Source organism: Mustela lutreola, chromosome 11 (assembly GCF_030435805.1).
Source record: "Mustela lutreola isolate mMusLut2 chromosome 11, mMusLut2.pri, whole genome shotgun sequence".
NCBI classification, from domain to species: Eukaryota; Metazoa; Chordata; class Mammalia; order Carnivora; family Mustelidae; genus Mustela; species Mustela lutreola.
In genome coordinates, this window is record NC_081300.1 from 34,836,167 (window position 1) to 35,323,753 (window position 487,587).

General features: G+C 51.0%; 1 protein-coding gene, 1 long non-coding RNA gene and 1 pseudogene across 51 annotated transcripts; 2 read left to right on the top strand and 1 right to left on the bottom strand.

Moving 5' to 3' along the window:
• Nucleotides 1-61,946: 61,946 nt before the first annotated feature.
• LOC131810945 (large ribosomal subunit protein uL11-like) lies at nt 61,947-87,556 on the bottom strand (annotated as a pseudogene).
• A 66,905-nt stretch (nt 87,557-154,461) lies between these two features.
• On the top strand, nt 154,462-156,478 carry LOC131811761 (uncharacterized). The gene is made up of 3 exons (XR_009346103.1): nt 154,462-154,583; nt 155,299-155,421; nt 155,842-156,478. It is a non-coding gene; the product is annotated as an uncharacterized LOC131811761 (long non-coding RNA).
• A 43,132-nt stretch (nt 156,479-199,610) lies between these two features.
• CELF4 (CUGBP Elav-like family member 4) lies at nt 199,611-487,382 on the top strand. 50 transcript variants are annotated; one of them, XM_059139818.1, is made up of 15 exons: nt 199,611-200,277; nt 276,424-276,506; nt 420,068-420,146; nt 458,713-458,841; nt 459,272-459,351; nt 459,785-459,928; nt 460,896-461,043; nt 462,373-462,522; nt 466,187-466,249; nt 467,594-467,674; nt 472,412-472,495; nt 477,181-477,259; nt 477,668-477,839; nt 484,228-484,314; nt 486,332-487,382. In XM_059139818.1, the coding sequence occupies exons 1-14, from the start codon at nt 199,992-199,994 to the stop codon at nt 484,279-484,281; spliced, it is 1,632 nt and encodes a 543-aa protein (XP_058995801.1). In that variant the 5' UTR covers nt 199,611-199,991; the 3' UTR covers nt 484,282-484,314; nt 486,332-487,382. The 50 variants fall into 50 exon arrangements, with proteins under 50 accessions (XP_058995801.1, XP_058995797.1, XP_058995847.1 ...); XM_059139864.1 differs by having other exon boundaries at nt 199,613-200,277; nt 420,068-420,116; nt 458,716-458,841; XM_059139816.1 differs by having other exon boundaries at nt 199,614-200,277; nt 466,187-466,252; nt 467,591-467,674.
• Nucleotides 487,383-487,587: the final 205 nt, after the last annotated feature.

A 487,587-nucleotide genomic window follows, 5' to 3' on the forward strand; every position in this document is an offset into this window, starting at 1 on the left:
ATATATGTATAAAAGAAACAGAGAAATAGGAACACTAACTAGATATTTGTGCATAAAGAATTTTTAAGTTTATTAAGTTCTGGGTGTGATCATTGTATTGTGGTTGTTTATCTTTTTTTAAAGAACTCCTATATTTTATAGATATAAACCAAGATATATACAGGTGGTAGGATATAATAATGCCCATATTTCCTTCACAATAACCCAGGAGAGAACGGAAATAAGTATAGGTAAAGATATGAATGAAACAAGAATGGTCATGTACTGACCATTATTGTAGCTGGGAGATAAATACATAAGGTTCAGTTTATTAGTTTCTTAATGTCTGTATATATATTTTTTTCATTAAAAAATGAGGATGTTTTTGCAGTTGGGCAAGTGCAGAGGTCTTTCTGTGGCTGGGTTATTAGTTTATGGCCAGGGTTTCAGGCTGGGCTGAAGCTGGAGCCCTGGCTTCCATCTGTGGGTAGGATTATAAACTTTAAATTATCAGATATGGAACAATTTATTACCAAAGAAAGAGTCCAGGAGTGGGCAGAACAGGTAGCAAGCGTATGATCATAATTACAGGGTAACTGTGGGTGTGGGCTTGGGACCAGTCTATGGCCAGCTTAGTAGGAAACTGGGACTAAGAAGAAACCATCTGTAGCCAAAGGAGGTCATTGTTTCTGTAGCTGAAGATGGTTTATGCCCTCAGTTAGGGAATTATCTATTTCCGGAGCTAAAATTCAAATCTACAGCCAGATATGAATATTCTCTGTGGCAATGGTGTGGGGCAGATGGTATGTTGGATCTAGCATGACATCAGCTCAATGATTAAGACTTAGAAGCTGGTACGTAGTTGAGGCAGGGTTAGCTTACCTGATTTGGGAGAATTAATTTGTGACAGAGGTTAAAGAAGTCTACGTTGGTTTTCCTGATAGGGTTAGGAGGTGATTTCACACTGTGGGCTGCATATTAGAGCTACCCAAGGGGTGGGGGAAGGATAAAAATGCCAATGCCTAGGTCCTAGATAAGCCCAACAATCCCAGAACTCTGAGGCCATGGCCTAGGCTTTAGCGAAAACCACTGGGTTAAGGGGGTCAGAGAGTAACCAGATCAAGGGATCTTTTGTATCTAAATTTAAAGGGAATTGACTGGAGTTGCAGGCATACAGGGTCAATCCATAGCTACATGATAGAGAAAAGGTATTTGGGCCCTCAGAATGATGCAGCCAGTTTACTTTATTAGCACTGTCTTCTAATCCTAGTCCTGGTTCAGACAATTCAAGAAGCACATACACAGAATATGTTTTGATTTAAAACAATGCTCCTGACTCACCTATATTGCACATGTTAGAGTCTTTCTACCTGTAGCAAAAATGGGTTTCTCCACTGAAAAGACCCAACAGTAATTGATCTAGAGCCTATGACCACTCAAGAGGTCATGAATAAAATGGTTAATTAGGAAAAATCTCTGACTGTGGCTTCAGTTGATCCATATGCCAGTCCACTCAGCTAACCTACCTAGCAGGACCTTTCCAATAGCTCTGTACAGTGAAAGGTGTAATAGGCAATGGGGCTGAATGGGGAGAAAGTCAGGAGTATTATCAACTTAAGTGTTGGAAAGAAGGCAGAGAGGGAGAAGGCATCCCCTGTTTTTCCTTAATCAGTAAAAGCTTCCTTGGAGGGACACCTGGGTGGCTCAGTTGGCTGGACGACTGCCTTCGGCTCAGGTCATGATCCTGGAGTCTTGGGATCGAGTCCCGCATCGGGCTCCCAGCTCCATGGGGAGTCTGCTACTCTTTCTGACCTTCTCCTCGCTCATGCTCTCTCTCACTATCTCGCTCTCAAATAAATAAATAAAATCTTTAAAAAAAAAAAAAAGCTTCCTTGGAGAGGTAAAATTCTGCAACCCAGCATTCTGCTCTGGATTCCAATTAAATAATACATAAAGGACATAATGCACACCTATTCTTTCTACCTGTGAGGGTGTCTAAGTCATAGCCCTGCTCATAAGGAGCTTATAACCTACAACATCAGGGCTCAGCATCAGCTGGACGAGGAAGACATGGGAGATGATGTAGATGGGCATGCAGAGATGGCAGGGTCACACCACCACTGGGTTGAACCCTGTCAGTTAAAAGGGCTCTAAATGGTTTTCTAGTATCTGACCGGGAGAGGAGCTTATCATTATTTCCCTATAAGATGGTCTCTGGTACCCAAAAAGGTGAGAATGCTCCTTATATGGAACCTGAGACCACAAGCAGGTGTCTTAACGTTTTTTGGGATAGCCTGCATTCCCATTAGAGTCTTGATCTGGGTGCTGGTAACACTGAAGAGCACAGAGAAGAGAGGCGAGTATGGGAAGAAAGGTTGCAAGAGGAAGATCCCAGAGACTTGGGAGGTAGGGTAGGCTGACAAGTATTGTGCAGTGGTAGACTGTGTAGTTGCCTACCAAATGTTATCACTTTTCCTTCCTACAAACAGACCCCAATTCAATTCAGGGAGGCAATGCACCCAGTTTTCAAGGCCATTTCCTGGTCTTCCTTGTTATTTGAGGTGATCATATGATAAAACTATGACCAATAATATTTGCAAAATTCTGCTGGAGAGATACATAAAACACTTCTTCCTCCTTTACTCGTATTTCCCAAGTTCCAAACAATTCTCTTCTTGTAGCAAGGACAAGAGGCTTGAAGTCATCAGTTCAAGGATAAGACCGTCCCAGGCATGTCTCAGGATTAAACATGTTCTCCTGGGCATTCTTCTCCAGCTACTGGCAAGAAAACAGACCTACTCTATGAAGGAACCACTAGACAAGGTCAATGCTTGACCTTGTCTATGTGCTATGACCATTCCCTGCTAAACCAGGTTACTAAACATTGTCATCTATTTGGCCAGGACATCAAGAAGTCCTGGGCAATAGAAGAAGAAGCACCTTTTCCCCACTGCTTCTTCAACCACTAGCAACACTAGGAAAAGGATCTGAGTAGCCCATGCCTTATCTTCACTTACCTACAAACTTGTGGCATTTATAGCAGAAAGGAGAAAGGATGCCCAGGTGATCTGTGAGAATTTCTCTAGGGATGGTGATGGCTATGGTGAGAGCTAGGATATACTGGATTCTGGTTTTGAAACAAAGCTCTTCCATCTTCATTTGAATTAGTTTAGGTCGTAGTAAGCCAGAGTTTAGAAAGCATGGCCAGCCACAGAGCATGCATCAGTGACTGTTGAGAATCACAAGACCATGAGGCTAAAAGACAGAACAAAAAGGCTCTCTGGGAGTGTCTTCTGCAGCCAGCAAAAAACCAAGGGGAGTTCTTAGCTGAGCAAAAACCAGCCAAGAGGAAAGAACTAGACCTCAATTGTCTCAACTTACTGAGGTTAGGCCTCAGAAAATAACTTTCCAAATCTTCCTCTCAAATAAGCAGGAGCTGAAAGCTCTTATCCAAGCTGAGCTACTTGGAAATAAGAACTGGAAATGAAGGAAAGCCAGGTTGCCTCTGATGGTAAAACATGCATCAAATGGGAACCAGAGTCTGTGTTTCAAAGGCTAACTGTGAACAACTAAGCAAGAATCATAAAGTCTAAAGGAGGATGAGAGAACCAAAGAGGCAGGGGCCCAGCAGATAGCGAGCAAGGTAGAAGAATTGAGCGTCCAAGGTAGGGAAGCTTCCATAGTAGGGAAGATACTGTGACTGTTGAGTTCAAAAAAACAACATCCCTATGTGACAAGTATTATTTTTTTAAGATTTATTTATTTATTTGTCAGAGAGAGAGAGAACACAAGCAGGGGGAGCAGCAGAGGGAGAGACAGAAGTGGGCTCCTCTCTGAGCAGAGTGCCCAGTGCAGGACTCAATCCCAGGACCCTGGGTCATGACCTGAGCTGACTAAGCCACCCAAACATCTCTGTGACACGTATTATTATTACTTAACAAGCATTATTGTTTTTTAAAGATTATTTATTTATTTGAGTGGGGTGAGGAGCAGAGGGAGAGGGAGAGGATTACAAGCAGACTCCCCACTGAGTATGGAGCCCAAAATGGGCCTTGATCTCAGGACCCTAAGATCATGACCTGAGCTGAAACCAAGAGTCAGATGCTCAACCAACTCTGCAATCCAAGTGCCCCAACAAACATTATTATTATTATTATTAATATCTGTCAATGCAGATAAGGAAGTTGAAGGTCTGTGAGATATACATTCAAGCAGTCAAGAAATGATAGGCTTAAAGCCAGGAGTGTGATCCCCAAATCAGAAATATTTTGTTATTCCTTTGTGGTATTAATTGCACAATGAAACAAATTCAGTGTGTGTGTGTGTGTTTGTGTGTGCGCACACACGTGCGCACGCACGTGTGAGTGTTTGTGCTTGCTGGGGAAGGGGGTTAGAAGAAGGCAGAGGGTTAGCCAAAAGAAAATGATGATAATAATGGATAGTCCTGAATGTCTAGCAGGGAGATTTTTACTTGACTTGACAGTAAAGAAGATCCATTGTAACTCCTTGAACCAGGGCAGAGACCATAAAAGTGGTGTTTGGGGATGCTTAATCTTGCAGGAAGAATTGAAAGATAAAAGCTTTGGGAGTGAGGCACTCGGGCTGCGCGAATCAGAGCTTTCCTCCTTCCCCTCCTTGGTCACTTTGCCTAGCTAGGGCTTCTGTCAATTTCCCCCTTCAGCCTTGTTGTTTCCTATTTTTAGGCTGGAGTGAAGGTTACCAGCTATGATTCCTTGCATTGGGATTTGCACCTCTGAAAGAAATTTTCTCCTTATACTCAATCCTCCCTAGTCCTCATTTCATAGGAAGGAGAGAAATGTCACAAGCAATGCTTTCCCTAGCCACGTTGGGGCTGAAGTTTACCTCGCATCTAAAGGGGAAAACCCTATAAACCGAGCCAAGCCGAGCAGGCAGCCCTGTATCGCAGAAGACGGGATCCTCTTGGATAAGAACTTGGAATAAGATGGTGTCAGGGTCTCCTCCAACGCTGTGATATCATGATGATGAGATTCTAATTCTTAAAAATGTGTCAAGTTCAGCCTTCTGCCTTGAAGCAGACCTGCACTCCTGGAGGAAGCTCCGCTCCTGGAGCTTGCCAAGCCTGTCTGCATTCCAGGGTTTTGGCACTTGCTGTTTCTTCTTCCTGGATGGCTCTTCCTCTTGCTCTTCGCAAAGCTGGCTCATCCTCTTCCTCCAGGTACTTGCTTTAAATGTCTTTTGCTCACAGAGGGCTTTCTCAACCACCTACATAAGTAGATCACTCTGGCTTTGTTCGCTTTTTTTCTTTTTTCCCTCATCTTAAAACTCTGGTTATTTCCTATGTGGATCTTACCACACTGGGATAATAATCTTCTATATGTATTTGCTTCTTTGATGTTTATCTCCCCCCCAAAACACTAACTGTGCAAATTCATTTACTAAAGGATTCCAAGGATACAATATCATGTCTGGCACATAGTGGGTACGTGAGAAATACTGGATAAATGGAAGGAAGACTGGATGGATGGATGGATGGATGGACGGATGATGGACCAAGGGAAAGAGAGAGATGAGTGAATAAACACTTTATTACATGTGCCAGGAAAAAAGAACCATTCTGAGGTCAACCGGGCTTGCAAAATATGTTCTCGTCCCTTCTTGGTAATTCACAGAGCACATTAGCAATTTAAAAGGCCTGAAAATTCCCTGTAAGATAAATCTTGCTTAATTTTATTTAACCCAGCATTTCCTAAACTTGTTTTAACTTAAAATACTTCTTTTTCATGATACCCTTACTTAACATTCTGCCAAAGAGTGTTCTTTAAAAAACTAGTTTGGAAAATCTGCTCCTTTATAACCATTGCCATGTTGAATAGTAATTATTTTTAACTCCCTTTCCAGGCTGTGAGGTCCTTAAGAATACAGACGGAGACTCACTTATCTTTGTACCTCCACTGTATAGCACAGTGATAGGCACAAAGCAAATACTCAGAAATAACTAAATTACTGAAAAGGAAGGAAAGAAGAGGAAAGGAAGAAGGGAGACCAAAGGGAGAAATAAAGGAAGGGGAGAAGAATATACCTGGGTTACTCAGCAAGTAATTACTCCCTGACATGTACCTTCAATTGACTTTAAGACAAATAATAAAATGCTAATAATGACCTTACAGAAGTCAGAATTACATTAACCATCTCAGATAAATTCTAGATTAGTAATTTACTCAGGGTTAGAAAGTTAATTCACAATAAAAACCTCCCCACCACCCTCACACACACACACACACAGACATAGTGTTTCGTGATGAGCTCTCTCCCATTTCTGAGAGTCATATAATTACTTTATTTAGAATGGCAACAGTATTATATATTTGCTAAGACTATAGGTTCTGAAGACAAATCCAATCTCTACCATTGTCTGAGTCTGAGCTGCTATAACAAAAATAGTACAACAGAAATTTATTTCTCATCATTTTGAAAGCTGGGAAGTCCAAGATCAAGGCACTGGCAGATTTGATGTCTGGTAAGGGTCTCCTTCGGGTTCACAGATAGCCATCTTTTCACAGTGTCCTCACATGGTGAAGGGGTTTAGGGGCTCTCTGGGATCTCTTTTAAAAGGCCACTAATCCCACTGATGAGAGCTCCACGCTCATGACCTAATCAAATTCAAAAGGCCCCACCTCCAAACACCATCACATTGGGAATTAGATTTCAACATATCAACTTTGGGGGAACACAGACATTCAATCTATATCAACCATACACCATCTCTGTGAATTTTGACAAAGCAGTTAACCTTTCTAAATTTCAGTTCCTTCATATGAAACACACAGATAGTAGTAGTGTATAGTTACACTGTGATCGTGAATATTGAATTAGATAAATATGCCACAGGCTTAGGATAGTGCCCGGTATGAAGCAAGTAATCAGTAATCTACTACCACTTCCAGGACTCTCCTCCTGAAGATGACCTCAGGAGCCAAGGCGTTTCATTTCCCAGGTGAACTGCCTTTAGAGGAATGCCAAGGGAAATGTCTAGCTCAGAACACCAGTGCTCTGACTGTAAAATTTTGAGCCCATAGAAGGGCGATTTCAGAGGCTGGGACTCTTGAAATCTTACCCCAAGATTCTAACACTTCTTTGAAATCGCACACGAGCCCATTTCATCTAGCACTTTGTAGATGCTCTCTGCACCAAGAGGCTACTGGGAAACCACAAATAAGCACACTGCCTCTAAAGAAAATTTAACCCACCCTGGCTTGTGGAAATGCACCCAGAGCTGCCTTTGTCCTTGTAATCATGTCAGATTCATTCCTTTTTCTCTCTACTCCTCTTTGGGTTTCATAAATTATAAGCATAGTTAATTTCTACCTGCATCTAGTTTCTGAATCTATCTAGGGATAGAAGGTGTTGGAGGGGCCACAAGAGGCAGGACAGGCCATAGTTCTGGCATAGAATGGAATTTAGGAGGAGTGGGGTGCAGAGGAGCATGGTTCAAATATTAGCACCTACCTGGGGCTGAACACAAAATAAATACATGAGAAAGACACTTTGAAACGAACTGAATACCAGAATACCATCCAATGAATTATTATTTTTAAAGAGGATTTAGGTTCAGAACAAATACAAGTCCCCTTTCCTGACTTCAGATGTGCCCCAGGTGTGGCCCCAGTGGAAGAGTTACATGCTGAAATGGCTGACAGGAACTCAGAGAGTAATATAATCCCCCCGCTCCTAGACAAGATTCCCCTTAAATCAGCTCAAATGATCTTTACCTTTCTTTTAAATAAAACTTAAACCTATCTAGAAAATCCCAGACTCAGAGAGGTGGAAGGGACTCCTTCCTGAAATCCAACATCTTTGACAGATGGCTATGCATGCTTGGAGGGGGAAGGGGGGTTGGGTTCAAAAGCTTCATTCCACATCTTTAATCTTTAGAAAGTTCGTTCTCCTGTCAAGCTGAAACCTGCTTCACTGGAACTTCCGTCTGCTATTCCAGTTCTGCTGTTCAGACCCAAGCACGACCTTTGACACCCTTTCATTCCTGACCCCGCCTTCCATCATCTCTCCTCTCCACTGAACACCCTCCTTTTTTTTTTTTTTTAATTTATTTTTATTTGACAGATAGAGATCACAAGTAGGCAGATAAGCAGGTGGAGAGAGAGGGAGGAGGAAGCAGGCTCCCTGCTGAGCAGAGAGCCCGATGCGGGGCTCGATCCCAGGAACCTGAGCCGAAGGTAGAGGCTTTAACCCACTGAGCCACCCAGGCACCCCACCCTCCTTCTTTCTGAATGTTCCCCACAGGCTGTGGTTTCCAGACCCTTTACCATGCCCATGACCTCTCTGTGAAGCCGCTGCTTGTTTAGTTTTTGTCTTAAAACACGTCTACTAGATCTGAGGCCAATGCCTCAGATGTGTTTGAAGACACATAGAGCAGTGAGACAATCAGTGGTTACTAACGACAGCTTTCTGCAATAGATACACTCGGTTTCACCACGTCTGAACTCTGTCCTGCTATAGGTTTAAGTATTCAGAGCCTAGGTCTCTTCATCCACAAAATGGGTGCGATAATAAGGTTGTCATGAGTCACAGTCGTGTATAAAATGCATGAAGCACAGTTCCTGGTACGTGGCTAGTGTAAAATGAGTGGTGGCTACAATGATGTTGATGTTATTTGTATTGTTAGACATAATATTCCATTAATTGTGCAACACATTTAAGGGCTAGTCATGCTGTTAATTTACAAAAGATGAGACTGCCAAAATACAGTTTCTTTCCCTAAAGTATTGTCAAGCAAACATCTCTTATATTTGTGTAACTTGTAATTTGAACCCAAATTCAGAATTGGTCTGTAGTCATGTTTATCTTCTGGCTCTTTGTTCCAACATACAAATCTCATCTATTATGAGTAAAAAACAAAGACCTTCCCTTGGCCATTAGCCTCAGGGCTTGACCACATAGAGTCTGGAATCAGTACCTCCATGCAGCTGGGTCATCTTGCATCCTGTTTCCTTTTCCTACTTGGGACTCCAGCGCCCAAACTTCCACCACTAGGACTTTAAGCTAAGAGTTCATTCAACAAGTTAAATGCTTGTGTATTGAATGCCTCCTCCCCAGCAAGCACTTCTCTTAACTGTCTCATGCGGTGGATGAGGCAGGCAAGACCCCTGCCTCACAGAGCATACGTTCAGGAGGGGAAGATGGACGAGCAACAAGTGCATACACCAGATAAGTTCAGATCATGATAAGAGTTATAAGGAAATGAAGCAGATGGCAAGATGGAGAGGGATGTGGGTGGGGAGAGGTCCACTAGACTGAGTGGTTCCAGAAGGCACTCACTACTAAAACGAGGCTAGGAGCTGCCAGACCCAACAGATGCACAAGTCAGCATTTACCAGTCTGTTTGGCTGTTCCTTTTTTATGGACATGAATGGCACTAAAATGTAAGTCATATAAAAGTAGTAAATTGCTCAATCTTCCAAATTCCTAAAAGCCTGGCGCAGGTTGTCTACCCACAGCAAGTTCCTTGGGCTTATCAGACAGAGCCTCCTTTGCCACTGGCAGCAATGCCAGCAGCTCGGTGTGGTAATCTGGAGCGTCATATGCTCTTCAGAAGTTATGGGAGTAATTAAAATACGAAAACACATTTTTACTAAATTGGTTCACTTGAGAAACAAATCTTATGGGATCCATAAGGAGCTGGGTACAATAGGTTTACTTTTTGGGAAAGAGCCTGGGAATTGTTCCTCTAGAGCTCAGGCCAGGGAGAGCCCAAGCTCATTTGCTGGATCTCCTTAGCTCAATGTTCAGAGCACTACCCTCTTTGGACAAGTTGATTTCTCATGAAAAGAAGCCTCCCTCTTTTCTAATCAGAAGATGAGAGGTGCACTGGCAAAGAGCTTATAATTGACATTCTTCTCTCCCCCAGTTCCAGGCAACCTGCCCTTTCTAAGCAATTTGGCCTGCATCCTTCCCACAGTGGCCTCTTGTAGTGAAGCCCAGGTCTTTGGCTTTTTCCAAATCCTAGTGAAATCACATGAGAATATGGGAAAACTGAACAGGGCTAAGTACACCTTGGCCAGAATCTCCATCCATAAAATGGGTGTGATAGTAAGGTTGTCATAAGTCGTAATCATCGTGGAGACTCTCCATGTTACATGAGCTCTGAAGCTGCAGTGCACATTAATTTATAAGGTGAGGCTGATATGGAAAACAAGCCCACAGGCCTGAGAAGATGGCTTTGCTTGTTCCTATGGAATAAATCTTGAATTAGATCTCCTAAATCTACCTCAGCATATAATGGACCACACACCCACTGTCACAAAGAGGAGTCTCCTTTCCTAGGTAACCACGTTGCTCTGTATGTCCACCCCATCCCATCACAAACTTCTCACTGGTGCCTTCAACATACATTCTCAAAGTACTCTTTCCCTGAAATAATAATGAAGTGCTCTCTCTAGTTATGGATATATGTACATAAATTCATAGAAACTTTTCTGGAAGGATTCACAGAAAATGTTCGTGGTAGTTACCTCAGGGAAAAATCTGAGTTGAGGGAAGGGTGGTCAAATGGAATTTTTTTTTTTAAATGAAACTTCTTAATATGTGGAAGGAGACTATTTCAGGAATTACTTGTGCAATGAAAATTAATTATGTAAACACACACACCACTAGTATCTGAATAGAAATGAACTGGATAGACTCCAAAGAGAAAAAAGAACAGGCTCAAACTTCCACATAGCAGTAAGTATGAGAACATATAAAAGAAATACACAGAATTTCTAGGGAAATTCTACAACCAACCAAGTGATCACTCTGTGATTACAACTTCTGAATAAAATTGCTCAAAAAGATATTAGTTAGTCCAGTAATAAATTGTGTTAAATAAAATATAATCTCTATATAAATCTATATATAAATAAAATATAATCTATATATGAATCTATATCTATAGATCTATATATATCTATATAGCTATATAAATCTATATATATTTCCTCTATATATATTCTATATATAAATATAAATCTTTATATTTCTATAATCTACATATCTTATATATTATATAATGTATAAAATATATTGTATAGTGTATTATATATAACATATATTGTATGCTATAATATATGTTATATATTATATAATAATTTATATGTTATATTAAGAATTATATATAATATATGTAATATATTATATAAAAATCTATATATAAACACAAAACCAAAGAAAGAGAAATAATAAATTAGAAGCACGAATTAAATGTAAAAAATGAAAAATGAACATATTGTGTCATTTAAGTGCCTTTGGCTACAATTATCAGAAATGAGATGTTTACCGGCTCAAAGAACAACTAAAACCTTTCCTAATTTTATGTGGCGGGAATGAAACATGTAGGACAGCCACCGGGCCACTGATTCAGAAGCTTAGGGATATTTTCAGGAACTCAGGTTCTTCCCATCTCTTTACTCTGCATCCACCCTTCTTTTTTTTTTTTTAATCCTATTTTATTTTTCCAGTATTCCAGGATTCATTGTTTTTGCACCACACCCAGTGCTCCATGCAATCCGTGCCCTCCTTAATACCCATCACCAGGCTCATCCCATCCCCCACCCTCTCCCCTCCAAAACCCTCCGTTTGTTTCTCATAGTTCACAGCCTCTCATGCTTCATCTCGCTCTCTGATTTACCCCACTTCACTTTTCCTTTCCTTCTCCTACTGTCCTCCATGTTATTCCTTGTGCTCCACAAGTAAGTGAAACCATATGATAACTGACTTTCTCTGCTTGACTTATTTCACTCAGCATAATCTCCTCCAGTCCCGTCCATATTGATACAAATGTTGGGTATTCATCCTTTCTGATGGATCTGCCATCCATCCTTGTGAGGACTTTGGACACACACAGGCAGCAACATGGCACTCTATGGTCTATGGCAGGTCCAGGGGCAATGTCTAGACCTGATGAGGCCTAACAGAGGAAGAGAGACCGCCCTTTCCTATGGCTTTCTTAGGAACAAAGACATTTATCCAGAAAAGCCTCTAAACCCATTTCCTCGCTCGATGTCTTGGCCAGGACTGAGTTACCTGTTCATTGTGGAAGCGGTCACTGGCACAGAGTGGAATTACATTTGAACCCATCAGGCCCACCTTAGAACTGGGGTGGAGTCAGGTTCAAAGAAAATCTCCTGGAAATATGCAGGCTCCATTAGGACAAAGTAGGGAAAAGATTTCAGGCGGGGACAGCAATGTCCAATATGTGCATCAGCTTTGAAAATAACTATCAATCTAATTAACTCCCTCATTAATAAATAAACGCATTTTTTAATGTTTGGTCAAAATACAAAATACACAAGATACAACTCAAACAAGGTCAGAAATAAGGGTTAAATGCTTAGCCAAGATGTATGTACACAAAAAAGGAAACAGGGATAGAAATTGCAAAAAAAAGCATTAAATAGGCCAAGAGGGGCATTTTAAATTGATTATGGGTATAATCCACAATTAGGATACAACAAATGCATGTCTTCATCTCACATTATATTACAGCATCATGAAATGTAAAGCAGAATCTCTGACAACAAGAAAACGGAAAGCCATATGTTAATCACAGAAAAGCTGAACACATTTCTCCCAGGTTTGGGCTGATCATATTGTCAGAAAAGAATGGAGGGTTCCAAACAGTATAATTAATAATGCTTATTTAAAGTATTTCTAATTTAAATGTCTTCTAACTGCACTAGTCTAGCCTAAAATAAAACTCACTTGACAGCTCCAGTTGCATACATTGCAAGCCCCCATCTGACCAGGCAAGCAGTACCACCCTCGAAGAGCTTCCTTGTTCTTACAGCCCTTCAGGGCTCCTCAGCCCCAGAGCTGCCTCACCAATACCGACCAGGCCCTTATATCCCTCTGCTCTGCCTGCCTCCTCCAGCTGCCCAGCCGCCATCTTTGCCGTAGCTGGACCTGGGGAGGGTCAGTTTGGTTGCCCACCCACCTTGCAGAGACTTCACTTCTCTTTCCTTCTCTGCACAAGTCTAGAAGAAACCTTTCTTTTAAGTCCCATGGCTGAGAATAGACTACAGTCTTTAGCAAGGATTTACTAAGAGTTTACAAAGAGGAAAAGAGAAGACAAATGATCCTTGCCAACAGATGCACCCACTTCTGAAGGTGCCAGTTCCAGGCCAGTCTCCAGGGTCCCTCCAGTTGCCCTCCCTCCTCTACTCTTGCTCCAACCCTGAGATTTCACCTTCCTGTGCAGCTGCACTCCGGTGTATCTTCTCAGGCTAAGTTCAGCCTCCCCAGGCTGGACCTCCCCAGGCTGGACCTCCCCAGGTTGCACTCAACTCTTGTTGCAGGCACTGGCTGACCATGGGAAGGTCAGTTGTATTTAGATGGGATAATGCCCTTCTCCAATAGCTATGTGGGCTCTGGTCCTATCAGTTGTATCAGACAGCATTTTACTTTCTATCTATTATATTTTCAAAACTCTTTGGACTAAATTTCATCTTACATATCTCATAGAAACATGTATTTAACTCTACATACTACCAACAGATAATGCTGTACCTTTTCAAATGTATATGAAACACTACACTGTAAAATTTGAATAAATCGCAAAAAGGAGAAAATGTTGCAAATATATTTCAAAGCACAGAAACAACAAAACACAAGCACTTGGAAGATGAAAAAGTATTGCTAAATCACACCAAGTCTAAATGTCTTAAATAATTATTTATAAAAAATTGTAACAAATAGAAAATTATACATAAAAACTTTTATGTTGTAGCCAAAAATTTTTCAGTGATAAATAGAAGGCCTACAAAATTAATTAAATTAAATTCTTCCAAAATTAAAAATGAAATGTGAAAATAAATGAACACCACATCCAACTTGGTTATTAGAAGAAAATTAAGATAATCTCAAGAAAAGCAGAAATTTAAAAATCATTTAAAAATTATGAACTAAAACTTATAAAATTAGTAAATCATACAAATAGAGCTTTGAAAAGGAAAAGCCAAATAGCTAAATACTGAGCAATATATTCAAGTAAAACACAAAGGAAAAAATTAGAAATGAGAAAGTACATATATCCATAAACTTAAAAGATACAACAATGATGAAAGGAGCAATTTTCTATTAAAATATAAGTGAATCAAAATTAATCATGAAGGGAAAGAATATAGAACTATGAAATGCAATGAAAAAAAATCTCATGATGTAAGTATCTGTTACCTCCTAAATGGCACAAGAAAATGTGTGAGTTCTTTAAAACTCTAAAGGAACAATGTTCACACTCTATTAAATATTCCAGTATTTATTTTGATGACATTTCCTGTTTGGTCTCTACAACCCTGTTCCCCAAACTTGACAGAAAGAACACACATTTATATACCCACATGCCCCATACGCATACACACAGAACCATACACAAACACCTACAGATCCTACTTACCGAAAATACAAATGCAAAAATCCTAAATAAAATAGCAACACAAATTAAAATCATAAGCATACCAAAAATTACATGATCGGGTAAATGGGACTTCTGAAATTTAAAGATTGGGATGATACTAGAAATCCACCAATATCATATCAATTTTAAAGGATAAAAATATTTCTGATACTAAGAATAAAGCTTTCTTCCTTTTAAAAAATCTCTCTTAAAATAGTAGTGGACATTGGGTAAATGATAAAACACCAAAGGAGCCCACATCAGAGTAAGAAGCAACACAAAGGATACCAGATGTCCCTGCTTTTAAATACGACTTTGGCAGATGTAGCCAACGCAACAAAACAAGAAAAATAAATGAGGTTTATATATTTAAATAAGGGATGCAAAAGGAAAACTTAAGAGCAGTAACCAAAATATTTCTGAACAAATACAAAATATGTACACATACATGCACACACATACACACACACACACACACACACACTCCTCACAATGGTTTTCCATTAAAAAAAAATTAGCAAATATCTGAAATACTTAGCAATAAATGTAGGAAGCTGGTAGCATTTGATGAAGAAAACTATTACACTTTACTGAGGTACATAAACACCTTGAATGAATTAAGAAACAGAGAGTATTCCTGAATAAGAAGAAATTTTTTTCAAGATAATATTATAAGTGTATCGTTTTCTCTAAAATAATTCATAAGTTTCAGTTTACTTAAATCAAAACACTGACATTGTTTGAAAAGGTAATATAAAAATCCTTCTAGAAGAATAAACAAAGAAGTCCCCTAAAAAGAAAGTAATGAGAGGCGACTAACACTGCCAGATAATAACACTTACTATAGTATAAAACTCAGTAATTAAAGCAATGTGGTGCCAGAGCAAGAATTGTCAGATGAATCAACGGCACAGAAGCAGTTCCAGAAATAGACTCTAATAAAAATTAAAGTTTAGCATTTGACCAGGATCACATTTTAAATCAAGGGAGGAAGAAAAGAATATTTAATAAATGGCTCTTAGACAACTGATTACATATTTGAAAAGAAAATGTTAGATTTCTGCCCTATACCATATCCCAAAGGCATTGACCCATTAATTATAAAATGAAAGAAGGGAGGGTGGCGGGGAGGGATGGAGGATAAAATAGAAGAAAATGTATGCTATTTTAAAATGTGATCTATACCTAAAAATGAAGAAAGACATCCTTAAAGAACAGGATAGCTACATTTTAATATCTAAGTATCAGAAACTTACGTTTGGGGTAGGAGATCACTATTTAATTTTGAAACGAGAGTAAGTATCTGGGGGAAATATTTTTATCATATATCAGAGCTCTGCAAAGAAATAAGATCAATGGAAAATCAGCAAAGAATTTGAGAAGGCAGTTCACAAAAGGCAAACAAAAATAAGCAACAATAAGAATTTAGTATTTCATGCAAATTAAAACAACAATATGATTTGTATTTTTGCCTGTTCATCAAAATAATCCCTTCCCTTTTTTCTAAATCACATTTTTCAATGCTGACACGGTTGCACTGGAAATATTTACATCCAAATATTGTTAATGAGAGTCTAAATTGGCTCTGATTTTCTACAAGGTAATGTAGCAGTAAGTATCAAGACATTTTCATTTGTTAAAAAATCTACTTTTAGCAATATTTTCTGGGGAAATAAGTTGAGGTTTGCCCCAAGATATGGGTATAAAAATGCCCACAAATGCTATATTGTTTCAATTTTAAAAATTAATAAAGAACAACCTTCATACCTTCAAGTAGGGCTTTGGTAAAATATGTTCCCAAGAATTTGGCAAAGGTGTTCATGTCATAATGTTTTAAGTGAAAACGTCTGATGATTGACTTTACCATATATAGCATAAATATGAACATAAATTTGTAAAACAAAAGTAGATGAGAAAGGCGTGCGGGAGAGAGAATAAACACACCAAATGTCAGCTAAGAAGTGGGACTATAGATGGGTTCTGTTTTGTTTTTTTTTTTTAAGATTTTATTTATTTTGACAGACAGAAATCACAGGGAGGCAGAGAGGCAGAGAGAGAGGAAAGGAAGCAGGCTCCCTGCTGAGCAGAGAGCCCGATGCGGGGCTCGATCCCAGGACCCCGGGATCATGACCTGAGCCAAAGGCAGAGGCTTTAACCCACTGAGACACCCAGGTGCCCCTTCTGTTTTCTTCTTATATATTCCTTGGTGTTTGTTATCTCATTTAATGAATAAGCATCACTTTGAATACCATAAAATAAAGATGCTGTTTCGAAAATAGTCATTGTTTGGATCAGGATCCTTATTTAGGTGGAAGTATTTGGATTAGAATCAAATCTTCCTTCCTGATCTTATGCTATAAGCGTTGTACACACAAATAATCATCACCATCTTTATCTTCATAGAAACCTGTGTTAAACCCCTCTTCATTGAAGCAGGTGGTATGCACAAGAAACACAGATACATAATAAATTCACCAACTTCAAAAAATTAGAAGTTGGGCTTGGCCCCATAAGTGGCACTTGATGCACCACTGAAAATTTAACTTGTATTTATTTAATTTATTTTTCTTTCTCTGGGCTACACATACCTCAGTCTTCCTTACAAGGATACATCACAACTGAGGTACAAAGCTGACTTCTTTCCCTTGCAGCAGACATAAGGGCACGTCATCTGGGAAAGGGTGGTAAGGAGGCCATTTGCTTCTGTGCTTCTGACAAAAAGAAAGTGTCTCCCTCCGTGGTGGTCCCAGGGAGGGAAAAAAAACCAGTCCTAGGGACACTAGGGCCTCTTCTGACAATAGACCTAGATCCTTGGCGGACAGTCTTAAATGGGACAAGCCAGGGAAGTACAAAAACTATGGTGGAGGGAACAATGACAGTGGGGAGCAAGCTTGACTTGACCGGCCCCAGGGAATGTTCCCCACACAAGACTGTCATGAGGGTCTTCCTCTCTCCCAGGGCAAATTTCAAAAAGATGCTTGTGATATAATATATGTCTTGGTCAGCTTAGATGGCTGTACAAAATACCATAGACTAGGTGGCTCATGAACAACAGAAATGTATTGCTCATGGTGCCGGGGTCTGGGAGCCTGGGAACAGAGTACAGCGCGGTGGCGTTCTTCTGGACAGAGCCTTCTATACCGTTGCTGACAACCAGCCCCTCACTCTATCCTCACTGCATCCTGATGCAGCAGAAATAGGGCGAAAGAGCTCTCTGGAATCTCTTTTGAAAGGCACTGATCCCATTCATGAAGAAAATCCCCATGATGAAATCCCTCTCCAATGGCCATCACCTCCTAATACTGTCACTCTGTGGTTAGGTGGTTAGGATTGCAACACGGGAATTTGGGAGGCTACAAACTTCAGTCCATTGCAATCTATTAAGGGAAGGATCCTGATATATAACTGCATGTGTATAGCATGAATATGATCCTAAACTTGTAAAACAAAATGAATTTCCTCCCATCCAGCAGTGGACCACCAAGCAAGGAGTCTGGAGAAAGGGCTTGGGGCAGCATCGGGATGTGACAGCAAGAAGAAACAGCAGGACCAGAGGGGCAGCCCAATCTGTAACCACGACATGGCCCACATGAGTTTATCATTTAAAGATGAAGCCTCCTCCATTCAGATTCATAAGCCCTAGCAATTTAATTTTTCCCAAAACTTGACTATATATTTAAAGACAGGGGAGAAATCCCAGGAAGGAGAACTACATAAGCAAATGTGAAGGACTGGAAATGCTCTTGTCTCTGCAAGGAGCAGTAAGTGGTGGCGTTCTTTTCCCATGTGTTTATTATTACAGTTTGTCTCTGCTCTAAATTTAAAAACTGTTTATCCCTCCTCACATCAGAACGTGTCAAAAAAAAAAAAAAAAAAAAAAAAAAAGGCCTAAGCTGCATTTACCCAACTGGATTTGTCAAGATAGAAACCATTTTTTTTTTTCCTTCTTCCCCTTTGTTTTACTCAAGATATCTGGTCCTCCCACTTGGGTCCCAAATTCAAGAAAATAATAATCAGCGATTGATTTATTTGTGTGGACAAAATGATTTGATGCTGTTTCTTGTCATTGACAGAATGATCTGGGTGGAATTGCATTCCATTGATAAAACTGTGATGAAATGTTATTTGTTGGATGAATAAAGTTAGAAGTCAAGAGAAATTGCTTTGGCTCACATGGTATTTTTTCAGCCGTCAGTCATTTCTTGGCATTTGATCACATCATTGTCTCGGCTCCCATCATATTGACTTCGTTGTCTGTTATTAATTGAAGCATGACTTTTCTTTCAAAACTACAACAGAGAGAACAAACTCTGGAAAGTGGAAGAAGTTTTCACTTTTACTTTTCCTATCTTCTTGACTGTCTGGGCCTCTTCAGGGAACTCACCTTCCTTATTGGTGTAATTGAAATATCACCAACACGTATGTCCTGCTTTTAAAGACATATGCTACGAGAGGAAGCTTGCCATGACTTGGCTATTGAGGAGATCTTCACATGTCCTCAGGAAGATAGGAATTTTACAGTAAAATTCCCTTGCTATGAAATAAGAATACTAAATGGCACTGAGAAATAAAGAACAAAGAACTCCTGATAGTCTATATACATCCAACAAGCATAATGTTGAGTGAAAGAAGCCAGACACAAAAATACAGCGTGAGTCCATGTGTATCAAGTCCAAAATCAGACAAGACTAGTCACTGATGTTAAAAGCCAGGGGAATGTTTACCCTCGGGGGCAGTACAATCAGGTAGCATGTAGGGTATTTCTGCTGGTAAAGTTCTGGGTTTTGATCTGGATGGTAGTTACAGAGACACAGTCACTTTTCTAAAAACCCCATCATAGTGCACCTGGCTGGTTCAGTCGGGAGAGTATGTAACTTAGCCTCGGGGTTGTGAGTTCGACCCCCATGCTGCTCACAGAGATTACTTTAAAAAATAAAAATGCCATCATGTTACACACTTAGTAAAGTCTTTTGCATGTATATTTTAATAAAAATTTACCAGTTTAGAATATTATTTAATTACTACAAAAATATATTTTTCCTTTTTAGCTCTTCACTGGTTAGATGTGGTGGTGAGAGAAATGGGACTATAGAGTGACATCCACGTTCCTTTCAGGCATTAGTGGGTGGATGTGCACAAGGACACAGAGAACATAGTAGAGGATTTGGGGGAGGATGAGGGGATGGGGATTGAAGGGGTTGGTTTGGAGAAGTTGAGTTTGAGGTGCCTGAAAGTCAGGACACCCAGCTGAAACTCAGACGGACAACCAAGATGGAGCACATACTCAGGAATTGTCAGTACAGTGATGGTAACTAGAAGCATGAGGAGATGGGATTGCCAGGGGGAAAAAAAGGCAAAATCAAAAGAAGAGGGATGAGGAAGGAAAAGGAGGAGCCTGTGTGGTGGGCAACAAATTTCCATCCCAGGGGCCTGGCAGGGTAGACTTTCTGGGCTCTAAATTGGCCCATCTTACCCAGGGAGATGGGGCTCAAATCCAGGGCCAGTCCCTTCCCCAATTTGCCATCTTGATCCTGACCTCAACTTTTCAAATTCACCCAAGTCCCTGGCATATACTTGATGAATGGATGAATGTCTCATGTATAAATCCTAAGTCACAACAGCATTGATAGGCTTTTGCAATGTCAAACAAAAATGAAATAGAAACCACAGTTGAAAGCAATTGACCTGTGCGTGTGTGTGTGTGTGTGTGTGTGTGTGTGTGTTGGCAAAATGAAGGGAGAAATTTAAAACATTTTAATAACTGGAGAACAATGACCACCAGGTACAGGAGTTTTATATTGAGTTTGGGTACAGTGACAGGGATGTGGGGTGGGGACCATCATTAAAAATACTCTCATTTATAATTCCCTGTCCCCGTTTTCCCAGTTCAGTTCAATAAAGACACCCATCCAATAATTCTCATTCATTCTATAGGCAGTCAATAATATCTGACAACAGGCAGGTCAGCAAAAATGACAGTTGTATCCACAACATGGAAATCACCAAAGAAAACCATTGTTTGTTTCGAAATTAATGCTTCTTGGAATCAATAACACATTGGAAAATTGATATTGACTACAATGTGTTTGTGGCAACTTTCAGAAGGGTTGCAGGGTCCATTGGCTCCCTTTTTACCACAGATGTTAAATTAGTAAGTCACTGTGCACATTCCATTGTTGTCCCATTGTCTGACCCATTCTTATAAAAGAGAGCCTGAACCTAATAAGAGCTCAGGGAATATTAACAACCATTTGTAAATTTGCACCTAGTGTACTAGTGTTTTCTCATTTATGCATGAGAAATTGCTATGAATTAACAACACTAACAATATTATTTTGGCAGGGGTGGAGGGGTACAGAGGGAGAGAGAGACACTCTCAGGCAGATTCCCTGTTGAGCACAGAGCCCAATGCAGGGCTTAATCTCACAACCCTGAGATCATGACCTGAGCTGAAATCAGGAATCAGATGCTCAACCAACTGATTCAACCCAAACTTGAACAATATTAAGGACTTAGTGCATCTGTAGATGTCCACCTGTATCCAGCTCCATGCCTCAGACTCTAAGGAAAGTCATAAATAACTCAAATTCTGCCTCAGAGTCTGAGCCTAACCTAACGAAGCAAGGTTTAGGCCACATCTTTGCAACCACTTTGTTCTCTAGATGAGGAAATTGAGTCCCCAGGAGATAAAGAACTAAGTCTAGAATTCAATATTCCTGAATCCCAGCTTAGTGAACTTTATTTTTTTTATTATCATGTTCAGTTAGCCTCTGTATAGTATATCATTAGTTTGTGATGTAGTGTTCGATGATTATTAATTACATACAACACCCAGTGCCCATCACAACACATGCCCTCCTTAATACTCATCACCCTCTTACCCCCTCCTCCCTCCCTTCTGTGAGCTTGAACAATAGCATCCAACCTCTTCTCTATGAGGAATCTGCATAATTGCAGCAGAGGAAACATAAGAAATACTTAAAGCAGCGAAAGTCGTGTTGTTCATGGTGCGTGGTTCACACTATAGCAGAGAGGGTGTTCACAGAGGAGAGCAATCCCAGACACAGTGTGTGATAATGGAAAGGTATGGATGTTTGTCTGAGAGTCATGGATTATAATCCCAGCTCTGCCACCTTCTAGCAGGATGACCTGAAATAAGTAGCCTAACCTCCATGAGCCTCTTTAAAAAGGAGGGGGGGGGGGGGATAAAGAAAAAAAGAGCGCCTGGGTGGCTCAGTCGGTTAAGCGTCCAACTCTTGATCTCAGCTCAGGTCTTGATCTCAGGGTCGTGAAATCTCAGGTCGTGATAAAGACTGTGTTGGGCTCCACACTTTAAAAAAGAGAGAGAGAAAATACCTTCCTCAGAGGGTAGCGCTTGGGAATAAAACAGTAACTAATAAACACCGGCCTCATTAGACAGTCACTCACTATATGCGAGTTCCCTCCCTTTTGCCTTGTTCCTGCAGCAGCTAAGCAGGAGTTCATAAAAGATATAGACTAGAGAGGCACCTCAAGCAATTTGTATGTTTTCTTTTCTTCCAAGTTGGGGTGTGGAGAGTTGCCATCCTTTGTTCATGGCTGCCTTGAGACTCGAGCTGTGAATCCCACTCCTCAGGATCATCACTTGCTTGACCTTGCTTGCCCAGGTGTGGTTGTGTCTCAGTCACACCAAGGCTCATTCTCTAAAGTGCAGCCCAGGAGAATAGAAAACCAGCCTTCCCACTTACTGAATGCAGTGCCACTGGCTGCCAATACCCAGACCAACCATATATAACCAAGGCCTCACAGAGGTTTTCATCCCTACCTTTTCTTCTAAGAAATAGGTGATTCCTCTTAGGAACCTTTGATAAAATCTGAATTTCTCCATTTATCCAGAAAACTGTCCTCTCAAGAATAAATGAACCAAGATGAAGTTCACTGACCTTGCCAAGGTGTTCTCAGGGACTCTCTGGGCCCCTGGATGATCGTATGCTGACCTTGACTAATATCCACTTGGGGTCTACACACACAGTCTTCACCACCAGTTCCCCCTTGGAAGGCTCCCTCTTCCTGATCTCAGACTATATGAAGGTAGGATATGACAACGGTGACTCTCTCAGTTCAAGAACTGCTGATACAGAGCCTAGAGGAAAAGACACGTCCCTAGACACACAGCTGCATGACCAGAGACTTCCCACCCTCACTCTACTCACAACAGAAAAACACACAAGCATGCAAATTATCACACAAACACACAGAACATGCACATTCAGCGTGTAATCACATGCACACTTTTGCGAAAAGCCCGTCATGTGACATGCCTTGCCTGCCTGTGTCTGCCCAGGTACTCTGTATTCCCCCTTCCCTGCTTCTCCACCTACAGCCCCTGTGGCAGTGCTGTTCAAGCCATGAGTCAGACAGAATGGAACTTCAATTCCTGTTCTAATCATCTCAAGTCTTCCAACCTCCTAAGTTCCATTTCCTCATCTGCAAAATGGCGGCAACAATGGCTTCTACCTCATAGGGCTGCCATGAGTTTCCAATGGGGTAATATAAAATACTTGGCACACTCCTATCAAATACTTCATGTTTCATAAATGAGATAGGTAGGTTTTGGACCCACAATCTCCTATTCACGGGATTCAAAAAAAGATTTGGAAACCAAAGGATTTTTTACAACCTGATCTGACTGACATGAGGTTTTTATGATGCTTATTCACCTCACAGTGTCAGTATTCATGTGTTTTGCTTCAAAACTCTTAGTGTGTTTGGCTAGGATATTACCTCAATCGCTACTGAAGTTTTACTTATAAACAATGCATATCATTTTATTTTTCCAAAATCTGAAAAAACAAAAACTTGAGTTTTTAAACAAATGGTCCCAAGGATCTGGACAAGGAATTGTACACCAGTGTAACTATTAATAACTGTTAACAAAAATAAGAACATATGGATAAAAATGACTATTAAAACTTGATAAAGTTATAATGAAATAACAGCTCTTATTATTACCATCACCCCCATGTCCTGCCTCATTCGTGCATTTGTCTAAGTGTGAGCCATGGTGGTGGGTTCACACGCTGCCCTTCTTCCTTCCCAACTCAGAGATCAACTTTCTCCTTGTGAAAGGAGATTGAAGCGTCTCCTAACCACCAGTGGAATGACAACCCCAGTGCATGGGTCATCAAAGTCACCCCAATTTTGTTCCTGTATAAAGTCTTCTTGGCTATGGTAACACATGCTCACCTCTCTTTTGCGTGTGCACGTGTGCAAGCACACACACACACTCACACACATACACACACACACACACACACACACACACACACACACACACACCAGGATGCTGATGGCTCCGATCCTGGGTTGCCTATAAGGTAATGTTACAGAGCCAATGGGAACAGAGGAAGAAACCTCTCTTCCCAGAGGCACTGCACCTGGACAGCAGAGGTCTTGGATCTCACTTCCTCAAATCCCCACACCTGAGGACCAGAACCATTAAAAATGGCCAGGAGACACCAGTGCAACTGATAAAAACTTGGGTTTTCCACCCTCTTGAATCTATGACACAGTCAATAAATGGTCGTCTCTCTTTAAGTCCCTGTCATGTGAGACCCCACACCAGATCTGCGCTTTTCTGCACTGGGGACTCTAAGGCCTTTGTCCTCAAACTGGAAAGCTCATCAGCATCACCAAGGAGATTTTTAAAATTCCAGTTGGTGGACCATACCCAGACCAATTAATTCAGAATCTCTGGAAATGAGACCCAGGCATTAGTATTTTTTAAAGTTCCCCCAGATATATCCAAAGTGTAACCAACACAAAGAAGCACTGTTTTCCAGGTGTCTGGAAGGAAGACCACACCTGTATGTGTAACTAAGTCTCACCAGTAGCCTACCAGTAGCCTTCCCCTAGATGTCCTAAATAATCAGGGACTTTGGCCTAAGTACTAAGAGAAAGCAATCTTCTCCCAGAGAAGATCATGGCAGGTTGCTCTGGAATAGGAATCTGGAAGGCCAGCCAGTACCAGTTTCTTCAGAGGACTGAGGCAGAGAAGATCCTGGAACCAGAGCTCTGGGGGAGTTCACAGGCAACCTGAGGTCTACGAAAGGAAAGGTCACCAGATAAGATAGAGTAAACGTGAACAGCAGTTAAATGGTGAATAATTTTGTCGTTTAAGTATGTCCCAAATGTTATACTAAAAATGAGTACATATCTGAAATTCAAGTTTAAATGGACATCCTTTATTTTTATTTCCTAAGTATGGCAATGCTGGAGGAGGGGGCACATATTCCTGACTGGCCCTTACTTGTGTCAGGAGAATTTGCTTGTGTGAAAAAGTAGAAAACGCAGTATGATTTTTCAGATGACATCTATTCCATTTGTCAAATAAACAGAACTTGCAGTTCTCTTTAGAAAAAAAAAAAATCAAAATCAAGCTTATCCACATATCTTTTTCTTTTTCTTCCAGAGACGGGCTGGCCCTTTCCCACCTTGTCTAAGGCACTTCCCGCCTGTCATGGAGGGGATGGAGGGATGCCCTCCCTTTCTGTGGCACTGCAGGAAGAGAGAACTGAATCACTCACAGAAACACCCTCAGCCACCTCCAGCCTGCTGCTCGTCCCCCAGGAAATCCCAGAAGGGTCCCAGGCTCAGTATTCTTTCCTGCCCTCAGCCTAGGAAGCTTTACTCGGAGAAACAAGGGCAGAGGGAACTGGGCAGCGGCAGAAAAACAGTGCTAACTGGAACAAAAGATTTTGCCCACTGGAAACGGTCGCTCCAGGCGAGCTCAGACCCCATGAACCCAGGGAAACTCCAAGCCTGTTTCTAGCCTGGCTCCCCCAGGGAAGACAAGACTGACTCCCCACTGAGACAAGCCAGACCATGCTTTGATAATAACAACGCATCAACTAAAGGCAATTATAAGGCAGCAAATGTCTGTATCTTTCTCCTGTCCTTCTGTGAATTTCACAGCCTTTATCAGAAGACAATTTGCTCCAGAGCCTCAGGACCTGCTGGTCAGTCTGATTCGTGCTTCACCACCGAAGAGACTCTAAAAGGGTGGCCTTAGCCAGGAGCTGTCACCTCACCATCCCCAGCCAGCTGGAGCAATGGAGACCCCTAGGTGGGCACTCCAGCAGATGCCTGAAAGAGTATTTTCTGTAGTATCCAACTTCTGCAAAATGCTGTATTCCCAGTCTCCAAAGCCTTCTCTGAAGCCCACAGCATGCTGCCACACCTCTCAGCCATACCCTGTCCTTCCAGCCACCACCGTCAGGGTGCATTGGCCCTACCAGACGCAGGAGGGGGCGGACAAAGCACACCCCACATCCTTTTCACCACACAGTTGTTAGGCTAGTGCTTTGCTCTGAAATACTTGACGGATGAATGAGCAGGAAAATAAATGAGGAGTGACAGTCACCTCCCCTTTAAATATACATGTTTACAATCTCCTTCATCTTTCAATAGGTTCATAACGCCAGAAGGGCTGCAGTGATTACACTCATTTTATAAACTAGAGAAAAAGATTTGGTTCTGTGACTTTCCCCAATGGGCTAAAACTTGTCTGTGGCAAGGCCAGCTCGATGCCCCCCAACCCCCAAGGTCCTGCCTGCCCCAGGGCTCCTTCCCCACACAGCAATGCCTCTTCACCAGTTTGGTGAGGCTTGACAGGCTTGTGGGACACAAGTCTCCAAACACTTGAGAACTTTCACCACAAACATGGACACCAGATGTGGTCCTTTTCTTCAATAGTAGGTAAATGACTAGTAGTAATAGCCTATCAAAATATTAGGGAAAGGATAGGAAGGTCAATGGGTGCTGTTTGGGTAAAATACACAGACTGGATCCTTTCAAATAAAAAATATCATCAGCTAAAATCCATTCTCAAAGCTAGAATGCTTTTTCGAGGAAATTCAAGCATTCCAAATCAAAGTATCTATTTGGGGCACATTCATTTATTGAGTCATTAACTAAAGGCTCACCAAGTGCCTACTCTGTGCCAGGCATGGCTTTGGGAGCTGGGGTATAGTGGAGAAGGGAGCCAGAAAGGCTTTCTGCTCTCACAGAGCCTACGTTCTAGTGGAGGGAGCTAGACAATATGAAATAAACTGAATTAACAAGCAGCATGGCATCAGATTGTGATGAGTGCTTTGAAGAATGTAAAATAGGATAGTACAAGAGAAAGCAGCTGAGGAGCTGCTTTAAAGTGAGTATCAGGGAAGCCCTCTTGGAGGAGGTGACATTTAACCCAAGTCCTTCCCGACAGGAAGAAGGTCCCCTTGAGAAGATGCAAGGAAGAACCTTGAGAAGATGCAAGGAAGAACATTGAGGCAGAGGCAATGACCAGTGCCAAGGACAAGAGGTAGGCACAACCGTGGGTCTTCTGAGAAACAGAAAGGCCAGTGAAGGGAGAATGGAATGTAAAAAAGGAGAACTAAGTAAGGACATTAGATTGCTGGGCGAGGAGAAGTTTGGACATTCGTCTCAGTGTGGTGTGAAGACATGGGAGGGGCTGCACACAGAGGAGTAGGTGATTTGGTCTGTGTTCTGGAACTGCCATTTGGCTTTTGAAGACTGGTTTGTTGTAAAGACCCAGTCTAGATAGTCCCAGATAGACAGAGAAGTTCAGAAGGATGGAGAAGATGATAATAAACAAAGTCAGTAGGATTTGCCCACGAAAGCTAATCAGGGAAGCCGATGACTGGGCTTCAGCTTGACTTAAGCACTTAGATGTAACATGGTGCCACGTACCCAGCCTGGGGAAAGAGAAGTAGAAGGAGGAAATCAAGAGCTTCCTTCTTGGGTACTTGAGGCTTGAGATTCCTAGGAGACAGGTGGACAGGAAGAGAAGACCAGTGGATGTGTGAGTCTCAAGATCATGGAAAAGGCCATACACATTTGAATTTTGGAATCATCAACATAAGGTTAGTAATTAAGGTGAAGAAATATCTCTTAAAAGAGGAAAGTGTAATTAAAGAAGAAAAGAGGACCCAGGATGCTACTCTATATATTTCTGCATTAGGCTGGTTTCAAAGAGCCAACATAATTGGCAAGATGTGGGCACTGAAGCCAGTGGAAGCTTAGAAGAGCTCAGAGCACTGTGGGCTAAAATAATCATGAAAGGCTGCCTGGAATAGGTGGTATCAAGTCAAGCGTTGGAGACTGGGCGGAGCTTAGATCAGTGTCGAGCAGTTAAGAGCATTCCAGGTGGAAGTAGAAGTATGAGTAAAGACCTGGAGCAGCACGGGGACAGTGAGAATCAGTGGTGACTGTGACAGCAGGAGGATGGGGGAGGTGGGTAGTGTGTGATTAGGGCCACTCCCCATGTGCCGGGGCCACCAGCCAGGTTCTGATGGTGTCTCCCACAACCCACTACCTCAGCTGGGCTGCAGATACCTTAAAAGCCCAGGAGTCAGGCCTGACGACGCAGGGCTACTGCTCCCTCCCTCCACAATGCCCTCAGCAGAGGGCCACTGAGAGCAATGGCCTGGGATCCTGACGACTAGCTGTCCCGCATTAAACCCCTCCTTTAACTGTGTCCACATTATGGAGGGAGGCCACAGGACCACTTCAACCCAAGAACTCAGGAAATAAGCTCTACTTTTAGTGTTACTTTCTTCAGCCAACTGAAGAGGATCACTTTCTATAGACCTCTCTATGACCCAACTTAAGGTGGCTTCTTAATTAAGGTCATCTCCCAGTCCCTCAGTAAGTGAAGGTGGCTTGTTTTTACAACCTTGCTCCTTCTCTGCTTCCAGAAGTTTGCCCAATAAACCCAGTTTCTCCAGATTCTGCTTATTTTGTACAAAACAGTTATTCTACCCAAAGAATCTGGGTTCCAACCTGGACAAATCACACTCCATCTTCAGTGTCCCCTCACACCCATCAACTGGTGAAATGCTTCTCATCTTCAGGCCTAAATGCAAGAAAGCATCTACAGCTGGGCCTGAGGTCTCAGCTCCTCAGAAAAGGGACTATCCCCAAAGGGCGAGTGTATGCAAGGGAGCCAGGAAGGTGGCCACTTGCTTAAGAGAGAAAGCTTCCTGGAATAAGGGAGAGAATGGGTTGGCTGATTTGTGTATCGGCATCTTCAACCAAACTCCAATATAAAGGAAGCCCCACAAGTATGTGGGAAGCCCCACATGCAGACATACACACAGTATACACACACATACACACAATCACAAATCATGAACCTGTGTTTACAAACCATCCAAGTGATGCTCCTAGAGGCCTCTCAGATACATCCCCTTGAAAATGGTCATGCTTCACATACATGCACACACAACTGTGCAGTATTTAGGCCCAGCCCTGCCTTCCTTCCATAAGAGAATGCATTGTGTTTCCTACCAACTGCTAACTACAAGGTACCTGGTGCTGCCTAGGGTTCCCCCTGTCCTCGCTGCCACCCAGTTTGACTAGGGGCTGATGGGCTGACCGCACGTGTTCAAGCCATTCTGCTCTCAGGCCTGCCTCTCTGTCCTGTTCCCTGGCTCTAGCCAGTCAGCTGTAACCATTTGCACATGTTACTGTCTTATTGGTGTCTGTTCTTGGGCCTTTTAAATATGCATGTGTGTCCTAAATACTGGCCTGTGGCAGAAACCACATCTCTCAAATTAGGCCAGGAAACCTGGGGCTCCCTAAGGGTATAGACTGTTTATCTTCAACCAGACATGAGACACCTGGTGATGGTGTGCCTGCTGAAGCTGCTCAGAGGCTGGGGCCTTCCCTTCTACTCCACCAGGGTGCTCTGTCTGGCCCAGTTCAGGGCTGGGCACACAGCAGATGCTCTGTGGGAGGCACGAGAGTGTCCAAGGAACCCCTCCTCCTAAGTACTGGTATGCTAGCCAGTCCTCTTCTCAGCCAGTGCACAGAGGGTCTGTCATCACAAGGACCCAGTCCTGGCTGTGCCAACCAGGTCTGAAGACACAGGCCTACATAACCAGCTGTCTGCATGGGTCCAGGAAGCACCAGGAAGAACCCTTGGATGCTCCTAAAACCTTGCCCACCTGCTAGGTGATGCCCATTTTCTTTTTCATCCTTGGGCATTGAGGTCAAGTCTGACACACTGACTCTAACATTATTCCCTCTGACAGGTCAGAGCCAGATTCTGGTGCCTCTCTCAGGGAAGGGCTGAGCACTCTAGGGGCCAATCTTGGTGAGCTGCTAGTGAAATGACCTCCAGAGAAGGAAGACTGGGTAATGGTTGGGAGACCCAAACTGAACCTTCATGCTATGTTCTACCTGCCCTGGTTCCAGCACTTTCCTTCTTGTTCTCTTTCCTCTACTCACAACCCATCCACTGTGTAATAGAGTATCTAGAAAGGGCAGGGTTGTGGAGGCAAGCAAGAGCACCCACTGCTTCAAGAAGGTGCTCTGTCTCCTAGACAGACTGCTCACAAGTGTCAGGATGTATAGACCAGGGTGACCTGAGCTGACTCCTCTGGTCAAAGTATCAGCATCCCCTGCTGGGATGCTCTGACCCCACTTTTTCACACCACTGCTACAGTAGCCCAGACAGGTCTCTGGAGTTAGCCATTGACCACTGGCCCTCTGGTCAATGGCAAGCAGCTTGAGGAAATGGGTCTTATCTCTCCTTATATTCCAGGTATGTAGCATGGAGACCAACATGGTGGGTACTCAGTTAGTACTAATGAAAGAACTATGAACACAGGAAGGACTCATGATAGGTTGACTTCCCCAGAAAGCAAACTCTGAGATGAAGCCTAGCAGGCAAGAGATTTATTGGGATGTCCTTGGGACCCACACCTCTGAGCCAGAGGCAGAGAAAGGCATTCAACTGCCATACGGTCACTGCAGGAAGTTCTGGAGTTCACAGGGACCCTTAAAGGCACTCCATCTTTATACACTACCCTCCACCAGTCTCTACATGAGGTCTGGCCCACGGCATCACTACTCCCAGCAGCTGTAAGAAGGAGTAGGTCAGTTCCCAACAGTGGAACTTCAGTATCTGACATGGAGTCCCCAGTTGAGTACTGGTGTTTGGGGAATGGAAAGACATGTACTCGCCAGTCTTGAGACCCAAACCAGAAGCCCTGTGCACTACTCCACACACATTTTCTGTTCTTGGAGAGTCATTAAAATAGCTTTCCAGCTATTCCTTTTTTTATCTGGAACATCAGGATGTGAGTTACACCAGTGGTTATGACTACTAGAACACTAAACTCCTGGTAAGTTTTTTAAAAAATTACCCAACTCTGGTCCCTACCTTATACCAATTGAATCAGGATCTCGAAAGGTGGCAGCCAGGCATCAGTGTTTTTGAGAACTTCCTGATTTTAATGGACAAATGAATTGGAGAATCAATGGACAATACTTAGTCCTTAAGGTCCCTTCTGGATTGATTTCTTATGGCTTATATGCTGCATTTCTGGTACCTAAGCTCTGTAGCTAAGAACAGGACCCTTCTCTATGAAGAAGGACTAAAGTGACTTGTAGTTGCAGAAGCCCCTCCAAATTCACTCCTTTTTCTGGGCTGAATTACATCCCTTCCAAAATACATTATCTTGAAGCCTAACCTCCAGTACCTTAGAATGTGACAAGGAGATAGGGCCTTTAAAGAGGGTATGAAGATGTACCCTAATCCAACATGCTGGTGTCCTTCTAAGAAGAAAATATTAGGTCATAGACAGAAGGAAGACCATGTGAGGGCACAGGGAGAAGACAGCCATCTGCAAATCAAGGAGAGAGGCCCCAGGAGAAACCAGCCCTGAAGACACCTGGACCTTGGACTTCTAGCCTCCAGAATGGTGAGGAAAGAAATTTTTGTTGTGTAAGCCTCCTCTCAACACCACACCCCTCTGTCTTCCCTCAATTTCTTTTTCTAGCTAATTTCTCCATTTCCTCCAGAGACCAGTTCATAAACACTCTCAAAGCCTCCCTCTCCCTCCAGGCTTAAATACTGATGTCACAAGACAGAACTTAGGAAACTTTCATCTCTGTGAAAAATTAGTCAAATCTACTCTGCAGATCTGTTCCCCATCATGCTCTTAACTTTTCTCTCCAGTCCATCAATGAAGACAGAGTTGATCAAAGTTCTCCCAAAGCAGCCATCCCCTTGGGCTCATTCTTAGTAAAATCATGGAGGCAGATGGGACATTTATGAGGGAAAGTATGTTTTATGTGTATGGACTGGTGCTGCTGTTCAAAGAGCTGGAGGAAAGGCAACCTGCTCCCAGATAATCTGCCCTACCAGCCTGTGGGCAGCGCCTGAAATGCAATCATCTAGGAATTTCTTGTTGTTAGTTGAGGCCTCTGTTATAACGTCTATGCCGAAGAGTCAGGAAAGCAGAGGCATTATATGCTGTATATACTTTTAAGATTACTTTGTTATGAAGTCGAATCCTGTGAGCTAGGCTGATTAATGGTTGTTGGGAAAGAATTAAGGCATTGACCACGTACAAGAAAACGACTTGTAGAAGGTCTGCTGCCTACAAAGGCTGACTGCTCAGAAGCAGTGGTCACAATTTTCTTTTTCATTCCAGAAAAAGCCCTCCAACAAATAAACAGGGAGAGCTGTCCAGCCTGGCCTTATACTAAACAACCTTGGACAGGAACTAAGTTTCTCCAAGTACACTCAAAGGGAGGCCGATTGATTTCTACAAATAAAAACCATAAGTACCAAGTGTTTTAAAAGCAAAAGGAGAGAGAAGAGACTTCTGGTCACTCTTCCACTGTAAGTAAATTCTGGTTTCTAACCAATTCCCTCAATGATTTGGAAAGTCCTGTAAGCACAGCAGTGTATTTCCTGGGGAGAATTTCCCCTAAGAATGTACTCTCCTAACCTACTGCTTTGCATAAACAGGAATGAAGTGTGAAAAACAAAAAGTGTTCCAAACAGGAGATGCAATTATTTTAGGTCCTTTCCTACAGGAAAAGAAAACCATCTTGCTATAATTTTCTCTTTACTTCCTTCCCTCATTCTCTCCTCCTCTTCTACCCACTGTTTAATGAGCCCCAGAATTTTTCTCCAGAGAACTTTTCCCCATCATATAACACAACCTTGGAAATAAACATCAGCTCCAATTGTATGGCCTGAAAAAACAAGATGGGCCTAAAAGAAACGTCTTCGCCATAAAGAAATCGAGCGAGTCGTGTATTAGATAAGGCCGGATGGTTTCTGCTTTCTTCCGTTCCCTTATTCAGGTAGTTCCTATTCTGAAAAAAAAAACATTTTAAGACTGACTTCTGGCCTTGCCCTAGTACTTGGCCAACACCAAGCCTGGAGGGGGAGTATTTCAGAGGTTCTTCACAATACGCTGGGACTCAGCACTGTTAGCTTTAGTTAGTGTGAACCATCCAGCCCTTGAGCCACGGAACTTTCTTACCTGATTCTGATCACTGCCTCTTGCCTTGCTCCTGTGTGTGAATTCCTGCCTCCATCAACCCAACATTCAGTCGCTGTAGGATGTGGTTCACGCTAGTCTAGACCCCAGCTGACCCCCCACCCAATTTGGGGACAGTCCTGCTACTAAGAAGCCCCTGCTAGTTTGCCGAGTCTGCCTCAATCATCCGACTGCTGGTCTCTCAGCTCTGCGCTGCCCACCGTTGGGGCCCTGCTCTACAGAAAAGCAGTAGAGGACAATTGTGAGGAACACACAGCCTCCAAAGAGGCAGCTTAAGATGGTGTCCTTGTCCCATTTACCAGCTAGGTGCCCTGAGAATGTCATTGCTTCACTCTGACTCAACTTCTTCATCTGTAAAAAGAAGAGCAATTATGGGTCTCATAGGCTGAGTGTGAGAAGGGAAGCAGGTAACATACATAGAGCGCCCGACACACAGAAGCACTCTCTGGCCGTAGCCTTCCCCATCTCGGGCTCCTTGCCCACAGGAACGCTCCCATGCTGGCCAGCCATGCCCATCCAGTACTGAGTCTTCTGTCTACGGGACTGACATCCCCCGGTATCTGCCCCATGCAATTGGGCCGATCTAATTCTAAAGCCTACTCCCTTCCAAGGCCTAGCCACAGCCTCCTCAAGGATACTATAGATTACACAGCACTGGATATGAAACATCTCATCCAAAAATCATTTGCTGAACACTTACTGTGTGCCAAGCACTATACTGGATAAGGGAATATACAACAAAAATCCTATATTGTCTTTTCTTCTCAAGGAGCTTAGAGTCTGATACATTTATAGAATGTCTCTAAAATCACAATGGCAGTTTATTGCAAAAAGAATCCTTAGTTCCGCCTGAAATGGGACCACTGCAGACATTTAGATTCTCCCCAAAGTTAATGATACCTAACCGGGCCCTTGGGCTCGCCAAGAAATAGAAATTGACAATACGCCAAATGGGAGTTTCAGGCAAGGCTTTACTGGGGCTTATGCTCCATCACAAGGGAGATAGCAGAAAGGAAAGAATCCTTAGGCTGACCCCCTGAGAAGAGGTCCAGGAGAGCTTTGGAAAGGTTCAGGTGGGAAAAAAGAGTATCTAAGCATGTAGAGGCAGATTTGCTAGCACCCGCACACTGAAAGTCAGACCTCTTCATGAATCACATGTCTAATTAATATGCTAAATCTCCATCCTTGGGAGTGATTCATAGTATTTTTTAAAATGTTTTATTTATTTACTTGAAAGAGAACGAGAGAGCGAGCAAGAGAGAGAACAGAGGGAGAGGGAGAAGCAGGCTCCCCGCTGAGCAGGGAGCCCAACACGGGGCTCCATCCCAGGACCCTGGAATGATGCCCTAACCAAAGGCAGATGCTTAACTGACTAAGCCACCGAGGCACACCACTTCTTAGTATTCTAATGAGGGGAAAAGTGGATGAAGTTTCAGCACTGGGTTCCATCTTGGCACAGACTGATTTGGTCTGGTCTTGGACAGTCTTCATAATATGCTCTCCAGGGGTGTAAAGTTTTGGTTATCCTGGAAGATATACACTTCCAAGGGCATAGAGTTTCCCCTGTCAAGGAAGACTGGTTTGGCGGTCAGGATTGTGCGGACCTGCACCCACTCCCTGCTGTCCCAGTCAGAGGTCCTCAGTTTTCAAGGCTGGGTTCTCTGGGTCAGCTGAGACAGGGAGAATTGGGTCACCTATCCAGCGTCTTGTTGAAGACGGACTTTCTCTGGGCTGTGGGGCAAAGGGATCTACCAGGAAGGGACCCCGGCGAAGAATCGTTTGATAGTTCTCCAGTTCTTAGGTCAAAAGCCCTTGCTGCCAATGAGAGATTGTGCTAATGGTGCCTCAACTGGGAAAGAGAATCATGTGATGAAATTAGAAAACTAGTGAAATTGGCGATTCCTGCCTCTTCTCTGATTCATTCCACCACAACTATGGACAGAATGTGTTACCCAAAGTTCATGTTGAAACCTAATTCCCAATGTGATGGTATCTGGAGGGGAACATCTGGGAGGTGATCAGGTCACGAGAGTATAGCCCTCATGAGTAGGACTAGTACTCTTGTAAAAGACACCCTATTCTCATCCACCCCGTGAAGTTATTGGTAAAAGCCATCTATGAACGAGAAAGTGGGTTCTCGCAACACTGACGGTGCCTTGATCTTGGACTTTCCAGCCTCCACAACTGTAAGTAATAAACAGCTATTGTTATAAGCCCCCCAGCCTGTGGTACTGTGATACGGGAGATCTAAGACAATCACTGTCCCCCTCACCCCAATTCTTAGGAAGGCAGCATGTTCACCGGTATCCACGATGATTTTTTTTCTTTCCTATCAGGGAATAATAAAATTACTAAGTGTAATGCACTTAGTAATGCTGTGAAGATGGGGGTCCTTCAGCCAGCACAAACGGAGGATTTCCAGGGGTCCCTGACAGCCTTTAAAGTGCTAGCAGGCCAGTGTGCTCATGTTCCTCATAAAGTAGCCCATGAGCCCTTAGGCAGGGTGTGGGGAGCTCCAGGAGACTCCCAGGAAAAAAAAAATGGGTAAATTTGACTCAAAGAAGATCCCCAGATAGTGATGTTTAACCTAAATGATATACTGTTGAGGTTGAGTGAGAGCAGAACCTTAGGCAGACTTTCAAACAGCACACAGAATGATGGGGAGCCTGTCCACCAGGTGACTGTGAACTCCAAGGATATTTAAGATAGCCCTGTGAGCAAACTACGTAAACTGCATGGAAAATCAGAAGCTGAGATATTGGGTGTCCCTCACGAAGCTGGTTTCCCGGACCTCAGAAAGCCCCCCTCCCCTCTCTAACCTCCCCTCTGTCTTCAGGGGCTGCGTCAGGTGGGAACCCCACCGGAGTCTCCTGCAGGATGGATTTTCCAGGAGGCAGCAGAGGACTGGGGACTTCAGAGCCTCCTCTCGCCCCTCTTCATCCCATAACATCGCATGAAAACCCGTGCGTCCCTGGGAAGCCTGTTTATGCAGCATCAGCACCAGCAGCCATTTTCTCACTCCCTAATGCCTTTTCTGAGACACACAGTAGCTCACAGGGATAAGAGCTGAAGCTCTTCCTCCTCGTTTCTGTGATCTTGGGGTTTTCACAGCATCAAGATCACTATCGCTGAGACCAACAGAATCACAGGGTCCATTCCACGTGCCTGAGGCCACCCCCTCCCAAACACACACACACATACACACACACACACACACACACACACACACACACACACGCCACGGACTCCTCCTGCTGGCCTTCTAGATCCTTCCACCCTTGTTCTCTCCCCCTCCCACCCCCTGCCACCTCCTTTCTTAATGGCACTCTCACACTTGACAGGCACCCTCGCAGGTGCGTCAGGAGTATCTGCTTACTTGCTAGCTCCCCCTACAGGCTGCCTCAACCCTACAAGCCACACACAGAGGTGGCCAGGGATACATGCTCAATAAATATCAACTGCTTATTTCCTTCAATCTCTCTTCTTCTCAAGGAGGTCTTTTTTTCTGGCCAACCCAATCCAGTCTCATTGCTCCAGCCCTCCAGAACCTTATGGGCATGCTTTAAATGGTCTAGCCCTTTCATAGCTAGATCACTGCCTCTCCTTCCCCATTAGGGTCATATCTCCAGTTCCACCACAGAGCTGGCACATGCAAGGAGCTCTCTTTGGGGGATGACTAATCAGTGAATGGAAGAACGTGTCTCCTGTGGCAGGTAGGTATCGAGAGAGCGAGGGCTCCATTTACTTCACTTTGATCTTGACCTGCCCCCAGCACTCCTTAGATGGTTCTGTACTCAGAGATGCTCACTCACTTGTTGGCTAGTTGCAATTGCAAAAGCCATTTGGATGGTTTTCTTTAGAAGGGTAACTGAATTTTGTCCCCTCTGCCTCTCCAAACCTTACGGATCCCACTTCCAGCCCATTCCCCCCCACACCCAGAGGATAGACCTCCCTTCTCCCAGATTTTTGCTCTCCCACTGCACTGCCTGTGAGTCTGAGAAGCCATACCCTGCCACCCTGATGACTACAGTGTTGGGTATTTGGAGCTGTTTCCCCTGCACAGAGGACCAGTTCCCAGGAAAGACACACAGTCTCCACCGCCTTCTCTGGCATCTAGGAAAGAAGGGGTATGGACTCATGATGAATTCTGGACGTTCCTCCTGGCCTGACTTGAATCACTTCCCAGGGGCCTCTCACTGGGGCCACCTCTGAAATCTAAGGGTGGTGGCACTTGAACCTTGACCACCATAGGGATTCAGCCTGAACCAAAGACAAATGCAGAAGTCATTTCTCTGTGGCTGGACTTCTCTTTATGCCATAAACCAGCTGCCCCAAAGGCCCTCCACAATGTAGCTTTTTAAATCAAACCAGCCTATAGCATTCCGGAAATTTTCACCCTTCTATAAACAGACAGAAATCCAAATTCCAGGTCACACTTAAGGCTTTGCCTGCCACTGAAGCCTGATGGCACCTCATTTCCCTCAATTGCCATCTGTCCCCCCCCGCCAGACAGTGCAGCCCTCCCCAACCTGCCCCCTCCTCCTGGCCCAGCTAAGCTCTCTTCTGGGGACAGCATAAAGGATCTCCAACTCCCTGCCCTCAAAGGGCAAGTGCTTGTTCTGTTCTCTTCTTAGCAAATTCTGACTTATTATCAAACCTATAGTTTATCTGACTTATTATCAAATCTGACTTATTATCAAGCCTTCTGACTTATGATCACACCTGAAGATTCCCTTAATTTCCCATTAGAGTTCATCTCTCCCTGCCCAAAACTTCACTGTATGCCACATTTTCCCATGGAATCATCCATCCAGGAATATACAGAATCTCAATCGTAGCAAGTGAGACCCTGCCTAAAGTAGTTCTATAGGGAGCTGATAAGGAAGCCACCTTCTTCCTTTCACACAAACTCCATCCCCCAGGGTTGACAATGCTGGAGTCTCCCAGCATTGGAGAAACTCGCTCTTGTATGCCAGCACCCACCACTGAGTTAGCTGGTCCTCGAGAGACTCGCCATGATCACCCCCTACCCCCACTGTCTGGCCAGGCACACACATCCTGCTCCATTCTGCCCAGTTGGGAGAACAAGACTCGGGGAAATAAGCTGAGAGGTCATGTGCCTGGGTAGTCTGGCAAACCAGGATGGCAACAGTGAGAAGCAACAGAGCCCAGCATCAGAAGGCCACCTGTAACTCCTTCCACACTGGGACAAATCCAAGTGCACTGAGACCTTTCCACGTACCACGGCCAACTGAGTGAAACTGGAGAGGCCCAGCCCACTGGATTCCCACCGAAGTTCTGGTTTTCTGCAGAGGATTCACTTTTCCACAGTTAACTCTGGAAATCAGTGTGCCCGCAAAGGTGTCCCTGGCCATATGATCTCAAGGAAGCACCATATACAATACAGATGGTTCCTGTATTTTTCAACTTTACAGTGGTACAAATGTGATATGCCGTTAGGAGAAACTGTGCTCAAATTTTGAATTTGGATCTTTTTCTGAGCTAGCGATAAGTGGTATGATCCTCTCTTGTGATGCTGGGCAGAGGGCAGCAAGCCATGGCTCACAGTCGGCTATGCAATCAAGAGGGTAAACAACAGATACACTCAGAATTATTGTGTATCTAGACAGCCATTCCATTTTTCACTTTCAGTACAGTATTCAATAAATTGCATGAAATATTCAACGCCTTATTATAAAATAGGCTTTGTGTTAGATGATTTTGCCCAGCTGTAGACTAATGTGAATGTTCTGGGCACGCTGAGGGAGGCTAGGCTCAGCTATGATGTTCGGAATGTTAGCTGTATTATATGCATGTTTGACTTACGATATTTTCAATTTATGAGGGTTTATTAGGACATAACCCCCATCCTAAGCTGAGGAAGGTCTGCACGGTAATTGACAAGTCCAACATTTATCTAAGAGAAAGACAACTTCATTGAGGCAGGTGGGTGTGTCATATGAGAATCTCTTCTTAATTCAATAATTTTCAGTAAAGAGGATACTGCTCATGCTCCCACTGTTCCACCAAGACAGAGAACTATTAAGTCTAAGTCATCTGGGAACAAGGTCCACCTTACAAGTTCAGGTTTGGGAGAAAAAGTGGAGGGATCTGAGTAGAAAACTGCCCTCCAAGAAGTGACAGAGCCAATCGGATGTGCTCATTAGTCTGGGAAAGTGATTCAGGATGATTTGCAATGGGCCAGGCCCACGGAGCCCTCCCCCACTCCTTCCCAGTAGCATCTGTGCATGTGTGGGGCCATCTGGAGGGCGTCCCTGCCTGACGATGATGGAATCTGATCTGAAAAGCAAAGGGCAGCACCGGCTGGTCAGACCACAGGCCAGGACTGCCTGGTGAATGGCTCTGCACAGTCTCTCCCCCGCAGTCGGACACGTAGGGTGAGCTTCGAGGCCAGCGGGGGAAGCCAGGGGCAAACCCCACAGGAAGGGCCACTCCTCCCCTCTGCTTTCATGTTACAGCATGTGCTACTGGATTAAAATGCACACATCAAGAGCAGCTTGATCAACACAACTGAAGAGTTTATTTATTTATTTATTTATTTTTTACAGATTTTTTTTAAAGATTTTATTTATTTATTTGACAGACAGAGATCACAAGTAGGCAGAGAGGTAGGCAGAGACAGAGAGAGAGGAGGAGGAAGCAGGCTCCCCGCAGAGCAGAGAGCCCAATGTGGGGCTCGATCCCAGGACCCTGGGATCATGACCTGAGCCGAAGGCAGAGGCTTTAACCCACTGAGCCACCCAGGCGCCCCAACACAACTGAAGAGTTTAAACATCCACTCAGACACAGAAGAGAGGGCATCGCAGATGTGAGAACTGAAGGAACAAAGGGTTAGGGTGAGGAATGACGGCATTGTGTTTTGGAAGAGAAGAAATCACCTGATTTGGAGATCAGCTTTTTTTCCATTAGGAAAGAAAAGATTAAATTGTTTTTCCTGTGCCTTTTTAAAAATAAATTAAATACCCTTTATTGATCTTCCACAAAGAAAACCATTCCTTCCCTTAAGGAGCCTGCGATATTGTGACTTATAAAAATATGTATTTGGTTATCAGATGACCAAAATATATTTCTCATATATATATATATATATTCAGTCCTAGTTCACAGTTCCTGGCTCACAACTCCCCAAAGCCTTGGAATTTCCTGAGCATAAGAGCAATGGGAGCATCTTTCATCATAATATTTGGTCCCTTGTCCTTAGTTCCTGAAATAGTTCCAGAGCCATCAAGGTGAAATGGGTGTCTTATTAATCATTACTAGCCCCTTTCAGCCACAAATAGGGGACTTTTGAAAAAGCCTAGGGACGCCTGGGTGGCTCAGTTGTTAAGCCTCTGCCTTCAGCCTCAGGTCATTATTCCAGGGTCCTGGGGGCCATGATTCCAGGGTTCTAGAATCGAGCCCCACATCAAAGCAGGGAGCCTGCTTCCTTCTCTGCCCGCCACTCCCCCCTGCTTGTGTGCTCTCGCTTTCTCTAATAAATAAAACCTTTAAAAGAAAAAAGAAAAAGCCTGAAAGGTGGGGGCTGCTTGCCAGGAGAACCAACCTGGAATAGAGGGTTGGAACTTCTAGGCCCACCCCCTGATTTCCAGCCAGGGGAGAGGGGAGGAAATTTGAACCCATCACCAACAATCAGTGATTTAATCAGCTATGCCTATGTAAAGAAGACTCCCTAAACACCCAAAGGACAAGGTTTGTAGAGCTTCCAAACATGGAAGTTTGGGGAAAGTGGAACTTTCAGAGAGGGCACAGGAGCTCTGGCCCTTTCCCTAAATCTCACCCTATGCATCTCTTCCATCTGCCTGTTCCTAAGTTATATCCTTCCGTAATGAAGCACTAATGCAGGGAGTAAACTGGTTTCCTGATCCTGTGAGCCACGCTAGCAAATGAACCATACTCAAGGAAGAGAGTCCTGCGAGCCTCTGACTGACAACCACTGGGTCAGGGCCACAGGTGACTTGTGAGTAGAGTCTGAAGGTAGGAGAGCAGTCTTGTGAGATGAGCCTTTAGCCTATGGGTCCGTTGCTATCCCCAGGTGGACAGTGTCAAACAGAGTTGCTTGGTGGTGGGGGAGACGCAGTAATTGGTGAAGAGATCAAAGTTAATCTATTAGTAGGTAGAAGACAACAAAATTATATCCTAATGCAGGCCCGAATGTGAGAATGCCATGGTTCACGAGGAGGGACATGGAGAGGATACTTTCAAGGGAAGACAGAAAATGCCAGCCCTCAAGAGAGTCTTGATGTAAGAATCATATCAAGAAAATATTCCCTAGATTTGAGAATGCTGCCCCAGGGAATGGCACCTCTGGGTTTGGCCCCCAAAGCCCCATGTGCTGTGGCGAAAACAGAGAAATCGTTTTCAGGTAAGATATGCCCGCAGTTGCTGCTTCAGTGATTCTGCAGGTGGGGACTCATATCTTTCCTGTGTCAGTGATTTATAATAAATGCCGAGGGTGCCTGGAGCCATCTCTCTGCATTGCTAAGTGTGTGGTTCACAGCTCTTTGGGGAGAGATGGAACAGGTGAGCCAGGCTTCCAGCCTATACAGGTGAGTGGGTGGGGGAGGCGCTGTGAGATTTGCAGGGAAATGCCCAAAAAAGTCTTTCCCCTCCTTCCCTACACCACCCTGCTTACAACCCCCACCCCATTCTGAGCCTCTCTGGTCAAGGGTACAGTAGAGTGGGTAACGAAGGAGAGGTTGCGCTCCCAGCTTCCTGGACCCTTCCTGCTGCAAAGAGAGAGGAACAAAGTCTGGACCTATTTCCTACCAGTGAGGCACACCCTGTCTGGGTTGGACACCCACCCATACCCTAGGGAGCAGCACTGCCCAAAGCTGGTTCAGGTAAGCAATGTGGCTGAGACTCTGAGATTCTTCCTCCCTTGCTGCCCATATAGTGCCTGTCTTCCTGGCCCTTAGGGATGCTTAGTCATCTGAGTTCTGGGCACAAGAGAGGCTCTTCCCTTACCTGGTCCAAATTCCTTCTGTTAGTGTGATCAGCCAATGCTCAGCCTGCAGGGAGCTCTGGGAGAGGCATTTGGATGTGCAAAAATCTGTATAATCCCACAGAGAGACATCATTTCAGACGGCTGCTGTGCATTGGTCTTTGGGATCTTGGGCAAATCACTATATCTCTTCAGTGTCAGTACGCCTAACTTTCCAGGTAGTTTGAATGACTGGGATCATGCATATAAAGCCCTTAGCTCAGTGTCTACAGCATATAATTAGATCTTACTTTACATCATTTACAAATAAAGCCCAGATGGATGAAAGACTTGATAGTTTTGAAAAATAGAAAACCAGCATTGGCGAATGTGTTTATAATGCTGAGGATGAGGGCAGTCTCCTTACAAACAGGGTACAACAACAAGCCATGCAAGATCACAGAGGTACAAAGAGATGGAGTCAAAATTTAGCACATGTATAGGACAAAAAGCAAACAGTAGATGGGAGAAGATATTGCCATGAAATGTAACAGAGAAAGGATGACTATCCAAAAATGTTTCTTCAAAGATCTTCAAAAAATAATTAAGAAAAAGAAAAGCAACTCAGACAGTCAAGGGAGCACAATAGGTAATCCATAAAGCAGAACACGCCATCGTCCCACAAATACAAAAAGTGGCTCAAATTCACTGGGAATAAGGAAAGTTCTCATTAAAACATCAATACAATTCTATCTCCCTTGACATTGCCTCGACTGACAAAATCATACCTAGGGAATAGAAAAGGATGAGGAGGTGGCAGGAAAGCACGTGATCAGTGCACAACTGACGCACGACCACTGTAGAGAACAGAATGACAGCCTCCGAGAAAGTCTGAGGGTGTAAACGTACATGGAGACATCTACAAGGACGTTTTCTGGTACTGGCTATAGTAAGGGGAAATTTTAAATAATGGTTGAATTAAATGTGATATCCCCATAACACGAAACAGTCTGAAGGTTCTTTTAGACAGGGTACTCCTCTATGTTTCGAAATCAAAGTTCTCTATGACAGAGTGTTGAATGAGAAGGACATGTAGGTCTGATACTATTTAGACTAGAGTAATAGACAGATACTTATATTCGCTATATTATTTTCTACAAGTACATACTTGTACATAGATGCCTTTTTAAAAATCCTAGAAGTTTGGGGAGCCTGGGTGGCTCAATCAGTTAAGCCTCCCACTCTTAGCTTCAGCTCAGGTCATGATCTCGGGGTGAGGAGACCCCGCTCCTAGCTGAGCCCCTCGCAGAGCCCTGCATGGGGCTCTAGGCTCAGTGCTGACTATGTGCTCTGTGCATTCTGCTTGTGATTCTCTCTCCCTCTCCATCCCCCTCTGCTCCTCCCCTCCCCCAAATAAATAAATAAAATCTGAACAAATATTCCCAGAAGTCTGTAGACCAAACTGAAACCCAGGAAATCCTGAGGAGCAACCAGGAATGGGGGAAGTCAAAATGAATTGTAGTTTTCAGTGTAATGTTTCAGTTTTTTACAAGGAAAATATATTCATGAAGTCCTTATGTAATTAAAATTAATTTTTAATTGAACAAATAAAATACAATAAAACCTATACTTCATCATAAACTTCAAATTTGAATCTAAGAGATACATGATACTAACATCTAATGTTAATTGAGAGATTACCAAACACCAGACCCTGTTCAGAGTGGTTTCTGGGTATGTTTCCTGTGCTTTTATGTTCCTCTATTTTCTGTTTTCACTTTTTTCCTCAGGACCACACTGTTCTCATCTTTCCTATGGGAAAGCAATAGGAAGATTAAGAATTGTCTGCGGTCACCACCCCCAAGGAGTCACAGAGCTGGAATCCGAAGGCTGGCCAGAAGTCTACTTGGGGGAGCCCTCCCCGAGGTACCCTATAGCTTCCTCTAGCTTTGTGCCAGAACATCTATGGCGATAGCCTCCTGGGCCCATGGAACCGGCAGCCCTTCCCAGTTCAGGACTCCATTCTCTCCGAAAGACACCCTCTGCCTTCTCATGGCCTGAGCACCCCATGACCGAGGATGGGGTGCTGACGGGCGGACCTTGAAAAGTGAGTAAAATTGGAGAGCCAGGACAGGCAAGTGGGACCAAAGGGAGGGACAGCCCACAGGATCTGCCCCAGACTGTTTGTGGCAGCACAGGGAGGCAGGAGGCTGGGAGAGCTCCCCACAGCCTGGCCTCTGCTTCCCCTGACACACCAGATTTCCACTTGTGGCTCTTGCTGGCATGGGAGGTCATACCATATTCATTCCTTCTAAGTTGACCATGAATTATTCAAGGAAGCTAAAGAAGAAGAAGAAGAAGAAAATCTTTCTTGTAGTAAATGTGACCTATTATATCCTCTACTACCTGACGACGAGCAAGAGGCAAAATGAAGCGTGTGTCACCGTGCTAGAGCAGGAAGTGAAACGGTTCAAGGGGACAAATCCAGCCCTGACGCCAGCCTCAGGACACCGAGGGCCTGGAACTTCTCCCACTGCTGCTCCCTGCCACTCCCTCACCAGCCAGAGATGGTTCCCAAGCAAAGCTGTCTAATGAGGGTCTTTCCCCAGAAGCCAGCCTCTGCAGGACTGAACATAAGGCAGCACACGTGCAATTTAGGAGCCACACAGAGTTGCACGGCTTGACCCAAATACACCCCCACACGTGTAGCTTCCCTAATTGGAAATCCCCCTGACAGACCCCATAAGGCTGGAGGCCACTGTCGCAACAATCCCCACGAGAGAGGACCCAGCCAGGATAGCAGAAGAAGAGGCTGCCCTGAGCCATTCTGCAGAGAAGCTTCCAGGTCAGTGGTTCTCATCACCCCGCCTCTGAATATTGATGGGTAGCACTCTCGGGGTGCTTGCTAAGTGCCGCGGGGTTGACATCTATTACCTGACTTGAACATCAAGGAAATATATAACTATTAATATTAGCCCCATCTTGCAGATGAAGAAACTGAGACACAGAAAGGTTGGGTGACTTGTGCAGGATCGTGCAATTAATCTGATTAATTCCTAGAGGAGAGAATCTGATACAAGAGCCCACTGTCTCTTCCTCCTTGAACCATGCAGGATAGTATTAAAGTAGAAGGTCTAGGGATAGGTCCAGGGAATCAGCATTTTAGGAAATTCCTCGGGTGACTGCTACGCACACAGAGTCAGAAATTTAGAATACCGTGTGCTTCCGAGAGACTGGTGGCTCCATTATCGAGCCCATCTCACTGCATAGACGGATAATCCCAGAAGATCAGTGTTTTCACTTCTTGACACCTGCCTCACCCCGGACTGTTTGCCCCACTCCAGGCGTGGGACTCGGTGAACATGTGTTCGTCCGGGAAGAGGGATCTGGACCCAGAGTCCGGAAGTTGAGGCTCACACTCCAGCTGTTTGGAAGTGCATGTGGACAGGTCCCTGCACCACATTCGGCCTCAATATTCTAATCCACTCAGTGGAGATAATGTCAAGAGGAGACCTTTAAATAATATTTTTGAAAACAGCTATGTTCTATTAGCTGTTTATTCCATGATAGACACTCTGCCAGGGCCTCTGCCATACACCACCTGTGATTCTCAGGAACCTTCAAGGTAAGAATAATTGCTCCTTTGTTATGGATAAAGAAACAGGATTTCAGAGACACTGGGCTGCCCCGCTAAGCCTGCCCAGCCAGCAATGATGGAAAAATGCATTCTTAGCCAGATCCCTTTGATTCGACAGCACACGCTCTTTCCCCCACACCACCCAGTGTGATCAAGCTTTTCTCTATCCCATGGATATAATGAGAACCAAATGAGATCACAGATATATCGGTAGGGTGGGCTGGGCTACGCTGTGATTAAAAAACAGCTCCAAATCTCAGGGGCTTCAAACAGAAAGCGTTTATTTCTTGCTCGCACCATACACCCATCAGGAGTCAGCAGGGCATTTCTGTGCCCCGTAATCACTCAGGGACCTCGACGGAGCAGCCGCCATCCTGAGCATAGCTCAAGGGAAGCAGGGCCAAATCATGCAAGCACATTGAAAGTTTCTGCTCAATTAAATGAGGCGAATATCACAACTATCCGTAGTCCATTAACCAAAGCAAGTTCTGACCACGCCCAAAGTCAATGGGGTGGGAAAACTTAGCTAGGGCAGATAGGAAACAATAACTGTGAACAAATAATTAATCTACACAGAAGACCATGGATGTAAAGAATGCTTTGGAAGGAATGCAAGTGAAACAGCATGAAGTATGCTTTCTCCCACGGAGACATGGTGGCGGCCCCGTGGCTCCAAGCTGAGCCTCCACATCTCCAACCCCATGGGTATCGCCTCTGTTATCAGGAATCTAATTATTACTCCTGTTTCTGCTCAATTATTAAAGACAAGGCAGTGAAGAGCCATGGTAGAAGAGGAAAGTCTGTTTTGCAGCAATGACAAACCATATTTCATATGCATAAAGGGGAGAAATAAAAGAGCATTGCTTTTACTCTTATAATTGCAATTTCCTGCTCGTTTCCTTTTCAAATTAGTGGATGTAATTGTTTGGTAATAAAATATCAGCATAATATATTAGAGGCAGAGAACAGACGGGCTTAAGGGACAGTTGCCAAGAACAGGAGGGAGAGAAAAAAGTGAACAGGATGAGAGTCTACAGTCCTTGTGGGTCTTTCATAGAATGTACACGGACAACATCCTGGTCCTTTCTGTGCTCTACCCTCTTGAATCCTGCCTGAAGCAAATGAACGGTCCAGGCAAAGCAGCATTCGCAAACTAGCTTAAAATTCTTGTCAGCACCACGTTCAGACCAGAGAGAGAAAGAGAGAGAGAGAGAAGGAGGAAGCATTCAGTGGCGACAGAATGACTGTAGCACAGAACCCCAGCTCAGAGCACACACTAGGATTTAACACCAGCTCCGCCACCCACTGGCTGTGCCACCTTGGGAAGATTATTAACTTCGCCGATTCTCCTTTCATTTCTAAAGAAGGAATAAAAAAATTCCCTGCCTCAAGAGGTAGATGCTCCATAAAGCATAGCTCCTCATATTTTTAGAAAATGAGAGCAGGTGGCTTCAAACCCTGCAGAGGGAATAGTGATGCGCTATGGGGGACACTTTAGTCAAAAACTAGGAAAGACTTTCTTTGTTGTTTTCAATTCCACCATTAGCCTCCCTTTCCTCCATCCTGGGCGCTTCTCCCCTAACTGCCCCATTTCTTCAAGGCTCAGCCCATGTCCCAGTGTTGCTTTCAGGAATGTTACTTCACTTTTGCCACGCCTTTACCCCAAGAACCGAATTGCGATACGATAAAGAAACCTTGAAGGAGGCTGTCACGGACAATGAAAGTCTCCTGGATTGGGGACAGGCTGCCACCTCCCCGCTTGCTCTAAAAGCAGCCCCGGCCTTTAATGCCTGCCCTAATTGAGTGCTTGGACCCCATAGGCGAGCCCTAAATTGAGAGCCATGGGAGGTTAGAAATTAAACAGTAGATTCAGCCTGTAACCTCAGAAACCTCCAGACTGGTGGAGCGAGGAGGGGAGCCAAGTCGGCCCGGTGCAGAGCTTGTCTCTGCTGCTCTTGGGCGTGAGTGCATGGGGAGTCACCCGACGATGTGACTATGGGGACCTGAGGGCGCTCCAGCTGCTCGCAGGGGGCCCCCAACCTCCGATAAGAACAGTTTGCTTCCTTCTGCAAACAGGAGTGAAGGCAGATGCTCTGTGGGAAGTGTCCTCCACCACCCAGGAACGTCACTGGCTGACTGGAAGGGGAGAGAGAACACAAGTGCCGTCGTGAAGAAGGTCAGAGTGAAGGGGAAACCCCCAATGCTGAGGAAGAACTTCCTAGATCACCCCATGGAGGGAGGCAAGTCATGTCAGAAAAAAGCTCAGGAGGAAGCTTTCCCGGCTGAAGCAGAAATGGAGAAAATGGCCCGCAGTCCCAAGTAGAGACAGTTGGTATATACATAGGGTGGAACTTCTGGCGATCAAGGAGCTGTGGGAAGCCTAGAGTTCTCCCTCACTCTACCCCCAAGGCCACCTCTATCCAAAGCGCCCCTAGTGGCGGTCTGAAGGGAGTTTTTTTTTGTTGTTGTTGTTGTTGTTGTTGTTGTTTTATAATTTTTTTATTTTTTATAAACATATATTTTTATCCCCAGGGGTACAGGTCTGTGAATCACCAGGTTTACACACTTCACAGCACTCACCACTGAAGGGAGTTTTAAAACAAGCAAGGTCATGTTCCTTCAGAGGGAGAAAGGCTGGGTAACAAATCCCCTAAGAGACACAACAAATCAAAACCTGCATAAAGAATAAGAAAGTGGGCGCCTGGGTGGCTCAGTGGGTTAAGCCGCTACCTTCAGCTCAGGTCATGATCTCAGGGTCCTGGGATCGAGTCCCGCATCAAGCTCTCTGCTCAGCAGGGGGCCTGCTTCCCTTCCTCTCTCTCTGCCTGCCTCTCTGCCTGCTTATGATCTCTCTCTGTCCAATAAATAAATAAATAAAATCTTTAAAAAAAAAAAAAAAGAATAAGAAAGTGCAGGAGCGCCTGGGTGGCAGTCAGCTAAGTATCTGTCTCTTGGTTTCAGCTCAGGTCATGATCTCAGGGTCATGAGATCAGGCCCCATATCCGGCCCTGCCCTGGGCCTGGAGCCTGCTTAGGATTCTCTTTCTCGTCTACGGCCATACCACCCTGAACGCGCCCGATCTCATCTGATCTCGGAAGCTAAGCAGGGTCGGGCCTGGTTAGTACTTGGATGGGAGGATTCTCTTTCTCTTCCTCCACATCTCCCCTTCTCCTCTACCCACGCATGCTTGGTGTCCCTCCCTCTCTCTCTCTAAAAAAAAAAAAAGAAAAAAAAATAGGAAGGTGGAGAAAAATACCCAGAGGACAGAAGTCCTTTAAGAGCATCTCTGTCCTGCTGAGACCACCCCAGAGGCTTGACCTCGTCTTTTCCAACACAGTCTCTGGGGCTCCATCCAGGTCAAGGTCAAAGCCAGAGGTACCTTGTACCAACTTGACTCCAGAGATTCCCTCCTTCTCAGGTTCTCATTCAATAAGCCCAAAAATACTTAGGGAAGACCTACTCTGGGCCAGGAAATGCACTAGGTACTTACTGAGCACAGCAGAAGATTCTGGAAGCGCTGGACCTCTCAGGTATTGGGAACGGTGACTCGGAGTCCCTGTCAAAGTCTTTGGTAGCATTGACTAAAGTTAATACCTGAGCATTCAAGGAACCCAGAAGCCATGACTGAGCCTAGCCAGGAAGCCAGGGCTTGGTGAGCTGATGAAATCTGGGGTGAGATATAAATGATTCCCATTTTCTGGTGACGTTTTCCTAGACAATGGCAGCAAGGAGCATCTCTCCTGCTAAACTGACCGAATAATCACTGTCCTCACACTCATGCGCCATTACACTGTCCCCAGTATTCGGTATACGTCTTGAATATGTGCCTCTTATGTCTTAAGCTACCTGAGAGACTTCACTTTCTTTCACGATGCCTAGAATGGAGTGATATGATGCATGGCATATATATTTATATGTTGAATGAACAACTGGGTGTCTAAAGGCTTCTGCAAAGCAAATGTTATTGATCCAAGTTCATTTCTTCTGCATGTACCAAGCATCTCGGGAGGCCTCTGGAATCGGCCAAAAACACATGTCGGTTAACAGGACAAGGCTTATATGCATATGGTAGTTAATATAAGTAATGTGTTTCATCATGCATTGGGCCTCCCTGCAGGAGCTCCCTGGACCTAGATGCATTTTCTCAGCCAGCCATTCCCAGCCAGAAGAATTCTTGAAGCTTGGCTCATCATCTCAGAGTGTTTGAATCTTGAATTACAAGTAGAAAAGGAGAAAGACTGCAACAAGGCTAAAACTGAATGCTTTGAATACACACATGTATGAGCCCACCCTGTTTCCCCCTTTCCACCACCCTCCCAACCCCAACCAGAACTATAGTTGTAATCATCCATACTGCACAATTGGGACTTGCAGGTTCTTGACTTGTCACATCTCCTTCATTGCTTTTTCATTTTTTTCCTCATTTTGTTTTGGCTCTTTATCTAGACTATAAGGTCCTTGTGAGAAGAAAGCATGTACAACAAGACAGAATGGGTATTTCCTGCTTCATTTTTCAACATGACCCCTTTCGCAGAATTTATAAAGGAAAGAAGCCAAACATGGTTTCACAACTTTCAGACTCCTCAGCTCAGTCAAGGATTTAGGGAGAACAGAAGAATGCTACCTTCTCCCCCCATGCCTAATGAGAGGTTCTCCAACATCACCTCTTGCAGGAATGTGAAATATATTTCTGCATTTAGAATTCTGAAACAGAGGACTGCCACCAGATTCACGTCTGAGAAGGCTAAGGTGACTGCAGCCAGGAGTCTGATCCCTACCCAGAAATCTGTAAGGGCAGAGTTACCAATTACTCCAATGGTGAGGGCTGCTTCACTAGGCCTGGCCTTCGCTCCTAGAGTAAAGTAAGAGATGTGCAAGTGCTTCTCATGGGCCAGACATAGGCCAGTGAGAGAAGCTACTTTGGGCATTCTTGGCTCTAGTCAGTAGAGTTGTCTGGAGGAAGGAGGGTCTTGAGTAGAAAGAGGCTTGAGGTGTACCACTGGATGCCTGTGGCAATGAAAGATGTCACAAGTAGTCAACTGGATTAGACTGGGGGGGGGTCACGCAGAGGTCACAGAATGTTCAGGATAGAGGAACCACGCAAGGAACCTCTAACAATCCCAAGAAAGGACCCTCAAGAGAAAGAATCGGTTCTATTCATTGGCCAATACCAGAGACCATGATGATCCTTGCCAGGCAGATACTATTTTATCCACTCACCTCTCCTCCCTCCTGTGTCTCCAATTTTGTGAGATCAGTATAACAGCTAGTAACCAAGTGGAAAAGGAGAATAGCAGAGAGTCAGGGAACAGGAGAGAGCCAAAGAACTATGCCTTGTTTCCTTACCAGGCTTCCACACCGAAGCCGTCCAAGCCAAGGAAGGAAGAATATGTAATGCTAAGTCCAGTTCAGAGTTCTGACCGTAACATGAGACTAGGTATACATTCATGGGCTCTAGCCTGTGTTTGTTAAACATAATAATGGTCATAGGTCTATCTAGTTATCTTTAAAAAAGTAGAAAAGCCATAAGACATGCCACAGTTCTTATCCAGCACAGGAAAAACTGCTCCCACTTAAAAAGTTTAAAGCAATGTCAGGAAACAAAAATAAAGTTAAATTTCGGTATCTAAATCAGTCACATTCAAAGTGCCATGAAATGATACCATGTTTCACAGCTCTGGACAAAAGCTCAACTTTTTTGAAAATAAGAGAGGTCAGGGACCAAAGAAAGAATTTGATAGTGGACACTCAGGAAATGGTCACCAGTGCTCATCCCATGTCTCCAATCCACTCAAGAGACCATAACACTTGTCGCATGGATAATCACAGAAGAGTGACACATATGGAAAATGAGGCCAAAATTCAAGTGGGCCACTGGAAAGATGTGGGTTGAGACTAGGAAACCTAACAAAAGCCAAACAAACAAAGTTCTCTGGTTTAAATACATTTTAAAAATTACAAAATCCAGCCATGTTCTTCAACTTGACTGAAGGCTTTTGAGGACAACTTGTCAATGCTTCAATGTCAAGGCTGCTGAAGAGTTATAAACATGGTATCTCTAAGAAGGACCTCCTGAGAAGCTACCTAAGGATGAGGTACCTCCCTTTAGTGACATGGTCCTCTGGAAAATTCAGGGAGCAGGAGAGACTATGCCAGCTCTCAGGAATTACAACGGGTCCATGATGGAGTTCAGATGTCTGTGCCCTGGGGCCTCGCCATCCAAATTATTCCACAGCAGCTGTGCCCTGGCAATGGGGTTCATATTTTCTGAACTCCAAGAGGGCTGCTTGGAAACAGAAAGGAATTCTTGTGGTCCACAGTAGGAAACCTCCCTCTGTCCCATAGGGTCTGGAAGCCTGGGAAAGTGGACCGATTATAACCAGGAGTGTACTGAGGAAAGTGGACTGGAGCCTGGGGGTTGCCTCCACACTGGCTCCCCAGATCTGCCGATGGGGTACCCACACAGCTTCTCTCTCATGCTGGGCCCTTCCTGCAAGTATTCCTCCTCCACCTGCCACAACGGCCCCTCCAGGATCACTGCTCTCAGTGCCCCCAGACAGTGCTACCCACTCTCCTTTTACATTCCAAGGTTCTCACCCTGCTTGAGGAGGAAAGGCTTATATAAAGAATTTTTCCTGATAAAATCATCCTATATCGACTGTGGCACAGGATGGAAATCTCCTTCAAAGACCAAACCAGCAATGAACCTAAGACCAAAGCTGTCAGAGTTCTCTGCTAGTTCATTAGCTCTAATACCACCACCAACAGCCACGCTGACCGTTACTAAATTATTATTTTTTCTTTTTACCATCTTTCAACATCCTAAGAACCTAACATGTAGTCACAGCTAATAGAGTAGCCTCTCCCTACTCTTAGCATTGGTTTCAAAGGATAGTTTCTCATAATCCTGCCTCAGATACCAAAGCCTCCTCACCAACCCCCCCACACCCCGAACCAAGATTTGCTTTACACACAAGAGGAGGTGATTCACACACTCAGGGGATTTGTTCAGTAAGTCGCTAAAACTCAATTTCCTTGATACTCACGTGGGAGAAAAAGAAAAAGAAGAAAAGGGAAATGAACAAAAGGAAAAAATGAAAGTCTGGTTAACCTGAGAACTTGAAAGGGAAATGCAATCAACTGGCTCAGAAGTTGAGGGTTTCGGGAGCTCTATAACCAAATGCAAATAGACCCTCAGTGGAAAAATTGTGTGGGAGGCAATGGAGGAGTGAAGAGAGGAGAGAAGACGGAGATTTCTTTGGTACTTACCTGTATGGCATCGACTTCAAGTCGTCTTTAAGTGGAACTGACGGCATTACAAACACAATAAGCACTTCTAGACAAACTGGAATAGCAATCACTTCAGGAGCTGGGAAGCATTCACAATTTTGCTGTTGTCAACGCTTTCAGTGGCTTTAATTTTCAATGGTAAGCACAACTTCTATATAGTGTTGTCAAAACCGCAATGAAGTTATGTCATTGAATATTAAAGGCCCGGCCCACAGAATGCCAACACACAGATTTGAATTTCATGCTCGCTCCTAAACATCAAGACAAATCTGTCTAATTTCATAAAAACCTGGCCAGCCCCAGGGAGGCTGACAATCATATCTATTGTTACCCAAGTTTACTGGAATAATACCTGGCCCTGCTTGGTGTGTGAGGCCAGAAAGGAGGAAGAAGAAGAGGAGACAGAGAACCAAGGGTTAGCAAGAGATGCAGTTAAAAACTGGCTGCCTTTGTTTGGATTTTATTGACGGGGAGCTGAGCTCTGCTTTCATCCCAAGAGACATCTAACTGGCCACTCTGGGCTCAACATTCCAAAGTGGTACTAAGAATTTACTCAAAAGGAATTCTTTGACCCTAGCGAAGTGATATATTTCACCACTGAAGAAATGTGTCCTGGAATTCCCTACCATATGCTGGTCTGCACAAAACCCAATAAGCAATGCACCAGGGGTCCAAGAGCGATCAGACCCGTTGGGCTGTAATGGAGATGGGCTTTAGGAACCAGTGGGAACCAAGGTTTAAGAGGTGCATGGGGACAAAGGTGGGAAAAATCCCTGCTGGAGATTTTTCAGCAAGTATGTTAAATGTGGTGTTCAAAGAAAATTAATTATAAGATTTGTAGAAGTTCAGTTTTCTCCAAAAGAGAAAAAAGCTGGCAAGGATGTGGTTTGGGTCATTCATGAAGGAAGAATATTGAGAAGATGGTTCATGTAAGAGGCTCCTCCTGCTCTTAACGTTCATTTCAAAAGGCGGACCTTTCATGATCCTTCCTCAGATATTAAGCCACCCCTACCCCTACCGCCACCCACACTCAAGACCCACCTCACATTTGGAAGAAAAATATCATTTATAAAATCTAACAAGCAGAGGGTCAGATGACATTTCCAAGTCTCGGTAATCCATTTTTGCATCATGGTATTTTAAGATTTAAAGGTGTTGTCACAGCTCATAACCTACTGGAGTCTCCTATTGATCCTATGAAGAAGGTACACTAATGCTACTAATTTGATAATCATTTTTCCCAACCCACTTTAAAGGTGCCAAGTGTGATACCCAAAGGATCTATAACTTGGCCAAGAGAATGCATTGATTTGCTGAAGTTAGATCCCAGGAACTCTGATCCCAACACTAGTCATTATTTCTCCTCATTTTCCCCTTGGACTCAGATGGAGTTCCTATGTCTCCTTCCACGAAGCTTATACCCTGATCCAGCTGAGATGCATGCAAAAGAAACCCAAGAGTTAAATAAAAGGTGTTTGCTTTGTGAGGACACAGGTCTTGGTTCAGGTATGGTGAGGAAGAAAGTTCTTCATGTCCATGGAGAATGAATGGGGTGAATCCTTCCTCCCACATTTCACAAAAGCATGTACAAAGGCACATTCCTCTCCATAAGCTAGGAAAAAATAAGCATGGTGAGTGATGTACTGAAGAAATAGTGGGCAAAAGTACGCAAAGACATGAAAAACAACCACCTTCATGTAATCTCCTTCCTGTGGCATTCTTGGCCAGGATTACATCACCTAGCCACTGATCAACTTCATTTCTTTGCCAAGATTTTATTTATTTCATAGAGAGAGAATGAGAGTACAAGCAGGGGGAGCAGCAGAGGCAGAGGGGGAAAGCAGACTTCCCACTGAACAAGGAGCCCAATGCAGGGCTCCATCTCAGGAACTTAGGATCCTGACCTGAGCCGAAGCAGAAATTCACCCGACTGAGCCACCCAGGTGCCCCTGATTAACTTCATTTTGACCTCTTTATTAAGAGTAAGGACTGGGCACTGTTTTGTTTTATTTTCCAAAGCAACAATTTCCAGTTTTTTAAGTGCATTCGACACTTACAGGGTGGTAGGCACTTGTCAAATATGTAGAGTCTGAGAACATCCAATGTCAGTAAGTCCCATCCAGAAGTTCTGGACCCAAGTCTAGTGAGCATTTTCAAGATACTAGATGACTGGGTCATGGAATGGATTTTGGGAAACTTGCAAGAGGTAAGAAGTATGACTGGAAAGAAGGAGAAAGCAGATCCTTCCTACATGCCAAGGGATTTGGACACTGTTCCAAAGACAGTGGCAACTCCGGTAGGATTTTAAGCATAGGTAAGGTCATAATTGTTTGTTACAAAATTATTGTGGCTGCAATGTAAAATTGGATCAAGGAGGGTAAAGCTAAAAACAAATAGGACAGTTAAGAATCAAACCCCACATGAGCCTCTGAGCTCAGGCAGCTTGAAGAACACAAGAAACAAGCAGTTCCAACAAGCAACTAGAAGGTCAAGATCCTTGCTGCTGGATTAGATGAGGAAGGAGAAGTCTGGAATGACTTCTAGGTTTGTGCATGGGACGACTGGGTGAATAATAATGCATGTTTATTAAACATTAACTGTATGAAAGGCTCTATTCCAATGTGGAGCCACAGCAAAGCATGAGAAATTGTCCATTTAGGAAACAGTGGGCCCAAGATTCAAACAGTCAAACCCACAGCAACTGGGTCCTAGAGTCCATACTTCTAACCCCTATGGCAGTTACTCCATGACTGAGAAAGAGGAGGGTGAATTTAGGAGTTGAGCTAGGAGAGGAGAAAAGGAAGAATAGGGAGTAAAAGAGATTATAGACAGTGGTTAGCAGATGAAAGGGAGCCTGGAGATGACAGGAGGAAAGATGTTTACCAAATCCCGCAGGAAGAACGACATCAGTGCCAGATGATGAAGAAAGCAAGCTAAGAGCCAAAAAAAAAAAATCCTTCAGGTTTGGTCATCTGGAGGCCGTTGGAAAATCCACGTGTATTTCCATGGATTGGTATGGGGAGACCACAGCAGTGTAGACAACAGAGAAGCAATGAGAGGGCAAACCCCAGAGTATAGGCAAGGTAAAGGAAGAGAGGCGAACTATCCACACGAATAGCGTAGAGATGCAACAGGGCCTGGAAGAAACTAGCCCAGAAGGATGGAGAAAGCAGTGAGGATAGCTGAGGTGTGGGGGCGTGAGAGGGTCAGAGGTGGGAGTGGGCAGCTCATGTCTAAAGAAGAATGAGGAGGGCCTGCAATGACAATCGTTAGGAAGGAGAGGGTATCATAGATATACAAAGCAGTTCTCAGGGAGGCTGAGAACCTGGTGAGGTTGTGGCTCCACCCCTGGCACGACTGTGCGGGCATTTTCTTCAGCGTGTCCACCAGCTTCAGTACAGGTGCACCACTGAGCCCACAGCTAAGGATTTGTGGGATGGTTTGGTGTGGCTATACCGTGGGTGCAGATAGGAATAAAGCAGATAAGTGCATGGACCTAAGCGAGTAAGTAGATGCATAGACAAAGGATGGCTAGACAGATGATTGATAAGTTCTTGAGTGTGGTCACAAGAGCACATGTCCCCATCGGATCAACACAAAACGAGCAGGGAGGCTAAGCAGAAGCTCACGGCCCTCATTCTAAACAGGAAATCCAAGCGTGATCTAATGAAGAGCTATGTAGAGCCTTTCAGTTCAGGCAGCTGTGCCCTAGGGAAGCTAAACTCCACAGCTATGTCTTAGATCCCAGCCCAGGGCAGTCCAGCCCACGGGAGCCCAAGGCCTTAGGGAGACTCATGTGGCATGGGCAGCCTCTTCCTGAGTTCCTACTTCTGAACAGGAGTCACTACTTCTAAATAGAGCACTGCCATTGGTGTCCTCATCTCCCTTTTCCTCTTCCTCTCTGTATCTCAATTTCTTTCCCTCAAGGCACAGGTCAAATCTTGCCTCCTTAATGAAATCTCTCATGGCCCAAAGTCTGGCATATATTAAAAGCTCAATAAACAATAATCGCCATGTTTTCATGACCATCACTGATATTGTTTTGATGGTATTTGCTTTCTTATATCCCCAGCTGGTCTGGGGACTCACCTGAGGCAGTGAACACACCTCCTCATTTCAGCCCGAAACTACCACTGCCAGAGGGCCACAGCAGTGCCCTCAGTCGGTAGATGACCTTCACCCTCAACTCTGAGGCTGACCGTGCCTGAAGTCACTTATGCAAACTGTCAAGCAAAAAGAGATGAGGACAGAAACCTTGAGAGAGGTGACAGTGGGAAGCCCCAGTACCGAAGCCAAATCCTGTCCCTGCCTTCAGAGAGAACAGTTATTGGTGTATTGGTGAGGGCCCAGCAGGAAATGGAACACACCCATGCTAGGGCTTTGAAAATAATTTAGTGATGGGGCGAGAAGCAGATTTAAGGAAGCCAAGGAAAGATGTCAAGACACCCAAAGTTTAGAACTTCAGGGGCCTGAGGGGCCAGCGAATGGAGGAAATGATGTTAGCAGAACCTAGTAGGAGCTACTGTCCTGGAGGAGGACCCACCAGACAGGTAGAGTGGAAAAACAGCCAGAGCCGTTGTCCAAAGTGAGAGAGCAGAGTAGACACCCTGACCTCGCTCTCCCTCCCACCCCAGCATCCCGCCAGTGGCTCCCATTGATGATTCACACAGAAAGGCATTCCGAGGACTGCAAGGGAGCCTGGGGGAGGCAGTCTGCAGCTGTTCACATCCCAGGGCAGCTAGCGGGACAGTAAAGGCAGAAATGGATGGGGTAGGGGTAGCTCATGGAGTGTAATCCGCACAATTAGCAAAGAGAAAGAGCCAAGCAAGGGAATGTGTCAACATATCCATCAGATAAAGAGTTAATATTCTCAGAAAAGGCTGGACACCTAACTGGGAGGAGGTGATCGTTGTTGACTGTTTAACAGTTGTTGGGGACACACTAGGAAGACCAAGGAGAGCCCACCTGGGCAGAGTCGGAGCAGAGCTGGGAAGATGTGGAGATTTCAAGATCCTGTGTCCAAAAGCAAACTAAGAGATGATCATGAAGCCCTCTTAATAAGTCTTGGTCTTGTATCCAAAAATCACCATCACGTGACAGTAATAGAAATTTTAAAAACTAAAGCCTGGCCTGGGTAAGAGAAGCAGGCCTAATATCAGCAAGCCTGGGGCCATGAAAACGAGCAAGTGTGGCATCAGTCAGTTAAAAAGAAAATCCCCTAAGAATGCTGGGAGCAGTGGTCCTCACCCTGGGATCCCTGATGGCATGACGCAGGCAGTGGCCACAGAGGCTCTGACAGCACCGAGAGACAGACTGCTACAGCTCACAACCCAGTGGTTGTTTTCTTCCTGGAAGGGAAAGCAGGCTGGGAAAGAAGCAACGATGCTCCGGGGATTAACGGTGCAGCGCCTGCCGGGAGCAGGTGGTGGCTCAGCGGGCTGGAGACGCTGGAGTCCCATATCCCTTCCCCACAACAACTGTGAGTTTTATTAAGAGATGCTTAGATTCGATGAGAGTGGGAATTATGTGGAACTCCTCTCACCACCCATTTGACTCTGTTGATTAAGTTTCTTTCTCTAAGACCTGGTGGTATGACTGCTTGGGAGGCTGGAAAGAGAGAATCCAATCCCCCAAAGGCCCAACCCTTGGGAAGCTGGGCCATGGGACTCTAGGTACAATTTCCATCTAGAGTCTGCCCCAGTGTCCCCCATAAAGGGGACATACAAGAGGGAGATGAGAGTAGCAGGAACCCCTTCTATATTATAATTGTTGTTTTACAGTACAGTCCATCAGAAAGTTCTCTGAAACGACAAACACAAGGCATTATAAGAAGGGCCAAGAAATGTCCCTTTGTATGCAAATGAGATAATAATCTAAGTTTTCCTCTTTGGGTTCAAATATATGTATACGTATCACACATATGTATTATATGTATATGTATTAGCACCAAAACTCTTCAATGGGACTTCCCATTTCACTCAGGGCAAAAAGAATTCTTGCAATGGCCTATAAGCCCTCATGCAGTGGTCCACATCTCCTTTCTAAACTCATCTTCCCTTGATCACAGTCTCACTCCAGCCATGCTGTTCTTTCTTTCTTTCTTTCTTTGTAAAGATTTTATTTATTTGACAGACAGAGATCACAAGTAGGCAGAAGCAGGCAGAGAGAGAGGAAGGGAAGCAGACTCCCCGCTGAGCAGAGCGCCCGATCCCGGGGCCCGATCCCAGGGCTCGATCCCAAGACCCTGGGATCATGACCTGAGCCAAAGGCAGAGGCTTTAACCCACTGAGCCACTCAGGCACCCCCATGCTGTTCTTTAAATATGCCACATCTTAAAGGCTTTAGCAAAGGATGTTCCCTCCTCCAGGGTGCTTTCCCCCAAAGGCTTGCTATGGCTCACTATCTCACCTATTTTCCAATGCCATTTCAATGAAGCCTGCCCTGACCCCACTACTGAAAACTGCTTTCCTCCCAACCCCCACCATCTCTATATCCCTCACTGAATTCTGCTTTTCTTCTATTCCCACAGCACATGACATTCTATCATACTATTTAGTTTCCTGATTTGTTATATTACTGCTTGTTATCTGTTTCCTTCTCCAGAATGGAAGTTCTGGAAGGACTAGTTTCGGTATGCTGTCCACAAATGCTTGGAACAATGCCTGGAACAGATTAGGTACACAATAGGTATTTGTAGGGTGGATGAACGATCTACCATGAGCCAGACCTAAATTACGAGTCTTCACTCCACTCCGCTCATGCCTAGCCTAAATCTTGTCACAAATGCTTCATTAAGGGTAACCAATGACGTCACTTATTCAGCAAACACCTATTGAGAGCCTATTTGATCTAAAACATCATGGGAGATGCTAAGAAATACAAGATATCCAATCTTCTCTTACAAATGTATTGTGTAGTTGGGGATGCTGTCGCATCATAGTGCCCCCCCAATATAAAGTTCTTCTCGCCTTCCAGACACCTGGAAAACTGTGCTTTCCGACTGCCCTGCAGATGCATGGCTGTGTGACTAACTGGCTGATGAAATGTGAGCAAGAAGGATACGTTTCACATCCAGGATGAGTCCATGGAAAATGCTATCTACTCCTGTGATAGCATTGATGGTGATGGTGACCAAGGAGGCTTTGTGCTCTGGAGCACAATTACTGGATGGATGAGACCCGTTTGGCTTGGATCCTTGAACAAGAGCATGAAACTTTGTAGTGCTGAGCCACTGGCGTTTGGGAATCTTTTGTTCCTGCAAAGGCTAGCCCTTCCTGATTAGCATGGGGTGCAGGGGGTGGATGGGGGAGGGGCGGACAAGGAATCTGATAAGAATGGTAAGACTGGGATGAATAGCTTTCATGAAGCTGGGTGTAACCAGTGCTCAGTAAGTGAGACAGTCATTGAAATATCTGTCCCTTAATGCTGAAGGATCACCGGGCAAACTGGACGAAAGAACAGACAGCATTATAAGGATGAGTAGAATTTAGCTAAGCAGGAAAAAAAAGAACTTTTTAGCTGGACAAATGGCTTTCAGGAATGCATGATGATGAGCGGACACCCAGAGGGTTGCTCAGTCAGATCTAAAGCCAGCTGGGATCATGGAGACAGGCTTATCCACTCACTATCAGCCAAGCCCGACCTAGAATTGTCAGCACTGGGACAGGCCCCAAACAAGGAGAAGCACACTTCCCCTCACACTGCCCCACACACATCTCACAGGAGCAAATGTAGCTTAAAATTCAATTTACCCTTTTTTGTTGATTTAGGGTAGCCATTTAATTAGTTTTTAGCATTGCACATTGTTTATGGTCATTGTTTCAATGGAAGTTAAAAGTGAGGAAGTTTACCCTGCCTTGATTTGTAGACAAAATAACTAACAGTTCCAGATTTCTCTTCTCTCCCCTTGCCACATTTCTGATTTAACTGTGTCTCTGACCTAGTGAATCGCTTCTAAATCATATCCCTGGGTTTCCTGAACTTTTATTATATGAAACTTCTCCCCTAAGACAACATCCCTCCAGCTGAGAAAACATGTCTCGTATTCGTGTTGCAACTGATAAGAGTGTCTGATAACAAATGCAATAGGCCACAAGAACATTTGTTTTCTGGAAATGGCATCATCCTCAATGAGGATGAGTCCACAGAAAGCTTAAGCTGAGAAGTTATCTCTGGAGTCCACCCCGACTGGTCCCTGAGCAAACCTAACCCTTGCCCATGAACCAAATCCAGCTTGGAGATGGCTCCAAGCAGAGGCCATTGCTTCTGGTTGTGAGTTTATAACTGATAAACAATGGGGATTAAATATCAACCATATATCAGCCCCTGTGCAGGGAGGTATGGGAGATAAAAGGAGAATAGGAGAATAGGAGCTCCCACATTTCTCACAGTTCTGAATACACACGGTTAATTTGCATGGAAAGGAAGCTAACAGAGGCTTAACAGCAGCCATGTTATTCAGGGTCCCTTCCTGCTGCCCTCAGCATCACAGCCTGCATGCCCAGCCGCTTCCGGTGGGCCCAAGAGAGGAGCAGTCTCAGAAAGAACTTTCTGAGAGAATTCAAAACATAGACAACAAATAGAAAGTAAGGATTACTTAAAGTTCTAAAAATAAGACTGGGACAAGGTTGATGCAAACATAGCATATGAAGAAATGGTCTATTTTAGGAATATTCCTATTTGTGGGAATTGGCTAAGTTGTTAGAGGGATACACACTTTGAAAAAAAAAGGTTTTTCCTCAAAGCCCACCAGGATTTCTCCCTTATATGGCTTCTGTCCTTCCTGTCAAAGTTCTCCGACCACCACACTAACACAGGCCCTCCACCCCGCACCGGCCCGTGCACACATACACATGCACACCGACGCGACTCAGCACGAAAGCCCGGTTCAGTGCTTAACAGCAGGGATGCTGGAGCCGGGTTACCTGGGTTCACACCTGGCTTTCTCTTTCTTCAGCTCTGTGACCCTCATGAAGTTACTCCATCTCCCTTTGCCTTCCTGCCCTCCTTTATAAATTGGGGCTCATCAGGGTATGTACCACACAGCGCTCTTATGGTAATTAAATGGAGTGATGTGTGTAAAATCCTTGGCGCCTGGCCAAGTGCCTGTGTTGTATGTTTCTAGTATGGCCCTTCCGTGTGCGTATCAGTTCACTGGGCTGCCAGAGAAGACTTCACATACGCTAGGGCTATGGGTTTCAGGACAGTATTTCATAGGCTCCACCCTTAAGGCTGTTAGAAACTGCTTGGGACTACAAGACACACAGAGAGAGACTAACTAGAGAAAGTTCTAGGGTGTGCTTGAGATCAGATCAGAGGGCACAGCCACTAGTCCAGAGTAGTTGGGCTCCTGACGGGCCCAGAGCTCAGCCCGGGCTGAGCTCCCTCCTCGCCTGAGTGCAGTACGGCAAACGCCGAAGCAAAGCCAATACGTAATGATGTCACCACACGTCCCCCACCTCCACGTCGCTGTCCCAGGATCTGAGGCGTGCCACCATGGCCTGTGGTCCCTGAAAGGCAGTAAACAGGGGATTGAAAGGTGTTCCCTTCTGTTCTCTCAGCCACTATTTCTTAAACAGTCAAGAAACACCTCTCAAAATAGCCTGACTTGCTACGACAGCTTTGGGCTTCCAATCTGCCGCTGTTGTCTCTGGAGCAAAGGCAGGAAGCTGCCCTGTAGGCCCCGCTCTCCATCGGAGGCCGGGACAGAAGTGGGAAGCACTGCCCTGCCCTGTGTCTGCCATCCATTATTAGCTTGGCCCAACAAGAAACCTGTCTTTGCCCTCTTTGCACACATGCTCACCCACACCATGGGGCACTATGTAAAAATACCACAGATGCCAAATGTGCCAATAACAGCATCCTTCCCGTGCTCACATTTAAAACTGCACAATTCCAGCGGACAAGTAGACAGGAGGACAGGGCAGGGCTGGGGAGCCGCCCTTCCTGAGAAGTTCTCTCCCATCACCGGGCTCGCAATCCAGAGAAAGGAGGTATGGGCGGTAAATGGGCAATGACGGAATACCTCCGAGCCAGAGGAGTTAGTTAGCAGATGCTGGAGAAATGGTTCTGATCAATGCATATGGCAATGGTTAGAAATGGCAAGATTATCCCGGATGGTACTGGCGAGGGCAAAGGTGCAGAAGTCAATGTGGCACCTGCAGAGGATGATGCTACAATTATAATGACGTGCTGATCAGGAGCAGGGGCACACACACATACGTGTGCGTTGCACACACACCCACATGCATTTATTTGCATTAGCAGACTTTAACGCTATGCCACATATATCATCTCATTTGATTTTCACAACTGATCTGCTGGATTGGCAGGATATGATATGATGCTTCATGCCACAGGGAAGAATTCAAGCTCAGAGAGAGAAGCAATTTGTTTAGTTCTTTGAACATTAGTACATATGGAATTTGGATTTCAAGCCACAAGTTCTGATTCTAGGTTCAAAGCATTTTCCAGATGTCTTCTTCCCTCTCCTCTCCCTTCCCCTCCATTTCCCCTTCTTCCCCATGCCCTTCTCCATCTTCTTCTCCTCCTCCTCCCTCCCCTCCTCCTCCCTACTTCCTCCTCTCTAGCTATGGCACCGCTACCTCCATCCCCATCTCTGTCTCCCTCTCAGCAGTCCTGTGCAGGGAGAAGTTACAGAGGTAGGTCCGGCACCGAGACTGGGCTCCGGGAGGGCCAGCTGAGCCCACATTTCTCTCCAGTCTCTCTTATGGGGCATGAGTCCCCATCATTCTGGCCTTTTCCAAGTGCCCTCTCCTTCCTGCTCCAGGGCTGGAACCCCATATGCATATACTCTCACCACTGGGGAGCAGAGTGTACCTGAGGCAGAGGGGAGTCCTTCTCAGGAAACCCATCTGCTGAATCAGGCCGCACCACACTGGTGTGGTGCCCTCATGTGAGAACAAGAAAAGGGAAGAGAAGAGGGGGCCTTGGGGAAACAACCAGCACTGAGAGAGAGAGAATGCCTGCATGACTAGCTGAGTTGCCTGTATTCATGGACGACCTAAATGCACAGGAGGGACTATAACAATAAGCAAAAATGAAGAGATAAAAAATTGAATCACTGAGAAGGAAAATGTCAGGCCGCATATGCAAATGTCACTGTCGGATAGTCCTTCCTGGCCAATCCACTAGCTACAATTGATCATGCCCCAAGACTCAGAGGGCTTGGGGATGTGCTTAATGTAGGAAGAGAGAACTGGTCTCTGAGGTCTTCCTCTTCAAACGATCTCTAGAATCTTGCTTGGTTTTTGGGATCCCGTAGGAATCCTAGATGCTACTTCAGCCACCAGTCACACACACACACACACACACACACACACACACACACACACCATGTATCCCACCCAGACTTGCACTCACCAACAGAACCCTGCGCCAGGAACCTCCCCTCATGCCAGCCCCCAATCTCCTCCATGATGCTCCCCTGGAAAGACTCTAATAATCTCATTCCCAAACTGTGACAATGCCTGAGAAAGGGGCCTCCACGTGTTCATCCTGGATAATATATGTATTGATGGACAGCCATGCATTGGGCCAAAGGTTAAGACTGCAGGGCCAAAGTGCCTACAGGTCACACACCTCATTTCTTTTCAGCCCCCCAGACAGAGGGAAGCAGAGAGCTATTAGAAACTTAGCATTGGCTCAGCCTTCATTTGGAGTGCCAGGCACAGGGACAGAGGGGTCCTAAACTTTCTGACTCCCACTCCAATTTGTACTGCACAGAGCTCAGGGTCTGATGTGCTCTCCAGCAAGGGGGACCATTTCAAAGGAAACAACAGCACCAGGCAGCCACCCCGGAGCAGGATGAGAAGCCCCCCTTCTGTTCCTGGGCTCTACCTGGAAGGAGCCAGACTGGCTCTTTTTAATTCACCTGTGCCCTGGCACCCTCCCCATCTTTACAAGTGGGATCTCTCAGAGCCCCTCTGGGGAGTCCTCACAATGCTCTGGATTGGTTTCTATCTCGAATGATCTATGGTCAATGGCTTCCCTTGAGCCAAATGGTTTGGGTAGGAAGGATGGAACATGAGATGAGAGAGCAAAAACTGTGAAACCACATTGACTGGCTGGCAAACATATAGACACAACCTAATCCTATAGACACCTCCCCTTGGAACCTCTGTCATGGAACATTCCATGGGGATGAACTTCTTAAGGGCTGGGGGTACCTATAGTCATAACCCCAACCCTACCATCTGATCAAACACTGCTTTAAACTCTAAATGGTGCCATTCTGGAACACATTCCTTCTTAAGATTTGCGTGTGTATGAGTCTTACCCATAAGGAAACTCTTAGCTCCTCTAGGACAAGGACCAGATCTCCCGTGGCATTGCTTTATCCTCCTCACCAATGCCCACACGGGGCAGAGCAGGGTCACAGAAAGAAGTTCACACATCGTAACCATGGGAAAAGCTACACTTGGATGCAGGAGAGACAGGCTTTAACCTGAGACCTAATTACCTTGTAACTTTGAAAAACTTCACCTACATTCTCAAAGCCTTTGCTTCTCACCTATAAACTAGCACTTGAGCTACTTTACTTCTTGAATGGAAACCAACTTGAAAATGCTTAAATTAATATGTGCTATCCAAATCTTAGATATAGCAGACCCTCATATTCACAGATTCTACTATGCCATGTTTGACAGCCTGAAAGGACCCCAACATCCTAGGACATAACAGGAAGCCAGCACTTTGCTGGGATTTGATTTCCATTCAGGGCCCAGTAAGGCCGGGTGAGTGATGCACCTGATGAGGGAGTCTAGGGGCCTCTGCACGGGGGAGAACTGCTGTGCTTGTGGGAGGGCGGATACTGGACGTGTCATCTGTATCTTCCTACCATGTCTTGAATTCCTCTGCTTGCCACCACGTGCTTACCCTATTCTACCCCTTCTCCTTTGGGCTGTTGCAACATCCTCTGAACGAGTTGGCTTACTTCTAGTCTTTGACCCCTAGGGTCTGTTCTTAACACAGTGGCTACTGTACTTAAAATCATAAGACAGATCCTGTCATTCCTTCATTCAAACTCTCTCATGACTTCCCAGCCTCCCCATCTGAGGGTAAAGAGTACTCTGGCCAACTCATGGACGGTGCTGAGTAAATATTTGTAGAATGAATGAGTGATCGCTGTATTGCATTTCTAGAGAGAGAGAATTATACATGACTGTGTTTTTCATGCGTTTGAGATTCACAGAGGCCTCAGGATATAATCTCACAGATGTCAAGACTCTCCCATACTACAATAGTAAATAATCCATACATATTTAATTGTGTATGGAAGTGAATTGAACGACACCTAAATCCACATTTCCAGACAATGCCCAGAATAGGTGTACAAATCAATCCAGGACTGTGCACTGAAGCATGAGGTTAGCACACATGCAACCCAAGAAATGGTGGGTGTCATGTGAGAGCATAGGAGGGTGGGAGCCGCGGACAGGTCCAGAGAGCCTCCCCGGATTGGCTGGGGCAGGGCAGCGATCACTGCCCGCAGGGGAGAGGAGCAGCACCGGGCGACTTGCTTAGAGAATTCTGTGGAGTATGTTAATTTCTGTGGGACTTCAGAGGCCCCATAACTCTTGGAGATTAATAAGAATCTGGGAAGTATCTGTCTTTGCCGGCTGCTTTCATTTGCGCAGTAATAAAGCTCGCCTTTCTTGTTTAATAAAAACAATGTGGAAACAAATGGTTCTGTGCACAGTGGAACTTTAAAGAAATGAATTCAGCCGCACGGAGGGAAGCGTTTCATCACGCTGCCGGCTCCCCAGATCTAAAACAGAAGCCATGTCTCCCTTTTCTCACCCACTTTTGCAGACCCCACCCCATATTTTGGTTGTGCTTCTGGACCCCTCGGGGTGCCAGGCCGGTGGGTGGGATGGGGAGGGATGGGCAAGCATGGGCAAGCCCCCGGCCCCTGCTGGCCCGCACTTGTTCCTTAAACAAAGGAAGCCAGGGCTTGGCTCCTGAGATCCCAGTAGCTGGAAGGAGGTAGGTGGAGGCTCAGTCCCAGGCTGGCAATAAATATGATGAGAAATAACCAGTTCACCTACAAAGGGAAACCTGCCCACAAAAAGAAACAGACTGAGAAATGGTTTAGAGTGATCACTGGGAAATGGATCTCTAATGGGTCCCAGGGAAAAATCTGGGTCCCCTTGCCTGTTTGCATATACACCATGCTCAGGTAGATGGCTCAAAGAGGGCAGACAGTCCCCATCCAACTGTTTCAGCCACAAACAGAGTCCAAACACCAGTTAAATATGCCATCACACTAACCCAACATGCTTCTGATGCCCCCCACCCTTATTTTCTTAATTAAGGAAGACAGACCTCCCAGCTCTGGCCCTCGCTAGGAGGTCATATTTCCACTTTGAGGTCCCATAGGACCATCTGGAAAATGATACGGAGGCTGGTGAGGACCTAAATGATGCTCCATGATCCAGAGAAAGACTAGTGGACAGCCTCCCACTGTGGGAGAACCCGGAAAATATAGAATTTATGAACTGCCTACTATGTGCCCTGCCCTATTGGCCACCATCCCCAGGGGGGGACACATGAATCACAGTAATGAATTAGAACCTCATTAAGTTAGACAAGTAGGGGGTCTGGCCTATCTGCATTAATGAAGATCTGATTTATTAACTATCTTTAAAGAAATGCAGTTTTATTACTTTCAAGTATAAGCATTGATTCAAATCAAGTGCCAACAAGTATTGCCAAGTGGAGGCACTGATGGCCCTGCCTTAACAAAAAGATAAGATTAATTTGTAATTAACGGCTTCCATTCGCATGGAAACAATTAATGGGCTAAAGCCCTCATAAAAACAGTGCAATCTATTAACTAGATTAATAATGCCCCCTCTACAATCTAGGATAACTTATTAGTTTTTTTCCAGAAAAGGCAAAGGTCAGATCTCCAAGAGCTTGGGTGCTCTGCTGAGCCTAGAGAAAATTGTAAGATGCCCAAGCTTGTTTGCAGGGTCCCCAGCTCTCTTCTCTCTTTTTTACTACTCAGATTCTTTCAGTATTTATAGAGGGTAACGAAAAGAAATTTTTAAAGAAAGCTATAAGATAATCTTTGACCTCAAAGAGCTTACAGCCTGGCTAGGATAACAAGACACAGATGTATTAAAATACTAGAGAGAAAATCAAATGCTCAGCCAAGACAGTGCAAAAGCGCCAACTGTGTTTGAACCCCTCCATCGTGCCGGTCACTATGGGAATCCTGTGGCATCTATATGTTAATATGTAAGCAATCCTGGGAAGCTAGGCATTATAGTTTCCCATTCCACAGCTGAGGAATCCAAGGCTTGGAGTGTTCTACATTTTGTCTATTATTCACACAGCTGGTATGTTATGTGGTAACTAGTCTTCAAAATGGCCCCATCGGTGTGCACACCACTGTGTGGATGCAGCCTCTTGAACCTAGGCTGGGTCTGACTTGCTTTTGACCGGCAGGAGAGCTGCAGAAGAGCGGCTGTTGTGACACTGATAGTTAGATCACAAGAAGCCTTACAGTGTCTGTTCAAGCCACCTAGAATACGTCCTTCAGGGAGGGCAGCCAGTAGTGAGAAGTCCAGCTACCTCAACACTGACATGCTGTGAGGAAGTCCAAGCTAGCCACACAGAGAAGCTAGGTCGGAAAGGAATGATGCTCATCCAGGCCTTAGCCACGGCAGCCATCCTCACTGAGGTACCAGGTGAGTGAGTAAAGCCTCCATCTTGGACATGCAGCCAAGTTGAGCCTTCAGTTGACTCCAGGGCCAGACACCATATGTCAACAACCACAAGAGACCCAAGAACCACCCAGCTGAGCCCACGCAGTCCAATAATGGATTATTTCTTAAGAACCACGTAGGTAATAATAGATAAGCACAACTAGCTAGTGACCTTAGAAAAAGGGTGGTCTAATGTCAGAGCTACAAGCTTAACCACCAGACTAGCAGGTGGCGAACACAGACGACTGTGTGAGGACTGCATGTGTCTGTCCTCCTTATCCCTTCCCCTTCCCTCTGCCAGAGAACCTCAGACAGGCCTGTGCCTTCATTCTGATTCCTGTTCTCTGAGAATGGTATTCAGTCTGTGAGCACGCCTCAGAGCAGCTCTAATCCTGTCCAGCTTCTGTGGGTCAGCACCCCTTAAACACAGGGGAGAGGGTGACTTGTACCGCCCCTCGGACTCATTTTGTGCCCTCTGTGGGTGCTGTGAGAGTGTGTCCCAGGTGCTCTATTCAGACTTACATCTCCCCGCTGTGAGTCCCAGACCCTGGTCTCTACTTTTAGCTTCACACTCTCCTCTCCCTAACGCCCTGTTGCTCTTCCAGATTCACAGAGGTTAGGACACTGGGTTCTGCTGGAACCTAATTTTGCTTGAGATCTAAGTAGGTGTCACTTTGAACTCAGAAGAATTTATCCAGAGTCTGAACAATCCCTGAACCTCTGGTGTATACTAGTCCACCTTCCAACAAAAATGAGTTCTTGCCTAAAGCAAGCTTTGTCTTATGGTCTATTCTGGCTCTGGGGTCTGCCAGCCCCAATAATACCAACCAGGGGCTAAGATCCATGCACAAGGTTATACTCAAAATGTTACACTGCCTCAGCCTGACACCAAGGAATTTGTGTTTTGTCAGAGTCAATCTGTTACTAATAAAATCAAGCTCCTATTATAAAATTCCTGCCATTCTTACACTCAGGCTAGCTACTTTGATGAACCTCTTTCCAAAATCCCTGGACATCCTACCATGTCCCTTCCCCTGTGTATATGTACCACTGGGCGGACCTTCTGGTGACCATCTACATCCCTGAGATTTTATCAGGATTCCCTCCTAGAGCTTAGGACAAAGCCAGGAGTTCAACTGGAGGCTGAGGCTATAACCAAGGGAAGAAATCCTCCTCTCTCCTCCTGTCAGCTGTCCACACCTTCCAGCCCTGAGGGCTCTGAAGGAAAGCTCCAGAGTAGAAGCCTACCTCTCGGAGATAGTATGGGACAAGCAGGTCCACCCACACATGAAAGGGGACAGGTGAATTCCTAGAGACACCTTTGGCATCCTAAGCCCCATCGAGGCAAGACACACAGCCAGGATCAGGAGCTCTGATCTCGGAGCAGAGCCCTGAGTATAAATTTGGACCCTGATACTTTCTCACTTTGTGACTTCCTGCAAGTTCTTTAACCTTTAAGACTAGTCTCTTCCTCTGTAAAATAGGGCTATCTGTGCTTGTTACATAAAATTCAATAAGATATCTATAAAACTCTTCTATGTAGTACTCAACAAATGATATCTATTAGCCATGGTAGTAAATATACATAGTTTTCATATTTTTAAATCAGCTTGTAAGTTTTCAGTACTGGGCCCCTAATTTTATCTCCAGATTTAATTCAAATGAGTAGAGTGAGAGATGCTTTGTCATATGAGATTTTACTGAATCCTCACAAAATCACTACTATAATTCCACTTTTTTTTTTTTTTTTTAGAATGAAAGTGAGATCTAGAGAAGTACAGGAACTGGTACAATCATTTCTGTCTGGCAAGTTAGGAAGGGCAGTGACTTGATCAAGATGGCACAGCCCCCTGAAAAGAGAAAGGCTTGAACCCTCTCTCTGAATTTGAAGTTTAACTCTAAGCCCACGTCCCAGCACCCTGACCTTGGGAATGTAATGACTCATTTGTCCCTAAACAGGCACTTGTTTGAGTACCTATGTTCTAAGAAGTTCTAGGAGATATGAGAAAAAAAGAAATAACCAGGCCTTTTTCTATATTGCCAGGAGAGACAAGAAACATACAAGCATTATAATAGTGTTTTCAGAACATGGAGTCTGAGTAGGTCAGAAGAAAGCATCCCATTGAGGGAACCAGTGTTTGCAGGCAGGATACTGGTGTGAGACCAGTAGAAGGCGCTGTACGATGAGAATGCTAGTTTAGCTGGGCTTGGTAGAAGAAGAGTGGAATTTTAGGCTAGACCAAATGTTCTGAATTATGGGATAGAACATCAGAACACCCAGCATGGTGTCCAGCACACAGTGAGATCTCAGCAAGTCTTTTTGAAGAAATAAATCAGCACAACCATTAAATACTTGGGTATGAGAATCTGGAATGCCAAGAAGCCCTCTCTAGACCCTACATGTGAAGAGGAGATCTTATAGGTAAACTGGGGGAGCACCTTTTCCCCTTCGTGGCCTTTATTTTTGAAATCACTGTCCCACTGAGCAGATACAGACTGCTGAGGTCCAGGAGAGCCATTCTACCTTCAAAGAGAGTCTAGGCCTTTTCCCCCACTTTTATCTTGACCACTAATCAAGGAGGCTGTCTGGGTGGCAGAGGGTGCATTAGGGTAGAAAACAGCAAGGAGGGAGCGAAGCAAAGAGGTAACATCGCTAGACCACAAGGTGAAGTTGTGTTGCTCTGGCAGGCTTGCTGCCTTCCCCCTCAGATCCAAGGGTTTTCTCTCTCCAAGCCCCAAATTAACACTCAGGGCAGATATTCTCCAGGAGCACATAACAACACAGGGAAATCCCACCCCATTCATGTTTGAGTTGCCATAGAACTTTCAGGTGATATGTCTATTGGACACTCATAGAATGGACAGAGTAGAAAGGAAGGAAGGAAGCAGGGAGGGAAAGAAGCAGGGAGGGAGGAGTGGAGATATCCTTATTACCACTCATGACTCTCCAGAACAACACACAGCGCTGTTGAAAAGACAGGAAAAGAAGGCACAATATAATTGGGGGAAAAGACTGTGTCAAAAGGCATTAACCAAGTAGAACCATGGAATGGTTGCGTAACATGGCTGAGAACTGGGCACAAATGTAAAAAATGAATACGCAGAAAACACAGGGAAGGTGAGTGTGGGTCCAAGTGGCTCAAAGGATTGGTTTCATTTTAGTAGAATAAGTGGATGGAGGAAGGTTTCTCAGGTGAAGGGAACAGCTTGGATGAAGGCAAAAGGAGGTCAGAACAAACAAGGAACATGCCCAGAACAGATGCTCCCAATTCATATTCATATCTACGAATACACACACACACACACACACACACACACACTACTGCCTAAGGCACAGGACTAAGGATTAGAAAGACAGAGTCCCAGTTCTCCAAAAGCTGCCAGGTTGTTACCAGCTCTGAGAATCTAGGAGTGGGAAGAAACTAGCCAGGCCAAATAAAGACTCTTTCCAGAAAATCCTGGAAAGCTGGTAGGCTGGCTTCTGCTCAGACATCCCCAGAGGGGGGATGACATAGGTTCATCTGGGTCCTCTCTTGGATGATCTCCATTGATAGAAAGTTTACTTTATAATAACTAAAATCCTCCCACTTGTTCCTACAAAACGTTGCTTTTGTTATGACAATCATCAATGTTACAAATATTCTTCTATTTCTCCACACCAACTCCTCTCTGTGAGCTTTCCCCCAGGACACTTGGGACTGTGTAAGAGTGCTGGGGCCACTGCCAACCTGTGCTGATGGCCCCTCTTCCTTCCCAGGTGCAGGGGCCCCAGAGCAGGCCACCACTTGCTCCCAGCCCCCTTGGCCTCTATGCTTCGATCACAGTAGAAAGCTCACCTAAGGCTCTGGTCTGGCAATATCACACATGTTTCTGGTCATAAAATGGCCAGAACTGTCAGGAGAAATGTCAAGAGGAATATCATGGAGCCCCCAGCTGCTCTCTTTCCCACCCCATCGACACATTCTTTGAAAGCTGTGGGAACTAGAAAATTGCTCATCTTCTTTTAATCAAGGACACTATTTAAGATGCTTAAGTACAACACTATTTTTAAATGGGCAGTTTTATATAAAGGAAAAGGGAAAAAGTATAGCAGCAATGTACAGTATATCAGATTGAATTAGTTTTTCATGCCACAACATGTAAACAAATCTGTTTAATTAGAACACCTTGTTTTTATTGCATTCTGAGCCATTTTTCAATGATGAGGAGAAAATAAGACAATGGGGAAGGGATTCTGAAATTTTTCATGGAACCCCAGGGATCTTCTCTACTTCCCCCAATGACCCAGTTCTGGGGTGTTCCCTTGCATTCCCCATCAATGTCCCCTAGTACCCCATGTTCTCATGCAGCTCCTTCCCCCACAGGCCTTCAAAATAATCTCTATTCACAGAGATTTCAGAAGATTTTATGCACAAAGGGGAGATGAGATGTGGTCTCCTATATGATGGTAACGTGGGACCCCCAGAAAATAGAAAGAGGGAAACCCTCAAAGCACACAATGCTCCAAAAGCAGCTGGCAGAGGAGAGCAAGCTCTGGGCTGGAGTCCAGAATCTTGTTCTGAATCTGGTGCTGGAGGGGCGGGGGGGGCGGGTGGGCAGGTTGTGGGGTTGGTGCCCCAGTTCAGGCCTCTTTCTCCTCATTTATGTAGAAGAGAGCTTGGCCGAGATCCCCTGAGAACCCCCACGTTCAGGGATTCAGACTCGTACCTTGGACCTCATACTACCATACACACCCTCCTAGCACACAGAGCCCTTCATCAGAGGAGCTGACAGGGATCTGGAAAAAGCAGCTGCATGCCCTTCACAAGCCCGCTGAGAGCCCAGAGGATGCCCTGATCTCTCCGTACTGTCTGCCACAGTTGTCTCCTCCCCAAAGTGCACCCTCCCTGCTCCTTATGTACACGCCTGCTTCACCCCTCCCCCCCCCACCACCATTGCACTCACACCTGCAGGGGTGTGAGTGTTTGTATTTTTGGTTTCTGGTTAGTTTCTGAACAAGCAGAAGATTTAAGCTTTTAATCCATCTGTTGGGTGCAAAGCATAATATATTCTGGGAGTGGATTAGGGGACTAAATTTGGGAAATGTGTTGTCAAAATGTGGTTTTGCAATGCAAGCTTATTGATGAGGGTGTCATTTGGAGACTGAAGGCCTTTTGGGAGCTGCTGTGTGAGGAGGGGTGGAGACCGGGGGAGCAACAGGTGCATACAGCTCGCCCGCCACAGAATGCGGAGTGTAAAACATTCTTTCAGGGGTACCCGCCCCCAACTCCTTTCTGGGCTCTCCTCCTCCCCTTGCTGCTTCTCTCCTACAGCAAGATACTATACCTTTCAGGACCCTCCCCTCAACAGGAGACTGACACATACTTATGCACACTCAGGAGTCAAAAAAGTCAAAAAAGACAAAAATATCAATTTCTTTCCAGGATACGTGCATTTTAATGAAGTTCAAAGTCTTATGATCTCATAGTGTGGATGTAGGTATCAACCAACATTTAGAGATGATACTGAGAGGGGAAATAGACAGAAAAGAAGATGCACCTCACTGACCCAGACACAAGCATCTGCTAGTGGCTTTTCACTCATGTGACACCTGGAATCAGCGGGGTCAGAGCACAATTACCCTCTTGTGCACTGGGTGTGGTGGAAAGATGGCTTCTGTCTTCTTCCTGACACCACTCCCTATAGCTGTCCCCTGTGTCCCAGGCCTCAGATAGGGGTCGTGGGAGTGCGCAGCCTGGAATGTAGAAGTCAGCTGCAGACTCGGGACAGGTGAGCAGCAGCCCTAGGATTCCAGGGTTCAAGGCTAGGTGGTACTGAGGGATGGGGTGGGGGGAAGCAGTAGGAGCTATCACTCACCCACCCGTCTGGGCTGGGCACATCACAGAAAGGCAACAGGGTCCTTAAGGAATATCTACAGCAATGTAGCAGGCCCATCCATAGTATCCCTAGCTAGTAACCACTATCCTCCAGTAGACTGTCCCCGGAGAAGGAAAGCTAACTACCCTTCAGAGAGGCTGACCACCATGTGCCAGGTATAGACTGACTAGACAGAAGAGAGAACTCTGACCCCTAATATATCAATAGATCACGAAGATCACATTCCAGCCTCCATATTATACATTTGGTACAGAAGGTTGGAATGAAATCTCCTCATCAGACCCATTCTGTCCTTCTGCCAACTTACTTAAAGATGGGGCTGAAACCTCTTCCAGTTCATAGGCTTTGCTCCTAGCTGATCCCTGCCATCCCCCATCTGAGAATTGCCTAGTATTTTATCAATCCACTGTCCTGCTCAGGAAAGGAGCTTAGTGCCCTGGTGCATATGAGAAGTACAGACCTTGCCTTCAGAAAGTTCATAACCCATGTGGGTCTGGGGGAGAAACAGCACCTGGGACGTAGAGAATGATTTCAAACAGGGCCAGAGGATCATGGGAAGGCTGTGGGGTAGGATCTGGATGTCAGATCAGTAAAATTTTAAAAAAAAGTAAGATCCTTTAGTGGGAAGCCACAGACGAAGGAGAGAGGACACCCCTCCCAATACACTACCTCCAATTTGCTTCTGTATAGAACAGCACTCATCTGATCCACTTATTAAAATCTCCAAAGCCGTTGTGCCTCCTTATCTCTTTCTCTCGCGGTTGGTCCCAGTTTGTCTGAATACAGCCTCGGTGTTTTAAAACAGAGTTTGTCTACATGTCCTCATGGACTGAGGTCAGGGAGCCCAATTCTGCTTTCTTACTGTCCTGTCCATGCCACAAAGGAAAGCCTGGGAAATGGTTCAGGGTTCCGTATTTAGAAAATGAAAAATGCCCCAGTACTGCTGTGCCCTGAGTAGAGGGATGACAAACAACAAGAGAGGAAACACTAATGCTGATGGTGGCACTGAAACCACCGATGGGACTTGATGCAATAATCCGACAGGAGAGAATCTTAATAACATAATGAACATCCCTGTGGGGTAAGGAACACCAGGAGTAAAAAGCCGGAAAAGCCTGAGTAGTTCCTTTGTTGGTTTCCATATCACTAACCTTTCTCCTATTGTCTTCTGCATTATCAGTTTTTCACTCTCTACTGGATTATTACCATCAGCTCATAAACATGCCATTATGCCTGCCATTAAAACTCTCTTGACCTCACCTTTCTCTAACCATTGACAGATTTCTTTATTCCCCTCTGCAACAGACCTCCTCAAAGGATCATCTATTCTTTTTCAAATCCCTCTCCTCACTTTCTTTCTTAAACCCACTCCCGTCTACCTTTTATAAACACCTCCCCACCCAAACTGCTCTTGTCATGATCTCTAGTGAACTCCACATTCTATATCCACCCATCAATTCCCAATCTTCATTGTACTTGCCCTACCTGCAGCATTTGACCACACTGTCCACCTCTCAGGATCGCACACTCTCTCTACATGTTGAGTCCCCTGGGGGTACCTCCTCAGTGTTCTTTTCATGAAAAATCACCCCCTTGCTCATATGACCAGGTCCGTGATTTCAAATACTGTTGTGAGCTCAATGACTCCCAAATTTGTCACTCCAATCTAGATTTTCTCTTGATTCCTGGACATGTGTCTACAACTGCCTCCATGAAAATGTCCACTTGAATGTCTACAAGGCCCCTCAAACTCAACATGTCCAAAACTGAACACCTAATTTTTCCCCTCCCAGTGCTATCTTGGTTACTCAAGTGAAAAGCCATGGAATCAACCTTGACTTGTCTTTTTTGTCACACCCATATCTAATTTTTCAGTACATTCTACTGGCTCTACTTTCAAAACATATCCAAATTCAAGATGCTCACCCCTCTGCTGTCACCATCCAAGCCCAATTGACTATTGCCTCCTTCCTTGGGTGCTCTCACAACCTCCCTGCATTATTGATGCTATTCTTAACATAGTAGCCACGTGCTTTAAAACAGAACTCTCAGGGCACCTGGGTGGCTCAGTAAGCTGAGCATCCAACTCTGGATTTTGGCTCAGGTTATGATCTCAGGGTCTTAAGATTGAGTCTCACGTGGTGTTCCACACAGCACAGATTCTGCTTGTCCCTCTCCCTCTGCTCCTCCCCACTGCTTGCTCTCTTTCTCTCTCAAATAAATTAATTAAAAAAAAAAAAAACAGAAGTTTTGTGGCATTTGACATCAGAATCAAGTCATGTGTCTATTCAAAACCTTCCAGTAGCACATAGCACACATTTCACTAGGAGTAAACTGAAGCCTTTACAAAGAACTACCAGGCCCTCCTCGTGACCTCTCCAACCTCAACCCTTATTACTCTTCCACTCCCTCTTGCATGGTCTCCAGTCACACTGTGCTTCATGCTGCTGCTCAAACATACTCTGCATCTCTACCAAAGTTCCTTTGCTCTGGAGTTCCCATGCCTAGAATATTCTTCCCCCAAGTTCTGCTTGACCCATTCCATCATCTTCTTCCAAGCCTTTGCTCTCATTTTCTCAAGAAAGCCCACCCAGCCACCCTACTGAATCCTGAAACCTGCCCCCCCCCAGCATCATACCCAAACCCCTTACCCTTCTCTACAACCTTCATAGTATCAACATACTAGATCAGTTGCTTATCTTTATGTTGCTTATGCATACATCTTCCCCTACTGAAATGTAAACTCCACGTGGACAGGAATCTTTGCTTCATTCTCAAAGGTACCCCAAGTGCCTAGGGCAGTGCCTGGCACATAGGTGTTCAATAAATATTTCTTGAATGAGTAAACTCCCCTTTTACCATCCAAACACAGCCTATTTCACATACTGTTTCCAGGTAAGCTCCCTATGAGTCTTGCTCTTTGGAATAACAAGTGTCTGCATTTCTAACAAATAATGGTTATAACAACTATAGTAGATGCAATTTATGCATTGCTTACAAGATATATGACCTACCAACCACCTGTAAAATGCTCACAGCATACCAGGCAAGGACCTTAACAAGGACCATCTTTTTAAATTTCTCCAATAGTTCAGGAAGAGAGTATAATAAACTTCATTACTGGGCACAATATTTCACTGCCCCTCCACTCCACCTGCAGTATCCAAACCACTGGGGAGCCCTTCCGAAAGCATGGTGTGTTTCCTCTCTCTTTAACTTGGAGTGTGGTCATGCGACTGGCTTTGGCCAATATTATATTAGCAAAAATGATAGCATCAAGTTCTTAATATAAGCCCTAATCAAGTTCTTAATCCAGGCCCTAAAAAAGGTCTTGCATATCTCTTCTTGTCTTCTTGCACTTCTGCCATCCCCATGAGAACATGCCCAGGCTGGCCCACTAGAGAGAAATATGAGAGACACAGAGCCACCTGAGTGAAACCCAGACTAGATCAGACAGCCCTAAGTGACCCTTGGCCACATGAGCAGTAAAGATGGTTATTATTTTTAAGCCATTGAGCTTTAGGGTGGTTTGTTAAACAGTAATAGTTAAATGATAGAGGTATCCCATATTTCTCCTTTTAGACAAGGACAATGAGACTTAGAAAAGGTAAGTAACCCACCCAAGATTTCATGACTGGTGAACGGTAAAGCCAGGGTCTCCCTCAGGTCCCAGACCCTGATGTAGGCAACATCAGCAGCTCCCTTCTTGCCTTCCCTGTTCTTCTGTGCCAACACAACACTTGGACACACGCTGAATTCCTCTCCCATTGTATCTAATTATTCATTCATTAATTCATTTACACTTTCAAAAAAATAAGGTAAAAGCTGATTATCATATTAACTTGTAAGTGGCTGGAAATGCTGAGCTAGAACCCAAGCAACATAAAACAGAAATGTACCAGAAAAGGGAGAAAACACACAAAGCATGTAGCTTTGGACAGAGATATGTCCAAATGAGACTGAAAACAGTAGCAGTGGAAGCATGCTGGTGACAACCACTGTAGATGTTCCCTGAACATACACCTTGATATGGCGTGGGACAGCCAGCATCAGGACAAGGTGCTTGAGGCTACTGGACAATTTCTGTCCTGGGTGCTGTGTGAAGTGCAATCCCCACAACCTTTCGCTTCTCTCTCTTCACAGAGTAGGATAAGAGAGCCTAGTATTATTAGTCACTGCCACTCAATGTTAAAAATAGACAAGCCATTTTCAGGCTTCATCAAAACAATATCATGATGAGTCACTTATTTTTCAGGATTGTGAATATCCAGAAAATATTAAAACGTTCCCAAGACAGGGAAGCAGCTCTCATTGTAAGAAAATGTAATTCTTTATAGGATTTGTGACTCGTCTGGTGCCATATGGTTAATAAGCAGCATAATCAAACGGAGAACAGAGGATTTAAGGGTGAACAGAGACAACAGATAAAGAAGGAAAGCAGGTGATTCTTTGACCTTGGGTGAGTTGGTAAACTTTTCTGAGTTCCTGCTTCTCTGTTAATACACAGGAAATGGTAATGCCTAGCTCATGAGGTTGTGGTGAAGTTTAGATAACTTAGAAAATAAAGAGTCCAAAAAGATGTTTGGCAGGAATCCTTGGGCATGGATCCATTCAGTAAAGATTCAGTGATTGTCTGCCATGGGCCAAGTTCTACAGTATATCCTGGGAATGCCAAGATACCTAAAATGGATGCCCCTCCCTTCTGGAGCTCACGGTCAAGTTAGAGATACAAACAAGTAGAACTTGCAGATAGGGCCGTGTGAGCCATACACTCTGTTGATCGACATATAGGAGGCGGGAATATTCACCAGCTTCCAGTTTCAAACTCACAGTCCCAAACCTGGGGCACTTACCAAGGCTTCAGAAGAGGTTCAAGTGACAATGCAAAGAACATATTCATCAGGATACACTTGCCCTGTAACAAGTGGGAAGACCCATTCCAAGCCTTTTAATGAAGCAACCGTGGAATGAGGACCTCCAGCCTAAGGGGGAAATAAACAGTCCTGCCCTATCAGAACTCGGGGGCAGACACTGAAGTGCATCCACTGGGACATCTGGCTGTCCTCATTCTGCATTAACCCTCCTAGTTCCTGAATTCTTGCTCCACAACCTCACATAACCCTCCTAACTTCCCTGGGAAGTGAGTACTCTTATTTATCCCCTTTCCACGGGATACTGAGCTGCTGTTTGGAAGTTCAGCAACAGCTTGCAATGGATGGTCAGGAGCCACAGGGCTGGGATTCAACCCAGGACCAGTCAGCCACCTTAGATCCTTCTCTCTCTGTCAGGGGCAAAGGGGCCTCAGCCATTGTCTTGTAGGGTGCTCAGACCCAAGCCTAATTACGATTGCTCAGTTACCAAGAACCACACATCCAAATCGGGATTATAAATATAAGTGTTGTGGGACGCCTGGGTGGCTCAGTGGGTTAAGCCTCTGCCTTCAGCTCGGGTCATGATCTCAGGGTCCTGGGATGGAGCCCCGCATCGGGCTCTCTGCTCAGTGGGGAACCTGCTTCCTCCTCTCTCTCTCTCTGCCTGTCTCTCTGCCTACTTGTGATCTCTGTCTGTCAAACAAATAAATAAAATCTTTTTAAAAAATAAATAAGATTAAATAAATAAATATAAGTGTTGTGGGTGATCTACGTAGTTTGAGTTGTTAGGGAAGACTCCGCGATAGAACTGGGACTTCGGTTGTGTCTGGGCGGAGAATAAAAGCAACATCCGTTCCATCATTCTTTTTTTTTTTTTTTTTTTTTTTTAAAAGATTTTATTTATTTATTTGACAGAGAGAAATTACAAGTACATTGAGAGGCAGGCAGAGAGAGAGAGAAGGAAGCAGGCTCCCTGCTGAGCAGAGAGCCCGATGCAGGACTCGATCCCAGGACCCTGAGATCATGACCTGAGCCGAAGGCAGCGGCCTAATCCACTGAGCCACCCAGGCGCCCCCATCATTCTTTTGATAAAGATGTATGTTCTGTGAACCGAGCTGCAGTTTGTTTCTTATTCCTCTGCGTCTATCCTCTTCCTTAGAACGTCTTAGATGCATCAAGAAAGCAAACAACTGAGCGGCTTCTATTCCTGTAATTACAGCATGACACCACAGTGATGGAAGAGTAGACCACCTCAGGGGCCTGGAAGAGGAGGTACAAATGCCAGGGGAGTCACCCGGTCCTCAGGAGGGCAGGTCTCGGGGTTTGCGAACAAAGAACGAAAGTTCTCATGACATGAGATTCTTATCTGTTCCTTCTAGCAAGTCCAGCACGACCCCGCCTTAGACTCTAATTATTAGTTCATGATTCTATCTGCTCCTGGCCCTCCCGACAGGAATTATCCTCCCTTCTCAGACCTCCCATAATCCATGAACTATGCCTTTTTTGAGGGGTTCAGCATTCCCCATCTTCTCTGATGCTTATGGGTGTGCAAGGGACTAAATCCACTTGGCTTTCATCTCCCTGCGGCCGGGGTCCATTCCCATGTGTCTTTGGGTCGCCCGGGGCAGAAGCACGGTGCCCTCTGTATGCTTCATTACTGTTTAGTGAAGGGACGAAGATACAGTTCCAACCCTTGGGGGGAAAAAAAAATCGCTTAGTTACACCGCTTCCTTCAAAGATCTGGGCAGATGGACAAAAAGAATTGTGGCACACTTCTCAATCTCTATACAAGAATATCTGGCTCTTGGAAACGTCTGTTCAAGTCTCAGGAAGGTGATGATAACTGCTGAGATCAGTTGATGAAGACCATGGGCAAGGCCTGAAGGGGATATTTAGAATTCGAGCCAAAAATGAAGGCATACTAAACTCAGCCAGCTCCCTTCCAATCCCTTGTACTGCTGACTCCTGGCTTCTCCCCCACCTCATCATCATTGTCGTCCACTCCCTGATGCCACTGGGGAAGAGACCTCATCATTTTGTCCTCCAGTATTTCGGAAGCTCCTGACCTGAATCATCCCCCCCTCTTTTCTAACCTGTACAATGCTTCTGAAGAAACTTTCTGAAATTCTTACTTTAATTATACAGAGCAATGAATAAGCCGAGTGGTTAAACACAGAACTTTGAAAAGAGTCAGACTGGACTCTGTCCCAGCCCCACCACATATTAAGCCTCAAACACCTCATCTGTAAAATGATGGTAATAATAGTACCCGCCTCCCAGGCAGTGATAAGCATTAAATGAAGTATTATGTATGTTTCCCACAATATCAGGCTCCTTGCAAGTCTTCAAGATATATTAAGAAACAGAAAAAGTAATTTCCCTCTTACCATAGCTGTAATTCCTGATGCTTACAAGGTACTTCCCCTTGCTTCCCCTTGCTTGTTCCCCTTCCCCTTTCCCTTACAAGGTACTTCCCCTTACAAGGTACATCCCCAGTTCTCCAGAATGTAAGTGCTCTACCCTCTACAACCCCCACCAGTCACCCTCTGCTTCAGCCAAAATCATACCATTTCTCCCTTTCAGAGAGCTGGAACTGAGGTAAATTCTATCATCCAACCACTGGGTAAATATTTGAGAACAATCTTTAGGAGCCCCCTACTCAGAACATTATAAGATATAGTCCAGATTGGGGGCACCTGGGTGGCTCAGTGAGTTAAAGCCTCTGCCTTCAGCTCAGGTCATGATCCCAGGGTTCTGGGATCAAGCCCCACATCGGGCTCTCTGCTCCATGGGGAGCCTGCTTCCTCCTCTCTCTCTATTCCTACTTGTGATCTCTGTCTGTCAAATAAATAAATAAATAAGTCTTAAAAAAAAAAAGATATAGTCCAGATTGATTCAAGAATTCAATGTTTTGTATATGTGTGTGGGTATACTGGTGTGGGTGTGAGTGTGTATGTGAACACAAAGGAAAAACAAGATAAAATTAACCTGTTATTATTGTGGCTACAGCCTCTCATATAGAAAAGCAAAAGAAAAATATGAAAATAAAAAGATGACTAGATTTGACCACAAAAAAGCTAAATATATATAATATATATAAATATATATATGTATATATACATATATATATTTGTCTCTGCATCTAAAAACACACCACAAATAATAAGGAAAGTGAAAAATCAAATGAGAAAAAAAAATGATCGTACCATATATGTTAAACAAAAGATTAATAATTTATAGAGAGCTGTTACCAATCAATAGGAGGAAAATGCCAATGGAAAAATAGGCAATGTACTTAAAGTAGAAAAATCACAGAAAAATTAATGCAGAAGATAAAGAAATATAAAAGAGCATGCTATTCTTATAATAATCAGATAAAATCAGAGTAAAGCCCAAAGTTCCACTTGAACATCCCAAAAAGGAAACTGCCCTTTGCATCCAGTAGCAACCAGAATTGGCAGACCTGCAAATAAACAGGGACTCAGACACTGGTGGGATGGTCACTGAGCATAACCTGCCTTGGACACCACTGTGGTAAGATGCACCAAAGGTTTTAAAATGTGAATAACTTTTGACCAGTAATTCAATTGTTAGGAATTACTCCCAAAAGAACAATGATAGGTGAGCACCAAAAATTCTGCATAAAGTTTTTTATCACAGTGTTTTCTGCGATGGGGAAAAAAAAAAATGGAACAGCTTACATTTTCAACAGGAAGATGTTGAAAGGAAGTGAGAGCATATCACATGACTGACTGCTGTAGAGCCACTCAAGATTACAGTTTAGAAGAATATCTAATAGAAACATAGCTACAACGTATTTTAAGTTAAAAAGTTCAGTAGGATTCCAAATGTGTAGTATATTCCCAGAGGAAAAACTAGGGAGATATCATGGAAAAGCTAAGCAGTTATCTCAGTAAGGGAAAATTAGCAAGAATCATAATTTTGTTATTTATTTTCTGTGTGGGAGCAAAAATGATTATAAATGAAACACGGCCCAATGCATCTTCCCCAGGCTTCAAAGTTAGCTCAAAGTCCTACATTTTCCATGAAGTATGCTCTGACTCCTCTGGACCTCACTCAACTACTCATCCTTCACACTCTTTTAGCCATTCTTATCCATGCTCTCCAATCATGCCTTTGATCATGTGCTTCCTTGTATTGTGCTCTAATTATCCAAGGTTTGACAGTTTTAGTTCTTCAGCAAGAACTCATTCAAGAACCACTCATTGCTGGGTCTACCTTACCCACAGCAGATTGTCTTTCCCAAGATGGCTGCAACAATTCCTCTCATCCTACACACTCTTCTTACCTCGCTACTGACATTCCTCCTACGAAAAAGCACATCTGTGTTCTCTGCTTCTGAATTTGCGCAAGGCCATGACTACAGCAGAAACAAGGCCATGTGACTTCTGAGGCCAGGACAGAAAAGACAATAGTGCTGCTACCCAGTTCTCTCAGAAGGCTCTTTTTTAGAACGCAGCTGCCATTCAATGAGGAAGCCCAGGCCACATGGAAAGTCCATGTATAGGTGTTCATCAGGCTAAGAATCCTAGCTGATGTTCCAATCAACAGCCACCAATATGCAAATGAAAAGGCCTCTGTGATGACTGATCCCATGCATTCTCTGCCTGCAAATACAGGAGAGACCCTGAGAAGGAACTGCCCAGCTGAGTCCCATCAGTCTCTGAACTTTGAGAGATTTTATAACAACAGAATGATTGTTGGGATGCCTGACTGGCCCAGTCGATTAAAGGTCCAACTCTTGATTTCGGCTCGGGTCTGAATCTCAGGATCATGGGATCTAGCCCTGTGGCGTCAGGCTCAGCATGGAGTCTGCTCATCCCTCTCCCTCCCACTTCTTGCTTTCTCTCTCTTCCTCTTTCAATCTCTAAAATAAATAAACAAAAATCTTCTAAAAAAAAAACAAAAATAAAAATGATTGTCATATTTTAAATCATTAAATTTTGGGGTGAGTTGTCACACAGCAATTGATAACCGGAACTTACTCACACTTCCCTTTTTTTCTTTGCTGTCTTACTAATCTCCTTTCTGAAACACTTTAAATCTTAAATCTGTTGGCCTTATAAAAATTAATCCATGCATATTTGTTATATAAATGAATGGATGGATGAATGAATGAAGAAAAGTCCTAAACATCACTGCATTCCTTAGTTCCAAACTTATGCATGCTAATGAGTCTTCTTAAGAACTTGAACCTAAGAGAACCAGCATAGTCTGAACTTTGCTTCCTTCTACATACTTCCCTTTCAGGTATACCTCCAAATATCCAGCATGCAGAAAAGGCTTATTCACTATAAAAGAAGAGGTAATGTAACAAGAAGACCCGTGAAAAAACTGATGCCTCTGAGCTTGCCCTTTTCTCAGGAGAAGCCACTACCTAGGGAAAGATGGGCCCTCTTTAGCAATCAGTATGTTAGAAGGCTACTGTTATCCTCCTACTCTCCGTCAATAAGAGGCCAGCCACAGAACTACGGCCCCAAAGGGCAGACAGACCCCTCAGTCCCATTAGGCCATCATTGCCAAAGCCCTGGCCCATGGTGCCACCTATGTGGTGTGGTTTGAAGGGCAAAAGGTCTTCTCTGTGCTAATCCACCATCCTAGAGGCCCTCATGGGGTAAGCGTTTTCCCCTCTAGGCTCTTTCATTACAGAGAAATTCCCTGGGAGGGGAGCACGCATTCACAATGTGGCAGAACCAGCAGTGGCCCTCTTGCTATTTTGCCCTAACATCTCCTAGTGAATGTGTTCCCGCAAGTTTGTCCCTGGACTAGAGGGGCAACTGTGCACAAATGAGGCATGGGTTTGTGAACAAGAACATTCAGAGAGAAGGAAAAAATCAAAAGAAGGGAAGTCTAGGAGCTCTGAAATCAAGCTTCTCACATTTCATAATCTCACCAAAACTGATTGATGCTGCCAGGGTTTCTCTCTACCTAATGGGAACTGATCACATTTGATTTGTCATCTATTTTTAAGGTTTTTGATAGTAAGTGAAATTAGGATTACCCAGGACTAGTGTCACACCCCTTGTTTACTGGGCTTCAGAGAGCCTTAACTTGTGCCCTGCCATTGGGAAGTGCCATCAATGCCACAAGCAGGAGTCAGCTAGACCTCAAAGTTTCTTTGCTTAAATGCTGTCATCTCACCAGGTGGGCCTAGTGACCGGGGAAGGTAAGGATGTCGTGATTTAAGGGTGGAAATAGGGAAGTGGAAGGACTTCTTGCAACCACAGCTTTACATGAAATGCTCTTTGAAGGCAGTAGGATTGTCTCAGATCCTGAAGAAGAATTTGATGATTGACTTTTCTCATCCCTTCTCTCTAGACAGTGTTCAGGGCAAGAACAGGAGACTGGTTGGCTCCTTTGTATTGTATTAAGCCAATATTTGAAAGATTTCTTTGCTTGTGACTATTAATACCCCCTTCAGTTACTACTCAAGCTTGTTTGTGGCCATGATACGCTACTCGGGGCTCACTAGGTAATCCACCCAAGCCAGCGCCAAGGTGCAGTAGATCCGATCTACTTGATACCAAGTATCTGGTTTAACAGAACTGACCATACATAAAAGGGATTTTTTTTTTCCCTTTTTCCCAGAGGTTGAATTTTTTTTCCTGCCAACACTCTACTTGCCAGACAAAAAATTAAGTTCAAGTTTTGTCCCCTAGATTTCTCATCAAATTTCTAAAACGGAGCTCCCTGCCATTGTCATCAGCACCATTATCACCATCGTCACCACGTGCCCACATTCTCCATCGTTCCTGTCACCCAACCAGGTTGGCCTCATTACCGTCACCATCTCCATCATTAGTGCCAATTAATCATTACCATTAACATCATCAGAATAATGGCCTTAGCAAACCCCAACTGGGAAAGGCCTGTTCCCATCGCCGCAGGAATTTCCATATTAAGACTTCCAATCCTGCGAGCTCTGGAATATACTAATGGAGAGAAACCGTGTTGGAAAAGACCCCTGGGAGAAGCTGGGAGGAAAAGCGTGCCCCAGTCGCCTCTCAAAATATCCAGCAAGCAGCCATCGGGGAGCATGCGCCCGTTCTTTGAACTCCCTCAAAGTATCTTTCATCTGTTCTAAATCCAGGATCATCTTTGTACAGGGCTTGCTGTTTCTGGATAAATCCTTGGCCCTTGTTCAAGCCCTGGACTGTGTCAGGATGTTCCACAGACCCCAGCAGGAAAGCGTTGCTAAATGAGCCTTTCCAGCGGGACCCCTTTCTAGTGACACGGATTCCAAATCCCAGCCCAGAGCGTCTGCACTCAGCAGTACGACCAGGCAGCGACCGACATTGAGTTCTCATTTCAATGCCCATCTTCCTGGAGGAGGCCCCCACACCCACCACAAGAGAGTCCGCAGCTGATACTTCTTTCCTAGGGCACTCTATTTTCGGCTTCATATCATATCACGGACTCTCTTTCCCTGTGGAGCAAGCTGGCGAAACATTTTTTTCCTTGCCTAAGCATTTGCTTTGTATCTGATTCAAATCTCTAACCTGAAAATGGGGAGACCAAGCCAACAAGACACCAGGAGGAGGGCCTCCTTCTCTGCCCACAGACCAAACCACAGTCCCGAGACTTGCTGTGTGAGATTCAGCTGATATCCTCCCCTCTCTGAGTCCCTATCTCATCTCCCACTGTCAGAGAAAAAGCTCTACGTTATCACCGCTTCTCCGGGTATGGCAGGAGACTAGCCCTGTTTCCCCATGTGCATTACCGAAATTAAACACTTTCCTTTGGCATTTGTTTTTCCTGGTTGTCAAGTGATCTTTTATTAAGACATTTTCAAAAATAAGTGAATAAATAATTTCCTTTGTAGTTCCTACCTAGCTGGGCATTCCACCACGTCACACTGTTGATGTCATCTACGATGTCAAGAAGGCAATGGCCATCGACATGGCACCCCACAGACTGTACAGTTCTCAGGATCCCTTCAATGGTTCCAGAGAGTTCTCTGGCTAAAGATCAGTGCTGCATCTGTCAGGCGATGCTGACAGTGGCATCAAAAGTGGTATTTCCACTGAGCTTTATGCTCTTCTGCTTCTTTCTGTCTCTGGGGTAGTTCCTCAAGGACTTTGATGATCAGGCAGAGGCAGGAGGTGCCGCGTCAATCTGGGCCAGTCTATTCAGAATGGTCAGGTCCCTGTCATCCTCAGACCTGACCAGTCACCTGCTGCCTCAGCGATGTCATCATCAACCTTTTTTGGAGACAAGCCCAGGGGACTGAGGACAGACTTGGCACTGACTTTCCCACAGTGCACCCCAGGTTCACTACTTTAATCTCCTTGAGGTCAAACGTGGGTGGCATGGCAGGCGCAGCTGGCGTGGGATGAACCTGGATGCAGGATAACTAAAGAAAGTTGCAAGTTGACCTCCTCGAGCCAAAAGCTGAGAGCTCCCCTGATATTTTTACACAGCCTCTACCTTTCATTGCATTCTCATCTAAAGTGTCATGTAAGCCACAACTAACTGTGAGCAAAGCCAAGCGATCTTACTCCCATTTTACAATGAGAAACGGGACTCAGAGTAGTGGGTATCTCTTTCAAGGTCTTGGCTAGCTGGAAAGCAGCCACTTTGGGACTGGACCCCCAGATGCGCTAACCACTGGAGTTAGATTCCTCACACTTCCCACGTGCAGCCCTGTGCAGAATGAACATGAGTAAGTCACAAAACAAGCCTGAAACCAGTGGATGGGAGCAAGAAAACTCTGAATGGATTGTGAAACATGACATGAGAAGTATCCACTTAAATCTGCCCCGTGCTACTACTGGGGACACTTCCACTCTAAAACACAGAAGGCCCACAGGCCACTCGGAGTCACAGACACCTCACCCAAGACATCAGTGCTGGGAGAGAAGAGGACTAGGGAGTCAGTTTTCAAAACATCTGCATTTTATAAACGAGAAGAGCAATGCCCCCTGTGCTCACAGACTAGCACAGGCTTCTCCAGAGGCAAACTGAACGCCTGTTTCCATAAGCTTTTCTTTCAGAACCTTACCCCCTCCTTTTATAAGAAGGACATGACCTCTTCACAGTGGTAGAGGCCCAGGTACTTCACTGTGAGCCAGGAGAGTTGGCCCTTGGCCACAGCCACAGGCAGAGGAACGAAACATCCAGCCAATGAACCTGAGTCACTAGGACGAATGTTCTATGAGATCCTCTTCAGCAGCCTGCCACTGTACCTGAACTCCCACCATCAGGTACCCAGCTCAACAGATTATGGCACAGGAAACTGCAGTCCAAGTGTAAAACTGGCACAGGATTATTAATAGCCAGAGCAATCTTTAGCCAACAAAAGCCTCGTGTAACTTCAGCAAATGACCTTAGCAAAGGGCAGGGCCCTGAAGCGATGGAACGAAGGACAGCAAGCTTCGACAGGAAGCAGAGGGGATGGGGGGGCCCTCGCCTGAAACTTGGAGCCTCAACAAAGGAAATCCTCCTTAGTCTGGAGGCCAGCCCTGGATACTTGGGCAGTAAAGGGATCCAAGGGAGGAGAGAAGTTAAGTGATGAAATTATATGGATAGAGAAACCCTACTGGGCCAAGTAATAAAAACCCAAACTGGCTTGAGCATTCATAAAATAAAATAAAAGGAAATAATAAAATGGAATATATTGGCTTATGAAACCCAAAGGTCCTAAAGTGCACTGGCCTCAGACCCAGCTGGCTTTCTCCTCTGCAAGGCTCAATTCTCCTCTGGGTTGGCTGCATTCCCCTTAAGGAGACCAAAGACTGTCCACCACAACTCCAAGATCACAAGGTCCGGCTTGGACAGCCTGCAGAAAGACAGCCCCTCTACGAAGTGAGGGATGGGCTCTGATTGGCTAACCTCTGACCACATGCCCCCTCCTTAACCAATCGTTCAGTTCTGACTGGCCAGGTCTAGATCACAGGCCCTCCGCAGAGCCGCATTGAATGGACCGCCCTGATTCTAGAGGCCAGTTCAGCCTCTGCAAAGTCATCAGGTCCCCGCCACCCAGTGGGGGGTCCTTAGAGGCCAGCACTCCCAATTAGGAATACTTCTGCCACCATGACTGTCTGATGCTATTTCCAGAAATGCCAGTTATGGGCAGGCTCCAGAAGCTCCGGGGTCTTGCGCCTGGTACCAGGGACCAAACTGCTGGAAGGAAACCCAGGGCCATCTCAGTTCTGAGCAGGACAGTTCCTCGGGAAGGGAACCCTCAAAAACACTATCGGAAGTAGCCTTATTTGCTTCATTATCGATTGTTTGCCACCTTTCTTCTTTGCTACAAATATTCGCTCTGTGAGGTCAGAGAGGAAGGGTCCCATTCTTGCAGAATTCCCAGGACGAAGAACGCATGGAACCTGGCCAAGGTATGGACACAGTCAGCATTTCCGCTTATACCACTGAAGTGTGCAGTAGCTCCTAGGCTGTCCTCTGAGTTTCGCCCTGACTCAGTCTGGCACTGCTGCTGCCCCTCTGGGCCCAGGGACAACCGTGAATAGTCACATCCCTTCCCCTGGGTGCCCTGAGCACAAGAGACACACATATAGCTCCCACCTCTGGGTGATCCAGATAGAGGGGGGGCCCTGCACTCCCCTATTCCCACCAAGGCCTAGTTAGCTTTGCCCAGATAAGCCATGGAGGTCTGCCGACATGAGGGTAATGGTGGACAGAGAAACAGCTGAAGGCAGCTCTGGGAAGGTGTTTGAATCCTAGGAGGTCCAGGTCACTGCCGGGCTGAGTGGGGAAGGAGGAGGCCAGGAGCACCAGGAGCATTCTGGGGCTGCATGGAAGGAAGTCCATCGGTGGGAAAAGGGAGCAGGAGAACAGGAAGCAGAGATGGCAAACGGCCTTAGCAAAGCTTCGTTTTCGCTCCCAGCTGTCTGTGTGTAGGAGGCCATGAGGCGGGAGAGAGGAGGTTACTGCTGTTGTCTTCCTTCCCGTACAGACACCTATAATCACGGGCTCCATCAAACTCCCTGGCCCTGTTTGGAAGCTGCTCGCCACAGTGAGAACCTCAGCTCCAGACCAGAGTTGCCTAGCAACTCAGGGTCCTGAAAAGAAAGCAAGAAAGCAGAGGAGCCAGACAGGGAAGGGCAGAGGGAAGTGGGCTGGCAGAGAAAGGAAAGAACGTGGAAGCTGCCTTATGCTCAGGCTCAAAACACAGGGCAGCTATTCAAGTCCTTAGGGTCTCCCCACATCAGACCTTTGTGTCCCCTAACCCTCACTTAGATGCCTAATGTCTCAGCACTGTAGGTATTTCCCTTTCAAACTGCCTACCTCCCTTGAGATGCAAATCCTATGGACGGAGCTGTCCCACTTCAGTGTGGGAGGACTTGATCAGACCCTCTTGGGGAGAAGAAAAGGGAAAATGTGGAAATGTAGGATGGTCAGGACAGAGGGCTGCTGGGGCAGAGGACACTTTTTGAAACTCTCTACCTCCATTTAAACTGATTTAAAAAAAAAAAAAAAACAAAGGTAATCTGGCTTTTTTCCAAATTCCACATTCCTAGACCCAACCAAACCCTAGAAAGAGGTATACCTAAGGACAGAGAGACAAGTGACAGGCAAGCAAGGAACCCAAAGCTTAAAGGATATTGAAGTGGATAGATAACTGACAGGAGAGGAAAGAAGAGGGGACAAGTGTGCCCCTGCTGTCACTCCTACTGCTACCTATTGGGTGTCTGATGAACGGTCTCATATATCAGCTCAGCCCAGAGTCTTCATCCATTCGTTACTCTCAAATTAGAGCAGTTCTGTCCTCCATGTGCCCATGGCTTGTGTCGTGCACCTGTATGTGCTGGGTGAGAACATCGTGCTTGCTAGCTAAGGCAAGGAAGGGGCGCCCACAGTGCATGCTGGTGCGGTCTGACTTGCATGTGTGTGTAAAACCGTATGGGCTCATGCTGGAAAACAGTCTGACACTAAAAAACTGATAGTAAATATTAAACTCATATCAAATAAAGAACTGACTCAAAAGCCAGAAGTCCCTGGAAAATTTGGAAATGCCTGACAATTTTGTGTGTGTTTGTTTGTTGCGGGGCCTCTGTCTGGTTTTATTCCTGGGACTAGCCTATGCTGTAGAGAGATGGTCCAAGATCAGAGTCCCCTTCCAGTGAGCCGGCCAGAGCATCCTGTGATTATCAGAGCATCCCCACCATGGCTGTGGTTGGATTTCGTATTTGTCTTGAGTGGGCTGGTCTCCTCTGCAGCGGGTGACCCACTTTCAGGCAAGACAGAAGACTTAGGCATCTCAAGTGTGGTCTCTGCCTGATATCTAATGCTCTGGGAAAGGTGCTGACAGGGAAGGGACCCGGGGGCTGTCCTCTCCACTCCTCACTTCCGTCCTAATCAGGAGGTTTCCCATCACCCTTGGGCTGTGACTTTTCATTCCCACTCCTGGCCTTTGTCTGTGCTGTGCCTTCCACCAGGAGCACTCTCTTCTCTTGCTCTGCCTCTTCCTGGGAGCCTCTGCACCCCACCACGGACCCTTCCTGCACCCACCGCTCCACTGCCTCCCCTCAGAATGTCTATGTGGCCCACTTCTGAGGATTATATTCTGTCTTCTAACTGTTCGCATCTGAGTTTCATCTTCCCAACTGAGGCAGGAGATTACTGCAGATGTGCTTCCCCTTTGACACCTCCTCGCCTCTTATAGTCCTTGGCTTCCACCCAGGCCCTTCATAAAACCTGCTTCCGTTGAATGAGCCACAGCAGCGTGGCGGGATTGGACGCGGATTGGATGGCAGGCAATGTACGCAAGCAAAGGACTTCCGTGTTTCCACGAAGCTGCTTCCCGTGAATCACATAACTGGAGCCTCATGATACTCCTTTGAGGAAAGCAGGAAAGCACTCATTATCCCCACGTTACAGATAAGAAAGGAGAGGTTCAGAGAGAGTCATGATCTAGATTGAAGTCATGCAGGCAGGGGTGGGAATCCGTCCAGCCCCTCCCCTACCCCTCTCCTGAAGGGGGGCCACTCTCTCGCTTCCTTAAGGCCATTCCAGGCCTCATCTCAACTGTTTGTTCTCCTCAGAGCTCCATACCTTCCAGGGATGGCCCTCCGGCTGTGTTCTAACTAGCCTTCATATCTAAAACCCCCACCACAGTATTAAATCCTTGGTCCTATTTCTACCCCAGAAATACTGAAAAGAGTTGAGAATTGTGATCACTGTTGTTAAAGGTCAATAGCTTGATAAGGAATTCAAATATGAACACTTAAAAAGAAATGTGAGTTAGAGCAGATAACAATCCCTTAATCCACTTGCCTTCCCAGCCCAAATGGCAGAATTTCAGGAGAAAAACATGACTGAGACCTGTGCTATCCAGTATGGGGGCCACCAGCCATGTTGGGCTATTGAGCACTTAAGAAGTGGTTAATCCCAATTGAGATTTGCTTTCATTGTAAATAAATATGGCATTTAAGGACTTCGCATGAAGAAAAGAATGTAAAATATCTCAATTTTTTATAATAATGATGTTAAATTAGAATATTTTAGATTGGATTAAATTTTTTAAATGAATGAAGTTGATTTCACCTGCTTCTTTCTACTTTTTTAAATATGGCTAGTAGTAAATTCTATATTACATATGTGGCTTGCATTTATATCTCACATTATATTTCTATTGGACAGTGCTGATATGGATAAAAGTGCTTTTCCAGTACTTTTCAATAACTCCATGAAGGTAACCGTACACTCAGATTGTACTAGAGGTCTCATTATCTGAAGCAGTAAGAATGCAGGACAGTCCTTCTAGAACTTCCCTCCCCAGAGGTGTCCCCAGCAGTCAGCTTTTCCAGCCTCCAAGGTTGCTAGAGCCCAGCTGAGCAAGCCCAGACTAAATTCCCTGAGCCAGGCTCATGGGCTGGGCTGGGCATCCTCTAACCCTCTCTCTTCCTGATATCCTGGTGTGGCTCCTGAAAGAGGACCTCTAGTTAAAGTTATGTCTTAGTGTTCCCCAAGGTGCTTTGGGGAATGGCTATGCTCGTTACTGATCTCTGATGTCTTCTAAGAGGTTGCTCGCTTTAACCAAAGAAAGATATCAAAGATATCAGAATTAAGAACTATTTAATGCAAAGTTAATAGAAAACCAAAGCTGGTGGCATCACAATGCCAGACTTCAAGCTATCTTACAAAGCTGCAATCATCAAGACACCTTGGTACTGGCATAAAAACAGACACATAGATCAATGAAACAGAATAGAGAGCCCAGATATGGACCCTCAACTCTATGGTCAACTAATCTTTGACAAAGCAGGAAAGAATACCCAGTGGAAAAAGGACAGTCTCTTCAATAAATGGTGCTGGGAAAATTGGACAGCCACAGGCAGAAGAATGAAACTGGACCATTCACTCACACTGTACATAAAAACAGACTCAAAATGGATGAAAGACCTAAATGTGAGATAGGAATCCTTCAAAATCCTAGAGGACAGCACAGGCAGCAACCTCTTTGACCTCAGCGGTAGCAACTTCTTACTAGACACATCTCCAAAGGCAAGGGAAACTAAAGCAAAAATGAACTACTGGGACTTCATCAAGATAAAAAGCTTCTGCACAACAAAGAAAACAGTCAATAAAACTAAAGGCAACCTCTGAATGGGAGAAGATATTTGCAAATGATATATCAGATAAAGGGCTAGTATCCAAGATCTATAAAGAACTTAACAAACTCAACATCCAAAAAAAACCCAAAATCCAGTCAAGAAAAGAGCAGAAGACATGAACAGATATTTCTCCAAAGGAGACATACAAATATAGCCAATAGACGCATGAAAAAATGTTCCACATCCCTTGGCATCAGGGAAATACAAATGAAAACCACAGTGAGATACCACCTCACACCAGTCAGAATGGCTAAAATTAACAAGACAGGAAACAACAGATGTTAGCAAGGATATGGAGAAAGGGGAACCCTTCTTGTTGGTGGGAACACAAGCTGGTACAGCTGCCCTGGAAAACTGTACAGCAGTTCCTCCAGAAGTTAAAAATAGAGCTACCCTATGACCCAGCAACTGCACTACCAGGTATTTATTCCAAAGACACAAACGTAGTGATTCGAAAGGGCACCTGTACCCCAATGTTTATAGCAGCAATGCCCATAATAGCAAACTATGGAAAGAGCTGAGATGTCCATCAACAGATGAATGGATAAAGGAGATATGCTGTGTATATACACACACACACACACACACACATACATACAATGGAATACTACTCAGCCATCAAAAAAAAAAAAAAACCTTACAATTTACATTGACGTGGATGGAACTGGAAGGTATTATGCTGAGTGAAATTAGAGAAAGACAATTATCATATGGTTTCAGTCATATGTGGAATATAAGAAACAGCACAGAGGATCGTTGGGGAAGGGAAGGAAACTGAATGGGAATTCATCAGAGAGAGAGAAAAACCATGAGACTCTTAACCATAGGAAATAAACTGAGGGCTGCTGGAGGGGAGGTTGGTAGGAGATGGGGTAATTGGGTGGTGAACATTAAGGAGGGCATGTGATGTGATGAGCATTGGGTGTTATAGTCAACTGATGAATTACTGAACACTACATCTGAAACTAATGATGTACTCTATGTTAACTAATTGAATTTAAATTAAAAAATAAATAAAGCAAGGTTAATATATTTGATTAGAGTGGAATCTGGGGCCTGTCTTGAATGGGTTCTTGAAGGGAAAAGCCTCCTCCCTTAAATAATATATAACCAAACTTCCTGAGCTGTGCTGGGAGAAGAATCTATTTCTGACAAGGGACTTCTGCCTAGGGTCCTAAGGATGCCTCTGAAGTTCATCTTTTCCCGAGGAGTGTAGATTCTTACCAGCATGATGGCCTAAACATGACATCACTTCCCCTTTACACTCTACCTTATATCCTTAGGACAGAAAGGACCACATGCTGACCACCTACGACATCCTGACACAAGACTCAGTCACCAACAAGACTTTATTAAAAACAGAAGGATAAGAGGAGGGAGATGAGAGGAACATAAAACTAGGAGGTACTTGGCCTTCCGTAAAGGGGCTTTCTTCTAGTTCCTCAGCCTGCCTCCATTAGATAGACACTATTGTTCCCCTTCTCCACCCAGAACCTTGTATTCCCACTCCTGGGAGCACCTCCCAAAAGACCCAGAACAATGGAGAGATGTAAAACTCCTCAGATGCACCTGGGGCCTGTCTCCAGAGTTCTGGCCCCTGTCTGGAACCTCACTCTTCTCCATGAGCCACTCTCGCATGGACACTACCAGACCAAGAACAGCAAGTGCTGCCGGCTGGACAGCATCACCAACCTCCCCACAGACAGTAACCCGTTACCACATATCCAGTGTTCTCTCCCTATGCAGAGGCTCTCTGGCTCCTTCTCTCATTCTTCCCTCCTTTTGGCACCTTCTTCAGGGTCTTTCCATCTGCTTCTTATAAGGTCTAAATTTAAATATTAACTCAGACTAGTTTAGAGTCAATTAAATTGGATCAACAAATAGTAACTGACCACCTGATAGTAAAATGTGTCCTACTGTGTACTACATGGGCTCTGTACGCAGAAGCAGTTAATCTAGTCCCGCCTTCTTGGAATATGTAGAGGTTAGAAAGATTATCAATAAGCAAAATTAAATCACAACTGAAAAAAACTGAAATTCAAGACAAAAATGGACAGCTTTTTATCTTGGACTTTAGAAGCCTTCCAGTTAATTTCCATATCTGAAGCAGCCTCTGGGGCAGTGTGGGAGTGGACTGAGCAGCTAAGGCTCAGGACCTGCTCTACCACCACTGAGCCATGGGCCCCTGGTATAGCAGCCTCCTGTCCTCCTGGGCTTCGCTTTCCTTGACCCTCATATTTTAAAGGTGAGGCATGGATGAGTTGTTCTCTCGAGCGGACTTCCAACCCCGGTCTCCTAGGATGCTGCAATCTACCCTCTAGCATCCCCACAAAGGTGCACGACAACCCTCTCAGTCTTTCAGTAACATGGAGCTCCCGCCTTGCAAAAGCTCAGTTGCTTCAGAGCTCTTAGGAGCTGACATTTCACTCTCTCCAATTTCCAACCACAAATTGACACCAAGTGAATGAACAGATACAAGTTGCTCTGGGTTTCAGAGAAGGCCGGAGCTTGTCAAGTTGGAGAAGTGAACAGCTAGTTCAAGGAGAAGAGGAAATTTCAGTAGAGACTTGAAAAATGCAGAAAGCAAGAAGATGAACAAAATGGAGGCAGAAAAAAAAGTATATAAAGAAGGAAAGGAAGGCCTGAAAAGAGACCCAGGGAGGGAAAGAGAGAAAGAAGTCAGAAAGGGGGAAACACACAGTTCTTCCATCACCCTTTCTAGTTTCCTGAAGATCAGCTCTAAGTGCGATAGTATGTATAATCATAATATGAAATATCTAACATTTATGGAGTACTGACTATATGCTAGGCACTTTATATTATTTCATTAAAACCTCATAAGCACCCCCATGAAACAAGAGCCAGAGGATTCCCATTTTACAGATAAAGAAATGAGGCACATGGAGGATTATCTGCACAAATGTCCTGTTCTAGCTCCAAAATTCTATGGTTCTAGAAAGTATCTTCCTTTCTCTGAAAGGCACCTGGAGACTTAAGAAGACAGATTAGAATGAAAGGTCTCCAGCAGCTCTCCCAACCTACAAATATTCCCTCACAAGGCAAAGAGAGCACCCCGTTCACCCAATGCCTGGAGCACGTGCTGGTGGACACAGGGTGAGCCGATGGGCTAGAACCATCAAGTCGAAGTCAGTGGTCAGGCCCTGGGAAAGTCCCTGGAATGATAGCTTGTCTTCAAAAAGCCCACATAAACCAAAGGAGGCCACCCTCAGAAGCCATCGCTGGTCTCAGCTCCAGCAAAAAGGTTTGAATGAAGCAAAAAGAGAAACCTATAAACAGCCATTTTCCAGGAAAATGAAATCTCAGAACCCCCCAAAACATGAATCCACAAGGCAAAGGAAGTCTACACATTTCAGTATGCCCCCCACTCTGAGGTAGGGGCAGGGGGCACATAACGATGTCATTTCATATGATTAAAAAAATATTGCGTAAGTAGGGCCAAGGCAAATGGAATAAAATATAAACTAAAAATAAATGGTTGAGTCAACTCATCTTTAATGCCTTTCCGTGTAACATCTATTTTGTATAATGGAATACGACTTTCATACTCCAACTGCAAATTTAACCTTGGCCACAAGTTATGATGTACATTACAATACACTTTTATTATGTTACACAGTATTGTGGTGGTTTTTTTTAATCTATTGCTAAGCCCCTAACAGTATGTCTGCGTCAGTGAAGCCCATCTGTCACAACCACAGTGGAGACATTATTATGTAAATAGTTCTAGGGCCTCCTTTTGGGGGAATTTAATATACTGTCCTAATATCCCAGCCGGAAAAAAAAAATGTTTATGAAAAAAAACTTTTTTTTTTTTTTTTTGGTTTGTTTGTTTCGTCTGTAGAGAAAGGCTAGTCAAGTTGCTGAGGGTTTTGTTTTTTTTTTAAATAGTTCAAATCTCTTTTCTTCTCTCTCTCTCACTCACAACGTCTTTAAAAGCTAATGATATGGCTCCTAATAAAATAAAATAAAATACATGAGAGACTTCTTTTAAACACACCAGCTGAAGTGTAGAGCATTAATATCTTGCAGCCTAGTGCATTAGCCATCCTTTCTATATTACAGTCATATTTCAATAAACTAAGTTTTCTTAGCAGGTGCCATCTTGGATTATTTCTTTATTAGACTGAGTTATAAAATATGCAGAATGGTATGCTGAATTTTCTGTTATTTATGGCTGGATTTAAACCTTTGCCAAAATCCATACAACTAAATCTTCCTCCTTAGAGGTGGAGAAGCAACACCTGGAAGGGACCTGCAGGCACTTTCGCTTTCAGGGCTGCCAAGTTGGGGGCTGGGGGGATGAGGGCAGAACCGAGTAAACTATGGTTTGCAAAACAGAAGATGCCAGTTCCCAGACTTCTTAGTGCATTTTAATTAACCATGTCAGGATTTTAAGGCAACACAAAGAAAGGGGTGAATCACTAGACAGAGCTGGGCTACCAGGACCTCCCCACCCCACATCAACCATGTCCTTGCTTCTACTCATTCAGGCATCAAAGATTTGCTGAGCACCAGCAAGGAGTGCTTTGCAAGAAGCAAGAGAAGCAAGTGACATACTCCAATACCTCAAGGGGCACCCAGTCTAGACAGAGAGAGATGACATCACGTACAGAACAATTTGGGGGATGTCTTAGTCCATTCAGGCTGCTATAACCAATTACCATTAACTGGGTGGCTTAGAAACAACAGAAATTTCTTGCCCACAGTCCAGAGGCTAGAAGTCCGAGATCAAGGTGCTAGCAGACTTGTGTCTGGTGAGAGCCCACTTCCTGGTTCACTGATAGCCATCATCTTGCTATATCCTCGTACAGCAAGAGCCTACTCTGGGCCTTGCTTATAAAGATGCTAATCCCATTCAGGACAGCTCCATCACCATTAGCTAATCAGCTTTCAAAGGCCCCGCCTCCAAACACCAGGATGAGGATTGGGTTTCAACACAAGAACTTTGAGAGGACACAAACATTCTATCTCTAGCACGGGTAAAATGGTCGTCTAATTGTATGGGCGGTTCCAAGGAAGGCTGGAGGAGCTGAGCAGAAGAGCTATAGTACAGAACCCAGTAATCAAGCAGACAGTCCCGAGGCAGTGGGGGCTCGGGTGAGTCTTGAAGGAGAAGTGAAGTGTAGCTGCTTAGAGTGGAGAAAAGGTGCCAGAAGACATCACAATACAGAAGCACATCTCCATTCGCTCCAGACAGGAGAAAGGTTACAGGGAAAGCACAGGCAGAAGGAGCACAGAGGAGATGACAAGGAGGCACATGGGGTCAGGGCAGCGGGTTCCTAGTGGGATCAAGGCTGGTCTAAAAACTAGGTAAAACCAATGAGCATCTGTTTCATGAGGGGCTAAACATCTTCCTGACAGAAAATGCTCTTGAGATAAACAGGAGTCAGGAAGCCATGGTGGCCCAGGAACATAGCAGTAGTGGTTGGTAAAGGAAGGTCATCTGAGGGCAGCATGATTCTTGTCCCCTGTATACACCTACCTCCCCATCCAGCCATGTCTCAGGTCTAAGGGGGAAAGTGACTATGAGAAAAATTCAGAAAAAGCTACTTCACCAAGAATGTTGCCAGGAATCACAGACAGGCTTCTGCCTGTGATGGCACCACAAGCAGGCCCCACAGAGGGGTAAGGAGACATTCTGTAGCATGTTGACTCTATATATCTCCTGACTCTGATGTCACCTGTATTGCCGAGGGGGTGGCCACAGCCACAGTGTTGCCCAGCAGGAGATGGCAGTGGTGCTTAAGACAGGAGGACTGAAGCCAGGCCTGGCGCTCAGAGCAGAGAGGGTAGGGGAAGCAGGAGTACCCCCAGAGTATTGACAGCAGTGCCCGATGAGGCCACCAACAAGATTTACAGGGAAGGACATGCGAAATTCCATCCGGGAAGCTAAGTGTCTAAGTAGAAGGATGTTCGGGAGCATCAGCAGGTGGCTTTAGTGAATGTGATTCTACTACCCACCGGCATCGTGTCCTAGGGAACTAGGGACACATAGGTAAGGGTAAGGGAAGTAACGCCAGCAAGGTTGCTGATGTCGAGGACAGAGATGCTGGACTAGCAGCAGGCCTGTCTGTGGCCATTCCCCTGCCCTCTGTTGTCCTCGGTAGGAACCCAGCTAAGCATCTCCAGGCAGAGGGATCCTCCTTGCCCCGGCTCTAGACAAAGCTAGCTCAGGTCAAAGCCAGGCCTAGGGGACCCCAGAAGTTCCTGTGGCTTTTCTATTACTGGTCACTCAGTTTCTTCAACAGCATGGACCCTAGCCAAGAGTGGCCAGCGAGTGAGACCATGAAAGCCTCATCTCGGTCGGCCCAGGGCTACCAGTCCCGACAGAGGAAGGAGACCCAAGTGAAGGATGAACTTACTTGGTTCTTCCTGGGCACCTTGTGCCCAGGTCGAGACGGTGGGTGGAGAGAAAGAATGTGAGGAGGAAGACTGGGGGACATTCCCAGCAGAGCTGAATCTGGAGCTGCCTTTGAAAAGTGATAAGAATTTGACTTGGGAGTAATGGGAGACCCACAGCGAGCAGAGAACAGGCAGTGCTCAAGTGCCTCCTCCCTTGCCACACTTCCCCAAGACAATTGACATCCAAATATGCCACATTCCTCTTAAAATCCCAGCTCTGCCAGTAGCTGTGGTATAATTTTTAGGCTATTTTCATAATCTGAGCCCTAATGTCCTACCTCTAGAGGGGGCATGATAGTGCTTGCCTAGCAGTGCTGTTTTCAGGAGAGATGAATTAGCAAATGGCCCAGAGTGGGCTCCAGACCTGCACTAGCCCAGAGCAGGGGTGAGTGGGTCCCGAGATCCCCTGCCCCTGCCACAGGGAAGAGGACATGCAAGGGGGCCCAGCCTGGCCCCGTGGCCTGGGACATCTTCCTCAGGGGCTGTGGGAATCAGGGAAAAGAAGGAGACAGAGAGAAGGAAAAGGAAGGGCCAGGAGAACAGCCATCTGGAGAAAGAGCAGGGTGGCCTTTAAAAGTGAGATTTCCCAGAGAAGAGCTAAACAAGAACCTCTTTTCATAGAATTAGCTGTTGGAAACTTCCAAGTCTGTGGCAGCTTTGTGGAGAGTAATTATCTGTTAGTTGAAAGGCAGAGTGGGGAAGCTTGCCCAAGGGTGACACCCAGGGATGGGGCCCCTCAAAGAGACACCACAAAAGTCAGGGATTCCTAGGGAACAAGCTTTCCTTCTTCACGGGTTGCAGAGCGGCCCCAACCCCTGAAACCATCGGGCACCCCTGAGGATGCGCACCACTGCAGGGACCCTTGTGGTAGGACCCCACTGCAGGCCTGAGAGGCTGCAGAGAGATGAAAGACACTGAGGAGAAAACAACAGCTTTCAACACTCATCTGAGCTCTCTACTGAAACTCAGGAACCAGCTACCAAAGAATGTCAAAATAAGATTGTATGAGCATCTTTTTTTCCCCAAAATCACCAGGAAGAGACTTCACCTCCTTGTCTTACAAATGATGGAAGGGACACTTAAGAAGACACTCACCAAGACCATGCAGTGACTCTGTCCCCAGACCCTCCCTTCCAGGGGTCATGAAGTCCAAGAGCAAACCCTTCTTCCCCTGGCTGACCCCAGGGTTGCCTCGACTACTCACCTATCGCCCATGTTCAGAGCTGATTTAGCGGTTTGGGCATGAATGGTTGATTAGTAAGTGGAAAAGCAAGTGCTTTGGGAGGGGCGTAACTGGGCAGGCACTCAAACACATGGGGAAGAAGTCCAAGGAAGAGGTAGCTCCATTTGGAAACACCCCCGCCAGGAGGCAGATGTTCCAGCAGCCGGCTGGGCAGCGGGCCTGGTAGGAAGCTGCTCCAATTCTGACCCCAAAACCCATGCCTCTCCCCTGACCCCTCTCTCGCCCTTTCACTCTGCTCTTCTCCCTCCCTCCCCCACTCCCTTCCCCTTTTCCTCCTCCTTCCGCCTTTTTAATCTCCTCTTTGCTGTATTTCCCTCTATCCCATACACCTGGTCCTTCTCCCTTTCTGACATCTTGTCTCTCACTCACACACTCCATCTCTGTATCTCTCTACATGCCTGGACATTATGGTGCTGAGTGGCTCCACTGGGAAGAACAGCCAACCTGGCAGTATCTGGGTCCTTTTTTTCTGGCCAAAACCAGGGAGTGCAGGCACAAGCAAAATATGCCCAAGGGGAGAGGAAGAAGAAAGGAATCGTATCTAAGATTCATTTCATTTTCATATTCCTTCCACTGATAGATGGTAGGGAAAAGAGAAGATAATCAGCCCATTGAACAGTTAGAACGCATGGGGCAGAGACATGAAATGATTTGCTTTTTCTTCAATACTGGTTTCAAACCAGCCCTGACAAATCCCTTTACCCATTTTTAATGACAACCCAGGCATATCTCTTTGCTGGCTAATCACTTCCAAATGTTAAAAAAGCACAAATAAGCTGAGCCCTGCTCAGAACTCCAATTAAGCATCATTTCCTCCCTTCCCCTGTTACTGGCCAGGCTCTAGACTAAAGGAAAAGAAGACAAGAGGGGAGCCTGGTCTACTCTTAGGACATCTTCTACTATCCTCTCAACCCTTGGTGTGTTGGGGCAAAAAGGGTAGAGAGAAAAGACGGAAAGTGGCAAGTGTCTTACCAGTAAGGTGCTATGTTGGCCCTTTTTGAATTGACTGGTCATTGTTACTTGCTGGCTTGTAAACCTTGCTCTGTCATTGTGGCTATATGGGAATCTCTGGAGGCCACTCACAGGGCCTGGCTCTGAACAGGTGAGAGATTCAGCTCCCCCCCTATCCGCTGTACCCTCTATCATTCTCTACCTCTGCCAATGGCCTCTTCTCCCTGGGCAGCCAACCCCTTGGTAGGTCCCAGACAGTGGGACATGTTATAGACAGGAGGGCATGAACACTGGAGGTATGACCCAACTTTTACACATCAGAACATTCTTTGGCTAGGAGCCAGGACTCTGTGTTCTGATTCCTCACTAACTAGCTCTGTGTCAACTGACTTTTAAAATTAGCAGAGCTGAATTCAAGTTTCAGTTCATAACTTGCTCACTGACTGACCTTGGCCAGTTATCAGCCTCTTCTGCATCCCAGATGTTTCATCTGCAAAATGGGATTAAAAATATCTTCCATCCAGTGCTATTAAATACAATCACACTCAGCAGAAGCCTGGCATAAAATCAATGTCTTCTGTCGGGCACAGTATCTTGCCTCTTGGAACCCCAATTTTCCTCATATTTAAAATAAAGAAGAGAGTTGTGAGTTCCCAAGTTCCTCTTTAGTTTTCAGTTCTCTGGAGAATGTACATGTTTATCTCCTCCCGTGGGGTATTAGCTATATCTCTGCTGGCAGGGACACAAAGCTCCTGGTGTGTCTGCCCAAGTGTGTGTATTAAGTGGAAAGGCTGGTAGACTCAGGTATCAGCAACCTAACCCCTTTGTGGATCAGTCAGCATCCCTCAGGACTTGGGCTACACACCCAAGCTAGATGCCTCACCAAGCCTAAGAAAGAATGAGCATGAACAATTAGTCATTGTCCATCCCATTGCTAGAAATGGGATACCCAGAACACACTCTATTCAAAGGGGTCAACACTGTCATCAGGAAAATAATTTCATACTATGATATATTTGTTTCCAAAGTCTCAAACCACCTACCAACCACACAAGCCATCTCTAGGACATATCTCCAAAATGCAACACCATTCTCCTACTATATTTTAGAGAATCAAAGAACAGAAAAGGAATTTCTTTTACTCAAGGTCACAAAGTATCTAGAATTAAAATTCTCTTCATCCAATATGTAATTTGTCTACTGGCCAAATTGCCTCTAAAACACTCTTATCCCTCTCCTGGGTCACCCTTCAGGCTCTGCTAAGAGCTAGGAGAGATATGAAATCTTGGGGTGCCATTTACTTTGTTCTTTTTCCAAGCTGATCAGACTCTGGGAGCCACTGAGACCAAGGAAAGAACAGAGCTTTGCAGGTTTGGAATGACTCCAGTTCAGAGCATTCTCCGCTCTCCCTGGGTTGCCAGTAAAGACAAAACCCAATAACCCTAGGATGCCAAAAAGAACTCAATAATATATTGGGATTTCCTGAAAACCCATGGAGAACTTGGCCAGGCAAAGGACGTGTCAACAGCTTTTTTTGATGAGTTCAATGTAAATGAATTAGAAACAGATGGATTAAGTTTCCCTTCAAATACACATGTGCTGGAGAGTTACAGCTGAGAAAATGCTTAGACTCATGCATTTCCAGGGACTGGTCAACCCCAAACAGGGTGGTATGTTTTGCTGAGTCCCAAACCCTGGCTTCTCCTCCTTTCCCTAAAAATAACTTAGCTGTCCAGCTGCTGGATGGATATTTTCTCTTTCAGTTTTGTTTCATTTGGTGTTCTCACAAAGCATCAGAGTGATAAATGACTTCAAAACCCGGTAGAATGTTCTAGAGGAATTAGACACCCAGAAAACTTTTTTAAAAAATCTGCCACTATGGGGGCGCCTGGGTGGCTCAGTCGTTAAGTGTCTGCCTTAGGCTCAGGTCATGATCCCAGGGTCCTGGGATCGAGCCCTGGGATCGAGCCCAGGGTCCTGGGATCGAGCCCTACTTGGTAGGAAGCCTGCTTCCTACCCTACTGCTTCCTCTCCCACTCCCCCTGCTTGTGTTCCTTCTCTTGCTGTGTCTCTCTCTGTCAAATAAATAAATAAAATATTTTTAAAAATCTGCCACTATGCTCACATCTTTCCCCTCACCAGGTATCTTGTGACTTGAATAGTACCTGTTGAAACTGGCCTACCCATCAATGTCAACCCCAGCATCTACTTCCCCTGGAAATCTTTTGGGGATTATTTTGGTCCTCATGGATATAGAAATCAATCACTGCAACAATATTTTGAGCACCCTGCATGTACCTACAATATTCTGAGCATTTAGTGAATGTCTAAGAAAAGGCTCTTTCCCACAGTCAGTTTTTTATCTAAGAAGCTCCTACAAACAGATGAAGCAATTAAGAGATAATAACTGGTGGTATAGGCAGGTTCAAATTAATGATGTAAGCATTAGGCCTCTTAAAGAATTCAGAGAATGGAGAAGGCACTGTGTATATTAAAGAGGTCAGAAAATCTCCACTTCCTCATATCAGGGAGATCATATGATAGCTGTCTTTCTCCGCTTGACTTATTTCACTAAGCATGATACCCTCTAGTTCCATCCACATCATCACAAATGGCAAGATTTCATCTCTTTTGATGGCTACATATTATTCCATTGTGTATATATACCACATCTTCTTTATCCATTCATCTGTTGATGGACATCTAGGTTCTTTCCATAGTTTGGCTATTGTAGACATTGCTGCTATAAACGTTCGGGTCACTACGTTTGTATCTTTAGGGTAAATACCCAGTAGTGCAATTTCTGGGTCAAAGGGTAGTTCTAATTTCAACATTTTTAGGAACCTCCATGCTGTTTTCCAGAGTGATTGCACCAGCTTGCATTCCCACCAACAGTGTAGGAGTGTTCCCCTTTCTCCACATCCTCGCCAGCATCTGTCATTTCCTGACTTGGTAATTTTAGCCATTCTCACTGGTGTGAGGTGATATCACATTGAATGAAACAAGATGGGATTGGGAGGGAGACAAACCATAAGTGACTCTTAATCTCACAAAACAAACTGAGGGTTGCAGGGGGGAGGGGGGTTGGGAGAAGAGGGGTGGGGTTATGGACATTGGGGAGGGTATGTGCTATGGTGAGTGCTTTGAAGTGTGTAAACCTGGCGATTCACAGACCTGTACCCCTGGGGATAAAAATATATTATATGTTTATAAAAAATAAAAATTTTTAAAAATTTTAAAAAATAAAAAGTAAATAAATAAAAAATAAAGAGATCAGATAAAATAATAATGACCAACATCCACTAACTGTTGCATGCACAGGACTTTCACAAATGTGTTCTCTTTGGCTCTTCACAAAAGTCCTTTAACATAGGCAGGGCTTGCTTTTACAGATGAGAAACTGTGACTTGGGAAGATTAACTGTCTGCAAGATCACACCACCAGTGAATGGTGAAGCAGGGTTAGTGCCCATGGCCATGACTTCTAACCCAGGCACCTTTGCCTTAATGTCACACTATTTCTTGCAAAGGTATGTTAACATCAGACAGGAAAGACTCCCTGGTGTAACTCCACGCTTTTCATAGAATCTTCTTATAACTGGAATCTTCTGGGCATTTCTGAGTATGTCCAAAGTCAACTTGCACACTTCCAGCCTCCCATCTTGCTAATGAATTGCACTCACCAAGGGACTGTCTCCTTTTCTCTCCCATTTTTAAAGAGTCAGCCTAAGTTTGTACCTTGGATTTTAGCCTTTGGAACAAACAGAGCTTACTGGCTGTATCTCTCATTTGTCAACTAGTTACCACTAGGCTGCAGATCATTTCTGTTATCTAGGACTTTCATTTAAATAACCTTAGGTTATTGTTCAACACATCAGTGTTTCGTCTCTATAGAGATTAGTTAGTCTCTGAGAAGAGCTTTTATGTCTGATACATGCTCCCAACTGTTTTGAGAGTGGTTCGATGCTATGCTAAGTCAGCATGTGTTGACAAGAGTAAAAATCTCCACCCTATAATGATGCTTCCCACACCTGCCGCTCCAGTTCCCACTTCGCTTACACGACTCTCCACCACAATGTTCCACATGCTTCTGAAGCTACTCATGGTGAAAATGCTACCATCTTCCCCTACAACTAGCTTTGCTTCTAGAGGTTTTTCTTCCAGAGGCAATGTTAGAAGTCTCCCAGTTAGATTCCTAAAGTAATCATCGGCATTGATCCTGACCTTGGAGTCCTGTTGACTGTTCATTTGAAGTTCCTTCTATGTAAAAGGACCCCTATTATGTGCTGAATGATCTGATAAAGGAACAGATTCCTGGGAAAGCTAGTGACTACTACTAGGGCAAGAGACACAGAGAAACAATTGGACAAAAATGCAGACCCCCGAGTCATCAGTTCACACTGAAAGTACCCTGGGGATAATGAGCTTCAGTTAAAGTAAGCCACAGACGCTTCCTGGAAGAGGATTCAAGTGCGCCTTGAGGTCAAGGAGGGCTATTTTGGGAGGAAGTATAGGGGGATGCCCTGTGGCCTGGCCCTAGAGGAGGAAAGAGAAGATGACTCCTGCTCCCAAGCATCAGAAGTCAACCAGAAGGAAGGCAGGGTGAGAAATGCTGACATCCGAGGGGGGTAAGTCACATCCAGTAGGGCTGGCTCAGAGAGCTGAGGAAAAGAATACCAGAACCAATGATTAGAATCTGGACTTCCTCTCCCTTCCCTTCCAAAATAGAGCCTGGTGTAGTCTTCCCAAGGAGGATTCTAGGGTGTTCTTACCTGACTATGGTGCCTCCTTTCAACAGCTACATTGTCAGAAAGAAAGAAAGAAAGAGTGCTCAGAACGGGCCTTACACACTGACTTTGCAAGCCTCTCTCCCTGCTCCAAGGTCTAACTTCTGGGATACCGTAGGGTGCCCCCAAGAACAGGAACCTCAGGAGAGCCTCACAGAGGCTGGAAGGATATGGATAGCTGAGACCACTGGGATTTAGCTTTAGTCACTGGATTAACTTTGTGCCCCAAAGTGATGATTCAAAGAGCAAAGAGAAAGTCAGCCAACATTCAAAGTTCCCCACTGTGGGGAGACACTGCAAACTGTCCTCAGAATCCCAACTTCCTTTTTCTTCCTCGCTATTGCATTCATCAGACTGTTTCCCTGGGACTTTCAGGGAGCATGAATGACTAAAGGCTCTAGCTTCTAATACTTTTATCCACCAACTTTGGCTTAAGCGCTCCCTGCAGCTCTGCAGAACCTTCCTCAAACTAATCTAGGACAGTTTTACCCAATCTTCTCCCCATCTCTTTCAGAATCAGGCTTAGATGGCGATCTGATTATTGTATGCATGTGTGGTAAGAACACATACATGAGATCCACATTCTTGACAAATTCTTAAGTGTGCAGTAGAGAATTGTTAACTATAAACACAATGTCATACAGCAGATCTCTAGAAACTTTTCAACTTTCTTAACTGCAACTCTATACCCATTAAATACCAACTCCCCCTACCCCCTTTCCCAGGCCCCATCACCTTTCTACCATCTGTTTCTGTGAGTTTGACTATTTTAGATACCTTCAGCAAGGAGAATCATGCACTACCTGTCCTTCTCTGATTGGCTTATTTTAATCAGCATCATGTCCTCAAGGTCCCATATCTCGTATGATAGGATCCCCTTCTTTTTTTAAGGCTGAATTACATTCCGTTGTATGATACACCACATTTTCTTTATTCATTCGTCAGTGGCTTTTACAGCTTGGCTATTATAAATATTTCTGCAAAGAACATGAGATTGCAAAAATCTATTTGAGATCCTGATTTTAATTCCTTTGGATAAATACCCAGAAGTAGGATTGATAGATCATAGGGTAGTTCTATTTTTAAGTTTTTGAGGAAATTCCATGCTGTTTTCCATAATGTCTGCACTGTTTTATATTCCCACCAACAGTGCAGAAGGGTTCCAATTTCTCTGCATTCTCACCAACATTTGTTATTTTTGTTATTATTGTATTTATAAGTGCCATCCTAATAGGTGTCAGGCGATATCTCATTGTGGTGTGATTTGCATTTTGCTGATGATAAGTGATGTTGAGGACCTTTTCCTGTACCTGTAGGTCATTTGTCTTTTGGGGAGAAACGTCTATTCAAATCCTTTACCCATGCTGTTAACTGATCTTTAACAAGAATGCCAAGGATACACAATGGGGAGAGGATAGTTTCCTCAACAAACGGTGTTAGAAAACTGAATATCCATGTGCAAAAGACTGAAACTAGATACTTATCTTACAAAAAACACAAAAATCAACTCAATATGGATTAAAGACTTAAGCAAAGAACTGAAACTATAAAACTCCTAAGAGAAGGTATCTTCTCCTTCTCTTAGGAGTGACTCAGTCAGTTAAGCATCCGACTCCTGATCTCAGCTCAGATCTCAATCTCAAGTTTGTGAGTTCAAGCCCTGAGTTTGGTTCCATACCCACCCAGCTACTTAAAATAAGTAAGTAAGTAAACAAATAAATAACTCCTAGAAAAATAAAACTCCTAGGAAAAAAAAGATAGGGAGAAAGCTTTATGACATTGGTCTTGGCAATGATTTCTTAGATATGACATCAGAAGTACAGACAACAAAAGCAAAAATAGACAAATGGGACTACATCAAACCAAAAAGGCTCTGCACAACAACAACAAAATAATCAGAGTAGAAAGACAACCCACATAACGGGAGACAATATTTGCTAACCAAGTATCTGATAAGGGGTTAAATATCCAAAATATTTAGGTAACTCTTCCAACTCAATAGCAAAAGGACAAGTGAATATTCTTAACCTTCCCTGGTTCCCTCCCTTTTTTCTGCCACAGAGACATTCCCCTACTTCACCTCCATGTGCTCAGAGATCAGGAAGGGAAAATAATGTCAAGGAACTCATCCTCATAGAGATGCCAGACACTGACTATGTCCCCAGTATCTTCCTCCCAGGGACAACTGCCTATAGGAGAGTCTGGAGAGAAAAATTATAAGATAAAGTACTAAATCCCTAAGGGTCTGTGGGCATGGGTGGAGATTTCAGGTACTCTGACACGGAAGTGAAGAGTATGCTGCCTTCATTTCCAAGGGTCAGAAATACCTTCTAAGCATTCTCAACATTGACCAGATCTGCTTACATCTACAAATGGGAAAGTAATATTTCTTAATCCAAGAAGAATTCAAAGCATCAATATCACATGAACAAGGAGTATTTTAAGATCTCAGCCAGAATTTACTCACTGCTTTCAGAGCTCCAAGCCCCAAACAGTAGGAGTCCTCCCGCCCCCACAATTGCAAAGACTAATGGAATGTGGAAAGTACAACAGACAAGCCCTGAGGTGACTAATGATTCCAGTCAGTTCTTTTATCATAACACTTGTCTTCCCGAATAGTATTCTTTGGAGAATAATATTGTAAAAAGAAAAAAAATCTTTAGGAAAAGGTATTTATTTTGTTTTTACATAAAATAGTTCCAGGACTCATAGAGCTGGGTGATGTTCAGAAAAAGAAGAAGAAAAAGAAGAGGAGGAAGTGAAGGAGGTAGAAGGCAAGTTATTGGCTGTCTGTCAGCTCTGCCCCATCTCTTTTGTCTAGCAAAATTATACCACACATATGGAAAAGTACCTAAAATAAAATATAAACATGCATTTTATTAAATAACTACAAAATGAGCACTTGTATAACCATGACTCCAGGTCAAGATAAAAACATTTCCAGCATCCCAGAAGCCCTCCAACTGCCTCTCTCTCCCTCACCAGCCAAAGGTAACTACTATCATGATCTTTATGGTAATCACTTGTTTGCTTTGCTTTATAATCTTATAACCTAATTTGCATTCCTAAACACTATAGTTTAAGTTTGGCTGTTTAAAGCCTTATATAAAAAGAATCACACATGTATTCTTTTGTGTTTGGATTTATTTAGCATTAGGCTTGTGAAACTCATCCATGTTTTGCATGTTGCTCAATTTCATTTGCTGAATAGTATGCTACTATATGAATATACTAAATTTTATTTATCCATTCTACTGGTGATGGGCATTTGGGTTGTTTCCAGCACTGGGCTATTGTGACTTATTTCTGACATATGTGTGCATGAATTTCTGGTGAGTGAAATTATTAGGTCACAGGATGTGGATATCTTCAGCTTTAGGAAGCATAGCTAGACCATTTTACAGCATGGTTGTGTCAGTTGGCAAACTCACCAAAGTGTGTAAAAAGAGGTCTGGGTGTTCCACATTCTTATAAAAATAAATCAGCCATTATGTACTTATGTAGCATTATCAGAGCTTTAATTAAATTTTTCCTATTATTATGACACATTGTCATGGGAGTATTTTATCTTGTTGTGGGATCCTTGTTCAAGTTTCTTGCCCATTTTCCTATTAGGCTGTCTTTTTTTTTTTTTTTTTTTTTTGAGTTCTTTATTTTGGTAAGTAGACTTTGGCGGTTTTATGTGTTGAACACATCTTTTTTCATTCCTGGGATTGTATTTTCATTCTCTTGATGGTTTCTTTTAATGGACAAAAGTTTTAAATTTGAATAGAAATAATCAATCCTTTCTCTATAAGTAGTTTTTTCCTATTTAAAAATCTTTCCTTTTTCTGAGGTTATGAAGATATCTCCGTCTTGTCTTCCACAAGATTTATCATTTTGCTTTTAACATTTATATGCACAATTCATCTATAACTGATTTTTTTTAATGGTGTTAGGTAAGGGTCAGAATCTTCTTCTTTTTTTTTTTTTTTTAACCATATGGAGATCTATTTTTTCCACAAACATTTATTGAAAAAACTATTCTTTGCCCCCTGTGATATAGGATGATATTTGTCATTAATCAAGTGCCCATATGTCCATGGGTCTGTTTCTAGAAAATGTGTTCTGTCTCTTGGTCTATTAGCCTATTTTTTCAACAATAATGCACTGCCTTAATTATTGCAGCTTTAAATGAAATTTTAACATTCAACAGAAAAAATCTTCTCACTCATTCTTCTTCAAGAGTCTTGGTTATTCTTAGCTGAATTACATCTTGCACATCTTTTTTAGATTTATTCTTAGGATTTCACTTTTTATTTCAGATCCTACTATAAATTGCATATTTATACTTTAAATTGTAATTTTCTCATTATTTAGCTGGTATTTCAAAATCAATTAATTTGTGAATGGTGACTTGCCTACAAAAACTTTGGTAAACTCACTTGTAAATTCTAATAATTTATCTGTAGATTAGATCTTTTTTACATATACAATAATATAATCTATGAATAAACACTATTTTATTTCTTGTTCTTCAAATCAAATAACATTTGTTTTTCAATTTTTCTTGCTGTATTGGCTAGGGTACCCAATATAATGCTGAATAGAAATAATGAGAGTGGGCACCTTGTCCTTGGCCATGATCTCAAGAGGAAATCTGTCAGTAAATATACATAAAGGATTATTTTTTGTCTTTTTTGTATATAATTAATAATGGCTTTTATTTTTTAAAGGTTTGTTTATTTGAGAGAGAGAGAGGGAAAGAGAAAAAGTGGATGAGAGGGAGAGGGAGAATCTGAAGCAGACTCTGCACTAAGCACAGAGCCCTACATGGGACTTGATCCTACCATGAGGAGATCATGACCTGAGCTGAAACCAAGTCAGACACTTAACTAACTGAGCTACCCAGGCACCCCAATAATGGTTATTTAAAAAAAAAAAAAAAACACTTTATGGAGGTATGACTGACATATGAAAAGCTGTTCATATTTAATGTATATGACTGGATGAGTTTAGAGATAAGTATATACCCATGAAACTATGACCACAATCCATAAACATAACTGTCACCTCCAAAAGTTTCCTCCTGCCTTCTTAACTCACTATTCATAGTTATACTATTAGTATTAGTAATGAATGTTTAACATAAGATCTACCCTTTCAGTAAATCTGTAAGTATACAATACAGTATTGTTAATTATGCTGTGCAGATTTCCAAGACACATAACTGACACTTTCTTTCCCATCTTCCCCTTCCTCCTGTCTCAGCAACCACCACTCTGCTCTCTGCTTCCAGGAGTTTGACTATTTTAGATCTCTCATATAAGTGGTATCATATAGCTTTTGTCTTCTGTTTTTGGTTTGTTTCAACTTAACTGAAAAATGGGGAAAGGAAATAGACATTTCTCCCAAGCAAGACATACAAATGGCCAATTGGTATATGAAAGGATACTCTGTTTATTATCATTAATTATCAGATAATCGCAAATCAGAACCACATGAGATACCACTTCACACCTGTTGGGATGGTTATTATTAAAAAAGAAAAAAGATAACAAGCATAACAAGCTTTGGCAAGGATGTAGAGAAATTGGAACCCTTGTGCACTGTTGATGGAAATGTAAATTGATGCAGTCACTACGAAAAATATTATGGAGTTTCCTCAAATAATTAAAAAATACAACTAGGATATAATCTATCAATCTCACTTCTGGGTATTTATCCGAAGGAATTAAAATCAGAATCTCAACACTCCCATGTTCACTGCAACATTATTTACCATAGCCAAGATATAGAAGCAACCTAAATTCCATCAATGGAAAAATGAATGAAGAAAATGTGGTATATGGATATAAATTAGATATAGCTACAACTACATAGATACACACACTAAATACAATTAATTAAATATTATTAAATTTAAATTAAATATTAAATTATATATTATTAATTAAATTACATTTTATTCAGCCATAAAAATAAAAGAAATCCCAACATTTGCAAATACATGGATGTACCATGTACAAAGACATGTTCCATTTGCAAAGACATGGAACACATGACACTAAGTATAATAAAGTATTATACAAGGTAGAGTTTTTATAGATATCTTTTTTTTTAAGATTTTATTTATTTCTTTGACAGAAAGAGACACAGTGAGAGAGGAAACACAAGCAGGGGGAATGGGAGAAGGAGAACAGGCCCCCCACAGAGCAAGGAGCCCAATGTGGGCCTTAATCCCAGCACTAGGACCCTAGGATCATGACCTGAGCCTAAGGCAGACACTTAATGACTGAGCCACCCAGGTACCCCATGTAGATATCCTTTGTCAGAGAGATTATCCTTTGTTACAGGGCAGTTTATTTCTATCCCAGGTTTGCTAAAGTTTTAGTTTTATCTTAAACAAAATCTGTAGTCACAAAATAAGCCCAGCTGAAAAGTTACAAATTAGTTTTCCCCTATATTGGCAGTTATTTTCTCTTAGCACATTTACAATATCATTCCATTGTCTTTTGTTTTGTTTTGTTTTTTTCCTATCACAGTTGCCCATCAGTCTAATCAATGCACTTTGAAGTAATCTGTCACCTATGACTGCTTTTAAAAGTTTCTTTTCTTTCTTTGGTTTTCTGCAATTTTAAAATGATGGTCCATGTGAGATTTTAATTTTTTATCTGAGGTTAGTAAAGTTTTTAAGTTTTGTCTTAGTCTCTTAACTTTGTAGGAAATGTCAGAGATATTATTTCTTCAAATATATTTTTTCTGTTACATTCTCTCTCTCCTATTTCTGGGACTTCAATTAAACATGTAGTAGAATATATCACCATTTCTTTTGTGTCCCTTGCCCTCCTTTCCATTTCCCCCACCACCACCTTTCATATAACTAGACTTCATTCTGGATATTTCTTCTGACCTATGTTCCAGTTAACTAATTCTCTCTTCAGTTACATCTAATCTTCAGATAAACCATTTCATAGAATTCATGACTTACAGTATTGTCCTTTATTTCTACATACGTCTATATAACCAATTTTCTACATAGTTCTATATAACCAATACTTCTATATAACCAACTTCTACATACTTCTATATAACCAATTTTTAAATCTGTTATGTCAATTTTAGAGTTTCTTATGCTCTGCTGGAATTTCCGTCTTGGTTTAATTATTTAAAAATAATAAACGTAATTATTGTGAAGCCTATACCTGTTATTTTCAACATGTGGGTACTCCTCAAATTTTTCTTTGGTCAAGTTCTTGTTCATATTGGTTTTATCTCCTTATAGGTCTTTCAGTGCATTCCAGACAATGTAATGAAAGAATTATTTATAGAAATAATTTAGGACATAAAATAATATCTTTCCCTGAGGTGATTTTCACTTGCTTTTGCCATACACTTGAGAATGATAAAAATTTTGGATTATCTTAATTCCGTTTCAGGTATTAAGAATTTCTGGCCCATCTAGTAACTCAATTCAGGCTGGAGTCTTTAGAGGGTCCTTTTACTTCTTGTTCACCCATATTCTAAGGTATAGGCTTTCAAAGTCCCAGCCTAAATTGAGGGTGATTTACCAGTGCCACATCTCTGTATTTTAATCTAATACAGCTAAACTCTGTACTACTTTGTTAGCATTCCAATGCTTTCAGACTACTCCCAGTTGTTGACCTTTTCTAGTCCTCAGCTGAAGGGTTTGTCTAAATTAATCCACAAATCTGACACTGTCCTACATCTGAAACTAGGAACTCTATACTGTCTTCCAATTCCAGAAAGACCTCTACCCAGAGTCACGCCTTCTCTAAAGACATGTTAGTAGCAAAGGGGATTGAAAAACTTGCAGATTGTTACTAAAGGACTCAGCTTCAAGTTACTCCTGCCCTAGTCCGGCCTTGCCTTCATGTCCCACTGCTAGTGGCTCCATGTCCCACTGCTAGTAGGACAACTGTCTTATTCTTGTGACCAAATAATATCTCAATTATGATACTCAATTATGAGTACTCAATAAGAATAAGACAACTGTCTTATTCTTGTGACCAAATTATATCTCAATTATGATACTCATTTCTGTCCTTTTCTTGGCAACTAAAGACAAGCTCTTTTCTCTATCCCCTCCAGGCCTAGAGCTGCACCTCTCTCCTTTTCAGCAGCTTCCTAGACTTCAAGTATGGCATCTCTATGGGTGGGAAGCAGGATCCTGGGGCCTGCCAATGCTCCTGGGATGCCACCTGCTGGCCAGGTCCTTGGTGACATCTGAACTCCTGTCTGCCCTTTTTGATTTCCTTCACACTAACTTTCTGCCATCCTCTACAGCCTTCACCATAAAGCTCCTGCAAAACTGGGCTTCGGCCCACCCTTGCCCTTAGGTTTGCCCATCCAGAGCTGTTCTTTCACCCAACTATACTCTAGCGCCAGCCAGGCCTGTCCTGGCCATCAAATCCCATCATAGCTTCCTTCTATGCACCCAAGCCCACCAGCAGGCAAACTGCCACATGAGGTGAAGCACCTGAACTACAGTGAGAGAGACTATACAATATTCATTCATTCACTTACTCACTCTTTTACATATTTTCTTCTTTATGACCTGGGATCCCAAAGGGGGACGAGGGGGTGAGCACCTTTGTAACAAATTGCAATGTAACAGTGAATATCTAATTACCAATAGGTTAATTATTCAAAATCTATTAACTTTAATCTTAATCATCAAATTGCCTTTCAAACATAGACTATCTAGCGGTAATAGTAGGTCTGAAAGACCAAGTTGTCCAGGACTTCACTAAAAGACTAAAAACTGTAAAGCCTTAGTCTTAGAATAATACTTGTTTGGAATAAACACAGTATTCATATTTATGAAGACTGTTCTGTGGAAACTTTGCTTTATTTATTCACTGGAAACATTTATTTAGGCAGGCTCTGAGCTAAGGATACAAAGAAAATGGACTGGAGGCCTTGTCCTCAAGGGGTTCCCAGACTGTTCCCAGTCTGTTCCCAGCAATGTGCTAAGGGCTGTGATGGAAGATGCACAGAAGGGCCCTTAGCCGCTACAGAACAAGAATTCAGGGAGGGCCTCCTGAGCTTTAATAGTGGGCCTATGCTTTGTAGTCATTAGTCAGCCTGATCCCTCACCCACCCTCTCACTCCCATCCACCCCACCCTCCCATTTTCCTTCTGACACTGCTCCCTGACTTTGCAGATGCATTTTTCAAAGTGCAAAAGCAAACTTTTGCTCCGTGGGTCTGAGTGATTGCTTACTCTAAATTAGTGGAGTTTGAGCTAATGAGGTTTAAGAAGGTCATTTTTCTCCTTATAGTCAAGTGAGTCTGGGCTCTGCCCATGAGGACCCCAGATTAAGACCTTGTTTTATTTCTTCAGCGCCTTATCCCACCTGCTCAGTTTCTTCAGTCAATGGTCTAATTATTTACAATAGGAAAAGCTGACCTAAAGTCCTCTAGAATCCCCATTTAGAAGGGCTGTAGACCATACCCTACAATCTCTCTTATGCTTGTTTATTTAACAAGCCTTGTAAGTATTAAATAATCACCAGTTGTATACCTGGTCCTTAGGCACTATAGATTATTAAAATATGCTAAATATGCTTATAATCTAGGTGGATGGAAAGGAGATATTACTATGATAAACTAGCAGCAAACACCTATTTATTCCACAAGTCAGTACTGGGTATTGAGGATGTGGTGGGCATTATATTAGACATCAGAAGCCCTCAGCCAGTAGGACAAATGAACAAGCCAACAGAAAACTAGTATTAGATGCATGGAACCATCTAAGGTTTCCTCAGCATCACAAGTGCATAGATGACTACTGAAGCTGGCTGCTATCAGAGTTGCCATCACCTTAGACAGCCAGGCACAGGAGTCAGGTCAAGCTTTGGAATGCTACCATGCTCTCCACTCCTTCCAAGAGATCTTCCCACATGGGTGCCTATGGTTGCATGACAACACCCTTCCCCACCTGCCCTCTGCCACAGCTGGTTAGATCATATCTGGAATCAGGAAAAATTAATCTCTATATTGGCCAGCAGCCTTGGAAGGAGTGGGCACCCAAACAAATAAGCATAGTGGTGATCACCTGGATACATCATACTTTCTCTTCTGGAAATTTCTTTATGGGGAGAAGGTGGGCCATTTGATAATGGGACCATGGAAATCATGCCAAAAGCAACTAGTCTGCAAAGGCCTTAAGTCTTCAGTTTGACTCAATAAGCAGAAGCCACAAGAAAACAGAAACTCTAAAACCAGACAGAGTAGTAGGGAAGGTAGTTGGTCATTAATGGAAGGAATGGGAGACAATGACTTTCTATGAACCCAAGATAATCCAGGCACTAGAACTAGCCTAGAATCTGAGAGCCTCCAAGACTTACTCTACCACAGTCTCAGCATGGTGCTGTTCTCCTGCATTCCTGCCCTGGAATGTTCCAGGTATGCCTGTTGTGGCCTCACCTGCTGTAAACCCCAATTCTTGATGTGAACTGAGCATCTGTACTCTCACCTTAATGAGCCCGGACAATGTGACAGGAGGTCAATGTCCAGAGCTCTGGCCTCCTGGCAGGGTTTCAGGGAAGCCACCCCATCTATGTCTCCAGGTCTGTCCCTTTGAAACATCACCATTGGGCTGAGTCAGCCATGTGCACAAGCTATCCCCAAATGCAGGCTGCTGATGGAGAGGTGGATTATAATTGTTAGAAGCAAATTACTTATACCTAAAAGGAAAGTGTTATTCTGGAGACACATGGTTGCCAGAGAAGGCTGTTAGAGGCCTGAGAAAGGAAAAGGAAGTCCAGTCTCTGAAGGAGCAGGCCTTGGACCCTACTTGTGATCAGGAAGACAAGTCCATCTGTCGTCACCTTCTAAACTCCTCCCACGCTCGGGCCCCCCAGATCTGGGTCAGGATACGTGGGTGGTGAGAAGGAGGAGGGTGTGAAGTGATAAATTTCAGGTGACAGAGAAAAGGCCACAGAACAGATAGCTCCTCCAAGGCACACTGCAAACTGTGCCAACACTTTACACAAACAGAGACCATCTTTATGTGGGCAAACACCCACAAGGGCTCTACTAGTTACAAGAGGCAACAGGGCAGGCTCTGAGGGAAAAGAGTTGTTGACTTCCACTCTCATTTCAATTTTGACATCCCTACCTCTTCTCCTACATTCAAAGGGTTGGGATGTTAGGCTTCAAATATCGGGTCTTTAGAAAGCTCAGCACAAACTACAGACATGACTTTCTCTAGAAAGAGCAGAACCTCCATGTGGGGGTTGCCAGGCTCACTGCATTTAGACTCCAAACCTAGACACTCCACGACGTCTCGCTGAGCATTGCATGTTGCACAATGTCTTCTCTTCCCAGTGCAGTGCCCTATGCTACAAACCTTTCTCCCTTCTCTGATCTCCATGTTACTGTGACACATATTTTCTGCTAAGGCATTCAAACATCATACACATTTGAACAGGTACTTTCAACACCTTAATCTAAAGAACTGTATCATAATAAAATAAAATACAATAAAAATAAAGAATATCATAATGGAACTCCGAACAGACATTTATTTTGGATGGTGGCAAGCAGACACCTCTCTGGGCTTCCAAAGTCAACTGTACAAGGAACATAGTCCCTTAACTCACCAATGATAATGAGGAGCCCACCCCATATTGACTCTTCCCTTCCTGGGAATCCTTAATTCTACATGTTTTTATTCCCCAAGTGGCTCTGCACCTAAGGCAACTCCCTGTAAGGAAAGAAAAAGGGTGGATTTTTAGGAAACAACTTCCATGTCTTCCCTGGAGACATGTCCAGGGTTGGCTTCTGGAATTCATTTTCCAGCTAAGCACTTTAGAACCATGTTCCTTGTGGTTATTAGCACAAGTGACAACAGCCTTTTCCTCTCTGAGCCACGCAGATTAAGGAAACCTAAGACTACATTTCTAAAATTGTTTCTATTTCAACCCACAGAGAATCAATACAAGAGAAGAGCATTGCCTTAAACGCTAATGTTATCCAAACTCAAATTCATTTTTGATGGATTGGTGGCTGGGTTTTCTTAAGGCGAGGCCAGGATAAATATACACATTTCCTGAGATTCCTTCTGTTTCTCTCCCCATCCTCACCCCCTGTACATGGAAAATGCAGTGAATAATACACTCATACCATATTGTCCCTTTAGGATACAATCTGTATGGGGGCTTCTGGAAACTATTTCTAGCAAGGAGGTGCTGGGGCTTTGCTGAGGCAGTCTGCCAGCATTGACTCTATGACTCAGGGGTCTGCAGTCTGATGGGAGATCCCTGGCACAAGCTTCAGAGGGCCTTGGGCATAGGTTGCAGAATGACACCAGGACAGTCTGTGGTCTCTGTCAGACCCAGCCGCACCCCTCCCCTCCCCAGTGCTAGGGTCCCTTGATTCCTGTCACCATTACTGTGCATTCAAGCCCAGCCCTGACCCTGGTGCTCAGGACCAGGTGTGGCGTGCAACAGGAAGCATTAACAAAGCTCAAGTCCCATGTTTCAAGGCTCAGTCTCTAACTAACCATTGCTGGCCTCAGATGTCTGCCCTGCTCCCTTCTTGCCCCCTGAATGCCTGTCCTCACTTTCTTATTCTTTATGACTCCAGCTCAAGCTTGGAAACCTTCCTTCCTTCACCCCCTGGTTAGGATGATTGTCCTCTTCTCCCTCGCGTCATTATACTGGGGCACACCTCTGCCGCAGCGCTGGCCACCCTGAACTACCAGTGCCTGTTCATGCATCTCCCCACTGTAATAGGAACTGTCTGACCACAAGGTCCATGTCTACTCAGCAGCAAATCTAAGACAGTACCTAACACACAGCAGATAATTTTTTTAAAGAACGGAGAAATGGGGCGCCGGGGTGGCTCAGTGTGTTAAAGCCTCTGCCTTTGGCTCAGGTCATGATCCCAGGGTCCTGGGATCGAGCCCCACATTGGGCTCTCTGCTCAGCAGAAAGCCTGCTTCCTCCTCTCTCTGACTGCCGCTCTGCCTACTTGTAATCTCTGTCTGTCAAATAAATAAATAAAATCTTTAAAAAGAAAAAAAGAACGGAGAAATGAGGGAAGGAAGGAAGGAATCATTGAATGGAGCCCAGCCCAAACCAGGTACTCAATTAACAAACAAAATTTCTACTTTAATTCCTGAGACTATATTGACTAATGGCCATCTTGTTCAATTCCTGCCATCTAGAGGTGAATTGTTCTGGCCTCTCATCAGGACTTGACTGTGTGAATTGCTTTGGCCAATGGAGCATTAGCAACTGTGACCCAAGCAGAGGCTTGGAAAAGTTTTGCTCCATGGAGCTTGCCCTCTCTTGCTTCTAGGAATCCTACAACCATCACGTGAAGAAGCCTGGGCTTCCAATGAAAGATGAGAGACCCAACCACCACCATCCTTGCCATCCCAGCTGAGACCCTAGACATGCAAGTGAGGCCATTTTAGATCTTCCAGCCCCGGCCACATGCCCAGACCAGAAGAACCCCAAGAATCACAAGAAATAGTGTCTTTATTGTTTTAAGCCACTCAATGTTGGGACTGCTGGTTTGCAAAAGTTAACTGATAGAGTTCCATGGCTCTGCCTACATCAGTAAGCTGTTTCTGTCCCCCTTGCCCATTCTCTAACCGTCCTGATCCCCTTTTTGTTCTTTCAACAAGTTTCAGCAAGTTCTTTTAAGGCTTTTCTAAATTAGGACTTGTTCATAGGCTGTTTCCACTACTTTGGACTTCTCTCTTCTTCTCTTTTCTTTAAAGATTTATTTATTCATTTTAGAAGGATAGAGAGTAGGAGGGGCAGAGGGAGAGGGAGAGGGAATCCCCAGCAGACTCCACACTGAACACAGAACCCGACATGGGGCTCGGTCTCTCGACCCTGAGACCACAACCTGAGCTGAAGCCAAGAGTTGGCCACTCAACCAACTACGCCACCCAGGCAGCCCTTGAGTTCTCTCTTCTATGTTCTGATCCTGGTCAGCCATATCTCATCCTTTGAGTCTTGGCTTCCTTGATCACCCACACTGAACTTTGTTCTCCATGTGGTAGGTTGTTCTCCAATCACCTCCCACCACCACCATTTGCTCTCTTAACATTATTTGTTTCCTTGGTAGATATTTTTACAATATGTATTTCTTTCATGCATTTCTTCGTTAGTTTTGGTCTGCTCCCCTCTGAGCTCCAAGGGTCTTATCTGTTTATTCACCAGATTACCCCAGGACCCAGCAGATTACTGAGTGTTATTTGATGTTATTTGATGAAGGCAGTAAAGGAGGAGCCAGGGAAGGAAGAAAGCCAGCCCAGTCCCTCCTAGGATGGCATGTTTCTTGGAATTCCCAGAATCTTGAAATTCCCTTTCTAGATACCAAAGGTGGTTATTCCAAGCTTTCAGCTCTTCCTGTGTCTTGAGACACACTTTCCAACTATAGTCCTAAGTGCTACCTGTCCCAGTACCCCATTGCTAATTCGACCCAGATTATTGAAATGTGTCCTGTGATTATTGTACCAGTGGTTCACTGCACTTTATTCACAGACCTGAATCTCCTTCTGGAACTCTCCACGGGGTAAGTCAATCCCTCCAAGCCTCTGTTATTCTCTCCATGGCAGCCTTGGATCTTATTTGCACTAGGTCTTTCTCATCTCAATGTTCCCAGCCAGTGCCTGGCTAGGTCTTCAAATATGTTACTAAGAGAAAAATGATCCAACAGAAATTACAAACATGATACACAGATAAAACCAATTCTATACCCAGGAGGGTCAAGGTACTATTGGCATTTTTGATACATTAGAGTCAGTTCAGGCCAGCCAAAAACAAGCAACTTGGAAAATCAACACCTGAGCAGACTTTTAATGGAACAGGAAAGGTAAATTTAGCCTCATCCCACCCCTAAGTGCATAGAGAAGTTAGTGGACTGGGGAGAGGTGTATGACTAGTGTGGGAGAAGAGGAAGAAACAGGAAGGAATACCAATCAGCTATCAACAAACATAACAAATTACCCTATTGTGGACAGCCTTGATCTCCAAAAAATACAAAAGGAGACAAATACTAGCATAATGAAGAAATCACAGTCACCTATGGAATAACCAACAATTAACCTAAGCCCCAGATTTGGGCTGCGGGTTGGCGGGGAAGGAGTAGGGGACGCAGAGACAACTAGGCAGAGGCAGAGGTGAGGGCTGCAGCAGGTGCATGGGGTTTGCTGTGAGGAGGGATGGGGCCTAATCCAGGACAGGCCCTAAACCCTGCATGCTAATCCTGGCTCAACCACTGTTCTCTCTAAGGAAAGGGAAGCTGGGGTCTAGCCCAGAAGAAAACCAACCTTCCCCTAAAACAGGACTCCATAAAGTGTCCCTGCATTTTATCAGCCCTGGAGCATGGCTGGGAAGGGATCCCTGTCAAGATTTTGTCCATGACAATTACATCCAGCTGCCCTCTTTTCCCCTTACTTTCCCAGTTTGGGTTCCATGCACTTCTGTTCCCAGAAGTTGTCCCACTCAACCTGGGCATCTTCTGTCCAACACTAGTACGACCTCACCTCCTGGGCTGGGTCTGGTTTTGTCTACTATTTCTCCAACATGAGTTTAAATGGTTCTGATTCTGCTTCACTAGACATGTACTGAATTATAAAGTCATCCCATGTTCAGTGCTATCTGCTTTCTTATCCTTTTAATCACCCAGCTAGAATGACTGGAGGACTGGCACAATTGTTGTCAGCATCATGGCGTCCCGTAAGCAGTCATTCCCCCTCCCAGGCACCATGGCGATGGCCAGTCCAGCCCCCTGGCATGGCCATTGGGTGGGCAGGAAGAGACCTGAGTAATGATAGTGCAGATTTGAAAGTCAGCTTCTTGGGAGTTTGGCAGAAATCTAAATATTCTGTCTTCCTGGTTAGGGAGAAACAAGAAGAGAGAATAACAGATTATGAATGCATTTTAGCACTGTAGAAGCTATAGGACTGCACATACAGTCACATCCAGGAGTTTTAGGAGTTGGGGACAAATTGAGGCCTGTGGAATTCCAATGGACACTAAGTCACTGCATTCCTCCAGAAGATCCTGGTGCCTGTGCTGTATTGGGGAGCCCATCCTCAGCGAGGTGAAGGGACCCATGGCTCACATGGGTCAGGAATATCTAATCCTCTTTCTTAGATGGTTCACCTTCTCATGGATATAATCTAATGAGGGGTCAGATCATTGATATTTAGTAAAGAAATCAGAATATGCATTTTGGGTGACATTTTATTACAGAGTAGATCTTTTTTCCCAAGGAAATTCCTCACTGCTCCTCGTGTAAAATTAACAACCAGTTTTAGGTCCTTAGGAGCAAGGGTGGTATCTTCTTGGCCTGGTTGTTCCATAGCACCTAAGCACATGAATGGCAAAAGAAGCTGTGTCAGAACGATTCTGAGTAAGGCCCTATTAATGCTCATGAGAAATGGAGAGAGAATAGAAACATGACCAGGGTCAAAATATGGCATTTGTTGTTAGATCAACCCTTCTTTCCAGTTTCAGATTTGGGATGAACCAAACTTTGGTCCAGAAGAATCACAGTAGTTCAGCAGATATGCTCAAGATGATCTATGATTCTTTTCTCATTGATTCAATCATTAATTAAGCACCTACTATGTGAAAGCAGAGCATCATACCTGCCCACCAAGTTGGTGGGGGAATTGGGGGGGCAGGAAATTCAAATCAGAGATAGACATTGCTAAAGAAAGAATGAATTGGGCAGTTAGGCTGGGAAAGAAGGGCAGGGAATTTCTCTCCAGGGCACCATCACATCCTTACAGGTAACACAAGACTTCTGCCTTCTCCTGTTCCTGTGGTCCAACCATTTTCTCCTTTTGCAATGTTTACTCTATACTATTAATCCTGACTTTAATCCTATCAACCTCATCTGGGTAATTCCAAGAGTAAACTTAAGTGTAGCTCTTAGCTCCTCTTCAGAGCTAATCTCAGCCGCGCTGAAACCTGCTTCATTCAAAATCAATGTACAGCTATGTCTGTAACCCCTGGCCCAGCTCCTAACTATAATTTATCTTTGTCATGCTCTTTTGTTTCCTGTGAGAGATTCTAGGAACCCAACTACTTCTTCAAGGAACCAGGTCTTTTTCTTCACTTGGTCTCCCTGGATAGGACAAAATATACAGAGCTTTAAAAAAATAATTATCAAGTGAGTAAATCACAATGTAATGAATGGATTATCTAACAGTTCTCCTATATATGGAAAGACCTTGCACTTAGTAATTGAGTTGTGTGTTGGTTTATACTAAAATGTGAATGACTGATAATTATAAGCCATTATGTCTGCAGAATGATATCTCTATTCAGTCAGAGGTCTTCAAAATCTTAATCCAAAGAAATATGTTACAATTAGTCACTAAGTTAGGCCAATGTAACCTGCACTAATGGCACTGTCTCTCATTTAACCCACAAGCCCTGGTTCCCTTTCATAATATTACTGTTCCCAGTTGATTCAATAGTAGTATCGCAAGCAGAAGCCTGTGTGTTTGATGAGACTCAAGGCTAGGGGGCATCTAAGTATCCCCAGAGACCTCAGCTCTGACTTACCCAAAGTAACAGTAAGCAAGAAAGCAGCTACCACCACCCACACCATAGACTATGCATGCATGCACACGCACGCACGCGAGCACACACACACACACACACAATCCCTGAAAGTCTCACAGTTCCAAATAGAACTGTTTCTCTCAGGAGAGAGTGGGTTTTTAAGATAAACTCCTTTAAAGGTTGTGTGCCCGCCAGCCACTGATGCAAGGAGCATAATTAAGATGGAAAACCACCAAATCCTGCGAAGAGCACAGGCAGAATAAGACGGGGCCACCTCCGTGGAAAGGCCTCTCTTGCCTGTGGCTCTGTGCTCAATAGCTCTCCACAAGCAAAGAAGTAAGTGAGAGTAGAAAGTAAGGTGTGAATAAAACAAAAGGTATATTTATGAAGCTCTGTTGTGCAACTACTGCCTACTGCTGGCTTGACCCCTGGGGTCACCTTCCAGTCCGGGCCTGGATCACCACATTTCCCTAAGTTCTTTCCCTCAGGTCCCAGATGTCCTAAGTCAAGTGAACTCTGATGGATCTGTGCTGAGCTCTCAGCAGTGGGTAGTGGCAAAGGCAAGGATGGCCAGAAGAGAGCAAAGAACACTTTGAGAACTATAGGGCCAACCTCAAATCAGTGATGAAGAGCCCCAGAGAGTTGTGAAGAAGTCACCCTTAGTGCCAGTGAGCCCTGATATCCCCAGGACTACAGTTCAGAGGACAGGGAGGGCCTGCAGGATGAGCCAAATGGCAGGTGTATTCAATTCAGATGGAGGAAACACCCTGGCAAGAGGGTGTGGCTCATGGAGAGCCAGAAACCGGTTCTCACTATCTTGGGAATCAAGGAACAGGGTCCAGGTTCACAGAGTCTAGCAGAAAGGTTGCCAGAGAGTCAAAGGCAAACCCAGGTGGCCTGGGCTTCAAGAGAGCATTGTGTTCCACACAAAGAACTAGATAACAAGGTAGAAAACAGCCGCAGAAAACCTGTCTTGAGGATTATATCATTAGGGCTTAAAGGAAAGAGTCTCTGAATCAGGTGACTATCAGCAGGAATCCAGTCTGTTCTTCACGTGGAAAATGGGCAGAGTACCTCCCTATGGAATGGTTCTGAAGACTAAACAGGGTAATGAATGGCAAACGATTAATATAGAGCCTGGCACGTACTCATAGTATGATGATGGGTCTCTGACTGGCAGAGACAGGCCTGCGGGTACTGAAGAAAAAAAAATTAACAATGAAATCTAGGAGCACAACCACACCATCAATTTCAGATTCAACTGGCTCATGGGGCCAAGTGCCTAAAAGCTAACCTGCTGAGTGAGGATTGATAGAGAAACTGAAGGGCTCCAGGCTCATGGCTGTACCTGCTCCAGCTGTCCACGGCTGGAGCCAGCAGAAGCTCCACCCAGGAACACAGGCAGCTTCTCTCTCCTCCCACAGTTACCACCACTGGTTCCAATTATAGAGTTAAAAGACACAGGACCAATCCGCTTGCCACGAAAGGCAAGTGATTTGCATGAGATTACCCAGCTGGTTTTTAACAGAACAGGAAGCAGAACTGAGGCCTCCTAACCCAGAGCCCAGTGTTCTTGCCATTCTGCAAGAGGAGTGAAGGAGTTCCTTCACCCCGACGACGATCAGGATGCAAGAAAGCATCTCCCTCCTTTCCTCACTGCCCCTACGGTCAGCACACAGATCCATCCTTCTCGATTTGGGTAGCTGCTCCCGTAGGAAATAGGCCTGTGCTAATGAAAAGGCCAGGCAAGAAGCAGCTATGCACACTGCCGGAGTCCTTCCTTCTTAAGCGTGGCAGCCACCTCCTCATTGAGCACAGGCAATGGGTGTGGGTGACACCGTGGAGAAGAGCCAGCTTTCCCCAAGAATTCTGATACCAGTCCTGCCCTCTTTTCTTCCATTTCTTTCTTTTTTGTTATGAGACACCAACTCTATTCCAAACTCAAGGTATGAATCGCAAATAACCCTGTTTCCTAAATTCACAACATTATATTACTTATTTTTGTCTAGAATACAAGGGCAGTCTATGAATAAAATACACACAGTTGGAGAAGAGGAGACTATTCATCCCACGGCTCTCTCCCAACCCGAAGACCAACTGAAACACCTTCACGGTTTTCCGGAGTCAAGAACATAGTACTGGCCATCTAGAGTGGTTTAATCAATGTTTGGGTTGGGGTATTGAATTCAGTTCTCACCTGAGCTGATTTGCGTTGTTGATTTACAGTAGTTAAATTGAAATGAATTACTTTAACTTCATGAATTATTGGGTTCAATTATTTGAAGTAAAATAAAATGAAATGAATTTAAATTAGTTCATTTGTAGAGCCAGAGTACCCAGAGTTTTAAACACTGGGTTGGTGACAATAGATATGGGTGTTGACCCTCAATTACTGAGAGCTCTGGAAAATGGACACCAAGGCATGGCCCTGTGCAAAGTCATGGCTGCCTCCTGCGGGTTACTCCCATCTGGGACAAGGGACTATAGTTTTGGCACCAGAGAGTTCATTATCCACCATCCTGGAAGCCCACAGACCAAGGGGAGAGAGGAGACTATGGCCCTTCATGGACTGAGCATAGCCTATAAAATGCAGGCTGTGGTCATACCTTGACCTCTTAATTTATTTCAATCTTCTTTGTTACTATAGAATTCAACCACTGGTTTCAAAATTAAGAACACTATGTGTGTGGAGCTGCTTCAAAGAAAGCCCACATGGGTGAACCACACAAACCTAGAGAATATTTTAGGCATTCGCTCTGTGTTTTCTATCTCCTCTCATGCAGAACTGAATGTGTTCTACATAGTGAATGTTCACATCTTCCCCCTTTCCCACCAAGAACACAATTTCTACTTTTACCAATTCTTTCTTCTAATTCCTATTGTTACATAAGCTGAAATAGGCATATGTCTTAAAAATAGGCCTATGTATATAATTTAGCTGTGAATGTGGCATTCAAGCAGTCTCTAACTTAAGAGCGGGCTCTGTTCCAAAACTTTGAGTGTATGTCAGTTTTCTGGTACCCAAAATGCATTTTCCCATAGAAACCATGTTGTGCGTGGCGGTTAGAGTTCCAGGCAGCCCACGGAAGCCTGTTGAAGCCCCATGTAGGACAGGAGTGTAACCCTGTCCTAATAGGACCCTATTTCCCAAAGTGTTTCCATGGGAGAGCACATCTAGAGTCTAACTGGGGACCCCTTCTCCCTTCCAAATTCTATGATTGTGGGGGTGTTTACAGGACCTCCCCAAGTTCTCATAGAGACGGGTCTGGAATCCCTAGTTCCAAACACCTTCTCTGAAATAATTTACCAGTTTTCTCCTTTTCTTCCACATCTTGCCCATTAACATTCAAAGGATGCTTTTCTCACAACACATCCGTGCAAAGCAGGGAACCAGACTCTCACCCAGGTTGTCCTGCCTTCAGGGAGGGAGAGCAATGGGGAAAGGCCTTATGTGGGAAGCAGGCAGGTGGCTACCCTTATATGCTCTGCCAGGCCTTGGTAGCTCAATGAAAGAAAGAGAGGCCCCAAGGAAGTAGGCAGGAGGGTGTTTAGGACTCACTTCATTGTCTTTAAGAAGCACCTTTAGTTCCCAGAACTACATCAAATCCATCCAAGAATACCTGGGGGTTCAAGGTCAATACAGAAGAAAAACTGATATATATTTCTTTAAAATTACAATCATCCCCAGATACATTATTAGGTGAAAACACAACAAGCAACACAAAAGAAGGTGGGATCAGAGAAGACGAAGGGATACCACACCTGAGTGGACGGGAGTGTCCTCTCTGGGCATCAGACAGCGCCCAGCTAGCCCAGCTCCCACAGCAGCCTGGGCGCCACACCCCAGAAACCCAGCGTAAGCTCCCTTAGGATCTCTAGCAAGGTGATTTCTCAGTTTTTCTTGGCTATCATTGCTTTCAGTTTCAGGTTTTGTTTTTTGGTTTTAGCATTTCAGCTGAAGTCACCTATTCAATAGAGAACTGATATAAATAATGTTTGGAGACAAAGAGTCCATTTATTCATTATTTATGAACCATAAAGTAAATAAGTCATCCTCACAGCTTTCATTAAATTCTTTCTATCTCTAGCTTCCCCCGTAGTGCCAGAGAAAGAAAAGCAACTTCATACCCCAAATTTGAGGGCTTCCTCTAATTGTTGAGAAATCCCTCTCCCTGATAAAGGACTAATGTATATTATTTGTGGTGAGTAATCACCACAATCCATTGGAGAAACAACTCACTACCTCTTACCCATCAAGAGGAACACAAGCGGGGCGCGTGGGTGGCTCAATGGGTTAAGCTTCTGCCTTCAGCTCAGGTCATGATCTCATGGTCAAGCCCCATGTCAGGCTCTCCACTCAGCGGGGAGCCTGTTCCCCGCCCCCCCCGCTCTCTGCATGCCTCTCTGTCTACTTGTGATCTCTGTCTGTAAATAAATAAAAACCTTTAAAAAATAAAAATAAAAATAATTAAAAAAAAAAAAAGAGAAACACGGGGTGACCAGGCCCACCTGCCATCCCACACTATAGTCCTCAGGGCATGATCTCTAAAAAAAAAAAAAAACCAGAGGCTTCCACCATCAATAGATAATGGATAAATAAAATGTGATATGCGCACAATAGAGTATCATTCAACTCTAAAAAGGAAGGAAATTCTGACACTCAACTCTAAAAAAAAAGAAAGAAATTCTGCTACAACATTATGCTAAGTGAAATAAGCCAGATGCAAATGATTCCCCTTACATGAGGTCACTAGAGTAGTTAAATTCATAGAGACGGGAAAGTAGAATGGTGGTTTCCAGGAGCTAAGGGGAAGAAGGAAATAGGGAGTTATTGTTTCTGCTCTTTTTTTAAGTGAGGTATAGTTGACATACAATATTATAATAGTTTCAGGCATACAGCATACTATTTGACAACTGTATACATTATGCATTGCTCACCACAATAAATGTGGTCACCATCCAACACCATACAAAGTTATTAAGTTATTGTTAAGTATATTCTTTATACTATGTTTTTTATCCCTGTGACTTAATCCCCTTCACCTGTTTCACCCATCCCTTTACCCCTTCCCTCTGGAAAACACCAATTTGTTCTCTATTTATGAGTCTGTTTTTATTTTTTGTTTGTTCATTTGTTTTGTTTTTAAGATTTTGTATGAAAGTGAAATCATATGGTATTTGTCTTTCTCTGTCTGATTTATTTCACTTCGCAGTACATCCTCCAGGACCATCCATGTCCTTGCAAATGGCAAGATTTCATTCTTCTTTATGGCTGGGTAATATTCTAGTGTATGTTCATATGACATCCTCTTTATCCATTCAACTATTGATGATATCTTGGTTGCTTCCATATCTTAGCCACTGTAAATGATACTACAATAAAAATAGGGGTGCATATAACTTCTTGGATTAGTTTTTGTTTTCTTTGCATAAATACCCAGCAGAATTACTGGAAATACATGATATTCCTATTTTTTTAATTTTTTGAGGGACTTCCATACTGTTTCCCATAGTGGCTGCACCCATTTCCCTTCCTGTTAACTAGTGCACAAAGTTCCTTTTTCTCCATATGCTCACCAACATTTGTTATTTCTTATCTTTGATATTAGCCATTCTAAGTGGTACGAAGTGATTATTTCATTGTGGTTTGATTTGCATTTCTCTGATGATTAGTGATATTGAACATCTTTTCCTGTTTCTATTTGCTATCCATATGTCTTCTTTGAAAAATGTCTACTCAGGTCCTCTGCCCATTTTTAATTGGATTATTTTGTTTTTTTGGTGTTGAGTTTATGAGTTCTTTATGTATTTTAGATATTAGTCCTTTATCAGCTATCCCATTTGCAAATAACTTCATGGATTTATTATTTAATTGGTCCAGAGCTTCAGTTTGAGATGATGGAAAAAGTGTCTAGAAATGTTGCAGTGATAGTTAAACAACATTCTGAATGTACCTACTGGCAAACTTTATTTCATTTACATATATTATTAATATAAAAGTATATATGTATATTATTAATATATAAATACATTACCCCACACACAAAAAAATATTTGGGTTTCCAGTTTCTGTTTAAGCACTCTACCTCATTCTAAAAACATATACTTAGGGGCACCTGGGTGGCTCAGTGGGTTAAGCCACTGCCTTCCGCTCGGGTCATGATCTCAGAGTCCTGGGATCGAGCCCGGCGTTGGGCTCTCTGCTCAGCAGGGAGCCTGCTTCCTCCTCTCTCTCCGCCTGCCTCTCTGCCTGCTTGTCATCTCTCTCTGTCAAATAAATAAATAAAATCTTCAAAAAAAAAATGTACTTAGGGACAATTATATGCGAAGTGCTGCTCAAGGTTGGGGGGGAAGGGATTTTTAAAAAGGAAGTTCAAAGGGGGACTCATTATGAAGGTGATATCTGAGCAAAGATTGAAAGTGAAGAGTGAGTAGGCCATGCCAATACATGGATAGAGCATTCCTGGCAGAGAGAACAGCCAGTGCAAAGGCCCTGATACACATTATGCTTGGATGTCTGGGGACCAAATGATGCTGAGGGAATTTGTGTGGATTGGCATGGTCATGACAGCAGTAATGTTAGAATTTCCAGGTACAGCTGGAGATATATATATATATATAGAGAGAGAGAGAGAGTGAGTTTGTCAGGGATGCAGATAACCAATTCAAGTCTCATCACATAGAACCAATGAAGCTATGATGTAGGCTATGAATGTTCTTCACTGAATCACTGTTCTCCTTAAGGAACCACCACCACCCACCCCTGCTGTGACCAGTGATACAGTTAGGGCCTCTGGGGTTCAATTTATACAAAAACTAAATTTCCCTTCTCCTGTCATGGTGTGAAGCTGGGTACTGGAGGGACTCTGGAGGACTAAGAACTTCTCAAACATACTTTCAACAGACACTCATTTTAGGCTACTCCTTCTGAAGCCCAGCATTTGCTCTACCCTTCTGGGTGAGGTTGGACCCTCTTCTTTTTTATTGAAAGGAGTGAATAAGTGAACAAACAATATTGGTGAAACAAAAGAGAGTCCGGTGCTAGAATATGTAGTTCAGATTCCAGGGGCTCTTGGAGGTCAGGTAAGAGGGATAAGTCACAGAAAACCATGGAGGCTTAGGAATAGTGTTAAGGATAGGGGTTGCTACAGACAGAGTATATCACGGAGCCAGAGCCAAGTGCCAGGAAAATAACGTTGAAGGGGATGCCTATTGAAAACATGTCCTAGGACCAGAGTGCATCATGAACACACTTTAAGACTATACCCAAGGGTCTTATACAATTCTTTGCCTTCTGTCTTACTTAAACTCATTTTTTTTTTCTGGTGGTTAACCTCAGTGGGAAAGGATAAACAGGAAATCCCCAAAGATCTCCAAGAATTCTTGCTACTTTGGTGAGCAATTTTGTTATATGAGGTTGTATTTGGCACCTGGGCTTCCAAATCATTTTGAGGATATTTCAGAACAATTAATATACAGTGTTTCACTCTATTTCTAAACTGTATATCACTTCCCTCACAAAGACCATGACTTCATTGAAGGAAACGAAGATGTCATATTCATTTCTGTAGTCTATGTTTGCAGCACAGCATCTAACCATAGTTGGTGCTCGGTAGGTATTTCTGGAATAAATCAATGGCTGACGACTATTGGTGCAAACAGAGTAAGGTTTCACTATTGAAATGTGTCTTGAAACCTTATTCTTCCTGCTATACTTAGGAGAACCCATGGGAAAGTTTCCATTTTACAGATGGGTGACATTAAAGGCATGTTAGCTATCTACCAGTGTGTAACAAATTACCCCAAAACTTATGGCTTCAAACAATACACATTTATTCTTTATTATTATCTCTGCTATTTTCCATTTTCTGTGGACCAGGAACCCAGCCACGGCTTAGCTGGGGTGGCTTCAGGGTCTCTCATAGGCACAGGCCAGGTGGCAGCTGGAGCTACAGTCATCTCAAGGTTCCCATGAAGCAGGACCTGCTTCCAAGCTCACACAGTGGCGCTGGCAGGATTCAGTTCTTCACGGGCCATCAGACTGAGGATGTCAGCTCCTCACTGGCTGTTAACCAGAGGGTACCCTCAGATCCTTGTGATGTGGGTCTTTCTACCATGGCAGCCTGCTTCATCATAGCCAGCAAGCCAAGAAGGTAAGAGAGAGAGGGCCAGCAAGATGAACATCAGAGATTTTCATAATTTAACCTTCAGAGTGACATTCCCATCAGTTTCTTGGTATTCTAATCATTAGAAGCAAGTCCTTAGGTCCAGCCCATACAGAGGGCATAAATACCAGGAGGCAGGGGTGGTTGAGAGCCATCTGAGGAGCAATGTACCGCTAAGGGCACCCAGTGTACCTAAGATCAAGAGGTTTGAGCTCCCCCCTCTCCATTCTGAATGGTGCTGTGGACAGGCCTGGGGGAGTGGGACAAGTGGACTGGAAGGGGGAAGAGCAGAATAGTGAAGGAAGGCGGGCACCAATCCACTTACCCAAATTTATACTGGAACAGAATTTACATTTTTCAAGTTATCAAAGAGTTAGGCAGAAATGAGAAATGACTGCAGGTATGGATTTATTACCACTAATGTAAAAGCTGTTCCTAATAATGTTTTAAAGCATTTCCATATAATACATCTGTTCAGTTCTAATTTATAATTGCATTCTGGAAAAAAGCACAATGACGATTGGGGAGCTCTGAAGAGCTGAGTTTGATTGGCCCTTTGTATGCAGCTCTTTCTGGTACGGAGGGGAGTGGTTTAGGCTGATTTCAGTCTAGAAACCATGCTGGCCCAGCCCGTGACAAATCCCTCATCCCAACCCTCACCATATGATGCTGTTCACCATTCCACATGTAAGAAAAGAAAGTTTGGGGAACAGCAGCACTGGGCCTAGGGAATGGGCTCTCAAATCAAAAGCTGTGTAGGGGGTTAATTTAGATGATTCTAGACCATCTTCCACCCAAAGTTCCCTCTGCCTAAGCCTTCCCCACTGTGTCCTCAGACCTTTCCTCCTGTGGGGTTAGCACCTCCATTTGAGAGGAAGGCTTGATGCAGAAAATCCAAGGCATCTCCATACCATCTCCACATCTCTATCCAGTGTGTGTGTGTGTCTGTATGTCTGTGTGTGTGTGTGTGTGTCTGTGTGTGTGTGTCTGTGTGTTCATGCTCAAGGACACATGCACAAGCATGTCAGGGATGGGAGAAAGAAGGCCTCAAAATAGCAACATGTCAATCCTAGACCCTTTAGAAAGAAATGAAGCATGGTGCGAACAATGAAAGATAAGTGTGGATAACTGAAGTTGAAGGCGGGGCAAGTGGTAGAAGAAAGGAGTAGAGAAGTATGCATCTGGTACATTTTGTCTCACTCTTCATACTAGGACTTCCCATTTGAGGAAAAAGAACACCAAAGCTCAGAGATGAAGTAGCTTGCCCAAGATGATCCAGACCACAGTCCTAGAGCTACATGACTGTGTACTGGATGGTAATGGCAAAGTGATGGTGTCTGAAGGAGCAGATGGCCTTCCTTATAATAGGTGCTTGGCAAAACTAACCTCCCTCCAGCTTAGGAATTATATACAGACAGTCCATGACTTATGATGGTTTGACTTATGATTTTTTCAATGTTATAACAATGGGAAAGCAATATGCATTTAGTAGAAACCATACTTGAAAGTTTGAACTTGGCTCTTTTCCTGGCCTAATGATATACCCTATGATCTTCTCTCATGATGCTGGGCAGTCAGCCCCATGATCATGAGGGCAAATAACCAATACACTTACAACCATTCTGTACCACACATTCTGTTTTTCACATTCAGTACAGTGTTCAGTAAATTACATGAGATAATCAATACTATTATAATGGGCTTTGTGTTGGGTGATTTTTGTCCAAATGTTGGCTAATGCAAGCATTCTGAGCACCATTGGTAGGCTATATATATATATATATATATATATATATGGCTATGCTATTCAGTAGGTTGGGTGTATTAAATGAATTTCTGATTTAGAATAGTTTCGGTTTATGATGAGTTGTCAGGATGTAACCCCATCATAAGTTGAGGAAGATTTATATGAGCATTCCTTGTTCCTGACTTCTCAAAGTATTTTAGATGATAAATGATCATTCTTGGTCATTCCCAAGTATAGAATACTGGAGTGTACCAATATAAAATTCTTACATGCCCCCAGTGTTTATAGCAGCAATGCCCACCATACCCAAACTAAGGAAAGAGCCCAGATGTCCATAAATAGATGAATGGATAAAGAAGATGTGGTATTGGGGCACCTGGGTGCCTCAGTGAGTTAAGCTGCTGCCTTCGGCTCAGGTCATGATCTCAGAGTCCTGGGATCGAGCCCCGCATCAGGCTCTCTGCTCAGCAAAGAGCCTGATTCCTCCTCTCTCTCTTCCTGCCTCTCTGCCTACTTGTGATCTCTCTCTGTAAAATAAATAAATAAAATCTTTAAAAAAAAAATAAAAAGATGTGGTATAAATATATACAATGGAATATTACTCAGCCATCAAAAATGAAATCTTACCATTTGCAATGACATGGATAGAACTAGAAGGTATTATGTTAAGCAAAATAAGTCAATCAGAGAGAACCAATTATCATATGAGTTCACTCATATGTGGAATTTAAAAAACAAAACAGAAGATCATGAAAGGAGAGAAAAATAAGCTAAGATCAAATCACAGAGTGAGACGAACCATAAGAGACTCTTTAAAGAATTCATTTATTTATTTTAGAGACAGAGATAGGGAGAGAGAGCACGCACAGGAGCCAGTGGAAAAGTTCAGAGAGAGGGACAAGCAGACTCTGCTCTCAGCACAGAGCCCAGTGTAGAGCTTGACCCACAACCCTAAGATGACGACCTGAGCCAAAATCAAGGTTCAGGCACTTAACTGACTGAGCCACCCTGGTGCACCAGGAGCCTCTTAATCACAGGAAACAAACTGAGGGTTGCTGGAGGGGAGGTGGATGGGTGGATGGGGTAACTGGGTAATGGGCATTAAGGCAGGCACATGATATAATGAGCACTGGGTGTTATATACAACTGATCAATCACTGAACTCTACCTCTGAAACTAATAACACAGTATATATTAATTAATTGAATTTAAAGAAAATTAAATTAAATTTTTAAAAATTCCTGCAGGTGAGTGGCGTGGCAGCAGGACCCTTTGTAGTGCTCAGGGCACATGGCCTCTTAGCTACACCACTGTGCTATGAACAAGGCTCCCTTGTGAGTTGAGAATATGAGTTGGGAGTGAAGTCTAATAGGGGCAGAGGGTCTTTGAAGCCCCAGAAGAGGCTTCTCATTGCTGGCAAGGGAGTCTCCTGGGAAGCTGGCACCTGCCTACCACTGGAAACTAGAGTGAGTCTGTCCTAACCTCCGTAATAAGACAAGCTTTACCTTAAAGTAGAAGCAGTCTTTACCGCTGACCTCATGTGAAGAAGAAGGGGGGTATTTCAAGAAGCAGAAGTCAAGTGTAGACAATTGCGATAGACAGGGGATGCATTTCCCCAAAGATGTCCTGTCTTAATCCCCAGCACCTATGAATATGTTCCCTGACATGGCAAGAGAGAATTAAGGTTTCTGATGAAGTAAGGTTGCTAATCAACTGGCCTTAAATAGGGAGATTATCCTGGATTTTGCAAGTGGGCCCAATGGCATCACAAGGGTCCTTAAAAGATGGAAGAGGCAAGAGGGTTGGCATCAGAGTGAAGGGAAATGAGGATGCAACCACCCATTGTTGGCTTTGAAGGTGAAAAGGGGCCATGAGTCAAGGAACATGGGCGGGCTCAAGAAACTGGAACAGGCAAATAAAAAGACAGATTCACCTCAAGGATTCCAGAATGAAACAGTCCAGCCAAAACCCTGATTTTAGCCCAATGAGACTGGACTTCTGACATCCAGAATTGTAAAATGATGAATTTATGTAATTTAAAGTCACAACTTCTTGTGTACTTGTGATGGAAGCCACAGGAAATGCAGAGGAGCCGAAACAGAATTGTCTAGGTTCAGGGAGAAAGTCTGTGGGGTCCAGGAAGTAGTCCAACTGCTCCTGATGAGGGGCTGGGAGGAAGGTGGCCTCCTATCCTGCATGGTACAGCCAGCCAGGTTCATAGGTGAGAGTCTGAGCAGGCTGGCTTCGCCCCTAAGTCATCAAAGGCTGTCAGTGAGACCCCAGACACAGCTAGAGAAGCTCTTGGTTCCTTTTTGGGACACCTGGGAGTCACTGTTTACGAATTCAGAAGCCACCAGCCAGTGACAGTCACCAAGGTTCTCTTCGTATCTCTTAACCATCTATGCTGTTTTGTTTATTTTCCCCACAACGATTGACAGTAAAACACTTCAAGGAAAGGGCCTTGTAATGTGTTTCATGGACAACAATGATAAAACAAAACAGAACAGCTCTCATTTCTCAGTCAGTAGGGCTGCCAGAAACCTCAGATAGAGAAACAGGTGTTGGCGGCAAGGGAGAAGTAGAATCCTGATGGAACAGAGACAGGAAGAAAGAAAGGGCTTTTGAAGGCCACGAGAAGGTTGTCCACACAGGCACAGAGCCAGGAGCTGGTGGGTGCATCCTCAGGAGAGACCACTCAGGGATGGCATGAGGCTGGCACTCCACACATGTGAGCTGCTTGTTATTATTATTATTGCCTGTGACAGAATGTTCTCTGGAGGATGATTATCAGAGAGTCCATATGTTAAAAAGAAGGTTTAACACTCCTGTGTTCTTTTGTGCGATGATTTTATCTAATTCTTCCATAAGCACACTGACACAGTAGGACAGGGGCATTTTCCCCTTCATTCGGTAAAATGTTAAAATGAAACACATGCTTGTTTTGAGTGGAATTTGGGGGTGAGCAGCTCGATGGGCAACACAGCCAAGGTGCTCCAGAGAAGAGGAGGAAGAATCAGCAGGCACTTGTGGGTCCTGGTCTCAGAGAACTTGGGAGACACCTCTGTGACCTCCAGAACCAGCTGGGGGCGTAAAGAGCCCAGAAACCCTGACTCATTGTCTCCAGACCGCATAGCTGCCCACCCAGTGAACCCAGGCTCTGAGCTCTGCACTCAGTCCTGCGTCACACTGCTTTCCTAACTGCCTTGTCTCGAGCTGGCTGGGAACGGGGATGGAGAGGAAGGCCGGCCGCCTGGCAGGTCTCCCATCCTCCTGAGGCTCAGAGCCGCACCCTGGCAGGGCTTCCAGCCATTTCTGCCTTCTTCTAGTTACCAAAGGAAAAAATACTGATTGTAAACATCACTTTAAAAGCATGCCATCCGACAGCCGGCTCAGCTGCAATACATCAGCCTGAATTGTACTCATTTATGGTGAAGCATTTTATATTAATGTTTTCATTGCTTATCACAGACACTGGCTTTAAAGTGCTTAAGCCAGCTGTACGGAGTTATTTATTAGGCTTTTTTTTTCCAAGTTGCCTTTTCCTTAAATAAAGTGTTTGTTTTACTTTCATACATTTAAGACTCCCTCTCATCTTCTGTCAATCATTTCTGATGGCTGATGTGCACACATCCCCTATTTCTCCAGAATATACTCAGAACCTATGGAAGGAAGAGGAACCGGAGCCAGCAGTGGCCGCAAAGGGACAAGGTTCAAGAGAGGCAGAGAGTTCAGTCTCTAGTTAGCTTCTCTTCCTTCATGTTCTCCCTTTTCCCCACAAGCTGGATTCCACCTCCACAGTAGCAGTGAAGACCTCCAACTGTTGCCTGAAGTCAACTCGTTTGACATCTGGGCTATACAGTCAATGCTGTTGATCATCTCTCCCTTCCTTGTTCTTCTTCCTAACACGGTGACCAGTCCTCTGTCCCCTTCGCTGACTTCAACTTCCTCCTCTTCCCTAAATGTGGTTGGTCTAAGGGTCAGAACTCCAACATGAAGTGAAGTCTAAAGACTGAATGGTCAAACATGATCCTTCCCTAACCCAATGGACTCCCAGAAGATGGACAACAAGACAGAGAGCTAGCAGGTTTGTCTCTAAAGAGTCTGACATTTGTCTAACAAAAATGAGTTGGCTAACACACTTTCCAGCATCCAGTCACATCACACTGATGCCCACCAGTCAACAAAGCCAACCCATCACCACAGAATTCCAGTCACCAGTACAGTTCCTCACTCTGCAATATGAACGGATAGCTAAAGATCAGCAGACATTTAGGAAGTCTAACAAAAGTCAAAACAAAACAAAAATTGGAAATAATGGACTCATTAAAAATAAAAGTAAAGCAGAAAACTAAAGAATTCTTTAATAAAAACTGCTGTTAACATCTTCAGAAAAAAATAAGATAGGTAGCCACATAACAAGAACAGAAGGTTACTGTAAAAGAAAAGTCAGAAAATAAAAAAGACTAAATCGATATTAAATATGCAATAACTATAATAAATTAAATAGACTTCTAGAAAAGAAATACAAGAAATCTCTTAAGAAGTAGACAGAAGACAATAAGATGAAATAAAGAAAAGAAATAACAGGAAAATTAAAGTGTTCCCCAAGGAGGTCCAATAATCTCTTATAGAAATTTCAATAAGAAAGCTCAGAGTAAACATGGGGGGAAATTACAGATAACAAAGCCCGCAAGGATTTCCAGAACAAGGGTGTGAAATCCCAGATGTAATGGACTTATCAAAAGGTCAAACATACTGAATGAAAAAAAAGATGCACACCTAGATATATCACCCTGAAATTTCAAAACACCAAGGATAAAGAGTGGAGATAAACACTTTCAGAGAAGGGTTAAAAAAAAAAAAAAAAAAGGATCACACACACAGGAGGAAATTGGTAAAACATCAGATTTCTCAATTCTGACACCAGAACCTAGAATACACTGAAGCAATGTACTTCCATCCCAGAATTCTGTATCTGGTCAAATGTGAAGAGCAAATAAAGACATATTCAGATATGAAACTGCTCTTGTAGGTTTTCATGAGACGTTTCTGAAAGAATATCTTCACCAAAGTAAGAGAGTAAAACAAAGACAAAAGATCAAGGAGGAAGGAGGTCACCAAAGGAGACCAGTGTAGAGGAAAGTGAGACAGGGCGGGTATGGCCGGCCTAGGGGGAGGAGTCCAAATCAAACAGAGCTGGGGTTGGAGGGTTCCAGAAGGGGAGGTTTCAAGAAAAAAAAGCAGCACCATTTAGTCACCCAGTGACTGTGTCTAGGGGATCTTGGTAGATCTGTCAGAGAGTTTGGGGAAGAATCAATAGTAGGTACATAGAAAACTAGGTACACTATTAAATTTGACAATTTTTAGCTCTTGGAAAAACAAAAAGCTGTGTATAAAAGGAAATTTTCCTATCTGCATTCCTTTATGAATATTTTCATAGATATAAATATGAAAATCCTAAAAATAAACTTCACAGAAAATTGCATGACAGCTATGTTGGAAGGATGGAAGAAAGAGAAGGAGTGATGTGTTAGCTCAGAGAGAGGAAGCCCACCCTTCTGTAGACAGAAGTCAGAAAAATACTGTCCTGGAGCTATAGCAGTATAATAATATTATTTAGAAATAGGAAGGTAAATGCTAGCAACAAGAGCTCAAAAAGTTGAAAAGGTGTTTCTAAGGAGTAAGACTCAGAAATGCAGAAAGGTAGGCCAAGGAACTACCAAATTTTTTTGCAAGTCTTGACATAAATTTGAATTGTAATCATGTACACGTACTAGTTTAGCAATAAAAATTGAATGCAGGTATGTAAACTTAATGACATATGCATAGCTGTATATTCTAAATTTTTTTAAAGATTTTATTTATTTATTTGACAGAGAGAGAGAGAGAGCACAAGCAGGGGGAGCGGCAGGCAGAGGGAGAGAAGCAGGCTCCCCTCTGAGCAAGGAATCTGATGTGGGGCTCAATCCCAGGACCCTGGGATCATGACCTGAGCCAAAGGCAGACACTTCACCGACTGAGCCATCCAGGTGCCCCATACAGCTATATATTCTAGAGGGAACAAGAGTTCACCATGACCAGATCCACAATGGGGAGCAAAAGCAGATGCAGTCCCTGCCGTCTTGGAATGTCTCTTTAAACATGGCATGCTGTCTCTTAGCTCAGGACTCTGCACCCAGCTTTCCCTGACCACTAGTCTGTGTGGGAAATGCAGACGCAGTCATGAAGGTTTCTTTCACACCTTCCCAGACTTCCCCTCGGGAAACAGGTCTGTCCTGAGTCCTTCTGCCCCCTGTGCAAAACACCACTGCAGTGACTGTCTCACTGTACCAGATGCATGCGTTGAAAAGCCCATATCCCAGCTTGTCATGCAAGGATTTCATTTTACCCTAAGCGTGTGTCCCTGATGCCCAGCACAGTGTCTGACTCTATGTCAGAGCCCAGGAAGTGTGTGTCCAACAACCACATGCCTGCACCGAGGCGTGTGTAGACGGCAGGGCTGTGCTTTCTTGTTACCACCTAAGAGAGAGAGAGGGACACTCACCCGTTCAATAAACAAAGAGGACTGAGCGAGCAAAAAATATCCGGGAAATTGACCATACCATCCTTCCTGAGCTTGGCACAGGTGCTGCAGAGTGAGCCCCCAGGCCCTCGGTGGAGCTAAAATCCCACATTATTATTTCCACAATACTCGGGACCCAAGATGGACCAAAACAACGTTCATACAAGATGAGGGCAGAAAGGAGGGAAGTGATATGGAAAAGAGAGGCAGAGAAGCTGAAGGCACAGCTTGCTGGCAGTGGCCCCTGTCTCCACTTGTGACTTCCAGTGAGAAGTTCAGATGCCTCTGGTGTGCCACTGAATGTTGCTCTGTTACCTATGACCACCATGGAAGAAGCTAGCGCACCCTTCCCTGGGGACACACCGTGTCCAATACTAGGGGCGTGACGAGCTGCCAGAGCTCTTCCCAGGCCCAGCCCGTAGTGCAGTCGGTACCGCTGACACTGACAGTTCGCATTCTTTCCACGAGAGCGGGCGTCAAGACCCAGGGCTCATTTGCAGCACCAACCCCTCCCGCCTGCCCTTGGCCCTGCCCCATCCAGGACAGCCCTTTCTTCAATCAGAGGCCTCAGCTTCATAATCTGAGTCTAAAAGGCAAAGGCCATTGACCAAAGACTCCGAGAAAACGTCTTAAGTCCTACCGATGCCACTTGGTTCCCACCGAAAGTATCTTCAGCAACTGAAATTTGAATGAATTTCTCATACATTCATCCAACCCAGGGTGGTAGCTGGTCAGCTTTGTGGCAATGATTTAAAGGCTCTGAAAAAACCACACTGCCCCCAAAATATCTCCCTACTGGCCTGAAATTCTACATTTCACTTTATAATCATGCCTGAAATTCCACCAATTAGAAACTCATTTACAAGCCCCTCTTGTAAAATGTGCAAGAGTGATGAGCTTTATCTGATGCCGCCCCAGAATCTAAAATTAGGACCAATAGTTGGGCCTAATAAAGAAAAATTGATGGGCTTTCGTTTGACTGAAAAAGCCTCTTCTGTCAGTTCTTGCTCTTCAGCAATAAGACTGGCAAATCCCATGAATGACAGATAAGCGATCACTTAAGACAAAATCTTCTCCTTCTGGACAGCTCTAAAGGGGTAGAAAGTTCTTCCTCGCGGAGCATCGAAATGTGCTTCCTGACACTCTCTGCAGTTTGCCCTAGTTCTGCTCCCAACAACACAAAGAGAGCCTCGTCACCATCCTCTTATCAAATAGTCTAAGCCAGGCCTCTCTCCCTTAGAGTTCCCGTGGTCTGTCCCCCATGTCTATCCACCATGCAATCTGTGGGCACTGATTCAATTCAACAGGTACGGCCTCGGGACTCCTTGCCTGCCCACCAGAGAATGGCCTTCAGTAGAGCAGAAGTTGTGGAGTGTCCACGACATGTGGTAATAGCCTTTCATTCTCGGCTGCCCACTGCCCGAGCACCCTGGTGTGCAGACCGCCACGTGGGGCAGGAAGTATCCCATGCGTGTCGTGGTCAGGCACCGGACCATGGGCACGGAAATCAAATCAGAGAGAAAGGCTCAAGCAGAAGCCAACACCTGGGCCGCTGGGTTTGGGCAACACCGGTACCAGGGCACCAGGGACCCCTGAGGGTGCATCTGATACCATGCCAGAGGCTGTTGGCTCTGAATTTCTCCAGAGTTCTGCTCTCAGAGGCGTAAGCACTGGCCATCTGCACTGGATCAACTATTCACTAATCTGAGGCTTCAGGCAAGTTTCTTAACTCTCTGAGCCTCTGCTTCTTCATACTGACTGAGGACTTTTCTATCTGCCTCTCTGATAGATAGTTTTACAAGAATTCCATGAGATGATAAATATAAAAATGTTTCGGAGGCTGTGAAGTGCAGATTGTGCCATGGCCAGTGTGGAGCTCATGGTTGACTTCTGTCTGGCTGGGGACAGCCCAGGTTCTCAGTGAGGCACTATGGCTAGAAGAAGAGCTGATACTCTGCAGCAAAATACGTTCCTAATTATGGCAGGATCCAAGGGCCAAGTGTTCCATAAGTTTAACAATCAATTTGTAGCCTCTTGTACCTTTCTGCAACAAAATACAAAATGCAATAAAACCCGCGAGACTTTGGGTACCATTTGATCTCCTGATGTGTTGCCTGCAACATGAATGCTGGAGGTGGTTTCACAGCGTGGCCTACTGCATGGAGGTACCTCAATGGCCACATGGGTCTCTGGGCCATACAGCCATCCCTGGGCAGAGACATCTGTTTGAGCTACTCACCAGCCAATCCTAGAGCAGGTCTTACTTTCAGAGACACCAGGCATATGGGAGTCAGGGTGGTGAGGGATCTGGAGCTCCTCGTAAAGGAGGGTAAAAATCAGGGACCTGAAAAGGCAATGTGATTAAGTGTGTGAGTAGACTTCTCAAGGTGGCCTTAACTGAGATGTATCTATTTGGGGACCTAATTCTGGGTACAAATCAAGACAAGGAAGTCAGGAGGCCTGTATACCTGCTCTTCCACTAAATGTGGGTATAACTGGGAGAGTCTCCAGGTCCCACTGCTCTCATTTGTAGCTAAGGGAGCAGAATCAGATGACTTTTTTCTGTAATTTAAATTTTATCCTTACATTCTCCTCCCCTCCATCCCCCCAAAATGGCTATCTCCTGAGATCCTTTAAGACTCAGCCTTAACTAGGTTTTCTTGAAGAAGTCTTCCTATTTTCCCCAGGCCAAGCTAAAGCCACTACCAGACATCAGCATGGGTTTTCCAATCTGTATTCCTCTTCTCCCTGAGTACTCTGTGACCACAGGGTGCCTGGCACAGAGTGGGTATACAATAAATTAAAATTTAAAAGAGAAAGAGAAACATCTTAGTAAAAGTAAAATCACAACCCTCTCTGAATGTAAATGGAAACTAAGAAAAAGCCCACTACCCTCAGCAAGGATTTATTGCTGTAATTAACAGCAAATAATTACAGATTCTTAGCAATGAAGCATTTCCGTCAAGAGGTAGATTTGACCAAGGCAATGTGTCTTCCAACCCCAGGCCTCAAAAGGTCATAGTTTCTTTTCTTCCCATCTCTGGAATCCTGAGACAGCCCTGTGAATAAGCCCAAGCTAGTCTGCTGGATGTTGAGAGCCCCCACGGAGAAGAACCAAGGCACCCCAGCCAATAGGCAACCAACACTTGGCCAATAACCTGCCAACTTCTAGACGTGTGAGTGAAACCATCCCCAGCTCATCAGGCCACCAGCGAAACCATCAGGTAACCAGAGACATCTGAGAAAATCCAGCAGAGGTCAGCTAAACCAGCCCAGAAAACACAAACCATAAATGAAATAAATGCTTGTCATTTCAAACCACAGCATATGTGTGGTAATTTGTTATGCAGCAGAAGCTAACTGACACAACTTTCCTTCTGCCTCTTTTGGTTTAACTTAGCAGGTCGACCTCTTGGCAAGTGTCCTGGAGGCACAGGGCATGGACTAAGTTGTATTAGTTATCTTAGGAGTCTGGGAGCTTTCTGAGGGAGACACAGCCCGTATCTTATCCCGACATCACAAGCTTCAGATTAGGGAAACTGACATATATTAATCACTGTGACCATGATCAGTCACAAAGCCAACAGCTGAACTGTATTTCTTTAGTGCTCACTTCTAAGGGCTTCACACCTATTTTCTCTTTTTAATTTTCAAGACAAGCCTATGAGATTTTATTTTCCATTTTTGCCATTTCACAGATGAGAAAACTGAGGTACAGAGATGCTAAGTAGTTCTCCCCAAAGCCACGCCACTGGGAAGTCATGAAGCTGGAACTTGATGCGAGGCAGGCTGACCTCCAGAGTACTTGCTCTTATTCTGCCAAGTCCTCTGGCAAGGAAGAAGGACTGGGACCTCCCAAAAGGGAAAGGAGGAAAGACATGAATGGTGACCTAAGAGCAGTCCTACAATCTATGGGTCATCATGCGGACAAGGTGATTCTGGCATAGGACGTGGTGGACACGTCCAAGGCCTCAGGAGCCAGTCACAGTTTAGGAAAACAGTAGCTCAGCCTGTGAGAGTGGGGACCCAAGTATCGGAAAGTCCAGAAATGGCTCAGAGTTCAGGGATCTGGACCCACAAGGGCATCAGTAGGGTATCAGCCAGGGGCCCATAGACAAAACAGGCTCTGTGGACCAGAATGCAGTAAGACACCACCCCTCTCCTCAAGTAGTAGTGCTGCCATGGGCACATGAGTTTTCAACTGCCTTTCTCCCTGCTTATGGGAGGAATGTGCACAGCGGGTGGTACACAATAAAGAACTGCATTTCCAGATAATAAGAGCAGTTGAAGTCGTTTTTTTTTTTTTTTAAGATTTTATTTATTTATTTGACAGAGATCACACATAGGCAGAAAGGCAGGCATGGGGGTGGGGGGAGCAGTCTCCCCGCTGAGCAGAGAGCTGGATGCAGAGCTCTATCCCAGGACCCTGGGATCATGACCTGAGCCAAAGGAAGAGGCTTTAACCCACTGAGCCACCCAGGCAACCTGAGCAGCTGAGGTCTTAAGTAACTGATTAGGAAAGTAAACATGAAGCGACTGTACTTAACACCCAAAGCAAGTGAAATGGCCCTTGTGATTTCATAAGTATTTCTTGAATAGAATTGCATACCTTAAAAATTGTTTCCCAATATTTTATCTGCTTATTTGCTTCTTACAGCAACCCTACAAAATGGATAGGACAAGTGTCATTGTCTCTGCTTTTCAGGTGACAGAACTGTGGCTCAAGGGAAGTGCCCTGCCCAATATCAAGGAACCAGTAGGGAGGCGGAGCCAAGAAGCCGACACAAGGCTTTGCCCTCCAGAACTAGAATTCCCTTTTATTGGGCCATGTCTCCTCTATATACATGGAAAGTTGTGTAACTGTTAAACAGAAATCATAACTCAGGATAGGAATTCAAGGGAAAGCACACCATTAACTTATTCTCAAAAGAGTGGTCCAGGGTGCCTGGGCGGCAAAGTTAAGCCTCTGCCCTCAGCTGAGCTCATGATCCCAGGGTCCTGCGATCAAGTCCCGCATCAGGCTCTCTGCTCAGCAGGGAGCCTGCTTCCCCTTCTCTCTCTCTACCTGCCTCTCTGCCTGCATGTGATCTCTCTCTGTCAAATAAATAAAATCTTAAAAGAAAAAAGAAAGAAAGAAAGAGTGGTCCAAGCCTCTAAAGGAGCCTAAGGAAGGTCACGTTGCCCCCAGGTAGTCAAGGAAGAGGTGGGGGCCTTGAGTTTGATTTAACTCATTCAAGCAACTCTGTGTCACAAACAAATGGTTATTGAGAAAGTAGCTAATGAATTCCACAGTTATTTTGTAGCAACAAGTGGCTTGGAGCCCATCTACAAAATATTCTGCTACTTGATGTAATCCACTTTTACCCAAACTGTGGTGAAAAATCATGGTTATTTTTTCACGTTTGCTTCTTTGTTAGCTTAGGAGCAGAGGCTGCTCTGGGGCAACCACCCCAGCAACAACCCCTTGACACCTGTTTAATCTAGGCCAGGTCTCCCTGTGGTTGTGGCTTTAATGGCAAACACAACTTGCCACTGTTCACTGTTGAGCAACTGCGAGGGGACACAAGCAAGAAAAGGACCCCTGGCATCAGAAGTGAGCTCTCTGGAAATGGGTTTTTATCGGGAAGTGGAGTAGAGAAATCGCTGGAATGAGAAGAATTATCATTTCTGGAGTCGTCTTTGGATAACAAATTGCTGAGGCCTAAATATCCACAGATTATTCTATCTGAGTTTATCTTGTTGCGACAGATCCGCATGCTGTAATCAATCACACTGCGTATCCATAAAACAGCTTGATAGTACACATGTATTCTCCTCAAAATAAAGTTGTAACATTTACACATAATAACTTACTGGGCTGCAGGCTTTGCCTGACGTGTGCTCAATATCATCCGATGTTTTATTGGATCCACACAAACTTTTGCCTAATACGGTCGTTCTACAGAGAAAAGTTAGCCGAAGTGTTGACTCGGCTAAAGAAAATTAAAAAGAAAGAGTGGAAACTGAGGCAACCTGCTCTGGAAGCTGAAGAGAGGCCACAGTAGGTATAGCCTTAGGGGACAAGGTCACAGAGGGCTTCAGAGCCTGTTAGGCAATCTCATCCCCCCCACTCACTGGCCATGCGCAGGTCAGTCCGGCTCTTCGAGACCTCAGCTGCCTCATCTGAAAAGTGTTTGGCATTGCCAAGTGTTAAAATGTAAATTACACAGAGCCAGTGAGAGAGCCGAGGAGGATGGCGAGCTCACGGCAGGGGCTTCCTGCGCAGGAACGAGACATAACCGGCCAGTGCCTCTGGAACAGAGAAGCCACTTCCATGGATTCTGTATTGGGGGTGGTTAAGTAGTGTGACAAGTAGTTTGAAGCTTTCTCTATTGATTATCAACCTACTAAAATCTGTATAATTGTTATTTATTTGTTGATGTATTATCTCTCTCTCTGTGTTCCCCTAACCCCACTCTGGACTATCCGCTCCATGGGACAGAGACTGTACACGGTGGTGTCTGCAGAGACTAACACGTGGTAGGCGCTCAGTAAGCCACCAATGAATGAAGGAAACACCCATGAGTGAATGAATAAATGAGGCCTGGAACACAGTGTACCCCGACCCTTTCAGACTGCCACACATGTCCTGCTCTGGGCAGCTCCTTCGGCCAAAGCTCTGCTCCTCCTTTCCTGCCGCCTCCATCAAAACACGCCCGTGCTGAGCCCATGTTCTCAGCAATATGATCTAAAACCAGCAAAGGTAGTGGTCATGCAGCTCTTTGCGGATGACTAAGGGGCCCTCTGCTCTCTAGCCTGGTCAGAGGACATGTGGGACGTGGAAACTATGTGGGAGGCATACCTTAGGAAACCCCAGAAACTCAGAAGTGGCGGATGAGTAAGTAAGTAATGCTTTGTACGTTGCAGAAGCACTCAGGGGGCTGGGGGAAATGTAGGACTCTGCTAGTCATTCTCAGGGCATCAAACCCATCCGTGCAGCTTGGACAGCTTACATCCCTGACATCCTGACGGAGCCCCGAGAGCTATAGTTCCAGAAGGCCTACAGATGATCGTGGTGTGCTCTGATGATCGAGAACACTGGGACCAACCAAACACCAGCTTGCACCCTTCCCCAGTTCAAACCTGAATGCAGGCTTTAAGTGCCCTTGGGGATTGGGGGAAGGGGGCAGTATGGAATAAATGTAGTTTTCTAAAAACTCAGAAAGTCTTGGAACAAAAAAAAAAATAGTGCAGGTTTGACCTCTGGCCCTTCTAGTTTTCACTGTCGGCTAAGCATGTCAGGCTCACTCCCAGCCTGTCCTCGGTTTATGGAGCTCTTCAACCACTTACACTACTCTCTGCATCCTCAACAGCCTCTCGAAATCACACCCATGTATTTGGGGCGATGATGGGATACGGTTAATCATGTGAAAATCAGCTGACGTTCCAGCAAAGAACCCAACTCAACACTGTCTTGCTGAGACCTTTGAAATGTGTCTTGCGATGGTCCAGCCACATTCATACATGTGTTCACTCGGTGAACACGCACATTTGAACCCATCCTAGTGAACAGAGATGGACACACAATGCTTGCTGCATGCTTAAGCTTCACTGCGTAAAAACAGCCTGCAGTTTCCAGCTTAGCGCTTCAGGAAGTCGGTGGTGTAGACAGCTCCCAAGAATTTAAGGAGATGCAACTCAGGCAGAATCACAACCATTACCCTCAGGACTACCCATGCGGTCATCCAAGGTTTCATTCTCACACCCTAGGGGGACAGAAGAGGCTGAGATTTCACGTGACTCCCTCCAGGGGGAGCTACTCTGCTCCTGACAATATACATACATAAGTAAGTAGAGTTGAACCATAAACTCAGGGAAATTTGCCTTGAAAATAGAGCTGGTGCCTTGGCTCCTCTGCCCAAGCTGGCGGGACCCTGCTGTCGATCTCCACAAGTCCGCGTGTTTGCCCGGATGCCGTGGCTGTGGAGCCAGGGAGGGGACCACGAACATGCTGGACACAGGTACAAGCAAGCCATGCTGCTGAGATAATCAAGGTTACTAGGGGTCAGAATTCTTCCTTCTTCCAGGCCAGTCTGTGTCCCTTGTGCAAAGCAATTGGAAATGCTTTGCACTGGCCTGGGCCAGGCTGGGTGACTGAGTGGCAAACCCAGACTCAGGGATCAGAAACCTTTCCCATGATACCCCACACTTAATCACAGCCACAAGAGCCCTGGGTTTTACCCTCACCCTTCCTCACCCTTCTCAGCATGGGCCATTCTGTCTTTCTGCAGTGGTTTGCACAGGTCTAGGATGGTCCCTGGACCTGGGAAATAGTCCGGGTTGGGAGGGATTGATGACTTTGCAATATGCAGCCTTTTTCTGTCCTCATTCCTATTGTCAGCCAGTCCCCCTTTCCTAGCCAGGACTTCTGCTATGCTCAGGGGACAGAGACCCCCTACCTACCACACTGCACCTTTCCCTTTAGCTAACCTAAAGCCAGACTAGGATTTTCCAAAGGAACTCTTATGAGGAAACCCCGGGAGCACAAAGAAGAGAAATAGATGAGAGCAATAATGCTTCACATTTGTAAAGCACTTTGCCGTTTGCAAAGCACTTGCACATTCATTACCTCATTTACCCAGCATGAATTCCTTCCCCTGACTTAAGTAAAGCCTAGCCAGAGATCGGCACAGGCATTTCCTCCAGCCGTTCTTGGTCACCATTCTCCAAATCCAACTCTAGTATCTGGCAACACCAGCAGCCTGCGTGGTTCCTTATGGTCCCCCAAAAGGTGATTCCTAGTCCTGGGTCTACACCTGACTTTCTTCTGGCAGGGGCTTTCCAGAAGCATTTGTACTAACAAGTCATTAATGGTGGCTCTACCCACTAAGGGAAATGAAGTTTCTTGCTTCTAGGACAGTAACGGGAATTCGTCTCTCCCGTCTTGGTCAGCGACAGCAGTAATAACTAACATTCATTGAGCACGTACCGGTACCAGGCACCGCATTTGTGTGTATGAACTTGCTTTTCCTCACCTAAACCAATGAGTAGACAGTATTATCCCCATTTTACAAATCAACGAGGCTTAATAAATACAGGTCTTGTTTTCTGCTGTGGAAGTTATCAGTGGGTTGGGCGCAACTCAGGACAACGTGACTGAAGTCATTTGCTTCATTTAGTTCTGATTTTATGAATGCACACATTCAAGATGCATTTTCCAAGCTCCTCCTATGCAGCTGGCTGGCCACAGGGACACAGCGGTGAACCAGGTGTGGCTCTGCCCTGAGGACCCCGCCGGCTGGCTGGCCCCTATCAGCCTTCCTGGCTGCAGCATCACCACAGAGGTTCAAACCTAGTCTAGGGGCCAGAGAAAACCGCCAGGAGGCTGTGACATCCATGAGGAGGAGGAGAGTGTGCCCCAAAGGGACAGAGCAAAAGAAATAAAGGTTTGGAGGCCAGAGAGAGCATGACATTCAGGAAATCCAGCACTGGTGGTCAAGTAGGGTGGGCAGGTTGTAGACTGAGTAAGGGGTTGGGGCTTTCTCCTGAAATCACTAGAACACTATTGATGGGTTTTAAGCAGAGAAGTGATATGACAAGAACTTTCCCCCTGAAGTATTTTTTTTTTTTTTAATTAACCCCCTGCTTATTATCTTTCTGTCCTGCAGTTGTCTCTTTCCAGTAAAAGTGAGTTCAGACAGAGGCTGGGGGGCTCATTAAATAAGGCTCTCTGGTCACTGGTTGCTCACTACTAGAAGTCTTGCCACCCTCCACGCTCCCCATCCTCCTCTACCCTAGGCTCTCTGCCCCGTAGAACCAGACACTTTGGGAACCTGAAGCTATTTTGGTCTAAGAGCAGCAAATTCCAGGCTCATGTCTCTGAATGCTGATAGCTTCCACCTCTTCTGGATTTACCTTCATCTTTGGTGTCCATCCATGGCAGTCACCTTCTGTCCACATACACTATCACAGTTCTTCATCTCCCCACCGCTGACTAACGCCCCTTTGTCAGGTTCAAGAGCTTGCCCAGACTGCTGGCCGGCTGGCTGGCTCTGAGCTCCTCTCACTATGACGGGAAACTCCTGGAGGCCAGGCAGGGGCCAGGTCTGGAAGAATGCAGGTGCAGGCACCTTCTGCCGATGGGGAGTACTCTTAATTTGGCTTAAAGTGCGATTTCAGCAAGCTGGGACACAAAGAAGTAAGGGAAGAAGGGGCCATGACTTGCCAATTAGGCCCACCAACCTAATTCTGATGACTGAGCAGGCAAAGTCAGGATAGCCAGCTCCTCCTCACAGCTGGGGCTGCGTTTTATGCCGGTCTGAAATGTCCACAGCTCCCAGCTCCTAGCATATACAGGAGCTTGTCTTTGGCTGTCTGTCTCTTTCGAACCAAAGTCATGTTTTGTTTCCACAGTTGAGAGAGGCCTCAGAAACTGAGTTCCAGTCAATCTGTGCCATGATGTGGGCATGAGACCCCAAGACAATGGACACTGTGCCTTCTTTGGGGCCAACATCCTTCACTCCAGACCATGGCGGGCTGGACGACTCAGAGTCTATTGAGATCCATACACAACAGTATGGAATAGATATGCTTTTATGAGACCCCCCAAAAGGGGTCCATAGTCCTCACAAAAGGTTAATAAGCCCTGATTTGGAGGGTGCTTGTGGACCTGCACACACTGACCCTATTATAACCTTCTGAGCCCAGGGCCAGCCCTCCCCATGTAGTTCTGCCCAAACACACCCAGTTGACCCAACTAATGCAAACATGGCAATAATTTATTTCAGTTCAAAGAAATGCAAATTGGGTTAATATCCCTTTCTCTGAACCATCACATATTCAATATAAACTAATTCGTTTCCACAGCAGTGAATTTTTTCTAGAAACAAATGATACTCTGTTCTGCACAATTCAAACTAGCACATTTTTTAATGCAACAAACATTTATAAACCACTCATCCCTCCCCCCTTTCCTCCTTCCTAAAAATACCCATTGCAGCACCATCTTCGAGCCTACAGCCTGTCATCCCGAACTGCTGCATTGTATTTTTATAATGGGACTGTTTCAATCCTAGTCATCAAATTACCGTTTATTATTATCCCCATTTTACAGATAAAGGAACTAGGTCACAGGGAGGTCACCTGACCGGCCCCAAGCCCACAGCAGGACTATAATGGAGAAGACGTGCTTCCCGGGGAATGCAGCCTTGGAAGAGCAGAGGCGGGCAGGCTGGTTTGCTTATGCTTCTAGAAAAAGCAAGCACTAGTGGGAGACGAGCCCACTATCTCTCAGCACAGTCCAGGGCCAACATGGGGAAGGCATAGCCAGCCACATGGCGAGAGGTGTCCAGAGCAGAGACATCTGTGTGACTCCCTGAAAGCACAGCTGTCCAGAGAGAGGCTTCTCAGAGAAGCAGCAGCCTAGGGCCAGCCTGCAGACCTGGAGCCACAGGAAAGGGGCATTGGACTAGAAGCCTGAGCCCTGACTCTGCAGGAGGTGACTCCTCCCAATGAACCACCGTTTTGCAGCAGGAATGATGCCTGGACTCCATGATCTCCAGCAGCTTTTCAGGTGTCTGACCGGGGGCACTCTGTGGAGGACTCCTGAAATTGCCGCCTGAGGGGCCCCCCCGCAACCCACGTGGTGCTCACTGCTCCCCAGCAAGGGCCCCCACGCCAGGCTTCCCCCGTCACAAAGCACGCCAGGCCTCTGTCACTGGTGAGGCCCGCTGCGGGACAGCCAGCTCAGCTGATCATCACAGCAGACAGCCTGGGGGGTGACGTCACCCTTTATATATACAAAATGTCATGCACGTGCACACACACATACACACACACACGATTTCTTTTCTCGACACATCATTCTTGATTTAAAGACCTAAAGCCTAAAGCTGAGATTATTTCTGGCCCCCTCCAGGACCATGAAGGGGGCATCTTGGGACCTCACCCTGGTGCTCATCGAAGGGCCACATGCCGGTACCATGCACCCAAGAGCTGTGTGTGGGCCACGAAGCTGCAGACTCCCAAGCCTAAAGCAACTGCTCCATTCACCTCTGTCCTCAGACCCGCAGCATGCATGCCTCTGCCCCCGCAGATGCCCCAGCCCTGGGTCCTCCTCCACGCTGGGCCGCTATGGGCGTGTGGGTCAGAGGCCATGTCAGAACCACAGCATCAGCGCGCTCCCACAGCAGGGCTCGTTATTAATAAACACGCTGCTTTGAGCATTTGCTCACGATTGTTTGATATTTCAGTTTTCAGTAATTTTCTCAGTTAATAATTTATTAAATGGATTATTTGTCATTTCAATTTATTAAAAATTGATAAAGGGCTCATTTCTTTTTTCCCCAAGCTAGGACACAGGGAGAGATACACAGGCCAGAGTACAAATTAAAGGCGCCCTGATTCCTTAGCTCCCCTGATCCCCACCCAATCATCTGCGGCCAATGAACACTCGCATGTCCCCTCCCTAGTGTCTCAGCACCCAGAGTCTACACCCTGATCAGGCAACGAGGCTGGAGAGGAACGCTCCCACCCGCTCCTGAGCCAAGCCCACCACCCATCCCCTAGCTTCTTATCTCAGCTTCCCCTGCAACCACACTAGCAGCTCCAGGCCTCTGGCTGCCCTGCTCAGCAGGGAGAATGCCTCATCAGTCCTTCAGCATGCCGCATTCCACACAGGGCCCTCTTTGAGGTGGGGCTGCGTTTCCAAGACGGAACCTGGCATGGTGGTGGGACCTGGGACTGGAGTAGCAGGGAGGTATGGGGGGTGGGGCAGAGTAGATCGTGCAGGGAGCCCTCAAAATGGCCACCTGTGTTCCTGCAAGCCATGCCCATCCTAACAGGCAGCTCTCCTGTTCTCCGTGCTATTAATTACCTCATGGTTTCTGTATTCTGGTCATGGCCCTGCCTATGTTTACAGAACAAGCATAGGAAGGCCCTTGAGAAGAAGAACAACAGCAGGACAGTCTCCTGACACTTCTCCTCTTCCTTCTCCTCCGTGTCCTCCAGGCTACCCTCCACCACACGCTTCTTATTTATTCCACCTCTTCCCACTCTCTTGCCATCTCCAACAACAACTTCCTGCTTTTCTCCCACCTCCTTCTTTCCTTATCCCCCTTTCACTGAGCTCTCTCTCCCTATCCCATGTCCTTACGTCTTTCTGGCCCTTCCTCCCCAAGGTCTCCTCAGCAGACTGGCTGGATGCCCACATTTCTCTCTCTGCGGGTGTGGCCCCAGGAGGGCCCACCTCAGAGCCCCTGAGGACCTTCATCACCAGTGTCCTGAGGTCACAATGGCTCTTAGGCTGGTTCTGGGCTAAGAGCTAAAGCGTCGTGCACTCAGGCCCCAACCTCAGGTCACAAAGTGTCCACCCAACCAGGGCAAGAAAAAGGACAGTGCTCTCTGGGTCAAAGATGGCGCAGATGAAGGCCTGCCCAGCCATCAGCAAACTCGAGGCAGAGAGAGAAAGGAAGAAATCACAGGTGGGCAGGAGGGTGAGCAGAGGAACAGCAGCCACCTCAAAGTCACTTTAGCCAAGAGAGTTTGGTCATCATTTTGCAATTTCTGTCTGCCTTCACGGGCTCCTTGAGATCCCATGTATCACTGTTTTCCAGAGCACTTTTTTCCGAGATGAGTTTAATGGCCTTATAAAAGTCACATTGTGCACAAATTGGGAAGTCTCTGCAGCTCCGCGCCGGCTCTCATGCATAGACACTCGCACACTTCCCACAGCTGAACAAGGAAGGCAATTCAAGGCACAAAAACATCCTTGGGTAAATTACTTCCTATTAGTATGTCACATATTTCTTAGATACGACTGTAGTTCCAGGAGGTGACAGCAGCAGTTGACAATAAAACTTTGCACTCTTTCTTATTTATATTTTCCCTGCCTTTCTGTTTTGTTTGTTTTTTCTTTCCCCTCAAAGTTACATAACATCACATCCAACTCATCATCTCCTTACTCCTAGGGAAACAATGCCCCCAAGGCTCTTCCTTGACTCGCTCGCTGTCCAAGTACACATCCAACCACGAAGGACGCTCTAAAGGCCATTGTAGCATCTGGAGACAGGAGGCGCGGGGTTGGGGCTCCCTCAGTCCCCACTAATACCCCCCAAGTCCACTGATAGGCACAGCTTCCTGCTTCTCTTCACATCCACAATTTCCCACTGAACAACTACCTACCGACCCCATGCCTAGGCCTGAGCCAACTGAGCTGGTTGAGACAAGAGTAAACAGGAGTTTACTATCCACTTGCTGAGGAAGACCCATCCAGTGAGACAGCCTAATCACAAGAGAAGAAAATACATGGGAAGTGACAAGGTGAGCACTTTAACCTAACCAGATCACAGGAACGGGGCTGGAGGGATGGAGGTCGGGGTGAAGGAGGCTGAGACCTAAAGCAGGGAGGGCAGAGCCACTGGACGGGGGCGGGGGGGGGGTCCCTTACACCGTTCTTTACAAACACAGTGTCACCTCCGCACTTAAGCACAGCCAAATGGAGAACGAGAATGGAGGTCCAGGCAGAGAACTAATGTCTCTGGACAAGAATTTTCTCTCCATTGTCCCAAGACCTTAAAAATCCCTCAGGCACAGGGAGGATCCGGTTTGCCAGCCCTTTGGCCGGGGTCAACTGCATGAGGTTCTCCCAGGGATGGTCTCTGGGGAATGTCTCTGTCCTCCCGGGGTGCTCTGAAACTTTCCTGACCTTTCCACCTCACAGTCTATTCCCTTCTCCCACAGCCTGGAGAATTCAGAATCCCAAGCCCTGCTTGGCAGCATGAACTGAACCTTGAACTTCCCCACGGCCTTGTGTTCTCTGACCCTGTGATCCTCTTCTGGTTCCCACCCACAGGAGCCTAATTCTGGTGGTCCTTGTCCCAAGCTCAGAACCAGCCATGGTGCTAATGGCAGCTCCTTCCCAAAAGCACCCAGCTCAGGCTCCTTCTCAGGATCTCAAGTCTAAAAAACCTCCCAGCTCAAGTTTATGGCTAAAGAAGAGGTCTTGTTGTTCTGCCTACAATATAGCAACCTTGTCTCCATAAAAAGAAGAGAACGTAGACTCTCAAAGAGACACCAGAGCCACAAAATGTAGACAGATCCCACACCTACTGATGAGGATGACGGTTAGAGGGCCACCCTAGGGGGGATAGAACTGGATAGGCTTTTCAAAAGGGGCAGCTCTGAAATCTGTAGAAAATAAGGTAGTTTTCTCTGTAATTGAACAAAGGAAGAGAGGAACAGATTAAGGAGCAAGGATTAAGGGAGGAGGGATATTATCAGATACCATTTTGCATAAATATCATAATGTGGTGAATTTAATTATTTTTTACTTTCAGCCAAAAGTTTTGGTATTGCATTCAGAACCATTGAAAAAATGGGAAAAGTCTATCACTAAAAAAATATTAAAAATTTTTAAAAAATTAAAACACTGTCAGATCAATTCCCTGATGGTTACCTGTCTGATGCTATATTTTTGGTTAGTGTAGATACATCCTGAATATTTTAAGACTTTCTGGACTTCAGTTCTCTACCACTTATAATTCAAAATTGCATCTCCCCCCCCCCCACTTTCTCTCAGGACTCTTAATTTCTCTTCTCTATCCGCCATTATTTATTTAAGCCTCCTAACTGTATTATTTATTTTAACACCATATCTGTATTATTTATTTTACTGTAGCTCCATAACGATATTATTTAAGTCTATAAAATAAAGCTTTTTCCCTTGAACTCTCCGTGCAAAATAAAATTGTGTTGTACTGAAACATTCTTTGAAATGCCCTTCTTTTCTACCACGGGATAATAATAATAATACTTTGCATTTATATAGTACCTTTCATCCTGGGATTATTTAAGTCTGCAAAAGCAGTCTGTCTGAATTCTCCATGCAAAAATCAAGTTGTATGATAATATTCTTTGAAATGCCCTTTATTTTTCACCACTCGCTGGTACAGAAATGCTCTGTCTTTGTGCACTAGTTTCCCACCTAGGAATTCCTAAGTGACTCTCCCATTAATACTTCCCTACTTCGAAATGGCCAGGTAAATACTGTCCACACTGCCTGAGTGGTAAAAGGGAAGCAGTATGAAGACCTCCCTGGACAGAATATACGTGTAAATCAGAGGACACCTACCCAACATACAGGTCCTTCGGGCTATTAGAACTACTCCTTGCAAACTTCCTCCTCCCGCCCATCATCCAGATTCATCAAGGAACTGTGGACTGAGCCAGACCACCTGGGTTTAAACCCACTCATTCCCAGCAGCACATCCTGGTCAGCTCTTTCCCCTCCTGAACCTTCAGCTGCTCGTCGGTACTCAGCATCCTCTCCATGCCCTGTGCTTGGCTCCGGCCTCTCTCACATCTGGACGTGTCCTTCCTCCTCGCCATTTGTCTGTCCTTCAGCACCCAACTCCAAACCCAACTTCAGGAAGAGCAAATGGTGGCCCCATATCTTCTCCTAGAACAGCAGCTGTTACCCATCATTTTCTTTTTGGATGGCCCTTGGCACCTCAATGTCTGGAGCTGGATTACACATCATCTCACACAGATTCTAACTGTCACTTGTGTCTGACCTTGTTATTGATTCATTCAACAAATAGTTATTGAGTATCTAGTATGTACTAGGCACTCTCTTTGGCTCCAGGGACACCAGTTGAGAATGAAACAAAACCCCCAGTCATTTCAAAACTTAAAACCTTGTAGGAAAATAAGTCCCCCATATAAGCCTGTAAAGCTAAACCACTCCCCCTTTTTCTCTCCCTGCTCTCAAAGTGCTGAACCAAGCACCGCTACGCAGCAGGGGGACAGAAGCTACTTCTCACTTGACTTTAAAATATTAATGATAGGGAGAAAGAAGACTTTGAAATTATAATTTTAACAGTTTTATCTAGTTTCAAAAAAAAAAAACATTTTTTTTTTAAATTGCCTCTGGCCCCAAACTGGTTATTAAGTCCCTAAGTATCCATCTAATGTTTTATATAGTCAACGGAACCTTCTCAAAGAACGACTCTCGCTGTGGAGGGGGTCCAGTCCCCAGTCTCCAAACCCAGTTACTCATCCCTCAGGTGCGGCTGGCATCTTCTGGTTACTGGGAGGAAGCAATGAGGCGGCCATTCCAAGGGCCAGCTCCATCCTCACACGCACCAGCAGCCTAACAGAACACCGTACTACATCCTTTCCCCTTTTTAAGATTTTGTTTGTTTGTTTGTTTGTTTGTTTGAGAGAGAGCCTGTGTGCAGGCGAAGGAGCAGAGGAAGAAAGAATCTCAAGCAGACTCTGAGAGCTGAGCACGGAGCCCAACACAGGGCTCAATCCCACAACCCTGAGATCATAATCTGAGCCAAAACCGAGAGGTGGACACTTAACCGAACGTGCCCCCAGGTGCTCCCATCCTCTCCCCTTCTTGAAGTTCTGGTCATAATTCCATGCTGATGACTCTGGTCCATGTGATGACTGAGAGACTGAAAGTCTGGGCCAGTGAAGACAGTTGTCTATTCTCCCCAATAGGTTCCCTCCTACAGAAAGCCCTGGAGTACAGGACTCCTGTCTCCCGTGGTGTGCGCCCAACCCCATGAACTCTGCAGCTTTCACTGGAGGCACTGACACCACAACACTGGGTTCCAGTCTTGCCCTTGACTCTGTCAAACTACTTCTACCTTTGCTTGTTCTTTTCATCTCTTCTCCTTACTAGGCATTGCATGCTTTGTATACTGTATACTATATATATTTACGGCACTTTGCATCCTTCCTGGGGATATTTTACCCTGATTAATTTGGAGGTGAATGTTGCTTCTCACTTCATTCCACTTCCATTTTGGTGGAGTTCCCTCAGGAAGAGGAATGCAGTAGATGTACAATAAACATTCTTTTCATGGAATTTATTTTTGTTGTGTAGATGCTATGAAGCAGTTATAATTACCTCCATTTTGTTTTGTTTTGTTTTTTTTAAAGATTTTATTTTTTTATTTATTCATTTGACAGACAGAGATCACAAGTAGGCACAGAGGCAGGCGCAGAGAGAGGGAGGGTAACAGGCTCCCTACTTAGCAGAGAGCCCAATGCGGGACTCGATCCCAGGACCCTGGGATCATGACCTGAGCCAAAAGCAGAGGCTTTAACCCACTGAGCCACCCAGGCGCCCCATAATTACCTCCATTTTAATAGAAAGGGAGATCTGCCCTTAACAAATTCCCTTGACTTCTAGCCCATGCTACCTCCTTTCCCTCAGGGAATGGAACATTTCCTCTCCAAAGCCGTGCCTCATGTGTCCTTCCTGAGTACCTTTTCTGTGCCATAATTATGCTGAGCACTAAAGATACATTAAGGAGCAAACCACAGTTCCTGTATGCAAACACCACAGTCTACTTGGGGAGAGATACAAAAACAGACAATCAAAATAATGTATGGACATAAAATGGGATAAAGTGCAAGGTCTCATGGGGCTATATACCATGGTCTCCTAACCCAGCTACATCATGTCAAAAAGATTCCTAACACATGGAATACGCCAGAGACAGGGTTGAGGAAATGGCAGGCATGTAGGCAGAAGGCACAGTGCCAAGGTCCTGAGGCAAGCAGAACATGTTCAAAGACCTAGAATAGTCCAGGGTCTCTAGAACCAGGGCCAGATCTGAAGTCCTTCTAAGTACACTTAAGGAAGTGGGACATTAACCTGATGTTACCAGAAAGATATCAGAGTCACTGGAATTGACTGAACAGAGAAGTAGAATGACTAGATACAAAGAAGGCTCCAATAAGAGCAGAAGTGGTAAGGGGCGCCTGGGTGGCTCAGTGGGTTAAGTCACTGCCTTCGGCTCAGGTCATGATCTCAGGGTCCTGGAATCGAGCCCCCACATCGGGCTCTCTGCTCAGTGGGGAGGCTGCTTCCCCCTCTCTCTCTGCCTGCCTCTCTGCCTACTTGTGATCTTTCTCTGTCAAATAAAAAAAAAATTAAATTTAAAAAAAAAAAGAATAACCATTTAAATAGAAACCCTAAATATCTCACACACACATACACAGAGTAAACTACTAAACAAAGTTGGTAAAGTTATAGGATATAAAAGTGACACGCAAAAATCCACTGCATTCCCATACACTAAAAATGAACAATTCAAAAAAGAAAGTAAGAAAACAATTCCATTTATTAAAACATCAGAAAGTATAAAATATTTAGGAATAAACTAAACCAGGGAGGCAAAAGACTTATACATTGAAAACTACAAAAAGTTTATTTAAAAAATTAGAGTAGGCACAAATAAATGGAAAGACATCTTGGACTGGATGTATTCATGGATGGGAAGACAATGTTGTTAAGATGTCCATACTATCCAAAGCAATCTACAGATGTAACATAATCCGTATCAAAATCACAATGATGTTTTTTACAGAAATAGTCAAATCCATCCTAAAATTCTCAATCTCAAGGGACCAAAACAGTCAATACAATCTTAAAAAGAACAAAATTTAAGGTCTTACACTTCCCTGTTTGAAGCTTACTACAAAGCTACAGTAATCAAAACAGTGCAGTATTGGCATAAAGGCATATAGGCCAATGGAATAGAATACAGAAGTCATAAATAAACCCTCACACATATGGTCAAATGATTTTGACAAGAATTTCAAGAACATGGAATGGGGATAGAAGAGTCTTCAAAAAACAGTGCTCAGAAAGCTGGATATCCATGTGCAAAAGAAGGAATTTGGATCCTTATCTTATACCACACAAAACTTAATTCAAAATGCATCAAAGACCTAAACATAAGAGCTAAAACTAAAACTATTAGAAGAAAACCTAAGGAAAAAACTACATGACATTGGATTTGGCAATGATTTCTTGGATATGACACCAAAAGCAGGAGCAACAAAAGCAGAAATAAAATGGACTTTATCAAAATGCATCAAAGGACACAATCAAAGTATAAAGGCAACTCACCGAAAAGAAAAAATATTTGCAAATCATGTATCTGATAAGGAGCTAATATCTATAATACATAAAGAACTCATACAACTCAAAAAAAAATTAAAAATGAAAGGGTTTGAACAGACATTTCTCCAAGGAAGATTTATACAAATGACTAATCTGCACATGAAAATCTGCTCAATCACCCCTAATCATTAGGGAAAGGCAAATCAAAACCATAATAAAGTATCACCTCACAGGGGTGACTGGGTGGCGCAGTCGGTTAAGGATCTTGACTTTGGCTCAGGTTGTGATCTCAGGGTCATGGGATCAAGCCCCAAGTCGGGCTCTGCACTGAGTGTGGAGCCTGCTTAGGATTCTCCCTCTGCTCCTTCCCGTCACCACCCCTGCATGACTTGTAGTCTCTCTATTTAAAGAAAAAAAAAAAAAAATCACCCTCACACGCATATGAATGGTCACTATAAAAAAAAAAAAAAAGAAACATAAAAAGCAAGTGTTAGCAAGGATGTGAAGAAATTGGTACCCTTGTGACCTGCTGTTGAAAATGCAAAAATGGTACAGCTGCTATGGAAAACAGTATAGCAGTTCCTCAAAAAGTTAAATATAGGATTGCCATATGATCCAGCAATTCCACTTCTGCATGCATACTCAAAGAATTGAAAGTAAGGTCTTGAAGAAATATGTACACATATGTTAATGGCAGCATTATTTACAATAGCCAAAAGGCAAAGACAATCCAAGTGTTCTTGGACAGATGAATGGATAAACAAGGGAATATTATTTAGCCCGAAAAAGGAAGAGAATTCTAACACACGCAACAACATGGACAAACCCTGATACTATTACACTAAGTAAAATAAGCAAGTCACAATAAGACAAATATTATATGATCCACTTCTATGAGGTACCTAGAGAAGTCAGATTCATAGAGATAGTAAAAGGGTAGTTACCAGCTAACTGGGAGAAGGAATTCGGAGTTGTCTGGTTGGATACAGAGTTTCAGTTTTGCAAAATGAAAATGCGTTCTGGAGATTGGGTAGTCTAACAGTGGGAATGCACTTAACACCTGACTAAACTTTACACTTAAAAATGGCAAAGATAGGGGTGCCTGGGTGGCCCAGTGGGTTAAGCCTCTGCCTTCAGCTCAGGTCACAATCTCAGGGTCCTGGGATCGAGACCCTCACAGGGCTCTCTGCTCAGCAGAGAGTCTGCTTCCCCCTCTCTCTGCCTGCCTCTCTACCTACTTGTGATCTCTCTCTCTCTGTGTCAAATAAATAAACAAAATCTTTTTTTAAAAATGGCTAAGATAGTATATTTTATGCTATGCGTACTGTACCACAGTTTTTAAAAAAAATTAATGCAACTGAGAAAAAAAAATTCTATAAGAATTATAGTGTTTTCAGGTTTGCTTCCAAGATTCAACTTGGGATCACCTTCTCTATCACAATATTAGGCACATCGGTAACAGCCTTTCCTCCCTGTCCCCTGAGAGCCAACTAAGGCATAGCCATGGGAATCCAACAAAAGGAGAACAGAAGATCTGCTCCACTGCAGCTAAGAGAAGACTGAAAAGCACAGCAGCTCTGTAGTCAAAGGGGATGCTCGTCCTTCACACTTAAATCAGAGCCCCAGAGCCAAACCACCTCTGGCTTGCCCTGCTCTGCACTCCATGGTAGAGAGCAAGGCAGGTGGAATCCTGTAGAGAGACTGCCTCTGACAGAGGGATGGCAAGGCTTGAACTCAGCATCTTCCACCACTGCCTCCCCAGCTTCCCATCTCCATACCCCAACCCACAGAAGGGGGACTGGGGACATTTCAGGAAGGTAGATGTCCCTCCAGGTGGGGAGTGGGGAACGTGTCTTCCATCCCAAAAAGCTACAAGGCAAATTAACATTTGGCCTAACGCAGTATTTTCAAAGTTTTATACTGAATTACCCAAAGAACAAGAGAAAGTAAAGAGGCTTCCTCGTCACCCTGTCCTGACTACTCCCGTTTCCCTCCACAGGATCTGGAAATGAGTCTTGGCACGTAGCAAGCAGCACATTTCGTAGAAGCCTCATCTGAAAATAGTTTCTCCAAAATATCACTATAACCTTACTGTCAGTGGTGGTGGGGTTTGTCGGTGGTGAGGTTTTTCTTAATCCTAATGGAACATCTCTTAGGAAGGGATGTCACCATCTTTGAAGCCAGAGGACTGTATGCAGACAGGGAGAACAACCAAAGGGCCCCACAGATTTGCCCTGGGGGGAGAGGGGATGTGTGTGGAGGAAATTTTCCATCAGGCTCAGGGCCTCCAGTGACAGATCAGGAATGCGGCCAGGTGCTGCGTCTCCTCCTGGCCCTCCCCCTTCTGTATTTGCAGCTGGAGGTTAAGGGTAAGGGTCTGGACACATCTGTATAAACACACCAGAGCTTTGCGAAGAAGAAAGAGCTTGAATCCCCAACCCCTTCTCTTTGAAGCATGAAGTTCGTGAAACACACCAGATGGAGCAAAGTTGGCCTGATGAGGCCAAATGGCAGGAAACAGGAGCAAGAGCCCTGGAAAAAATTGGGGGAGGGGGCGTGTCTGACAGAATAAGACCCAGACTCTATTTTAGGGCTCTGAAGGGGAAAGCAGTTCTGGAAGGATCACTTGCCTAATGCTAGTTCCTCCTGCTAACTCTCACCAATGAAGACAGGGGGGATGGAAGAGGGGATAATGCCAGAGCCCCAGCTCCATGAGGCACCCCAGGGTCTGCCTGATGAAGAAGCATCCCCTCACATCTGGGCAGCCCACCATTTGGGCAATCTCAAAAGGCTCACCGCAGTGAACTTGAAAGTAGGGAAACAGTCAGATGGACTGATTCTTCAAACCAAAGCTCCAGGAAAAGGTGAAACTTCTTACAACGAGCCTAACTAAAAATTACTGTTGAAATCAATACTTTCTCCCACAACCCTTCGGATGCCTCTGAAAGATGTGCTGTCTTTTCCCGAGGCCTGGCAGCACCCCCAGTCCGCGGTCTGCCCTGAGAACAAGTGGCCCGGAGTCCCCACAGTGTGGGTTAGCACCTGGGTCCCTAGATCAGAAATGCTAGGGGGTTCTGCGTGCGGCAGCCTCCACCCCACCCTCTGCCACAGAGGCACGTTGAGGACCTTCGGCAAAGCAGAACGAGAGACCTTTTCACTGGGCCAGCACTAGTTGGCATCTTCCCACTCTTCCCTCAAGAGCCCATGTCAGTTCCTCCCATTGCAAATGCAACGTCCTCTCGGGAGGTGTCTGAGTGGAGTCAGGAATTATGGCCTGCAGCAAACCAGGAGTGAAGACCCTGGGCTCCCTGGCATGTGTGTGGGGCTTTAGGACCAGGAAGGCGGGAGCCAGTTTCTGAAACTCGGCAAATGCAGGGCTGGCTGCCAGCATGGGTCACAGGGCCGAGGAGTGGCTTTCTGAAGAGCTGAGTTCAGAATCGATTAAGCAGCAGGGCTATTTATTGACCACTTTAGATTCCATAGAAAGGGCAAAAAAAAAAAAAAAAAAAAAGGAAAAGAAAACCACCACGAAAATGAAATCCTGTCAGTAGCCCCAACAGGCTTGCCCACCAACTAACGAGAACAAGGTAAATTTGAGCTCAATTTACTCAGATGGATAATAAAACTTTCAATTATGGTTGCATTATTTGTTGCTATATGGTTGAAAGATTAGGTGACAATATGCAAAAAATAGTTTCTTCATATTATAATATTTAGTAATGTCATTTTATTTTTTATATGTTTCATTAAATTGTTTTGTGGCTTTATTATCTACCCAGATGCACAGCCCAGAAATACAATTATTCAGATTTAGAAGCAATAAAATTTGGCATGCATTTTCTCGTATTCAGAATTCCTGCATGTTAAAAAGAAATTATAGCGTTCTTCCCACATTGCACTGCTCTGAGGCCCTCACAGACCCATTCATTAACCGAAGACATTACAGAAAGCACACCATTTAGGTTAAAGGGCCCTTCGGATAACAGATATGCATGCACGAAGCAAATATTTCAATGTAGCCCCGCCTTTTGATTATGACAATAATAGAGGCAAACGGATATGCGTTTGCTGTAATGTGCTGCTCAGTGATAGATCCACTGAGTGGTGAAAACTCTGATTGCAAAGCAGCACACAGAGAAAGCATTATGACAACAAAACCTATCTTTGTAACTATCAGGAAGTGGGAGTTTTACTACTTGGAGAAAAATGAAAGCTTCCTGGGGAATTGTATTTCAGAAGAGTTCTATAAGATGTGAGTTCTGAACATATTTCAGCTGCCCATGGAGCAGTCGGTGTAGACAGGTTTGGGGGGTGAGGGATGGTGGCCCCTCTGCCTGGAAATATTTCTACCCAGCCACAATCCTAAGCCTCAGAACCCCTCTATTAAAGTGCAAGTAAGTACTTTGGGATATTCATCCACCACCGGGACCCCAGCACGTGTTTAAGAGATAGTCACCAGAAACCGTGGAAAGCAAAAGTTAACACATTACAGAATATATCAAATGACTATGTCAAGTGTTGGGTCTTTGGGGGTGAGGGGGAGGACAGCGGATGGTGTTAAATGGAGGGAGGCATCAAAAAAGGGAAAGAAGATGCCTAAAATGTGATCTTACACATAGGAAAAGATAAATTACAAATTGGAAAAACATATTTGTCACGCGTACCATCAACTAAGGATTAATGTGGAAAATATACAAAAAACTATTATAAAACCATAAGAAAGGGACAAAAAAATGTTAGAGACAGAAGACACAAATAACCATCTCACAGAAGAATATATATATATATATATACATATATACATATATGGCCAACAAACTTTTGAGGTAATATCAAGGAAATGCATAATGAGATGCCATTGATACCCATTTGATTGGAAGAATGAAGAAAGATGCCACTATCAAGTGTTAGAAATTATATGGATACACAGGATTGCCAGGGGGAGAGTAAATCGGTAAAACCTTTTTGGAAAAAATTTGGCATTATCTCAAGTTAAGTAGCCCTATGTCATATACCCTACAACCTCCAAATTCCACTTCTAGGTATATACTCAAGAGACACTTGTACATATGTGCACCAAGAAGGATGTACAAAAGTATTCATAGTAGTGCTATTCTTGGAAGCAAAAATCTGGAAGCATTCCAACTGGATAAGTAAATTCTAGAGTACTCCACAATGAAATATTGTGAGGCACTCAAAACTAATGAACTGTAGCTACATACAACAATATGGTTGACTCTTGGCAATACGATATTTTTAGGGAAAAAAAAAATTGCTTCCAGGAGACTACAGGCAACATGATTTCTTTCCTAAAAAATTAAAAATAACCAACCAAGCAACATAATCTTAGAAATGTACATATATAATAAAACTGTTTTAAAGGGGATGACAAGCACAAGATTCAGAAAAGTGATAGCTCACATTGGGGGAAGCAAGCCATGAACTAGAAAAGCCATACACTTATGACAGTGTCTAGTTACTATGGCACATATGTGCTCCTAGGCCAAAGATTAACCCAACTGTAAGCACTGAACATACTATGTGATTATTTAGTGTTCAATCCCCGCTGATGTGTCCCTGTGTGTATATGTTTGTCTGTGTGTATGTACACATATATTTCACCGACACACTCACCAAGGAGAATAATGTGTTGTTTTTAAATGAACAATTAAGAGTAGTTTGTTATTGTTATGATGATGATCAAGAAGCAACAACACAGACATCTTCTGCTGAAAATTTTAATCATAAAAACAGAGGGGAAGGGCGTCTGGGTGGCTCAGCGGGTTAAAGCCTCTGCCTTCAGCCCAGGTCATGATCCCAGGGTCCTGGGATCTGAGCCCCGCATCGGGCTCTCTGCTCAGTGCAGAGCCTGCTTCTCTCTCTTTCTCTCTCTCTCTGCCTACCTCTCTGCCTACTTGTGTTCTCTGTCAAATAAATAAATAAAATCTTTAAAAAAAACAAAACAGAGGGGAGGGGGGAAGAAACTAGAAAATAGGGTAAGATGGAGAGAGCAACAATGGCTCAGCTTGTAGGGTGAAGAGTCAGTTACTTGTACAGTGAGGGCTGCCCTTGGTGGGGGGGGGGGGGGGATCACAGAAGGTAAAGGGAAGCTGGAGTAAACAAGAGAGAGGGCATCAGCCAGTATGGGGCTCCTCAGCCTCACTACACCTCAGAAAGCACCTGGCAAGCTTAGAAAAAAATTCAGAAGTCTGGATCCCAAACTCTAAAATTTTCAGTCCATTCAGGCTGGATATCAGGATGTCTGAGTGATCTCCAGTGTTACTAATGTGTCACCAAACCTGAGAACCACTAATCTTGTGGGGTTGGGTTTGAAATCAGGCTACCCAGATGTTCTAATTCCGTGTTGTCTCCCATTATCTAGAGAGCTTTGCTCTAATAATTTTAGCTCCCTGAACTTCTATTTCCTCCTCTCTCAAGTGGAGGGTGTGAGGGGCAAGGAGGAGGGGCAAGAGGACTTAGGACATCTAAAGACCCTCATAGACTGAGTTCATGACCTCTGCTCCCTATTTATGTGCTAGTCCAGAAGAAGGGTAAGTTCAATCCAGGGAGCAGGAAGCTGTGCACAAGTCATCGATTTCCTGGATAGATGATTGGAGATTATCTAAAGGAATGATTGACTGAAGAGGCACTAGAGGCCAGTGGTCAAAAGCAGATGCTAGGAAACATCCATTCAAGACAACTTAATGACTTCCATCTTCAACAACCCTCTCTGCTACAAACAGTTAAAATTTTAAAGGAGAAACCAGTAAAACTATAGTCAAGCTCAAAAACAAGGTAACAATTGCTGTGGGCCAGAAAAAGAACAGAAAATCAAGGGAATGAACAGACCCGAGGGTCTGCTGCAGCCTGAGCTGGAAGCAGGAGTGGTATCTTAGACCTTGGCTTCTGCCAGTTAACGAACAGAGATTCCTGAGTTAGAAAGAAACCCCACTAGGATCCCTGCATGAAGCCAGGGCTGGCAAAAGGAGGCTGGGGGAAAATGGTAGCCTGTTGCCAGGGACAACAGGCTTGTGAAGATATTCGTGAAATTAGAGGGGGAAACGTCACAGACTTGTGGCCAGAAAGTGAAGCTAGACAACCAAAGATTCTGTGACTGGGATACCTCAATGCTTGCGAAATACCTCAATGCTTGCATCCAGCTGGAGGTAACTGCAAAATGTATACGAAAGGGAAGTTTTCTAGAAAAATATAAATGATCAAAGTTGACTCAAGAAGAAATAGAAAGCTTGAATAAACCAATGATTGCTGAAGAATCAAATTCAGTTATCGAAATCTCCTTCTCCCAAACACAACAGAGGTAGACACTTTTAAAGGTAACTTAGCAAATCTATAAAGGAGCAGACAATTCGTATCTTGAACAAAATATTTCAGAGAAAGGAAAAATAAGAGAAAATTACCCATCTCGTCTACTGATATCACAATGTGACAAAGGCGGTACAAGTAATCAAATTATAAACCATTCTTACTAACACAGGTATAAAAATCCTAAATAAAATACAAGCAAATAAACCTCATAAACTATTACAATATTTCAAAAATACTTTTATCAAATGAATGTAAGGATGCTCTAATACAAAGGAGACATATCACATAACTTTTTCAATAAGCACACAAAAAGCATTTATACTAGATATTCTAGCCAAGTAATAAAATCAAGATTAAAGAATGAGATATAAGAAATGGAAAGAAAAATTAAAAACTAGCCTTGGGGAAGCCTGGGTGGCTCAGTTAGTTGGGCAGCTGCCTTCAGCTCGGATCACGATCTCAGAGGCCTGGGACTGAGCCCCACATCGGGCTCTCTGCTCAGTGGAGAGCCTGCTTCTCCCTCTGTGCCTCCCTGCCCTCATTTGTGTTCTCTCTCTCTGTAATAAATAAACAAAATCTTAGAAAAAGATAGCCTTATTTGTGGTAATGTATTTGTATATATAGAAAATCTGAAGGCATCTACCAAATATTAGAAAAAATAAGAAAATTAAAATACTTTTATGTACAAAAGATAAACTTTAAAACACTGATAACACTCCTATACACTAATGTGAAGAAATAATGGGAAAAAATATCTCACTTGCAGTAGCAAGAAAAATGATGAACTTCTCAAGAATAAAACTAAAAAATAAAAAAAATCTATGTAAGAACTTTGAAGAGAAAATTTTCAAAATGTTAGCAAGAACCATAAAAGCAACTTAAATGGAAAGAGACAACACTTGTATACTTGGACAGACTCAATTGTATAAAGGTTCAATTCCACTCCAAAGTTAATATATTAATTGAATACAATTACAACCCAAATTCTCACAGAGCTTTTACGGAGCTTCACAACTGATCTTAAAAAGCATAAGAAGCCAAAATTACCTAAGGGACGAATGGAAGAGTGACATGAAGAGATGCTACCCTGCCCATATCAAGTTCTCTAACGAAGCAGTAGTGTGGTGCTGGCTCAGCAGCAGACAACAGAACGATGAGACAGAACACAGAGCTAAGAGACAGTTTTCATATGGCACAGAGGTAGAATGAGGGTCAAGATGGGACTCCTGAGTGAAGTGTCCTGGGTTGAGTCATTCTCCATCTCAGAAGGATGAAATAGATCTCCACCTCCTTGCATTCACAAACAGTAAATTCCAGATAGATGTGGGCAGAAACTCTAACAATTGAAAAAGGAGACTATCTTGGTGGTAGCAAAGAAAAATATTTCAAAAATAGTCCCCACAAATCACTAGCCACAAAAAAAACTCCTAAAAGGACTAAAAAGCTCAACCATAAACATTTGACTACATTTAAATAAATGAAAATTTCTCCTTGTTAGATATCACCATAAATAAAGATAGTTGCAATCCACAGAATCAATATCCAGACTCCATAAAGAATTTCTACACATAAATTAAAAAATATATATATCGCACCTTAAAAAATACCATGAAATATAAAGTGACTATAATAGAATATTAGGAGCTAATAAAATTGGGTGATAGGCACATGAGTGTTTGTTTAATGTTCTCTAAAGTTTTCTGTGTGGTTCAAATAGTTCACAATAAATTTAATTAAAAATAAAGGCAGTGCTGGGGCACTTGGATGGCTTGGTCAGTTAAGTGTCTGCCTTCAGTTCAGGTCGTGATCCCAGAGTCCTGGGGCTGAGCTCCACGCTGGGCTCCATGCTCATCTGGGAGCCTGTTTCTCCCTTCCTTGTGTTCCCTCTCCCTAACCCATGCTTACTCTCCCTCACTCTCTCAAATAAATAAATAAGATCCTTAAAAAAATATTTAATAAATAAAGGCAGTGCTTTGTCAACAGACAGGCCTGCTGTATTCAGGTTTTACTTTCAACAGTGAACAGCAACCACGCATGAGATGTTTCAACTTTCTAGTTAAGAATCTCAGTTTAATTGGGGCGCCTGGGTGGCTCAGTGGGTTAAAGTCTCTGCCTTTGGCTCAGGTCATGATCCCAGAGTCCTGGGATGGAGCCCCACATTGGACTCTCTGCTTGGCAGGGAGTCTGCTTACCTTTCTCTCTCTGCCTGTCTCTCTGCCTACTTGTGGTCTCTGTCTGTCAAATAAATAAATAAAATCTTAAAAAAAAAAAAAAGAATCTCAGTTTCCTTATCTGGAAAACTGGAATAGTAATACTATTACCAGATTACTAGGTAAATAATAATATATAAAGGGCTTCATACAGGGCTTTACAATAGCTAACACTTAACAAAGCCATTTCTTTTGTGTTAATAATAATATAATTAATCCAATCATTTTTCCCCTATACATACCGTCCCTAAATCTATTAAATAAAAACAAAAAGAAAAAGAAATATAAGTCATTTTGAGCCTTTGACCTGACTGCCATAGCACATGCTTTTCGGCAGTATGTGACATGTATTCATTTGCAAGAACGCTCGGCAGGTCCAGGCCTAGATAAAACGTAAAGTACAAAACGTAGTTAAGTGTTGGTATCCACACGGGCATCAGAGGTCCCTAAGAGCTCCAAAGTGTCTATGCCGTCTGAACCACTATTTTCCATTTAGGTGTTAACCAGTAACAAAAGTGTTTGTGTGTATTCCTTTGTTTTAAGACAGGACTTTTAGATCTAAAATGTCTTTTAGACACAAAGTACTGGTATTAATAGCAGATTAGAGTCTACCCTCAACTCCCTCAGGTCCCACCGAGTGGGGATTTATTGTAAGGCAGGACTGGAGTTGGAAGTGCCAAAGTCATGTGCCCTGACTTCCGAGCCAAGGTTCTTGGATTTGCACATGGGCCAGGGTGTGTGTGCATGCGCGTGCGCGCGCACACACACTCACACACACAGAATTTTCACATATACCTCTGCTTCTACAGATAAGCAGAGCCGTCTGGAATAAACTGATCATTACATCCTGATACCCTGTTGTGGTCTGCAGGGTAAAGGTCTTGTCCCTGGAAGAGCACACGGTCTCCCTTGAGAGGGACATCATCCCTAGAGGCAATTATCCAAAGAGGTGGCAGGTTCCCGAAAGGCAGGCCTCAGGCAGGGAAGAGAATCTTGTTTCTCTCAGAGCCTCATTTTGTAGGCGCTGTTCTTCAAGGAGTCCAGACGCCTGGGGTGAGCTCCCGGGTAATGGATGCGGAGCGCTGCCCACCCCACGGAGTCAGATTGGGAGCGGGCATGACACGAATCCTTTCGCTTCCAAAGAGCAAGTCACCGCCTCGCGGCAGATTCCGTCATGCAGCGTTCTCTGCGTCATCCCTGGGTTGGCTTCTCTTTGGCTTTCTTCCCCAGGCCCCAGTAAAGCATTACTGGAGCATACCAGCACGGCCCATGCCTGACTTGTTAATGTGCATGCCTGTGTGAGAATTAATAGTAGGTCCTTCAATAAGAGCTAATTTTTATGTTTCTAAATTCATAAAGTAAGAATAGGATTATAAAGAATGTTTACGCGGAATTACATCTCTTCTTGTGATTCATGCCTACAGGTTCTCGCCAAACACCACTTCCTCTAGCAGGGAGCCTTTTCCCTCTCTTTTCAACCAGATCAGTTAATAAGGTCTTTTGTTGTAACAAACCACCCCAGATGTAGTGACCTTAAACAACCACCATTCAGTGTGAACTTGGGATTACGTGGGTGGGCTGGGCTCAGCCGGGCTATTCTCCTGCCAGCCACCTCTGGGCTCACCCCCATGGCTGCCCTGAGCTCCCAAGTGGGGTGTGGGCTGCTTGGTCCAGGATGGTTTTATTCACTATCTGGAAGTTGGTGGTGGCTGTCGTCTAGGGTGGCAGGTGTCACTGGGCCACATGTCTCCAACAGGCTTGCCCCAGGTCCTTGACACTGTGTTGGTTAAGGGTTCCCAAGAGCAGCAGCAGAAGACAACTTCAACGTACAACTGCCTTTCAGATCTCTGTGTCACATTTGGCAATGTTCCAAACAGAAGCACATGGCCAAATCCAGGGTCTGTTTAAAAGAGCCCCACCCAAGGGTATAAAGGGAATTATCGTGGCCATGTTCTCAAACAACCTTAAACAACCTGGATCTTATTCCATAAGACAGGAAAGAATTTTCCTTAGACACACAACATACACACGCACACACATTCACACCCTCACAGGCACACATGCACCCTGCACATTCTCGTGTTAAATACGTGTACATATACATCACAGCCACACATGTGCCGGACACAGACACAGGCCTATAAGAGAGAGTTCCATGGGCGTACACATAAAACCAGTCATGTGTATAGGCATAAAAGTCAACTTACAAGGCAAGGTTTTTGCTGTAGACATTCTGCTTCATTCTAACTTCCAGCTTTTCCTTGAGAAAATCTGCCATGGCAAATTCTTGAGAAGGAATCTGCTGCTACGACCCATCCTTTGATATGAAGGGTTAAGCGATTAAAGATGACCCAGCCTGCCGGCTGCATGCCCAGCTCTGTGGTCTGATTTCTCAAGATGATACAGCTCACTTCCCAGCGGTGATTGCAAGATTTAAATCTAAGTCAGGAGAGAGAAAAATGCAATTCTTAGTACGATGTTAGTTAGAGCACAGCTAGAGACAGCATAACCAATGAACAGACAGAGTTTCAGACACTGTTTAGCCATCTTCCTACATGGAAAATAAGGAGATGCATTTTCATAGAGCTTCAGAGCTGCAGGGTCTTAGGTGATCCCCGGATCTGGTTCCCTGAGTATCCAAAATGGATGTACTATGTTCCAGAAATGACAAAACTTTTTAAATAAAGAACTCCTCATTTTCTACTGAAAGCATATGACTCCGTTCTATGTTTTCATATCTCTATGCATACATTATCAACAATTTATAATTAATAAGTGTTTACACTCATACATTTTTAAGTGACAATATTGCTGAAAATATAAATAAAAATAGGATTACATATATTTTTATTTCTCCCAAGTTTCTTATGCCAGAACAAGGGGGGATTATTTTTCCCTAAAGGGGCAAAATTTCTACAGAATTTATATCTGAAGAGCCAAGCAGGGTTTCAAATATAGCACACTCTTGTAAGCGCTCCATATCTGCCTATAGACTTCCAGCCCAGGACCGATCTGTATATCCAGCCCCCAATTCCACCACGTGAACTTCCTTTTAAAGCTTAGACTGCTTACTGCTTCCACGATCCAGCCAAGTACAGCCCTGCTCTCTCCCCTGCTCAAGCCCACTGGCTACAGGATCGTACCGGGAGTCTTACCTCTGTTCAAGCAACTATAACAAAAATACCACCGACTGGGTGCTTAAGCAGCAAACATTCATTCCCCACAGTCTTGGAGACTCGGAGGCAAAGATCAAAACGCCAGCAGAATTCCAAGTCTGGTGAGTCCCTATCTCCTGGATCACAGACAGCCATCTTCTCATTCAAAGGCAGAATGGACGAGGCATCTGGTCTCTTCTCTCTTCCCTAAGGCCATTAATCTCTTTGGTGAGGGTTTACCCCTCTGACCTACACCCCTCCCAAAGGCCCCACCCCCTAACACTAGCACGCTGGGAATCAGGATTACAATATATGAGTTTCGGGCAGGGGGGGGCACAAAATTCAGCCCATAACACCCATACCTGGAAATGCCCTAGAGAAACCGCAGGAGCTTGCAGTGGGTGGAAAGTGGCTGCTTCAGGTTCAGAAAGCTAGTTATGACTAACTAAGACAATAGCTTTGAGGTACCCACACCACCGGTATCGCGTCAACGTAGGAGCAACCACAGACACAGGCCAATGCTGACCGCCTCAGACCTGAGAACTCAAGCGGGCAGACGCCCAGGCAGGTGGGCAGTGAGGTTCCCTGCAGAGTGCACACGCCCAGAGTGTGCTCAGCCCTAGGAATAAAGGCCCAGGGCACCCGGACCTTCCGAAGTCTCTTTCTAAATCTTAGCAACTAATTAAAATTATAAGTCTGTCTGCAGGCCAGAGCACTTAATGAATTAATTAATTAATTAAGCAAGCAAGCGCAAACAGTCTTTTCCAAAGTCCATACTCAGATCTTAAGAAGCCCAGTGAAACAGGAAAGAGCTGGCCTGCGCCTCCAATTCCATTATCCAAAGACATCCTTGAACTGGTTCCAAAAGGACCGGACTGTGACGCAAGCCCTTTCACAGGGTCCTGCCCTCCGGGCGGGAGAACAGCTGGGGAAAGCAGCTCTCCCTCTGCACAAAGCAACACTTAAGAACAAACATGGACTTCCCAGGTTACACCTGATCGGGGTTTAGACTTCCAGGTCCTCCGGGGCACCTCCCTCTAAGGCCTGCCTGATTCACAGCTGGTTTTCAAAGTGATGGACCCAAGGCCACCATCCCTTTAACTCACGATTCTCCATCATTCCTAGATTCCTCTTCAAGCCAGAAGACCCCGACACGTGACTTCCCTGGCACACATGCACACGCACGCAAGCACGGGCGCGTGCGCACGCGCTCTGGGAAGGGGATGTGCCGGATGAATTGGGATATTTCTGCGTCGTAACAATATCCTAACTATACAACTACCCCATGATTTTTTTTTTTTTTTCAGAAGCCTTAAGAACAGGGACACTTGGGTGGCTGAGTCTGTTAAGTGTCTGTCCTCAAATCAGTTCATGGCCTGGGATGGAGTCTCACATCTGGTTCCCTGCTCAGCAGTAGCCTGTCTCGCTCTCTGCCTGCTGCTCCCCCTGTTTGTGCTGGCTCGCTCTCTCTCTGTCAAATAAATGAATAAAATCTTTTAAAAATTAAAAAAAAAAAAAATACAACCCACTCATCACACAATCGATGAAAACAGGAATAGTAAGGCTGGTGATAAGTGAAGTTTAAATTAGATGAAGCAAGCACTGACTCGTGCATAGGCTGAGAAGGGAGGCCTATGCAGATGCTGGCCTTAGATCCAGGAGCACCTCTCCCCTCACATTGCCCCAAGTCACTGGCCTGCAATCCTGTGCGCCAGTGAGCAGTTGGTTATGCCCATTTGACAGGAGTAAACACAGATCCAGAAGGAAGAGATCACAGAGGATTTGTGCTAGAGACAAAAGGAAAGTCTCCTCTCCCACAATTGGAATGGCACTCCCGACCTCCCTGCCTCTCCAGATCTCCCCCCAGCACTGTTCTGAGTTGGAAGCTACATCCCAAGATTCCAAAGGCACGGTCCAAGTTTTCTGCTTCTCCCATCTACCCCTTCCCCCCTCCCTACCCCAAGCCGGAACCTAGCACAGAGCACACTGACTGTGTGCACACAGACTGCGTATTGGGCGCTCTGGGATAGAGGTCGAGGTCAGACATACAGAAAAGCCTCTCCAGTTCTGCCAAATACAATTTCAAGAGTCAGGGCAGCTGAGGGAAGCTGCCAGGAGGGGGAGGGTGGGGAACTGCCTGGAGGGATGAACACACCCCTGCCTGGAGGTCAGAATTTAGCAAGTGCCTGTCCAGCTCTCCTTGAGCTCAAAGGCTGGGATTTCATATCTGATTCTCTGTACCCAAATGCTTATTTTGAATGAGACCAAAAAAAATTTTTTTTAACAGAACAGAACAACAAAATCAGCCCACAGTTAAGCCATCCTAGCTGACTACCATTCCCATAGCCAGTCCTATACGGTTGTCTCTAAGAAGACAAGAAATACGAAGTTCCCGCCATTCGGAAGCTAATAGAGCAGCCTGGGAAGTTGGTATATTCCTGGGCATGAGTTAACAGTGAGGATCCCATCTGAGTTCTCAGACCCTTAGATGTTCTTGGGCAGCCCAGTTCAGATCTCTGAAAAGATCTGAGGGCACAAAAAGCCACGAAGGCTTTCACAAGAGGTCTGAGCCTGGGCCTGCGCCCAAAGAATGAGCGGACTGTGGTGGTGCACATGATGAGGTGAAGGGGGCCATCAGAGACAGAGGCAAGACCCACGGTCTTGAAGGAGTGCGGTTGGAAATGAGACCTCAGACACTGCCTGACGGGGAAAAAAAAGGGGTTGAGTTGGGAAAGAGAGAGAGAAATGTTACTAGAGGGTCAGCAGTTCCCATCCCGTGGCCCTCGAACACCATGAGGAAAAAGCCTAACTGTTCATTCACTTGTCAAGGGAAACAACATCCAAGATTCCCACCTTAGTCCTGTGACATTTAGAAGGAATAGAAAGGAATATATGCAAGATGATGAATCAAAGAAACAGAACAATGATCTACCCCTAGACCCAGATAGTACCAAGACCTAGTGTTGGACCCAGTGCACTTGCAAATGGTCCCAGGACAGGGCCAGCCTGTCCTACAGTCATGAGGGCAGTTCTGGAAGCCAGCAGTGTGTGGATGCCAGCACATGCCTGCCCCCATACACTCTGCGAGCACTTCTCAGATGGCCTTGCTGGAGTCACCTCCTACCATCCTCCCTCCCCAGCAGTGCTGGGAGCACCTATTAGGAGGACCTCGACCATCCGAGCCCGTAGGGTAGCTGTGGGGACAGGCTTCCCAGGCTCATTTGGGACAGCTGTTTACAGCCCATCTGTTAAACCTCTGCCAAAAATAGGAGATGGGACTGTAGGTGATGCGCTGGGCTGATGATGCCAGAAACTGTTTGACGCTAAATATCCCTCACCAGAGTAAAAAATGGATAAAAGAAAATTAAAACATTGACTATAGATTTGGTAAGATAAAAGAAGGTATTCATTTTTCATTTTAGCTTCATAACAGGAAATAGAATACATAGCTTGATATTAACGACTCATTGTAGGAGAAAGTGGTAATGCTCTGGGAGTGATTTGAGGAGCACCTGGATAACACATTAAAAGCTTCCTCACTGGGCTCCTGGGTGGCTCAGTGGGCTAAAGCCTCTGCCTTCAGCTCAGGTCATGTTCCCAGGGTCCTGGGATCGAGCCCCGCATTGGGCTCTCTGCTCAGTGGGGAGCCTGCTTCCTCCTCTCTCTGCCTGCCTCTCTGCCTACTTGTGATCTCTGTCTGTTAAATAAATAAAATCTTTAAAATAAAAATTAAGAAAAAAAAGCTTCCCCAGTGTACCTGCCCCAGTGTCTTTTTCCCTTTTTCCCATTATTACACCTTTACTGACACACAAATGCCCCATTAGAAACTCCACATTTTTTTTTTAGGATTAGTATAGTTTCTTTTATTTTTCATTGAAATGTATTTGACCTATAACACTGTATAAATTCAAGACTTAGAACACCTTGATTTGGTACATTTCTGTATCATAATATGATTGCCACTGGGCATTAGTTAGCACCTCTATCATACCACTTACTTATTTCTTTTTTGTGGTGGGAATAATTAGTATCTAGTTTCTTAGCAAGTTTGATTATTATAATATTGTTGTTTATCCTCACCATACCGTGCATTACATTTCCAGGATTAATTTATCTGCTAGTTGCAATTTACACCCTGAAACATCGTCCCTGAAACATTCTCCCACTCTCTGCTCCCTAGCAACTACAAATTTACTCTCTGTTTTTTATTATTCTGGCTTTTTTTAGAGTCCACATGTAAGTGACATCCTATAGTATCTATTTTTCTTAGTTTTCTTACTTAGCCTAATGTCCGCAAGTTCTAGCCATATTGTCAAAAATGACAGGATTTCCTTCTTTTTTATGGCTGAATAATATTCTATTATACGTTGTATACAATGTATAATATCCTATTGTATATTGTCTGCCATACTTTGTCCACTCATCTCTTGATAGGCACTTAGGTTGTTTCCATATCTTGGCTATTGTGAATAATGCTGCAATAAATATGGAATGCAGACATCTCTTCAAAATCCTGTTTTTTTATTTCCTGTGGGTATATACCTAGAAGTGGAACTGCTGGATCATAGGGTAATTCTATTTCTAATTTTTTGAGGAACTTCCATATTGTTTTCCAATATACATGCCCAGCCACTGGTGTACAGGGTTCACTTTTTTCCACATCCTCGCCAATACTTGTTCTCTCCTGTCTTCTTGATGAGGAAACTCTACAGTCTGATTTTACTGAGATACGTGGGGGTTCCCCAACATACCACACCCCAGATCGCCCATTCTCCTTCTGGCCAGAATACCTCCCTACGTTGTGTGCTGAGTGGACTCCTGCATCCTGACTCAGTTCAAACATAGCCTGGGCTGTTCCCACAGCACTGCATCCATCCCTCTTTATCAGCAGCTTCATTGATCTGTGATTTTCTATATAGATGTCCGTGCCTCCCTCCCCCCATGCAAAGTCTTTGAGAACAGAGGTCAAGACTTATTTTGTATTCCAGGTCTTTATAAGGTGTACCTAATGGATGAGTCCTAAATGGAACTTCTAGCACTTTTGCCACCTGCTGATATTTCTCCTATGCCGGTCTGGTCAAAAAAGGCAGGATTTGATACAGGAGACTATGGGGAATCGGACAGAAAGCCATGCCTTGGGGGAACTATGTGTTTCTTTATCTTATCAATAAGGTAGGTGACCAGAGAGAAGATAAACTGGCAAGGGCTTAGGAAAGGTAGAACACTCATACAGCGACATCCTCCCAACCTGACCAATGATGCCCTAAAGAGTAATAATAATTACAGTGAAGTAGAGTCTTCTGATATTGACTGCCCATTTGAGGGCCTTCTGTGGTCTAGGGCTACGCTAAACACTGGACACATCTGATCTCACTTAATCCATACAACAAAACTAGGAGGTAGGTTACGCTCATCCTGGGCATATCTTTATCTCTGCAGATACAGACCCTGAGACTCAGAGCAGACAAGTAACTTGCTGACAGTCACTTAGCTTGCCACTGCAAGAGTCAGGAGTTAAACCCGCTCATCTACCTACCCCAAAGCTCTTACTCTCAACTGTGCTGTCAAACGAGAAATCAGGCATAATCTGCAGGCCCCATTTGGCTGGAAAATTTGTTTATATACATCCACTCAATCTTCCTCAAATCCTTTTGGACCACAGGAAAGCATTAAATAACTAATTATAAATCAAAAGGAGTCTTAATAAATTAACATCCACATATACATGCCCAAAGTCAACTCTCCCCTTAAGCAAGAGCCTCTCTGTGGGGTGAGAGGTATAGGTGTCGGACTCCTGAAGGAAGTGATGCTAAGGGACAGGAGGAAGCGCAACTGGAGAGGAAGAGGAGAGGAGAGGCTGTCAGGATGAGCCGCCCATGAAGGCAGCTCCCAGTCCTGCAGATTCTGCTTTCACAAAGCCTCTTTGCCACAGTCACTGTTGGGTTCATGACACTGCTTAGGCCCCCTCCCCCAAGTCATCTGTAATTGCCTCATAAGGATTCCCCTGTTCCCAGCCTCTTCCGTGCCAACACAGCCCTCTCACCAATGCAACCTAACCTCACTGAAGCCCAACCCAGACCTGCTCCAACACATTCGGGGACTCCCATTGCCTTCCAACTGAAACTTAAAATCCTCAGCTCAACTCGAGGACTTCCATACCCAGCCTCCAAGCAACCAACCTGAGCCATGCCAGTTACTGGCTCAGACAACCCAGGCTTCAGCTGTGGGCCCAGAACATGACTCACTACATCCCCAGATGAGCCTTGCTCTCCTTGTTCTGCTGTTTCTCACTCTTTCTGTCCTCCTAGATGGAACACCACTGTCTTCTCTCAGGCTGCCCACATGCATTTGAGGAGCACCTACTAGAAACTAGACACAGTCTTAGCTTGTAAGACTAGACCTCTCTTTCAAAACTTGGTATAAATGCTGACTTCAGCACGAGATGTTCATCATTCTCCCGATAAGAAGTAACCTACATCGTACTCTATGTGCTCAAATATTTACAACATTTGGTTTTGAGCTCCAGGTGTATATCTGTCTCCCCCCACCCCATAAGCTCCTTAGGGGCAGGAAGTGTGGCACTGATGGCAAGAAGCTCCATTGTTGATCCTGGTGAGCTTCAGTCTGATCTATATTGGACTGATGGACATTTCCAGAGTTTCTGGATCATCACTTTCCATTGGCATGGAAGTCACACAAAGAATGTATGTTATTGAAGCAATCATCAAAATATCAAGGAATGGCTTCTCTAAAGGATCTAAGTATTGCAAAGACATAATGGAAATCACTCAGTGATTTCCTGGCTAATTTTGATTTACCTAACATTTTTCCTATTATGTACCTACACAATGAAACCAACCTTGTGAATCCATAACACTTTGTGCTATCAGAGATGCTATGCAAGTCATGCTAAAGTGGATTGAGAATATAGTATGCATTCCCTCTTGGGTTTAGCCTCTAACTTCTAACATTAAAAATAAAAGTGGATGTCAGGCTTAGGACCCATTCATTCCACCAGCTAGTTGGAAACCATTCATTAACCACCCACTGTATCGAGTCCTGCAGTTGGGCTATGAAGTTAGATAATAGTTCCTTCCTCCAGGTGTTCCTGCTCTGGTCAGGAATACAAGACTTACTCCGATGAAGGAACCCAACTAAGCAATGCATAGGTAAGGGACATCTAATATAAATTATTTTCATGAATGCTAAGGAAAAACCAAAGTAAAAGAGAAACCTGAACAAATTGAGGGCAATCATGAAAGATGCATTTGAACCATACTACCTGATCAGTAGAGACTAATAATGAGCCTCAGTAAACCCTGTATTAACCATCTTAGAGTGTCAGGTCCAGATGGTTTTAAGGGATGGAGAAGCTCCAGTGTATCGGGAATCTAATCCTTTAGGTCTTTCATTTATTCATTAATTCCCCTATTCATTATTCAACAAATATTTGTTGAGTGCTTACCATGTGTCAGGTCCAGAATATAGTGAATGAGAGAAACATGGTTCTTACAGACTGATGGAGTTTGGAAGACACTACAGGAGAGGGTCTTTTTCATGCTATAAATTCATGCCTTCAAATGTAGGTTGATATTCAAGCGAATTGAATTTGTATGTACAGAGTAAATGACAATCAGGATGGAAGGGCAGTGCTTCCAGAGGCAGGACGGACATAAGGAGGAGTCCTTATTGAGAATAAACACCAGTCATAATTTATAGTATTTTGAGGTTTAAAGGTTTAAGATGGAGGCCTGGGAGAGGGGGTTGGTTATGGAGAACAAGGGGGGAAAAGGAGATTCTGCCCCAAAAAGGGAGGCCACAGAGGTTGCCGCACCAGGGTCAGGCCCCACCCCCAAGCTGAAAGTTGGCATTGCTGACATGGATAAAGAGCCAAGAAGTGAAAAAAAACAATGAAATGGGGCTGCCATCAATGAGGAAGCATCATGCAATGCCAGCCCTTGATTTGGAAAGTATTCATAGGCTTTCTTGGCTAGGATATTTAAGACAAAAATAGAAGTATTCTCATCAATGATTTATAAGATTGCTTTAGAGAGATGGGGCAGAACCCACGATAACAAAGAGCAGAAAGCAGCCTCCTAACTTATCCCTGGGCTGGAGAGCGTGGGCCAGGGGACAGAGAGCCATGAGATGGTGCTCCTTGTTCCCATCACAGAAATCAGAGCCGGAAAAAGCTGCCAATTTAGCTGGTCTGAAACTCAGAAACGCAGACACTTTTTGGACACTTTCAGCAGCAATTTTATTCTTCTCTGGGGTAGAAGCCTCCAGATGTGATATCTGAAAGTTGCATATGTATTGTGGAGGATAACAATAATATTAACAAATCAGCAGCCAATCCAGTAGGAACGCTATTCTAAACAGAGAACATCCTCTTCTGGATTCTACCCTTGGAAGAGGAGGCGATGGGGGCCAAGGAATGAAATGAGAACATATTTGGAAAGAAAAGAAAGTGGGAGAAAACCTTCCCACAAGAAGGTAAGGTCATTTCACAGTTGTGTACTGAGCTTATTATAAGCCCATTCCTGGATTCTGTTCATTTTCAATTATGCACGAATTGACTCTGTCTCTTGGACTCTCCATCAGAAGCATATGGGATGGGAGAGGGAAAGTCACTCATTTTAGAACTGCCCCTCACGGCTGTACTGTTGCCAGCCCCCTTGGTCCCTGAAACCACCTGCCTCCACCCCGTCCTGCATGCAGCTCCCCAGCTAACCTTCCTGAAACTCAATACCTCACCAACCACCATTCTAGTGGGGACAATCTTCTGTCCCTACTGCCCACTTCAGGATCAAGATCTTACTCAGACGGACATATCCGAAGCCCTCCCATCATCCAATCAGACAACTGTATACACAGGGTACCAGGCTTTGGGGTGGAGAACTGGGCAGGAAAGGCACAGTCACACCCTCAAGGAGTTTAGCGTCTCCTGGAGCTAGGGGAGAGAGGAAGAATCAACCTGTAATTAGTTAACTAGTGACAATTGGGACACCTGGGTGGCTCAGTCAGTTAAGTGTCTGCCTTCGGCTCAAGTCATGATTCCAGGATCCTGGGATCAAATCCTGCATTGGGCTCCCTGCTGAGCAAGGAGGGAGCTTCTCCCTCTCCCTCTGCCACTCCCCCTGCTTGTGTTCTCTCTCTCTCTCTCAGATGAATAAATAAAATCTTATTTAAAAAAATAGTGACAATCATACAGATGGCTGCAAACACAGAGTATCATGTAAGTACACAATGGGTAACCTTAGTCTGTGAGGTCAGGCAAGTAAGACCTTCCTAAAGCAATGGTGTTCAGGGAAGATGTGAAAACTGGGCCTCAGTTAGCCACATAAAGAAAGAAAGACTGGTGTTTCCAGGACAAGGAGCAGTGTGATATAGGCCCCAAGCAAGAGAGACCTCGGGCATCTGGAGAACTTGACAAGAGCACAAAGAGTGAGAATGAGACTGGTACAACCTAGGGCTAGGGACCCAGGACAAGGGTGAAGGGGGAGGTGACAGACGACAGGCCTAGAAGGGGAAGCAGAGAAGACAGGGTGAGTTAGGAGGCTCTTGGAATACCCAGCCAATGAGATTGGGCTCTATTCTGGAGATGGGGGGGGCGCATTGAAAGTTTTTATTTTTATTTTTTTTTAAAGATTTTATTTATTTATTTGACAGACAGAGATCACAAGTAAGCGGGGAGGCAGGCGGGGGGCGGCGGAGGGGGAAGCAGGCTCCCCGCCGAGCAGAGAGCCCAATGCAGAGCTCAATCCCAAGACCCCGGGATCATGACCCAAGCCAAAGGCAGAGGCTCTAACCCACTGAGCCATCCAGGCACCCCAGCCATTGAAGGTTTTTGAGAAGGGGATTGGCATGACCAGTTCTATGTTTCAGAAAGCTTATTCTGGCTACTGAGTGAAGTACATGTGAGCCATAGAAGGCAAGGCCAATGCGAGGAGACCATTTAGAAGACTGTGGCAATAGTGGAAGCAGGACAAAATGAGGATCTGGTGGGGAGGAGGCAAAGCTGCAGTAGAGCTGGCAGGACTTGGTGACCAAAGGCATCTGCAGGACGAGGGAAAGGATATGGTCAGGAATGATTCACATCCTGGCTGAGATGACTGGGTAGTTGACGTAGCGCTAACCAAAATAGGGACTTCAGGTGGGAGAGATTTTTTTTTTTCCTCACGAGAAGAGAAAAATCCCTGAGTCTGAGGGTCTTCTGACAAAAAGAAACCTCTAGATGTTGTAAATAAGGGGTTGAAGCTCAGTAGGGCAGAGGGAACTGGACATGTTCATGGGACCATCAGTGAGTGATGGGATTACTAAACTGTGCAAGAATGTGGTGGCCCTAAGAGATAGCAAAGCATATAGAAAAGAAAAAATAGAGGACATGACCAGGGTAGCCCCAACATTTAAGGACTGGACAGTTGAGGAGACTAGTGGGAAGTAGAGGGTGATCAAAGAGACAGGTTGTGGAGGCACCTGGGTGGTTCCATCGACTGGGCATCCGCCTTCCACCGGGGTCTTGATCTCAGGGTTCTTGGATTGAGCCTCGGGCTGGGCTTTCTGCTTGGCAGGGAGGTCTTCTTCTTTCTCTCCCTCTGCATCCTCCCCCCAGCCCATGCTCTCTCTCTCTCAAATAAATAAGTGAAATCTTTAAAAATAAAAAAGAGAGACACAATGTGTTTCTTGAAAGAGAAAGACAATCTCACAAAGAATTAGTTAATAACATAAGACAAACACTAAAGAAATAGCCACTGGTTTTGGCCAAGGAAGCTACCCATGACTTTAGTGAGAGCGCTTTTAGTAAAGTGGGAGAGGCAACATCAGATCTAAGAGCGTTACAGAACAAGTGAGAAACAAAGAAGCAGTGAAAGCCGGGGTAACCACCACCTATTTCAAGACCTTTGATGAGGACAAGAAGGAAGGAAGGCTGCATCGTGCATGAGGGCAGGACTTCTCTCTCTCTCTCTCTCTTTTTTTAAAGATGTTACTTATTCATTTGAGAGAGAGAGAAAGATAGAGCAGGTGCAGGGGGAGGGTCAGAGCAAGAAGGGGGGAAACAGACTCCTAGCTGAGCAGGGAACCAGGGGCTGGATCTCAGGACCCTGAGATCACAAGCCAAAGGCAACCGCTTAACAGACTGAGCCACCAGGCATCCCAAGGGCAGGACTTCTTAAAGGAACTGGCCTGGGGCCCCTGCGGGGCTCAGCTGGCTGAGTCTCTGACTCAGGTCCAGCACACTCTCAGGGTCCAGCAGCAGGCTCCGTGCTCAGTGGGGAAGTCGGTTCCAGGAGGATTTCTCTCCCTCTGCCCCTGTCCCCACCCCAACTCTCTCCCTCTCAAACAAATAAATCTTTTTTTTTTTTTTTTAAATAAAGGAACTGGCCTATCGCTGAAAGTGGTTAGGCACACCTGAGAGCTGTCAGGATGCTTGAGGACAGAGGCCTGCAATGGGTGTAAGGGAGTAAGGGAGTGACCCCTAAGATCTAATCCAAATCTGAGATTCGCGCCTCTCTGGGGAATGAGACTTCAAAACAGTCATTTCCACAGAGTCTGCTAAGGATTGGGAGCCAGGCTTTGGCATCAGGATGTCAGCAGTAGAAAGGGATCTTTTTCCTGTGTCTCTTGGAGGCTAGGAGTGCATACATTTTTCCCAAATGGGGTATCTGAACTGGAGACCACGTGGCTCAGGCTAGAGAAAAGGACTCAGGAGGGAGGAAAGACAGGGAGGTAACCCATTCCCTCCCCAGCATAATGTCATCCCCCCCCCCTTCCTCCCAGGAGGGAGCCAGGAAAAAAGGATCAGGCTGAAAACAGATTGCGTAACAGTGGGGCCAACCCACCCTCCTTCCTCAGCACCTTCCCCAAGGACTGAGGCATTGCTCCCCCAGGCTCCTGGCTGACACGGAAGAGGGGAACACGCTGAGACTCCACTTCCCCCAGTTAGGGGGTGGGCCCTAGCCTGGCCAGCTGCTGAGGCATCCATCCTGGGAGCCAGCCTCTCTGCTCACTGCCCGTGATAGCCTCAGCTTCTAGCTCAGGAACACAGAGCAGGGAGGGGAGAGGGAAAAGACAGACAGATGGTCAAAGGGACGGGGGGGGGGGGGGGGGGGGGGGGAGTAGGGGGACAAAGAGTGCTGAACAGTGAGGAAATAACCGTCTCTTACTACTAAGCCACCTCCTACTTACTAAGAGGAGTGGGCATATGCCCAGGAGGGAGAGACAGAGACCAGCGTTCTGTATGTGCCCCTTAAGCAAGTCACTTTGCCTCTTTGGACGTTAATTGTGTAAAATGAGAAAAGTGGATCAGAAGGTGCTTAAGGTTCCTTTCAGGCTGAAAATCCTGTGTTTCTCGAATTCTACATCTGTATATATATAAATATAGCACCCCCAGAGGCCAAAAGCATTAGCAGCACAAAGAGAATATAATAAACCCCAACGAGGAAGACGCACTCACACGTGTGTCCCCGACAAACACGTGCACGCACACGCTGACACACACGTGTGCGCGCCACAGGAGGGTGGGTGCTCGGGGGTGCCGAGCTCCAGACGTGGGAACATTTCACATAGAACCTGTCAGACCGGTTTGCGGTCACACCTCTCCTACCTACCAGGAAAGACTAAATCTCTACTAACCTGAATATTTGACAAATGAATCATTTTCGATTGTCAAGCTTCCTAAGTAGCTCAGGATTTACTCTCCCAATGATCAAAACTGGTTTTAAAAGCAACCCCGGAGGGAGGTATTTGGGTTTTTTGTATTAGAAATGTTTTAAGCCAGCTCGGCGGAACCTGACTTCACTGTAGGTTCTGAGGGCCCTGGCTGTCTTGCTGCTCTGCTAATACACAGCAGCACTAGGTTTCTGGGCTGCACTCATAGAGGGACAGACTGGGGCTATAGGGCCATCTTCCAGTGGCCCCGGGCAGCCTGGGGCTACTACCCAGAGGGGTAAAAGGAGAGTGGCCTCAGGCAGAAAGATGAATTTACATGAATTTCAACAATTCGTTCCCTGTCCATTCTACCCATCTGAGAGAGGGGAAAATTCCAGAAGCTCTCTGGTTGACATCTGGGGTGAGAAACACAGAAGGAGAAAGAGGCAGGTGGGTTTTTTAGGAGGACCTGAGATTCAGACTCCCTGTGACCCTGATGTCGGCTGGGGCCTCAAGGGCAGGGAAACCTGCCAACTCCCACTCTGGGATTCCAGGGTGGAGATCACGGCAGGCAGATCCCGGGGAGTCCATTAAAACCCTAGATGACAGCACAAGGACAACCCCAGGCCCCCTTTTCCCCACAAGGGGTACAAGCTCCCCTCACCTCAGCTGGAGGTGAGATGGGGAGAAAAGCCTCCCCAAAGATGGAAGATTTGCCCACACAAGGCTGCATTACCCTGAAAAGAGACGGAGTGGCCTTTACCAAGCATGCTTGAAATCTTTCTGTCCCCTTGGCACAGGAAAGACAGGGCCTGGGGGCAGGAGAGTAAAATGGCAGAGAAAATTAAGACCATGCTATGCTTGCCCCTCTTAGTGTTAAGTCACCAAAGACCGCAGCAGGTGGCAGCTGGCATGGCTGGTTCTGGCCGCCCTCCTTACCTGCCCTCTCCCTGCCTGAGCATCCCTTCGCAGCCTCTCCTGAGAGGTCTCAGCCGGGGACTGACAACCAGCTGGCAGGGGCATTTCCAGCCTGCGAGTCAGGGCAGGGCTGGGAGCGGCCACGGAGAGGCAGCGTGGCTGTGGGCATCCCATGTGGGCCGCATGGGATGGGGGGAGGGTCCCTGCACCAGGGCGGCTGAATGAAGGTCAAGACAAAAGGCCTGCTACATCCCTCTGAACCGATGACTCTACGGTGGCACAGGAGAGGAAGCCTGGCTCCTTCCTGAGGTTCCACACAGCCCTCATGGCAGTTCACAGTCAGGCCAGCCTGAGACTTAGCCTGTGAGATCTGGTGGACCAGAGAAGGCCTCCGGCTACCCAAAAACTGCCTCCCAACAGTTCTTCTTGCTGAGAACCTATTTCCCAGACAAAGCATTGAAATAGGCAAGCAGGTGTGAGGAACATTCAGGCAAAGTATAAGGGAGCCTGGACGGGGAACGGAAGTGTCCCTGAGCAAGTCTGGGGAGGAAGATTCAGCCCAGGGCCTAGGCAGATGAGTGGACTCGACAAAGACTGAGCCACAGGCCTTCCTGTCCTCCTCCACCGACAGCCAGGGCCCAGTGCACCTGCCAGGGGCATAGCAGCCAGGCAGGCCCTCTGGACAAAAGGACCATCAAAGCCTTTCAGCTCTCAGGCCCTGGGTCCCTCCAGCCTGGCAGTCAGGAGAGTCCTGAGTCTACTCGCCCCAGGCCCCGCCGGGCTACACAGCCCATCATCACCAATGCGCTCTTGAGCCTACAGATGCCCGCACACACGCACACATGCTCGCCGACCAACCCACAGACACACATCAGGATGTCCAGCACTTAAGATAAAGGTCCTCACTTAGGGTCTGGATACCTTCTTTTGTCCCTCTGGTCATTTAATTAATAGATTCAGAACGGAGTGCAAATACGAACGTGCTCAGACTCTGCCATCTCCCAATGGCAGCAAGGGCCCTGCAGGTCCTTCGTGGCCTAGGGATCGACATTTGTCACCGCCGTCAGCATCGCAGTCACCTCAACTGGGTCCAGCTGGAGCCAGAGAGATAATGCAAATGTTTACTGTACAGATGGGTGAGGACCTTGTCAGGAGCTCTAGGAGGGAGGCTCAGGAGAGTACGAGGCCAGGTAGGGAAGGAGAGACTTGGCTGTGTCCAATCTGCCCACAGCAGTGCTTTGTGAATCAGTGTGGCAGAGGAGGGGCAGGCCAGCAATTCGTGAGGAGCCCTCCTGGGATGGAGGGTACCTGCTGCAACTCCAGGGCAGCGCACATTCTGAGTGCTGGGACCGGTGCTACCACTGTGGTGGAGATGACTTTTGGGAGGAGCAGGCACCCAGCAGAGCCACCGTAGCAAGATTGGGCTTGTGACGAACAGAAAGCCAACCACGGCACCACATGAGGACTCAGTGAGCTGTGCAATCAGCCAACCTGATTTGGAATTTTGTTCTGTCCCTGCCTGGCTGTGTGATCCCAGGAAAGATACCTAACCTCTCTGATCTTCGGCAGCCTGGCATGTAAAGAGCCAAGGCCTCCATTATAAGGGTGCAGGGAGAAAGAACTGAGAAGGAACAGAGTCTGTAAAGGAGTTGGGCTATAGGAAGCAGCCAGGAGTGTCAGGTAAGGGTAGCAAGGTCGCAGATGCTGACATGAGACAGTGCTTGCGTGGGGGCCGACGGGGCGGAGGAGGACTGCAGGCAGCCCAGAGAGCCAGGTCCCAGGAAAGCGGGGCACCCAGTCTGGGTGAGGCTGTGGTGGGCATGGGCTGCCTCCGAGGCCCCATCTCTGAAGATGTAGCTGGAGAGGCGGCAGCCCTGCCAAACAGGTTGTCAGTCTGGCCCTTCAGGGGCTTCCTTCCCATTGGCCATGACTCTGACAGGGAAATCAGCAGGCTGGCGGTGCGGGCCTGGGCAGCGCAGCAGACAAGGCCCTGGGGACAGCTTAAGTGGACAATAATTGCAGGTTATTATATACCGGGCTGCAGCCAAAAGCCAGGCGGCTATTAAGTGTGATTGGGAGAAATAATCAGGAGGAGGAGGATGGATGTGAGAACTAGGCGGTTCTTTCTGTTCGCGGGGCTACTCTGAGGTCGGGACTCTGCAGAGGCAGGAACAGGGCAGGTGGGGAAGGAGCACATCGACAGCATCAACACACTGCCCTCCGGGAAGCCATTCCACCCCTGCCTCTGATCCCCCCACTCCCCAAAAGGTGTACAGAGCCCGGATTACCATCCCCATCTCATCAATCAGAGAATGAGGTCCAGAGAGGGGACGCAGGTGACTCAGGGGCACACACACAAGTCTTGCCTGAGTCCCATCAGAGCCTGGATGAGAGCCGTCTGTTGCTTGACGGCCACAGAAGTGCCACCTGACATGAAACCCTGTCACCCTGACCCTGCTCGCAGAAGTAGAGCAGGAATCATCTCAGAACTGGGACTGGACCCGGTCACAGAGACCGGAAGCGGGCATAGATCTCAAAGTGGATGCCAGCTCACAGGTCAGGACAAGAGCCAGGGACAGGGAGGTGAGAGGGAGGCAAGTTTTTCACAAGAGGACTGCCTATTTCTTAGAGACTTATACATTCACTGGGGACCTCTCTGGCTTCAAAAAAGAATTCGATGCCTATTGAGGATACCAAGAGGGGTTACATGACATGTCCAAGGTGAGACAGTGATGCTGTCCATACCAAGGCCTGTGTGATGGTGCTGGAGAGGGGCCTGTCCACCACAGCCCAGATCTGTCTATTAGAGAAGACCTTGCCCAGCTGACCCCTGGTCTGCCTTCTGCCTCCAGGCCAGCATTTGCAATTCAAGCCCTGCCAGCCAGAGTTTCCCATTTCACCAGGATGAGAAGTGGTTCCTCTCTTTCTGGGCAAAGGATGGCATGAAATTGAGCCCCAAGGGGTGATGCCCCCCTCCAACAGGGATCACGCATCCCCATCCTCCTTCCTCCCACTTCTCAGCTTCTCTAAACCCATGACCCAGTTTAGAAATAAGAACGACCACCCTCATCCCAGAAGCACGAATCCCATCAGCATTTCAAGGAGGTGCCCAGAGACCTCCATGATCTCCCACTGGCATGATTTTAATAGAGACAGCCCTCCCCTAATGGGGACAGCGACAGAGGTCAATGACAGAATACATATGGTGGGTGACTGGTAGACCGACTCCTGACTCTTACAAACACAGCACTTTGTTGGATAACCAGGAGAGTCAGGCACGAGGCTCAGGGCCATCTTCAGTTTCTGACAGTCTGCCCCTCCCTGCCGGGATTGCCTCTCCCCAGCCAGGCCTCCCCAGCCCTGGTCTGGAAATGACCCTGCTCTGGGTCACATGAGAGAGAAACCTGGCGCAGGGAGGGATCAATTACATTGTGACTCAGCGAGAGGGCACAGAGCCAGAGAATGAGTCACAGAGTTCGCCCACCCTTCCCCTTCCCAGGAAGGGGGTGTGGGGGAGGGGGTGGTCACGCAGACCTATGTGGGAGCCTCCCATGTGTCTGGGCAGGCAGGTGTAGGAGTACAGGCTCCCGGACAATGTAGGGAAGGTACTAGGTCCTCGCTACCATGAGGGGCCCTTTCTAAATCTGAACGTAGGTGAGCACCACTGAGTGGCCATGTTGAGGGAAAGTCATGGGGCCCCTCCCTGACGTAGGCGTTTCCCCCAAAACGCTTTCATACAGCATGGCACCCACAAACAGAGACTTAGATTCCTCTCCCCTCAAAGCAGTGGGAGGACCACTGAGGAGAAACCTAAACTGCCCTCTTCCTTAGAAAATTCTCCATGTTGGGGCGCCTGGGTGGCTCAGTGGTTAAGCCTCTGCCTTCGGCTCAGATCATGACCCCAGGGTCCCGGGATTGAGCCCCGCATTGGGAAACCTGCTTCTCTCTCTCCCTCTCCCTCTCCCACTCCCCACTGCTTGTGTTCTCTCTCTCACTGTGTCTCTCTCTCTCAAATAAATAAATAAAATCTTTAAAGAAAGAAAGAAAATTCTCCATGTCCTGTTACACATATTTTAAATGCTATTTTCTGCTACAGCTTATCTTTATACCTGGAAAGGAGATACTTGGAAAGGAGATACTTAGTTTACTTGGGAATGAACACACTCTTAATAATCATAGCCAACATTTACTGGGCACCTATTATGTGGCAGGCACTAAGTATTACCTATTTCAATAATTTATTATCTCTCCATGACAGTCATATGCACTGCTATTATGCCCGTGTCTCAGATGAGGAAATTGAGCCTTGGAAATCATGACTTACATTGCTGGCAAGTAAAGATCTGGCTGGTTTAAAGCTCAAACTCTTCCTATCAACGTTGCATGCAGCTATGCACCTATGTACAAACAGTACAGCAACTTAAGTCTCATATACATATTTTAAAGCATTAAATGCCCAGACTGTATTTCTTTAAATTTTCTTTTCAAGCAAAATGTATATTAATATGTCTATTTAGTAAGATATATATATATATATATATATATATATATATATGTCTTTGTATATATAGACATATATACACAACTTTGCATAAACACTTCAAACTTATTAAAAGAAGGCGACCATCTGGAAATTATTTGGGGAAGGGAGTGGTTCTTTAAAAACGGTGGCATCTTCTTTAAATGTTACCAATGGCAGCAAACCTTCATCCTTTGAATGTAGAAATGATCTTTGGAAAATGAGCCCAAGACAGTGCCCCTCCAGTCTGGCACATGTATTTGTGTTGGGGGTAATTTCTCCCTTCTCAGCCATCCTCCATAAATACCCAGGTGCCTTTTTTTCCCAGGCTTGTGCCTCTGATTACACTCTCCCCTGTTATCCCCAGCAACTGGTCAGCCTATGGGCAGTGAGTCCCCTTTCTGTGCCTTCCCTGTGAGCCTGCCCTGCTGTAAGCCTCCCCCACCCCCAGTGCTACCCGCCAGCGCTGGAACAAAAGCCTACATCCTTCCGTGGACTTCAGGGCCCACTCTCACTGCCCACGTGCCCTCTCCATCCTCATCACCAGCTTCTCCTCCCCTCTCCCTGGCAGACCTAGACACAGGCACCCCGCCATGCTCTTGTCAGTACCCTGCTGCTAGGTGGTGTACAGGGTGGGGGTGGGGGGGGTGGTGTCCACCCAGGTGGGTGAGTCTGAGCCCCCTCCCCCATAACAACCCTGAGAATATCCCCCCCGGTCTAACTATCCTGCAGAGCCCCTACCCAGCCGGGGTCCTCCTGTACCACCAAGCCACCTCACTCCATCATGTCCCCTGCACAGCCTGTGGACGCTGAGTTTTAATCCCAACACTGTCTGAAGGACTTGACGCGGTGGGGGGTGTGGCCGGCTGCAAGGGGAAAATTAATATTTAAAAGCCCGAATAGAAGCCCTGTTTTCAGCCACATTATCAGAGAAATCATGGCCACAAGAAAGTGACATTTATCCACAGCATTGTGTGTGTGATAAATACAACTTACTATTCCAGTTTCTAAAGTGAGCCCAGTGTCTGAAAACCTCAGGGCTCATGTACAATAAATTAACATAATTAAAAACTAATTAGTAAAACTTCACAATTAAAAGGACTTGCTGCGGCAATACCTCTCAGGTAAGAAGAGGTTGCGGAGCGCCCGCAGCCAGCACTTAGGGGAGGCCCGAAGAAGAGGCCGTGATGCGGGCCTCGCCCTCGGGGAAGGCTTTCGGTCCCCAGGAGCACGGGGAGAAACTGCCCTGTGGCCAGTGCGGAGACACCCACGAAGCTTCGAAGCAGGGGCGGGGAGGGGGGCAACGGGAGGGGCCGCCCCGCCTCCTCCGTCTGCTGTGGGAGGGGCCTCAGCAGCCGCTCAGACCCAGAGAGGGCCTCAGGGAGTGATGTCCCAAGGTCCTGGCTGGGCCAACATTGATCCAAGCACTTTACCTAGTATAAGCAGGATTTAATCCCCAGGACAACTCTATGGAGTAGGTTCTATTCCTCTTCCTCTTTTACAAATGAGGAAACTGAGCCACAAAGAGATTAAATTACCTGTCCCAGGTCACAGAGCTAGGACTCGGGGAGAGGCAGGATGTGAAGCCAAGGAATCTGGCTCTGCCAGCTTTCCCTAAATGCAGCCATAAGCACCTGCTCCGTGGGACTGAGGGCTGCCTGGCCAGGGCTCCTTTGGAAAACATGTGAACTCTTTGGGAAAGAGGAGTAAAGTCCTAACCCTTCAGTGAAACAAGTTAATTGTATCTACCCTCTGGTATGGCCCCTTATGACCCTCAGTGCCTGCTCTCCCCTGAATTTTTTACATGACACCGTGAGTCAGCCTCACAGACACGGCGCTGTCTCAACTTCTTGGATGTGATGTGAGGAAAGAAAGGTGGGTGGAAGAGAGGACCAGGGTCTCAATTTTATGGAGGAGAAAGCTGAGCCCAGGAAAGCAATGACTGGGGTCCCTCCTGCCCTCCCCCCCCCCCCACATGCAGGATGTCTGGGCTACAGGAATCCAGATCCCTCTATCATGCTTCTTGGGCTGCCTTTCCATTTCCCACCTGCCCTCAGCAAAAGTGAGGCAAAGCCCCGGTTGGCATAGAAGCCTAGAACAGGACCATGTTCCCATGTGAAGAACAGGGCAGGTCCATGCGGACTGAAGGCCTTGAGACTCCCCAAAACTACTCTCACCCACTCTTGCCCAGAGCCCAGGAACCCCCATAAGACCACGACCACATGTCCCTGGGATTCAACCAGCAAGGGAGGGAGCCCAGAGGCCCCTCTCTTGCCAGCCCTGGCATTTTCTGAGCTGGAGGAGGCAGCCCACGCCCTTCTGGGGAGTCTCTGGGTTTCCCAAAACACATGGCATCCTAATTCCACTCTCTTCCCCTTCCATGGGCTTGTTTCCCTGGCCAGGTCTGTTGTTGGCCAGGGACAGGACAAGGGAGCCCTTCAATTGTCTTCTCTTGCTGGCAGGAGGCTGCTAATGTTAACTGAGAGAAAGTAGGGATGGTTTTCCTCTGCCTTCACACCTCAATTAGTGCTTCTTGTATCACTAAATGTTCCCAAATTATTCAAGGATACAGAAGTCCTAAACTTGTGGAGAAGACTAGAAACAGACTTCTGAGGCTGCTTTCAAAGCCACATCTTCCCCACCCTACCTACTTCCACACAAGACCCCCCTCTAGAAGCTTCTATCTTTCCACCATCACTCAGGGCCCACTGCACATACCAGACCTGGCAACTTCACCTGCTGTCTCAACCTCCCTCCTCCCTCCCTAAGCAGACCTCCTCTTCCTACAGGGCCAGATCAGAGTTCTGTCCACCATGGAGCCTTCCCAGGGTGCCGCTGCCCACACAAGCTCAGTTTCTCTTGGGTCCCATGACACACACCACCAGCACCTCCCGCTCTGCCCCTCAGCAGGCTTACACACTTGTGTGGTTGCTCCTCTCTGAGTCAACCTCTTTGCCCAAACCAGGCAGCAGCTCCCTGCAGAGGGCAAGTGGGGTTCTCTGTCTACAGCCTCCCCTCATTACCCTCTGCAGGTCTGAGCAGAGCAGTCCTTCCACAGAGTCCCTTGGCTGGTGCTCCGCTCTCCTGTCTCCGTTTAGAGAACCTCAGGCAAACAGAACGCAGCTCTGTTTTCAGCTTGTTCTGAACATAGGCTTGGAGAACCAGCTGCTTCTTGCCTTCTTAGCCCTCATGCCAGGCCATCACCCAGCTCTCTGGCCACCACCTTCTGCCCCCTGCCTTCACAAGAGACCCTCCTTCCTCAAGGTGGCTGCCCCCCATCACGGATTATCCCACACAACTTGGTTCGTTCTGTTTTCTCACGTGTGGAACTCCTCAGGCCTGGAAGACTAACCATCTGTTGCTGTTCTGGGGATCCTCCGTTGGTATGACTTTGGTCTCTCTAACTAGAGAGTGGGTTCTTCGCAGTCCTGCCCTTTCTCTGCTGCTTCCAGTGGGAGACTGGAAGGGCTGGCTGAATGCAAAAATCACTGGGTGCTGATGCCTCGAGCCCAGCTTTGTGGCCTTGGGAGCCACACTGCTGTGTGGGTATTCTCATCTTGGGCTCTGAACTCCTGGGTGTCTGCCTGGGTCGCTGCAGCTCCCCATCTTTAGGGCCCAGGTGAATGAATACAGCATCGCCCCCTACCCCACAGTCAGATTAGCCATAGGTGGCTAGAAACTCCATCCTGAGCACCTCTTGTGTGCTCATGTCTGCCAAGATTGCCTGGAGAGAGGAAGGAGGGGCCAGATACCAGGTTCCTGCCCTCCACCCTCCAGCAGTTCACAATCTAGATGGAGAGAGAAGATTCACAGGCAGGACAGCCACAGCAGGCCTTGGTGTATGGGGCCACGGCCAGGGCTGCATAATGTGGTTCAGCGGGTGCCAGAGGGGAGGAGAGGGATGGTGGCTTCAGGAAAGGGAAGCTGAAGACAAGGAGGGCTTCCTCCTCCCTTGAGGGGGAGGAGCAGAAGGAAGCCAGGAGCAGGAGGCAATGGTAAGGCCTGGAAAACTACACCATCTGAGCTAAGAGCCCCACCGCACAGGGCTTCCTGACATCCCCAGAGATGAATCAGCAACAAAAATGTAAACCCCAAACACAGAGAGCAAATGAGAAGCGATTGTTCCAGCTCCCACTTCCATTTGCCGGCCTTCTCCCTTTCAGTAGAGGGAATCATTGTGGCCATGAAGTGGCACTTGAAGAAAAAGTTTGAAATCTGTTTAAATGTCACAGTGAGTAATACTTTGCCCCCATCTTTCCCTAGTTACATTTCTCTTTGATGATCTAAGGTTAAAAAAAAAAAAAAATAGCTTAAGTCTTTCTAGAATATCAGGGCAAGGATACCAATGAGGAAACCTAACCACGTTCCTTATTGTTATCTCTAGGGTCCTGTTTCTTTATTACATTAGTTGGAGACACCTGTCCATGCTGTTTTATCCCCAATACTCTGCTGTGCCAAAGCAGTAGGAGCCTAAGAGATTCAAGCTCTGCGCCTTTAAGAGATCAATGCCTTGGCCGAGCTGCTTCTGCCGCTGTTTACACAGGGTAGGTAGCTCAGTTACATGGGGCCTGGTGTCCTGGTTGCCTGGCCCCAGCAATGTGGGGACTGGTGGGGCATTTCAGCACATAGGGGTCAGAAAGCCGAGCCTTGAAGTCCATATTATGCCCCCTAAGGAGAGACAGTCCAAATCCAAAATAAGCCATCCTCAGGTGGGAGAGAGGGGAGGGTGAGGTACCCTCCCTCCCTAGGGAAGAAGGAGCTTTCCACAGCTTTGGGGCCACACGTGGAGAGACACTGGGAGAAGGCTTGGGTGTCCTGCCCTGGGGCAGAGGTCCTGTCCTGGAGGGAGCTGAGCCCAGGCATCGGAATAACCAGATGCCCCCTTCCATTAACAACTCCACTCTCCCACTCACTCCTGCCCAGGGACTGCTTTTATTTATGTATTGGCTATTATTATTAATAATAATATGAATAATGAAACACCTGTGAATAATTTACTGGGACTGGGGCGGGGCTGGGGTGGGGGCAGGAAGAAGTGGAAGATAAACCACAGCTGCCCTCCCCTGTGCAGTCTCCCCCTTTCCCAGCCCTGGACCCCAGCTCACTCCCTCCTCATCCCCCAGACCTAGCTGGGTCTTTAAGGACTTGGGGGGCAGGGGGAGAAAGACCTCAAGGAGGAATTAGTCTCCTCCACTCCTGTTAGGGCAGAAAACAGATCCCACTCCATTGTGAGAACCTAGGAGGTAAGTGCCAGCACCACAAGATGATGTTAGAGGAGATATTTTGGACAAAGATATTGGCATCTACTGATGTGCCCTGAGGGAAAGGAGAGAAGGAGGTCTCAGCCTGGTACACACACACACACACACACACACACACCACACACACACACACACACACACACACACACAGGCAGAGTGTGGATACAAACAGGGTCTATGTACACATCCTCACCACATCACACAAGGACCCACAGTCCTGAGGAGAGATAGACACACACCTCCAAACCCCCAGCTCAAGCCCTCTGTGTACCTACCAGGGCCATGCCTGCCTCCCTAGTCCAGCACTTCACAGGCACACCAAGCGCACTGCTTGCTACACTGCGGATAGGCTCTATGTGTGAGTTTCTGTTCGATTCCATCAACGTGTGCGATTCTTAGGCCATCATATAACACTGAATAATGTAAGCCCAGAACCGAGTTATGAATCAACTATACTTACACACGATTCCAACAAGAAAAGACAGGAGAATCTTAAAATGAAAGGATGAAGTTCCACAGTTCTCAGAATTGTACTTGCTGTTTGGTCACTCGCCCTGGATCCTCAGGGAGAGGTGTCCCAGGTGGGCTCGGGGCCTGGGGCTGCGAACCTCGGGCCCTCCTCGGGCCTCCTCCTGGCGCTGGAGAGCTCCGCGTTGTGGTTGTACCAAACGGGCTTGGTCTCGGTTTTCAGGCGGATGGGGTCTCATTTCTTTAAGTAAAATTTAAAACGTACTGTCTAATAACGTCATGTAATCCGAGGGCAAGAAAAGAGAGACCCAGAACACCCGAAGGGGGCCGGAGGGGGTCCGGACAGGGTCGGGCCAGCAGCTCTGCCCCCGCAACTCGCGGGGGAGCGGGCGCGTTATTTTAATTTGCCCGGCTTCTGAAGCCGTGGAGAAGAGGCTGCCCTGGAAAAGCAAATGTGGGAGAGGATGAGGGGCAGGTAAATATCATTAAAATGAAAATCTGCTCTCCCAACCCAAGTTCACCACCAGCATTCGCCCCCAAAGGCGGGGTTGCTTGGACCCGGCTCCCGCGCCGGCCACTCCCTCTCCCGCGCAGCCGAGGTTTTGGCCCCTGCGGGCCCGGTGGGGAACCCAGCAAAGTCGGGCTGGGCGACCGGACCCTCTGCTCCAGTCCGCAGACGCGACTCCCAGCCTCGCACTTCTGGAGAGGGAGGCGCTGCCCACGAAACCCGCGGGGGCAGCGCACGCCGCGCGAGTCTGGGTCCGGTCGCAGCCCGGATAGCGATTCGGGGAGGGGGGGGGTATTTCTTTGATAGTGGATTAAGAAAAAAAATTTCAATTTGAACCAGTAAAGCAGACGAGGGCAAAATTAAGCCCGTCCCTCGCTCTGGCTCACCGATCCGGCACGGCACCCAGAGCCTGTCTCCTTCCACGGCGGGCGAGCGGGCCGAGGCGCCCGGCTCCTACCTTCCTCCCGCCAGCCGCCTGCCGGACCAGTCGCCGCGCTTCGGGGCCGGGGGAGGCCGTCCGGGACGGAAACACCCACCTCCAGCCTTCCAGGCGGGCTGGGACAAGGGTCGGGCCCCAAATCTCTACGCCCCGTCCCCCCAGCGAGGCCCAACTGCTGCCCAGCCCGGACCTCCCAGGTGGCTCGGGTGGCGGTAGATGCCGTGCGAGAAGGCGAAGATTTGGGACTGCTCTGGCAGGTTGGGGACTCGAGGAGGAAAAAAGCAGAGACACGGAGAGAAAGAGCGCGCGCGAGAGAGCTCTTGTCCATAGATTTATCCACATAATATATATTTATGTAGCTTTTTTTCTCTCGACACTGATCAATGCGCACTCGGATCGCTGGGCGGACTCCCTCCAAGCCGACTCGCTTTTTCTAGTCTAAATAAATAAATAAAGGGAAGCAGATGGGAGAAAAAAGCGCCCATTCCACCTCCGCCGCCGCCTTCGCCGCCGCCCCGCCCGCCATCCCTGCCTTTGCTTCGCCCGCCTGGCGCCCTAATAGAGCGCAGCTCGGTGCATAACGCTCCCCCCACCCCGACATACCCACACGAAAATGAAAATCAATGTTTTAAAAATACAAAAAGTTGCACCTGCTGCTATTACAAAAGGAACCCCCAAAAGGCAAAGAAGAGGCCAGCAGCCCCGTTCCTAACGGGCACCCGCTCTCCGCGGCCGCCGGGCCCGGAATCTCAGCGCCTCCCGAAGAGCCATGCGCCTGGCGCTATTTATAGCCGGGGGCTGTCTCGGACTGTACCACCACCGCTCGCCGGGGCCGCCGACGGGGGAGGCGCGGCGGGGCCGGCGCCGCCCCACGCCGTCCTGCTCCCGGCCGCCGCCCGCCGCCGCGCGGGAGCCCCCCCCTTCGTCTCGCCCTCTCCGAGCCCAGTGCCCCCCTCCTCCGCGCGCGCTCACTTGCCTCCCCCACCCCTGGTCTGACTGGGAACTTGAACCGGTCCAGCCTGTTTAAACGGAAAGGACAGAGATCCTGTCTGTTCAATATATTTAAAAAAAAAAAAAAAAAAAAAAAAAAAAAAAAAAAAGGAAAGAAAGAAAGAAAGAAAAGAAAAGAAAAGAAAAAAGAAAGAAAGAAAAAAAGGGGAAAAAAGAAAAGAGAGAAAAGGGGGAAAAAAGAAAGAAAGGAAAGGGGGGGGGGGAGAAAAAAATCGGATCAGGCCGAAAAAGAGAGAGAGAAAGAGAGAGGGAGAGAGAGAGGAGAGAGGGAGGGAGAGAGAGAGCGGGGAGAGGAGAGAGAGAGCGCGAGCGCGAGCGAGCGAGAGAAGAGAGGAGAAAGAGAGAGAGCAGAGAGCGAGAGGAGAGCGAGGTGTAGAGAAACCGAGGGGGAGAGAACCCGAGTGTGTGTATGCGTGTGCGTGTGTGAGCGCGAGCGAGCTTGCGAGGGAGAAGAGCGAGAGAGTGCGAGCGAGAAAGAATAAAAGGAAAGAAGATTTTCTCTATGTATATAAAGATGGCCACGTTAGCAAACGGACAGGCTGACAACGCGAGCCTCAGTACCAACGGGCTCGGCAGCAGCCCGGGCAGCGCAGGGCACATGAACGGATTAAGCCACAGCCCGGGGAACCCGTCGACCATTCCCATGAAGGACCACGATGCCATCAAGCTGTTCATTGGGCAGATCCCCCGCAACCTGGATGAGAAGGACCTCAAGCCCCTCTTCGAGGAGTTCGGCAAGATCTACGAGCTTACGGTTCTGAAGGACAGGTTCACAGGCATGCACAAAGGTGAGTGCTCCTTTCCCTCCCAACTTTGCCGGGGAGAAGGAGCGGGCGGGCCGGCCAGCCGGCCGGCGACGGACGAGCGGGAGACGGCGCGAGAGGGAGCCTCGGGCGGACGCCGAGGAGGGAGGCGCTCGGGCAGCAGAGACCCAGGACTGGGGTGCGTGGGGAGCTGTTCGCTGGGGCAAAGCTGGGTTTTGGGCGAGGAGCTGATAGAAGCGGTGCGGTGGGGAGAGCAGCGGAAGCAGAATATGGAGAGAAAGAGAGAGAGGATCGAGGGGAAACGGGGCTTGGATTTTTGGGCGCAGCGACTTGAAAGATTGGGACGGGGACCGCTGCACCGGCCAAGCCCGGGACGCTGAGCAGACTGGCGGACGCTTAGCGGGCCAGGGACCTAGGGTGCTGTCCATCGCCGTGGTGCTGAAAATATTAAGAGGAGATGATCTCCTCCTTCTCCGCTCGGGGCCAGAATAGCAGGAGCGCAGCCGTCTAAAAAGAAGAGAGGTGACAAATTCAGAGAGATATTTTTATTTTGCTATCAATTTAACAGTAAACTCTCCATGTCGAGCTATGTGCCTCAATAATCCGGTTGTGGTGTGAGTGGTGGGGGAGGGGGTGTTTGATGTTTGAAGGAAGGAGGGACAAAACCTAAGGCAAGATTTAGCAAGGAACCAGCCATCCCCTGGATGGAGTGGGGGGATCGGGGAAGCCTGAATGATGATCCCCTTCCCAGGAAAGCGGAGCTTTTGGGGAAAAAAATCTGTGTGGGCAAAATATGCCTTTTGAAGGGTGTAGCCTAAATTATCCCAAACTCACCATGCAGAGAGGTTTATAGTACATTATTGCTCTCCCTTGAAGCAATCATTGCTAGTGAGTGCTTGGGGGAGGGGGACACAGAATAATCAAAGAATTAAAACCCAGCAACTTTTTAGGAAAGTGGTCATGAGAATTGTCTGCAGCCTGCCTGTTTTCTCCTTGTTTTATTATCTTTAAGGCAGATCCCCAAACGTGTTCAGTTGTAGAACGTGTGTGGGTGGCTGGTGGGTGACGAAATTAGCCCAGTGCTCCGCTCCCTAACAGTAATGTATAGGATGTGCAGTGGGGATTAATCCAGGCTGGAGCTGTGTGGGCAAGTTAAATGCTTTCTGAGAGAGATTGATCGTCAGGCAGGGAAGGAGCACCGGGCTAAGGAAGTTGTAAGGGATGTGTATGGACGTTCCGTTTTTAATAAACAGTAGTGTGGAGAGCCACTGAAGATGCTGTGTTAGAGCTGGTGGTTTTAAAGATGAAAACACACACACGCACACGCACACCCACCCACACAGAGAGAGCAGCCTCATCCTTGGCCACAAATGGGCTATGAACAGAGCTGATCCTCCAGCACATTAGGTGCAGAGCGCAGAGCTGTCTGGCTCTCTGAGCAGCAGTGGTTTTCACTATCACAACCTCCCTCCCTCCTCCAGCCCTCCCTTCATCCAAATACTAAGCAGAGCTCCAAACTCTTCATAGTTGGAGTCCCAGAGAGCAGTTTTTATTGGCTTTAGCATCTTCCAGCTTGCCTGCTGAGGAGTAAATCTTAAAGTTAATGGCATGTTGAGTAGCACAGAAACACAGCAGAATGGAAATATACTGGGTTTGTTGGGGTGGGGTGAAGGTGGGGGGTGTAATGGAGAGACAAACCAACCTTTCTCCAATATGGAGAAAATGTCTGATCAGAAGAGAAACTGGAAAGGTGAAATGGGGAGGCAGTGTTTGAAATAACATTTGTTTCCATTTTTCGCCCTCCCTCTCAAGTCAACCATATCTTTGTAGTTTTTCCCTTTCCAATCAAGCTCCCTAGAAGCTAATCAAGGTTTGTATCAAAGCTTTGTCATTCTAATATGTCCCTAGATTTAAAAATAGTAATAGTGAAAATTTAAAGAGCATAAATAAGGAAATCCTTTGCCCATCTTAATCATCAGTTCTTGTGGTGATTTAAAAATTTTAAAGTTAAAAAAAAAAAAATCAGAACCAACCAGAGGCAAAAGACAGTTGTGAAGAACTGAGCTTCTTAAGAGATCCGGGTTTGGAGCACTTTATTCACTTCTTTATTTCAAATGAAGATAAACTTTAACAGTATTCCTTGTTTCTTTCACAATCCCTTGCTGGTATCATCACTGTTTTTGTTGCTCTTTGGACTCCCTTGCATTATAGTAAAGAAGTAGAATTATCATGATTTGCATCAGGAAGCTAGAGAAGGATATGTTATAGTTATTTCATATGTTTCATACATATACATACACATATCTGGCCAGGATTCCTAGAACAAGCAAAACTTCATTTTCTAAATAATTCTTCCCCTAAACTGGCTCAGTCAGTGGCAGGCAGGCCCGTTGGCTCCAGTGTGCTGGGTGTTTCGTTGTCGCAGCTCATCCTTCAGAGCCTGAGCATATATATTTTTCCCTATGAAACTTCCTGCCTCTATAACCCTCAGATTTTTATAGGCAAGGTTGGGCCACAATGTCTCTAACAGTGCCTGGAAGCTCCAGGAGACCTGAATAAATGAGACAGTCTCTAAGGTCTGGTTTATTTAGTCCTAGAAGAGTTTGAACTCCTCTTTCAGAGATACAGCTTGATTTATTAGCTAATCCTGATAAAATAAGCCTCCGGCCACCTTAAAAAATTACTCGCTTGCCATTGGTGATTAATTACTGTTAAGTCAAAAAGCATGATGAGGCTTGAAGAATGAGGTTTGCATTTAGCTTTTAGATTTTCCCCAACTCTAAATTGACAACATGAAGCTAGGGGTAGAAACATGTCTTTGTTGAGCCTTGTTTCAGGGCATGTTTGTGGCTCTTTCTTTCCCTTTCTTGAATTTATAACTTCTAATGAATCTTACTGGAATAAAATTGAGAGACATGACAGGATACTGGCCTCCAGTGTGGAAGGCATCTGCATGTTATTGGCAAAAGAAGAAAAAAGAAAGAAAGAAAAGAAAAGAAAACAGAAAAAGAAAGAAAGAAGAAGATAGAAAGAGAAGTGGAAAGAAGAAAAAATAAGTAAAAATTAAATAAAATGCATGAGATTTCAGGTGGCTATCCATTTGTTGGCCACCTGCCATTTCAGGTAACTAAAGGAGGAAGGAGTTCTAAGGGTTAATGGAATACCTGCCATGCGTAGAGTGAACCTTAAAAGGCAATTACTCCAGTCAAATTGGGAGTCTGTGGAGGAGGGAGTGGGTGGGTGTTGTGGAGCAAACCCAGCCGTAGCAGAGAAAGGCTGTTGGGCTGGGGAGCCAACAAATAGCAGTTGTGGCCTGGGGTAATTACTGTAAAGGTAAATTCACCCCCTGGAGACCAGAAAGCACTTGGGCGGGGGTGGGGGAGATCTGGGTGTTAGGCAGAGAGAGAAAGGAAGAAAAAAGGCCCAGAATTACAATTCAAAGAAATAACACCCAACGAAAAAAACCCAGTTTAATGCAGACTCTCCCGGCGAACTCTGGAGTCTTCTTTTCTCCCCCCATTAGAAGCACTTTGAGAAAGATTTTTTTTTTTCCAGGTTCCAAAGAGAAAGACATTGTACTATTGATTAGAGAGGAGAGAGGCAAGCTCCCTGGGTAGCAGCAGAAGTGAGCTGAGGACCAGTTTTGCCCCTTCCTATAGAATTTTTCTCCCCTGGGGAAAGGAACAGGTCACCCACTAGTGGAATTCTTTCCTTCTCTCCCTTTACCTTTATTTCTCTTTTCTTCTTTTTATGTCCTGGAGAACAAACAGAAGCAGTGTCTGAAAATGCATACATACACATACCCATGCCTGCTAAAACACACACACACAGTCGATGGATCACACATGAACAAGCCAGCAATCCATTCATAACTTTGGTCTTGTCTAGCAGGATAGGAGGCAGCAAAGACTGAGTTACTGGGAGACATAAAGACTAGTGCTCTCTGGATAGCCATATTATAATGCATTATCTTTGAAGTCATTTAAGTCCAATTTAAGTGGTATTTAGTATAATATTTATGAATTAATGTAATCTAAACATAGGGCTGTCCCCAAAGGTTTAAACAGCCTTTACTACTGATGTGTGCTTATTCCGGGAGCCTGCAATGCATTTTAATCTAAACAGCCAAGCCCATATCACAGTCCCTCTTGTTAACCAGTCAGAACAGATCTGTGCCTGGGTAACCACTCTGCATTGATATCTTCCCCCACTGCATAGAGGAAAATCGAGTTCTTCCAACCCAGGAGCCACAGCTGCAGGGACTTCAGCCCCTTATACTTCCACACTACATCCAGAGGGAGGGTTGGGACAGAGTAATGGAACCTTCTGTGGGTTGAACTCTGGAGAGTATATCATTTGAAAATAGACTCATGACCAGATACACAACCTCTCATTTCAATGGTAGCTGAGTAAAATATGCATGAAGCCCCTGGATTTGGTGTGTAGTTGGGAGAAAGAGAAATGGCAAGTGTTATAATTGTCTTGTTGATTCTTGACCAGTATCATAAAATTGTGCCTTGTATTTTCATGTAAGGTATAGCAGTTCTCAGAACACCGAGTTTCTATCGCTTGACTTTAGCCGAGAGGGATCTTGGTTTTTTTCCTTAGATAGGTGAATTAAAGCCAGTGAGGCTCTCTCTGATTTCTGTTTTCAAATGAGTCTAAGAGACGGCGAATCTGGAAGGGTCAACATGGGCATCAGCTCAATTAAGGTGAACTTTAAAAAAAATTTACTTTGAAAAATAAAAATTCAGGCTTTCCAGGGAAAGACACTGGTAGACTGGTTGGGCAGACACCTGCAGTTTTTAAAAAGAAAGATTTGCCTTGTGAGAAAAGGATACGAAAAACATGGGGAAAATAACATTAAAAACAATACAAATTGCAGTGGAAAAAATAAGCACTAATGATCATTAGAAAACTAATGTAAACCAAAGCCACAGCTCCCATAGACTTTCAAGCCCCAGATGTTTGTAAGTATTCTATTTAGGAGCAAAGAAAGAACAATATTGGGAAAGAATTGATTTATTGAAGAGACTGGTGGTTATTTGCTGCTTGTACGTAATTTCGTTTATCTTTTAAAGAGACTCCCTCGGAATCAACACACAGATAAATTAATCTGCACATGTGCCGTCAACGCATCCATGTGCAAGCATGACTGAGCGCATCCCACACATATGGGAACCAGGGCTGGCCTAGATTTCACTGCAATTCAACAGGGAGATGTTAACACTTCTTTCCCCCTCAGCTTTAATGGGAATTCTAGATTGGGTTGAAAGAACCCCCCTGGCATACTTTCATTCTCTCCACCTGCTCCAGTTGGCTGGATGTTTGTGGCTTCTCAAACACAAAACAAAATAAAACAAAAAGAAAGGCTTTTCTTAAGTAAAGTCACAGCTTGGGGGGGTAAAAAAAAAAGGAACAGTTATCAAAAAACATATGTCATAGATATGTGCCCCATAATATGCAGGCATATTGTGAAGTTGTCAGAGTACTTTCAAAGAGCTGGTTTCCAGGGGGCACTTTTGACACCCAGTGACCATGCCACACTCCAGGAATCGGAGCACAGCCATCTCTCTCGCTGTTATTAACATGATCAACCTCATTATTATAATTCATAGACCAGGATAAGAGAGGGGCTTCTAAGTGATGCCTGAGAAAATACCCAAGACACCACATCCTTCCCTGAGAAAAGAGCTGGTCTCACTCACCTCAGATGGTTTTGGGGGAAACACTACACAGCTCACACATCATCTGAAGGTGGCCTGTTTCTGAACTGACCCAGGAAAGATCTCCTCGATGGGGACTTGGAGAGGGCAGGCCGTAGAAGAGGAAATGGAACAGAAAGTGAGGCCCCAAATCATAGGCAGAACAAAAGGAAAACTGAAAGTTGTAGGGCCCACATGCCAGCCGGAAGCTGGGAGTGCTGGTTGACAGCAGCCGAAACGCGGCGTTTCTGAACTTGGAAGGGAAATCCCATGTGACATGCAGAGAGAAGCGCTAGAGAGTGTGAAAATCTGTGTGTGTCTGCGGGTCCTGGAGGATGGGGCGGGGGGGTGGGGGGAAGATACCGCAGCCTGTGTGGGTGTTGGTGTGAGCCTGTGTGTGTGAACTTCTGTTTGTATATGAGTTTGCGTGTCCAGGGAAGAGATAATAAATGCAAACAGAACGGGAATGATGTTAGGGGTAGTTTTCATCTGGTGAGGCAGTGTGCGCGACCAGGGAGATGGTTGATGGAGAAAAGGAAAGAATGTGGGAAGGATGACACTGTCCTTGTGATTATGTCCGTGCTCCACCTAAGAACTCAGAGGTTGGATTTGTCAAGGATCTAAGTTCCAGTGTGAAGGTGTGCTCTTGCGTATCTGCCTGATATCTCCACCCAAAGGTGCAGGTTTTAAAAAAGTTCCATCTCCCCCTACTCATCACCCTTCAGATGTTTGCCTGCTTCAGCTCACCTATTGACTCATTTTAGAAATGACCTTCCATCTGGGAGCTGAGTGGCCGGCACAGAACCTGGCTCTCTGCAGAGATAAATCCCTCCACCCACTGCATTTCCTACCCCACCGGTTGCCCCTTGGCATCCCAGCCTGACTTTTCTCTTGTGATGTTTACACACACACACACACACACACACACACACACACACACACACACGACTTGACCAAGTCAGTCAAGCTAGCCCCTCCAAGCAGAGTGCTGCATTTTACCTCCAGGCAAGGAGGGGGTGGCAGGGACCAGGATGCCCCCCTTTTGGTCTCTCCACAAGAGAAGCACATTCATTCCCTCTACTTTTGCCTTTTTAAATTCACAAGAATCACAAAAAGCAACTAATCTTAGCCAAATAGCTTAAGGCAAGGGAACAGAGCCCCCAGATTAGTTGCAACCCGTTTATCACCAGCCTTTATCTCCCCCTTTCCCTTCTCCTATTTGCCATTGGGGCCTACAGAGAAAGATCCACATTCCACTTGGCAACATAGGGTGCGGTTAGAAATGCCAGGACAAAAAGACAATGATAAGGGTAGAAATGATGGCAGAGGAATTCCCAGAGTTGCTGTGTTTGTCCTGAGGGCTTCCTTGTCTCCACACATCCTGTCCCAGTGGCCCCTGGATGGGTGTAAAGCCTCAACCTCAGCCTTGCCCTCAGGAACCAACTAGGAAGCCAGGTGGGCAGCCCCAGGGTCACGGTCCTCCTTTCCAAGTCCCTTTGGAAATAGAAGGGGATGTTTTCGGGACCATATGCTCACAGGCATTCTCCCCTTCGACTTGCTCCGTATTTGGTTTCTCTTATCCTTCCTTGTATCTCCCCTCCAGCACAAGCTGACCAATGCTCCGAACAGAGCGATTCCCAGCAGCTGAGCTCAGGAACAAATCCTACGTGGCCATCTGCGAGATGTAAATAAATGGGTGTCCTCATGGAGACAGACGTAGTTCTGGTTCTGTGGGGACAGAACAGCCAAAAATATTGATCAAAGCTCAGGAAAAAAATTGATAATGAGCTGGCCTCCAACAAGAGTTTAATTGACAGAGACTTCCGAAGGCCGGCTCTGGACAGCGCATAAACTGACCGCAATGTTACTTTATTGCAATACACTCTGCTTTAATTAATTATCACCTTTGTTAAAAGCGGCTCCAGATCAAAGGTTTCTAGATACTTAACAGATCTTACTAACAAAGCCCCCCGTGCATTAGGCTTTCCCCCAGGCTCTTCAGTGAGGCAAGTGAGTTTATTTCCCATTTTCTTCCCTCTTAGCTGTTGGTTTCTTCCTCTTTGTTAAAGATAAATGGTTCCAGCTGCACAGCCTCCCTGTCCTAGGACAGGGATTTCGAGGGGTGTTGTCTGCAGAAGCGAGGGGCTGTTATTTCTAAAATTATACAACTAGGACTAGGTACACCTTCGAGTCTCTGTGGCTGAAATAGGGAGTGTCAACAGAGGAGAAGAGAATTCACAGAAATGCAAAAGGTGTGTGTGCGTGCACACGCGTGCACATGCACAAGCGACGCCGTGCACATCCACATAAATATTATGGGATCGATGCGTTTCACATCCGCTGCTCACACCTCTTAACTTCTCCCTCCTGTCTCTTGAGCACCTGTGCTACTGTCATATTTCACTCTGAGAAATGCTTGCAGCTGAAGCGTGCATAGATGATGCTGTATCGAACCAAAGCCATTGTTTGGATTCAGTTGTGGAGTCCGGGCACCCGTTGAAGGATTATCCTTGCCTGGGGTAGATGGTGCCTAAAGAATTCGCTTCTCAAGATAGGACAGGAACCTCACTCTCCAGAGTCCCCAAAACCTACAAACTGACAGGTGACTTACTTGAAAGCAACCCTTGGAGTCGTTCTAGGCAAATTTGAATGCCATACGTGGCTGTTTGTTCATTATTCTAATTTAATGATGCAGTCACACCTAATTAATCCATGTCTGGTTTATTCATACACTATGTCTGAGGATCCAAAAGATTTCTCTAGCTAGCTGGCTTCCCTTTACAGGGGCAAGTGAGGGCCTCCCCTGACAAGTGAGCCTGTCTGGGACCAAACAGGAGCCGATCCCTGTCGCCTGACTTGATAGAGGCGCTGTCCCTGACACCCCATCCACGCAGGTGGCAGGAACAGCAGCCACGCACACACGCCACAATAAGATTGGACACCACATCTCATTGGTGATGAGATCAGGTGCCCATCCTGACACACACGGGCACGCAAAGTGTGCATTCTACCATGGACCCCTTCTCAGAAGTACTGCCCCCCCACCCCCGTGGCACACGATAAATAGCCCAGCGTGCCAGGCAGTCCTCTGATCAGGAGTTTCTGATGTAGAGGGTAGAGAGGCCGAGTCAAGCTCCTCTCTCCGCCCTTAAGAAAGTGGAGCCTGAGCCGTTGGGGCCACTGGCCAGAGAGAGAGCGAGAGACTGAGGCTGGAGGCTGCATGAGCCCAGAGTCAAGCCTGTAGCGTGACCTGAAGCACACATCCCTGTGGCAGGTTCTGGCCAGCCTGCTGCCAGCGAGTGGGGCCTCTTGCCTGAAAGGTACATGGAGAGAACGAGGCATCAACCTAATAATATCCTTATAAAGCCAAACCTCTTGCACAAGTCCTAGGAGACAAGAGGCATCCAAAGATCAAACACTACATCACAGTGTATTTGTAGGAACTCTCTGATTCAGCTACCTCCCTATAATGCTCTAATTGACTATTTGATCAGCTCTAAAAGGGCCAGTGCTCAAGACAGACTCTCTCTCTCTCTCACACACACACACACACACACATTCATATGTGCAATTGCGGGCATGCTCACGTACATGTATATTCACACACGTACATACGCTCCCCACACAGGCACCTGCTTGCAGACTTTTCTTGCACACACTGCCGTACGCACAGCAGCTCACCTAACAAGGGGAGATTCTCACAGGAGATGCTTGAAGGTGAGTGAGAAGCACATACCTAAGATTGTCCATGCCCTTCCAGTAATGGGCTTATCAATAGCTCTTAAAGAAATGTGACAGCCAGCCCAGAGTGATTCAGTTGGGTGGACAAAGGTCAGCATATAGATATCCATTATTAATAATATCAATATCTTGGTTGACCAAGATAACCAGAAACTGTATCATGTCGCTGCTGATGGGTGAGGCTGGGAGGGCTCCATGGCAGCAGCCGGAAATTATACCCATGTAAAATTAATCATATTGACTGGTTCTAAGAATATACGGAGAGGCGAGGATGTAGGTAGTGCTTGCCATGGTGGGAGAAGGGGACCATATTCCCAGAGGCTTCATGGTCTTAAACTCCTGGAAGGAGCCCAGGGGGAATGGAGGCGTCCCCGGGTGACCGAGGAGAGAACACTCTCCCTCATCCGGCCTCTGCTTTCCAGCGGGGTGAGGCAGAGGAGAGGTGTTCTCTGAACAGGAAAAGAAAGAAATAGGATCCCCTAACCATTATCCACCCAACATATCCATATCTTTCTGTCAAATCAATACTTGGCTTTGTCTCACCAGAGAAGGCGCAGGGAGCATCCTTGCGCCCGCTGTGTGAAGAGCTCCATCTCCAAGGGGTGTCATGAACCTGAAGTAACATCCCAAGTTATGGGTAGGATACTGGCCCCGGGAGAGGCCCGTGTGTACTTCTCAACTTAGAGGTCCCAGGAAGAAAGGCACCTGATCAAATCAGCCACCATAATGGGATTCTTGGGACCAGCAGAGTCTGGCTGGGTCCGGAATATTCTGGACTTTGGAAAGCCATTGCTCGTGGAGGCTCACCTCCTGTCACCGTGAGTAAGAAGGAAAGGGAAGGCCGCTGTGTCCTTGGCCTTGGAATTCCCTTCAGGCCTGCCCCTGACCCCTTCCTCCCTTGTCTGCCAGAGTCCCAGCTCACGATGTTCCTGACCGCCCTTGCCAGCCCTGAGTATCTGGAAGGGAGGAGAGGAAAGGAGAGAGTCCCTGTGGCTGGGGGTTCATCAGAGAGGAAGAAAGGGAATAGGGTTGGTGAGAAAAGCCCACTGAGCCTTTGGATCATTCCTCATCTCTGCTCCCAGAGCCTGTGGAGGCAGCTGAAAGGGAGCCTGCCATAGCGGCCAGGTCCCATGGTTGGTGACTGATGATAGGAGATGGACCTTGAACGTGCAAGGGAGAGAGCTGCGATTGTAGAGGGTGACGAGTGGTACCCATGGCTGGAATGGGAAATGGAGGTTCTGAGCGCTGGATGCACCCCTTCCCATAGGGAACATTTGGGCCTCAGCCAACAGGCCACATCTATCCTCCTCTGACCTGCCTCCCCTCCCCCAGCTGCACACACACTCAGAGTTCTGCCCGTGAGCTTATACCCAGCCCTCCGACAAAGCACCTTGGCTAGACTCTGCACTACCTCCCGAGTGCTAGTGGCCCAGCACTCCTAGCAGAGACGCAGCCCCCAGATCACTTGGAACAGCTCCAGGATGTCCGGACTTGCTCCCAAACCAGCCCAGACTAGGTGCAGCTACAGAGGGCCCGCGGGGAGCATGGATGGGTCTGGGCACCAAGGTCGTCCTCCATCCCCAGGGCCCCATCCCCCTCCCAGACCCAAGACCCGGATCTAAGGAACTCTTGGAGAACAGCAGAGATCCCAGAAGCCAGGCCCCTCCTCTAGACCCTTCCCCTCCCTACTACGTGTGTGTGCAGAAATGCTCCCCTCTCCACCAGCGGTCGCCTGCCATCTGACGGTGAGAGGAAGAACTTCCTGCTCTCCCGTGCGGGGCCCCTGACAAGGAAGGCGCTCCCGTCACTGTCAGACTCGCCTTGGAGGAGCTGCAGAGCGCACCGCTCTCTCTAGCCGCTCTCCTTACAGCTCCCAGGGTGACGGCGAGCCTCTTCTCTTATGTAGGGGAGCCCTCTGCTCCTGGGGGAGGCACAGGACCCTGGGCCAGACCCCTCACCGGGCCCGAGCTGGGGCAGCAGCAAAATAGAGCCACACAAAACAAGAGAGGAGAATCAGAAAATCCAGAAAGTATTGTAGTTCCAATGGGAATGTGTGTTTTGTTCCGTTTCCAAAATGAATAATTAGTTTACAGTGTAACATGGGTTTTCCTCTTAGTTCTGTATGTTGGGCACTAGAATCTTTTCCACACTTAGGACCTGTAACGAGTCTGAATCCAAACTGCTATATCCCTCAACGTTTGCAAATGCCCCCCCCCCCCCGCCCAGGACACAAACACATACGCGCACACACACACACACACACGCAGGCATACACACTCAACACTGCGCCTGATGAAACAGATCTGCGGGCAGGACTGATTCCCTAGGGGTCAATGGCACAGAGACCGTCCAGGTCCAACGGAGGCAGGGACCTCAGTCCCATTAGTCATGAGAGTGAGGGAGAAGAGCACAGAGGTACTGACTTTACGTTCATGCTTCATTTTTGCCCCAATTTTTAAAAAGTCTTTTTGTTGACAAATAAGACCTTCTTTATGGTCATCTTAATTATTTCAATAAGTAAATTGTTAGATATATTTTAGTTTTTAAAGATTTGTTTGTTTATTTCAGAGAGAGAGTGGCCGGAGGGGCCGAGGGAGAGAAACTCCAAGCAGAATCCCCGCCGAGCACAGGGCCCAAGGTGGGGCTCGATCTCAGGACCCGTGAGGTCATGACGCAAGCCGAAGTCATGAGTTTGACGCGTAGCCAAACGAGCCACCCAGGTGCCCCTACACTGTTTATTTCAGAGTCAATTCTGTTACCATTTGTGTTGAACAAGTTTGAAAATCCACTGGAATAAGGAGAAAAGGGTGAGGTCCGGGACAGGGCAACTGAGTGTGTCCCTCGAGAGAGGAGGAGGGCACGAATTACAGGGCAGTGTCTCAGTGTGGGGAGAGCACACCCTTAGACTTTAATAAATGGCCACTTGGCAGAAGTGGTTGCAATGACAGACACCAGAGAGGGGACGGGAGAAGGCAGGAGCAGCTGAGCGAGCTCCACCCAAGGTGCTGGAGCCAGAGGGCAGCTAGACTGCCCTTTGGTGTGAAACCCCTATCTGCCCCTCACACTGTCCCTAAGGCCCTAGTTTGTTTCTCTCTAGTTTCTCTGCAAAACATTCATTAACTCTGAATGTTACGAACTGTCTCAGTTCAGCCGATGCTTAAGAGTCTGGCCCAGAGCAGTGACCACATAGCAGAGAGAACAGGGTCCCTGAGGCCAGCGGAGGCAAGAGGAGGAGCCAGGTGAAGCAAGAGCAGGGGCACCGTTGCCCCAACTGCAGCTGACCTCTGTGACACCCCCAGGCATCCCCCCATGGAGCAAAGGCAGGCTTCTGCAAAGTGGAGAGTGTATAAGGCATTTCAGTCTGGAGGGGGAGACAGGCCATGACCTCCACTGGGAAGCCCTGGGTCCCATGGGGCAGACACAGGCCTCCCTCAAGGAGGCATAGATTCATGCACAACACAGAGGATCTGGAAGTCTCTCCTTGGAGCATGGGGACCCACCCTCCCCACCACCAAATAACTGGATAGGACAGAGAGCAGCAAACGCACAAATACAGAGGTACCAAGTGCATAGGCCCTATATGACAAAGGAAGGAAACCCCCCAAAAGCAGTAATCAGATAGGAGTACAGGCTTCCTGCCCACGGGAGCTTGGTCCTGGACGCCCAAGTAGTGCGAGGTGGCAGGAGTCGAGGCTGGCACACGGGAAAGAGACAGAGCAGGGAGGCTGGGTGGCTGACGGGCCCCATGGCCTTGTTTCGTCTCGTCATTACATTTTGGCTCTGTCCCGCAGCAGTGACATCTCCTTCTCAGGCTAGTGGACAAAGGACTTTCTCACTTTGAATAAAATTGGGACCCGCCACCCATCCGGCTGAGGGAGAAGCAGTGGGGATCGGAACTAGATGACAAGGCTCCAGTTCTGTCCCAGGAAGTGAGTGACACACACAGGACCGGCAAGGACCGGCCTCCCCTGCCTTGGGGCTGCAGTGTCCTTCAGCTGTCCCAACTGCAGCCCACTTGGGCTGAGAAATTACTCATGGAGTATTTAAACCTGTGGCCAGGTTCCCTGTCACCAAGGCAGACATCCAGATTGTCCCCACAGGCTCACTCAGCGGAATGTCCCGGAGATAAACTATGAGGTTCTGGAGGTTAAAATCTTCTCATGCCCTCCACCCTTCCTCTGTGCCCACTCGCCGCTCAGGGATGGCTGGGGGCAGCCAGGCTATGGAGGTGAAGCCAGGAAACAGTGCTTTCCCGGGGTGACAATGGCCTTGCAGTTGAGGCATCTTGTTAAATTCCAGGAAGAAATGCTGCCAGTGTGGGCAAGGGTGCCAGGGCTCCTGGACAGCCCATTTACGGCAGGGGGACAATTAGGGTGCCTCGCCGTCACCAGGAGAGAAAGCCAGCCCAGAGGAGCAGGAATGAAGAGGTGACCTTGGGGGCCCCCGAATAGGAGTGCTGTAGCCGTCTTTTTAGGAGAGGCAAACTCTCCTCTTTTGGCCTTCCACAGACCTTGAGTGCCACAGACCTGGCACCTTCCTGACCCAGGGGGGGTCTCAGAGGGTGAGCAGAACCAGACTCTCTCACGGAGCCGGAGTAACTGCACGACTCCATTCCTGGCAGGGGATGGGAACCTCCCCCACTCTCCCCCCCACCCCCAGCTATCCCCCCGGGCCACATACCCCAAGCCCCAGTGCTCCCAGGCCTCCCCGCCTTCCTGAGACAATGGCCCCCAACCCAGCGTGACCTCCTTTTCCCAGCCTTTCAAAGTCCTGCCCCCTGCTGATCTGACAAATCAAACTGGGCAGATATGTCCCTGGCGGCTAAGGGACATTAATGTGTTACCATCTCTGGTGACATGTGCCTCATACAGGGACATTTTAGAGCCCGGGCTGTAACCGTAAGAAACCTCTCTAATGGGGGAATCTGGACACAGGCCAGGCTAGAGGAAGCCACTGTGAGGCTGGGCGGCCCCTGGCTACTTATAAGGGCACGGGTCTGCCTGGCCTAAAGCTGCATCGCCCAGAACGCAGGATTCCTCCTCCCGCGCTGTGGGTCCAGGGGGACCCAGGCAGCTGAAAGGCTCAGTACCCAGCTCATCCCCCAGCAGGAGGCTGCCTTGCCAAAGGTCTAATCAAATATTAAACAAGGGTCCGTAAACTTAAACCAGTGTCGTATCTGAGTGTGAGGTTCTCCCCGACAGCCGCCCAGCTCGGGGACGTTTCTAGCTGGCTTGGCCTGGGTGCCAGGGTGGAGGTATCGTCATTCCTGCCCCCCAGAAGGCAGGAGAAAGGGAGACAGACGGGGACCATGGCAGGGAGTGAGGCTCGTGGCTTTCGTCTTCCTTCTGTTATTCATTTCCTCTGATTTTTATCTAATCTCTCCTGATTGTTCTGGTGAAACTTAATAGACAAAGTGAATTTTTATTACATCATCAATATAATCTCTAGCTAATCAGCAGACACGGGGGCCACCACAAGCCCTGTAGCTCCTCATCTGGCTTCATAAATAGTGGGAGCAGTCACCGCCAAGCCAGACTCTCCTACCTTCCCCTGAGAGAGCCCTCTCCCTGCTACTCCCTTTCCCTGGACCTGTTCCTGGAACTTCTGCCTTCTTAGGGACCAACCTCCTACCCAGGGGGCGCCACTGCTGGCCCATGGAGATTCCTTCCCCCTTCCTATTTTTCATTTTCTCTCTCCCAGCTCTAGCGGTTAAAATCACAAATCTAGGGGCGCCTGGGTGGCTCAGTGGGTTAAGCCGCTGCCTTCGGCTCAGGTCATGATCTCAGGGTCCTGGGATCGAGTCCCACATCGGGCTCTCTGCTCAGCAGGGAGCCTGCTTCCCTTCCTCTCTCTGCCTGCCTCTCTGCCTACTTGTGATCTCTCTCTCTGTCAAATAAATAAATAAATCTTTAAAAAAAAAAAAAAAAATCACAAATCTAGGGCTGGTGTTTCAAATGCCAAAATAGCCTAATGTCAACTGATTCTGATGGTACTTTCCTCGGTGCTAGGACTATGATGTGTCGTAAGATATTATGTAATCCTATGGATCACAGTGCATACTCTAAAACACATTAGAGACCAAATTAAGCCGTATGTTACACTGTACCTGTGTAACCTAGGTACTAAGGTGTTTGGAGCATTTAAAATCAAACCATGCATATTACATACTGTATCGTCGATGCTAAATTTTATCTTTCATTTCTGTTAGAGTATGCCCTCCATTTATATAGTATTTTAATCTGTAAAGTGCTTTCTTTCATATTACCGCTTTTTATCCCTATTGCCACCAGGTAGAGTTGATACCTTTTTTATAAAGAAAAATGGAAAAGGGATCATGAGGGAAAATTACAATGTGGTCATATCCTGCCAGGATACAGCAGCGCAGCTTAGGCTCAGACCCAGTGCTGGCAAGCCAGGGAAGGGGGCAGAGGTAAACCAGGGGGACAGAGGTCTGGCTGCAGACCAGCAAGGCAGGTTCCCGAGGCCTGGCCTGCTGGGCAGCCCCTGGCCAAAAGAAATGATTAGTTTGGGACCCTTCCTCCACACCCCTCCCCAAAGTTAAATGTAAAGACGGAGTGTACCCCTTTCTGAGACATCACCTTGAAAGGCTGGGCCCGTTCAGTAGCATGAGACCATCTTCTTCCCTACTCTCCTGGGACCCAGACCACACTGCTCTACGGCGGTCTTGATTTCAGAAACCAGCAAACATCCCTTAGAGTCGAATCTCGTATGTCCGTTGGGAGACAAGGCTGAGGAATCTGGCTTTGGGTGTCCACTCCATCGATTTTGGGTGGCGGGGAGAGAAATCTGCTTCTTGCAGGCAGATCAGAGCTGGCTCTAGGAATGACGAGCCACCCTTCACGGAGTCAGACCTGCAATTTCCGTGCAAAGGGCTGATTCCACGTATCGACTCCAAGGATGGCCTGCATGCGTCTGAGGGTCGGGGCAGGCTCCTCTGATTTGGGCCTGATAGCTCGAGAGAGGCTTCCTTTCTTGCTAGGGCCCCAGGAAGCAGGAAGCATTTAGTACTCTGGACGCTGCCAGCCGTAGAGGTGGCCGGTGCCCCACGGATGCACCGCACCCGGGAGCCGGACACCTGCATCTCTGCCCCACTCTGCCACCTCACTCTGAGTCTCTGCTTCCTCCTCTCTTAAATCACTGCAGGGGCACCTGTTCCTCCCACCTCTTAGGGTCATGTGGAGGGAATGAGCTGAGATGAGGGAAAATGTGGTGAAGAAGTTAAAATCTCTAGGGTCATTGTCATGTGCTAAGTGCCAGCACCCCTATTAGACCGCAGGGAGCTCTCACAGTCCTGCTGTCTTGGAAATAGGACGGCAGGATGACATCAGGGCTCAAGGATGGACGGGAGAGAGAACTGACCGCGCACCTACTACATGACACACATGGGGCCCTCGCTTATTTTATCTCACCGAATCCCTGTGACAAAACTGCGACAGAGATGTCAGTGTGCCCCTTTGAATGCCGAGGGAACAGAAGCTCTGAGGGCAGTAACTCGACCCTGGTTACACACTAGGGAACCGCCAAGACAGAACTTGCTCCCAAATTCCTTATGTTTTCAAGCCCACCGCATTTCCCTGATTGCAGCTCTCTTTACAGATGTAAATAACAATCATCTCGTGCATCTCCTTCCTTTTACAGATGGGGAAAGTGAAGCCGTGTGACATTATACGTGTGACATTATAGGCTAATGTTTTCTTAAAATTTCCTCACTGTCTTCTGCGGCTCCGAACACACACACACTCAGTCATGCACACACGTAGACACATCAGAGATAACTAACACACCTTCATACAAATACACATCTATACATACAGAAAGACACACTCACAACTAAATACATAGGAACACACTCAAATATGGACATTCAGAGCAATACATGCATAAGTACACACCCTCTCAAAAATACAACTAACGCCAACGCGTGCTGTCACAGACACATCACATAGAAACACACTGACACACACACACATGCACGCAGAGATACACGCGTGGATATACACACGTCTCACAGACCTGCATGCTCGCACACCACTCCATAATGAGGCTTTGCTAACCAAAGACACAATTTAAGCCACAAAACCCTCGCAGGAGAAGGAAAACCAGCTGGTTTGGAGGAAGGAGGGATAGGGTCCTAGGCCAGAGGCCAAAAGTCCTCTCGCTCACACCTGTGTGGCCTAGGAACCCCATAAAGCCCAAGGCCAAATTCTCACTAGACATCCACAAATAAACAGAAGGCGTTTGCTGAGAACGCTCAGCCTGCAACCTCCCTTCTGCGTCAGCTCACACGATCCCAGCCAAATTCCTGCTCATCTGACCAAGACCAAAGGCAGGTTCTGGAGAAATTTGGGGCAGTTCTTGCCAGGGCCACCCAGTCCTGCACGTCGGCCACGATCAGGTGTCACCTCAGCAAAGCCAAGCCCGTGAACAGAAGAGAGGCCTCAGAGAAAGGGAAGGAGAACTGGGAGGAGGGTCGCAGGTTCCTAGCTGGTCTGGCCTGGAGCGTGCAAGCTGCTTCACCTTCAAGGCTGGGAGCACGGGCTGATGTCCACTCACCAAGTCCTCCGGTGTCCGCCCAAGCCTGCTCCCAGCCTGCAGGGCTCCTGTCATCCCTGGGACTACACCTGGCTCGGGCTGGGCAGAGAAAGTGGCCCTGTGCAGCTGTCCTAGGAGAACTCACGTACGCACGCACACGCGGGCACACAGAAAAGGGTTAGCAGCGGCAGGGAACTCGTCGGAGAATGCGAAACCTATGGCTTTCTTTCCTTTAGAATAAAATCTGGAGGTTCTGGGAATGGGTTCCCTAAACTTGCACCGCTGGAAGGATGAGCAGACCATTAGGAAGGGGAGGCCTTCCCAGAACGAGGGGCAGGGCCGCTTTGCTGTGCACAGACTTGAGCCGCGCGTGCTGGGTTGGCTCTGGGTTGCCATTGGAGGTGGCGGGTGGGTTCTGCCCTCTCCCCTGCCCACTGCCGTATACGTGCCGTATTGACAGGCTGTGAGGGGTGAAGCTTTTTGGGCCCTCTGAAGACCGTGGCAGAGAGAGGGTTGTGAGTGACCGTGGTGTGGATTACGCTCCTGGCACGTGCTAAGTCCATTAGAGGCACACTGTGTGGTTGGTTACCTGTCGGCCCCTCACATTTTGCATTTAGGCTGTGTCTTCTGAGTTTCTTGTGTGCCTGTGTGTGTGCCTGTGTGTGTATTGGTGTCATGTGGTTTGTATAAGCAAGTCGGGTGTAGGAGAGCTCTGTGTTCTGCCCTGGTTCTGGAAGGTAAAGGGAAGATGCAGATAGGACGCTCTCACTGCACCACCAAGGCTGCCAACTCCCTCGCACGGGCATTTGCTCTCCAGGTGGGCCCTGCCCTTTCTTCAGACGAAGGCTATCACATGCGAGGAGGACCTCGGGGCCCCATCCTAAAGCTCTGAGTCCAAGCAGAGCTCCAGAATCATCTGCAGCCCTCACTGCAGCTGCTGTGAGAACACTGGCACATGTGTGCGTGCACAGGTGCGTGTGTACACACAAGCACACACACCACCTTCCTCTGAGCACACTGCGGTTCCAGCCAGTGAGCCACAGGCAAGGCCACGTGAGCGTGTATGTGTTCATATGTGCTGGGCGTATGCAGGCCGGTGTGGGCTGTGACAGGCTCGGCGGGCCAGTTCTCAAGTGACAGATCGTGTGTATATCTATGACTAGAGTTTCTACCGAGTGCACGTCAGAAACAGCAAAAAAGCTGGGTCCAGCTCCCTCGCTGGGCACTCATGCCGCTCTCTGCCAATATGTGTGGAGACGGGGGTCTTTCCAAGGGGTTCTGGCCTGGGTGTGGAGGAGGGTGGGAAAGGTCTGTGGGAGGAAGGGTTCTGCACACGTGTGGTTGTGGGCAGCCTAATTGAGTGGGACACTAAGTGAGACTGTGTCCCCTAGAGACCTCGCTGCTTTCCTGGATGCACGGCTGGGCCATCTGTGGCATTTTCTCACATTCTGCCCACAGATTCCCCTGGGAGACCGGAAGAAGAGGGGGTTGGGGTTTCTGGGCTCCCCAGAAAGTAGCCCGAAGCACCCAGCTGCCCTAGGAGACAGAAAGGGCAGAGCCCTGGTTGAGGTGGGGGGCGCGCAGAGACAGAGACAAAGAGAAGGAGTTGGGGGGGGGGGGTGCAGGCAGCAGCTATGAGAAGAGAGAGCCGGCCCTCCCCACGGCCTCCATCTGGGTGGGAGCAGATGGTGCTCAAACCTGACCAGCAAGGCCAGAGGCAGCTCTTGGAAGCAGTGTGCCCTGAGGGAAGGACAGTGCAAAAGAGGGTTAGGGTGGGGCTCCTGAGAAATGCTCTCTGGCTGAACGCATCTCTGCCCTGCTGGCTCGGTCCTTCTGTCTAGACACACAGAGTCCCTGTGCCCAGCCCACACATCCATTACAGGTGACCTGTACCTTTGTCTCATCCCTGGGCCACTTGGGAACTGATGCAGCTCCTGGGGTGCAGACATAAGGGTAGGCCCACCCTGAGCCTCGCCTGTGTGCAAACTCGCTTTGCTCCAGGCAGTGCGTGGGAAGAGGGCCAGTCCTACCTCGTCTCAAGGGTCCCAGGGTCTCAGGCACAGGTTTAGCTCTTCCCTCCTTCACTCAACCGAAGGGACCCACAATGCTGGTCCCTAGGTGCACCACCCTGTGCTCAAACTCAGGGGTGTCATCTGTGCTTGGCCGGAAGGTCCTCCACAGTCGGCGTGGGGGGCACGCAGAGCCCTTAGGGGAAGCCTGCCTTGTCTTCCTGCAGCTGGGGCCAGACCCTGAGCCTCCCCAGCCCGTCCCAGGGGTGCTGTGTCAGAATCCCCTGGGACTCTGGTGGGAAGTAAAGATCCCAGCCACCTTCCCAAGCCTTGGAATTCCCCAAATGAGGATCCAAGAAGCCCACAGCTGGCGAACAGCTCAGGGGCCTCCGTGCACACCAATGCCTGGTCCCCAGAGCCACCTTCTGGAGGCTCCCCAGCCCCACGGTCAGCTGTCGGAATGCTGGGGCTTCCTCCCTCCTCGGAGATGGACACCCTCCCAGCATCCTGTAACTTCCTGCGCCCTGCCTTGTGGCCACTGGCCCGAGGCCTTCTTCCCCAGGGGAAATGACCTCCCACACGGCCAGGCCCATGCACTTGCATCAGAAAACTCCTTCCTCAGTCTGTTGTCATCAGTGCCAGAACGGCATATCCCCACCCCTAGGGAGAGGTTCTGATCCTGCTCCCCTGCATCTCACCCTCAGGCACTGGGCCACCCAGACCCTGCATGCAGACACACACTCAAACACACATTCACGCACACGCAGACACAGCACATACAGATAAACGCATGAGCACACACAGGCACACACGGATATGGACACAGCTCAGGTTGCGTGTTCCCACCTGCTCAGCACCCCACACAGATTTCTGGGCCTTCCGACCACATTCAGTGGGAGGTGAGGACTCGGCGGTGGCTAGAGGGGGCAGCACAGGGGCTGTGGAATGGGCAGTGCTGAGGGTGAATCCCAGCTGTTCCACTGAGCAGCTGGGAGGCCTTGGGCGAGTCACTTTACCTCCTGGGCCAGCCTCAGTTTCTTTGCCTGGCAAATGAGAATGTACAAACTGCCTAAATAGGTTTATCCTGAGTATGAAATGCAGCCATCGAGGCAGAGTGTCCAGACCCTGCCTGCACCGTGGCAGGCCTGCCCGAGATTGTAGATGTATCCCACGTAAAAAAGGAAAGACGTCAAAGGGCTCCCAACCCAGACACCTCCGGCCCTGCTCTTGTGCCTCCCTCCCTGCGAGATCAGTCCCAGCCGGGCCTCTCTACTCAGGCAGCCCCTCCCACCCCATGCACCCCACTCCCTTCTCGTTCCCCTGAACCAAAGCCTTCTCCACCGCAGAGGCTACAGTGAGCCTCCTTCAGGAGGCCTGTAATGGCTGCAGCCTCATTCTTCCGTTTTTGAGGCCCCTCGAGCCTGAATCGCCCTCCCCAGGGCCTCAGACCTGCTGTGCCACCCAGGCTGCAAGGGCACATCCGGCTGGCTTCTCCTTAGACTGCAAGGTCCCCAAGGCAAGACGTGTCAGTGACACCATGTGCCCCACAGACTTCTCCGCAGACTTCAGCTGGGCACACCTGAGCCCAGATCTAAGGTGGCTGCTTTCACTCACCTGGAGGGACTCTCACTCTGGTCCCAGCAAAGACCAGTTGCTTTTTTAAAATAAAGTGGCTTATAAATGTTTTCCACGGTGAGCAATACTCACCATAGAAAACATAAACAAGACGGGAAGGTAGCAAGAGAAAGGCACCTGCCTTCTCACCTCTCAAAGAGAACTGTTGTGAATGTCATGGTTCTCTGCCTTAGGCCAGGCTAGCAGGTCCACCCAGGAGCCCCCCGCCACATATCTGAACGATCACTCACTCACCCAGGACTGGGCTGCACCTTGCATGAAGCATGGAAGGAGAACCTGCAGCCCCCGCCTGAGGAAGCCACCAGGCTCGAGAGGCCCACGCTGGGATACTGCGGCCCAAAGCATAATTAAAGCACAACCTACCCTCACCCACCACCAGTGGGCTGACTTGGGAGCCCCTTGCATGCCCTAACCTGCTCCCACGGTGGCCAGGGTGGTGGGTCAAGCCTGCTCCCATGCCTGCCTCTGGGTGGTGGGTCAAGCCGTGGCCAGGACTCAAAAGGAGGTGGAAGTCTGGGTTCGAGCCCGGGATCCCCCCAGAGTGCGTCACTGGGCTCTTGGGGCTCTCCATTTTCTCACCTGAGAACGCAGATGAGTGATGGCAGTAAGCACCTCTAAGAATGCTTCCCATTTCACGGTCTAACGTCACGCGATGGGAAGTTAGTGCTGGATCTAGCGTCCACGCCGGACAAGCATTAGGGACTCTTGGGGGGTGGCGGGCGATCATGGAAGGATTGGAGGGCTTGCTCAGAGACTACAGTAGGGGCTGGAGGTAACTGGAAATGGTGAGATCCCATAAGGATTGAAGAGTGTGTGACTACGGCTGGGCCGTGGGTCAAAAGGGAAATGGGGTGTGAGAGTTAGCTTTCATTAGCTCTAGGTTCTCCCCAAGAACGAGGGGAGGCAGGGGCAGTGCCATGCAGAGAGCACTGGATCTGGAGTCGGAAGCCTTGAGGTTTCATCCTTGAGAGCTCAATGATGACCACGGACATCTTAGTCCTGGAGCTCTGAGCTCTCAGCCTATAAATCAGGAATAACAACCCTGACTCCGTGGGTTATCGTAGCAATTAAATGAGAACATGTAGAAACACCTAGAATAGGCTTGTATAATGCTAATAATCATAATAACAAGAGAAGAATGCCTAACGTGTCTTTATTGTTTACCAAGTGCTCAACAGAGTACCAGGCATTCTAATGTGCTATCTCATTTAAGGCTCCCGGTTCCCCAGGAGGGGGCTCAGTTCCTTTCTCTATTCAGCAGACAAGGAAACAGAGAGTTTAAGTCAAGTCCTAGGTCACGTAGTGAGGAAGTGGCAGAGCCGAGACGCCAGGCTGTGCCTCCCGAGAGTCATGTGCTTGGTCGAGTAATGTGCAGGTCTTGGCTGAGTCCCCTCTCTGAGGAGGAGGACGTCTCCAGGAGGGTGAGCACTCTGACGGCTGATCAGAGCAGCCAGCTTCTGAAGTTCAGTGGATACCCAGTAAGCACTCAATAACGAGTGTTTATTTATTGCTTCTGTTTACAGCTCTATTCCCAAAGTGAATTGTTTGTTTAAGTAAGGAGCATTTACCTTTATTACAGTCATTGGTAAATAAAATTATATTTGCATTTCCACAAATATGTATGAGTTTAATTAGTCTTGCAACTCGTACACAAGAGCCGGTCCAGGAAACACATTCACGAGCTCACACTAACACCCCAGGCAAAAAGGCTTCTCAGACAAACATCATTGGGATTAAATAATTCATTCATTCACAAATAGTTATCGATCACCCGCTCTGTGCCAGGCACGAGTCTAGCTGCTAGAGACACAACAATGACCAAGGCAGATAAACTTCTGACTATCATCGGCTTACATTTTCCGGAGGAGAGGTTGGATGATAAACTTAAAATCAAAACGAAAGCCGTGCTAGTAAGGGCTGTACTGAGAGTTCAAGTGTACTGGTAAGGCATAGAGTGACTGGGGCTCCTCTATGCTGTGTGACGGGAGGTCTCCCTCCAGATCTAACAGTGGAGCTCAGATCCAAACCACAGAGATAGAGGGAGGGCGATCTTTGGGCAGAGGGAACAGCAAGTACAAATGTCCTGAGGCAGGAAAAGACTTCATGTGTTCAAGGGACTAGAGAAAGCCCCGTGTGACCGGAGCTTTGTGGAGTGATGAGGAGAGAGAGGAGGGAAGAGGTGGGGAGTGAGGGTTGCGTCAGGCTTGGCAGGTCAAGAGAGGGTCTGAGCTGCATTCTAAGTATAGCACAAAACTGGAAGCGACATGCCGTTATGTACATTTCACAAAGATCTTTCTGGCTGCTGGGTAGAGCCAGCTGCTATGGGGGAGCAAAGGTGGAGGTAGGCAGCCCAGGTGGAAATGATGGGCATGTAAAATAGGGTGGGCAGAGAAGATGCGGGAAATACAGGGTCATTGCTGGATTGGGTGTGGAGCGAGAGAAAGAGGAGAGCCTAAGAACCTCTGACCTCTCAGTGCCAAGTGGTCCCATTTACTGGAAAGGAATCTGTTTTAAGCATGGGAAATCAAAATTCCGTTTTGGCTGTGCTGAGAGGGGGATGCCAGTTCGATGTGCACGCAGAGGCATGAAGAAGGCAGGTAGCTGTGTGACCCCGGAGCTGAGTGACGGCCCGGGCTGGAGGTATCAATGTGAGAGGTGTCCACGTATCATGGTATTTAAAGTCATTTATATGAGAACGAGTTAAACAGTCTTCACAGATGTGATTACTGTTCTTTCCCAGTTGGTCTGAACAATAGTGAGGTCACAGACCGTGCCAGACCCACTAAGAGGTCAGGGATGCATGAAGCCTGAGACAGGATCCAGGGAGCCCTCCTGTCCCCGAACCCCGCCCCCACCCACAAAGCTGCTCAGGTCTATCCTTCCTATGCTCCCACCTAAATCCTTTATACTGCGGCTTCGATCCCTCTAGCTTTTGCCTGGGCCACCACCCTGCCCTTTCTTGCAGCGTCTCTTTCCCAGGATGCCAAGGTTGCATTCCACCCCGGAGGGAGAGCGGGAACTGTCCAGGGGTGAGTCAGCCAGATTCACAGCGGAGATGTAGGTCGCCCAGCTCCCTCCTCCCTGCTCTGCGGTGGCTGAGGCCTCCAGCCCTGCCTGCCCCATCCCCCTGTCCTTGTGGCCTCACACACCCACCCACCACAGCCCCAACCAGCCTGACTCCACCCCACTGGGTTCTCTGGACCCCTCAGGAGAGACGCATTCCTCAGAGACTTCTGTGTGGCCCCCAGAACCACAACCAAATGCCTGAGGCAGCCTGCTGGTCCTTTCCTCCCTCTTTTAACGTAAAAGAAACTAATAAAAGCAACACGACGAAATAAGCTGATGTTTTACTTACAAATTGCAGCTGAAATGATTCACCCAAGCACCGGGGAGGCTCTGGGAAGCTGGGCTGGGCTGGGACAAGGGAATCTGCGGGCGGGAGGTGTCCCCAAGGCCCCAGGCTGGCCTGCAACACCCTAACTGCTCTCCTGGGAGGCCTAGAGCCAACCCCTCCTTCCTTGACATCATCGTGGGTACGCCTGGGTCAGAGCCGCTGTCGGGAGGGTGGGCTTCCGAAGGCCCCCGCAGAGTGGAGGGCAGCTGGATGGCAGGACAAATGGAGATGTGGAGAGGACACACAGAAATGCATTCACACTGTCACTGAGCATGCAGGGACAGTAACACCGTGTTACTGAGGGCTCTAACGTGCCCTCCTGGCCCCGTGGCCTCCCTTCATGCCCACGACCGCCCCATGATGCGGCCGCTGGACAGCCCTCAGCCATGTGTGGCAGTTTCTGTGTACATTGAAATCAATTTTATTTCGATGTGATTAAAAATTCGGTTCCCCCCTGGGGCGCCTGGGTGGCTCAGTGGGTTAAAGCCTCTGCCTTCGGCTCAGGTCATGATCCCAGGGTTCTGGGATCGAGCCCCACGTCGGGCTCTCTGCTCAGCAGGGAGCCTGCTTCCTCCTCTCTCTCTACCTGCCTCTCTGCCTGCTTGTAATCTCTGTCTGTCAAATAAATAAAATCTTTAAAAAAAAAAAAAAATTCGGTTCCCCAGTCTCCTTGCCGTGCCCAAGCGTTCATTAGCCACAAGTAGCTAGTGGCCACTGTGTTAGTGCAGACATAGGACATTTGCTTCACTGCAGAACGTTCTATTAGATCGCGCTGCTCCAAAATACCACAGACAGTCAGGCCCCGAGAGCATCATGCACACAGATGACTAACATAAGCGTGTGTGTGGAAACCTGACACGGGCAGGTGTGGGCTTCACTGGCATGTTCCATAGGCACGGCACCAGGCCTGTGTGTGTGTGTGTGTGCCCGTCTGTCTGTCTGATAGGCGCCTAGCCCTCATCCACCATCCAGACATCCTGCTGCCTGAAGGAGTGTGTTATGAACCACAGGCTCTGGAATCAAAGGGCTCAGGTTCAAATGTTGACTCTCCCACTGTCTAGCTGTGTGACCTTAGGCAAGTGGCTTGGCTTCTCTGTACCTCAGCTTTCTCTTTATAAAATAAAGATAATAATAGAGCCGCTGGGGAGAGTTGTTAGGAGCATTCCGTGAGATAATACGTGCAAAGCTCTCAGCGTGGCTCCTGGCACATTCTGAGCTATTAATACCCGTTAGCTGTTACTGTTGTTTTCGGGAGGCAGTGTTTGCTGTGCTGGGGCAGCCTTGGAGAGGAGTCACATAGGGGAGTGTGCTGAGAGCTCTAATAAGACCCGAGGGTCGCCTCATCCTCCTGCCTGGAGTTTAGGGGCTGGGATGAGCTGCTGCGAAGCTGCGGGCACCATCAGCCCACCAGCTGGGTAAAGGGAACAACAGCAAGAGACGCTGTAGGGCAGAGATGGGGTGCTGATGAGCGGGGGCGGGGGGGGGCGGCTCACACAGGAGGAGGGGTAGAAATGGAGAAGGAGTTTGGCCCTGCCATGTTCTTCACAGCCTTCATCTTCCTGTTCTGCCCTAAAAATGTACTGGTCTGGGGAGAGGGAGTGACACGCGTAACCACTTTACTAGTCAGAACTGCTTTCTGTATTCAGGAAAGCCGCCACACTGTTATTCCGGGACACCTTGCCCTCTAGGGTCTAAAGTCTCACCTGGGACTGGAGACCAACCCACAAGCGACAATTAGAATGAAAAAGGATCCGAGCCACGGAGGCACCTGAGGGAATTTCTAGTCCAAGGCAGCCATTGTAAAACAAATCATTTCAACAGGTATTGGTCGACTGCTGGTGCTGGTGCGGTGTTAAGACAGCTACGTGGGTGCTGGGTGCGATTCAAAAAGAAAAAAAAGGATCTGAAAGAGCTCTGCCCTCAAGGGGTGGTGAGCCTGAGAAAGAGGCCCAAGGCCCGGGTTGCAGAAGGTGAGGGGGACGTTCCACAGTGAGTGGGGGCCTGTGTGGGCAAGATGGCAAGTAGGAACCGGTACTCGAAGTGGGATCTGAAGGAGGGATCAGAACTAAATGAAGCCCAGAGAGGCTGGGCAGCTTGCCCAGGACCACACAGCCAGCAAAGACCAGAATCAGGCATGAGGTCCCTCCACTGTGAAGAGATGAGGAAAAGGGACTCTATTCCCCCGTGTATGGTACCGGGGCGGGGGGCGGGAGGGCGCAGGGGAAGGCTCGGAGGTGCACACCGGGAGAGACAAGAGCCACCTCCCCGCAGCCAGCCCTGTTTGTCCTGAAAACCTCCACCTCTGGAAGGTCCCACCCAGACACTGGCTAGAGGCTGCCTGTGTTTCCAGATGTGGCCAGCAGAGGGCACCAGGAGCACTGCACAGCTTCAGCCACATAGTGGCCGCCCCTGGTTCTGGATTCAGAGCCTCAGGCCCTCAGGGCACAGGGCAGAGACATATGCACACGCGCACACCTGCACGGGGTGAGGCAATTACGGGGCACCAGATGGGAGAGCTACCTGAGCAGCTGCCAGGTGGAGGTGAGGCTCACAGGGGCATGCTTGGGTGGACAAGCGAAGACTTCGTGGCTGTCCCAGAATCAGGCACATGCAGAAAGGAGGTACCGGGGTTGAATGAAAGAGATTTCTCCCACGATGGGCCAGAGCCCGGTAGTGACATAAAATGGTGAGTTTTCTGTCATTTCCATTCGAAGAAGTCAAAGGGAGGGTACTCTCCATCTGTCACCACCCCCGAGGTTCATCCCTCAATGCCCCACAGACAACCAATGGGATGGAAAGCGCTCCTGTCAGTCCACGCGTGTGGAGTCAAGGTGGGGAGAGAAGCCTGGAACGGGCCCCAGAGACTGGCAATTTTCATGTCCTTTTGCAGACGCATGACAGAAAAGTCGTGTCCTTTCACATAGACCTGACCAGGAACCAGCCTTCCTGCCTTAATGTTAAAGGCCACTCACAGCACTCGGATTGTCCCTTTTACAGAAGACCTCACCCCCCCTTACACACACGGACGACCCAGGGACTCCTTCTCTTGAATAGAAGCCCCGTTCCGAGCTGAGCAGCCCGGGTCCTCGGAGTGTACACAGGCCTGCTTCTATCCAGCCTGGGTGAAATTTCCCAGACTCTGAAGGATATGGGTCTGAAATCAGTTTTTGTCCTTGCCCTGCATATGTCTGGTTTGGGAGTTGACAATTTGGAGACTCAGGTGACGGTCATGCTGATAGAGGAGGAGAGGAGATGAGGGGGTGCGGGGGGTGCGGGGGGCCCGCGGGGGGTGGGGGTGGAGGATATGCAAAGGAGGAAGAGACTGGACACATCAGGGCTGAGGAGGGTCGACCTGCTGCACCGCCATGGCCCGCTGTGGCCTAAGACGACTAAGCCACAGGGTGCCACATCAGGGCATGTCTGTCCCTGCTTCTGCGTGTATGCATTTTGTGAAGTCAGGCAGGCAGCGCGCCCCGGCAGGGTGCGGCTCCTTCCCCCGGTAGCACCCAGCTCCTGCCAGCCAGGAGGTGTCCTCCTCCTCTTCCTCCGGGCCCACGGAGCTGTGTGTGCACGAGTGTGTGAGACAGGCGGCGAGCGGCAGTCCGCGTGAGCCTGGGACTTCGTGAGGCACATGTGCGCGTCTGCAGGTCATGTGGGGGTGCACGGGAGCGGGGCCGGGGGCATCAGACTTGCCAGGCTGGGGGTGAGGACCTGTAGGCCGATCTCTGCCACTGATTAACTCATACCACAGTCTGGGGGTTGGTGGGGGGTGTCCCAACCTCTCTGGCTCTGTGTCAGCCTCTGCAAACGGAGATGGCAGGCAAGTCCTGTCTCACTTACCTCTTGTGGCTGTGGTGACACTCAAATTAGGCAAAGATGGATAGGGGAGAGCGAAGTACCGCACAGGGGCCCGGTAGAGCCCTGTAGCTGAGACAGCGAGCTCAGGCTGGGAAGATGGCTGTCGCTTGGCCAGTTCCCTTGGAGATGGGGTGGGCAGACAGGCTCCAGGGAAGAAGCCATTCCGGGCTGTCCAGGGTCCAATCCACTTTTGGCCCTAAAGCTTGCTCCTGGGGGCTCCTGAAGACCCCCAGCCACACCACACAGCCACACAGGCCTGTGCAGACCTCAGCTTTCCCTGGGGAAGCCTGTTCGTCCCCCACCCCCCCCCCAACACCCCTCCAGGGAATATCCTCTTACCTCCCCCCCATTGCTGCAAACACTGTGATTCAGAGTCATTTCCAAGGAAACCAAAAAAAAAAAAAAAAAGAAGAAGAAGAAGAAGAAGAAAAGAAAGAAAGAAAAAAGATTCCAGGCGTCAGGGGAAATTTCAACCACAAAGCAAGTGGTTCCAGAGGAGCCTTGACAGCACCCAGGACGCAGCTCAGGGCTCCCAGCATTGTCAACACCATTCTCAGAGGACGGGACATAAACAGGACATATGTGCAGAGGCGTGGGGAAGGAGAGGAATGTTTCCCCAAAGTGGAAATTAAAGTTATCAATAACATTTTGTTGTCACTGTTGTTTAGCCACAAGGCCCTCGTGGCTAGAGGAACCAAAAAAAAGAGCAAAGCAAAAGTTAGCAAGGGCCTCTTGGCGAGGGACGAACCCGGCTCTCCGCTCACCATGGCTAGTGTGGGTTCATACGGGGACCGGCTCAGCCAGCACTGTGACAGCGGGGCACACCTGAGAGGGCTCTTGGGGTCCCCCTGTCCTGGTGGCTGCTCCCCCTCCGGTGGGGCTCAGGTTGGGATCCCACACACTGGGTCCTGGTCACCGACGGTCCCCTCGAGCTCAAGGTACAGAGATCCATCCTGAAATCACACACTTGCATGAATGCTCTGTCTGCAGCCCACACAGGCACACACACACGCACATGGAGTGTGCACCGTACCAGGTGATGGCTTCCGTTGACCTTTCCCATTACTCCCACTGCTGTTATCAGCTACGGTGAAATGCGTTGGGGTGAGCATTTTGCCAAGCATATGCAAGTGGCATGGGGATGGTCGCTGGGTGGGTGTCTAAACCTCAAAGCCACGGGACTGCTGGTCTTTGGAGAACAAGAACAATTGGCTTCAGAATTTGTTCCAGATGGTGGCATGGGTCTTATTTTTAACATTTCTGAAATGACCGACTAGGAAAGACAACAAAATGACGTAAATTAACCCAATAAGGTATGCACCGTCTCTCTCGTAGCTTTGAATATAAAGAGTTGGATTCAGCCTCATCCGAATCATACAGAGATGTTATTTTTAATGCTAGAATCACAAATCGTAGGCAGGAAGGATTACCAGCAGGGCATTCCATAGAAGGAAAAGGCCTGGGTGCAGGGAGGCAGACCCAGCCGCTGGGTCCCCCCCACCCCCCCCCCCCCGGGGTCAGCCCTCCTTCTGACAGCTTCCCAAGGAGAGGAGTGCAGAGGGCAGCTTTCCACCAGCCCGCGGTGTGGATAGCTCTGCCTCCCGGACGCTGTCCCGCAGGCTCCCTTGTTTCGTCCGTGAGTGGCCTGGCTCCTGCCGGCCTGCAGAAGGGGCTCTGCGAGCCTCGAGCCTGAGCCTGGGCACCTCTCCTCCAAGGCTGCAAACACGCAGACAATAGGCCCACACGGAAGTGTCTGCATTCATATTCAGTCCTCTGCCTTCCCCTCCCTCTCTTCCCCTCTGGCCCTGGGGATGTATTTTGCATCCTTTAAATGATCTTGTTTATTCTATGTGTCGGAATATAGTTATCTGAATATTAATTATGGCTTTAGTGAAGTTCATCGGTTGAATGCAGGAATTGAGAATTCCTCCTTCACTTCCAGCCACCTGCTTTGATTTCTCTGTTTATCTGCTTGACTGAGCTGAAATCAGTTTCTGTAAGTGAAAGTCGGCTGCTTGGAGCAGATGTTAATGCTCAGAAATAGTGTACGGCCTGCTATTAGCATAAGTAGCATGATGCTAATAAATAGAGGTGCGCCGTGCTGGTGGCGGTGGTGGCGGCAGGAACCGGGGGACAGCAGCCTGCCCAGGGACGGAGCCTCCACACTGCCCAGAGGAAGAGAGAGACAGCCGGCCTGGGTGCTGGGCGCATTGCTGCCCAAGCCGGCCCCACCCTCTCAGCACCCCCACATGCAGCCGGCCGGGGGCCGATGATTAATGACGGTGAGGGTTGTAACCAAATTGTAGTGCCATTAGCACCAAGTCACGACTGACAACTAGATACATCATCTCAGAGGTTCCTATCCAGCTAACTAATTTAACTATGTGAATACGGGAAACGCTGCTCTGATGCCATAAAGCAAATATTGCCAGAGCCAGGAGCCCCCTGGTGCCCATCAGGGACGAATGAAAGAGGCGGCCTCCATCAGGACCCAGTGGCCAGGTCCACAGCTCTGGAAGGGTCAGAGATCTGCCTCTGGAGTAAGTCCGCCATCCTCCCCACGGAGCTGCCAGTGTCTGGATGGGCCGCTCACAGTGGGACACTGCTCGATCCTTACTCCTCCCTCCAGGACCACCCCTCCTCGCTGCCCCCTGACAGGGGGACGACAGGTGTCCTTCTCTGTCAGGGAGGGACAGATAGGATCACAGGGCCATGCTTCTTTCCCAGCCCCCCTGAGTTCCCCCGTCTCTGCAGCTCCCCACTTTCTCCAGGAGAGGGACTTGCAGGCGCTTTGATGAGAAACAGGTGGGCCTCACTTCTCACAAGAGCTGCTCCTGAAATAGGAGGCAAATTGTTATTACCTTCGGTTTTGTCTTCTTCCTTCTTTTTTTCTTTATAATGAATCCTGTTGAGATATGCTGTTTGCTCATCAGAAGAGCCTCATAAGGAGTCCTTTTAGAAAGGAAAGAATCCTCTGCCCTGTGAAGAGTCGCCTTTTACCTCGTCTGGGTTGTGAGCTTGGGTGTTCCACCCAGCCATGTTCCTTAAAGCCACCCCTCGAATCACCAGGTGACTTATTCTCTGAATCAGAAAGCCCCCCTCTTCAAGTCACCCCCCACCCACTGTAGGGACAGGGGCTGGGGAGGTTGAGTGTAAGGAACACCAAGTCCATGACGGAAGCCCTCGATTCCCAGACTTCTCACCTGCTGTGCTGGCGGCAGAAGATCTAACGGGCTCTCTGTAGCTCAGCAAATGTGGCCCCTGCCCGGGGTTCCCAACTCTCATCCAGGGAATTGGGGATGAGCTCATGGAATAATGTCTGCGAAAGCAGAGATTTCGGAAGACTCGAAGCACTCCACCAACGGGAAGGAGACATTTGTGCACAGGCCTTGAACCTGCAGGCGCCCAGCCCCGACAGAATCTAACTAAGGGCGTGGCATCCGGCGTGGCTGAGCGGCTTGCTGGAAGGCGCCACGCTGGCAGTGGCCACCCACACCAGTAAGGTCAGAAGAAAGTCATGGCAACAACCCAGATAATTCTGGGAAGTTCGTCTTCCATGAGAGATATTCAGAAAATGGAAACAGAAAGACAGACTTTGGCCCCTGATTAATGGTACAGTGCCTGTCTTTCTAGACGATGCACTAAGACGGTGACTTTAAAACATGTTATTTATTTATTTGACAGACAGAGATCACAAGTAGGCAGAGAGGCAGGCAGAGAGAGAGCAGGAAGCAGGCTCCCTGCTGAGAAGAGAGCCCAGGACCCTGGGATCATGACCTGAGCTGAAGGTAGAGGCTTTAACCCACTAAGCCACCCAGGCGCCCCAAGACAGTAACTTTAGATAATCAATAATTACCTAAATAGATAATACCTGCCCCACGCACAGAGCATTTTCTCTTTGGGGGAAGTTCAGTGGGTTAGGAATTTCTATCCCAGTTGACAGATGAGAAAACCGAGTTTGAAGATCGTTGTCAAGGGAGGAGAGCTGGTATGTCAATAGAGAAAAGGCTAGGTTCATTTTTGTCAGAAAATTAACTCTGGTCACTTGACCATTTTTTCCTTCCTTATCTTCCGGAACATAAAAAGTCAAATTCGTGACCCGCGTGCCCTAATCTGCTTATCTCAAGTGTGAACGCATATTTTTCCTTTGAATCCCTCCAAGAAGCTATCATCATTTCCCTTCAAGATCGGTGCTTTAATCTGAAAGCGATTTCAGATTTAAATAGGGGACCAGTCTCCCCAAAAGATAGTATCCACCCCTCCGTCCATTACTCCACACACCCTGGCCAGGGGTCACAAAGGTGACTGAGACGCAGCCCCTGCCCTCAAAATACCTACAAAGAAATAAAAATACAAAGCCACATTTTCCCAAACCGCCACAGAAAGGCACATTCAAAGTGCAAGGAAGGTTCCAAAGAAGAAAGGCTGTGTCCCGAGGGGACGACTTGGGGAGCCGCTCTGCGGGGTGTCCTTCGGATCTTGGCCTTGATGAATGGATATGGTTTCAAAGTGCAAAGATCAGCAGAAGTGCCCTCCACAAGGAGAAGGCCATCTGAGGAACGGGGAGAGGAGCTGGCCCTGGCTAGGCCAGGCGGGAGGCCCCAGCGTGGACAGGCAGAGGGAAGCCAGCGTAAGTGCTCGAGGGACCACATGCCCAGGCCCTTGCTGGAGGACAGTTCCTGGGGTGGGCGCACAAGAGATTAAGGCCAGAAGTAACAGAGAGGTCCTGACGGGAGCTGGGGACGGGCCTAGATCATGCATCACCCAAGCTACCAAGCTACCTAGGTATGGGTACCCAACAGTGCCCTGCCCCCCGTCCTCACACTGGCCTGTCCTCCAGATTGCAGCTGCACGGGCTCCCTGCACTCGGGGCACGTGTAGCCCACATCCAGAAAGGCCGCCGGCATGGGCCCTCCAGCCTGGGCACAGGACGGTACCTGCCCCGTGATGGAAAGCCTCCATTCCCCAGCTCCTCGCTCTAATGACCCTCCCCGGTTCCCGCCCATCCCCGAGTTCTCGGCTTTCTTAAAGGTTTTGCCTTTAAAATAAACTGCTGTTATTAAATAAATAATTGATTTCCTTCCCCATTTTTTATTAATCAAAGGCTAATCAGAGCTGCAGATCGGCATGCAGCAACCAGTGTTAGCCAAGCCGAGTGGATAGGATTCTTGCTCAAAGCAGTGAGGTACTCTTTGTGTGTACACACACACACACACACACACACACACACACACCGCTGCTACCCGGCAGCCTCATCAAGGGGACATGTGTCATTACCACTCAACTTCGTGAAATACCGGGAAAGAGCTTGGATTCTGGGACTCCGATTTGGGAAACTCAGCTCAATGGCCCACACCCTTGAGGAATCCTAGGGGCCTGGAAGGAGGCAGTTTGGGACACCTGCTCCCACATGGTGGGGACCAGCTTCTGGAGAGAAAGGGCTTCTAGCACATGGCAGTTTGTTGGGACAGGCAGCTCAGGACTCAGAGAGCCTTCCTGGGCAGAGATTCAGGCTGGAACCTGCTCTGGCCTGAGACTGAGGGTCCCCCGGGGCCCCCTCATCAAGTCTGTGACTTCACCCAGCTCCTGCTGTCCCACAGGCAGCCCCCACCCAGCTCCCAGGCCAGACACCTTCCCGGCGGCCCACCCGTCCCTTGCCTGCACACCCCCAGCTGAAAGATACTGACCAGCAACAGCCGGGTTTGAGGACCTGGACCAGATTCTTATCAGTCCTTTTTTTTTTTTTTTTTTTTAATCCTGCTGACTTTTTTCCTTCCCTTCCCCCACCCCTGTACTTATTGATCCCAAACGAGGAAAAAGTCTATTAATCCTAAACCCAGAGAAGATTAGAGATAGGGCCGAAAGGGCTTGTCAGGACACAGCCGCACAAGCATTATCTCCTGGGAAGGTGACCACGTCACTAGCAGAAGGAGGAAGGGGAACAAAAGAAGGGAAACAAAGCGGGGCGCCCCGGGAGGGAAATGTGATGCTGAGGGAGATTCTCCTATCTCAGCTTCCCCCACCCTCCTTCAGGGATGAGAGGGTGTTGCCTACCCCTGCCAAGCCCTTCTCCGTGCTCAAAGCACCTCCCCGAGCAGGCTGGGGCTGGGGGTGGGGGTGGGGTGGGAGGATGGTTTCATCTCCACTGAGGCCACAGAGACTGGAGACCTTGCATGAGATCACCCACAATCAGGGTAGCACAGGGGGACAGCCCTGTCCTGTCCAATACGGGGATGTCTATTTGGGACTGAGGGACTACTGAAGTGGCACTTGGCAGAGGTGCCGGCGGGCTGGAGGACTCACCAGGGACCTCAGGCAAGGTCCATGACCTCTCTCTGCCTCAGTTTCCTCCCCTGTAAACAGACACAATAACCGTAAGAACCTCACAGGATTACAGTGAAACTTACAGGAAATCATATGCCTGAAGAGCCCATGTATTTAGTCTTATTATTGATAAGTAATTACTATGACACCTCCATCCGAAGTTCAGGAAAAGAGTCTGGCCCACTGTCCTCGGCAAGATGGACGGTCTTTAGGGACAGTATAACCACGAGGCCATGTGTCAACACTGAGGTAACCCAAAGACCTCGGATCTGCGCAGGGACTGTCATCCACTCTGTGTGTGGACTGCTTGAAAAACCCACAGAATGGTCCAAGGCAGTCCCCGGGGACCAAGGCTGTGGGTCTCCACCTCCCTCCACACCCCATTTCTCACTGACTGAATCAGTCCCTGGGGGTGAGGCCCAGGCACCTTTTCTTTTCAGGTGAAGGCACTGAAAAAGTCAAGTCTGTGGCCAAGCTGGGGTGGCTACTGTGTTGTAATTGGGTGCCAGTCCCCTAGGAATAGAATCTAGGTCCCTGTCCTACCACCAGCACCACATCACGGTCTCCCTCAAAAGGTCAGCCCTTGCTTTTCCAGAAATCCACCAGCTGCTTGCAAAACAAGTCCAGAAGCTTCTGTAGGAAGGCAAGGCAACAGGTTGTCTCACCTCCTAGAACGCCTTCTCTCTATTCCAGTTCCCCTGCCTCCACTCCTCTCTGGTTTCCTTGATATGGGAGCTGGTGCCGAACCCTTTGGACGCTCCTTTGTTTATTTGCTTCCCCATAAATCTCCCTCGTGTGATGAGCATGCTGTACTTCATCCGGCCAAGACTGGCCTCCCCAAGGTCAAAGACAGTGTCTGCAGGTTCATGGGCACCTTGACCCATGCCATCTGGGACGGAGCACTGGACAGATGGGGAGCTCTGTGTCCTGCTTGCCTCTCAGGCCAGAAGCGGGCTCCCTGGATGAGAGGAAGAAGTCAGCATCATCTGCCCAAGCACTTCCAGAGCCAGATCTGTGCATTATGGCATCCGTTCTCCCACAAACACTGGGAGACTGGAAGTGTTGCTATCCCCATTTTACAGATGAGGACACTAAGGCACAGAGCACTTGAAAGACTTGCCTGGTCAACAACCGTCTTTAGAGTCTGGTTCTTAACCCCCACTGTACCTCCTTTCACATGTGGGGGTCCTACCCTAGAGCCTCAGTCCCCTGGGAAAATAATTGTGGGATGTGCTAAGAGCAGATGGCATGTTTGTTGTTTATTACCTACTTGAAACTTTGTCAATTAGACTCCAAGTTACCAATTTACAGAAGAATAACAGCACAAGAGGTGGCTTGGTACTGTGGGGGGAAATGCTGAGCTAAGAGACTACAGTGTTGAGGTTTTAAAATTATTATTATAAAAATAACACACGCACATGGTAAAAAGTGCAAAGAGGTATAAAACAAAGCATGCTTCTCCCTTCCATTTGAGACCCCATCCCACTCACCAGAAGGAGTGGTTTCCCAGGTATTCTTCTAGAAATACGTCAAGTACACACAGGCACATGCAAACACACCCACAGACAACCTTTCTGTCGTGGAGGTTGGATTATGGTCCCCAGGCTGCTGTGCACCTTGATGGTTGACTTTCCAGTATGTCTCGGATCTTTCCAGATCCGGATCTTTCCTGCCTAAGTATCAACTTACTCCATTCAATAACTGCTGAGTATTTAGTTATCCAGATATGCACTCCCTTATCGTTACCAGGGCCCCACGGATAGACAATCAGATTCTTTCTAGTTTTGCTTTATTTCATTACAATTCACACACCGTCAATATCTCCGTGCACGTGCACTATGCACATGTACGATTCCACTTGTAGAATAAATTCCTCCAAGTGAAATTATTTCAGTAGATTTGAGCATTCTGCATTTTGACTGACGTTGGCTTCCAAAGAGATTCTAGCAATTGAAGCTCTCATTACTTTTTTTTTTTTTTCTGAATCCCCGTTCTCCCAAACACCTTACTAATGTAGTGTCTAACCAGAAAACCAGTTTTGCCAAGGCTCGGTTTTCTTGCCTTGACACCACCTACAAGGTCTTGACCAAGTCACTCTGCAGTCCTGGGCCTCAGTTCCTTCAGCCGCGACCCAAAGGTCAGACTCAGTGACCTGTAAGGATGCTATTAGCGCTTCCTTGTCTGTGATTTGAAGTATCTACCCAGGGTCTATGGTGTGTTAAAACTCTGCGGGGACCCGTGAGTTCTCCTGGCTTAACAGAATCTAAAATCTGGTTGGGGAATAGAGTACACCCTGAGCAGATTTAAGGAGCAACCCGGGACAATCTGAAATCGAGTGCAAAGTTGTGTGGTTGAGTCCACAGGCTGGTGGAAGGTGGAGGAGAATGATGTCAAGAGCCTGTGGCCAGAGCCGCTGGGAGGAGGAGGCGACACTCGTGCAGAAGGAGCAGGAAAATGCACTGAGATTGTGGGTTAGAGATGACAAAGGACACTACGAAACATTTTATCCCGCTCCCTCCCAGAGCCCAGAAAGCAAGCCGCATTTCCCGACCCCATCTCCCCCACTCCTGGCCTGTTTTTTCAGGGGCACATCCGGTTCGTCCCCCAGCACGGTCTGATGTTCCAGTTCCAAAGATCAGGTCCTACCCCAGCGGTTTCATGAAGTACTGGGCTCTTTGAGGAAATGTCAGTTGAGTTTAGTGTTCTGGAAAAAAAAAATGCTACATAAAAACCTTGATTAGCCCAAGTTCTCAGAAAATGGAGGATTTTAATGAACTCTGGTTTCTGGGAAATAGATGGTAAAAAAAAAAAAGGATGTTTGGAGGAGGCTGGAGCACCTCGCCTGCTCTCGTGGGCCCCAGCTGGTGACCTGGGTCCAACAGGGTCTGCACACTGGGCCTCCTCTGCTAGCAAGGCTTCCTGTAGCCAGAGGTCACAGGATGGAGTGATGGTGACAAAGTGTCAGGGAGCTCAGGGTGTGTTTGGGGCTACTGGTGTCCCCTACAAAGCACAGCACTTGCTGTTTTCTTCTTAACAATTGTGCTTATTTGTGAAGGACTTGGCGCTCATCTTCCTGAAACGGGGTGGGGACAGTGGGAAAGCTGTTGCTGTGGGTTGAGGGCCTTCTACTTGATGTTACGCTCTTTGGGGCTTACATACATTAATAGTATGAACCATGATGTGTTGCAGCTGGAGAGCCTATTAGTTTGACTTTTCACCGTATAGGGCTGGAGACTGAGCCTCAGAGAAGCAGAGCGGGTTGTTCCCAAGCTCTCAGAGAACTGGGGCGGTGACCACACCCTACAAATTGAGCTCTTTCGGGATGGCCAGGTTACAGGACTTGCACATAAAGGGCAGAGCTGGCATTCAAACTATACCCAGTGGACACTAAAGCTTTTCCCAGGAGGTTCCCAAGGACTTAGCAGTCCCTTCTCTGGGCTTTGGAACCCCTTTGTCAGGACAGGGATCTCAGAGTCTACATTTTGGAGGGTGCCTGGCAAAACCCTGAGGTGAGCTGTTGGGATGGAAGGTGCCACTCCACAGGCTGATTAATGGTCCAATTAAAAAATCGATTGTAAAGAATCATCCTACTTATCATGCAAGTGGCTCCCCCTTCCCAAGTACTGAACGCTGGCCAGAGGAGCTCAAGAATTCTCTAACCCTACAGGTCACAGGCAGACCCACAGTCACCTGTCAGTCACCTCCCTCTGTGTCATATTTACCTCCTTTGAGGGGAGCTTGTGAGTTGAAATAAAACGCACCCTCTAACACCCTTAAAGCCTGCCTCACACAAAAACTAGGAATAGTCCTATCCCAGGCCCTGCTGCCATCTGGCCGCGCCGTGCTTCTCTGCCACTGCTCCTCCAGAGGTAAAAAGTAGACTCATTTCCCTGCCACCTGCCTTCCAGGGCTGCGGGGATAACTGAGGTCAGTGGTGCTCTAACTTCAGTGCTCCTCAGAGCCCCCAGAGGGCTGGTTAAACACAGGCCAATTAATTAAATAAATTAAATTAGATAAATTAAAATTAAATAATTTTATTTTAAAATTTTGTAAAACGTGGGATCCTTCTTTAGAGTGAAAAAGTACTGTTTATTCCCTCCAACACCATCTCTGATCAAATTTAAGATTTCCTCAATCCCCTTTGCTTATCTAAGAACCCATGGAATTCACAGGAGATACTGTAGACCAATCAGCCAGTCATGAAATGAGCTCACACACTGACAAATGAGCCTACTCTCTCCCCACCCCCTAGAAACTCAAGAAACCAGAAGATTCTCTCCTCTGTTGGGATGGAAGGTGCAGCTCCACAGGCTGCTTTCAGGAGAAATGTTAAAAATTTGTTGAAGTCCAGAATCTGTGTGGTCCCACGCTCAACCTTCAGCTGTACAAAGCTGGTCACAGACACCAGAACCACCCACCCCAAACACACACACACACACACACACACACACACACACACACGCGTGCGCGCGCAAAGTTGTTCCCACTCCCCTCTGCGCACCCCGGAAACCCACCTGCAGAGAGGCTCTGTCTGCCATGAGCACAACTGGGCCCCCATCTAGATGTGGGGGTCCTAACATAGGGCAGTTGTCTGAGTTAGAAGGAGCAAATTAAAAATGGAAAGGATTTCCAGGAGTCATTAACCCCAAATCAGAAGGGCCTGATGTTGGTTCCTACTGGTGAGGACACGTGTTAATGGGAAATCTGGCAGTTGGTGGCGAGGGGGGGGGCAGTCCCCACAGTTCTCAGAGCACACTCGGGGGGGACGGGAGGCAGGAGCCACCCAGTGGCCAGCTCAGGAGGGAGGCAGAGGCAGAGACACAACAGAGGAGTGGTCAGAGGAGCAGGAGGCACCAGGGAAAGAGGAGAGGTTGTAACAAAGAGAAAAACGAGGAGGGCAGGATGAGGAAGGAAGGGCTGGAGATCCAGAAGCCCCGGGGAGAGGAAGGGAAGCGCAGACAAAGACAGCTGCAAGCCCGCAGCGGAAAGGGCCCGAGCGGTGGAGACGGGAGCGCACCCCCGCCCCTGCCCCGGGCCCGCCGGGGCTCCAGTCACCCGCTGAGATCACTGACATTGACCGCCAGGGGCCACGGCCGGAGCGCTTGGGGAGCGGAGCGCTGGACGCAGCTCGGCACCCGCGGGGCAGTGGCGAGGCGGGGCGTGGGGGAGGGGGCTGGCCGACGGCCCGTGCAGGGGAGGGGGTGGAGGAGCTCACTCTTTCTCTTCTCCTCCCCTCTCCCTGCCCTTAATGGCTCGGTAATTGATTGGCCCCGCGTCCTATTTTCACCGCGGGCGGCCGGCGCCAGAGGTCGGCTAATATCAATATTTCCCGCGGCTGCTCCGCGGTCTAGATCCTCCTGCTCCAGGCCGCCCCGCCGGCCGAGAATTTACCTTTGGTTTAACAAGAAGTGGGAGCTGAGTCAGGGATTAGGGCTTGTCAAGTCAAGTCAACACAAATAAAAAGAGAGAGAGAGAGAGAGAGTGAGAGAGAGAAGTGGGGGATGGGAAAAGGGGGAAGGCATTCGTCGAAGCCGGGCGCCATCAGGACAGCCTGGGGTTAATTGTGGGGAGGAGAAGGAAGGAGGGTGAGGAGGGAGGAGGAGGCAAGGAGGCAGAGCAGGGAAGAGATGAATGAGGAGGGAGACAGAAAGGGATTTTTAAAAGACCCTGGAATCCTCATTCCTGTGGCTGGTATTTGAAGCCATCTGCAATTGGCCCGTTTCCCTTCTTCCCACCCACCTGGTCACCCCGCAGCCACCAACACCACTGGCATAGGCACCCCTGCAACCTGACCCACTTCCTTACCTCTCCCTCCCCCATAATATTTTCTGGTCCTACTTTAAGCGGCTTTTTCTCTCCAACCAGATGTGACTCATTCAAGGCAGAGAGAAGAACTCACATTTAGGGAGTACTGCTGTATGCCAGGCACTGTGCCCGGTGATAATCAAATATTAGCTCATTGAACCTCCTCAACAGCCCGGAAGACGGGCTCAAGGGTGCCGGGCAGGGTCTGTCTCCTCCCCTGAAGGCACAGCGCCCAGCAGAGCTCCTGTAACTCATTCACAGCAGCTGTCTATTGAAAGATGTAGTGAATGCGGGACTGAATGGCGGGGTCCGGGCAGCGCGGACGTCCCGGTTGCTCAGCAAGCCTGAGTGAGTTGCCCAAAGCCACCCGCTCTTTCCTCTCCTCCGTGCCTCCTCTCTTCCCCTCTTGTTGACTTCTCAATTGTAGATGGTGGACCCGTCATGCTCTGTTAAAGACAGTGTAGAGACTCCAGTTTCACACGGGGATGAAGAACCAGGAGGGGTTGGTGGCAGGAGATTTTGGGGGAGACAAAGAGCAGGGGAGCCAAGAACGCCCTCAAACTGGGAGTCCTCTCAGCAGACCATGGGCGTCTCTCCCTCTCCCCAGGACCACTCAAAGCCTAAGCGGTAGGAGGCCGTTGCTGAGCATCCCATGAAGTGTCTGAATTTCCCAGAACCACACTGGGCAGTTGCCTGCTAGTGGTACTCCCCCAGCGAGCCTGTCTCCCCAAGCTGGGTCACCAAACTTCTCACCCTTGGTCAGAACTGGACCTGTGGCTGTGTGTCTCAGGATCCCGGAGCTGGAGACAGCTCAGGGATGGGAACATATGGGGGACATAAGGGATAAACAGTGGGCCTTCCTCCAGGACTCTGATGACCCCTGCAGGGGAGGTGGGGCTATGAATGGATTTCTTGGGATCCCAGAAGAACACCTAGGGTCCCCCTAAGTTCTGCTCCAGACCCCAAAAGAGACCCGAAAGAGCATGAGAGTGGATCCAGCCCAACTCTGATCTTTCAAGAGATTCCCAACAAATGAACCTCTTTTTCTTTTCTTTCTTTCTTTCTTTTTTTTTTTTTTAAGATTCTTATTTATTTATTTGACAGAGAGAGACACAATGAGAGAGGGAGCCCAAGCAGGTGGAGTGGGAGGGGGAGAAGCAGCCTCCATGCAGGCCTCCATCCCAGGACCCTGGGATCATGACCCTAGCCAAAAACAGACGCTAAACAACTGAGCCACCCAGGCCACCTAACAAATGAACCTCTTAAGGCTTCCCCAGATCCATGGAGTCCCTACTCTGACCGGATCCTGAAGGTCCAAACCCAGAACATGTGCACCCGTGCCCAGCCACACGGTAACCCTCTGGGAAACAGAGGGAAGTAAAGCTGTCCCCACCCCCCACATTCTCAGTCTAGTTGCAGAGAACAAGACTGTGCACTGCCAACCAGTTACAGAACGATGCAAGGGGATGTCACAACGAACATCATCTTGTGGGTCTTCACACAGCGGAGTTCAGACAGAAGTGCTCAGCGTGGCTGGACTGATTGGGATGGTTTCCTGGAGGAAGGGACACAGGGACGAGGTGAAGGCAGGGCCGGAAACTAGAGGCGGATCAAACTGATGGGGAGACCAGGGAGACTGCATGTTGCCCTGGAGAGTGAGCTCAGAGAGGCTGGAAAGAAGCCAGAGATCAGAGATATGGCCCCAGGGCCTCTGGCGGGTCCTGTTGCCTTGTCAGCGGGTGTAGAGTGAGGACGGGGGCTCTCTCAAACAAACAATCCTGCACCCGCTGAAAATTTCTCTGCACCCTCCCTCAGCTCTTCCTCACCCTCCCTGTTAATGTGAGTGAGGAGCGGTGTGCCTTTTACAGGCTCCATTCACTGCCCCTCTCCAACATGTGCGCGCGCGCGCGCGCACACACACACACACACACACACACACACACACACACACTAGCTGGTCAGACCTGGCAGAGTCCCAGCGGACAGATAAGTAGATCCCAATCTCAGTGGTCCCAATCTCTTCCTCCCCCAGCCGCGTCAGCTCTCCCTGGGTCCTGGTCAGGCTAGGGGCACAGGGAGGTGCGTGCTTCCTGCCGTCTGGAGCTCACATCTGGCACAGGCCAGCAGGGAAGAGGCCAAGATGGTCATTCTGCTAAACGGTAGACTCCGGAATTATGGCAAGGGCAGGGGCATGGGAACAGGTAGGAGTGGCACGGGTCAGGGGGAGGGGAACCCATTTAGAAAATAATCGAAGAGCTGCCCTTTCTCAAGGCTTCACTGTGTATGCGGGGCATCTGGCTTGCAGGAACTCTCTCAGAGTTCTCTCAGGAACTCTCTTCACGTTTCTACCACGAGGCAGGTACCACAACCGATGCTGATGCAGGAGGTTAAGAGCAGAGGTTAGGGGCCGAGATGGGGCTTTGACCCCAAGGCTGCCAACACAGGAGCCCTAACTCTTAACCGTGTTGAGTGGTCAGAACCTGCAGCACCCAGAAGGCTGTAGAAGACAGCCAGTCCCTTCGTGACTTCTGAAGAATAAAGAGGGAAGCTTGATTTTCCTGTGTTCCAGAGGATACAAGCGACGGTGCCCCCTGGTCTCTAGGACTGTGGCTCCTGAGGCCCTCCCGCCTACTTGGCAGGATGAAGGACAGGTTTTCACAGGCAGACAGGAGAGGCCAGGGTCACCGCTGGCAAAGACGCACCCAGCGCTGCTCCTGCCGTCCAGACGTGTGCTCTGATCCTCCGCTGGAAATGTCACGCGGGAGACAGGCACGCTCTGATCTTCAGAGAGCCGCGGTGCATCTGTGATGACATGTGGGCATCAAGATTTGCATATTTATTATAGATAAGCTGTCAAAATGTATGTTGTCAATTTCACCTTATACTCCAGATTTAATGGTGCGCGTAAAGGACAGAAAATCTTTAATATTAATATTAATATGATTTTAGATTATAAGACCGCATTGTAGATATCAATCAGCCAACCCTTAAGGACATGTCACTCAAGTTGATATAGTTTATAGAAAATTAATGTAATCCATCCTGTATGATCTATTACAGAGGCATGAAGAGAGAAAAGAGCGTGTGTGCTCTGGGCGGGGGCCGGGGGGCCATTATTACTTGCCACAGTTCTCCATACGTGCTCATTTGTGTTCGTGCCTGAAACAACAGAGAGGGAATCTGGCGGATTTCAGACTTGGCTCGGAGATCAGCCCTGCTAACGCTGTCTCTTTGCTGTGAGGAGAGGAAAGCCAAGGAAGGCGAGTGACAGGGCCATAGTTACTTGGTGGCAGAGGGGAGCCTGGAGCCCGGGGCTTCATGAGGGCTCTCCAAAACCGAAGCTCCCTGACACACCCCCATCCTTCCCCGACCCTCCCATCCTGGGTTACAGGACCCTGCCTGGGCAGATGGCTTCTTCATCTGTTTCAAAAGATCGCAGGGATCCCCTGGTCCTTCGAAGGACTCCTCCCATGATGAGGGGCCTGGAGGGCCTTGGCAATGTGCACAGGGGCTTTCCTGGTCATGGCAAAGGAGCCAGGAGAACTTTGAAACCCCCATACTCAGCCTACCCGTGCTCAGACACCCAAGGCTTTGACTCTGACACTCTGCTCACTTAAGCCATGGACGAAGCATCTCCCACGGGCATAGATGGGGCTTCCAGAGAGCACCAATGGCCCCCCCCCTGGACTCCCAGCTCTGCTCTCAACTGTTTTTATCCCCCTATCCACCTAGCCCCCCACACCCTTCAACAATGCAGAGGGAAAACCCCACTTTATTCTCCATATGACCACCCAAAGTCTATAGCACTTGGCCAGTTGGGTCAACAGATAACCAAAGCCCGTCTGGACCAGAGAAACCAGCTCCACAATCTATTCCCTGAACTGCTCAGCGATATGACTGCGGCTTTCCAAAAGATCCTTCTCTAAGCCTTCATTCCTACACCATAAAATGAGAATGAAAAGATGTAACCCACACATCGCTGGGCATGTCCTCTGAAAGGTGCCAAACACACCCACCCCTCGGGTGTGGTTTCTGCAGCTCTCTGCTGTAGAGCCCTGGTACTGCGGGCCCTGCCCAAGTGCCCCAGGTGTGGGCCCGAGGAACGGGCTGTTTGGGGGAGCTTGGGAGGGGAAGGGAAGGGAAGCAGCCTATTCTTCTGGAGTCAGGCTCAGCCAGTTCAGGGCGGGGAGAAAGTCCAGACTAGGGAACATGAGGAACACATCCCTCGGCTGCAGGCCTCTCCTCCCTCCTCCAGAGCCTGGACATATCTGGAAGCTCTTACTTTACTGAAGGCATGCAAGCAGCAATATCTTGGTGCCTGAATGTCCACAGCGACCCCCTCACCAGGCCTCAACAGAACACCCGGTCTCCCCACAGGCTTCCAGCCCAGGAATCCGTCCCCTCGGTCCAGTCCCCAGTCCCTGCTCAGGTTCCCTGGCTTACTCACTCCCCCTCCTGAAGAAACAGCAAGTCCTGGCTGGGGTAATTCAGGAACATGGGGTAGTTCATGACCGTGGAGCTGGTACACTTCCCACGCTGCTTATCTGAAGGAAGACCATGCCCGTCGGGGCTCCAGAAATCACAGAGGCATAGAGGGCAGGCAAGGCCCAGACCACTGGGGGGGACCCACGGACCCTAATGGACCCAGCCAGATAGACACGCTCTAGGTGGCACGCAGATCTCGGCATCTTACTTACAAACCACTGCAGACACAAACACCTGAAGCATTTTTCATCCTGTTCAAACTACAAAAGCTTCCTCGGTACATGGGTGTTAGTGATTCCGTACAACGGCAAAATGCTGATAGGAGGAATTTTTTTTTTCTTTTTTTAATCTTCCCCTGAAGGCTGGGAGAAAGATGACCCACAGAAGGGGGAGGTAGTTACAAACAAAGTCAGACGCAATGAGGAAAGTATACCGTCCTTGAGCATGCTTCTTTCCCCCAGGAAATGCAACAAGGCATGTGGGGGTGTGGATGTGGGAGAGCGTGGCCATCTCTGACCCTGTCGGCTCAGAAACCCACCAGCTCACCTCATACCTCTCTTCTCACCAGCCGCTGTTCTGGGGCCCAGCTAGTAAAGGTTTAAAGTGCAGTAAGTGGGGACAAACCTGAGCATTCAGGGAGACGGGAGACCCAGGTGACGTCAGGGGGTATCCCTGCTGTGGCCAGGCTTGTGCTTAGCACCTCCAAGGGGAATTAACAGGAGACAGATCTTGCTTCCATTAAACTCAAGGATTTCATATATATATATATATATATATATATATATATATATATATATATATGATTTTATTTATTTAGAGCATGGAGGGAGAGGCAGAGGGCAAGGGAGAGGGTGAGAGAATCCCAAGCAGTCTCTGCACTGAGCACAGAGCCCGACAAGGGGCTCGGTCTCACCACCCTGAGATCATGACCTGAGATGAAATCAGTAGTCAGACGCTTAACTGACGGAGCCACCCAGGCACCCCAAGCTCAAGGATTCTTAATCTGATGCTCAGTCTCGTAGCTGTGGGGGATGAGGGAGTGGGGGGTGATCCACGATCCGTTTTCAGAGATCTAAGGATCTCCTGAAGTTGTATGAAGACGGGCATGTGTATATGCATCTAGGCATCCATGAGTGGGTCTATTCATGCCTGTGTGTGTCCTGGGGACATTTTTCTAGGAAGAGTGCCTTTAGTGTCCGTCGGATTCTCAAAGGGCAAGGGACTCCTCTGAAGCATGAAGGAAAGACCACTGGCCCTCCAGCTGCTGGGCTAGAGTCAGGGTCTCATGAGGCTCTGGCTGCCAGCCCACACAAGTGCAAAAACCAGGACCCCGACTTTGTAAATGAAACTCCAGCCAGAGCAAGATTGCTTGTGGGGGACGGGGTGGGAGGTGCTCTCCAGGCCCCAGCAGCCATCGGGGGTCGAGGGGGCTCTCTGTGCTCGAAGGGAAGCCCAAAGGGCATCCAAGCAGGCTGTGGCTCCAAGCACGTGGCTTTCTGGAAATCTCTGGTCCTTTGTGCCCCGTGGCCTGCCCGGAGATGGTCGTTTTCTTTCTCTGGCCCGGTCTATCTCTGTGTCACCAATATCTGTTTTTATGTATTCTTGGGTCCCCTATCCTTCGTTTCCTCCATTAATACTTCTCGTTCAGGGGAGGATAAACAGGGTCATAATCACGCCATAAAGTGAGCCACGGGCTGTGTGTCGCTTATGGCCCAGGGCTCTGCTAATTGGAATTTATAAAGTTCAATAAAAACTATAATCCAATAAGGGCTGAAAGTCTTCTTCATTTATCTTAGGGGTAATATTCTGCCTGCCCGCCCACCCGCCTGCCTGCCGGCCAGCAGTGAAAGGCCAGGGAGCAGCCCCCAAACGGGCTTTCCCCGGGGGGCCACAGAGATCCCAAGAGGGGCTAGCACTGAATCAAGGCCAGGGTGACCAGGGGAGGGAGAGTGGTAGGGGCAGCTCCCACCCAGTCAGACCCACACAGTGGCCACACACCTGGAGGCCGGGAGACACCTCCCCCAAGTCCCAACATCATCTTTTACACCATTACAAACTCTCCCCAGTTACAGCTCCCCCGACCCAGGAGATTGCTTCCTCCCTACCCCGCTACCCTCCAGCTTCTAGAAGAACTCAGATGATCGGTTGTAGGGAATCCTGTGTAAGGCGGATGGACCCACACCTGGGATTGAAGGCATCTTCCCAGGGCTGGCAGGGCTGGGAGGGCCCACAGAACGGGTGTCGCCACATGGCATATGCCCCAGCCAAAGTTGGAGCTCCCAATCATCCAACTGTGTGCTCTATCAGGAAGCCCCCACAAGCCATTTCCTAGACCCCACAGTCAGGGAGTCAAGAGAAGGCGGGGAGCGGGATGCCATGGCCAACCTGAGGCTCTGCTCCCTGGGGACAGTTAGAGAATGTGTTAGACGAGGTGCTGGACCAGTGTCCCGGCTTGCCAGGGACAGAGAGGTTGCCCAGACACACGACCCTCTTGCTAAACTGCAACAGGAGACTGGCCCTGAGGGCCCATCCCCAAAGTGGGCTGAGTGGTCGAGAAGGCGGCCGGAACTCTCCTCTGTCAAGCACCTTCCAGGAGGGCCCACGCACCCCTGCCCAGCAGCCAATCTGGAAATATCACTTCCCCCTAAATACCTGCTGCAAAAACCAGGGAGTTTCCCATCACCTTCCAGGAAGCCCTCATTTGAAAAATAAAATGAGTGCCCTCCAGCAGGAACACAGCTGTACCCCAAATCCAAAGGCGGACAGCTGGCTGGTGGCTGGGAGGCCTGGAGCTCCGAGTACTCTCAGGGGGGGCAGGGGGGAGAGGGGCCAGGCACTCAGCCACCCATGCAAGCCTTCCAGCCAGGACGAGGAGAGGGAGTGACTCACCCCCACAGGTTTCCGGGTTCTCGGGGACTAGGTGGGAGGCCGAGGTCTGCAGAGCCAGCCCCTCCCACCCGTCCCCATGCTGCGATGGGGTGTGTGCGCGCATGTGATACCAGAAGTAGGTGGTGCTGTCCCCATGGCCTCTCAGGGTTCCGCAGTCTCACAAGGGGACAACAGAGGCCACATTAGTGTCCTGATGCTGCTCTTGGGAGAGGGAAGGCTGGTCAAGGGGAGAGCCAGGGAGGAGGATCTCAGTGACGTACCCTGGGTGCTGAGCCCTCAGTGAAGGAGTGTGATGGCAAAAGCCGGGCACCACGCCGTGCCAGCTGTGGTCTGACCCCCCCGTCTGAGCCCAAGCCCCTCATGGCCAGTAGAGCAATGGAAATGGCTAAGGCTTTGGAGCCAGATCTGCCTGGGGTGTAAATGGGCCTTCTCCCCTGACCCCGGGCTTTAGCCTTGAGCAGGTCACTCAGTGCCTCCTAGACTCGGCTTGAAGAATGATGCCGGAACTTAGAGAAAATGTGGACTGCGGTGCCCGGTCCACGCGTACTTCACCCTCGAGGCTGCTGACAGTAATTTACATTCAGTGTGAGATGTCCACATGGACGTAAGGTCAGTGCGTGGCCAGGGTTGGGGATCCGCACTGGCCACAAACCAGGTTAGAGTCAGCGTGATGACAAGAGTTAGTGTGGACTGAGGCCCTCAGGGGGCCTGACTTGGACTTGGGGAGTCAAGAAGGAATTCCAGGAGGAAAAGATGCCTAAAAGTGATGGGAAATGGTCTAGGCGGGTGGGGTGGAGCCCTCTGGCAGAGGGAACAGCGGGCACGCAGGTCTGGAAGGGGGCAGAGGGGAAGACCCTGTGCACGGGGCAGGCAGGGGCAGGGGCTCTGTGCTAAGGGGGACACCAAGTCAGGAAATGATTTTTTTGGCCAGAAGAGGCAGTTTGCTATCTGGAACCAAAAAAGTCTGACACCCTAAACCGCTCCTCATCGAAGCCTCGCTATCCTTTCCCTTCATCCCCTCATCATGCCTTCATTCCACTGACGTGCACCAAGTGCCTCTGGGGACCCAGCCCAGTCCAGGCGGCAGGGACACAGCAGCGGTGATGGCAGACCAGATCGCAGCTTGCCTATGGGATGAAGTACTCTTCCTCCAGTCTGCCTCCTGCCTCTGATCAGGCTGTTCCGCTGTCCGGGACCGCCTTTCCTTTTCTCCAATCTTGTCTTTTCAGGATCGGGCCGAGCTTATGAAACTCTGTCTCTTCTTCTTCTTCTTCTTTTTTTAAAGATTTTATTTATTTATTTGACACAGGGAGAGATCACAAGTAGGCAGAGAGGCAGGCAGAGAGAGAAGAGGGGAAGCAGGTTCCTCTTGGAGCAGAGATCCCAATGTGGGGCTCGATCCCAGGACCCTGGGATCATGACCTGAGCTGAAATCAGAGGCTTAACCCACTGAGCCACCCAGGCGCCCCTCTGTCTCCTCTTTTTTTTTTTTTTTTTTTTTAAGATTTTATTTATTTATCAGAGAGAGGGAGAGAGCAAGCACAGGCAGACAGAGTGGCAGGCAGAGGCAGAGGGAGAGGCAGGCTCCCTGCCGAGCAAGGAGCCTGATGCGGGACTCGATCCCAGAACGCTGGGATCATGACCTGAGCCGAAGGCAGCCGCTTAACCAACTGAGCCACCCAGGCGTCCCTGTCTCCTCTTTCTGATCATTGTGTCTTCCCTTCTCTCGGTGGGGGGATAAGAGCAGCAGCCTGCAAGGCCCACGGCCCCAGAACTCTCCAGGCCCCAGGCAGGAGGGAGGCTCAGCCATCTCTAACATCCTTGGTTGACAGCCGAGGGACTGACCCGGTGGGATCCTTCCCGACATTTCCCTTCCGACAGTCAACTCTGTGAATGGGGTGTCCCTGCTTCCCTCCAGCGCCGTGCTCACCATGCCACCTCCTCTAGTTCAGAAGGAGAGAGAGCGTGACTCGTGCTTTAGGCTCCCTTTGGTGAGTGGACCAAGAAATGCCAATTCCCAACACTTCTGTGCAGGAAGAACTTGGTCAAGAGAGAAAGACGTCAAGAGGGCGAGCCCCTCAAGGAAGGAGATCAGGGCAGGGAACAGCCTGGCAGAAGGAGCAGAGAGAGGCATGTCGCTGGGGGAGGAAAGCTTGTTGCATTGGAAAATGATGAAAAACAAAAACAGAAAAAAAAAGGTTGGAGGTGGGGAATAACGGAAGTCACTGGGAGAATCACAAACCCACCTCCTCCAGGCCCTGGAAGGCTTTTACTGTACTATAAAAACCACTGCCGAACAGCAAGCCTGCTTGATGACAAAGAGAGATAATTGGCTCTCATGCAGATTTAAGCCCAAAGTTATCAAATAATAATAGCACGCAGAAAGAGACACAGGCAAATGGGCCTGGAGAGCCCGCTTCTTCCAAAGGATGAGGATTTGTTAAAAGTATCTAAATTATGCTCCTGCAATGGAACAGGGAAATGGGGCATTTTTTTAAAAAAAAGATTTTCTTTTAATGCTTGGATACATTTTTAAAAGTTCCTTTATAATTAGGGCTGTAATTTATATAATTTATTTTTAAAATATCCTTTTTTTAATTTCCACCCGGTCCAGTTAAAGTTGAACTAAAAAGCCCACAGTAAATGATTTTTTTAATAAAACCATTTAAAGGAGCCCCAACCTGAAGGGGAATAGATATGTGGATTTTCAGAGGAGAGGGGGGAAAAATCATATATTGAAAAAATAAATTTCCTAACCCATTTTACACCCCAGATTTTATTACCACTGGAAGGTTTTTAAAATTCTAATTCCCTGTGCTTTCCTTAAACTGTTTGTTTACCGCAGGGGGCTTCTTTGGGCTTGGGACCAAGGGCTCAATGGGTCAGTTGTAGATGCCTGGTCCAGGCAGTTTCACCTCTGCCTGATTCTTCATGTGGTTTGTCTGTTTCTGCATCTACCTCCCTCTTTAAGCTCAACTCTGAGATCCCTGAGATCAATACCATGCCCCAGGAAGAAATCTCCCTTCTCTCTCTAAAACCCAGCACAGTCCTGTGCATACAGTAGGTGCTCACTAAATGTTTGCCAGCGATTGGTCACTCTGTGGAGAAGTCCTAACCCACTGACCAAGGGGAGGCTGGAAAACCTTCACAGGCGATTGGGTTCCTATTATAACACCCTCTTCCTGAGGGAGGAGAGAGGGGGACATGGTCTCGGTGCTGAATCAAGGACCCCTTCAGAGGAGGGCAAGAGTGGCAAAGAACAGAACTTGAACACCAGGGGCAGAGAGCACAAGGGATGTGGTTGTTTTGGATGGGTCAGATAGGGGAAATGCAGAAAGAGGTACCAAGAGGAGCTGTAAACTAGACACATGGACATCACCATCTTCCCAGGGACTTTCCCTGAGCATCGCTCCTGATTGCTGGGCTCAACAGAACCATAGCCTCAGAGAGGCCCAGTCCACATGTACCAGAAAGTGCAGGCACACCCATGCACACCATCCCTGTGAAAGGCATAAACTTAGGTCCCCGTGAACCAATCAGAGGACACCCAGGAGAGGTAGTTAGGACTGGAAATGCTGTAGCAAGATAAGGGATGGAAAGGTTCATGAACATGTGAGGCCCCTCCGTAGAAGAGGGGACATTTGAACTTGGCCTAAGGGCGCAGGTTGAATCAAGAGAAGCATCAGGCCTGGGCAGAGTGTTCGTTCCGGAGGCTGGGGGCGGTGTGAGCACAGGCATGGTCGTGGGGACTGAGCGGGTATGCCTGAGGAACAGGACACAGAGTGTGGCTTAGCAGAGCCGAACAGATGTAACTGGAGACAGCAGGTTGGTCCAGGCTAAGGAGGGCCCGAAGAGAATGTAAAAATGGAGACCATCCAACCCACTCAGTAACAAGAGCCTATGCCTCTGTCCACTGGTTCTCAGAGGCTTTCTCTTCCAGGAGTAGAGCTCTGACTGCCGGAAGCCTGCACTGGTGCCCATCTACCGACACCCACTCGCTGAATACTTCCAGGACCACAGAGAAGCCCATAAGGACGAGTATGGCTCCCACTCTTGGGCAGCTGCCACCTGGCTGGGAGGGGGGGCGGTCACCCCACCTCCCAGATGACAGACAAGCCCTGAAAGAGAGAACCTGGCAGGCACCAGAGAAGGATGGGCCTTTACAGTGGGCGCAGTCAGGGAAACTTCTTGGAGGAGGTGGAGACCAGAGCACACCCTTGGAGGATGAAGGGATCCATGGAAGGGAGGGTCTGTGTTACATTGCCCTCTCCACAGTGGGACCAGGAGCAGGCAGTGCAGGTGGGTGGTAGGCGGTGGGTCAGGGAGAAGTTTTCTCCTCTCTTCCCAAACCTCGGGGGAAGGCACTTCCTCCGCGTTTGCCTGGGTCCCTGTGCCATTGAGATCCCAGCCTCTGCGACCCCCACACGACTCAGAGCTCTTATTCCTCCAGCTCCTGCTCCCGTCAGAGCACACCCATGGCCCCCAAAGGCCACCGAGTCCTTCTGCAGGGAAAAGGGGGTTTCCTAAGACCAGGACAGGGAGGAGGTGGAGGAGGAGAAGGAGAAAGGGAGAGGGGAGGAGGAGGAAGAGGAGAAGTTTAAGCTCCTTGAAGGAAGCTCCCTTGGGAGGGCTTTCATGGGGTGCCCTGGCTCCACGGGGAACCATCCTAGGCCGTGGGTCCTCTGGCTGGCACTCCGGTGCCCACTTACCACCTAGATGCCCGGCTCTTCCCAGCGCCTGGGACACTGGTGTGCAAAGTGTGAACTGAAGCTGAGTGACACGGGGAAACGATAATGGGGCTGAGGAGTGACTTGAAAACAGATCCTTCTTCAGAATGCCACCGGAGGGTGGAAACGCCTCCCCCCCCCCCACCCCCGCCAGCCCCCCCCCCCCCCGGCTGTCCTCGCCTTCCCAGCCCGGGGAAGGATGGAGAGCACAGGTCCCCAGACTGCTGCTTCGTTGCCAAGGAGACAGCAATTACTCTGAGAGTTGTGTAGGGTTTTTCTGCCTTTCCTTCTTTCTTTCTTCTTCCCCGTTTTTAAATTCTGGGCCTGCTGAACTGCGTGAGGCCTGGCTGCCCCCTCCTCCACTCGCCATCCCTGCCCCCAGCCCCTGACGCTGACGCTGCAGGAAAGGTCAGAAGGGCTGTAAACAGTTGCTTTCCAAAATGACAGCTGCCCCTGCTTGGGGTAAGCATGGCAGGAGAGAAACCATTTGTCAAAGTACTTATAAAGTGGGTGGAGATGCTGAAGTTGTATCCCCTCCAGGTTAAAAAAAGAAAGAAAGAAAAAAGGCAGAGAGCCATGAGGGAAACAGGAATCCAGCAACTTCTCTCACGACCCACTCTCCATTTTTACCAGCCGGAGATGGTGATGAGTGTTCTGTGCCTGTGGAGATGAACAGAGCCGGGCTCCTGGTCCCTGGGTGTTCGCAGTCTGGGGAAACAGACCCACACCTGGGCGGTCAGAGGCAGTGGACAGGGTCCGGAGGTGTAACAGATGAGCGCGTGAGGCCAAGAATGTCACAGGCCGAGTTGGAGAGCAGGTGTGGCGTGAGGGACTCTGGGCCTCAGGTCCTGAGCTTGCTCTAGGGCTGAGGGAGGTGGCCACGGTCACCAAGGAAGCCTGGAGGAGGCTGAGAGCCCCAGAACTGAGGCACCCTGAGCGCCCAGATGCCATCCCTATACGGCAGACCCAGGCCCGCTCGCGGGAAGAAGGCCAGCGCTTCATCCGCTGGGCCTGAGTCATGTTCTGTTGGGTTGGGGCAAAGGTGGCCTGGTGCACCCTGAAAATCTGCTCCCAGGTGGGGGACAGAGAGCAAAGCTCTGTGCTTGAATGTGTTCATTTCCCCCTGACGCTTTCTTGCCTTTCCCCTTCTTTTTCTGAATTAACCATCAACCATTGTAAAATGTGCAATTCACTGCCGTTTAGAACCACCACTGTGTTGTGAAACAGCCCACTCTATGAAGTTCCAAGATGCGTGTCTCAGCCCCAGAGGAAAGCCCAGATGCATTAAACAGAGCATGTTAATTAATCCATTCCTGCCTCCTCGAAGTCCCTGGCCATCCCTAGTCTCCATTCTGTTCCAATGGATTATGGATTACATGTTCTAGGTGATTCATATGAATGGAATCGTACAACATGGGACCTTATGTGCCTGACTTCTTGCCCTCAGCCTGTTTTCAAGATTCACACATGTTGCAGCATGGGTCAGAATTTCCTTCCTTTTCATAGCTGAGTAATGCTCCATTGAATGGCTAGATCACATGTTGTTCATTCATCAGTTGATGCAAGCTTGCATCGCTTCTACCTTGGGGCTATCGTGCATGGTGTGGCTGTGAATCTACTTGTACAAGTGTCTATGTGAATGCCTGTCTTCCATTCTTTTGGGTACATAGCTGTTTGTAGTTGCTGGATAATATGACGGATGTCTTCTTCTTCTTCTTCTTCTTCTTTTTTGTTAAGCTCCAAGCTGACTTGTCTGTTTCAAAGTCTCCAACTTGATTCAAATTAAGTCTACACTTACCGAGTGCATACTTCTGCATCATGCCCTCCCTGATTCTAGGAGCTACCCTGTGTCGACCCCCATTTTATGGATGATTATTCTGAGGTACAGATCGATGAGGTCTTGGGCCAACCAAGAGGTGCCAGAAACTCAGATGTCATTTCCTGCATTTTTCCAGCATGCCACACATGGCTCTCCCACATGACCGGGGCACCCAGGCCTGGATATCCCAGCTTCATGGTACTCGTTGCAGAACTCGAAATGTCCAAGTATTTAATTCCACGTGAACTCAGGATCCTTTAGATTCTACTATAGACCGGCAGTTGCAGGTGCTAATATTTTTTTAATTGGAGGGGAGGACATCAAATTGATGGCCTTCTCCCATTGCATTCATTTCTGTATACGTGAGCTGGGGAAAAAACAAGCTGAAGTGCTTTGAGGGGCTGAACGCTCAGTCGTGCCAGTGGGAGGGAGATGGGTGTTCGTCGGAATTGTCGAGACGGGGCTCTGGGCTGGGCAGACCGCATGCGGGCCAGGGCAGTGCGAACAGAAGGCCCCAGAGGCAAAAGGACGGTTGAGGCAGCAGGAGAGGTGATTCTAGGAGCAGGTGAGCTGCAGGCTGCAGAGACGGCTGTTCTCTTGCCAAGCCTGGGGACGCATCTTCAGTTTCATGCCAGCATACGCAGAGTGACACGGCTAGTCTCCGAGGGAGAGGACCCTCCCTGCCTCCCACTTCGCCTTCCCCAGCCAGGAAGAGGGGCTAGCTCAGAGGATCGGCCAAAGACAGTGAGGGGATTCAGGCCCCCAGGCCACCAGACCACTTGAGCTCACAGCATGACCTTGAACAGCACTCGAAGATGTGATGGGAGCAGCTGGCTTGTGTCCCCCGCGGCTGCACCTGTGGCATTCGTCAGCCTGGATCACAGGCGTGCCCTGCCTATGCATACTTAGTGCCATCCATCAGCCCAGCGGGAGGTTGGGGGGCAGCACTCCACACTTACCTCCCCAGTACTCCACCCGACCCCCACCCCTCAAAAGACCTCAGCTGCTGAGTGCACGGTGAGACCACAGCCCAGGACCTGGACACCTGCCCTGTAATTCTGTCAGGCAATTAGCGCAGCAAATGGGCCCAGAGGGGCCTGCCCGTAGGGAGCCGCTCTCCTGCCTCCAAATGCTTTCCCCTGGCTCATGCCATGTGCCTATTCCAGAATGACGGTGCTCGCGCCGCTCCCTCCCCGGGTGCTTCCCACCAGATCATCCATCAGTTCCACTGCCTCTGATGTCTCAGGCTGGCCCTTGAGGTCCCCTGATTGTGCCCGCCCTTTCTCATCTGCTGGGGCAACTGGGGACCAGATTTCAGCCCAATCAGGGACACAAAGTGGGAGAGGGAGAAGCCCAGACGAGGCCTGTCCAGGAGCCCTGGGGAGGCAGGGGCTGCTCTTGGGAGCCGCAGGAAGGAAAGTGATGATGACGTTGTACCTGGTGGGGGCAGGGTGGAGAGGAGAAACCCACTTTGGAGATGTCTGCAGGGTGTGTGAGTTGAAGGAGGAGGTTGTAGAACTCCCAAGTTTCTGCCTCTGGTGTGCCAATCACCCGCATGGGGGAATCCAGGACACGGGATGGGTATGGACAAAACAATGGATACCACTTTGCTCAGGCTGAATGTAAGGCACCATGAGCCCTCCAGGCCTCGATGGTCAGCAGGGAATGGTGTGCCTAGGAGACAGACACACCAGGCCAATTGCTTGAGGGCTGCAGGGAGCCACTGTGAGTCAGGTGAAAACAGTGAGGCGTTGGGGAGGGGTGACAGCAGGGTATGAACCCAGGTCTGTTCTCAATGAGTTGACTTCTCACCGAAGAGTCGACCTTTGACGTAATTCCTCGAACACGGAGACCGACTGAAGGGGGATGACAGAAACCAATGTCACAATGGAGGCAAGGCTGAGAAGTGTGAGAAGTGTGTGCTGATTTTGGAGGAAAGAGGAAGTCACAGAAGGTTTCGAAACCAGGGAGTGACAGATCAGAAGCTGGCCTGAGACTGAGGCACTGGAGGCCAAGGGACAAATTAGGAGGTTATCGTGATGGCCCGGACAAGGGAAGATGCCTTGTAGTAGGGAGATAGCAGACAGGAGCTTCTGGAGAAAGAGGTGAGACTCCTGTCCTTACCGTGCAGTTCTAAGCAAAGGCAGATACCCCTCCTCTCAGGGGAGGGGGCAGGGAAGAGGAGGCCTCCCAGTGGCCCAGCTCTCACTCAGATAGGAGCGAAGGGTGTCAAGGGCCTTGGGCAGCATCCCAGAGAGCTGAGGAGTCCTGCTAGGCTGGGATCCACCTAGGTCCCTCGAGCAACCAGGCCAGCTGTCCAGCAGGGTAAGGAAGGAGAGAAACCTCATCCCCAGATCAAACCCTGAGCCCTTCCCGGTCACTGTGACCTTACTGCATCTCTCCGGTCCCTCATTCCCTTATTTCGAGAACTTCCATTTAGGAATGCGGAGCTTTCCTCGTTTCTCTGCATTTGTCCCATGGAAACAAGGGCCCCTGACCCTCTTACAGCCCAGGAAGCGAGGAGCAGTGAGGTGGAGGAGAGGGGAGAGCTTAGAAGTCGCAAAAGTGCTCGAGGAGGTAGCGGGCTTGTCAGAGTTAGAAGGGCCGTAAAGCACCAGGCCCCGGATGTTTTCCCCACCTCCTGGGGAAGTGCCATGTTCTCAACGCGCTGCTGCTCTCTGATGGGTAGTGGGTGTCTGCTGGGGCCAGGGAGTCTGAGTGGCAAAGGCAAGCAGTAGGAGACAGAAGAACCTTCCTGGCCTGCAGGGTACAGGGCTTGCTACCCAGACCCAGGTCAAGCTCAGGAAGGTCACATTCTGGGGCCTCACACTATTCCAGGTGTCTGGACCTCCTTCCCTACTTAACACCCCCCGCCCCACCCCGCTCGCCTGTCTCCTTGAGATGGCTTGAGATGAGGGTGCAGAGGTGTTTTGGCAAGTGAGTCGTGAGCCCATGAGGGGGCCCATGGCTCTGGCAGCCGTGGACCCCTCCTGGAGGTCGGGGTGGAGGAAGCTCGTCCTGAGAGAGGGCCTTTCAAGAGACCCTGCCAGGTGATCCAGGTGTGGCCTTGACCGCCAAGGTCTATCTGTCTAAACCTTTCTACACAGTGGGTTTTTTGGTCGGTTGTGTTTTCCCCAAACAAGCTTATACAATTAGTTTCTTCTTGTTTCCTAAATTATTTTTGCTACTGCTAATTATTTCACACTCCATATACAAGAGTTATTGGGGTGGGTAATGGGAAGCAAGGGATCCTTCCGTGGGAGCGTCGCAGGCTCCAGGACAAGCAGGCAACTTTGATTTGTTTTTCTGCTCATCCCCCGCCTGAGAGAAGGAACAGAGAACACCAAAAGAACAGGGAGGGTGGAGAGGGGAGGGGAGGGGGAGACACAGAGGGGCTGAGGCTTTGAGAGGCATAGCAGCCTGGGAGGGACCACCTGCCGATGGGGCCAAGGCCACTGCCCTGATGTCCCCTGGAGAGGAGAGGTTTCAGACACAAGACACCTTTGCTCAAGAACCTCACAGAAGGGACACATGTGGAGGCTGGCACTGCCCTGGGAGTTCCACACGGGTCACCAGGCTTGCATCAGTTCTCTTGTACAGTTTGGAAAGTGGGGCTTAGAGAGGTTCAGGAACTCACCTGAGATCACACAGCCAGCAAGTGGTAGAGAGATAGGAACCTAGGTCTTTCTGAGGCCAAAGCCTGCCTCCCTAACGGACCTGCTCTCCACCTGCTACCAGGGCCCTCTTTGTTGCCAAGGATGCTTCTTGGGGTGCTTCCCTAGGAAGAGGGTGCTTACTTACTCAGGAGGGGCCTAGCTCCCACAGTCACCCCCATTTAGTCCCCAAAAGCCCACGGTGCCTAAGCTCCAGCCAAAGCAGGGGTACTCACTGCCCCGTTCCCCACATGACAGCCCTCATGATGGGTGTGTGCTTCAGGTGAGCTCTGCTGAAGGAAGGATAAAGTTTTTCTAAGGAAAAATAAGGAGGAACCTAAGAGGGGAAGCAAAACTAGCAAATGTGAGAGCCATCGAGAGGAATGGTGTGCAGATTCCAGACTGTTTTCCTGATGCTGAGGCCCAGCTGGCCAGGGCACCAGGCCCAAGTGTCTGAGCCCCCAAAACCACTCACATGGAAGCTGGGGACGGGTCCTGCCCTCCGCTGAGCTGAAGAAGCTCCTCCCTCCAGGCCCTGACCGGGGACCCCCCCCAAGGCCCTGTCTCCCCAGCCTGCCATGACCAGCTCCACTTGGCCCGGCCGGTCCCCTGGAGGAAGCCTCTCTGCCCGCCAGTGCTGAGCCAGGACTTACTCTGCAGACACGCATGCCCTCTACTGGTCCAGGCAGCACTCTGGTCTCACCTCCTGGGGCTCGCCACATTTCAAAACACACCCAAAACAAAAAGAGCCCCTGAACTACAGGACAAAGGGGCTAAGAAACCTGCCCCAAACCCCGTAGCTCAAAGGTGAGAGAGCCATGAGGTGCTAGCCCTGTTCCGAGGCACTGCCCACCGCCCCCACCCCATGGCCTTGAAACAGGAGAGGCCACACAGATCAGCTCACCCAGCCCCCCTCCCCTCCTTACAACTAAGGCTGCAGGCAGCCCCAAAACGAAGGTAGCTTGTCCCTGGGCATAACCCATTTTCTCGATTTCTCTTTTAAGAAAGAGCTCTTCCGGGGATCCTCTCCCCTCCTTGCCCAGGGAATCCACTCTCCTAGACCCACTGGGTTCTCTCGGAGTCTGGATGCTTCTCACTGGACAAGAAAGCTGAGCTCTGGCCTCACTCATCCACCCTGCATGGGGGCGGTCCAGGCCAGGAGAGTCCCAAATGGGCATGAGACAGGGACCGTGGGACAGTCACCCCCATTTAGTCCCCAAAAGCCCACGGTTGTCAGCGAGACAACCGACACCAGAGCAGCACTGGGGCCTTTCTGCTGTGCGGTGTCCCCCAGCAGGGAAGCTGGGACAGGAATCATCACAGCCATTTGATGAGTGGAGACACCGAGGCCCAGAGTGGGGGAAGGCTTCCCCAAGCCTTGGTGGCAGAAGTGGCACTAGATAGAAATGACAGGACTTGGGAGAGGCAGCTTTTTTGCAGGATCCCCGGCTCCAGTGGCTAGGCACACACAGCCAGACACGACGCAGGGGTGGGGGGGGCTCTGCCAAGGGAGGGCACAGCTCTTCCACCAACTGGGCAAGGTTGGTACAGAGTGTCATGACCTCAGCAGCTCCGAGAACCTCTCTGGCTTTGTTGGCTGAAGCGCCTGCTCCTGGCAAGTGGCCAATGGTCATCAGAGCTCAGGGGGCCTGCCCTGGGCCTTGAGAAGCCTCCAGGGGAAATTCTTTTGTCTTTTGGTTTCAAAGGCTCCTGGAACAGGAGCTGAGTGCTCAGCCCCTGGCTGACCTTTGAGGCCCAGGGTGGGCGGAAGCAGGCAAAACTCCCAAAACTATCCCAGGGTCTGGCCTTTGGACATGGACCCAGGGATTTCAATCCCACCTTGCTTCTTCTGAGGCTGTGAACAGCCATGAGTGTCCTGCCTGAGCAATCCGAGCTTCAGGCTCATCCCCGGGGCAAGGAGGGGAGAGGGCCTCTACCTCGCAGGCCCAACGGGACTGGTGCTACTAAGCTCCTGTTCAGTCCAGAGCTCACTCCTTCCTTGGTAGCTGATATGCAGGCTCCAAGAGGGCAGGGGGGCAGAGCAGACCCCATTGCCGGGTGCCTGGCTCAGGCCTTTGGAATTCAGAATGGAGGGACTAGAGGGGTCAGGAGGTACTGCCTGGCAGAGGTGGGGTGGGCTGTTGTCTAGGCCGTGGCAGATGAGTGGGAGCCGGCCAGGCAGAGAGCTGGAAGGAGGCCATCCGCAGTGAGTCAAGACGGAGTGCCCAGGCATGGGCCGGGCCCCTGGGGTGGTGGGGAGGTTAGGGGGCAGAAGCACGGAATAAAACCTGGAGAGGCCAGGGGGCTGCCACAGGCACCCAGCAGGATCTAGCGGGGCCGTGGGGGCTCTGACCAAGCTCAAGCAGCCAGGAACAGGTACTGGCCTTGCAAGTGGCCTGGCCCTCCTCCTGGGCCACTGCATTGTCTTATGAGACACGCTGTACCACCTTTTCCAGAGAGCGCTGATTACACCCTTTCTGTGAAATAAAGAACAGAAGGAAGGGAAGCAGCGAGCCCTCTTCTCCTCCCCCTCCCTCCCTCCCACTCTCCCCGCGTCCCCCCTCCCTCCCCACCTCCTGCCTGCTCTTGCTCTCCGTTGCTAAGTAGATGGTAGGTTTATTTGCGGCTGTCGGTTCCCAGTAGAAAAATTTCGTCTTGGAGAGCCGCCTGGATGGGAATGGCTTCAGCGCTGATTTCATGGAGAAGGTCTGTGCAGTAATTAGTGTTCATGGGGGAGGAATTGGACTGGCAGGCTCCCAAGAAAACTACTCCCCAAAAGTTAGCTCGAGTCCAGAGGGCTACATCAAATCCAATTCCAGAGTGTGCCTCGAGATCACTATATATAGACCCGCAGACGAAAGCAGGCAGTGAGGTGGCACGGGGTTCACAGAGGGACCCGTCATGGGAGGCAGAGGCAGCCTGGGCCACTCTGAAACTAGGGTGGGAGCCCTCACTGAGGGACGCTGCTGCCCACTGAGCCCCGCACCTCTGCAGGAGATGGGGAAGGGGGAAGGGGAGAGGGGGAGGGTGGGCTAGCCCCTTACTGGGTGACACTGGGGTGCATTTCTAAGGAGCACACCATCTGATTGCGAATGTCTGCTGCCCTGCCTGGTTCCCCACATGTAGCCAGCTCACTCCAACCTCTGAGAATAAGTCCCCGCTTCTTCCTTTCTATCTCTGTCAAGGCTCCTGGGGGCACTCCCCGCCTCCATAAGGGGTCCCCTCATCACTCATTCTGTCCCAGGCTTCCCCAGGCCTCCACCGTCAGGAGCATGGTCTCTGGGGGCACATCTCACTTGGTGAGGCCTCCTCCATGTCCCTCCCTCCCTAGTCCTTCCCCAGGCTGGGTACCACTGGGGTCTGGCTGCCCATCTCCCTTTCCTATCCTTCCCTCCCTCCTCAGGCCAGAAGTGGGAAGGAGCAGGTGCCCATGGACATCGAGTGAAAGAATTGAGGGCAGGAGGCCTCAGAGGTCTACCATGGGCTATGGTGGCAGGGGTGAGGCAGGTGGGGGTACTGTCTGACCTTGTCCCACCTAGACCTTCAAAAACAAGCAGAATCGGGATTAAAATCCAGAACTCTGAATCTTCCTTCCCATTTTCATGTCCCAGAATTTTGCCAGAGCCAAACTTTTGCTCAGGTCAGGATTCTGCAGACAAGGAAGCCAAGGGCCCCAGAAGGCCAGGGGCTTGCCAGAAGCATACTGTCCTGGCCTCTGGTCCAAATGGCAACTTCCAGCCCAGTATCTTTTTCCACTTCTGTATAGTGGGGGCCTTTGCGCCCAGGGTCTCTTACCATCTACATTGCTGCCACTCCTACCACCCTCTCAGTCCGGTCCCAGAAGCTCTGGTCTCAACTAGCCCAGCCTCTCGGCCGCAACCCACATCGCTGGTGCCCCCCCGTTCACAGAGTGTGTCAAGCCTCTGTACTCAAGACACAGATGAGGGCCACCTCTGCCTGGGAGTAGAAACGCCAGGGAGGAGGGCTGGTAGCCACCTCTTTTATTACCCCCACTGCCCGGGCTCTCCCCTTCTAGGCCTCAGCTCCCCCAGCTGGCCTTCTTGGCCATGGGGTACAGTCTGTACAGCCAAGACAAAGCAGAGGTCTAATATAAATTTCTAGGAAGCTGAGAGGAAGGATAAAACCTGGGGCTGCAAAGACTGAGCCTTGACCAGCTGTGGGAGTCAGACCCAACATGGAAGTGGTAAGGTCAGGCCTCAGGTTGGCCCTCCCTGGCACAGCTCACCAAGTCAACTGGATCTCCCACTCCTTTCCACCCTCAGACCCTTGAAAGCAGTGAGAACAGGGATTAGAAACACACACACACATCTAGGACACATGAGATCTTCCACCTCTGCCCCCCTCCCCTTAGCCTTGGTCACTGCTCACATCCTTCCAGGCAGGGGCGGGGATCCCGGATGGACTGAGCCCCACGAGCTCAAACTAATCCGTCCCAGCTCCCTCCATTTGGTGCAAAGCCTTAGACACGCACCTCCATCTGCTAATTTACTCTGCTTCCTACACATTTCATCTAGGGCTTTCTGTGCTGACCACCCAGCATCTGCTTGTGGGCCCTCTGATCTCTCAGAGACTTTTCTCTTCCCTCAACCCAGGAGGCTGGGCAGGAATGGGGGATCCAGTTCCTCCACTGACCAGGGGTGCGCTGAGGATGATCACTTCACCTTGATCTACAGACACATCTATTTCCTTCTCTGTTAAAGAGCAGAGAACACTTCTTCCCTCTCTCCTGTTCCACTCACCCATTCACTGATGAACGTATGCCAGGACCCACTTTGTGCCAGGACTCCACTGGGTGCGGGGGACCCAGACTCATGGGCAGGGGTATCGAATCCATTTCACAAAAAGAGGAAACTAAAGTCCAGAGAGATCTGGTGACTGGCTGGAGGCTGTTTTACCCATCAAGAAATCGCCTTCAGTAGGACTTCTCACTCCAGAGGGTGTCCATCCCTCACCCTCTCCTTCCTGGAACCATGCCGGGCCCTGGGCCAGGAGCAGGGCCACAAGGACCCAGAGCAGATGGGGCCCGGCGCTGCCACCTGGGCGCTTACGGGGTCTCTCCAGAGTTAGTAAGTGACTAACACAGACCTGTTTGATTCACATCCTTAGCCTCCCCAAGGGGGCATAGGATTCCACATCCACCCTTCCGGGGCTGCCCATCCCAGGGCACACCCACTGACCTGCACTGCTCTTGCCTGAGACCACACCCCCCACACACACTTTTCTCTTCCCAGCCCTCCTCTGCAGCCCACATTTCCAGGCCTTAGCAATTCGTCTCACAAAAGAAACAACTGACACTAAGATGAGTCTTTAGAGAAGCAGGAAGCCAGCTCTTTGTCACTCAGGTCCCTGCCAGCTCATTACTGCCTCCTGTCATTAGCATATTAGATACATGAGGTAAACAAAACACACTCACATCCTAGACTCACTGTGCACACCTTCAGGCACTGCGAGCCCCCAGGGTCTGGCCAGCTAGGAAGCAGGAAACATAGAGGTGCTCCCAGTCCTGGGAGTACGCACTGGCGTGGGGAGGTTACGATGGAGCGTGCAGGTGCCCCACACGGGAAGCAGAGAGCGTCAGACAAACTGGACAGTGTAGATGCCAAGCGGCATCTTTAGTGCCATGTCACCGCTGCTGCTCCCGGTGAGGGCGGCTGGAGTAATCCCTCCCCTGCTAGTGATCTGCCAGGCACACGGCTGGATGCCCATGACCCTGGCAGGTCACTGGCTAAGGAACCCGAGGCCCAGGGGTTGCAGTGGGACTACGTGAACTACCCAAACTAGCCGGGGCTTCCAGAACAAGGCAGAGACCGCCGTTGAAGCCAGGCCCACCTCTCTCAGAGACTGGAGCCCTTTCCCAGGGGTCCTGCTGATGGAAACAACCAGGTCGTGGGAGTTAAATGGATTTCCTAGAGGTGGAGGCTGGCAGGTGACAGAAACCACGGGGTCCGGTGTTACCTTGTTTAGGGGTGGAAAAAAATGGCGTATCCTAGAGTAGTCAAGAATGGGAATGAAATAGAAGGACAAGAGAGAATATGGGATTCCGGCCACGAGACAGAAGAAGAAACGAAGGAAGGAGGTGGGGTGGAGTGGGGGAGTCCCTGCCCTGATTTGTCCCTGCCCTGAGCAGAGCCCAGCATCCTCCTCCAGGAAGTGGCAGAACCCAGAGTTAAGGTCACAGACTCTGCAGGGGGCCTGTTGCTTCTGGCAGCCCAGTTCTACCAGGAACTTGGCCAAAGGCCCAGGGCAAATCTTTTGTCTTCGAGAGCCTCTATTTCCTTACCTGTAAAGTGGGGATGATTATTGTACTATTGCATAGAGTTATTGTATTAAACAATTTGATACATGTGAAGCACTTAGACCCACACCCGGCAGATAACCAATCATCAGTGTTTGCTGTCAGCATGAGCCCGGCAAAAACCTTGGCTTGGCTGGTGTGCTCCTGGCACATGTAGCACCTAGCCTTGCAAGTTTTTCACCTAGAGGTTCCTTTATGTCTTTTACCATCTAGCAAATGGTGGGCCCTCAATAAATAGTTGCGGAACCGGTAAATGAATGAGTCATCTTTCCCTCCCACCACAGATGATAGTACGACCCATCCCAGTCACATGCTTTGAGTCTGATGTACCAGTCAACAACGCCTTACATAGCTCGGTCCTCTTTCTTGGTGGCTCTTTGGGATGTGGGTAAGTCTCTAGAAACAGAGGAAATCAAGCAGAATGCCATGCTCTGTCCTTCCCTCTCAGAGGTCACCCTCCCCATTTGCCAATTGCCTCTCACCCAGCTTGGGCACTCCCAAGGTCATTGATGAATGAAGGGTGAGTGTCTCCATCCCTTCCCAGGACTCGGGCCAGCGGACTGGCTCAAGCCTCCGTCCCTCCTATAGTGTGATGGCTACGTCTGCCAGGGCTCAGGGAGCTTGAGGGATTAACTCACGGAGGCCAGCATCCCCGCCACATTTGCTAACTACTCCTTTGCCGCAGCCCTCAGGTTAAATGTTGCTAACTGCCTGCGATTGAACTTATCTTATTGATGTTGGGTGAAGCCCAATGCCCAGCCAGAAGAGTGGCTTAAGTGGCTGAGATCATGAGAGAAAGACACCCTCTGCCGAGAGCTGGACCACGGCCTGCCAGGACTGTGTGAGATTGTTTTTCTGCTTTTAAAAAGAAAATCACATTTTCCAAACATTGATCCTGTACTATGGGACTCCTGGCTATTGGTCTTTTCAAAATAGCCTGTCTTGGATGCTGAGGTTGGAATTTCTTGGTTGGTGTGCTGCTTCTTCTTCCTCTTCTTCTCCTTTTTTTTTTTTTTTTTTTTTTTTTTTTTTTTTTTTTGGTCCTTTAAGTGAATTAGGGGCTGTTAGGAAGGAGCCAGGAGAGGGAGGCGAGATTAATTCACCTCACCTGGCAGGTCCTGCGTGCTCGAGCACAATCAAAGTGGAGCTGGCGTGCCCTCCCTTCTGATTCTCTGCAGCTCAATCGCTCTGTGAAGCTACCATTCCGGGGCTGGTTCGAGGATGGACAGGACAGACCCAGCTCTGTGAGCTGTGGTCTTGCAGGGAGATACAGTTTCCACAGAAAACTCTGTTCAGCCAAATCCTCATGGTTATATTTTAGACACTTGGGCGTAGAAGAACTCATTGGAAGGAGAATCGGGGAGTCCTGGGAATCTGGGGAGGGTTGCAGAGGTGGTAGGAGCTGGTAGAGGACCCCCACACCCCATCCCTGCAAGCCGGGAGGGCAGCTCAGGTCCGAGAGGAGCCAGAGCAAAGGCGCAGACTGGCTATGTGTTAGGGAGAAGTGTGGTTCAGTGTGACTGAGAAGAGGGACAGAGGGACTCCACAGTCCCCTGCCTTGAGGGTGTGATCTCTCCTTTCGCCGGAGAAAGGAGTCAAGAGAGGCCAGTCCCCCACGATACAAGGACATCATGGGGTAGAGAGCTGTGTCTGCGGATATGCCGTGGACAGTTTCAGGGAGGCGGCCTGGGGCTTCGGGAGCATACCAAGGAGGGATTCCCCAACATTTCCACCTACATGGGGAAGGGGATTCTATTGGGGAAATGACCCCCACCTTAGTTTAGCTGGGCAACCACCACGTGATGCTCCAACAGAGGGAATTCTGTGCAAGTCTACAAGCATGGCTGAGCCTCCTCTGCCGGCCTGAGACACACGACCTGGCAAGCACTGGGGGCCACCAAGGGGCTCGGGTCCTGCACCATGTTCTTCCCACATGCCGAGGGTTCAGCGCACCAGGGCAGGGAAGAGTAGCATGGCTGAGGTCACCCAGCCCAGCGCTGCTGTTGCAGCAAGACAGGAGAAGAGGCAGAGGCAGCTGCAGGCCGGCAGTGGAGATGGGAACACAGAGGGCAGAAGTGCTCTGAGACGGGAATATGGTTTCCCTCCCAGAGCAGCTGAGATGGCCCCGTTTTCTTAGAGGCCCTGCCTGTGGCCCAGCTCCCACAGTTCAGTGAGGGGCTGGGTCAGGCCAAGGGGGCCCCTGAGAGCCCGTTCCACTGTGGCACTCAGAAAGCTCACAGTCCCTTCCCACTGAGTCACGCCCGGCTTCTCGGCAGGTGCTCCCTGTTCTGAGATAATTCAAAACAGGAAGATCTAAACTCCCCAACCAGGTTAATTAGAAGGGAACACGGTTCAGGGTCTGTGCCTTAGTGCTTATCCTGGCATCCGTGTGAGTAACAAGTGCCCCACGTGCATTTCAGATCCAACCTGGACGCTCAAATAGAGCCCTCTGTGGAGGAGTCCATGACCTGACTTTGACATTGGAAGAGGCTCTAGGGGTAGAGGGAGCCCAGGTAGTTGTGGCCCAGGGAAGCCCTTGAGAGCCCAGCTCACTCCATTTGGGTCCTTGCAGGAAGAGAGTAAGGTCACCCCAGAGCCTTTCATTCCAAGTGCAAGCCATGGGGTGAGGGTGTGGAGGGAAGACATCTCCCATGAGGCCCCCCAGGGCCCAGATACTGCCCAGGGCTGCTGGAGGGGACAACAGGAACTGAGCCCCAAACAGCCATCAGGGGGCTTCAGGTCTCTGCAAGCCACGATAACATGCTGTGGCCTGCTCCAAGGTGCAAGAAGACTGAGCTCGGGGCACCTGGGTGGCTCAGTGGGTTAAGCTGCTGCCTTCGGCTCAGGTCATGATCTCAGGGTCCTGGGATCGAGTCCCACATTGGGCTCTCTGCTCAGCAGGGAGCCCTGCTTCCCTTCCTCTCTGCCTACTTGTGATCTCTCTCTCTCTCTCTGTGTCAAATAAATAAATAAATAAATGTTAAAAAAAAAAAAAAAAAAAAGAAGGCTGAGCTCATGGGAGCAACAGCACCGTGTCCAGTGAAGCCCCACCCCCCATAAAGACGGGAATGAAAGGGAGCGCTAAGTGCTTTCATAGGGACCAGAAGGAAATTTTGGCCTAGAGACGAGGCACAGGCAGCCCTTTGGCCATGGGAACAAAGCCAGCACACGGGTCAACAGAGCAAGGGGTGGGGGTCCTTCGTCCCTGGGCTGAGCCTCAGAAAGGCTGACACCTTCCCTGGGCCCAGCCCCACCACCAAGAGCTCTTCGTTGAGAGAGAGAGAGGCCATCAATATGTCATGCCCAGTTTTTGTCCCTTTTCACAGTGCCATAAAGATGTTGCAGCTGACACCAGACATGTCATTCTCCAGTGCTGAGGGTGTAAACAAGAGCAACTAGCAGGAGAGACGCCTGGCAAAGGCCTGCACACCGCTCTTTTCCTCCCCTGAGGTCCAGAGCCAGGTCTGAGCTTCCTGGACCCTGCCCTGTGTCCCGCAGGCAGAGAAAGAGAAGGCTGGTCCCATTCCCCGGGGGCTCCTAGTGTAAGTCTGGGGACATCTCTATCTCCCAGCTCTATGTCCATCTCTGTCTTGTGGCCACAAAGGACAGGAGACCTGGAAGAAGTAGGAGACACACTTAGGGTCACAGTGAGCCAAATCAACTTTCCCACATCGTGCAACCACTATCTCTGAGAAGCGCTTGAACAGGCCGCCATGCTCTCCTCTGGAGGGTCCTGTTTAAGGACAGTGGGAGCAGGAAGGCAGTGCTGAGCCCCAGAGCAGGATGAGGACCAAGGGTAGAGCTTCCACCCTGGAAGGCCCTGAACAGGGGGAAGGTCCGCAGCCCTAATGCGCTGGCTGAGGGCGCCATCCATCTCCCCCGCCTGCCGGCAGCCCTGTCACCCCACCTGCCAGGCCTCCTCCCAGGAAGATGGATGGCTCCTGCCGCCCTCAGGGGCCTGAGCCGAAAGGCAGCCGTCCCAGACCCTCTCCACACACCCTGTTCTCCCCGCAGCCAACCATCTCTCCCCAGCGTCTCAGATCGCCGCCACCCAGGCAGGGGCAGAGCGGAGTTTAACCACCACTTTATTCAATGATGTCTGTCACTGGGAAGAGGAGAGGACCCTGGAGTTGACAGTTCCTACAGCAGCAGATTTCAATGTGGGCAAAACACACATAAATGCAAGGTAGACGAATATGTGTGTCCTAACTGCCAATTGAGAGGGGTCATCCATAAGGGCCTGAAGAGATGCTGGGGTTGGTGCAGTCAGGGAAATCTTGGTGGGAGAGGGGAGGCTCCATCACTCCTAGAAGGACATGTGGGCTCCAGAGGAGAGAGGCAAGGCAGAGGCTGAAGGGGAAAGGATGCTCAGGCTTGGCTTTACCCCACGGAGATGGAGACGCAAGAGGAAGTCAGAGTCATGTCCACGGGTGGGTTCACTGTCCCTCTGCTGTGGAGAGAGGAGAGCCACAGGAGCTGTTGCAAGACCAGCACAGAGGAGTCCTCTGGGGAAGGGGCAGAAAGGAGGAAGATCCAGGTAGAAAGAACTGGAAGCTCCAGCACAGCCAGGACAGGTCCTGGAAAGAAGGCAGGAGGATCAGCTGGGGACTGGGCTGGGAAAGAGAGGCAGAGACAGTTGACAGTCTCCTGGTTTCTTTCTCCTGCCAGTCACCAGGCTCTGCTGAGCCCCAAGGGCCCATTCTCAAGTGAGCAGACAAGGCTCACCCTTGGGGCAGGAACCAGAAGAAGGTGAGGTGAGACTGTGGGGGTCCTTGGCTGCACAGACCCAGAGACCCAAAGCGGTGGGTCTTAAAGGAGGTACAGACCCGGGACGAGCACCCAGGTGGGAAGATATTCCCAGAGGGAGAATGTGTAGGTGAGGAACAGCTCTGCAGCTCTGTCTCCCACATGCATAAGAAGGAAGGAAGGGGTGTTTGGCTCCAGAAAGCACCAGAGAGGTAACCCTTGCCCACCCAGACCATGGGGGAGGGGAACTGGATTGGGGCAGGGAGAAGGGGGCGGATTTGGCCTCAGAACACCCATGACCCTCTTTTCTGGGAGGCTGGCGGATGTTCCCTCTCTCCCTCCTTCTCCATCCGCCCCCAGAGATTCTGCCTTCATTTCTCTGCGGCAGGGCCTGTGTCTGTTTTTTAAGATTCTCCAGGTGATTTTCAGGTGCAGACTCGGTGAGAACCACTGAGGGGGGGTGCTCTGAGAATGGGATTTCAGGAACTAGGCAGGTCTACGGGTGGAGATTTGGGGTGGGAAGGGGGTCTTCCTGGACAGCCTAAGAGGACCGCACTGAACGGGGAGCCCCTGGCTTGACCCATTGGTCTGGCTTGCTTTCCTTCCCCACCCCATTCCCAGGCTCTGGCTTCCTCTCACTTCCTCCAGGCCAGCCAAGTGCAGGCCCCGAAGGATCTGATGTTTTATTAAAGTCCAGATCTCCCTATCCTAGGGCCACCTTCCTCCAGCTAATTCGGTAATTCAATTAGTGGGAAGCCAAGGCTTGGCTGGGGGGGGGGGGGGTGCACATCGGGAGCCTTCCCTTCTGTGATGATGATTACACCCCAGGCTTAGGCCCTGCTTGGAGTTGGGCAGGAAATTGTACTTCCTTCGCTTCACAATGACAAGGGCCTTTTATCCCTGCACACGGGGGCTTTGTAAATTACTGCCATCTCTCACAATTAATTCTGCAGGGCTGTGTTTTACCCCCACGTGGGAGAGGGCACCCACCCACCTTCTTGGGAACCAGTGGTGCCCCCTGGCCCAGCTGGAGGGGAGTGTCTGCGGGCCCCCTGCACCTCAGCACAGCGCCACCCTCCCAGCTCTGCCTGCCTCCCCAAGGCTCCTGGGCTCCTGCTCAACCACTCCTGGCAACACCTTTCTACCCCCTCCCCCTCCTTTTCTGCCCGAGGCCTTCCCAATCTCTCTGCAGGCCAGGTGGCTCGCCTTCCCCCACCCCCATGGCTCTCTAGGTCTCCCAGCCCTCAGGTGCCTGAGCCAGAAGCTCAGTCCTCCATTTCGAAGCCCTTAGCCTTCGCACAGTGGATAGTCTCTTCAGAGACACAAGCCAAGGAACAGATGGGAAGGACAAGTAAATACGAAGGATGAGTGGGAAGAGGTTAACCGTCGAGCATGAGGACCAGTGAGCGCAGGTCTAGGCCAGTGTTCAGGGCACATGGTAGAAGTGAGAGCCTCAGAAGAGAGGCAGGAGGGTGGGGGCTGCCTCGTGCAGGGAACCCCGGGTTACAGCTGCTGCCGGTAGCATTGTCATGGCACTTGTCTCAACGTGTGACATCTCTTTGCACCCATTCCCACACCCTCATGATTTCCAAAGTCCATCCCTGCTCTGCTGGGCTGCAGTTCTGTTCTGCTCAGGTCCATGATTCCAGAGGGATGGGAGACTTGTGGGAGGGGCTGGTGCTGGGGGACCCCCCCTCCAGGACGATGGGACAGGAAAAACAGGAGCCAGAGCTGTGAGATCCTAGCGCCAAGGAGAGTCATTTCTGTACTCCCCACCTCAGATCCCGCCTCAGCATCGCTTGCTGGTTGATGGGAATCTAACTCAGTTCCTGGAAGCTTTGAGACCAGGACACAGGTGGACCCTCATGTGATAATTTCCCTCACGAAGAATTTGCCAGGAAGCTGATGTCCAGTGATCTTTGACTGTCCCCTCATAAGGGACTATGAGTCTGGCTCACCCACTCGCACCACCTCCCCTGTCATCCTATCTTCTTTGGCGTAGCTTTTTTTTTTCTTTAAAATTAATTGTGCAAGTGATACATGAGTCTAACTGGGATACATGGTGTCTAATTGCGTCGATCAAACCGAAAAAAGTTAATGTTATGGGTGATACGCCCCACCTTCTCACAGACTCCCTGTTTCCAGCTTGGTGAGATACCTTCTAGACTTTGTGCCATGGTGTAAATACAGATTCAGGTGCACATGGAACTAATGGACTGTGTTGTCACTGCGTGTATGCGGTGTATTCTGTTTCACAACTCTGCTTTTCGCCGCTGACTGTGGCTTCCCATGCTCGTACATCGAGGACCATTTCAGCATTTTAACGGCTATAGAGTATTCCCCAGTTGAAACATAAAACCGTCTCTGCGCTGAGAAACCTCTCGGTGCCTTTCAATTGTTCTGCTTTTCCAAAAGGCCACAGTGGACTCCTCTTCTTTCTGTGAGCACAGGGGAAGAGTCCACTTGTAGGGCTAGGCCGGGGAGGGTATGCTGGGCCACCAGCCCCTTCCTCAGGGAAAGGGGCTCCCTTCTCAGACCTCCCCAAGGTGCAGAGCCTGGCCTAGCCTCCTCTCCCCGGCCCTGCTGGCTCAGTAGCAGCTGCTCCGGGGGACAATCCCATTTCCTGAATAGACTGTGAATTCCTAAGCAGCCTCACAGCTGCATCTCTGGTCTGGGGACAGGTCAGCTCATTATGTCCCAGAGGGCGGAGCAGGGCAGCGTTGGTGAGCCCTGAGCTGAGGGTCCCTTCCACATCCTTGCAGCTGGAAGCCTCCTCCCCAACTCCACAACTCCCTTGAGGAGTGGCAGTGAACACCAGGAAGTTAAGACTAGCATTTCCCAGTGGGCTTCTGTGTGCCCCAAGCCCCCGCCCTACATATGAGAGGCCAGCAAGTGCAAGCAAGTGAGGCCTGGCCACCCTGAGTCCCACCTGAGTCTCCACCTCAGGCCCACCCTGCTGGGCAAGACCCTGCCTCCCAGCCAGGCTGCTGGTCCCCCAGGGCTCTACCCTCCACGAGGGAGCAAATACAGTCCCTTTGCGCACAATGTGGTCAGCAGTTAATAGCTGTTTAGCTATATCTGCCTTTTTTTTTTTTTAAGAACCCTAGTGAGATGTATTGAGTTGAGCCATGGCACCGGACTGGCACTTAAGCAGGGCCCAGGGATCTCCCCCAGCCAGCACCTCTGTAAGGCTGGTCTGCCTGGCAGACGTGCAGAGGGACTCCTGCTGATCTCATGCCCACGAGAGCGAGTTTCTGTTTAGGCCATGCTCTGCAGAGGTTGTTGACTACCAGCTGACTAGTAGGTCTCCCCACCAACCTCTGAGGGGGATGGCTCTCCCCTTTTATAGATGAGGGCACCGCCCCCCCCCCCCCCCCGCATTGGTCCCGCACAAGTTGCCAGGCAGGATTGCGGGCTCTTGACCAATATGTATTGAGATCCCACCTCCCGGGATCTCCTGTTGGGGGCATGGAGAACCAAGCTGGAAAGGGACAGAAGCAAGTCCCTGACCTCCCTCGGAGGGCGGGGCAACTGCCAATCAAGGAACCAACCTGTAAGGTTAACAGCTCAGTGGGGTGCCAAACTGAAGAGAAAACAGGACAGAGGTCGGAGAGGAAGTGTGTGCTGGGGGAGGGGTGAAAGGAGGTCAGAAGGGGCATCACTAGGTCACATTCAAGCGGAAACCTGGGGGCAGTGAAGGAGCCAGGCCGCAGAGAGCGGGGCGAATCAGTGCAGAAGTCCGAAGGCACAGTGTGTCTAGCAGAGCTGAGAAATAGGAAGGAGGCAAGAGGGTAGTAGGCAAGAGGAGAACCGAAGGAGGTGAGGTCAAGGGGAGGAGATGTCAGGGACCGTCACATGGGGCCTGGGGGTTCCCTCAAAGATTCTGGTTCACAGCGGCTGTGAGGTCTCAGAAACACTGGCAGAAATTCCTGGAAGCTGGAAAAAAGCAACAGATTCTTTCTCTTTTCCTGGGACCGTTATCCGTCATCCAGGGCCACAACAGGGGGGCCATTTTCTCCCCTTCTTCCTCCTACTCCCCCTTCCTGGCCTTCCTCTAACCTCCTCCTACTTCTCCTTTCTTCTCCCCGTTCCCTCCTCCTCCTGCCACCTTCTTCTTCTTCCCATTCCTCCTTCTCCTCCCTCTCCACACCTGCCCCTGACCTTGTCCCTAGCTGGCTTGCCTGCCTGCAGCAAGACAGTGGCTGCCTCCCAGGTGCAGGCAGACACAGGCAGAGGACAAGGCCAGGAAAGGGGCGGGAGGAAAGAGGCCCCCAGAGAGGCAGGCAGCGGCACGAGGGAGGACGTCATGGGGGCCTCTGACCGCTATTCATTTCAGTCCCCTGGTGTCTCCATCAATAACCGTCTGCCAGGACTAGGACCGGGAGGGAGGAGTGAGGAGGGGGGAGAAGGCAGGGTGATCTGGGGTCTGGATGGGGAGGGATGGGATAGAGTGGTGGGGAGACTTCCTGGCACTCACAGGTCCCCCCTGCCTGGGGCAAGAGTTGGAGGTGGGGAAGGCGCAGAGCCCACAGGTTGCTGAGAGTTTCTGCCTCCGCGGTATCTCTCCCTGCTTCCTTCCTCCTTTCTGTCCCCTTCGATCATACATTCCCTTCCATAGGGGATCATACATTCCCTCTCCTAAGGGGAAGAGAGGCAGACCAATTCTTTTTTTTTTTTTTTTTTAAGATTTTATTGATTTATTTGACGGAGAGAGACACAGAAAGAGAGAGAACACAAGCAGGGGGAGTGGGAGAGGGAGAAGCAGGCTTCCCGCCAAGTAGGGAGCCCAATGTGTGGCTCGATCCCAGGACTCTAGGATCATGATCTGAGCTGAAGGCAGATGCTTAAGGACTGAGCCACCCAGGCACCCCAGGACCAATGTCTATACTGGAAGAGAAGGAAGGGTTGTGTCCCCCACTCCCCCCCACCCCGCCCCAGCAGTAGGTGGTGGAGGAGAAAAGATCTGCAGAGGATGCTGGGAGCACTCTGTTCCCCGGAGAGCAAGAAGCCAGAGAAAGCCTGGTCACGAGAGTTGGTGTAGGCTCCACCAGCCTGCAGACTTCACCGGAAGAGGGCCTAGGCCACAGAGCCTGGCACACAGCGGGCACCTGGGAAGTAGTTAACAAATGGCCAGAGAATGGGTGGCTTGGGATGGACGTGAGGTTGTCTTGGGATGGACCAGAGCGGTCAGGAAGGGCTGCTCAGAATCAGGGGAACTTGATCGGATTCTTGAAAGAAGGGTGGGATTGAAGATTGGAGCATGGGCCAAGAAGGCAGAGCAGGTGAGAAGATCGTGAGAACAAAGGAAGAGGGACAGTGGAGGGGAAGAAGCCTGGGAAACAAGGGAGGTGGACCGGCTGCAGGGTGCTTCCGAAAGCTTGAGGTGACGGTCCCCAGGAGACTAAAACCTTCTGTTGGCCAAAGGTGGCTTTTTGACTTCCCCTACGGCCTAGGTCTTACAGGCCTCAGAAGCGATACTCGGCCATGTCTACAGGCAGAGGAAGAGGCCCCTGACACCCGGCTGTTTGCGGGAACTGCCAGAAAGACTCTCCTACTAGCAACCATGCTCTTTGCTTGGTCACCATGCCTGAAGGGCTAGCAGAAAGAGTCACCCTGTGAGTTAGGTACATTGTTCTGTAAAATACAGATTCCCTGGTGAGGCACGATCAGTCACTTAAGGGGAAAACTATACTGGAGTGACCGCAGAGCCCAGTGGGTCAGCCCTCTCAATGCACACACGAGGAGACTAAGGCTGCACAGGGGACGGAATTTGTCAGGGTCGCCCAGGGAATTAGAGGCAGAGCAAGAGTGGGCCTCAGCTCCTGTTGAGCGTTGGTGGGCTGGATATGCCCAAGAAGCCCTCTAACTGGAGGGGTGTGAAGATGTCACTGCACATGGGGTGGCAGGGGACACATGGACAGCCCCACTCACTTTATTAGTACAGACAGGCCTAGGGTCCTCCCTACAGATGGAGACTTTATTTGGTAGGGGCAGGTCTCGAGGGTCCTTCCATCATCCCTGATGGAGCAGCCAGCAGCACTCCGGAAGGGGCCAGAACGAGTTCAAGGCGCAATGTGACTGGAAGTGGGGGGGGGGGGGGTGAGGGCTGGGAGCTGTCCCTTCCAGGAGGTACTGGGTGTGGAGCTAAGGCAAAACAAGCGGGGGAGGGGGGTGAAGAAGAGAGAGAAGAAGGGAGGGAGAGGCCGAGGCACAGGGCACAGGGACCAGGAAGGGACCCGCGGGGAGAGGAGGCGGGGGCGTGGGGGGGGGGAGATGCAGGGTGGGGAGACTTCGGCGAGTGAGCAAAACAGAAAAGCAACGCGAGGGACAAAAAGCAGACAGACAGGAAAACGGAGAGGCAAGAAAGCTCTAGTGGAGTGCACAGGAGAGAGAGAGGTGGGGAGAGGGACCCAGAGCGGGGAGGGGCCGAGACTGGAGGGCGGGCGAGAGGGCGCGTCGGCGGCCCGGGGGCGCCCCACTGACCCTTCTCGGCGCTTGCTTCTCTCCCTAGGCTGCGCTTTCCTCACCTACTGCGAGCGTGAGTCAGCGCTGAAGGCCCAGAGCGCGCTGCACGAGCAGAAGACTCTGCCCGGGGTAAGTGGCGCCCGCCGAGGCGCGAGCGACCGATGCGCCGACAGGGGGCGACTTCAGGAGGCCGGGCTGCGTCGCGGCCGGCGGGGGGGATCGCGGGCCCCGGGCGCGCGCCTGCCTCCGCTCCGGAGCTGGCGCGCCGCCCCCGGCGCCCCCAGAAGCCTGGAGGCGCAGGGCCGGGACGAGGGAGCGTGGGCGCCGGTCTCCGAGCTTGCCCCGCGGCTTCCTCAGCCCGCCGTCCAGGCCCGACGGAATCCTGGGCGGGGGGCGAACGCGGCCGTGGCCGCGGAGCTGGGGCGCGGCTCCTCCCCTGGCCCTCCCGACGCCTCCGGTCTGGTCCCTGCTCCGCGCACTTCCCGCGCGGGCAGCCGGGGCGGGGACGCAGAGTGCCCTGGGTCCCCGGAGCCCAGAGCAGGCTCCGCCGGCCCCACGGGGCCCCCAGTGGCGGGGCCGCCCGAGCGCCAGCGGATCGACGTCGGACACGGACTGTTCCTGGGGCGGGGGTGGGGGCCGGGGCGGGAGGGGGCGCCTCCTCGCCCAGGCTCGGCGCCGCAAGTGAGATCACCGCGGTTTATTTAAGGAGCCAGCCCTCGTCTTTGATAAACTATCGCGCCTCAGCCCTGGTTTATAGCTTCTGTGCGGGGGAGAAGAGAATTATTTATGGCCCCCCTAACTGGGTGTGATATCAGCCATGGCTATTATCGCGGCTAGTTCATCACCATAAAATAAGAAGTGTTCCTCGGGTCAAGGGTCTGCGCGGTCTCTCCTGTGGGTTCAGAGAGATGGGGGGTGGGTAGATATACGGCTCACCGAGTATCTAAAGATAAATGGAAAGATGTGAGTGTTGGTGGGCATTATTTAAAGAATTTGCAAATATACCGTGGTTAAGCTTATACAATGGACACTGCAGGGGAGCACGTGTATTCTGTGTGTGTGCTTACCGGTGTTTACACATGCATGTTTACATTCTTACCGAGCAAACCCGTATGTAAACACACGTTTCCATTTCTGCCCCACAGCGGGAAAGGTTAACCAGGTAGACAGAAAATGCAACCCTGGGTCGGGGCAGCTTTCCTTTGCATCACAGATCCTTCTTTACCCATTGAGGGGAGGGGAGGGCCTTCCTTCCATTAAGACAGCCTTTGTATTGTATTTTGGTACTTGTGATTGCAAAGCACGGGGCTGAGTCATCTTAATAACATACCCGCGGATGCAAATGTATGGAAATCGTGCACCGCACAGGTTTTTGTGTGGAGCCCAGCTCTGGCACGGTGGCCATTCCCCAGTTGGTTTTTTAGTGGCGCGGCTACACGCACATATATTATAGTAATTACTTTCTGGGTGCCCTCTGTAAGATGGCAGAAATATGCTCCACATCGCCCCATGTTATGTGTGAAGCATAAAGCCATATTGTAAGATAATCAAAGCCTTCTGAGAAAGGTTTGTGCTGATTAATAAAGTGTTTATAGTACTTTGTTTTGGGGGAGATTGTGATAGATATTTTAGAACCACCCAAATGGAAGAAAATACCGTATTGTTTTGGGAGGCCCTTCATCAGCCTGAGAGAGATTGCCGGGGAGTTTTGTGATGGCTAAAAGCTGGGAATTAGATGGAGAAAGAGAAAGAGAAGGTGGGAGGGAGACACTCAGGATTTTGAAGGGGGAGAGAAAGGGGACTGGGAGAATTTCAGTAGCAAGTGTGGATTGTTCAGGATCTAACATTAACTTGTGGTTGTTTATTTTACATATAATAGAAGAGCTAAATGATGGAGTGTATTAGTTCTTTAATAATTTATAGAAATACTTTGATGTTGCAGTAATTACATTAAAGGTCACATATCAAAGGTAATTTGGTTGAGCAGCTGTGATGGTTTCTCAGAAGCAATCAATACCACTGTCCGTGGTGCTGATTTCACCAAGGGGCCTGCCAGATTAAAGCAGGCTTATTACCAGGCAGAAAGGCCCAGGGGAAATCAGGAGCACATTGGAGCGACGCGCCAGCCCCCCTTCCGCCGATAATTAACACTGTTCCCCATAATCTGCGCTAATCCTTCATACTGGGAGATCCAGTGGCATTTTTCTGAAATCACAAAGACAAGTTGGGCAAGTTTGGGAGAAAGGACAAAAAGAAACGTGAATGTATGTTGGGAGATGGGAGGGGTGAGGAGAAGCCAATGGTGGGGCTAAAACATAGCCTGGAGTCCCCGTGCAGTGCCTGGAATGCTTGTTCTTTCTTCAAAGGCCTCACAGGGAGACTCGTGGCCTCAAAGACCTCATCACAATTCTCAGGGAAGGCACAGCCTTGGGGGGTGGGTGGGCAGGGAACAGGGTGGAGGGACATAGAGAAAAGACAAGATTGAAGCTCAAACTTCCCAGGGCCTATGGTCTCCACCCACATTCACATGGAAACAAATGAAAAACAAAATGACCAAATAAAATTATGCTTTAAAGTGGATTCCAGAAAGCAGAATTGGTGTTATTATTGTGGTTCTCTCCTTTGAGATCAGAGAAAGTATGATGCTAGCAAATGCAGGGACAGGACCAAGCAAAATGCTGTCACCCTAACCAAATGAGGAGTATTTCCATCAGCTGAGACTGTGCTCTTGGCCACCTGTTTGGTTGCGGGGGCGCAGAGAGAGACCTCTTCTTGTTTGGCTTGACCACATTAGGTGCCCCAGTGAGCACACTCTGTGTCAGACTAAGAAGAAAGCAATTGAAAAAAGCACCTAGAAAACTGGTAACCTCAGCAATTTAGGCACTTTTCCAGACTTCAAAATCCATTAAAATCAGTCCATTAAAACCAACCCTCCACTTTTTCACTGAAAAGAAAAAGAGGGGAGAAAATAGTGCAGGCAACCCATCCTGTTTCCCAGCAAGTTCCAGGGCTTGCCTGTCGGCAGCAAGGAGAACAGTACCATTGTACACACACACACACACACACATACATCACCATCACCGAAAACAACAACAAAACAACAGAGGTAAAAATAGAGATGCCCCCTCAATATGGGCCTTCATTTAGGGACTGAGAAGGAAACTGACATTTCTCTTGGGGTGAGTGGAAGCTCAGAAACCATTCCACAATGGCTATTCTTGCAAGTCAGAGGTCATTGTCCCTGGGAACCACCCTAACCAAAGTTCCTGGGATGGCTGATGGAAACATTCCTGGACCAGTGTCACAAATGGATTATTATTTTTGAGTTCAGCATGACTTGGTTAAAATGAGATTATTAAACCACAAAAGCTCATCAGGGTCCTTTTGAAGAAGTATCTTCTGCCAGGATCTAGGCAGAGTGATTCCACTCTTCTAAACTCTCCATCTCTATGTCTTCCTCACACTCTTGATTGCTCTTTCCCGGCCCCCTACCCCTCTTCAGCCCACCCTCTTTCATATCCAACATTTGTTACCCTACTTGTAGGGTACAGCCAACATGGGACAGTTTCTCAATCCATCAACATGCATTTCCTGAGTGTGTCCTCGGCACTGTGCTAGGCATCCTGGCAAATACATGTTTAGAAAAACTCATCCCTATCCCTCTCGGAGGTTTCCATCAAGTTAGAGACAGAAGCCACACACATGCACAAAAATATCAACACTACAAGGCAGCAGGCTATTATAAAATGGGTAATGTGGACAGTTGCTCGATAATAACAACTAAAATTTATTAATTTAAGCATTACTATCTGATGGACAGGAAGCAAGCATGTTACCTCCTTTACCTCATTTTATCTTCACAACTACCCTAAGAGGAAATTATCAGGATTACCCTACACACATGTAGAAACCCAGGCTTAGATTAAGCAATTTGTCCAAAGTCACATAATTAAGAAATGGCCAAGCCAGGAACAGCACCAGGACACCCACCTATCTTTTTTAGCACTACCAGTTGCTTTTGGGGGGATCCAGATGACTGTGGGGTATAGGAATAGCTCAAGGTTTTGTCCAGGATATGAGTAGGCTGGGAATAGGGAGTCAGGAAAAGGACAGGTGTTTGAGATGAGCGCACTGGTCTGAGAATCAGCCTTGAACACAAGGCATGAATGACAAGTCAGGAGCTGTGAGCTGGGCCAGAGGGGTCCACTCAGAGAGTTCCCTGGGGCCTGAGTATGCATAGGAGACCTCTTGGAAGAATTCTGTTCCTTAAAATAGGCCCCTGCTCCTTAGTCTCAGCCCCTGTGCCTTTGGGACTTTGCAGGCAATTGTCTTCCAGGAAGACCCCATCTGTTTCCAAAGTTAGAAACATAGGGCCTCTGGGGAGAGACTGGATAAGGAAAACCAGGCAACATGGCCAGTAGTGGCCAGCACTTTGCTCCTCTGACAGCAGAAAGGGCTCTTCGCCAGGGCTGCTAAGGGGGAAAAGCTAGGTTCGATTAGCAGGAGGCTTGTGGAAACAGCAAGAGGAAGGAGCGGACAGGGAAGAGAAGAAGAGAGTGAGCTGGCAAGGGGAGGAGGGCGTGGGGAGAGTGGGAGCTGTATCTGCTTGGTAAACATTAAAGTTCCAATTCACTAGTTAAAGATTGGCTTTTGTGCTCTCACTCTGGCAACCCAAGAATACAAAGCAAACCAACACACTGCTCTCTGTCTGTCTCCCACCCCCAGCCTTGGGTTCAGCCCACTAGACATGTAACATCACTGCCATCACACCTCCAGACGCAGGTCCCCGCAACTCAGGACCAGTCATTCCTAGGGAAATTCAGTGTTACCTTCTTTGAATATACCAGGAAAGATGTTAAAATGGAAAATTAAAAAACAAAACAACCTTAATTGGATTTCTAGCTGCACACCCCCCCCCCTGGCTCCCGCAGGCTCTGGATGCCTCCTCTGTTTGCCTGAGTCCCGTCTTGTCTTCCATTCTTTCTCTTTCTCCCTTTTCTCTATGCCTGTTTCTTCCACCTTTCTCTCCCTCCTGGTCATTTTTCTCTTCCTCTTTTCCCCCTTTTGTTTTCTACCCTGTCTTCATTTATCATTCTCACTTGCCTCTTCTGGCTCTCCCCTCTCCGCCTCCCTCCCTCTGGCTCTCCCTCTTTCTCCCTCTGTGCACCCTGTCTCCACCTTGACACCCTCCAAGACTCTAGCGGGACCTGCTCCAGCTTTCCTGGGGCTTCCTGATGAGCCCCATCTCCCTCCTGACAACCGTGCTATGGAAGGATCCATCCAATTTTATGTACAACTGTAAAGATGAATGATAAGTAGAAAGGATGCAGGCAAGAACAAGATGAATAAATTATAAAGGGCAAATGATGACAAGCCAGGGGTCCCCAGAGACAGTGATATGATAACAGAAACTAAAGACGAATTTATGATGGATGTAGTTAGCATGTACGGAGGCTGTTAATTCTTCAGGGTAGTTTTACAACTTCTGGTGATTGGCGCAATCAAAGAGTTTCATTTTAGAGATATGGTGTATTTCCATTTGTCTGTCCTCTGGGCCCGGGGTTGGCGCCTGTCTCTGTGCAGTGAGCCTGGGTCGTGTCGGCACGTGCATCTTCTCCCCTAGCCCCTGCCACCTTTGTGCGTCTCTGCTTTCCTTTCCGCGCTGGGGTCACAAGCCAGATCCCTGCCCACCTCCAGCTCCCCAGTCCTGCTGTCCTTCTTCCTCCTGAGTGTCTTAGCTTGGGGATTGTTGAAACCAAGTACCACACTGGGGAGCTTACATAACAGAAATTTGTTGTTTTACAGTTCTGGGGCTAGAAGTCCAAGATCAAGTTGTTGGCAAGGTTGATTCCTACTGAGGGCTATGAGGGAGAGTCTGTTCCAGGCCTCTCTCCTCATTTCTGGGAGCCTTAGGTGTTCTGGCTTGTAGATAATGTTCTTCTGTGGCGTCCCATCACCTTCCCTGTATGTGTGTCTGTGTCCAAGCTTCCCCTCTGATAAGGGCACACCAGTCACATGTCCTCATCTTAAACTCGATTACTTCTGCAAAGACCCTATTTCAAATAAGGTCACATTCATGAGTACTGGGTGGCAGTTAGGACTTCGACATCTTTTGGGGGGAACATAATTCAACCTAAAACCCAGAGAAATGGACAAACGAATGGCTCTTCCATGGCAGGAAGGAAATATCTCCAAAAGTGGGAACCCATGATCTGAGAGGAAGGAGTTGCAGGTTTCCTTGAAGCAGAGCGGGGACCAGAAACCAGGCATCCGCAGCCCACCCACGTGTGGGGTTTCTCCAGCTCCTCCCTCTGCAGGATCCCCATCGTGCCAGGAAGCAGATCTGGCAGCCTCTCAGACCGCACCACGGATAGGAGGGCTGGGGCTGAGAGTACATCAAGCAGAAGGGAACACCAGAGTTCCCAGAGGGAAGTCAGAAATGCCTGAAATCCAGACAGCAAGCACGAGATAGGCACCCTCTGTTCCTGCCTCTCCTCCCCCACCCCAGGCCTTGGCCCCAGTCCACCTCCCTCGCTTCTATGCAGACTCTTCACTCCCCTGCGCACAGAGACATCTCAGAGTCCTCCCACCCAGGCCTTTGCCTCCCCTGCACTGCCCACACTGGCCTAGGTGGGAACATGTCCCCATGTTTTTGGCAAGTGACTCTTGACTCCAGTTTGGAGTCATTACCATTACCATTTGCCATGTCCCCACAAAGATGGGCAACCCGAGGTGTTGCTGGCAGAAAGCACTGCGGCTCCTCATTCTTCAATTATTCGTGAAAATTCTTGTTGTAAAGAGAAAAGGGCTGAAATTCAGGGGATGTGGTCTGTCAGCAACCCCATTTATTATGGTTCAAATATGTTTTGATCAAAGGCATTGGCAGTGTTCTCAACTAGACCACCAGGGGGCACCAGGCAAGTGGCTTCCTCCCCTGTGGCTGAGGCGGCACAAAGCAAGGGAGCCTGGTGCGCCCAACTCTTGTGTTCAGCGAAGAGGCCACATGATGCCAAATGCTCCGCGCCACCCACTTATCGCACTTGTCACCCTCTACCCCACTGGCTGGATGACTTAGGACAAACCACCTGACCTTTCTGGACCTGTCTCTTAATTCTATAATGAAAATCGTATGTGTAAGACCTTTATATGCTGTGGATTGCTATAAATAATCCAAGTATTATGATGAATGCTGAAACAGCAATGTCAGTGTGAATGACCACAGGGTTCATTGTTACAGTAAAATCTGGTGACTCCTAATTCATATGTGAAATAGTCACAGGACAATTAAAATATAAAATGATCAAATGTGTAGTTTAGACCATATGTCCTGTTACATTTCAGAAGAGCAAGATGGGACACCTGGGTGGCTCAGTCTGTTAAGTGTTTGCCTTTAGCTAAGACCATGAGCTCAGGGTCCTGGGATGGAGGCCCGCATGGGGCTCCCTGCTCAGTGAGGAGCGTGCTTCTCTCTCTCTCCCTCTTCTCCTCCTCCTGCTCGCGCTCTCTTTCTTTCTCTCTCTCTCTCAAATAAATAAATAAATAAAATCTTAAAAAAAAAAGAGCAAGATGACTATGACCTGGAATGACCAGAAAGTGCTTCATGGAGGGGAGATAGAATTCAAGTGTGTACAAGGGAGGGGAATGAGAAAGGTAGTAAGGAAAGAAGACTTTGGGGAGCCAGGAGTCTGGATTTTCTCACGTTAGGGATGAGAAGGCCTTCCTTGCACCGCTGCTCTGCAGAACCTCCCGCCCCGACATCCTGCAGGCCCCAGTCACAGGCAGATGAGTCACACTGACATTCTGCTCACTCTGGGCATGGCTTCAGGCCCAGCAATCCTGTTTCCCTCCTCCCTGGAAAAGCCCGACTCCTGCTGCTCACCCCCACAGTCCTCCCAGGGCTCCAAGACTTAGCATCAAGCACCACTCCCCCACTTCCTCTAGCAAGCTCTCCCAGGTTGCTCTAAGCCACACAGGTCTCCCTTCTGTCTGACCAGGGTCAGCAGCACTGGAGTCCACGCCCTGGCCAAAGTGTGTTTGTGGGACCTGCGTGTCAGCAATGTCAGTGTGCTTTTTAGAAATGCAGTCTTGGGGGCACCTGGGTGGCTCAGTGGGTTGAGGTCTCTGCCTTCCGCTCTGGTCATGATCCCGGGTTCCTGGGATCGAGCCCTGAGTCGGGCTCTCTGCTCGGCAGGGTGCCTGCTTCCTCCTCTCTCTCTCTGCCTGTCTCTCTGCCTACTTGTGATCTCTGTCTGTCAAAAAAAGAAGAAAAAAAGGAAAAAAAAAAAAAGAAATGCAGTCTTGGGCCCCACCCTGGACTGAGTCCTATCACTGAGACTGTACCCCACTGCATTTTAACAAGAGCTCTAGAAGATTCGTGTGCACAAAAATTTGATGGCCACTGGCCTAACTTCAGGCTCTGAAAGATAATATGTTCTTTTGAATGCTCCCAGCAGCAGACTCTTAGACAAGCGTTTGCGTACAAGTGGTTTTTTTGGATAGTGACCCCAGGAAACATGAATAGAAAGTGAGAAAGTATGACAGGAGGGAAAGAGATCGATCAAGTGTGTGTCCATCAGACAGACTAGCTTCCACCGTGAGTGGTACTTAGTCCCACTGGGACCTCTAGCCCCAATGTGGGTCACACTTCCCAGAGTCACCCACCCAATTCCCACCAGTCTTTGGTTGAGAATGTGCGGGGACCAGGAAATCCCCAGCTCTCCGTGGCTGGCCACATGGGTGGACAGAGTGGGCGCCTTGATCCAAGAAATCCCTCAGACAGGAGGTGCAGATGCTGGCAGCTGGAAGGGAGGCCACGGTCATGACGGTGAGGAGAGCAAGGAGCTACGGGCAGGGCACTGCCTGAATTTGCTGCAGATCTGCTCTGGCTCCTGACTCCATACTCTCGAATAGGAGGGAGGATGACAGAGGCCTGTCTCTCGAGCCATGATGACAACAGCCATTCACTGGGTGCTCACCATGTGCCAGACACATCACAAGGATGATCCCGCTTATGGGCCCAGGTAGCATCGCACTGGGGCTCTCAAGTAAGGATTGCTAGCACTGTCTTATGGAAGAGGACTCTGAGGTGAATGGGCTTTCTTGGGGTCATGTGGCCAGGGAGAGGTCTGGCTCCAAGGCCCGTGCACCCTCTACTGAATCCCGTGGTACCAGCTGTGCAGAAAACCAGAGCTTCACAATGGGCAGGAATAGTGTTTCTTCCTCAGTCCCTGTCACCTAAGGCCAAGACCAAGCTGTTCCCACAGGAGATTCTGGCCTCAGTGCTAGAGCCCCCGGGGTCCACATGAGGCAGGGCAAGGCCCTATACATGTCACCGCAGAGGAGATCTGCCTTTAGATTGGAAAGCATTAATTTGTGTGGAAAGCAGTATCAGATTCCAGCTTCAGCTCTGCCTGGATCCTAATGGTATGCCCTTAGGAAACCACTTAATCTCTTTGAACCTCAGTTGCAATCACTATCCTGTCAGTTAGAAATACATTTGACTTCCGTGGCTTCAACAAATGGAGCTTGGGTTTTTTGCGTATCACAGATTCTGAGGTTTGGCAGCATAACAATGTCAGCGGCTCTTCCCTCATGGTTATAAAATGGCTGCCGCAGCTCCATGCATCACATCCACAATCAAGCAGAGTAAATGCAGCTGCGTCTATCCCTTTTATCCAAAATGCAAAAGGTTTCCCCGAGGCCCCTTCCCAGTAGACTTAAGTGTATGTCTCACTGGCCAGAACTGTGTCCTGTGGTCACCTTAGCTGCAAGGCAGCAGGGAAAGGGGATTTCAGATCTGCTATGAATAAAACCTTGCACTCTGGTTCACGAAGGAGAAGAGGGGATGGATACGGGGTAGGAGCCAGCCAAGTCTGCTGCCCCACCCTCCTAGAGATGGGTGTGGGGTACAGAAAAGCAAGCTGGGCCAGAGTAGCAGCTGCACCCCACACACATGCAGGGTTTGCTTGTATGAGGAGGCTGAGTCAGAAAGAGGAGTTTCGCAGTGTGTTCGAGAGATGTTTCTTCAACATGGCACTGCTAACTCAGCACGTTTATTCAACCACTGACATGGTTTCCGATTCCATGGGATTCGCAGCGAGGGAGGAGGATTTCAGCCCCTTATTTTTACCATCTGTGTCTTCCTTGAACTTGTATCTCTCTGTGCCTCTGGATTTGGCTTAAATATTAAAGAATCAAAGACCACTGTGCCTACAGACAGCTGTCCCCCATCAAGGCATGCCATGACTGCCCCCCCCACCCCGCACCCCTTTGTCTGCTGTCACGCTGCATGCATACCTTCTGAAAGTGGCCCAGCCAGTTCTCAGGGCCAGCAACAATGGTGACCACTTTGTTTTTCAAAAGAACTGAAGCGCACTCCTCTGGCCTGTTGTAGGGGGTGTGGAGTGAGGCTGCGGGCTCAGTGTAAATCCTGCCTGAGAAAAAGAGAACTTAAACACTGGTGATTAGCTTCAGCTCCAGCAGACTGAGCAGGGAAGGAAAAGGTCAGCGATGGCCCGAGGGCTGGCCTGTGCTTCCCCTGTGGCCTCTGCCAGCAGTTTGAGGAAGGCCCACCAAGCCCTCCCCAACCCCCAGTGGCAGAAACTGTCCCAACAGATAGTGAGCCTCTGGCCACAGAAGGGTTCAAACTGAATCTGAGTGGCCTGGGGGTGGAGGAGGGCAGTGCAGGCAGTTCCCACGTCGGATTAAATCACTCCTCCGGCGAGCCGAGATCCCATGATTGTCTCCCTGTTTTACTTGTTTCTCTATCATACAAGGCCCCACAGCTCCTGTCCCTGTCTGAAGCCCCGGCCAAGCCCCACTGTCCCACTTGCGTGCCCCAGCCTGAATCCAGGAGGACGTCCTTCCGAAGACTCTGCCCTTCCAATCTCTCCCTTCTCTGAAGGCCCCCAGGATTTAGAGCCCACCGTGCCGCTGGGCAGGCTCGCGCCCCGATTTCAGCCAACCCAGCTCCTCCACTCTGAACTGTGTGACCTTGGGCAATTCATTTCACTTCTCCGTGCTTTATCTCAACCCTGGGATGCCAGTAGTGCCTTTCTTCTGGGGCTGTTTCTGCACAGTGTGAGGTCCAGCCTGCAAAGCCCCCAGCTCGCTGCGTCCACGTAGGAGATGTGTGACGGTCTCTGCGTGGCTATGGCTATCCTTGTGGCCACGTTCCCCTCCAGAGGGGCAAGTGTCCCTGCTTGGCTCCTTCTGATCTGTCCCCACCCCTGTCTGCCATGACCTGGTGCACCACTGACACATGAGGCGTAGTCACAAGAACCCCGGCTGCATAGCTTAGCACCGGGCTGGCTACACGGGGAGACCGACAAACCCCAGTGCACGGGAGCCAAGTGTGAGAGTGGCAGGAAGATCCCTGGCTTGCTGCTCCTCTCCCTGCCAAGGCCTGGCTGTGCTGGAAGAAAGAGACTCAGGATCACTACTCTGTGCCCCCGGGAGAGGTGTGGGCGAAGTCTGTCCTCATGGTTCCCACGCTCCGCTCCATACTGGAGGGCTCCATACTTGCCTCACCACTCCCCAATTACAGAGCCTCACCCCAAACAAGGGCAGCCCCCTGGCAACTGGGCAGCAGGAGCCCAGAAGACTTAACACCCAAACCAGTAAGAGCAGAAGCAGATTCGTGCCCCGGCAGCCACATCGTTTCGCATGGTCCAGGAGGCCCTTCCAGGCAGGGCGACCCAGGGATCCGAAATGAATATGCATTTGGCCTCTCCCAGCAGCCCTGACAGCTGGCATCCGACAGCTGGGACTGCTCACGGCCTGAGAGAAGGTTTTTAATTCAGTTCGTAAGTGTTTCCTGAGCACCCACCAGGAGCGCGGCCCTGTGCTAGGTGCAGCTTGGCAGGTGGGAGCGAGGAGAGGCCGAGAACCCTGCTGCCCCTTGGGGCTTTCCCTCCTGCAGAGGAGAAAAGATGTACCTGCCAAGCAATTACAGGACAATGGATTGTGAGTTTGGACTGCGATTTCGCGCTCTGAGTAGTCTGGGAGCCCTGCAAGGCCCCGGGGCTTGTTTACCCAGCGTCTTCCATGAGCCCACCCTGGGTGCTGAGGGCACTGCCTTGGGACCGCAGGCAGGATCGGGGTCCCTGGAGAGGGGCTGGAGACAGCATTCCGTTGGGGCGAGAGCATGCACAACACAGGAAGGGAGGGAGTGAGGCTGTGCCACCCCTGTCCTGCGGGAGCTCAGGAAACCCTGAGAGAAGGGACGGGGAAAGGCAGAAGAGGCTCTCGGGACCCGAGTCGGGAAGGCCTGGAATGTCCCACGGAGCAACTTGCTCTCTTTTCTTTCAGTGCCTGGGAGCCATTAAAGCTTCCTGAGTAGGAGAATGACGGCTTCCCCATGACAGGCAGCATGGTCTGAAGGGAAAAGGCCTGTCCAGCGAGAGGCCAGAAGTGGGAGAGTGGCATCAGGAATAGAGTCTGAGAGAGTAGAGAGCCTTCCAGAGTCTCTCTTTGCCGAGCAGCCTCAGTGGGCCAGGCCAGCACACTTGGGGCACGAGCTGGCAGGAGGCCACTCACTCGGTGTTGAAAAGCCTGCTGGAGGGGGCCATCGGGGAAACGTGGCTCCCTCTAGGACATGGAAGCTGGTGAAGGGATTTTGGCACTTTGCCCACACCCCCACCACGGCTTAGGGGACAGGTCTCACCTGGAGGAGAGTTCTGGAGAGGTTCCTAAACCACCTAACTGCATCTCGAGGGTTCTGAGATAGTCAGGTTTGTAACAGGTGCTGAGGAAGAGGTTCAACATCTCACATCAACACATGTGCATGGGCACACACACGTGCATACACACACATGCACACACGCAGGCACGCACATGCGCGGGCGTGAAGTCAGGGAGCAGCCTGGGAATCCATATGTTGCAAATGCTCCCTGGGTGATTTCAGTGCTCCTCCCAGCTGTGGAGCCCTGGGCACCCCCGTTCTGTGTCCAACACTGTCAGGAAACCCGTCCCTGCTCTCAGGCTAGTAGAGTTCCGTCCATTCCACCCTGTTTTCCTCCTGAGGGCCCGAGAAGCTCAGAAATTAAAGTGGTGCCTTAGCGTCCCCTGCTCCGTGCCCCCATTCTGCAAGGGGGACTCAGAAGCCCAGAGACAGCACATAGCCTGTGAGGATCCATGGATACGGGGCACACTGCTGAGATGCCACATCTGTGCCCTTTCTCCCTGGGATCCCAGCCTTCATCTCCCAGAGCCCCGTGGCGGAGAAATCTGGTAAGTACGCCCGCCTTCAGAAGAGCTGGGGAGGACACCCGTTTCCATTAGCATCATATTATGGGGTGTGCTCAGTGCGGTTTGATTACTTTTCAGTAGACAGTCCAACAGTGCTTCCAAGTGAATGTCCTGCCAAGCCTGCTTTAATGAACAGATACAAAGCATGTGTGATTAGCACCGTGATGGTGTGACAGCAAGCACCAGTAAGCCACTTGCAAACACTGTCGCTCTCTGAGGTAGATGACATATCCCTGCAGACAACAATTCTGCACTATTTATTTGCTGATCAACATTTTTGGCCCCACCGATTTTGCAAGAATTGACCTCTTTCTCATCCGACTTGGAGAGTTCAGAATTTTCAGAAGGCAACCATCTCCTTAAGTAGTGCACGTCTCAAAGATGGAAGGAACCTGGCGTGGGGGTCTCAGCCTCTCCTGAAAGCCTCCCCGGATGGAGTGGACCCCCACTCTCTAACAGCACCCCCATGGTCTCACTGGGGATGGTGCTGCATTACGAGGAGACAGGATAGGGTAGGTCCTACGGATGCCCCTCACGCCTCTCAGACCCCACGGAGTTTGGCATTATTTCGTGTGCTTCGCGTTCACACCCTGCCTGAGGTTGCTCGAAGCCCTTGAGACCGTGGGGCAAGAGCCCAGCCTGGCACGCATTAGGCGATGGAGGCAAACCGATCCTCTGGCGGCCGCTGGTGCCTTCCTGGGCTCATGCCTGTGGGTTCTAGGGAGACGGTATGTGCCATCTTCCTCTATTCTTATTAAACGATTTATCTGGGGGAACTTAATATTTTCTTTTAGGATAAACTGAGCTAATACGATGTGCTTGTTTTAATTTGTGAGGTTAACTGATCTAATTATCTGTGGCGTTCAGTTAAATCCTTGTGCCTGGGCCGGCTGCAGGTGTGGGCTTTGAATCCTGCCAACAGGAAATCTCTTAAAACGAGCTGATCTAACGCAGCGGGTCTGCTGGTATGAGGGATTTTCTAATAATGCATGAATTTATTAACAGCTAAAGATAAATAGAGGATGTATTTACATTAAACAAATTCACAAGGAACTGTCTGCTGCTTCCCTGCCCCCTTCCCAATGCACGTATCCCCCCACTACCATTACTGTCTGTGCCATCCAGGTTGAGTTCAGAGCAACTCTGAGGGACTCTTGGAGACTAAAAGTGGATACCCCTGCCCTGTGACACAGCGGGGGAGCTGATCTGGCCGGAATTAAAGATCTGGAATTTCAGCTGACTCCAGAGGAACCAGGTCCCTAATAGCTGACACAGTCTTGGGAGGAGAACAGGTGCCTTCCCCTGGGCTGGGAAGATGGTCCTAGAAATCTGTGTTTGGGGCTGAGAGATACACATCAAGGGGGTTGTATCCAGGAAGGATGACAAGGGAAGGAAGGAGAAAGCGTGCCTTCACCCTGAAGCTAGTTGAAAGGCTGGTGACATCTAGCCAGATGCAGGACAGCCCTGACAGATGGGACGTGAAGCCAGATTGGGGGTGGCAGGAGGAGAACCTTGGGAAGCAGGAAGAAGGGGTGAGGGGGCCCCACGACATACAGGATGTGTCATGAGGAGCTTCGGGCTTCCCAGTCCCAATCCCACCTTCTGCTGACCCAGTAGGAGCTGCTCCATCCCCCATCTGAGGCTCCAGAAACCTCTCAAGCCTGGGCCAGGGATACTAGTACTGTCCAAGGGGAGAGGAATTCCAACGGCAGGAGTTCCACATTGCATCAAAATGCTGCTAGCCTGTGTTGTTTGAAAACATGGCTTTGGGACCTGGCCAAGCAGCCCCAGCCGCATTTGAAATGCATTTCCCATTACCTGAGGCCCAGACACCCTGACAGCCCGAGTCACTCAGTCCTGACCTGTTTTCAGCCAGCATCCAGCTCCCCCTCTTCCTCGTGAGTGATCCCGAATGAAGTCGCACTTGCAAAGGCAGTGTAGATGAAGCACACATGTGCGAAATGTACGTGTGCACACGGATGCGGATACACGCACACACGCTGGGTTCGCGCACGCACGGGCATTCTGGCACATGCCCGCGCGTAGGCACACGGACGTACATGTGCACACACGCTTTTCCTTGGGCTCTTCTGGCACTAAAAGAGAATGTAGCTCTACAGGGACAGCTGAAGATAAACTCTTGATTTCTGATTTTCAGAGCAGTTTGGACAAGGTCCTCTGAAATGCATTAAAATGCTAATCACAGCATCTGTCTGAACCCTGGCAGCTGTGTGACTTGGGGGAAATTGAACCAGAATGGATTCAGAGCCTGGAACTCCTCCCTGACTCTCCTTGCCTCACCCTCCCCCTGTCCCATCTCTCTGCTCCCCTCCCTTGTCTGCCCACCAGGGCCCCCACCCAGCATCAGCCCTTCTGTCCCCCCAGCTCCCACAGCGGCCAGGACTCTGCCAGACCGAGTGTCCCAGAGACGTGGCTCCCCAGTGCCGACCAGCAGAGCTGCTGTGTGCCTGGCTCTGCCCAAAGTTCACCCAGTGGAACTTCTCCGGACCCGGATATGGCATCGCACCACCAGCGGGGCCTTGCTGCTCCTGCCGCCCTCCAGGGAGAGCAGAGAACGTGCCTGGGCTATCAGAGGTGGATGCTAAAATCGTGCTCTAGTTAACCCAAATGAAGAGGACTCCGAGGGCAGAATTTTAGGCACAGCCGCAGGCAAGCCCAGGAGAAGCTTTCCGACCACCGTCGGTGACACCGGCTGTGCAAACAAACGGGCATGAGGGGAGGGGATGGCTCGTGCATCCACACTCCTGGTGAGCAGTCCTCTCACTCTCCACCACTGCCAGGTGACATCCAAGCCCTCCTCCACCCTTCCCAGACTCAGCCCAGCCCAGCTCCTTTCTGCCACTCAGTCTGACACAGGATCCAGGACCACCCCCCCACCCCCCCACCCCCGCCACCCTGCTCCCAAGACCTCCCCTCTCCCCTTGCAACTTCACATTGCCTGGCCTTCTCCTGGACCCCAGGCTCTTTGCTGAACAAGACCTTGGTCAGTGTTCCAAATTCCACCTAGACCTCACCTTACCCAGGAAGCCTTCCCCAGTCTGGATGAGGCTGGTAAGAGGCTCCTTCCTGTATTCTCAGAAGTTCCTGTGCCTACCTCCGTTATCAAAGTTTAAACACGATCTCTTGGCCAGTCCTTCCCCAGGATGGTGTGTTCTTAGAGGGCAGGAGCTGGGTCCTACCCATCCCTGGGGGCCCAGTACTGGCACCAGGATTAGCCTGCTAAGTTCTCAAGGGCGTGTGATAACACTGGGAAGTGAGTGGCCCTGTCCTTGAATCCTTAGGACCAGAGCCACTTGGTGGAACCCCTCTGTGGACATCTGGGAAGATTTCACCCTCATTGCTGGGACCTGGAGTGGGCTCTGGTCAGGCCTCACACCGGGTTCCATGTGCCCATACCCCTTTCCCCGATCCCCCCCCCCCATGAAGATCGATGCTCCCAGCATATCATGGTTCCATTTTTCCTCTTAAGCATCAAACTGTCATTTCACTAAACACCATCTGGAGACTCCTGGCTTCAGCCCCTCGCTTCTTCCAAACTCTTATTAATGTGACGGGTGTTTATTCCTTCTTCCTCCTCTTCCACTTCCTCCAGAACATCTCAGCTCTGCAGCCTGCAGACATTCATCTTATCTTGGGGGAGCTCAGCTCTGCTGGGGAGGGCGGCCGTCTCAGGCTTGGCTCTAAGCAGCTGACAGTGATAGAGCAGACAGAGAGCAAGAGCGCACTGTGATGGCCCCTCCTAGAGCCGACTCCCAGACAGACTGGGAAGGGGGGACGGCGGAGAGATGACTGGGGAGGGAGCCTGGCGTAACTTGGTCTACAGTGGTTTCCACTCTGGCACACTGATCTTTCCAGAATGCTGAGACCTTCGTGGTGCTCTGGCACTACCAAACAAAGTCCGGATTCCTACCCCAGCCCTGGATGTTCGGCATTCTCCAGCCCTTCCCAGCATCTGAGTCTTCCCCAGCCTCTGGGTACCCATCTCTGCTGCCAACATACTGCGATTGTCCTTCCTTCTATGCCCATGCCCATTTTGCGGCTCCCATCTGAATGCTCTCCCCCATTTGTTGCATGTCCTCAAAGGAGGAGCTCACTCCTTTCCTCTCCAAGCAGCCTTCTCTGCCTACCCCACCCACTCCAACAACCTCCCATGGCCCTTGCTGAAAGGGCGACATCATTTCCCTGAGTGATCTAACCCCCATTGTACTCATGGGTCGTATCTCTCAAAACAGACACGAGGCTCCCCAGCAGGTGATCCCGGCGGCCAGCCCAGGACTGGGAACACGGGGGTTCGCAGCCAATCCCTGCTGTCTTGAAGCGAAGCAGATCAGCAGCAGTGACCCCACTGAGATGGGCACCGGTTCCTCGGGGGTGTCTGCAGTCGGAGCGCCCCCCCCCCGGGGCCCACGCGGAGGCCCTCCCATTCCGGTCCCTGACTGTGGCCCAGCCTGGCAGCTCGTTTTCCCTGGTAGAGCATTAAGCTAATGCATGTTGTGTCTCATTAGTGGCGTTCTGTTTGTGCCAGGGCCAGGCGGTTTGATGGGTACTTGATTGGATATTCTGTTTATTTATGGCAGGAAAAGCATTCTTTATTGAGGACTGGGCAGCACATTTCTGTCCCGATGGCACTAAGATCCTCTGGCAATCATGCAATTATAAATTAAGACTAAATAAATAATATATAATAAGCAATAAAGACTGCATGCTTCCATGTAAGGCGCTCTCCTCGGGCAGGCGTCAGCCTCTCCCTGCAGCTGGGCCTCGAGACCCAGCAGAACCCCGGGCTGAGAGACACGAGCCATCATCCCAAGCTCTTGGCTGGGCCATTCCCCACGTGAGCCTTCGTGTCCTCAGTCATAACACCTGAGTGGGAAGCATGCCAGCCCTGACAGAAAACCTTCCACTTCCTGCTGCCACGGATCCTCACAGAACCTAGAGGAGGAAGGGAGGGCAGGTCTTAGTACGTCTAACTGATCGATGAGGAAACTAGGTGAGGCCTGCAGAGGCGGAACACCGGCCCAGGACCGCAGGGAAAGGCATCCGTGCCTCGAACTGCTTTGTCCTGCCCTGTGCCCCTTGGTCACTTATAGGCTGGTCAGGGTGGGGGCGGGAGGTGGACAATCTTCCAAGAGACGAGGTTGGGGCTACCGTCCTCCGAAGGTGAGAGTCAGGGGTGAGAGAAGAGGGTAACACTCCGCAGCCCACCTCCGAGCCTACTCCTCCCGGCTCAACGTCATGCCGGAGCCACCCAAGTTCATCCTCCTGCCTCAGCGATGAGTCCGTGAGAGATTCCCACCCATCGCCAGCTTCTCAGGGGGCCTGGGGAGGCAGCGGTGGGAAAGGCAGAAGGAAAAGGTCAAGGACCAGCCAGGGCTGAGGGCTGGGAACGGCCATGGATCCACAGAGGGAAGTGCACTGGGCTGAGTAGGGTCAGAGATGCAAGAGTGCGCAGCGGGGCCTAGACCGAGTGGCTGGAGGAGCCCTGGGGGGCAGGGCTTGCCTGTGTCCTGAAGGACTTAGGAGGACCCAAGGAGAGTCCTTGCGGGCCTTTGTACCCTCTGGGAGTGTGTGCCAAGCAGGCAGTTATGCCGGAAGTGCATCCAAAGACGTCAAGCCAGGGTCCCCCTCTGGGCAGATCACTCGTATGGAATGGGCTGAGCAGGCTGGGTTTCCAAGTCTGGAGATGGTTACTCAGCCAGAGCCCCTCCAGAGGGGGCCTGGTATACCCTGTCTGTGAGATGCCTCCCCTCCAGGGGCTGCTGGGATCACAAAGAGCCAGGAGCTCTGCAGTTCACAACGGGGCCGTGATTCTTAGCCGGGCCAGGCTCTGCACCTCCGCCCCCAGAACAGCGGGCCAGCCAGAGCACCGGCCCACTCCAGGCAGAGTCCTGAGTTGTGGGGCAGATGTGCGCAAAGCGCCTGCATCTCCCCCAAGGAGTAGTGTCTCTCCCTGACGCCCAGCCAGGAGCCTGGAAAGATCTTTCTGAGTGTGTCCTGTAGCCAGATCAGCTCTGGGAAGGCTGGGCTGGGCCTGGGTCGGGGACTGTACGAGCCACAGGCTGGAGGCCTAAAAGCCCCAGAAGGGCTTTGCACTCAGGCAGGTCGTGGGGTTTGCTGGACAGATGCAACCTGCGTTTCACTCAGGGGTCCCCACTGCCCCTGCCCCACTCTCCCCCCCTCCTTCCCTGCTCTTCCTCTTCATCCTCGCAAAAACTAATTGTCTCTCTCACCAGCCTGCGCCCGCCCGCCCGCCCGGTGCTTTCGAGAGGTTTATGCATGAAACTAATTATGCACCGCTAATTTGGAAGCTAGCAGCTTTCCCGTTAACGTTCATTTGATTTGGGTTGTTCTGCTGAGTGGCATTTCTGTAAATATGCCATGGGGCTGGGGGCCTGGCGGGGAGGGTAACCTGAGTTTGGGTTCAAGAGGAGGGGCCTGGGGATCTGGGGGTGGCCAGGTGTGACGCATTCCACTCCATGTGAGGGAGAGGACAGGAAGTGCCATTACCATAAACCAGGGGAGGCCTCATTAGCGCCCCTGGAAGGCCCTGTGGGAGGGAGGGAGGAATCTGACTGTAAAATGTCACACTCAGTTGGGGTGTGGGCAGAGTGGAAAACTGCCCACAAAGGTAAAAACGTGCGAGGTCGCCGAGGTTGCCGGGAGCACTCAGACACTGTGCGGGGCAGGGGCAGGGACCCACCCACATTTCTAGGTGGGCCCTGAGGAAGCTGGGTCTGGAATGGGGGCCTGGGAAACGAGAGAGGTCATTGTCCTGAGAAGTTCCTTCCAGAAAAGATCTCAAGCCCCAGCGAGTGATCCCACTTTGGTCCTGGAGGGCCACTCTCTGAGGGTCAAGGAGGGAAAGAGCGGGCAGGGCTCTGAGGAGGGGCAGCTCCCTTCCTGACCTGCTGGAGAGCCAGGCTGGCTTCATGGGTCTGCGCCTGCTCAGTCACGCAAAACCCCACGTTTGGAAGGCCCCAGCACTTGGCTGAATGCTCTGCTATCCCCACCTTGGAAGTCTTCATTTTTGAACAAGGGGCTTTGCGTTTTCAATTAGCACCTGCCAATTACGTGAACAGTCCTGTCAAAACCACCGAGTCTCACAGAGACCCTGTACTCATCAAGGATGTTCTCTGGGGACTTCAGTGTATTCTGTGTCTGGAGCCTCCCGGAAAAGGAACTCCCTGAGGAAAAGTGCTAGGTCTTCTCATGTTGTAGGCTCCATGACATACTCCGCCAAGAACTCCCGCCTCGGACTGGGTTCTGACGCACGGCGCACCAGGCTGTCAGGGGGATGTCACGTTGGGCCGTCTCTGCATGAACACTGCCTTTTCCCCTTTTCCTCAATGGCCCGGGGAGCACCTCCCAGCAATCCTTTCCTGCCTCGCGGCAAACGTGGGAGCCCCACCTCCTACCTCAACATCGAAGCGTGGATGTCAGCGCCTGCCACAGCGTTGGGCACGGACGCTGACAGCCTCGCCGTCGACTGCATTCTCTGGTGGCCAGGAGCCTGTGCGGCTGGCAGCTTGGAAACCTCAGGGCAAGTCCACAGGGGAGGGATTAGCGGGGAAGTCAGATGATGCCTGTAGGGCCAGAGAATGGCCAGCCAGACAGGAAGGCCTCAAGGGAGCACAGAGGTGGGTGGGGCGGGGCGATGTGGCACCCGGGGCCAGCAGTGGGAACCCTAGCTTTTCCCCCACAGGACAGTGGGACAAACCACCTTCTGGAGGGCCTTTGGACACCCCCAGGCGGTCACCAACCCACCCATGCTTCTTCTTTCTCCCTCACCTGAGACCTCCAGACGATGGCAGAGAAAATGCTCTGGGGTGGAGGAGCAATGCGGAGCTCACTTCCCACCTCCGCTGAACTCTGGGGCGGGGGCTTCAGGGAATCAGGTGCTTGTTGGGGGTGCACAGCACATCGCTTGCCCTGCTCCGTGGCTGTTCGCTGGGGACCCGACAGGCATCACTTCCTGGCCCTGGCCCCATTTCCCTCTCTGGTGGAAGGAATTCGGTACCCCCAAAAGCCCTCTCAGTGGTACCATCATGACTGCCCCTCTCTGTTGCCCCCACTCCTGCCTTGTCCCGAGTGTCCTTACCCACAGTCAGATATAGCCAGGTTCTAATTCCCGCCCTGCCAGACCCATCATGTGGCCTCTGAGCTCATCTCTGAACCGCCGAGGACCTGCCTCTTCCTCCTTTCCTGCAAAAGACACACAGTAAAGCCTTCCTGGGTGAGGCTGTCGAGATGCTGTCCTGAAGAGGGGCCACTCCTGTGACCCCGTGGCCACCCCGACGGGCCACCCCATGACTTGGTGGAGCACTTCTGGCTGCTGAGAAGCGCTCTTCCTCTCACCCAGACCCGTCCTCGTCTGCGACAAGGGACAGCAAGCCTGCTTCCTCCAGGGGCCTCCGTGCACGAACTCCTACAGGACACAACCATGAATCAGCCTCTATGCCTGGGAGTTAACTAGCTGCTTCTGTGGGGTGGCTCTTGTCTTACAAGCCACTTATCAGTCTACCTCTCCTCCCCTGAGTCTCACACTCCCGGCACACAGCAGCCAGCCCCCGGGGAGCTGGTGAACGGAATGCACATACCTTGTGTGTTACATTCTTGGTCTTCCAGGCGGAGAAGGAGTGGTGTTACGTGACATCTGTTGCTGGCTTTTCCTCCCCCTGATGGGATCTGAGTGTCCTTTTCCAGCAGGCCTGTTCCATTCCCGCGGCCAACCTTGGGAGACCCGCCTCCCACGTTGAAGCAGCACACGCAAGTGTTGATGTTGACTCAAGGTTCCATTACTTTCCAAGGCTGTCCTAGAGGCAGGCCTCATGCTGAGCCATATTGACCAGATGTCTCTGGTAACCAATGCTGAGTAATGGTTCAAATGGTAACCAGCATTAGCAAATAGTTCCTGTGATAATTGCGGCTTAATTCGTGTGTGTGCACATGAATTAACCTGCATCTGTATGCCGTTAGTACTCTGAATTATCTCCTGAGTGGCAACGCTTGCCTCAGGCCCTGTGGACAAAGCCAACAGTGAGACATATCTAGAGCTCAATTTCTTCTAAGAACAAAGGACAGAAAATGGTCTGAGGAAGGGGAAGAGTTTGCCTCAAGGCGGCTTCATGACTCTCCCTGCAAGCGGAACCTCAGGTCATTCCAACTACAGCAGAGAAAGTCAGAAGGTCCAGACCTCACCACAGTTAGTCACTGGCCCAGACCACTGGGTCCTCAGCTGGGACCTCCCCTGGAGTTCCTGGGAAAGAAACAAAGATGGTTCAGGAGTCCTTCCCTCAGCATGAGAGCTGCATTCCTACTCAGGTGGTGGAGAGTAACCTGTTCTGTTTTAAATGTGTCCGGGGAGCTGCAGGGAGTGAGTGATCACCTCCTGACTTACTTTTCATATCACAGACTTCCGGAGTGCAGAAACTCTCTCGGTGTTAAGATCCCTACATGGACCCAGTCACGTTCCAAGATGGCAAGCCCTGGGTGGTTGTGATAGGAGAATTCCTGAAGAAATGCCCATGACTTCTGGGTTGATTCCTTCTATGCCATCCCTCTTGGCCAATATTGCCTGTACATTTAAAATTTAAACTGCTAGTTTTGGGTAAGAAGTACCTGGAGTCATGCCATTTAAACCGTTTTCCAAGGATATGTATATTTAGAAGACTGTGTCCCCACAAAACAAAACAAAACAAAACAAAACAAACAAACAAACAAACAAACAAAAAAAACCACTCGGCCCAGCACAGGGTTCCTGAGTCGGTGTGGTATTAAAGACCAAATGTGTCCAATGGTGACAGAGCTAATTCGGTGTGCCAAATTAGCTAAGGACAGCCTTGCACAACCAATGCCAAGACCCTCACCAGTCCTGGGGCACAGAGCCTCACAAGGTAGACCTGATGAAAATAGTTATGGGTCTTTCAAGACTCTGGGGCCAATGTCACATGCCCCCCCACCCCGCCTGGGCACAGAGGAGGCCTCACATGTGACACAAATGCCCCACTCCTGTCTACTTCTCATTCCTGCCAGGACATCTTATTCATGAATTCTGTAAATATCTGTGGCTATGGAAATGTTAGGTCTCCATGCTAAGGACGGGAGTAGACTGAAGGACATAAGATCTCACTGAACCAAAGGTAAAGAGAACCCAGATACCTGACTAGAAGAGGACCCTGAACAATGATAGTCGGGGAGGTGGTTATGTAGGCTGTTGGTGCCGGGAAAGAAAGACTCAGAGGATCTTGGCTTTAGAGACAAAACAGTCTAATCATTGAGTCAGTGTCATGGGGACTCACGGGGACTAGAGGGAATCATGCAGAGCCTGAATTCAGCAGCCATCTTGGAGAGATTCCCAAATCTGTAAGTACAGAACAAACACTTTAAAACCCTGTGTATGGGCACACATCCTTAAAAATTCACCAGAAGGCAGATAATCCAGGGATGAGAAGTAGAATCAGAAAATGCCCCAGGAACCCAACATTGGTGATGAACCCTGCAAGCAAGGTAGGACTTGCAAATAGCCCCAGGTTTTGCATGCAAGAGGAGCTTTGCAAACAGTGAAGGTTCTGCAAGCAAAGCCAAGCTCTACAGACAGCAGTAAGCTTTGTGGATTCTGATGAGTGCAGCCTACAAAACCAGCATCTGCTGAAGAGGATAGATTCTGCAAATAGTACCTGGATCTGAAGCCAGTGAAGGACTCTGCAAGCAAGGGTGGGCTCTGCAAACAAGAGGCTCCACAAACTGCTATGGGTTCTGCAAACTTTGATGAATTTGCAAGAAATACCAGGCTCAGCAAACCCCAAGAAACTTGACACGTGGCAGCCAGCTTTGCAGAGAGTGATGAGCTCTGTGTGCAATGCCCAGTTCTGTGAACAATGGACTCTACAAACAGCAACAAACTCTAAAGCCAGTGACGAGCCCTTCTGGAAACGGCTGACTCTGCAGACAACACTAAGCTCTGCAAATGTCAATGGGCAGGGATGAGCACTAGAAGTAATAACAGAGGTGCTGCAGACTGCACTGCAAGATATCTGATGTCTTGGTCTCCAAATATATGAGGCTGCAGAAAGCTCTGTCCATGCCCGAAGACCTCTGTCCATACCTCATCGTGAGCACTCCTTCCATGTAGGCCCACGGATGATGACAAGTTCCCTTCCTCAGCAACACCTGGATGGGATGGCGGGCCTCCTCCATGAAGTCTCCTCTAGTGGTACATTCTGTTTAGGGCAAAGAAAACTCCCCAGGGGCAGGGGTTCTGGTGTGCCCTTTGAGTTCCTGTGGGAGGTGGTGCCTGCTGCGCATGTGGCTGTAGCCAAAACAGGCACTTAGACATTCATACTCATGGGGAAGAAGCTGGACCCTAATGGAAGGAAAGACGCCTAGGGCAGAGCAGCCTCAGCCACCCCCCCTCCGTGCCCTCACCCATCACTGGGAAGGACTCTTGACCAAAATAATCCTGCCGCCTTACCTGTCTCTGATGCCTGAAATCCCACCATTAGAGCTTACACCCTTTGAGTCAAAGCCTGACCCTTGTTAAGATGAAATCACCACCCACCCACCCACTCTCCCAACACCCTCAGGCTTCCACCTCGGTGTGAATCAGCTCTTCATGTCCTCTCCCTGGTGATAGACATCCAGGAGCAGTGTCTGAAGGTGTGTGGGAGCCGGCTCACGCCTGGATCCTGAGAGCATCAGCTATTATGCCAGAGAAGGCTGGGGCAGGAGTGGGCAGGGACGGAAGCAAGGAGACAACTTGTAGGTCAGGCTTGAAAGCGGAAGGGTCAAGGGGCACAGGCCAGAGGCTCCTGGGAAAGCTGGGATCAGGAGAAGGAACAGCCTTGCAGGCATCTCTCAGGTCAGTGGGCACTGAACAGGAGAGAGGAGGGGTAGTGGGAGCTGGGGATGGTCTTCTGGCTGCAGGATGTGAGGTCTGCTCCCAGGCTGAGCTCCCAGACCTTGTCAATAGCAGGAAGCCTTGCTTGGTTAATTAATGAGTTATTCAAGCTGACCCTTGATCTCTGGAGCAAATCAAGGGCTTTGTGTAGCTCCTATTAACTCCCTGGATTTGCTTAGCAGCTGCCTGGTAGGTGGACTGATGGAAGCCTCCTCTCCCTCTCCTGTCTAAGCTCAGCACACTCCCCAAGACCTACAGAATGCTCAGCCCCAGGTTTCAGGGTCTCGGAGTCCCAGAGAGAGCTGACCTGAGTGTCCCGGAGAACGTTATCCGAAGGGGAGACCCACTCAGAGGAGAAAGGCCTGGTACCTTCAACAATGGCCCAGGATGCACCAAGGGACCACCGTCAGCCACAGAAGCAGAACCAAGCAGACTATGGACGGGACAAAAGTTGTGTGGAACCAGCTCCTTAACCAGCAAAGAGAAGGAAAGACCCTCGGACCCTTATTTCCCAGGAAGCAGCCTGGCTTCTGCAAGCCCTCAGCAACAGAACCACACCCCCCCCCCATTCCCGCCACACCTTGAGGAGGGGGCAGGTCTCAGAAGTTCCTCAGGAGAGATGCCACCCCAGGTACGGATGCTTTGGGGAAGGGCCAGGCTCGTGCTGCAGGCTTCTAAGGGTGGGATACTGTTGCATCCAGGTGTGAGGAAGGGGACTGAGAAGTGGGATGAAGCCCCAAGCATGGAGTCCTTCCCATGACTCAGTCTCAGGCCATGCCCCTCACCTGTGGAAGTAACTACCGGACTCGCTGCCAAGAGAACGCCTGTGCTCCCTGGAAGGAGCCCTGCACTGAGAATCCACAGGAGGACACAGTCCTGATTCTGCTGTTCATGGATCTGGGTCACTTGATCTCCCAGGATTCAGTTTCCCCAGTGATAACTAGAGGCTGAGAAGACCCAGCCTGTCTTTTACCCAAGAGAACCCCATCTCTTGGGCGAGATTGCAGCCTTGTAGGTAAGGGAGTCAAGTTCATCAAGGAGCTGGCCCGGAGCCCTTTGAGAGGGTCCCATAGGGACCCCATGCTGTCAGAGTGAGGGCAGAGTGGGGTAGGACAAGGCAGGCCACTAACCAGCACCTGCACAGAAAGCGACAGAGCCTCATCCCCCTCCTCAGTCCATCCAGGGCCGTCAGAACCCCAGGCCTGGCCCTTGAACAAACTAGCATCCCAGGGCCCATCCTCACCAAGGCTCTGCCTGAGTCCCTACCAAGCACTGTGATGGAGGGTGGGTTCCCTTATGCAGAGATGGAGATGAGGCCGAGCTGGGGAGGGAAAGCCTGGGGTAGCTGTGGGGAGGGCGGGGGGGAAGCCCAGAGCAGTCTGGGAGCCAGTGAGGAAGGTGTCCGCACAGAAGCAGGCGAAGGCTCTGGGGCGACCCCCACCCTCCCAGGTGCCCAGAGGTGGTCAGAGACACACAGAGGCCTTCAGAAGGAGAACAGAGGCCTGGGGGCCCAGGATCAGCCACAGGGACTTGCTTGTCCTGATTCACAGCACTAGAGATATGAGAGTGAACCAGCGCTCAGGGAGCTTCCAATCTGGCAGGGGAAATAGACCAAAAATAAGGAAGCCGTGAGAGCCTAAGGTGGAGAAGTTTCCAAGCCCTGAGGGAGGAAGGCGGCCTTGCCTGGCTCTGCATGTGTGAGCAGCCCGGCTCGCCCGGAGCCTGTCTGTGACCTGAGAGCTCCTGTCCCTGGAGTCCAAGGGCTGGGAGCCTCCAGCCGCCCTCCACCCCCAGCACACCTTGTTGCAAATACAGACACGGTCCCAAAGCCCACTTCCCGGGGATGGGGCAGAAGCACAGCCTGCTCTGGTTCCCCAGTTACGGCTAAAGGGAGGGGTTCTCGGCCTCTGGGGGAGCCCCAGGTGAGTTCTTTCCTGCCCCCGGGGGCGGGGGGGGGGGCGGGGAACTCCTCCAGCCCCGGCTTGCCTGGGATGAGCAGACGCTGGGATGCAGGGCAAGGGGACGTGTGTTCCAGCTGGAGAGGAGGACATGGAAGAGGAGGCGAGAAGGGAGAAAAACAGGTAGAGAAATTTTAAAAGTTGGGGGGGGGGGGGGTGTCTCACAAACAAGCGCCCTCGGAACAAATTAAATCCTAAGTATTAAGACAAAGGAAGGGAGGATTCGTTCTTGCCCAGATAGGAGAGGCTTCGGAAGGTGGAGCAGGTAGGGCTGAGAAATCCATCGCCCTCCTAGCCCTGCCTCCCGCCTCTAAACACGCTGAATCCATCAAACTAAATGAAAGCAGTGGCAATTTTACAGAAATAAAAGGCTCTCATTTTAAAAAGCCCAGAGATTTCGAATGGAGAGGGAGAGACTATGTACGGATGTAGATTCCCCGCTCGCACCCCCTCCGCCCCCGCAAAGGACCACTTAGCTATGAAAACCTCGGGCAACCCTGGGAACCGCTCTCACCAGTGGGAATGGGACGGGACCCTGGCTACACAGGGACCAAGTCCAGGGATGGGTGCCTGTGTCCTCCTCGTGTGGCCACGGCAAACAGGGGATCGATGGCTTTTCATTAACTGACGGCCACTCTCTTCAAGAGAGGCCTTAGGACATCCTGTTTCCAGAACATGGTAAGGGGGAACAAATGTGTTTAATAGACTCTTTCATTCCCAAGGTTAATCATGTGATTTAAAAAAATATATCTTTTAGTGTGTTAATAGTCCCCAACGGAGACAGTTAATTAAACAAAGCATGATGTTAAGAGCCAAGTCCCCTTTGCAGGCTGACTTTATTTCTTTTTCCTGATACCTGATGGGCATGTCCACACTGACTGGTGTCCACAATGCAGCCGGGACTTGGATCGATGTGGTTTCACTGAATGCCTTGAATTTTTCTGGGGCCGGAACAGAGCTGTGGGTGAAATAAGGGAAGATTAAGTCACATTCCTGCCTTCAAGGAGCTTACGTGATACAAGGTCAGAAGACAGAAAGCAGGAAGAACCAGGGGGAAGCAGGGAGAGCACGTGAGGGGCCAGGGGTGCTGAGGCAGGTGGCAAGGGTGTAGGAAGGAGGCCAGCCAAGCGCTACTGCTCCCCCTCCAAGCAGCCATGGGGCACCTGCAGAGTCTGGTGGTCTCACGGGGACCATTTGAATGGGTGAGCCCCTGGGTCCCCAGGGCTCCTCTGTAGAACAGAGTTCCTGACCTCCCTCCTGGTGCCCAATTCAGGGAGGAAGACCCCTGATGCCTCCTGGCACCTTGCGGGGCAGTGAGAAGCCACTTCTCAGCCGATAGAACGCAAAGGGGTGAGATCTTTTCTGCTTCCCAGTGGACAAATCTTCTTCAAAGATGTTTTCAGTTTCAGAGGGGAAAATTTGGGGGCCTGAATTACACCTTCCCCTTTCTTCATGCGATTAGGCCTGCCTGGCAGCAAGGGAATAGGTTTTTGGCTAGAAAGACATGAACGGAGAGGAAGCATGGGCGTGGCATGATCAGAGCTAGAGGAAATTGCCTTCTGAGGGCTCATCAACTAACTTCAGGCAAGGCCCAAGGTCAAGCTCAGTGACAGGACTTGGATCAGACAGATGGCACAGGGGTGAAGGCAGGGATGGAAGAGGGATAGACGCGGGGGAAAAAATCCTGAGGAATTCATGATTCCTTCTAGGGAAATAAGCTTCTCTATTTTACTGTATTTATCACTAGGAGAAAAGGTCGCTAGAGGCTCCTGTTCCCAGGCTGCCATCCCTCCGGTGACCACAGCTTGCAAGCCCTCTATGTCCCATCCGTGACCTCCCCTCAACCTGATGCCCTGGCCGGCCAGCCTGCTCGCTGTTGTCTCCCACTACACTGAGCCACTGACCAGGGGGGGCCTGTCCACCTGAAATGACCTCTCTCCCTCCCAGCCTTTCCCAGTTCAAGCGTCAGCTCCTTGTCTGAACTCCCGTAGCCCTTAGAGTCTGGACAGCACCCTCCAGCCCGGGTGAAGAGTCCTGGAAGGGACCAGTTCTCCGGAGAATGTCCCACAGTCGGTCATCAGTGGTGACACCATCTCCCCTGGGAACCCCTTCCCAGTGGCCCCCAGCATGGTTAAAGAATGTCAGGGAGTCTCGGCATTGCGCTGAGGGGTCAGGGAGCATCCCAGAGAAGCAGCCTATTTTCTCTGAACTGCCTTTTGGTGTTCATCTGTTCCGTCTGCCAACAGCGGTGGCACACGGCATAACGTGGTCAGTTTAGGAAAATGCGTGCCGTAGGGAGGAGCAGCAAATAAGTCGGACCCTGAAGGAAACACTCCTGCAGGCAGCGAAGAGGGAGATGAGCAGTCCAGGTAGAGGAAGGCCCTGGTCAAGCGCCAGGTGTAGGGAGTGTGTTCAGGAAACAGGTGGGGGTGTTAGAGGGGAGGCGGGGGTCAGGCCTCCTCTGGAGGGCCTGGAATGGCCTGGAAGGCAACACAATTCTGCAGGCTGCTGGAGACAGGCACAGAGGGGCGACATGCCCGCCCTGTTTTCGGACTTATGCTGGCTATGGGCACTAGGGAGGGATGGGAGGCAGCAGGTGCGGGGCTGGGGCTTCGCTGGGGTCTCAGCTGTGCGGAAGTGAAGGAGGTGAATTTGTAGCCCTTTCGGGGTTAAGGAAAGGGAAAGATCAGGGTGAGCTTTATGTCAAGGCAAGGAATGCTATTCTTTTGCTCCTTGACGTATGTAGCAAATATTCATGGAAAAGCTACTAGTGTCGGGTCTGAGAGAGAGAGAGAGATGGTTCCCTGAGTGGTACCCCATGGACTTGGGGTAAATAGTGGCATGGATATTTCAAAGGCAGGGGCACAGCTGATACGGACCCTCATGCGGAAATCCTCCCTGTACAATGCCAGCCGTGACGTTTAGCCCCACGGGCAGGAGGTCCCGGGCAGCACCTGTTCCTCAGGACCCGAGCAAGGCAGGCACAGGGCGTCCACTTCAGGGTCCCATGTGGTGGCCGCCAAGGGGGAGTGGCCTTGGTTGGGCAGGGGACGCCTGTTTCCCTGTCTGTATGGCATTTAGGGTTCCGACCTCCAGGGTCGTGCAGGGGCTGTGCAACGGGCCTGGCAGGCTGCATGGTGAGCAGGAGCTGCTGGTCCTCCCAGTGCTGGTATTACTCCATCTGGGCCCCAGGAGATAGAGGGCCTGGGGTTGGGAGGCTCAGAGAGAGGAGCAGGGGATGGGGGGGACAGAGCCAGCAGTCTTGGACTGGTCAGAGGCATCCCACTTCTCGCAGGATGGCCCCTCAGAGCATGCTGACTGGGACACTAAGTACAGCTGCCTCCCCTCCCCCCGCCCCCCGGGACCCCTGTCAGGAGCACCTGAACTGTGAACACACACTCACATGTGGCCCCGCGTGGCTTCCAGGGGAGGGTCCTGGGAAGGGCGAGTATAAGGCAGGGTTGAAGGCCAGACACCCCAGCATCCATCGGGGCATGCCCATACACACCCCTCCACCTCTGGGTATTGGGCTCACATCCCTGGACATCACGGTGCCCTGCCTGGGGCCCCCCACAGTTTCCTTCGTGTCTCTCTTCCCGACGTGCCTATCAAGTTGCCACCCTCTGTGCCCCCTGCCTCTGCTGTCTTCTGCAGGGGTGGGGGACAGCCCTATCCCACTGACCGCCCCCCTGCAAAACCCTGGTACCCTTGAGTGGACTTGGGGGCACCCCTTCTGTCTACTGTGCCTACAGCCCTGTGCTCAGGGCTCCATAGAAACAGCACCAAGTGGGCTGCTCTGCGTTGAAAGGACTCCCACAGCCTGGCAGGTGCCGCTGTGGCCCGTCCACCGGTGAGGGGATAGAGCCCAGACCCCCCCAGAATCAGGGCCCAGCCTGGTGCGAGGAAAATGCTTTACCCCTGCCTAGGAGCATGTCCATGATGGCACTGGACCCTGAAATAGTCCGGGGTGGGGGAGGGGAGAGGCATGGGGGTTCCAGGTGAGGCCACTGCCTGTGCCCCACTGCCCAGCCAGGGTGCTGCATGGGGTCAGCTCTGGGGCCAGTGAGGCCCTGCAGCCCAGAGGCCCCAGCAGGGAGATCCGGGAGGGCAACATTCCAGCCACGGAGATCATCAGGGATCGCCATGGCAACGGGGGTGCAATTAAGGCCCGTTTCAGCTGGGAGCAGCTGTGCGCACTTTATCTGCCTTGAATAAGGAGGAGAGAAAAAACCTGGGGAGGGAATGGGGTGGGGAGGCGGTGGGGGGGTGCGGCGAGAATGGCGGTCCTTTGCAGGCCTCTTCCTGTGCAGAGAGAAAGCCGAGAGGGGGCAGGGAGGAGAGGGGGAGGGAGACAGAAGCGCCGGAGCTGAACAGAGAGCCACACAGAGGGGAAACTGAGAGACTGAGAGCCACACAGAGACACAGACACCCCGAGACTGACAGACTCAGGCAGAAAAACACACAGACACAAAGAGGGAGAAAGAGAGCAACCTCAAGTGCTAACAGCGAGGGCCTAACAGACGCACCACACTTCTCTTTTCCCACCACAGTGGGGCCTCTCAGACACACATGCACACCGGCACACACGTATGCATGCGCACACGCACCCATGTGAACACACACGTGCAAGTGCACGCACAAGCTCACACCAGCCTCCGAGCTTTCGCTTCTCTCTTGCCGTGCTCTGGCCACTCCAAGAGCTTATACTCCTTAGGTTCTCCTAAGGCTCTCTTCCCTCCTCCAGGAAGCCGTGGTGCCCCCCAGGACTCCCCTCCCGGGTAGCAACTTCAGCCCCCTGCACCCCAGTTCTCACCACCTGGGGCAGGTCCCGCTGCGGGCCTGCAGAGGAAAGGACAGGAGGGCAGCGGGTAGTAGGCCAAGAAAAGAGCTGCACATTGAATGAGGGCACCTTGAGGTTAGGAAATCAGCGCCCAGTCTCTTCTCTCCTGGCTGGGCCACAGATTCCAAATTCCATCTTTGTGTCACCGTGCAGCAAAGGTATGTCAGCTGTCTTGCCTCCCCGAAGGAAGGAACTTTATTTGGTCTACCTGAGACACAGGAATGGGGCCACACATGCAGAATGGGCTTTTTGAGCAGCTTGGTCTTAGGAGGTGAGCTGAGAAACTCTCGTGGCATACTTTGTTCCACAGGTTGTAGATGGCTCAGCACACATCTGCCTCAGGGCCTTTGCACTTGCTATCTGTCTGCCTGGAAATCTCTTCTTCCACCTGCTCACTTGGTCTTTTCCCTCATTTCCTCTGGGATTCTTCTCAAATGTCACCTTCTCAGAGAGGCTTTCCCTAGCCATTCTATATAAAATAGCTGTCCCCTGGCCCCAGGGCCAAGATCCTCTCCCCATTAGTCTTCTTCATTGTTTCCATCACCACCTATCCTGATTTGCGTGTTTTTATTGATAGTCTCCCTCCGCTAGACTGTGTGCTTCATGAGGGCAGGGATCTTGTTTGTTGCTCCATCTCTAGATCCTAGAATAGGACCTATCACACAGCACCAAGGGGCCACACGGTGAATCCTATAAGAATACAGGAATGAGGGACTGAGTTTCTCCTACATACCTGAGTCATGCAGCCAGCCTCATAGCAGAGTTGATTGATTTCCTAGTGCCTTAATGCCCTTTCCCCTGGGTTCCACACAGTCACATCCTGCCCTCTCCCTTTCTCTGCCTCAAACCCACTGTCCAGGCCACACTAGTCCACTCATCGGCACTCAGAGGTAACCCAACCTTCCTTGTTATCTTGGGATAACATCCTTCCGCTTGTCCCAGGATCTGAATGCCACCTGCCCCAAAAGGTTCAGGTACACCCCCTTTGGCAAGTCCCCCTCCTCCACACTTCCACAGCCATCTCTCTCCAGTGGCCTGGAGCCGTGGTCAGGCGCTGTGGGTCGGAGGCCTGAGCTAGCTACTGGCTAGCTGTGACTCTGAGCGAGTCACCTTATCTTCCTGACATTGTTTCCTGGCTACCAATCAAAGGCAGCCAACTCAGTCACTGAGGGCTCCTGTCTGGACAGACCCTCTGCGGGGGCTTGGAGGCTGCACCTGCTGGCATCAGGCAGTCAGTTGGCTCCCATCTGGCTGGCTGGCCAGCGGCTGCAGCTTGCTGGCCGAGAGGTGGGTGGGGTAGCATCTGCCGAGCCATGTTGTGGGCAAGTGGCTCGCTGCGTTCTGAAGAGCCAGGAGCAGGACCCCCGCTGAGCTTTCGCTCCTAAGGAAGCAGGCAGTCGGGGATGAATGCTCCCTGGGACGTGCGCAGAGTCTGGAGAAAGGGCACTCTGAGGCTGCCAGACCCACGCAGGCGGCGGGGTGGCCGCATCTATTCCTGGCAGTGCCCTTGAAGGCGGTCAGAGCGGCTCATGGCAGTTCCCGCCAGCCTCCCAGATGTCAGAGAACGGTTGGGGGCCAGTGCCTGCTCCTAGGGCCCACGCAGGAGAGAAGAGGGGGTGGCGGTGGCTGCCGTTCCCCATCCCCAGCCAGTCAACAGATGCCTCGTCATTGGACATGTGCTTGCTCTGGCGCTGAGGGCAGAACTGGGGAGAGGAGGCCCGCTCCGCTCTGGGGGGACGAAGCCGGGCCGAGCGTGGGAGGCAGGCTAGCCCGGATGTTCTGCTGTGGCTGGGGACTGCGGGGTTGGAGGGGCTTCTGGTGGGAAGATGGGTTGGAGCTTCACCCCATCCCGTGACCTCCCAGAGAAGAAATAACCCTCGAGATGGAGACCCCTCCCCATTGCCACGGTGGGCCTTGGGGCCTCTGGGGACAGGAGACTCACTCCCTTGGATTCAGACAGGAAGCAGATGCGCGGCGGTACCATAGAAATTCTGAAGCTACCTGTGCTGACCACAGAGCGTTCTAGCCCATTGGTCTTTCTACCCCTCGCAGTCCTGGCTCACTTTACTGTGGGCAGCCCCGAATACAGAATGTGCTAAGACTCAGGCTTCACTGGGGTGGCTCTGAAAGGAGACACGTTCCAGTCTGCAGAATGGACATGGGGACGCTAGGCTAGCCCCAGAGAGTCCCTGATGGGTTGTGGAGGTGCTGGTGCATGGAGATGAGGGGGAATCCCTCCCAGGGGTGCTGACCTTCGGGGTTTAATGTAGAGTGCTCAGACCATGATAAGACAAGGGGCTGCATACATGGTGAATGTCCCCCCAAATGACATACAATCAGGACAAACTTAACCCCAATCTGAATACTGGGCCAGGTGCAAATCAGAAGAGAAGGTCCAAGTGCAGAGCCTAGAGGGTACAGATGCCACCCCTGGGGCAGCCCGGCTCAGCCACTGAGCCAAGAAGAGCTCTCTGTGCCTTCTGGGCACCAAGAACACGCTGGGTGGCCCAGGGCAGCTCAGGAGCTCCTGGAGCTGGGGGTTGAGTCCATGCAGAGAGAAAAACAAAAGCAGTCGCCCAGCTGCTAGAAGAATCCCAGGTGCAAGCAAGGTTAGTATTCTGGTCCCAGTCCTGAAGATCAGTGCCAGGGGACTCTGGGCAAGCCACCGTCCTGCCTGTGTAATGTCTATAGTGACCCCCAGGGTCGCTCTGCCCCAACCTGGCTACCTCCCAGGGCTGTCGAGAGGATGCAGTGAGAAAAACACACCTAAGACCGTTCCCGAAGCCTCAACCGTGAGAGTGACACCTTTCCATCACACTCAGGGTCTTGTGATCTCGGAGTCCCTGAGTCTGGTGATTGGCTCCTGGGCTCCAGGGTGTCTTGCCCCTGCCCCTGCCCCTAGCAGCTACCTGTGTCATCTCATCTCACCAGCCTTACGATGATGGGACCCTACCTTCAGGAGACGGAATCCTTTCTTCCTTCACTTTTAGTGCCTTGGCAGGATTTGCGGTACTTCTTCACTTCTGCAATTGGTCACACATTGCCGGATAATGGGTGTAGTATTCTTAAATGTGAACAAATGAGTGAGTGAGTGAAGTCCTTTGTGTACTTGCCATAGTTCTCCTCTTTGCCAGAAGGTCTTTGAGGGGGAAAGAAAGGCTGGTATGTCTGGTGCTAATCACAGGGTTGTGCACTGAGAAAATGCCGAGTCGTGCTGAACTGACTTAATTTTGTCCCCCAGCAACACTGTGGCCCTCCCGTGAGCGACTGTCAGCCTAACAGCGGCGTGACACTCGGTAGACCCTTTGAAAACAGGGTTGACAGGTTGGGGAAAGGGGGTGGGAGTAAAGAGCAGGGGAGAGGCGGGGAGGGAAAAAAGGGTGAGCAGCCAAAGGAGAATAAGTAATTGCACTAATGATTAAAGACACATCAGTGAATATTTATCGAGCGCTTGCTGTGTGCCAAGAAGCGGGCTGGGTGCCTTTACATGAATTCCCATTTGACTGTCCACGCCAGAGGCCAGGGCCATTTTATGGGTGCTGAAGCTGTCACAAAGAAGTCAGGGACTTCCACCCAGGGTACACAGCTCCCAGGTGGCCCAGCTGGGACACGGGTCTGCCCTTGTGGGATTAGCAGCCCAGGCTTTCCTGCTCTCACTTAGACAAGGGAGCCTGGGATTGCATTTGGGATCAAGTGAGAACTCTTCTCAGTTCTACCTGGCTCTTTGGCCGTGGCCTCCCAGGGAAGCATCCCTGGGTTGAGGACCCTGGAGGGTTGCACGAGTCACCCAGGCCCGGCCCAGCCCCTCCAGAAGCTGGTCCCTGCTCCCCAGATCAGTGCCTGGATGTAGGCAGTGAGGGTTCAGAAGTGACGGCTGGCTGTAGTGTTTGTACAGTCCCCAGCCCCCTACACACACACACACACACACACACACACACACACACACACCATTCCCAGCCCACCTGGACAGAACTGTACAACCCAGTTTGGTCTCTTCCCCCTGATACAAATGTTCAGAAGCAGTGGAGGTCGAGGGGAACTGACAGGTGTGAAAGGTAGATAGTGCTCAGAAGCCCCAGATCAGAATCCTGGTTCTGTCCATCCCCAGCCTCCCTTGCTGTGCCTGTAAAGTGGAGATGGAAAGACTAGACTTGGAGGGTTGTTATGAGAGTAGAAGCTGACAGGCTTGTGGCGTCCGGCATGGTGGCGACACTCAGAATGAGGAGGGAGAGGGCAGTGATGGTGGTGGAGAGAGCCGGAGGCCCGTGGACCCGGAGAGCTCCCAGGCATCCCTGCTCACTGTCTGCTCTGCCACCTTGTCTGCCTCTTCTCTTTCAGCCTCTCAGGGGAAACTCTGGGGGAGACACGAAATGAATCAGCCGTCTCTTTTTGTCCCCAGTTTCCTGCTTTCTAAGTTCTTGTCCAAGTGTCTGTCCTCTTCCTCGTCTCTGTGTCCCTCCACCCCCGCCCTGTCTCTGTCTCTCTGGGTCTGTCACCCCATCTGCAGGTCTGTGGGCGTGGGCCTCTCTCCCTGCCCACAGCTCCCTCCTCGGCTTAATCATTTGATCTGCTGTGTCCTTGTAACTCAGCCAGACACGGTGGCACCACCCCAGAAGGTGACAACCCCGAGTTACAGACACACTGCGATGCCAGCCCTGGGACTGCCAGACCCCAGGCCCTCCTTAGCAGGCTCCAAACACCCGCCCGGGGACTCAGCTCCCACAGCACTGACAAACCTTTCCTGCTTCTAGTTCTGTTCCCAGGGTGGGGACAGAGAAAGCAAGTCCCCCAGTGGTGCTCGCTGGGGCTCAAACAGGCCCCTCGGGGGGGCCTTGGTCTCAGTGTGTGTGGCTACATCATCCCAGGGTCTCAGCCACACTTCCTCAGCTGGCCCTCTCAAGCAGTTTGCAGGGAAGGCGCTGGGGTGTCCCCCGTGCCACCCTCAGGCCTCCTGCATTTTGGCAAGTGCCCCAAAGCTAGAATTCCGCCGCCCCCTCCCCCTTCCCAGAGTGCCCCTGCACCCTGAAGCCAGGCAGGCGTCTGGCCCACCCACACCAGCACACCCAGGAGCCCGCAGCCCACTCACAGGATGTTCCAACAGCACCCTCTCCTGGAAAGTTCCTTTTATTTTGTGGCATGTCAAACTCCAGTTACCTGGTGTCCCTGAGAACCTTGGTGGGGAGAGAAGTAAGAGGAGGCCCAGTGAGGTGTGGCGTCATCTGGAGGTCCCCGTCCTGAGCCTGTCAGCCCATGGGCTGGGTTTGTGGACACGGTTGGTACAAAGAAGTACCCCATCTCCAAGCAGGAGTGTGGAAAATGCTCCTGTCTGTGCATCCCCCGCACTTCCCCACTCCCCCCTTTCTCCAATGCTACGTGCATCTGTGTGGTGTGTGTGTGTGTGTGTGTGTGTGTGTGTGCATGCCCACACGCGCGTGCGCACCTGCACGTGGTGGAAGGGGGGAGAGCGCGTTTCTTCTGGAGAAGGGCAGCTCTGTTTATTACTGCTCTAACCTTGGCTTTTGGGTAGAGCAGGGCAGGGGGACTCTTTGGAGCCTGGAGCAAAGAATTTCATATTCATAAGTGACCTCGGCAGAAATGGACTCGAAGGGCTCACAGGCGATGCCCACGCCTCCTCCCATAGTTGTATCCCTCAGAGAGCCCATCGAAGCCTCAAGCAGCAGCTCCTGAGCACCTGCCCACCGTGCCCCCTGACCTGCCCTCGGCTCTGGATGCCTCTGTGCCTGAGGCCCTTCTGCCCAGCATGGGGTCTGTGTGGGTATGCGGGACAGGGGGAGGTATGCAGTGCAGGGTAGACACCACGGGGTCAAGGGCCACGGGCCAGGTGTCTTGCCCAGGTTCCTGTGCAGAAACTCAGGAAATAACAGTACAGTAGGTTCTGCACTGAGTGCTTTACCTGCACGAACTTGTTTAATTGGCACAGCCATCCATTCTGCAGATGAAAACACTGAGGAGAGGAGACGTTAACTAGCTGTTCCCAAGCCACACCGCAGAGCTCGGCTGTGCTGGGTTTTAAGGCCAGGCCTTACAGATCGTGAGGAGAGTCTCACAGATGCATGTGATTGTGTGTCGTTGGGCCTATATTCAGTTACATAAATCTCTAAATTTTAGCATCTATTTTAGGACTCCGCACTCGGAATATGCACTCTGAATATTTGTTGAATTGACATGTTGCTGGGCATTTTGTGATGGGCAGTGTCTGCTGTTCGGAGGATGGATGGGTTGGACCCAGAGGGGGCTGAGCTTATGTGTGTGGTGGAAGGCTCAGGATGCCATATTGGGGATCCCATGGCAGAACTTGGGGTTCTGCTCCCCACTCTCCAACACTTGTGAATACAGGGGCAGGGGAGCCTGGGACAGAGGTCCCAGGGATGAGAGCTTGGCCACCTCTCTCCAGCCATCCAAGAACTGATGCCTAGTCCCCTCCCCACCCAGTCTGCTCCCCACCTATCCCAGTGATGTCACAGGGTGCAGAGGTGAGGGGGGGGCGGGAGGCACAGGGCAGGGGGTGCAGTTGGGAGACTCTCTCTCACCTCCTTTGCTAACCCAGAGGTTGCCTCGTGCATCTCCTTTCCAGCAAGTAGGAGGATGGCCCCAGTCTTTTCTTCCTCCACTTTTGTAAGGAAAAAGGAAGGAGAGGAAGGCAATCCCAGGAGGCCACCGGTCAGAGACAGGCCAGGCCTGACACCCTGCAAGGCCCTACAGCCTAATCCACAGGAGAGAGGGACTCGCAAGCCCGCCAGGCCGGCACACAGGGCTCAGGCCGGCACAGAGAACCAGGGTTCTCCCCCATCTAGGAGTTCACGTTTGGGCAAACAGGAGCTGCTGGCTGGGAACCCAAGAGGGTGAGAGCATTGTGTGTGGAAGTCAGAGGGGGTCGTGGAGTGTTTTGGAGCATAGGCAAGACGGGGCTGAGGGGCGTGAGCTAGCCTGGCGCGTCAGGGCACAGAGGGCAGCGTGCCTGGCTGCAGGCACTGTAGGGAGCTGGGGAGAGCTTGGGTAGATACGGAGCCCTGCCTGCTGCTCCCGGGAGAAGTCTGAGGTTCCAGGTTGCCTCCATGGCTGCACACGGCACTGCCACCACCCTCCAGCACTCTGTGCCACTGGCTGCCCAGCCGCTTCTTAACAAATGTCCAGAGGAGGAGCACAGCACGATCTGTTTCCTGGTATTTGGAAGCGCGCCCTGTCTCCAGAAAGCAGCCTGTGTCTGGTTTCCTTCTCCCGAGAGTCGCCATGGGGCCTTTCCACGGCTCGCCGTGCAGCTCGGGTCAAGCCCCGCTTGTCACTGTCCTGGCACGGTGATGACCATCGCCTTAGCCTCGCCGCTTCCACCGCTCCCGAGACAGGACACCGCCATCCCTTCTCCCTTCCTAGAGGGGCTCTCTTGGCCCACCCAGCCATTAATGTGCAAATGGACCATTTTCTGCTTCAAAGGAAGATGATTTTTTTCTCTGAGATCTGCAGTTTTCAAGTATTCTCAAATGACTAGCCAGAATCAATCTGAGATCTAAGACTTTGGTGCATGTTGAGTGTGGGATTCTCAACCGCCACCTTCATTTCCGTATGGCAGGAGCCAGCGAGCCAGCCGACGGAGGGGGGACCTCAGGCGTGGGGCTCCGTAGAGCCCATGTTACTCATTTTGTAAATTTGTTCCTTCAGCTGAACTGCCGCTGCTGCTTTTTATCCCCCCCACCTCCTCCTCCATTCACTTTCCCAAAGGCCCTGTGTAATTCATTCTCCCTTCCCAAGTCTGGTCCTGCTCCAGGCACCAGTCGGGAACCTTGTGAAGGAGAAGCTCCGAAAGAGGGCATGGTGCGGTCAAGGGTCTCTTAGTTCAGACCTGGGGATCCGGGGAGGTTTAGAAGAGGGTGGATTCCTGTGAGTTGCAAGTCAGGAGGGCTTCCTGAGGGAGGAGGACTGAATTGAGCCTAAAAGAATAGAAGACTCCCCGGCCACGTGGTGGGTGGGAGGTGATCTGGCTGCCATTCTGGGTAGATAGATGTTACCTTCTGTTTCATGTACACCTTCCCCAAAAGAGGGTGACCTTGTGAGATAGAGGTTGACCACGAGGCAGATGGCCTGGCTCAAGGTAATGGCCCCCTGCCTGCCCCATCACCCAGACCGGCGTGGGCTGGGCCACCCCAGCCAAACCACCCAGGCTCGCTCTACCCTGTCCTTCCTAATGGCCCCATTACTGTAAATAATATCTTCCCTCCCAAACAATTAGCCATCTCCTCTCTTCCAGTTTGTTCTCTCTGGTTCTGAGACCCCAACATTGGAGAAAACAAATATTCGGCATCTGTCCGCAATCTCCCTGCAGCCAGCCCAGCCACTAATGCTTTTAGAGCCCCCACATGCCTACTCCCCTATCCCCTGCCCAGGTTTGTTCCTGACCCTGCGGGGCGGCAGGGACGAGCTATCTCGTCTGAGACATTCAGGAGAGCAGGAAGGGGGCTGGGTGGCAGGAGCTTCCTCCAGGATCTGCCCCGCCCTTCCCGGCCGGGAGAAGATGGTGAAAAACAAATCCCAAGCTTTCCCTCCTTCAGTGGATGTGCAGAGTCACCGGTCCCAGGGAGGGGAGAGTCAGAAGACATCTCAAGTCAGGAGGCCTTCGGGCCAGCAGTGTTGTGCGAGGATACTGACCATCTGCGATTCGTAGTCCTCACCCCACTCACAAACCATCTCCAGGACCACCAGACCCTTCCAATTCTTATCTCCACCTGCAACAGGGAAACCAAGGCTCCGAGGGTCTGCACAGTTTGCCCAAGGTCCTTCGAGGATGAGCAGGTGGGTGGCTAGCTGGGTGGGCGGGGAGTTCAGTAGATGGGCATTTAGATGGTCCACGGGAGGTGGGGAGGGCGGTGGATGGTTAGTTTGATGGCAAGACGAGGTGACATGGGCCAATAGCCATCTGTCCTGTCCTGCTTTCTCAGAGGAATAAGCACCTGACCCACAGGATGCAGTTAGTCCTATTTTCAGTTGAATCAGTGCTGTTCACTAATTATTCCCCGCAGGTCTCTCCTCCCCCATGGAAGGGGAAACGGCTTCTCCTCTCTCTCCCATCCCTCCCATGCCTACATTTTTGGAGCTAAAATGCCAGACATCTGGCCCGACAAAGAGGAAGTACTCCTCAGACGGTAGGACAAGTGAATCAGGGCTGCCCTGGGACGTCGAGGGGAGCTGCTTGCTTGCTGCCCCGCTGGGCCGGGGACGAGCTGGGCACCCAGCCACGGCCAGCCGGGCCTGCTGGGGCTGAACGAGAGGCAAGGACATGCCTGCCCTTCGTCCGCGATTCTCTAGGATGTCCTCAGAGCTCCAGGGGGAGTGTGCAGCCCAGCAGCCCTCCTCTCCACCTGGTTGTTAGTTTGAGCACGTTCCCCCTCACCAAGGCCCCCCAGCCAAGGCTGCTTGAAAAACTCCACCGGGAGCGTGTACAGGACACCTTGGGTCTGATGTAACATTTAATGGCCAAATCTCCTCAGGCCCCCGCACTAATACAGAACTACCTTACTGGTTCTCACCAGACAGAGTCACACTGCTAATGACTTCAGGGCTGAGTCTAGGCAAAAAGGAGGCGCTGAAGGAAGCGGAAGCCACTGATACCTTGCGATGGCCTTGAGAGACAGAAATGGGCCAGTCGTGGGGCCAGAGGTCTGCATGTGACCTCCAAAGGAAAGACCCTGTAGGTTCATCCCTGTGTCCCCAGAGCCTAAGGCAGGGTTTTACTCACGGCAGGCATTTAATACACGTGGCTGGGTGAAGGTATGAATGAGAAGGGCCCATGTGCTCAAGATTCAGAGGTCTTGGACAAATATGTTTCAGATGACATGCAAAGATACACCTTCTTCCCACCCCACCTCCCAGCTCCCCAGCCTGGACCAGAGACGATATGATTCTGCTTGGTTAAAAGGAACCCAGAGGAACCTAAAAAGCTTCATTTGTACCCCATGTAGGAACTCCAGAAATCTGAAGAAGGAGATACAGGTAGGGGAGAGCTTCCTGGAGAAGCCTCTGAAGATGGGCCAGGCCAGGCACAGAGGTCCCCAAGGAGTTCATCGTGGCTCTAGCCCCCAGGGCCCTTGGGATAGTCAGGAAGAAAAGACTCCTTGGAAGAGCGTGGCACAGGACTCCAGAGAAAATAAGGCCAATGGGCCAGCCTAATAGGACTTTGGAGGTTCAGAGGGGAGTGGCACAGCCCTCACGGGCTCCCAGTTTTTGTACGCACGGCACACATATGCACACAGATGCACACACAATCAGAAAAAGGCCTCCTGAAATTGTCCTAATTGGTCCCGCTTTCAGTTTATGGAAATGCACTTCTGTGGACACCGGGGGGCAAGAGGGACTGTCCCCTCACCAGCCAGGTACTTCCAGCTCCCATCTACACTCCTCTGCCCCTCTCAGGGTGGAATGGAGCTTCCCCTCCCTCTGGGTTCCTGCAGCCAGACCCACGTCCCGCGCCAGTACTGCCTCCTGCCACTCTCAACCTGGCACGAGCCCTTCTGCTTCCCTGAGCCTCAGTGTTCTCATCTGTAAAACGAAGGGCGGGCCTGGAGAGTCCCTGCGGCCCTCTGCAGCTCTAGCATCTGGACCGCAGGGGCTGCTGGGCTCTCAGGTGGAGGCAATTTCCCAGATCACTGATCCCCACCTGGCCACCGTTGTACGAGGGCCTCCCCTGGGCATTGGCCGTCTGGAAACACCGCCATCCACCTTTGTGAATATCTGGTTAAAACACTCACCTAATCCTAACCTAATCCTTTCAATTTGGGAGAGAATTGAAGAAAAAAAACGCTAGCAGCCTGAAGCCTGAATGCTAACAGATGGGTAAAAAGTATGTATAAATTACACCCGCTGCTGTCAATTCAAGCTCTCCAGATAAAGTGATATGAAAGGTGTTTCATTTATAGGGGAAATTAATTGCCAGCTGTATGACGGGATGGTGTGAAGGAACCACAGCCACACGATGTGTCCCATATATTTTTCCTGGTGGGAATTCAGTACCTTCCGTGCCAAGGGCTCCCACTCGATTCCAGACCTGGGGGGCCAGCCAGGTGCACGTGACCCTTAGCCAACTGTCCCAGAGGTAGCAGGCAGCATGGGAAGCATCAGACATGTGCGGGGCACAGGGCCTGGGGAAGTAGGGCAGCCTCCTCCTCTCCCCAGCCCTGACCCCCTGGGCCTCCGTTTCCTCAGGGTAGCTTCTCGAGCTGTGTCTAATGTCTTGGTGAAGAGATGCCTCCTGGTCCGTCATGCCCTGGGCCCAGGACCACACGGCAGCCCTCTCTGTGTGCCTCCCCGCCATGCCAAGTGCCCTCACAATGGACCCTCTGTCCGTAGGTCGGCGGATAGCACTGGCCCCTGGAGCACCAGTCACATCATTTCTTCTGTCCCCACCCACCCTGCTCCCCTGGGGCCTCAGTCTCCATACCTATAGAGTGAGGCTTCTTAGCAAGGGCCGCCATCATGAAATACTGTTGACCGGAGGGCTTAAACAAAAGACATTGCTTTCTCATGGTTCTGGAGACTGGACAGTCCAGGTCGAGGTGCCGGCAGATTAAGGTCCTAGTGAGAGCCCCCTCCCTGGCTTGCGGAGGGCCGCCTTCTCACTGTGGCCTCACTTGGTAGAGAGAGGGAGCTCTGGGTTCTTCCTCTTCTCATAAGGGCACTAATCCCCTCACGGAGCACCCTCTATACCTGACCACCGCCCAGAGGCTCCACCTTCAAATACCATCACACAATACCATCACAACCTGCAGTCACTGACTATGGAGACCAGGAGGCTCTCTCTGGGGAAGAGGGAAGTAGCAAGGATGGGCCCAGAGCCAGTCTGAGGGGTCTTCCTCCAAGATTGTTTATGGGGGAAGGACCTAGGCCTCCGTGGGACAAAGGACAGGGCTGGGGTGGGGAGGCGGGGTATTGGCAAAGCCGAGACAGTTTGCTCCCTTGCCCCTCGTTTCCCTGGGGCCTGCCCCACCGCCAAGCCTACTAACAGTGCCCTCCAGATGACCTGGTGAAGATGGTTCTACCCCAGAACCATTTCTATGGGGGCATACTCAGGTGCTGAAAGGCTTCCCAGCTGTCCGATTGCGGGTTGGTGGCTGCTCGGGAACCGGCCCCAGTGCTCAGGCCCTGAAAGCCTCCAGGTTGGGAAATTGCTCTGCCTCCTGCTTCCCAGCCCCCTTCTCCTTCTGTTTTCTTGGGTGGGAGGCTGGGCCTGTGGTGAGAGGGATGCTGGAGCAGGGCGCAGCCTGTGGTCAAAGCCTGGAGGCCCTGGGGGTCTTCCCTCTGCCCCGCCCCAGCCCCATCTCGCCCCCACCCACCAGCGGCTTGCAGGTGGTGGGGTCTTAACATTCTGGCTGGAGAGGGGGTGAACGGGAAGGTTTCCATCCCATGCCCCCGCAAGCATTTATCAGAACTATTAAGACAATGAGCTAATATTCTATTCAGATTTAAATAATAAATTAATCTGCATTATACTGAGGAGACCTGAGAGAGACTTAATTATCTGGTGTACTTTCAGGTGGAAAGGAAGGTTGGGGACCGTGCTGGGAATAGACCACGTTACCCTTGATCACGCTGATGCAGGAGCTTGGATGCCTACAGAGTAGGGAAGCGCCCCCACTTCTGTCTACCCTTGACACTCCCTCCCTTGCACATCCTCTGCCCTCCAAGATTGTCACATCACTGTCCTGAGCCTGAAGCAGGTGGTCACCTGGCGGGGAGGAGCTAGGAATCAGAGACCCTTGACCACCTGAAGTCCTTGCTGTGGGTGTGCCAGGCCGAGGAGTCCATGCCTATCCCAAGGGGCCCACAGGACACCCCCTGGAAGGCTGGGCCCAGACAGCTCCGACAGGCACGTCACCCCACCTCTGCGGCCTCATTGCTCTGTGACCTTAGGTAATGAGCTTCTCTGGGCCTCAGTTTCCACATCTGTGACCGGAGGGGGCCACCGTCTGGTCCAGGCCCACTGGAGGGCCAGCAGCTGCAAAGCCTGCAGCTTCCCGCTCAGTGTTCCATGCCCCCCGGGGGAGGAAGCCCTCAGGAAGCAGGAGGCGCAGATGGGAGTCTGAAGTGGGAGCCGTGCGGGGTGAGTCTGCGGTTACCCCGGCTTACGCACACTTAGCTCCTCCGTGAGCAGGCTTGGAGAGCTAGCGCTGGCGTTCTTCAGCGAAGCCAGCAAGCCCCGGGTCTGTGGTTATTTTTTTCCCCCCCTGGCTGTTTCCTGCCACTCCCTGGGAGCGCAGCTTTTCACACCCTGAGCCAGCCTGCCCAAGAGAGAGGACTATTTTCAGCTCAGCAGCTCCAGCAACAAAGATGTGAAGTCACTCGTGCTTCCTCCAGCTCACCCTGCCTGCCCTCCCCAGCCCAGGGGAGCGATGAGGGAGAGGCGGGGTGGGGGGGACTGTAGGTAGGCCAGGGGTCTCGGAGCACCCCTAACCCACCTATGGCCCTTCTGTTCCATGACCCTGGCGAGACCTGGCTCCCTGTCCCTCCTGGAACATACCCCCAGCTCTCCTCTTCCCCTCCCTGTAGACTCGGAGTTGAGGTGGGGCTCTGCCTGGGACATGGGGGTCCTCCTGGGTTCTGCCCCTGTGGAAGACACCAGGATGGGCTTTACACCCAGGGGCCAGGGCATCGAACCCAACAGCATGGCCTCCCCTGCTGGGAGCTGCCCGGGAGCTGGGTGTGGAGCTGGGTGGGGGGGGTGTGTGATGAGGTGGGGGTAGCGGGAGGCACCTGAGGGATGAATCATCGCCAAGAATTCAGGCGAGTGGGTGTTGCTGAGATCTCGAGCTGAGAAGAGCTTGATCATTTGTTAGGTTCAAAACCTGTCAGTTGTCTCAGTCAGCTCTGCAAAGGAAAGCGAGGACTGGAGACCTTCCTAAGGAAAGAGAGAGAAACTTAGTGGCCAAGGTACCTGAAATCCAACAGGAGACAGGGGAGCTGCCACTGGCTCTGAAGGGGGGAGGTGTGGCATCCTCACTCAGACCCAGGCCAGAAGCACATGTGTGAGCCCGGGACGCAGCCGCTGCATTTTGTAAGCCAGAAGCACCCGCCCTCCACCCCCAACACAGACACACACACACACACGCGCGCACGCGCACACACCATCCTCACCCCAGAGAACAGGCCAGCAGGCTGTCACAGGCCTCCTGTGAGCTATGCCATCCCTGTGGCTTCTAGGTGCTCCTGTCCTTCTCTAGGAGAAAGTACAGCTGGAAAGGGTCCCCCTTAGCTCAGCTCAGCTAACAAGGGGTTTCGTTCACAGGTGGCCAGGATACTAAGGGCCCAAGTCCTAAAATATGGGGCATGGTGAGAGCACCGCCCTCCCATCCCCCAACGGGGGACCAAGACAAGCCCTGGCAGTGGCCAAGAGAAATAGGACTTGCTGAGAGAGAGGGCAGGTAACCTTGTCACCTCCTGTGCCTTTGTCACTCCTCCCACCCTGGGGCTCCACTGGCCCCGCTACCAAACTGCCATCCTCCCCCAGGGAAGACGAGAGGTCACAAAGGAACAAGGCACCTGCTTTCCCAGCTCAGGGCTTCAGCTGGGAAGAGAACTGAGGGCCAGTGCTGGGGGTGGTGGGTAGTGTCTCAGGGTGGCCTTGGTGGCTGAATCCCACCTGGGCATTGGGAGACTTGGGGTATACAGCACAGGGACCAGAGTCTCCCCGGACTCCCTCTGCTGAGACAAATGGTGGGGTGGTGTTTGTTGATTGCCACTATGGTCTCTTGCCATCACAGAACGGCTGCTGCTCAACCAAACGCGATGTGGGCCCCAGAGGCTCTGGCTTTGGGGACCGCTCGTCCCCCCGCTGGAGAGGAGAGGCACCAGCACACGCCCAGGTCCACTCTGCACGGCACACCTTGCAGGGGTCATGAGACAGTTTGCCCCACTTCCAGAGGTGGGAAGGACAGGGAGAGCAAAGCCCTCTGTTTTGTCAACTTCTGCTCTTGGGGACAGGAGCCACGGAAGGTCACACAAAGCAGATGATGGGTAACAGGATGCCCTCCCCCGGGGAGTAGCAGGAGTGACCCTGGACTTCCAACCATTGAGGGGTTCTACTGGATGCTCTTTGGAAGTCCAATCCCAGTGGTCACAACTGAAGTTAATAGACTACCGATGCCAGAGACCAGCCTCCAGAATGTTCCTTGAGCTCTGCGCCGGAAGTGGGTGCTCCCTCCTCCTCAGAGTAACCCAAGGCCTTGTTGTCTATGCCCGTCATTGGGCAGCTAATCGTGTATGCCCTTGAAACATCGCTTCTCTTTTTATTCGAAACTATTAGTTAACTCGTGTATTATTAATTCACTTTTTATGGTTTATGTTTTAGAGTTTATGTGCAGCTTCCCTTCTGCCCAACAAAAGTATAAGCTCGGTGAAGTCAGACACCAAGCCTTTCTTCTCTGTCTTATCCCTGGGACCCAGCATGCTAAATAGTGCCTTCCGTGCTACGAAGGCTCCACAAGGATTTCCCCACTGAAAAACTTGCAGACTGCCTCTCGCCAGCATTTCAAGTCCGGGGGGGCGGGGGAGCGGGCCAGTCTCACAGACTGGTTTCAGCAAGCCAAGCCAGCTGCCATGGCTCCAGACATGTGCGGCCCAGTCTACTTCTCTCTCCTTTCTCCCTCAGAGAGACAGAATCCTGAAACCTCAGAGAGAGCATGACAGGTAGGGACCGGGTGCTCTGTCCTCTTACCCGCTCTGGGAGTCTCTCCCCGACATTTCTTTCAGTCGGCCACCTGGTCTTTGTAGGCCCGCACCTTCCAGCAGGCATCTCCCCACTTGCCAGGAGGCCCGGTAGGTCGGTAGCCAGGGCTTACAAGACGGTCCAAGACAAAGATAGTTGTGGCCATGACATGGTGTTTTAAGATAGTTTCCAAAAGCAAAGGTTCTCCCAGAAATGGTTTTGATGTCCGTGGTGCTGGGTGGTCTTCTGTGTGCTCAGGGCTTGGTCGGGCAGGACAGGGGCGCAGGCCATGGAAGCTGTGATCCTGGCCTCCTGCAGCGCTCAGTCTTGCTGGGGGCCAGACGACAGGAAAGGATGTCCCTCCATCAGCTGCTCCATTGTGTGGGGCTGTAGGCCACCGTGTCTGGGTCTGGTCCCCGTGCCACCTCTCACTGCTGGGTGGCTTGGAACAGCTCCTTCCTCAGGCAGGCCCCTCACGTCTCCACCTGCAGAAAGAGTGGGCCCTGAGGGTCTCTCCCCAACCCCTTCTGGCTCTCAAGTTCCTGGGAGCACACACACTTCTTAAAGAGCGATCAGCACAGGAGGCGCGGAACATGGAAAGTTAGAGACGCGGCGCCCCACTGGGCTCGTCCCAAACACACTCTATCACTCGGACCACAGGCAGGGCGGCGGGTTCACTCAGCCCGTTAATTGGGTTTACCGTGTTGGAGGGGACACTTGGGTGGCAGCAGAATTCCCGTGTTGTACCCTCCATGGATTGGGACAGGAGACGGGCCTTCAAAAGAAACGTAACACTAGTTAGCTTCAGCCTCATTCCTAACCAGGGGCAAACCGAAAGAGCATAGAATATAAGGAGTGTAAAGGTGCCGAGAGGCCATAGTAAGAAACTCATTAGAAGTGGGAGGTCTCTTCCTATAAGCGGGGAACATTGAAGAGGGTGTCCAGCTGGAAGGGGGCGATGCCGGCCATGTCTATGGGGCAGAGGCAGTCTCTCCTGCATCCTGGTGGCTGTTTTGGGGGACGGTACAGGGGATGTCTGGGTGCCTGCCTTGAATAACGCCGCTAACCCTGAAACAGTAAGTGTCCCCTCGTTCTCAGGTTCGACACTTGGTGACGATGTACTTTGTACTCGCATTTTTACCAAACCCCAGGAGTGAGACTATGTTGTAGGTATTGTGCTGGTGTTCTTGGCTGTACATCTGCTCGCTTAGCGGCGTATGTGTCTTCCCCATCCCGGTCTCTGGGGTTTGCTTTGCCTCGCCGCCGCATGCACAGCCTTCTCTGGCCCTTGTCTGCACCTCTTTTATCGAGTTGGAGGACAGGATAGCCTTGCCATGATTTCTCCTATTTGATGCTCTCTTCTTCCTCTAATTTGGTCTTTTCAAGTAAGTGCTAGGAGAACAAATGCCCTCTTTCCCGCCCCACCTCCCAGCGCTGTGTTCTGGGCCCAGGTCAGGTGTGCAGGGGACTGAGGGATTCTCCTGGGACAGGGTGGGTCAGGGTGAGCTCTGGCCCCTGCATCTCCACGCTGGCAGGTGATCCGCAACATAGCCCTCATTTGAGACCAGCTGCACAGAGGCCCGGCCAGAGACAGCCACAGACAGGCATCCTTCATGCCCCCTTGTTCATTGCAGTCAGTGGAAAATTAAGTGTTCGAGGCAGGAAGACCTATTTCGTGCTTTTACAGCTTTTGCACAGAACAGATGCCTAGGACTCAGGAGGCCTAATCATGTGAACATGGACAGGCCACCTCCTGGGACCTCAGTTTTCCCATCTGTAGATTGGGCTGGATGGTACCCGCCCAGAGAGCCTGGCACATGTGTTAGGAGGATGAAATGAGAGAAGTATTAAGATGGCACTTCCAAAAGTACAACATGCTGTGAGCTCACCTGCCAGGGAAGTCTAATACTTTAATCTTATTGTGGTGAGTGGTTTACTGAGGTTTCGAAGAACTTAAGGGGGAGCAGACAGTGGCATCATAGAACCAGAACACATCGGGGAAAGCAGCGTTCATCCTCAGGGTATGACTGTAACCAATCAGCTGGGCTCCTCTAACTGGGCACCTGCTGAATGCCAGGGAGTGAACTAGATGGGGGGCCCGTGATGACGGAGGCACAGCCAGGGGACAGTGCTGTCCCAGGGCAGGGGAGTGGCCCATTCACACTGCTGGCACACAACTCACCCAGATGGCAAGCAACATGGGACCTGAAGTCCTTTCCTCCTTCTCTTCATCCCTGAACCTAGCAGCCAGGCCCAGAGTGGTACCCGAGAGCCATGGTAGAGGGAGGAAGCTGGCAAAGGAGGGAGCATCGGGGAGACCACCTACCCAGAGACACCTGCAGCTATAAAAAGCCCACTTGTGGTCCTAGAGAGAGCTACTAATGCCAGCACCCTGTGCCCTAGAGGGTGAGGAGAAGATAAGCACTTCCCCTTGGAGGGGGGGCACTTGGAGGGAGTGCATTCCAGCCCAGCCCTGGAGGGGAACATCTTGGACACAGCAGCCCCTTGTCTACCAGGAGGGGCTGAGGCTGGGAGGCAATGTCTCCTAGCAACTCAGGGAAACAGGCCCCCTGACTCCCTGCTCAGTGCATCACCCTCCCCTCTCCCCCAGGATCACCCCCCCCACCTGCCCAGATGCAGGAACTTCTTCTATAGCCTTTTGTTTGCAAACTAGGCCCTCAACCCTAGTCCCAGGTCAGTTCCTTCTGTGCTGGGTTGGGTTTCCTGCCCCGCTTTAGGTTTTCTTTAAAACCCCAGTGGGCTGGAGGTTGTTGTCAGCTGCGCTACATGCCATCCGACCCTCCCGCCCCAGGTCTGTGTGGGGTAGGGGCAGGGGACCGGCTGCAATGCTATTACAGTATTTGCATTTATATGAGGCACAGACCCCAAGTCTCCAGTCTCTGGGTGCTTTTACAACCCTGTGTATACATAATTTATTTTTGTTGCTATTTAATCAGGCTCCGTGTTGAGATGAAAAGTTTCCAAGGGGCCCCAGGTTATTATGCAACGTTCAATTCCAGCAGCATTGACTGAGTGGATGGGGCCCCTAGCCCCTCCTCAGCTGCAAAGGTGGGGGGCAGGGGACCCGGCAGGAGGCCCTGTAATTCTCCCCCCTACAAAGCAAGTGCAAGCTGAGGCCTGGGAGGCTGGGATCTGGGTGCAGAGCCCAAGTCTACCTCCCATGAGGGGTGGTTGGGAGGGGAGGGGCGCACAGTCCTTAGGGAGTGATGCAGAAGGGAGAGAGGCTGAAACAAAGCCAGCGCTTGTGGCAGGAGCCAGCCGGCCTGGACGTTTGGGTCCAGAGTCTGGACAGTGAGCAGGCTCAGCAGGGATGCTGGAAGTAAAGTGGGGGGCAGGAACGGCCGGTGGGTGCCTGTCACAGGTCGCAGAGGGAGAGTTGCATGAGCCACGTGTGATGACTTTGACAGAGATCAGTCCAAAGAGGATGAGGTTGTACTGGATTCCCGAGGTAAGCCACAGAGGAGAAGACAGCCCCTGCCACACAAGGACAGAGGGGAGCCCCAGGCTAACAGGACCTCTACCTCCAATCACTTGTGAAACGTGGCAGGTTCTAAATACATAACCAAAGAGGCTATAGTGGGAGCTGAAGGTCATGCCTCTGCCTGCTAGAGCTGGGGCCCTGGCAAGAGGGAAGTCCTGTGCGGGGCAAAGGGTGGCACTGCCCACTGGGAAAATCCAGGACCCTGGCACAGACACAAATACACTTGCAGATACAGACACAGAGGCACGTGTGTGCACAGACCTGCACACAAGCACACGTACAGCCACACACAAAGAGGGTCACACTAATGCACACAGATCTAGAGGGCACGCAGAAGCACACACACACCTTCCAGGCCCTCCGACTGCCGTCTGCAGCTGGCCACACCGATGGGGAGAGGTCTTTTTTCCAAGAGAAGGTCTCTTGGAGAGTGGGGGGTGGAAAATGTGAATAAACATGTTCTTCCTGAAGGGCATATTGTCAGGAGACTGTTGTGTCCCAGGGTGAGATAGTAACCTTCCCAGCAAATACTCAGAGGAGCGCCACCTGCATAGCCACAGACAGCCCCAGCCCGTTACGAAGTGAGCACGCGCAGGTGTGACACGGACACTCCTTACCGTGACTGTCGCCAAATCTGGTTTCTGAGGGCTGCCTCACCCCGTCACATGGGTGTCCATGCCTCCCACAGACACATTTGCTGGGAGTCACCACTCTGGGCCCTGGAGTCCAGGGGAATAAGGCCGTCTACACCCCCGAAGGGCCCTGCTGAGCCCAGCGAGCCTCCGCATGCCCTCTGTGTGTCAAACATGATGTGAGGGGACAGAAATAAGTGAGGCATGGTCTCAGCCATCATGGAGCCCCAGGGCTAAGGGCTATGCTGGCAGGTTCAGGCATACCTCTTCCTGCAATGCAGCCACTGCCTGAAACACAGGTGGAACCTTCTTTAGGAGCCTCTTGCCCCACGTAGCTCACTGTATACCTATGGCTATGGGTGCCAATTTAAAATCTATATGAAGCTGAGATTTTAGGGAATTAGATGATCTTGTGTGGAAAAACTAAAATGAGTTCTTCTAAAGGCTCACGTGTCCCCTCAGCTGCACCACTGGATGTGTGAGCACTGCCCCAGCCACTGTGCGGTGACGCCTCCTAATTGTCCTCGGAAACAGACACACCCCAGTGGATCCGCTCAAAGAAAAACCTCTCTGCCTCGCTGCTTCCCCCAGAGCCTCCTCTCTGATAGTCGGAAATCTGCTGGAGAACAATCCTGGGAGCCCCCCGTCATTTTACAGATGAGGACACCGAGACCCAGAGCAGGAATGTGACATGGCCTTTTTCACCTATCCCCTGCCTACCCTTCACTCATCACCCAGGTGACAGCTGGCCGGACCCAGGCTCCAGAGGCCAACTGTCCCTCTCCTTCCCCTCACTCTGCTTTCGAGAGGACTCAGCCACTGGCCAAAGCTTTATTTCCCTCTCATCACCCTGATTATTCCCTGTTTAATTAAAATTTGTTTCAGCTAATAGGCTTTAAATTAGTATTTTCAAATATTGACATCTGCTGGACCCTTATTCATTATTTTCGAAAGCTCTAGGGCTAATTGCTTTATCGCCCACCAATTAATTACTTATTCACTGGACAGGTAGCCACTGCCCCCAGAACATGGACGGACATACTCATAGGAAGGTGAAGCTGCACATACAACAGACACCGTAGTTGTGGATGTGCATGAGCACACATGTACACACATACGCATATACCCTGGGCACATTCTGCTGTAGAAGTCAGGGCCAGCATAATATCTGTACATAGGTTGGGGGACCAGGAGGAAAGCAAAGCGTCCCTAGCAGGTGTGGGTACCTTGCCAGCCCCTGTCACTGTCATCCCAAGGACTCTGCAGGACTGGAACCTCTCCTCTTTGCACTCCCATGAGTCCCCAGGGAGTGGTAACACTGAGAGGTCTGAGGGCCGATCCCAGTAGGGCCCAAGGTTCAGGAAGGTCCCAGGGAGGGCAGCTGGAGCTAGTGACTCAGGGCCTTGAGAAGGGAGGGAGGCCCTGGAAGGGAATGATGTCTATGCAGGGCATAAGCCACCCGCAAGAGGAGACTCAAGGTCAGAGGAGGGGCTTCAGCGGAGGAGAGGCCAGGACTGTAACAGTCCCGGAGGCCAGAGAGAAGGTGTCCAGAGTCACACCCAGGTTGACTTTCTCTGGTAAGGAAACTGACGATGTGAGGTACCCAGCTAGGGACGTCACAGATCCACTGGGGTCTTGTGCCCACAGAGCAGCTCCCCGGGCAGCCCGAGGGGGCAGAGCTGGCTTTGGGGAGCTGGGTATTTTCCATGGGAGCCCCTCAGGAAGGATGTCCCTGTGTCTCATAAGCATGGCCCCCTGTGCTATTTCCTGGGCTACTGAGTCCTTTGTTTATTATTCATTAATTAATTTGTTTGTTTATTCATTTATTTAGAGAGGGAGCGAGAGAGAGAGAGGGCAGAGGGAGAGGCAGAGGGAGAGAGAGGATCTCGGGCGGACTCCAAGCTGAGCGCAGAGCCTGACTCGGGGCTCCATCCCGCAACCCTGAGATCACGACCTGAGTCGAAATCAAGAGTCGGTCGCTTAACAGACTGAGCCACCCAGGCATCCCACCCTGAGACCTTTAAAGAAGAACAGTGGTGCATTCAGAATGCCACCCCAGCACCCCACCTCCCTGAGCAGGCAGGGATCCTCCCCGGCCAGTTCGGTTCGGAGCAGGTGAGAGCAGCTTCCCACGGGGCAGCGGAACAAGGAGCTTCCCCAGACCTCTGCCAGCCCTGTGCTCTGGGCTGCTGGCGCTGTGGGAGGGTCCCAGCTTTCCCGCCCCTGTCCCACCGCTGCCAACACCTGCCAAGGGCCAGCCTCGACCCCCTGAGCAGTCAGGATGGGAGAGGGCTGAGAGGCGGGCCCTCGGCTCCACGCAGGCAGGTTTGTTTTTCTCCTTGTAAACAGTCTGGAGCGATTGGGATTAAAGTCTCTGCAAGTTGCTGGTATCGCTTTGCTTTTCGGGAGAGCCGAGTAATCCGCGGGGATTAAAGAAGCAGCCGTGCTCATCTCCCACAAATGAGTATCTGTCAGAGGCATTGACCTGTTAAAATAATGAATTTAATGTGCAGCAAACCGCACGTGGCGGTGAGCAGCATGGCCTGGCAGATTGTTTTCCGTGTGTCCTAGTGAGACTTCTAAGGCAACAGGACCCCCGATCAGGCTGCCGCGCCCCCAGCCCTCCACAGCCTTGAACCTCCTTCCTCAGCCGTCAGAGCTGAGAGGTCCAGTGGCTTTTCTGATGGAGAAAGGAAATGGGTGTCCTAGAAATCATCAAGCCCTCTCTTGTTGGTCCACTCAGGAGAGACAACCATCTCTCAGTTTTCTGCAGGTTTATTATCCGCTCTGTGGGCCATTTGTGGTTTCCTCCAGTGGCTCTCCTATAGCTCAGCCCCCGGTGGGCACCAGTAAGGCCTTATGTGGCCTTGACCCCTTCTTTAGGGCTCAGTCCCAGGATGGCCTGCCCCCCTCCAGCCCCTGGGCTTGCCTGGGCCCCAATCTTCAACCAGAGCTGAGGCCAGGAAAAGCAGGCACCTAGGTCACCACTCTCCTTTTACATAAGGGGAAACTGAGGCCAGATAAGGGACCCAACTTCATCCTGGTCACCTCCAGCGTCCGTAGCAAACAGAGAACAGGTTCCCAGTTTTCCGTCCACTCCCCCATTTCTGGGGACACAGAAATAGCAGTCTGGCCTTTGTCTAATAGCACACATCACGGTTCTCGCAGTGGGAGAATCACGGAGGCAAATTCAGGAGTAGGAGGAAGAGGTGGCCAGGAAGCGAGGGTGAGAGAGTGCAAGCCCACCACCCAGTCCCCAGGGCCAGGACTCGCGTGCCTGGAGGCAGGTCCAGCAGGGAGCTGAAGGGCCTCTCATCCCTGACCCTGGAGGGATAGGCACATTGCCAGTGCTGGGAGTGCCTCGACTTGAGGGGAGGGGCTGGCGGAGGGTCTGGACCCTGCTCCTACCTCAGTGGCCACTGTCACGGCCAACACACCTTTCCCTGTCCAGCCACTGTCCCCAACATATGTGGTAGAGGAACCAGTTTCTCCCTCCCGGCGTCTGCTCTGGGGAATGGAGGCCGTACCTCCAGCATCTAACAGAACCAATATATGGCCAACAGTCCCTCCAGGAGGCTGGGACAGGCTCACCTTCCAAGGTGTTTCTAGCTGGGAAGGGCAGTGGCCCCAGGGCTATTGCCCAGCCACTGTAACATCTGCAGATACAGATGTTCTAGCTGGTGCGGGGCGGGTGGGGGGGACTGATTCCTGCCCCGAGAACTCTCCCAGGGAACGCACTCTTTCCTTTCTTGACTTTCCATGAGGTTTCTCCCCCACCAACAAGGGCACCGTGCTTGCTCTCGTTAGGTGATAATGAACGACTTGGTGGAAAGGTAATGCGCATTTTTTTTCTTCTCCTTTCTCTAAATTTTTTTTTAAGAAGTCAGGTGCTTCTGAATTTTCTCGGTCCCGGGTGTTCTGATCTCAGATGGGTCAATAGAGCCAGGCGGCCATACTGGGACGTCAGGCAGCAAGCTGGGAGGCAGGAGGGCTTCCCGAGGCAGCTGCCCTCCGAGACCCCCCTTGACCATCCTGGCTGGGATGTCAGGAGCAGGTTAGAATCCTGGAAGGGCCTTGTCTTTGCTTCGAAGCAGAGATGTTCTTGGACACGAACACAGCTTTTCCAGGGGAAGCTGAGGGGCTTCACGCACGTGAGGAGACCACATGTGAGGCAGGTGACCATGGACTAGCACTTGCAGGGGCCCAGTCCCAGGCTGGCAGGATGGAAAACCCTGACAGTGGGAATGTCTCCTTGTGAGTCCCACATTCACACCTGACAGTTGGGTCCCCTGCTGAGATAGAAGGAGAGAGAAGGTCCACAGAGGGGCACAGCCTGTAAGAGGCAGGAGGGTCAAAAGAGCGAGCTTGAATTGCAGACAGTCAGCATACACTCCTGGAGAGGGTGCAGGGGTGAGAGCCAGAGGCAGGGTCGGGGAGCAAGAGAGGAGTGTTTGGAGCGTGGTGCCCTGGCCTCCGGAGCACAGATGGGGAGTTCAGACCTCCTCTAGCCAGAAGGAGGAGGTCTGAGGAGGGGAAAGACAGCTCTTTCTCTGAATCGGCTTTCCCAGCAGTGAGGCAGGCTTCCGCCACCCCCGCCCCACACCTGCTCCCGACCAGGGGATGGAGGTCCGATGCTGGAGGTGCCCATTGGCGCCACTCTGGGGTCTCTACCTGAGCCCTGACTCTTCCTGTCATCTTGGGGAAACCACCCGTCCCCCAGACCTAGTTTCCAGCTCATGGGGATAATGATTTGCTGCCCGGGGCACGGCAGCCGAGTGGCCTCTCTTACAGCACGAAGGGTTTAAGTTAGACACGAGGAACGCGCTTTTTGAAAATGAGAGTTCTCGAGGGCAAGGATCCAGGAATATCTTTTCTCCTTGTTTGCTCACACTCTGCCACTTTCTAAAAAGACATTGGCGTGGGTGACCGGAGGGAGGTGTGAGGATTGCCTGCCGTGGAAAGAATCAGGCCATGCTAATCCACGCTGACTGAGGAGGGCTCGCATTCACGTCAGATGTTTTACAGCTCGCATTTCATAGGCTGCGTGTGACCATCCTGGGATTTCTGGACTGTTCATTTGCTCCACGAGCCTGTTCTCTGTGGAGAGAGCAAAGGTCAAGCTCAATCACTCTCATGCCGGAGTCTCCAATCCATTTATCACTCACTGAGTCCCCACTGTGCGCTCAGGCCACGGGGACTCTGGAGGAGGGAGCACGTGGCCATGGCGGCAGGCGGCCAGGTCACTGTCTGGCTGGGGAGACATGACTCACACACATGACACAATCGAGAGCAGGGGGCGGCCGTTAATCAGAGCAGGAGGGTTGGGACGGACTCCAAGGGCTGTTTCTTCCTCCTCCACCTGCAGAAATGCATGCAGTTAAAGAAGAAAGCTTTGTGGGGTTCAGGAGGCTGGTGAGGAGGCCCCGTGTATTTAAGAAGGTGGTGGAGACCCCATGGCCCCTGTAGCTGGGGCAGCCAGAGCCCAGGGAGGTGGAGAAGGCGGGCTAAGCAGGGGAACTTTGGTCTGGGAGCCGAGAGACCTGCGTTCTGGTTGCAACCCTGCTCACAACGCTTCCTGTTCAATCGTCCGACCCTTCGCTTCCACAGCGACAAACTGGGGGTGCAGGTAGATCCCTACCGCCCTAATCATGGGCTGCGAGTCTCTTGGCAGAGTGTGGGTAGGCCTGCCCCTTGAGAGGGCTAGGAGGGAGGGAACACGGTCTGAGGAGGGAGGGTCAGGACCGAAGATCCCCCAGGTCCTACCTGTCCTTGGATCAGGTGTAGTGAATCAGAGAAGGGGGAGCCTTGGCTAAGGAGACTTTGAGTGTCCCAGGTTCAAGCCCATCTTCACTCGAGTTGCACCAGAACAGGGCAATAAGACATGCCATCGGGCTCTTACCAGGGAGAGGCAAGGTTATTTTGTCCCTCGCAGGCTTCCAGATGGTTGAGGTTCCCAGGTAGACCAGGAGGCAAGGCCTCAGGAGCTGGGAGCCTCCGACCTATTGGAGGACACTGAAACCACCCATTCCCAGGTCCCTGGCGGATGGCCCTGCCTCGCAGCTTGTGCTCAGAAGGTTCTCTTGCTGGGGTTCCCGAAGCCTCTGCTCTGCCACGAGGCAGGCCTCAGGCCCCATGCTCAGGGAGGAAGCAAGGTCCCCCACCAATCTCCTTCCCCTGCCCTGCCCTGAAAGCGTCTTCAGGGGCAGGAGGGGGACCCAGAGCGCTCCCCAGTGTTCCCAGCACGCACCCCACCTGTGCCCTTCGTTCACATGGTGTCCTGCACTTCCTTGTCTCGCTGCTGGTTCGAGTCCCACCTCCCACACAAAGCCTTCCCTGAGGATTCCCGTTCACAGCCAGCCTCCCCCCCCACCCCGCACTTGCCATTCTCAGCACATCGCTCTCACTATTCCATTCACTCCCCAGAACAGCCCTGTGAGGTAAGAGCTGTCAGCCCTTTTACCAGATAAGGAAACCAAGGCGCCAAGAAGTGAAGTAGCTGGCCAGAGTCACATGGCTAGCAAGGGGGGGGGAGGCCCGATCTCAGCCCCCATTGGTCTGGGTCTGGGGCTGCACCCTCACCTCCCCATGAGGCCGCACCGCCTCTCACAGCCACTGCCTGCAGTCCCGACCCGACCGTGAGTCAGGTCCTGCAGCCCCTTCTGTTCTGAGGGCCTGTGTCCCCTCACTGGCCTGCCTCAGGCAAGGGTAGGGCTTGGACGTCTCCCAGCCACCTCCTACCCCACGCCTCCCAGCAGCGTGCCTAAAGCTGGCCTCTGGATTTGATCCTGGATCAGAGGAGCAGGGGACTCCTATGAGAGCAACAGGCAGCCACCAGAAGCCCAGAGAGGCCTGGCCATTCTGTGAGTCCCTCGCAGAGGACGCCACTCCCCAGCCCAGTGCCACTCCAGAGCTGGTTCCTCCCCGGATCCCAGCTGTCAGCTGGCCCTGCCTGGGTCTGAGGGGCTCTGGAGGAGGAAGGAGATGGGTCAGGGTTTCCACGGGACTGTTGCTCTCTTTGTCCTTAAAAAAAAATTCCATAGGGACCATCCTCATGTAGAGTAGGTCCCTGTCTTTCCCTGGGCTCCCTGTTGGTACGTGAAGGTTTTCCTGAGGGTTTTATTTTCTTCCCTTAGGCCTCTCTACCCTGCTCAGGAGGGGGCAGCCAGGTTGACTTCCAGATCTAAGTGAGTAGAACCTAAGCATTCCAGGACTAGGGCCCCCTCCCTCCTTTCACTGCCCTGACCACGCCCTGAGGCAGCTCCTCCTCAGAGCCTCTCCCCAGTGGGGGCTCCAAGCTTTCTGTCTCCCTGACTGCTTCTCCAGGAACAATGGGATGGGGGGAGGATCCAGCCAGTTTCCAGGAATCCCACCCATTCCAGCTCCAATTAAACCCTCAAGCAGACCCCCCTCCCCTGGAGAGAGAAGTTTCTCTAAGGGTCACCCTTGGCCCAGACCTGAATCCCAGCCTCTTCTCTTCCATCTCTTCTGATTCACAGACTGCCTGTAGTTCCCTGCATGGAATGTTCCAGAAGGACCCACCCCCTCCCCAGTACATCTTTCTCAGTTGTAACCATGAAGATGCTTCTGAAATCATTTTGAAGAAATGCCATTTCATCACTTAAAAGTGCCATTCATTTGTAAACCCATGTAATCAAACAGGGAAAAGTAAAACCAATATTGATTAGCAATTAGCCTGTATGTTCCATCACATTGATGGAACCCCTCTTGAGAACCAGGCCCTGCACTAGGGGCTGAGGACGCAGAAATTGAGTAGAGCCTGCTCTTGCCGGCAGTAGGGCCCTGCATCCCAGAGCTTGCTGCGGGACGGGTGAGCGGTGGCTGCGTCACACCCCTTCCATCTTGCCTGCGCTCCAGGTACCAGCTCCACGCTAGGCCCCGGGGGAACACGAACAGTCAGCCAGGTCTTCCAGAAGCAAGTGCCAAGTGCACCTACCCTGTGTTCAGAAAGCCTGGTTATCAAGGAACCCACACACTCCCTGCCAGTGGGGGCCCACCGAATGATTTCAGAAGCCCTGTGCCTTTGGCAAGTTACTGAATCTCTCTGGGCATTAATTTCTCCTCTAAAAGGACTATTCACTGGTCTTCCTGTTTAAGGAGTGCTTTGTGATATTTTCTGATTGTCTTCACGGCAACCCTAGGAGACAAGCACACTGTACATTATTATCCCACGTTCAATTTTGCAGATGAAGAAAATGTTCACTAGAGAGGCCATGGAGGTTAAACTTGGGTCACGCAGTGGGAGGAATGGAGCCGAAGCCAGACTTTCTGTTCTTTCCAGTGTTGGGTTAGATGGTCTCCCAAATTTCTTTTACTTTATAAATTCTAGGACTCAAAGAGATGGGGGCAGGGAGTGCATAAAAAGTCCAAGTCTAGAAAAGCTGAAACTGTGGGTGGAGGCTCGGGGGCTCTGGGCAAGGGGGGGTGCGGTCCTGAGGAAGAGAGAGCGGAGCCCCCCCAGAGTCAGCGGTCAGGACGGCCGCTCAGGGCTCATGATGCTGCATAAATCAGACCTGCCCACACTCAACCAAGGTTGAAACCTCTGTGCCACGTGGTAATTAGGTTTCTTGGTGATGTTCCCCTTCCGTTTATGGGTCCACCTGTAATTACCACCCTCAGAACTGGGCACCGGGGACGCTGGCCTTTCCCAACCACACAGAAGGGTTACCCTTCCGCATTCCCATTCATTGGGGAGCGGACAGAAAGAAAGGTTGGGAAGTGACACCGTTGGAGGCTTTGGTCAGATCACTTTTGCCTTGAAGGACAAGTGAATTTCCATGAGATCCCAGACTGGTAGCACTTCCAGGAGATTAGACACCCTGAGGGCATGGGCAGGTGCCAATCGTTGAACTGAGGAGTAAGAGTAAGCATTCAGAAACTTGGAGACCAAATGAGCCCCCACATCTTTCAGTCAACTATCCACCACAGTCCTCTCTATGAGCAGATGACATCCCTTACCCGACCCCTCGCTATGTCTTGAGTCTTTGGTCTTTGAGGGAGACTGGGAGGCCCAGAGGGTATGACGGGATGTAGAACGTCAGGGGGGCCGGCAGGGTTAGGAAGTGGCCAAGGTTACAGTCCGACTGGGCTCTGTGGTCCCCGTGAGGATGGCGCCTCTAACCCGGTCCTGCTGGCTCTCTCTCCTGTCCGTGCTGCTGGGCTCAAACCAGGGGGTCCGACTACTCAGAGACTGCAAGGCGTGCCTCGATGGGGCACCTGGGTGGCTCTGTCCATTCAGCGTTTGCCTTTGGCTCAGGTCATGATCTCAGAGGCCTGGGATCCAGCCCCGCATCAGGCCCCCCCGCTGAGCCAGCGGTCTGCTTGTCTCTCTCCCTCTGCTCCTCCCACCTCTTAGGTGCTCTCTCTCATTCTCTCTCCTGCTCTCTCAGATAAATTTAAAAAAAAAAAAAAAAAACTTAAAAAATGAAAAAGAAGGGTCTTGAGAGAGAACTGTGGGACGCCTCACTCCCCACCCCCGCTCCCAGGCTACCAAAAGGAGTTGGCAACACCTGACCAATGGCAGGTCTACACCGGGCCTGCTATGTCTTGCTGGGCAGGGCCTTGGGAAGATGTGGGGAGGGACCCTGAGCCAGGTCAAGTCAGAGAAATAGGCAGGAGGAGTGGGAGGAGGAGGACCCGCAGGGAGGCGGGGGACATGCAGTGCTTTGTCTTTGGGTCACTTGAAAGGAGAGGCATGGCCACAAGGAGAGCAGGTGAAGGCGGCAGCCTGCGCCTTCCTTGGCGCTCAGCCTGAGCCATCCCTGTGAACCTCAGGCAGACACTGCCCCGGCCGGCCCCACCTGCTGCCCCAGGGCAGGGGGCTCGCTCGCTCTTGGTCCAACAACCCCATGGAGAAGGCTGCAGCCGCGTGAGTTCACTGGGGTTTACGGGCAGGTTCGTGTGACAGGAAGAGGTTTCTTCTTTATTTTCTAGTCCTTCCTTTCTTTATATTTTTCCTTCTTTCTTCCCTTCCTTCCTTCCTTCCTCACTTTTCACTCGCTCTTCCCCCTTGCTTCCTCCTTGCCTTTCTTCCCACTTCCGTTCTCTTTGCATCCCTTTTTGTCCTTCCTATCCTCCTCCCTGTGTCTCCTTCTCGTTCTTTCCCTCCCTCCTGCCCTCGTTGTTCCCAGGGAGGACATTGCCACTGCTAGCATTTCCACCCGCCTTTTTTCTGAACCAACCTGACTTCAGAACTTTGTGTTTCCACCTCCTTAAGGCAAATCAGATGCAAAAGGGAGTGTGCAGAGTGAGGAGGAGGAGGGTGAGGAAGGTCACAGCCTGTAAACATGGCCTGGACACACTGGAGTCTCATAGCCTTCAGCTGCCTAAAGGCCCAGCCCCGAGCTTAATGCATGAGAAGACAGAGGAGCCCCCCAGACTGACTCAGCTGCGCACCCCAGGGGCCCCTCTTTCTCTTTTACAAGGCTTATTCCAAGGCCCCAGCCCCAGGGTAATGCTTCAGTGTGTCTGCTCGGTTGCTCCAGCATCTTCCTCTTTGAAGAGCAGACCAGGTGCTATGAAGCAGGTACCAAGACACTTGGAGGAACCCTAGGCTCAGGAGACAAGACACTCGCATGAGAACTGTGTCCAGTCAAGTGTGGCTCGACCTCCAGCCAGGGCTAGGGAATTCTAGGGGAGAAGGTAGAGGGCTGGAGAAGGAGCAGGAGGTCTAAAGGTGGATCACTTGAACTGGGCTCTGACAGTTGGGAGGATTTGCACGGATGATCAGAGCAGGGAGGATGCAGGCAAGAGCAAACTATTTGAGTCAGTTACTTCAAATGGCAGGCAATAAATTGGATGGATGGATGAATGGTTGGATGGTTGGATGGATGGATGGATGGATGGATGGATGGATGGGTGGATGGGTGGATGGATGGATGGATGGATGGGTGGGTGGGTGGGTGGGTGGATGGATGGATGGGTGGGTGGGTGGAGGTATGGAAGGCATCAGTTGGCCCCGACAGACCGCTGGGCTCAGAGCTACTGCGCTGTATTAGGTATCTGGTTTCAAACCAGGGCTCTGAGGGACATGACACACTCCGCCTCACCAGACCTCTCACTCACCCACTTGCCACCACCCTTAGCTATCCTTCCACGTTCCACAAGAGACCAAACAAGGGAATGAAGCCTAAATCTGGCTCCTTCCCACCCCCCTGCCCCACCCTGGGCCCAACGTTCAGAGAAGAGTTAAGTGACAGAGCCTCGTTCTCCTGTATGAATTAATAATTGATTCGGTAACAAATCACTAATATTGCAGTAGTCGTGGTGAATAAGATAATGAATGTGTTCTGTCCAGGGAGTGTCGTGTTGTGAGGATTCAGCTGAAATTATTCATAAATGTGCTACTTTTCCTCATCTCCAACTGCTGCTAGTTTAGCTCCTCTTTTTAATCTTCCCAACCTGTCACATTCAATGGTGGAAATCGTCAGGCTCCATATACAGCAGAATATTAAGGGGGAACTGCCAAGGCATTATGTCAAATTTCAATAGGAAATAGAAACAAAGTGCTTGCAGACCCTTTCCCACTTCTCTTGAAGTTAAGAAATAAGACTTAAAAGTTTGGGGATGGGCTCTTCCCATTTTAGGGAAGAAGATCCCAAGCCAAGGAGTTCAGAGACTCAGGTCGTGGTCTCTACTGTGCCACATACTTGCTTTGTGACTTTGGACCAGACACTCAAACATCCTGGACCAAGTTTCCCCATCTCTCAAAGAGATATGATAGCGCCTCTCTGCTTTGGTCCTAGGGATAATGAGAGAATTGCAAGGTGATGGGAAAGTGCTCTAGGCCCTGACAGATAGCTGGGCTGGATTTTCTCCACTCTCCCCTACTTGCTTACTGCATGCCAGACAAGTCAGGAAGGAAGTACTTGTCCCAAGGGGCTGATGCTAACTCTGCCAAGACATGGAAGGAGGTGAAGAGTTCTCCAAGGACCTGGCCAGCCTCAGTTGATTGGGATTGTACCTAGAACTGACCTATGGGGTCATCTGGATTGGGAGGCCAGAGTAAAGAGGGGTTGAAGAACAGGGGACCCCTAGGTCAGATGCCATAAGAGTGGAAGGACATGAAGGAATAGAAGCAAGGGTTGCCTTCTTTCCCCCATTGTGTCCACCTATCTCCAGTCCCTCTACATGAACACACAGTAATCAAATACACCTTCCAGCACATCCCACAGTATACCCTGACATAGCATTCACCACAAAGTGAAACCCACTGCACTCCAGAGCCAATGCAGACACCCCCATACCACCCCCAGCTGTTCACTGACACACGTGAAAACGGTTTCAGACACCCACATAAACAAATGTGGAAATGCACCCCCATAAAACACGCATGTCCACACATGCGTGACACATAGACACGAAGAAACACACACTCGTCCAAGCCTTCATTCTGAATAAGTTATTAAAAATGTAGACATCGCCGGCTCCCAGGGTCAATATGTTGTTTTTAAATTTAAACATGAATTTCCATTTCATTGAGCCTCCAGGGCTAACAAGATGTGCTGTGACAGGAGCAGCTAGCTGGAAAAGGCATGATTGAGGAGCAAGCCAATGATGTGTGTGCACAGCCTGGGCTGGGAGGGGAACCTCCTTCACCCAGCCCCCATGGCCCAGTAGGAGTCAGGGGCAGGCGCTTAGTGTCCCTGCTACGACTCAGCACTGAGATCTGACCAGCCTGACCAACCCATGCGTCCAAAGCTAAGAGATCAGAGTGTGACAGAAGAAGTGACAGCCATCCATCCATGCATGCATCCATTTGTCCATCCAGGCGTCCTCCCATGCCCGTGTCCGTGCACCCGTGTGTCAACCCACGCATACTATCCATCTTTCCGTATTCTATGAAAACCCGAACAGACCTGAACGAAGGGCGATGGAGATGATGACAAGAAGAAAGTTGCTGTCCCTGCCCCACAGAAATTTCTACTTTGATTAGGATAGGATGTGTGTCTCAGAGATCTCCAGCCTGTGGACTCCCCAGACAGTAACTAATTCTGGGTTATAACCAGACCATTAGTGATCTCTCCCCCTGGGACAGAAGTTCTGTGATAGAAGGCCTCCTATTTGATTATCCAGCAATGGACCCTCAGCACCTAACCCCCAGGAGGTGCTCAGTGGATGTCTGGTCCACTTGTACGGAACAGAGTTGACGTTTAGAAGGCAGACTCAGAGGCTCTATGTGGTTTTGCCCTTTTTCTTCCCCCAGCACCTGGCTGACAGCCGTGCAGATGGTGACTCAGTAACACAGGAATGAATGAGGAAGGCAGGGAGGGAGCGAGTGAGTGAGTGAATTAAAAAAAAAAAAAAAAAAAAAAAAAACTAGCACACAGCAAAGAAAGGGGTGCTGAGTGGGCAGGACTTGCTTCCCGGAGCAGGTGGACAAGGAGGAAGCGTTCTCTCCTCATGCCTGGCTGCTAGAATGTGGAGAGACCATGGCTGAGAGGGGAAGCCATGGGCAGAGCTCTTGGCTGGGAGTGAGGCACAGTCAGTACCAGCAGGACTAGCTCCTGAGGGCTGTGACCTAGGCAATGGGCAGCTATGCCGCTCCCAGGCAGCCCCAGCTTCTGCCCTGCCCTGGCTGCCTCTCTTGATAAGCCGCATGTCTGGTACTTTCCTCTGATCCCAGGGGTAGTTTTTCTCCTGCATTTCAGGGACCTTCTGTTCGACCGGGCTGGGCGGGTGCTGTAGGAACGTGGGTATCTTACACGCCCTTAACACCACTCACTCCACAACGGGGTGCAGCGGTGAGGGCAGCGGTGTTAACGGGCAAGAAGGAAGGAGAAGCTGTGCCTTCTGAAGGAGCCTCATGGACAACTGAGGCCATAGTCTTATCTCCTCCAGATGGTTTGACTGAAACTGGCTCTCCATTCTCCTCCTTCCCCCCCCACCCCCAACACACAACCAGGAACCACGGCTAATGTGGCTCAGATTCCACCAAACTCAGTCTCACACACACACACTCACACCCACCCATAAACACGCACACAGCTCCCAGATTGGGGGGGAGGGTGTGGATAGTCTTTGCCTCGCCTCTAGAATTCTGAACTCAGAACAAATTTCAGGATGTTTTCATTAAAATTCAGGCAGTTTGGTTCTGCCTCTGGAAGTGCAGCCCCTCCTGTCTCCAGGGCTCACAGAAGCAGAATTCCAAAAACAGGCGAACAGGTCAGCTGGGAGGGCCGTGAGGCCAACTGCTTGGGGCTGGGGCCAAGCACATGCCTCTTGGCCCGCCTGCGTGGGGCTCTCGTCTCTGCCTGTGTGAGGGAGCACACCCGCTAGCTCACACATGCCCTGTTTCACAAAGTCCTGCCTACACATGAGCGCACACCAAGCAACTGCTGAGCCTAGACAGAGCCTTCCCACACCATGTCCCTCCCTCCCCAGCGTGTACATGCATGCCAAAATGGTGCACAGGCCAGCGTGCAGACCCTGTGCCCACCAGCGCACACACGTGCACACACAGGCTGGCGCGGGCGAGCACACCGGTGACGTCAGCCCCCAGCCTTGGGCCTCCAGGCTGAGGTCCTGCAGGTACCGGGAGGGCTGCCTAGCCTGCCTGCAGGCAAAACCTTCTCCTTCCTAGGAGTGGAGTCTCAGGCCTCTGGCCCTTTAAACATGCTTTTAAAGTCTCATCTCTCAAATAATTCAGCCAAGGCATCAGCCAAAAGGGCACACTCTCCTTTCCTTGTCTTCAGGAGTAGGAGAAGGAAGGAGACAGGGGAGAGAGGAGATTAATTGGTCCTGGAACGTGAGGCAGGGATTGTGTAAGCCCGGGCTGCCAGGGAAGCAGGGGCGGGGGCACCTCTTATCTCCTTCTGTCCTTTACTTGTCACGTTCTCCCAAGGACCTCACGTACGTCTTCACAGGGAGGGTGGCCTCTCGGTTCAGTTAAAGCCTGGAAACGGCCGTGTGTCAGCCCCTCTCTCCTCCACTCTTGCCCCTGTACTAGCAGCCAACCAAAACCCTACCATTTCAGGCCAGGCCTGAGGAGCTCACTTTGGCTTGTGTGGCCCTGAAGGGTCACTTGGCAAAGCAGGTTTTATCTTGGTTGCCCAGGGGTTAGGCCTGCACAGGATGAAGCTGGAAACCTGTCTGTAAATAGAGTCATGTTCCCTCTGGTAGGTCTCAGATGGGTCTAGGGTCTAGGGTCTGTGACTCCTGTCCCCCTCTATCAGACCTGTCAGCCCCACGCTCTCTTCCCTCTGTCCCTGGCTGTGAGCTGTCCCGGAGGCTGGCAGTCAGAAGGCTGGGAGGGCATTGCTGCCCAAGCTGTCAACCCCTAGCCTCCACATCTGGTCCTTTTGGGAGATAACCCACACCCCAGGCTTTCTGAACCTCAGTGGCAGGGCCGGGGCTAGGCCTGCCTGGCCCCGTAGGATACCTTTCAGTGGGTCCCAGTGTAGGAGGGCTCAGCAGGCAGATACAGCTCAGCACGAACACTTTGCTTACAGCTTGGGTGTCCCACAGTGCAGGCAGTCTCCTGTGCGGGGACCAGGGCCACACCCCTGAAGCATCCCAAGGGGACCGTAATGCCCACAAGATTCCAACCAACTCTAACACTCTGAATTCTCTCCGGGATCCCACTTGCCCTCAGTGGGGATCAGTGCATCACACCTGGAGGGGACTCCAACCACCCCCCCCTCCACCGCCCCACCGCTACTACCTGCCACCAACCCCAGCTTCCAGGACCACTCAGCCAGGGGGCAAGAGGCACGCTTGGTCCTGTCCTCTCTAAAAGCTGGTGGCAAAGTGTCTGTTCACGTGGGAAACTACATCTCTAGAGAGAGTCACATTCCCCAGTACATAAGATATGTAGGTCAGGCTCCAGGCTTCTTCTGCATGACTGCCCCTCAGATATCTGAGGAAGAGTCAGCAGCCCAGGCCCCCACTAGGCACCCCCCCCCCGACCCTTCACTTACAGTCCATCAGCTGTAAGTAGACTGAGCCCTGGGTGCAGGGGTCCCATGGGGAATGGGACTGAGCTCTCCTCCTCCCTACTGATTAGAGGGGCCCAGGCAGGACTAGGATATGGCTACTGTGGCTTCCAAACAGATCCCCTGACACCCTCAATCAGTTACTCTTACCCAAGAGAGAGGAAGGCCTCTACTGAGGTCAGCGGGGCCCAGTGCTGTGCGGGGGCTGGGGTGGGCACGGTGGGGACAAAGACAGCCACACAGACCAGAGAGAAGGAGACGATGGCGATCTTACAGTAGGAAGACTGGACTCTGGGATACCTCCAACCTCCAACGAGGCTGGCGCGGGGGGAGGAGTGTGTATGGGGCCTGAATCCAGCTGTGGCCGGTGGACAATTTGGGCTGCGTGTGCTGATCTGTCCGTGGGAGTCCTGACGAGACCTGCTTGAACTGTCACTGGGAATGCCAGCACCGTATCACCCATCACACCACTCATACCTAGTTGGGACTCAATAAAGGGGAGGCCCAGGAATTCTAGGAAGGGTCAGGGGAGATGAGCCTAGAGCGTGGGTCTTCCAAACTCTGCTTTCATGTCCAGTAAACAAGAAGAATTCTAAAGTGCGTTAATGCCTTCTGATCTGGCAAACCTAGGTGGAGTCTCCAAGCCTCCTCCTCTCACATTGAGACCCCTTGGGAGAATCACCTCTTCGACTTTCCGTTAGAAACATGTGCTTAGGACAGATGAGAAGCAGCTAGCACGGGGAGGGCAAATTGAGGTGCAAGATTCTTCTGTGCCTGCCTTCCTAGGAAAGCTGGCCGCTGCGTACGTCCTTTGAATGTTCCCCCGGAAGGGTTGACATGCGGCTTGGGGTCTTCCTGAGACAAAGGCAGTGGCTTCAGCTCAATAAAAGAGGCTTCCCGGAGGATAGGCACCTTACACATAACTCTTACCATGCCTGGGATGACATTTCAGTGCATGGGCCTGCTTATTAATAAAAACAAAGGAGCCGCGATTCTTCCTGAGGCCATGAGTCAAAGAGCAGAAGGTCCTGGAAGCGGGGAAGGAGAACAGGAGTGAGATGGGGTCGAGGGAAGGTGGATGGAGCTAGTGTGCCAGAGATCAGGGTCAGTGCCAAATTCCACTTCCTGACCTCCAGCTGCACCCCGTGCCTTCCTCTCCCCGAGACTCTGCAGGCCGAGTTTCGGTACACGCGGGGATGTCAGTGTAAGCAGGCCTTTTAAAAAAAATCCTTTTCTTTCAAATCAATGTAAAAATATTCTGCGGTACAGAGCAGATTTGATTAAAAAGGGAAAAGGTTGCCTGAAATATGCCCCCAAAAAATTGAGCTAATGGGAATCTCATTCATTATTTAATCTCCTGCTTATCAGAACAGGACCCAAATGGAATCTAATACGGCATATGCACGGTGTTGTCCTGGAGAGCAGACAGAAGGTAAGGGGCAGGAGGAGGGAGAGGCGGATAAAGACTTGCCATTTCACTTCAGATATTAAACCGGGCTGCGGGCTCTGAACCAGATTCATAACGGGAGTGGAGCTGAAAATCCCTGTAAAGGTGTGCGTGCATGTGTGGACAGACGCACACAGGCATATCCACACTCGTGCATTCCACTGTGTGTCACAGACCGTCGCGCTCCGGGGCTTTATTAGGTACAAATAAAATATGTCCCCACCGGCCGCACCCCATGGGACCGTGAGGTCGTGGATGGCCGGGCGGCGCTGTGTCCTGCTTGCTTAATGCTGTGCTGGCAAATCCTGCCTGGTTGCAAAGAGGGCCTGCCTGGCAGGACTCGGACAAACGCTCTATGACACCCTCTCTGGAGGGAGGTTGCGGGGGCGGAGACGACTGCCGAGAGTGCCCGTGTGCCCAGCTTTCTACCGTATACCAAGGTCTCTCATCCCCCTAGCAACTCAGGAGACAGTGTCACCATCCCTGTCTCTCCCCCTCCAAGATTCCTGTGCCTTCCCCTAGACCACACGCCCTCCTTCAAGTGTATCAACCCGAGGCCAGCCATTGTACTCCGCACGGATGATGAACTGATAAGCAGGCCAGCGGCAGCTCCCCCAAATTTCCATCTTGTTCAGACAGTGCTTTTTCGCCACCTCCCAGCCATGCCCACCTCCCTGCCCAGACCACCCCATTCCCTCCCTCCCTGCTCCAGGACCCCTTTCCTGGCCTCTCTTCCCAAGACACACCCTACCCTTCCCTTCCCTAGCCGGCGCTCCCCGAGATCCACAGGCTGAGCACGTGCTGGATGCCAAGCCTGGAGGGTCCTCCAGGTCCTGTGCTCACGGGTGCCACGTGAGCCACGACTGGGTTTTCCTGCTCTTCAACCCCGACTCCCGAGGCAGCATCTGAGGGAATATTTTCTCCGTTCAGCATGCTTTGTGGCCCTGGTGACAAATGGGTCAGGTGTGTTGAGACCATTTCTCAGCGAACAGCCACCTTTCAAGTCAGTCTGTGAACAGGCAGGTCATCGGTGGTCTCACGGACTGAGCTCCCCGATGTCCAGCATCTCGTTTATCGCCCTCTCCTTGCCATCCCATTTCCAGGAGGCCCATTGCACAGGAGGGCCAGCCTAGGCTAGAAGAATAGGGGCGCATGTGAGAGGCACATGATTCTTTTTCTTAAGAATGGGTGATTCCAAGGGGCCATCATGTGGGCTTAAGCTGGGACATCTCCCTCCCCTTGGTCCCTCTGACCAAACCTAGACGGGGTGCAGTGGAGACAGGTGTGGGGTGAGATGGGCGTTGTCTGACCTGCTAAACTTCTTTCCTTCCTTTAATGCCAATCAGGGATGGCTCTCCCTAACTCTCAACTTCTTTGATATTCAACTCGAGCTGTAGGGGAGTTTAAAAAAAACCAGAGCAGGGCACCAAACCACCTACAAAACAACTCAGCAAGGCAGTTTCTCTTGCAAACCTGCGTCTTATATCTTCTGTGACAAAAAGATTTATAGCAATTTTTTATTAAAAAAAGAGAGAGAGAGAGAGAGAGCTGCACATAATCAGATCTGAGACGCAGAAATGGGAGCGGGGTGGGGGGGTGTTATTCGTGTAAGTTATTTTAAAATATATGTTAGGTGCGTGATGGATTTTTCCAACTCGCAGCTGGAGGAGGGCCACAGCAGCTCCCCCCGCAACCCGATGGCTGGCCTACAGTGATGGGAATGACGTGGGAAGGGGAAGAGCCGTGTAAGAGATGGGGCTCCGGAAAGGCGGGAGGTGGCTGGTATATGGCAGGAGCACGCTCTCCTCGCTCAAGCTCCCACGCCAGGGCCCAGCAGCAGCCCACAGTCCTCGTCCCTCAACAGGTAGAGAGGGACTCCTGCCTCCTTTTATAGGGAAGGACACAGCCGCAGGCTCTGAAAGCCGGAAGCAACCTTAGGACCACACACCACCCCCAACCGCCCTGGTCTCCCGGCCCCACCAAGTCCACTGTTAAGCTCTCAACTTGGTTTCCTAGATGAAGTAAACGGTGGTTATAAAGAGAAAGGCTCACTCTGCATGTTGAAACACTGAGATGAGCCTCATTGGTCTCTGTGGTAAGGTACACATACCCCCACCCCCCTAATCAGAGGCCTCTGGGTCTCCACGCCCCAGGGCAGAACCCCTTACCTGGGGTCAAGGCAGGAGCTGGTATGCCTGTCCCATGGAAAGGACTGGGGCCTGTCTCAGAATGGGCAGAGCTGGTGGGATGGGTTACTGACGTGGCCCTGAGGCAGGACACCTGTGCGCTGAGATCCGCACCAATGGGGCAGGGGGCAGGGGCGGGGTAAGATGGATGATCTTCATGAACACACCCCCACCTGAGGAAATTCCTCCCCTACAGGGAAGCCCAATCCCTTGGGACCACCCCCCCCCACAACCCTATATGATGACTACCTTCAACGGTGAGTGAAAAAGACAGGAGGGGGTTGAGGGGGAGGCAGGGAGGAACTGTCCAGAAGACACGTTCTGTGAAGAATAGCTTGAGGAACGAGGAGGTAAAGAAAAGGACGCTGGGGAGGCATGAGGCCTGCCTTCAGACACTGTCCCCCACCCTCCAGTGCAGAGCAGAGAGCAATCCCCATGGGCCGAAGGGCTGGGGGCCTGGATAGGCCTTATAAGGAGGGTTTTGGACGGCACAGATAGAAAAGACATTTTAGAGGGTGGAGCAGAATGGATAAAAATGCAGGAGGAAGCTTGGTGCAAGGGACAGGCAATGCCTACCCCACAATTACGTCCTAATGTGCTGCGTCAGCCTCCAAGGCAGACTCACAGGGAAGATACTAGAAGGGCAAGTACTTTCCAGACGCCTCAGATTGCACCGTTAAAGCACCACGTCTCCTCACTGGCCTTGGCTGGAAGCTACGCAACCTCCATCCTGTTTCTCTGAGTCTTCTTGGACACCTCCGAGGCCTCCATGAGCTGAACTCCCCAAGAACCAGCGCTTGTCTGTCCAGGGAAGGGGCTGAGCTGTGTCCGGGGACAAGCGCTACCCAGGTGGGAGGGCGCCTAAGGCTCCAGGAGGGTTCTGGGCATCGAGGTGTGCACAAGTCCCACGGGGCAAGGCCCGCTCTCCGAGTAGTCTTCCCTGCCTCCCCTCCGCACACTCCATCCAGCCTCTTTGTCAGCCCACTCATTGTGCGCTCATTGTCCACAAACAAAATCTTAAAGAACTCCAGAGCTGTTCCGCTCAAAGGAGCCCCGGGTAATTTCTTTGGAAAAGGGAGGCCTCTGTCTCTGGGGGGGGAGGTCCAGAATGTAAAGGAGTCTCCCCAGCTGAGACCCTCTGCTTCTCCTCAGGCGGTGAGCCGGCCCCAAGCTGGGCCAGCTGTGCAGGGCCACGTGTCACCTACAGGCACGCGCCTTGACGTCTCCCGGTGGAGTCGGAGCTGTCCCGTCTGCGAAGGCCACTGATTCCTCCTGCTCATGGGCTGTTGGGGGAGGAAATGAGAGGAGGCACGTGGAGGCCTGACTAGGCTCTGGGAGGGAATAAAGACTGAGTGGACGGTGGTCCAGATCCCAGTTCAGGTGGAAGATGCTGGCTCTGAACCACCCTGGCTGCCTGGCGAGGGTTCTGCCTCCTGGACAGATGGCCTCACCACGGGGGCGAGGCCAGCCACTGGCACCTAGTGCTGAGGTGGGGGAGTGGGTCTCTGAGAACAGGAAATGAGGATTGGGGCCAAATCTGGGGTAATCTGTGTAGCCGAGACCATCTCAGAAGAGGCGATGATGGCTTGTTTCTTAAGAGCAGCCCCGGCTCAGAAGATGCATGTGCTTCTGTCCCTGCTATAGTGTCTCACACGCACGCCCCAGCACACCGGATGCGAACAGGCACGTATGGAAATGCTGACACGTGTCACTCACACTTCTGCCCCGCGCCGCCCCTCTGCCACGAGAGAACACACCAGATAACATCCGCTATCACAGGTACCCCCACTGGCGCAGTCAGTCACACCCTGTCACAAGCTCCATTTCCCAGCCCTGCATCTAGAGGGCTGCACACGCAGGCATGGACACTCACACACCCGTCCAGTGCACCACTGCCACCGTCCCCACCTACACCATGTCCCACGGTGTCCCACGGCGCCACAGGCAGACACTGTCCAGCCCTCCACTCCAGCCATTTGTCCCCAGCCCTTCTTATGGGTCTTGCTGGACTGGGGGAGGGGTGTGGAGAGCAGCAGGAGAGGGGGTGGCCTCGCCTTCATAGAGGGTGACTCCTCGCGTTATTTTTAAACCTTCCCCTCATTTGCTAAATGAGGCTTTCGCTCAGCTCCTCTCGCAGCGGGGGGACGGGGAGCCAGTGGCCTGACAGATGCTTAAGAAATTACGGGTGAAACGTGCTGACTCAGGCCCGAATTACTTGCTGTCCCGGGACTGTATTTAGTCCAATAAGCGCGGCCGGCTGGCTCGCCCACCCTCCTCCATAACCTTCCTCTTCTTCCTCTCTGCCTCCCCCATTTCTGCTTCTGTCTCCCTCCTCCCCCCCCCTCTCTCCCCCTACCCTGGTTGTCTCAGCCCCAGCATCTTTCTTCACCCTCCGCCCGCCCATCCGGGGTACCCTTCCCGCTCCCAGTCCCCCTGCCTGCGGAGGGGCGATCCCCACGGAGCCAGGGTGTGGGTGTGGGAGCCTGTGTGCGCTGGGGGTGGGATGTGACGACGAGGCTGGAGGTGGGGACAAGCCAGAGAAGGCTTCATGGAGGAGATGCACTTGAAAGAGCGCACAGAGACCTTGAACTTGGTAGGTGGTAGAAGGGCCCTGGACTGCCCGGAGGAGAAAGAGCGGCCTCCCCCGTTCTCAGGGCAAAATAAATGGAGTGCTGGGGATGATGAGGGAGTTCCATTCCAGGGAACGAAGGCCATTTTGAATTTTAGAAGCTCCTATGGACGTGGATTCTGATTTTTTTTTTTAACTTATTTATTGTCTTTCCTCTTCCCCTTCGCTCTACCCAGACCCTTGCTCTTTGCTGAAATAAAGAATGACAGAGAGTTTCTACCCCCACCTGGTCCCACACGCACATTCTATCGGCCGCCTCTGATCTGGGAGTACTGGGGACAGGGGCTCCTGCTAAAAACTCGGGAGAGAAGGATAGATGATCCTGGGGAGGCCAGGGCAGCAGGGGTCAGAGAAGTGCCAGCTCCGTGGGCCCGAGAGGGAAGGTCATGGGATGTGGGGAGCCAGGCGCACATCCCAGGTAAGTCCAGGTGAAGGAGTGTCCAGAAGCTGGAGCAAGCATCCTGGGGCCCAGGTGCTTCTTCTCCCTTGTGGGCAACCTTAGAGATGATGGTTATTAAACTTGAATGCAAATTGAACGGTTCAAACAAACACTGAGACACTCGCCTCAGGTGGCCTCCCTGCCTCTTCCCAGCAGGGAGTCCTTTGTTCCATGGCCTTGGCACCAGAGAGGGCTGGTTCCCTCCAGGTAGCCCTGGAGATGAAAAAGAAAGCCCAGAGACCAGGAATTCAGAGGCCCAAGACTGAATGGGGGAGACTGAGACCCAGAGAGCTGCAGCGACTTGTCCCAGGCCACCAGCCAACTCGTGGCAAATTTATAGTTAGGTTTTAAGGCCAGACAGCCTCAAGGAGACAGCAGGACAGGGCTAGGGAGTGGCACACCTGGAGAGAGAGGAAGGCCTGGGATCTGGCTCGGCTTCCTGAAAGAGCAACGCAGGCCCCTGGTCGAGCCAGCTGGGGGCCCGAAGTGCAATGTTCCCATCTCAGTACTGGGCTGGGTAACCACCTACAGAGCCCGGAGTGGTGACTAGCAGACTGGTGTGAGCGTGGCTGGGTGGTAAAGATGCTAAGTCGTTTCCTCCTCTATCTCCTTGTTCATCTACAAGCATCTTTTTTTTTTTTATTTTTTTTTTTTAAAGATTTTATTTATTTATTTGACAGAGAGAAATCACAAGTAGATAGAGAGGCAGGCAGAGAGAGAGAGAGGGAAGCAGGCTCCCTGCTGAGAGCCTGATGCGGGACTCGATCCCAGGACTCTGAGATCATGACCTGAGCCGAAAGCAGCGGCTTAACCCACTGAGCCACCCAGGCGCCCCATCTGCAAGCATCTTAAAGGGCTTTCTGGCCCATGACTGGTGCCAGGAAACCTGGATCCATGTCACATGGGGTCCAGAGGCTCGCTGGTTGAAGGGTCTTGGAAAAGACTTGAACACTCCCTGACCATACGGTCTAGGGATTGGGCTCCCAGGACTGTGCTGAGGACTCAGTGAGTGAATGCCTGGACCGTACTTGACCTGCGATCAGCACTCGGCCAACAGGAAATAGTGTTCGTACCTAAGACAGCCCAGGTCCCTCTGAAAGGCTTTGTCCTGATGCCTTCTCCAACGCACGCTGGGCCCTCACCTTCCCACGATACTGCTTTGATCAACGGGAGCCCAGAATGAGGCCCTCACACAGTAGGCACTTGCTGAGCTGCCAGACAGCCAACCATGCAAAAAACGTCCGCCATCTGGCTTTGTGGTTCAACTTGAAAGGAAAGAAAGGCCCGGTGGGGGAAGGGAAGTTTCAGTGAACTCTTCCCCACGGCCATCAGTTTCTGCACCAAGTGAAGAAGACACACCTAGGTCCTAGAGCCTAGCAGGGGTCCCAGCGAAGCCGGAGCGACCCAGCGGTTAGTCAAAGACCCTGCCAGGGCCCCCCGCCCCTTAGCCTCTGCAAACCAGCGGAACCCAGCAGAAGCGGTCGGGGAAGGGTCCCTACCACCGGTTGACCCCTGCCTGGAGCCAGCCCGGGGACCCCCAGGCAGACCCAGCACCATACAGAGATGGCCCAGGACCCGCTGTGATGAAGCTCTTCCAGCTACGAAACACAAATCAGCCGCCCTCGGCCCTACCATTTGCCAGAACCAAATTCATGAGCCTCTGATAAATTATTCAGGCTTCTCCATCTGTGGAAAAGTTGGATTTGGCCTAATTTCTCTCATAAACAAAGCACATCATCTGCTCAGAACAGTAAAATAGACACCAGTCAAATTTTAAAAAAATATACAGCCCAGTAAACCTCCTCCACTCAGAGTCTAGGATCACGAAATCCAGGTTGCCTTTGCGAGTCTGGGTGGGCAGGGTAAACTGAGAGCACCACGTGGCCAAGAAGCAGGAGCGTGTATGTAAGACCAATGGGTTCGCCTAACTACCCACGAGGCCCCGCTACTGAAGTTGGCCGTCTCATCTGTTTCTAAGTAGTTTTTGCTGAAAGCCACAAACACTCTTCTCTGAAAAGTGTATCTCTGCACATACATATCTGATAGACATTAACACATACGCATATAGATACACACACACCTATAATACGTACATGACAGGTATTCAAAGATTTATTCCGAGGAATTGGCCCTGATAATTCTGAAATCCGACAGGCAGACTGGAAACTCTCCTGCAAAAGCAGATGCCTCCGTCTTGAGGTGGAGTTTCTTCTTCCTCAGGGCAACCTCCTTTTGCTTTGAAACCTCCTTTTGCTTTCCACTGATTGGATGAGGCCCACCCACATAATCTCTTTTACTTAAAGTCAGTTTAGTTAGACGTTACCCCCTGCTTCAAACTTCCGTCCTAATATCTGGTTGGTTAACTGGGTGTCATCGCCGGACCAAGCTGATACAAAAAACTAACCATCTCACCAGGTTTGCCCCTTGGGTTCTCCTGGCATCTCCCGCCCCCAACAGACCTAAACCAGCAAGGCTCCCCTGCAGGGCTGGAAAGCAAAGCATCAGGGAATGCTTGAGCCTGGGGTTTTGGGGCCCTGGGGAGCGTGTGGTTGGGGAAAATGAAGCCCAGAGTGCTAAACTGGTTTGCCCAAGGTCACGCAGCTGGTTAGATTGGGGGGGGGGAGCGTGTTCAGGGGCAAGGCTCATGGTGTGTATCCCCACCTGGACAGCATCTCTCCCTGCCTCTGGGTCCTGGATAGGGTCACTTGCCTAGAAAAGCATGGGAAGGGGCACCTGGGTGGCTCCATCAGGTAAGGGTGTGGCTCTCGATTTTGGCTCAGGTCACGATCTCAGGTGACTGTCCTAAGATCGGGCCCCACATCAGGCTTTATGCTCAGCAGGTGTCTGCTTGAGATTCTCTCCCTTTCCTTTTGCCCCTCCTCCCCACTCACACACGCACGCGTGCATGCGCACTCTTTCTCTCTCTCTCTCTCTCTTAAATAAATAAATAAATCTTTAAAAAATAAAAGGAAAGGAAAGGAAAGCACAGGAAGGAGCAAGAGCTCTGCGGGCGTGCCGGTCTGTTACACACACCAGCCCTGGGCGAGTGGACGCTGATTGGTGGGTCTCGGGCACCTGGGGTTTTGGTTGTCTGGGACCTTCTAGACTGACTGTTGTCCAGCTGTTCGCAAATACCTCCACCGAATGCCTGGCATCTGCTGTGATCAGGTACTTCTGAGGGTGAATTACAGTCCTGTGCTTCCATCAGCTCGGGTGCCCTGCCACCGGGCACAGTGTGGCTAGGATCAGGGCCCCATCGGTGCGCAACTGAAAGAGGAGTCTGCAGTGTAGGGAGGAGCAGGCCTTCTGGCAGGTGGGAGAATCACTACCTCCGTGAGGCGTGTATGCCCAATGTGTGGGCCGGCTGCCAGGTCTTAGCCCCTGAGGGGATGTCGTTGAAGGGTAGGGAACTTGGCCAGAGGAGAGATCCATCCAAGATGACCAGACTCCTGGTGCTTGCTCGGGTGACCATAGGCACAGTGCTCTGCCCCCCAAGCCCACTCCACACAGTGCCCATGGCTCCTCTCCACCTCCCTGTGCCCTTGGGAGGAGCCCTGCAGGCCAGGGAAGATGGGGAGATGGAGGCCCTGTTGGCAGGAGACCCTCTGGGGGGGCAGCTGCCCCACTCTGCCGGGACCGCAGCAAGAAGCCTCCTCCCACTAATCCTGGGCCGGCTTCTTCCTGGAGGCGAACAGCAAGTCTGTTCCCTATGCCCCTCAGAGCCCAGACCCAGGCCATGGAGAAGGAGCGGAGGCTGTGCTAGGAGGATTCTTTCTCACCAAAATTGTTCTTGGAGTTAGAGTGGTTCTTCTGCTCTGCGGTGCACCAGCCCATCCTCTCAGGGCAGGATTTTCACCATCACGCCATTTCCCAGCCCCCACGCCCTTCTCACCTCCAAACTTCAGATGAGGAAGCAATTTGGCCAGACTGTTATTAAAAGGGAAGGGAAGGCAGGCTCGGTAGCCATAAAAGCTGTCCCTGCCTCCCAGCAGTGCGGGCTGGCTGCTCTGTCCCTCACCCCACACGCTCCCCCCGACGCACCTGCCCTTCACACTCGGCATAGGCCCAGGGCCCCTTTATAGCCCTGCTGCCGGGCGCAGGCCTGGGCAGGGAGGGACCGGACGGAGGACACAGCCCATAATCAGGACAGAGGGCAGGGAGGAGCCCCTGCTTCAAAGGGCAGAGCCAACCTTGTGTCAGAAGGAAGCATAGCCAAGGAGCCCCTGGGGTCAGGGCTCAGAGGCAGACCTGGCTTCCGGTCCTAGATTGGCTTCACCCCAGCTAAGACTGGACCTTTTCCCTGATTTAAAAAAAAAAAAAAAAGCCAGCAATACCCGCCTCCTAGGTTCTTGCACAGTCATGATTTACAAACCCAGAGAGCAACATAAACCAGGACACGTTCCTGGACCAAGCAACGATTACCCACCCTGGGTCTGATTTCAGGGCAGCCTGTCCCCTGCAGCTCAGGAGGAAGTGGCCAGAGGTGGCCCGGACCCCTGTGCTCAGACTGCCCACAACTCCTCAGTACCATTTGCAGATCCCAGCCCATGCCCTCAATCTGCAGACGAGAAAACCAAAGCCTAGAGAGGGCAGGAGGCCCTCCCACCGTCCCAGAGCCACCTGCCGCTCCTGCCCCAGCTCCGCCGCAGTCCTTCCTTGCCCCCTTTATTTTTCTTTTTTTTTAAAGATTTTTTATTTATTTATTGACAGAGGTCACAAGCAGGCAGAGAGGCAGGCAGAGAGAGAGGAGGAAGCAGACTCCCCGCCGAGCAGAGAATCCAACACGGGGCTCCATCCCAGGACCCCGAGATCATGACCCGAGCCAAAGGCAGAGGCTTTAACCCACTGAGCCACCCAGGCGCCCCTTCCTGGCCCCCTTCAGACTGGACACTCCTGAGGTACAGGGACCGAGCTTTGGCCAGCCCAGCCCCAGGCACGCCACAGAGCCCAGCAAATATCCCTGAGCAAATGGAGGGGCTGCCAAGACTCCCTGAGCAAGAACGCACCCTGGGATCTCCGAAGGAGAGCAACATGCCGAGGGGGTGGTCCCTACAGGGAGCCCAGAGAGCCAAGGGCCACCGCTGAGCTTCGAGCCCTGAGCAGCTTCAGCAGAGGAGCGAGCTGCAGGCTGGCACCATGTGGAAGAGGTGAGAGCTTATGGGCAGCGAGAGCAGACCAGGCAGTAGCAAGGTGCGGTGCCCCGAGCTCCCGTCAGCAGGGGCTCCCACACTTACCTCCCGCTGGGTCCTGTGAGGCCCAGCGTCCAGCTGCCAGAGCAGGCAGCCACACCAGTGGCACGGCCAAAATGAAGACATCTGGCCTCGAGGCTGCACCTTCTGAGACGGAATCCTGGCTCTTGCGACTTTAATTAAGAAAAACAAAAGACATGAGCAGAGCAGGGCGAGACTGCCTGGGAGCTGCCCAGGGAGGTGGAAGGGATGGGTTCTTGGCTTTCTCCAGGAGGGCTGTCTGCAAGGAACACTTGATTGTTTGGCGGTGTCGCCAGTGAGACTGAGGCCACAGGTTCACACCCCACATGTAAGGCAAAGAGCCCCAATCTCCTGTCTCAACCTGACCCCCACCAAGGCCTCAAAGGGAGCCCAGCTGTGTCACCCAGCTGCCTGTGTCACCCAGGCTCTCACACAAGGGTCACGGCAGGACCGGGCTGCCGCACTCATTTAGCCACTGTTTGCTGAGCACCTACTAAGCCCCAGTCAGTGCCTGGGACACAGTCGAGAGCCATACATGCTCGAAGCTGCTGGCTCTGTCCTTTTAGAAGCGACTCCTGCTCTTACAGCCATTCTCCTTGGTCTGCTTGTAATTATTTTCAAAGTCCATTCACATCCACCCCCCTGAAGCATGTTCTCAAGAGCCAAAATTTACAGGTGAGGAAAGGGCAGCCCGGCTAGGACAAGAATTTGTGTTCTCCTCTTGTAAGCACAGCTTTGTGGATCCCGGTAGCCATGCTGTATGGGCACGGGGCTGGCAGGCTGCACCCAGGGGGCTGCACGGGGGAACTGAGGCCAGGCGTCACTGAGGCAGGGTCGGGGGTAGTGGTGTGAGATGGTGAGGAGATGAGGGGGAGCGTCCAGCCCCACTTGGCCTGGTCCTGAGGGAACGGAAGGGGTCAGAGGCCTTGTCCTTGTGGGCCACATGGAGAGAAGTAACTCACCTTCACGAACAAGAAGCGTCCATAATCTGGAACTGTGGGCTGGATTCGCCTGCATAGACAAGAAGGGGGAGAGGTATCAGAAGGAGGAACCATGATAGGCAGATATATATCATCGAGGATGTGTGAGAGGAAATTGCTGGGGTGTCTGAAGGGAGTGAGGGGAGAGGGGAGCACCATGTGGGTTGGAGCCAGGGGTAATTTGCATCCCAGGCCTGGAGTTTGCACTGGGCCCTTTGGGCTGTGGAGAGCTCCTTAGGCACAGCGTCTCGATGCTGGCCTCCTTTCTCTTCTGGTGGGAGCACTGCTACCCCGTGCGGGGGCAGCAGAACTCGGTCTGATACCGGTGTCTGCTGTTGGGAGCCCTCGAGCCTGGGCAGGTAGAGCTGACCCCTGCCAACCCAGAGGTCAGTTGGATTGGCCTTCAGCTCCCCCACACCAGCTGAAGGAGGCCTGCCCCCAGGCTGGAGACCTCCTGGCAGCACAGCCACACTTGGAGATGGGGACCCTTTGCTGACCCACCTCTCAGAGGACATGATATTTTCCAAGGGGAGCCCAAAAAGAGGTTTCTAGTCCCAAAATGATGAATTGCTTGTGATTGAAACCAAACACTATCTGTTACTCTCTCAACAAAAGCAAAATCAGGGGCGGCTGGGTGACTCAGTCATTAAGCCTTCGGCTCAGGTCATGATCTCAGGGTCCTGGGATCAAGCCCCACGTCCGGTTCCCTGCTCAGCGGGAAGCCTGCTTCTCCCTCTCCCACTCCCTCTGCTTGTATTCCCTCTCTTGCCGTGTCTCTCTCTGTCACATAAATAAATAAAATCTTTAAAAAAAAAAAAAAAAAGAGCAAAATCAAACAAAAGGCCAACTATTGTGCTTAAAGCACGGGGTGATGTTACCAGAAGGATGGAGAGGACTAAAGGCAGTTCCTGCTTGCTTGCAAGAAGCTCAGGATGGACCCTGTCTGCTCCTTCACGGGCAGCCCATCCCACTCAGGGCGGGGCAGTGCTCGGCTGAGTGCAGGAGTGCAGAGGGGGGAACGGCCATGGGAGGCGCACACCACACAGTTCCAACTCCGGTCATGGGCTGTCCCTGCTGCAGGCCATGTGCAACCGGACTGCAGGAGGCTGGGACAGAGGAGGGAGTGACACCTTCCTCCCCCTGCCAGTGGGCCTGCTGTCCAGAGAGCAGACACTCTGTAGGGGAGGGGACCTGGTAAGAAAGTGTGCAAGGCCAGGCAAATGTGCTAACGTCCCTCACCACGGGGCTGGAGGACCATTTTCCCTGATAGAATAATACTCATCTGGGGGGTTGGGGGACTGGAGTGTGGGGGTTATCTGGGAGCAGGTTTGGAGGCCCTGGGACAGAGGGCTCGCTTCGGGCCATGCCCTGGGAATGGCCAGGAGGCTGAGGAGGGAGGGCCCACCAGACAGGCTGTGGGAGAGGTAATGCTGGGGGCCCCCACATAGCCCAGATGCTAGAAAGGGAACCCCCAGTGGCCGTAGCACGGGCTACTGTTGGGTCCACTGTTGGGAAATGGGCCGCAGACACTTGGGGCCTGGAGATAGCAAACCCTTCTGGACTAGCATCCCCTGAGGAGGCTCATCTATCCTCCCTGCCTTGGCTCCTCTGCACCCCTCCTTCTTCAGATGCTGGGGCTGCTGCAGGAGGACCCCAGCATAGCATTATTAAGACATCTGTGTCTCTAATGAAAAGTTACCCGTTGCTGGGCAGGGGAGAGACACAAGTCATTATGAATCAATTTAGCTCTGGCCAGCCATCTGCCTGGGCCTCACGTGGGGGGAGCCAGATCAAGGGAAGGAGGGGCCGCTTGCTCTCCCCTCCCAGCCCAGCCTTCTGGCAGGAGCATGGTCGGGAAGGGACCCCAGCTGCCCACCAGGCAGGGACACTGGACAAGGAGCAGCCTGAGGTCGGGCAAGTGGAGGAATGGGTTAGTGGGGGGGGGCATCCTGCAAGCCTGGGCTGATGTCTGTGGTGTCCCCCACCCCCACACCACCCCCTCCCACCCCACCCTCTCAACTCCCTCCCAGTGTTGTGCCCCGAGGGCAAAGGCCAGGTCTAGTGGCAAGGTGGTGGCAAGGGACTCGGGTGGTGATGGGGGTGGCCGTCCAAGTCTGCCCCCCACCCCGACCCCCCTTCCCCCCCTTCCTCCCGTCCGTGCTCCCGCCCCCATCCCCCCTCCAGCTAGCCACGCAGCTCATGCCCTTGCCCCGCCCCCCGCGCCCGGTCCTGACTTCCTGAGTGCTCCGGCCAGGGTCCCGGCTCCGTTGGTATCGAGGCAGCCCGGCCCCGCCCCCCCTCCCAGTCCCCCGCGGTGCCCTCGCTGCCCAGCCCCCAGCATCCGCCGCCGGCCCCTCCTGCGGGTCTGGGGAGCCCGTCGCCGCCCGGAGGAGCGCGCCAGTTGTCGCTGGCGCCCCGCGGCCCCCGACAAGCTGGCAATTTGTTGTTGTTTGTCGAGTGCTTTTGTCATGCAAATCCCAGAGCCGGCCGCTGGCACCAAGCTCGGAGGAGGTGGGGTGTTTTTGCCTTTTTTTTTCTCTCTTCCCTTAGCCTTTGCAGTTGGAATTGTTAGTGTTGTTTAAAATTAAAGGGGAAAAGGCAGCAAAAATATCACTTATTTAATTTCATTTGCTCTTAGCGTTTGTGGCTCCCCAGTCCTCCCCTCCCCTCCAGGGATGGCCAAGGTTGAGGGTAGGGGGTGTTGGTGAGGAGGTGAAGGAATCTGCTAGAGGGGCACCCCATCACCGAGACAGACTCAGGCTTCCGGATTGGGGCACCAAGGTCCAACTCTAAAACCAACCCCTGGCAATGGACCCACTCCCCCAACACACACACACACCTCCCACCCTACCCCCACAGTGCCCTTGCAGGGTAGGCCCATCTGATGAGCTGCCTCAGGCTCCTGGCAAAGCTCCCCCATCAGGGTGAATGTAGTTCCCCAAGACACCTGGCGGCTCCAGTCCAGTCATGCCCACACTGACCTGGGCCTGACTATTCAGAGGGCAGATTCCTAGAGATCCCAGCCACATCCTCCACCCATCTGGGCAGCCCGTCCCGATGGGGAAAGCTGGGGCCCCAAAGGCCATTTTTGTGTCAGATTCCCATGAAAGGCAAGAGGAGAGAGCTGCCTCTCCAAAGGGATCTTTAGTGAATTTGTGGCAAACCTAATAATCCCTGGAAAGCAAAGAATGCTCCCTTTGTGTAACCTTTATACCCTGTCAGATTCCAAGGTTCTAAGTGGCTTTGAGCAAGTCCCAGGTCTGCCCATCAGGGAGGTCTGTGGTCTGGGGCAGGCTTTCCCTGCCAGGTGCTGAGTTAAGCTGGTCAGCCCTTGACCAGGAGGTAGTGGGAAGCGACCAGGCTCTCCCGGATAGGAACTGAGCCTCTCCTCAGGCCTCTGCTCTGGGCCATGACAGAATACCACAGACTGAGCTGCTCCAACAACAGAAATTTATTTCTCACAGTTCTGGAGGCCAGAAGTCCCAGATCAAGATGCCGACACAACTGGTTCCTTGGGAAGGGCTCTCTTCCTAGGTTCCAGATGACCCCCTTTCTTCCTGTGTTCTAACATGGTGGGGAGAATGAGGAGCAACCTCTGGGGTGTCTTCCTATCAGGACACTGATCCCACCATGAGGGGCCCTCTCTCTCATGACATTTCCTAAGCCCTCAGCTCCAAACACTACCACAAAGAGTGAAGCAGGGGTGGGGCGCAGAGGGAACAGGCTGCTGGAGGCGGAGTGTCCTCTCAAGGCCTCGGCTTCCCGGAGCCCCTCTGAGGTGTCGCTGGGCTGAGAGCCTGCCAAACAGGACGCTTCTCTCCTGGGGGCTCCCTCATCCCCTCCTCTCAGAACCCTGCCCTTTCAAATTCACTTTCTTCAGGAAATGTTCTGTTCTCAAGTGTGCCTTTAGAGAGAGGCTGCTCTCTCTCGGACAGCAGATCCCGCGCGTGTGCCTGCGTGTGTGTGCACACGCGTGCCCATCACTGTATCAGACACAGTGTATCTGACTTGGTGACTCACGGAAAGGCTTTTGGGGCGTTCATGTCCAGCGCTTTGGGGACCAGGAATTCCTGGCTCAGGAGGGAGGGCTGCGGGGCGCGCACTGGGCAACATATTACCTGCCTGTAAGCACAGAGGAGGTGGCTCGAAGCTTGGGGAAACAGCCTGGGTTTAAGAAAGGCAGACTCCCACCCTGGGCAGCCTCCCGCCTCGGTGCCTCAGTGCTTGAAGCTCAGAGGGCTCTCGGCAGTCAGATTCGGCAGTCAGATTCCGTATGATGAGCACAGAGCAAGGAGGCTTCAGCGTGGGGGCTGTGCACACACAAACACTCCAGGAGCATTTCCCTGGCGCAGCAGGGGTTGTCCCTTGTGCCAAACACATGGCCAAGTACAAACCCAGTAGCTAAAACAAAGCCGGCTGAGAGCAGCGCAGTGAGACACCTCCATGGGGGTCCCCCCAGGGGGGCTGTGCAGGCAATGCTTATCAAGGTCCTGTCCTTGGTGATGGAGCCGCCACGGGACCGCGGCTTCCAGCCTGTTCTTCAGGAAAAACCTTTCTCCCACCTCACCTGATGCCCAGCAAACAGTCCCTCTCCAGCCCTGACTGGGTGCTGGCCCTGTGCACGAGGGGACTTGCTCCAGTGCGGACTGAGCATCCTTTGGGCTCTGGTCACTGGTCGAGGACAGAGGGCATCAGGAATCACCAGAGGAAGCCATGATTTGGCTGGGGAGACAGACACGGGAGCAGATCACAGCAGTGACACAGCCTCCAGTTTGGAAGACGGGACCACTTGAACACGAAGACCATTCTGGCCCAGGGGACCTGGTCAGGCTCCATGTGAAGTCAGGAAGGCCCCTGAGTTCAGAGCAAGCAGGACAGGCCGCTGCTGCTGGGGTGCGGTGGGGGTGCTTCGGAGAGGAGAGAGCTGTTGTGCTCGGGGAGGGCCTGCAGGCTGAATTTGGGCCCCGGAGGCCAGGGTGCTACAGCTTGAACAGGAGCACACTTGCTGGAGGATGGTTAAGAGAAGGTTTGGGGGTTCCGCCACCCCCTGCCCCTCTCAGGAAACAAACCTGAATCGAAGTATAGGAGTCTTTTCCCCAGAAGCTTCTGCCTGCCTGCTCCTTTTGTTTCTGGCCACTCACAGCCTAGGATTTGGGGTCTCCTCCCCTGGTCGTCTGTCCCCTGTCCTCTCCTCCCCGCGTCCCTGTCTGGTGGCAGCTAGATGGCCAGGCGAGACCAGACATGACGGAGGCGGGCAGCCTCTGCATTCTGGCTGCTGTGACAGCTGACAAAGTTACAAGGACGGGCGTCAGGGAGGATGGGTGGCCTGCTCCCTCCGGCGGCTGCCCCTCTGCTCCATTCCATTAGGATTGATCAGGCTGGGTCAGGGGTCTGCCGGGAGCGCACCAGGCACCTGGAGCTTTCAGGATGACTGATGGCAGTATGCCTGCCCATGGCACCCACCCCTCCGCCAGCCCCCACCTCCATCTAGCTGCTCCTGGGAGCCCACACCCAGCTCCCTCCCTCTTGTGGCTCCCGTTCCCACTCTGTCTTCCTTCCTTCCCTGGGCACTCCTGCCCCATCCCCCACCCCCAGCTGACCCGGCCCACCAGCCACTGTCCCAGGCCTGTCCACCCAGCCTAACCAGGCCCTTGCTCCCAGGGCAGCAGGACTGTCCTGGTCAGGCCAGCCAGCCTTGACTTAGCCAGGTCCTGTGCATCCAGCAGAGGAAGAGAGAGCACCCAGCGGTGACCCTTTAAAGAGTAGCCTTGTAGGTGGAGCAATTAGATCCACCTGCACACAACCCTTAGAAAATCAAGCCAAACCCTGTATGTCCAAGAGCCGGCTTGAGCGACAGGCTCAGGGGATGTGGGGGTGGGGGGAGAAGGATGCTGGGGGGGGGGGGTGCCACAGATGTTTCCCAGCTCGCATCTCAGACTCCAGGAGCCAACAGGGGTGTCATGGAATGATGCAGAGAGTCAGGCGGGGAAAGTAAGGCGGCCACACTGCTTCGGACACCTCCGTGGAGCCACACCACGGTTCCCACGGGGTGCCCAGCATAGACGCAGGATGCCACCCACGTGAGGGGATGGGCGGAGGCTGCCCCCAGCCCGACAGTTGAGGAGGGGCCTGGCTGGGGAGCAGCGGCTGTGTCCCCTGTCCTGGGTGGAATGCGGCACTGTGCGGAGGAGGGCACCCTCTTCCCTAGCACCGTCCATGGGCCCGCCCAAAGGAACAGTAGACATGAGTGAAAGCGAGGGACCCGGTTGGTGTCCTGACTGCATCCTCTGTGACCCAACCACGTGTGACTCTGTGTGGTGTGGCTTTGTGTGGGAGACCAGTGTGGATTCATTGTGGGAAGCCTCACGTCCTAGGTGTGGATGGGAACACAGTGATTTGCCGGTGTGCTTGAGGTCCTATCTGCATACGTTTTTGAGTGTGTGTGTATGTGACAGTGTGCAAATGTGTAAGTGAGTGTGGATATAGGGGTGCGGGTGATGCTTGCGTGAGACGGCATGGCCACAGGGTGCAGGCTTCAGGGTTTCTGGGAGGTGACCTCACTCGGTACGGTGTGTGTATATGAGCGAGGGGGGACACCTCTGCCCTCTGTGTCCCTCCTCCCTGGGTACCCAGAGGTCCAGCCGGTGTGGGCCGATCACAGCCCAGCCCCTCTCCTGCACACACTTTTAATCAATTTGGTGCTTTCTTGTCAAGAAGACAAGCTATTTGCTTCCTGAGGATCAGATGGTGACGGATGAAATACAGGGAGTAATTAAATTAGCAGTGTAATGGTGGTGCAAACCTCAATTAAAAAAATATTTCCATTGTCATAAAGTCTAGCCATAAATTTTAGGAGCTGTGCATTCCTGTGGCCCGCCGTGCTCAGCAGACAGACTTGTCACCTTGTGGATGTGGGCTCCCTTCGGGTCTGGGGGAAGGGCTGGGCCGACGGGGGGAGATTGAAGCCAGCCCCCCCAGTGCAGCCGGCTCTTGTCTTTGTCCCACCTGAGCAAGAGAGCCTCAGCCTGAGCGCTGCATCTGGCTGGAAACCCGCGGCTCCTCCACCCCCGTGGCTCCCGTGTGTCCCCAACACTCAGTCTTGCTGGTCATCCCCTCCATGCTTCTCCTCACCTTCAACTTTCCATCAGGAACTTTGCAGTGCTAGCCTCTACGCTGTTTCACTAGCACAGTATTCCCAAGCCAGTTCCGAAGGTGCGGACTCTGCCCACCCCCCACCCCCTATCCACCCCCCACACCCCCACACCCCACCCCAGCAGGAGCCTCAGGAAGGTGCCCAGCCTGCACCTAGGAAGTCTGTCCACTGACAGAATGAAGCATAGTCCACGCTGAGGAGGGTCCCCTGGAGGAGAGGTATCAGGATGGAGGGCGTTGAGGTGTCCAGGCAGAAGCAGAGGTTGTCAGGGGGGTGGCCAAAGGGATAGAAAAGAAGGGTAACCAGATGGAAGGGGCCCTCAGGGGTCCTGTGGAGGCCATGGAATGGTCCCCCACCCTCATATAGGGAGGACTGGCTCCTCCTCCCTCTGACCATGGCAGTGACTGCTGGGTGTATGTCCCATTAAGCCAAGGAATTAGTGTCACTCTCTTGAGCCCGGTAATAACTAGGGAGAGTGGCCCATGCAATGGGGAAGTTGGAGAGGGACCCTGCAGGCTCAAATCTGGGGAGGGGCTTGAGGGGAATGCAGGGGAGGCTGGGGGTGGGGGTGGGGACAGAGAAGAAGGGGAGGGTGGCGGAGGGGGAAGGACGAGGGGAGAACAGACGAGGAACAGGAAGAGCCAAGCAGCTTTGGGGTGGGACAGGCAGTGGGGGGGTCTGTCAGGGAGGGGGACAATATTCCCCCCCCATCTCTCTGTACACAGCTTTGGACCCCTTTAGAATTTAGTCTGACAAATGTGCCAGTGTTGGTATTAACCCTTCATTCTCACCCTCATAACATCTGCCCCAAAGGAAAGGACTTCTCTAACCAGGCCTGCTGTCCCCACACCAGGGGGCTGTTGCATTAAAATGGGGACAAGGAGGGTGCAGGGGATAACTGATGTAAAGCATCAGCTGGTGAGAAGGGAGGAGGGTCTGTGTGGGTACCATGGGGAGAGTGGCTGACGCCCAACCCTGGCTCCTCTTGCCTGGGAGTTATAGTGTCCCTGCCTGTCAGGCCTAGGCTCAGGGGGTTGGGGTGTGGGCCTACTGAGATTAGAGCTGGAAGAAGCAAAGGGCTGGGACAGAAAGCAGAATGTTCAGGACGTTGCAAAAGTGGTACAAGAGGAACACAGAGCTTCAGCGAGCCTGGCACATAGCCACCTGCTGAAGCCAGAAAAGGCCCCAGACCAGTGTCCTCTGGTTCCTAGCAAGTCTCTGGGTCTGTCCACCGTGATTCGGAAGGAGTGACTGAATCTAGTCCCAGGTGGGTGGAGACTGGCTCAGCCTTAGATCCGGCGTTAGGGGGCTCCAGGATTCTGGATGGCAGGATTGAACGTGAGCCTCCAGGTGACAAGAGCGGACTTGGAGTTTAAGGAAGCAATTGGCTGGTTGTGGATCCAGGTCCCCAGGGCTCAGACCATAGAGGCAGAGGTTGGCCAGGGCCCTGGGGGGCAGGTTCTGAGAGCCCCTGCTTGCTGTTGGTGGGGGAACAGGGCCTGGCCCAGGGTATGGGATCGGTTTCGCTGTGGGAGCTCAGCTGGCCTAGATCCACCTTCTGGAACCCTCCTGCCTGCCAGCCCAGGAGAAAAGGCTAAGAGGGCAGGAAAGGAGGGGAGGCTGAAGAGTCTTAGACACAAAGAATGCCCCACACGAGGAACCATTGGAACTCTCTCCTTGAGCTGCTAGAATCTGTGCTTTGGGTGCGGGTCAGAGCAATACTTACACCTCCCAATTGACTTCAGCGAGGCTGGAGCCCCGGAGGCAGCAAGGGCAGCCCCTCACATGGTCTTTCTCTGATGCTACCGCTTAGAGCCAAGAAAGTGCTGGGACTCGATGAGAAGCACATTTTTCTTCTTCTTCCTCCTTTTTTTTTTTTTTTTTTTTTTTTTCTTCTGCTGGTGGTTTTCTTCTTCAGGTCAATGTGAGAAAACGCAGACTTGTCCTATAGGAGGCCACAGAACCTTTTTAACGCGAAGGGAATTCACACCACCCAACACTGCACACCCTGAGGGAGGAGGTGAGCGGGCATTCAAGGGTTTCTTCTCTGAAACCCAGGAGGGGAAACTATTTCGGAAAAGAGAAACTATTTAGGACCATAACAGTTAAAGATTATTGAGAGAGAGACTGAATTGTACCTAGGTGGTTTTTTCTTTATAGACTTGTTTTAGAAGACTTTGCAATCTCCTGTTTAATGGCACCATGTTCAAGTTAATTTAATTCCATCAAAAGTTCTAACTTTTTCTAAGGATAATGAGTGGGAAAGCGTGTGTTCTCACTTAGTGAATGGTATCGTCATCTGGACTGTCTCCAGACCAAACCAGCTCAGTGTCAGGGGTGCCCATTCACCCTACCCGTCATCCCCTCTCTGGCCCCCCGGTCCTTCCTGCCTTGCCCAGGCTTGCCTTCGTCACCTTCCTGCATCTCTCCCCAGGGCCCTGCTGTGCTCTCACCAGCTCCCTGCCACCCACGGGCTCGCCTTCACCCACGCTCCCAAGAACTGCTCCTCTAGACATAAAACACTCCGCCGCTTCTTGACGTGCTCCACGCTTCCTGCAGGTGGAGGGAAGGTGTTCCAGGCTCCTCGGGGTCTGGCCCAGGCGCTGCTGAATCGCCCAGGCTCCTGCTCTTCTTCTGGGAACTTTGATCAGCCATATCCCTGCTTGTCCCTCCCTGGCTTTAGCTCTCTTCCCTGGCACATTCTGACTTAATTCTGTGCATCTCCCTTCCTGTGAACAAATTCCTGGCAAACTCTTGTGTTCTCCTTACTCGCCTCATTCTGATGTTACCTCCTCTGTAAAGGCTTCCCCTTCTTTAAGCTAATTATTCCTTTCTCTTAACCTTCCAGAACACTTGGCTTATTTCAACACGTATCACATGATACTGTCATCCTCTTTGTACATCTGTCAGTTCAACCAGAGCAGACACTCTTTGCAGTGGTGGTGGTGGTGGGGGGGGTGTTCCAGGATATGCCGGGAACATAAGAGCAGGTAAATTAAAATAATAGGAAAGTAAGAAAGATAAATGCATGAATTCCTGCCTTTGTAAAATATGTCCCAAGCCAAAGGGACATACCAAGGTCCATATCACCACCTGGTGGCTATCTTCAGAATTGCAAGTTTAGTTTCTTTTGATTAAGTGAATCCAAAAATCTAAACTTTCAAAATAACAAATGTCACACTTGAGCAGTATGAGTTTAGTATCTGAAAATTACAGCCTGGTCATTTCACAGGCTTGCATGAAGGTAAAAGGTATTAACTGATGAATGTACTTTGGAAAATTGCTAAGTATGTGTTGAACACAGGCCACATTATCTCGTCCCTGAGAATGCTGTGAAAGATGGAGCTACCCATGCACCAAGAGAAACAAGATTCACACATGGAACAATCAGAGAAATATTCAAAACTGAGCAAGTGACTCTTGATTTCAGCTCAGGTCGTGATCTCAGGGTCATGAGATGGAGCCCCCTTTGGGCTCTGAGCTGAGCGCAGAGTCGGCTCGAAATTCTCTCTCTCCCTCTCTCTGCCCCCCCCCCCCCCCCCCCCCGCTTAAGGACCACTCATGCTGTCTCAAAAAAACAAAACAAACAAGCAAGCAAACTGCTAGTGAGTGCCACAGAGTGCCACAGAAGAGCATTCTGGACAGGATGAGAAGGACTCAGAGATTCTCAATGCATAGGGCAGGGTTTGAAGAATGAATCAAGTTAGAACATAGCCAGTTTGCAGAAGGGTGTTGGGGGTTGGTGGGTTGAAGGAGAGGGAACACATTGGCTCCAACTGCTGCTGGCTTTTCTGATTAACTGAGCTAAATTAGGGGAGGCTACTCACTCAGCAACCACTTTCTTGGTGTCCCATCACTGCCATTAGTATCATGGGTGACCCATTAGAGATAATCCCATCTTCTTCACAAAAGGTCTGACAAATGTAAATGTGTGTAGGGGTACAAAGAGGGAGGAGGTTTGCAACGGGAGCTGACCCAGCTACTCTGAGACACATGGATCTGTGGTGACAGTAATGGGGGACAGGAGACCACTGAGGAGGTAGGTGGTTCTGTGACAGGTAGAGAGACTCCCTCAATGGTTGTGGAGAATGGGCTGGGTGCCAGGAAGGGGCAAGTCAATCTGAAGGGGGTCCTTAGACATTCCTTTACCCCAAAAGTTCCATTACCATGGGGGAGGGCACAGCAGCCGCTCTGTATAGGCAAAGTGGCCAATGACATTCATGCTTATTTCTCCTACCACCTTCCTTCTGTTCTCAGCACCCACAGCCTGTCTGGGCTAAGGCTTCTGCCACATCTCTTTTCTTGCATGACTCCCATCATGGCCCCTGGGCTTCCAGGCACCAGTAGAGGCCAGAGGCCAGCGTCTGGGGCCTGAACCTGCCCAGCACTTGCCGGTTCCTCCCTTGCAGGCTGGCTTCCAGCCCTGCTCACCCGTCTTTGTTGCCTTTGTCGGGACTGGGCACGAGCCCTGCGGGGGGTGGGGGGGGGCTACTCTGCCCCACCTGCACCCTCCCTCCCTGGTCCCCATTCCCAGCCCCACACCCTCCCTCTCCAGAGCTGAGGCCGGCCTGAAGACAGATATTAATGTGCAAATTAGCACAACCCGACTGGGTCCAGATTGCCACTTAGAATTTGCATATTAATAAATGTTTTTGTGACAGCATTTAGCAGCTCAGGAAGGACAGAGAGCCTCCCTTCCCCCACCCCCATAAGCGAGATAACAAGACTTAGGAAACCAGACTTGTCCCGCTCCCATCACGCAAACAGCACGACTTCCTCCCATCAATCAATCTCTCTCTCTCTGTCGCATCCCTCCCAGCCCAGCCCTGTGCCTGGCCTTGAGCTCCTCTGCCCAGTTTCACAATTAGCCATGGAAGAGGCATGGCAAGCTCGAAACCATGGGAGAGCTGTGCAGTGCAGCGGGGAGCGGGGTGGTCCCACTGTCTGGAAGGGCTACCAAGGGAGGAGGGACCCTCTGGGCCCCTAGACAGGACAGGAGTGGTGGGCTGAAGGAGACTTTATTCTTCCCAAAGATCCTGAAGTTCCCTGCCTTCCCAGCCAGCAAGGAGAGGGCATCTGGAAGGAGCTAGAACCTGGACCAGAGTCAGGAGCCCTGGCTCTGTGCAGGTCTCCACCCTAACTCTCACAAGACCTAGCACCTCTTGGTGCCTCTGCTCCCTTTTCCATAAAATCATAGGGTTATTACCTGACTCGCGACTCTCAGGACTATCACAGGAATCAAACAGGATAACGAATGCGGACGTGCTTTGAAAAGAAAGGAGGGCTTTACAGATGCCACATGTCATTTGGCATGGGAGGAAAAAATCCTGGGGCTGTATATTACAGACTTCTGTATTATACATGAACCATCTGGAAATTAAGGATTATGTATAATAGAGTTTTCAGCTGGCTGAGGATTGCCTCCTTCAAGCATCAAAACTTTTACACTGTCATTCTAACGACTTGGAGGCAACATCTTTCTAAAATGTATTCCAAGTGCCCTGTTTTCTTATTCAGTGTAAAACATCACGGGAAGTTCCCCTCCTGGCCCGGGTTTGTCTGCTGCAGGGCGGTGGGCGGTGTTGCCAAGAATGCCTGGGGGAGGGGTGGACAGGGCCCAGACAGCCCACTACCGGGTTCCCCTGGTTCCGGCCTGTCCCAGTGCTGGTGGCTCTGAGCGGCCTCTCGTGAGGAAATCTGTGGCCCATCGGTTCTGGGAACAGAAACCAGAATCCCTCAGCTTCACCCAGAAGCAGGCGTGGGCCAGACTGTGGTCCGGGCATGGTAAAAAGTAGTGACTAGATCATGGTGCTCACGTCTCTGCAGAGGGGAGTGGAGGAGTAGCTTGTCGACGTTGTTTGTAAACTATTCCTCGAGTGGGTTTTCTATGAGCAAAGTGCACAAGCGTTTTAATGCATGGACCATAAATATTTTACATTTGTCAAATCAATGAAGGGATTAATAAACCTTAGAGGCCTTTATGACCTACTTGCTGGTTCTCTTGTGCTCTGAGGAGTGAGAAAGCTTGCTTACTAGCTGCATCGTTGATGGAAAAGGCATTACACATGTGCGTGTGTGCACAGGTGTGTATGCTCCCATGCACCTGTGTGTGTGTGCGTGTGTGTTTGTGCCCCTACCTCTGACTGGTTGGAAAAAAGAAAGAGAACCTCTAGAAGCAGCAGGCAGGCAAGTGCCCCCTTCTCCTCCAGTGCCTGGGGTGCAGGAGGGAGAGGGAGAAGCTCTGAGTCTGCAGTTGCTATGCATGGGAAGGACCCTGGCTGGGTCATGGGACCAGCTGTGTGCATGTTGGGGGAGGGGAGAGATGCTGATCCCTCCCTGGATCTGTGCTTTCCACTTTCTGCAAGGGGCTGCTGCCAAGAGCAATGGAGAAGGAGAGTGGCTAAGTGCTCAAGAGGCAGGCTGCTCCGGCTTTACTGCGGAGACCAGCTCTGTGCACCTGGGAACGCTGTCCAGCCTCTCCGTGCCTCAGCTTTCCCATCTGTAAAATGGAACGGTAACAGCCCCATCCTGTCTTTGTGAGGATGTTCTCTGTTAACAGACCAAGCAACTAAAACAATGTCAGCATTTAATAAGCTCTAAGTAAATATTTGCTTTTTTTTATTTTTGACTTTCTTATCAGGAGGACCTCAAGATTCAATGTAAAGAGTAGTCCTTTGGGGCTAGTGATGGCCTCTGGTTCCCTCCCAAGCCTCAGGCTCCTGCTCCCAGGGCTTGGAGCAGGAGGAGGTCTTCTTTACAAGCTCTGGATTTCCTCCCCTCTCCCCTCTCCTCTCCTTATCCCCTGGGCCCACAGTAAATATTCAGTCAGTGTTGATGAGCAATAAAGAGCTTAGGCTGAGACAGGCCCCACCGTCTTGCTGTGCTGCCAAACACGTGGGCCAAGCAGAAAGGAAGGCTGGGGGCCAATGGGCATCCGAGCCCTCTACCACAGGGCCTCTGGGGGCCCAAAGGTCTCCCCTGTCAGCAAATCAGCCATCAGATATCCTTGGAGCTGAGTTTTAAAACTCTGGCCTCCAAGCCTGGTCCAGGCAGCAGGAAAGAGGAGGGGGAATACGGGGCACCGCGATGCCATTGGAGCAACCCCACTCAAATGGCAGAGGCAAAACACTCCCCGCTTCCCTTTCTAAGGGGATGCTTGTGTGATGAGGTGTTCAGTCCCTACCCTAGGGTGCCTCTGTCTTCTGGAGTCTCCATATGGAATGATACAGTCTTGAGCATTCTTCGAGCGAGCGTGGAGCCCAGAGCCAGAAGGCGTAAGCTGAACCTAGATGATGGAAAAGAAAGACTTCGTGTGGTTGCCCTTTAGCGCTCCCCTCCAGGAAGCCTTCCCTGATTATGTCACAATTGGTGGGTAGATTATCTTATCTGCATTCTTTACTCCATGTGACTCCTTGAAGACCAGGACCAGTCCTTAGCCCAGCGTTAGTGCAGGGCCTGGCATCAAGTAGGCCCTCAGTGCTGGTTGTTAGATGTATGGAGAGTGGACAAAGGAATGGTTGGATGGATGAATGAATGGAGGAGTGGTGGCTGGCTGGCCGGCTGGCTGGCTGGGTCCATGCATGCATAGATGCTAGGCGAGTGGACGGGTGTATGGATGGGTCCTGGATGGATGGATGGATGGAATTCTGGTAGAAGAGTGCCAGGAACAGCAGAGGCCAGGGTGGAGAGGAGAACAAGATTGTGGGGCCTGGCAAGGACGCTGTGGGGATCAGTTTGGGAAAAGTGGGGAAAGGGAGATGGCACACAGACTGTCAAACTGAGGCCCAAAAGAAGAGGTCTCGGTACCACCTGGGCCCAGGGGATCGTGGCAGATAAAGTGGGGAGTGGGGGGAGCAGTGTTCGGCAGGACGCAGAAGGGACAGCAGCTGGTCCCAGGGGGAGATAAGGGCAGGGGAGCTTCTCTCTGCATCTCTAAAGTCCCAGCAATTTGGAGAGGGCCTGCCTGTCCCCAGTGACACACCCTTGGGCTTGAATCAAACACAGGACTAGGCAACAGCCCCCAGCGGCAAGGAACGACTTCACTCACAGGCTGGCTGAGGCTCAGTGGCAAACCAGGGCTGAAGCCTGCTCTTGGCTCCACAGACCCCCGGGGATTCATCCACCTTTGACTGGGAAGTGGGGAGTGGGTCTGTGGGTGAAGGACCCCAGGGCCAGGAGGCAGCTCAGGCTCCCAGCCGGCCTCCTTGAGCCAGACACGGAGTCCACTACCCCTGCCTGATAGCCTGCGCCACGCACCCCAAGTGGAGAGAAGGAGGGCATGGCAGGGCCGGCACCAGGCTACGGTGTCAACCAGGTGAACCCTTTCCAGCTTTGTTCAGGTCCCAGAACAGGCAGGAAGTCCCTCCCTGAGTCTGACCCCCATCCCTGGTTGCAGTTGTAAATAAAGAAGCAGAGGGAGTCCGGTAGGAAGCGCCAGAAGACAATTCTCACCATTTCCTGTGATTTCTCTAGGGTCAGGAGTCACAGAAGGACTTTTTCTGGCCTCAACAGGGCCCCAGGTCTTGCTGGCTCCTTCAGGAGCAAAGGACTGTCTTTTTTTTTTTTCATCATGGCCTCTTATTTGTGATGCCAGAGCCGGCCATTACAGAGGTGATTAAATTTAAAGACACTGCAGTAAACTCCATCCAGCCTTTTGTGGAAAAGGCAGCCATCATCATTAACATGTAATTGAAAGCTAAGTTTAATGAGGTATGAGAGAAAAAAAATAATATGTAGCGTCCCTTCTAGAGTGGTCACCAGACCTTCACCGCCATGCTCTTCCTCGGTAGCTACAGCTGGGAAAGCCCGGCAGGCGGGCAGGACCGGCCGGCCACCCGCCGACGGACAGCCACGTGGCACGGTCAAATGCAAGGAAGTCCGAGGACCTTGAGAAGGGAGAGGGGGAGGTTAGTTACGGTGGGAACAAGGGGAGTGGCTTTCTGGAGAAGGAACTAGGTCAGCCTTGAGTACAAAAGATGAGTCCATACCCTGCAATTAGGAGCTCAGAGGTGCTGCTTGCCCAGGGCCTCCCTGGGTCCACCCCATGGTGGCCCTAGTTGCCATGGAGCAAGGAGAGCAGAGCACCCCCAGATGCTCCTTCCCAGTCAGGCTGGATTTTGCCCAACCCCGGTGGCCCATCAGCCACTGCTCCAAGACTGACTTCCCCAACATGTGTGGGTTTTCAGAAGACCCTAGAAAATAAAAGCATGGCTTACCCCCAAGTGCTATTTCCCTTTAATTTGGGGTTTATAATATAAATGTGTTTATTTTGTGGCAGTGAATGCTTCCAAGGGACTTGCTTGTTGTGAGCGAGCGTTGTCTGATTTATTTCCTCTCTTCGCTCCGAGAAGGATGTGGTTGTTAATAACAATAATGCCGCCCATCTTACAGCACTCTCTGCTTTTCGGGGCATTTTAAAATCCATTATCCTATTTAATAGAATTGTAGACTCACAGGGAAATTGTAAAGTCCGGGGACTTTGTCCTTGGCCACCCCTACAGCCTGCCAGCACCCATCTCCCTCCCAGGGCTCCCTGCTTCTCCTGCCCCAGCCTCCAGAGCCCCTGGGAGGCCAGGCCCTGTGTTCTGCCACCCTAGCAAGGGGTGGCCAAGCATTGGGGCCTTTCCCCACCCCTCTGCACTTGTAGCCTTTGCCTGGAGTCCAGAGGAGGGCTCCAGTACCAGCAGGAGAGCAGGCAGAATGGGGGCAAGTCCAGAGCCGGCTCTGCCTGGCTAAGCGGGTAGGGGGACTGGGCACTGGCCTCTTTAGTTTCTTGAGGACAGGAACGAGGAGTGACCGTGGTCCTCTGTACAGGGCAAGGTTCTGGGAAATCCAGCCCCTCCACGCAGGTGTGCAGAGGAGCCCTGCTCTCTCTCAGGACCTCTGCTGTCCCCACCCATCCTTTCCCTCTGCGGGGAGCCCACCGCTCCCTGATCCCTCCCCTTGTTGCCCAGTTCCTTTGAGCTCCCTCCTCATCTTCCTGCTCCTCCCCCTCCATCTCCAGGGCACCCTACCTTCTGTCCCTGTCCACTCATCCTTTCGTCCCCCAGCCCTGCCCCGGCGAGGAGGATGAGCCTCCCTTACTAGCCAGGCAGCCTGAGTCCCAGACACACCAGAGGCATTGGACTTGAGTAACTCACACCCCTTCCCCCATGAACACACCTGTCTTTCCTGACAGCTCAGTCCCAAGAATCGGGTGATAAGCCCTTTTGTGCACATTCATTTTTTTTTCTGCATCTTCCTTCCTGGCTGGTTTCTCTGTGCCTCCCTGCATTTCTAGAACCTTTGGAAATGACCCCTCAGCTGGCCCCTGCCCAGCACCACCCTGCCTCTGGCGCTAGCACATTAGAATTACCCAGGAGCTGCGCAAACTTCCTGGGCCGGGGTCCCGCATACAGATCTGGATGGAGCTCCCTGCTGATGGGTAGTATTTCCTCTTTCTCCTCCGCTTTTGTTTTCCTCGCTTTTTTCTGAAGTTCCCCGGGTGGTTCCCAGCGCAGCTGGGCTGGAGCCTGGGCTGTGTGGACCTCAGGCTGGATTCAGGTGGTCAGAGGTTTGTCTTCTGTGGGTCAAAGGGCCATCAGGGGGCCCATGCCCACCCGCAGGGCAGCAGACACTTGTCTCTTGCCCTCCCCGCCCTGTTCCTCCCATCAGGACCCCTCTGCCATCCTGTCCCTCAGGTAGCCTACTGTCCACGCTCCCCCTCCCCGTAAGCCTCCCTACTGGGCACCCAGCTGAAGCACTGCAGGGGAGGGCCCCCGAGACATAGGGAAGGACCATCCGCTCTGCTTTCAAATTTCCAGGTCCACCATCCTGAACTGAAGTCCAGGAAATGACCCCATTTCTTACCAGGCCAGAGGAAAGCTGAGCCTGCCCACCCCCTGCATCCCAGAAGATATCCAACCAGCACTGCCACCTGCTGGTAGGGGCCCCAGGGGACATTTCAAGCAGGGTGAAGCCAGAGCCCCAAGTCCCTGGGCATGATGCATCTTGGCAGAAGAGAAGTGGAGAGGGGACCTGTTGCAGCCAAGTTTTCTCTGAGGCCTTCCTGGAATTCCCCAGCACCCGGCACTGTACCCACAGAGCCGTGACAGACCAAGCAAGGCTGAGCTCTGGCCAGGAGGATGAGAGAAGCAGGGAGCACACCTGGGGCAGGGCAGCATTGCAGGACACAGCAAGAGGAGGGAGGAATGCAGAGTTTGCAGAGGTGCACAGGCTGGGCTGGGGGGTGGTGGGCATGCAGCTGGGGAGAGAAGGGCCACCAGATCAGGAAGGGGCGGGGGCAGATTACAGAGGAAGGAGGACTGAGTGGATTCCATAGGGGTCAGGGAGCCTCAAGAGCTGAGACATAGGTGGCCCGGGAAGGGAGAAGATCTAGAGAAGTGGGAGGCTGCCAGGTCAGGAGAGGGCTGGTCGGGAGAGGGCTGTGCTTGCGGGAAGGGGTGAGAGCTGTGAGGCGGGAAGAGGAGGCACGTCCGCCATGCGTGCGCTGCCACAGCCCTCCGGCCGTTTCAGGGGCCCTCCTCATTAAGAACCCCGTCTCTGCTCCCAACCAACCTGCCTCCATGTCTGGGCTCAGTAAAGGAAATTGATTACTTTCCATTGCAATTAACATCTGGTCCCGGGTCACATCGTTAGGATAATTTGTTACAGGAAAAGCAAAGGAACTAGCTACCAGGTAATAAAGTTCTCGTGGACCCAATTAAAGAGCCCTCTTCCAGCCCGAGCCCGAGGGGCTGGGACGGGGCAGGATCCTCCTGGTGGAGCGTGGGGCCTGGGAGATGGAGAGGGTCATCAGAAGCAGATGTTCAGGGGTGAAAGAGAAGGGGGCCTTGGCCCTGGCCCCAGCCCCATCCCAGCACACCAGCCTCTGGTTCCCTGCCTGGCGGTAGATGGCATGACTGGGTGCTCTTCAGAGCTGGGTCTAGCCTCCCATAGACTCGGGTCCGCGTCTTGGCCCCACCATCTAGGAGAGCCATTTTCCTCTCTGTGCCTCGGTTTCCTCTCTACTTACAAGGCAGAGAGAGGAAGCTATTGGAAGGCAGGGAGTGCTGGCTCTGTCTGGGTGACTGAGTCCCCATCCCATGCCAGGACACAGCTCAGTCTGTGGGTATCTCCAGGGTGTGTCCCTGCTCCCCACTCAGGGGACACGGCTGCCTGCCCCTGGAGGGGACCTTGAGGGCTGTCCTGCCAGCTTCGTCCTGTTCATAATCCTTTCCTTCCTTCTTCCACTCCATCACTGAGCATTTTTGTAAAACCCCCCAAAGTTACCTTTGCAATTCATTTGTTTGCCAGGCGGGCAGATTTACGGCAGGTGTCTGTATAAATATTTATACTCTGCAGCAAGGAGGCTTTGGAGGACACACATACACACACACCTTGTGTCCCCCCCCCACCACCACCACCACTGCCCTGGACACAGCCAGGCCCATCCCCCAGCCTAGGCCAGCTGCAGCTCATGCTTGAGTGGTGGTCACTGTCACTCATGCACACATGCACCCTGAAAACACACCTAAGTCTGGACAGCCATGCACCATGGACAGGCCCGCATGCACCCGGTCATCCCGCTGGGCTGGGCCCTGTGCCACCAGCGTCCAACCAGACAGTAGCTCCCCCGCGTCTCAGGGGAGAGGAGGAGAGGAGAGGCCCCAGCTTGGAAAGGCAAGGCAGGAGCCAGGACTGCATAGCCCGTAAGCAGCAGAGGGAAGGCGTGAGGTCAGGGCTGGGCAAGGACAGCGCTTCTCTGCTCTGGGCCCGCCTCCCATGAGGGGTTACCCTCTGCAAGAGAGGAACCGGGCAAGACGGGACATGGGGGCCTACCTAGGGCTTGAACGTCAGGATCGATTCAGAACAAGCCCAGCCCTGGAGACTTTGGGAGCACTAGGTGGGAGAGAGCCCCACCCCGTGGATAGCCAGTGGGAGGGGCAAGACCCGGGGGAGACTAACATGCCATGGTCAGCAGTTAGACCTCAGCAGCCGCCACTCCAGGCAGGGAGCCCCAGGGTGGCCCGAGAAGGTGGAGACCAGATGGGACTGGAAGAGTCAGGAGGCTTCCCACAGAGTAAGGAAGGTGGGTCGGGCCACCAGCCTCAGGAGGCTGATGCTACTGATCAAAGTATAGCCAAGGTGTGAGGGTGGGACAGTGAGAGCCTGGTCTGCGGCCCAGGAGCCCAGCTGGGCAGGGGGCTCCCACCCCAACCACCTGCCTTGAAAAATCAGTTCACTGACCTATACCCTTCAAAATGATTAAGATGGTAGATGATATGTATTTCCCTACAACGTACAATTTTTAAAAATAAAATGAAATCTTGCCATTGGGGAACTTAAAATGATAATAATAACAGAAGAAAGAAGAATAAAGAAAATGAGTGTGGTTGAGCCCCCCTGGGGCTGGGCCTCGGGCCTCAGGGATGTGAGGTGGGAGCCCAGGGGGAGCTCCCGGCCCAACTGTGGTTGGGAGCTCCTGGGCTCAGCAGTGGGCACAGCTGTCTCTCTGGCATGTAACCTGCTGTGGATTTGGGTGAAATGCACACTCCCAGTCCATTGCTCACTTCCCGTGTTACCTCCTCGAATTCTTCATTTGGAAAGAGCTGATGCATGGTGGTGCCTCACTCCCCAGTATTATAGCTCGATTACAGCAGGCCTCTAATCCACGGCAGTACATCACCCAGCGCCCTGGGAGCCCGGGCGCTGGCCTGAGGCTGCGGGGGTGGGAGGGGCTCCTTCGGTTGCCTACCAGGGCCTCTCCCGTCCAGCAGCCTTCCGGCAGAGGCCCGCACGCCCAGGGAGCTCCCGCCTGCCCTCTCTGCAGCTGGCTCGTGCGATGGCCCTGGGACGCCCTGTGAGGCTCCTTTTGGCTCGCCCGGTCCCACCCGTTCTGGCACCTCAGCTCCCCCCACTGATGCCCACTTCCCTCGAGGCGGAGCACCCTCTACACGCGGGACAGGGAGGGGCTGGGACACAGCTGGCTCTGGGGCTTGGGGGCCCTGGGCTCCCTCTTGAGCCACTCGGTACCTCAGTTTCTTCCTGTTTCAGTCGAGGGAAACGCTGAGCATCACTGTGACTTTTACAATATTCCTCGTTCCAACGAAGCTCCTCAAAGGGCAAGAGGCTCTGTCTTATGCGTGTTTACTTCCCCCGTGTAGCCCCCCCGAGTCTTGGGAGGGGTCCGGGATGACACCGTCTGTGTCAGTGGGTGAGTGGGGTGTCGCCCCCTCCACATGGCTCTGCCACCACCTACCAAGTAGGCTCCCCGCCGGCTGTTGCTCCTCTAGGTGGCCTGGGCATCCCCACTTGTAAAATGGGAATCATCTTCTCCCGACGTAGCTTCCTCAACTCTTGTGAGCATGGAGGAGACAGGGCCGTAAACACACCTGAAAGAGTAAGCGGGGAAGGGGACGTAAGCAGTGTCTGGATTGGGTCGAGTCTCCTTGCTTGGAATTTTCGGGTAACCGGAGTCCTTACGGGTCTCCGGGCACAGCCCCCAGCGCAGCCCACACCAGTCGCTGGCTCAGGAAGGCCCCACCCACAGAGACAATGCCATTCTTGCCAAGATTCTGTTATCTACCCTGTTTTTACCAAGCTCCAAAGACACACTTAAAAAGAAAAAGAAAAGAAACGTGCACTTATGAGTGTCTGAACTGTGTCCATCCCCAGGCCAGTCCTGCGAACTCTCTGGCCCCAGAACCTTGTTCTTCCTGGGGCCCCTGCATCAGGTGGATGTCTCAGTCACCCTCATTGCTACCCCCAGGGCCTCGGATGACTGGAGGATGGCCCCAAACCCTCCTGGGCTCTGTTTCTATTCTCTCCTCCAGCAGCCTTTTGGTCACACTCACTGGGGGCAGCAGAGTGTCTTGACTGTTCCCTCCCACGTTGTGTGGCCCCAGGTCCTGGTAGCAAGACGATGCCTCTTCTCTTCCCTCCTCAATCCAGCAATGAACCAAGAAAACCCACACTAGGATCCTTCATTGCTCAAGGGGGCTTTTCTGCATGGAGGCCATGAGAAACCTGTAGATGTTCAGTGTGAGGACCTGTATGGAAGGAAAGATCTTTCCACCAGGGGAGCTGTGGCCACAGTCCTAGAGAAAACAGGGTGCTGGATGAGAGGTCCTCAGAGGCCTCACCCCAGGAGGGTCCATGCCCCTCCTCAGAAGCTAGGGTCCCAGGGCTTCTGGTGAGTAATCAGGGCCCCAGGAACCACAGAACACCCCCAGAACCTTGGCACCTTTAACAGCTCCAGGACTGGTACCATGAATTTTTCATCTTTAATTGCTATTTCTAGCATGTTTGTTGATTGAATTCTTGGTTAAAGGTCTTTGAGGAATCGTGGCAAATGGGAATGAGGCCATGAGGCCAAGAGAGGCACAGAGAAGTCTAACATCCACCATAGAGAAAGGTGGTTCCAGCAAACTGGGGAGTACATGTCCACCCTCACCAAGATTCTAGAATAGAAGGCCCTGTGAGTGCTTAGAGAAAGAAGTGGTGGTCCTCTGGGTCTACCAAGAAACCAGGCAAGATAATTTATTTCCTCACTGACAGGTCCTTTGACTCGAGTGACCCTCAGCAAGTTTTCTCATGAGGGCTTGTGGACAAACAAGAAAGAACAGACTGGATGACAGAATAATCAAATAGGTCTATAATTGGTTGAAGACGGGCTCTTAAGGCACAGCAGCCATTAGAAGGGTTACCAACCGGGGGTGTGTCTGGGATTAAGAAGCTGCCTCTGGCCTTGGTCATTGTCATCAATGACATTCAGACTGAATTTTCAGATGGCTTAAAACTGAGAGGAAAGACTATTCCTTAGATGACAGACTAAGAACGCAAAAATGTCTCAGCAGATGAAAGTGATGAGTAGGATCCAACCTAGAAGATGAAGACGAAGTTCAGTGGGGAGGAAGTTGGGGCCTTCCCCCTTGGGGCTGAAATTCTCACTGCTGATGCCCAGAGAGGGAAGGTGCGGCTGCAGGCAGGGTCGGCTGCTCAATAGAAGGCTTCAGTACAACCGGCTTCCCTAGAACCTAAGGGCACCTTAGGCTGCATTAAGACAAAGGCAGTATGGAGAAGGAGGAAGTGCTGATCATCCCCACTCTGGGCTGTTGCCCCAGTTCTGGGAACCAGTGAGAGCCTGGGAAATGCTGTGTTCAGAGGCATGCGGCGGGGGCAGGTCCACTCTCCGTGCCTGACACATGACATGACTTCAGGAACCAGCACTGAGGGAGGACCAGCTGGGAAATCGGTCGGTCACAGGCAGTCCCAAGGAAAAGGCTTGTTTCCTGTGGCTCCAAAGCATGAAATTAGGGACACCTAGGGAAAGTACTAGAAGTCAGATTTTAGGTCAACCCTAAAAACATGCTAACTTTCATTGCTGGCAAGGGATGCATGGTCACTGTAGTGGGGTTAGGATACTGTATGGAGAGAAACAGGACATCTCGGAGAGCGGCTCATTTCATGGGGGTTGATGGTCGGGACAAGGAGAGGCCGGATGACTCAAAATTCCCTTGCAAGCGTATCTGGGTCCTGCGGTTCCTGCTGTGCGTGGAGAGATCCCAGGCCACTTCTGCCCTCCCATATACTTCTGAGAGTTATTGTTCCAGTAATGTCCATGACTAGGGTGCATGGAGCCGGTGGGCAGCGTGGAGCCCCCTGCCCTGCTTCAGAACAGCAGAATGAACCCATTAGTAATCTAACCCTGGGGAGATGGCCCCACAGAGAGAGGCGGATGTCCTTTCCTTCTTCTTGAGCTCGGAAAGCAGGGAGGAGCGAAAGGGCTCTACACCCAGAGAAGCTTTCTAGGACAGTGCCTATTGGATGGAGGGCCCAGAACCTTAGTGGGCCCTCAGCTTGTGGGCTTTGGGAGTTTGGGTCTGGGGGCCTAGTGGCTCTCTCGGTCCTTCTCCCTCCGGTTTCAGGCAGGAGGTGCCTTCTCCTTTGAGGGAACATTTGACTAAGGCCAATGAGGGGATCTGGTGAGACTCTGAAAAAGAGAGCAAAGGCTTTGCATAATCTCACCCTGGGGAGGTGAGGAGGGGAGTTGAGGCTAGCTGCGGTGAGCACAGGGCAATGCCCCAGGGCAGAAAGGAGACAGGCAGGGGTCTCATGGCAGGAGCACAGGGTCCTGGTGTATTCCCTGGCCAGTGTCTCTCAGCATAGGCTATGGCGCCTGAGTCCCCAGAGAATGCAAGTCCAGGGCCGGACCTGGCTGGGAAGTGGAAGGTGTGAAAAGGGTTAGGGAGGGCAGTGATTCTGGGGGAGTCATTGGCAACACACCGCAGGGGACCGTGAATGCCAGACCAGAGGATTTAGAGCTAATCCATCCGCACTAGGGAGCCATAGAGGTAGAATCAGACACAGGTGTGGGGCAATAAGCAGTGGAACTGGGGCGGCGGTGGAGAGGAAGGGGTGTCTTCAGAGTGTTAAACAGCATGTTCTTTCAACAGTGCCTGGCCCTCAAGCACCTCGAGGAGGGGGAGTGGTCAGGGGGCTGCCTGGAGACTTCAGAAAACCCAAAGTAAACACACCTCAGCCTGTCAGGAGAAGAGGCCGGCCCTATATCCCTCGCCCATACACAGTCCCCAGAGGCCCTTGTGAATTTTTCAGAAGGCCCAGAGGGCCAGTCCTCCAGGAGATGCGGCAACCACGCTAAACCGGGGTGAGGAGGAATTCTGGGGGTAGGCATGGCTCTTGGCCAATGACTGGGCAAACGTTTGGGTTCCATCAGACTCTGGGACCCTGCCCAGGCTCCCTCCGCCCCCTCTTGCACTGCAGTGTTCTGCAGAGAGTTCCATTCGGTTGCTGGGAGCCCCATGGTAGAGGCCCCATGGTAGTGGACCAGAGGAGAGGCTCAGCGGGCCTAAGGGACTAGGGCAGGAGGCCTGCATCTCCCTGCAGAAGCCTCTCTAAAGGAACCTCGCCCCAGCCTACCCCTGTCTCTCCTCTGCATTCTGGAAGCTCCTGGTGCTGGCCACACGCGCACGTGCCCACCGGAAAGCAGAAGCCGCTGAGGTTTGCAGCACCAGTGGGCTCACGCGGGCACGCCAGTGCCGGGCAGGAACCGGCCCACCCACCCACACGGGCTGCCCAGGTGTTCACCCAGTTCCCCATGGGCACCTGCTCATTCTCGCACGCAGACGGTGCGCGCCCACCTGCCTGGCGGAAGGCACGGACTACGCAGGTGTGCGCGAGCGGCTCACCTGTCCGGACACGTGGCTGCCCCACAAGGACGCAGGAGACGGCCAGGCCCAGGGTGCGCGCTTATGGGGTGGGGGAGGCACAGCTGTCTGCTCTCTCCATGCCAAGGTGGCCCCAAATCCTGGGGTCAGGTTGGAAAAATGACTTTTCTGGCGGAAAGTGACAGAGGCTGGCTGCCAACACAGAGAAAGAGGAAGTTTTATGGCAGAAAATTGGATTTGAAATCAAACCAGGCCCCGGGGAAGAGGACCGGTCAGAGAGGGCAGTTGTCAGGATGAGCAGGGGGACGAGAGGCCAGGAGCCAAGTGGGGGAGATAGTCCCCCCCTCTCGCCTCCCCAGGGAGCCAGGCCTGCTGTTTCACTGTTGGGGGAAGGATCAAGACCCTAGAGCCAGGCAGGCCATGAGGACTGAAAGACACATTTTTGCAAACATGAGTCCAAGGGCGTAAGGTCCAGAAGAGGGAAACTAGCCAGGATGAGGCCCCATGAGGATAGGGGGATGGGGTCACATGGTGGGCTAATCCGTACTGCATGGGGAAAAACCCAATCTCACCAAGTTGGGTTGGAGGGGCGGGGAGAAGGATGAGGTCTCTCCGAATGGATTGAATAAATGAATAATACCTATACCCTGGGACATATCTAGTGTTGCCACACCTGTGTCACCAATAGTGTCTCTGTGTTAAGGGCTGGGGGCTGGAACCCCATTCTGAGAATCCCAGTGCTGGCTCCCCTCCCCCATACCCTGCATCTTGCATCTCCTCCCTGGTCCCAGCGCCCCCCCACCCCACACCCAGGAGCACGCATTCCCCCTGACCCTGCCCCCTCCTCCCTGGGCCCAGCCCCCCCCACCAGGAGCCCACACTCCCCCTGACCCTGCAGAAGGCTGGCTGGATGTGGGGGGTGTTATCACAGCCAAACAATTAACTGGAATTGCACAAAGGGGAGGGAGGGGAAGCTCTGGGAGACGCTGCACTTGGCGTAGGGGAGATGGATGAACTTTCCCACTTCACCGGAGCCATGGAGCTGACAGTAAATATCAGAGGTAATGATATTGACTTTAAGGTATTATGGCTCCAAATGTCACTTGTGCTCTCCTTCTCTTTCTCTCTCTTAAGAAAAAAAAAAAAATACGGTCTCCCCGATTTGATTTACATTTTTCCTTCCTCGGCTTCCCTATTGCTAGAGCAGAAAGGCTGGAAACAGTCCTGTGCCTTGTGCCCCGTGGGCACCCAAAGCCATAGCTCCTTACGGAAAAGATGCACAGGTGTGGCTCCCCTGTCCTGTGTATCCCAAGTGTCTCATGCAGGACAAGGAAGACAGGTCCAGAACATCCTTTCCCTCCCTCCCCCAAGATAGCCCAGCTCAGGGAGGTTTTGCAGCACCTCAAGGCTAGGATAATTACCTTCTGGAGGCTGCCAGGCCCTGCCCTCAGCTCCTTCCTGCTCCCTCTCTCCCCTCCCCATATTTATCTCCCCATCCTTCTCACCACCCCCCCCCCCCAGCTTTGACTATGCTGCTTCCTTCCTGCCCATCTGTTCTAGCTCTCAGGTCACACCTCCTCCAGGAAGTCTCCTGGCTACCTAAGCCTCATCTCCCTCACTTCCTCCTGCAAACACCCCAGCAGTACACCCTGTGACACCTCCCCCCAACTCAAGTGTGACACCCACCCCTAGAGCCTCCCAGGCTTCCTCCTCCAGATCTTTCTCTAAAGGCTTCTGAGATGCCAGGCTCCCAGCTCCTCTACTCCCGGATCACGCAGAGCTTAACATTTTCACTAGGGGTTTCAGGAAATATCTCTTAAATGGGAAACCAGTAAGGAGGCACCCAGAAGAGCTCTGTGGGGATGGGGTGATGGGTGGAGGCAGGGAGAAGAGAGAGGGAGGCCTGGAGGGGGGGCATAGATCCCTTAAGGCAGGGAGACTCCACAGTAGTGGGGGGAGCAGAAGCTTGGGTGGTGGGCCCCCCACTGCTTCCACCCCCACGGGAGCTGTACCCCTCTGAGCCTCAGTTCTTCCCTTGTGAACGCGGGAGCAGGACTGATCCTGCAAGACTTACGTGGGGTTTTGAGCCTCAGGTGAAAGTCAAGAGCAGAGAGCCTGGGACACAGCTGAGGTGAGCTCTTGGGCATCGCTGTGGAGGTCATTCATAACCACGGTGAGACTCAAGGCCTGGCCAGGCTTGTGCTGTGTGCTCTAAGCAGCTTTGCGGGTCTGCCCGGCCGCTATTCCAGCCCAAACCCTATTCTTCTGTTGGGCACCTCAAGGTCTGTTTTGGGGAGCACAGAGATCATCCACCCTGGCAGAGTCTTCACAGGCTAAGAACCAGAGAACATGGTAATACATGCTGCCCCACCTAAGACCTCTCCTTCTCAAACATCTGTTCCATGGTCAGAGACGTTTAGGGTTAGAAAGTTTTTCCTTAGGCTGAGCTAAAGCCTGCCTCCCTCTAAATTCTGACCCAAACCCCCACATTATGGTCACACAAATCATTGTCAAGAGGGCACCCTCGTTCCTGATCACCCAGCTGATCACCTGCACCCGGGGTGGGATTTTGCTGTCACCCCTGTGAAGTGTCACTTTTCAAGAGTTAATCTAATGTTCAGCTCTTGACTTCGTTTTAAATTGGCCGAACCCCCTTCAGGGACTATGACAGAAATCTCTCTCCCCTGCTCCATCCAGACCCCTCCCCAGCCCTTGGCTCCCAGCCTCAGTCACAGATGCTGGGGGACATGCTCCCCCCTCCTAATGAGGGTGCCTGCCCCATGGCAGGGGTGTATGTCACGAAGGATTCCATCAACCCCCCCTCCTCCCAACTTAGGGGGGTGCTGCAGACCTCCTCCTCCCTTCCTTGAGCTACCGCCCTGCTCAAGAACCTGCAGAGGCTGCATATCGCCTTTAGTGTTGAACTTCGAGGCCCTTGGTATTCTAGCTCTTCCTCTCCCACTAAGCCCCTGGTGCCCAGCACCCACCCCATTCTTCAACATGGCTCTCCCCTGCTCCCCCACCCCACCCCACCCCACCAATCTTTCCCCGAGAATCTCCCTCATTACTGCCTTCCTTCTCCTCAGTTCTCCTCCTCCTTTAAGAAGACCCCATGGGTTCTCACCACTGGCGACCCCGGAGTGATCGCCCCAGTCTCACGGGCCTTCCCCCTCTGCCATCTCCTCCAGCACCAGGGGTCTGACCCTCCTGTTTCTCAGTCGCTCCTACGGTTCCCTCCAGCCCCCACCCCTCACTGCCCCCCTCCCAGGTCTGCAGAGGGCAGAGACCTGCCTTCTCTTTGTCTTGTCTCCCAGCATCCCTCAGGGGAACTACAGAGAAATCTCTATATTACTTGGAATACTTTATGGGAGCCTCTGACACATGTTCTGCTTTGCCTGGCTTATGCTTCTTCCGAATTCTGGGTTTATCAGGTCCTGTCAGATAGGATGATGCACTAGGGTTTCAGGCAAATCCTCCCCATGGACCGAGCAGACACTCAGGGCTGAGCGACGGTATGTGCTGCTGAGGGCCGGCCTGAGAGAGAGAGGGTGCCCCAAAAGAAACCGTGCGTGGCCTCGGAGTTATAAGTGCCCTCCCCCAAAGCTGGAGCCTCCAGTTACTTCCTCAGGCCCCCCATGTTCCCTGCTGTCCTCCCCAACGGTGGCCCGAGTGTCAGACAGTGTGAGGGGCAGCTCTGCAGACCTGGCAGCCCCAAACCCCGGGGAAGCATGTACTGAGAGGAATCCGAGGATGAAGAACTTCATAGAACAAAGAAATCTCCAGCAGACAAAGAGGCTGTTCCCCGAATCCCCCTTTTCCCAGAGTCTCCTCACCCAGAGACGCAAGGTGTTCCCAGAGACACACTGCGGGGTGTGGCTCCCACCCTGTCAGTCCTTGAAGCAGACAGACAGATAGACAGACAACACCGAAGACCAAGTGCAGTAGGGCAGAGAATGGGGCGGATGGTGGGCATAAGGGGGCAGTGGGGAGGGTCTTAATTAGAGGGAGAAGTGCCTAATGGTGAGAAGCCTGCCCCAGCCAGGCAGGGGACAGTTACAGGGACAACCTTAGGGCCTGAACTTCCGCTTTCTAGAAGCTCTGGTAAGGAATGTCATTTGCGTTATCAAAGTTAGTCCAGATCGCTGGTAACCTACACCCTTTTAGCACCAAAATATGACTGTCCTTCCTGTTCTCCCTGCGTGGTCGTTGGCCACCAAGTGTCCTCTTCTGTCAGGCAACGGTCTAGTGACACCAGCCCAGTTCCACACTCCTGTATGCGAGGAACCCAGATCATCAACACAGTCAGCTTCTGCCACAAGTTAGAGGGATGAGACTCTATGAGAGAGCCCAAGAAAAGTCTGTGATACGAGAAAATGCTTGTATTTGTTTTCCTCTTTGTTCTTAAACATGTACTGATTTTCTTTATGCGGATTTTGGATACCTGGAAACATGTCTCCTCCCTTCCTATCTCTTGTCTGTGTCCTGGTAGGTGATAAATGTCTGTACATGAAAACATCGCCTGGGTGGGAAGTTCTCTTCTTTGGTTGCGAGGCCACTAGTGATTTTTTCAAAAATCTCCCAGTCTCAGCCAGCTTGCCGTCCGCTCCCCGCCCCCAAGCACACGTCCGGGACCCTCTCTAAAGGCCCCGTGGCATCTGTGCCCATTGGACATCCCCGCTCTTTAGCCCTCCCTCCAGCTGCTGGGGGGAGGGGGAGTCCATTCCGGCTGGGGGAGGGGTGTGTGTGCCAAAGCCAGACATGGAGAGAAATGCGTTGCAGAGAGAATCCGAGGGTAGCCCAGAGGAAGAAACCGGAGGAGTCTAGAGAAGGCCTACTGTGTGCCAGTCTCTTTGCTGAGTTTCATCTCCTATAATCTACCCCCGCCCCCGCCCCAGGGGCTGTGAGCAAATACCGTCCACTGTCCAGAGAGGGACGCTGCCTGAGCCATGCTCTCGAACCCTGAGCCCGCCATCGGGTCCAGGTGCCGAGAGATGTGTCAGAATGACACAAGAGGAGGGCCCGGGAGCAGGCAGAGTCACCGGAGCTGGAGGGAGGGGCTGTGGGGATCACAGGGCCAGGAGAGAGGCTCAGAGAATTCTAGTCAGGAAGGGCCAACAAGGAAAGCAGGGTCCCAGGGGCTTATTCTGACCCTGGGGCCCCTCAGATCTCTGCAGGCAAAATCCACTCCAGAGTGCTGTGGCCGCTCTGTGGTCCTCCCCGTGTCCCGCAGGGCAGTGGGCCCTGGGCTCCCCGACCACACCCAGCCCCGTGTCCCAGACTCCCGGCCTTCAGCGGGCCAGGCCCCTTCCCTGCGAACAGAGTCCCGCAGACCCCAGGCCCCGGGCTAATAGGACCTGCAGAATTGCCAATCCGGGATCAGGTAGGACTGCCGCTCAGGCTTGGCCTTGACCTTCGGCTGCCTCCCAGGAGTGGAGCACCGGCAACCTTGACTTGATTAACATTTAAATGCCATTTGGTGCGAGGAGGAGGAGCTGCGGCGGGCCTGGAACAAACAAACCTCCACCCCCCCAGCGGAGCGGGAGTGGGGCGTCTAGCCCGGGAGCCTGTATAGCGGACACTGAATTAAAGGTCCTCTCCAGTCCCTGCAGGTCCGGGGGTTGTGTGCCCCTCCTCCAGGTCCCGCTCCACTGCGAGCCCTTTCCTCATTTCACCCAGACCAAGAGACAACATCCATCAGGGGGCACACGTGTTGCACACAGGGGACTTTGGGGTCCTTTGTCAGACCACAAGGCCGGGGTAGGGGATGCTGGTGTGACCTCAGGGCTTCTCTGATCCTCTCATTTCCTGCTCCGGCAGCATTGTGGCCATGACTAGTGTCCGCGCCCCCTGGACGTTGGGGTGCACGGGGTCTGCTCTCTGAAGCTCCCCTTGGCTTCCCCTCCAGCTCTCCCTCTTCTGCGGCAGACGGGAGTCCCCTAGGCCCTCTTCAGTCCCGTCCCAAGCCCCGCCCTGCCCTCCGCAGCAGGGGCTGAGGCTGTGGCAGCTCTAATGGGCCAGGCTGCTCCCCGGCTGGGCATCTCTGAGGGGAGCCTCCATTGAGACTGAGCAAAGGCTTTAAAAGCCACTTAAAATGTCCTTGATGAGCTGAGTGACCCCTCAGGAGAGAAAAAGGCTGGAATAGGGCGTGGAGCAGAGGGGGCGGTGGGGCCAGCCTGCCTTTCCCCACACCAGGCTTGTGTCCACCTGCCCGTGGGGCCCAGACACCACTGGGGAGCCACAGCTCGAGGCAAGTAGGGTGTGATTGTAAGTGAAGCAGCCTAATTTCTATAGCCCCCACAGTTTGATTTGCATATCCAGGAGTGTTGTCCTGGGAAGTCATTAACACAAGAGTCTAAATCATTTCTCCCAGGGCATTTCACCAGACATGCCAGCGCCGCGGTCCCCCGCTCCCCACCCCCCAGCTCTGCCTGCTTGGCTGAATGAGCCCCAGGTGGTAGGGCAGCCGCAGCAAGGTCAGAGGCTCCAGGGGTTGTGGCCCTGGGGCTACAACTAAGAAACCCCATTCAGCAATTTCAGGCCCGTACATCCTTAAGCCTCTATGTCCAAGGTTAATTTTTTTGGTCCAACTCTGCCCCTTCAGTAGATAACGTGTGCGGAGCCAGATCCAGGGCAAGAATGTGACACTTGCAAAGATCAACACCCTTGTGGAAACGCAGATGTACCTGTACAAATGACAAGTCACTGCTCTATATTAACAGCCTTTGCAAGCTGAATATTTCAAGGCTTCATGTGTGCCCAGCATTGCTGGGGACCCTGTGGGGGCCTGCTAATAATAACTGGAATTTTATGAGCACCTACGAAGGGCCATGCCTGTGCCAGGCCCGGTGTTACAGCGTGTGTCCTCGGCGGGCGGCTTTGTCCCCTCCAGGGAGGCGCTACCATTCTCATGCTGCCCCCCTGAGACTGAGACTGAGCTGGGGTGGGCAGTTTCTCATAGTCTTGAGGCTCCATGCCAGGCCCGAGGGGCTTCAAAGCCCAGGCAGTTCCCACGCCACCCCCTCGTGCTCCCGCAACACTTACCCACGGACCTGCAGACGCCTGTCCAGAACCCAGATGTCAAAACAACAGGGAACCTTCCCTCCTCTGGAAGGGCATCGTGGAGTGCTGCTGGAGCTGGGCTGACTGCTTCCAGACCGGCTGCACCCTGACCAGCCACAGGCCTTCGGGCAACTGCTTGCACCTGTCTGGGCCTCAGTGTTCTCATCTGTTTAGTGGGGATGATACTACCCATAGCCCTGCTCTGCTTTTTTTTTTCTTTTTTTCTTCTTTATTGTGTTATGTGCTGTGCTTCGAGCAGGCTTGGCACAGGGCAAGCTGTCACTCACCACGGTAGCCACACAGAGCCACGCCAGGGCGTCCCTGCTTGCCGGCCTCTTTGCTCAGTGCAGACTGTTGACTGTGCAGTTGGTCGACACCAGTATCGGGGAGAGGGGCCTCGCCCAGCAGTGGGGAATGGCACGAGGAACTCCCTGAGGCTCCATCCGAGGGTCAGGTGGTGAGGGCCCAGTGGCAGTGCCTGGGGACTGGGGAAGGGCAATGAGCATTCAGTGTGGGACAGGCCGATTGAGGCGCACCAGCCTCCAAGGCAACAACTGACCTGCAGCTACTCAGCTCCAGGCTCCAGGAGGGCTACTGCTTAGCCCTTGCCAGGGCTCCAGCTCAGGCTGAAAATACATTGGGCCACAGAAGCACACGGCATGCTCTAGTGAGACAAGGGGCTGGAGCCCAGAGGAAGGGCCACAGTGGGTGGGAGATGGGCTGCCGGTAGCTTGGGCCTAGGGTCCTGCAGGAGGCCCAGCAGCAAGAGGGGAAGGGTAGCAGCAGGAAGACCCATGGTGTGCTGCTGTGGTCAGCCAGGGAGCTGTGCTGGAGGCTGGCTGAGCTTGGGCAGAGGCCATGGGGGCACAGAGCAGAGGTATAGGGCATGGAGAGCCAAGCCAGAGACAGGGGCCAGGTGGGGCCACTGGTGGAGAGGTCTGGGTCAGGGTCAGTGAGACCAAGGTTGGAGCGAGGCTTGGCTGGGAACCTGGGTGAGCTGCGGAAGCCCCCTGCCCTGCATGTTTCTCTTCTCTAATAAGACCTGTCTGGACTACTCAGAGGTTTGGTGAGAACAGGTGTGAAAAGCACAGCCGCTGCTGACCACAGGGGCCCTCCCCTGGTGTGGGTCCCTTAGGACCCTCACGTCCACTGTGGGCCTGAGGGGTCCTGGCTTTGTCTCTGCCTCTCTCTTTTCTCTCTGCACGCCTGTCTTTCCTAGAACCACCTTCTCTTGTTTGAGCCTCTCTCAGCCTCTCTCCGGTTCCACACTCCCTCCCCTCCAGTTCGCCTTCTCCTTGTGATGAAGTTCTAGAACCTAGGTGAGGTTTGGTGGGCTGAGGTCCGGAGCCGATGACCAAGAAAGAATTCTTGAGACATCTTTGGTGCAAAATGGTGGTTTATTAAAGCACGGGGACAGGACCCGTGGGCAGGAAGAGCTGCTGCCCCGGGTTGTGAGGGATGGCAGGTTATGTACCCTGCTGTTGGGGGAAGGTGAGGGGAAGGGAGGTGTCAGTGGAGTTTTCATATGCTAAAGAGGGCCTACAAGGTGCCAGGAAGTTCCAGGCCTGCCGGAGGCCTTGCCCTTGCTGCTGGATCAATGTTGTCTTTAGACCAGCCATTAACATTAAGATCTTTGGGAGACTTTTTGGTGGGGTCTCACAATCCTGCTATCAATCGTCTTTGTTAGTGAGATTTAGGACATTTGTAAGCCAAGGGAGACTCCTGTCTAGCAGGATTGTGAGCTCTGCAAGTTAACTATTTGCTTATTGTTCATGGCAGTCAGGGCTGCCTGAGGGATGCTACACTTATGGAGGGGAAGGGGTGAAGAGGGGGTGCAAGGCGCCAGCTCTTGCTTTGTCCTCAGCCAGCCTCCTGCTCCCTCATCACTTGTGGCCTGCCTACCCATTGTCACTCTCCTTTCAATTACCATAGCACAGAACAGAAGAATATTTTATTATTTGGTGTCTTTATTAAATCAAGTTTTATGGTCCCTGTTTTTCATTTTTAAAGTGGGTGAGTGTCACATTGTATTTTCCTATTAAAAATCGAAAACCAAACGGAGTCGCTAGGCTGGCCCCTAGGTGGTTTTGTCCATTGGTCAGTGCTCCTTGATAGAAAATAGAAGGTGGGGGTGTTCTACTAGGCCACAGGGATGCCACCTGAGCCGGAAAATAAGGGGGTCTCAGCACACCCACAGCAACGTTTCCAGAGGGGCTCTGGGGACCAGACCCCAGACCGGCTGGCTGGTGGAGACGCGGCTTCAGCCAAGGCGCTGAAGGCTATGGGCCTTCAGTGGCCCAAGAGGAGGCTATGGGCCATTCAGAGCACCCTCCCCCCTCCACCCCGTGCCTTCCCACTGTAGCAGAGCAGAGCGGCCTTCGAGGTTCTGCTGAGTCCTGGCCCCTGGATTAACCCCAAAGGGCATTGGCACAAACACAGGGAGCTGGCCTTTGGGTCCTTCTTGGTCCCATCTGGGGCACTGGGACAGTGGGGATAGGTGAGTGTAGGGTTCAGAAACCACCTCCACCGGGGAGCCTGCCTAGGCTGATGTCATCCACTCTGACCATGGCACTCGGTCTCTGTTTTCAGTTTAAACTTTACAGCTGATCGCGTTACAGCACACACACAGGCACTCGCACACATTCAGCCTCCAAACCCGGCCGTATACTATGGCACACGTACACACCAATACACACTCAGAAATGCCACATGCACTCTGGGATACAATCACGTTATCCACAGACACTGCCCTCTTGGTATTCAGCTAGCTGTGTGTACACACTCACAGGTCTATAGACACCAAGAGCCAGGTGCACACTCACGGATACACTTACACCTCACATCCCCAAGCCGGTTCACGTTGTCTTCTTCCCAGAGAGAGTCACATACACACCCAGCCATGCTGAGACACAAGTCAAACCTTTCCAGGCATGTCCACATCTATGCGCACACACACGCACAGACACACGTGCACACACACACGCTTCCCATGCCTGACAGTAACCTGTGGGTCCCCAGGTGCCCCTGTACGTGCTACCTAGGCCTTTGCGGGAGCAGGTTTCCTGCCTCGAACACCCTCCGGACATAAAACTTAGGATCCCTGACCTCCACGTCTGCAGAGAGAGAGCTGCTGAGAACCAGCAGGCTTCCTGATGGAAACCTGGCTCCCCGGGGGGGCAGAGGCCTCCCTGCGGCCTCACACACTGTCTTCCTGGTTCCACAACGCAACACAACACAACACAAGCACCAAAGCGCTCTGCACCGCATTTATAGCCTTTGCGCACAGGTTCCTCAGAGCCCGCTGGAGGATGGAGAGAAGGTGTGGTGGGAAGGCTTGTGAGGGTCCTTTCTCTCCTAGACCCCCAGTCGTGGGCCCTAGCTCACCTCACAAAGTATCCATTACCACAAGCTGCTCGCAGGTAACAGGTAAGAAGTCAGAGGAACAGAAGTGAACATGACACCGTCTCATTCCCGAAGCCTCCTGTTTCAGAACCGGGCCACCAGGGGTTTGCTGGGAGAATAAATACCTTCTCTCCGGGGAGAGCGACCCGGCTGGTTCTCCTCGCCCCACACACCTCCCCTGGGCCTCGCCCGGCCCCACACACGCCGTTCCCCACATCTCAGCTCTTCTCCCCGCCTCCCAGTCAGCCATATCGGCTCCACCGCTGGCCCTGGGATTGCTGGATCTCGTCCTCTTGGGGGATTTTTACTCTCCCTACACAACCAGATGCCCAGTCGAGCTTACCCCAGTCCCTCAGCCTCTCAATAAAGGGTTGTCCTGACATATTCGTGTCCCCTCAGCTCCCAGCACAGCACTGCCCCCGAGATGTGGTTCTGCCCGGTCCCATCTTTGGGCCTTGGCCTCTTTTTTTCAGAATCTCCAGGTGCCTCCCCTCAACTCTTGGTCCTGCATCCCCCTCGGGGAGCCTTGCCACCCCACCCCATCCCCCAAAGTGGCAGCTTTCCAGCCACCTCGAGCCTGAGCCTGCACCCCGCCTGTCCCCACCCCCGATCTGACTTCCTGAGTCTGACTTGAATTTGGCTGCTAAGAGGGGCCACTAAGGGCACACTGGCTCTGGGGCCAGGCCACCTGGGCTCCCGGGCAGATGCATTTTTTTTTTTTTTCTGTAGACAGGGAGGAGGTGACGTGGAGGGCAGGTGAGGCAGTGTGTGTAAGTTCTGAGGACGGTGCTGGCGGGAGATGAATGCACAGAACCGGTGGCCGTCGTGGTCACTCTGCTCGGTGGCTTGTTTTGGAGTTCTTGCCTGGCCCGGCCTGCCCTTGCAGGTGCCAGGACTGTAGTGTCTGGTACACCCACATGGCTTAGAGGCTGAGTGGGAGTAGAAAAGGATGCTGCACCTACCCCTTATTTATTTGTTTCTATTTTTTAATTTATTTTCAATTTTTATGTATTTTTGCCCAAGGTGGGGCTCAGACTCATGACCCCGAGATCAAGAGATCAAGAGGCTTTACCAACTGAGCCAGCCAGGCACCCCGACCTGCATCGCCTCCTCCTTTTTGTTAAACTGGGGCTATGGCTGAGCTTCTAGAACCTTGTACATCCACACAGTCCTTACTGTCCTGACTTTATCTGCCAGCCGCTCCTGTGACCACCGGAGCTTCACCGGAGCCGTGAAAATTATTTTTGAAAGCATTTTTTTTCTGGACACCAGCCTGATCTCAGGGTAATACCAAAGACAACCCATTTTGGCGACCCATCGCCTGCCGTTGGGGGCACGGGCCACCAGCGGGCAACCTGGATGGGTTCGGGGCAGGTGGAGCCATGCAGGGATGCACTGGGCAAGGGGTTGGGGCAGGTGGAGAAGGGAGAAGCACGGTTCCTTGGAGAGGAGGCTGCATGTACATAATGTGTATAAATGTATATAATAATCATTAGCAGCGATTCAGCTGTCTGCCGCTGGTTTGCAAGATAAATTGCATTAATCAACACGATGCCTTCAGAACTTTTGGCGAGCCGTTTCTTATGCTAATTGGGCCACTTAAAGTAGACTGTCATTGCACCAGGATCTCCGGCTGTCAAGACAATTACTGGCATATGCAAGCTCCTCCCTCGAAGCCCCTCTCTCCCCCACCCTCACCTTTTCTTTTTTAAATATAATATTAATGAGAAGAGCTAGGCTAATTACCCGGCCAAAAATAAAACCTTGAAAGAAGAAGCGGGGAAAGGGATAAAGCTGTGACCGCAGGGAGACATGGGTCACCTTCAAGGCAGTATGGAGAAGCCCTCTGGGAGGGGGCTCCCTGGAGGAGATGGTGAGGACATCAGAGGCTGCTGCCCTGAGCGGGAGGGAGGGCCGGGGGAGTCCTGATTCATCTTTTCCTCCTGTTGGTGACCCTCAGAACTCAGGTCAGACACACTGTGAACCTTGGGACTGGGCTCCTATGATCTTGGGTGACAGAGAAGTTGACAAGCCCAGAACCAGATATTTCGAAACTTCTAGACTCTTGAGAGATAAAACAACACTTGAAAGGCCATCTGATTTCAGCCTGTCTCCCTGAAAAGACAAGCAAAATGATCCACTGCTCAAGCAAAGCTAAGTCCATGGTCTCTCCCAGTAAGAGTGAGTGACCGCCATCTTGGAGGGCTCAGTGGTGGTGTCTCAGATTGGGGAGGTATTTAGAGGATTGGGGTCTGGTTGAAGGTGGGTCTTGCAATGTGGGGACCTGACTGGGATTGGGCAGGGTTGTCAAAATAAAACCAAAGCTGGACAGTAAGTAGTTAAAGGGGTTAAAACAGAATTTATTTAGAGACCATTGCAATGGGAGAAGAGAAACCTTAGTATAGAGCTGGGCTCAGTTCCAAATACAGCTCGGGCAAGTGAGAATTTACAGCCAGGGAGCGTGGCTGGGGGCAGTGGATGGAAAATTCCTAAGAGGAGACATCGGGGGTCAGGGGACATTCTGGCCAAACGGACCGGACAGGAGTCTTGGTGCAGGCAGGCCAGGGTGATCAGGTATCAAGGTGAAGGATTCACCATAAACTGAGTTGACAATATTTTTGCAAAAACTGGGCAACGAAGCCCAGCAAGGACAGTCACCAAGGCCGGCTAACGTGTAGTCAAGGCGCCAGTCCTGGTTAGGGTCCGTGCGGGATGGCCTGGAACTGGTGGACACAGCAAGGTGAGCATTTTGAGCAGGGGAAGGGGAAGGAACGGCCATTTGCAGGCAAGCATGTCTGCGCGGGTGTGTGACCTGAGGTCCCCAGGAGGCAAGCTCAAGCGCTTTCTTATTCAGAAACATGGATGTTCAGGAAGTGCCTGCAACGGATAAGATAGTTACTTGCAACTTTGTCTTTCTGAGAATTTCGTGGAACGGTCAAGTCATGGTCACGTGGACAGTCTTAACCGCCAGGCTGTGTGGCTGCAGGAGGCTCATCGGCATGTCCTCATCTGTCTGGAGGGGCAGGGGTAGGACAGTGCATGGGCAACCCCCCGCCCTTGCCCTGCGCCTGACCATATTTCCAATAGCCCTCATCCACTAAAATGGACATTGAATTCTATCTGTTCTTGCTCCCAGCTCAGCCTCTGGCATATCCCTCCTCTAAATCCCACTGCCTGTCACCACCTGAACTCGGGACCTCTGTGGACCACCCTGCCAGGCAGCTCCTTGCCTCCTGGATCCTGCCAGAGTGGTCTTGGGAAAAACAAGTCCACTCACAGCGACGAGTCCTCTTACCTGGCCTCCATGCCCACCGCTACGTCCACCTGGTCCCCACCCCCACCCCCCCTTCCTCCTGCGCTCTTGCGATGTGATCTCTGGGCAGCAAACCCCCTCCTCCATGCAGGCTCCCACCCTCCACTCCACACACACAGGGTGTCCTGTCTGTGAGCCTCCACACCAGCTGTCCCTCTGCCCAAATGCCCTTCCCAGCCCTGCGCTCCTGGCGAACTGCCGTGTGTCCTTCAGGAATCACCCGTCCCAGCCGTCCTCAAGCAGGTCCTCCGTCACTTGCTGCTTTGTGGCCCTAATGGGCCGGGCCCAAGCCTTGGCCTTGGCCTCAGCGTTCCTGCCTGCATTACTCATTTACAGGCAGGGCCTGTCTTATTCCAGGTGCGTCCTTGGAGTTTACACAGAGGCTGGTCAACATTCATGGTCGAAACGTGCTTGTGGGGTGAATGGGTACGTCTTTGGATTAAAGAGGATGTCCTCCTTAGGCCTATACTCTCATCTCTCCTGCTTCAACCTAAGCCTCAGGTCCTCTGCAGCTTGCCTCTATCCTCCAGAAACCTGCCGTAGAAAGGACCCAGCCCCCACAGGCAGCCGCATCTCTGCACTGACAGGCCGCCTGGGCCCTCTGACCTTGACCTGGTTTCTCCACCACCTTGATCCTGCTCCTGTTAGATCCTACACAGACACCCCCGCCCCCCCACCGAGAAGGGACAAGACAGTCCCTCTCCTTGACTCAGGTTCAGGAACGGAGGGCCAGACTCGTCTCAGGAAATTAAGCAGTGCAGACCCCGCTCGTGGTCTCGAGTTTTCTGACTTGGTTTCCATGAAGCGTGTTACCTTCTGCCCCTGCCTAGCTTCTCTGTCCTGCTTCTCATAAACCCCACAATGGTGCGCAGTTCTTCTCCAGACTCTCTTCACGTGCCCTAGACTCACTTCACACCGTGTTACTTCCCTGCCATGGGGGCTGCGGGAGAGGTGCACTGATCCACAAGGTGAGCCTGGCCTGGGCAGTTTTCCCACAGTGCACACCCCGCCCCCCAGGCCCAGTACCGCCCTGTTCTCAGCTGGGACAGTTACACGGATGCTTCCTCCCGCAGCCAGGCAGCCCTGAGTGACCACACTCTTCTCTTCCCCTGGCAGAGGGAGGGTCTGGGCCTTACCTCAGTAGGGGTGTGAGGGTAAAGAAGAAGAAAAGCAAAGGGAGGGGAAGAGAGGAGTGAGGAAAGGGGGAGATGAGGAACCCTACATTGTTTTGTCTGCTGAGAGAGTTCCCAAAGGCCAAGGCACGGAGTGGGAATTCTGCCCAGGATTTCTGAAGGCCTCGGTCCTTCCCGTGAGCTGCGCATGCAGGCAGGTGGGAAAGGGAAGGTGTAGCCTGTGACCCCAAGGCCGGGGTGGTGAGGAGCACAGGGGGCGATGACAGAGATGGTCCTGCCACAGCCCTCACGCCTGGGGGTCACCCCTAGTGAGCCCGAGCAGGAGCTCCGTGTGGGGAAAGAAGGCGGATATAGAGAAGCCAGGTGAGAGCGCAGGGATCCGGCAAGAGACAATTTTTGATGATTTGGGGGCTGGTCACGTGTGGTCTCCTCTGAGTCCTTCCTTGCCCAGGTGAAGGTGGCTCGGCCCTGGTTAGCAGATGAGGAAACAGCCTAAGAGGGGGCAGATGACAACCGACTTCCATACTCTCCCCGCACAGCTGTTCAGAGAAGGAGAGAAAGGGGAGCCAAAGGCAGAGGTAGATGGAGGCAGAGAAAGGACCTCGGGACCCAGAGCACAGGGGCAGGGGGCAGGGCTGGGCGGGAGGTCTGGAGGCCAGGCTGGGGTAGAAACACCACGCCAACCTTGGGTACCCTTGCCCCACCACGCCCGGAAGTCAGTCTCTCTCCCGGGCACCCCAAGCCACCCGACTGGCCCCTGTCTGAGTCGGGGCTCTAGAATCAGCTGAAAGAAGGAACAAGGGGAGTCCTTGGGGAGGCCCCTCCTGGCCTGAACCCCGACCTGAGGACCCAGAACCAACCCTTGCTGCTGCCTTGCAGGCCAAAGGCCTCAGCCAACTGACCAGACTCTGCTCCCTGCCCTCCTTCCCCCTCCAGGAAGCCCTCCCGTCTGCTCCCAGGCCCTGCAGGCTCCTCCACCCCCCACCACTGTAGCCCAGAGCCAGACCCCTGCCCTCACACACCCCCAGATGCTCAGTGACAGGGGTCTGTTGGCTCCTCACACTGCCCTCTTGGCCCTTCTAGCCCAGGGGAGCCAGGGCGACCCCAGGCTGGTGGAGGACAGGTGTGGGGCCCGAGGCTACAGCCTAGATGGTGCACAGGTGAGAGGGAAGTGGGCGGGGCCAGAGAGGAACCTCCGGCTTGGGGCAGGGCTGCTTCAGGCCTTTCTGTGGGTGAAAGGGACCTGCCATGAGGGGGAGGGAGCAGGGAGATGCGTGCCAGGACTCTTTCCAGGATAAAAGTGGATAGTCAGGCACAGCGAGGCTGGCGCGGGGAGGGGAGGCTCTCGCAAGCCCCTTATTAATAAATGACTAATTGGCCTCGCGGCCTCTGATTGATGAGCACAGCCGTGCATCAGCATCTTGTGTGTGAGGCCAGGGATCAATCTTCTCCGCGTGGCCGCTGTCACCAGCCCACTTGGGTAGGAAGGTTCGGGTCGCAGGGAGACTTTGGAGAGTCTGGTGCACACTAGTGTTTGGGGCTCCCCCTTCTCTTCCCTGAGATGCCTCAGAGCCTGTAGCTTTCTGTGCAGCCCCGGGCATCCGGCATCTGGCAGGAGGCCCAGAGAGCCCCTGAGATAAACTTCAGAGCCTCACGACCTGTCCTCAGGCTTTGCCCCACCTCATGGAACCCCTCCCTCTCACTGGCCCACACCACTCCATCCCCCTGCACCCTCTCCCCTCCTGCCCTCCCCTGGGTCCTCCCAGCTCAGGCCAGGTGCTGCTTCTTCAAGCCCATCTGTGACTCCCCACGGCTGCTGTCATAAGGACTCCCTGGGTGGAGTCCTGGGACCCTTCCCTAGTCCAGCCCAAACCTGCTCTGCCCCCCACAGCCACCCCAGCCCTCCTGAAACTCCTCACCCCTACCCCTCCGCCCTACCTCATGACTTTGCACCAGCAGTTCCCATTGTGTCAAGGGCCTCCCCACACCCCCCCCACACCCCTACCCACCCCCTCCCTGAGCATACCCTCAGGGTCAGGTCCTCAGAGAGGCCTTCTTCCACTGCCCTAACTTAAATGGCAACAAACGCACACCGTAGGCACCATTTCCCCATCCCTGCCTCTGCAAGCCCTTCACGGCCTGCCCTCGTTGGTACACAGTTTGCTTGGATCCGTGACCCCCACCCGCCATCCCGGGCTGGACGGTCCGTCAGGACAGGGAACCATCGTGCCTGGCACGGCGTGGGTGCTCACTGATGCTCCGTCCCACCCCAGCGTCAATCCCGGGATGCCACGTGTGAAACTGGCTGCAGGCACACCTGTTCTTCACTCTGGGCTCCTCGGCCTCCTCCCTAGGGGCCCAGAGCGCTGTCTTCCCTGGGCCTCCCTACAGAGGGGCTTTCCTTCTGACTTACCACGTTCAGAGCGTGTCCCCTTCCCAAGGGATGTGCACTCGGAAGGGAACCTGAAGACGGGGGTGCCTGTGACTCACCCAGCAGGGAGATGTGGTCACGGTGTGACATCAAGGCACTGGGTGGGCCAGCCAGAGAAGTAGGCGCTGTTCTGGCCTGGAGGGGAGCCCCGAGTCCCCCACCCTCCCTAGGAGATGACTGTGGGACATCCCCGCTCCACGCCCCAGAGGTGGCCTTCGGGGTAGGCCTGGAGGATGGGCACAGCATGTCTCTCCCCAGGAAGGCACCATTTGGAGTAATCAGTTTTTTAATTACTAGTAATTAAATGTGTGTAACCTGCCCAGCTGCCACTCCAGGAACTGGGACAGAACTCCTGGGGGTGCAGCGGTCAGGCACGTGCTGGGAGGGGCAGAGCCCATCTTGACCGCCTTGGCACTTAGGGAGGTAGCTGGGTGATGAGGGGAGAACGTGGGTCCCCAGGTGTCCAAGAGGGGCCGGGGGCCTCAGGGTGGGCTACTTGCGTTTCTGTCTCAGGGCTTCCCAGCCTCCTTAGGGCCTCTTTCCATCTATCCTTCAGCCTGGAGCAGCAGGATGTGGGGGGAAGGGGTGGGGAGGGCACCATGTGGTTTCCTCCTCTTCAGCTTTCCTGGAGCCAGCTTTTCCCAAGGGAGTCCTTCTAGAGATCCCCCAGGACACCCTCCGAGGAGCAAACAGCCCCTCATCCCCCAGACCCAAGCACTGGGTTAATGTAAACATCTGTGGAGCCTCTGCCAGGCACTGGCTGCTGCTGCCAGCCCCCAGGAGAGCCCGTGCCCCGCTCTCCCACTTCACCCCGCCCCCGCCCCCGCCCCCGCCCCCGCTGGGTGCCCAGAGAGGCTGGCGGCAGCAGTCCCTCCAAGTCTAACCCTTGTTTCACCCTTTGCTCTGGCCTTGGCTCCCTGGCATCTCACTCTCCCTCTTGCTTCCTCTGTCCTATCCTTCTCTCTCTTGACTTCATCCCTCTCTTGCCCCCCCCCCCCAAATTTATCTCCCCTTTAGGATCTTTTGCAGGACGATCAAAATAAGCAAAAACCAACCTCCTTGTTTTCTTGCAGTTTCCATTTGGGGAAGGGGTGCCTCCAGTCGTGGGACTCCAACCCCACCAGAGAGAGAGAGACACCTAGGGTCTCCGGAAGGGCTCCTGATCATGGCTCCCCTCCCCTCTCTTGCTGGAATTCCCCCTTCTCTGGGTCCTACATCCTGCCCACAGGGGCTTGTATGGACTCCAGACAAACAGAAAGAGTTTCAAGCGGGCTGTGAGCACGGATGGAATCAGGGAGGGCACACTCCCTTCTCAGTGGCTTCAGAAAGGGGGACACAACTCCTGTGTGCATCCCTGGGGATGAAATCCAGGTGGCCTCAGGGTCCCTTGTCGGGACGCCGGCGTGAGTCCCCCGCCGCAGCCACGCGTCCCTCATCTGTCAAGCGGGAATGGTGACAGCTCCCGTCTTCAGGTTCACGAGCGGCTCACGTCTCAGAGAGCCCTGCGCCGGCAGATAACATGGGGTTAGCGCAGGGAGAGCAGGACACAGTGGAGACTCCAGAAAGCCGTGAGGTTGCACACGGGGATCACGGCTCCTGTTAACTTCAAGGGAGAAGGCCCTCATGCCTCACACCAGAGGCTCTCCTCATCTCCGTCCCCACAAGCACGGCTTTGTCCCAAGTCCAGCTGTAGTTCCCCCTGTGGCAGCTACACTAGTATTGCCTTTCCCTACTTGCCTGGACCCTGCATAGCCCCCCAGTGGGTCTGACAACAGCCCCCCAGAAGTCACTGTGGTCAGGGCTCAGCTACAGGAAGTCCTTTGTCCTCTGCCCCCCGGGGGCTGTTTGCTGGGTGTAGTCCTACAGCCTGTCTTGGCACCGGCTCCGTGGGACACTGGGGGCGGGGGGGGGGGGCAGGCAAGGTCGGAAACGTGCGGCCCAGTGATCTGCCTTTTACCGGAGTGCCTGTCCCATCCTCGCACGAGCCTGCCTTTGCAGGACTCAGCCTCTTGGGAAGATTCAGGAGTGAACCATAGGGAGTGGCTAAACAGTGCAGGCTTAGCACACAGTCCTGGGCCATGGGTGGTCAGAGAAGGAGCACAAAGCAGGTGGTGAGGGAAATGGGCAGATTCTGATGGGCTTCCCGGAGAAGGACGGTCTTAGACTGAAGTCTTTGAAGAATGGGTAGGAGCTTGGCTGGAGAGGGGCCGTTCTCAGCAGAGGGAACAGCTTGGGGAAAGGAGGGAAGGTGGGACCTGCCACAGCCAACGGCAGCCTGGCAGGAGGGAAAGGTGAGAGTCTGGGGAGTGGGGATGCTGGATGGGACCTGCTTCAACACAGCTACCCAGCCCCTTTCCTCACACATAACCCTGGAAAGCCAGGACTCGCAGGGTACCCAGTGTGGGCCAACCCCAGGGGGTCATGGCAGGAAGGAAGATGCCATGTGCACAGACTGGCCACCCTGTGTACATGCACAGGTGCCCAGCAGGCAGGCGGTTCCTTCCTGATCACCCCTGTATACACACAGTGTCCCTACCCACCGTGGGCCAGGGCAGGCCTAGAGGCTGAACACAAAGCCAGCCAGAAAACCCACAGCTCAGACCCTTAGACTGCACCCGGACGCCATCTGGTGGTTGTCTGGAGCACTGCACCCTCTGAGGTTTCAGGCTTCTTGGAGCCTCCGGGATGTCACACCCAGAAGTGACATCCCAGGTCCTTACACCCAGAATCATCGATTGTGCTGGTTGTGACACAATGGCCCCAACCCATCTGCACACAGGGCCTCAGAGCAAAACTCCAGCAATTACATGTGGACACAAACACAGCCATTCCCATTCATACTCCTTTGTACCTCTTCTCACCAAATACAGTTTCGGAAATAAGGGTGGAGGGCACCGTTTGTAGGCCCGCCCAGGCATAGCAGTGCACATCTCCTCTGTGTCTCTGACTGCTCTTGGTCTGTCTTCAGCACACCGCTCATCCTCCCCTGTGCTCATCCTGTGCCGTTTCAGGCTCGCCCCGCTAGGTGCTGCTGACGTGATTTCAGGACCCCCTCCTTGTGAGAACCGGGCTGGCTCCACAGGCAAGCCCCACTGGTGTGCATGTTCACACTGACACACATCTGCCCTGGGCACCACACAGGGGGAGAACGCTGGGGGCCCATACTATAATCCATCATATTACAATCCAACAGACTTCCTAATAAGGATGGGGAAAATTGGTCAAAGGAAACACTCTCTTGCCATAGAAAGCAAGAGGTTGGTTTTTCTATAACAGGTGAAGACTGACCCTGGAGCCAGTCAGGGGGCCAGCCCTTGTGCTCTCCAAGCTAAGACAACTCAGAAAAGGTTGCCGTCTTTGAGGGCCCCCAAGGAGTGCTGGCAGGGAGCACAAGGACTTGAGAGGAGGGAGAGAGGTTGTCATGTACCCCTGTATCTGGGTCTGTGTGTATGTGTGTGTGTGTGTGTGTGTGCACTGCCCAAATTCCTGTATGGGTGCAAATGGCTTCAGCCTTCTCAGGACAGAATAAGGAGGGATGGCTCTAGGCGGCTGGGTAGAGGGAGCTGGAGGAGGAGAAATGTCCCTTCATCCTCAGAGTCTGGGACACACACACACACACACACACTGAGCGCCACAGACCATGCATCTGCAGACACACATTTATGGGTAGATCACAAACAAAGGGAATGTGTGCATCTTGGCAGAGAGTCCCAGATCAGTGGGAGAGGTGAGGGATTAATCAGGGCAGACTTCCTGCGGGAGGAATTCTTGATCCTATTGGCCTCAGGTATCCATTAGAGAAACAAGGAAACCGGTGCCTGCTGGGAGGCGAGTATTGTTGGCAGCTTCAGGTGAATAATATAACACTGGTAACAACTCTGACTGCAAGGGTTATGGCTTCTCTTTCTGTGGATGAGGAAACTGAGGCTCAGCAAAGTCCAGCAACATGTTCTAAGGTCACACAGTCATTAGGAGGCAGAACTGTGATGGAAACATTAGCCTTTCTGGCTCCTTGGAGCACTTTCCGTCATCATCACACAATCCTAGGCAGAAGCAGCCTAAATGGTTGTGCACACAGATGGCAGCTCCGGGATCTGCAGGAGCTCACACTCCAGGGGACAGGTAGCCTGGGCCTTTTTTGGACAGGAGATGCTCCTGCTACATGCTGACTCCTGGAGCAGGGTGAAATCCACATACTCTCAACCCACTGCTTTCCAGCCCTTTGGAGACAGTGTGATGTCCCCACCCCCGCTCTAACCTCTTGTAGAGTAGCTCCCAGACACCACCGTAAAATGTGGGTCCAAATGGATATTACCCCATGTCTGAGAAACCCTGACAGACCTCTGCCCAAGGATCTCTATCTGGCAGGCCCTGGTGTAAAAGATGAGGCACACTTCCTGCCGGAGGTCATTCTCAGGCGTGTGGGACTGGGGAACAGGAGAGGAAACTCAGCTCAGGAATACTTGTTGAATGGATGCATGAATGAATGACCAGTGAATGAATGAATGATCAACCACAAGGCCACTCCCTGCTGAATCTGCTTCCTGTTCTAAGGCTGGCCCTCAATTCTCCTCTGGGACCTCTCACCCATGGAGCACAGCCCAGAGCCCCACGAGAAATGCTATCAAGCTGCACCTGGGGCCCCCCTATCTCTGCCACTTGCTCAACCAGTGCTGAGCCCGCCCCACTGGCAGGGGCATAAGCCCGAGAGCTCAGACAGCTATAAACCAGCTTCATCCTCCAGGCAGAGGCGGCATTTGTGAGGTCAGAACGGGTGCCCCAGCCTGGGCACAGACTGTGTCTCCCGAGCCTGGGGTTTGGTAGAAAATGTGCACCAGGGCCAGGAGTAGCTGCACGTTGGGGAACTCAGCACAGATGTCCCCACCGACCCACCGCCTCCCTCCCTCTCCCGCAGCCTTCTCATTTCCTTGCTTGCTGCCATGTGTTCATTCACTGGTATGAGCATAACCGTGTGTCCACACAGAACACACGCTGGGAAGACTTCCAGGCCCTCACACACACATGATTGTACGCACAGGCACACACTTGTCCATGTGTCCAGTTGCAAGGATCCTCCCAGCCCAGCCCAGCACTCTCCCCACACCCAGCAGAAGTAGTAAAGGGATCCATTTAGGGGGCAAACACTCCCCCTCCCCACACGGAGGTAGTGGCTTGGCAGCAGGGTAAAATTTATCATCATTATCCTAATATCATCTCCAGGCTCGACAGTGGCAGCAGCTAAAGAAAATACCAAGGCTTAACTTGGGGCACGTGGGAGAGAGAGGCAGAAGATAGGAAATATGATTTATGATGGAAATCAATGCAATCATAATACTCTGTGCTTGTACAATTGGGCTGAGGCTTCGGTGCCCACAGGCCCACTTCAGCCCTGCCTGTCAGAGGATGTTGGGGACTGGGGGGCTGGGGCCAGGGTGAGTGGATGGGCCCGAATGATAGGACACTGCTCATCTCCTTTCCCAGCCTTCCTCGAAGGAGTAGATGTGCCGGACACTGTCCAAAGAGGAAGATGGAAGGAAGCAAATTAACCTATGTCAAGGCAGGTCTTGGGCACTATTGCCCGCGTGGCTTTTCCTGCTCACAGCCCTGCCCTGTAAAGATAGATCATTCTCTCCTGCACTTTCAAGTCCGTGAAACTGGGGCACAGAGAGGTGAAGGGACTGAGTTAAGGTCACACAGCTGGTCATGGCAGAGCCAGCTCTCCTCTTCCCGTGCCATCACGTGGCCTGGTGTAGAAGGGCCGTAGGGGGCTGCCCATCGCCTGTGGTGTGAGCAGCCGGGAGAAGTTTCCACTTCACCCACAACCTTCCCCCTTCGGCCTCACCCATCTGGCACCCAGAATTTCACCACTAGTGATATCCCTTTGAGTTAAGCCATAACCTATTCAGTTTGTACCACATGGTGGTGGTCACAGAGATGGTCTCTCCGCTGGGCTTGGCATTAACATGGTGGTGGGGGGGGGTGTCAGGTAGAATAACAGACAGCCCTTGCAGGGTCTATTGGAGAGAAACTGATTTCCACTTCACAACTTTCTAGAACTACACCAAAAATTCCACACCGTGGCCTGGGAGACTGAGAGTGGGTAGAGCAATCTGTCTTTCTTCCTGGTTAGATTCAGACAAGAGCATGTTTCTGTCACTGAGTGGAAATCCCTTCGCCCTGTGACATAGCTGCTTATGCTAAAGATGGGGGTGGGGGTGATGGAAAAGGACCCCCCACCTGCATTCTTGCCCTGGCCTGGGGGCTGGGGGAAGCAGCCGTTGGGGCAGGCGCCCCCAGATGGAAGCATTTCCCCCTTGGGTCCTCTGAGACAGAGGCAGGGTTTCAATCAAGGGGGGAGTGAAAGGATGCGTGAGGGGACGAACGAATGCTGTGGGGAGCAGATGGCCCAGCTGCACGTGTGGAACTGGGCAGCAGGGAATGTAGTTAGAGCCCCGTGAAGAGCGGCCTGGAAAGAGAGGCAGGCGTCTGGGGACCAGAGGCCGCTGGAGCAGGCGCTTTGTCAGGGTGAGGCAGAGCTCAGCCCGGGGAAGCTCCTAGGCCAGGATGACTCAGGAAAGGCCGGCAGCCGGGCGAGGAAGGGGACAGAAGCCCCAGCAGGGGCGCGGCCACGAAAGCCGCGACGGAGGCGAGACTCGGAGCGCCTCCGTCGCGGCAAGGACGCAGGAGCGAGGCCGTCGCGCGACACCCCGGGCCAGCCAGCTGCAGAGCGGGACGGGGGCGGGGGGCGGCCGGGGAACGGGGGAGACAATGAGATGGAGAGAAATGAAGCGGGACCCGGCCCGAAGCCTGGGGTCGCGGGGCCGGCAGGCGGGGCGGCCCGGCCGTCGGGGGTGACAGCTCTGGCATTTCGAAGGGCACCCGGGGGCCAGCGCCTGCCTTGAGGAGATCTCGGGAGCTCGATAGACTTTCCAAACCTAATTAGTGTTTAATGGTCTGGAGAGACGCGGCATCCGCCGTCACCGGCCGCACCACGCCGTCCGGCTTCAGATTCTTAATTAACCTTTAAGGAGATGGTCGGCTGGTAGCCGCCTGGGGAGGCCACGTGCATCCCCAGGGGCGTGCACGCGCCAGGGCCCGCGGGCTCCCTGGGGACACCGTCCCACGCAAGCGTCTGAGCGTGACTCCAGCACCCCCAGCTCTACCCAAGCAGGCTTTCGAAAATGCTCCCGTGCACTCGTTCCCAACGAGGTGTGGCCGACTGGGACCCCCGGGGCGGGAGAGGGAGGGAGGGGCCGGCAGCGCTCTAACCCGCTGGGGAGAACCGAGAGGAAAGGAAAAACGCCGCGGTCGTTAGCCATAGCCACAAACGCAGCCGTTAGGGGGCGCAGTCCGGCGGGGAGCCCTGCACTGAGCATGGCCTCCAGGGACCACAGGGGGTGACCTGGATGCAGGGGAGGCGTGGGCGTGGGTGGCCATGAGACTGAGGGGGACCTCGACCCCGTGGAGGAGGTGGGCTTTATTAGCCTGTGAGCTGGGGAGTCCCAAAACGGTCCTGGGCGGTTCATGGTTCATGAAGTGTCCTGCTTCCTGCAAAAAATATGGAACCAGGCAGGATGAGGGGAAAATCCAGGACAATCCAGGTAATTCCTGGAATAGGGTCAGATTCCAACCCGAGGGATCCGAGGGTGCTGGAGGGTGTGAGCCTGGCCATTGGTGGTGGCAATGACATTCATAAAGCCAGACAACCCACCGAGGGACTCGGGCTTTGGGCTGGAGATCTCGCGTGCCTATGGGACAGCCAAGGGAGGATGAACAAGGGGATCCAGAATGTGACAGGGAAAGAGGGTAGGGATGTGGTGGGGGGTTTGGAGTTGTCTCCAGGAGCGTGCAAGTTGAAGAGAAGGGGATGGGAAAGTCTCAGATGGGAGAGAGCGGAGAGGGGAAGGGGCCAGCCGCATGTGGGAGAACCCACAGAGGTGTGAAGAGAAGCAGAAGAAGGCACAGTGGAGACAGGTTGGGGGTGGGGCAGTGGGGGGGTCCTGTACCGCATGGAGAACAAACCCACGCACTTCAGGACCCCACCTCACATACCCTCACCCTACACACACCCGACTCCACATATACCTCATCTCACACAACACACGCATCACACACCTTATGTACACACCACAGTCAGCCCCTCACACTGCATACACTTACTTGTACACACTCACATACAAGTCCCCTCACACCTGTACCTCTCACTCCCAGTCACCCACTTCCTCACACATCCACATTCTTGCACACCCATTCACTTGTCCACCCCCCTTCACGCTCTCCAGCCCTTACACACACACCATCACACTCATACCTAAGCCTGACACACTCGTGGGCACTTTCTATGACCCAGAGACCCTGGCGTGTTCGGGGAGGAGGGCCATGATCGATGCTTATTAATGAAGCTGCCCCAGAGATGGCTAATTGATGGCGGTGTGCGGCTGTTGTCTGGAATTTAACCTGATTCATCATTTAGCCTGTTGGAGGCTGGAGAGCTGTGTTAATTAATGCCAGGAAAACAGACTTGGATGAGCTGGCGGTGCAGCCTCATATTAGAAAACGGAGAGCAAGGGGCAGAGGGAGGGAGGGGGAGAAAGAGAGAGAGAGAGAGAGAGAGAGAGAGAGAATGATTAAATCTAAAGCTCAGAGACAAAACAAATTCCAAAAAGCAAATGTCGGTGCCATTTCTAGGATGACTCAGGCTTGTGCTTGGCCGGCATCATCAGGCTGTGGTGTGGGGATTAAGAGCAATTTCCTCCAGATTTGTCATTTACTTGGTGTAGGCTTTGTTTTCTCCTGGGGACTGACTCTCCAGGCCTCCCACTGAGTCTGGGGAGATGGGGAGGAGGGGTCCCAGGTCAGGAGAGGGTGGTGGGGCAGGCAGAACTCCTCTCCTGGTCATGGAGGGGACTCAGCCTGGCAACACGATCCACAGTCCCAGAGCAACCTCCTAGAGCAGGATGGGTGGGGAGGGAGGACTCGTACCTGGCTTGGGGGCAGGCTGAAGGGAAACACAGACAAGAAAGTGGGCCTTGAATAACACAGGTGAGGGGCTCTGTCCAGCCTCCAGGGCCAGGGTGCTCACTCCCCTTCCCAGTCCAGCCAAATCAGCTTAAGAGGCTCAGAGTCTAAATCAGAAAGGCAGTGGTTCCTCTGCGGCCTGGGAGACATCAGATCCAGCCAGAGAGAGCCCCTTGAGGCCCAGAACTCAAGGGCCAAGGGCCCTAGAGAGGTGTGAGCTCTCGGGAAGGACCAGTGAGCTGATGTGAAGGGAGGGCTGTGAGCATGTTTTGGTGGAAGAAACCAGTTCTGAGCTCTGCACAGCTGAGGGTAGCCTTGGAACACAGCCTTGACTTGCCTGGTGGAGCTCTGGTATCAGAGCAGATGAGGGGAAACAAAGGGAGGCCGGTTAGGGCTGGAGATGTGTCCTCTGTAATCACTAGAGCTGACTAGCTTGGATTTAGGATACCCCTTGCAGAAGGGAGCCCCCCCCCCCACCAGTGCAGTGTGGGAGCAGCTACGGAAGAGAAGCTGAGGAAGGGAATTCCACGTGAATGGGTGGCTGGCGCCCTCCAACTATGGGGCCACGTGGCTGGGCATTTTGGGACTCAGTTATGCTGCAGCGCGGCACTGAGGGCAGAAGATATGGTGCACGGCTGGGGGACAGGAAAGGGAAGGGCTTAAAGACCATTTCAGCAAGGCTCTTTTGCAGACCAGGTGTGAGCTTCTGGAAGGAAGGGCCATGTCTCTGAGGTTTGCTTTGCCATCCTTGTGCCAGAGAACAGGGGCTGGCCTACAGAGACGTTCACTAAGCCCTGGAGGAATGGAGGGATGGATGGAAGAACAAACTTAGTGGTGCATCAAAGCAATAGGCTCCAGGGGCACCTGGCTGGCTCAGTTGGAAGAGCATGTGACTCTATCTTGGGGTTGTGAGTTCAAGCCCCACATTGGGTGTGACGATCACTAATTTTTTTTTTAAATAAATATAAATAAATAAATAAACCTCAAGATAGGCTCAAGTACTGGTAGGCCAGGTAGAGAGGGTAGACCTGGGGCAGGTGGGGGAGAGACTTTGAGAAGGTAAGGGGGGCCACAAGTGAGCTCAGGGTGTTGAAGCCTCAGGAGAGCATGGTCTCCCACCCTCTCCCACCAGCTCTTCCCCCAAGGCCGTCCAATCTTTTCTGTTCCGTAGAGTTGGAAAGAGAGCCCAGGGCATAGGAGATGGGAAGGAAAAGAAATTAAATGTTAGGTACTCCCTTAAAAATGTTGGAAATACCCACTATCAGAGGAGGAGAAGGCGAGGAGCTGGGAGAGGAAGGGAAAAGGAGAGAGAAGACAGCTCTTGTTCATTTATTCAGCACTTACTGAATACCAGGCACTCTGCTGAGAGCTTCGCCTGAGCTATCACATTAATCCTGCCACCCTATCAAGGGGGCTAGGCCTCTACGAGTCAAGTGACTGTCCCATCTCATATGAGCAAGTAGATGGCTGGGACTGAGAGCCAGGCCTCCCAACTAAATCAGGAGTTGTTTCCTCCAGAATTATCTATCCACTGCTGTTTAAAAAAAAAAAAAAAGACTCGCCCCCCCCTCCCCAACTCTGAAGAGGGTTAGCGACCCAGCCTGGCCACTCAGGCAATAAGCTTGGTTTCCACAGCAGCAGATCTTAATTAGGACTGCAAGGGTCCTCCCTCCCTTGCCAGGCAGCCCTGGCGTGTTGGTGGGAGCAGGTGAGGTGGACACGGGGCTCAGAAACAAAGAGACTGGCGGCCCTTGGCTGTTTGGACCTGAGGGAGCCCTGCCGGGTGGGCAGGGAATATGTCAGCCCATCTGCGCGATTTCTCCCTGTATCCGTCCTGTCCGCCTTACCTGCCACAGCCACCCACATCTACCCACACACATGGCCCCAACCCCGACCCCACTGCAGTGGAGGGGCGGTGAGGGGGGTCCCCCCTCCTGGAAACCCGCAGAAGAGACCTCTGATGGCCCCCGGAGGCGGAAGCTGGGGGCGGCACCTCCTTTGTTTGTGCCAACTTCCCCCCCCCCCCCCCGCCCTGCATGTGCATGTGAGGGGAAAGCGTTGTGTAAACTTAGATTGCGGAGAGCAAGGACAGGGTGGAGGCTCGGAGGGGGATAGGAGAGAGGGAGGAAAGCCGAGCGAAGGGGAGGGGGCAGCCCGAGGCAGCCCCACCAATAGGCTCCGTCAGTCCTCTGGCCGCTGTTCGTCGTTCGCTGGGCGCCGGAGAGCAGAACAGCCTGTTGCATAGCAACTGCCCAGCGCCTGTTGAGGGGGGGCGGGACCACGGAGGCTGCGCGGCCGCCCAGGGGGCTGCTGGGACGGAGGCTCCGCGCCCCACCCGCCTCCTCCCCGCGCGCTCCGCGCTCCCCACCCCTGGATGCCTGGAGCCGCAGCCAGCCGCCTCCGGCCGCCCTCCCGGAGAGGGCGTGCGCTGCTCCCAACCACGTCCCGAGCTGGGAGCCAGCGGTCTTCTCCCCCACGCCCCCTCCCCAGTGGAACGCTCCCGAGGCCAGGCTGGGGCTGGGGCTAAGGGACCGTCTGGATCCCAGCATTAAAGCCAGGCTGGGGAAGTTTTACTCCCATCCATCAAGTACGTCCTGTGCATGAGCCCTGGGCTGCTTCTGTCTCCCCACACATGGGGAGGGGACCCAGACGGCGCAGGCCGGTTCTGATCTAAACATTTACCTGGCACTTCTCAGCGTTCCTGACCAGACTCCACTTTCCTGAGCACGCCGCTGCAAGCTTATTCTTTCTGAACGCGGCTGGTGGGCTCTGGTGTCCCTGCTGGAGACTGTCAGGGGACACCAGGGCCCACAGCACCAGCTCAGCCCCTCCCTGGGTCCCCCTCACTCTGCCTGACTGCCTGTGCACTCATGCCCCAGACTTTCCTCCCACTCCCTGGCACCCTGCTGGCACCCTGTCTCCTCTGCTCACCCAGGCTTTCTGCCCTTGAATGCCCAGTCCTGGTCCATACCCTGGCACCCCGTGACTTTGCTCATCCGGCTCGCTTGGCTTCTGGAAGACTGGAGGACATGAGCCACCTCATGTGATTGGCGTGAGGTCTGGAGCTTGGGAAGGACAGGACGAGTGTCACCTGCCACCACCACCGATGCCTCTCAGTCCCCATCCAGGCGTATGGCAGTAGCCCACGCAGGTCTGCATACTATCATGTCCTGACCCAGAGCCAACAGGCCCAGGCCTGGGCTGGGTCACAGCCGAGTCCTCAAGGTTGTCAGGCGTCTGTGCTGTTTGTCATCTGCCTGCCCTTTGTCCTCTTAAGGGCCACTTGTGACAGTAGCAAAGTGAGTCCAGAGGCGATGGCTCAAAGAGTGACAAGAGTGGCTGTGTGGACCCAGTCACCGAAGTCTCCCTGAGGAGAGGTCATCAGGGCTTAGGACTCTACTCCTTAGACAGGTATGAGAGGAGGTGAGAGTGACAGTAAGGAAGGGGGCCTTGTAACCAGCACAGAGACAGGGAAAGGCAGCTCTGTGGGTGACTTGGCAGTGACCTCAAATACTTTGCCGAGGGATGGGCGGAGGGCCTGGGCTGGCAGCCAGCCCCACCCAGGGCTGCCCCTAGCCGAGTGATCTAAATGAGAAGAGGGGTGAAGAGCTAGTGGGACCTACATGCCGGTTTGTGTCCTGACCCAACAAGCATCAGATGGCCTCCTTGGAGCGGGGAGTGGGAGCAGAACCAGATTTATTAAAAAATCTTATCTGGAGGGTTTGCATTTCAATGGGCTGTGGATTTGCATATTTTAACAATAACCCCGGGTTCTTCTGTCTGGTCTGTGCTCACTGTCTCTCTAAATGAGGATCAAGGATCGGAGCTTCTGCAAACCCTCCCTCACCCCAAGGTACCACAACCCCACCTTGCTGGAGGGGAGGGCCTTTGGGTCGGGAACAGAGCTGTCTAGCAGGTGACCACCTCCGGCCTCTGGACACTCCTGTCCCAGGGGCATGGCTGAGGCAAGAGGGAACAAGTCTGGTGATGGGGCGTGTGCAGGGTTCTGTGTGTTCAGCAGGAAGACAAAATGGGTGTGGGCCTTCCCTCGCAAAAAGAAGGCAGACGTTGAACAAATAAGTCGACAAGTTTGGGATAGTAATGCTGTGGTGAGGCAATTGGAGGAAAGAATGGGAAGCTTGAAGGAACACCTCATTTAGGTTGCAAGGCCCAGGGGGAAGCTGAGGCCTGAGGGAGGAGTAAGAGGTAGCCAGGAGAAAGGGCAGCTAGCTGCCCATAGACAACCACGGGGCAGCCTGGAGATAGGACCCTCCAGGCCCTGGATGGGCACCACCAGCTGGTCTGGCCAGTCTCAGAGACTGGACTGAGGTCAGAGGTCTCCAGTGAGGGCAAATTGCCCTCTACACTAACTGTTGGGGTGTCTGTCCTTAAGTCTGAACATTATGGTGACGACAGAAGGAATTCCTGGAGTTTCTAACCCCTCTGTATGTAAGGAACCTTATGTGATTTATTAAGGAGATAATTAAAATGTTAGTATATTTATAAGAAGCTGCAAATAATGTGCACTGCTTCTGCCATTCCCCTGCAATCCCTTTTCACTAGGGGACAGTGGAAGCCATGGGGCGGGGGCTCATTCTTTTATTCCGTGGTTCCTGAAAGCCTACTAGGCACAGTCCTGAGAATCCACCAGGACATGGGATTCAGAATCTGCCTTCTTGGGACTTTAAACAAACAATTTCTCCATTCATTCATTGTGAATTACTATTGGCTAAGTGCCGCAAAGGCCAGGTCTGGGCAGAGGGCAGAATCGCTGGGGAGCCAGCCACATACGTCCCTGTGATCTCACGCTTGAGTTTTCTTCTCTGTCCATATCGGGTGGTGGCTTTCTCATCCCCAGCCTTTTATACCAAAGACGGAGAATTCTCAGTCTATTCTCCCAAAGTTGCCCAAGGTTCATCTTCAAAAGATAAATCTTCCAGTCATGATCTTTCTGTCGCAGGAGCAATGCTGAGAACTCCTCCTGGTCAAGAGAATGCCTGGTGCTTGGTGTTGGTCGATGGAGAGAACTCTGGGGAGGTGGGGACCCAGGAAGGCATCATCTGTGGGGTAGCTCCATGAGCATACAGCCCGTGCAGACAGAGAGGCTCCTTGCTCAGAAGAGTCACATGCGTGGGGTTTAGTGCTCTGCAGTTGCCATCTTGAAATTCTTAAAATTTTCTCTTTGTACTTATGGCTCAAGTCAATGAAATCTGTGGGAGGAAGGAATGTGTAGGGGACTTGCCGCCTCTTGCATATGCGAGGTTCCTCACTGACCCCCCCACTGTCTGCCCAATCTGTGCACATTCTGGGCCCCACAAGCCAGCCCTCAGCCCTCTAGGCTGGCCAGCAGTGGCCTGGGTGCTGGTTAGGGGAGGCTTGGGTCAGGCCTACTCCCCCAGGGACACCCAGGCTGACAGCGCTTTGGCATGTCTGGCTGGCCAACAGAGGCCGTGTTTTAGCAAGGGTAAGCCTTCTGCCCCCATCTAGCATGTCTTGGTAGAACATTTGCAACACCTTTAGGGTTGACCATCCATTGTGGGTTAGGGCAGTGGGTGGCCTCTGGGTGGAGGTGAAGCCTAGTTTGACTTCCAAGGGGCCATTCTAGGCTAGGCTAAGTAGCAACATGTGGGGGGGAGGTCAGTGGAAAGGAGAGCCCGGCAGTCCTCAGGCCTAAGATGCTCCCCGACACTGTTGCAGGGTGGGCATCTGGGTTCCTGTGCGGATCTCCATGCCTCAGAGGACTCTGTCTTTCTCCTCAGCCTTCCTGAATCTGGCTTGCATTTGTCTCTTCTGGCCAGCTCAAGGCATCCTCCAGGCACAAGCCACAGGAAACAAACTGTAATTTTGGTGATTCTGAATAGGAGCTAAATGTCCTGATATTTGCATTAAAACTGGCATCACACAAAATAAAGATGAATGGTAGGATCTAGGCTAATAATTTAAAATTTATATTTCTTTTTACTTAAAACGACGTTAAACAGCAAATAAAAAAGACCATGACAAGCCAAGAAAGAGAGAGACTGAGGGAAAAAAGGAAAAATTTTATAATTTGTGCTTTCATGACGCTTTCCCCCTTGCGTTTTGTTTTTTTGTTTTTTTTTTTTTAAGATTTTATTTATTTATTTGACAGAGAGATTACAAGTAGGCAGAGAGGCAGGCAGAGAGAGAGAGGAGGAAGCAGGCTCCCTGCTGAGCAGAGAGCCCAATGCGGGACTCGATCCCAGGACCCTGAGATCATGACCTGAGCCGAAGGCAGCGGCTTAACCCACTGAGCCACCCAGGCGCCCCCCCCCCCCCTTGCGTTTTGAACAAGAAGGAGCCCTGCTGATTGTATCTCTCTTCCCAGAGCGATGATGCTGTTGGCTTGGGGTATAGATATCCCAGTGGGCTCCAGCCTTCAGGGTCCACTGCTTCCCTGTTTCCACGACCCTGATGTGTGCTGGGTTGGGGGGCAGACAATCTAAAAGTTGATTCTTTGAGGGGATGAGAGCAAACAGTGGGGACTAATGAGGAACAGGAGTCAGGGAGGTGGTAGGAAGAAAGAGAGATAAGAGAGATATCTTCAGTGAACAAAGCAAGAGAAAAATAGGCATTGCCACACTACACCATGGCTTGGGGAGAGGTGAGCCCCTCCAGTGAGCATGGGAGCTGGGTGCCAGCAGGTACTCACACGTCCTAGTGGAGCCTGAAAGGACCCTCACTCAGCACTGAGGTTTGAACATCCACCCTGGAGTTACATTTGGGGACTCAGGGGCTGGGTGGAGAGCACCCTGGCCAATCCCTATAGGCCACCACAGTCATCGCTGCGACCCCAACCATCCTCTGCCCACCCTGACCCTGTGCGGGGCTTCAGTCCAGATCTTCCAAGGCATTTCTGGGTCACAGACTGGAAAGCACCATGGAGGATGAAGTTTATGCAGAAGCTACAAAACAGAAGGAACTACGCTAGTTTCCTCCTTTATCTTGTTTATTCCCAGTCTCCCGCTGAAATGAATTCTTTGAAGATGTCTGTAATGTCCTCCAAGTACTACTCAAACATGTATGCACACGTGCACGCGCGTGCGTACACACACACACACACACACACACACACACTCTCTCTCTCTCTCTCTCTTTCTCTCCAGGGGAGCCTAGTCCTGAGTTAGTGTCTAGGGGGTCTGTGGGTAGGAAACTGGGTCCCTGCTCTTGCTTGAGGAATAAGTGCCTATTTCAGTTTGTCACACACACATACACATGCACACACACTCATACACACACATGCTATGAGAGGAGGGAGAGAGCGCACAAAGTAGTACAAGGTCATGTGTGACCAAGGGAGCCAAGAGATAACCAGCGAAGTCTTCTTGATAGAGGAGGGTTGTTGAGGATGGCCAGTGAGGAGTGACAGAGAACTTTCCAGGTCTTTTTATTTCTGAAACAGCTCTGGGTCACCTGCCTGGGGGCCTGGTGTGAAGCAGAGGGCTCAGGTGCCTGAGAAGGCAGGTGGAGGGCCGTACGGATCCTGCTGGTGTGAGGGCTGTCCCAAGGGAAGCCAGAGCAAGTTCATGAGTGGCTGTCCTCAGGGCTCTTGCTAGGACTGGCTTAAGAAATGAGGGGCCCAGGGGCTCAGCTGCAGTCCCCAACCTCCATGTCAGCTCTCAGGAAGACAGTTGCAGGGGGAGGGGAGCTGGGTGAAGTCAGTCCCTTCCTAGTTTGGTGGCAGAACACATCTGGGCACTAAGGGACCTGTGGCCCCCTCTGCAGACTGGCCCTGCTCTGGTAGGTTGCTCATTCCAGCCTCAGGGAGCCCTTGTGGGGCAGGGAAGAGGAGACACACGGTCAGGAAAATGGCCTTCCTACGGGAACCAGCCCAGGAGTCCAGTCCAGGTTGCACCTGGGGGACAAGAAAAGGCGGGTACTCAGGGCCATCTTCCCAGATGCTGTCCCCTAGCCCTCAGGGGGCGGCAGAGAGCCGCAGACACCTGTGGGATGGTAGAACTGACCAAGAACCCACCTGCAGAGGAGGGGAGGGGAGGGGGAGTCAAGAAAGAGCCAGGCTGGCCTGTCTGTCAATCTGTCTGCCTGCTCACTGGCCACAGACCTCTCTCTCTGCAAGAGGCCACGTTGGACAGACAGGTGAAGCCTTTGGACCGGCTCAATCATCGTATTTATTCTAATTGTATCGTAATCGTCCCCAAGGAGCCTGGTTCAAATGAGCTTGACATTATTAAAATTTTAATGCCCAGTTTTCATAGCTGAATGAATATTTAAAGGGTATGTCCCAGCTTAAGTTATGATGATGAAGAAATTAATGGAATGTCTTGTTTAATGCATGGATATGTGTTGATGCAAAAAGTGGCAGAGATGGGGAGGGGGAGGGGAGGCAGAACTGACAGAAGAAGCCACCACCAGCCCTCTGCTGCAATAGCGACAGGGAAGACCCCCAAACCTGGGCCACAACCACTCACTCCCCGTGATAGGACCTGAGCTGGAAGCGGAAACACAGTAAGAGTTGGTGATGTCCCGAAGGACTAACCCCAGAAGACTTCAGGGTGCCTTCAGGGAGCTGTTCCTGACCCAGGGGGGCAGCCCTGAGTTGCCACCCCCACGCTGCCCTCCCACTCCCTGCTGCAGGCATGCAAAGGCACAACCCAGGTGGAAGGTCACAGAGGGACACAGACGACACCTCAGAAAGAGAATCAGCAAGGGGGGCACCTGCACGCCAGCCCAGGTCCCACCAACTCCCACCCCCAAGCCCTCCTGGAAAGATAATACAAAGACCGAGGGGGATGCCTGGAGAGAGGAGCAACAGACATGGGAGAGAAAAGGCCCCAAGAAGCAGGCTCCAGTGTCCTTGAAGCATGCTATTCACCTGTAAGGGACAGCGTGGGGCCGTGTGGCCAGCGGCTCCTAGAGACCAGGGTCTGAGGGGGCAAAGTTAGAAGAAGGACAGGTGCAGTGCCCCTCCCCCATCCTACCCATCACCTCTCGCTGTTCCCTTCCTCACCACCATCTCTGCTGCCCGGCACAGCCTCCTCTCCCCAGGACAGGCTCAACGTTGTTCACTCCCCCTCCTCAGGGCAGAACCAGGCCTTGGTGAGGCTGAACAGGGCTGGAGTCTGGAATAGGGACAGGAGACACTGGCCGAGGGAGATCTCCCTCCAGACCCCAGGCATCTGTACAGAACCTGCTCCAGCTGAGAAATCTTCCCAGCGGAGCCTGACACTTTATTTCTGCTGAGAATTAAGAAAGCACCGGGCCGTATTTTATCTCTCCATCAAGACTGGCACCTCTTCGACAGCCCCGCGAAGGCTGTCTGGTTGCTGACCATCTCTAGATCATAATAAAACATGAAAAATGACCCCAGAAGCCACAGGTCCCTGGGAGCCAGCTCAGCTCCAGTCCACCTATCTGTGTGGAACACCCTGTGGGTGCCTAGCCCATGGCTGGGGGAGGGCGGGAAGTCAGATGAGCCCCTGGACCAGGAAGGGACTGTTGCCAGGAAGCCCAGAAATCAGAGCCTATCGCTGAGTCATGGAGGAGGTCAGGGAGGGCTGGGGTGGGGCTGGGGGCTGGAAGGGCTGGAAATTCGCCCTACGTCCATGAGCTTGGAACAGAGTATTCTCGAATGCCCACGTGGGGGGACAGGCTGGCTGCCTGGGAATGGGGTGCCCCTGAAGTAGAAGCCTCCATGCATAGGCAGAGTCCACTGGCCCTGTTTAATATAGGGGTGTTCCAGAAAGTAAGGGACATTCTAGAAAACGGTTGGATACTGAGTCCCAAAAGGCACTGGATGGGGAACCAGGAGGGCCCTGGCTCCCTCCTGGAGCCCTTCCCCCAGAGCCAGAAGCCTGCTTGGCCTTCTGCGCCCTTTGCTCAAGAGCTGCAGAGGAGGCTGTGCATGGAGCAGGGAGTCCAGGACCCCCTAAACGAAGCCAGGAACTTCATTACGTCCCTCTTCCTGCTCCCTGTGATTGGAGCTTTTCTGTAACACCACAGTCTCCTCTCTGGTGGAGCTTACATACAAAGTAGCTTTCTCCCCTTCAACTCCGTAAGGCGTGCCAAGTCCCGTGGCAAACGTGACGCTCTGACCCCATCTCGATGGGCTGGCCCCCAGAGTCCTGTCTTGCCCCTGCACAGGCCACCTGTGTCTCATGTCCTCTGCTCTGTGCCCTGCCTCCCGCCTCTCTGTCCTTCCTCGTGGTGGCTCTGCCCTTCCCCTGGCCTTGTCCTCACCTTGCTGAGTCACGGGCACCCACACTCCCCCACCCACATGTCTTGACGCAGCCACAACTCACTTCGGATCCTAGACCAGAAGGCCCGAGGACGCTTGTCACTGGCTGGTCCAGCCTCGGCACACGAGGGGGAACAGGCGACAGAGTCACCTGGTACAGCCCGGGAGCCTAGAAACAGCCCTGGCTGACTCCGCGTCCTGGGCTCATCTGGCCACGGGGTGGCTCTGCCTCAGCATCTCCATCTATAAAATGGGGGTGCCAGTTTCTGCCCGGTCTGCCTGTCTGGGTGTGTTTGTGTGAGAAATGAAAATGCAGTAAGGGCTAAGGAGGTGCTGGACAGGCGAAAGCACTGGAAAAGACATAACGTAGGGTTCCATTTGCATGATTCCTTCGGTTTTTATTGTCTGGAATATCTTGGGGCCTCGGCTGGCGAGCCCACCCTGCTGCCTCCGGCAGGCAGCAGGGAGGAATCAGATCGGCGCTGAGCGGAGCCGCGATGCCTGGAGTTCAGAGACCCCTAGTGGCCCGATCGAGGCACTGACGTGGGTCCCGGAAGGAAAGAGAGAGAGAGAGAGACATCACATGGGCCTCCCGGATGCGTCGGGGGTCAGGCGGTGTCCTGGTGTCCTCCTGTCCCCTAGATACCATGGGAGATGAGGAGCTGTGCCCACTGCACACACCCCCAAGGGGACAGAGCTAGCTGTGGTCAGAAGCCAAGGAGGAGCTGGTGGGGGGTGCCCAGAGCCTTATGAGGGCACCCTAGGACCCACAGCTCACATCTGCGAGATGGCATGAGGTGTCTAGAGACCAGCTCTTTTTGGCAAAGCCAGCTGTCTCCGATGAACCCGGGCTGGCCAGAGATGCGCTGTGGGGACACCTTAGATGCTAAAGTCGCAAGCTAATGAGAGTGGCTCCAAGGCGGGGTGGGGGACACCTCAGAGTCCACCATCCAGAGAGGTCCTCCTGGGGGCCCTGGGGACTGCACAGACGTGGGGAGGGGATGGGGGTTGGTGCCCCTGCACGGGCCCGCGGTTGCATGGGTGTGCGGGTGGGCAGGTGCGGTCCGTGTGCCTCGGTCCCTGTGAACACCTGGGTGTGGGTGTCTGCCCCCTCGTTCCAGGCCTGCTCTGACAACATCCCCTGTGCTCTGTTGCAGATGAACCGGCCGATCCAGGTGAAGCCAGCGGACAGCGAGAGCCGAGGAGGTAGTAGCTGCCTGCGCCAGCCCCCTTCACGTGAGGGCTCACTTGTCTCTGCCCCCCTCCCTGGACCCAACCCTCCCCCCATCCCTGATGCACCGATGCAGCGACTCCCCGCCCTCGCCTCCCGCCCTGGGAACTCATGGCTGGGTGCTGGGACAGGACTTTGGAGCTCTGGGTGACCGGTGTTGGGGGAGAGCAAGAGGAAGCAAGGAGGTGACTGGGGTCTGTCAGATGCTGGGGTTCCTTCCTTCCTCTAAGTGAACAACTATTATGTCACGGGGCACGCGAATGCCTCCTTTAGGAATCCCAAAAGGGTGTGCCCACCTCCATGTTGCCAAAGAAACCCCCTTCTGATGGAGCATGAGCAGTTGAAAGGGTTCTAGGCTGGGGAAGAGGGGCTGGGACCTGGGAAGGTTCAGGCCAGAGCCGGCAAATCTGAGAAGGGCCTTGGTGGGGGCTTGCGACTGCTGAGGTCAAGATCCTGGAGACAGATCCAGGCAGACAGGGAGATGCCTGGAAGGGGACATAGTGGGAGGGCACAGCCACACCCCACAAGCTCAGAGCCCCACTCCCCGAGGAAGCTCTGGGCCCTCCACCAGCGACGGCCCTGCCACCACGGCACACAGAGGCTGCACTGGCTCAGGCTCCTGGCTCCCTTCGCCAACCACCTCTACCCCGGGCTCTGGTCTGGACTGGTCACTCCCCTCTCTGCTTAGACAGGCACTGAGCAATTTCCCTCTCCCCTCTCCGCCCTCCCTACAAAAACTGTTCTAGGAAATTAAGAGCCAAAAGTCAAATTGGCCAAAGCTACTTGGAAATTCAGAGTCAAAGTCCTTGCCCAGAGAGAATTATAGTGTGGCCACAGGTGGCCTGCCTGCCCCTGAGACCTAGGGTCCCTCCAGCTCAGGCTACTGCCCTCTGGGTCCTAGGAAGACCCTGACCTGGGCACAGGGCCTCTATGTCTAGGACCTAACTGACTAGGGCTTCAAATCTCACATCCCACTCCCCGAGTCCAGCTGGAATCTGGGTGCTGCCCAAAGGGGTCCCATGACCCCGGGGAATTGACACACCTCCCTCTGGCCTTCTCAGAGCTTCCCGTCCTGAGGACCCTGTGAGCTGAGGTGGGTCAGTTGGGAGGCAAAAATGGCTCAAGTGAAAAGGGCCCTGGCAGGGGATACCTACCTGGTTCACGCTGAACCTACCCGGTTCCTGACTGTCCAGTGACTTCGATTTGCTGTACACCCAGAGACTTGTCAAGTACCCAGCTCTGCATCCTTGCCCTCGTGGGGAGTACTGTCCCGCCTCATGCAAGACTTCACCTCGGTGGCCCCAAGGAGCCAGGGTCCTCTCCTAGAGACTGTCTCTGGGAGGCAGGCCCAGCAGGCCCTAGGCCCCAAGGTCACCCTGTCATGCAGTGACTCACCTGCCGCACCCTGTTCAGGTAGCAGAGTCAGGATGCAGTGAAGAGCCCGTGTCCCTGGCAGGGTGGGGTGGATCTCTGGTGCACAGGAGGGAGCCCAAACAGTACGTGGAAACTGCGGTCCCAGAGAAGGGGCCCCTGAAATGGGGGCAGCCAGATACCTTGGCGCCTGAGCTGGCCTTGAAGGAGGGGAGTTTCCACACTGGGAAAAGAAGTCAGGGTGGCATGATAAAGGCCTCATGGGGGGGGGGGGGACCCTATGGCGGAAAAGGGGGCCCCTCAGGTACAGAGCCCATAGCTCAGAGTTCAGCGGTTTTCTCCTGGCCAGGCCCGGAGTGGGGTGTCGGAAACACCATGCCCAGCGAGGCCACACTGAGCTCAAATGCAAACCCTCTTCTCCTTCACTTGCCTTGGAGGCAATAGCTTTCTGACTCCAAGTTGCTAACCTCATCTCCTTTCTCCCATATATCTCCTGCCGCTGACACTTGCCCCAAACCAGATTAATCAGCTCTTTTACTCTTCCTGCAGTGGAAAGGGGGGAAAAAGAGCCAAACCTAAACATCTATCTATTAATTACATATTCAATATTAAACAGTGAGATGATCCTGAGTCAGCACTATCACCGAGCTATTTAAAAAAAAAAAAAAAAGAAAGAAAGTCAGTTTAAAATAATTTAATATCCATTACATACTTCTTCTGGTGGGAAGAAGATGGGAAAGAGATGAACGTGAAAAAAGGTGAAAGAAATGCGAACAGAGAAGGGTGTGGACGGGGGCTGCGGGGAGAAGAGGGGGGTCTCCGGTGCGGGGGCGGGGCAAGGCCGGATCCAGACCAGCCCATGAGACAGGAGACCCCCCGACTGGTGGGGGGGGGGCGGTCAAAGAAGAGAGCTCGCTGTGGCCTGGAGCAGGCGGGGAGGGATTCCTGGAGGGAACTGGACCGAGAGGTGTGGACTTGGCCGGAATCAGGGAGGACACAAAGTGAACATGGGGCCCTGAGCACAAGGCCGAGGGCTTGGGCTTGTCTCCATCAGGAGCAGGCGCCGCGCATCCTGGTGGGGGGACCAGGCAGAGAGAGGGCATCGAGGCCGTGATGTCCCTGCGCAGGCAGAGAGGAGCGGGGCCCCTGCAGCCTCCAGAGCCGCAGAGCTCCAGTCAGGCAGGGAAGGCGCCCTCTCTCCGCAAAGAGGATCAGTTCACCCCACAGAGCTCACTGGAGCAAGTTAAATTTAAACTGAGCCGCCTTCAGAGGAGCAAACCAATTCATTAACCGGAAGGATGAGGCAGGCTGGGGACAGAAAGGAGCCTGGGGAGGGCACCCGACCTGTTCCGGCCATCTCAGGGGAGGCACTGTGTTCCTTCACCGGCACTAGGCAGGTGTGTCCCGCCCCATGAGCTGGTTCATGGTCAGCATCTGAACTGGGTGCCATGGCTGCAGGGAAGCCACTCCCCCCCCCCACACACACACATGCTCCAGAGGACTCCGGCTTAGCTGGAGTATGTGAGGCCTCCTCTGGGAGAGGCACCCCGGAGTCTCCTCCCTGACCCCTTCAGGCAGGACTGAGGAGAGGGGCCAAAGGAGCAGCTGTCACTGAATCCAAGGCAGGAGTCAGTCAGAGGCCAGGGCATGGGAGAGGGTGGACACCGGCAGGAGGGCCGAGCTCCCTGTTACAAAGTCCTGTTCTTCCACTACTGACTAAGGGTCTGGAGGAGGCTTGGAGACATATTGGGGGGGGGTGGCCTTGAGCTCCAGACATGAAGGGGACCCTGGCAGGGTCGTTACCTTAAGCTACCCCCTACGGAAGCTTCTAGAGGGTGAAGGAGCTTCTTTTATGTCTCCCTGTGCCCACCAAGTCCTTCAGAATCACCTGGGTTGAAGGACCCCACAGCAGTTTCCATTCCTGTCCTCTTTCTCCAGTACTGGGAGCCCCGTCTGCCTCTCTTCCCCAGCTCTCCCTCCTGTCTCCGTCAGTCTGCTGGGGGCTGGGGGCGGGGTTGCTATCAGCAATGGCAGGGCAGGTTTGCGCAGAGAACCTTGGAAGGCTGGCGGCAGGTGTGACAGCCTGAGAGTCACTGCCTGTGCACTGCGTCCCTGAGGCAGGAGCGGGCAGGTCGGTTCGCCAGGCGGCCATCCTCCAGCCCTTCGCGGCTCCGGCGTTCATTTACGGGCGTCTTCAGGGCTGCTGTCCCCCGTCACCGTGGCCCACACTCATGTGGCAGTGGAGTCCCGCCGGGCTGGCTAATGAGGTTGGACACAATGCATGTGACCGCGGCTCTGAGGCCCTCCCCGAGGCCACGTTCCCCACCATAAAACCGTGGCTGATTCCGTTTTCCCAGCCCCTCCACCATCTGTAGCCCCATCGGTTCCTGCAGCTTTTAAAATCCTATTAAGTTCCTCATTTCTCCTCCGAGCATTATTTTCTTTCTAAACAGACATAGGCAGCGAACAAACGTGGTAGGAGAGACCCGGGCCGCCCAGCGGAGGGCCGTGGGCAGCTCCCTGCTGCAGCCAGGTCCTAGGGCCCCAAGAGACCCGTGGCCACTCTTTTGACCTCCCCGGGTTGGGTGCGCAGACTTTTCTAGCTATTTAGTTTCATACTCTAAGTTGGCAATTAGTGAGCGTGTAGAGGAAATAGATGTGCAGGCTGGTCCCGCTGTAGGAAAATTCAATAGGAGTTTCCACTTTCTTAGATGGCAACAAATGTCTCACTGACAAAAGCTTCTGGGTAGACAGAAATCCCTCCGGATTCTGTTAGGAACCCTTGGCCCAGGTGGGGCAGGGTACACAGGAAAGTGAACCTATCACTCTGGACAGCGCCCCCCCTCCAAGATGCAGTGCAGTGAGAGGTGGGGGAAGGGTGAGAAAAGGTAGAGCAGTGTGTACTCTCTGCCAGGACCTCCTGGGTGATACTCCCCTGGGGGTGGGGTGGGCAGAGACCCAGTCCAAAGAACAGCCTCACTGGTGAGGTTGTGTCCTACAGTCCGAGCCCCTCCCCTTCTGTCCCCATCTGTCCCCTTTGAGACATCTGGAGCTTCCCCCTGGGGCCAGCACATCCTGCCTCACCTTTGGGGGTCCTGGTTTGTGCCCTGCCTGAGAGACCCAAGAAGGAGCAAAGTTAACCCCAGCCCAGCCCAGAGGATGAGATCCTGGGCTGAGAAGGGATCCAGTGACTGAGACCCCAAAGCTGGACCTCAGAGCAGAAAATTCTCTGCCCTCACCAGCCCTTACACTCTCTGTGTCCCCATAGAAGCCCCCAGAAGCTGGGCAGCATGTGTACTTCATTGTGTCTATGTGTGAATGTGTATGTGTTGCGGGAGTACACTTCCTTATCCATCCCCCTCAGCAGACCCTGCAGACCCCAGTATCCGTAGCTCCTGAGCACAGAGACATTCCCACAGCCATGTCTGCGCCCAGGGATGGGCACGGGGTCATGGTGAACCTTCGGCTGGAGGATGGCTAACTGCCTTGTTGGCCAAGACACGGAACTCCAAAGCCTGGAGAGGCCCCCGGAGCCGCCCGCCCACCCTCCCCTGTGAGTCAACCTCTCATGCTGCCCCTCCTGTTTTTAAAAACTGTCAAGACAGAAAGAAACTCGGCCTCCATCTCAGCCTCCTTCAGAGCTTGGAAATCCTGTTTTGTCAGCCTATCCTGTCCTAGCCCCACCAGAATTTCCCAAGCCATTGATTGTAACGTTTTCCCTTGAACAGCAGCCCAGAGCCAGTGTCCTGGCTGATCATTCATGTACATGAATCCTTGATTTATTTTGGACTGATATCGAAGGTGTAAGGGCTTTTAGCTCAGGAAGTATTTTTGTTTTGTTTTGGTTTTTGGGTTTTTTTTTTAAGATTTTATTTATTTATTTGACAGAGATCATAAGTAGGCAGAGAGGTAGCTCAGGAAGTTTGAGTCAGACATAAGACAGCAGGTCTCAGGCAGTCGCAGTGCTCAGGGAGCAGCCTGGGGCAGGGGTCACTGTCGCCCTGCTGGACCCTGTGATTTGCCTTTGGGAAGGCCTAAGGTTGAGATATGTCCACTCCAGGCCAAGTGGCCTGCCCAGGGCATGGCTTCTTTGATGGGCAGGAAGTTCTGCCGTGTGTCTGACCACAATCCCTCCTACTTTTGCTTGTTTCCAACTGTTAGGTTCCCTAGATGATGCTCTAAGGCCCCCCTGCCCTGGGGTTTTATGTTCCATAATCCCTGCCCCTTAAAAATCTTGGTCTCCTTTTTTCCCAAAAAAGGGAAAGACATCTTTAAAAAAAATTCGGGAAGCCTCTCTAGTTCACACAACTGAACCGAAACAGCGGCTTGGTGAAGACAGGTCTCTGTGGTTGAGGAAGGAGGTGGCTGGTGGGAAGGGTCCCTCGTGAGGGCCCCACAGAGGCTCCGGTGGGACAGGCGCCCATTATAAATACGCCTGCCATGGGTGTGAAATTATAATTAACTGCAAACCTGCTGAGTTTAAATGGACTTTAGGTTTTCAGCTGGGGGAAGGGGTGTTGATTGATCTGCATTTTGTTTTTGAGGGTTTTTTTTTAATCCATTCGGCAAGTTAAGTTGAGACTCACGGCTCCTCGCCAAATTCCCTCTGGCCCCGGCTAATTTAGCAAAGGATTGTTTCAGAGGAAATGGGGTATTAATCATTGCAAATGGGCTCCAGGATGATATTTAAAAGCTGCCGCGTGTGTGCCCAGGCTGAAGGGACTGATGATAGAAATCGGGATGACAGGCAGAGGCCACAGACCAGGGGCCTCTGTCTCCCACCCCCTCGGCCACTCCCATGGCTTCCTGTTGCAGGCACTGTGTGGGAGTTCAGGAGGAAGATCTGGCAAGATGAGGTTGGGGGAGAGAGAGAGAGAGAGAATGTCACACTCTGTCTTTCCTGGCCTGATCGTCCTCAGCGTGGCACTGAATGAGCCCCGGCATAGGAGAGACGGACCCAGGGCCTTCAGACAGCCTGATAACAACCTGGGCATGGGGAGCCTGGGGGCAGGGCGCCGGGAGAGACAGCTCAGGATCAGAGATCAGAACCTGTAATACCTGCCTGACCCTCAGCTGCAGGGATTTGAGCAAGGAAGGGCAGATCTTCCAGGGGGGGAAATAATCTGAGTCAAGGCAAATTTGGAAGATCCCAAGAGGCCAGAAAGAGGGGAGGGCAAGATATGGGAGCAGGGATTTCAAGGAGCTTTAAATGGAGGCAGTTAGGCCCAGAGAAGCTATCTACAGCTCAGGGGCAGGGAGTGATGTCCTGTACGGGTGCTCAGGCAGCTGGGGTTCGCCAGCCAGATGGGGGGACCAGCAGGACAGTCCTGGACAACATACCTAGGGACCCTGATTCCACTTTCCCTGCCCTTCCCACAAGGGTGCTTTGCCACCTCCTTCTGCAGAGGGGACAATGAGATCCCCTTGGAGCTGTCATAGGTGAGACATGGTTGGCAAACCGGGGACTCTTCCACGATGACAACTTCTGTTGTTATTCAGCAGTTATTTTAATCTTAGAGCCCAGTCCACGGGACATGAGAGGAGGTGACAGGGGTAAGGACCTCTGACAGGTGTGATCAGCAAAGTGCAAATAAAAATCATACTGCCTAGGGCCTGAGCCGCACTGGGCATGGGAATGACACAACAAGGGTAGAACAAGGAAGGCTTCCTGGAGGAGGTGATTATTGGAATCTGACAGGTTTACCAAGAGGTAGCACCTGGGCTAAAGTGTCACAAGCAAAGATATGAAAACAGAAGCAAGCAAGGCGAATATATGGCATCTGAGATTTTTGAAAAATAATATAGAACAACTAGGGGGTTCTGGCTGGCTCAGACAGTAGAGCGTGCAACTCTTGACCTCCAGATATTGGGTTCAAGCCCCACGTTGGGTGTAGAGATTACTTTAAAAAAAATAAAATAAAAACAGAGCTTAAATACTAGGTAGAAGAGCTGATTTGTCTGGAGAAGAGGGTCCACTTTCTGGAAGACTCGGACTCTGTGCACTGTGGGTCTCACTGCCTCTCCCATTTCAGGGCGCGCACTCTGACGCTGCTGCACAGTGTCTGAGTCGGGGCAGACAGGATCCTGTCTCTTGTCATCCTGCAGTCCAAGTTCACCAGGCCTGCTCCAAGGTGTTTCTCTAGTGCGGTGCATCTGCCCGGTTTTCCAGCTCAAACATGTTCTGCTCCCTCCACTACCAGCCCCGCATAACACATGTGGGAACCAGGCCCAGGCCATGTCTGCAGCAGCTGCTGGGAAAACAATGCTAAGGCTCTGGAAAGGAGATAGAGCCCATCTGCTAGAGCCTCCAGTGGGAGTAGCTTGAGCCCTGCCACAGCTCTACAAGGTCAGCTGAGCAGCACCCCCGCTTTATGGAGGGGGAAATGAGGGCTCAGAGAGGAGAAGTGGGCGTCTTGCCCCAGTCCACACAGACGGGGAGATCTGTCCGTGGCCTCACGGGCACCAGATGAGCAGTGGAGACAGCAAGCCTTAGCTGGCAGAGGGGAGAGCACTCAGGGAAGGCTTTCTGGAGGAGGCTCCCTGTTGGAAGGGATTAGGCTGAAAAAGGCTGCAAAGCTGGTGAGACAAAAGGAGTGCAGGCCCCATGATATAGGGCCTGTCCAAGAAAAACCAGCGGGCCAGAGGAGAGGGTTCCCAGGAATGCCCAGCTAAAGAATTGGGGGTTTTCTGGAAGATGATGGGGAATCCTGGAGACTATGGAAGAGGTTAGCGATTGATGGAAGCTGGACCTGGAAAGGCTGGCTGCCTACAGGGAGGACTGGGCAGGGTGTCAGGGAGACCAGGGAGAGATGGATACTGGTGCTAGTGGTGAGGGGAGTGGTAGGGAGGAATGGGACTCAGAGTGTAAATTCAAGAGCCCTATTGTCACCGTGAATGAAATACAAGCCCCCAAGCGGCACACACCCACCTACCCACCCACCCCCACCCCCTCCCCTCCGCCCAATACCTGATACCCTTAGACCCCCAAGTACATGTCCACTTTCAGGCACAAGCCTGCCCTTGGGTGGTCCTCTCTGACCCTTCTCAGCTGCCCAGTTCCGCGTGGTCAGAGCCCCCATCTGGGTCCACCCCGCTTGGCATGCTTCCTGCCACTCTTCCCTCCTGGTCTTCCCGGCTCAGAAACCCCTTTCCTGGCCTCTGCCTCAGCCATAGGGTCAGGCAGTGGGTGTTAGTTTCCCGTTGCTCCATGGGGAGGGTGTCCTCCTCAGGGGCAGGTGTGTCTGGCCTGCCACAGAGCCTGGCTGGGCCCCAGCAGGTGGCCCTGGGTGCTGGCACCCCACGGCCAGGCTCGCACTCCTGTCTTTAAGAGGAACCGTCTCCACCACCCTGCCTCTCTGCTGGCCTGAAAGCAGCCCCCTCTTGGGTCTCCCCAGCCCCCAGCCCCTCCAGAGTCAGGCCCACAGGCAGGGGGCGGAGGTGGGCAGTGGGGCGGGTACCACTGACATTGGCATTCTCCTTGCAGCGCATCTTAATAATTTAATGGCTATTAGCAGGGCCGCTGTGGTGGTGGGGGAGGGGGGCGTAGGGGGAAGATTTATAGAGAGAATTCACTCCAGGTTGGGGTTTTGTCTTCCTCTGTTTTCCTGGCATTTATCATGCATGTTTTAATTTGGATCGGAGAGTTGCTACCATCTGGCCATTATCGCAAAGAAATATTCATTTTCACTGAGTGACACAGGCTCCATTCATCACGGAGTGCGCTGATTGCCCCGCGAGTGTGGGGCTGCGCTTTCTCCTTCATTGGAAATGAACCTTGAGCTATGAGCAGGTCTCATTTGTAGGGAGCAAAGGCATGGGGCCAGCAGCTACCCTGACTTCCCAGCCAGGTGGGTAGCGAGCATTTTGGGGGGAGGTGCGGGGAGCCAGCCCTCGCCTGCAACCCTAGCCCTTCCACTTCCCCTCGCCTCTCCTGGGTGCGGGTACTGGGGGCCCTCACAGCCTCGCCCCCATGCTTCTGACAGCCAATCCCCCCCACCACCACATCTGGGGTGGTCGCCAGGCCAGGTGACAGAGACAGCCGAGGTGGCCCCTCTGCCTGGTCCCTGAGCCCTGGGTCATGGTGGCCTGCCAAGGATAGATTTTCTTCAGCAGGCTTTCCCTAACAGAACATCATTCCAGGAGTGCCACTTCAGGTCAGGGCTGTGGGGGGGACAGAAGGGCCTCCTCATTCTTCTCTCATCACCTTACGGTGGCACCATCAGGGCTGGGCCTGTGAGAAGAGACTTGCCGGCCTCCAGCTGGGACATTTCCCAAGCGTCATCCTTCCTTCCCGCCCACTGCACACTACAACCGGCCATCAGGGGCCACCCCAAGGCCTTCTGTCGGCGATGGGCATGGACACCCAAGGGGCCATTCGGGAACATTCCTCAACTGGGCTGAGCCCCTCTTCACGTCCCCTCCATAAACCGGCAACCACATCTGCAACACAGAGAGAGGAGGAGAAAACATCTTTTCATCCATTTTAAATAGTGAGTCAGGGCACCCAGAATTTATAGGGCCCCTTCGTGTTTCCTGCCCCAGTGGGGCTTCGGTTTCACAGCATGAAGACGTCAGCCGAGCAGTACCCCTCCTCCCCAGCATTAGACACCCCCAGGAGGGAAACAGCTCCACGGGGGTAATGTTTGCTTTGCCAAAAAGGTAAAATCGGGCAGGAAGGCCAATTCTCATCTGTAGAGGTTCCACTTCCTGAGATCTTGGAAGGATCCCAGGGGCCAATTGACTTTCCTGGTCTTTGTACCAGAAACTGTGGCCAGATTTCAAGGTCCTGACACCCCTCTAGGACCCAACCCAGGTTTGGCCAAGACACAGGGGACTGTGCTGAGGTATCAGGAATCCGAAGGGAGGCCTGTGCACGCTCTGCTGGCCCTTCCCCAGCCGAGAAGAAAGCCACAGGCATCCTAAGCTGAGCACTCCTTGTGTGCACACCACACCCCATATGCCACGGGTGTGCCAGCACGATCTTCGGCCGTGGGTGGCACACAGTCTGGCTGGGACTGAGTGAAATCAATAGAGTCATTAGGAGGCAGGAAAAGACCTTGAATCAAAGCACCAAGTTCAACACAAGTGCAGGCCAGAAGGAGGTACAGGAAACCAGGTGGCCTCCACGGCCCCCTGCCCAGGCCAGTCCTGGGTGCTGGGTTGCTGGTTTCTTCTTCTCCCCGCTCCATGGCTTAGGTATTATTACTCCATTGTATAGATGAGGCACTGTGACCCAGAGCTGAACTTGCTGAGGTCACCAGCTGATGGGTGGTGGTGCATTTGGAAAGGAACTCAGGCCCTTCTGATTCCAAGCACCTGTGGGTCTGGAAAAAACACAGAAGACTTTAAGAGGAAGGGGCTTTTCAACCAGATAGCATGGGAGCAGCGACGTTGTAGGAGGGGGGCCCTGCCCGCCTGTCCTCACCTTCTGGTTTTCCATCCCGGCACTTGTTGAACTGAATCAGCTGTTCTCCACCCTGCCCATGCTCCTCCTCCCTTGGGGCAGCCCAGGGTGAGGTTTCCACCTCCTTCTGGAGTGCAGGGACTTTAGCTAAGCTCTGCGAAGGTCCTCTCCCCGCCCCTCCAAGAACATGGCGCCGCCTCCCCCTTGGAACTCATTCTGTGACACCAGCAGCTCTGAAACATCTGCTCCTCCATCCCGGACCCGCAATTTGAATAAATTACCCCGACGTGGCAGCAGCCTGTTATTAATGGCTTGAGTTTTATAAGATGCTTTAGTTCAATAACACTGTAGCCCCGTGCTGCGCTTCTCCCAGATATTTTTATATTTTGCCTCTTCCCCACCTCCTTCTTCCCTCCATCCTTTGGCTGCCTCCAGGACTCCAGTCCCTGGCTACAGTCCCCCCCCAGTCCAGGCTACAACCCTGCCAACCCCTCCCCGCTCTGCGCTGGGTTGCACCCAGGAACTGGGGACAACCTGCCCCACCTGCACCCCACCAGGGTTCAACCCAACTGTGTCCACCCTTCTAAGCATACACGGGTGCCCACCCATCACGCTGGAAAAGTGGGGACCACGGCCAGGCTGGTCACCCCTTTCCCTTCCCAGCTCCATCCCCAGCCTCCCCCAAAGGAAACCCACAGGGACAAAGAGTCTGAAGTGGGGCAATGCACAGAGGACACTGTTCAGGGACCCTGTTTCTGCACCTCTGATCCCATGGCCAGAGCTCTGCTGCTTGTGGGGACCCATCTGAAGCCTGGGGAATAAACTCAGTCTTCCTGGTTGGAAGACCCAGGTCTCAGTTTATTCCTTTATTCACCTGTTCCTGGTTCCTCATTCTTTTGTTGGTTTATGCTCATGCTCCACACACCACCTGCTTGAAGCCCTCCCAGATTACCTCCAATCCCCAGATCTGGCTCTTTCTATGTGCCCAGACACAATTTTCCCCCACTGTCTTCTGTCCTATTTTTTCTCTCCACAGCCTGTTAGTCTGCCTTCTATTGGAACCCCCTGGGGCGTAGCCAGCATCTAACCCACAGCCAGCCCTTCTAGAATGATTAACAGTAGGTGCTCACACTGTGCATTACTTCAACAAGCTCGTTCATCTGTGTGGGTGACACTTCCTGCAAAGAATGGGTGCACTTGCAGAAAGGGAGAAAAGTGGGTCAAGGAGTAGGTGGGTTTGTTCACTGGGGATATAGGATGGAAAACACTGAGGTTTAAATAAATACTCAATCTGTTCCCAAAAAATGTAGACCACAGTCATGGTCAAGAAGTACTAAAAGGCTAGCTCCTTGCAAGTTCAGCTTCCAGCTCAGGAAGCAGTGGGTCCAGGCCTGGCTGGCAGCCTGCTGTCACCTGAAGGGGTTCTGGGCCGGAGGAATCTTCTCCTGAGCCTCCCCCAAGGGAGCTGACCCTAGCAGGGGCTAGGGAGCCTGCCACTAGGAGGACCCCAGAGTGAGTGTTTAGAAGTGGAAGGAAAGGATGCAACTTTGTAAGAGGCTAAGAGGCAGGGGTGGGAAGCAGGAAGGTAGGATGTCCCATCAGGCAGGAGGGCAGATCAACCAATCTGTGCCTCAGGGGAGGGTCCCTGTGAACCTGAAAATGCCCGGATGTGGTACTCCAGTCTTGGAGGACCCTTCTGTGCCAGGGTCAAATTAAATTGTGTCGTCCCCTTTTCCTGGGGACCCAGCAGTAATCCTGACACTAGCTCTAAAGGGAGGATGTGCTGTGCCTCTTCCCCCCGCCAAGCCCCCTCTAAGGCTTCTAGGACTTGGAGGCTCACACCATGTCCCATTTGGCCCTACTATTACTGTGGGACTCTGCCTTGCTAAGAGCCCCACCATTATAACATAATTACTGCTGAAAATGACCTTTAAAATATGTTTTAAATTCAAAATGTCTTTAAACCCTTCACTGAGCACCATTTTTCAATTTCAACGACTGTTTTCATTTTGGGGGGAGAGAGGAGTAGGGAGTGGAGGAAGGAGCCCTCCCAGTGGATTTCAAATGCTAATCCCACCTCCCCCTCCCTACAGAGACCCAGAGCTGGCTCAGGCCACACCTTGCATGGAGCAAGGGTAGTGGGAGAGCAAGGCTTGACCAGAGCACTCCTGCCCTTCCTCAAAGCCTCAGCATGGGGTGGGGGTGGCTCAGGCTCTGGCCCCACCCCACGGGCTCCTCCAGCCCCTGCAAGCTCTCAGTCCAGCCAGGCTGCTCTGGTAAGAGCCAGAGGAGACTCTGAGAGCACTGGGCAACTGCTCACCTCTTGGCCCTGCTTCTCCTTGATCTCCTGGCTGATGACCCATGTCCTGCAATGTTCAGTCCCCTGCCTGTTGGGTGCCCTCCTGTCCTCCTCCCGGCTCAGCTTCTGCAGGATGCAGACCCCTCCCCACTCTGCTCTTGGGAAATACCTCCCACAGCTCCATTTCCTGCCCATTAGCTCTGACCTGGCTGGGTCGCCCTGTCTCACGGGCAGCCTGGGCCCCTTGCTGCTCTGACCACTCAGTGACATCGGTCATCTGGAAGGGAAATGGATGGGAAGCGAAGCTGGCAAGGGAATGTGTCCCCCTCCTGAGACTCATGCAGGCAGGTACCGCCTGCCACACACTGCAACATCTCCCCGGTTCTCCACCCCCACAGCTCCTAGGACACCTTGGTGCCTCCCACCTGGAATGTCCCCATGTTTATGTCCTCATTCATCATGCCTCTCCCTCCCCCTCATCTCCTCCTGGAAAGCTGGGCTGGGGGCATACCACTCAGCACCTTCCAACACTGTCGCTGTCCAGTGTCCCCCGAGATCTTGCGGCTGTCTGCCCTTTGTACTGCTTGTCTCCCTGGCAAAAGGGGGCTCCTAGCGGCCATGAGCTTGTCCCAGACTACTGATGGGAGTGCTCACCTAGGTGGCCTGCCTGCCACAGTCGGAGAGGATAGAGGCAATGCAAGACCTTCTGGCACCTTCCATGGGGGGTTTGAGGGACTCAAGTCCATAGATACTGACAGGAGCTCGCCTTCCCCATCCAGTGGGGTTGTAGCCACTTCCAGCAGCAGAAGAGGGCAGAACATGGGGCGGAAGAGGCCCCAATGTGCCGGGTGACTTAAGAGAGTCACTCCACCCATTTCTACGAGGAAGGAGAAGCCAGTGGCCATCAGACAGTTCCTCCAGTGTACTCTTGGGACTTTTCTTTAAGTGGTCCAAATTCCCATAGCATCCGACTTGTTTATTATGAAAGTCAACATATATTCCAAAGCAAAATGAAAATGACGTAGGTATTGTCCAATTCTTTGGATCACCTGAGTTTTTAGATTGTCCAAAGTTCTGAATGACCCTGGCCCTGGGCCATGGAAACTAGAATCCCGTGATGCTGAGAAGTCCTGGATGGAGGCTTAAGGCATGACAGCACCTTGATCTCATACACAGAAGCTCAGGGCATGTGCAAGGAGAGGCAATGAGGTTCCCAGGGCTCCGAGGAATAGGCTTGTGGGGATTTTGAGTCAAATCTGGTTCTTGGAACATTTGCTGCATGACAGGGTTCTGAGAAGGATGGATGTGGTCAGAGGGGCAGGAGACCAGTGTGAAGTGACAACGTTCCTTGCAGAGAGCCAGGAGCCACAGGGAAAGAGCAAAGAGCAGCCTGGGGTAGGACAGGACACCAGCTACCATCCTGGCCTGGCTCCTCTGCCTCCAGCCTCCTCACATACCTCCACCAGACAGGCATTCCTCAAACCAGATTGGCATTGATTCTTGCTCCCCAAACTGAAGAATCTAGAATCGTTCCCTATTTTCTGTTCTCTCTGACTGACTTTTAAGAGATTTCCTCAATCCGGCCCCAGCTGTCCATCTGCTTCATCATGAGTATAAGGTAGACATGGAACTATTCAGGAATAGCCAGCATGCAAAGGTCTAATGTGATTCACCTTGTGATCATCTTAAGAGAAGTATGCTGTCAAGAATGAAGGAGGTGTTGGTTCTGCATGTACTGGTAAGAACACACCCCCATTTTACAAACTGTGGCACTAGAGGTTCAAAGAGACTAAATTATTTGTCCATGGTCACACAAAAATAATAACAATTGATTTGGAATCCAGATGGGCATGACTCTGAAGTCTCACCCCTCAGCCCCATCTCTCTTCATTTGTTCTCCAAATCCTGACCAGCCGCAAACCCAGCTCAAAGCCCCCCTCCTCTAGAAAGGCCCCCTTGCTTTCACTGGCTGTCCTTGACCTCTCCTAACCTCTGCACAATCCTTGTGTGTGTGTGTGTGTGTGTGTGTGTGTGTGTGTGTGTGTGTTTGTTCTTCAGAAAGGTCACAAGTTCCCCGAAGATCAGAGAGGAGCCCCAGCCCACACATCTTCCTGCAGACCCTCCCCAGAGCCAGATCCAGGTTGGGGAATCAGGGCGGGCCTCTTTCCCTCATCAAAATCCTACTTTCTCGGCTGCCCCGGCAGGCCCAGGGCAGGAGGGCAGTCCGGACAGCGGTGGCAAGGACAGCAGGGCAGGGAGTAGGTGGAGGGTGGAAGGGTGCCGTGCCGAGAGACACACATGCTCCATGATGTATAGTATCGGGAGATCGCATCGTTTTCCATACCGTGTCATAAATATCATATTTATAACATCAATTAAATGCCGGTGACTTAAATCATTTATAATAGAGATACAGCCACTCAGTGAACCATTAGCAGAGTCAGCGCGTTCTCTCTCCTAGCAGGGCCTGACTGAGAGTGATGGCTCAGCCTGGGCTAGGTTCCCAGTGCCTCCCCGGAGGGGCTCCCGGGGGCTCACGGGATGGGTGAAGGGGCAGCACGAGGCAAGAGAGCCCCACCTGGGGAGGTGCAGCTCCGGCATGGCGGAGTTGGGAGAAACCATTTGGTCCTACCTGCGGCCTGGCAGGAGCCCCGGATGCAGTAGGACAGAGAGAGAACACTTGTCCTCCGGGCTTGCGTCTCCAGGAGCGCTCACCCTGCACACTCTACTGCTGGGCCTGGAGCCAGTCCTGGGGGCTGTGGGCGGCTGCCCTCTCTGCCCTCTGGAAGTGCTGTGGACCTGGGTGCGGGACCAAATTCCCCAGCCGTCAGTGAGCTTCTACAGCAGCAGGGGAAGGCACCCATCCCCATTCCTTGCCGGCAGGTCTGGTGGAGGAGAGAGGCGGAATGGGGCAGGGACACGAGTGAGTGGGGACACAGGGAGCTGTGGGAGCTCCTGCAGTGGCCCCTCATCCTGGCCTGGCCCTGGCCCCTTCTGAGCCTCCTTCTCTCTCTGAGGACCTACTGCCCCCTACTTCCGGTCTCTCCGTCTCCACCTGTGTCCCTGCCATCCCTATTCCACACGGGGACCCCATCGGAGCTGCTCTCTCCACGACAGTTGCCCCAGAGGCTGCCTGTCTTGTCTCTCAGAGGCGTGTTCCCGTCTAAGCCCCTTCCCTGCCCTGCCTTGCCCTGCTGCTCCCAGGACTCCACCTGCGGCTGCCCTCTCTGCCAGTCCCTCCCACAAACATCCCTGCTCCCTGCTGCAGACGCTGTTCCCTTGGCCAGCGAGCTTCTCCCCATATGCGCTGCTCCTCAGGTCTCAGCGCCTGTGTCCCTCCCACCCAGGCCTGTCCCACTGTACCAGCTACCTGGCCCAGGTTCCCCACCTGACACCTTGTTTTATTGTATTCAGGGCATAGACCCCTACCTGATCTTTTCTTATTCATCTTCCTCCCCCCACCCAACTGAAAGGTGAGCCCCCTGCTGGCAGGGACTCTCTTTGCTATGGCCTGACCCAGAGTAGGGCCTTGGGAAATGAATGGAGAGTGCACAGGACAGGGCCCCACGGGGACAGTGGTGGGATGCAGGGCGCAGTCCGTGCACACCGACAAGAGCAGGGGTCAGAGAGACCAGGCCCTGGGCCAGAGGGAGCCCAGGGCTCAGGTCTTCCCTGTGGGCCCGGGAAGCTGAGGAGGGAGTCCTGGTGACCAGGGAGCTTGCAAAGGATCCCGAAAACTGGAGGCTCCAGGTGGTGGAGGGGAGAGGGCTCTGTATCCCCGGCCCTGGGACCGCCCTGGCAGCAGCTGGGGGAGGCTGAGCCACAGTAGAGCATGCTTAGAAGGGAGGGTTGGAGAGCCTCACAGGCCCACATGGAATCTGGAAGGGGAGGGTCAGAGGCAGGGAAGCGCAGGGCTGCAAATGCGACTCACTGGGCCTGGCCGGCTTCCAGAAAACTCTGTGCAATCAACCAGAGAAACACATTTGAGAAAACAGAATTGTGAGAGTAACTTTGAAGCCTCGGTTGCCATGGGAACAGATCTGTAAATACTTCACCAGGAGTCGGGAGTGAGTGAGGAGCGAGGAGCAGGAGGCCCCTTCCGGTTCTGGCCTCAGGAGCCTCTACCCTCCGTCACTGCTTGATCTGGGGTCTCTGCCCTGGACCCTCCACCTTTCTCCTCTCCTTTTCCTCCTTGTCCCCCTGGGCCTGACCCTCAGGGTGGGAGGGTTCCAAGTGGGCCCCAAGATTCCCTTTCTGTCTCAGGGCCAGGTCCCCGCCGCCCTCGTACTGGTGAGTTTCCCAGCCCAGAGCGCCAGGCCTGCCGCTCACTTTCTTTCACTGCCTCACTCCCAAGGGCACAATGAAGCAGCACAGAAATCAAGAGAGTCTTTGCAACAGGTGCTTGTGGGAGCCTCAGGGGTTGCTGAACGAAAGCTTGGCCCAGCTTGGGCTTCAGGACCCCTTCTCCACTGCACTTCCTCTGGTCTGCCTGGTCAAGGCCCCCCACCCTTGGCTCAGGGCTCGCCCTGCCTCTGCGACTGTGTGTGTGTGGAGGGGGGGTCTAGAGGGGGCTCATCTCGGACCTGCTCTAGCTGGCCTGGCACCCACCCACCTGCTGTGGTCCTGTTTAGGGCTGCTTAACCTTCCTGGGTCAGAGACCCCCTTGGGCAACTGAGGGAAGCGTTTCATCACTCAAGGGTTCTACGGAATGTTTGTGAGCATAGCCAGGCCCTGTGCTAAGCCCTGGACCATCTCCGTCCTTCCAGGACCTACAGACTAGGGGAGAAGGGAGGTAGTGTGCGAGAAGCCCAGTCAAGGGCTCTAGCTTGTCAGCCAGTGTTCAAGGGCAGGACAGGACCCAGTGTAGCCGGAAATGAATGAGGGAAGCAGTCAGGGGAGGGGAGCGTGGTGGGGGGCAGACCCTATGGAGGACCTTATAGACCCTTTTAAAGGCTTTGAGTTTTATGCCGAGGGAATAAGAAGCTGCTTTGAGCAGTGGAGGGACATGCTGGGCTTGCCCTGGCTGCTGGGTGGAGACAGACTGTAGGGGAAAGGAAAGGGACAGTTAGGCGGTCACTGCAGTGACAAAGGAGAGATGGACATGCCTAAGACCCGGGTACTGGGTGTCATGGCACTGAAAGCTGTGGTTCTCGGGAGAGGGAGTGTTAGCACATCCTTGGGCCACTTTCTGCACTTGCTCAAGGTGCTCTTGGACCCCGAGGCTCAGCAGTAGTCCCTCTGAGCTCCCGTGGTTCAGACTGCCCCCCCAAGCCTCGCCCACTCCCGGGGACACCTCTGGTCTTTAGCTCATCTGTGGAGCTAAGGCGAGCAGATCGCTTGTGAGCCCAGTGTAGGCCAGGCTGTCTTCCTAGCTCCCAGAAAAGGGCCGTGGGCATAGAACCACACCACACTAGTGGCAGCGTCTCTGCCCAACATCCAGCCGGCCCTGTTGGCACCTGAAGACAGCGGCTGGTAAACTGTTGGGCCAGGGGGCACCCAGGGTCCCAGGCAACACTGATGCATCTCACAGACATCATGCTGATTCAAAGAAGCCAGACCGAAATGAGTCCATCCGGTACGAAGTTCTAGAACAGGCAAAACTGACTGTGGTGAAAAAGAGTCAGAACGCTGGATTCCTTCGAAGTGGTTGGGATGCTTCCCGGAAATGGGCACGAGGGAACCTTCTGGGGAGATGGAAGTGTTCTATATCTTGGTAGGGGGGTGAGGTACGTGGGTGTTTGCATTCATCGAAACTTACTAAAATATACACCCAAGATGTATACATTTCACTACTGATAACTTTTATCTTTCCATAAAGTGGGCCTGAGAAGGATGGGGTGTCCCAGACAGAACTAGGAGGGGTCAGCTGCCTAAGAGGATGCCCAGGTTCCTAGGGAAACTGGTCCCCCCACCCCTTGTCAGGTGCTTGGAAGCAGCAGCAGGCAGGAGGAATGTGATCTGATAAAGGAATTGGTGTTAGACTGTTGACTCCAGGGATGAAGTGATTTTGCGTTTTAAAAGTGAATTCTGAGGACAGCAGTGTTTACCTCAAAGAGAAGATTCTAGTGGTGGGATGGAAAACCCCCTGGCAGGCAGTGGGTAGGGGCCCCCCAGTCCCCTCACTCACATGTCACACCTCCCAGTGAACACAATAGGCCAGGGGGTGGGGGGGGTCATTTATGATCATGCCCCCTTTCCAGCTGCATCTCCAGTGACCATCCCACAACCTTGCTTTGATTTCCCCTGCTTCCTTCTTATGTCTTCTTGGGTGTTGGTACAGCCCTAGCTGACTTCTGGTTTAGGTCAGAGCCTTTACGGAGTCTGATTTCAGTCTGGTGTGTTTCTCATCCTGCCTGTGGGTGCGCAGGAAAAAACTGGAGGGGGCCTCTGCTCCCAGATTTGGTCCTCATTTGCCTGTGGGGGGATGCAGGACAACAGTGGGTGGGGCCAGACCCATGGGCTGCTGCCTGGGTGGGACATCGGTATAAGCTGGGGCAGTCAGGGAGGGCTTCAAGGGAGGGGTGTTACACAGGGAAGGCACCCGAAGGTCAGCAGCGGGGAGGGAGGCAGCATGAAACTAGGTTGCCCATAAATTCCAATAGGCCAGGACAGGTCCTGAGTTGCCAGGATGCATTATTAGTAGTGCTCCCTTTCAACCTCCCAAGGGTCCCAGTTTTGGACAATAAATTATATGATACTCAACACACTCAAAACAAACCAGAAAGATGATTGAACGACAAAGCCAAGAGATAGGTATACCTGAGGATATGCCAAGTGGCCACAGTGAGGGGTCTTGTAGAAGACGGAAAAGGAAAGGAACCAGCAGGGAGGAAAGTGACAGGGCCTGGTGGCCATCCTGAATATCCAGAAGAGGGCTTCAGAGCTCCTGCAAGGGCTCCTCCCCAAGCAAGTGGGACAGGGCGATGCCACACTCCTGTATTTCCCAGAGAGGGCAGACACCCTGGGAGTGACACACGGCGCAGGCTGTGCAGCTCCTTGGTAATGAGCCAGGCTGGAACATGGGCCCTGCCCCCTAGCCCAGATCCTCCCCCAGACCCCAATATTAGCAAGGGGCAGCCCCAGGAAGAGAGTGACAGCTGCGGGTCCCACTTTTGCTGCTGGAGGTTGAGCACAACCTGGGACCACCCTGGAACAACCGGTAGAGGTGTGGTCCAGACTGTGTAGAGGTCAGATTCTACCCCTTACTAACTCTGCATCTGTGGGGAGCTTCTCAATGTGTCTTTATGTACCTCAGTTTCCTCATCTGCAGAACAAGATTAAAAATACCATTTCTGATGACAGCTACATTGCAGAAACTCCAAAAAGAGACACAGTCCTTTCCTGGAGCTTCTAGGAGAGCATCTCTGCCCCGAGCATGTTCTGGGTCCTCTCAACATGGAATAGTGGCTGACCCAGGCCAACACGTGTAGCTTCATCACAGCCCTGCCTGGGTCTGCTGGCATTGAAATCAGGGAGTACCTTTTACTTTCCCCCCAAAGCATAGCTTGTTCAACTTCTTAACCACTGCATCCCAAATCAGATTCAAGCTCCGTCTAAAAGCTCCATCGTAAAAAGGTGCAAGTCAGGGCTTCTTAGGCATGAGACATGCCTTAGGCACCAGGGACCACAGGAAGACCTCCTTGAGGACAATGGTGGGAAGAAAGCAGGTCCTTTGTCGCCCTCCTCAGTCAGTGCCTCCAGTGCCAAGGTTGGGATGGGCTGAGGCATCATCCCAAAGAGACCCCAGGAGCAGGGTTTTTTGCAGCACTGCTCCTGAGAGAAGGTGCCGCTCAGCATGAGGAATCGCCTCCCCCTGCTTTGAACCAGAGCCCCAGAGACAGAAAGATAATCACTGTTCACCCCCATGGCCCAGAAAGACAGCCACGGGGCTGGGCAGACACCTTCCTGCCTGAGACTCACCAGTTATGCCTGTGTGGGAAGCAAACTGTAAACTGCTGTCTAAGAGGAAGTAGAGCTTAACTTCTGCATGTTACCTATCTCCTCCAGCAATGAGACTGGCCTTCAGGATGGGAAATGTGGAGAAACACTGTAAAAGAGAATTAGCATCCAAATGAGGCCAAGAGAGCCGACCTAGCCCCATAGTTAGATTAATTCTCCACAGTGTGAGCCGTGGCCCTGGGAGGGCACAGGGAACAGGCAGATGGGCTCCTGGAGCTGCTAGGGGTCATCTATGAGGCATTGGAAAGCCTAGAAATGAATGAAGGAACAAGTTTTTAAACGGTCAGGGTACTGGATTCCAAAAATTGGCAGTTTGTCAATCTTAAAGACTACCCTTGGCAAACTTCTAGAATAAATTCATCAAACTGGTGGCTCGAGAGCCCTTGAAGGAAAGTGATGATGACTTGGGAACCACTGTGGTTCGGCAGAGTGAGCCGGGTCAGGGGCTGGGGGCCCGTTCTGACGGTGGGCGATGAAGGTGTCAAGTCATCTTGACACCTAACATGGTGTCAAGTCATCTATGTTAACTCACAGCTGAGTGGGAATGAAGGGAGGTCTTGGTGGCATCTATGGCTTTTATCTTTGTGGCTGCTTCTTTTTTTTTTTTTTTTTAAGATTTTTTTTTTAAGATTTTATTTGTTTATTTAAAAGAGAGAAAAAGCACATGCTGGGGAGGGGTCAGAGGGAGAAGCAGACTCTCCGCTGAGCAGGGAGCCTGATACAAGGGTCTATCCCAGGACACCGGGATCACGACCCAAGCTGAAGGCAGATGCTTAAACAACTGAGCCACCCAGACGTCCTTCTTTGTGGCTTCTTGTTGAACATTTTTATCAAGGACTGGGTGGGGAGGGGTACATCATAGAAGCTGACTTTTAAATGAACTCATGACCCATAGCTGGTCTGGGGGATGAGCTGCTGGATAATACACTCAAAATCCAAAGATCTCTCCCCCTGAAGTTCTCATTCCAGATGCAGGATCATGGGAGCCCCTATGCCTGCACTCACCTTGTCAGAGATTCCAACAGCTTCTTTTCTGAAACTGCAGAACCCACACCCCTTTTGGGTTACAGAGTATTGGAACATTCTGGAAACTTTGTAAAATTGTGTATCTGGGAGTTCTTTGTTGATTGGTTGCTTGGTTGGCTGATTGGTTCCCTCCCTGATGCCCAAAGGTTTTACGTGGTAACAAGACAAGAATCCTCTGGGGGTCCTGGGCTCTTTTGAGAATCTTCCGGAACCTATGAACTCTTTCCCTAGGAGAAATACAGAAATGCACTGGTGTGGACCATTTCAGGGGGTCCACAGTTCCCCTCTAGCTTGTCGGATGACTTCTCAAGAAACCATGGATTTCCAACCATCAGCCCCTGCCAGGTAGCGGATCTGGCAGACCCTGGCACCTCCTTACTTCCTGGGGGAGGAAGGCCAGTGGTCATCCCAAAGCCCTTGGTGCCTGTAGTGAGTTAAATAATGTCCCTCCCAGTTTCCTGCCCACCCAAAACCCGTGAATGGGACCTTATTTGGAAATAGGGTCTTTGCAGAGGGGGGCAAATGAAGATGAGGTCATCATACTGGATTAGAGTAGGCTTTCAATCCATAAGACTGGGGCCTTGAGAAGAAAGAAGAAACTGGAAGCCAGAGACTCAGGCCGTACAGGGAGAATGCCATGTGACCGTGGAGGCAGGGACCGTCGTGACGGGACGAAAGTTAAGGAAAGCCACAGGCTGCTGGCAAACTCCAGAAGCCAGGAAGAAGCAAGGAAGGACCCTACCCTAGAGCCTGGAGAGAAATCACAGCCCAACCCACACCTCAGCTTCTGATTTCCAGTCTCTAGAACTGTGAGGCCTCAGATTTCTGCTGCTTTACACCACCCAGTTCCAGTTTCCTATTGCAGGGGCCCTAGGAAGGAAAGGCAGTGCCTGAGGGGAACAGCAGAGAAGGATGCCCAGGAGGCCTGTGGCTGGGTCTCCGCCCTCCCCTCACCACACACTCCATGGGCTTCTGCTGGCCCTGACGGTCCCTCTGAGCCACTTGGCACCAGGCAGCCTCTGGGTTGTGCCGAGGAGAAGGTTATAGGCCGTTCGAAAAGAAGTTAGAAATCCCAGCACATCTGTCTCCGTAAGTTTTACCCCAGCTTGCTAGTTTAGACTAATGACTAATTTATTGTATAAAATACCAGCAGTATATTTTTTTATTTTGTTAATTAATTATCTCAAACAAATGTGAAATTTATAAAACTGTCCAGAAACGGTGCACCTTGTAAAAATCACCTTGCAGCGGGAGATGAAATTATTACTAATATGGGATCAAATTATTACTGTATTGACTTAGTTACTTTATGACTTTGTAATGGATTTCTTCATTATTTTCTCAGGATTGTGGCATTCATGATTGTATTAAAGTCTGTTAATCTATGCAAATATCATTAGGCACCACTAATAACCAAGCAACTTTCTTCCATTTCAGACAATGTGCTAAGTACTTGGACTATGTGGGTCACTTCTGGGCAGAAGGGAAGGAGCAAAAGCAGACAGCAAGCCGTTCTGGAAACCTTTTCCAAGCATAGCCCTGCCCAAGACAGAGTGGGTGGGGACCTCTACAGAGTGGCTTAAGAGTCTTAGAAGGTTTCCAAGCCACCACACATCTTCCCCTGTTGTAGGGGGCCGGACTGGTCCCCATGAATCGCCATTCCTTCCATTCCTTCCTTTGGACTAAGGCTTCGGAGGGCTTTGTTAAAATGCCCTCACCCGGGGGGCACCTGGGTGATTCAGTGGGTTGGGGCCTCTGCTGTCGGCTCAGGTCATGATCTCAGGGTCCTGGGATCGAGCCCTGCATCGGGCTCTCTGCTCAGCGAGGAACCTGCTTCCCTCTCTCTCTCTGCCTTCCTCTCTGCCTACCTGTGATCTCTGTCAAATAAATAAATAAAATCTTAAAAAAAAAAAAAAAATACCCTCACCGGGAAGGAAAACCTTGTTATCTCAGTGCCCACCATTATTAGTTCCCTAGAACTGGCAAAGTATTCGAGGGGACACAGGGCCTTGCTGTGCTGATCACAGACAAGGGGCTAGTCAGTTTTTACAAAGGTTAGAAAGAAGGCTATATCAAATATGGGTTCTATCTAAATAGAGTTGGTCAAAATAGGTTGCTCTCAGGGATACTTCTGGACCCTGGAGGCCTAGGAGGGACATCTTCGGTGTGCTAGGGTCAGGGGAGGCGGATGAATAGTGGTCAACACGCCAGGAGCTGCTCATTATTCAAAGGGAGTCTAAATCCCCATGGCCTCCCCCATTGGGTCCCTCGGTTGGCCCAGTGCGGGAGGCCTTAATTATCCTGTTGCCCCGCTAAGGCGGGGAGGCCAGGCTGAGCCCCCTGCCCCATTCACAGCTGATGGGAACCAAACCCAGGCCTCTAGCCAAAAAGGCCAAGGAGGGTCCCATCCTATCTTTGTTAAAGGTTGACTCGGGTCACACTAGGGGGTGGGCCAGGCTCCCCTCCCAACTCTCAATGTTCTCAGACTAAACCTACTCATTGACTTGTGAGTTACTGATACTGTTTGTTCAAACAGCATTTCTTGAGCATGCGCTATGGGACAGGCACCACGCTAGGCACCCCCGATGGCAAAGCACAGAAACTCCTTGGCCAGCATCTGCTGAAGGGCTGGGCCCAGGTCACGGTTTCAGGGGACTCAGGGCTAAACTCAAGCTTCCTAACTGCAGGTCTGGGGCGCAGCCTGCTGCCCTCATCACGATCGTCCCCTCTGGGTGGGTGACGCTGGTCTCGCAGCTGACATGGCACCAGGCCTGGGGTTAAGCTATGGCAGGGCACATTCTGCTCCTCGAGCTCCTGCTGTCTTCCTTAGATCAGCACGCCCAGACTTTTCAAGGTTAAGAGCCATTTTTAACATCAAAAATTCATCAGCACCCCCTTGACAGATGTTTTACTTTGAGTATCCATTGTTTGAGAGAATGCAAAACGGCAATAAGCTACCTTGAGTTCAGCAGCGCTTTTAAATGAATTGGTACTTTTAACATCGCAACAGCATCTACGTGCATTTGAAAAATAGTCACATCTACCTGGGAGTGAGGTGTTTCGGATGCAGTCGGCAGACAAACCTTGAAGTGCCTGGGACCCCAAGGTCGGACGGCACCCCTGCCCTTGGCTATCTGGCCACTGAGCGCTGGGAGGAGAGAGAGGGGCCGCTGGTGGGGGCCGTCCCTGTGGCCACCAATGGGGGGACGCAGGCTGAGAGCTGTTGTCATCCCCTCTTCTCCTCCTGTTTCTCTGGCTCCTCCTGCTTCTTTGGCCTCCTCTTCCTCACTCCAAGCCCGGGGCGGGACTCCTGCTGTAGCCCACACTTCCCACCGTCCACGCACCTGGCCCCACCGTTCCTCCTCCTATGATTGCAGACCAGCCTCTAGCCCAGCACCATGCAGTCCTCCTCCTAGACGCCAGCTGCCCTCTGCAGCCCCATGCCTCCTCTTCTCCTTCTCCTTCTCCATTCTCAGGCACTGGGGCTTCCATGCTTTGCTGGTCCCTCTGATCAGACAGTTCGTTTTCTGGTAAAATCAATCAGGTTGAGATGACAGGCGCCCCCACATTTCAAAGGCTCCTGGAAGAAGACAGAGCTGAGCCCAAAGGCCTAGAACCCAAAGGACGGAATTCCAAGCCCTGGGGCAGGCACACGTGAGTTAGATTCTATTTTGCACACCAAAGAAGCCTCGGCACAGCTGTCCACTTACTGCTGGGGTGAGCCTGAGCCTGTCACCCAGCCTCTGGGAGCCTCAGTTTGCTGAGCTGTCGGATGGAGATATAACCGTGTTATCTTGAAACATGGTAGTGAGAAGGGGGCAGATGTCTGCAAATGTCCAGTTGGCACGGAAGGGCAGCTAGTGCCATCACCCGTGGGAGAGTCTGACGGTGGCGGAGCAGGGAGGACTGGGTGGGGAGCCGGGGGCTCACCCTCCTCCTTCCCTCCCAGACATGCTGCTCCATGCAGAGTGGGCTTCACATGCGTGCCACCGCCAGCTGCCCTTAGCAAGACCTGTTGGTGCCAGGCTGTGTCTTGCTTTTCGAAACAGTGCTCCTTGCAGACGGGCACTTGTGCTGCACAGAACTCTACGTTCTCTCCTCTGTGCGCCCACGGCAGGTTTCCTTCCTTGTCCCCACCCCTCCCTGCCTCACTCTTCCCAGATTAGTTGGGTGGGGTGGCCCGGCCTCTAATGTCTGGCGCTGCCCTTCCGCAGTAGGGTCATTCAGGCCCCGGTCCAGAAGCACTTCGACCCGAGGCTCAGGTCGGCTCCCCTACCTCCTGACACTGTCCCTTGAACAGCGTTTGTGGACCATCTGCAGGCCTGATACAAGAAGGGGTCCAGAGCAGGCAAGCTGGTTTCTGAAACACGGAGTGTCCCCTTTCTGCCACTCTGTGACTTACCTGACACGGCCAGCCCGAAAGCCTCAGGAGGCCCCCCTGGGTGACAAGAGCAGGTGGCTCTGTCATCAGCAGGGGCAGCCACACTCGACGGCTACCATGCTGCCGCCCTTCAGAATAGTTTGTTTTCCTGATGAAACAGACACTCCCCTCACCATCTCATTAGTCATTAGAAAAAAATGTCTCGCAAATTCTCGGCCTTTCCAGTTCCCAGAGCCCCAGGTTCTCAGCTTCCCTGAGCCTCACAACCATCCAGTCTGGTGAGCAGGTCAGGGAGTGATAGGGTCTGTAGATGAGAGATGGGGAGCCAGACCACATGGGTTCAAATCCTGGTTGCGCTGTCGATGAGCTCGGGGACCGCCAGCAAGTTGCCAAACCGCTCTGTGCCTCAGTCTCCTCATCTGTAAATTGAGATAACAGTGGAACCCACCTCACGAAATTAGAGTGCTCCTAAGCAAGTGCTCGGCACGAGTCAGCTCTCACTGTCCTCTCTGAGGGCATGGTCCCCGAGAGAAGGAGGGAACGCATGAATCTCTGCAGGGCCATATGGGCCAACACCTGCCATCCAACTCCAGGGTCTTGACCGGCCTGCCACACTCCAAAAACCAACCTGCTCTGCGGGGTGGGAGGGCGTGGCCTTGACCTCTGGGGTCCCTGCACCAATGGGAGAGATGGGCAGGCCTGTCCCCAGGAAGGGAGGTCCTTATGAGGTACAGTGGGGGCTCAGGAAGAGCCCTCAGCCTGCCTGCGGGCTCAAGGAAACATCATAGAGAAGCCTCAGGCATCTGCAAGAAATGAGCCCCCCAGCAACCTACGTAAACAACAAGCCCATCAGAGAAGGTGGAGGCTCAGGAACCTGAGTTGAAAGAGAAAGTTGGTTCGAGACCGGTCTTGAGCAGACCCAGGTTCCTTCTTGTTCTGAGAGCTGACACCCTCACAGGTGTGGGGGGCCACCACTAGTTTTCTGACCTTTAGCATTTAGACCCCCTTATCTGAAGCCCTCAGGAACACTGTGGCCATCCATCTACCCACATTTACCCATTTCTATTTAACTCCCATTGATCATAAATCTATCTGCTTTCAGCAATCATTTTTCTCTCGTCTGTGTATCTATCTATCATCCAACATTTAATCTGGGTATCTAGCATCTATTAATCATGTCTGCTATCCATCCATCTCTGTGTCTCTCTGAAGTCCATTATCAGTCATGAGTTAATTCATGTGTACTTGGAGAAGGGGGTTGGGGGACAGCGGAGACTCCCAGAGGGCTAAGGTGGCTGGACCAAAGATGGACAGGAAGGAAACCTGAGGGTTGATGGAAGAGGCCAGGACCCTCCTCTCAGAGCAGGGCTGGCCCAGCTTCAGGGCTTGGGGCAGAGAAAGTGGATGCCATCTTCCCCCTTAGCACCAGCAGGCACAGAATCCCACCGTCTGGAGGGCTGAGCTCCTGCAGGCAGGCCTAGGGCTGGAGAGGTTGTTCCTGAGGGGAAGATGGCCAGGAGCAAGCTGGAGACCCGTCACAGCTCTTCCCAGCCCTGGTTGCACGTTGGAATTATCTGAGTGGCCTTCAAAGAAACGAAAAACCAAAGCCAGTACTGTTGATTCCTGGGCTCCAGACTAGTCCCTAATCTTGGAAGCTGGCCCTAGGCATCCGTATTTTGAAAGCCTCCAGGTGATTTTCCTAGCAGTCAGAGCCAAGAACCAGCGTCTTATAAGATCCAAGACTTCTGCTGTTATTCTGGAAAGGGTGTACAAGGAAGGAGGAGCGGGCTTTGTTTTTCTAGGGAAACGCTTGGGCTCTGGGCAGGATTGGGCTCTTTGGTGGGGCATGTGGGACACCTGTCTTCTGGGCTGCCTTGAGACTCCTGCTAGGGTGTTCAGGAAATGTCACCCCTACACTGGGTGGTGCCAGAGGAGGGTGGGTTGAGAGGCCTCTGATGATCCCATCCAGGCTCATCGGAAGTCTTCCTCACAGTGTCCGGGGTGGGGACTGGGCTTAGTAGATGTGGCCTCTGGGTTCAAGGATGACCACTGCTGTATTAGACTAGCAAGGTTGACCCCAAGGTGCTTGTCCCTCCCCAGGAAGACGGGCAGCAGGCTGTGGGAAGTCGGGACACTGCTCTCCTCCTTGACCCACAAGAAGCCCCACCCTCAATGTGAAAACTGGGCCATGGGTCAGACAAGCAGAGGGTTTGCCCCATCCCCCTGCTGTGCAGACGGGGGGGAGGAGCGGGGTGGACCCAGGACCAGCCCCTCGCTCCGTAAGGCTGTAGGAAGTTCAGCCACCACTGGGGGGATGAGGGTGAGCTGTGGCTGGGGTTCAGGGGTCTGAGGGCCGACCATATCCCTCAAGCCACAGCCGCACAGCTCTACCGTGCACCAGACAAGCCCCGAGCAGAAGTGAATAGAGACGAGTGGCCCCAAGCAGGTCTTTTCACTTCTGCCCCAGTAGCTGTGGCCACCTTGACTAGCTTCTCAGTCCTGCCAATGAGATGTTCTGAATGGCATTCCTGGGTCTCTCCTTCTCCTGTGAGCCAGCATCCTCCAGCCACGCTAGCCCACCTGTCCCCTGCAGAAGCCACCTCTTTTTGTGGGAATAAAGCCTGGCTTTGTCTGTCTCCTTGAGCACCGAGGACAAACTGGCCATAATTTATGCTCCCACATGATATAAAGGGAAAAAGGCCCCATTATGCTATAAATTATCCTGTGATGGGTGAAATGCTGTGGAGAGCACCAGACACCGGTGGAAACCCCATTAGACAACAGGGTTTGGCTGCCGAGAAGTCCCAGCAGAACCCCAGGCCGTCTGCCATGTGCCGCACGCCTGGTAAGGATACTGTAGCAGATCCAATGTATCATCACTTACCTGGAGAGACGGCTGCGCACTGCTGCCCTGGAGAAAGGTGACTTCTCCATAGAGCTACCTTGTGACCCAGGCTCCCCCTGGGAGGCCCGGTGCAGACTCTGGGTGGGTTGAGGGTCGGAGAGTCAGAGAGGGAGGCAACAAGGGTGCAGTGGGGGTCTCCGTGCCCCTCACCTGTACTGAACCTCCAGGGCTCAGTTCTTGCACAATTCAGGCCCCCTATGCCTGCTCAAAGCCTCTAGTAGTGTAAGGGACCAGTGTGCAAGGGCCGTTTATGGTGGGTGGTGGCCGTTTATGGGGACAGGGTGGTGCCAGTCCCCATGCTCTGGTCCTGTCTCCTGAAACCTGTTGCAAGCCCTTGTGGGCACAGAGCCACAGCTGTGCTCCGGGCAGCCACCAGGGGGCTGGAGGGACACTGACCACCCGGAGAGTGGATTCCGCCAACAGGTCCCCTGTCCTATGTGGGGAGGCGACAGGACCCTGCAGCCTAGACAAGGGAAGGGGAAGGCCTGAGGACTCACCAGGAAAGAGCATATTTCCTTGTCACCTGGGGAAGTTTAAGACAGCTGGGCTTTGGGCAGAGGGGTGAGTGAGCCTGGGGAGGTCCTGTGAGGCCTGAAGAGAGGTCTCCGGGCCTTTAGGAGAAGGGGAGCCTGCTGCTATCTTGTTACTGAGCAGCAGGTTATGGGTGCCCTGCCTGGGTCCCGTTCTGGGCTCTGAAGTGAAGCCCTGGACGTGGAGAAGCAGTGGGCCATCATGCCCTTGCTGCTTTCTGTGTGCAGGTGGAGGGGTGGCGAGAAAGGAGAGGGAGTGAGATGTCCAGGTAACACTGTCCTCCCCTGGAGGGAGGGTGACCGGACCGGAGAGCTCAGCTCAGATCACTGAGTGTGGGCTTGGCTTCACTGATGACTAAGTGTGCAATCCTGGGAAAGATACTCAGCTCTCCTGGGCCTCAGGGTCTCCATCTACACAGTGGAAATAATGAAATAGCCACAATACCTGTGAAGAGCTTCTCTCATGGCCTGGGTTAAAGTGAGCGTTCAGTACTGGAGAACCATGATGATTTGTATTATTGTTGCTGTTTTTAAACACCTCCTGACATAAGCAAGTCAGTCCGGGGAGGGAGTTGATCTGATCAGTGCAGCCCTCGGGCAGTGGACGTTCTGTGACGTTCTGGTCATAAAAGGGTGACACGGGGGCTGGGAAGGCTGCTGCTGTGAATTGGGGAGCTAGGCCCAGCCTGGGGAGCACATGGTTGGCAGTGAGAACGGACACAGACAAGGACCCTAGACGGAGACTGTGAGTTCAAGGCCAAGTGTGCAGGGGTCAGAGGTGACGGGCCAGGCCTTGAGGGAGGTGTTCAGACTGCGGGTGTGTGGAGAATATTTGCATGTGCTGCTCTCAGACCTGGGATGTTTGTGGCTCCCGATTTCTACCTGGCAGCCCCGGCCTGCGAATCCCTTAGGGCCCAGCCCAAGCCTCAGAGACCCCTGGCCACGCCCTGCCCACACAGCTCACCGCTCCAGGCTCTGCACCTGCGCTCATCTCCAGGGCCCCTCCTTTCCTACTGAGGATTCCTGGAGATCAGTGCCTCGTCCCGGCCCCTGCCCCCATGCCAGCTTCATCAGAGCCCTGGGCCTGAGGCTCACTGAGCAAACAGGTTCCTTTATTCATGTCAATGAATATATAGGAGCATCCTCGACATGCCAAGTTCTCCAGGCGTTGGACCTTCAGCAGTGAGTGAAATGGACTCACATCCTGGCCTCTATTGAAGGGAGGCTGGAGATAAATCAGTGAGTAAAATAAGGTGATTCACATTATGAAAAAAATACAGGGTTGCCTGGGTGGCTCAGTGGGTTAAAGCCTCTGCCTCCGGCTCAGGTCATGATCCCAAGGTCCTGGGATCAAGCTCCACATCAGGCTCTCTGCTCTGCGGGGAGCCTGCTTTTCTTCTCTCTCTCTCTCTGCCTGCCACTCTGCCTCCTTGTGATCTCTGTCTGTCAAATAAATAAATAATAATCTTTTAAAAAAAAAAAAAAAAAACACTGCTTAAAAAAAAAAATACAGGGAAGAAGGCAGGGGAATGAAGGTTGTGATTTGAAGTAGCATGGTCAGGAATGTTCCACGCGCAGTGACACGGGATGGAAGGCTCTCGGGAAGTGAGGGCTCCGAAGAAGTCTAGAACATGATCTCTGAGACAAGAGGAGCAACAGGACACTTAAAGGCCCCGGGCAGGGAAGCACAGGAGGGTTCCTGAGACAGCCTGGAGCCCTAGGTGTGTGGAGCAGAGGGAAGGAGGGACCCAGGACAAATGAAGTGTCGTTCCCTACCGACCTCCAGAAGACCAGGCTTGTTCCCAGTGAAATGGGATCCCATGTGAGGTTTGAGCCGCAAATCGATGGTCTCTGCCTGGGATTTGAACTGACCCCTCCGCATGCTGTGTGGAGAGCAGATAGCACGGGCCTGGGTGGGTGTCAGGAGACAGTGAGGGGTGACCCACAGGGCTCAGGGCAGACCCTGACGTGCAGGGAGGCAGGCTGGCTGAAGGAATGCCACTGAGGGGACTGGATGCAGTTCTGTGGCTCCTGCCTCGCCCCACCCCCACATCAAACGCTGCCTGTCAGGAGGGAGCTGGGAGATCAAGGCCTGGCACCGCCTCCCCCACCTCCCCCGCCTCCCCCGGGGGCCAGAGCCGGCTGAGGGTCCTCATTTGCATCCCTGGTGGAGAGGGAGCCCCAGCCCAGCTCCAGCAGCCTTTGATCTGGTTTGATGTCTCCCTCAGCCTTCTTCCCAGGCAGGAAGGCTTTTATCCTTGGAGGGGGAGACAGCCCCCGCCCAGCTGCCTCCCTTGGTCTGGCTCTGGCTCTGACTCCGTGTGTGCTGTGGGGACTGAGGAGGGCGCAACTCTTCTCCTCATTTTACACTGCCTGCTGAGAACCCACGTCCGCTGGGCTTGTTACCCCATGTCCCAGGCCATGTCCCAGGTGAAGGGACTGACTCTCTGGAGGGTGGCTGACCCCATCACAGGGCTGCAGAGGGATTGAACCCAGGCCCCTAACCCAGGATGGGGGAGGGATGTTGAAAGAGCCCCCACAAACCTGAGGGGGGCAATTGTGGGGATCCCTGTGATGAGAGGAGCACCCCCTCCCCAACCGCCCTGTCAACCCACCCCTACTTGGAAGGCAGATTTGAGTCTGCTTTCCTGGGATGGGGGGGACCTCTACTCGGGCTGACAAATAAGAGGCCTGGGAGGTCTTAGGCCCTGGGTTGGGGCATAATCAGTCTTGAAAAGGGCAGAGATTTAGATCCGTATGATTGGTTTGAGGCCCGCTGGTCCCTTAGGAGCCAAAGGGGCTTAGTGGGTCTGGACCAGCCATACTGGTGGAAATGGCACATGGTAGGGCTCAGTGTAACTTTGGGAGAAAGGCCTCATTTTGGACCAATCCAGGCTGTGCTCGCTTCCGAAGCACATATACTAAAATTGGGTCAATCCGGGTAGCCCTCCTGGGGGAGGCTGGGGGGTCAATTTGTGGTCCCCCGAACACTGTCATTTGGGCAGAGTACTGCAAAGGACAGCCTGGCTTCTCGGCCCAGGCTGGGCAAGCATGACTTTGTTCATCTCAAAGTATGGGGTGGGGTTCCTCTCCACACCCCTGGGGATGAGGGTGGGGGTGCCCCCCCGGGGGGGGTGAGCTCGGTAAGAGCTGTAAGTGGCACAATGGGTGCACTTAGGGAGCATTCACTCTGTGCTAAAACCCTGTGTGTTCAGCTCATTTAACTCCTACAGGCTGACACGGTGGGCACAACAGCTATTCCCACCCTCTTACAGATGAGGAAACGGGCGCGGGGAGGTTACGTGACCTGCCTGAGGTTGGTTTGACAGACAGCCCCAGTGACTGCCTGAAAGATGTCTTCCCCACCCCCACCCCACCCATCCAGTCGGTGTGTCTCTCCTGTCCCTTCTACTGGAGGTCCTCCTGATCCACAGTGAAGTTAGGGGTCAGGAGTAAGCCTTTTCCCCTCAGACTCGCTGTCTGTGGACCCTGGAGCCCTGAGATCATCTCCAGGGAGAGCAGATGGTTCTGAAATCCAAGAGGCACCTGGGGAAGTCTCCAGGTCCCAAAACAGCCTGGGAGATGCTTGAGGTGCCCGCATGGGATGGGCCTCGGAGCTCCTGGTTCTGCTAGCAGCTGAGGCAGGAATGTGGGACACCCTGGGGTCTCGGCTCTGGCCCCAGCTGGAGCACCTTGGGGTCCAAAGCCTGCAGAGCAGGAGGGAAGACCTCTGATTCAGTGACTGTGAACATCTGGCATTTTTTCCTCACTCCCCAAACCGCTGTCTTTGGGTCTCCCGGGACCCAAAGTAAAGTGTCTCTTGCCCGCCTGGCCCTGTATCCCCACCAGCAGCCAAGCCCCCCACCAATTCCTCTGCCCTCCCCACCAGCCACAGACCTCAAAGCCACCTACTCCCCACGCTGGCCCCTAGCCCTGGGGTTCTCCCCAGCTCCCCTCCGTCCTCCCACAAATCCTCCGTCAGCAGCCGGAGGAAAGAGAACAGTAAAAGTCTACTGTGGCAATAAAAGGCATTAACCATCTGAACACTCGCCCACAGTGCCGTCTCTCCTTAAGCAGGAAATATTGTTTAATGCCCATGGTAATGAGTGAATCGAATTTTGGAAATTAAACCGGAATTTGAGCATTAGCGCTAGGGCTGCCATTTGGCAAGCCAAAGGGGCCCTGCCACCGTCCGCCTCCACCCGACTCAGGGCCCCACTCCCCCTGCAGGGCCCTGGAGAAGCTCCCTGGACATCTGCCCTTCCCCCCACCCTCCAGGCACCATCCTGAGACAGCCTGTGTAGAGGCGGGTCCTGAACCCGCTTTGGGGTTATATGGCTTTGGTGTTTTCTGGGCCCTCCTTTGAAAATGCAAATCCTTCCAACCTGGCCCCATCCTGCCCTGAGGTCCGGAGTGAAGGAGTGCAGGAGTCTCTCTCTCTCTCAGGAATTGGAAAAAGCCCAAGATTCTGGCAACCAGATGCCACTGCCTTTTCAAAAGCACCTATCCACCTCTGTATGGCTCCTGGGGGCTGGCACCCGGTGCTCTTTAGAGGTTGAGAAACTGATGTTTAATTAGACTGAGGTTCTAGGAGAATAAAAAAGACTCCTGAAGCCAGAGGAACGGGAGAGGTGTGTGTTGATGGAGGGAGAGGCACGAGGCTGCTGGAAAGGCAAAATTGAACTTGAGCAGGTCCCCCCATTGCAAGCCCTGAGGCATGCAGGGACCCCTAGGGGTGGATGACAAGAGCAGCCTTAGGAATCCCTTCCAATTCTGAGACTTTGTTCAAATTCTGTTGTGAGCCTAGAGCCCCCCGCCACCCACCCCCACCTGTCCTCTGGACAGCATAGCTCCAGCCCGCTTTCCTTCTGGAAGCCTTCAGCATCTGAACACTCCCCACCTCCACTGTTGGTCCCGCTAGTGCCCAGTCCAGAGCTATTTCCTGGCTGTCTCTTCTCTCTCACAGTAGGTGCTCAGTAAGTGCTTGCCGAAGGAGCCACCGGAAGGTGGGCCCAGGATGGACGCCAGGGGCTCTGATCCAGGCCCTGCTCTAAGATAGCCATGAATGTCTTCTCTGGACCCAGAACTGCATACTTTACCCATGCGTTATCTGGGGGTGCTGTAGACGATGCAGTCCCTAGCACTGGTGGGAGGACACAGGGCACAGAGGGCTGAGCTGCCCTCTCTGGGTTCAGGCAAGGCCCAGGCCTAGTGCCTACCTTCTGCTGCCCAGCCTTTCCGGGGTGTCACAGTTCTGCTCCCTTTGAACCCCAGGTGCTTCCCACCCCCACAGACACAGGCACTCACATTTAAAAAGAGCAGGGAGCAGGAGCAAGGGGTTATAGGATTGGGAAGTCAAGAGACCCAGGGAGGCAGCAGCTGTGTGTTTTGGAGCAACCTCTGTGCTCCTCATTCCTCATCTGCAGAGGCAGGACCTCTCAAGTTCTCCAGGGCCTGGTCCCGCTCTGCCACTCTAAGGCCTTGTTCCCTTGGGGGACAGCACACTAGTTCTGGGGCCACTGTGCAACAGCCCCAGTGGCCTTTGCCTTGTTCGGAAGCGGCCTATTGCAGATGTGCTGTCAGCTCTGCCTCTCTCCTTCCTGCTGCAGGAATAAATCAGGAGGGGGGTGGCACTCCATTTCCTCTTCCTCCTAGATAGAGAACCCCGAGTAATGGCCCTCACTGTAGACCTGCTCAACAGGTCCTGTCCCTGTAGCATCTCTTGCAAACCTAACACCTCCCACCCAAGGCAGGACGGACGATTCCCTCCCATTTTGTAGACCTAAAGACCCTGGTGGGAAGCAGTTCTATGGCTGCAAGGAGGGGAGCTGGGGTTTAGCCCCAGGGTCTGGGCCCGAAAGAGTTCCACCCTTGGACTCAGAATCCTTCCAGCCCCTGGTCTGAAAGAGAATCATGAGAATCACACCAAAGCCCAGCAGGAATGAAAAGGAGGCAAACGGGGTATCCTGGAAATTACCATCATTTGAGTGGGGCTGGGGTCACCGGAGAATCCCTCGGGGAGTAAGTATGGAGCGGGGTTTCTTTGGTTTCTTTCAGTCTTCCAGCAAGGCAAGGCTAGCTGCAGTTTCCCTGGAGAAATGTGGGTGGTCAGGGAGAGGAGGAGCCTGGCCCCCTACACGTTTGGAAGGAAGGGCCTCCAGAAGGACAGGCCCTGGTCTAGACTGAAGAACTGTAAGGAAGGCAAGATTTCACGGGAGAGGAGGAAAAAATTAAAGGGGAAAAAAAAAAACTGGCAAAAGGAAAGTGGCTGGATAGAAAGGCACGTGTGGATGAATTTTAATGCAATCAAAAGGCTGTCATAATGATAATAAAGGAATACATTCCGACGTCAGGAGAGAGGAGAAGGCGAGGGGCTGCTGTCCCAGCATTTAAATTAGGCTCAGGTGGAGGAGGGGCCTACTCTTCCCTCCCCCTTCCCATACCCAGGGAGGAGAAGGAATTTCTAAGAAGGACAGCCAGGGATTAGCTGGAGGCAGGGGGTTTCACTTCATTGTCTTTCTGGAAATCCCATTTAATCGGAGTCTTTAAAAGGTGCTGGGGGCGAGGGGGAGCCCTAGGCTGGCCTCCAGTCCACAGTTGCAATGTCTCAGGACTTCACCAAAGGCTTGAAAATATCTGTCCACTTCCTGCAGAATGCTGCTGCTGCTTCTGGGAGCTCAACAGAGTCCCTGACCCGGCTCTCCTCTCTCTCTGCCCTCTCCTCTGCCCATTTCTGCTCTCTGTTTCTTCTTCTTCTTCTCTCTCTTTTTAAAGATTTTATTTATTTGAGAGCTAGAGCATGAGAGGGGGAGGGGGTAGAGGGAGAGAGAGAAGATGCTCCCTTGAGCAGGGAGCATGATGTAGAGCTCGATCCCACGACCCCGAGATCATGACCTGAGCAGAAGGCAGCTGCTTAACCTACTGAACCACCCAGGTGCCCCTTTTTGTCTGTTTCTGATTCTTTTCCCTCCATTTTTGTCATGTTCCTTCTCCCTCTGTCCCTAACCCTATCTGCCCCCAGCTCTCCTCACTTCACTGCTCCTCTCTCTCTCTTCTTCCTTCCTCTTGGTTTCCCAGACCAGAGTTTGGAGTCCCAGAGCCCTGAAGATGGGGCAAGGGATGGGCCCTGGGATGGCCCCGGAAGCCGGGTCAAGCAGCCCAGGCAAGGGCAGGTGGCAGGGCTGGGGCTCCATGCCCCAGAGCTTTAGCTGAAGCCCACTACTGGTGAAGGGCAATGTGGTATGCCCAGTCCAGGACTGGTAGCAGGAGCTGGCAATGATGCCCTGCTGGGCATGGAAGGCGCTGGGACCCATGGCCACCCTGTCATTGAGAAGGTGCCCAGTGCTGGGTGCTCTGGGCTAAAGGGTACTGGCAGGGCAGAGGTCAGGTCTTCCTGAAGAGGAGGACTCTGGGGTGGTCTGTGCAGCGGTGCAGGGACCTGTTGGTTTCCTCTGCTCTGCTCCAGACCTCAGGTCAGCCCCTCAGCTCTGTGAACTCCCCTGGCCATGGGGAGTACTATGGCTGCAAAACAATTTTGCCCCAAATTGAGTAAAACAACCATTTGTTCTGCTCAGGGATCCTGCAGGCACAGTGTGGAAGGCTTATGTCTGCTCCGGGATATCTGGGCATCAGCTGGAAGACTCAGGCTGGGGTCTGGAATCAACTGCAGACTCATTCATCCCATGTCTGGTGGTTGATTGGGCTGTCAGCTGGGGACCTGGGTTCCCTTCCATGGGGCCACACTGCACCTTAGTTGTAAGCCCTTCATGGCAGGCTGGCTAGCAGTGCCCCCACCAAAGTGCCCAGGGCTAAATTTTACAGCATGAAATAGGATGGGCTAGACCAAAGAAGGGACACCAGATGGAGGCCAAACAATGTGAGAGAGGAAGAAGGGGTGACCCTGGGAATGGCACACAACATCCATTCATCTACTCTGTAACTTTGTGCTGAGGGCCCACTCTGTGCCAGGTACTGCTGTTCCAACCAATGCCTGGTCTCTTCCCCCAAGGAGAGGACCTGCAATGGGGGCTGGGAGCTAGACAGAAACCAGGGACACAGTCTGGGCCATGAGAGGGAGGAGCTGAGACAGAGAATAAAAGACCGCAGAAAGGAGGGACCTTGATGAGGAAGCAATATTTAAACTAAGACCTAGAAGAAGAGAATTCAGCCTTGTGATGTGGGAGGCACTTTGGGCAGAGGGAACAGCCTATGCAAAGGCCCTGAGGCAGATTTGCCTGTTGTGAGTTAATTTTAGCCTCTGGGGGTGAAGGTGGCTCAAGAAGGTAGTGTGTGTCTAAGAGGATGGAGGAAGGGAATGCAGGGTTGCCTAAACGACCCATGTGCCATTCCTGGGCCACCTGTGTGCAATAGGTGAGCAGCGGCACCAGGGGCCTTGCTCCCTCTGGACGCGAGGGGGCACAGTCGCTGCCATCCAGCATCCTTGACCCAACCCCTCCTTCCTCACCTCCTCCTCTGGCTACGCTCTCCCTCTCCCCCAACCCCCTCACCCTGTGGCCCAGCCTGCTCTAGCTACGCCCCAGCCGCCCCCCTCCTCTCCAGCAATGAGCCCTCTCCCCTGCCCAGCTCTACCCTATCCTCCTCCCCCTTCCTCTTCGGTCGCGCCGTCTTACCCCCGGGCCTGCTCCGGTGCAGCCCGGCTCCCCCGGCCCGGGTAAGCATCTCCTAATTTTGTTCCAGAAGATAGAAAACTCTTCGTGGGCATGCTCAACAAGCAGCAGTCCGAGGACGACGTGCGCCGCCTCTTCGAGGCCTTCGGGAACATCGAGGAGTGTACCATCCTGCGCGGGCCGGATGGCAACAGCAAGGGTGCGTGGGGGCGGGGCGGGGGAGCGGGCGGGCGAGGCCTCGGGCTTTGCACCTCACCGACCGCCAGCCTTGTCCTGGGCCGCCCCCAGCTGGTGGGGACGGACCCGACCAGCGAACAGCGAGCCAGGGAAGCGTACTTGGAAGGGGCGAGGCGGTCGGCCCCAGGAAGGGAAGGCCTCTAGCCGAGTCCAGACAGGGGCAGGGAGACTTCCGGGGTCTCTTAACTCTCCGGCCCTTCCAGGTCTTTCTGTGTCTCTGTGTTTCTCGATGTCTCTCTTCTCAGTCTCTGTGGGTCACCCATTCTCTGCCTTCATCTGGGATGCGCCCTCTTCCCTCCGTCCCTCCGGTGCCCCGCCTCTCAGCCCTGTAGCGCTTCTCTGGCCTTCCTGGGGGCCCTCGCGCCCTGGCTCAGCCTCTCCCGTCCCCCCAGGGTGCGCCTTTGTGAAGTACTCCTCCCACGCCGAGGCGCAAGCCGCAATCAACGCCCTGCACGGCAGCCAGACTATGCCGGTGAGTGGCCACCCCTCCCCCACCGCCGGGGCTGGGGAGGGGGCAGAGGGGCCGGGAGTCCCGCAGAGCCCCACCCACCTTTCCCCCCACTCCCTCCCTCCCCCGCCCCCGCACATCGTACCAAACCTTGCCAACCGTGAGGCGCTCACAGCCTTCCCAAGAGAAGGAAGGCTGTATCAGTATATCCGTTTCTCAGACAAGGACTCCGAAGCCCAGAGATGTTAAGGAACTGGACTGCCCCTAGATAAAAACCGCCCGCGGTGGAGTTAAGACCCCAAACCCCCGCCCAGTGCAAGCGCGGGAGCGAGCCTTCCGCTACCCCCTCCCCCCATCCCCCACTGGAGAGGATCGGGTGGGTCCAGGCTGAGGGCAGGGACAGTTGGGAGAGGAGGCAGCTGGAGCAAGGGGGCCTCACGCGCATTAATGGCTGCAGGGAGCCTCGTCCAGTCTGGTGGTCAAGTTTGCCGACACTGACAAGGAGCGCACGATGCGGCGGATGCAGCAGATGGCTGGCCAGATGGGCATGTTCAACCCCATGGCCATCCCGTTCGGGGCCTACGGCGCCTACGCACAGGCAGTAAGTGGGGGCTCAGCGGGGCGGGGGTGGGGGGCAGCTGTTCTCTAGCTCACTTTGCTCAGAGCCCCAAAGAGCTAGGACAGCTAACAGCACTGACGGGAGCCCTGCTCCTGGCCCAGAATATTCTGCTGCCCTGGGGCAATGAGGAGTGGAGAGGAATGAACCCAGGGAGTGGAGGCCCCTAGGAGGCATCCTTTCCAAGCAGTGAGGGAGGCTCAGGTGTTTGCTTGTCATCCCACTACTCCTGCCCTCACTCTCCGAAGGGGCTCCTCAGGCCTCTGGGCACTCCTGGCAGGGGTGTTCCACAGCTGCACTAACCCCTGAGGTCCCCCCGGACCTGCCTCATGCTGCTGGCCACCCACTTCTTCCTTCCACACTGGAGCCGCCTCTGTCCTCATCTCCCCCAAGCTGCCCCCACCCCAGACTTGTAACCACAGCCCCACGTGAGTGGCACTGAGGTAGGCCAGGTTTCCTGTTCTGAAGAGGTCAGCTCACTTCACTTTCTCAGCAGTGTCCAAACTTGGCCATGTCCACAAACTACCCAGTCCCCACTCACCTTTCTGAAAACATTGGGGGTACCTAGAGTTCTGGTCATGTCCTCCTGTTGCTTCGGCCGCAGACTCCAGGTGAGGATCACTTTCAACAAATCCATGCCAAGTTAGTTCCACAGACCGTATCTCTAGAACTTTGGCCGTCACATCTCCACAGATGACAGCCCTTTGACAGGCCTGAGCAGCATCCGTGGATCCAGTCTACTGCCCCCCACAACTTTCAAGTCCCTGAGGCCCTGCCATGACTTATGAATATGGTTCTCTCAGGCAGGGGGGGATGGGGAGATAGACCCGAGCTCCCTGGGGTTCAGAGCCGCCCCCCCCCGAGGCTGATCCCCGGGGCACTGAGCCCCCCTGGTGGGGAGGGCTGCCCCCCCTGGAAGCGCATGATATTTTTTCCACTTCCTCTGCCCCAGCTGATGCAGCAGCAGGCGGCACTAATGGCATCAGTCGCGCAGGGCGGCTACCTGAACCCCATGGCTGCCTTCGCCGCCGCCCAGATGCAGCAGATGGCGGCCCTCAACATGAATGGCCTGGCGGCCGCACCCATGACCCCAACCTCAGGTGAGCAGGTGGGGATGGACCCAGTGCCTGACCGGGCAGGGAGGCAGCTGGGCTCAGGGTGGGACCTACTGATCGACCACTTTTGCCAACCAGGGGAGGTTTCTATGGCAAGAGCACACATGCAGGGGCCTGAGCAGGCCTCGTCCTCTGGAACTTTTTCTTGAGAATGTTCTAATCTCTGGGCATCTAGGGGAAGATGGGATGTGCGCCGCCTGTTGTCCGACATGATTTCTGGGTGGTGACAGTTTCACTCCTGTGATGGAGCCATGTCAGGAAGCAGTACATCTTGGTCTCTTATAGATCTCTAGAAAGAAATTCACATGAAAACACCTTCCTTGGAGTTCTGAGGGGTAAAGAGTCCTGCCCATTCTGTGACCTTGTGAGGTTCCAGGCCTAGCCACAGAAGGAGCCCCATTTTTTCATTTTTCTTTAACCCAACTTAGACTCATTGGCTTTTCCCAGGGCAACTGCACAATAAGCAAGAGAGGATCTCGGGAGTTATTCAAGGACAGGGGGCTTGGAAATAACCCCTTTCACAAGTCATGTTCTTTTTTAAAAAATTTGCTTTATTAAAAAATTTTCTTAAAGATTTTTTTTTTTTTTGAGAGACAGGGAGCAAGTGAGAAAGAGCCTGAGCTCGGGGTGAGGGGGTAAAGGGAGAGGGACAAGAAGACTCCCCACTGAGAAGGGAGCCCAATGTGGGGCTTGATCCCCCTTCATTTGAGCCAAAGACAGAGTTTTACCACCTGAGCCACCCAGGCGCCCCACAAGGTGTGTTCTTAGCTGGATCTTGGTTAGTATTCCATTCAGTGATTCTCAACCCGGAGCATCAGAATTAAGACCTCATCCACCAGAGTAGCAAAACTCCTTGGTGGGGAGGTAGATCAGCTCCTTTTGTAATGCAGACAAGAGAGCAGAGCCATCAACTTAGAAGTTCCTTACTGGCTATACAATGACCAATCCATCCTGACTTAGCTGGAGGTGAGCAACAACCACTGAAAAAGATGAAACGAAAATTAAGGGTGACCAAATTCAAGGACACTGAGAATAGTTTATGAGCTGCGTGTCCAAGATCATGTTGTAGTCACTGGTCACAGAAGTCTTTATGAGGTAGGCTAGATTTGGACTCTGCCTTGAAGGATGGATACAGTTGGGATGAGTGGTGTTACCATGCAGGGAAATAACCCAAGGCATGATTCCCAGATAGGTCTGAGTAGGTACATTCCAAGGCCCTTGGAGCCAACAGGTGGAGCTCCATGGGTTGGCCTTCCTCACCTTGGTTCCACTTGCCTCCCCTCCTCCTCCACCCCTCTCCACCTCTGGAACCAGGTGGCAGCACCCCTCCGGGCATCACTGCACCAGCTGTGCCTAGCATCCCGTCCCCCATTGGGGTGAACGGCTTCACCGGCCTCCCCCCACAGGCCAACGGGCAACCTGCTGCGGAAGCTGTGTTTGCTAACGGCATCCACCCCTACCCAGGTAAGCCTATCCTTTCCTTTCCCATGCAGCACATTCCTTGTCCATTCCATCTCTGCCCTTGGTGGTGTAACAGGGAATATGTGGCTCCTACCTTTTGCCTCTTCCTTAGCTGAACCCCACATGTGATCAGAGACAGCTAGCCTCCTGCCCTCCTTCAGGGAGCCCCTGACTGGGAAGAAGAGACCAAATTCTCCTTCTTGGAGAGGTGCGAGTCTGAGGGTGAGAAAGAAGCTCATGGAACTCTGTCAGGACAGGGAAGAGAATAGATACAGTTGTACAACCAGGTTGAGAGGCTAGTAACTGCAAATTAACTGAGAGTAAATTTGACCCATAGGAAGTGAGGAGATAGATGCTAAGATTCTTAGTGTTAAGGAAGAAAAAGTTCTAATAAGAAGGTAGCAAAGACATATAAACTGTCCATTTAGCATCTACGTACCCCTTGGGTCCCTGGATCTGTACGCTGGACAGGGAATCAGAACCTTGGCTAGCACCCCAGTGCTTCCCGCATAAATTGCAGCACACAAGATCCAGAAGGCCAGCTCCTGATTAACTTTGTTCCTCTAGAACTTAGCATTTCTGTTGTGGTGAGAGTGCCCAGCTGACTTGAAGCAGCTGCTGTCTAGTTTTGAAGGTGGACTGACAGGAGAGCAGGAAAGCTGGGCCTAAAGCCCTAGAGTAGACTGGCAAGGGGCAATATGAGATATGAAGATGCTGTCTTCCTTCCCGGAGGGCAGATGGTCAGGTTACAGAGTCCCCATCAGGACTTGTAAGCGCCCAGTCATCTGTGCCAGAGGAAAGGGGCCTCCAGAAGAAGAACAGGACAGGGGCCTATCCCCTAGAGGTCAAAGTCAGCCAGGAATACAGTATATGTGGAGAGCATAATGAGACAATAAGGCAGAACAGAGAGTGTCCTCGAGAGTGAAAGTTCTCTGCCTTGAGATGCTAAAGGATTCAAATGAAGGGAGAGTTCTGTAGGCTGAAGGAGCCCGAGAGAGCTTCCCAAGGAGGAGACCAGATCTACTTTAACAAATACGTAGACATTAGAGAGGTGAGGATGAACAAGGAACACACTTCTGTGGAAGGGACTGCCCTGGAGGCACAGAGACCAATGGGCCTGCCTGGCCCAGGGAGGAGCTGGCAAAGAGGTTGGCCGAACCAGGACAGGGGAAGTCAGCTTGGGGGGCAAAGCAGTGCTCTCTACTCTGGTTGCTCATCAGTAACTTCTGGGTGACTTTGTGAAATCAAAGAATCCCGGAGATTCTGATTTCAGTGTCTGGAGTGAGGCCCAGACATCCACAGACGATGAAAGTTCCACCCGCAGCCGAGTGCAAGGTCACTATGCTAGCCAGAAATAGAGGAGAATTTCCTGACTTTGGCCTCGGAGTTGTCTCTGATCTGATCCCAGTGCTCAGATCCCTCAGATCTGAGGGTCAGATCTGATCTAACCCTCACTGCCTAGACAAGAGGCCAGAGAAACCCAGAGTGAAGTCGCAGGACTGAAGGATCTGGAGTGTTGTTGGAGGAGGAAGACTCCAGTCCGGCCAGGGAGGTGGGGAGGGGCATGGGAAGCCAGAGACAGGAGAGACCCCACCAATCTCAGGTTCTTGGGCTCCTCCCCACTCAGGCTCATGAGCTGGGAGATCCATTCCCCAGCACATCTGGGTGGTTTCATTCCTCCCACTCCCCCCCTCCTCCCTGCCTGCAAGCCCATCTGGATATCTGGATTTTGACAAACCTGTTTCTTCCCCCACCCCCTCCAGCATCTGTGAGCTGTTTCCCTCATGGAATTTGGAAATGTTCCTCTCCCCCATTTGTAACAATCTGCCACATCCCATAAACAATTCCCTGCCAGAACAGGAGGGAGGGATGGAGGGAAGGAAAGGAGAGAAGTAGTACATTAAAAAAATTAATTTACCATCTTTAAATGCAGAGTTTGGAGCCACTGTAATGAGCGAGATCCTTCAAAGTGTTCACTCTTTGGCAGTTACTAATGAGGTCATTAAGCAAAGAAGTGGAGAGGGGTCTCAGAAATGCTTTTCTCTGCTTCCTAGCCCCGGGTAGCTTCTCTGTTCTCTTCTCTCGCTCATGGAGAGCATGTTCGACGCCCACAGTGTGGCCTCTCCTGCCATGTAACAGCCCTGAAGGGCGGCTCTCTCAACTGTTGAGGCCGGCTCACTCCTTAGGTCACCATACTTGCCGAGCACTTGCTATGGTCCCAGCACTCTTCTGGGAGCAACCACCATGGAAGTGGTGCAGGTTAGATTTTGCCTTGGTCACCAAACTGGCCAGAGGAAGGGACACCTTTTTCTCATTTGCATAAAGACACGTTGCGTTGGAGCAGCTGGGAAGGCTAAGGGGACAAACCTAGACATGGCCGCCTAGAGAGCTGGGGCTGGTGGAGGGGTCAGGCAGAGGGAGCAGGAGGGAGGAGAAAGCCAGCCCCAGCAAGCACCAGCACCAGCACCAGTACTCTCACCATCGCCACTGGGATCTCCTGGCTCCAGTCTCTGCGGTGAGGGTTTTGTCCCAAGACAACCGCAGGCAGGAAGGGACCCGCATCCTTCCCCATCTTCAGCTCCCCACTCTGAGCAGTGCCCCCCTGGGCCTAGCTTCCATGCTGCCATCCATGCTGTGTCCAAGGACTATCACCCCAGGGTCTTCCCTGGGCTCCCCTGAAGCTCGGGAGCTATTCTTCTAGTGGAATGTTCCTGAGAGGTTTTCGGACAAGAGCTGAGAATGGAAGTTTGGGAATTCTTCCTGCTCTGTGGGCCCCAAAGCCTAGCATTAACTAGTTAGCTTGGCTGGCCTGAGCTGCCAAACAGGGAAGCCCAGATGATTTTCTTCCTGCCTCACTTTGTTATCTAGTCTGCTTCAAACAGGCTGAGGCTGGATGTGTCCCCACTTGCCTCCCTGGGCCTCCAGGGCCAGCCCCCTACCTCATCAGTCATCAGGGCCCTTGTTCACCAAGTGTGCCCACACTAGCTTTCCCCCATGGCAACTGTAGGCACAACAGAGGCAACAGAAACAAGCCAAGCCTTCTCCCTAGCCCAGCTTCTCCAAGTTATTTGCCAGATTATCAGCTTAAGGCTCCTCTCCTCACACTGGGCAGTAGATATCCCAGACTCAAGACGTCAGGTGGGAGGTCCCCTGGTATTTCAGCTTCGGTTGTCTCCACCCCTTCCCCAGCCCACGGGGGAGACCTTATTTGTGTGGTTACTCCCTGCAGAGGGTGTCTCAGGAGCAGCCTCAGAGTGCAAACCCTCCATGCCTGGGCAAACTCCCGGAGACTAATGGAGAGGTGCCTGGGTTTGAGCAGGAATGGGTGGCCCGGGAAGATGGAGTGGCGGGATGAAGCCTCACAGGCCCTTTATTTTACCCAGGTGGGAATCTGTCCCTGATTTGTGCTGGGGACAAGTGCGGAGGAGCCCACCCTTCTATAGCCTCTAGCCCCCTCACTCACTGTCCCTCAGCCCTTCTCCAGGATCCGGTCAGTCTTCTGAGTGAGCTGCCTACCCCCTGCGTTCCCCAGCCCCCAGTCAGGGTGGGAGCCACGCCACTGTGGCTGGGAAGAGCCTTGCGGCCACAGCCTCATCTTGTGGGCATGGTTGGGGAGAGGCTGGTCTGGTGGGCATGGCTGACTTCTGCTCCCTTGGCTCCCCTGCAGCGCAGAGCCCCACCGCCGCGGACCCCCTGCAGCAGGCCTACGCTGGAGTGCAGCAGTATGCAGGTCGTTAGTACCCTCTCGGCCCCAGTCCTCATTCCCGGGCACCAGGGTCCCCTTCCCACACCTGGCCTGGGCCCAACTGGGGGGAGGTGGGGAGGATGAGGGAGGGCTTTCCTGGGAGAGGACCCCCTCCCTCTCGACGGCTCCCCCTAGTGTTCAGGCAGGGTTTACCTGTGAGGGTGGGTACCCTTCTCAGAGGAGAAGCTTCTAACTGGAGCCCTAGTCGGAGCCCTAACCTTGCTGGGAAGCTATGCATCTCGGAGGCCAGATTTTCCTCCCGCCGTGGTGCTGCCGAGGCCGGTGCGTCCCTGGCTTCAAATCGCAAGGCAGCTCTGGGGGTGCAGCTGGAGTTCACATCACTGGCCTGGCAAGGGTAGATGCCTGGGTGCAAGGGAAGCAGCGACACCCCCCCACCTCACGGTCACATACCGGCAACAGCAGCCAGAGGTAGAATAAAAGGAGAACTGAGAAGAGATAGCCTTGCGGCGAGCAAATGACCTTAGGTCACTGAGTGGGAAGGCCGTGAGCCACTGTAGGAAGCCATGATTCTCTGTCTCTCTCACACGCACCATAATCCTTCCTGCTGCCGGTTTCCTGCTGCCTGGCCAGGTCAGAAAGAGCCAGAGAGCTCTCCCCTGAAGGCAACGTGGGGGTTCTGGTGAAGCTGGCCTCTCACATCTGGAGGTCAGGGGAAGCTCTGTCTTACCTGCTGGGACCCCTGAGCTCTGACCTCGGATCCTGCACCTGTTGGAGCCAGCCCAGGTGGAGGAAGGTGCTGGCCATTCCTGTCCCACCTCTGACCCTTCCCAGTTGAAGGCAGAAAGCACTAGGTGTGTCCAACTCAGTGTTCTGCTCCTGGGGACCAGCCCCTGGCAGGACCCCAGAGGCCAAGCTCATACCTCAGTGGCACCTAACCCTCCCACACAGGTGCCATCAGAGTGGGTGGACCATGTGTGCAAAAGTCAGCTGTGGCTTGGAAAATGGGCATCCCGGCTGGTGGGGTGATCTGGCCCAGGCAGGCCAGTGTTTCTGATGATCCATTACTGTGGATTACCTATGCCTGTGGGTTGTCCATTGTTTCAGAATAGACTTGCCTTCCCCAACCCTGGGAGCGCATGTGTGCGCGTGCACACCCACTCACACACACACACACACACACACACACACACACACACGTGCCCTCAGCTGGCTTTATTTTAGGTGGCTAAGCTAAAATGCCCTTTTTGGCTGGTCTGCTTTTACTGCTCAACACTGAAGTTTCTCTCTTTCTTCCCGCCTCTCACTCTGTCTCTCCATGTCACTGTCACCGTTTCTCCCTCTTGCCTCTTCTCTTTGGCCCTCCAGCAGCCGCCTACCCTGCTGCCTATGGTCAGATAAGCCAGGCCTTTCCTCAGCCACCTCCAATGATCCCCCAGCAGCAGAGAGAAGGTGAGTCTTTGAGCTGGGGCTTCCTCCTCACCCCCTGCTGTCCCTAAAGAGGCTGCTCACTTGGGCCTTTGGCTGGGGCGTTTCTTTCGAAGGGTGACTATGTTTGCGTGTTGTGTTGAGGAGGGCGAGGGAAGACAGCAGGATTGCAGGACGTGGCATTCTCCAGTCCAAGCGCAGAGGTGGGCTTCTCGAGGGCAGTTCTGTAAACCCAAGAGATGGGGGGTCGGGAAGGGAAAACCTGGAGGAGGTGGGGTGGAAGAATTTCCTTCCCCTACTGGGCAGGATTTGGCCAGTGGAAAGGAAGGGAGGATGGAGGAATGTTCGGAATGGAGCAGGAGTAGGGAGACGTGTTCATCACGGACAGGAGAACTTGTATCCTCTGGGTGACCGGGAGAGACAGCTGGAGCTCCCAGGGACTCCACGGGCAGCAGACGGGGTGGGGAGAGACTCAGTGCAGCCTAGTGGGAGAAGAGCCTCATAGAAAGTCCCATCCAGAGGCTCTAGTATGCCCAGGGCCCAGGGCAGGCCAGGCAAGGCCAGTGGGGTTTGGGGGGCTGGGATCTAATAGAGACTTTCAAGTGTCCTCCCATTCCAGAGTCTAGAAACCCCATAGGAGGCTGGAGAAATAAGCCCATGCTCGGGGATTCCACGGGCCTGCTCACAGAGAGATCAGTGTGAGGGGCAGGAGACCAACAAGGTCTTGCTTTGCCCACCCCACGGGAAAGCTCACCCTGCAGTGAGGCCCCTCCGTCTGCCACAGGAGCCCACTTGGCCAGGGGAGTGCCGTGTCTCCAGATCGCCAGCTCATAGTCCCTGCAGCAGGCTGTCCCAGCGCCGGGTGTGTAGTTCCATTCTGGAAAGGACCCTGCCGGGTTGCTAGTCCAAACCCATTGGTCATACAGGCCCCACACAGACCGCAGATGGCTGAGAGCCTGGGCTTTGAAATAAATCCATCTGGGTCTGACTCCCAGGTTGGCCACCTCCTCCTCTCTGACCCCTGACGTCCTCACCTGTAAAATGAGGATAGCAAAGACCAGTCACTAGGGAAGCAGGAAACTCAGAGGAGCCCAAGTTTGACCGGAATTCCAGAAATTTCCTCTGCATTTCTCACGCACAGCCCTTCCTTCACCAAACTGTCACCCCTCTAAAGTTGCCCATGGTGCCCATCACCCCAGTTTACGAACATTGGGCAGCTCCTGAGATCTGTGTCATCATCTCTTGGTACCCAGGAGAGCCAAGCTACAGGAACCCATAGGGTCTGGGCCCCCTACTGGTCAAGTGAGGTGGGGAGGTGGTCCAGCAGCCGGGTCTCCACCGGAGGCTCCCCCTCTTGGGCTGTGGCCCTCCAGCCTGTTTGCCCTGCTTCTCTGTGCCTTGGTCCAGCTCTTCAGTGCATGTCAGTAAGATCAGATCCATGCAGGGTGGGGGCCATGGTGGGGGCAGGAGTCCTGGTGGGGCCCATATCTCCCAGGCCCAGAACAGAGCGCTGTGCCCACAGGCACTATTAGCTTTGTCACCTCACTGGCCTTAGGCTGCCACACCCTCAGCCTGCTGTCAGTGTCCTGCGTCACTCTGGCCCGTGGCCCCAGGGGTCTCTAAGCCTTGCTGCGCGCACACAGATGCAGGTCAGTGCAGCTCTGACCAACACACAGACTGGCCCCTACCCTTACACAGAGTGAGCCCCTCCATCTTCTCCACCCCAGGCACCTTGCTCTAAACTTCTCCAACCTTCCTTCCATCTCTGAGTGCCTTCAGTTCCCCCACCCCCTGCTGCCCTGTGCCCTGCTCCCTGCTCCCCAGACCAGTCCCCTCCAAGCCAGCTCTCAGCTGCGGGATCTCCTACTGTTGTCCACGTTCTCCCTGACTGATGTACTGGGCGAGGCACCATGGGAGAGCAGGGCATGGGGGTGGGGGGAATCGTGGACCTAGATGGTATAGAACCAGGCTTCGCACAGGGTGAGCTCAAGGTGCCAGGACAGGGTCATCAGAGGAGGCTTTGGGGGCCTTGGAGGATGAATGAAGTCTTTAGCACATAGAGTTGGGGACACAAACATTCGAGGTAGGAAGAACAGAAGCAAAGGCATGAGTGCTGTGAATTAGGAGATGAGCTTGACCTTGGGGATGAGACAGAGTGGGGAGATAGGCTGGGCTGGGCTGGAGGCAGACCAAAGCCATGTCCACAGCGTTCCCTGAGGCATAGGTGAGAAGGAAAGCTGTGTTCTTCCAGCCATGCCAGTGGTTGGTCCTTTCTATCACGGTTACCTCCCCCTGTGTGAAGTCATTGAAATACCGGACACACTGGTTGCTGGGGAGACCCTCCTTCTGGCATTTTGTCTTTGAGTTGAGCCTGAAAAGCAACAGATGCCTGAATTCCTGGAGGCTGTCCACTCCACAGGTGGGCCGAGGTGACCCTCAGGGATGCCCAAGTTCTGGCTGTCCCCAGGGCCACAGTGTGCTCAGGGTAGCACCTTCTGTCTCTGGGGCTCTGTTTCACCATTTCTCCAAAGGCTGGGATGTGTAGGCTCCCTTTTGAGGCGTGAAGGGCAGGATGGGGTGGGGGGTGGTTGGTTGGAGCTGGGAGAGGCATTCCCGTGAAGCTCTGCTGCATACCACACTGATAGGACTGCCCTCAAGAGCTTCTTGAATCTTTAAGTTGAATAAACACAACATCCATATAAAGAAGCTTACAGAACTTGAAGTGAGAGTCCCAAGTTCAAAGCAGGTGGCTGCATGGGGTAGGGGGCATTGAGGGAAGACCTGAAGAAAGGAATGGAAGGGAGAAAGAAGGCAGAGCTGGGGGAGGTACAGAAGGACAGGAGAAGGCTAATGTCCCTGTCCCTAAATCTTCCAATTTGGCTGGAGGCAAAAGCTTCCAGACCTAAAGAAGAAAGAGACTCAGACCACAGATTGTATACTTAGGGAATACCAGAAGAGACAGAGCGAATAGACACTATCTGGGGGGAGTCCTGGAAAAGGTATGGCTTAGATCAGGCCTTTGAGCTGATTCCTACCCTCAGGGGACTCACATTGAGCTGGGGACCATCCAGGGATCCATCTACAGAGTGTGAACCAGTGAGAACCTGGCATGGCTGGAGATGGGGTAAGGGGAGGGTCACCAACACTTGGGGGATTCAGCAGAAGGGACCCCAGGACGCTTGCACTTGCGCCGGTTCTGGTTCTGAATGCGCCGTCAGCTGGTAGTTTGCCTGGAGACCATGGCCGGGGAGGAGAGGCTGAGGGCACAAGGGGAGTGCAGATGGTGCAGGGCAGGGATCTAGGACCCAGGAAGTCAGATGCTCAGAAGGTAGCTTTGGTGGTCAGAGGAGTCTTTGTAGGGACCTAGGAGAGAGTGAGGGTCTAGACACTTGCTCCGAACTGGGTTACCTGAAGCCTCACCTGTCCCAGGGAAGCCCCACACAGCTCTGGCTGTGAACACCACATCGCTGTCCTCGTCGGGGCCTTACCACCTTCACTTTCCAAGCTCACGCTCAGTTCCTACCAGCCTCTGGTCAGAACCTTGGTTCTGAGATGCCTCTGACAAACGCGCCTGCCTCCTTTGCATGCTGGCTGGGAACAATCATTGGAAGGACCAGTCTTAAAAGGTTAAAAATATGCAGCATACTCTGTTTAAAATGGCATGAAATAGATGAATCGTCTTAGAGAGAGTTCTATTTCAAATGAAAACTGGGCATGTTGTTTATTTAAAAAGAAAAATGTAAAACTTTAGCAGCCTAGAAATTTCAGAAACCCAAAGGCTTCACCAGTGTTCAGTGTTTCCGGGGCGTGGAGATCTATGATAGGCAGAGAGAGGAAAGCCCAGACTAGCCCGCTGAGATCTGGCTCCACCCCCTGCTGTGTGATGTTTGGCAGGTGACCTAACCTCTCTGGGCCTCCGTTTCCTATCTGTGGAGTGGGAGTGACAATAGCACTTGCCTCCAAGGGCTGCAGGAAGATTAAGTGACTTAACATACAGCTCAAGTGCTTAGAGGACCCTGACCAGTAGTTTGTGCAGAAGTGGTGGGGTTGTTTTCCTTGTCATGGAATGCGGAGCTCCATGCGGGAGCCCCAGCTGAACACCGGGCCATGCCGTGAAGCCCCACCCTGTGCACCTAGCCTGCTGGAGGAGACAAGATAAGTCTTGATTTCTGCACTGGGGATGGGGGCTGAGTGTGAGGTTTGGGGCAGGGGAAGGTGGGACCATGGGGCACCAGATGGCTGCAGGTTGTGGAGGAAGGTGGCCCCAAGGTCGGAGCTGGAGGCGAGGTGAAGCCATATCACAGGACCACTGGCATGGCTGCCCCAGGGCGATTCCAGAGCAGGGGCTGGGCTGACTGGGCGGCAGGCAGACCCTCTCAGGTCTCCCTCCCCCGAGCCTCTCCTCAGCGCCTCCTCTCCCTGGCTGGTCGGGCCTTGGCACGCTGACCCCCTTCACGCGTCAGCTCCGCCCCTGGAGCGAGTTGCCAGGCCCCCTGTTACAGACGCTTTCGCAGCAAAGGTGACTGAGGCACAGAGAGGTTCAGTGACTTGCCCAGGGGCAGGGCGGGGACCAGAGCTCAGACTGGGGCTCAGCAGTCCCCACTCCTCCGTGGCCGCCCTTGGCTCTTGGATGAGACCCCCCCCCCAACCTTGTCCCCCTCCCTGCTGCCGCTGCCTAACTCGCTCACCTCTCCTCTGTCTCTCTCTTCCCCCCACCCCGCCATCCCTCCTCCCCGCCCCCCCCCCCCCCCCCCACCGCAGGGCCCGAGGGCTGTAACCTGTTCATCTACCATCTGCCCCAGGAGTTTGGGGACGCTGAGCTGATGCAGATGTTCCTCCCTTTCGGTAATGTCATCTCCTCGAAAGTGTTTGTGGATCGGGCGACTAACCAAAGTAAATGCTTTGGTGGGTAAAGATAACAAACCAACTAGCTTCACCCAGGACAGGGCGGTGCTCGCACCAATTTACCGGTGTCCGGTGTCCGACTGCTTTTAACCTTCTCCTCCACATCGCCGCCCCCCCCACCCCAGGTGCTCCCTAAGGCCCAGCCCCCAGCTCCACCTCTTTTCTCTCTGCTGCTTTTCTCTCCGCTTCTTGGCTTTCCCTGCCCACCCCTGCCCCCTAACCGCTCTCCATCGCCCCCATCCCAGTCCAAGAGACAGGTTCCCCCGCCCTCCACAAGGCCCAGTTTCCACCCATGGAGAAGGGGAAGGAGTCACCTTGGGCCAGGGTGGTGGGGGCATCGAGCCGAGCCCATTCTCCCAGCATCCCCTCCTCTGGCCATCCTAGAGGCCCTGGTGGATGGATGTGGAGCATGATCCTTGGGGGGGAGGGGTCTGCCCCGCTGAGACCCCCCCTCCCGTCCTGCCTGCCCCTTGGTCCTCTCTGTCCACCTCTCTGTCCTGCCCCCGCCACCCTTCTCTGTCTACCCCACTCTTTGATTCCCTCCTACCATCCACTGAACCCTCCTTCCCCCACCACTCCCTCAGGCCACCAGAGCCACATTGCTGAGGAGTCAGGAAGAGCAAACTGGTCCTGCCCTCAGGAAGCCTCAGGTCTGAGCTTAGATGACAATCATGCCTACTGCGCAGCACTGAAGTCTGCAAGGCACCAAGTAATGGAGCAGAGAGAAAGGCAGGTGGATGTACACAGCCGTGCAGAAGGGGAGGGAGTGCCCCAGAGGGACCAGAGAACGGGCCGGGAGCGGGAGGAGAAGAGGGGAAGGACAGTGGCTGAGGACGCTGCAGGAGGCTTTGGGGAGAAGGGGTCAGGGGCGCCAGCCGTGAGGGAGGGGCTGTGATGGGGAGGGCTGACCATTCCGATGAGGATGCTTCTGGGATGGAGGCAGTGGGAGATGCTGGCAGGTCCTTGACCTGAGAATAACAGAATGAAAATACAGCTTTTAGGAAATGCGCGTGGGGGCAGGGTGTGAGATGGGACAGGGGACTCGGGAGGATCTCGGGATCTGGTTGTCAGATAAAATATAGGGTGCCCAGTTAAACTGGAATTTCTGATAAACAATGGATCCATTCTGTGTGTATGTAAGTATGTTCCAAATATTGTATGTGATATGTTCCATACAATACTGGGGAGATGCTTATAGTAAAAAAATATTATTTATTTGAAATTTGAATTCAACTGGGCATCCTGTGTTTGGATTTGCTTTGGACCTCCTGGAATCCCACCTCATTCCCACACTTCTCCCCTCCACTCCCCCCTCAGCCCCCTCCCCTGCTACCTCTTTCGCCTCCGTCAGCCCTTCCCACGGGGCTAGATCCACTCGTGAGTCCAGTCCCCAGAGAGCCACACATGGAACCAGAGCTGAGTTTGCCAGAAGCTTAGATCTCCAGGTTGAACCCCAGCTTCTGAGCCTGTGAGGACAGAGTAGGGGCCTGGATTGCCTGGGGAACCCCCGGTCACAGCTTGGAATGGTGAAGGGGAGGCCGCTCAAGTGTGTAGAAGCATCAGCAAGCGCAGGGCAAGGAGATTGCTGTTAGCTGACCCACTTTGCAGACCCGTGAATGGTGTGAGGTTTTAGAGCATGATCCCCAAAGCAGTCAAGGTCTTTGCAACTGGGTCCCTTCCCCTCTGGCAGCTGCCACAGGAAATGTTATCCCAGCAGTTTCTTTCCCTTTGAGTGTGAGAAAATAAAGCCAAAGAAGAAGATAGGGTTGCACCCCTTCCCTGTTTGGCCGGTGTTTGTGCTGGCAAATCACCATTATGTATGTTAGGGCTCAGATGTTGCAGAGGGCAGAAGAGGCTGCTAGCAGCCCCCCTAGCACTGGGCCCCCTGGACCGGCAGGCTTGTGCTCTGCCCAGGGCTCTGAAGCCTTTGTGCTGTCCCATCTTTTTTTTTTGTGCAGCCCACCTTTTCAAAGGCATTTCCTTGGGGTCTGCCCTGCCATTTGCCTATTTAACTTCTCCAGGACCAAGGTTTTATCCCCCCACTGGAAATCATCCTCTGTATACCTCTACTCTGGCTCTTTCTTCAGTTCCTGAAAGACTTCAAGGGCTAAAAGTCCACTGGCCTTAGAGAAAGATGGGCTCCTGCCACACCAGCCGACCCCAGTGCTTCCTCCTTAAGCCCCCTGGGTTCTTTCTTGTTTGCTTTGGCAGCTGTGCTTTGGCAACTCTCCCAGAGGCCTTCAGTGTGAGAAGGAGCTCTGCGCTCCTTCCCAGGCAGGCATCTACCTCTGAGCCTCGGTGTCCTCATTTGGGAAATGAAGATGTTGGTGGTCATTTCTCAGGGGCCGTGTGAGGGTTACAGGAGGTGGCAGAGCAGACCCTCAGGAGGTGCCAGAGCCCCCTTTGTACCCCAAAGGAGGGGTTGTCTTTGAGTAAATGTGGTCCTGTGTTAAAGTGAGCCCCCCAAAGTGCTCACCTGCTCTTTATGAGCATAAACAGAATCTTGCAACCTTTGTGAGCTGACATGCAGCACAAATGGTTGCTGTGTCGGAGAAGGGCTGGGGGCACACCAGGAGGGCCTCCTCCCCACATGGCTTCCCACAGCCTGGGAGGCTGGAGCCTTCTCAGCGCTGGGAGGGATGGGGGAGTAGGCCCTGGGGGAAGGAACCCAGCCCTGGGAACCATTAAAATGGGAGACAGCGTCTAGAGGCCTGTTCAGCGGCCCTGACTCCTCACCAGTTAGCAAAACTAGCTGAGAGAGAAACGTTCCCTTGAGCCTGGAGCACTTACCAACCCCTGAGCTCTCAGAGATTTTAAACTCTCCTATGAAGGCTGGGCTTCTTCCTTCCAGGACCTCTGGTCCCCCACTCTCCTCACTGGGCAGCAGTCCTTCCCTTTACTCCTCTGCCCTAGCTAGTATCCCCAGCCCCCTTTATCTTCCTCCCAACTCCTCCCTGCTTTGCTCACATTTGTTTCCTGCAAGAAGAGCCACAGAAGGCCGGGAGCAGGTGGGGAGATAGAGTCTGAGCTGATAGGGCTGTGCCTGCGGCGGGCCAGCGGAGGAGAGAGGGGTGTCACCCAGTGAGGCTCTCTCTCCCGGCAGAGAGAGGCTTTGGTTCAACCGCGCCCCTGATTCTGGGGGAGAGCTGTGTAACAGACCTGCTGTTCCCACACGTGAAAACTGCTCTGCTCTGTGAAGACCTGACTGTGGTCATCAGGCAGAGAGGTCAGTGGGGTGGTAGACTGGCCAAAAGGATGGGAGGAGAAGGTGGAAGGATGTCTCCCACAGCTCTCTGGCTAAGGGCCATCCAAAGTCTCTCCTGTTTTGGCACATGGTCTTGTACAGAGATCGTTCATGTTTCTCTGGGCCTGACTCACTGATTCCATCTGAGTTCATACGCACCCATTCTGGAGTACACTTACTGTGTACACACACACACACACATACACAACACACACACACCATCTTTGATGGCTCATGGCTGCAAGAGTGAGCGTGACAAATGTGAGCAAAAGCAGGAAGGAGTCAAGAGAAAGAGGAAAGAGACCAGAGGAGGCAGGGCATAGGTCAGAGGTAAAAAGACAGTCACCATGTGGGGAGGGTGAGGGAGAGGTCTGGGACAGGCCCAGTGTACCATGGACAACTAGCCAAGAAAACAGCTACTACTGCTGTGGGGGTCTGTACACCTATTAGTTATATATCCAGAGGCCATCTGGGGACAAGCACCCTAAATGAGACACGTTTGCAGGATGGCCTGGGAACCTCGCCAAACTTAGTTTCACATAATTCGCAGGATCTAAGTCCATTTTACAGGACAAAGGGCCTCTCAAGTCAAATAAATTCCAGGAAACACCAGGCAAACCAAGCTATGAGTGTTTATTTACTGGAGAACTTGGGATGGGAGGTGGGCTTTTTTTTTATTCATGTGTCTTAAACTGCCCTGGAGGGGCACAGTGGTAAGCCTGACCACAGAAGACCCTTTCTCAGGAGCACGAGTTAGAGCCAGTTTAGGAGATGCTGATGTGAAATATAGTCTCTGTAAGGAGATGCATTCAAAGTTCCCAAAGGGTGACTTTTAAACTAACTTTCAGATTCGTATCCATCCCCAGCTGGGAACTACTTGTTTCAGAAGCCATAGATGGTTCTGTATCTCTTTCTGGAATGTTGGGAAGAGTGACCGAGCACTTCTGCATTGCCTAGGCCTCAGAGAAGGCTCTCAACTAACTTTTACTAATAGCGTTAATTTGCCCTACTAATGTTATTATAGATACCATGAGGGGTTCATAGGGGATGCGTCAATTGGTGCTCTCTTAGAATCCAGGGCAAGAGCACCTGCTCCCAGGGCTTGGAATTTTAAATAAAAGGGAGGTGCCTACCGCCCTTGGACTTGAAGTGGTGGGTTCCTGCCAGTCCGACTGGATTTAGGCAAGTGTCCGCCAGGAGCCTGGCTCGGGGCAGCCTCGCCAAGGACCGGGAGGGGGGCGGAGGGCCGCGAGGACTGTCAGCCTCTGCCCTCCCCCACGGTCAGGCGGCCCTCGCGAGGGGGGGCGGCTGGAAAAGGCGGTGGAGAGGTTTTCTCCGGGGTGCCCCCCTCCCTCCCCCTCGCACTCCTCTCTCTCCCCAGGCCGGCACCCTGTGCCCTCCCGCTGCCAGGCCCCCTCCTGTCAGGGAGGACAGTGTCCAATAAACTCCTCCACCCGCAGGTGTGTCCGCCCTCCCACCGAAGTAGAGGGCTGAGGTGCCGGGGCCGGCCCGGGGTGGGGGGCGAGGGCGCCCAGGAGAGTGGCGCCGCCCAAAGCCGCGGTGGAGCTGGGGAGGCCAGGCCTGGAGGCGCGGGTCGGCGAGGCCTGGAGCCCCGGACACGCCCACCCCCGGGAGGGGCCGCGCGCTCGCGGGCTGTGGGGGGCGTGAGGCCGGGCCGGGGCGGGGCCCCGGGTGGGGGGAGGAGCCTCGAGGCCCCCCTCCTGCCCGAGGTGCGGCGGGAGCGCAGGGAGGGGCCGCCGCCAGCTCCGCCCCGCCCCGCCCTCGGGCCCCGCCCTTCTCCCCACCCACCCCACCCCGCCGGGGCGGCCCCGTGGAAACCCAGGCCCTCGTCCCTCGTGTCTCGCCAGGCTTCGTGAGTTTCGACAACCCGGCCAGCGCGCAGACCGCCATCCAGGCCATGAACGGCTTCCAGATCGGCATGAAGAGGCTCAAGGTGCAGCTGAAGCGGCCCAAAGACGCCAATCGCCCATACTGAGCGCCGGCGGGAGCGTCCCCCGGGGGAGACCAGGACTCGCACAGGTAACCGGGGGCGGCCGGGGCGCGGGGACGGGGGGTTGGAGAGGGGGCACCGATCGGACCCGCCGCCTCCTCTGGCCTTCCTGAACTGGACCCTCGCTTGCCTTGGACCCGCTGCGCCCAGCTCGACCTGCTCCTCACCCGATGCCTGGGGGCAGGCCTAGAGCTGTGGACATCCGGCAGAAATGGGCGTGGCCATCCCCCTGTTGCAGAGCCAAGAGAAGCAGGTGTGAGGGAACCGTTCTGAGAAGGTGGGGCGAGGCCTGGGCCATGCATCAAGGAGGTCTGCACTGGCAGTCCTGTTTGCCAGAAGACCCTGGGGTGAGCCTGTGACGAGCCTGTGGCAAGCTTAGTACTGGGAGAGTTTGGGAGGGGGAGCTGTCCACGTCTCCTGGGGCCTTCTCCTAGACTCTCTGGCTCTCTCCTTCTATGTCTCCTGCCTTGAAGGCTGGTGGCCTTTAGACACTTGACCTCCTCGCCCCTCCAGTTCTTTGTAGCTCAGCCAGTCTGGGGCAGAAGCTGAGGAGGGTGATGGCCTAGCTCTGGGGCCACTTACCCTGTCTGCTTTACTGCAGGCTCTGATGAGTGGGCAGTTGTCACCCCTTCCTGCTCAGTCTGGGTCTTGCCCTGTGGCTGGAGACACACTAGGCTACTTCTCTTCCAGGCCACTTGTTCCCCTGGGTGAAACAGCTTCCTGGGAAAGGGGGTGGTGGTGGGGAGATGTGCCCAGCCCTCCTTCAGCCTGATATCCCACACTGCTGGGCACTCCTGTAGGCCCAGCTCACCCACAGGCCAGAGGCAGGTCTCCCAGTCCTCTATCCCTCTGCTTCCATCAGCAGTACTGTGCACCAGGTACTGTTAGGTACTTGGGACTCAGCACCGAATAAGACTAACAAGAACCCTCATCCTTAGAAGGAGGGACAGACAATAAACAAACACATATGACCAAAGAGTAAATTATACAGTGTGTCAGAAATGTTGGTTACAGTTAAATCAGGTAGTTACGGTGGGCCTTGTTGAGTAGGTAACATTCAAGGAAAGACTTGGAGCAGGTGAGACAGGGAGCCATGCCAGCATCTGGAGGAGCGAGTCTTTCATCTGAAGGGACAGCCAGTGCAAAGGCTCCAAAGAGAGGGCGGGGTGGTGTGGTGGAGAAAGCAGAACAAGGGGGTTGGAGGGGAGCAAGCATGGGGGCATGGCGGGAGAGGGGATCCCGAGGTGAGGAGGACCACCACTGGCAGCCATTGTATAGGCTAAGGGAGTGGGCGCTGGGGAGCTGCTGCAGAGCTCTGAGTAGAAGAGTGGCGAACCTATTGCAAGTCAGAGCGATCCCTGGTTGCTGTGTTGATAGGAGCCCCAGCAGAAGTCTAGTGCATGGACCACTCAGTCCGGGACAGCAGCAGCCAGGGTGGTACGAGGGAGTTGTGTTCTCAGTGTTTTTGGAAGGCAGAGCCAGGATGCCTTTTATAATGAATTGGAGGAGGGTGTGACAGAAGGAGTCAAGGATGACCCCCAGCTTTTGGCCCCAGAAACTGGAAGAACAGAGTTACCGTGACTCGAGATGAGGAAGGGTTGGGGAAAAAGAATGGGCCCTGCACATGAGAGCTAGCCACTCACGTGGAGGTTCAGAGTCTGGAGTTTGGGAGGGAGATCTTCAGTTTCCTAGTCTCCTCTCAAACCCCACCCCTATCAGCAGGACACCGTCCAGCCACCCAGGAGCAGCAGCTCTCACTTCTCTCAGAGAGGGTGCTGAGCCTCTGCTCTCTGCAAGACTGATAAAGCAAAAGCCACCTCTCCTGACCCCTGAGCTCTCCGCCCTGCCCATCTCTGGCTCCTGTGAAGATGCATACACCTGCATTCACTGAGAGTGTGGCACCTTCCCAGATTGGCACTGGGCTTGGTGCTGGCCTGCAGAGATGAGGGGGTCACCATCCTGCCTGCATGAGCTTCTGGGCTCAGCAAACACAGACCACAGGACGCAGTCTGCAAGGGGGTGCACTTCCGTAGGAGTTAGGGGTCAGTCAGTAAGAGCAGCCCTTTCCGGACAGAGAGCCTTTTATCATAGATAAACTTAGCTCTGCCACGAAGGCACAATCTCTTGGACTTCCATTTCTACATAAATAAAACCAAGGTGTTAGTGTCATCAGAGGATTTTTTAGTACGGGGTGTGCTTCAGGCCCATGCCCTGAGATACTGAGGGGCCCCTGTGGGTGTGTTTTGTGTCTCTCGTGAAAGCATCTTGTCTTAGCCTCCTAGACCTACATGCAAGTAAAACCCAAGCAAGGATAGATCAGACCTGTAGATCAGAGAAATTCCCAGGGGAAGGGCTAAGTAAGGCAGATTTGCTGTGTGGGACAGAAGGTAAGAAGTGGCCCACGGGGTAGAAGTAGCCGACACTGGTAGTTGGAGTGAGGGCTTGAGAGGCGTGGTTTAGAATACAGAGGGGTTCTTCCCCAAGGGAAAACCAAGACAAGACAGCCGGGAACCCAGACTTTATGTGTGCTTAAGAGCACACGAGGCATAGTTCTTACGGGTTACAAGTCCATAGTGCAGCTGTATCGCTGTGACTGCTCTGTCTTTATTCCCATTTTAAAGATGGAGCACAAAAGATTACATTACTTGCCTATCAGCTACTGAGTGGTAGAGCCATGATTTGAAGCTGGAGCTTCATTCCAGATACAGTGCTCCTAAGTGCCTTTACGTAAGAAGAATGGTCCCCAACCCCCCACCCCGTTATCCTCACCCCAACTCTCCCACTCCAGAGTCTTGTCTTGAGTATCTGAGGGGGAATGTCATGACATCTCACTTCTCTGGGCCCCTCTCTTCTTAAGCAGTCTTCTAGAAAATTATGACATAACAGAACTCCTACAAATAAAGTTGACCTTTAATCCATTTAGACAGCATTTTAACAAAAGGTGATTTCAGGCTTTCCAACTTAAGACTGTTAGAGGCCGAAGCAGAAGGAGGTGCTGAGACAAGGCGCAGACTCGGGGACTGCAGCGAGAAGTGGAGGAAACAGCGTGCCAAAGCAGCTAAAAACCCCCACCGTTTTACAGCCTGGTAAAGGATGAGTCCTAGAGGCTCAGAAGAGCAGGGCTAACCTGAGCAGGGCCAGTGGAGGGACAAACCATAGCCGGGAGCTAAGGGGTTGTGGGGTGGAGGGATCTCAGGGCCTGGCTGACCACCTGCAGTGGTGAAGGCGAAGTCACCATGGCGGCCAGAGCCAGGTCAGGACAAAAGTGTGGCAGGTCTAGGGGAGGAGGGGGCCCCAGCAGAGCAGCCGTGGGGAGCGCAGTTGGGTGTTGGTTCCATAATGTGCGGCCTGGGTAGTGTCAGGTTGGCTCCCCAAATCCTGATATCTTCCGACATTGTGATGCCCCGCCCACTCCTTGTTCCCCTGACACCCCTGCTCCTCTGGCTGCTTGGGCTCATTACCTTGTACTAAGGTGGGGGTTTCTCCAATAAATCTTCACCAGGAAACAAAGAGGGAGGAAGCAAAGGTGGAAAGACTGGGCAACACTGTGGCCAGGGCCATAGCCAGTGAGCAGAATACCCAAGTCCCTTGTCCTGCCACAGAGATCAGTAGCACGCGCTGGGCCCCAAGCTGAGAGCAGGGTCACAGACTCCCAGCACTGTGGTTCTGTGGTTGGAGGACACTGAGCAGTGTGTCTGACTTCAGTGGGAGTCCTCTCTCTTCTGGGTCCTGGGTTTGTGGCTCTGAGTGCGTTTTGCACGGTGTCTGCTCTGAGCTGTGCTTTGCACGGTGTCTGCTCTGAGCTGTGTAGGTGCGGGTGCTTTGGGCCTGACCTGCATGGGGCTGGGCGGTGACTTTGGATCTGGGCCGTCTCTGGCTGGAGCCCAGCTGTGTTTAGAACCTGGCATCTGAATTGGCTCAGCTGACAATAATTTCCTCTCCCAGGTCGTGAGTTGGAGCTTCCCAGGCCTGATTCAAGCCCCCCTTGCTGGTCAGTGACCCTGCTGCCACCTCTTGGGACTGTGCTTTGTGAGGATCTTTGAGAGAGTGGCCAACAAGGGGTCACCCCTGCAGGCTGGGGTCCAGCTGTCCCCTAATAAAGAGAATAGTCAGCTAGTCAGCTGTGCACGTACAGAGCCTTGGGGAGGCTCCCAAGGAGTTGAATGAGTGTGACAGTGTGTTTGTGTGTTGGGCCAAGCATGTGTGTGTGTGAGGGGCAAGAGTGTGTATGAGAAGTTCCCTATGTGGCGCTTTGAGGAGGTGGGTGTGATGATCAGCTTGGATCTTCAGCACCCAGGACAGCGCAGGCACCAAAGGGCTGCTAGAAGCCGACTGAGGGAGGGCACAGAAGCTAGTCCAGTGGGGAGGAATGGGCACCCACGACATGCTCAGTAGTGGGGGGTGGGGAAAGGAGTGGGGTCCCCCGTGGGCTGCTTTGTTGCAGTTGCCATAGCTGACACCTGGTGGCCCTGTCCTCCTCAGTTCTTAGGTCTCTTCCCCCACCCAAAGGGACCAGCCTATTGGATCTCCTGGGTTGGTCTAAGGGTTTCCATTTGGGAAGGGCTGGGAATGCAGGGGAGGGCGGTGTGTCAGGACCTCTTGGGCAAGCAGCAGGCCCTGGTCTGAGTGCAGGAGACCTGCTGCTGGAAGAGCAAGAGCCCTGCCCGCATGGGCAGGTGGGCAGGGGTCCGTGGAGGAAAAGCTCTTCTGTGAAGGCAAAGCTGGAGGCTGGGTATGTCCTTAAAATAGTCACCCCTCAGCGACTTGGTAGCTTATCCACAGTGACATTTCAGATCCCAGACACCCCTTCCACAATCCCTGAAGAAAGACACAGAGCTGAAAGAGCAAGTCTGCGCTGTGTAGCAGCATGGTGGACAGATGAGCCGGGCACAGGGGCTTCAGGGATTGGGGGCTGGGGAGCAAGCTCCGCAGGAACCATGAGCAGGGGGTAGGGCTGGGAACCCCCAAATTCCCAGGTTGGGGCAGAGGGCCATGAAGTGGTGAGGAGGGCAGAAGATAATTCAAGGTGGAAAAATGTGATGAGAAGGGGACACAGCCCCAGTCACCTAGGGCTCCCCCAGTAAAGACGGCAGGTGAAGGCCTGTGACATGGGGTAGTCTAGAAAGATGTACAGGCAGGAGTGTAGGGAATGGAGGAGGAGGAGATAGAGGAGGGGAGGGCTGCAGACCAGAAGGGACAGCCGCAGAGCCTGGAGACCAGGGCCGTAGCACTCCCCTCCCTGATGGACTGTCCTTTCTCACACTACCCACCCTGCAGGGTGCTCAATAGGCTTCCATCCAGCCCTTCCCTGGTCAGCACCGCGGAGCCTTCTAAAGGCTTTACGTGCCTGGAAGCAGCATAACTTTGGCCACGTTGGCCGGCCACCTTGGGAGCAAAGGGAAGGGTATGAGCTGACCGTGAAAGGAAATCAGCAATGCCGAGGGGTATCCATAGAATTCCAGTAACACGGATATGATTTACTCTCCATCTCCAAACTGAGTGTGTTCATTTTCTGAACGTTCTAAGACATGAGGGTTGAGCATAGGAGAAGAGGAGAGGCACAGTGGGTGCTCTTGCAGCAGCGAGGCCCTTCTCTGGGGTTGGGGTTGGGGAGCAAGGTGGGACCACTGGGGCGGGAGGACTGAGTGGCTGGGCTCCCCGGATGCAAGTCGCTGTAGCCAGCCTTGGATCTGCCCTGCCTTCAGGGTGACCCTGACAGGCTCCCCCTGCTGGTCCACAGGCTGAGGCCACAGGAGGCTGGGGTGGGGGGTGTGGAGAGCGTGCCCCCCCCCCCCCCCCCCGCCTTGTATAACCGAAGGTGATACAAAGCAGAGAGCGTGCTGCCTGATCTGCTTGCTGGCCACGGTGGTTTGAGGGGCTGTTTTAGTTTCTCCTAGCCCTCTCGCCAAACTGCCCACGCCCCTCCTCCTGTCCCTGACGCATGATGGATGCCCTTAGTGGCCCTGTGTGAGGTTCTGCTACTGTTCACAGTGTACCATGTGTCTGCATATACAACCGTGTGTGCGTATGTGTGTGCGTGTGTGTGTGTTGATGTGCCCATGTCGTTTGTCTGCCGGCTTCCTCCATCCTTTGAGTTCTTTTCGGTTCTCTTATGATTTGACTGCTGTTCTTTCATCAGAGCTTTTAGATTGATGCTGTGGTCTGGTGCTGTATAAATATTTTTCCTTTTGATTTTGTTTTAACCTTTCCTTGCCCTTCTTCACCCTCCTCCCAACCGTCCCTGCCCTCCCACAGTCCCCGACCCCACCCGACCTGCCCCTGCCTCTTCCCTCCCCTTTGCCCACACTCTCTTGTCCTCTCTTTCTTTCTCTCTCTCTCTCTCTCTCTACATATATAAATATATATAAAAATCTTTTCTTCTTTTGTCATTCAATCAAATTCCAACAACCCAACCAGGGCCAGTCAAATCCACCACAGTCTCGCGCTGAGCTAGGAATAAAGTTCACGTAATCACATGAGAGTGGAGAAAACAGTCCCCCATCCGTAAGTTCAAATCAACTCAAAGTTCACAGTGTGACATGATGGCGTCATGTAACAAGGCTAAGAATCGGTTGCATGACAATTGCCGTCAAGTTTCGTGGAGGTGCTGTGATTGGAGCGTTTTTCTTGGATGTTGTATCAGTTGATGATTGGCCCGTCATGATCACACGTGCATTCTCTTGACTTTTGTGCTGCCACAATCTTTTTTGCTGTGCTCATTTTTGTTTTGTTCTTGGTGCTTGCAGTGGTTTTACTTTCTGTTGTTTGGTTTTTCTTGTTCAGCGTTTTTGATGCTTCTCTAGATGTCACATAGAGAAAAAAACAAAACAAAAGAACCAAAAAAAAAAAAATAGTAAAAATAAAGATGAATTCCTGAATGATCGAACATGGGATCACTTAACTGTGCAAACCATTATTTTTTTTCTTAAAAATAAGGAAAACATCTTAAAAAAAAAATCTATGCGTGGTTGATTTCCTTGCACTTGAAAATATTGTGATTTTATTTTTTTCTAGAAATTTGGGGGCCTTTTTCAATTGACACTTTTCCTAGGTCTGGTCTTTTTCCAGTTAGGCTATTTTAAAATCTCACTTCAAAAGGAAAAATGAAAACGAAAACCAAAACCAAAATCTCTACTGTAACAGAATGATTAAAAAAAAAAAATTCTAAACCAAAAAAAAAAAAAAAAAAAAACCTAGAGTACAAAGCCAGAGGCCTCTGAGAGAGAGCCTGGTAACTATTGTAAGGTTTGTATTGTAGCCACCTCTGCTAAATTAAATGTGGGGCGGGGAGGCGGGGGACTGGGGGTGGGGGGGGACTTTTTGGTTGGTTTGGAAAAAACAGTACTGACAAAAGCAAAATGCACCTTTTTGTTTACAACTGAAAAAGGGTCCTTGACAAGTGTTTTTTAATTTTATTATTATTTTCTTTGGTGTTGTAATTGTTTAGACTGCTGTGTACGGTTTGCTGTTTGTTGAATCAACAGTGTGAAAAACCTGCCAGCATGGATTGATATACGCATGACGTTGTCCCCTCAACTGGGGGCTTTGCAGTTCTAACTTTCTCAATGTAACCAGTCACCCCCATGTATAAGTGGAAGCTGCTTGCTATAATGGAGATGAGTCTCATTTGTTAATTCACGATGATTAAGCATTCTCCTTCTGATTCTAGTCAGATCATGATTTTTTTTCCTTAAAAGCAAAACAAAACAAACGAAAAGTCACCATTGAAAACAAAATCAAGAACTGAGTTAATTTATCTGAGCTTGATGATGAAATCCGTTCTAACTTTTTTTAGGTTCTCCCATCCGCTCCCTTGAAGTTCCGAATTTCCTCTAAATTCCCTGGCATGTATGAGAAAAATATTATGTGTGTGTGTGTGTGTATGTGTGTATCTATGCATATACATACACACATATCCATGTATATCCACATATGTGCAGGTGAATATATTCTACACATATATCCAGATATACATATATATACATAGCCTCGCAAATAGTTACTGACCTTGGGAAAGAAGCGGTTGGCTGGAAACTGGGCAAGGGTTCAGCAAAATTCATGTCACGGATGTCTTGCTTCTTTTCCTCAAGCTGGGGAGGAGGGGGCTAGGTTGCTAGATTTTTGCTGTCTTGTTTGCTAGGCTTCTGTATACATATTGTATCTGGGCTAGATCCCTCAGACATCGGTTTAATTGTGAATTCATATCCCACAGTCCCAAATTCTTCCCTTAGATCCAGCTACCCCCCCATTCCAGAACTCGAAAGGAACCCAAATCGAGACCCCTCTCCCAACAACCAAACCTCAGCTACAGTCATCACCACTAGACCTCCAGTGGTTTCTTACTCTGAACAGAAGAGTCAATTTCTTTTTTATGTATCATGATCATGACTAATTCTCATACTGGTCTCTCCCCTCCCTCCCACCATCCCCCAGAGCTCCCCGAGGCAGGGTCCTTTTGGTGTTTGGATGCATTTTGTGTTTCCTCTCTTGGCTTAATCAGCCCTGATTTTCTTCATTTTAGGGCAGGATGCTGAACGGGCTACATTAAAAAACAAACCTCTCTCTCTATATATTTATAAATGAGAACTGTTGGATGACACCTTTGACATATCAGCCAATATCAATCAAGCTGAAGACTCCAGACACTTTCTGTGACTGTAACATTTCTTCAAGGAAAGTATAGCGTCTGTGGAGTTCAGAGGGCACGTGTTTGGGGGAAAATATATATGACCCAAGAAGATGAAGAAAAATGAGAAAAAAAAAAACACAAAAAAGGCAACTTTAAAACAAAATAACTTGAGACCAGATGGGGAGGCTGAAGGGCTGGGAAGTGGGAAGAGACGCTGCTTACCGATCCCTGGGGCTTTTCCAGCCCGTGGGCGCCTGAGGCAGGCTGGGGCAAGCGGTGTGGCGGGGCTTGGTCCCCAGGGGGCGGCTGGGAGGCCGCTGCTGAGCATCTCTATCTGTCATTCCTTTAGCTATTTAGGGACCAAAGGACCAAACTTTTTATTGCAGCTGTGTAGCTCTATGTCAAATAGAGGGGGATGGAGGAGAACCTCCTTCCTGCCTCGTGGCTGTTCTTGAAACAGCTTAGAGCGATTCTATGAAAAAATGTAATAAAAAAAATTTAAAAAAAAAAAACAAAAAAAAGCAAAAACAAAAAAAAAGGAAAAATAATGCTTCAATGCTTTTAAAACAGCAAGATAATAGTTCTTTGATACTTTGAGAGGCGCTTTGATTACCCTCATTCAAGTCTATGACACTTTCCTATGGTTTTCTGTATTATATGTCTGGATGGAGCTGTTAAGATGAACAAATTGGTGGATATTTGGGGAAAGCAACAAAAATATTAAAACTCATTAACCGTGAAGTGTGAGGAAACAAGGAGGGGAAAAAAGGGACTTACAAGGCAAGAGAATTGTTGTGAAAAGTCTGTAAATGCTTCTAACTCTTCCCCCTCTTAAAATCATAATAGTTGTACAGAATTTTAAAAAAGGAGAAGTTTAAAATACCTATATAATAGAAGAAAAATTAGAGGAAAGCAAAAAATAAAAAAAAAAAGGAAAAAAAAACCTATAGAAGTTAGCGTTACTGCTAAAATCCCAGATGTTGTAGGACTGTACTTTTGTAGAGTTTAGACTGAGCATCGATCCCTTCTCCCCGCGAGTGCTGTCGGACGCCGTGCACCCCGAGGGCCTGGCCGGACTCGCCCAGACCTGCGGTCTCCCGGCCGCTCACCGCGCCGGTGGGGGCCGCGCCGTCGCCGGAAGGCCCGCC

What these genes read in the sequence shown, in the direction of transcription:
- CELF4 (XM_059139814.1), top strand. Translation starts at nt 199,992, where the DNA reads ATGTATATAAAGATGGCCACGTTAGCAAACGGACAGGCTGACAACGCG. An exon ending in GTTCACAGGCATGCACAAAG is followed by an intron (nt 200,278 to 276,423) that starts GTGAGTGCTCCT and finishes TTCTCTCCCTAG; the next exon opens with GCTGCGCTTTCCTCACCTAC. An exon ending in CCTGCGCCAGCCCCCTTCAC is followed by an intron (nt 420,147 to 458,712) that starts GTGAGGGCTCAC and finishes ATTTTGTTCCAG; the next exon opens with AAGATAGAAAACTCTTCGTG.